We start from the raw sequence: 576,716 nt of genomic DNA on the forward strand, positions 1-576,716 counted from the left end.
AAAGGCTATCAAGCTTTTATTTGACACAGAATGAAATTAATCAAGCTACTTTGATGCTTACATGACATTGATGTAAAATACTGTATACAAACGTTCCGATGATTTGTATGGGTTGTGTCCCTTACCCTAGGTCTACCTCCTTAAAATAACCCAAATTGTATGGCTATAAGCATATGCTTGTAAGAATAACTTAGCTACTTTTTTATCTGCGTCATCAAAAGTAAATGAAGGTCTAGTAGCCGCTCGACTCCGTCCGTCCGTCCGTCACGCTTATGGGTACCTACCTTGTATAAACTAACAATTATTATTACAAATTAGCACAGTGTATACATACATGATGAGGACGTGCACCTCCTATATAAGATGTAAATAATTTTTTTTTTCAAAAAGGGGGTGCGATCGCACCCGTCGCATCCCCTGGCTACGGCATTGGACGTGCACCTCCTGTAATAATTCCGGAGAAATGTGATGAATTTTATACACCCGTCTTTTGAAAAGCGACGTATTATGGTATACCGATGTCCGGCGTGCACAGTTCGCACAATAACAAAAAATCCTGCCACAATTTTGTGTGAAAGTGGTGAATTGTTTCTAATGGTTGATGTGAGGTCCCTTTAGATTTTTTACTAATTTCATTTTTTCATTTATGAATTATGGGAATTTATTTGTACAAAAATGGGATGATTTCTGTTTTAGAACTAGAACTCAAAAACACCTGCAGCGATTTTAATGAAATGTTGACAAATTGTTCATTTATATTGAGGAAAGCTTCCTTTCAGCTTCTGTAAATTTCCGATTTTACAATTTACATTTATGGGACTATTCATAAAAAGGGTAATTTCGCAGTTTTCAAACTACAATGTATAACTCATGGATACATGCAGATGATTCTATGTAGTTTTATTAAAAGTCCAGCGTGTTATTCTTTATCTTACCCCTCATACATTTAGTGTAAAGAAAATTGCAATCCTTAGTGATGATCCCGAGAAATGGCGGTAAGCTGTATGACAGCTTGAAAGTCGATAAAGAAAGTAGTTGGTTGTTACCTTATCTGACGTAGAGTGCAGGCTGTCTTAAGCAGTTAAAATTATAAATTAGAAAACCTGCTCTCTCGCTATCCTATCTTTTCTTTTGGTTTTTGGACGAGCGAGAAATTGATTCAATGTGGCCAAAATGTCTTATAAAATTGGCGCATTGAATTTATTTAAAAAGACAAATCGGTTTCATCTTTGAAGAGCTTACAGTCGCATGCATGGTAGCTGTATAGAAAATAGCAACAATATAAGTATCAATCAAATACTTTAAAAATGTTCAAATTCCTCAGAACTAAAAACATGCAAGTGGTACCTAATCCCTACAATCAATGCTAATTGACGGTAATACATTTAAATTACATGTTACACAGGCAAAATTATTTCACGTAATTTTCACATGAATTTCACATGATTTTCACCTGAATTGAGCAAATAAACTAAGTGATAGAGTTCACGTGAAATTCGGGTGAATGGAGTCTTCATGTGAAATTCACACGAAATGTTCACACGAAATTTGTGTTAAGTGAATTTCACGTGAAAAATATTTGCCTGTGTATACGAGTACATACACATGTATTTGTATTAGTTTGTATTTGTAAAATTTATTTAAATGCATTTTGTTGCCAACTTGGAGATAACAAGTTATAATCTTGAAGGCTTGATATCAGTAGATTAGAAAAAAAACTGTTTTCTAATATTTTAAATAAACAATAATAAACTTGTTTATTTAGCAATTTTCTACCCTGAAATACATGTGAGACAATCGGAACCTTTGTGTGGGGCAATCACAACTATGAAATTTTCAAAAGTGGGACAATGAGGAATAAACCAACCTGAAAATGCTTCAAGAAATTTTCATGAAACTTTGTTGAATAGTTTATTTCTGTTAGTGTAAACTCCCTTTTGATTTTATATTATTTTGAAAATAAAATTTTTGAGTTCATCTTTCCTGATTTTAGTCTTTAATTCAAAAATGCTTTCACCACATGTCATGTTATTGTAAATCTTTTATTAAAAATATTATCCTGTGTTGTTCATTTATACAAAATAAAAATTGAGAGCTGTATCAAGCTTGAATTTTCTGTCCTTATTTGCCCCATCTATTCTGGGTTTGACCTCTGTGAGCATATATAGCTGCGCCCCGCGAAAAATTTCATTTTCTTAAATTTTAGCATGGACGCGTGGAGTTAGGCCGCTACTAGTCTTGCTGTTACCGTTAGTGGTACATGTAAAAATAAAATTGCATTTCTATGAAATAATGATATACTTGAATCCGAAGTTACTTCTTCTTCAAAGCAAATATGGAAAAGACAAATTACAAACTTCTCCAAAATTGAATTTTGAAATACTAACACCTTGTGGAAAAAATACGCCTTGATACAAGATACTTTACGTTTATTCTCCAAATGTATGATAAAAAGTAAAAATAAATCACATCACAAATCACGTTAGCAACACTTGGATTACAGCAGAAACGTAAAACAGGTGAGGAAAAACATTTATCCAGGAAATGCAAGTACCCTGGAGATTCATGTTTTGTGTTTTGTTTTGTTTTGTTTTGTTTTGTTTTTGTGTTTTGTGTTTTGTGTTTTGTGTTTTTTATTTTGTTTGTTATTTTGTTTTGGTAAGAAGCTCGAATAATTTGCTTAGGTTATGAAGCGGCTGTCCTTCGGTCGAACATATAATTTACACTTCAGTAATTTTCCTAGTAGTAAAAAGATCAAATGCTTAACTGTAGTGGAATTCATCCCCAACAACCTGATATCGGCATAGTAAACATTTTCTTTCATCTGGAATATATCGCCATTTACCTGATTCTATGGGTAGCTTATGGTTGACATAAAATTAAAACACCTTTTGATTGATTTAAGATCATTTAGATATTCAAGATATTTCTTGTGTGAACCAATATGCTCTAGTTGATTTGAAATGAACTAAAGGACACATAGCCTAATCTGGGCACTAAGATTTGCTTAATTTTTAAAACAATTTAAATAATAGAGCTTCTATTCGGTCAATGATTCTCATTACGAATGTGCCTTTTCTCATATTAATGATATGCTTAATAAATATCTACTTGATTTCTACTAGATTCAGTTTGTTGACAGGTTTGGTGTCGCGCAGTCACTTCGTACTAAATAATCGTTTAAAACAACTTATGTGTCTGTTGGGAATCACCTCAACTCGATATACGAACTGTGTGAATCCTAAAATAGATCAAACGAATGTGCCGATCGAAGGGCTCCTGGATCGATACTGCTGATTTTTTTTTTCGAATTTCGCACAAAATTTAATATCAACAAAAATTGCAACATCAGGGGGTTCTATCCTTTCCAAACCAGCCGCCACTATACTGGTGTGAAAATCAACTTTTAATATATCTAGCTTGTTCCCATTGCTCACCTTATTTGAGGACAAATTGTATCGTATGTCGACTTACTATTTCCATTGTTCAGTGATAATCTACAGCCATTAATATTAATTAGTACTCCTATTCAGTGACAAAGAGCCTTGTTTAATCCTTTTGTTGTCTGGTCATATTGTCCGTTAATCCAGACCCTGCTAAATCGTCACCCCTTCTAATATCCGGATTTACACTCCGATGTTTGTTTATCTACCCGGGAAGGACGTCCCGATTGCAATTAGGTTGTCTCGTTTCTTTATTTATCCCGGCTGAGGACAACTTCTTAGAAAAAAAAAAGAGAGAGAAAAAAACTAATGATAATTGAGAATACATTTTTTGCGTTAATCCCCTCAAGTACCTCTTTTTGGGCATTAGTAAGTAAACGTCACTTAAGGTGTAAGGTTAATGAATATTCATATTTTACTTTTCAAAAACTATTTTCAAATAGTTCAAAATGGCCGATCATTAAGGATCGATTAAACAAATACTGCATTTACTATTTTACACAATTTTACTTTTGGGAAAATTTGACCATAACTTCTGTTCCGCCCTGGACTGCATTAATTTTTCCCGTAATTTTGACTTCATCATCGACGTTCGGAAACAAAAATATATTCGAATTTGATCCCAAAATATTAATTAGAAAAATGGATACGAATATTTTCAAACCCCGAAATTTATGGAGTTTTTTCTCGTGATAAATGGTTTTGCAATGGAAAGAAGGATTACTAATTCACAAAAAAGGTAAGAAAATTATTTTATATTAGATTATATGTAATTTTTGTCCTCTTAAAAAGTCAACATGATTTTTGTAAGCCACAATTTTCCAAGCTTTCCAATAAATTCCTTTCTGCTGCATGTCTAGAAAATGTATATTCTTTATTGTCAATACTCTGGAAGAAGTGAGAGCCTAAGTAACTTCATTGTTCAATTAGGAACAATTATTTTACATTACGGAAAATTTACTTAAACCATCAATTTGGGGGAATCATCTAATTTTGCGAAATGAGGAAATTAGATCTAGCAGTTTTAGCACTCCTGTGACGAGAGATATTTCAGAAATGATTTTGATGAATGCTTTCACCAATTTTGCAACGTTTTACATGAAATTAAATGACATTACAGGCATTTAAGTCGTAATTTGTCAGGTTTGTTGCCATTTAGAGCTATTATGACGCTTTTAACCAGCACTAAGAAACGGCTAATAGGCTGAAAGGGTAGCTTATTTGATATCCTGCGCCCTTCTGAGAAAATAACATCGCCCTAATCCAAATTTCTGAAGAAATATTGAAAATAACACAAAATCATTTACCAGGCTGTTTTATCGTCAAATTATTGGTGCTTTCAGCTCACGTTTTCTGGGATAAACGGTTGAAATGGCTAGAATTAAGCTAATTATGTCTTATTTAAATTACACTCGTCATTTGCAGAGAGTTTGGTCGTATTACAAGGAGCTTCTGAATCTTACGAATAAAGCTTTGAATCACGCGAGACAATTTGTAAGAAAATCATCTCTCCATTAATCTAATGCTATTCTCTGTATTGGAAACGAAAATTTAATTTCCTAATAAAGAGAAAATATATTCAAAAATTTCAGACATCTTAGTAGCCAATTTTCTGCAAAAACCAAAATGAATCCCCAATCAGCTCAACTCAATTTTCTAAATTTGTGTAATCTTACAAAATTAATTTAATATTATATTTTTATGAATTAAAGTTTCTTCCAAAAATTAGCATTTACTTTATGTTGTATATATTTTAGATATCTAAATAAATTCCTTTTATAATATTAAATTGTGTCTTGATTTTATTAATTATTTTATTATCATTTGACACCATCTTTTTAAAAATAGATAGCCGTCAAAACAAAATCGCATATGCTCTATGATGTAAATAAATAGCCGACAAAACAAGATCGCATATTATATGTGAAGTAAATAAATAGCCGTGCTCACGAAATCTTATATGCTCTGTGAAGTAGATAAACACCCCACAAAACAAGATCCCATATGCACTACGAAGTAAATTTGCAAAAAATCACTGAAAATTAAACTTAATAAGTTACCGATATGCGTATAAAATGTGTTGTATGTGATGTACCATCAAGGGAAATTTATATTCAAACTCTTCTCTTTTTTTGGCTCTAAGTCACAGGCACTTGCTTAAAAAACATGCATCCCTATCCATGGGTACTTTATGCCATAAAAAAATGTCGAAATAAATGCTTGTGTTTCAAGTACCAATTTTTTGTTTTAAAATAATAGGAAGCATTTTATTGAAAATGATTTCAAATGTATGCAATAGAATTTTATTTTTGTACAAAACAAGCCCCCCTTCAGATAATTTAAAATGATAAAAAATAATTTGAATGGTTTATAATTGTAGAAATTGTTGATGTTATTGTTTAAGTGACTTTTATTGTATTTGAAAGAAAATATTGAAAACAATTACTTCAGTATTAAAATATTAATATTTCCTTTTAACTCAAAACTTAAAAAAAAATTGCCATTTTTCCAGTTCGAAATATAATTCTGCCTTTTATGTCATGGATTAAAACGGTAAGCATGTTCTGGATTACAGAAAAAAATCCTCATTTTACGGCACCCATTTCCGTATTCTAGATGTCTAACAGACCAAAATTATCCTGCTTTTGATAGGAGATTGCTATTCCACGAAGTAAAATATAAAATTTAGACAAAATATGACATAAAGCCGATGAAATACGTGTGTCCGCTGTTATCTTGGGTAAAATATTAATGTGCTTAAAATCCAATGTTTTGAAAAATATTACTTTTTTGTAAATTATATTGTCATGTTTCTGGTTTTAATTTTAAAAGGCGAGACAATTGTTATTAAATCAAGATATATCCAGCCCATTACGATCTTAAATAATACTTTTGTAAAAGGGAAAGGACTTTGACATGGATGCACATGACTGTGTTAAAAATCCTGCGAACTGTTTAGAAATCTTTTTCTTATTCAAGTAAATAGGATAGTGTGGATCCCGAGGCATCATTTCATATCTTAAATATACATTCAGTATATTATTATTTATTATTATTATTATTATTATTATTATTATTATTATTATTACAACTTCAACCACTAATTTTATTTTTATAAAGTACAGACGAATTATGTATACATTTAAATTCAAGTGACAAAAAATTGCTTTTAAAAATTCTTCACTCTCAGCCTCACATCTCTCCCCTTAAAATCTTTACAGAGAAATAAGAAAAATAAATAAGATTCTCGAATTTAGCAACTAAAGAAAGAATACAAATTATAAAACAATGATATTAAACGATTTCCTTCTCACATCCGTGGAATATACTTTTAGTTTTTCCCAAATATACATTTCAATGTATATAGTGCCCATTTAATCTGGTTTCGTGTTTTAGGTTTTTGTTTTTGTTTTGTTTTGTTTTGTTTTGTTTTTGTTTTTGTTTATTTTATTTCAGATGCTCCTTTTTATGAACGGTCTCTGTTCTCTATTTCAATTGAAGTTATGTTCTTTGACTTTTGATCTCTGAGTCTACTTCTTATACATTTCCATACATTTTGCAAGCCATTGTTCGTAATTAAATTTCCAAAGCAGCTCCATGGAAACTTTTCAAAAAAACAAGAACAAATAAGCAGAAATTACGTGTTATAAACAAGTAAGCAAAAAATCTTTAAAATGCCCATTAGGTGATGCTTTTCAATTCTTCTTTTCATTGTGAACGACAGTTTATTCCATAGTGGAGCCAATTAAATGGTTTTCTCTGTGATTTCCAGAGATTTGGGAAGAATTCAAATCACGGAAACTAGATAAACGGGGTATAAAAGCTAATAATGAAAGGTCAACTACACCACATATGGTCCAACTCGAGAATTGACTAAGGATAATGCTTTTTAACGCCGCAAATCAGTCTCGTTCCAGAAAATTGGTCCCATTGGGTCGACAAATAACTAAATTCTAAAGGAAACACCGGACGGATTTATTTTCCGTGTAATTAGAATAACATCGAAATCAACGCATTTTTATCTCATTTTGAACAAGATGGAAAAGAATTTATAATATGAATTACTTTAAGTCATGCAGCTCCCCAGTGACACACTCCGCACAGCATACAGAATAATTATATTCATTTCTTAAAGATGTCGACACTGTGGGTGAAATTGTGTTAGAAAATTTGTATGATCGTTCTTAAACCAATTATAGATGTTTTCCTAATCATTTTATAAACACGGGGTATTTTGTAAGCTTTTTCTTGGGTGATTTATTTAATTATTGACCATAAAGGATTTGTTATGTTAAATCTTCGCATTAATCAAAATTGTCTAAATCGACAAACGGTCAAAAATCCTCTAAGAAATGCATGTGTGGCTTTAAAAGAAGGTTCCTCCTAACAGATAAATGAATAATCATTGGACTCGTTTTTTGAAAAGTTATCGCGAAGGTGGTAAAATGCATGTTCCAAGCATTGTTTATTTAGTTGTGAAAAATCTCCTTGATCACCATTAAAGTTATACAAAATTCTCAATATTATAGCAGTGGCTGTACCAGGGGTCCGGGGGTTGTGTAACCCCTCTTTTGTTGGAAAATTTTGTCAATTTCGTATAACATTTAAACAAAATTGAGAAAATAATAGTCTAGAAGCCCCTTTTCCTGCAAATTCTCTGGAAACTGTTCTTCTAAAATCTCTAGGACCGACCCAGTTAGTAAGTTCAAATTATTCATGAGTATACAATCTTGTGTGATTTTGGGGTCGAGGGGCTTGTAGAGATTTTTTCATGAGTGTTTCCGTCTCATTTACCGTTATAATATATAAATAAGAGATGTTGAAGGATTTCAAATGAGACAGTCATTCACCAAAAGTCAAGCAACGAACAATTTAACTTCGGCAGGTCATCACTCGGTCTTTAGTGATGGGCAAAACTCCATATCACGAAGCCAACTGTAAAAGTCCCCAAAATAAATGAAGTGAAACTATTCACAAAAGACGAAAATCGACCTAATATGTTCAAAACTTCTCTTGATCGTTCTTGAGTCTGGTCCTAATTTTGATTATAGCCACCAGTATTGTCAAACGGTCGCTCCCTGTTATTCTGTTTTGCAATATCAAAACATTAAGAATTCTTTTTTGTTTATTTGTATCCCAATGATTCCTGTCAGTGCAACAAACTAAGATTTTTTTTTGGCTTTTGGATATTACTTTGGTCGTTATACGTAAAAGAAATAACTGAGGAATTTCTATTCTTTATCTTAACAAATGCTGTATTTTATAGGTTTGATGACTAAAGTCAAAGACCAGACAGAAATGTAAATTAAGCGCGTAAGCGAACCGAACAAGACTATCTGAATGGGGTTATTAAAAAAAAAACTTTTTTCTTTGACAATAATCCACAACTCCATGACATTCCATAAATGAACGCGGAGAGAGCCAGTTATGTTACAAATTAAAATACCTTATACGAATTTTAATAGTTAAAGAAAATACTAAAAGTTTATTTTTACCCACGTGTTTTGAATAAGACACAATGACATTACAGAAGGCACAAATTCAAAATTTATTCCATTCCATATTTTTGGTTGTAACATTTGAAGAAGTGGGAGGGTTATGTAAAACACAATATTTTAATGCTGTCGGACTCACAAGGAAATATCTAAGCTTCTGACGGGGAAAACTACATCTTATAGATCATCTACAGCTGACAACCGCCTTAATTGGTCCCTTTCTGCCGATCACTGGTATTAAGATTTTAATGTTCAAATTAATTAGTAAGCAATTTTGTGTATCTTGGGAATTTATTGCAAATAACGCTTTTAATGCGAACACGTCATAATCTCCGTAAAAGATCATCCCGATTTCCGTCGAACTTATTGCTATGCGCATCATCGCCTCAAAGATTAGCGGCCTCAGATGGCGGGCGCAAATTCCAAATGATCAAGAATCAAAACTAAGAACTCCGGAATGCCTAATTACCGGAGTTAGCAGTTAGGAAATGGTAAATTAGACGACTGTAAAACTCCACTAACAAGTCCCCCGTGTTGATTAATTTTATCAATTTTCTAATAACATTTCGTTAATCACACCTCCGGAACCAGCTAATCATGTGATGCCGAGGCCTAAATGGCTTCATCTGATTGGCTGTTTTAAGATTTACTTAAAAGGAACATTTTCTTCAATAAAACGACATTATTTACATTTTATGATAAAAGAAAACATTTTGCGTTGTTTCTATGATGTTGATTCACAGAAGATAAAACAAGGTTTTCCGTTTAATTTCACATTAAAACGAACAATTTAAATTGTTTATTTATTTTTTGTGGTGTTTGCAGATATAGTGCTCTGAACAATCAACATGAACTTAAGTACCTTTTCGGAAAGCTCTTCATCTCGACCAACATCGTTTTTTATTGAGGACATTTTATTGAATAAACCTTCAAAGACTATGTGCAGAACCGAGTTTAACCCGGGGCTATTCCGACCTGGACTTGCAGATTATGGATTCCAGTGCATTCCTGGAGCACACCTTCTATACCCCCACCAGGTATTACAAGCACAGAATTTTCTACACAAACATGCTGATCACCCATTTCTTGTACCAACTACAGGTATGTATAGTTTGCTTTTTGTTATAAAGTAACCTTTTTTGGTCTTGCTTTCCCGGCTGATATATTCTGAAATTGCTGATTCAGTATGTTTTTTTTTTTTAATGTAGATGTTTACAAAAATAATATTAGTTATTGTTCCCTTATAGACCGGAATGAATAATTTTGAACAATTTGATAACTATGAAAATGAAATGACATACACAATGTACATTTTAAAAAAAAAATGTATATATTAAAATACTGATTTAAAAACTTCTTTAGTTAAAGATTTAAGTAAAGAAAAAAATGACATACTCTGAAAACAATTTATGTAGCTGCTCCAATATATATATATATATATATATATTACGGCGATTTTATGAAAGTTATGTTGGCCTAGTGATAAAAAAGGAAATTTAATTTGATTAGTTTGGATGAAACATCAAAATACAGAGTTTCATTGGTGTTTTATTACTATCAGGACAGTGTTTTTTTTCGGTTTATTCGACAAGCCCTACTCAATACAAAAATATCAATCATATATATTGTTAATTTCGATAAGCTGTGTATACGTGTTTAAAGGAGTAACCTCTCAACAGCAACATTAAAATTAAAAATAACAGGAAAAAGGAAAATGTAAATCCAAAATTTAATTGTGTACAAGTAGTACTCAAAATAATTCAAAAGAGTTAATATGCCAATATACTTTTATCTAATGAAAAAAATATGGATTACATTTTGGTTTATGTTTGTTGACTTGACCTAGGGTAATGTGCACAATTGTATTATTTAGTTTCCTCATTTTTCACAGAAAAAAAATACCTTTGAAAGGCTGGACACTGTAGAAAAATATATAATTCAGAAATATTTGAAAGAAATTTAATATGAAGGCTAGATGCCTATACACATAAGTATTTACAGTCGTGTAACTTTATTTGAAAATATTATGTGGTGAATGTTATAGAATTTGTTTTTTTTATCTGTATGAAAATTTGGCATTGCAAGTATGCTTGAATTGCAGTGCTCGTATAAATGGAATCAAATTAGATTATATGTTATGTAGACTTCAATGCAGATAAAACAATATTTTTTCGGCAACATTTTGGTATTACAATTTACAATACATTAACTTAGTAATAACTTAGTAACAATTTAAAAATCTCCGTGTATGTGTGTACGTGAGTGTGTATGTGTGTATGTGTGAGTGTGTATGTGGTCTTAGAAACATCACTAAAAATTTTCGCACATGAATATTTTACTAAAGTTATGTCAAGATATGAAGGAATAAAAAAAGAACTGTTCTTTTAGGGTTTACTTATATGAATTTAAGAGAAATACTTTACTGAAATGACTGGGGGTATTTTATGCAAGTACAGCAATAAGTAAAATTCATATCTCAAAGTCAGTCTTCAAATTTCAGTAAAGCATTCAATTCTTTCAAGCATGTTTGGTATTTTTTAGATTTTGTATCTTATATTTAAATGTACATGCAGCAGTATGGATATAATAAACAATTTGAAACAAAACAAATGAATATTCAAGACGATAAAATTTTGTCAACAAATTAAAATGAACTGAGAGCTCTAAGCATCAAAATTGTTTATAAACTCTTGTTTTATTTTTTTTTTTCAAGATTAAAAGTAAGATACCATACCTGCCTATAATGCAGCTTTTGTTAAAAAGCATGCAATCTTGCTACTGAGCGACGTAGGCGGAATGGTATTCGTTTTTTCCGTTTCTCCTTATTTTGAATCACACAAAATGGCGAGTACGAAACAATACCCTCTGAAAGTTGCGTGTCCGTCCGTCTGTCCGTCCCCGACGATTTCCAGATGATAACGAAGGATCTTTTTCAGACTTTGTCTAGTCATTTAGTATCATAGAATACATAATAATTTCAGTTTGATTGGATTATTTTCACAAAAGTTATGGCCGTTTTTTTTTAAGTTGTTTTTACCCCATTTTTTTAATTGCATATTTCATTAGATGCCCTCTTTTTCTTTCGATATAATTCAATCATCAGACACTAAATGATGAACTGAAGTGGTATGAATGCATTATTTGAAGACAGATTGACGATGCATGCAGTCAACATTATTATGGAATTTTAAAAAAAAACTTGTCTGCGCCTTTCTATATCCATGCTTTCTTTCCAGAGTTTAATTATGTTTTTCGCAGTAGGATACCAAATTGCGTACAATGTATAGGGTTTAAAATAATCGTCCGATTTCAATGAAACTCTCTACCTACAACTAAATTTTACCCCTAAATATTTTTTTTATTTTTATTTGCATCAGCTTTGGTTTTATTTCTAAACTTGATTGAATTGTGCAATTGTTTTTACTGATTTTAAGGCGTCATAAACGAAGCTTCATACCTTATTGTATATAAATGAAAATTCAAAACAGCGTAAAAATTTGTAAATTTTAAAATGAATTATCGCCCTTTGGACAGTTAAACGGTTTAGGTAAATAGTGGTCAGTTCTTAGCAATCGGAGATTTTCATATTTAATCAAATGTTTTTTTTTTTCCCAAATAGCTTCAACCGGATAGAAACGGAGATTAAGTCAAACTGGATATCACCTTCCTGTTTTTAATATCAAAGTTGGTATACAACCCATCTCTTAATTTTATAATCCTCAAAAAAATATTTTTCTTAGTTATGCACAAGCATTTACTTCCTTTGTAAAAGCATAAAGAAATTTTAAAACATTACGATGAAACCATGGAAATTGTGTAATATAGATACATTAAGTAGTATTTAATATACGTGCACTCTTTACATCATTCAATGCAAATTCAAAGTGAAAAGGGAAATTTAAAGATTACATGGAAGAACGAAATTGTGTGAAGCACAATTTCAGAGAAGGATAATGTAATTTCATAATTATCTCCGATTACATGTTTGCTTTTGAATAATACATTATACAACTTGTACAGTTTTACGTGTAAAACCTCAACGTAACACTAAAAGTTGGGGGAATACTGGACATTATCAAAAAGAGAAAAGGAGATCAAAAGTCAAATGTTTCATCAATAAAAAATTGAAGGGTGTGTGGAGGGTTAAATATAGGAAGATGAAACGTAAGTTAGAAAAAGCCTTAAGTTTTGGCCGTCTCGTGGGCGTATGCGGTAATAGAATAAGTTATACAAATGTGTGATTAACATTTTTAGGTCAAGTCACAACGCTTAATATCTTCTCAAGAATGCCCCTTCAACACAAAGTCCCATTTCTGATCGACTACGATCCCTTTCCAGTAAAAAGAATATTTTCTTTTTTGTGTAGCGCAAAAGTTCCGATTCGATTTTTTAATTCATTGTTTTTTTTTATAGTAAAACCCACACGCGTAACTTTCACAGAAATAAGAGTGAAACCCATATTTTCTTCACTAAGTCCAGATTTACATCAAAGAACTGCTAATTGCAGGTATAACTAGCCGATTATGAAGTAGCCGGACACCTTAATTGCAATTATTTATCACATGAATAGGTGATAATACCAATATTTACATTAAGTCATACTGATATCACAAAGGTACGGTTTCATATGGTGCGAAAAAAACAAAATTAGAAGTCATCGGATCTAGTAGTACTTATCTTTAACAGGAAGCCCAGCTTAGAAACGGTTTTACTAAGAGATAATAGACAATAATTAATACTAAACGGCTGTCTGATCACCCGATTATCTCCCGTTTTGTCTATTGGCTACTCGAGTAATCCACTGTGTCTTTGTGGAAAAGGATGCATCTTTCTCCCGTTTTTTATTATTATTTAAACATTCGTAATTGTATGGAAAGAAGGGCTATATAACGCTGTCACCTTGTACGTTCGTTTTTCCTTTTATAATAAATTGCAAGGAAAATGATTTCACATTTGCCATATAAACTTGATAATAATTATAACGACTTCTCCACTTTTAACTCGGAACTCCAGTATTCTGATCACTTTGTTACAAAAAGCATTATAGCGTGTTCAACTAAAAAATATTCGTTTGTTCAGGAAGTAGACCTAGGGTAAGGGACGAAACTCTTTAAATCAGTGATATGTTTTTATCATATTCATTTCACCAAAGCCTGTCAAGCTTTCCTTTGAAACAGAATGAAATCAGTCCAAGTTACTCTGATGCTTATATGAGATTGGTGTAAAATGGTGAAGTGAATACAGATGTTTGAATGATTTGTAAGAGTTGTTTCCCTTACTCTAGGTCTACCATCTTAAGCATAATTCAAATTCAGCTTGCAGCTTAATTTCTGATAGGTGAATGTTCCTTTCATTTTTAATTTCTTCATAACCGTTACTTCTTTTTTTTTTATTAAAGTTGAAAAAAAATGCAGTTAGAGGGATACCATGCGTGTATCAGTTTTCTTGTTTTTTTATGTTTGTTTGTTTGGTTTTTTTTTTTTGTTTAAATTTGTTTTGATTAGATTTGTTTTTGTTTGTTTCTATTTTGATTTACCTGGTTTTTTTTCTCTTTGCGTTTTTGTTTTTGTTTGTTTTTGTTTTTCATATTGTTGTTTTTGTTTTTTGTTTTTGGGGGTTTTTTTTTGTTTTGTTTTTGTTTTTTGTTTTTGGTAATCACTACAATATCAGTCAGAAACTAGAAAGATATAAGAAGGGGTACTTATCTTTTTTTTGGCTTTAGAATGTGAAACAAACAGTTATACATACCATTTTATAAGAACAAAATAAAATCAAAATAAAATATGAAATCGTCTGTGCGACAATAAATCACAACCGTTCACAAATGACTGTAATATTTCAACGACAGTCACTGCTTGCTTCCTGGCTAATTAATTCTAATTTCAGTTCTTTTGAAAACATATATTCAGGACCTTATTCTTAATTTTTATAACCGAGATATTTACAAGGTAAATATAAATGTTGCTTAGCCTTTTTACAGGTTTTGTTACCGCGGCATATTCTTTATGACTGTTGACTTAATCTTTTTGATTTATTCCCGTTTATACTTTTTACCTAATGCGTTCCAAGTTGAAGTATTATTTCTAGGAATTAAGCGATAGACTTCGAGTGTTATACATTGTTGAGGGAGATATAATTAAATCGTTATATCTGGTTTTAGGTGTTTATTGAGCTAATGGGATAAAATTTCATATGATAACATAAGCATATTAATTTGTCGGGACTTTGACGGTGATAAAAGTAATCTTTCTTTAACTACATTCGTTTCAGTGTTGCTAAACAGTTTTGTCATTTTATTGAAGATCGGCAACAGTCAGAAAATCTGCATGAATTTTATACAATGTATGATTTGAATTGCTAGTGTGCTCAGACGTTCTTCAGTCCGTTGTTTTCTTTTAATGTTTTCTCTTAGAGTTACCTCCCGTAGTACACGTAATTTTTCTCCCATTGTAAAATTTATAATTCACTTTTCCAAAAGCAAAATATATTTGTGATTTCTGCATAATTACTATCAGTACACTTCATGTAAATTACAATTAAAGCAAAACAATGTTGTATAGAAATTAAAATGTACTACCTGCGTCTTACGGTTGACGATGAACACCGTTTTTTCTTTTGTTGAAAATGTAATGACACTAATGGAAAACATTTTGTCATAAAATTCATACGTTTAATTCTACTTATTCAGCAGATATGTCACTCGAGGAAAAATAAAAACTACAATTAGTATAAAATCATGAAATACAACGTTTTCCCTGTGGTTTTTACTTAGAGCAATAAACGAGGACAACATCGTTGCTTTGTCACTACGGGCGTAATGTTACAAATAAAGTTATATATAAAGTCACAGAAATCAATATTTTAAGGTACATGTACAATAAAATATGTCTTTTACGGTATTTTAAAACATGAAATATTTGTTTAACAACTTAAAAAAAAGAAGTGTTATATCCAAATAGTCTCACGTATATGCCATGGCGGATCCATGTTTGAATGTTTTGATAATTGCGTGCAAATTTTAGGTAAAACTCTGCAAATTCAAACCAGGAACAACCAACATAGACAAATATACGAACTTAGTCGTAGCTTTTGTGCCCGGTAAACTGAGTCCTTGTACTATTCAAATTTACTTCCTGAAAATTGAAAAAATATAAATAAATGTATCATGAAAAAAAAATACATAAGTAATTACATGTAAATATGAATTATTTTTTATCTCACTAATTTTTTACCCAAAGCTATAAACATATGCTTGTTTTTTTTTTATAATTTGTAACCATTCCGATTTTAATAAAATGGAGAAAGCGATTTGTCAGTTACTTACTAACAACCAAAACGCGAGCCAAAATGTTTTCTAGAATTAAATGCCCCCTTCCACATGTCTTTTAATACCGAGGTTTTAAACATAGAAACTTAAAGGTACTTAACTATCAGAAGGTGTTGAATTATGATTACACAGTCAAAGATTGGCATGAATTTACGATCCGTGAACACGATGGTTTCCCATGAAGGCTCGATTAGAGTTTACCCCGAGAAACACGTGTACTGAATATTGAACTTTGCAATATAAATGATTAGTGTAGCACTGGGTCAGTGCCACTGATGGTGGACCAAAGGTCCGCGAGGGTATTCACCAACCCAGTAGTCAGACTTGTTTGACCCCGAAATTTATCACGTTTTATCTATCACATTTATACAAGTTTGCAGTGTTACAAATTTCAAAATAGCTAAAACACCGAGGCTTCATTCCATGTATTGCACATGGTAGATTCTCTCGTTGATAAATTTGGCTTCCTTTTTCGATACTTTTGGCTTTGAGTACTTCTTGTATACAATTATTTTTTTATTTACATTCGATTCTAATGCTGGTGATGAGAGTTTACTCCTTGAAACAGGTTTACAGCTTATCGAATTTTTCGATACGAGTGATTGATATTTTATATATTCACATAAATTTCCTATGATCTATGTAACAAGATAAATTATACTAGTTTCGCTCAATTTAGGTTACTTTTCAATCTTTTGAAACGCAATTTGAACTCAAATGAATGCATTTTCCTATATATTTTTCAATATTTTGCAATATGGAGATGCATGGAAGTCACTGCCTCCGAGAAATAACAATAAAATATTAAATCAAAGCAATAAACACCAATTTATTATCGATAATCTGTATGCCAAAGAGCAATGATCGAAATTTTTTACCAGAATTTAAGAACACTTTACTCGTAATTGGTCCCTTTGAATGCTGGCATTACATAATGTCGTCGCAAATTACAACAATTTGAGACATGATTTAATTCCTAATGACGTTCGCAATTTGATCTACCCGCCTGTTTCATGTGATATTTATTGTTTTAATATTCATAATTTCCCTTCTGTCTTATTCACAAACTGAGTTTTCCGCAGGTCGTTAGAATCTATTTTACTTCCCCCGTCTGAAAATACTACTTATAGGAATGATTTATTTGAACTGAAACTTTTTTTAAAAAATGTTGACATGTATTGTGTGGCGATATGGTCTTTGTCTGTACTTCCGCCCGTTTATCAATGCGTCTTAAAATATTGGCTTTTGTAGATCTAGTATCTCAGTATGTCTGTTTTCCAGATAGATAAGAAACTTTTTAAATGATTTGTTTCATATTTTCTGATTTAAGCATTCACTGGACTTGTGTGTCATTTGCTATTGAAATCCTACCTTGACCTCCGGTGCTTTTGTTCAATCATCATTTGTTCATGTTTGATTTTCTTCAATTTGTAGGTTTCCCATTGAACCCATTGTTCCAACACGACAGCCCTGGAAAGCATTGTCGGCGAAGGAAAGCCAGAACAGTGTTTAGTGACCAACAGTTAAATGGGCTAGAAAAACGATTTGAAGCACAGAGATATTTGTCTACGCCAGAGAGGGTAGAATTAGCAGCTCAGCTTAGTTTATCAGAAACACAGGTAATTAAAAAGTGGTGTCACGCAATGTGCTTCGATGTCACGTGGCCGTTTTATATTCCATATTTTTTCAGTACGGCGATTCCTTGCAAATTACTAGTAATTTGGATTTCTATTAGCAATTTGTACTAAATAATTTGGATATAAGTCTTTTAATACTAGTAGTAAGTAAAGATTTCAAGTTGGAAAGCTGGTAGACATTTTATTATGTCAATATATGCAAGACGCGTAAAATCAGTTAACTTATGTACATTTTTTTTAAATAATACGAAAATCTTAGCAATCTACACTACTTGGTATAGCAAATAATGTGCTTTACATGATCTGTTTTCACGCTCCTCATATATGTTAATACGATGTACAAGTATCAGATCTTTCAATGTAAAAAAAAACACCTCTCTAGTCTCTGGAAAGCACTTTGTCCAAGTAAGACCAATATTTTGTATTTATTCATTCATTGTCATACCTCGTTTAGTTGTATGATAATGATAAAATGAATGAAAATCAGATAGTATTTGTAATTCGAAGGGATTTAGATTTTATGTCTCTTTTACGGAAACAATTCATTCCAATCACAGGTAAAGACATGGTTTCAAAACAGAAGGATGAAACATAAGAAACTACAAAAGAAGCCACGTGACTCAACGGATTGCACTTTAAACCAATCAGATGAACACTCCCGAGATTGTGAAACACCTGAATCTATTCCCGAAGACAGTTATTTTAAACATCCTAATAATCTTTTCCCATTTAGTCATTTTAAATCTAGTGCTCCTTCTACAACTGTGCCAAATGACCAAGCAAATTCTGAACCGGAAGAGGAAATAGATGTCGTTGAAACTGCTGATGAAACGACGTGACGTGCAATCGATTAAACTTTTACCCAATATTGCTTCTAATGTAACGAATGACACTTTCCCTCCGAAGAAAGTATGTTGTGCTCTTCCCGGTTCATCCAGCCATGTTCAAGTCACGTGTGAGACGGCGCATGTCCAGTTTTAGTCGTAGTGCTTCCACAAAACCTGTGCTATACCCTGTGAAATGTTTACAATGATTTACTGGGATTAGAATGGAACTGACATATTATAACTGAAAGTGACGTTTTTTTACTGCAAAAAGACTTCTATTTATTTATTGTTTAAATGTTTTAGATATACAAGTATATGTTGTTATTGACGAAGACATCATTTTTGTCTTTATAACCATACACCATTAGAGGACTTATACAGTATTCGGTTTTGTATACTGCAGATGTGTTAATCACGATATCAAACTGTGTAAATGTTATTTTCGGTCCATTTGTAGAATAAATTATTGTAATCTTGGTTTTGTTTATAAATGAAGAGCACTATATTTATCAAATACACAAACAATGAAAATAACTACAACAAAAAACAAAACTTAACGAAAAGCGTGTCACAAATTTAAGTATGGAACGATTTATGATATGCTTGAGCGTCTTTTTTTCTACGGTTTAAATAAGTTTAAATCGTTGGTATATTGTTAGTCTCGTCCATGCGAGACCCGACAGTGTAGTCAAGGACGTTAAAAAATACCCTCCCTCACTCTATAGTAAGTATTTGCGTGTTTGACAGTGAGTGACGCTGGTTCGTTGAGTGGTCCCATTTGTTTTGTCTGAGGAGTAGTCAATGAGCATATCCACCGTGTACATCCGCAAGTAAAGCTTGGGGTAGAAAAAAGTCATCGTGTTCGCGGAAGCCAAAAAAAAAAAAGCATGACTATCGAATACTCCGCGAAAACATTGAAATGGTTCTATTGTGAAGGAATGTTTATTTCATTCGAGGTCTAACTAATTCGTATTATATAATCAAACAGTACCAAAAAACTCATTCTAAATTGTCTTATAAAGTTATTCTTTCCATTGAAACGACAATTTTTTTTAAATATTCAAAGTCATGATGCCTAACAGAATCGCCAGACAGGAGCCACTTTATATGAGTGCTGTTAATCCCTATTCAGATTTGTAACATTGGGATGTACTTAAACCTCTTGAAAAAACTAGCTACCGGTAGTTAGACCGCAAATTATCATTTCACTCCGACCAGCCACCCGGGCGGCTATCATGACTTTGCCGTACGGTAAAACTGACCATATAGTATATTGACAATAAAGATTACAATAACACGTTGATTTAATGCTTGGATAATATTTATCAACACTTCATGCTAATAGTTAGTGTAAAACCGTTTTCTTTTATTCGCTGATAAATACGTTTTCTTGTTGACTGAGTCGATTTTCTCGTTAGTGGCGACTCCCAACGGTGCTACCTTTGTTGGGGACTTAAACTTCTATTGTGAGTATGAAATGTGTCATTCCGCCCCGTGACCATCAAACTGGATAATTGGTTATTATTTAAATAAGTGATTATTTATAATGTGCCTAAGGCAAACTGTCCAAATCTATCAAAGTTTCCTTTGGTGTTTGGACTTTAAAATCTACTGGAGTGTTGCATAATGGAATTGTAGCAGAAACACCAATATTAAGAAAACAAACAATTTGAAACAAAATGTGAATGATTTGCCAAATAAATGAAGCCCCGAGTGTTAGTAAATTAAAGGTGCCATTTTAATTGTTAAAATCGTTGTAAATAATATAAGTGTTTAGGTGAAATAATATTTTTAATGGGCAAATTGAAATGGTAACTTTATAATGTTTTAAATGGCCGAGTAAAGAAGAGATATCATATAAGTTTCTATTAGTAACTGGAAAACCCAACCAATTTACTTATTTTTGCTCAATTATATTTATCAACAAATATGTACTCAGTACATAATGATTTAATATACGAATTATTATTTGCTTATTTAAATTTGCATTTGTTCAAAAAGATTGAAACCTAATTTTGATTTAAACATTTACTAGGTTCATTTCAAGTGGTTCATTTCAAGAGAAAACAGCGAGTACATCGGTGGTTCTTATAAAAACTCGTCCGAGCATGTTTAATGTGATAAGTACATTTTTAATTGTATTGTTTAGTAAATCTTTTAAACTGAGTTAGTTTGCTATTCATTTAATTTACAAAAAATATTATTGATCTTTTCATGCGTGCTACACTTTTAGTTTCCTGCATGTTGTTTCTTGCTTCTGTCTCCATTTCGTGACTATCAAACAGTTCTGGAACTAATTTCTTCAAGATATAAATAAGAATAAGAACTATTCACATGCAAAGCAATACATATATAACTGTAAAATATGTATTTATTTGAAGTGCTTCAGAATTAAATGAATAGAAAATACTGGATAAGCTCTTAAGAGTGGTACCAATCGATCTGAATCAGGTCGACAAGCCTCCTAAAAAGAAATATATTGATATATTCGACACAATGATGCGACCGATTCAAATCAAAACTATAACAAAAATTACATGAAAAATACATTTGTACTCGTAACCTAATCCGTTTTACGTACGATTTTCTGTTATCTTCTCTGTATTTTGTTGGTCTGTTTGTTTGTTAGATATCGTATTAATCATACTTGTTTAGTTAATTTTCGCTGCAATGTATTACCAATAAACCACAAACTTCCAAGATTAACTTGAGAAACCTGATGAAAATTGTTGAAGAAGACACAAGCAAGATTCTGGCTTCTAGTCCTTATCGTATAGTTGGTGTTAAATGTAAAGACAAAAGAACCACACAAGTCAAGATTTTGTAGTTTCAGTTGCTTAATCTTCTTGTTTGTTGCATATGATATGATAGTTTTCTGTGGGGTTTTATAGACTTTTTGTTGTTAATATCTTTAGTAATTATCTTGGCCTTGTCTTGAACACAAGCACGCGTGTCAAAATTATAGGATAACGTAACCTCACAATCAGCAGATTTTAATAATCATTTTGCTCTCACCTTTTTGTTGTGCACTAAGAAGTGAGGTTGTTAAGGGTTCTTATTGGCCGAAAATACTATAGAAAATTTATCTGAAATTGTTGCAGTGTTATGATTAATGTTTAGTGCTAATGCTAATTATGGAATAGTAACTATTATGCATTGTGAAGTTGCTTCATTGAAAGAGAAACAGATACCACAAACCATTATTTTTACTTTAGACTCGGTTAACTGTAAATGGTTTGCTATTGTTATTTACCGAAATTTGCGCAGTATAAAAAATTCAAAAGCACTAAAACTCTTTGTATTGCACTTCATAGAAATTTTGGTAATGCATTTGGCATAATATTTCGATACTTTCGTTTTGGAATACTTCTTATATACAATTTATTTTTGATATCAAGTCTTCCTATATATTTGGTAACAAAGATGCAGATGAGACGTTACTCATTTAAAAAAACACGTGTACAGCATACCGAAATTTTCAAAATAATGAGATTGGTATTTTGGTATATTCATAATTCCAACTTTCGAGTCTGGATTGGACCTTTGGCTTTAATTTTCTGTCTAATTATTTTCTTTCTTACTTTCTTTTGTCGTTTTTTATTTTTATTATTTTTTTTTAATTATTATTATTTTTTTTGTATTTTGTTTTGTTTTGTTTTGTATGCTTTTGGGGGGGTTTGTTTAATTTATTTATTTGTTTGTTTGTTTGTTTTTTTTTTTTCGTTTACCAAATTTGCCAAGTTCAAACCTAAAAGAAACAATGCCGTAGGTACAAACGAGAGAAAACTTTTTGACAAAACATCGCTCGAAAATGCAGAAAAGACAACATAAAAATGAGACATTAAAGAAGTGAATAATACACATAGAAAAAAGCAGCACGAATCAAACTGAAATCGGGATGAAGTCTGGTGCTCTGGAAGGACGAGTAATTCTTGTGACTGTTGCGCTGTCGGCATAACTAAGTTTAAAACAATGATAAACAAAAACAAAAACAGACCATTTACGGCGTTTTATGATGTCGTGAATCAATTTACCCAAAATAAACTTAGTTAAAAAAAGTGTAATAAAAAAAAACATCCGGTAGTATTTGGGTATTTTCTATATATAAAGGTGTTAATCTCCTAAATGGCCATCCCCATGGTCCCAGGTTTGTATAAAAAGCCAAGTGTTCTTTGTGGTCTCTCTACTTGGCCATTATGCCCACTTGAACAATTGGCAACTGACTTATAAACTGAGATTCAAACTGAAGTCGGACCGCAACACGTTTTGAGTACAGTCGAAAACCATTTGCATAGCCATTTAAAATTAACCATGTATATATTCAAGTGTAAGTAGTTTGTCTCGGGTATCTTTATGGTCTTGCACATTACAATAAAAAGCATTGTCATAATAAAGAACATTGTCAATTGAACGATTGGGTTTTTTTTATTCACAGGAGATATACTATTCAGTTAATTATCAAAAAACCAGTAATATGTAATCTTTACACTTCAAATAAAACCCGCCGTTCACAAATCACATTTGCACCTTGATTGTCGTAGGATAAAAGAGTGATGCGTCTTATCCTGTTTATGTTTCAATGCGAAATTAATATTACAGTTTCGAAACATTATTGAAAAATCATTCCTACTTTCTTCGTAAAGATATTTTTTATTCTTATCACAGGAAATTACTTAGAGTTTATTTGTCTATTTTGGTTTTATTCGTCATGATTTCTTGTGTGTGTGTGTGTGTGTGTCTGTTTTCACTGTCTAGTATTTATCCTTGGAATCAATTCGTCTAATTTCCACTCGAATATTGGTTCGAAAATTTGAATTTACAAAAAAAAAAAAAGCGAGGCTTTATTCTTTGTATTAAACATAGTAGCTAGAATATTGCTGACAGATTTTGACATACTTTAGTAGAACTTTTCGGTCCTGGATTTTTTATTGCTAATTCGATATATTTTGTTTTTAAGTACTTCTTAATTTTTGGATCTTGAACTTATTGAGTTAAATGCTGATGATGAGAGTTTATTCATTGAAACTTTGCAATAATTATATGATTTGTATTTTGTATTTTGTATTTCTTACCTGATACACATAAACTTCATAATAGAAACGTATATTCTAACCATTCCATGGTTCTGGACGAAGGATTAAAAAAAAACAGTTTTTTGGGTTTTTTTTTTTTGTTTTTTTTGTTTTTTTTTTTTTCGTATATGTATATGTAATAGTCATATTAAAATAATTTGTGAAAATAATTATTATTTATACTTATACAATTTCAGTATATTTATAAACACATCTTAGCTCAACCCTTTTGAATGGTTTATATCCTATAATGCGATTTTGTTCTTCAGTTTTAATTCTGGAAAAGGCTTTAACTATTACTAATTTCTTTTAAGTTAAGTATTTAATGCCGAAACCGCATTATAGTTTAAACAAAGAGTGTGTCCATTGACTCGCTTTAAAGCAGTTTAGAGCCGGCTTGTAAGCCCTTAACGACAGCTCACGTTATGAAAATGTGTGAAGAGATATTTTAACGAGCTTTAAATTGATTAATGTTAATAACATCTACTACAATTATACTATGAAACAAAGTAAGGGGCGAAAGTTTTTTTTTCAGGGTTTATTAGATCGATACAATTTAATGATAATGAACTATAACATAGGAAACCCACAACTTAAAAAACGAAAACCAAAAAGCAACTCTAATGAGTCATTCTACTATCAATATGTTTGAAAACTCACATTTAGTTACAGTCCATATATCTTATAAAACTTAATGAGTTTTGTAGACAGGCGCTGTGAAAGTACTTTAATTCGTGGATACCAATTTTCGTGGATTAGGGAAGAAACACAAGTTTGTGGATTATCGAATTCGTGGTTTTTATGTTTTCAGTACAAAGATCAAAGGGAATCTAATTTTCGTGGTTTGGCCTACCCACGAAAACCACGAAAATTGGTACCCCACGAAAAATAGTACTTTCACAGTAATTCATAGGATACTAGGGAAATCAAGTATTAAGATGAAACTATAAAACATTTAGAGCACAAACTTGTATCGTTCACATCGTTTTTTTAAATGCTTTTGTAGAAGCTAGAATCATTTGCATAATTTAGTTCAAGCGCTGAAGTATATGTTGATAATTCTATTTTCTCTTTCAGTCGTATGTTTTCTGCGTCTGCATCTTACACAAGATATGCATTGGTTTAGGATCAACATGGAAAACAAATGAAAAAATGAGTTCAGGACAAAACAAATTAATTTAAGAAAAAACAAAAGTTTTGAGAAACAACTTCATATCAATGCGATAAAATATTCTAGCGGCGAAGTATGATTTCGCCCCATTCCAGACTCACTTCTCCCTATCACTACTGAAAGGGAGAAGTCACTTCTCCTATTCACCAAATCCTAGATTATGCCCTGAAAACATAGAAAAATCATATGGACGTTTAATTTTTTTGTATAGAATTCCAAATATGACTACAAAAAGGATTTAATAATGTACATTTGTTTTATATCCATATTGTCCGAATCATACGTTCCTATGTGTTTTAAAACATGGAAACAAAATTTACCAATTTTTCCCGTTTTTTTTTAGATATATAGAGCTTGGTTGTGCTAACGGCAGGATTTGCTATTATCATTTTAAAGCACCTATGCATTTTTTTTATTGTTTTATATATTTTGAAATGCATGTCGATTGCCTTTTAGTTTTTAACAATTATAATAATTATAAACTTAAATATGATTCTTTTTTTTTTTTCACAGTAAATAATTCATAAAATTATATTAATTTGTAATCAAACAGATTTATTGCAAATTTCAATTATATTTTTTCCAGACATTATATATACCTTTTGTAATGATTAAATGAAATTACCATGAAATATGTAATTATTCATTCAAATCTGTCTGCTGTTAGGAGATAATCAACATTGAAAATCCAATATATTCTATTGTATTTGGGTATCATTTACAGAGTTATCTCCCTTTATTTTGAAATTTACAGTGCATTCTATATAATTTTTATCTCTTATGAACACGGGTTATATGAAAAACTGAATGTTAATTTCTGTTTACTATGGCAATTCAAACAAAATATAAAAAAAATAAAAATATGTAGGCTTTTTACCTATGAATAACATTTTGCATGATTCTTCTCTGGAGTGCTACTTAAAGTTTAAGTACTGATTCATAATGCAATCCGACACTGTCAGTGGTAGAACAAGTTTATACAACCCACCGGATAGACGAGGAGGGTAACCATAAATTCACCTCTCTATCTCAAATGCACCAAACCAAGAGCTTGAACTATCTATATGATTTTTGTCTCAAATTTACCAAAAAACTATTTAGAGGGAGACAAACTCATATTAATTATGAGATTTTTTAATTGTTCTTCATTTATAAATGAAAAGACAATCGTGATTTTTTTATATGCATGAATCACCTCCTGCTAATACATATAAAGACTTCTATGTAAGTCTATAATGGGCCTTTCGTGACATCGAAAAAAAGCGGAGTTCATAAATTCATACTCGAAAATAGTAATCTTTGTCAAAACTCGAAGGATGCTTTGTATGTGAGCAAATCTATTGTTTTTTTTAAACGGTCAACCCGAAATATGTTTTACATGATCAACATCATAAAATAATTTATTTATACATGAGCAGCTCGAAAGAAGATGTTTTTCTATGAATATCTCGAAGGATTATTTTTATAATATAGACGATGCCTAACCTATCAATGCACATAACTGTTGTGTTATATTAAAGTTTGATTTTTAGTATTGGCATTTTTTTAACTTCAAAACTTTTTTTAAACCCTTACATCCTAAATAGTTTTGTTTATTATAAACGAAAATATAAATGTTCAAGCACATACATTGTGGAAAGTAATTCACAAGTGGCGAATTTAGGTTTTTGTAAAGTGGTGCGTCATGTACAATACTTTCATTTTTCCAGATATGTTTTTAATTTTCTCAAATGCAGTTTTGTTTATACTCAGCAGTCCTTTTCACAAAAAATCGTAATTGTAAAATTAGTCGTAACTTATGATGTCATAGTAGAGTTAAGTATTGTGACGTCAAAACTTACGACTAATTTTACTCTTACGATGTTTTGTGAAAAGGGCTACAGGTTTAATACCAGTTAAGAGCTATAGATGTCATTTCAATGTTGATTAAAAATCTTACCAACATACATACAATAGATTATAAGCGTCTCATTTTTGTTGTGCATATTTGCAGTTTTGTAAATTGCCACGTACGTATGAAATTGATCTAATTACAATAGAGTTATTTGAAATATAATCCATATCTGCATGCAGTAAATTATGCTGATGCAGGTGTTTTGCCCGAGGTTACGTTGATATTTCCAAGTCCCAATTTTTACAACCATATATGTATATGCAATCTTCTTATACTTGTATCCTATTAGATTAATTATATACTTTGTGCATTTATGGGTCATTAGAATACAACGAAAGACTGAATTGACTCTATAAAGTACCATTTAATTGAACAATTATACCGTTAAGAATCTCTTAAGTCGTGATTAAAAGGTGTGAAGAGCTAAAGTCACGTGTCAAAAGGTACAAGTAGGGGATAGATTGGAAAGTAATATCTTAAACTTTTATACCTGAGAGTTAAGAAATGTAGTTTTTATCAGGTAGAAACGTATGCACCTAAATACATCCAAGTAAGCCTCGAAAAAAAAAAACAGGCTAATATTGCAAACACACCGATATCCGAACGCATCAAGATTGGGAGGGGTATTGTATACGGATTGATACAGAGTAAAAATTATAGTGTGACTTGAATTTGTAGAAAAAATGATAAAATACTCCAGTGATAGATTATTTCAAGTAATATCTAACAATTTTATTGAATTGAACACATATATAAATACAAAATCAAGTTGATGAAATCACGACCAAGTCCTAAGTCACAGCGGTAAACTAACCTTACCCTAACGAGTCCGTCTTAATAAAATGAGACCTTCTTTTGTTTCAAGTCCAGTAACTTTTAAGACAATACACGGCTTGTACAGATGTCATCTAAGAGTCAAAGTTGACCCATTCTATAATGTTTTTACTATCATGAAAGCTGAAATCTCATTGGATGATCAGAAAGGTCATGTGAACAGAAAGTAAAATGATATATTGTTAGATCCTAAACGCGGTGACCGAATGGAATGGTTATAGTAGGTCTAAGTTTGAATGATTAAAAAGTACGAATGCTACCGTTTGATGTTCACTTTGTTGAAATTTAGTAGGGCTTGGCACTGAAGTGTAGAATTGGATAGTCATATTAGTAATCTGCTGTTGATTTGCGATGAAGACTAAGAGAGACTACTCTGGAGAAACACTAAAGGAACACAAAATTATAAGCTTCTTACGGCAAAACATGTTACGGTTTAACATGTGATATATAACAATACATAGGATAATATGCCTCTCAACTAAAGGCAGAAACCCACATCATGAAAAAAAATATAAAAATAAAGCTGAAATTTATTTTCGTGTTTTCTTTTCCACATCTTAATCAGAGGTCTTATAATGTATATTTATATATATTTTATACTTTCATTCAAAAATCGAATACTGAATAGTTTCTTTATCTAGTATATTTAAAAAAAAACAATTGTAGTAAAATACATCTATCGCACTAGGGAGATTTTCAATATCCACGTGAAGCACAATAAATTGTTTCATAGTAATAAGGTCGTATAGAATTAGTCTAACTCCATCACAGACATGTACCTGTCCACATCCAGGAGATATTAGTCATTATGTGTCTTCGTATCGTCATTTGATTTTTTAGTTTATTTTGAGGAGGTATCAACGTTCTGTTACCGTGGATTATATTGCCCTTAATGTCGGGGCATTTCAGAGCATACTATAAGGCGTGTTTACACTTTTTGAAGACCTTTCAATGATCTCTGTAAATATTTAATTCTTTATATTGGTTATATGATGGTGCATTTGTTGCGTTTCACGATATCTGTTCCTTTTTCTATAGAGGAAAATTTCGACAAAAAATCGTTTAATTGAATCAATGTGACATGCTTCTCTTTTTTGTAAACAAATGTTGTTGTAGGATTGAATAAGCAAGCGACTCAACACCAGTTTAAAAATTATTTATTTCAACAGTTTGGAAAAAAACAACAAAGAAAGATAAAGGTAGAAAAAGAGGACGGAATGAAATATACAAATAAGATCTACTGAAGGACGGATGAACTAATATAACATTGAATGTACAAGATAATATAGCACGAATGGGCATGGTCAAAATCTTTACCTTTATATCGAATTGGCCCCATCATGGGCGATTCCTTATAATAATTATTGGATTCATAACGAATGCAAGTTGTATATCGCAAAATGTAAACTCGATTCATTTAATTTCAACATCAAAGCAACCGAACCTAAGCAAGTTTGTTATATTTTTGAAACTAAATAAAGCTTCTAAACCTCTCTTTCGACCAATATGACTTTACCAACAATGCGACAAAATCACACGACAACCATACATTCGCAAAAGCGATTTTTTTTCATATCAATAAATCGTTCAACATTTTCCTGTGGCGTGAGATCGCAAAATATTTAGCCGTCCAAGAAACGAATAAAACGACCAATTCATGGAGAATAATTGTTAACACCTAAAATAACAGAATCCTTAAGTAGGCTCTTTTCACTTGAAGAAAATGACTAAAAGAAAGAATTATCCTGTTCAACACTACACTGAAAAATCTTGAAAAAGACACCTATTCCTTTTGCTATTATTTCATTGAAGTGTCATTCTTTGTATGAATCAGGCAGTGGGTGATATATGGTATTAAAAACCCACCCCAAAGTTTGATTTGATTTTTTGCACCATCAGAATCAAGGAAAAAAAGACACGATTTTCCTTGTCATTTTTATAAATTGAGTTACAATTTGATAGAAATATACTAAAAATGGACATTTCAAGGGCAGGTAACTCTACCAAAAACTTAATTTATCAGATATTCTATTGAAAAATTTCTGAGGAAATAAAAAAAAGAAAAAGCATCACTGAGTGAAATTATACTGTAAGGTCGGTGGGTTTTTGATATTCATGTTTCTGACTTCGTAAAATCTTCACATATATTTGATTCTAATGCTGCTGCTGATGATGAGAGGTTAATTCTTGAAACACGTGTACAGTTGAAGTTTGCAACACATATAAATGGAATTTTTTGTACATATTTACTTAAAGCCTGGTTATACAAATGTGAAAATACATGAATTTGGCTTACTCTTTGATTCTCCTTAAAATAAAACTTCAGTTACTTATTTTAAACATCTACAAAAACATCACATAACACCTCTATTGCATAACTAAAGATATCACAAGCATTGAGTACCGTTCTGTTAAAGAATCGGGCAATTGGGTGGCACATCAAGATTTTCAAAATGGTCTTCTTTGCCACAGATATATTAAATACATCTAGAAAACAACTGAAAAGCTATTTAAATTTACCCTGAAGGATTGTGACGTAGATATTTTTTGACTGGTTATATAAGGAAATCGTGCGGGAAAATTTTCAATCATCAATTTCATAAAAAACAAATTTTACAAATACTTTGACGGTTATTTGTGGAGGTTATGAAGTATAAATACTTAGCTATTGCAATAAAATCTCTGTGTTCTTTTCTCCATGTGCCACACCTTACACAAATTTTGTCTGATTCTTAGAATGAGAAGTATTTAACAATAAGAATAGATTAACGTACAAAAGAAATACAGAGTTCACTACAACGTTTCCATTTAGTATGTCGGAACCGCTTTTCCTAGTGAATGGTATCAAAATGTCGATACTTTATTATTCTTTCCAATCTGGTTACAGATCCAACACGAAAAGATAATGCACAGCAACTAAAAAATAATACGTGGAGAATATTTTATCTTTTAAATGAAATTATCAAAAAAGTGCTTCAGATCTATAACATTACAGCGTAAAGTTTTAAAACGTAAGATATTTAACAAAGTTCCTTTTTTTATATGTACACTTCAAAATGTTCAAGACTAAAGAATTAGCATAAACAACAAGCAAATTGATAACTCGAGCGATACAGCAATAGAAAAAAACTTTGTGCTTGATTTGGCTTCCTATTTCGATATTTTTTGTTCTTGTATTTATTTTTTTAAAGAATACATTAGATCTTCCTTTGTATTTGATATTAATGCTGCTGGTGAAATGCTACTCATTGAAAATCATGTACAACATATCTAAATTTACAATATTATATTATTGTATTTAGAAAACATTGGAATATTTAAGTCTTAATTTCATATGATTTATTGTAAATGTATATAATATGTTTTTTCCTCTTCCACAAGGAGATTTATTTCAATCGTAATCATTTATAACAAAAATCAAAATTTGTCATTTGTTGATGTGATGTGTGATTCTGTCGAAGCAGGCCATAACCCTACAGCTAATTCACATTGTACATGTACTTACTTCTACTACCACCAGACCGGAAGTAATACCAATAGCAAAGGACTTGTTGTTTCTGACCAGATCAACAAAGGCTGCTCCACATTCCTACGTATGATATTAAACATGTTTTTTTTGTAAATTCTGCGAACATTGTTTAGAAAATAAATACAACTCCTTTTCCCAAGTGTTGAATCAAAATACCGATACACAAATAAATTTTGTTTCACTATATTTTTACCTTGGTGTTTCATGGCACAAATAAGATTTTGATATTTTTTTCTTTATTCTTATTTAAACGGTGCGAAAGATCATCGAGCTTAAACAGAAAGCATACGGTAACATTAATTTATACAGTAAAACCTGTCAAAAAGGAAACCCTTTCCGGACTTTAAAATTTGTTAAAGTTAAGGTAGAAGTTCGGTTTACTAAGGTTCAATATACATTTACATTGATGTAAAGAAAAAAAATCAGGTTTACATAATGTTTTCGGATTATTCAGGGTTTGGTTTTCTATATTACCTTATCGACGTATGAATTAGTAGGTAATGGATTATTATAGCAGCCCGTAATGGAGGAAATGTCACCAGATTCAAGTTTACTTCTGTCCAACCCAGTACAACATGACGGTGGTATTTTGTTCTTAGAAGCTCCATCAATATGTTGGTAGTCACAGCATTTAAACTAAAACAAAAATGTAATGAATCGCGAAAACATGTTTTGGTAAGAAATAGAAAATATCTGTCTTTTGTAATCTTTGCATTATTATTACTTTATTTGAATTCCATTTATTTGTGCTTGAACATTTTGTTTCAAAAATATAAATAGATAATAATAATAAAAAACAACAATAAACAATACAGTAATACACAATACTACGGATATCATTATTATTCTAAACAATACAACGTGTACTTGTCTTATATCGGAAGGTTTGAGGGATCATCTCTATAAACTCATACAAATAACCTCTCTATCAACATCAATATATCGTCATCCTCTCTATTGTACACTTACGATAATGAATACAGCATCGATCAGTCTACTGATGAGGTCATCAGCGTCGATTTTCGTCAGATCCGTTGGCATTTTGTACTTCTCAGTCAGCTTTGAAAATCCTTTTGAGACAGTTTTGTCGAGCTGAAAAAGAAACTTCCACTATTTATACGACATGAGAAAATTAAGGAAGCAACTGCCAGAGATAAAGTTACATTAAATGGAATACGTTTAAGCATGGCGCTTGCTATTATACGGTTCGGTCCACTTGAACCACATTTTTGAGCTCTGTTATTGGTTTGCATTCAGGAGTTCGTGTCAGATGACGAAGAAGACAAACCGGAAGTAGAATTAGAGGAAGTTGGTTCGTACCGGTTAATGGATTACAAGCTAGGTATTACCTGGAACAACGTCAGAAAAACTATGCCCCTCTTTTACATCCAAGTAATTTGACCAAACTGTCAAAATTAAATTAAATACATGCACAGGTTCCGAGATTAGGCATAGTATGTCTCTTTGATCATATCTTATCAGGTTACAAATCGCAACTAAAAATAAATAACAGAAACTAACCTTTCCTGACAAGAGCAGGGACACTGTCACTATCTCTGCGATGGTGATGATAATAACAAAAACGGAATACTGGAAATATTCAAATATAAAAATAAATGCAAATTTGGCTTAAGTATCTCTGATTAAATATATGAAAAAGGAATTCAATTCGAATATCATAGTTGAAAGAGAATATAAATCTCGAGGTGGTACTATAGTCTTTAACGTGGTAAACTTGATTAAATATGTGTCTTCTATTCTGATTTTTCCTTAGAAAAGACGTATCGATTTTTTTTTATTATTTATTTATTTATTGTATAAGTAGCGTTTTCACGGACCCTTTTGATAAATACACGCAACAAAATATAGAGTATTATTGAAGCAATAAACTTACCAGAACAAGCATGCATTTTACACTGCAGCAGGAACCGCACATACCAAATATCCCGATCAGGAAAATAACACAGCCAAGAACGATTAACCCGATTGCAATATTCCCCACCTCGGGAATTTGTTTAACGAAGTCTCCAACGACATCTAGGAATTCTGCACCACCTTTCAGTAGCCCACCAATAACTGCGAGGCCTAGACCTGTTAGCTGAAATAAAATAAGCGGAGCGTACCTTAAATCACGGATACTAACCGAACTGATTAAATCTAGGCGTTAGATGTGTGTATTCTTTAATTGTTTGTGTGTTTTCCGCGTCATCTAATGTTTTTTTATCTGTTTCTTGATTATTTTTAATCTTATTTTGGGTGAAATAGAGGAAATTCTCAATGAATTTTGAAAAAAAATCAATATGCATAAGTGTAATTGATTCGTACCGTGCCGTGCTAAAATTTAATAAATCATGCTTTTTCCCCTATGTTTAAATACTGATAACTTTGTAAAAACGTTAATAAGCAGGTGCTAAAATTTAGCGTTCGTAGAAAAAAAAACATTTGACTTGAACATTATACATTAACTATTTTTAACATTTTTTTTATGGTCTTTGTCCCTGGATAACATTCTTTTTTATTTTCCGCTAGAATCAAGGCTCCCTTGATTTCTTTAAAACGGTATATCTTGCAAATTTTCAGCATTAAGGTTAAAATTTATAAATTTATAAATTACTAAAATTTAATGTTACTTATTGTGTGTCATATGAAATATGTTAGTAAGAAGTATACATCGCCTAAATTAGTTGACTTAAAATACACCCAAAAAAAGGCTTCATATTTTTTTATATTAAGTTGTTTTATGGGTCTATATGGTTGAATGTATAATTATTTATTTCAATCTGTCCGCTCTTAGGAGATAATTCATATTTCTATTGTATTTTAGTATTTACAGAGTTATCTCCCTTAATTTTGAATTTTACAGTGCATTCTATATAAATTATATCTCCTAAGAACAAGGTTATATGAAAAGCAGCATGCTAATTTCTGTTCAATTTAACATTTTGAACAAAACATAAAAAATAATAATATGTAGGCTTTCAAACCATGACACACATTTTGCATGATTCTTATCCGGAGTGCTACTCAATATTCTTAACCATTAAAGGCACAAAAATAACAGTGGTTTATATAACGTCAGTTGCACGTCGAAATGTATATCCGATTCAGCCAATTTTATTGTTATCACTATCTTTCCAAAAAGGGAGAACTTTGAATTGAGCTGTGCAATAAACGCCCTTATAGAGTAACCAAGGGAACCAAGGTTATAGCGGTAATGAAAGGAATGTAATCTAGGGACACAGACCAGGCATGGAAAACAGACATACACAACAAAGAACATAAAGTAGCTAAAATCATACATACAATGTAACAAAAGCATATATGAGGAACTCGGACTCTACTAAAAACTTGGAGCATGGACAAGGTGCACCGGTAGGGTAAGCAATCCTATAGCAAACAGTCTAAATCTCTACATCTACAATCTAAATCTAAAGTTTTAAGGACTTCTCTGTCTAAGAATCAGGCAAAATGTGCATAAGATGTGGCACATCAAGATAAAAAAACACATAGATTTTATTGCATTAATCAAGTATTTATACCTGATAACTTCCAGAAGTAAGTGTTTGTAAAATTTGCCTTCAGGATATTGATAGGTTAAATTTAGTTGAAATGCACAATGGAAAAATGGCGGGAAAATTTTACCACACTTTTTCCCGATATAAGCAGTAAAAAATATCTACGTCACATATGCTTCATGATAAATTTAAATATCTTTTCAGTTGTATTCTAGACGTATTGAATATATTTGAGGTGAAAAAGACCAAATTGAGAATATGATGGGCCACTTATTACCTGATTCGTACACAAAATAGTACTTAATTGATTTTGCTTATGTCTGACATTGTTTTACTTTTACTTTTGTTTTTGTTTGTTTTTTTTTTGTTTGTTTGTTTTTTTTTTTTTGTTGTTTTTTTCTTCTTTCTAAATAACAATATCATTAGATGGCCAACTCTTTGTACTAATCAAAGGGATAAATATCGTATTAATTGCAGATTTAAAAAGCAATACACTGCATTTCTTTTACCTGGATTATATCCAATTATCACTTGACAGCATAAATATTCAAACAATATGGAATTCAATATTTAAAAAAAAACATTAAAAATCCACGATAAAATAAAACTGTCCATAGAATATACCGTTAAACTCTTGATAAATTAAGCTTTTGTCTGGAAAGGTATGGAGAGAGTGCGTGGGAATTGTTTTACGTTAATATATAATTCTTTACGACAAACGTGATGATTTTTCATTCAAAATTGTCAACTTTCCTTTCATTTATGGCAACATCCCTCCAGCACCTGCGTATGGAGTGTCCACATCACAATTCATACGTTATGCCAGAGCTTGCCGAAACTACGCAGACTTTTTGTATCGCGTTAGAACTCTAACAAATAGGCTTCTGGAACAGGGTTATGTTGCTACAAGATTGAAGTCATCACTACAGAAGTTTTATGGTCGTCATCATGAATTCGTGGATCGTTATAGTGTATCCATCTGCACCATGAAAACTGACTTATTCAACGGGTCATAGTTTTCCTTTCCTCGTTTGTCTACCCGGGACTTGACTTTTTATGAGCAACTCGGCGGGTGTTTCTAGCAAAGCAGAGGACGCTTACCCTACCGGTGCACCTGGTCCATGCTCCCACTTTTTAGGGGAGTCCGAGTTGCTCATTTGCTTTTGTTACTTTGTATGTATGATTTTAGTTACTTCATGTCCGTTGTTGTGTATGTCTGTTTTCCATGTCTGGTTTTTGTCCAAGGATTACATTCTTTTGATTACAGCTATAACCTTGTTTGATTACTCTTCCAAATAAAAAAATTCGATTGAAAAACTGAGCGTTTCAATATTAGTCTCTCCCTCTCTCTCTCTCTCTCTCTCTCTCTCTCTCTCTCTCTCTCTCGCTGGTTTAAATAGAACGCTATGTTGAGAAGAAGAAAGAAACGGAGACATTTGGAATTACGGTTTTGTCCAAATCGACCCAAACAGTAATTTTAAGATTAAAAGCATTCTGAATGTAATAGAATGTCATGTGTTGTTCTTCAGAAATAAAGACGCAAATAGTAATTTCACTGTTAAAATGGTAGTGAAAATAACAAAGCAAACATTTTGTTTTTGAACTATCAGATGGCATATGACAAAGCTTATAAAATTTCACGCAAAGAAGACGAGATTAAACATCAATCGTCTATGATGTCAGTATTTTTCAGACTTTATTACACTAAACGTAATATATCTCGTCTTTTGTTTAACAGGATAAAACTTCTTCAAAGGCTGTTGTCAACATAAAAGTGCAAGTTTATTTGCATATTTATAAATCCTATATCTATAACATGTATATCCTAACCATTTAATTTGGCGGGAACAAGAACCCACTGATGAACGATTAATAAGTATATATTATTTCCTTTGTTACACTACATCGTATATCGTGCAATGGCGCCCCGTGCAGGTCCGGGTGTTAAAAGAATGGGTCTACAGCAGCGCTAAGCTTGTCGTAAAAGGCGACTAAATAGTGCTGAGCAACTGGATGCGTGCCCCAGGTGGTGGAATGGGGTACCCCTGGCATGTTACATGCTAGGGTTGTCAGGCTATGATACTAAAAAACCTGACCGCAAACCATAGTGGTGCACCATGTTGGGAAAGATGTCACGTTCCTCGCACGTTAAAGAACCCTGCTGAGGTATTCGATAGGAGTAGGAACCTTTGCGCTCCGCCACAGGAGGCTAAATTGCCCGACCTTACCCATCCCCTCTTTTTTCTAGTGGCAATAAAAATTTGTCGACCCTATTATCCTTGTGTCTCATCCTTTTTTTTTCATTTCATCATGATATCATGTTCATTTTATCATCCTTTTCATGTTCATTGTCTGAATATAGCTTAAATATTGTTCCCCGGACGCTAAACCCCAACAAACAAACAAACAAGCATATCGTGCAATGGCAGGTACAAGGCGTCTAGCAGTTTGAGGCCCACCCCCTTTTTTTGTTGGAAATGTTGTTATCCTTGAGTAATGTTTGGGCAAAAAATATATTGATTTTGTTTCATGAAAATAAAATTTCTAAACAGCTATACCTATGTGATGACAGTTGTGCAATTGTTATAAAGTAATCTCAACTAACACCTTCAACCTAACCACAACTATTTAAATGTTGAATTATGCAAGTGCAGTTAAATTTTAACGTGATTTACGCTCCTATTGATATAATCGTCCAGCAAGTACCATAAAGATGTCACTTAGGCACGTTTAAGTGGGTACAGACAATACATATAAAAAAAAGAATAAGGATAACATTTGGTATACTTTATATATTATGCTCTTACTGTTGACAACCTTTTTATGTTTACAGGCGCGTAGCTGAGGCCAAATTGAAGTGTAGGCAAAATTACGGCAGGGGCGAAGCCCCCTCCCCCACCCCACCCCACCCCCCCCCCCCGCGAAGCTTAGCGGAGATAGCGTTTTAGAGCATCATTTATGCCTCTCCTGGATGTATTTTAAAAAAATGGGCAAAATTAAGTGCAGACAAAAGCTGATATTTCGATCAAAGAAAATCTTCGATATCTCCTATAACGCACGCTGTGTGTCTGCATTAAAAGTTCAAACAATCACATTCTAACAGTTGACCTCACTTCCTAAAAATGTCACTTCCGACTGAAAGATGTTGACCCATTTATTGTTTGACAGAGAATCTACATAAGTAGGACGTCGCTAACGCTCCGTCCCTACTATGTGTAATTTAATCTCATCCTCATTTTGCTAGAAGTATGAGCTGCAAGTTGATGACATTCCTTACATCGGTATGAATAACCTTAGTACGAACAAAAATACACATTAACGAATAAGGTCTCTGCTTAAGTAGGCTACAGCTTAAACAGTATGAAACATTGAGTAACACCATTCATTTACGTTTTAGAAAATTTTAAGTATGTTTTAAATCTTTTGTTTTTTAAGATGACACTCCCATTTTCTAAATTCGTCTCTTATCAAATTAATTTTACACGCCTCTAATACAAAGTAATGCAGCGTGCGCCTCCACTGAAATTTGCAAAGCACGGGTTGTGAGGGGTAGATTAGGGCGGTTTTAGATTGAAACTTTAATTTTTCGCTAAATTTTACAGTAACAGATATCTACATTGCACCACTCTAGAAGAATATTTTAAAAAATTAACCTAAAAAATTTAATTAAACATTTAATTGTGCGTTCCCTAATCTAAAATCCTGGATCCGCTCCTGCTTACTGAATCATGTTTCTTGAGTTATGATTCCAGTGCGTCAGTTTATTAGTTGTTTTTCTTCATCTGAATATCGGCAAATAAATACCGAAGTGAATCATCAAATTAGACTAATTTCACATACAGGAACGAATTTTTAATATTTTAATGGATTGACGATTTTCATGTTAGAAAGATACGAATAACACCTCTAAAATTATATACAATAAAAACAAGAATAACTGGAAACATGGACCAGGTGCGCCGGTAGGGTAAGCGTCCTCTGCTATTCTAAAACACCTGCCGAGTTGCTCATAAAAAGTCAAGATAAAATAGGAAAAATAACAAACAAACCTCATGGATAACACAAATAAACTAAAAGTAAAGTAAAAATGATAAATAACATGGACTCCATAAAACACTGGCAGTATAGACCAGGTTCGCCGGTAGAGTAAGCCCCCCCCCCCTCTGCTTTTCCAAAAAAACACCCATCGATTTGCTCTTATGATGTCAAATCAGGCTTAAACCGACACTACGGCATTCTGAATGGTCTGTTATCATGGTGGAGATACCCCTACAATAACGACAAAGGAGTTCATGGTGTTGACTATAAAATTTTGGGAGTGATAAATTTAGTCATGTGGTAACATAAGCTAGTTCTGTGTACTGAGTTCGGCTATGTAAAGGACTCTTGATTCCATATGCATTGGTAGAAGTAGTGTTGCCACAGACAATAAGAAATTCACAATTATAAAAGAGATGTCATCGCGTTTGTCGTTTGGTTAAGATCAGAGTTTTCCTTCTTTGGCGATATATTATAGTCAGATTTAAGTTGCTGTAAATTATAATGAAAGAAATTGAGGAAAAATTCTCTCTGGGATTCGCTCATCATGATTGAACAAGTGGTCTTTGTTTCAGAAAATTTCTTAGAAAAACAAAATTGGCACCAGAAGTTTCTTTCTATCTAGCATAGTTTATTGGCTGAAAACTTAAAAAAAACCCTGTAATTTTTTCTCCTGTCAAGGGCAATAACTCTTACAAGGAGTCGTCTGACACCATTTATGCCTGAAGACTTTTGTAGTCCTAATAATAAGGGTGCACTATACAGTTACATTAAGGCGCACTGTTTCGCACACCAAGTTACCCCTGTCAAATTATGTAAAACTTAAAATTAAAAATTGGAATTTGGTGGATATATGGATTAAATGTAGATAAGCATTTATACATAGACAGATGTAATATATGTTATGGTAAACAGGTGTAATTTAAATGAAAAATGGTATCCGGAAAGGTTCAGTCCCCTGTCGTATTAGGTTCTCTCCTCAGCATCAGATGGCTGATTTTCAAAATACCTTATTTCGCACGAACTTTTGGGACTAAAATTGTGAGAGAATGAATCAAAAAGGGTCTTATTATTTTTACATTTTTTCCACCTACTCCATGCATGCTTTCATCCTGTGGTAGTGTCTAAGTGCCTGATATTTTATAAAACATAGTATTTGGCTGTTAATTTTGGAAAGGCACCCCTGATTTGTACTAAAACTCAGTATTTTTTTTTGTTACCAAGGCTACTGGATTTTATAAGAATAATCACTAAATTACTTATAAATGACTTGAACCTCCCCACACCAAGGATTTAGAAAATATGCACTTTTTATAACAAAACACTAGAAATTTCTGTGTGGACTGCCTCAAAACAGCTTTATTTCAACAAAATGAGACCAACTTTTCACAAATGACCTAACTGTATTGTACTACCTAAAGATCATTTCAACTATTGAAATTATTTGGCTAATACGGTTTTGGAGATATATGCGAAAAACTACTGTCTGACCCCTATGTTCTATTTTTAGTAACAGCGGTCATGTTTTTCGACGGAACAAACATCCCACATCAGTTCTACGCAGCATACCCGAAGAAACATTCATACCAAGTTTGGTTCCAATTGGTCGACTAGTATCAGAGAAGAAGAGTTTTGAAAAATTGTTAACGACGACGGACGCCTACGGCCAGGTGAGCTAATAACATAGCCAACATCACTTAAATTTGCAGAGCTTAGAATCTACAAAGTGTATCGAAAATGTCCTTTAGAATTAGAAAACTCATGAAACATCATTTGGCTTCTGTTATTGTTTAAATTGCTAAATATATATGCATAACAAAAATTACAAAATAAATTTAAGTACGAATCTTACCACAAATATCAAATTGAAAATCACGAGGAAAACTCGGGCTAAATTTTGCCCACAGCTATAGTCAACCATTTTTAAAGAACTTCCAAAGATGACGATAATATCTGGTTGTAAAAACAAAATGCTATCAATTATCAAAAAACCAACAATGGATTTAAAGATAAAAAATACAAATCACATGGCATATTTCAATGTAATCTTTGAAAAAGATTAGCAACAGAGAAATTCAATGCATAAGCACCATGTTGGTTTATCTTAAGTAAATTTCAAATACTATTTGCGTTTTTATGCTGCCGACAAGGAATGACCTGTGATATCATGTATGGTAATTCAGAGTTCCTTGTTTGCATTCATCAGTATTGAAGAATGTAAATAATTGTCACTTCAAAAGGATTTACTGGCATAAACAATACGAAAGTGTAAACTTCAAAATGTACTCGTAAAGGACAGAATAAATCAAATGTACGCTTGTTACATAATATCAAATTATCACCTTAAAAGTGGTATGGAAGTGAAATTAAAACAAAAAGATACAGTTTATTTTATTCCTTTCGATGTTCATTTCAATTTGAACCTATACAGGATGTCAAGGAAGTGGACAATCTCCAATTTATTATCATAGGAAGTTTATACCAAATCCTGATTTTCTTCAGGCTCCGATATTGCGTGTAACATTTGAAACCCACTCTAGACAATGCGCTCTGTTAGATATCTAGAATCTTAGAATGCTAGAATCTTATAAAGTCGGGAGAATTCGAGTAAATTTACGTTTTCAGACTGTCTGATTATCTTGAAATGCTGGTAAGGATGGTAATGAACGTCTACCTATGTGTAGAGTATTGAATTTCATCACACCTTGCACGACGTTTCAGGTGTCACTCAGAAAATTCATCTTACGATTTACGAATTAATGCCATATAATAGATAAGTCAATCAATTTATATCGATCGTTTGAATTTTTTTCGCTTTCAAATAATCGTCAAATTTCAAAAATATGGGATAAAAACAGGGATAAAAGGAAAGTACGGGGATCGAATTCAAACGTAACTATCTAATATGGGGTAGGCATTGCCTAAATCAGCGAGCACCGTGAGCTTTACTATACATATGTATACCGTCTGTGCGAGACTCGTAAAAATAATAAGTGACATTACAACGGGGGGGGGGGGTCGACCCGAATGAAAATTTTTGCTTTGCAAGTTCGAGATTTTTATTTACATTTAACCAGGAAGCAAAATCAATATTTCTATTTGAAAATATGTTTTGTTAATCAATTTTTCCCCACAATTCCAAACCCAAACCCCCCTCCCCCTTTCCCCTCGCTCTCAATATGGTCAATAACTTCATAGCACCTCGCAATGCTTTACATTTTGATCCCTAAAGGACATCTCTAGCAACATCCATTTCAATATTGGCCTGTCAGATCAATCTGTACAGACACCGGAAATATTACAGTTCTCTACGGATGGTGGGAATATTTTTTACACGTATTATGTGACGTAAACAAAATTCAGACGACAGCTGCAAATTCCAAACAAGAAAATGATTACCTTTCCTATCTTAGAAAAGCTATGCTTCGGAGATACACGTACGTCGTACATCTACGTATTTCCCGAAGTTTTTATAAACATAACATTCACTTCTTTAAATAAGTAAAACAAATTAGACTTGAAAACTATCAGAAAAGATTAATCTATTTTTACTGAAACATAATCTTAAACTATATTTTTTTTATTTGTTTGATCGAAGGAAACAATGAATTTTCTCCGTAAGGACAGTCACTTTTTTGTTACTACCGGGACATGACTTTTTTTTCGTTAGTATATTGGGAAACCTTCAGGGAAATTTAGAAAGTACACGTAATAACAGAAGAGCTCACACCGCTTCGCGGCGCTCGCTAAAAAACAAGCTTATTGTCTTAAATGGTTAATATTGAACTCTTTGATTTATTTTTAAACTCACCACTCTTATTATGAAGGACATTTTATAAACAGAAAACAAAATTCGACATGCATCGTAGCATGCAGTGCGCCAGTTTGCGAAATATTTAGATTAGGTGTTGGTTTACATAGATCGAACACCTAGATGAATATAACACGAAGCATTCAACATACTGCATAATTTAATTACAAACTACTACTTGGCCTTTCCCAGTTTCTAAATTTTCAAGTCGAAATTCAATTTAAAGATCTCCAGGTGGAAACTGTCTGTCAAATCATTGAAACCCAAGCCACAATCATTGAAATAAAGCATGCCCTTCGGTACAAGTCCCTCTCAACTAGCTATATTTCTCAGTTGATAAGCTATATAGCTGAAGTCCTACAAGTTTTCACATAGACACCTATGTGTCATGTAACAGCGCTTAGTTTCTGGGCGCCCAGTTCCAAAGACAGGTACATTAACGTAAACGCGAAAGTCTTCGAATAAAATTTCAACAATTATCGTTGGTGCAGGAAACACTCGCCATGCACTTTTAAGGCTCTGAAGTACCTAGCTACAGCTCTATCATTATAACACATGGCCAAATAGCCAAATAGAGTTATTATTACAAAAAGCAATATCACCAGACCACAGACTGACACCATTCATGAGAAACGCATTATCAAAGTTCCTATGCCATCGTTTCATATTTATATGTCATCTCCGGGCTTCCGATGTCTCGAGGCGGTAACCGTAATAAAAATACACGATACAGTGGGTGATAGAACAAGATGGTGTCGGTAATTATGCTACCCTTTTGGTAAAAGTTTAGCAAAAAATGAGCGGCAAATATTAGTCTGGAACAGGGATTGTAGTCTCTGCCTGGAACGTGACCTCTTTCTTTATATACGTATTTTTGATCGAAACCACTGCCCTCTTTTGTAAATATATGGATCCGCCTGGCCATGCATGAAATATCTTAAAACAGTTCTTCCAATTGGCACTCAACATTGCTCTTTTTCATTTGTATGAACGGTGACTATTTATCATCTCGAAGGGTTTTCATTTCTAGCTAAACATCAAATGGTTTATTACGCGTCTAACAATATTGCATTTGTAGGCAACTTAAATAAATCGACAAATATAATATAATATAATATAATATAATATAATGAACGATTGGTTTATTCGAGTAAATTCATAGAAATAAACAGGTACTGGTGAAGTTAGAGGTCAACTAATTTTAGTTAGATCGTTGTTAATACAGACCAAATTATTCATCATATTTAGTTCGTAGTAAAAGTTGTATATTGGGTTTGTTTATTGGCGTACACAGCATCAAATTAAATATGATGTATTAGAAATACCTATAAAGTGAACAGAAATATCTGCATTTGAACCTTAATAAGGTATGCCAATGGGACTATTTTCCTGCGGTAGTGCAAGATAATTGCAGATGCTAACAGGCTTTGCAAATCTAATGGCTCTGGCGACTGCTATATCAATTCTGATCTAAAACTTTACATTATGGTTCTATTTCAATTATACCAGCAACAAACAAACTGCATACTGTAAAAGTATTTTAATTCGTGGATACCAATTTTCGTGGATTAGGAAAAAACTTCGTGGATTCTTGAATTCGCGGTTTTGAGGTTTTCAGTATGCACATCAAAAAGAATGTTCTTTTCGTTGGGAACCAAGTTTCGTCGTTTGGCCTACCTACGAAGACCACAAAAATTGGTACCCCACAGACTAAAGTCTTTTCACAGTAATACAAGAGTAACATAATCTTTTTAATCCAAGACATAATACTCAATTATATATAAGAAAACGTTTTCCAAACAGAGCACCGAAAATTTGGGCTTCGATATTTTCTGACACGATAATGAAGGGAAGCAAGGTTCAAATGGTAAACAATAAACAAGACGAACGATATTATGAGACGATATTGTATACCAAATACTTAATTAAATCCAGATCTTTCAATTAAATGCTGATTTCTATGCCATTATGTAAAACTTGCAGTTATTATTTATTGTTGTTTATTTGAATTTGGCAACACTGCCTGGATTTTGTGCAGGCGGTGTTGCTATAGATGTCACAGCGGTAGGAGTTCGAGTCCCGCGGAGGGAAAGACCAAAAATTTGTGCGCAAATTTAACAGTTCTAACATTGTAGGGAAATTTTCAGACCCTTCTATAAATTTACATTATCTTCGCTGTATCAATTTGAACCGATGTAACAATGTAGTGAATTGAATCGTCACATTCTGAGACGTTGTATAATATTGATTTTTTGTGATTAATCTATATAGCTAGGGCCGTAACTTAGTACACGATGTATGGTAGTAGATGAACTGTCCCGTACTATCGCATGTCGTATATATTAATCAAAATGTTCCTTGGTACAGTAGAATATAATGGAATGATAAAATAGTATAATCGGAAAGCACAAAAACGGTCACTTAACTTTAAGGCTCTTCAGATAGTAATGTTGCTAGCGAAGTTGCTATATCATAGTTATGCTGTTATCAGATTTCCGCTTCTACTCTCACATTTCATTTAAAGACGGTTTGTATTTTTGTATAAAATGTTCTTCTTTTGCTATTCGGAAAGCTGTACTTTCCATAATTTTTTTTTTTTTTTAAAAGGAAAAACACGAAATTGTCCACGTCCGCATCTGTGGTGTTATTCAGTTCATGCGGTATTTTGTATAGATGCGTTTTTAATTTTTGTTGCTTATGTACTCGGACCCGCTCAAATATTGCATCCCCAATTGGACCAATATATTGTTTACATAACAACACCTAAATGAGCTGTACCATACATACCGTACTAAGTTACAACCCTAGATTAATCCTACAAGGAGGAATGACCCGGCCAGAGAAAACTATGTTTTATATAGCTTAGCTGTCCGAGTGGTCTAGGGCGGTGTTGCTATAGATGTCACAGCGGTACGATTTCGAATCCCGTGGAGGGAACGACCAAATTTGACAGTTCTAAGATCATATATATGGATACATGCGGTATTTCTTACAGATGCATCTTTAATTTGTTACTCGGACCCGCTCAAATATTGCATCCGCAGTTTGGTCAATATATTGTTTATATGTAATTGAATAATTATTTAATTGTTACTTTCTCATATAAATTTCGTTTTTATTATTATTATTATTATTATTATTATTATTGAAAACGGCTGTAATCCATAGGAGTTTCTCTTCTCTCTTCGAATACAGTGTTTTTATTATCATTGTTGTTAAATCAAAACTCGCAACAAACGTTATACGAATTTTTTATTTGGTAGATGTAGTCAAATACGATTCACAGTGCATACTCAAATTGTGCGTCGACCTTAACATTCTATTCAATGCACATTGGCAATCACTTCTCAGAAAGTAATGCAAATGTTTTAATAATCACCATTTAAGTGTCATCTTATGATATGTATGTCCTGAAGGCTCAATAATTATTATGATCAATTTACTAGTAATGTGTATATGATTACATCTTTTAAAATTGACCTGAGGATATTTTGAAAGGTTAGGATGGTTTAGCGATATGTATCACTCAATTGAAGGTGATAAAATACGACTTTAGAATATAGTTTTTTTAAATATTGACCTTTCAAGTACATGTATCTTTTAAAAATCAAATTTGTTTTAGTATTATATATGGTTGCTCGTTTCTGTGTTATAGCTGAAATATTTCTGCTCGGACGTTAAACCCCAACAAACAAACAAACATCGTTTCTGTCTTTGCGTTGTAATATCCTTTCGGTTATCATGGCTTTTAAATATGATTTTTTTTTTCGGCCCAGTCTTTCTATTCGCAGGGGTATGTTCGGCTGATATTCAATTCGACCGACCTTGAAAATGAAAAGATATGATTATGCTGCATTACCTTTCAGTAAAGTATATGCTACACATTAAATCTTAAAGTAAAGTGACAAAGTCATAAAACGTAGAGATTAAAACAAATATTAAAAACACAAATCACTAAGAAAAGTAATCGGAGCAGATATTGAAGCATCTCTCATTTTGGTGAAGAGATGAGGACTTTGACAAGATAAGCATGTTTCTATATGTTTTACTCTGATAAGTCAAAGAAGGAGCAATGGCATATAAATAATACAAAGGAAAATTTCATACAATAATAAGTGTTTGTATACGTTGCTGAGGTATAATCATAATGAAAATAATCTAAAATGCAAACACGATAAGTTGTAAATTATAAAGTTTTCGAAAGACGTCATGACAATCGGTAATTAATCTTATTTGTTGCGCTGTACAGCTCACCGAGATATATCTATGGTATCAATTGCTTCTACAACTAAAACATTACCTGTCTGCAGTGGAGATGTGAAAGAAAACGGCAAAATTCAGAAACCGTTTAAATTGTATGAAGCTTTCCTGACTACATTTTTAGTTATTGTTTACAGTTCAAAACTGTTTTCCCTGATGCATGAGGTCAGAGATATAGACACAGTCAAATTAATGAACAAGGACAACCTTGCTAGTCAGGACCAACGATATAAAGGCGATTGATTTATAGTCTTAAATCACCATTTTATTGTAACACTTAAAATAGCTAATTGAATTTAAATAAATTTACAGACTACACGACAAAACACTAAAACGTGAAATTCGTCCCCTTGGGGATTTGTTCTAAAACATGTACATGCAATATACATTTATTAGTATACGAAACAAGACAAACGCCAACACAGAGCATTGTGACTAAACTAGAAATTAAATATCAAACAAATAGAAGGAAATAGTATACACTTAAAAAATCAAAATACTAAATACTTGAAATTGAACCAGTCACAAATGGTGTGAAAAAAGTCTTGTTCGTGTAACATGCATTCATCAATATGTTTGTGTCACCTGTCATTCGCAGAATCGATGACCAAAAAATGAAGTCACCAAAAATTACACTTTCTGACTAATTAACATTCCTATATATGTGATTAAGCATCACCCATTTTAATGAACATTTTTCTCAACAAAATTGATCAGTTGCATTTTGGTTTCGAAGAGGAAGGACTCTAATTTTTGGAATTATTGTGAAGAACTAAAACTCTGAAAATGAATTTGCTTGGAAAATTTGGAATGGTTTTTTTAATAACCATTAATATAGTATTTGTGGTAAGGATTTCTTCTGATATATATGTAACAATAGCATTCCGAAAAAAAAATGAGAAACAAATTTCAGTTTTCATGTAGTCAATAGCTAGGCTATTATGTAGATAACGGAAATTTAGTTTACTCGTGTTCTTTCAAAGAGAGAGAGAGATTTTTCGTGATATGCTTGGCTTTTAAATAGTAAAACTAATTTTCTTTTTATTATATATACATTATTTTAATTTATATTATCATTTTTTTGCATCTTTGTTACTCTAAACGTTTGGTCTTATGGTAATAACATTTTCTCTCTTTTGCATCGTTATTTGTCTGCCTGCAATACCATACTGATATATTTGTCTTTCAGATATTTGGCATCGCTTTGATGGCAGCTGGAATTGCAATTCAAGTAAAGGGTGGACAATACATACAGTCCTACCTCCCTTTATTTGACAATATCGAAATCGGAAATACTCGAATGGGATTTTTGCTTCGTGCAGTTGCAGGAATCGTTATTTCGTCAGGGATCTTCTCCATAATTGTGTCTTTGATGGGAATAGTTGGCGCTTGTAGACGTATGGTTCTGTTGCTAGTAATAGTAAGTAGCTTTTATCGTATTGTTAGTAGCTTTATCCATTTCCTTTTTAGAGTTCAGGCTGCTCGGCATCAAATCATTTTCAAGTTACTGTTTTATCAATGTAATGGAGTGCTAAATACTGTAAATTCACAAATTATTGTGATATTTTATTATTAAAAATGCGACTGACTTTAAACCGCAAAAATACTCTTATTATGGAACATTATTGATATAGGCTTTTCCTCAAAATGGTAAAAATTAAAAATTAGAATTGAACTTAAATCGCGGTAATAAATGCATGCATGCAAGTTTCCAAATTTACAGTATTTTTTATATTATTATTTCTCATAAAACAAGGAAAAACAAACCAATTGAGTTAGATCAATTACTGATATAACAATTTATAACCGCATGAGCAGTATATAGAATTACTGTAGGGTTTCCCTAGACCAATTTAGCATGGCGCTGCACCATGCATTCATCTTCAACACCAATAAATTCACAATATGCCCCACCCCCAGTTGTTCAAACCCAGTTTTCAGTTTTAGATTTATTTTATTATATTTTACCTGATTGCAATTAAGCATATAATCCTGAGGTGTTAACCCCATAGTGACACTTTTATAACATCGAACTAGTGTGAAGTCTGTTTATTCCAGTTTTTGAAAAATAAATTGCCCTCATGTTTAGTTGATTGCCACTTCAACAATCTCTTGTAATGATTTAGTGGCCTAAAACATTAAGTATCATGCCTTCACAAATTTCTAGGGAAAACAATTAAATGTAACCAAAAATATAGTTAATCCATAGAATATTACCGGTGTTAACGTCGAAATCCCCGGGTCGTTGTGTTTTCTGAAGCTCGATTTAGTTGTCTCTGTCCCTAGACTTCAACACCCTGTCTCAGTTTTTTTTTTAATTCAAACAGTTTGTCATGTATGAATTTTGATTTTTTTTTAATTTCAGTATGGAATTATTATTATCATTTTACTGATATTAGAAGTTGCAGTTCTAGGTGTTTCGTTCCAAATAAAACAAGAGGTAAGTCGGTTATGCTAATACTGTTCTATTACGGTATTTAACAGTTGATGCACACTATTACGTGGCAAAAATCACAGAAATATTACATATTACATGCAAAAGTGACAAAGGTTTAATATTTTCCGAACTCCAATAATCAGCGTTTTTCTCTATTTAGTTGGAATATATCACTGTTCACTTTATTTGCAATATCGAATAGCTTGTACCTTTGACATTCACTACAATATATACATGTATCAATCTAATCGCATTTTTACCCGTTTTTTTTTAATTTTTAATTTTTATGTTTTTGGTTTGCTGGGAGAAATCTTCATAATCGTACCGTATATTTACCACTTCTAGTCCAACATAACGTCTGAAAAACACAACTTACATTATTTTACTTTACTGATAGTAATTTTTATAATCGTACATTAACCTCTTGAAGTCTGAATAGCACAGCTTACATTTCGTCTAAAAGCTACATATTAAAAAAGTGATCATTTTAATAGTTCCAGGGCAATCTCCGGCAGAAGATGTTACAGTTGTTACAGAGCTATGAAGGAGATTTTGGAAGTATTTTAACAACAGCATGGAATTTCTTGTTTCTTACTGTAAGTTTTTAAACTTGCGGATCAAGTTCTGTGAAGAAGTTCATCAATTAATGTAGATAAAACTAATTGTAAATGTTCCTGTACTTAAAAGTAACAGCGTCATTGTTTTATGTCTAGTATTTTTTAGTTTAAAAAGTGGTTCACCCACCAAGACAAATTCATAAAAACTGTACGTACCACAAATGACATAATTATTCTGTTTGCAACGTTTATTTTGGGATATAGTCTTGCATCTTACATCGATGTATTTGAATATAAATAAAAGGAATAGAGCTCCAACGTTCAAACAAACATTGTATGTTGTAATAGCTGTTTGTATGAGCGGTGCATATTGTGAGAATGAGAAAAAAAAGCCAGTTCTTAAAATGAAGTATTTGTTTTTTTATTATAGTTCCAATGTTGCGGAGTTAACCAACAGCTTCAAGTCAATGATTTTATCTCAACCCTATGGTCAACATCCGGTGCAAGAGGACAGCGTGCTATTCCAACCTTCTGTTGCAAAGGTGCTACTCCAGATAGTGCTAGTACACCCTTCATCCAACCTTGTACTCTATCAATCAATCCTGCAACCAGTTATGTCGATAGGGTAAGAAAATAAACTTTTATTTTTCTTTTGTAAGCTCCTCTCTCACTGACCGCTGCAGCAAGGCCTTTCGAAAGAGTAATTAGAATAACCAAGGTTATAGCAGTAATCAAAAGAATGTAATCCAGGGACAAAGACAAGACATGGAAAACAGACATATACAAAAAAGAGCATAGAGTAACTAAAATCATACCTACAAAGTAACAAAAGCAAATGAGCAACTCGGACTCCATTAAAAACTGGGAGCATGGACCAGGTGCACCGGTAGGGTAAGCGTCCTCTGCTTTTCAAGATACACTCGCCGAGTTGCTCATAAAAAGTCAAGTCCGGGGTAGACGAAAGAGGAAAGGAAAGCTATGACACGTTGAACAACTCAGTTTTCATGGCGCAGATGGATACGTCGTAACGATCCACGAGTTAATGATGACGACCATAAAACTTTTGTAGTGATTACCTCAGGCTTGTAGCAACATCAAGAAACAATCAAGTTCAACCGTCGAGTGATTTTCACACACTGTTCGAAGGAGCTTGTTTTGAAAAAAAATATTTTTCCTCATACGCTTTACCTCTCTGTTGTTTTTTTTCAAGGTTGTTACAATATATCGAACAATTTTGAACTTAGAAAACATAAAGAAATTATCATCATAATTGACAGTCTAAAGCAGTTTACCTCATCAAACCGGTGTATCTGATGTATATAAAATACAAAGCATTTACTCGAAAAGATGCCAAATTTAAAATCAGGTTAATTGAATTGGATTGAAAGATTTATAGACTCATTCCTTTACCAAAAACTTTTTACATAGAAATATCGGTATAAAAATACCTTCATGATTGTTTAAACTACTTATTAACGAAACATGCTTCGCCATGAATGAACCAAGAGCATTTTCGAATTGTTCTATTGCCAAACCATAATTGCTTCTCAATCAAGGGTCAGGAGGTCCATTGGCGCTTAGAATAGTTTCCAAAATAATGGAGAACCACGCTCATAATTTTTACAACATTAAAATATTTGGAATGATTTTTAACATTTATCTTGTTTGGAATATATTGTCGACCTAATTGCTGTATTTTCTTCAACGCATAAACTAAAATCGTTATTTATCCCTTATGCATAATGTAACAGAAAACGATATTTTGCGCATACATGTAAAATAAAAATTATTAAAAAAGAAACACATACTAGTAACTGGGTACATTGTCTATGAAGTCGGCTAATTAAAACTGAAGTTATGTGGATATAACGAACCAACTTAGGCGGTAGTAAAATCATGATATGATGCGTTAATATATATATTCTTTCCATTCCAGGGTTGTTATGATATTTTGAATCAGCTTTTAGATCAGTATACAAGTACATTTATTGCCATTTGTGTTCTAATTCTCATTGTTCAGGTTAGTAAGAAAGTAGTGCATAAAATTATGGTCTATAGCCACTTATACCATCGAGAAATTGCCGGAACCAAGTCAGGATCACTGCGGTAGTTTCCTACTTTCCGGTTTTTACCTTGAAATTTCCATTTTATATATGGACTTTCCTTTTGACTATTCCCTTTGATAACTGCCTAGATTTTATCAGTTCGTTAAACTTGTTATTACCTATCCTGGTTCTCGGAACTACGTTCCAGGTATTAGCTAGTAGCCATACACTGTCACGAGATACCGGTCATCTTGTAAAATGACTTTCATTCTTCTGAATATTCCCTAGACTCCTGCTTAGAGTTTGCCTATTACATTTAGTTTGGTTCTTTTGTTTTCACCCTCCAATCATACAATTTCTTTTTTTTCAAATACAATATCATATGTATCCTACCCGTCGTAAGATGGTATACTTTCGAAAAAAAAACAATTATATTGACATTTATAGAAAAAAAAAACACAAGCAAAATAAGTTGGAAACGCTCTTTATACATGATTAGATTATGATTAAAATATCAAGATGTATTGCCGAATGTATTGAAAAGAAATTCAACCCGTGTTGTCATTTGGTCATGTTAATGCCAAAAAAACTATTTAAAACAAATTGATTAAATTTCAATTATTTTTTTTTTTGGTTTCAGATCATAGCTGCCATTGCCTCCTTCATTCTTGTTGGACAAATAAGAAAAGAAGATAGAGAACTTTCGGATAAGAGTTGAAACAATGAGTTTTTATTTTTCGTCAATCGAGGTTTCCACTTTGAAGGAAATAGACCAAGAAATGATCTAACGACGAGATAATGAATAAACTATAGACAAACCAGACAAAATTAAATTGTCTGATTTCTGCTGGCATTTGTAAAGGAATTATTGAATTAAAACTTTCGAATATACTTGAAATTTATACAGTGATAACATTTTTTACTGCTTTATGCGTTTCATAAATTAAAACAAGATTTTCAAGTTTGTGGATACAAATATAGCAAACCCTTTTAAACCGAATCCTGGATAATCTGATAACACGTCTAAACCAGACACTTATATAAGTCATTGTATATCACTTTAGATGTATTCTAAACCTTGATAAACCGGACACCTGTCTAAACTGAACCAATTTTTAAGTCCAAAAGAGATTCGGTTTCGGTCTGCACAGTATATTATTCAAAGCAAGGAAGCAAGAATAAAACTGATTGATATTTGATCAATGAAAATGCTCCTCTCCGTTTTTATACTTATAGTAATGATTTAAATTCCGACATGACCAGAGATGCTTTCACATCCGATTTCCTTCCGACAAATTCAGACTTTGCGACCCTCCCCGAATGCAGTTAATATTTGTAAAGGTGCTAAAGTAATTATTGTATATAAAATTGTACATGTATATTCATAGCTTTATGTAATTAGTTTAAAGTATAATTGTATGTGTTTGTATGTCATTTTGTGTAGCAATATTATGTTCATGTATACTTTTATCATTAAAAAATCTCATGAATTCAAACGTTCGTGAATACGTCATAATATCATGTTCGTCAAGACTTTCTAGTCTACAAGTAGTATTCAGTCCCATTTAGTTCATAAAATATAATAAAAATCTTCGTAGCTTATCTATGTGTTGGTTGTTGTATTATTGAAAAATAAACATGTCGCATTTTGTAGAAGTTCGATGATGCGTAACCATTATATCAAAAGAAAATCTTCAAACCATAAACCAAGGAACAAAAACAAGGAATAGAAACTTCAGACAGGGGTATCAAAATGACATACAGAAACAGAATGAAAAACGAAAAGAAAAAGTTAGAAAAACATAAAAGTAACTTACTGGGATAATTTCGTATTTGCTTTTGTTGCATTGTACGTCTTATTTTGTTTATATTATGTTCTTTGTTGTCTGTGTGTCTGTTCACTTCGTCTGGCATTAAACCCTAGATTACATTCTTATGTTTGCCGCTAGAATCTTGGTTTCTTTGATTAAGCTTTTAAGAAGAATCGTTTTGCATTTTCTACTTATGTTAGCCAACTGAATGATGCAAACTAATTCTCGAAAAGACGAAGGTTATTCAAGTGAAGGTTATTCTTTGTGAAAAATGTGACACGCCCCAGAAAAGGCTTCATATTTTTATTTTTGTAATTAAGTTGTTTAATGGGTCTATATTATGAAATGTGTAATTTTTCATTTCAATCTGTCTGCTCTTAAGAGATAATCAACATTAAAAATCCAATAGATTCTATTGTATTTGAGTGTCATTTACAGAGTTAACGCCCTTATTTCAGAAAGGTACAGTGTATTTTATATAATATTTATCTCCCAAGAGCACGGGTTATAAGACAAACTGAATGTTAATTTCTGTTTACTGTGGCAATTCAAACAAAATATCAAAAATGAAAATATACAGATTTTTCACCCATGAATCACATTTTGCATGATTCTTAGCTGGAGTGTTACTTAAAAAATAAATAAATGTAATGGTAACATTAGAGTTCAAAAATTAAGTGTAAACAGATTGTTTTAGGTGCAATGTCGTCGACATGCTATAAATGTCCAGACAAATTAAACCCGCAGTTTCGTTTAAAATGCACGGACCAAGTCAGGACCATTGTGGTACAAGCTACTCTGTCGGTGTAATATCTATTTGCCAATTTTTTTATGGATCGGATTAGTGTTCGGTAATTTCTTCTTCTTCTTCTTCTTCTTCTTCTTTAGTTATATATCATAACTTCGTCCTGCCGAAGATTACTTGCTGTCGCGGAGTAAGAAATTAAGATTTACAGTAACTTTTTCAGAATGCAGTAAGCAACTTACATCATCAAAAAAACTACTTACAGTATTGACTTTTGTGTTTATATTATGTTGCAAATAACAGCTGGAATGAGCTGTCTGTAGGTGTCAACTGTAGTGCATGAAATAACTGTGGTAGTAGGTTCCATTGGACTATTGTTCGTGGAAAAAATGACCATTTGTAGGTATCTGCATTTATTCGCCGGAAGTTGACCGTGTCACCTATGACTATATTTCCGAATTTAATATAGTACCATGAATGGCGACGTTTGAAGAGTGTACGAGATATGCTTTGGAAAATAGTGGAATTTGTCCATCAAATGGTTTAATTCTGAAAGAAAAACAGGTACAGACTCTTCGGACACTATATGAGAAGAGGGACTGTATAGCCATTCTTCCTACGGGATATGGTATAAGCCTAATTTTCCAACTTCTCCCTTGGTTTCTACAGAAACGATACAACTAACCTACCCCGATGATTGTTGTAGTTGTCTCTCGCCTGAGTTCTTTGATGCAAGACCAAGTGATGGCATTAAGGCGATAAGGGATCAAAGCTTGTTGTTTGGTAATTTTTATTATGGGCGCATCCATCTTTACATGAACATTAAATACCTCTACATAGTAGATTTCCGAAAGTAGTTCCAATGGCAGCTGGCGTAATACAGACGAGGTACGAGGAGGGTACGGACTCGGCCGAAGTTGCGACGAGTGGGCGTTAACAAACAAAAATTAATCAATTCGATATATGTTCATAGAACTACACATACTAAATAGTTTTGTTTAAGAGGAGTAAGTGTTACGCTTTTACAGTTTTTTTTGTTCTGTGGTCTATTTCTGCAATGCTTGTGCTCTATGCCTGTCATTGAAGTTAAAAAAAATTGTTCCGTGACTATTTATGCCAAAGTTGTCTTTGATGTGCTTTACTTTAGAACCAACTGAAAGAAAAAAAAAACGACTTTTGTCCACATTTCAGTTGAAATATGATTGAAAGTTTGTAGTTGTCTGAATTCAAACCTGTTACATGCTTTAATTAAACAAATTAATTTCGTAACATTATAAGGATTTCCACAAAGATAAATGCTGAACCATTCAATGTTTACATTTTCATTAATGCTTAGGACCAATATTTTTTTTGCTAACAAGAATACAAGTATGCTTCAGTTTTTCGATCAGAGGAAGTAAGTAACCAACAGCAATGTAAAAGGTTACAATAATGCAATTATGTCTCCTCGATATTCAGCCACATCTTTACTCCAACATGCAGCCCAGTGGAAAATACAGAAATGTTCACGATTGGTGGATAATAAATAAAAGATATTTTCATGAAAAAATTGTACTAACAGTAAGGAACCAAAAGTATCGAATTTGAAGCACTTATATGTGTATTTTATGGAGCACTTAAGGCTTAGGGTGGCTACTGAAAAATGACGTTTTAAAAAGTATCCCCCTTTTTGAACCTTAATTTACGGGCAGAAACGCCGCTTGACATGGTGGTTTTTATTTCAAAATTTAAAAGCTATATGGGTGTACTTTAGCAACATTGCGTTAGATTAGAGAAATTTCACCCGGATTTATTTTTAAATTAAGTGGAAGTGAGGACCCCCCATACGGAAATTGCATTGTGAATAACTGCGCTCTTGTATCCTATAAGACTGTAGAAAATATTCTTCCTGTTTCGTTACTTGCATTTATTGTTGAGTTTTTTTGTTTTTTACAGCAGTTTCAATTGGTTATGAGAACTTCTTGTTAACAAATAATTGGCAACCTCCAAGTTATGTCCGGATTTTATAATTGTATAAACGATTTAAATTTTCAAAATGTTGAGAAGTTAAAATGTAAGCAAATTTCGATTGGATGTTGGTTAAGTTTATTTTTGTGTTAACCTTAATAGATTAATTATTTCATCATTAAATCATCATATATTTTACTTGAATAATAATGTCAATGTATATTTTGTTAATTGTTTTGATTATAAGACTTAAGTAGCACTCCAGCTAAGAATCGTGCAAAATGTGATTCATGGGTAAAATGCCTACATATTTTTATTTTTGATATTTTGTTTGAATTGACATAGTAAACAGAAATAAACATTCAGTTTTTCATATAACCTGTGTTCTTAGGAGATAAAAGTTATATAGAATGCACTGTAGATTTCAAATTTAAGGGAGATAATTCTGTAAATGACGCTCAAATACAATAGAATCTATTTGATTTTCAATGTTGATTATCTCCTAAGAGCAGACAGATTTGAATGAATAATTACACATTTCATAGCATAGACCCATAAAACAACTTAATTACAAAAATAAAAATATGTAGCCTTTTTTGGGGTGTATCACATTTTTCAGATTTTGCATGATTCTTACAAAGACAGTTACTTAAACTCTGTTTTCCAGAATTTACCGATATGTGTGAAAGGAACCATTTACTCACAAAACAAATTCGAAGGACTTCTATGTAATGTTTGTAAGTGAATGGCCGGATTTACACACCCATAAATTCTGGGGAGAAACAGTGCTTAATCTTTCTCTACCTGAAATGTATTTATGATTTTTTATTCTTCGAGACTCTTAATCAGTGAAATTAACATCCGAAATTTACATAAAAAATCGTGGTTTTCACGCGACAACATGCAATGGTCAATATTCAAAGTACAAGGTTGCTACTGATAACCATATTCTTTCAAAGTTGCAATTTGTTTTAAATATACAATTTCGAAAATGAATGTAATAAGCAGATATTACCGTTTCACGTCTTAATCGGTGATGCCTTAGAAGGTTAACAACTAAACACAATGCACAATGCAAATTATACTGGAAGTATTTTATTGTAAGACGTCAGGTCAAGCGTTAAAAACAAACTTGAATACATAAAAATCATTACTTACATTCATCAAGATATTTGAGATAATATCGTGAGCGGAAGAAACAAGTAATGCATCCGTCGTTACACAACTAAGGTAGCTTTGGTGGTATGAACAGTAGCATACCCTCTCCATGAGAGATAATCATGCAATATTTTATTACAGTAAATACCCGAAATATGATATCGTTACAAATTAAAATCGATAAAAATATGTTTACTTTAACGCATTTATATCTCGTTATTATCATGACTTATCATAAGGATCATTCCAGCAAATGAAAGTTTCTGTCTATCTGTTATAGGTTTCCAGATATTGCCTGAAAACTAAACAAATTGATCTTAGAAGGGCAATAAATCTTACTACAGTCGCCTGACAACCTTGATCCCTGAAGACTTTTGAAGGCCTTATAATAAGCATCATTTCAGCAATTGAAAGAGTTTGGCTAAACCTAATGGTTTTGAGATATATGCGAAAAACCACTGTCTGACCCCTATGTTCTACTTTTAGTAATGGGGGGGGGCATGTTTTTTTATGGATCAAAAATCCCCCATCAGTTCTATGCAGGATATCACAAAGAACAATCATACCAAGTTTTGTTCTAATCAGTCTAGTAGTTTCAGAGGAGAAGAGTTTTGTAAAATTGTTAACGACACACGACGACGACGACGGACGCCAAGTGATGGCAATAGCTCACCTGGCAAGGTGAGCTAACTAGTACACAAGTACAATATTCCTTAAGCTAATATCCTCAAACCAAAAACAGGTTTTTATGACGTCAGTCTTGTGAATTGAGCGACGACCAATTAAAATGTAAGGGGGTATGTATGTTTGTTTTTTTTTTTTTTGTTTTGTGTGTGTGTGAAGGTCTTTTATGTTTTGTTTTCTTTTGTGCGTGTTCATTTCTGTTATTGTTTTTTATTCTACAATATCAAATGGATATCGAGTTTGTCAAGTACCTTAGTTGGAATGAAATATTATTAGTAATTTCTTTAACTTCTACTTTTCAGTCTGTTCCAAGAATCTACTGTACAACTAGCCATTTTAAAATATGTATGTACAAATAAATATTTAACATTTAAACCATTGAAAATCAGTATTCGATTGTATATTTTGATAAATATTTACCAACTTAAGCATACAAGGTTAAGTTCGTCGATGAGAGGAAGGATATGTCAAGTGCGGTGTAAACAGGGCTCCATTCTAAATAGAAAAACACGACTTGTTTTAACTGTTGACCTGTTTGTTTTTTCTATTTTTCACAGACGTGTACATTCAATTGTACATACTCACTGTCCATTTCAGAGGGTGGTCATACATGACCCAGGAAGTGGGTGGCACATGCATATTTTTTTATCTGCAATGTCCAATCCATTAGAGATCATAAACTCATGTTTTGCGTATGTAACAGTCTTTGTAAGAACCATGCAAATTCTGTAATATGTGATACAATTCAAAATAGGTTACACATTTTTTATTTTTGTTACTATGTTGTTTTGTAGGTATATATGATGAAATGTATAACTGTCTGCTCTTGGGAGATAATTCAAATTGAAAAGGAAAATTTAATAGTTTCTATTGTGTTTCAGTGTCATTTACATGTACAGAGTTATCTCCGTTTATGTTGAATTCTATTGTACATTCTCTATAATTTATATCTCATATGAACATAGGTTATATGAGCAACCACATGTTAATTTCCAATTAATATAAAATTTTAAACAAAATATCAAAGATAAAAATATATTGGCTTTCCATTTTGCATAATTCTTAGTTAGAGTTTTACTTTAAGTGTTTGTTTTCAATACACTAAAATGATAAGAATGAAATAAATTACGTACATGTATTAAAAACTTTGAAATAAAATAATTATTAACTCTTTGTACTGTTCATAATGTACATATTAATGATCTTTGAAAATCTATTCTTAGTCTTCCTCTTTTGATACAGAAATCCATGTTCTTCCTGCTTTCATAATGGATATAACATTAATCAACAGGAAAACAGAATGAACAGGATAAAATGTACTCTGTGCCACCCATATCATAGGGTTTGTCTGATTTCTTTCTATACGTATAGACCATTTATTCCATCTTAGACTGACTACCACAAAATTGAAAAGATTTATTATATACAAAAACTTTATTCAGACTTGCAAAATTAAGTTAACATTAAATTAAAAGTAACTACAATTAAGAAAAAAATGGCAAAGTAATCATCTACACTCAAGTATTGCACAACATAAAAAGTCACGAAAAGCTGCATAAAATCTCAATCTCTTCACGTTCGAATTGATATTTTAAAATCCTGGGGCAGATCCAGAATGTATCTTTAAAAAGCGGTTGTTCAAATCCATGAACTTAAAATGGGGGTCCAGACTATTATTTGGTAAACTTGCATAGTCAAACATTTTCTACGAAATAAATGGGGTCACCCCACCTCCGAACCCCCTCCCCTTTGGATCCACCGCTGCAAGCATGCAAACGCAATCCGCAACGCAAACCATATTTGCTTCTTGTTCTTCAAGCAAAAGTTGTAGTTCCATGAATCACTCCTCTTTAATTGTCTGTGTGTTCTTTCTTTTAACCACCCTGCACATGTACTTTTGCGGGAGAATTACAGGCGATGCAGCCTGCATTTGACGCGGATCATGTGACTTCAGGTCAGTTCCGTTCGGAACCACGTACGAAAATTTCTGTAGGATGTGGGTTGTGTATAGGAACATTCTATCTAGAGCCATTTCATATCCAACACATCTTCTTTCGCCAACACCAAAAGCGATCAAGCTTAAAAATTAATAAATATATCATGTCACAATGTGAACAATTTAAAATTTTTAAGTTGTGGTTAATTTTTTTCCCACTCTTTCCCGGAGATTAAACACAAACGCGACTTTTTAATCCACTGACGGTTATTGAACTTCTGCGGGAGGTAACCAATCATTTTACATTTTTTCATATGTTTCATTACAGAAAACGACTCTTCTTCAGCATATTCTTGATTTAAATTGTCTTCCCTTTGTTTTACTTGAGAAATTTCATACTGGAATACTAGTAATAAATTACACTTCTATGATTTCGTTGGCTTTGTTAATGTTTTTTTTTTTATCAGTTGTGTTCTTTGGATTCTGTCGGTTCAAAATGGGGGCTTAAAACACGAATTTGGCCCTTATTTTTGTTCAAAAATATTAATTGGTCAGTATCTGTATAAAGAAATTATTCTGGCCCAAGTATTAATTATATGAGGAAGAACAACCTGGCCTAAAAACAAAACTAAATTCTGCCCCGAACGAAAATTCAGCATCGCCTTTCAACAAAATCAAATATACCATGTCTTATTAAGAAGAATTCACTTACTTTCTCATGTTTGGATGGTTTGAGTCTATTAGTTGCCCATCTGGGGTCAAAAATCTCTCTGGTCTATATTCCCATGGGTCATCCCATAATTTCTCGTCGTGGTGGCAGGCAAATAAATTCCCGAAAATCTATAATTCAAAATCAAAAATTATTTTCAACATCTAACAATGTTTTCTTAATAAAAATGTTCCAACACGGGGTTTCAGACTACTCTTACTTCGTATTTGGCCAAATTTTGAACAAAAGTACATGTAGCAAATAAAACAGGTGTTCGATCTCGTACCCCTCCGGTATCCACTCCTGATGTAACAGCAATCATGAAAAGAAACAAGACAACAAAAGCTAATGACGTTGGGTAAGTTATTGACGATTTGAATCATATATTGGTCGAACGCACCTTTTGCAATTGGTGGGTGAAACATGACAAGAAATAATCCACAACAATTTGTTTTACCATCAATATCAATTAATAAAGAAAGTCAGGATTTTTTTTTACAGCAAATGAACATTCTAGAGACAGAAAACTTTATTGAAAACACACTTTCTAACATTTTGAAATACTTCTCTGTCTAATAATCAGGCAAAATGTGCATAAGATGCAGCACATGAAGAAAAAAAACGGAGATTTTTATTGCATTATCCAAGTATTTTAACTCATAACCTCTCAAACAACAATAAGTGTAGTAAAGTTTGCTCTTAAAAAAAAATAGTTGAAATGCATTATTGAAAAATTTTCCCGACTTTTTTCCCAAAATAAGCAGTCAAAAATAGCTATGTCACCGATGTTTTGGAATATTTTTTTAAATAGCTTTTCGGTTGTTTTCTAGATGTAGCGAATATATTTTTGGCAAAAACGACTAAATTGGGGAAAATTATGTGCCAACCATTGCCTGATTCTTACACAGAATGATACTTAATAATGAAAAAAATCCAAGCAAATCCAGTGATACAATGGGCATAGTGGTCATTTCTAATGGAGTGAAAGTAAGTTGGTAGGGTTTTGACATGCATGTTTAAGATTTCATTTCAGATATCGTTTTGCCTGATTCATACAAGGACTTATATATAAGTTTGTTTGTTTGTTGGGGTTTAACGTCCCAGCAGCAATATTTCAGCTATATTCAGACGATGAACATGAAATTGAGGATAAAATGAACATGAAAATATGATGAAATGAAAAAGGGATGGGAAACAAGGACAATGGGGTCGACAAATTTTGATTGCCACTGGAAATAGGGAGAGGTGGGAAGGGTCGGGCAATTTAGCCTCCTGTGGCGGAGCCCTGTGGTTCCTACTCCGGGAGAATACCACAGTAGGGTTCTTTAACGTGCTAGGAACATAGCATCTTTCCCAACACGGTCTTATATTTAAGGCAGTGAGCCCAGACAAATTGTTAAATATTTGCGTGTTTGTTTGTATGTTGGTAGATAGTTCATATGCCGGTATGATGGCTGAATTTAAAAAAAAAATAGCGCATGATTATTCACTCTACATGCAGAAGTTTTCAGACAGTTTTAGTAAGTGCGATGTTTACCGGACTGATAGTTTTAAGATAGTAATTGCATTTTGACGATGTATAAAGTGACTGGGTTTGTAAAACAGTCTATGATTATTTGTAAATCTAAAGCAGTCGGCGCATACAGTATGGTCAAATAGTAGAACTTTTAAAATAAATCTAAGATGTCTTTGTCGAAAAAACGAAAAAAAAGTTGCAAGGCTAACATAAACGCACTAAGCGAATAAGTGCAGCATATATCCTCATTTCGCCATGATGGTCGTCAAGATATTCTTGATGTTTATCAAGAGCGGAACAATTAAGTAAAAACATCCGTTGTTGGATTACGATGATAGACTTTGTTGGTAAAAACAGTAGCAAAATGATTAAAATATCAAAGCGAGGCTAAATTCACTGTTTTAAAACCACAAGTATTCTTACTCTATTGTAGTAATGTAGACGAAAAGGGGAGGAACATGTGTTTTTCAAAACTTGAACTTTTCATCCGACTAAAACATGAATAAAATGTATTTATTGAATATGGAAGTTGTGTTAAGGAGAATATGAGACCACGGTTAGAATGAAGAACAAGAAGGGTGTTATCAAAGACTAAAACAAGGAAAACAGACATAACGCCATTAGAGGACAACCATTTGATTATGAGGAGGGAGGCCTGGCAGTTCGTTGTAAGAAAAATTCTTGCCCTGAAAAAGTTGAAAATAAACAGTCTGGCCTACATCTAGAAAATAAATATTTTCTGAACTCATTCCAGATACTTCATACAATGAAATGAAAATAAATAATGTTTCCCTGATGTGGTTGAAAATAAATATTCTGATCCCACAAAATTTGCCAGGTCCCCTCTCAGAACCTAATGGTCGTCCCCTAAAGGTCATAGATTGACCATAAAAGATTTCTCACAGAAGAACAACAAGGACTCCGCCAAAAACCGGGAGTACGGTGCATCCATCCGGTAGAGTAAGCTTCCACCGAAGAAACCAAGTACTAAACAGTCGTATTTAACTACTACTAAGTTTCCAAAACCATATTTCAATAAATTATATTTTCAGAGTGACGATCAAAGCAAAGCTAAAGATTTTCCAACTTGCCAAATGGCAGAAAGTTTAAACCAATACCACTAAATAATACCTGAATTATTATATTCACTTACAATTGTATGTGGTGGTATTGTATAGCCAAATATGTCAACTTTCTCCCTGTTGTAGTGCGGAGCTGTAAGTGGAAGATGGGACTGGTACCTCAGGCATTCATAGAAGCAGGCTTGGACAAATGGCATTTTCTTTCTGTCTGTCAGTTCCGGGATGCGGTCCTGGCCAATAACACGGTCAATTTCGTCCTGTATTTTCTGTTGCATTTCCGGGAAATGCAAAAGAAGGAATATAAACCCTGACAGCACTGATTTCGTCGTCAATACGGCTAAAACAAATAAACATTTAAAAGTTTATCAATAGGTATAAATTTCAACCTTCTTCCCGTGTTACGTTTAAGTTTTAAGGTTCTGCTAAAGTCATAATCTAGGACATTAAGATTTCACGATAATTTTAATCAAGGTATTGAGAATGATTTATGTAACTGTAACCTTGGTTTAATGCTTCTTTATACAATATTCTACATATATGCATGTTTCCTTCCTTCACATAACATGATACTACAGTCATATTTTGCTAACAACAGAAGTGTAAACATCAAATTTCAAAATAAATGTAACAGATTTACCAGATCAGATTTTTGTTCAGAAATACAAATATGCTAAGTTTACATATCTAATGAAGTGCAAGCTAGCAATACTTTGTGACAAATTGCCAGATTTGAATGAAAATGTTAATGTTTGACGTTTATCGATGTTGGCATTTAGCCGGGTCATGGCATTAAATGTCTCAATTCATCTTAATTTAAAGAAACGGCTTTTTTTTTTTTTAAAGAAAATGATGCTAGCTTGCACTGCATAATATATTTAGGCACTGGACTACATGAATGTCAGACTTCAAATCTTGCTTTTGACAGCTGTAAAATTATTCTAATATATGTTATCTATACTTGTGTTGTCAGTGTCATATAGAAATCATAAAAACATTTTTTTCTTCTAAATTTGACCTGCTTGTGCTTGTGTATTAAATACAAATAAAGATGTATTTAGCTATGTTTGAATGTATCAGTAAAACTATTTCATTGAGAATGTCATACATATTGACTTTAGCTGAACCTTAAATTATATTTTTAAATGTCAAATATTACCTTTCCGGTTGCATCATTTTGATAGCGTGTGATATCTAATTCGGTGCTTCGTCAAAGCACTGTGTGATGTATTCAGGGGCGTAGCTGCCTATACGCAAATACGCAGTTGCGTACTTTCGGAAAAAGTAACAAAAATAAAAACATACGTTTTAAAGATGAAATAAAGGTTTTATGCAATGACAAATCCTTTTTAATACATAATGATACTCCAATATACACCATAAAGTAATTCGCGATATCAAAACCATCAATTCCGGAATTTTGTACTCCCCCCCCCCAAGACCCCTCGCCTTAATTTTGCGTACAACTAAAACAGGCCTAGCTACGCCCCTGGTATTGTCACAGTGGAAGCTTTGTTTATAATGAAAATGTTTAAATTGTTGGAGAGAAACAAAAATGTTAAGCAAATGTTTGACAAAATAATCAACTTACAGGTATTGATCAGGTCCATAGCTATTCCATGTATGTGGTCGTCGGTCAACCAAGGCTTTCCCGTTTGTAGTTTTTGCAGTTCTTGTGCACGAAACAGGTGATGAATCATACATCTGATTTCTGTCTTGTCATAGGAAGCCTATTCAAAAATTTAGATACAAATAAAAGATAAGAAAAACGAACAAAAATGAAGGCTCAAGTCAAATTTAGTTTCATTCTTAGGCCTTCCAAAAATTAAGACTTTCCTTAAAAATTCAAGTTCCAGCAACTTATATATGTATTTGGTAAGAATTTGAAAGAAAAAAAAGTTGAAAATTTCAATAAAAACAGATTGGTATTCGACCCAAATATCTTTTAAGAACACCGTCTTTGTTGATGCAAGCTTATATTGTGTGTAAATTGACGAGCCCAGACGGATCAAGTTAATAGTAAGTATCGTCCAATAAAAAAAATCAACTTTTCGTTATAAATTATTTCGATTCTCAAATCTCCGCTTACCCTCAATTCAAATAATAACGTCTTCATTAGCTTTTTCTTCAATTTCTTCACCACAGTATACAACCGATTGTAGAAATTGAAAGGAATCCATCGTATCCATGGAAACTTTTTGTATACTGCATGTATGTGAGGTTTGATCATCTCGTCGCCATAAGAGTCAAAACTGTCGATGTAACTGAGTAGTTTTTGGGAACAACATGCCGCAAACTGAAATCAATATTTGAGTTTTGTTAGATGGATATGATGCTTTCAAAGATCATGTACATGTACATTGGACGGTGGTATCAGGTGCGGATTCATATATGCCTCCTCCCCTGACATTGGTGGAAAAGTTTTTTTTTCATGAAATCTTAATTTTTCATAAAAAAAGTTTCATTTCAAGAAAAATGTTCTCACCTCCCTTTGCTGTGCATTTAAGTACTTCTGTGTATAATAATCAGGTAAAATGTGTATATAGTGTGGTACATGAAGGAAAAAACACAGATTTTATTAACCAAGTATTTATACCCGATAACCTCCAGAAATAACCATCCCACACTTTTTCCATATATATGCAGTGAAAAAATACCTCCGTCACAGATGCTTCATGATATATTTAAATAACTTTTCAGTTGTTTTCTAGATGTATTGAATATATCTGAGGAAAAAAAAGACCAAATTGAAAAATTTGATGTGCCACACATTGCCTGATTCTTACACAGAATGGTACTTAATTATATTTACGCCTCATACCGGTAAGCCTGAAATCCCGGCTCTTCCTCTGGTCCACACTTTAATGACAGATTTTGCAATTTAAGACACGTTATCCGGAAATGTTGAAATATGGCATAAATACAAGTTATCTGTTAATTTGTTTTTAACTAAAATAGAAATATAAAGAAATTAGAGATTTATTCTTTTCATTTAAATTTCAAATAAATATTGATGCATCAATTCATTTTCCTTCCAAATGATAATTCACTATCACTCCAGCTAAGAATCATGCAAATTGTGATACATGGTTGGAAAAACTACATATTTTTTTTATTTTTGATACCTTATTTAAAATGCTTTAGTAAACAGAATTAAACATTTGTTTTTTTTATATATAATCTGTGCTCATAGGAGATAAAAATTGTATAGAATGCACTGTAGAATTCAGAAGTAAGGGAGATAACTCTGTAAATGATTCTCAAATACAATAGAATCTATTGGACTTTCGATGTTGATTATCGCCTAAGAGCAGGCAGATTTGAATGAATAATAACACATTTCATAATAAAGACCCACAAAACAACTTAATTACAAAAATAAAAATATGTTGTCTTTTTTGGGGTGTATCACATTTTTTAGATTTTGCATGATTCTTACAAAGGCAGATACTTAATAAGCTCTAACTTCTTTTCAACAGTGATAAACCAAAGCATGGTCTTGAAATGTGTACACAGCTTACCAAGATACCTATCATTTTGCAGAATGATGGGCGCAGAACGTTAATTGGTTCAATCGGACGACCATTCAAATCAGTCAAATCTTTCAAAACTTCTTTTTGCAGAATATCTGAAACTTTTTCCCGGAAGAACTTGGATTTGAAACCGTGCGCGTCCATTGATTCGGTCATTTCTTTCTTCATGTCCTTGAACATCTGATCGTATTTTCGTAACAAGACACATCTGTACTGGTTACAAATTTTGTAACCAATGAAATTAGAAGGTCTATGGTTTAAGGTTGCAGCATACTCCTCCGTAGCAAAAGCTTTCCGAATCGTCTCAGGGCTATTCAAAACCAAGATTCGTCGTCCGTATATTTTCACTTCAAAAACATCGCCATATTGTTTCCACCATTTTGTGAAGTCTAAATGCATATTCTGAATATCAATTGGTATACCATACCACAGTGTTCCCTTTGGTCCTGGTGGAAGATTTTTTAGATTTTCTTTTGTTCGGAAGATGTAAAGAACTAAAACTACGACAAAAATTCCTATTAGAATCTCTTCGATCATTGTTCTGAAAAGACAAGAAAAAAAAACAGAATTTTAAAATGTAAGTATACTGAAAACAAAGAATGGGCTACGTAACGCTTCATTATCAGATCATATCAAACATCTTAAGTAGCACTCCAGCTAAGAATCATGCAAAATCTGAAAAATGTGATACACCCCAAAAAAAGGCTACATATTTTTATTTTTGTAATTAGGTTGGTTTATGGGTCTATATTATGAAATGTGTTATTATTCATTCAAATCTGCCTGATCTTAGGAGATAATCAACATTGAAAATCCAATAGATTCTATTGTATTTGAGTGTCATTTACAGAGTTATTTCCCTTACTTTTGAATTCTACAGTGCATTCTATACAATTTTTATCTCCTATGAGCACGGGCTATAAGAAAAACCAAATGTTAATTTCTGTTTACTAAAGCATTTTAAACAAGATATCAAAAAAAAAATATGTAGGCTTTCCAACCATGTATCACATTTTGCATGATTCTTAAGTGGAGTGCTACTTAGGTTCTCAAAAAGCATAGAATTATTCGATCAAACATCTGCGTCTAAATATATAATATTGGGCATTTAGGTCCTTCTTCAAGTACATTTTTACATCGATTGCACATTTTCATAAACAGTCATAAGGAAATTGATAGACTGAACCGTCTGTCTGAATGTTTCAGCTACCTGTCTGATTTCTTGGTCTTAACTAAACGCAGGTAGACAATTCAAGACATTCCGAAAAAGGGGGGCTTGGTGGGCGTTCCCCTGGTTTCCAATTTTTTTTATTTAATCAATTAAGCTTTTTTAGTATAATGTGTGAGCCTCTTAGGGTCCACATTGAAACCGGCTATGCCAGTGGCGGTTTACAAGAACAATATGACAACACTGTGTGAAAACCATGTGGATCTTTTATAAATAGCAATTGCTGTCAGAGACGATTGAAGGCCTGTACGATAACTATCACAAACTACAGACACCTGACAAAATTACCTTCGTACCAGAGATCCGTAGAAGGTTTCGTCTCTAGATGAAAAGTGGTATGAAGATAAAAGTGGTAAAAATCAAATTACAAGCAAATTTATCATTTTATTTTCTGGGATATAGCAAAATGGCATAAAAAGCAATGGCTTAACATTGCACTTCCTGCTTTTGCTTTACGTAGCAATATTTATGCTACTGTTCATTGTGTATTTTTCTCAATCATTTGTGTGCAGGAAAAAAACTATTAAGAAATACATTGTTTGTAGCATATATACAATTTATAGGCTTAATTAATAAACTCCAAATAAGAATGAACAATGCACTATTATTTGCCCCGAATCAATCCTATTCAAAAACTGTTTTAAATTTAGGAAATTAAGACGATTAGAATGAGAGAAAGAAAATACTAAATACACGTAAGGCATGTTTATGGATATTTTAGTAAATTTGAAAAAAAAAATCAAAACTTACTTTTTTGTTATTATCACAAACTAAAACAGGAAAACTGACCTGAATTACAAGAACGACTAGTCGCAAGTATTTTCTGTTCAACCAACTTCGCTGGGATGAAGATGACTTCCCTAACAATCGATAAATAAAACTTCCTCGTTCTAAGCAGTTTCCTTTACATTTATCACCGGAAAACGTAAACACAAAGAGGTGTGTTTACACGGTACTTGTGTTAGACTTCCACCTATTACAGATATGCATTTCCAACTTGGCAGGTTTACATTATATACAGATACGGTACCCAACACCAGGCCGACGTAATGCCCATGCATTAACTGGTACAACTATCGACCCTATCTGAACCAATACCCCAGTCCACTTGACAACAGGACACATTCGCATAAATTGAACATAATTCATTATCAATGTACGATATGTAGCAATTATGTCAATTTAAAGTTTTTTTTCAAAATCCCTTTAGCGTGTTAATTTTGTTCGAATGTTAACAAAAAAGTACATGACCCTGATATAAAGGAATTTAAAAACTCTTTGGTCTGTCAAGAAGTTTTTACCATGGGTTCAGTTTGAATTGAAGGACTTCACATCGGAAAAAAATTTACACACGCAGTGCCATCATCAAATCTTATTGACACAAGTATAAAATCAGAGAGATAAATGTGTATAGCATGTAAGTTGTATCGAAACATTTCCGTCTTCATACAGACCCGGTAAAACAAGGTTAAAATGGTCAAGATGCCACTCCAAATCAAACACCATGGAATATGTACGTGTATATATGGGAAAGATAATATAAACGGAAGTAAAACACAGATGTGGCGGAAAAATCTATGAGAAAACGATTCAAGCAGCGAAACACCGAAAATACTACTAGAAAGGAGCTCAGATTCAGCAGCAGACTATTCACAATAAGTCTTCATGCACATACGAAATTTAACACATCAATAAAAAAAAATAACGAAACAAAAAAATGACAACACTTAATAGCTCCATCACTTAATTGGGGCATGTGAAGTGTACTAAGAAATTATTCGCACCTCTCCTTCAAGGTAAAAAATGCCGCAAGTCCCTAAATTTACTTACATACAGGTAAAATAACGTGTACCCGTGTGTGCCTTCTGGCATTAGACCGATCTTGAACTTGAAGAAATTCACAAAGTTCAGGATCAAACTGTAAATGCACTGAATTATTTTTACAATATTTTTATCAAACTGTGTTGGAAATGACACAGAAACCTCACCCACAGTCACCCTTTGTAGTTTTCTAGAGGAATATCCAAAACGGGACATCCGGGTGCACTGACACAGCATGATGTTAGGCTTTATAAGTAATCCACAAGACGGAACTTACAACAACACAGTTGGTGCTATTATAGTTTGTTTCGTTCATCATAATGTATTGCGTAGGCAACTTTGTTTTTCCAAAATTTTACAATGTCTCATTGAATGGGATTGACATTTTGAAAACGGACCATTTTCAGATTGAATGTGATAAATGGCACATGACCCCGTCTAATCCCTATCACTGGTGTCTATAAATTCTTAACATACAAATATGCTTGACAAGTTGGAGAGTGTTAAATGAGAAATTTTATCTTGAGAATTTTGCTGACAAGCCTCAATATGAGATATGCACAACAATCTACAAAAAGGTACTCTAAAAATTCAAATTTAATCAGATTCAAATCAACGCGATTTTTAAAGTTCAGTCTGCCATTTAATTTTACAGACTGTACATTTTATCCTAAAGTACACTTGCATTATACTAAAACAGCCATTAAATTATTAATATGGCATTACCCTTATTTTGTCGCCGGTCAGTTAAAGTTGATTTATTTTGTCCTTGGTTGTACCAGTGTGATCACTGATGTTATCCAGTCAGTTTCAAGTACTACACAACGATGTCAAGGATTAAAATGTTCATAATACCAATAAAGGTTTAAAATGATGTACTAAATCATGTACGCTTTATTCACAGTATAAATACAGGACAAGTGTAATACTAACGTGTTTTGTGTAAGGCACTACTAGCTCTTGTGTGTTGGATAGAAACAATATTTTATCGGAAGTAGACAAAGAGTTTTTTTTTGGGGACGGGGGAGGGGGGGGGGGGTAGGATTATTTTTGTCGAGTGAGAAATTTTTTTCGCACTTGTTTTTCAGTTTTTCATCAGTACCCAGAGTTAAACATAATACTTGGACACTTACATTTTTAAGAAACGGTGGGGGAAATATATATTTTTTTCATGGCTGATTAAAAAAAAATTCTCAATTTGGATTTTTTTTCAAATAAAACCCCAGCCCCACTCCCTGCTAATAAAATGCTTGGCGTCTTATAAACATGAATGGCATTTCTCCTCATTTCCCTTCTTGTAAAATGTTATTTTGTAGGGCCTATAGCTAGAATTTTAAGGGGTAACTATCTTAATTACCAAGCATTGTGGGAATGCGTTTGCAATTAGAATCAGATATTTTTATTATTGAGGAACACTAACTAGAAAATGAAGAATTTTTCTTAGAAAAAGGTGTGGTCTCATCTCATCTCATGTCTCAAACGTTTTACGTTAACTCAATTTCTTATAAGTTTATTTTACTTCGGGCATAGCTAAGACTTTTTTTAACAGCAAGATATCTTTGAAAACTTTTAAAATGAAAAATTTGAGTGGCTTGTGTTTAATTTGCATGCAAAGCTTTAATATCTAGATTAAGAACCTGAAAAAAAATCTTCAAAAATGTGCAACAATAATATAAATTTACGTGTCATGAATTGTTATCAGTGGTCCTGAGTTAAAATATAAATTCTTACCTGGCTGTGACCTTCTACGAAGTCCAAACGTCTATGAAATCTCTATAAAAACCAATTAAAAACTCACTACATTTATGATGATGCGATGAACAGATTGCCAGAATTTTACGCCATTGTTAAATAGTTCATTTGCCTTTTATAATTGACTCAATCAGAATGTACCGGAAATCTACATACGTATACTTCACCGGATAACGTGGAAGTTCGATATTTCTTAGTGAGATTGAGTACGATGACCGCACAAAGATTGTATTTGTATTTTTTTATATGTTCGATGCGTAAACTTGAGTTCAACAAACACTTAATTGTTACCCACATAACTATATACCATTTATTAAATATTTTGATCTATTTATTATTCTGATTTTTTTTATATCCAATCATTCGTCCTACCTTAGTACCAAGCCTAACCTCTGAATAGAAATAAATTTGATCAAAAATACCATAGAAAACATATTCATCCAAGCCCACATGACAGCCACCGCCAGTTCTCCGTCCTGTTTTTTTTCCATAAAGCTCAACTATGCGAATAGTAGACAAATTCGAGCAAACTTCCAATCGAAATACAATTTGACCTACACTTGTAAACAGAAAACAATCTGAGGGATCGGGTACTTAAATGTTTCTTAGCTTGCTTGGGCAAGATACTCCAGTAGTTGTGGGCCAAATATGTGCATCTGTATATAGTGGTCTAAGACACCATGGAGTAAATCAGTCCCTGTGGGACTACTACCTCCAACTACCTCAACTGTACACTGTACCGCCATAATTCATTACCTCCATAGTAAATTGTATCACCATGAATGACTACTTATACACCTAAAGCACACTACCTCCACGGTACACTATAGCCTCCATAGTATACTGTACCACCATAAATAAATACTTCCAACCATCTTAAACACACTACTTCAACGGTACACTGTACTACCATGTCTAAATACTTCCAACCACATAAAACACACTACCTCCACGGTACACTGTAGCCTCCATAGTATACTGTACTACCATAAATAAATACTTCCAACCACATAAAACACACTACCTCCACGGTACACTGTAGCCTCCATAGTATACTGTACCATCATGAATAAATACTTCCAACCACATAAAACACATTATCTCCATGGCACACTGTACCATCATGACTGAAAATATAACTCCAACCACATAAAACAATATCTCCATGGTAAACCACTACTATGTTTCATTACCGACATGGCACACTGTACCACCATAATCTACATGGCAAAATGTTCTTTCATGATTCACCACCTCCATTGTAAAATGCATCATACTGACTAACTACCTCTACGGTACAATGTACCACCATGACCCATTACCTCAATCGTTCACTGCTCTACCACGACCATTCCCCTCCATGATTTATGATAAACTATATTTCCATGTTTCACTGTTTTCTTCATGATCCACTTTCTCTATTAAGCACTGCACCACCATGTTACACTATGACACAATGTACCACCATAACGGACTACCTCTGTGGCACAGCGTGCCACTAGGACTCAATGCCTCTACCATTATAATGCACTGTACCAAAATGTTTCACCACCTCACCTATTACACTGTACCACCGTGACTAACAAACTCCATGGTTCACTTTACTAATGCGACCCATTACCACCATTACACAGTGTACCTGCATCTCCCACTACCTCTGTAGGACAATATTACCACCATGGCCCTTTACCTCTATGGTTCACTGTACCACCAAAAAGAATAATGTTTACGACTTGTCACGTTCCCTGCAGTTTTCCATTGTTTTTCTTTTTAATATATGATTATGGAATTTACGGAACTACGCCAGCAAAAGAGATATGTGTAGCATTGTACTTGAACGCTGTTTAACAATTCATTTCCAAGAAATATGCTAACAAATAGCCAAAAAATTATCAAAATAACTAGTCTGAATATAAAAACTACATGTCTGGCAAAACGATCGATTTCACATGTTTCGCCTGGTAATTGGTTGATATACTTTACTTCTTTTGGCTGATATTGCATGCACGTCAGGACAAAACAATGAACCCAACTAGACCAATATCTAAGCAACATTTTTATTTACTAGATAAATGAAGAAACAGTCCAAAAACAAACGCATACGCCAACTCATTTAGACACAATTTTGCAAGTACTGTCCCGAATATCACATCTGTAAGCGTCATGACTCTCAGTTTATTTCCTGTTGAACAATATCGCAACCCGTCGGCTAGAAAAATCAGCGAGATCGGAAATAAATTTAAGAACACATCACTTACGCCTGTCTCTCTAAATATTCATTGAGAATGTAGTTTTCTTGTAGGTTGTTCGAGGGTATAAAAGAAAGTATCTGAATGGATCAAATTTGAAATTCAAAGACAGCATCAACATTAATAGTTACTCCGACAATGGTTGGGGTTCCTGGTAAGATTTCTCTGACTTGGTTGGGATAAAGAGGAACGGAATATCAACCTTTTACGTTACATGAGTACATTAATGGTGTGCGCAATGCAGTATACTCGTGGCTGATTTTGCAACAAAAAGCAAGGAAGAAACCGATGACTAGTATATTTAAGGAGGTAGACCTAGGGTAAAGGGCATAAGTCTTGAAATCAGTGGTATGTTTGTATCACATTCAATTTCACCAAAGTGTATCAAGCTTTCATTTGAAACAGAACGAAATCAGTCCTTGGTCCCTCTGTTGCATGGTGGTTCCACAGGTCACGGTTTCCCTCTATGCACTAACTGGTAACGTAGTCATTAAAGGGAAGCGTTGTTATGTTGATGTCGGTGTCGTCGATGTCCTCTAGTGCATGGAACCAAACGTCTTTAACTGTGTCGGGTGGCAATAACGGCAGTACAGCAGCACGTCGTTGTCCTTGTAGGGTACCTGCAAACCATGTTTCTGTGCGTTCCTCCAGATGTACTGGGTATAGTGAAAGAAGCAGCCTTTGATGTTGATTCCTAAAATAGACAAAAAACATACATCAAAGTTTATTGCTAGATAAATTTAAAGTCATAAGAATTTACATTTATTAAAACATAATTATTAATAATCAAGTTGGAAAATTCAAATTATCTATATTAATGATTAATTTGTTTTTGCTTCAGTGCTCTCTGATACATTAGTTTTTTTATGAATTCTGAAACATTCTATAAAGATATAACAAACGAGTAATATTATCATACCTGGGAAAACTTGGGTTGCTGCATTTCTGATGGCTGCTTCGTAGTCAAGAAAGAGTGTGGTTGGTTAGAGTCTGATATTGAAATTCTGGCAAGCGTCTAGTAGTATGGTCAGTAGTCTTGTGTAAACGGGTTGACCTTTTCCTGGTAGTAGACTGTACACGAGTGGAAACATTACACCGTCAACCATGGCATGGAAAGTGTAGAGCTGGTAAAAAAGAGTAAGGCAAGCATAAAATGTACCATCACCATAAACTGTGTCTGCTGCGGCAAGATGGGTAAGGTTCTGTCGAGTACTGAAGAGTAGTATGCGACCGTTGGTGTTGAGGTCGGCGAGTAAGAATTGCTGTCCCGTAGTAGTCTCTATCCAGTCTCCTTGTAGTTGTAGGTCTGCTAGTGAAGTAGGTAGTGCGGGTAGTGTCTTGTATCGCTGGTCTTTGCATGACTGGAAGGTGGGTATCTGTTGAACTAGTTGTTGAATGTCGTCATTCCATTCTCTGTTGCGAAGTTTTACTAACTCTTCCTCATAGGTGGTGGGTATTGGTGTGAGTTCGTCTCTGGCTCTGTCTTTCGTAGTTTGGAGTATTGTGTCAACTCTGAGTTTGGTTGGGTCTGGCTGGTGGTTGTGGTTACCAGCTATCTTGGTAGGTATGCTGTTTAGTGTGTTGATGGTGGCACGGCAGTCACGAGTAGAACACTGCCAGTAAATTCTGTCACCACGTCTACTCTTTATGTGAAACTTTAAACCATTGTGTATAAATATATTTATATTAAAAAAAAAAGAATTACAATTTTTAAAATTTGTTTATTAATTAACTTAATTTAATTTTCAGTCTCTATTTTTTTTTCCAATATTTCAACATTTTAAGTCTATCTTTTATTTATTTATTGCCCTAAAAAATTGATAAATTCGGCAAAAATAGCCCCACATTTCTTTAAAACACATTATAATTTTGCTAATAAAATGTTTAAATCCAATGTTGAATCCCAAATTTACCTGTATAATTAATTAGGTAATAATTACTAAAACAACAAAACCTACTAAAACAACATCCATTGATCCATTGTTCTCTGCATGTAGGAATATCCAGAATGTATATTTGTAAGATTTTGGAATAGCCAGAAGACACCAGTACAGATGGTTCAACGACCCCCCCCCCACACACACACACACACACACACATACCACCACCACCACAAAAACACACACGTGCACCCCATTCCACCCACTCCTCCTCCCCTAATTCAACACAAATCAAGTGAGCTGCTATGGAACAACTTTTTGTATGCATTATACAGTAATTTAATTTTAGATGTAACAACCTTTCTGATTTGATAGAACATTTTTTTATCCATAATCTCAGACCAAATTTTGTAATGTGACTGTGACGTCATCAGCCATTGTTTGCTGATTTACCCCTTGAAATTTGATACTAAAAGTAATTTATAAGGAATGACTGATATTGTTTTCGGTATATTTGAAATCACCTTAATGCCCTTGGTGCACACTTGAAATATAGTGTGCACCAAGTGATTCGGGTTATTTCCTCAAAGACCTTAAAAATATAACAGTCATTTCTTAACTAAATAAATAAGCCTCAATTCTTGGTCATAATGGACACCATCGAAGGCTGATTGTAAAGTCAAGAGTACTTTGATTTCTTGTTATTGGTGAATTTACGTTTGGATGGAGTACTCCCTCTCGGTAAGTTCATGGTCACTCTCTGTTTAATGGTTGTGACCGATAATTAATATATCCGTATATAAAATACAATCGGAACTACTCGACCATTTCCGCTACACTTTTCTTTTTTTTGTAGGGTGAAAGCTAAATATTTTCGATACTGACCACAAGCGTGGGTCTGATTTAAGTAGGTCAAGGGTGAGCATTTCCAGGAGGAAGTTGGTTTTTCCATTTGTCGATCGATCATAAAGTAGAAGGGATGGATATGACAGTACAATAACGGAAATTGATCTAAACCAAGATAATTTGTACTTTATAATGAAGATGTAATTGTGCCTAATGGCAGAAGGAAGAAAACTTCCTGCACCTAATATTTCAACAAGGTTTTGACCTTATTTGAACTGATCGAAACAAACATACACTTATTACAGACAAATGTTCCATTATGATGAACATGATATTTACTACATCATATAGTCAGTTAAAAAAATAGAATGGTATTTAATAATTTATGAATATTTTTCATATTTGCATATAATATTGTACAGTCCATAGTGTTGATGTAAACATACAAACAAAGGGGAATGATTCAGGCTTTATCAGCGCTTTTTCTTCAATATTTTAGTTTAAAAATGAAGTTTTCTTGGAAATTAGCTTTCTTCGGTACTCTTAAAAGAAAAATATCATGATTTAACAGCTGTAAAAAAGTGCACATCAAATTCACATAAGTGAGCTTGTGTTTTGCAGGGAATTATATTTTCTACATAAAATGGTCACTGTAACTTGCTGAAATAAATATTTTTATGAGTTCTGCATGAAAACCCCTTTCTGTGAATGGAGGGGAATTTCCATTCTATTTTTAGCTCATTGTCTCCAAGGAGCCGGTGTCGCACTGTCAGGTAGTAAACCCAACATGATATTTTCAGGGCTATTAGTGAAAACATGCAGTTTTTAGGTGATGTATAGTCTTCTTCAGGTTAAACTTAATGTAAAAGCTCCTTAACATCTAGAACTTAGTGAAATTAGCATCGGAGCCTATGGGAAGTGACATTAGTGATTTGTAGCCTTAAAGCATGCATTTTACACATCTTTAACTTCACAAGTATTCATCTGTTTATGTGCGCATGCTCCATTGGGTACCCACAATCAATATTTCCACCAAGTTTCATCTTTTATTTTTAAGTTTTAAAATTTAGACCAGATCAATTTCGTGTACGAAACAGTGCACCTCAACCCAATCTGTATCATAGAAAGAAAAATCCAAGACAAAAACAAGACATGGAAAACAGACAAATACAACAAAGAACATAAACTAATAAAAATAATACATACAAAGTAACAAAATTAAATTAGCAACTCGGACTCCACTAAAAACTGGGAGTATTGACCAGGTGCACCGGTAGGGTAAGCGTCCTCTGCTTTTCTAGAAACACCTGCCGAGTTGATCATAATAGTACAACTTTTACCACAGAACATTGCGTCTGAGATTGGTAAAGGGAGTCAAAAAGTGACAAAACACATAAAAAAGACCAGACATGGAAAACAGAAATTCACAACAAAGTACATAAAGTAACTAAAATCATACATACAAAAGTAAATGAGCAACTCGGACTCCACTTAAAACTGGGAGCATGTACCAGGTGCACCGGTAGCGTAAATGTCCTCCGCTTTTCTAGAAACAACCGTCGATTTGCTCATAAAAAGTCATTTTTTGCTTAATTTTTAACAAAAAGGTAGCATAACCCCCGAAACCACCCTGATCTATCACCCACTGTATCGTGTATTTTTATATATAAAGTAACCGCCTCGTGACACCGGAAGTCCAGAGGTGACAAATAAAAATGAAACTTTGCTTATAGACGGTGGCATAGGAATTTCCGATAATGCATTTCTCAGGAATGGTATTAGTCTGTGGTATGGTGATATTGCTTTTTGTAATAATAATTCTATTTAGCTAATTTGCCATGTGTTATAATGATAGAGCTGTATGTGCTTCGGGGCGTTAGAAGTGCATGGCGAGTGTTTCCTGCACCAGACATAATTGTTGAAACTGTATTCTAAGACTTTGGTGTTTATGTTTTTTGTTGAGTGTTTATTAAATGTCCTTCGTAATCAGAATGGTGAATTTAAAAATAAATCAAACAGTTCAATATTAAACATTCTCCGTGACCCCGAAATCCTTTGATGTCATTTGTAGTGGTCCATGAGCAGATAACTCTAAAAATGGCGGCAATGAATTTCCCGGAAAAAATTTACGTTTGTCCTGCTTCAAAGAATCATTAAATTAATTAAATCAATTAGAAAATAGGTAAACAAAATGTTGCATTATATACGAAAATAAATTCTTCAGCTAAATGACGTAAACAAAAACATTTCAATTATAGTCGGCGTCACATAAATAACATACTGTTAAAATTTGAATAAAAATATTTTCTACGACTTTATTGACACCTACCTCGTTTAAATTGTCTTAAATGACTTGCTCATTCGTTTAGCCAAACGGCTTCTCCCTAAACATTGAATCGTTAAATTCCGGTCAGATTTTAATTCTAGGTGCCAATATTTACATTGTAAAAAGTCGGCCATGTTTACAGTGATCGGGTTGCTAGGAGATGTTGTTTACGTTTAAATGGTTTGTCCAAAAACCGAAGAACCCAGAATGCACTTCGGCGTTATTTCGGATAACCCGGATTTATTTTACGCGAACAACGTACAATACCGAGAAGTTGATCAAGCAGACGATTTTCACCGGAGTTCGACGGGAACTTGCGAACTTCGTTTGTAAACAAATCGTCCCGTAAAAACCAACATGGCGGATATTAGTATGGGATTTTCCCGTAAGGATTTGTTACGCATGATTTAAGCTAATAAGCGACTTGTTTTTGAGAAGCTGTTTGGCTAAACGAATGAGCAAGTCATTTAAGACAATTTAAACGACGGTTGGTGTCAATAAAGTCGTAGAAAATATTTTTATTCAAATTTTAACAGTATGTTATTTATGTGACGCCGAGTATAGGTAAAAAAGAGCTGACAGAATCGTTCCTACTGATTAATTTCGCTGATTTGAAAGGATAAATATGTAGATAAATGTTCAAAGATTTGTTTGGTTATTTTATTTTTACCGATGGTGATAGAAATGGTCACACGAAGTGAGTTTCAATCAGAAATCGTGTAGCTAAAAACAACGCCATTCTGACCACGATTTGTCACGTGACTCTTGTAAATGAATTTTCGACTTTGCTGTTCGACTGTGCTACTTCAAAGTAAATCAATGTGATAAATTGTAATCAAAACTTGTGATATTTACCAAACTTAAGGAATCACCATTTGCTTTTCATTGGGGGGGGGGGGCTTGATTTCTTCGGATCAAAATATGCTAAAATTGTGGAGTTATTGAAGATGGAGCTCATTTGTACTAAAACGTCAACCAGAATTTAAGAGAATCTTTGTTTAAAAATATAGAAATAGGCAATGTAAATTTCATGAAGAGTGTGGATGAAACGGTCATTTAGAACTGAGGGCAGAAGTTACAGCATGACATGTTTATTTAATAATATATTTTTCTTTGTTGTTTTGTTTAAAAACAAGCAATTTGTATTTTTCGTGTTCGCGGTAATTAAAATAATGTAATTCAGGGACAAAGACCAGACATGGAAAACAGACATACACAACAAAGAACACAAAGTAACTAAAATCATATATACAAAGCAAATAAAGCAAATGAGCAACTCGGACTCCACTTAAAACTGGGAGCATGTACCAGGTGCACCGGTAGCGTAAGTGTCCTCCGCTTTTCTAGAAACAACCGTCGATTTGCTCATAAAAAGTCAAGTCCGGGGTAGACAAACGAGGAAAGGAAAACTATGACCCGTTGAATAAATCTGTTTTCATGGTGCAAATGGATACACCATAATGATCCACGAGTTGATGATGACGACAATAAAACTTCTGTAGTGATGACTTAAATCTTGTAGCAACATAACCCTGTTCCAGAAGCCTATTTGTTAGAGTTCATGATGACGACCATAAAACTTCTGTAGTGATGACTTCAATCTTGTAGCAACATAACCCTGTTCCAGAAGCCTATTTGTTAGAGTTCTAGCGCGATACAAAAAGTCAGCGTAGTTTCTGCAAAGGATCAAAACTTTTTTCTCTCCCATCTTTAATGAAAATCAAATTATTCATTTACAAAAAGATCTGAGTCAAATTAAATTGTCGATTTCTTCCAAGCTTCCCCCTGTCCCCCGCAACCAATCGGTCGCCCCCCCCTACCTTATAAAGAATAGTTATAAAATAGTGTTTCAATTTCATTAGATTGGAACTGATAAGACTTTACAAACTTTCGTAGATTTCTGACGGTTATCAAGCGATAAATTACGTTATTTTTGCAAAGACGGCAAAAATATATTGTATAGCGAATCCTTTTCATAATAAAGCATGCATGAACTTTATCACCCGGTCACAAACTTATTTGTATAATTACTCAGTACAAGTTTAGCAGTTTCTAAAACTGAATACTTCTGACCTGAGGGGAGGGGCTTGGTAATTTTTGTAAATAAATATCTTGGCATTGATAATTTGGAAATTTGTTCTGGCCTGCAATACCTATAGAAAATGGGGAACAAATCTGGCCTCCATACTCTAGTGCACAGTACAATGAAAATAAATTTTCCGATTCGCAAATTTTAAAAATAAAATTTTCTGCTTCGACCAAAACTGCCCCTCCTTCTTCCAGAATCAAGTAAGTCGTCCCATAAAGCTGATTAATAGATTATACTTACTAGAATATTATAGCTAAGATTCCTTAGGATAAACAAAACAAAATTACAACGCATAACCACGTGTCCTCTGCGTTGCGGTCTGGAGGCCAAAAAATCTATGTATTGTATTATAATTACCTCTTATGAGAAACTGTAGTTGAATAGTCTGCCTCAGCTGGTAAAAATGTTCTCTTACTATCTCTCAATGACCGCAGATCATTTAAACTTAATTCAAACCTTTAAACTATTCGGTAGAAATGCCTGTTTCGGATACGAAAAATTTCTGGTCTTATATACCTTATAAATTTATGCACTTTAGATAAATCGCCCTGCCTTGAAATTATTGTGGGAAACAAACTACATATAGGTGCAATGAGTTTTCTAAGAAATATATATATGTGATTATTTTAAATGGTCAAGTAATTATTCCCACATAGAGATGCAATCTTCCTTGTACGTGCATACTTTTGACCAGTCTGTCTAAATCAATTCGGATTAATGTGATTAAATGCTTCGTACGTTTACGGGCAAATAAAAATGTATGAGAATATTTACTTACAGAAAAAAAAAACAAGATAACCGAATTCAACATCAAAGGGTCTTTGTGATAAGAATATTTAAAATCTGTATACTTCTAAAAGGTCATCAAAGGAAAATCTGTAATATATTTTACAGTCTATGGAGAAATAACCTCAAGCACGTGCTCACTATGTTTGCTCCACGGGCAATATAGACCGAAAAATATTACAGTCATGATTTCTAAAATCAAATCAATAAAAAAGGTTGCCGACGACACTGTTACATTACAAAATTTGGTCTATGAGATGGTGGACAAATTTTTCTATCCAGTCAGAAAGTGAGTTATTGCTGAAATTGATTTTTTTAATTTCTGTTTTAATGGGTAGACATAGGGTAAGGGACACAACTCTTAAAAATCACTGGAACATGTTAATTCAGCATTTTACATCAATCTCATATAAGCATCAAAGTAATTTCATTCTGTTTCAAATGAAAGCTTGATAGGCTTTGGTGAAATTGAATTTGATACATGCACAAACATATCACTGATTTCAAGATGTATGTCCCTTAGCCTAGGTCTACCTCCTTAATACCTTCTTTTTTTAATACATGTAGTTTGATCAGTTGATATACTTAAAGCACCTTTGGTTGGAAAAAGTGATACAGTATTGTTTAAGAAAGATATTAAGAAAAAAATACTGCTATTCCCAGACACTGTAAAAGAAAACCTACATATTCATTCGTATGGGTTTCAAATACAAGGAACCACTTATATTCAGTATTTCGATGTAATGCAGTACATAAGTAATTGTAAATAAATATATAAATAATACCAGTATTTTTAAATAAAGTAAAAGAATTTGAAAAATAGTTCTTATATTTTGACAGATATACCCTTGTTAGAACAATGCTAAATAAAGTAAAAAGGGGGATTTTAGCTACCCTAATCTAGAAATAAGTTTGTTTTTGAGGCAGGCTAACTGGAAAATAACACACAACCAAACGAAACGAAAACAAAATCATTAGAAAACTGCGAAGTGAAAATTTATAAGATAAACACTTAATTGATTTCAAAAAGAGAGTTGGGGGGTCGCCATTTTTTTTTCTTATTACATCAAACTAAAATGACTTTCGTTTCTTTCCGTTGTATTTCAATTTTATTTTGGGTTCTCCATTTTCTAGTATACTGGTTTTTGTTGTCATCAACATTAAAATTTATCAAAAAAAAAAAAAAAAAAAAACGGAACTTAAGTATTATCTAGAAAACACACACCATTAATGGTTTATAAAATTAACTTTAAGATACGGATATTTTATTTTCTTGGGGTGGGGCTTTGTTTTTTTTTTTTGTTTTTTGTTTTTTTTTTGTTTTTGTTTGTTTTTTGTTTGTTTTTTTTTTGTTTTTTTGTTTTTTTTTTGTTAGAAAAGATATTTGTTACAATATAATTCGGTCAGAATCAGAAAAATATTTAAGACCACAATCCGCCATTTTGTAAATAAACTGTAATGTAAAAATATAATGGTGTGTACCTGGGAATGTCTTAATGCATTACACCTTTAAAGATTTTTGTTAAGTTACGTATTCCGTGGAGCGCGAAAATTTCAATCGATAAATAATTTGTTCGCAATGTCTCCTTTTACAACCGTTGTGATGACATGTAGATGTTTTTTTTCTTCAAAATTGACAATACTGGATATATGTTAATCCCTTTTCAGTCACCGCGGTGCATCCAGGGTGGATTCTGGAACCCCTTTTTGTTGTATTTTTTTTATTAATATCGTGCAATTTAGGGCCTAATGGAGCGAATATTTATAGCCTGGATCCCTCTTTTCAAAATCTCTGTATCTGCTTCTAGGTACGATGGTGCAACTTTTTGGAGCATGTCTGGTCGGCAATCCCACACTCCGCCTTAGGTGTAACTTTTAATGGCGTAAAATAATTGAATGTCCGATTGAATTTCAGTAAACAATTACTGGAAATGATATAGATCAGGCGGATTGCTAAATGCAAAATGAGGTTTTGATTACAGAAACACAAAATTATTTCGTAAATGAAATTGAATAAAAAGTTGCTTGAGTTGCATCTCTTCGATCAATTCCTCGGTCTTGACACTACATTTTGTAAGTCATTCGGCCAATATTCGAATAAATCTATAACATAACGCAAAATATGTCGGATCATTGTCGTACATAAACCTTACATTAAAATGCATGTTAAGTTTTCCTTTAGACACTTTTGTAAGAGAATAAATTATAGTGCTTGTAAACAAATTGTATTTATGTGAATAACATCAAACCGATTTTGTTGACACATTTATTGAAGGTGCAGTTCGAAAATGGCATGATCACGGACGTTGAAAAATGATACTGATTACAGGAAATTTAAAATGGTAAATATGCTTTCCCAGACCTGGACTGATATAAAAGATATTTTATTTGCATTCTTCAAAATTAGACAACTGTGAATAATATCACCCACGTGTACTTTAAAGTGCAACTCTAATGCATACTAAATGTGTATATACACACACACACACACACATATATATATATATATATATATATATATATATACATATACACACATACATACATACACACACATATATATATATATATATATATATATATATATATACAACGTCTCAGAATGTGACGACTATATTCGCTACACTGCTCCATCGGATCAAATGGATACAGGGAAGATATGTAAACGTATAGAAAGGTCTGAAAAATTCCCAACGATGTTTAGAACTGTCAAATTCGTACTGCTGTGACATCTATGGCAACACCGCCTGCACGAAGTCCAGCGCCCTAGACCAATCGGCCAGCTAGGCGCTGTTGCCATAGATGTCACAGCAGTACGAGTTCGAGTCCCGCGGAGGGAACGACAAAAAATTTGCATCGCAAATTTGACAGTTCTAACATCGTTGTGAATTTTTCAGACCTTTCTATACGTTTATATATCTTCCCTGTATCAATTTGATCCGGTGGAGCAGTGTAGGAAATAGAGTCGTCACATTCTGAGACGTTGTATAATATTGATTTGTTGTGACATGCATCATTAATTTGATTCTCTATCCTACATATTAACATCTAAACGAACTGTCCCGTACCACTATACATTGTGTACTAAGTTACAGCCCTAGATTAATCCTACGAGGAGGAATGACCCGGCCAGCGAAAGCTATATTTTATATAGCCTAGCTGGCCGAGTGGTCTAGGGCGCTGGACTTCGTGCAGGCGGTGTTGCCATAGATGTCACAGCAGTACGAGTTCGAGTCCCGCGGAGGGAACGACAACAAATTTGCATCGCAAATTTGACAGTTCTAACATCGTTGGGAATTTTTCAGACCTTTCTATATATATATATATATTCAATAACTTAAGTACCAGGCCATATAAAATTCTGACGATGATGATTGGAGGTTTTTAACGACAATACAGGCCTTTCACGGTCGATGTTAGTGGGTTAGTAGAACCAACTCATGTTGGTGGCGGAGCCCAGCCTTCGGGATACCTGACCGAAGAACTCGGTCAGAGTATGTCCTACTAGCGGCTGGGCTGCTGTGTTGACGCTCTGGCCTACTCCCAGACCCCACGTGGGTCTGAGAGCGTTTCCCCACTCTAACTGTTTGAGAGTACGTGAACGTGTGGAGTGTAAAATTCAGATACTGCCTTAATGGGTTATATATGCTGTAGAAAAAAAAGAACAAACAATGCTTCTCGGTCTACATGTACTATATTTTATGTGACAATAGTCCTTTATGTATTCAGATCTGTACTTTTGAAAAAAAACTACACTTCAATCTCTCACTAAAACCAACTAAATCAAAACATATCAAATAGAACAATTCCTGTAATGTGCTAATTTCATGTACAATCTATATAAATTTTATCTCAAAAGCGCAACACCTAAATGAAAAACTATGATTGGTAATGTGGTCTGTAGTTTTTCCTGAAAATTCAACCAGAAGTAGAAGTGAATTGGTATGGACATGCGTAAATCACTTACAGTCTGATTTTTGTAAAGATTGACACATTTTACTCAAAAGTACATGAACAAATATGAAACGGTAAAGACCGTGAACAAAAAAAAAGATAATAAAATGTTGTCGCACTTTCTTCATTTCAGTGAAAGTATCATGCAAATTAAGAAATAGACTTTGAATGGATAAAGTACATTGTATCTTGCATTACTCTTTCAAATGTTTTTTTTTTTTTGTTGCCATATTTGTAATCCTCTTATATGCGCTGTACAGTCCGTCTAAAATAATCATCTGTTGCACTAGTACTTTTCCAATATAGACCTATATTTCTTGTCGCAACACCATTATAAATTAAGCCTTATATGACGCCTGACAAGAGGATGAGTGGGCGGTTGTCACAGATAAATCTCAAAGAATTTATTTTTTAAATGCGAGATGCGGTTTTATCAAATATCAATAACATCTGGGTCTTATTATACAGACAGATGTAGTTAACCAACTAGGCATACCGTCCAATCGAATGACAAATATTTCTCCAAAACCCACACCCCAGTTCCCCACATCATTCATCAAACTATTGGTGATTTCATGCCAGATCTTTGTTAATGGCTTTCAGCCTAATTTCTCAAATCGATCTTGAACTTATCATTCCTGGGCGAAGTGCTTTACGACCCTGTATTATAATCAATGCCTCGTGCGATTGTAGGGAAGCTTGAAATCTAATTCTTTATTCTTCGTCATTTATGACAGAGCAAAGTATTCATACTTTATACGGTACATAAACATGAATGTTTTCCGTCTTTCTGAGAAAGGTGAACTGCTTGAAACATCGCATAGTTTACACTTAGCTACAGATCTTCCCTGTCGACTTATGGCAATTTAGTGGGGATTTGTAACTTGTCAAGTGATGATTGATTGGTTGTTATCCTAAAAGATGATATACATTATATCTTTTAAACTCAAAAGCTTATTCTTTAACATTAGGTATATCAATTTATTAACTTACAGGGTCATTTACAATGCAATAGTTAATTAACGCATAGCCAACTCACTTTGAAGCATGGCTTTTTGTCAACACAGGTTTTTTTGTACAACTACAGACACATTTGCTTTACTTGTTTATTCAAGACAACAAAATACCCGGAATTAAATGATGTAATAAAAGGAAAGACAGTAGCTAATGAATGTTTTGGCTCTTCTCTAAAGCTTAAGTACTTCTCCGTCTAAGAATCAGGCAAACTGTGTATAAGGTGTGGCACATAAAGAAAAATGCACAGACATTTAATTGTATAATCCAAGTATTCATACCTCATAACCTCGAGAAATTACTGTCAAAGTGTTTGAAAAGTTTGCCTTTTTAAGATATTGATAGGTCAAATTTAGTTGAAATGCACTATGGAAAAATGGTGGGAAGATTTTTCCCAATTTTTTTCTTTATATAAGCAGTAAAAAAGTATCTACGTCACCAATGCCTCAGGATAAATTTAATTAGCTGTACAGTTGTTTTCTAGATGTATTGAATGTATTTGAGGCAAAAAACCAAATTGAGAAATATGATGTGCCACCACCCATTGCCCAATTCTTACGCAGAATGGCATTTAATGCGTATCTGATATGTAACATGCAGAAATGTACGCGTCTATTAATAGTACACCTTAGCATTATTTCTGTGATACAACTGATTAACTATTACTCTAACAAAGCTTAAAAAGAGCTTGATCAGTCTTTCCGTATTATTTCATGTGTTCTGCATGTAGTCAAAATAAAAATGGATATACATGTGCAATTCATTAGAATACGACTTTTCAGCACATTTTCAACATTCCTCCAGGTATAACTGAACAGTTACTGGTTCAGGGGTAAAATCCCCCCTTTATTCTTTGCATTTCGGCTAAAATTAGTAAGATAGCCCATTACCCCCTTTTTTTATATAAATTTCAGGATCCGCTCTTGCTGAATATAAATTTCGTTGAATTTGAGAAAGGATCAATCATCACCATATGAATTTTGTAAAAGTTGTATCGAAGTAAATCGCAATAAGATTGATATAAAGATTATAAAATGTTACTATTTTTAAAGAAATATTTTTCCCTAGGTCATTCCTTGACTTAAGTACCAGTCCATGTAAAATTCAGACACTGCCTATGGTAAGGCAAAAGCGCAACAACCAAATGAAAAACTAAAACTGTTCTCAAATAGATGAATTATAATTTATATCGAGAGATGGCCTTCATAATTACATCAAAGACTGGTGTCTTTTAAGTCGCTAATCGTAAAATATTCACTGTCACTGATTTTGGCTTATTTTCAACATCCGAAATGGTGCGATATGCTCTAAAATCGAGTGACTTCCGCTAAAGTCTTGGTTCTCTTGATATGATTGCGTACTTTTTCGTAACCGTGATGACTCAAATGTTTTCAAACAAGATTAAACAACTGGCAATGGCTATATGTATCATTGTAACGAACGCCTGTGTTTGAGTCGGAAACTGAGTAATATTACATATATTCGATGCTAAACCAATCGTTTTGTCTTAAAATGTAAATTTCCCGTTCTAATATAAGCAAAAACACGCAAAGACATGTGTATGATATGTTTTAAAAGAGGTAGGTTGTAGCGACCTTTGAGTTGCTTTTGATATTGATCAGAGAACCAGTTTAGGAACCAGACTGAGCAACTGGCAATGAATGTTCATAAAATATCGGGGCGTGCTAATGTATATGACCTATATAGTCTTGTAACGAGCCCTAGTGCATGAATCGGAAATTGGGTAATGTTCAAAGCTAACCGATAATTTCATGTAAACTTTCCATTCTCGTACAAGCAAGAAACACACATAGAACACACGTGTATTATACTAAAGAGGTACATTTGTATCTCGTATGAATCTAGAACTCTGACGCTCTGGCGGTAAACACGGCGAGGATCTATAGCACTACGTGGCGTATAGCTACATATTTATGCAAATTATATGCGAATATTCAGTACTGAAATTAATTACGAGTGCAAGAAGATCGCTAACAATATTACTTAAAATGTACTTGCTTCAATCAATTTTCTTATGCCGGTTTAACAAACAAGATACAGTACTTTTAAACTAAATTGATATTGAATTCAAATCAACTGGACCAAGAAAGGATGAAACATATATATAGCACAGGACCTGTAGCTTCGGAATAAACAAACAGGAAACTGAAAAATAGGGCATCTAATTTGACATAAAATGATACCCCGCCATGTTATCGTAAAAATTGGTGGTAGAAACAACTTAAAACGACCATAAGTTTTGCGTAAATAATGCAGTCAAACTGAAATTAAATTCAAAGCTGATCTGTATTTCATGATTGATACTAAATGAATATGCAAAGTTGGAAAATTTGCTTAACCGTCAAGGGGAGAGACAAACGGACGGACACACGCAATTTTTCGGAGGATATCACACAAGATCGCACCACTTCATGTGGCGGGGTATAAAATGAACATGTACCTACCGGTGTAGGGCTATAGTTCGTCGATTTACAAGCGAGACACACCAATTCCTCATGTTACGTTCAAAGGTTATACTAAAGAAAATGACAACAATGAAACAGTATAAATTGGCAATCGTCTTCTTAAAAGAAATATGTACCGTGTTTTTTTTGGGGGGGGGGGGTTGTGAACCATAGAACCATGATTTCTTTCAAATGTTTTTCCTCGTGTAAAGAAGGCAAAGATTTGAAAATAGTTTGTTTCATGCTCTTTTAAAGATTTGGTTAAGATATCAAATAAGTTGAGAACTTTTATATAGGTCTTACGTAAAAGTAGGACTTGATCTTTTTCAGATTGTTTAGCACCGTCTTCCTCTTTCCTGGTTCGGACACAGTCGGTATTGAGTTCGCTTTGGCATCACATGACACCCATGATGCTTAATTATGGCAACGTAACCGATTGAGAATACAACCTCGTATTTCATTGGATAAAAGAGTAATCAAGGGAACCAAGGTTATAGCGGTAATCAAAAGAATGCAATTCAGGGACAAAGACCAGACATGGAAAACAGACATACACAACAAAGAACATAAAGTAACTAAAATCATACATACAAAGTAACAAAAGCAAATGAGCAACTCGGACTCCACTTAAAACTGGGAGCATAGACCAGGTGCACTGGTAGAGTAATCGTCCTCTACTTTTCTAGAAACAACCGCCCAGTTGCTCATAAAAAGTCAAGTCCGGGGTAGACAAACGAGGAAAGGAAAACTATGACCCGTTGAATAAATCCGTTTTCATGGTGCAGATGGATACACCATAACGATCCACGAGTTGATGAGGACGACAATAAAACTTTTGTAGTGATGACTTCAATTTTGTAGAAACATAAACCTGTTCCAGAAGCCTATTTGTTAGAGTTCTAGCGCGATACCAAAAGTCTGCGTAGTTTCAGCAAGCTCTGGCATAACGTATGAGTTGTGATATGAACACTCCATACGCAGGTGCTGAAGGGATGTTGCCACAGATGAAAGGAAAGTTGACAAATTTGTATGAAAAGTCATCGCGTTTGTCGTAAAGTTTGGTAAATAGTTTTCCTTTACCATCGATTTCTAAGTGTAGGTCAAGATATGAGGCTGACTTCACAGTGTCTGTAGTATCCTTTATCTCAAGTTCTTTTGGGTAGATGCGATGTATCAAATCCCCGAAATTAGGATTGTTTAAAGATAATACATCTATATAGCGGAAACTGAGATTAAAAGATCTAGCCAAACGATATTCTTTCTTTCGGATCAGGTCAGCTATAAAGTCAGCCCCATAAGAGTGAGGGAATAGGTCAGCAAGTAAAGGAACACAATTACTTCCCATTGGAATGCCGACCGTTTGTTGAAAAACACATCAATCACACTAAACAAATATGTTGTCGATTAAAAATTCCAGCATTTTGTAAACATCTTCCTCTGTATATTTGGAAGATGATTGGGAATTATTTCTTACAAAGTATGAGGAATCTCTACCAAGAACTATATATTTGTATCTAGGTGTACCATCTATTTGAAAAAACAACGATGTATAATGTTTTTAAGTCGGGATGTTAACTGAGAATGAGGAATAGAAGTATACAGTGTTGAAAAATCATAGGTTTTAATGCTGTTATATTCAGATAATAGCCTTGAACTGATTGTCTCCAAAAGATCTTTCGAATTTTTCAGTATATACATTGAATTAATACCACTACGGGAGTAACAAGTGTCGTGGTAGGACTGCAGACCCTCTTTGACAGTTGTGAGTATAGAAGTTAAAAGTTTTGAAAGAGGTTTGGTGGTACATTTTGCAGATCCAGTAATGAAACGTTGTTTGTATGGATTCTTGTGGAGTTTAGGAATCCAGTACATAGACGGTAAATCACAATCATCGTCCTTGGTAGAGACCAAAAGTGGATAGCACAGATTTATGGTTTTCCACAATCTTTTCTTTGGAGAGTGTGGTAGCAGTATAGGTCATCACTACTATTGTTTTCTACATATGTACGTCTACCTCTGATAATAAACATTGGATGTAAAACGTTTTACAGAAAAAAAAAATGTTGTTTTGGGCTTTGTCTGCTGGTACGACAACATACTTGTCATGTATAGTAGACAATGTTGTTGCTACATCGGGGTCTTTGGAAACCGATGTAGCCTTGGCACTTATTGACCTACTTAAAACTTTCATAAAAGTGATGGCAAGCCAACCGAAAATTGAAAACTGAAATTCAAGGCTCCATGGGGAAAATTTTGTCCGGAATTTTTTAATCAAAAACAGTCTTTGAATTTCATATGTTTAATAATTTTAAATATTAAGTTTACTAAGTAAGTAAGTAATTAAATAATTCATTGAAATACGAAACGTGATAGTACTGTGGTCACTCAGTTTATGGAATAAAATATAAACGAAAGAATCTCTAATTATGCCAGTTTTGAAGCTCGTATAAAGGGGTTTCAATATCAGTTGAATATATCGACACAACATAATTTTAAAATACCAATGGGGTAAGTAATATCATATTAATTGTCTATTTCATCATCGGAATTAATATTTGAACAAATAGACTGACACAGCGAGAAAATGGACCTATCTCTTTTTTTAAAGATAGTACTTGTTGATTTAAATTGCTAAGTAAAAATGAGTGCATTTACCAAGTTGTTTACGCTCCCTTAATTCTAGAGTGAGTTCCGAAGGTCCGACGCTGTTCGTTGGTGCTGGGTCAGGTACTTCCGGTTAAGTTAGTGTCAAGTTATTGGTTTGTCAGCGCCTCAGGAATGTCACCAATGTTATGGCTGATAAGGAGTTGTGAGAAAATCGATAAGAAAATAACCAAAACCCTACACAAAAACATGACTCGTTGACCTTTTTGAACCATGCCAGATTAATTTAACAAGTGTATTTTATTTTAATTTGATATGTTCGTTTGATAACATACGGTATGATACCATTTTAAAAGTCTATGATGATTTGAAGTTGTGACCTATACAGTAAGTTTTATAGTGTTATAACACCATTTTCTTCTCGAAAGGGGGCTAGAGGGTCTGGCATTTCTGTTGAGTTGGGATTTTTTTTCTTTTGGAAATCTACATTTTTAAGTTACAGGAGAAATATGAAAATATTGATACATAATTTTTGTTGTCCACGGCTAAATACATTTCATTTATTTATTTAAAAATTGAATAAATTCTTTTTCCCCTCAAACCCACCGGGCACAAAACTAGCTTATAAATTGGTCAACTACAACTGGTGCACACGGGCTTGGTCCCGTAATCAAATGTGCAGCCCACTAGTATATAACCACGAAAAAGTGATCCTAGATTTGGGGCGCCTCGCTTCAACTCATTTTTTTCAAATAAAATCGAATATTTCACTATTTACTGCTCAACAAGGTCGCAGTAGTCCAAGTGATTGTAGAAATACGGAGTCTGACCGTTCAAATCATTGTGTCATTGTGTTGATTTAATTAGAAGTATTTGATGGTGATACCTGTGTTTATTCATTAGATTCATCATTTGTCAAGTGATTGCTGAGCAGTAAATATATTCGTTTTATTTGAAAAAAAGATGGGTTGAAGCGAGCCCCCCCCCCCAAATCTGTGATCACCCTTATCGTGGTTATATACCAGTGGAGCTACATATTTGATAGTGGGAGCAAGCCCCTGTGGTTGCTTCCTGATACATGTACATCCTATTGGTATTATACCTGTGGAGCTACATATTTGACAGTGGAAGCAAGCCCCTGTGGTTGCTTCCTGATACATGTACATCCTCTTGGTCTAAATATTTGGTAGTAGGAGCAAGCCCCTGTGGTTGCTTCCGGCTACATGTACATCCTCTTGGTTTTATTATTTGTTGTAGCTATTTTAGTATTGATTTCTTTCATCTATTTTCATATCGAATCTGGTTACATTTTTAAGTAGTACTCATCATGCAAAATGTGATTCATGGGTGAAAAGCCTACATATTTTTATTTTTGATATTTTGTTTGAAATGCCATAGTAAACAGAAATTAATATTCGGGTTTTCATATAACCCATGCTCTTAGGAGATAAAAATTATATAGAATGCACTGTAGATTTCAAAATTAAGGGAGATAACTCTGTAAATGACACTCAAATACAATAGAATCTATTAGATTTTCAATGTTGATTATATCCTAAGGGCAAGCAGATTTGAATGAATAATTACACATTTCATAATATAGACCCATAAATCTACTTCATATCAAAAAATAAAAATATGAAGCCTTTTTTTTAGGTGTATCACATTTTACAGAATTTGCATGATTCTTACAAAGACTACTACTTAAATTACAATTAATAAAAGGTGCCTTAAAGTTTGCTAAACTGTAACCAGGTTGATACCTAAAAATCAGCAATTACAGATGGTTATCGAGTATCTGTTTTGTATTGAAGTAAGGTCAAAACTATAGGAGGTCATATGTTATGGTACATGCGATTGGATTAACATCGCTACTATTTGATCATCCTGATTCAATCATGTTTATGTTTGCTACCAGTTTAAACCTGATTAGTTGATTTTATCGTATCGTTTACTCAATATCCGTGGCCAGATGCAGAATAAAGATAAATAACTCAAGAAGAGAAGGATGATCCACAAGATAGCATCCCGTCAAAGAAAATTATTTCAAATGCTAATCGTAACACAGAAAATGCAACCCATATGTCTTCGACTAATAGTTTTATGACGTAACGATCTGTTATTTGTTTACAGAAATCGAATTCCTTCGGCATACGATCACTGCCTGATACCTCATGGCACGCAACTTGCATGCCCTGGTCAATTTTGCGGGATAATCATTTTAGAAGCACTTATAACAACCAATTTTTTTAAAAATTAAATTGAAAAGTAATCAAGGTTTTAAATAAATCGAAAATCAGGCCAAAAAAAGCTTAACATTTTGTATTCAAGGTCATATTATTTGGACTAGACAATCTCCGGCTTTAAACGCCAATCCTTGTATTAAATGGCATAATATAATATACATACTTTAAGGGTTGGTACACGTCCCTTAAAGCGATATTACTGTTTATAAATTTGCACAAATTAAGCAAATAAAAAAAAACAATAGACAACACAAAGAAGATCGTGGATTACAACTAGATGTAGCGAAGATTCGTGACTGACAAGGACCTCATTTTTGCAATTCTATAGATTGCTTTATAAAGTCGCCTATTTGAAACAAATATTTGGACTAAGCAGTGTTTTACTTGATTGAATGGTTGACCAGTACTAAAGAATGTACCAGTATCACATATCTTAGAAAAAAGCTGATCTCCCAAAGCTATTTATGTTCATATTCAATAAAAAAATGAAATTCTGTAACCGTGGATTGCGATCAACGAGCTTAGGTTTGATCAAAAATGATTTTTTAGCGCTAACATACTTTTACATAAACCTCCAGACTTATATTCACTACTTTCGAGAAGATATTGGTGTTAATTAATATAATATGATTAAGAAGTTACATATGAACATTATAGAACCTTTAAAACCCTATGAAGTTGTTACGAATACGTTTCTAGAAGGCATTCCTTAAAATCAAGTTTACGTAACCAGGGCGATCAAAGTCTACGCCAGTCATTGTACTTAGAAAGTTAAGACAGAATCCAATGAATGGTTTATTTATAAATTCCATAGCAATGATTTTTCGCAAGTTTTTGTTATCACCCCAAAACAACAGTTTACATCATTAGATACCATCCTGAGGTTATAGGATAAATCAGCAATGTTCCAATCAAGTAGAATGCCTCTGTGTATCACAATCTATACACCTGTTCTGAATAATTAGACATAATCAGTATCGGTGCCCATACATTTACGCGTGTGCGCGTGCTATATATACAAAATATGTATTTTCACTTATGTTTTCGTATTCCTTGGAGTTTTTCATTTCAAAGAACAAAATCATGAAGGAAGAAGGAAATAAGAACACAGCCATTGATGAAATGTTACAAAGAATTTCATTGGTTCTCCGAGAAGCTTCTGGTTGCTATGGTTAAATTATCCAACATGTGATTATTCTCTGCACTTATTTGGCAAAGGCATGCGCGTATTGAAATACGATCGCGAAGAGTGTAGGGTTTTTTGATGTACATAGACCATACAAGCTCGTTATTTGTAATTTGTATTATTTCTCGCTGCCTTTCACCACTCGTATTTGAACGGCGTCGGAAGCAAGGTCGGGGGACTCTCAGCTGAATAAAATTGTTCCACAAGTTTGAGTGCCGTTTGTTGGTGAACGGGAACAAGATAGATTATCTTCTTCTAATTTCTGTGTAGATTTTAGTTTTTACAAAGTTTATAAATCAAAATGGCTGATAGAGTGAAACCTATGGGAATGGATCGTGCCCTCATCAGTAAGGTAAGAATTCTCTTTAAGTTTCGACAGTAGTTTATTTTAGTTGTGTTGTAATAACTTTCTTGAATAAATATTTTGACAGTTTCTTTCATTCTAGTGATTTTTGCGAATGGCTTTTATTATCGCTTTTATAAATTCTATGTAGTAAGCAGACAGGACTAAACAATGATTCGAAATGTTTACCATTTTTCTCAATATTCTCCGTGGAATCAAACTTAAAGTTGGACATTTTGTAACAAGGAATACTAACCCTGCTTCACATTGGATAACAAGAAAAAATAAAGTGCGTATATTTAATCTCTGGAATTAAAGTGATAGAGTTCAAGGAAATGAAGGGTTAGCATCTATTCTCATGGATTTTTTTTTTGACAAAAAATTGGACTTGCGAGATTCTATGAACAATATTCTTGTTTATTATCGGTGATTATTGATTAGGTTTCCACTAAAAGAAGAGGCATTTTTGATGATTAAGACAATCTATATTCAGCAGAAAGTGAAGCAACACGATACCCCTCTTTGATGCTTCAAGGTTGATACCTTTGCCGGTGTCTAAAAATAGAACACCATTCTGAGTGAACGGTTTCTAGATTCCATTGTTAACATTCTTTGATGAAATTATCCTACGCAATCTATGCATCACACTCCCCCTCTTTTTTGACTTTATCTGATTTTATTTATAATCAAAAAATGAAATAATTTCTATCAATATTATCGTATATCAAATCAATTATCACACCTGTTATGTTAAACGGAAGTTAAGGTACTTAAGTCGGATTGAATTTGACAGTGACACGTGCAAGCCACTCGACAAACGAATTATTTCCATTGTAGAATTTACAGCTGTAATTACACACAAATGTTAACTTAACTTAGCTTATTGCTTCTTCTTAAAAGTACATTGAACTTCGGAAGGGGTCTCTATACTTCAACTTAGGAATTAAAAAAGTAGGTTTGTTTACAGATGATGCTATATTTGGTTTCATTTTCATTTGCTGTTTAAATATACGTATCAATTAATATTGAAATGAAAGCAAAACAAAAAATAAAATAAAACAAAATACAAAATTTAAGCACATCATTTCGTCATATACCGATCAATGTACTTTTAATTTTGTTTGGCATGGCTTCATGCTTTATTGATTTTGTGTTTTACTACCGTGTTATTATGTCAGTCAGGCAAGACTAAAGCTGAACTTAAAAATGAGCTGAAATGGAAACTAATATTTGCAAAAATGCAGGTAAAATATACCAACCAACCAGTTCCCAAAGCCCATCAATGGTTTTACGTTTCCTTTATACGCACCCATTGACCTTTCAGGTTTCATTGACCTCCTTGGTACATGAAAGCAGATGGATCTATATTAGGTAGTGTGTTTCCAGTACCACCACCCTATAGTACATCCCTTTTCTTTTTGTAATTCACTGATTGAAAATTTGCCGGAAATGCAAAGACGTCCCCTTTCTTTTCTTGACATCGTGGGTTCAAAGCAACAATCCAAATTAATCCTACTAGAGTAAACAAATCAAGAAAACCTGTAGATAGAGTTACTCTTTTGCCTAAATTCCGCTTATGTTCAACCTTCTTTTTGATAGACAGTATACCTTCCTTTAGGTTTATCGGTATTTGAAATGTGTTTGTTTTTCAACTAATATGAGTTGTTTTGCTGTGGATTTTGCATGCTATGATCTAACTCAAACACTTTGTGTGACAGGGTGCAAAATCAGGGTCATCATCACCAAAGACGAGCATCATCCGGAGCGCCGCTCTAAGGCGACAACCGTCTGCTGACAATCCTTACAAACGGGTATAAACGCATGCGCAAATAGCAATAGTGCGACTCTAACCAACTACCTGCAATAGTACATGTAATGGATAGAGACTAGAAAGGACACACCCTATGTATAAAGCACACAGGCCTGTATGAGGTTAAATTAGAGTCAAATTATATCGACTGCTGAAAAAAGGATCTATTAATTATGTAACATACACAGCTAAATAGAAAAGCACTAACTTAAGTGTACAGGCGTACAGTAGTTTGCGTATATACATGTACTAGACTGAATTAGTGCATGTTTTGCAAATGTCATCACATATGAGACTATTCATGACATCTTACAAAAGAATTCCTTAAAAATTCAGAACACACTTTGTGAAGTTCTTACAATGTTGTAACTGTCCCTATAATGAAAACGACACATGATTCCATAGATAATAAATCAAAGGCAATCAAACTTTAAGATAAAAGCCAAATTATCAATAAACTAGTATAAGAAAATAGTATGCTTAACAGAGCACATTGCGTGAATATGATATCATAGAAAATCAAGCATAGACAACTCGAACTTTTAAAATAAAGGCAAAATTATTAGTATACCAATGAATTACAAAATCTTTAATAGGCAAGCATATCATGCGGTTTATTCGATTTTTTTTTCTTTTGAGAAGTCACATGTTCTAGAAAGCTTATCCGTCCTAAATAAAACCGCACCGTACACACTATGCACAATACATTAATTGTATGTAATCTCTACCTATCTTTAATAAAGTACAGTAAGCAAAAATAGCCAAATTCCATCCTGATGATTCATTCACAGATGGTTCCTTAATCTACCTGAAGACTTTAAGATGTTTTTGATAGCGATGCTGGAGTAAACAGAGGAAATTAAAATTATTTGCACAGTATTGCTTGATTCATGTTTTCAATGAAAATACTATTTTTATTTCATTTTTTTGTAGTCAACAACCTTTTGGTTAAATAATTAGTGTCCGCATTCATTGGATGAAATAAAAGCAACTTTAGTTCTTAAATACTATCTAATGGAATGTTAAACAAACATACCCAATTTAGAACATACGGACGAATGGAACTTTCAATTGGACAAAAAAGTACCAGCTGTCAAAATACAACGAAACCTGGCATTACCTGAACATTTTTTTACGTTAAAATTGGTTTAGACAGGTATTTGGTTAAATTCAAACTGATAAAACGAATTTAACAAAATGTTTGGTTTATATAGATTTTCCAATTGTTCAGTGGTTCGGTTTAGACAGGTTTTTGATTGTTTGGGGTACAGTTTAGACAGGTTTCAATCTAGGGAGGAAAATATACATGTAAAGATCATGTCTTTCAAATTTCTTAGTTGAAGTAATTGGGTTTTTTGTACTTTAAAAACTCATACATTTTAGATCCACCTGAAACAAATATTTTATACTTAAAATAAAACTGTTTTGACATCATCATACATAACTAGGAGAAATTATCTAGAATCAGAAAGTACGAATGAGATGGACGTCGTGATTGTTTCATGCAGTAACCATGTAGACTCGCGGTTGATTTTTGATAATTTGCCAGATATTGTCTGCCAAAACCTAATAAAGCTTGCATAGATCGTACACACAATACACATCACACTTGCCAGTTGGCTGTTAAGATGCAGTAACCGACTAAATAGCTTTCATGTTTTATTTTTGATTTATTCCTGAAGTTCTTGTGTCTAATGTCAATTTTATGGAGTCGCAAATTTTTGATAAGCTTTAAAATAGCATTTAGATGTTTGAAATTGTACACCTGACAAAATCATGAATAAATAGTAAGCTGATTATCTCTCTCAGGAAAACTCTACAAATGATCAAAACGAAGAAAAAAATTATTAGATAAATCAGTTTTCATCTTTACATTTAATATAAATTCAAACGAAAAAAAAATGATAAGTTAACTTTACACCGGTGAAAACTGGTTCAAACCACCCAAAACCGCTTCAGATCTAGATGAACTTACAGAAACGATGTAATTGCTGATATCAAAGTTAACATGCTGGTATCACCAAAATCGCCATTTTAAACCGATTCCAAATCAATGACCTTATTCAAGTAACGTTCTAAGCTAATGACATCGTAATGATATAACAGACATTGCCACAGGAGTATTGCTTTATCAGAGATTTAAGACATACTTTGAAAGGTTTGCGATTCTAGGTGGCCTTATGTCCATTATTTTCTCCAACACCTTAAAAGCCAAAAACCATTCAAATCAAATGCTTATTCTCTTTTCAAAAATAATTTCATAATTTATACGCAATTAATTTTGCTTGAAACATCAAGTAATTAAGAAATTGATTACACCGTCTGCGTATGAAATTCCAATTGTCATAAGTCTTTAACCTATAAAACCATGCACAATATTTATTCAAAATCTGAGCAACCCACTCGACAGAGATCGCTAAAATCTTATCAGAAGCTTGGTCTGCACTTTAAATGACAACATTCATATAACTCATATATGCTCATATAACGAGTGCAAAATGCACGTATGAATTTGTAGTATTTATGCTATGATATCTACATGTATGTTAAGAAAACGTAATCGTCTTACTAACTTCAATTTTCAAGCTATGGTTTTTAATATTGCACGTTCGTTGTAGTAATTTTTCTGTAGTCTTTGAAGCTAGTTTGTAATAACAGAAAATTCCTTTGTAAAATTTGACTCTAAAATTAATTTTGAAGTTTGTGTGTTATGACGTTCTCATTGTTCTTGTATTTATCGTATTTTGTTTTCCTTGACGTTATGATGTATGTTACTTACATATTAGTCTACATTCCAAACTTCCCTATGTTTTTCAGATGGGCGCAAAATACGACCCAGCAGTCGAATCTGAAGTCCGAGGATGGATCAATCAGTTGATCGGAGAAGACATTGGTGAAGGTCCATCAAATTTAGAAAAAGGATTAAGGGATGGTGTCATTCTCTGCAAGTAAGGAAACCATATACATGTACTTTCATAAATTACTGTACTTATTCATAGACGCACTTAAAGGTATTGGCCTTAGTAACTTCAAGAACCACATTTTCAAACAAGAAGTTTGTTCTTTAAAGAAAAAATATAACAAAGTTCATGATCTTAATTATATTTTGGACAATCATCCTCTTGTAGAGCTTCCTACATTTCTGTCCAACAACTACTCAAACTTGATCAACTTCTCGAATTCGAAAGGGTATGCTGTCTTATTTTTAAGTCACATACACTTTTTTCAGGACCTTTACCATGAATATACCAAAACTTCGCCCAACGTTCCATGAATATTGTATGTGTTTACCTTAACATTCAAGAGTTTGTTGCAAAAACGACAACAAATAAATATTTGTGTATCAAAGAATCTAAGTGAAACACCTGTATTGGACGAGTAAGAAAAAAATGAATGATTCATAATTAAATGCTACAAAACAACACAAAGAAAGATATTGTAAAGGAAAAACAATTATATTTGTATGTACAATGTATACTAATCTCAGACATTTTATGGACATCATTTTTTATTATTTGCAAACTACGTTTTGTAACCTTCCAAAATTCCGTTCTTATTTCAAATTTGACTAGACAAACTCCACCAAGACCAAACCACCAAAGCCTATATGAATTATTGTGTCAAAAACGTTTAATTTTTGGTGTAAAAGTGTTACTGATGTGGAAATATTTTCTAAAAATTACTGTGTAAGAAGAAAAAAGCCTTGTAAAGGACATAAATTCAAACACAAATTCTATTCTTTGAGAAAGAAAAAATCACAATATCAACAGACACTTGTAATCTTCGTCAGTTGCAAATAAAAAAAAATGATAACAGACAATATTGATAATCATTAGACATTATATATAAATTTTCTTTTTTAGCTTGATGAAGAAGATAATCGACGGAACCCCCTCTGAGAGTCTCCCACCAGCATGTAACAAATTGAATCTGACCCCATCTCCAAGCGAATTGCCCTTCAAACAGGTAAAACCAACACCTCTCAGGTCTTATATTTTGATAGAATGTATCTCTTTTATTATAAGTAAACGAAAGTGCCAATGTATGATAAAAAATCGAATATAATGCATCTTTAATTACTCGGTCTTTCTCTTCTACTTCTACTTCTACAATCCCCTGACCAACTTCAACACGCTGAAGATAATGTCACTTTTCTCTGCACATGCTATTTACAAATTCCAAACTAAATTAAACTAGTGAATTTAAACATTAACAATAGGAGTGAATTAAAAATAAACAATAAGAATGAGTTTAAAACTATATACATTGGTAGATGTTTAATGACTATATGTAAGTTATTTGTACGACAGTTTTCGATACATGTGAATTTTCGACATTAAAGATCACAGTTAAAATGTTCATACAGTATATTTTGCGAGCTTAAACATAGCAAAATAAAAGACGATCCTCTTTGATATAAAAGGAACTGATTTGTCCTCTAAAATAACAAGTGTTGAATTATCTAATGTGCCAGGCCCACTATTGGTACTGGACTCAAATCCAGCGTATCGCTTTTTTCATATTTTCATTGTGTTGACATCATATAAGTCTTTACAATATTTTGCTTCGTAGTTAAAAAGCAGAGTTAAGAATTTTTCTTAACAGTTGTGGATTCGGAAAAGAACATATTTCCCTATATTTTGCTTTCTTTTACATTGTACTTTGGAGTCAAAGAAATAGCATGAGTGGAAATGGAGATTAAAACAATTTTGATCTCGGTGAATTTCAAACATGAAAAACCGGAAACAATACTTTAATATGCATAATATGTTGAATAAAGCTGTAGATAAATTCATTACTGCTTTACGTATCATGACTTACTAATATTAATTCTTCTTTATTCTGAAATTCAGATGGAAAACATTGAGAAATTTCTTAAGGCAGCCCATGCTTACGGCGTACCAAATACAAGCTTATTCCAGACAGTAGAATTATACGAGGCCAGAAATCTGCCAATGGTTTTAGCAACAATTTCCCACGTAGGAACTGAGGTAGGATAAGTTTACTTGTTGTTTTTGATTTTCCGTTATTGAACTAATTTTGGCAACATACGAAAGTGTGTTCGAGTCTGGATAACCAAAATCGTGCTCAAGAACAACTGAAAATCTTTTAAGTAAATCTAGTTTAGAGAGTCTTGGGAAAAGTGCGAATTATCTACAGTAGTACTATTCAAATTAATGAAAATCGATGTTGAAAGAAAACATGTAGATTTTAAACACATATGCATAACGATGTCATATTTTTATTGACATACTTAGATTGAGCGTTTAACAATGTGTTATGTTGAGGGAACATCATGATTGTATTCAGACAATCGGAATTTCTCTAATATTCCGCTTCACTATGAGACAAAGCGAAAAGTCAGAAATGTTACGATTGTAAATTCCGAATCCTGTGGCTATGACCAGGATGATATGGGTTTCAATGCATCCAGACTCGATCAAACCTTCTGGTTGCCCATTTGAACGATATGTGTATTTTTGCATGTGAACTTGCTCACGAACGTGAGTTGTTTTCATGTGACTGGTGTTAGGAAGATATTGGTTATTTGTAACGCTTTTGTGAAATAATGAGCATGAAGATATAGTTCTTGATATTTTGAGTTCTACCGGGGAATAGAAGTAGATTAGTCCGTAAAACAGTTATTAGTTATAAGAAAGACTCTAACTTTAAGTGGAACAATGGAATTATTTCATTGATACCAGTATTTCGGGGTCATACTTTAGATTATTTTTGTTTATTTTGATATGAACATGACAGTCACAGAAACCAGAATAATTACGAAATTATTCGACAACATGCCGTATCACAGGGCAGTTATTGTGTACTAATACTAGTGCAATCAATTCCAGATAAAAACGTACAAAATTTTAAAATAGATGTCAAGGAATTCTTTCAATACTAAGCGGCTAAAATCGTTTTGTTTCTTAAACTGCATTGCAGGTTTTCGTAATCGAATGCATGGATTGCATTGTTGCAACGTCTTTGTTGGGAATAATTCGTAAAAGACCAATTTAACCTTATGCATGAAAGGGAAATATTGCTCATATAAAAGTGTGTCTAGTTTCTGTTCCGTACGTTACTAGACTGACTATTTTCTATGTAGTTTGTGAATATGTTGTAGTGTATTTTGCTAGAATAAACTAAACTAATAATTACTATATAATGCCTGCTTTGTTAGAACTTGTTCTGAACAGATGTTGTTGGCTTTGTAATTGTAATATTACAAGATATGGCTTAGAACTGATCTAACAGTGTTCGCTGTCTTCCGCTTGATATCTATTATGCTTGCCATAGTAACAAAAGATACGCAAGAGTGATTTCATCGGGAACTATGTACTTGAGTAAGTACGTACTAATATATAACCCTACTCACTTTTTTCTTCAAACGAGGCTAACGTGTAAAACTATATACTAGTACACATCTGTTTAATCAAATAGCAATGTATACTCAACCATCTAAAATTACTGCTTATTAACAAAATTAATCATGGTATATAAATCTATTTTCAATCACGTAGTTGATCTAATCTTTCTTGTAATACTTATCAATATGTATCACCAGTAGCATCCTAGAAGATAAGCGATAAGTCGTTGTATATTCCACTTTCTGTTACCATGGAAACGTTTTTGAAACTTTCGCTGCATTTTGTATATCTTTCTTTCGATATAACCAACATTTTGCATAAACTAAACATATATACAACGGTATTTTCATATTTCTGTTTTCATATATTTCCATGGCAACAGAATTTTGGAAAGGGGAGCCTATCGTCGGATCCCTTAAGGCCAAGTCATTTTAATAAATTTCTCGATGAAATCTTGTTTTAATTATTGTTCCATGGTGCTTTGTGTTTCACATTGCTAACCGCATTCAAAAACCCTTTTAAATAACAAGAAACCTTTTTTGTTTCTTGTAGGCCCAAAGACATAACTACAATGGACCGACGATAGGCTCAAAACCTACAGAAAAACACCGAGTACAATTTACGTACGAGCAACTTAAAAACAGCCACGGTACAATTGGTCTTCAAAGCGGTACAAACAAGTTTGCTTCACAAAAAGGCATGAGGATAGGAGCCATTCGCCACATTTCCGATATCCGAGCTGATGACCTTGACAAAGAAGGTACTACATTATTGACCTTGCAAGCCGGTACAAACAGGTTCGCCAGTCAGAAGGGCATGACAGGTTTTGGTGCCGTCAGACATATTGCTGATATCCGTGCCGACGACGCCGACAAAGCTGGTGATAACATTATCACTCTGCAGGCCGGTACCAATAAATTTGCCAGTCAGAGAGGAATGACAGGATTTGGAGCCATTAGACACGTATCTGACATCAAAGCCGATGAGTTCGACCCCAACACACAATCACACATCGGTCTCCAGGCTGGTTCCAATCAGTTTGCATCACAGAAGGGAATGACAGGATTTGGTGCTGTCCGCCATATTTGTGATATCAGGGCAGATGACCTCGATAGAGAGGCTCAGGCTGAAATTCCTCTCCAATACGGTACCAACAAGGGAGCATCTCAGAGGGGTATGACATCCTTCGGAAGCCAGAGGCATATCGCTGACATCAAAGTATCTGATCTTGCTGAAGACATGAAACGCCAAGATTTAGACATGACTCCAAAGGAATACCAGCAATACCGTAGGGAACTGGAAGAAGCCGCCAAACAACAAGGACAGGAAGTCGAAGAACCACAATACGAATAAGAACATTTCAGACTAGCTCATCGCTCAGTGATAATAACAACGAACATTAAAACGGCGTCGTTTAAATAATGATAAAAAACAAGAAATAATACAAATGACCTTAATTTATCACCAAAGCCAGGGGAGAAATGTTAATGTCATATCATTGTGAAAATATAAATATTTATTTTTTTTATATTTTTTATCGATGAACTTCTACAAATCTTTCTTTTCCTTCTACTGTCGCTTATCTTTCGCTTGCATTTCCCCACGGATTGTTGTGCTTCCTCGGCAGGCCTGCAAAAGCGGAAATCCGGAGCCGCTCCGTCTTTCATTCGTCAAAGATGTGTAAATTTTCTCTATGAACTTGTAATATATAGGACAAACTTTTAACAAATTATTTATTACTCTGTACGTACATGGTAACAAAATGAAAATCTTGCTATGTTGTGATCAAAATAAAATTTTATATTGATACATAGCTTTACCTTCACAGTCTCCATTTTCAGTGTTTTTGCCATACAACTTGAAACTCACACACACATACACAGAGAGTTTGCCTTTAGTCTTTCCATATGATTGAAAACACCATTGTAAATCAATGCAACTCTAATTAGTTTATTTTCGAAATATTAGCAATATAATGTGAATATATAAAATATTTTCATTTAATTCAATAGCAATTTCATGGGTGGTAAGTCTCCCGCTTTCGATGGGAACCTCCCGACAATTCGTTTAAAAAATCAACAATCTCCTGCTGACGTGCCAGTGTCAAAGCGGGAGATTGAGCCCCATTCGGAATTTTCTCTCCTTTTATTTGAATTTTCGGATTAAAATGGCAATAAATTACATCAATTCTGGTCAAAACAAATTGACCTTTAACATGTGATGAAGATCATTGTAATATATAGAAAGCATTGCGTGTCATAAGGGGAGGTTAACACCTATGATACTTACAATACCAGTTCTCTTACAGTAAAACATCATCGTTTCTTTTTTCACAATCGTAAATAAAGTTAGAGGAGTTGAAGAATAAAAAATAACCAAATAGTATTCTAGATATCACATAAATTATTTTTTTCATTTGGAAATAAATAAATTTGGACAAAGTTTGCATCTCCATTGAACAACATTAATTATGTACAGAATTGATTTTCATAGATCAACCACTTACGCCAGAGAAAAATGTATGTTTAATGTTACCCTATATAGCCTATTTTCTGCCTACTCTAGCTCATTTAAACGTATTTTTTATGAAATGCCACATAACTGTCATTTTTTGTTGATTACTATTTAAGTCAAGAAATTCTTCCGTAAGATAGTTTTTTTTTTAAATATTTTTTTACCTACCTACCTACACATCCTTAATACTTAAAAGGACGTATTTTTTCTTGGCATTATAACGAGAGTTTTACATTTCTTTTAATGTCAGTTCATTTGACTTGTTGTAATAATTACTTCTTTTCGATTTAAGTGTTTTATCCATAAGAAATTATTCTAGTGAATAAAATACTATATGGAGGAGCGGATTATACAGTTCTAACAGCCAAAATGTCCATTTTCACCTCCTTTTGGAATACCAAAATAAGAGTCTCTCTTTAAGAAAAATTTTAAAATATTGAAAAACGTAAGTTTTATAACATATCCGAATAGGTATTTTTCCTTATTGAGTAAGAGATTTTCCTTTGTCATACCACGTTTGATGTAACAAAACAAAAATTACATAGCTTTGACAAATTGAAATCTACTTGTAAAACATGAAATGCTATCGTTGCACTCGTAATTCTAAAAGTATTTCAATATATCACGAAAGAACAGTAAGGATCTAAACAAATCTTAAGCAACTTTTCTGCTCTAGACCAATTTCTATTATCACAAAGATATTAAGGAAAAAAACACATTCAACTTTTAAAACACAATAAGCAGATTTCAAATAATTCTAAGGTTCGAGAAATTCAAATGGAATTCGTCTAAATAATAAAAGTTCATAAAAGGGATATTAGAACTAACCGACCTCCTAGAAACACTTGAAATATGGACTAAAAAAATCTTTGACAATCTTGTTTTCTGCTGTTTCACGAAGAAAAGGAAAAAAACATAACTGATCCGAAGAGAACCCTACAGAAAACGAATCTGGAAAATTATAACCGATCTCCTTTTGAGTACCCAAGGATTCGATGCAGTAGCATATATGATTCTATACTTTGAAAGGAGCGACGATTTATTATTTTTATCGGCAATTTGAATACAAATATACCAATCATATATATCGCAAATTTCGATATTCCATACACGTGTTTTAAGGAGAAGCCTTCCATCAGCAGCATTTTGGATCAAGTGCATAGGAAGATAGTATTGACAATTTGGTTGGAACTATTAGAAAGTATACAGGGATTGAACGTTTTCAATTTGTTATGAAATCTTCGAACTATTAAACTCAACAATCCGTCTGCCTGTCTACTATATCACAATGTTTTTACATGACTTTGAAGCAACTGGAAAATGCTTAAAGACAACGCTTTCCAACTGATCGCCGTTGATGGTAAGATTTCAAGGTGACCTTTCCTCTTTATACCCATGTAGACACCAAGTTCAATCAAACATACCGAGAAATAAAACATACTGGCCATCCAATAGTGTTTTTCCCAGAATATAGTAGTATAGTGGCCTTATTAAGTATTTCTCTGTGGTACAAATTAAAGACGTGAAATTTTGACAAATTTGTTCTGTTTGAAATTCCGGGTTCGTTTTTGTATATATATATATATATGATGAAGCAGGGCTTTATTAGAATTTCAAATATTATTAAAAATTACAATCCAACCATGAATTTTATTTTTATGGTCATATTGATAAATTCATATCGATGTATAAAATCTTAATCTTGAATAAGCCTCCGCTGTTTTCGTTTTCTCCACTTTTTTCTTTCGAGTTGTTTTCGGTAAATTTTAAACCTTAAAATTCTGTCACATAGTGGAATTCATTATACAGATAAGATACTTAAGACTAAACCACTTACCATTTTTTTCTCTGAGGGTTTTGCTACTAATCTATTTTCCTTTGCATGGCTTTTTCTCATTATGAATGATACTAAACATTGTCTCGCAGCTCTTGGATAAATTTGATAATACAAAGAACAGAAGAAGTTCATTTACATCATTTTTCATTCAGAAAACTATCCAGATTACCGTCTAAGGTTTTCAAATTTGACACAAACGTAAAGAAGTATTTTGTATGTACCGCCTGAAGCACGAGAGTCCCTAAGCTTTTCTTTCATTTCAATTTTGCGTTTGTCTTGCTTTTTAACGGTTAAACGTTTTGTGTTTATGTTGTAAAATTGTTTGGTGATTCGACTAATATGGAAGATGCGGTGTTCTTTATCTAGCCTGAAAATAAAATAGGTTCACTTTTGTCTTTGTAGGCACAAAGACTGAATTATAATGGTCCTACAATAGGTGCTAAACCAACAGAAAAACGTGCCGTCAAATTTTCATACGAGCAACTTAAACAAAGCTGTGGTCTCATCGGGCTCCAGAGCGGTACAAACAAATTCGCTTCCCAAAGAGGCATGACAGCTATGGGTGCCGTCCGTCACATCTCTGACATCAGAGCCGATAAGTTTTCTAAAGAGGCGGAGGGTGAGATCAACCTCCAATCAGGTACCAACAAATTTGCCAGTCAGAGAGGTATGACCGCTATGGGCGCAGTCCGTCACATTTGCGACATTAGGGCCGATCAGTATGATCCAGAAAGTAACAAGGAGATCAATTTACAAAGTGGAACTAACAAATTCGACAGTCAAGCTGGCATGAGAGGATTCGGTGCTATCCGTCACATATCAGATGTCAAAGTTAACGAGTTAGATAGAGAAGGTACATCCGTGTTGAGATTAGACATGGGATACGTCGGCGGAGACAGTCAGAAAGGCATGACAAGTTTCGGCGCTCAACGTCATATTACAAATGTCAAGGTTAACGATTTGGCCGAGGAGTTCGCCTTACAGCACGGTAAACCAGCACCTACCCCACAACCTCAAGCTGTAGAGGAGGTAGCACAAGAAGAGGAAGAAGAATAAACATACCATAACTGTCTTGTTAAGTTGTAAATTTGATTAAAAGTAAATTAATTTCCATTGGATGTGAGGGAGGTGATTACTTGAACTTGCAACAGCCTTGCGCATGAACTCTGACCTTGGTATGACGTAGACGCTTGCTTTCTTAAACAAACCCTTCGTACTTGTCTTCTGCATTTTTGTATGTGTATACAACAGTAAACATAACTATACGGTTGTTCACAGTACTTTTTCTATTTTTTTTACTCTAGAATTTTTTTGAAACATTTTATGCATTCATTTTGTTGCAAGGAATAGTACATACGGTAAAATAAACGTACAATTGTGACTCTTGTATTCATGTGTGTAGAATGATTTGCCTAAAACACGGCTATCCCTGGTTTTGCCTATTCTATAAGCTTCAAAGTTGTTTTAAACAATGGGCCTAGGCGATATTGCTTGCACGTTATAATGAAAAGATTCGCATATTTCACGATAGTACCCGAAATAAAACAGGTTATTAATACAATTGACAAACCTCCATTAAAATCACAACAATGTATTTTAACGAAACGAAAAGTGTATCACAAGGTAGAATTCATGCATTGTAAAAGAATGTACATAAAACCGTGTGTAAGAGGTGTTTATAGAGAAAGAAATGACTGCATTTTGAACAAACTTGAATCGTTTTTTTTTCGGTGAACCCTTACATATATGTGTTGCTTATCAATTTAAATTACCATTAAAAGTCGATCCCCTCGCTTTAAAGTTAAGGTATACATAGAAAATTAACTTATGGTTTGCTTCTTCTTGTCTTGTTTTCGATCGAACTAACAAAAGACATAAAAATTACGCGCACATATGAATGGGAATGAAATAAAACAGGGAAAGTAATTCTCAACCAAAATTAAAATATTGTAGAAGAAAAATGAATACTCTTAATTGAATTAAGATTTTCTTACAAAACAAAAGATTTCTTCTGGCTTTGTATACACGTTTATAAAGTACATTTTGTATCAGTTACCATTTGAGTTCACATAACAGCATGTGACGCTCATAATATCTGCGTTTAAAGAGGTAGGCCTAGGTTAAGGGACACAACTTTTATAAATCACTGTACGTTTGTATCATCATTTTACATCAATCTCATGTAAGCATTAAAGTAAATTATATTGATTGCATTCTGTTTCAAATGAGAGCTTGATAGGCTTTAGTGAAATTGAATATGATACATACATATCACTGATTTAAAGAGTTACGTCCCTTACCCTAGGTAAAATAAGGACCGGCACAGGCGTTGCCGTATCAATTACTTCTAACGACAGGCAGTTTTATACAGACAGTTGCTTCCTTTGTCCTGCTAAACATGGCAGTTACAATTGTACATTAATGTACACCGATTGAAATAAAAACGGCCTCGGTCTCTGCAGACCTGGAACTGCTTCTTGATTTATTACTCCGCTAGATTATAGACTCTGCTATATAGTATATGATTTTGTTTGATTGTTTGTTGGGGTTTAACGCCCGAGCAGCAATATTTCAGCTATATTCAGGCGATGAACATGAAATGGATGATAAAATGAACGTGAAATGATGATGATAAAATGAAAAATGAGATGGGACACAAGGATAATGGGGTCGACAAATTTTGATTGCCACTGGAAATAGGGAGAGGTGGGTAGGGTCGGGCAATTTAGCCTCATGCAGCGGAGCCTTATGGTTCCTACTCCGGGAGAATACCACAGTATGGTTCTTTAACGTGCGAGGAACGTGGCATCTTTCCCAACACAGTGCACCACTATGGTTTGCGGTCAGGTTTTCCGTAATATAGTCTGACAACCCCAGCATGTAACACACCAGGGGTACCCCATTCCACCACCTGGGGCACACAACCCAGTTGCTCTGCGGGCAAAACGCCCTAGCCCCTGGCTAGGGTTCTGAGCACCTTTTACGACAAGCTTAGCGCTGCTGCATGCCTATTCTTTTGACACCCGGACCTGCACGGGTCTACAGTATATGAGAAAAAAAATATATGAGAAAAAAAATACAAGGTTTAAACACTACTCGTATAACAAGTCCACGAAGCTCTTACGTTGTACTGTTCTGCTTTGCATAAAAAGACGGGATTAAATACTGAGTGTGGCAGATGTTTAAGGCTTTGAAAAAGCGAATATACTCTCTATGTTCATTTGAGACGCCTCAGCATTTGCTAGTTACTAGTAATACGACTGCTGCAAAATTATTTTTAATTTGCTAAATGTCTGTCAATGATTTTATGTTTTATACGATTGTGTTAGCTGATGTAATAGGCTAGGTAGAAGATGGGCAAAAAGTAGGACCCATGTTTCATATCCAAAGTAAGACATTGTCCGCGGTTCGAATATCTGTTGCTAAAATCGATGCATGATGGGTTTATTTCCCAACAATCTGCATGATAGTCATGTTATAGTAACATCATGATTGGCATATTATTGTTAACGTTTTTAAATACCAATAGGTAAGTATGTCGACTTAAAGCAAAAAGAATTTTGTAAATTGTAAAATAATTCATCTATGACATTTGCAAAATCTTATGTTCTTCAGGCACAACGTCACAACTTCCAAGGACCGACCATTGGGAATAAACCAACAGAGAAGCGTGTTGTTAACTTTACACACGAACAACTGAGAGCAGGACAGGGCATCATCGGTTTACAAGCCGGAACAAACAAATGTGCAAGTCAGTCCGGTATGCGAATTGGCGCTAGCCGGCACATTGCCGATATTCGAGCAGACGACATGTCTCAGGAAGGTCAGGGTATGATAGGTCTCCAGTCAGGAACAAATAAGTTCGCAAGTCAATCTGGAATGAGAATAGGGGGAAGCAGACACATCGCAGACATCAGAGCGGATGACATGGTACAGGAAGGTCAAGGAGTTATCGGTTTACAATCCGGTAGTAACAAGGGCGCAAGTCAATCAGGCATGCGAATTGGTGCTACCAGACACATTGCTGATATTCGAGCAGACAACATGACCCAGGAAGGTCAGGGTATGATAGGTCTGCAGTCAGGAACAAATAAGTTCGCAAGTCAGAAGGGTATGAGCTTCGGTGCAACTCGTCACGTTGCTGACATTCGCGCCGACGATATGACACAAGAGGGACAAGGTGTGATAGGTTTACAGTCTGGTACAAACAAATTCGCCAGTCAGAAAGGCATGAGTTTCGGTGCAACGCGTCACATTGCGGATATCAGAGCTGATGACGCCATTCAAGACGGGCAAGGAGTAATCGGGCTGCAGTATGGAAGTAATAAAGGTGCAAGTCAAAAGGGAATGAGTTTCGGTGCACCTCGTCACATCGCCGATATCAGGGCAGACGAATTCGACCAAGAGGGTCAAGGATATATTGGTCTACAATCTGGGACAAATAAATTTGCTAGTCAGTCCGGAATGCGTATGGGAGCTCCAAGGCACGTAGCTGACATAAGAGCTGATGAGTTCGACCAATCGGGACAGGGAGTCATAGGACTTCAGTCTGGAAGCAACCAATTTGCCAGTCAGTCAGGTATGCGTATTGGCACACCAAGACATATTTCAGACATACGCGCAGACGATATGGCACAAGAAGGCCAAGGATATATTAATTTACAGTATGGTAGCAACCAAGGAGCAAACCAATCGGGTATGAGTTTTGGGGCTGGACGACAAATCATCAGTGGAGTATCTGATTTAGCTGAGGAATACTACCCCCAGGAAATGCAGGATGGGTACTCTGATTATTGATTTCATGACAAAGACTAAATATCAGTGATGTAAGTTTTGTAGAGAGAAACTTTCCGTTCTTTTTTTATTGACGAAAGCTCATTTAAAATAATTCCTTACACAAAATGTGATAGAATATCATATAGATATAGCTCTCATAGTTCAGTAGAATTGCTCTTATACTTTTTTTTTTTACTTCGCCATAGAAAATATGCCATCAGTTGTGTTATATCTTTAACTTGTTATATTGCTTCAAATCTGCAATTGGTTTCCAAAGGAAAGGGATGTCTAAACATCAAGCCAAGAAGATGTTTCATTATATGAATTTTTCTGGTTTATTTGTTGATGATTGTTTGGAAAGAGTTTACCACAAAGTCCGGAAACATTGATTTAAAGTAATTCAATTTATTTATATAAAAAAAAAACATGTTGATTAAATGATCTGAAACCATTTTTCGTTACTTATCGACTTTTTAGAATTGTATCGTTTCATAATACCGGTACATATCATGATAAGCTCCGCCCAAACAGCTGAGACACTGACGAACAATGCATGTATGTCACAAACTCAGCACATGAGAACAAAATGCGTTGCTACAAGGTCGAATGAGCGTATGGATAGTTGATTTGGTCGAATCATTGTACATTGTGTAAATATACATATCTTGCTTAATTTAATAAAATGATCATTCTTACATCGTCTAGACATTTTATTTTGCTCAAATTATTTACTGGAGCAGTGAAGAAGGTAAAGTACAGTTCAAAGTATGTAAGCTAACAAAATCAAAAATCAAATTGAACAGAACAAAGAATATACAAACCAGATCAAACTTAAGGCGGGAAAAGATTATCAAGTGGACATTTAACTGTTGAAGAAGCGGCAAAGGATAAAAATTTAAAAGATCATATAATTAATGTGTACCACGTTTGTGATGATGATGTTACCACAGTATCTATTGGATAAAACAGTTTGGCATGCAAATGATAAACCTGGATACCGACACGGGGTCTTGCTCTCACTGTCAAATACGCAGTCCGACTAGTATATAAACACGAAAAGAGTGATCCAAGATTTGGGGGTGCCTCGCATCAACTAATTTTTTAAAATAAAATCGAACGTACCATTATTTACTGTCCAGCAATCTCTTCACAATTGATGAATCTGATAAATAAACCCAGGTATCACTATCAAAAACTCATTAAAAATGAATTACTCATTATTTAAGAACAACCAATGAATAACTACATGTTTGAAGAACAGAAAATAAATAATAAAACAATTACCCAACGCCATACGCAGTTTGTTAAACAATCAGTTAAGAAATAACGTGTGGCAAATGATAAAAATTAATAGTATTTTTGTTTATTTTTAACATTTCATTTCAGAAATATGAAGGTTTCTTATTTCGTTACTTTATTTTCGGATATGTTTTACATTGAATATTCATAGATGTTTATCACGCGAAAGAAAACACTTCAAATCAAATGGGCAATACAATTTAACTTAAGGTATATTGGACTGGTGTTCTTGCTATTATTTTAATCTTTCCATATTGAAATTTAAACAAGCAAATCAAATTACCATTTGGAAACAATCATTTATCCTCAGCCGTAAATATTTGTTTATTTAAAGATTGTTTTCAATTGCCGGTTATAATATGGGATGTAAAGAACTTTGGGTCGGTTCTCTATAAAAAAAAATCACGAGAAACTATTTTTCAAGAATGAATTTTAAAAAAATGTTTAAAATATCACCCCTTCGCCTAGAAAACTGGTCTCAGTATCATTCACACCTTACCAACATTGTAAAACTTATATTGTATGGCATTCAAAATTAAGATAACGATTTAGCCAATATATCTGATCTATTCAGGGTCTTAGATTTTCTTTTTAGGGTTGCTATTATTACTAAATCGTAAAAAGTGGAATTTTCAGAATTTCAGAATTTCTTCTATATTACCCGTTATTGTCATTTTTACAGAATACAGTGGCTTTAACATGCTTTTGTGAGATATAGTACATTTACATAGCATCTAAGCTTCCAAATGGGCCCAGGTAACAAATATTTGAACCTTTCCAAGTCAAGTTAGGTGAAAACTTGCCAACCCTAAAAAAATACATCAACATAAACCAAAAGGACATTTTTAGTACATAAATGGTGTACAATTGACATGATGGGTACTTTTGTTTTTATTATTGATGTATTCAACATATTTGCCCATTTCAGGCGCGTATTTTGTGTACAGCATATCGAAATTTACAATATATAAAACTGGTATTTCTTTGTATTCAAGAACCACTGGGTCGATACCACTGCTGGTGGACCTGAGGTCCCCGAGGGTATTCACCAACCCAGTAGTCAGACTTGTCTGACCCAGAATAATATATTTTATCTACCTCATTTATTAAATTTTGCAGTATTTCAAATTTTAAAATACGTTAAACACCGAGGCTTCACTCCTTGCATTGCATATGGTAGAACCTCTCGGTGATGGATTTGGCTTCCTCCTTCGATAGTTTTGGTGATGAGTACTTCTTGTATAAAACTAATATTTTGATTATGATCTTCCTACATATTTGATTTTAATGCTGCTGATGAGAGGTTACTCCTTGAAACACGTGTACAGCATATCGAAATTTACAATATAAAAAACTAGTATTTTTCGTATTTCAGTTTCAATGGACAATATCGAGTTTTTAATAAAAAAAAAAGAGAATTTTCGGAATTTCATATTTTCTTCCATTTCCCCGTTCTTTTTTTCAAATATCGTACCTTAAACAAGCTTTTGTATATTCAAATACAGTTATATACAGAGTAGTAGCTTCCTTATGAGCCCAAGTTATAAATATTTTAACTTATTCAAGTCCAATAAGGTGAAAATTTGCTATCCCTTACCCATGAAAAAAAAATACTCAACCTGAACCCGAATGTTAATTTTAGCATATAATCGATATAAAAAGACATGTTGGGTACTAGTGTTTTAATTATCAATGTATTCAACATATCTGCGCATTACATGTGCGTATTTTTCAGTTTCAATGTGACTATAATGAGGTTTAAATAAAGCGGGGACTTTTCAAAATTTCATATTTTCATTCATTTAACTAATAATTTGCATATTTTTTTTCAAGTACCGTACTTTAATCAAGCTGTTGCATATTTTAACACGTTTATGTAGCATCTTAGCTTTCTAATGATCAAAGGCAATCTATAAGTCTTGCCTTTTTGACCCATAGGCTTATACTGAAAAAAGAATCCGAGAATATTCTTTGGTGACCACCATGAACTTGATGAGTGGGGGATGCACTGTTGACACTCCCAGTCCAAGGACTAAAAGTACTGTTCGTGGGGTACTAATTTTGGTGGTTTTCGTTGGTTTAACAAAACACAAAATTTTGTTCCCAAGGAAATTAAAAATTCCCATTCATCTGTATGATAAAGCTGTCAAGTCCTAAAAATACTCCCTTATACATCGTAAATTAGTACCCACAAATAAAAGTATGTAAGTACTTCTCTGTCTAAGAATCAGGCAAAATGTGTATAAGGTGTGGCACATAAAGGAAAAAACACTGAGATTTTATTGCATTAACCAAGTATTTATACCCGATAACCTTCAGAAATAACCATCAAAGTGTTTGTAAAATTTGCCTTTTTAAGCTATTGATAGGTCAAATTTAGTTGAAATGCACTATTGGTAAAATGGCTGGAAAATTTTCCCGCACTTTTTCTTTATATAAGCAGTTAAGAAATATCTACGTCACATTGGCTTCAGGATAAATTTAGATAGCTTTTCAGTTGTTTTCTAGATGAATTGAATATATTTGTGGCAAAACAGACCAAATTGAGAAATATGATGTGCCACCCATTGCCTGATTCTTACACAGAATGGTACTTAAAGTCTGAAGTTTTGTTTTTGTGTTCTTTTTAACTTTTTTAATAGTTACCTTTGTGGTTCAATTTCATAGAAATTCTCATACACTTTAACACAAGTTTTTATCCACAAACTGAAAACTGTTTTAGTCCTTCTTGACCCCTTTTTCTCTAGTGGTTAAGGGCACATTCAAAAAATTACTCCCAGGAAGACTTTTATAATTAGAACCTTCTGGTACAATTTTATAGATATCCATACACTTTTACTAAGTTATTATGCAGAGTTCAGGAAAAGTTTGTCTGGGACCGGTTTCGTAAAAAATCTCAAATTGCGATTTTCCTCAAATCCTTCCTCAACTCAAATTTTAACCAATCAGATCACTTGAAGATTTGAGAAAAATCTCAATTTGAGAAATTTTTATGAAACCGGCCCCTAGTTCCTTTTTCAATTTTGCGGAATTCAGGATGAAGTTTGTCTTTGGCTTCTTTTTTAAGTCCAATTCACAACTCCCTAAATAAAACCAAGCCTTCTTGGTGTTGTGTTGAACACCCTCCCTGTGGTTCAATATCATAGTTTTAGTCAATTTAATGTGCAAATAACCAGAAAATGTTTTATTTTGCACCTTTTTAGAAATTCACAAAAAAAAAACAATTTATCTTAGTATCACATTTAATAACAAAAAATATCACAGATTCAGTAAATCAGGACGGATTAAAAAATAAAATAGTCTGTGGTATTTTAGAGAAAATAAATAGTTTCGTATGAAATATAACATAAGTATTTACAATTAACAACTAAGTATATCTCTTTCCTATTGACATAACAGTTTTAAGATCTAACTCAAAACAGGTCACTTTATGCCTCAAATCCTTGATTACACTGTACCATAGTACTTTAAAGTACAAAAAATAGAACTTAAACTGATGTTCCATTAAATGAATGCTTATACATGAATATATTTGTCATTTTAATCTTTGTGCTAAAATGCGAGATAGTGAAAAATTAAATTTACAGTAAGTTCCTAATACAAGTTTCAGCATGCTTGTAAAATCAAACAATATTTCCATTCATTCTGTCTCAAACTGTTTTTCTCCCTCATGAAGATATTGAAATGAATAACTTATTCCATATCACAGTAAGTTAATTGCTAATTGTCCTCAGATTTGGTGGTGTCTGGGGCAGAGGTGGTTGAGCTGGTGGCAGGATATGTCCACCTTTCCTTGACAACAACATAATTTCTTCTTTGAGAGCGTCTATTTCTTGTGCTTGGAGCTGTACTAGCTGTATCAGTCTCTGTTTCTCATGAACATCAGCCTTGCGAGCACCAGAATATTCCTCACCCTGCAAAATGAAAGATAAAGTTGTGTTAAAGTTTCACGTATGAATAACAAAAAACGAAAGCTATGGCTCTAGGCAACTTTTACTCTGAATTTTAAATTCCTTTTGGAAATCATTTGAAATTCGTTAAATAACTTATAAAAACAAAAACATATAATTAATTATTGGTATTTCATAATCCTTAAATCAATTTAAGCCTAACTAAAATTGACAAACTGTGAGCCTTCAGCAAATCTCAATATACAATATCCCTGCTCCCCAACCCCAAAAAATATCAAGTGGCCATGATTAGAAGTTACAAACAAAACATATTGAAAAGTTATGGATGGGTAAATGGACATATGGAAAGACAGCCATTATATACCTACCACAAAAGAGGGAAATGAAAATATTGCCTTAAAATTTTAATCATTAAATCAAGTATAAACTAATGTAAGTTTATTAATGCACGAAGAAAATAGCATACAAATGCATGTAAATGACTGAGCTTTAACTTAAACTTACAAGATTTTTCTGCCTGGAGTCAAGAGATACCTCAAACTGTTTCTGTTCATTCATAAGCAGATTAAGTTGGTCTAATCTATTGGTATTATCTCTAATTAATGATGTTATCTTATTCTTCTTTTCTCTAATCTTATCCTACAATATACAACAACAAATTAAGAATTCATTCCATAAAATGTAAAAACAACAAAGAAATCATGTAAATCAGTATATTGATATTGAAAAAATCTTACAAATCTTACAAAATCTTGCAAATTGTCTTATGCATTTTGATATTGCTTATATGTGATAATATAATTGTTTCTACCATCCTAAGCTGGTGATTAAAAATACATGTAACTTTTAATAAATGATTGAATTTCTGCAAGAGTTTTTCCACCATTTTATATTACCCAAGGTTTCTACAGATTTCATGGTAGAAACTGATTCTCCTTAAGCTTATTCCAATGATTTCTCCACTCTCTATGGTAATATTCAAATTTTAACAAGCTTGTTAAAGCTCACAAGTTGAAAATGTTGATTTTACCATTTCGAGCGGAGAAATTATTTAAATCACTCATAACTGAAGGAGAATCAATATATAACCAGTAACTCCATGAGTTTTATGGTTTAAAATACCTAGCAAAAAGTGGAAACTGCATCACCATAAAAAAAAATCTTTTTTTTTTCTCTAAATACATACAGTGAAACCTGTTTAACCTAAATGGTTTACAAAGAAAGAATTATGTAGCACTCCAGCTAAGAATCATGCAAAATGTGATTCATGGGTAAAAAGCCTACATATTAATTTTTTTTGATATTTTGTTTGAATTTCCGTAGTAAACAGAAATTCACATTAAGTTTTTCATATAACCTGTGTTTCTTACAATAGAATCTATTGGATTTTCAAGGTTGATTATCTCCTAAGAGAAGGCAGATTTGAATGAATAATTACACATTTCATAGTATAGACCCATACAACAACTTAATTACAAAAATAAATATATGTAGCCTATTTTGGGGAGTATCACATTTTTCAGATTTTGCATGATTCTTACAAGGACAGGTACTTAAAAGAATAAAAGCATCCTGAGTGGAATTGTAATTGGAATTACTACATTTAAACAGGTATTTGGTTTATATAGGTTCAAAATCCTTAAAAATAACAAAAAATAAGACTTTAAAAGATGTCTGGTTTATACATATTTCTGATTTATTTAGGGTTTGTTTTCGACAGATTTCACTATAGAATGGGAAAAAAAGTTCTATAAAAAACATGATAGCTCCACATGCATCAAGTAATTTTTTTTTTCATTTTCCTGCAATAACTGCTATTTAACAATTACAAACTTATGTAAAAAGAACTACTCAAACACAGTAAAACCTATCTGACCCAAACCCTCTTGGACAGTGGAGTTTGTTTGGTTTAGATAGGTGTTCTGTTTACCCAGGTTCAAAATACATGATATGAAGACTCTTAGTCTTAATAAAAACTTCAGGTTTAGGCAAGATTATTTGTTTATTCAGGGTTAGGGTTAGACAAGTTTTCGGTTTACTTTGGGTTTGGTTTAGAAAAGTTTTTGGTTTATTCAGGGTAAGGTTTAGACAAGTTTTCGGTTTACTTTGGGTTTGATTTAGAAAAGTTTTTAGTTTATTCAAGGTTTAGTTTAGAAAAGTATTGGGCTTATTCAGGTTTGGTTTGGACAGGATTCTCTGAATTTGCTCTTTTACTTACATCCCATTCATTAATTTCTTCAGAGCACTGTATTTCTGTCATTCTTAACTTCTCCTTTAGTTCTTCTATGGCTCTGTTGACTGTGATTGTTTCTAGTTTTTCTAAATCAACAATTCTACCAAATTTGGCTGTCATCATCTCATTGGCTTCGTCTTCCATTTCTGTTATCTTCGCATCAAATATCTTCCGGTCTTTTATCAATGTAACATGCGTTTTCCTTGATTCCCTGCAAAGATTTAATGTTTAAAACTTTAAATAATAAAAAAAAAACTTTTGACATGCATTTTGCTGCATGTCCTAGGCATTTTGCATGTTTATCAAAGGTAATTGAAATTCATCCTAAATGAATAAAAGGTTTGATTTACTTATTACAAAAAAAATGTGCTGAAAATTACTCCTGCTACACCTAATGTAATTTTATATATTAAATTTGGTCTCGCTGATGTAGACCTTTTGCCACGTAAATTTCAAGGTTAAAAGAACACTTACTTCATTTGTTTCTTTTGCAATTGTTTCTCATGCTCCAATTCTTTGATTCGTTGCTGTAATCTATTCACACCATTTGACTCAAATACTAGAGTCTGTGACAATTCCTGTGGCAGGACTCCATTAATCATATACTGTATCTGGTGAAGTTTGAGTGTTACTACCACATCTAACTCGTTCAATTTCTGTTGTTTCTCTAACTACAATAGCACATAAATTAATTTGAAATAAATACTGTAATCTGATTGTTTAAAATAATTTTGTTATTTCTCAATGGATAAAAAAATATTGACATGCCACTATTCAGTTAAATTCAGAGCTTCTTTTCTCATGTCTAAAGATAAAAATATGTTTTAAAATTAATTCATAAGAATTAGCAATAATAAAAATTTTGTCTATGGAAAAATAACATAAATTTTCCATGTGCATATTTTGTTTATTGCACTTCACGCAACAAACAATATGCACATGGAAAATTTATGTTATTTTTCAAGAGACAAAATTTTTATTATTGCCAATTCTTAAATGATGGAGAATATTATAAGTACTGTTTAATATGGGAGAAGATGAAAACAAAAGTCTACGGATCTGTTTATTCAAATCTAGTATATTCCAAATTTGACTGTTATTATAATGAACAATATGTTTCACTTCATTGTATATATATAATCCATTTAGCTAAGAGGAGAAATTAATACAAATTACAGAGTCTGCGAGGCAAACATCTCTGCTTATATAGACTATCCAGTGCACCAAAACTATATGCTTTAAAAATAAGATTTTAATGAACTAACTAAAAAATTAAAAACACAAGAAATCCAAGCCAATGCTGACTTATGGAACCCCTGCTTTCAATCACTACATTAGGAAAATAAACAAAGTTCTCAATAAACAAGAAATCACTGAATTTTTTTGAAAATAGATCCATTATATGACATACCTACAGGTAGAATGTGATTAAATTTTGAGCCAAAGTGATGAGTAGTTGCTGAGAAAACTGCAATGAAAAAAATTGTTACAGATAGAAGCATGGATAATGGTAAAACAGTATTCCCCCCTCCTTTGGAGTGGGGTATAACAATCCAAAATGAGAAATGTTACCCTACTTATTATGTTTACCCCTGGCAAAGTCATTGAAACTTTTTACTTCGAATCCCATCCAAGACATCCCCAACAAGAGGTGAGTTCGCTATCATACAAACCCCAAAGTGGTCTTATCTTACCTGGAAGGCCTCCAAATCATTCTGTGCAGTCTTGAGAGCATTTATGATAACTTTAAGTTTCTTGTTCATGCTCTCTAATTCTTTCTTCAAATTATCATTATTCTTCTTTTCCTCCACCAACTCTTCCTCTATATCTAATCTTTTCTCTCGTAATGCACAAACATTGTCATATAGTGTCTAAGGTTAAAAAAGAAAACAAAATTTTGTTTCAATACATTATACTAAACATTAGTTGACATTTACTTTGATTTTATATTCGTTTTCAGGCCATGAATAAGGTACACAATTATTTTTGCCCAACATGTATGAACCAAGTAAATAAATAGTCCTTTTCATGTTTGTTACAAATAAAAAGGCAATCTGGAACAAGAGCCTAAGAACCTGATGTTCTTCATATTTAAACACAATAATAAATGACTTAAAGATATTGTAAATATGCAGATTTTTTTTTGCTTTATTCATTTTTCTTGAAAGTGTAAATATTATTTCAATGCAAAAACCATTCCTATTAAAGTAAAGCATTGCATCTACTATGGTTAAGCAAAATAACTATCCACAAATAAGTTGTTTTTGACATATGAGTCAGTGTTTGACCCAACTTAATTTATTTCATTGAACTTATTAATGAATCTGTGTATTCAATAGTTTACCTGATCACAGCCTGGAGGACAAATGTCAAGGTCGTATCCTCCATCATCATCAGATTCATCTTCATCTTCATCCCAGTCTGAATCATCTGAATCTGATTCTTCACTATCATCACTGTCACCTGAAATCATCAATACATTCATAAGAAACATTTCTCAAACTGAAACTTCTTATTCCTTATCAAGTGCATCAAAACTGAAATATAACTAATACGTAATTTGTCCCGATTTCTCCCACTGTTACCTGTTGCTACTAATAAAACTATGAAAGTCAGGGGAAGGTGATGTAAAAAGTGTGAAGTTAATTTAATTCTTGACATGAAGCTTTAAAAGGAACATACAAATACCTAATAAAATTAATTTACTAGCTATTCTTCTCCTTCCCTGTTGTTTTTTTGTGCTGATGTGATCGCTGATTTACCAATTATGACACAATAGCATGCAAATGCTGTTTAATCATCACTGGTATATTCACACCACAATGGAAGAGGGAGGTTTAGCATGCTGTAAACCTAGATTTAACCCCCATTTCATTTGAAATGCATGTACCAAGTCAGGACCATTGCGGTACCAGCTGCTCCGATGGTGTAATATCTATTTTGCCAGATTTATTTTGGACAACTTGATCGGATCGGATTATTGTTCGGTAATTTTGTTGTTACCCTTATTTTTCAAGTGCAGATCAGACAATGATTGAACCATGATCAGGCAATGGTTATACCATGGTCACTCAATGGTTGAACCACGATCAGTCAATGGTTGAACCACAGTCAGGCAATGGTTGAACCATGATCAGTCAACGGTTTAACCACTGTCAGGCAATGGTTATACCACGGTCACTTAATGGTTGAACCATCAACAGTCAATGGTTGAACCACCATCAGGCAATGTATGAACCACCGTAAGGCAATGGTTATACCATGGTCAGTCAATGGTTGAACCACGGTCAAGTAATGGTTGAAACATGGTCAGTCATAGCCTACCAAGCACACAGTAATGGTAATTGTAATCTTGTTAAACATTCTTTTAAAAACTGGAATTTTCAAATTTTTGAAGCCTTCTATATACCAAATGATTATGATCCAATGAAGAAGACACTATAACACATATATATTATTTCTTATGATTATTGCCCTCTCATGAAAAAAAAAACCACTATAATTTATTCAACATACCATCTTCTGTAACCTTCTTCTTTGCTCTTTTGATTTTTTTCTTATAAACTTTAGTGAGATAGTCCGCCCATTGATTCTTTTCTCCTAATAATCCCTGGAACTGCCCTTGGAGTGTCCTGTCTCTTTCTCCAAGTTTCTCAATTTCTTTCTTCTTCATTTCTATCTTGTTAGTTACTTCTACAATCTGTAAACACACAAAGAATGAATAAGAAGAAAAATGTTAACAAATAAACTATGTGAAAAGTGTGTTTTTTTTATTATAAAAAAATGCAAAAATTTCTACTTCTAAAACCTCCTATGAATACACAATTTATTTTTCAAAAATAATGACTGTCTGCATCATATGATTTATACCATTACTTCTCTATTGATGAAGACATCCCATTAGGTCTTTCATGTATCTATCACTTCATGATGATGATAATGATAAGAGCAAACTGTTAAGAGGTGAAGAAGACTTTTTTTTTAATTAGTTGTGATTTTTATTATATGGTCGTGTCATAATGTTAATCTACACTATTTGGTTCATTATCTGTTATTTTTGTGAAATTGAAAAAATGGTACATCATCGGCGGGTGTTTCTAGAAAAGCAGAGGACACTTACCCTACCGAAGCACCTGGTCCATGCTCCCAGTTTTTAGTGGAGTCCAAGTTGCTCATTTACTCCTGTTACTTTGTATGTATTAGTTTGGTTATTTTATACTTTGTTGTATGTGTCTGTTTTCTGTGTCTGGTCTTTGTTCCATTCTTCAATTTCAGCTAGAATCTTGGTTCCCTTGATTACTATATCCCAATAAATTCATCTAATTAACACATCTGATATTTAGCTTAACCACAGGTCCTTTCTCATTTCTATTACAATTATCAACAAGAATTCCCTGTCCTTACCTTATTCTGCATATCAATTTTCTCTTGTGCTTTGCCTGTGACTTTATCTGCCAGCAGATTTTCTCTCTTCTCATATTCTTTAAGTAATACTAACTCCTCAAAGAGGGTTACTTGTCTACAATTAAATATTAATGTGTATGATAGAAGAAAATATTAAAAACTTGTATTTAATACATGAAAGTATTACTATGGTAATAATGAAAGCATGCATGCTGATTTCAAAATCTTCGTAGGAAAAATTTTGCCAATCCTAATTTTGGTGGATACAAAGTGGATGCATAGTCACTATTTCCTAGAATATATTTTGGTGTTTTAAACAGACTGCTAAAATACACAAAAATTAACACCCTGCAAAAATTTCCGGCTTTTCAGCATAATTTTTCGGCCAGAAATATTTTACACTTACCTAAGGTCAGCATTTTTCATTACTATATCCAATTTAAATTTATCGTGTCTAAGAATTCTTAATTCAGCATCAAAGTTCGTCACTAATTCATCAATTCTACTTAAAAGCCTGTCTTGTTCATAAAGCATTTTAATGTCTTCAGCCTGTTTTAGTTCTATTTCCAAGGGAGTCAACTCATCATCCTCAAGAATTTCACTTGTAGCAGATCCTTCAGATTTTGGTGGAGCAACACTCATTCTCCTGATTGGAACAGGTGAAGGTGCCTGTAACAAAAAATTCATTCAAATATTAAGTAGCAGTCTTTGTAAGAATCATCCAAATTCTGTAATATGTGATACACCTTAAAGAAGGCTACATATTTTTTTATTTTTGTTATTAAGCTTCATAGGTCTATATGATGGAATGTATAACTATTCATACCAATCTGTCTACTCTTAGGAGATAATCAACATAGAAAATCCAATAGCTTCTATTGTATTTTAGTGTCATTTACGGAGTTGTATCCCTTAATTTTGAATTTTTATGGTACTTTCTTTAAAATTTTTTATCTCATATGAGTTAATTTCTGTTTACTATAGCATTTTAAACAAAATATCAAAAGCAAAAATATGTATGCTTTTCCAACCATGAATCACATACACTAAAAGGCACCCTCCTTTAATCCCCATAGTATATAACTTCCACCGTACACTTGCTATATTAAGTGACATACTTTTGTCGCAGCTCCCCCTCCAAATCCACCAAAGCCACCAAAACCAGAACCAGATCCCTTGGCTGCTTTCTGAGCTTCCTCGTACTCTTTCTTGAACTTAATCAAAGTCTCTCTGGTGTACTCCAATTTCCTGCAAAAAAACATTAAAAACTTTATTATAAATATTTTCAAAATTTTGCAGCTGAATAAACTTTATCAGAAAAATGGAAAAAAATTTGCAATATATTATTATACTATCTTTTGAATCCAAAATTCTCCTTTCCCTACCAGCCTACCACACTAAAATATAATTAAATCCATCACAATAATTATTGTCTTCATTAAGGTTCTGCTAAAGTCAATATCTAGGACATTCCTTACTGAAATGTTTTCATTCATAGTTTTAATAATGCATGAAATTAAACAGTGAAACATTGCTAAATGCATCTTTACATGTATATAACACACAAGCATAAGTCAAACTTAGGAACAAATGCTTTATAACGTCTATATAACATTAACAACAAAAAATCAATTTTCTTGAAAAAATTGCCATTTCTTAAAATTTAGATGAATTGAGATATTTTATACCATGATCCAGCTAAATACCAACACCAATAAACATAAGATATTAAAGTTTTCATTCAAATCTAGAAATTTGTCACAAATTATTGCTAGCTTGCACTGCATTATTCATTTGTAACAGTTAACTCCGGATTTGGAATAGTGGAAATCCTCTAAAAAGTGGAAAAAACCATCCTGCTTATTGATAGCCAAACATAAGGTAACCTAAACAAAATGCCATTTTTTTCCAGATACATGTATTACATTTATACATGATTAACATGTTTCATGATAAGATGTTAGACCTAACATCATTGGGGAAAAAACTTCACACAAACTTCTTTATGCCTCATACTTCATTCGGCATGAAAACACTTACTTTTCTGGCATTTCACATAATTGCATTTCTGGTACTTTTGGAACAGTTTTACGACATGATTCAGCTAGGACTTCCTGAACCTCCTTTAATTTTTTGACAACATCTTTAATTTCCTCTATAATCTTGATCTTCTTGTCTCTCAGGGCCAGGAGTTGAAGGTTAAAGTTATATTTATATTCGTGAATCTACAAAATGAGTGAACCGTGCATAAGGTGTCTCAGTTTGTATTATGGCAAATATACAAATATATCAAAAGAAAAAAGAAAAATACTTCCTGATTCACTCACAATTTTCTATGACATCCTGGCAATGAGTAACTTGTGCAATGAAATTTTAAACAGATATGAAAGTACTTCTGGTATATCCCTTATTTTACATACCATATCTTACTCCACAGTTATATACAGAAAAAAATAGACTATGCAGAACATTAAGAACACGCTTAATCATTTCATTTCAGGTTTTTTTTTGTATTTCACTTGTTAAGTTTATGTTTTTATGTCACCTTCTTTCATTGAATGTCAAAATTTAAAACTGAAATTTGTTTCTATCATCCATATTTTTGAACTGCCAATTTTTGTCAGGCATAAATTTCCTTACCAAATCCTTCAGAATGAGCAGTCTTCCTCTTGCTTTCTCCACATTCATTCTCAGATGGTCAGGAACAATATAATCTTTGGCAGTTTTAAGATTAAAGTAACCCATATTATCCTTGGCCTCTTTGATAGCAGAAACATCATTAGGATCTTCAAAATCATCATCTGGTTTAGTTTCATACAGTTCATCCCACTAAAATATAAAATAGAGTCATTCAAAGATATAGCAAGTAATTTCTTTTGGGGGTTAATTTTGGCGTATTTTAGCGGCCTGTCTAAAAGTGTCAAAATAAATTATTGGAAATATTTACTCCTGTGCTTAAACAGGTAGAACTAGGGTAAGGGACACAACTCTCGAAAATCATTGGAACTTTTGTATTCAGCATTTTATATCAATCTTATGTAAGCATCTAATTAACTTAGATTCATTTTATTTTGCTTCAAACGAAAGCTTGAGAGGCTTTGCTGAAATTGAATATAATACGAACTTATCACTGATTTCATGAGTTATGTCCCTTACCCTAGGTATACATCTTTAAGTACTTTGTGTAGCACTTGGCATCCACCAAAATAAAAAATGCTAAAATTTTTCATATACCTTTTTGCCTTGAAATTTTACATCAGCCATAAACTGATATGTACACAGTAAATATTGACTGTTTATCAGCAAAAACAAGTACTGTGAAATATTTTGTAAAATGAAAAGAGTCTCTGATATCAATACTATATATCTGATTGCATAATATTTCTTTTCTCAAAATTAAATCAATCTAGAAAATGTGAATAAAGTCTCACTATTTGAAAACAATAAAAGGGAAAACATCATTGATAACAAATGTATCTTGTCAGAGTATTCATGAGATACACACTCCTTAACTTATGGCACCACCCATCCCGCTGCCACAGTCCAGCATGCTACCTATTATGACACCGGTCATCCAAAAATAGGACCAAAAAAGTAAATCAACAGCTGTACTGCTAACAATGCAGAAAAATGAGATGCACAGTGCTATAGATACTTTTATACATGGAATTTTCTACTGTAAATTAGTGATGCACAACATCTTTTTAAATTTACAGTGAAAAAAATGGTGTGTAATATTTATGACATACCGACTCATTCTCTTACAGCACCAACCGCCTCACCTGCCGCAGTCCAGCACACTAACCAATACGCAACCAGTCATCCCCAAAAAAAGATGATTAGTAAACATAGTGTATCAACGGCTGCACTGCTAACAATGCAGGTAAATGAGATGCACAGTGCTAGATTTTTGATATACAGAGCAGAGAGTAATATACACCAGACACATCAATAATCTTTTCCTTTATCTCAGTACTTAAGGATGTAGACCTAGGGTAAGGAACACAACTCTAAAACATCACTGGAGCATTTTACATCATTCTCGAGTAAGCATCAAAGTAACTTGGACTGATTTCATCCTGTTTCAAATAAAGCTTGATAGGATTTGGTGAAACTGAATTTGATACAAACATATAATTGATTTCAAGAGTTATGTCCCTTACCCTAGGTCTACCTCCTTAAAGAAATCATTTTGATAAATCAAATACCTGAGCTCTTCTCTGCGCTCTCTTCTTCTTCTTTTCCTCCACTTTGCCTAAAGCCTTTGAAATACGCTCCCCCATACTGCCTTTAAGGGTTGTGGTCGTGGCAACCTTGACAGCAGGGTCATCTGCCTTGCCTCCAGCTCCTTGTCCCATGTCTGTCAATCTGGTCTGACCTGAAGCAAATATAGAGATACATGTCATCATCATTTTAAACTAGACCACATGAGAGTAAACAAAGAATGCCAAGTACTACTAAATAAAATGAAAAAAATGGTGGATAAAATATTTAAGATAATCTTGAATGTTTTTAAGTGTAATGGTAACATGCTAAAAACCAGAATAAATATGGGCAAAGCTCACTAAAAGATATCCCAACTCCAATTTCAGAAACCATGTTTCACCTAAAAACAAGGCAAGTCAAAAAGGAAGTTACTCAAGTCTAAAGTCAAATTGCACCATAAATAAAAAAAACCTCAGGGCTGGTAAAGCAATTGCAGTGAAAATTGCAACAAAAATTGTGTACAGATAAACAGATGGATGCCATGACTTCAGGATCATCAACCTTTAGAAGGGGGTATAAATAGCAGCAGTAAAGTTCTTACTAATAACTCAATAATGTAATAATTGTAATGGCCTAACTCTGGCTAACCTGTCAATAGTTCTCTAGTAGGGTCACGAGTCAAATCATCCCTGGTCATGTTAGTCTTTCTCCTTTCAAACTCAGCCTTCATATGGTAGAAATCATCAGAGAGTTTGGCTGCTCTAAAGCTAGCTACTTCATGGTTTGTCTTAAAGGCTATAACAACAATCCTTTCACACTCAACAACATCTTTATATCTGTAAAATAATACAATTTATACATCTTTACTGCAAAATTTCTATGTGAGCTGTGTTTATGCATTGACCAAGTTTTTAAAAATAGTGGAACCAAAATTTTAAAAATTGTAAGTAACAGTAAAATAAAGAATTGTAGCATCTGAATTTGGGGAAAAAAAGCAGAAACCTGATAAGTACCATGAAAGTACTTTAATTCGTGGATAGCAATTTCTGTTGATTAGAGAAGAAACACAAATTCGTGGATTCTTGAATTCGTGGTTTTAAGGTTTTCAGTATACCAATTGATGGGATTCTCTTTTTTGTAGGGAACCAAATTTCGTACTTTTGCCTAGCCACAAACACAACAAAAATTGGTACCCCACAAACAATAGTACTTTCACAGTATTGGAAGAAAAACTGTGTGTAACTTTTCATTGAAATGTCACTTATAGAAGTTAATTGTATAGTGGACTTACAATCATAATTTCTAGCTAAAAATTTTCTTTCAGTATTCTCTTTAATAGTATAAAGACAATAACAGTGCACTGACATGATAAATTATTTGATACACAAAATTGTGCTTGAATTAAAGTAAATGGTTGTCAGAGCCTTAAATTTTCCATTGCTTAAAAGACTTATCCCTATATCTGCTTTCAATTAGGTCAATGCAGGGTTATTGTCAGTTTAAAAATCCAGAACTAAACACCCTATTCCTTCTAAGAATCTAATCAAAGCTATCATATTTCTGTACTTTAATATCAATATTTTATATTTCATACTTTTCACAAAATGATATGTGTTAGATCTGTTTTAGTAAGTTTAGATATTGAGCAGTTTTTATTTAATCTTTATGACAGGAAGTAATCTTCACACACCTTTTCCTTAACTTTTCCAATGATATTCTCTGTTTTTCTGACTCCCAAGCCAATTCTTTCTTGACAATCTCTATTCTATCATCTCTCTGTTTCTGCAGTTCTTCTTTAATTTCTCTGTCCATTTCAAATTCCTTGAAATAGATGAAGGGATGAATATTTAAAAATGAAACATAGGAAAGAGTAAGATATCAAAAGCTGCAAGAAACAAAAAAAACATATCCATATATTGGTACCAAATTTAAAGTTATATGTAGCCTAATAAAATAAGTTTTAACACAAAAAAATTGCTCTGTAAGAATCTGGTAGTTAGTGAAATCACCAGAGATCAAATAATGGTCTTTTAAGTAGCACTCCAGCTAAGAATCATGCAAAATATGATTCATGGGTAAAAAGCCTACATATTTTTATTTTTGATATTTTGTTCAAATTGCCATATTACACAGAAACTAACATTCAGTTTTTCATATAACCTGTGTTCTTAGGAGATAAAAATTATATAAAATGCAATGTAGAGTCCAAAATTAAGGGAGACAACTCTATAAATGACACTCAAATACAATAGAATCTATTTGATTTTCAATGTTGATTATCTCCTAAGAGCAGGCAGATTTGAATGAATAATTACACAATTTCTTAATATAGATCCATAAAAAACAACTTAATTACAAAAAATAAAAATATGTAGCCTTTTTTGGGATGTATCACATTTTTCAGATTTTGCATGATACTTACAAGGACAGGTACTTAAAAGAATAAAAGCATCCTTGAATGGAATTGTATTGTCAGGTTTGTGGTTTTTTTATATGCATGTTTTTGATTTTTCCCATTTTGCCTGATTCTTACAAAAACTTACATGTAAACACTGTTTTTATTGATATTTCCCAAACATAATGTTCTTTTGTAATATAATTATGCCACACACATAATGAACTAAAATTCAACAGACTGTTTTCAATAAGAAGATGCATACTCTCAGCAATGATTTGTTCATAAGACTCATATTTGACTTTTAAACATCTTTGTTCTTCTCTTAATCTTTCTAGAAACAAATAATTCCAAAGCATACCTCCTTTTTCAGTTGAATTGGTGATGGGAGAGTTTCATTCTTTTCCAGCAATGATTTGAACTGTCTCCTAAATTTAGAAATCTGTCTCCTAACTTCTCTCTTCTTCTCCTCAGCTAGTTTCATCATCTTGTCGTATTCTGCCTTCTGCTTAGCTTCTTCAATACTTTAATAAAGTAACAATAATTAAATTCACTGTTTATCAATAGCTTATATGTATAGTAGCAGACATATATACTCGAAATTACCATTATAGAAATGTATAAAGCCAAAGGAAAAAAAATATATGTCGGTTCCAGTCACCTCATAAAAAACAGGGTTGGTAGGTAGGAATTTTTAATCTTTTTTTCTTTATTTTTAGTTATCTCCACAAGTTGTAGTTGTCATTTTCATTAATTATTGCCAGCTTTAACCTCAATATGAACTCAAATACTGTGTTTCAAAACCTTATTTACTCCTGTTACCATGATGACTAAACCAAGTTATGGTCTAGATAGCTCTGAGCTTTAAGAAAAAATGGAAGTGAATAGAAAATTACTGTCATTTTTTTCATTTTGGCAAAAAAAGGTCATGGGTATAAAGGGAAAAAACTAGGGTCAATCAGGTGACTAGAACCATATTTTTTTTTCATTTTGCCTAATAAGTATATTGACACATGAAATCAAAAAGATGCAAGACATTGACAAAACATTTGTTTCCTTAAAAAATTATTATCAAAAATAAAAACCTTGTTTCAACAGCTTCAAATTTATCCACTAAATTTATTCTAAGAGTACTTTCCTAGAGAGATAAGTATTGCATGCAAAATAAATCATTACCTGTATGCTGATGGATCATCAATATCATCTCCAATTTTGTCATCATCCTTTTTCTAGAAAGATAATAAAAACATAGAATAAAATGCTTTCAAAAAGAAAATGTATTTTTTAAAATTGCTCACTACCCCATTTGAGTATTGTCCTTATTTTGAACTTTGATCTACTGGAAAAGTCAAATTAAATTGACTTCATTCAGTAAAAACATGAATATTTTTAATTTCAAAAAAGATTAGTACACAGTAAATATTTCTAAAACAGTCGAAGATTAGGGATGATTTTACAAGGTCTACAAACAAAGCAGAAATTGGCAAAATAGGAAGTAAATATACAGTAAAAAAAGAACTGGAACAGTAAAATCCAGATTTGAAACAGTGGAATTCCGCTAAAAAGCAGAAAAAAATCATCCCTGAAAGATACTAATATCAGGCAATCAAATAAAGCATCGTCTAACCTTAGCTGATGGCAGTTTGGCTTTGGCCTCGGCAATTTTCTTGTCCAGATTCTCCTGTGTCATGACATCAAACATGAAGAAGTTACCATCTCCACCAACAGTCAATAAACTAAGAGCATCATAACCAAGCTTTAGGCCTGTCAAATGTCCATAGTTGTTGTCATGGATATTCAACTGCCAGAAAAAGTTCAGTGTGGCAATGTCGAATTCTTCATCAAGGCTGTGTATCCTAATAGCACCATCCTCCATACCAAACATGACTTGTTTGCCATTAGAACTGAAAGATTGACATAGAAAATGTTGTACACATATACTGTGGAAACATAAATTTTTCATAGTTTCATGACCTCATGGTATTAATTAAAAGCTGAAATCATTGGGATTAATTGTCATGGTTATAACATTTAGAAAATACTATTAAAATGATGGTTAAAGTTTCATTAGGGTCTTAGTTCTTATACAAGAAATTATACTTTTGATACAATAGACAGTCAAATTAATTCTGGTTACTTTTCCACAAATGTTTTTCATTATGTCTGAACCCAGTAGTATAAATATTAATGGTTCATGTTGTAAAATAATTCAACTGTAATTTAGTCTCAAAATTAACACAACTATTCATATACAGTTAAATAAAAAATCTCTACTTACATGTTGATTATGTTCATGCAAATTACCTTACCAAAAAAATTATCTTTCAGGTGTGGTATGAGTCAATGCCATGAGTAGATGCTGAATATACGAACTGCTAATATCAGTTTTGAAGTATGTTTCATCATTAAAAAAGGCTTTTTTAAGGAAATTAAGAGAAATTATCAGTGATTTTGTTTTCAAAACAAAGGAATACCCAAAACTCATGATAAATCAAAACCACTGAAAGTAAATATGTATTAATTCACCCAATGTACCGAATGGAACAGAAAATACTTCAATGTTTACCTGAAAGTAATGTTGTGAATTGGAATATCATCAGATTCTAAAACAGCTACATGTCTGATAGGTTCATCATGTACTTCTTCTGGTAGACTAGCCTTTTCTGTTTCCGACATAAACTTACACTCATACAGGTAACCAGCATCAAATTCTCCCTGTTATGTGGAATAGCAATTAAAAATAGATGATTATTTCATATGAATACTTTAACATCAAGTTGAAATTGTACACATATCCTATAGGATACTAGCCACCCATTATTTCATCTCCATTATTGATAACTTTGGACTACCAATCTAAAAGTTTAACATGACTCAGACAAATCCCATATACTGGAAGAACGACAGAAATTAACAAATCACTGAATTTGTGTATACATCAATTTTGCAGCATTCAATTTTCGCTATTTTCATGGTTGACAGATCTACCACAAAAAAATTACCTCAAAATTGATTTTTAACACTTTGAAACATTAAGTATTTTAAAATCGCAAAACTGATTTTCCCAAATACAATTGTAATCACTTGACAAAATCCATGAAAATTAACAACTGCAAAAATTTTTTCGTTTCACAATAAATCTTCAGTCTTTAAAAACACAATCAAATATCATAGTCCTTACCATAGAAAGCCAGAATCTTCCTTCATCACTATAGTAACCAGTAAGTATAGGACTTGGTGTTTCTGGTATATATGGGCTCCATTCTTGCTCCGGTTCTTTTTTCTCCTCTACGAATTAGATTAATTAGTAGTAATAATAGATATTTTAGAAAATATATCAACTATTTTAGACCTGATGGTTACAAATATTGTTAATGACATCAAGACAATATTAATAAACTCACAAGTTCCTTAATTAAAAGAAACATGAGGCTTTAACAAAAACTTTTAATTAATCAACTAATTGATTTTACATCTTTTGGCTAGGTGGAGAAGCAGTGCCCAATTTTTTTCCACCACAAAATATTTTTTTTTTATATTCATATGCAATAAACATTGTCTACACAAAACCTCTTTGAGACTGAAAGAATTGTTTAAGAAGGCGTTTGGTTAATTCAGGTTTAAAATCTTTTGAAACTGATATGCAGGGCTTTCAGTAGAAATCTGGTTTGGACAGGTCATTGATTTATTCAGAATTGAACTCAGACAGCTTTCACTTACCTTTTTCTTTAGTTTGCTTTCAAATCATGTGGCACCCACAGTGCTTAACTATGCCAAGTTATCATTAGAACTTACAATTCTTTTTTTATTTGGACAAAAGTGATGGTAATTGTAAAATTCAAGGATCCATTGGGATTATTTGTGTCCAAAATATTATTATAATTTTCAATAGTTTACTTGTAAACTAATTCATTGAAATATGAAACATACCATAGAGTTCACCAGATAAAATCTAAATTGGAATTGGTATTTTAACCATTGCCATTATATTGGGAGGAAATACATTAGAGATAGTGCATTTAAAGTATTTCAATCATAACACAACAATTCATACCTGGTTCATCTCCTTGTTCTGATTCTGTCTCCAATCCTCTCTCTATCCTTCTCCTCCTCTCTTCCTCCTCCTTCTTTTTCCTTGCGGCTTCTTCTATTCTCTTTCTTTCCATTTCTTCTTCGTGCTGAAAGAAATTAACAATAGAATTATATTTATGACTCTTTCAATGAAATAATAAAATAATATTTTTTTATATAATTTTACCTAAATAAAGCCAAAACTATTTTCACTTTCACAAAGTAAAAATGTATGTAATATCCATATAAATTTAAAAAGTACATTTGCCGGGATAAATTTGATATGAACCCAACATATTACTTAGCCTAATTGTCCAATATGGGTAACTACCAGACATTTCCAAGGAAAGTAAAATGTTAAACAGATTTTTTGGCGTGTAAGTAAAAACTAATCAAAGTGAACTAGGGTTGGTAAGTCTTGTTCTAGTGTCAGTTTTCCTTCCGGAATTTTAGATGTAGAACTATTGAAATCTGAAGACTTATCTGCATTTTATTGTTCACTTCCGGGAAATTAAAACGCTGTATTGCTATGCAAAATCTTCTATTTTATGCTTTTCTTAACAGTTTTATCCAGTAGAACTAGATATTTGTCATTTTTTATCAGTATTTTTTTCACAAAAAGATATTTTGCTTTTAACATTGAACTCAATGCTATGTTAATGACGAATATCAATGCATTTGAATGGGAGATGAGGACCCATTCTCATGAAATCATGGAGTCACGTGACGAGACTTACATATCCTATTGATTACAGTTTTTGCAAGTAATCATTATAACAATTAACCATCCCAAAATCTGATTACATGTAATTTAATTTAATCAATTACTTTTCAATGTAATCATCATTACTTTTTTATTACATCCTGATTACAATAGAAATAAATCTCAAATTGTGTCTTTGAGCAATGTATAAAGTATTATGTTAAAAAACTGTTAATCTAAATATGTATTCCGTATAATTTATTCCAAAACTGATGATTTATAATATAACACAAATAAAGTGTCAAAACAAAACAATATATTCACCCACTATGTTTGGGAACACAATTCAATCAATTACATTGAAAATAATCATACCCATCTCTGCTAAAAGTACACTATCAAAGTCCTTCAAATTACACATACAGATGGATCCAGAGATTCTCAAAAGAAGGGGCCAGCTCTTTCATCACTCGGTGATTTCCTATACAATCAACTAAATTTTTCCAACCAAATGGGCTCCCTGGACCCTCTCTTGGATCCACTTATGATTAATTGTGTTTTACTTACCCTCAATCTAGATTTAATACTCTTAAATCTGAACTGTCTCATGGTTAGGCCTGTTATATGGAAGGTGTGAGAGGTGTCAAATTTATTTCCCTCTGGTGAGTCAATTTCAACAACATAACCATCCTCACAGAATACCAACAGTGTTGACTTTTTCTGAAAAAAATAAACACAAGAAATTCATATCATACAACAAACAAAAGATACATGCACAACATTTTGATCTTCTCTCTTAACTGAAAAACCTAAATCTGTGATCACTCAAATGGTTTTGTACTGTTCTTAACAAGGCCAAGATTATTTGAAATAGAGCTAAAATGGTCTTACAACTATCCTAAAAGCACTTTAATTTCCTAAGAAAATATTTTACATTAACTTTTTCATATATCAGAGATGATTTCATGATGAACAACAGGAAAGTGCAAATTGGCAAAATCAGGAGAAAGTGAATTGTAAAATAAAGAATGGTTAAGTAAAATTCAGATTACTAAAACAAAAAATCCACTAAAAAGGGCTCAAAAATCATCCCAAAAAATAGTTCTTTTAACAAATAATTGTGTACAATATATTTTACAAACTGTCTATCTGCAATCAACTGTTAATGGTAAAATTTTCTATGAAGAAAACAGAAAAAAAAACAAAGTTCTTAATTTACTATTTTTAGGCTTACAAATTTAGATGGAGACCACTGTATATTTCTGACAGGTGCTGGAACTTCCACATAACCTATAGGTTCATACTGTTGTCCCTTGATTGACATGAAAAATACAGAACTGTCTTCTCCCTGTAAACAAAGTAAAATACAATTCAATGAAAACTTTTGAAATTAGGTTATTTCTGTTATAAAGCTTTACAACTATCTGTATATTATTTTCAGTTTTATGTGATATGAAGAACAACAGAAAAGAGGAAAGCAGCAAGCTCAAAAGTAAATAAGCAGAAAATATGGATTTGAAAAGCAGGAATCCATGAAAAAATCAGGTCTGTTTATACATAAATGATTTCTACTAAGTACAGTCTCATTAGATAACTTAGGGAAAAATAATTGAATAAGAATTTCTTTAAACTGTTTACCTTTTTGCATCATAGAAAATGTCCTTTAAAATGGGTAGACAAACTATCCTTCTCTTTTAATTCTTTGACAAAAACATTCACTTCACAAGAACCAATCGATCATTTGAATGAATTCTAATTCTTACCCCAGTAGCCATGATATCACCACTGTGGTCAATACTAATAGATCTGACAGCTTTGCTGTGTGGTTTAAAAGCCTGGATAATGTCTAATTCAATGTCATTCTTATGTCTCCGGTGAAGTCCACCATCACCAAGTTGTTTTACTGCCAACACTCTGATGACACCATCATTGAAACCAGCTATTACTGTAGCAGATTTAGTATCAACCTAAAAATAGACATAAAATTTTCAAATAATAATTTCATATACATGTATTAATATATTGGTAGTCAATTAAAGTAGTCAATCAGAGTAGTCCATTAGAGTACACAATAATAGTAGTGAATTTATAAACTAAATAAGAGTAGTAAATATGAATATTTGATAATAGTATTCAATTAGAGTTGTATATAAGAAAGTTGATTAGATTAGTCAATCAGAGAAGTAGAGCAGTCAATTAGAGTAGTCAATCAGAGAAGTGGAGAAGTCAATTAGAGTAGTCAATCAGAGAAGTGGAGAAGTCAATCAGAGAAGTGGAGAAGTCAATTAGAGTAGTCAATCAGAGAAGTGGAGCAGTCAATTAGAGTAGTCAATCAGGGTCCTCAATAAGAATCATCATTTAGAGTAGTAAATTAAAACACCAGTGTAATATACTCACAATTTTAGGAGCCCACATAACTGCTGTTCCTTTGGAGTTGTATTTCTTCTCACAGATTTGTTTCTTCTGGACATAATCAAACAATCTGACTGTATCTGTAATGATATTTATAAAAAAAATCTTACAAATGGTCACAGATAGATAGCTTTATCACGAAAACTTTTTTCTGCTGTAGGACATAGGACTGACAAAGGCAAAGGTTTTCACGAACTCTGCTTTATTGTCCACCTGCATTCAAGAGCATTTTGTCAATCAAATAGAATCTTTTTTTTTGTTAAACAAAAAGACTCAGCTACATTTTTTGTTTGCCCAGGAAAGAAACAACCACAGTATATAGATTAAGAAAAATTTTCTACTAGGCAAGGACATCACTGCTACAATCATCTAAGTTGCAGTCCTTTCCTTCAAAATTCTCAAAGACTAGCCCGAATAAAAGAGGACCATATAGGATTCAATTAGCATTAAACACATCATTTCACTAGCCCGAATCAATTTTACTCGCCCCAGGCTTCTGACTAGTGGCTAAAGACAAGCACTGATGTAGGTTAGGAACTAATTGAGGCTATCAGGAAAAATTTAATCAGTTTCTACACATAATCAGATCAGGTTTAACCCACTATGTGAAGAGACGAGGTATCACCACAATAAAAGTTATAGCGTTATGTACTGAGTTTTACATACGATCAGCTCCAGTTGAAGCCACTATGTGAAGAGACGAGGTATCACCACAATAAAAGTTATAGCGTTATGTACTGAGTTTTACATACGATCAGCTCCAGTTGAAGCCACCATGTGAAGAGACGAGGTATCACCACAATAACAGTTAAAGCGTTATGTACTGAATTTTACTTACGATCAGCTCCAGTTGAAGCCACTATGTGACTAGCTGGGGATGTATCACAACAAGCAATGGAACCAGCATGGTATGTAAACATTTTCTCAGGGGCAGAAGAGGTGTGTGAAAATGACAGGTCTAACTTCCATATTCCTCCATTAGCATCCTGTGAAGGAAAAAAATAAAGGTAATTAGAAAGAGTGTTTGTAAATGTCATTATTTGTATTTGTAAAACCAACAATGGAAATAAATTATTTCATAAGTTGCTTATATAAAACTGAATTACTTGTCACTTTCCTTTTTTAAGGGAGTAGACCTAGGGCAAGGGACCCAACTCTTACAAATCATTTGAATGTTTGCATTCACCATTTTACATCAATCTCATGTAAGCATCTAAGTAACCTGAACTGATTTCATTCTGTTTCAGTGGAAAGCTTGAAAGGCTTTAGCGAAATTGAATATGATACAAATATATCACTGATTTCAAGAGTTATGTCCCTTACCCTAGGTCTACCTCCTTAATTGATGAATTCTCTAAGCTGTAAACTAGCATGTAAATGATTCATGGAACTTATCATTACATGTATGAAATTTCATAATCATAAAGCAATAAACTTCCTGATTTAATAAAAGTATTATTGCATATGTAAAATACTTGAAAAAATAATATCTGTCAGGTTTAGTACCTTATAAGTTCCATAGAGTTATCTCCACCTACCTGTGCATACCAAACAGTAATTTCATTCTCAGCATCAGTACTCTTAATGATTGACCTGAGATTGACATCATTTCCTACTTTCAGTTCATTCATTGGTTCCATTTCAAATGTAGCTGAGTCATCAGTTGTGTCAGCAGTGTCAATACTCTCAAAATCCCACACCTAAAAAAAAAATTAAGTTGCATGCATTATCGTACTAGGTATACCCTCACTCATTCCATTAGTGAAAATGCGTTGTTGTGCTAGGTATACCCTCAATTGTTCCATTAGTGAAAATGCATTGTTGTGCTAGGTATACCCTCATTCGTTCCATAAGTGAAAATGCATTGTTGTGCTAGGTATACTCTCACTTGTTCCATTAGTGAAAATGCATTGTTGAGCTAGGTATATCCTCACTTGTTCCATTAGTGAAAATGATTAATTCCAACAAAACAGGAATTTGATATTTAAGAATTGGATATGATAAAAAATTTTGTCTGTTGAAAAATAACATAAATTTTCCATGTGCATATTGTTTATTGCGCGAAGTGGAATGTACATAGAAAATTTATGTTATTTTTCAAAAGACAAAATTTTTATCATAGCCAATTCTAATAAATTAATTTTAAAACATATTTTTATCTTTAAACATGAAAAAAGTGGCTCTGAATTTAACTGAATAGTGGCATGTCAACATTTTTTTTTATCCATTGAGATATAACAAAATTATTTTAACCAATCAGATTACAGTATTTATCTCAAATTAATTTATAAATAAATACATCAATTGCAAGTCAAGCGAATCACAACAAAATTCAGATGGACAGATTGACCCGGTGATTCCAACAGATCATCCATCTGTTGAGTAAGGGTATAATATCAATTCTAATATGATGTGCTTCAAAGCTCTTTAGACCACAACCATGGTAAAAAATAGATTAACACATGACAAACATTTGGTGCAACACACAGGCTGTCTAGTAAAAAATATGAAGATAGTAGTTCTATTAGAATTGAAAATAAAATTAGCATTTCAGTTTGTTTTGAACAACTCCAGTGGTGGTATTCTATGTAGCTTTTTCTTCAACAATCTTTATTCTAGATTTAAACTGTAGTATGGGAAATTAAATGATAAAGCATGTTAAATTTCATCACAAAAAAAGAGCATGATTTCACTCATCCAGGTTCTCAATTTCCATAAAACTCTACCTCAACTCTTAACAGTCAGATATTAGAATTGACAACATGCACACAAGTAACATCTCAAATCTAAATGCATTGTTTACCCGAATGTATCCATCACTACCAACAGTGATAAGCTCCCCTTCATCCAATAAGATCTGTTGTATAGGTCCAGTATGACAGCTTTTCTTCTGTTTCCTGGTAATCTCTACTTTAATCAGACCACCTTCCCATAATAACATATTACCCCATTCCGCACCAGACAAAACCTTCCCATCAGGCAGCTCTACATAACCTTCAATGTCAGTGATTTCTGTCCTGCCAAACTTTCCTAGCTGACCTTGCAATTTAAGACCAGTGAAGGTGTCTGCCATCTTCCAGAACCTGAAAAAATGAAAGATATTCTGGAATTCAGTACCCTGATTCTTTTATCATAGAGGTTGTAAGGCTAACAGATAAATTTCAAAAAGGCATGCAATTAAGTTTAAAATAACAAAAATAGTCCTCCTTGGTCTCTGTTAAGAGTAAATCATTAAACATTTTTTTAAACAATAATTCTCATAAATGAAAATAAATAGGACTTTCTCTATCACTTGCATCATCGGCTTTGATCTATACAAAATGCACTCTTATTATTGGGGGGAGGGGTGGGGTAGAAAAGTAAAAAGAAAATTCTTTCCTCACAGATTTTCAGGTAACTAAGAACCACAAAAACATTTAGTATGACTTATCAAAAACTGTTTTCCTATTACCTGATATGAGAGGTACCAGCAGTTGTCAGTTGACCCTCCAAATCAGCAGAAAAAGTCACTCTGAAGACATCCTGGGAGAAAGCTTTAGACCTCAGCACAGTCTGTTCTTGTTGCCACTCCCACAATGTTAACATGAAATCAGGATCACCTCCCTGTGAGGATAGCAGGTTACCATCAGGGCTACAAAAACAAAGGTTGAATGATTAGTAACTTTTTTGGTTTGTTCGGGGACCAGCAATATGTATGAACAGCTCTTGTCACACCTTTTAAAATCTCTAAAACTGGCTTGCATGAATGGTAAAAATAATTGAACTCTAGTCTTCTTAATTCAATGCTTAAATAATGAATTGCAGTCTTAATTTTACTGAACATATCTTTTATCAGGGATTATTTAAAGAGGTCAACAAACAAAGCAGAAATTGGCAAAATCAGAAGTAAACATATAGTAAAAAAAAGAATTATATTGTTAAAATTCTGATTTGAAATAGAGGAAATCCGCAAAAAGCAGAAATAAATCCTTGTTTTATTCAGTAGACAACTACCTGAAATCAAGTGAAGCGTAAGACTTTTCTGTCCCACCTCTAAGAATTCTATACAGTTTTAAAGATGGATATTCAAAGATGTTGATGTTAGGTGTCTTCCCTTTCTCTCCTACAGCAAAGTACTTCTGACTAGGATGTACCTAAAACACAGAAACATTTCCCCTCAGAGCTATAGACATGATGCTGTTCATTCACAATATGTGACTATACATTCTACATGTACATGATAAAATCTTACTTTATTTATTTTAACAAACAGGGTAAAATGAGACACAAGTTTTGCACATCTTACAGAAGTTCTCTCCTGCTTTTTTTCCTTTTCTTTATCATTTGTCCTCAAGTATAAAATATTAACCAAATTTGTATGTTCTAGTCTTCAGTTATTAAAGAATTATTTTTTTGTATTTAACTAAGTTATGCGAAATACCAACTTTGGAGCAGTTTAACCTTCATAATTTTAAGGTTCATGAACAAGTGTAAACCAGCCGAAAGTTGGTTATGCAAGCATAACTTGGTCAGATACAAACAATCCTTATCATTAAATTTCTTACCAATTTCAATAAAAATTAAGATTTGTTTTTTTTTTAAATTTTTTTATCAATGCCTTATTCAGTTTGGAATTATTTAAATTGCAGACTGCTAACTGAAGGATGTTAATGATATCACGGTGCCAAGTTTATGGAAAATAATATATCTTGCCCAGAAGAGAAATAAATAATCAAGTTGAATTATTACATATATGATGTATAATTGCACATGTGCTCCCAGTTTCTCATTGATGTGACCACTCCTTCAAAGTAAAATTACTATGCAAAACATAAACCCAGTTCTTTATAGAGGGACCAGTGCACAGATTTATCTATATAACCACCAACTTCATTGTCAGAGCATTAAGTAGCACTCCAGATAAGAATCATGCAAAATGTGATTCATGGGTAAAAAGCCTACATATTTTTATTTTTGATATTTTGTTTGAATTGACAAAGTAAACAGAAATTAACATTCAGTTTTTCATATAACCTGTGTTTTTAGGAGATAAAAATTATATAGAATGCAATGTAGAGTCCAAAATTAAGGGAGATAACTCTGTAAATGACACTCAAATACAATAGAATCTATTAGATTTTCAATGTTGATTATCTCCTGAGAGCAGACAAATTTAAAATAATAATTACACATTTCATAGTACAGACCCATAAAATAACTTAATTACAAAAATAAAAATATGTAGCCTTTTTTGGAGTGTATCACATTTTTCAGATTTTGCATGATTCTTACAAAGACATCATTTAAAAAAATGTACTATCCAACAAAAAATGTTTAAAGTTTATCTACATACTGTAATGGCTCCTATACCACCACCACTGGTACTTCTGATGTACCTCTGCTCTTTGGTATTCAGATCTAACAACTGGACCAGATTACCAGCAGCAAAACACACTGTATGATCATCCAATAGGTACAAATTGTTCCTCTTTGTACAGTCATAACCAAAAGAGTGACTGATGGGGGTTAAGGATATATACTGTGATGTTTAAAAGAAACAAACGGTATAAAGACTTTGGCACATGTATATGGACAGTTATATTACTCCATCATAAGAGTTTATTTCATTGAACTAAATGGGTTTTTTTTCATACTTCAAAATGAAAAAAGTAAAACTAAAAATGTTTTTATTAAATTAACACAACAGTGAAACTTGTCTAAACTGAACCCTGAATAATCACACAAACTGTTTATACCAGAAACGTTTGAAAAAATCCATTTATAGCAATTTGAATGTATTTTGAACCTTTATAAACTGAACACCTGTCTAAATCAAACCAATTTTAAAGTCCAAAGGAGATATGGTTTAGACAAGTTTCACTATATATGCTGATGTTTTTTACCCAAAGTATTTCAATTTAATACATGTTAAATATGAATTTTTATTACAACTGAAATGAAATTTAATGCTTGGCACTGAACACATTACTCCAAATTAATAATTCATAGAGAAAGTTAAGTTGAAACTTAATGTTAAAATAATAGTTATTTATAGTTAAAAAAAATTTATATTTAAGTAGCGGTCTTTATAAAAATCTGACATGAAGTGATTCATGCAGGTCAAAAACCCACCATATTCACTTTTATTTCCTATTCAAGATCAGTTACAGACCACATAACCAGTCATAGTTTTTCATTTGGATGTTGCACTTTTGAGATTAAAATTATATAGATTGTACATGAAATTAGCACTTTGCAAGAGTTATTGTTCTTGATTTGGTTGATTTTAGTGGGAGATAAATGCATGACTTTCTCAAAAGTACAGATCTGAATATGGAAAGTACAACTGTACATAAAAATATAGCATATGTAGTTTAAAAAAGCATTATTTGTTCTGTTGGTTTTTCTTCACTATGAATCACTCCTATATGGGCAATGTATGAATTTTATATGGACTGGTCCTTAAAAATATTTTACTCTTCTGCGGTTAAAGTATATTCAGTATTTTATGCCAATTGAACTGCCTTATTTCTTTCTTAATAAAAAAAGGGATACACAAGTTTGAGCATATCTTGTGGCAGTCCAGAGCCTTCCGATACAACAGCCTTAGAAACAAAGGTATCATATTCATAGTAGAAATCATCAGGGATGGCTTTAACATCTTTTTTCTTTTCAACTATCTTTTCAGAAGTATCCTCTTCTTTCTCTTCTACAAAATCAATGTTTAAATAACTTTCATGCACATATTATTTATCATTAGAACATGAATAAAATTATATGTTCATATAAAAAAGTATGTTACGTTCCGCTAAGGCCAAGTATACTTCAATGGTAGATTTATATGCAACATAAACAAAAATAAGGGCTAGGTAGGAGGATTTTACTGTGAAAGTACTATTGTATGTGGGGTATCAATTTTCGTGGTTTTCGTGGGAAGGCCTATCCACAAAATTTGGTTCCCATTGAAAAGGAGATTTCCATTGATGTGTATACTGAAAACCTTGAAACCACAAATTCAAGAATCCACGAACTTTTGCAGTATTTTTAATTTTTATGCCCCCACCTTTTTTTTGGGGGGTGATGAAAATCTACTCATAAATTTTGTTTGGCCAGAATTGAGATACATTTTTTCTACATTTTGTTTAATAGAAGGGGTGGTTCTTCAGTATTGCATGTACATGTAGTAATTGTGATGTAAAAGAAACATACTGTTTTTAAACAATATTAAAATCCTGAACTTGACTGTTTTAAATGAATAAGTATGTTTACTTAAGTAATTTGTTATAATACATACCTTCAACCCCTTCTTTAGCACTCTGATTTGTGTCTCCTTCACCATCTTCTTTATTTTCATCTCCTTCTTTTTCTTCTCCCTTTCCTTCCACCTTTTCTCCTCCTTCTTCTTTGTCTCCATCTCCTTTTTTCTCTTCTCCTTCAGTTTTTTGCTCAGCTTGTTCTGGTTCCTTTTTCTCACCCTCAGCTTGATCAGAACCTTTTTTCTCTCCTTCAGCTTGATCTGAGTCTTTCTTGTCTGTTTCTGATTTCTGCTCGGTCTGTTCAGCATCTTTCTTGTCCCCTTCAGCAGGTTTAGCCTCAGTGGTAGTTTCCTCTTTCTTTTCTCCACCTGCCTCTTGTGCTACCTCTTCTTTTTTCTCTCCATCAGCCACTTTAGTTCCTTCCTCTTGTTTTGTCTCTGTTTGTTCTGTGTCTGGTTTCTGCTCATCTTGTTTTGATGCTTCCGTTTTATCAGTTGTCTCTTCTTCTAGTTTAGTTACTTCCTCTTGTTTTTGCTCTGGTTCCTTTGGAGTAGATTCTACCAATAAATTGCATTGTACAAGTAATACATATGGTAACTACTGGTTTGTAACTACTGGTATATATATAAATAAACACAAGTACAATTATATAAACAACCCCAATACAACCCCAATAACCTTCAAACTTGCTCTAATGCAAGCCTGTGATATCAAAAACTTTAATGTAATGGGTGATCTGTATTCCTCATGGAAAGGGTATAAAAAAAAACGTCAAACCCAAAAAATATTTTGAACATTTTTACTATCGGTTTATTCATCAGGGAAGATTATATTATGATTTGACTGGTAATTGAAAGCAGACTTAAGTAGTGTATTAAAATTAACAAAATATGACTCATAGACAGAATATACCTTCAGTTTTCTCATCAGGTTTTTCTGTCTTGTCTCCTTCACTTGGTTTTTCTTCCGTGAGTTGTTGTTCTACTGTTTCTTTTTGTTCCTCGCCTAAAAAATAACCATTCTGTTTTAAACTTTCTCCTAGCTATAAAAAGATCTATAAATAAAAAATAGTTCAAAGTAGAAAATATTCTTCATAATTCAAACTGTTAGTAAAATTGAATGAAGTGCTGTTATACAAATCATGTTTTCACAGATCAACAAATTTACAAATCAACAAATGAAATTGAAACAAAATATACTACAATTACAAGGCAAGCGAATTAAACTTATAAATAATTTCAAAATTGACATAAACTCATATTACATTTAAATTAAAAATGAGAGAAGACTAATATGCCCTGAACTTTTAGCTGCATGGACATAAAAAACAATAGTACTGAATTTAAAATTGAGCATTCATTGAATGCAACATGCAATAAATACAAAATAATAATTTCCAAGTGACATGCTAAGAGTCCACTTCGGCCTTTATAAAAAAAAATCCTAGATTCTCATCCAACATTTTTCAAAATTAGGGGCGGATGCGTGAATTTTATTTTTTATCAAGATAAGTGAAAAATGCTGTCAATATGAAAAAAATTTACCTAAATAAGAAACAAAATAAAATTTTACAGGGAGGGCAAAAAACATTGGGTCCAGAAGGGGTCAGAATCTAGGATAATTTATATTTCGGCCTTATGTAAACCTATCAAGAAAGTATTCATACTTAAATGTATGCAAAAAAAAAAGATAAAATTTTGAATATTGATTTGGTAACAAATTTATAAATTATTCAATATATTTGTTTCTTAAAAAAAACAAATAAAAATGTCTACGTATTTAACACCTTCACAGATAAAACAATAGATTTGCTTAATGCTGTAGTACTTTAAAAGGCCAAGGAAATATCACCTATCCAGAACTACCTATATCTAATACATTGCAGTTAATTAAAGTTGAAAGGAAGACAGTTATAAAAATAAAACAGTACATAAAATCAAATATTTTGCCAGTAAAACATAAAAACAAAAAAACATTGATAAAATATAGTCAAACAAATAACCTTTACTTCAAACAGAAACATTTATATGTGCATTCATACATTACAAAACATAAGTGACAAGACATGCATGAAAAATGTGAATCATTCAAGTTTGTGGAAAATCATGCTTATTGAGTGGTCTATTCATGCTGTAAAAGTTCATGTTGAACATGCAATACATCTGCTGCAAAGAGCTGAATGAAAATATAGTATTCATATGAAAAAAAATACTGTTCAGTGTACATACAAAGTGAAAATGACAGTCATTTTGTAGAATAGTCAGTTTATACAATATATTCTGAAACAGAGAAGTTATTAAGTGAGTTCCTTCGATATTGCAATTTAACATGCTTAAAGATCTACAATGTTGAAGCTCTAAGCATAAAAGTGTTGAATATTTGCACAGAAATACCATATTTTTTATTTTCTTTTGTAACATCAAATGTCAAATGTTCCACCATGGGTTGTCTCCAGTTGTCCATTTTTTCACCTTTAACCTTTTCTTCTGCATCACTTGACAAAGAGTCATTCAAGTTACCTATGGCAATATCATCCTCAGCTTCTTGAAAATGGCCTCTTTTATTTTGATCATCTATCAAGGTAACATTCTTCTTTTCAGGGTTTAAACTGTAATCTATTGTGTATCTATTACACGCTATAAGTACATTATCAGATTGTTCATCATGTTCTACTGAAGCCGAATCAACTGTTGATGCTATCATTGATGACACAAGACCTTTGTTCAAATGTACAAGGTCACCTCCTATCTTTTCAGGTAAGATCACATTGATTTCGTCTTCACTGACCAAGTTGACATTTTCTTTGTCAAATTTTTTTATTATTTTACCAATATCAACAACTGATTCTTTCATTGGAATGGATTGTTCATTCTCATTCATATTACTGGACTCAGATATCAGCGTGCCCTGACCTTTCCGGTTTCCTTCACAGACTACTAGTTCAGAAATTTGATTGACAGGCCTATCTGCAAGGTTATCTAAATAACTGGTGTAGCTTACAGGTCCAGGCAACAACTCATTCACGCCATTATTTTGCAAGATAGCCTCATCTGGACCAACCTCATTTACTACAGGAGACTTAAAAGGCTCAGTCTCTTCTTGATTTTGACTATCATGGACATTCTTTACTTTAGATTTTCTTTCATTACCAACCATGCCTATGGGTGGAAGAATTCTATCTGTTGAAAAGGATTCTACTTTCTGGTCAATATCTTCTTTAGACTTTTCCTTCACTGGAGGCAAATGACTGGTATGTGGTATATTTTTGCAATTTTCACCAGGCACATGTGGTTCATATGTTGGATCGCCAGCATGGTTCAACCTGTACCTGCGTATTGCTTCAGCTCTCAAATGTGATGTAGCTTGCTTTAAATTCTTCGATGTTTTATTTTTCCAATATCCTACACCTTTTTTCAAATACATTACATACATTAGCATTTAAAAAAAACAGCTGCACCATGGGGTGCATGATACACCCTTCCCCATGATGGAGTTACAGTGTGTCATATGAAAAAATATGAAAAAGTCCCATTTAACTCCAAAACTAAAAATCTAATTTTCTCCAAGAAGTACAGATCTTTAGACAATCACAACAAACAATTGTATACAGTTTGAAGTTTATTGTAAATAAATTATATATAACATTCTTTTTTTCCAAAATATGGGATGACATGTAAATTCTTGACCCACCCCTTTTGTAAATAAAGTCTCATATCTCAGAAACTGAAACTCAAATGTTCTTCAAAAAGTATACTGACCATTAGACTATCATAAAAAACATTTGTGTAAAGTTTGAAGTTCATTGAAAAAGAGGTTCTGAAATAAACATGTGACATGTTAATGTGGACAGAGGAACAGACCGTAATATGACATGTCTTTGCAGGGAGTATAATAACTATATTTTATCTTTTTATTTCATGGTTTATATATTCTACACAATGTACATGACTAGCAAAGCTTGGTTAATCATTAACAGAAACGGTGTCATGTGATTAATTTGTCCTTACATATAAAATTCCAGAAAAATATTCAATTTGCTAGATTGGCTGCCCAGAAAAAGTAATTTAAATCCTATAAAAGTTTATTCTAGGTCAAATTTCATTTGTTTCTTCATAGTGTTATAATTTTTAATTACTTAATTTACCTTATATAAGATATTTGTCTTTGATTAAACAATATAAATTAGGTAATTGAAAATTATAACATGATGAAGAAACAAATGAAAATGAATCTAAACAATGAAGACAAATCATACATGTAGCATGACTCATTTCACATATTCTACAACTAAATTACATTTTTATTTTCTTGATACACTGTGTACTTCTAAAGACATGTTCATGAATATGTAATTGAGTTGTAGAATATGAGAAGTGGAATGAGTTATGTTACATGTATGATTGTCTTCATTGTTATCATCTGTTTTCTCCTAGATTTGACTCCCTTCTACCTTTCTTTTTCTTTCTTCAACTATCTTTTCATTTGTTTTTAAATTTATCAAAAACTTTTCCATTTTTGAATATTCCCTCCCATTGAAGTTTTTCATGTACTTTAGAGTAACAAAATAAGTACTCCATTTTTTAACTCATAATTTAAAAATAAAATTATATTTCAACAGATTCATCATCATGAAACAAGAAAATGTTTATCATTTGCTTCTTGTTCATTTTTATTTTGACAATAAACAACTAATTTGCAAGGTAACAAATCTTAAATTGCATTGTACCAAGATAATTTCGTTTGAATACTGATACGAGATCGGAACCATCGCATAGGTTTTGGCACATCCCGTTTACTGGGTATTGAAATGGCAGATCGTAAACAATGCTTTATAAATCAATAAAATTGTGCATATCATGCCAAAATTCACTGGACATATTCAAGCTAAACTTTTAAAATGTAGTGGTGGTTTCCCACACTGTTATAAATAACATTTGATAAATTTATGAAACTTTTGGAACAGAAAGGTAGTAGACACAGATTTTTAGACCAGATTAAATTTTTTATTCAGGTGGAAAACTAAGTGTGCTATTATTTCGTTCCAAGAGTAACAAGCTCCAGAATATATTAAATGTATATATTCTTCACATGCGATTTCACATGTAAATGAGTAAAAGTACATGTTCAATGCATCAACAATTAACACAGGGTAGAACAAGGGTCCAGAAACAGTAAAAAATGGCAGTCATTGACTGAAACATTTTGCAAATGACCAACGGCCATTCTCCAATATCGGACATAAAAAATTGTCAATCCTTATAAATTACAGTCTGTGTGGTTCTATTAGTGTATTAACATTCTGCCTACCTGTCTCCTAATTGCTTATTGGAAATTAATTGATAGGTGTGTGTCAATATTAGCCAATGTGCGGCCACCTGTGACTGTAACTGATTAGTTGATTGCATAATAATTTAGAAGTACATGTGCAGCACCATTGCGTATACAAATTAATTGAAATGACCTGGAGAGTTTTCATACATTTATTACTTGATTTAATTAAGAAAAAAATTGACAAATCCATCATTTTCCCGCCAATCTTTAAGTGGTAACGAAAGCACATGTTGCTGAAACTACAATCAGTCGTAGTTTGTAATTATTTATTTATCAATTGAATCTTTTTAACACAGAAGTCAACAACCCATTTAAATCAATATACATTCTATAAAATATAAAATGTATTCGCAATTTTTTCTCTTATAAATAGTCATTTTTTATCACTCGGAAGTTTTTGGCTGTTTGTCGATGTGATGATTAAGTCGGAGAAATACGATGTTTTGTTTACATGTTAGAACATCCACGTGCGGTAAAAACCAAACTTGTTTGCTCTTTCATATATTTTGTAAAAGACAGAATACGTGATGAAATAACACATTTTCCAATATTTATCTTTAACTACAAAAATTTGGTTTTTTTTTAAAGTTTATTCTTGATCTCAGCTTGTAAAAGATTGACACAAACGTCAGCTGAAGTTTGATAAAATGACCGACATGGACTGTCAAAATTTCCGGACCCTTTGGGTAGAATGATTAAGAGAAATTTTTGTAATTTTTTTAGCATACAGGAATATGAATCAGGAATTGAACTATCACATATTGGTGTGACATGCATGATTTCAACCTTTAAGTTATCAAAAGGGTTTGACTTTGAAGTATGATACTCTGCTGAACCATGAAAACAAAACAAATTCAACGGCACACTGTCCTGACTACCAATCCAAAATATCAATATTAAAATAAAATTTTTAGAATGTTATAAAAATAAAGCAGACCAGGTATCCACTTTTGTGATATTATCACGATAGAAACTTTGTTTACAAGAATAGTATAACCTATATTGTACATTGTAATCAAATTGATCCCTCATCATGACCCATGACGTAATAGGAAAAAGGGAAAGTTCGAAATTGTAAATATTATCATATATGCCTTCCAAATGATGGTTAATAATCTTTGAATCATGCAATAACAAATGAAAACTGTGTTCAATAACGGGCACTGACATAATCATTCCCGTCGACATCAAGGCTTTCTTTCCAAGAAAAGAAACCTCGTGAGTAAAAACATTTTTTGTAGATCACCTACAGCTCTTTTTTTACATTTAATCGGTTGTATTTTAGTAAATTAAATTTTCAATTTGGTGCAATTTACCAGTTTCTTCTGGTTTTGACTTGGATCTATCCTCTTCGCCGTCCATCTTGAATTTACACCGTTGCTACGGTCAGTGCGCATGTTTGTAGTAAGGGAAATTACTCTATATTTCCCTCGGATTCTCAACGAACGGGCACCTGCGTACCATTTTTTTCGGTTGTATTACACGCATTTACAACTTAGCAGCTACACTGCAAATACGAGCAGCTTTTATTCCACGGAAAAAGTTCCAGTGCAGAAACTATCAGACGAAGTATATACATTAAAAGCTTTTGTAAAATACCAACTGTTGAAGATATGAGAGCTAATTATAATGATATTTTATGATAATATTATGATACTAATGTAAGTGATAAATGGTTTAGCCTCTTATCTTACTTCTAGGTGCATTGAATATTTTGTGTTGTATACAAATTTGCATGGTGAAAGAAAACTAGCATAAACAAGGTTTACCCAAAATTTAAACACTGACCTAAAATTGTCAGTTATATTTAAAATTAATATTGTATTGGAATACAATCACTGAACAATGAAATGTGATAACCCACTGTAATAATTTGTAAACTAGTGTTATTTTGAAAAGTTAGTTAAAGCCAGATCATAACATACAGTCGTATATCTATCAATCGTCTGTTAACCAATATATGAAAAAAATACATATCAAAACAAAAAATATGTCAACAAATGTATGAACACCTTTTTCAACAGTAGCCATGCTAATTATTAAACATGTTATATGTATTTACATACAATGTACATAACAGTTTATATTGTGTTGCTTATCGAATGTAACTGTTGTACCTTGTACTTTAGGACAGTGCTCATATAGGCATTACCTGCTGCCTGATCATATTGAGCCTTATACTGAATAAAATATTTATTAAACTATGAAAATATAATTTAAAACTGAGACTTTTTATTCAAAATTTTTCACAAATGGTGCGCCACGCTTAGTTTACTTTCGTTGACCATATTTAATTATATTTTTTTAATATGCCCGAACGACAACGTACGTAACTTTTCACAAGTGATGAATATCAATTAGAAAACTCCTTAGGGTTTGGCATGTACAAACAGCTATTACAATCCATCACAGTATACAGATACAACATTTTGATGACAGTGATTGATAGTAAAGGGTAAGAAATTAATTATTTTGATGTTTAAACAATGTACATCACAGGAAGTCTAACAATGACGTTGTAAGATCAACCAAAACATTCCTACATGTATATAAAGTATTTCGCATCTTGTACGGGAGGGTAAAGGACAAATTGTAAGGCATCAGGAAATGCTACATTCGACTTTAGCATTAGGTAGGTTGCATTTTAAAAATAATACATGGATTCAGAATAAGAACAGAAAATGCTATCTTTTAAAAGCATTAGTGGAAATTTTATTTACCCGCCATCATAACCACACAAACACGTGTTTACTAAAGAATTGCTTTGGTAATGTCAAAACCTAAAAAGTTTTGTTTGTTTTTTTTTATCTTATTCTGGATATTTTTTTTTAATATATATCTAAGTATTGTATCCGCCTACTTTACCAATCATGGAGATATTAAATGGATAGTTTTAACTTAAAACGAAAATCGCTTATATTAGTTATCAGGAACTAGACTTTTATCTTATATATCATAATGCTATAGATTTCTAACGCAACGTAACTCTTTAAATGATTTTTTTTCAGTACTGCTAGGAGTCTTGTCACAGGTATATGGCGTTCCTAGGGTAACAGAAAATGCCCAACCTAGCTGTCCTAGGTTTACGACCAGATACGAGGGGGACTCGCTGGTGATTGAGGTAGAAAAGGGAGAATGTGAAATGTGAGTAATTTATAAAAAAAAAAAAAAAAAAAAAAAAGAAATTAGCGTTGAAACTGATATAATCCATTAATTAGGTGTACTTATTGGTCCTAGAATCTCATGAAACCTATGAACCGTTTTTTCTGTGCACCTTGTTGTTTTGACTACCATCGATACTTAACTTGCATTTTCGTCGCCTTTCTTCGATTTTGAGTTATTTCTAGTATCTCTCTCTTGCTTTCGTGTTTTCTGACTCCAAATTTTACATGCACTTATAGGTACTCTATTTTGTCAATTTATTACAGTCAGTTCTCCGGTTCTCTACAAATAATTTCTATCAAAGAAATCATTGACCAAGAAATGTATCAAATATTACAGCCACATATTTGGAGGTCTATGATCGAAGACTATATGAATTTGCTACAATTGTTTGGGCAATTGAATCAGACGCTGAATATGTATCAATCCCAGCCTTTCTATTAAGTTATTTATAAATTTTAAGATACCAAGTAGATTATGTTTCTGGTTTATATTCAAATTATTTCAAGACTTTAAAAAATAATTTTTCTACATGCTTTACATTTCAGGGTCTTTTCCTCTGTGAACATGCACCAGGAAAATTCAGCTAAAACGAAGTCGTTTAAGAAAAGAGTAAAGACTGCGCTAAGGTAAACATAAACAAGGACAAAAATGGTTACACACGTGCTGTTTTTAGAGGACGAAGTCCTTTACAACGGTATTTAATGGAAATAAAGTCATAGCTCTGACAGGAAGTCACGTCTATCGGAGCTTCACATACTAAGTTCTTTATCTTCGTATCTACTTCTCTAAAAAGCGTTTTTATATGGTCTTCAATAGTTATTTAAAGTCATATACTTTTTTTTTCGTTTCTGACGGCTTTAGTCAGAATGTCCGAAGTACGAACACTAAGTTATACCGGTCTCATTAAATAGTGATAAGAAGCGTCACTTGGTGACAAAAACTTTCAATATGTTTAGAAAAGGCGACAGTAGAAGGAAATAACAAGAAGATTTTTAAGTATGTCTAAATATTCAACTTCGTCCTCTTACATGTTAACTTACACCTGCCACATATTATTAAAATGTTTTGTTTAGTTCCTCTGTGTTTTCTTTCTGTCATTGTCTGTTGTTGTAAACTGTAATAAACAAAGTTGAAAAAAATTCTTATGTTAGTCTTCGAATAATGGCTCTAATTATGGCGTGTTTCACGTATGTAGGTATTGTAATATTTTCAGACGCTTCCCAATCGGCATATGTGTTATAGTATTGCTTATACATACGATAGTTATTTAACAAAACTATTAGTATGTACATATATTATATTAGGTTTTTGGTATCAAATCTATATGTAATACATTTGTATTACAGTTAATGATTCTTCGTTTTTGTAGGAACGTCAATTATCCATCACTTTCTTTCCGGCCATTATTGACCATATCAGAGTTAGGTACTAGCAACGCCGCTGAAGGTTCCGGAAATAACGAATTATCATCCCAAAACCCAAAACAGGATTCGACATCCGGTAGCGACCGAGCTTGGAACCCAGAAGTGGGACTCAGTAAACGATGCACCAAGAAAACATATTCTTATAAAGGACCTGTTTTCGTATTAAATACAGTACCAACCGGAGAATGTCAACTGTAAGTTCCCTGCCACATTCCATTGAAAGCAACAAAAAATATGAAACGCTCTAATATATGCAATACCATAAAATACGGCTTTTCAGCAAAATACCCTATTATCGTTAAATATTGATTTAATAGAAAAAAAAATATTAAGTTGATGTTTACCATCTTCATATTCTATCAAACCTGCTGATTTCCAATGATAGCCGATAAAATGTACTAATTTCTCTGTATTAGATTTTTGCCCCGTGTAGGTCCGGGTGTTAAAAAAATAGGTCTGCAGCAGCGCTAAGCTTGTCGTAAAAAGCGACTAAATAGTGCTCAGAAACCTAGCCAGGGGCTAGGCGCTCTGCCCACAGAGCAACTGGGATGTGTGCCCCAGGTGGTGGAATGGGGTACCCCTGGCATGTTACATGCTGGGGTTGTCAGGCTATAATACGGAAAACCTGACCGCAAACCATAGTGGTGCCCCGTGTTGGGAAAGATGCCACGTTCCTCGCGCGTTAAAGAACCCTGCTGTGGTATTCGATAGGAGTAGGAACCTTTGCGCTCCGCCACAGGAGGCTAAATTGCCCTACCTTACCCATCCCCCTTTTTCCAGTGGCAATCAAAATTTGTCGACCCTATTATCCTTGTGACCCATCCTTTTTTTTTTCTTCATTTCATGTTCATTTTATCATCCATTTCATGTTCAATGTCTGAATATAGCTGAAATATTGCTGCTCGGACGTTAAACCCCAACAAACAAAAACAAACAAACTGTATTAGATTTAATAGGAACTGTCAGCTGACGGTCAGCCTCAATCATATCGTGCAAATGACTGACTTACACTGTGTTACGAAAGATTTTTTTTGGATTTTAGTGGTTTATATCCGCACAGTCGAATTATCTGTTAGAAGCAACGATGTCCTAGCTTTATAATGCACGAAATGAAGGGTGTAACGGATATATGGAAAGTGATATCGTTTTCAACTTTATTGTTGTAGTGTTTTTTTAATTACATATATATATATAAATTTATAGAATGGTTGTTGCACACGGAGAGAAAAAGAACAAAAAATCCAGAAAACTAAATAAAGAAGGAAAACCAAGGAAGCCAAGGTGGGTTTGATTTCCATCTCCTTTTGATAAGTTTTTTTTTTTTAAAATGATATGTATGATACGATACAGATGAAAAATTAAACGCCCCCTAAGAAACATAAGTTCGCACCCACAATTTGTACCTGGGCCGATCGAGTTTTCACAATTTCTGTTCAGAAGTCGATCACGATGTCACAGTATTAAGAGAAAATCCACGTGCCCGAAACCCGTCATATTGTAGACATTTTTAGGATCCTTAGTATATGAGATCCTTAATTTTTTATCATGTTTTTTTTTTTACTTCTCTATTATTAAGCGCCTTCCGCTGCCATTTTAAAGTCACTTTAAAATCAATAAAAACAACTTTAAAAATGTGTTACTTTATATATTTTTATGTCTCTCTTGCAGGAAAAGGGTGGTATTCGAATATTTAGACGAAGCATTTTTCTGAAGGCTCCATTTTATATTATATATCATAATAGAAATCCACTAATATTTTTGTACTTTTATCTATGAATAAAAATGAAAGGTTATTGGTCTTGACACTATTAGAAGATACACTTTGAATTGGTGGCAGGCAGTCTTACGTTCCCTAGTCCTACCAATGTCGCGGGTTGCGGCTACATACAACATCCGTTGTCTTGCTTGTAACCGCTTTATACTAATCTATCCATTTTTATGTCCATCACTGGAGGCTGAATGGTGCAATAGACCATTTCGTGTGAACTGTGGGACAGTTGATGAGCTTGAGTGGAATACACTTCCGGCGAGGTATGGCTTGGGGTATAATAAAACACGCGGAAGTGATTATTGAGCTTGGCTATCGACTACCCTGGAGTTAACATATTAAAATTAGTCTTTTCATATTCCCCATAATACAACAAGATTTTTGAATAACCGGAAACATGGATCGGAATAAACTAACTCCAGACGCTGCTCGATCAAAGCTCATTCACAATATCAAAATATACAAGGTTCACAACAATCCGTCCACAAATTAGCTGCGTAGACTAACATATTTCCTCGTATCTAATTGTTTAAAAAAGTGTATTTCTACATTGCACTTCAATCCTGTTTATTTGATAAAACTATTTATTAAATTGAAAAAAAAAACGTTTGTTGCATATTTACTCTGCTAATTTTGTACAGTGTTTGTATCCTCTATTTAATTTCCTGTTTTATAGATATAAATATAAATACATGTATCGCAAATTTTGATATGTTGTAAATTCGTTTCAAGTAATAAAAATTAATCAAGTGAACCAAAATTCTAGAGAAAATCAAAAGAATGTAATCCAGGTACAAAGGCCAGACATGAAAAACGGACAAACACAAAAAAAGAACATAATAAAACTAGAATAATATACAGGAAGTAACAAAAGTAAATAAGGAACTCCACTAAAAACTGGGAGCTTGGACCAGGTGCACCGGTAGGGTAAGAAATACACAAAAAGTACACAAAACCAAATTTACATATCATTATTCCTTTCGTATATATTTATAACATACATGTACTTATTTGTCTATCATAAGTGCTACATTTATTTTTTTTCCCTGATTTAAGAAACCTATATGATGGTCATTGTTTGAAACTAGGTGTTCAACTTTTGACGTTATACCTTTCTGGACTTAAAATGATAATCACTAGAATGTTATACTTGTGAACATCAGAAGTAATAATTCGATTCAGATTAGATTCGTGTGAATTTTGTTCACTTTCCGCGAATAAACGGAAATGATCAATCAGGCAATAGCTAAGTCACATGGACGAATTATTTCCTTATATTGGTTAATTAAATGGTGTATGATATCAAATGGCAGAAAATATTGGTTTTTCATATATTCTGGTTGTATGTCTTTGTTCATCATTTGTCTCTGCTAGTGGTAAGTTTGTTCTATTTCAAAAGCATTTATATACATGTATTTCATAGTTTTCATAGTCATATTGGGAAATGTTTCCTATACGTAAAGAAAAACAAAAGTGACGGCGTTGCATGGGATGATTATGGTTTAATAGTGACTTTGTCACGGATTACACAAGTGTATCCTGGTCCGACACTAGCGGCCTCCCAACTTTGGGAAAAAATGGTTGAAATGGAAGAAAATCGCTAGAGCGTGATGGTGCACGCCCTCTTTGGTTAAGCGGTCTTCCTTCCGTTCTACAATTCCTGTACCCGCCCCATGATCATGTTAATGAGCCCGCCAGGTCGAGCCTCATATTGACTAAGTAGAAAATATTTTTCTTCATTTATTGTTTCATCTATCAATTATAATTTGTACCAAAATTTTGCCAGATAGCGCTTTAAAATCGAGCGAAATTACTTTTGTGGAATATTGACCTACGATACGTTTCAACAGAAAACTGTTGCGTGCGTCAGTCATTTTTTGCTCACCTAGCCAGGTGAGCTATTGCCATCACTTGGCGTCCGCCGTCGTCGTCGTTAACAATTCTTCAAACATCTTCTCCTCTAAAACTACTTAATAGATTTGCATGAAACTTATAATGGTTGTTCCTTAGAGTATCCTGCACAAAATGACCATTGGCATTTTTGATCGGTTATAAAACATGGTCGCCGTTACTAAAGGTAAAATATAAGGGTCAAACAGCAAATTTTTGCATATAGGATAGCTCCATAACCGCTAGGTTTACCCGAATTCTACCTAAATTAAAGTATTTAGCATGATGAGATATATCTGTGGTCAAATTTTGGTGAAAATTTGTTGATCCATGTTGGAGTTATTGCCCTTTTTGGATGCTTATTTTGCTGTTTTTGCTGTTATTTGGTATTCTTTTTCTTTTAAGTATCCTAAACAAAATGACTTTGGATTTTTGATCGGTTAAAAATTAGGCCGTCGTTACTAATGATAGAACATAGGGGTTAGACAGTATTTTCTTTGCACACATCTCCAAAACTGTTAGGTTTAACAAAATTCTGACATGGGTAAAAGTATTCAGCATATGAGACCTATCTGTGGTCAAATTTGGTGAAAATTTATTGACCCATGTTGGAGTTATTGTCCTTTTTGGACGTTTTTTTTTTTGCTGTTTTTGATGTTATTACTTTCCAAAATCTTCTCAGAAACTGCTATACAGAATTCAATGAAAGTTATATTCTTGTTTTTAGGGTATTCTAAACCAAACAATTGTTTGGATTCTTGATCGGTTAAAAAGCATGGCCGTTGTAACGATGTTAGAACTGTCAAATTTGCGAAGCAAATTTTTGGTCGTTCCCTCCGCGGGACTCGAACCCGTACCGCTGTGACCATCTATGGCAACACCACCTGATTCTGAGACGTTGTATAATATTGATTTGTTGTGACATGCATCATTAATTTGATCCTCTATCCTACATAATAACACCTAGATGAACTGTCCCGTACTACCATACATCGTGTACTAAGTTACAGCCCTAGATTAATCCTACGAGGAGGAATGACCCGGCCAGCGAAAGCTGTATTTTTATATAGCCTAGCTGGCCGAGTGGTCTAGGGCGCTGGACTTAGTGCAGGCGGTATTGCCATAGCGGTACGAGTTCGAGTCCCGCGGAAGGAACGACCAAAAAATTTGCTTCGCAAATTTGACAGATCTAACATCGTTGGGAATTTTTCAGACCCTTATATATATATATATATCCAAAACCTTTAGGTTCTATAGCTAACATCTTTCAATTGCTGAAATGATCCTTATTATAAAGCCTACAAAAGTCTCCAGGGATCAAAGTTGTCCGACGACTCCATGTAAGAGTTATTGCCCTTGAGAGGAGAAAAATGAGTTGTTTTTTTTTAGTTTTCAGCTAATGTCATGAAGAATTTGATAGATAGAATGAGACTTTCAATGCTGAAATGATTCTTATTATAAGGCCTACAAAAGTCTCCAAGGATCAAATTTGTCAGACGACTCCATTTAAGAGTTATTGCCCTTGAAAAGCAAAAAATTGTGCTTTTTAGCAGTTTTCAGCCATTATCTTGAAAACTATAATAGATAGAATGAAACTTTCAGCTGATGAAATGATCTTATGATAAGTTATACCAAAGTCTTCATGGAGTCAAAATTGTCGGACAACTCCTTGTTAGAGTTATTGCCCTTGAAAGGCAAAAATTGAACCATGTGAGGGATTCAGGCTCCTGGGAGCCTCTTGTTTAACTTGCAGTCTTAATGTTTCTAATATCAGACAGGAGGTAATTCATGCATGTTAAAACCCATCACATTCAATTAAATTCAGAAAAAGTTGCAGTCCATATAACAAGTCTTTGTTTGATATTAGATTTTAACGATTGTTACTTTTCAAAAGTTATCCAACCTGATTAAAATACACGATCTGACAAAAATTGAACCAGGTGAGAGATTCAGGCTCCTGGGAGCCTCTTGTTTAACTTGCAGTCTTAATGTTTTTAATATCAGACAGGAGGTAATTCATGCATGTTAAAACCCACCACATTCATTTAAATTCAGAAAAAGTTGCAGTCCGTATAACAAGTCTTTGTTTGATATTAGATTTTAACGATTGTTACTTTTCAAAAGTTATCCAACCTGATTAAAATACACGATCTGACATGTGCCGAGAGGGTAGCATAATTAACGATTTAATTTTTTAATTAGATTGAAAGTTATCGGACTTGATTTGGTTGATTTATGTGGCATATGAATGTATATTTTTTCTCCAAAATGCAGATCTGTATATGCAGAAATCACTGAAGTAATATACAAATATGGCATACATAGACAAAAAACAGCATTGTTTGTTCGGTGGGTTTTTATGGTGCGGTATCAGGGTCAAACATACGTATTTATGCTGATGCTTTATTCGAATTAAGGATATGCTTTAGTTTTTAAGCATATGCAAAATTCGATTCATGAAATATTTAAACATGGGCAAAATTCGAATAATGCATATACATAAATAATTTAGCATAGCAAAATTCGAATGATGCATATACATAAATAATTTAGCATAGGCAAAATTCGAATATAGCATAATCAAGCATGTGCAAAATTCGATTTAAGCAGATGCGTAAATGCTTATTTTTGACCTTGATACAACGCTATAGTTTTCCGCACCATGAATCACCCCTAACATTGACAGTGTCATTTGAATTAGTACTTAGACACTATTATTCAAAACGCAGCCATGGATTTTCTTTATTTATTTGCCACTGTTGTTCTTAACAAGATTTTTTCATATAATTAGGACATTTTTATTGTAAACTGACTCGAACATTTTTTGGTAAGGCTAGTTTCCTGATATCAATATTATTAATGAGATCGTGTATAAATTAATCTGTCTACTTAACCCTACCAATGACGGATCCGGGGAGGATTACAGCTGTGTTCCAACCTTTCTACTCCTCTGTCAGTACTGACAGTCAAAGGGTCAAAACTGCCAGGATAAAAAAATGTTGTGGTGTAGAATTGTCATCTGATACCATCTAGTTCAGAATTGTCCAAGAGTTGTCAATAATGATTATATATCAATATTATTCAGAAATCGTTGTAGGCTATTACTGTTAAAGACGACATTTCTTTGCAGTTTTGAATTAAATGCCTTTATTTACGTTATACACTGGTGTGATTGTTAAGTTTCACCATATCCATTGTTTTTTGTTGTTGTTGTTGTTTTTTGTTTGTTCGTTCGGAATCTGAGTTGTATTTATAAACTTTATGTAAACGAAGCTGTTCATAAAGTAGTTGTGCTGACCTCCCGTCCGTCCGTCCGTTTGAACTCTTTCAAAACCACCGAATGAAATTGGTTAAACTTGTACAAACATTCTTCATCGGGTGATGCAATTGTGCACCTCCAGGGTTTTTCTAATGCAAAGAATGGACTTGATAACAGGTCCTATGAAACCGATGAATGGAATGCGATAACACTTGCATACATTCTTAATCAGGCAAAGCCGTGTCATATAATATTTCATATTTCCATTTGAATTATATATGGTTTCGGGGGAGTGAGGTGGAATGGTTTTTTTTTATGGTTTGGGGAGGAAGATGGTGTTTTCTAGTTATCATTATCTAATAACGTAGATATTCAAGCCATAGTATCCATGATACATTTTTTTAGTTCCACCGACCGCTGGACCATTTACAGAACTCGTTGGAGGAGTCCGACCATTTAGGGCTGGCGATGTTATAACGCACAGGTGTATTGTTGTTGGTGGAGACCCAAGTCCCGAATTCGACTGGAATTGTTTGAACCACATTCACAAGGATGACATTACAAGTACCAACGGTCAAACAATAAGCCAAATTAATATCATTTTAACAGGGAATGAAACAGACGTATACCAATGCTCGTGTGTTGTAACACATCCTGCTTGGAATGATTCAGAACATGCCATTACAAAACCCGTTTTATTTCGAAGTGAGTTTAAATAATATTCTTTATTTTTGTTAACTTTTATTTTTAATCAAATTGTTTTTGGATTGCTCCAAAAAAAACAATGCGATCGACTCTATTATTATTTTTACGTCGGCTTCTTGAACGTCGATTTTTCTAATTGTGTCACGCAGAAAAAAGTGAGAACACGTTTTTTTACTGTTGTTATAACAGTAAATCATATGTATGTAATAACTTAAGTTTGTTACTTTTTTAAGCAACACTACATAGAGTCCGACTTTCCTCTGGCCCTGCAATCCTCTTTTTTATTTGAATATTGATATGTCGGTTTAACCCAATATCAATATACAAATAAACACGAGTAAGGTTGCAGGGTCAGAAGATTCAGACTACACGTCATGAAGTAACATAAAAATAATTTTGCATTTATATTTTCAGCCAAACCTATCATTTCATCTCAGGCGCGGCATCATTTCGTAGCAAAATCCGGACTTCCTGTCTCTGTTCATGTCAGCTTTTACGCTTACCCAGATATCCATTCTGTGGGGGTCTTTAACAAAGACTACATAAAAAACAGTAATGCTGTTACCATGATTTTTAATGGGAGTTCGAGTATAACATTTCAATTCAAAAAATACACATTGACCACTCTCGGATATACAACTTGTTGGAGAATCAACAGCTTCAATGAGGCAGACTACGGAGAGTACAAGATGAAAATGGAAAACGACAAAGGGATCACAAGTTTCGATTTCACCATTTCAAAAGAGGGTATTTTTAAAACATATTTTCATGTATACTTGACACTGTATTCGGACAATTGTCCCAGAGCTGATATGTTCATGGCTGCACATGCAGTTATAGATGAATCGCCACGATAGAACTGTAATTCCTAAAATCATTTTGAAGTTGTTTTCTTTTATTTGGAAAATACTCAGTATACTTATTTTCTTGTATCACTGCTTAATGTAGTAAATGAAACTTTTTTTGAAACCTACAGTGGCGGATCCAGAGAACCATCTAAGAGGGGGTTAGGGGCCCACTAAAAATCTCTGTTAAAAACTTGTTATGCATATACACACAAAAATGTTTTAATTTCATACATTTTTAATTTCATTAGCCCCCCACCTTTCCTTAGATCGGACTATGAAACATTACTAAAGTTTGTTTTATCACAATTATTGAACACTGTGGTTTGTTTATCGAAAAAATATTTCTGTCAAATTTTTTTCTTAACTATAATACTTGTTCTTTTACAAAAGGTCCACCATCTGAACCGTTCAACGTGACAATATATGACGTAACCAGTGGAGGATTCACAGTATCCTTTAATCCTGGTTTTGACGGAGGCTTTCAACAATCCTTTGCAATCAGATACTGGCAAAGAGAACACGACTCTGAAAACAGCATTGTTCGATTTGATTTCAGTCCCGTGAGAATTCTTAACCTAAAGTGGTCAACTGAATACGAGTTTGTTTTATATGCAGAAAATAAGAAGGGACACAGCGTCTACTCAAATGTCGAACCCTTGCTAGTCCAAACAAAAGAGCCTACAGGTACATATGTATTTCTATGGGACCCTTTTTTTACTGAAAAAAATATCGGGAAAAAATTATTTTCTCCTAATACGCAAGATCTGCTTTTTAGAATTAATTTGTTTTGCTTATTTGTATCATATTATGTTCCATACTTGCTACGTATACATGTTCAAATGGAATTTAAGAAAAATTCAACCATGATTTGAACAGTAACCAAAAGGAACATAATTTAGCAATAACGACTAGACAAAAAAAATAAACACACACAACAAATAACACGAAATATCCAAAGTAACACGCAACACACACATGCATGTATATATAAATAAGCAACCTAGACTCCACTAAATAATTGGGCATTGATTACATGAAGATGCACCGGAAAGGTATTCACCTCTGCTTTTCTAGAAACAACCGCCTAGTTGCTTGTAAAATGTCAGGTCCGGATTAATTCATATTCGAACAGATCAAAACTAAATAAATTAACACCATTATGTAGTTGAAATAGTTAGATATATTAATTTTTAATGTATAATAATATGATATTCTCTTGCAATATTGTAGGAACCCATAAAGTCTTTCAGACAATGTACGGAATTCTTGGCGTTTGTTTTGTTGTTTTTATGGTCGGTTGTGTTACAGCAGTACTGCATTACCGGCGATACCGTAGGCAAAATGGTAAGATTTTTTATTCTTATATTAAATGTAGTTGTTTTGGATTTTTCTTTTTTCTTTTTTCTTTGGGAGGAGGGGGGAGAGATGCCAATCAAGCAAAATATCACAAACGAAACCAGTAACAAACAAAACAAAGAATTTTTTGGTTGATGTTTTCTCATTTTTAACAATTATTATTGAAATCTAAGAAAGGAAAACAGTCACAAGAGTTACTAAGGTAGGGCGGAAATTTGATATAAAAAAAATAGGAGATGAGATATGATTGCAATGAGACAGTCATCTTTCAAATGCCAAACAACGAACAATTAAACTTCTACAGGTCACCATGGATACGGTCTTCAATGATGGGCATAACCCATGCCATAAAGCAAGCTATAAAAGACCCCATAATAAGTCGAAAATCAACCAAAGTTAAAATTCGTCATGTTTGTATATTCAAGAAGTAGATTCACCGTCTTTGTCATCTAGATCAACAATAAACACAGGGAGAGGATTTTATATCAATCAGGCAGTATTTCAGAGGAACCAAGGACTTCCGGATGCAGATGCAGTGGATAGAGTGAGCAACCAAAAGAAACCAAGACGGCGTATGTAATTCAAGACATTTATAAGTTATTTGTATGTTTCTTGGTCGTAAAGCTACATGACATAAACAGGGACGGTCACAGAGATTTAATAGGGGGTGTACAGGGGTTCCAGAAAAAGGGAATTTCAAGGCTATTATTTGCTAATTTTTTGCCCAAATTTTAACGAAATTAACTAAATTTTTTATACAAAAAGGATGGCCTAATCCATCCCTGAATTACTTACTTTGAAATCATTTGAGAATGATGTTCTTTTCAACCAAATAGCCGATGCAAAGAAACAATTCTACACAGTTGATCATAGCAATATATAAATGTATCCAATTACATCACGACTGAAAAAAATGGTGCGAAAAAGTAATCAAGGGAGCAAAGATTCTAGCCGAAATCAATGAGTAACCAAGGCAACTACGGTTATAGCAGTAATCAAAAGAATGTTATCCAAGGACAAAGACCAGACATGGAAAACAGACATACACAACAAAGAACATAAAGTAATTAAAATCATCCATACAAAGTAACAAAAGCAAATGAGCAACTCGGGCTCCACTAAAATCGGGAGCATATACCAGGTGCATCAGTAATGTAAACGTTCTCTGCTTTTCTAGAACCACCCCCCCCCCCCCCCCCGAGTTGCTCATAAAAGTCATGTCCAGGGTAGACGAAAGAGGAAAGGGAAAAAAATGACACGTTGAACAAATCAGTTCTCATGGTGCAGATGGATACACCGTAACGACCCACGAGTTCATGATAAACCATAAACTTCTGTGCAAATGAAGTCAATCTTGTAACAACATAACCCTGTTCCAGAAGCCTAATTGTAAGAAGCCTAACGCGATACAAAAAGTATGCGGAGTTACGGCAAGCTCTGGCATAACGTAAGTTGTGATACGAAAACTCCAACCGCAGGTGCTGAATATCTTTGGGGTAGATGCGATGTATCAAATTCCCGAAATTAGGATAGATTAACGATAATACGTCATCTATACATAGGAAACTGTGATCTAGCTGAGGACGTTCCTTCTTTTGGATCAGATCAGCTATCAAGTCAGCCTCATCAGTCTGAAGGGACAGGTCACCAAGTAGAGGAGCATATTTGTTCCGTTTGTTGAAAAACGCGTCCACCACACTGAACACAAATGCCAGCATTTTGAAAGCATCTTCTTTGGTATATTTGGATGATGATTTGGAATTTATTTACAAAGTATAGGAAATCTTTACCAAGAACTATTGATAAATGCAATTTCAAATTTACTTATTTTTTTTATTTGAAAATCTAAATCGTTAAATAAAAGAATGGATGGGAATAATGATTTTTCTTTATCATCCATGGTCAAGTACAAAATTTTACTAAAATCTATAGATCCCCCCTAAAAAATCCCTATTCGCAAATAAAATAGTTACTGCTTAAAGATGATGTTGGAAATAAAATTTATTTTTTTTTTAAATTGCAATTCCAGCCATCAAGATTCCCCCTATTTTGGCAATCTTCAGAAAGTCGAGACTTTTACCAGACTGTGCAATGCTGTCCGTTGTCCATGACGTCATATCTGCCAGAAGTAGCAGTAATGGTACGTTTCAATTTGACTTATCAAAAATGAAGCAGAACATAGACGTGTTGCCGGTATTGATTTTAAAAATTTGCCGTTTTTTTTTTGTTTTTTTTTATAAATTCAATCCTAAACTACTTTATGCTATGTTATCAAGGATTTGATTATGAGGTCTGAGTGAGTTTGTTTTAATTGCATGCTGTATTAATTAATTGATATTGGTTCTACTCGGTTTTTGTATTTGTTTTTGTATTTTTTTCGTAACTTGTAACGAATTACTTTTTGATTTAATTCAGCTGTAGTATTAGAATGGATATTCATGAGTATAGTCGAGATTTTAACCATTTTCCGTTTGATTGCATTTACTCAGATTAAGGTTTTTACTGTATACGCAGTATATGTGGCTTGGGCAAATTTGATATAAGGCTCGTGCTGTACTTAAAGAACTCAGTACGAATCATACGTTTTGCAGGCAATGGATCAGATGAGTCGAGAGAGGGGAGTACATTACCGCTTCCTTCGCGAACACATCGGCCAGTTGATCCGGCTTCCAACCGATTACCTGGATCGAAAAAATCATCTACAATGGTAAGACAACATTAAATTTTATAATATGACGTCTTTATATCGTCAAACAGTAAATGTCAGTAAACCCCACCTTTAGCATCTGCGCACCGACTCTTTTCTTTCGCTGTCGCTTCGAGACAAAACACTCATTTAAAAACGTTTACGCGAAGATTTAACGGCTGAAATCAATTATATGAATACACACGTTTAAGACATTTGATGACATAAATATACAAATTTAATCCAACTTTCATATGGGGGGGAACAGCCGTTATTTTGGCCACGCCTAGGGAAATTTTTGTCACAAAAATTACCGTATTTGTCATATTAGAAAGGAAATAATTCCTTCCGAAGGGAGATTTGTACTCATTTTAACATGGAGTTGGCATTTATATTCTCATTTAACAACTCGCTTTCGTTCGGTGTTAAATAATCGAATATAAATGCCGTACCCATATTAAAATCAGTACAAATCTATCCTCTCCACGAATTATTTCTTAAACAATCGGAACTATTCGGCCATTTCCGCTACACTAAAAAATAACCTCGGATGCAGAAAGGAGAATATTTTTGCCGGAATGGTGGTCATACGCGAATCAAAATAGTTCTATCCAGCAGGTAGCGCTAGAAATGAAGAACAACAACTCATCCAAGAATTTTGGCGCGAAGCGAGGAGCGAAGAAAAAAGTAATGTTAAAAATTCAACCAGTTTGACAATAATTTTGGAATCGGATCGGTCAACCTCTGGACAGATCCGTCCACCTAGTGCCGCCGAGGTTTTTCTTTTGTGTAACTAGAAAGACTGAGGTGTTCCGATTGTATTAAACTATTGCATTCAGTTAAAGGAACCAGAAGATACGAAACAGTCAATGGGTCAGTTTGTCGTCACTACAGCTAATTCTTTTAATTCAACTTTTTTCCATTTCAGAATTTTGAAATGTTTTGTAAAATTACATCTGTCTGTCTATTTACGGTAAGAGTTGGGTCTAGTATAGCTTAACGGCAAAATAATCATGTCCAATATATTAAACTTTTTTTCATGAATCATAATAGGTTTTTCCTACGACCTCAACGGTAGCAGCTTCCACGTACCAATCGTAAAATCTATAGACAGAACCGATTAAAGAGGTTTTTTTGTGTGTTTTTGTTGATGTGTGTGTGTGTGTGTTTTTTTTTTTTTTTGTTGTTTTTTTGTTGTTTTGTTGTTTTTTGTTTTTTGCTTTTGTTTTTTGTTTTGTTGTTGATGTTATTTTGTTCCTTCATTTACAACTTCATAATCAGAACAATGAAAGAATGTGGATTATCAGTAGCCTCTATATTAAAATCACTTTGTTGGTTGAATGCAGCCATTTTTATGCCATTTAAATGGATGAGGGTCACCAAGATAATATTTCATGTATTTCAGGATTGGAAATGTAAGGATGACACAATTTTGACCAGAATTTATGTATGTGTACAATTGGATCATTCACTTTCAAACCTGACATAAAAGTCTGTTTGTCTTATGAGTGAATGGTCCGATTTTTTTTCGGGTTTCTTTGTAGCCAACATTGCCGTCGAACTTTCCACAAATACAAATGAAATGCTCGAAATCCATGACTCCAAATCTACAGGACCACGGCAGAACTGACAACAGCCAAGTACAATACGATCCCAGTGTAAGTTTGAATCTTTGTTGTAAACAATTGTCTGTTGAAATGAAAGGGTCCCTGTCCGATGAATATGTAACAAAAATAATTACACTCCTTAAATTCACAGGAGCGGATCCAAATATGTTGAAAAGGGGGGTTCCAGAAGTGCTCTAGAAGAAAAGGGGGTCAAAAAGGGGTCAAGAAAAAAAGGAGGGTCCGAGCTATAATTATCTGCTCATTTTTGTCAAAATTTTACACGAAATTTAAACAAACATTCCAATAAATAGGAGGGTTTCAGTCCCAGAACCCCCTCTGGATCCATTATTGTTCTATACGCTATTTCTATTTTCTTATTTATAGCATGTTATACAAAATAATTTGATTTACTGGAAGAGAAACAACAAATCACAATGGTTGTTACAAATCAATTATTTATTAAAAACAATTTGTTATCATGTTTAAATATTTTTTTAAAGCCAACCCCAAACAATGTCGAGATGTGATCTTTACGGGTTATTACACGTAATGTCACTTCCGATGAGCGGAATATGTTTGATCGGTGTACAAACAATACGACACAATGGTAAATGTTGTGGTATCATGATAAACTCCTTAAAAAGTTCACGTTTCCCATTTTAGCGTTCATGCAGCGTTTACCATGCGTTTACATATCGTTTTGCGTTCGTTTAAACGCACGATGAACACATGCTAGGAGGGTTCGTTTAAACGCACACTGGGATCATATTCTATATAAGATGAATCATGTATTATTTTAGATATCTTATCTATTAAATAAGATATCTTACATATTTTTATGTATAAGATATATCATATATGATATCTTATAAAGCAGTAGTGTACATTTGTATGAGATATATAGTATGTTGTATCTGATATCTTTAATGATATAATAGATATCTAATGTATAATGTGATATGTGATATCTAACATAGAATAGATATGAAAACAGCTTGCCATAATAATCATGCATAAATATTTGGTCGTCAGTCCTTGAGTCCAATAACCCAAAATATTATACCTCAGTATATAAACATCAATACAAAATTTTCTACAGTAAAATCGCTATTTTTCTCCTTTTTCAGTGTTTGACTATTGAGCAGTCCATATTTTTCAGACTATTGACCAACAATGTCAACCGCTTTCGCGGACTTTTAGTTTCGTCACCGGATTGGACAAAAGTTTTATATGTATTCGGAACGCTCGGACTTCACCCTGTCTTAATGAAAACTCCGAAATTATCACGTCTGCTAGTTTTGTCTGCTGAATCACAAATGGCAAAATTATGAGTTAGTAAACGCTTTGAATGATATAACTAATTTCGAGGCAAATAATAATTAGTTGCCAATTCAAAATAACTTTCAAAACTTTACAAACGCACCGACATGTAATTTTGGTGGATTTCCTACGGGCATAACAATTAACAATCCGACAGTTAATTTTTATGTTCAGAAGTAACTGGTTATAACTTTAAAAACAGATAATTGTTACATTTGATTGTTATTCAATACTATTGTTAACTCTTTATTGTTTTTATTTTACTTAATACTGCACACTTGCGCCCTCTTCAACAAGTCTTGCACTTTAACACAGATGAAATTGAATGTTTGCGAGACAATGTTGAATTGTGTACATTGTTTCTGTTCTTTATCTTACAGACATCATGTAATTGATGTTGAAGGCTACTTTCTGCAAATTCAAACTCCTATGAATTACTGGTGAAAAGGTCAATGAGACAACATTCAGATTAAAATATTGTCAAAAGATGCATGGTTTTCTGGGTTTTGAACATTTTGAGGTGATGAGGGGAAATATCAGTGACATTCAAATTGAAAATATTGTAAAAAAACGTTTTTCTGGGTTATCATTTTGAGATGATCATTCAACTATGAACAATGGAGGGATATGGAGTAAATGTGTTACAAGTCTGATGTTTTCGATATAATAAAATACTTATAGACTGGGTATTCGGGAAATAACAAGTTTATTGTTCCCGTTGACTGTGACTATTGCCCGATGCAAGACCGAGGGGAACAATAAACTTGCTATTTCCCTCATACCCAGTCAATAAGTATAAAATAGTAATTGATTCCAATAATCCCAAAATTATATAATATTTCATAAGAACTGGAATCCATTTGGAATTATATGTAATGTTTCCTATTAAAAGATTGAAAATGACAGTCTTCATACAAAAAGATGATGTTTTAATTCGCTATTCCTAGATAGTGATATTCCCAAGCACCCTCCTACAAAGTCCTAATTTCCTCTGACCCTACAACCCTCCTCTATTTTTATTTGGATATTGATATGTACCCGACATATATCAATATCCAAATTAAAAAGAGGAGGGTTGCAGGGTCAAGGAAATTCGGACTACATCCTACGGTATTTACATTTCACAACTGGTTCATATTGCTCGTATTTGTAATAAAGTGTCAGATTTTAATAAACGCCACAGTGATTGAGATTCCTCAGAGAAAAGCTATTGGTATCACACACTTCTAAAAAACATTTATTTACTATGCGTTTTCAGTTTTACAAAACTTTGATACAGAAATCTAGTAGCACTTGCGGTTCTTGGTTGAAAATAGTATTGCTCATCCAGTATTTATAATATAGTCTATAAAACACAAACTTATTGATTTATCAACTGCACTTAATATATTTATTCGTAAAAATTACCTTTTTCCGACGCAGTCGGTATAGTTTTGCTTTTGGCCATATGACCTTAAAGACGTTCTTCCGTGGAAACGTTAGTCACCTGATCGCAATCCTGTTTCCCGATTGGCTAAATACTGATAACTAATGGCGTTCGAAAAACTCTATCGAAAATTGATATTAGTTTAACCCCACCGGAGACGTTGCCCTGTCCACAGCCAGGAAAGGTTGATCATTAATGTGTCTTTGTGTCGCTATTTCACCTTTTAGGTTATTTTGGAGAAGTGTCATCGCTCTTTCTACGTTTGTTACTGGGTCTTTCAGAGCTTACATAAAGGTGTTTAAGTAATCTCTGAAAGTCCCCTGCAACAAAAGTACATTTGAAATATTACATAATAGGTCTTCAACAAGTGTCAGTTGTTGAAGACCTATTGATGATCTCTGAAAGTATTGAAGGTTATACTCTGGTGCAATGGTTGTCTTTCACCATATCCATTCTTTTTTTTCCATTGTGGGACATCTGACTTAAAACATAACAGTGACGCCGATGTATTTGTACTTTCAGTGCGATACTATCGTCACGACTATTTGTTAGTTTTTTTTTTTATTCTGGTATGGCGATAAGATGTATTTTCTAATTGAAATTACTTGTTTCTTGACATTGTCGGCATTTAACAATATTACATTATAATCTGTTTCTAGACACTTCACACAAACAGCAACGAAAACAATTATAGAGATGACAATGATTACGGAAGAATATTTTTCGATGGTGATACACTTATACCGCAAGACGATCGAGATAGCTACGGAAGAATATTTTTTGATTCAGTTCCGGTCCCGCCATCTGCTTACAGCGAAGCGCCAACTTTACCCGCCAGAAAGCATCCAATGAAAGTTTGACGTTTAAGAAATATGAAACTGAAAATGCCTGTATGATGCGCTGTTCACTTGTAAAAACAAGAACAAGATGTAGTCTGTACATATGTATTTATGTATTCAGGCGCGGATCCAAGGAAAGGCGAGTCGGGTGTATGCCCTCAAGCACAAAATCCGGGACAATTTGTTTTTGACTTTATTTACGCCACCCCTGTCCTGATATCCTGGATCCACCTCTGGTGTTTATACGTATTAACCTCAACTGTATTCATGGTTCCATCCATTTTTAACATTTTTATTCAGTCAAAAACATCCTCAAGCTATCACAGTATCCGGAAATGAAAGAAAATCTACCTTTCAATAGACCCTTTCGTGCTATTTTTCTTAACAGGCCCAGTTGAATCAGCACTTCAACGAGGTAGATGCCACATAGAACGCTTACTCTACTGGTGCACCTGGTCCATGCTCCCAGTTTTTATTTTAGTGGAGTCCAAGTTGCTAATTTGCTTTTTGTTACTTTGTATGTATGATTTTAGTTAATTTATGTTCTTTGTTATGTATGTCTGTTTTCCACGTCTGGTCTGTCCCTGGATTACATTCTTCTGATTACCGCTAGAACCTTGGTTCCCTTGATTACTCTTTCCTGCAAAACCTGTAACAATTTTCAACTTAATATTTATGGGAAAGTGTTGCATCTTCCATGCGGAGGTATCAACTGAGCCTGCCAAAAATAGCACGGAAGGGAATATTTAATTTTTAAGTTGTGAAATGTCAATAATTCTAAGCCTCCCGTCAAAGTTTTCTTTCTTAACTTACAACCCAAGAAACATCGAAATTTTGGGGGCTAGGATAAAACTTGAAATAAAAAGGCAGGATCGAAATTTTAAAGAAATAAAATTGCAGGACAGACCATTAGAAAAAGTAAAAAGGCAGGAAAAAATATTGTCCTATATTAAAAAAAGCTCTGCGCCAAAGAAAAAAATACAGTACCTATTTTTTTTTCTCAAAATAAAAAGGCAGGATAGAAAATTTCATTTAAGCCCCCTCCCCCCACACACCCCACTGTTCCATTCAAAATCAAATTGTTGCTCCCTAATATTGATGGAACACTGCAACTGTACGTATGTACGAGTTAACACTGTCATTTTATGAGATCTTTTAAACATTAGATAACTATCGACATTAAGTTGAACGAAAATTTATCTTGTCATACGTTATATATGTCAGCATGTACAATGGATTAGTTTGAGATAGTTTTGATTAAGGTGGGGGGGGGGGCTGGCTAGAAATTTAAACGAGTAGCATACCTACATAGTTGTGTTCGTGGTATAAACTGTGCGAATCAATAACATTTGGAATGTGAATTCGAATTTCCACTGACTCTCCTCCTGTTTATTTGGATATTGATAAGTCGGATTTTTTTTCTCTCCATCAAATAGACAAAAAGAGATTTCGAATAAAGTTGGCCCCAACTGCCGGAACAGAGGATTTAGGCTATTACTGGTAAATTTTTGTTCCAAAAATGCACGAAATTAACAAAATCCTCAAAGCAAATGTTGGTTCATCTACTCGGTACCCCTACACTTAAGGTCAGCCAATACATTTTACTAACCCTTATCATCGATATCGCTGTAACCAAACCATATCATACATAATTAAAGTGCAAGATTTTTTTCGCAGTAAAATTTTAGATGTATTTCCTTTTTTATTCAAAATTTCACTTTATCTGCAAAGTATGCCAATCCCATTATTAAACACTTAAACCTTCCTATTAAGTAGATCACCATCATTAATGTACTTGAGTTATAACATAGAGGTTCAAAAGTAATTGACCGACATATTTGGAATGCCACTTGGTCTTTATTGCACCATTTAAGGAGAGAGGTTGCCATAAAAAATCCTTGATGTAACCAAATGTTCAATAACCAACTACTTTATCATGCAGAGAATGATAAGTGAATGAATGACGAATGGCTTAAAGGACTGAAGTGTGAGCTGAAAAAAGGCTGATAGGTTCATGGTATTTTGTTCCTTAACTTGCTTCATTTTTTTGTATAGTAGGTACCTATGGAACACCGTAACTGCCTCACGGTAGATATTTCTTTATTATGACGAGAGTTTGTGTGTTTTTTTTTTTTATTGTGATAAGACCTTTAAACTGATTTGTTCAACGTTTCATAGCTTTTCTTTCCTCTTTCGTCTACCCTTGACTTTACTTTTTATGAGCAACTTGGTGGGTGTTTCTAGAAAAGCAGAGGACACTTACCCTACCGGAGCACCTGATCTATGCTCCCAGTTCGAGTTGCTCATTTAATTTTGTTACTTTGTATGTATTATTTTGGTTATTTTATGTTCCTTGTTGATTATATTTGTTTTCAATGTTTGGTCTTTGTACCTGGATTCGTTCTTTGGGTTTCCGCAAGTTTCTTGGTTACCTTAATTCCCGTGCCGTTGCACTCCCCTGTGCTATATTCCCCTACCGAAAGGGTGCAGTTATGGTCTCAGTATCGTATTAATTTTCCCATAGACTTCTATAGTGAAGTGCATATTTTTAGGATTTTAAAAAAAATATGTAAATTGATTCAATAAAACTTTCATTTATGTAGCATTTCTAAGGACATGTGAAAAAATAATTTCCCGCAAAGAAAATAGGGCGAGTCCACGAAGATCGGACAGAAAAGTAGTCTCGAACTATAAATAGCCATTTTCCCTACTTTCACTGTCGTTTTGCACTCACCAAACCAACCTTTTCAGTGGAACATTTTTATGATACTATGTTAGGTTTTCTTTTAAAAAAGTTCTTCATCTTACAGTGTGATGTTTGCTCTATTTTATAAGTCATTGTTCATATCGTTTGACAAAATATTAGTTTGTAGAGAGGCAAAAAGAAAATGCACTATATTTTTATAGCATCCATGTTTTGACGTACACCTGCTCAGGGATATGCAATACGATACTGGTACCTTATGAAATCCGTGACGAATAAGACCTTACTTTCTTATTTGAAATATTTGGAAAAGAAAAAGCGGTTTCGCACTGAAATTTTTTTTTTTCATGATTTTTTTCAGTTGTTGCACTGTTACTTGAGAACGCATTGTTTAGCGTATTTCAAATTTTACTTAATTGTTTGTTATAATATTTCCAAGGCCTGTATATATTTTGCTGTAATGATTAGAAAGCCTGATACGCACAACCAGTGAATACAGAAACTTGCAGGACGTATTATGTTATTTTTACAACTAATTTTATCATCTGACAGACCGGGGAATTCTCGATCGACTTAGCTGCCCTTTATTACCTATACACATCAAATACCAAAAGCTAAGTATATCCAAAGATAAAAAAGCTAAGGACATGAAATTGTCTTAAAATGTGATTTTTTAAGAAAATGATCGCTAAATTAAATTCATTAAGTGGATCGAGAATTCCCTTGTCTTTCAAATACTAGAAGCGGATCTGATCAGCCGCATCAATGTTTCCATATAAACCATATTTCTGACACGCAGTTGCGTACAGGGTTCTGTATCTGACCGGAGATCCACATTTTAATTGGATATGAGTTTGCTGTTCTCATTATAGATATGGCTAGTCAAAACTTGATCCTAAATATCAGATCTTTGTTGATGCCATCATAAAAGTAATTCTTTTATTAGAAATTCTTAAAACAAATTAAATATCAAATTTTAAAAGATAAAAGTTATTGCCTGGACAAAAAATTCTAAGGAGGAGAAGCAGAAACGTCATACTTAAAAAATCAGACCCATCCCCCCCCAAAAAAAAACAACAACAAAACAAAAACATACAAAACAAAAAACAAAAAACGTGAGGCGGGACTAACTTTGTCAATCCACAGATACACACTGTTCGTTACGGTAGTCCCGACACAGTTCGCACAGTCTCAGCTGCGTTGGCCGGCCCGCTTCAGGAATGCCCCCCCCCCAATCATTTTCAATGAACGGCTAGGGAATCCTCTGCTGCGGTATCCCGGTAAGCTTCCATACATCAAAGTATATCTGGCATGGCAAAGAGAATCTTAAAATATTTGAAAAGAATGGTGATAGATTTGGTAACCTCAAATTAAAAAAAAAAATAAATACGAATACATTGATTCGGTATTGTAGGTCTGACGGTGCTTAAGATCACTTCAATTTCTCAAATATGCTTTGCAAACATAGGTAGATTACAACATGCAGATTGCTATAATCTTTTGAATTAGTTCTAAGCCTGACATGATAAAGGGTAATAAATAAATTACTGAATAGTCAAACCGGGAATAGTCAAAAGGAGGTACGTCCATAATACAACTGTCGATATCAAGGCAAAAACCGGAAAGATGGAAACAACCGCAGTGGTCCAGACTTGGTACAGGCATTCCCGATAGAAATGGCGGGTTAAACTGTGTTGTATAGCTAGCCAAAATTCCCCTCTACAATGTCGGTTAATTGTTTCATGTATATTGCATTACGGACAAACATCACAAAATTAACCACTAGTCAGAGTTGGTAAAATCAGCAAAGAGGAAGACCCGGGGTAAGGGATATAACTCTAGAAATTAGTAATTATGTTTACATCATATTCAATTTCATTGAAGCGTATCAAGCTTTCATTTGAAAAAGAATGAAATAAATCCAAGTTACTTTAATGTTTAGATGAGATTTAAGTGAAATGCTTTACACAAACGTTCAAATGATTTGGAAGCGTTGTGTCCCTTACCCAAGATCTACCTCCTAAATTAGATTGTTAAAATCAGTTGCCAAAACACTAATAACAGCAAAGAAGATATAGATGATATAATATGAAAATCCATCTAAAAGACAATATACTACAGTACATTATACTCTCTATATAGTTACATGGCATATTTAAGATGTCACTGTTTTATACCGGTTCTGTGTTATCAGTATGTTTCTTGATACTACTCAAAAGGTATGGTGTATTGGCTCTGCTTTCCTTTGTATGTTTATCAACAAACCAAAATGTATTATTGACTCATTACAGGATCCAATAAGATTAATTTACATACGCCTTTATTATAATTATCAAACTCTTTCGAGGTGAAATATTTCATATCAAAATAATGTTAGGAAGGCAACGTTGACTGTTCATGATTTAAAAGACAAAATGGCAGGTATGTATTTATATACATTTTTTTATTTATATGTACACTTCACATATGTTTTTTAGTTAGTTATGAAAAACCCTTTATTTAAAAAAAGGGGTGATGTATTTTTGTCGTTATATTTTTTGTCAAAGTTTAAGAATTTTCCATTTCTAAACTGTTTAGCCGGTCTTATAATTATTTTCTTCTTCTTTGTTTGGCTGTATTTTTGTTTGATTTACTTGCTGTATATTCAAATTAGAAAAAAAAATAGAAAATTCATAATATACATTTACGGGATGGTGACGGATCCAGGGTCTTCCAACACCCGGAACGCCCATTTTGTTGGACAAAAAATGAGCTAATAATAGCCTGGGACTCCCCTTTTTGAAACCTTTCTCTGGCACACCCTTTATTTTAAAATTCCTTGATTTGCCAACGGGGAACATATTGAACCATAGTGATCTTCCAACCAAATAGTTTCCTCATTATTTTCAGACAATAATAGTGATAAGATGACGATTGAAGGAGTCGACGTTGGAAAAGTAAAGAACTTCCCTTTTTCTGCTCTAAAGACTCTTGGATCTATTCAAATAGGCATTGGGGGTATATGTATAGCTCTGGGATTAATAGACTTTCTGATGTTAATTTTCTTCGAAAACGAGTTTGTCCCAGATCCCGCTCTTAAAGATTCAGAGGTGTATGCTAAAGTGGACACTTTGACCAAGACTTTTTCTCCAGTCTGGTGTGGAATATGGGTGCGTTGACTTTTTTATGATTGTATAAAAAAATATTTGTGTTATTTTTACCATAAGATTTCTCAAAACAATGACATTTAAAAGGTTGTTCGCATGTATCGGAGACTGAGACAAGCATTTAAATAAAAACATGAAGAAATTCAAATTTTATATCCTTAACTACTGATGTAAAATAAAAAGTCTAGTATTCATGAAAAAAGTTTGAGCTATGTGTAAAAATATATAAAGTTAAAAATTAAAATACCAGAACGGAATGTCTTATAAACCAACACAAAAAAATTAAAATCACAAACTAAAGAAATTGGATGGTAACCCGAGCCTTCCTCTGTTGCCAGTCCATTTAAAGCTGAAAATTTCAACGACAGAAAGAACTCCGTATCTATAAGCTTCAATTTTGTAAATCTCAGATCGGAAATGAAAAGTCAAACCGCTAAAATGATCTTTCACTCATGGAGTTATCAAATATACGGGTTAAAATAATTGTAGTAAAATATTTGCAATAAACAATAGTTTTTTTTCTTCACTTCAATCATGTTTCTGTCTTTCCAGTATTGTGTGACAGGGGCTTTTGCGGCTGTATTATCTGAGAAAAAGCTCGCCAATATTAACTACTACGTAAGTAGCTTTTAACAATAAAAACATACTTAAATTATCATTATTTTTTCACACTCTCATAGGATTTTTACGGAAGCCCATGAGGATCATTTGAAGAAAAAAAAATGTCGAAATTACGATATATTATGTCGTAATTTCGACTATGTTATGTCTTTATTTCGACATAGTATGTCGTAAATTCGACATGTTATGTCGTAATTTCGACATATTTTACTTTTTTCTAATAATCCTTATAGGCTTCCGTAGATTTTCGCTTCACACACAAAAAAATCCCGACTTAAACCCTTTATTTGTTTTAGTATACCGAAGTATTGCCTACAAACTTAATTATCTATTTCATTTTCTAAATTTTAATGAAAAAGCCTTGAAGTACGGCGTACATATGCGAGAGCAAAAGTTAGCATCCAGTGTGCACACAGTAGGTTCCATACTTAACGACCAGTTATTTGTGTTTTGAATGAATGTCATATAATATAAAGTTACCTGTAGTGTTTTGAATTTATATGACGCTAACCCGGATAAATGTTGAATTTCACTTATATAAAGTAATTTAATTTCCTTTCTAGAAAATGACCTTTCTGATTTTAAGTATTACCTGTGCTGGTATATCAGGGCCACTCTGTTTTATCGTAACCGTTACATCTTCTTACCTGGTAAGTTATTTATAGAATGAAATATATCTGTGCTTGAATGTCAGATCCACTCGATTCCATGGTGGCGTCTTATCTTCTTACCACAGACCGGACAGTTTATGGTCTTTTTACCAATATATACCTCACTTGGGAAAATTTTGATAACTTCACCCTATGGTAACATGACATGTTTACATATACGAGGGCTGAGTTTTCTTGTACCATTGTGCAGCCTTGAGCTGTGAATTGAAAAGCTCCATACTCGCTAATTTTTTTCACTACCAAGACATATATCACCAAAATACCATTTAGTCTGTGAAAATCGGGGAAGGGGGTGTACAAACGTGACATTTCATATTTTAATCACTACAACAATGATCATAATATTGAATAGTAACTAAGAATTTTAATTACAGCGACACCAGCTGACGCCAGTTGGATTTCGATGGCTAGTTCCGCTTCTAGTAACCTTCTTCGCCTTCTGTGAGATAGTGTTTGCGATAATCTCAGCTTCTGTGTGTTGCTGCTGTGCGCCATTTGATTCTTCGAGGGTAATATATGTTTCATTAATATACTAGGCGTATTTGAAATTTTTAACAGCTTACCATTTTATTTTTACGATACATAACATGAACAATAGGAGGGTTAACTCATAGTTACAATGGTAAACTTAGATTTTCATTATTATATGTCGAGATCACGACCTTATATCTTGCTATACTTATAATGTCGAGCGCGCGACTTATCTCTAAGGTACGAAATAAATCTGAATTTAACACTTTTCATTAAGTCCCGTCTAAATTTACTCTGTGGTCCTGCCAATTGATTTTCTGAAAGCAAATTCTATCAAGGCTTTCAAAATTAGAAACATTTCCCCTGTTTGTAAGAACTCTGACAAAAAAGTGAAGCTGTTATTCTGGAGTCAACATTCCAGGACACATGGGTGGAAATCTAACCCTGACTCTGTTGCGTGGGGCTTTTTTTTAAAAAAAAAAAAGGGTATAAAATTTGGTTATAAGTATATTATGTATTACAGCGCTAATAGGTCTTAAATGTTGATGCTTATATTCCTAGTTTTTTTTGTCAGAACTTTGAAATAATAATATCAATTTCGAGCACAGTAGCTCTTTGGTATGATCATTGACGGAAATTTGTAGTGTGAGCATAACTCACTTGAGGAAATCAGCTGTATATCTCTTCTTTAATATATCTGAAATCACGCACATCTAGATACATGTATGAAGTTTAAGCATAATACAAAGTTTCATTGAAATGAATTTAGTGGTGAAGAGGAGTTCCACTTACGAGGATGCCCTTCAGTAAGTCGTGATCTCGACATGTTTTAATGAAAATTTAAAATAGTGTGTCCTAAGTAGCGTTTCAAGAAAGAAAAACAAAACTACGAACACAACGCTGTCAGATCTTTATGTGTCTTCCTAACATATGTCACGTGTATGATTTGCTATACTTCTCTTTAAATCTCTTTAGTAATAAGCAGTTATAATTTTCATAAAATTGGTTTTTTATGCTATTAGACATAAGATTTTGTGATAATAATTAAGTCTACAGAATTATAGAAAGTTATTTTCAATGCAATATAATCTATCCAGGTGAGAGTTCTTTTGGCAAAACAACAAAACGACAATTTCCATGCCATTGTACAGAATGAAAAATCAAAGGATTCTTTTGATATATTTACTACCGCCGACAGACGGGGAAACCCCCTACCACCAAGACAGCAAGAAATTAAAACAGAACCAAAACAACAGCCACCGACAGTAGACAAAAAGAAAAAGGAGGAACAAAAAATATCTCCTGCTAAAAAGGTAGACAGGCCACAACAGACAACTGCGAAAGAAGAAAAGCGACCTCACAATGACAAACCTCCAAAACCCTTCGATCAAAACCAGTCACGTGACCGTAAGCCAGAGAGGTGCCAGTCGATAACAAGCGACGATGTGAAAAGTGAACTAAGCGACGATTTCGGTGTACAGAGAACACGGGGTTATGGAGATAGGCCATTTACTAAAGATTCAAGCTATGACCAATTGAAGAGTCTTGCTCTCCCCAGAACAGCTCCGAAACAAACATTCTAACTTCGATTGCTTTTTGGTTAATTTGATTGCTTAGTTTTCAATTCTTATTATTCTGTAATTGCCATTTAATATAAACTGTAAAGATATTAGATTTGACCGTTCCATATTGTGTCAAAAGCACACTTTTATTTATTTATTTTTATGACTTCGTCAGTGAGAAAGGTATTTATAACACGGGCAATTATCAAAGTCAGTCTTATGTACAAGCTAATGAATTTATTACAAAACTTCGAATCTCTGATAGTGACATGCACAAGAAGTTAAGGGAACAGTGTTCCAATATTTTTCTCTGCTTTCTTTGAACATTCACAATGCTGGGAACGCTTACAATGTCGTGTACGGGTGAAAAAGATTACGAAAATTGTTCTTAGTTCAAATTGCAATAACTCTTACAAAAATGATCGGTTAGCACCTTATTTTGAACCTGTCCGAGCTATTTGTAATAAAACCATTCAGTATGAATCTCACGTAGGTAGGCGTGATAGCGCTAGCAATGTCGTATATGGATAAAAAAAAATAACTAAAAGTTCTAAGGGTAGTTTTTCTTACAAATATGAGAGGTCAGCTCCTGTGTTTCAAACTTGTCCAAATTGTTGGTCACAAGATGGTGGAAGCAACTTTAAGTATCAAATATATGAAAATTGGAAAAGAAACGTAGGCTTGATTTTGAGCGCTTGCAATATTCGGACGGACGGTGTCTATGTCACGACTCCGCGTAGCAGCGGAAAAAAAAACTTATTCGGAAAAACGAAATCCTTTTATTGTGTGCTAAAAAAAATATGATGCGAGAACATTATAACTGTTTTGTGCACACAATTATGCTTTCTCTGTGCGTATCAGGACTCTGTACGTTTGTGTAGGGATTCCAGTAGCGGATCCAGAAATTCCGATCCAACCCCAACCCCCGACTGGCGTGGCGAAGGGGGCTCCGGTAATTTCCCTATTCACTTTTAAACCACGAAGTCCCTCAACTTTGAAGTGCCTATGGATTTTTAATTTCAAAGGAAGGGTTGTAAATGGTGTAGTATATTTATTTGTCAACCATTTTTTCGTGAGTTCATTTTATACCTTGGTTTCCAGCTAACTGGGTGGTTATCTAACTGATGTGAGTAAACAGTGTATTTTTTTTTAAATTGTGTCAGATAAGGGCTTTATTTGTCTATTTAGATGTACTTAACTGCATATATGTAAATCGTAAGAATGTCATTCAAATTTTCTACATTTAAAATGACATGTAAGATGTTAATGATGCTATCAAAACTTCATCAATTTTTACTAATGACGTCAATAAAAATAACAATCACATTATCTTTAGTATTCCGAATATTCAATATAAACTAGATTAATATAGGGAATAGATGATTTCATGAATAAAAGATGTAACAAAATCCGAAAATCTATAAATATCTTTTACAAAGATACATTAGATTTGCGCTTTATACAATGCGACATGTTGCACGGACTTCAAAATATTGATGTGTTAGTAGGAAAATCATTTACACTGTCTATTCATGTGGGACACATAATTACTAGAATTATCGGATGACTAAACCATGGATGATAATATAATACGTGGACGCAAATTCTCTTAGAAAGGTAAGTTACATTTTTAGATGGTTGTACTCCCCCCCCCACCCCATATATACAGTCAAACATGTATTAAATGACCAACATAGGGAAGGCAAATTCAAATTCATTGTCACATAAGACAGGTGGTCTTTATATACAGCTCAACTTAATATGGAATGCACTACAGATGGATATAAAATTTGGTGGTGGTAATTGAAATTTGATAAACCCTCTACTTCCATTTTGGTACTTTTCTACTACTTGTCCGGGATTGGGGGCGGGGGTGGTAAACGCCTATTTATTTGTATATATACGGGCTGTCCGGGATAAGCTGTTGTTTTATGTTCCCTTAATTCATACTATCTGCCATAGTTGTATATTAAAACTTTTGTTTGCAAGTTCGTACCCAAGTTTACAGTATCCCGCGGTGGTGCTAAGCATGCGGTTACATTCAAACATAGTATCAACGTTTCTCATTGGGGTAATTGAAGTGTTGTTTTTTTTTATACATAATAACATTATTATCGAATTTCACCTTCAACTACGTTCGTGATTTTCAATTATTCTGTGCATCACTTAGAACAGCCAATATTCTTAAAACCACAACAGAAAAAGATGCACATTTTATGGTTATAATAGATGCAAAATCTCTTTTAATTACCATAAATGTATGCGGACGTTGTACTTTTATATACTCAGCAACTAAAGGAATACACCGCTTACCTTTATATCTTATATAATTTGTGTAGTATAGTCAAAAGGAAAGGACAATATCAGGGTAAAAACAGAAAGTTAAAAACCACTGCAATGGTCCTGACTTAGTACAGGCATTTCAAAATAAGAGGTGGTTTGGACCAGGTTTTATAGCGCGCAAATCTCTCGTTCAAATTCCGTGAAAATTAAGATTTTCCAAATTTTTAGTTTTGATTTTTTCAAGAGAAATTTAAAAAAAAAAAAAGGAGAGAAATTGAGCTGTCTGGTCAAACATAGCAAAATGCGTACTTTTACCAGGTAAAAACGTTATAATGCAGCTTGATGTTGGTTGTTTTCACAAAAATTAAATATTTTGAAAGTGACTTAAATTTGACTTATTTTCGACTTCAGTGTATGAAATCACCTATTGCTAAACATCGTTAACAAGATCCCTTAATCTCACTTTCAATACTAGTTTCGGGGATTTTATACATCGAATCTACCCCAATGAACTGAGATTAAGGATACTACAGATACTGTGAAGTCAGCCTCATATCTTGACCAACACTTAGAGATCGATTGTAAAAGAAACTAGTGACTGAACTATACGACAAACACGATGACTTATTCCGTTTTGTCAATTTTTCTTTAATCTGTGGCAACATCCCTTCACCGCCTGCGTATGGAGCTCATACTTTATGCCAGAGCTTGCCGTAACTACGCAAACTTTTTTTTTTATCGCGCTAAACTTCTTACAATCAGGCTTCTGGAACAGGGTTATGTTGCTACAAGATTGAAGTTATCACTACAGAAGTGGATCGTTACGGGATATCCATTTACACCATGAAAACTTATTTGATCAACGTGTCATAATTTTTCTTTCCTCTTTCGTCTACCCTGGACTTGCCTTTTTATTAGCAACTCGGCGGGTTTTTCTAGAAAAACAGAGGACGCTCACCCTACTGGTGCACCTGGCCCATGCTCCCAGTTTTTAGTGGAGACGGGTTCCATATTTACTTTTGCTACTTTATATGTATTATTTTTGTTATTTTGTTCTTAGTTGTGCCTGTCTCTTTCCCATGTCTGGTCTTTATCTTGGATTCTTTCGGTTTCCGCTAGAATATTGATTCCCCTGAATACTCTGCTACAACAGAAACACAAAGTCCTTCAATTTTTTGCGTATGTTTATTTAGTATATCAAATGAATTTACTTAAAATTGAAATTGTGAAAATTATAAAACTGGAAAAGAAAGTGTGCGTTTCTTCAATTGTTTAGTCTAGTTTTAACCGTTATGTACGAATTCTAGATCTTATTAGGCAAGTGTTGGTTTGCATACTTCAAATTCCTTTATTTATCTTGTTAAAGAATTATGTATGTTAATTATTCTTTTTATATGTAAATATGTACATTAATATATGAAGTACAATAACTGGTATTTTTTGCCCATGTATATATGTAAGTAGAAAGTATATACTTTACCAATTAGTGTCATATTATTATTGTCCAAGTTTAGTAAGCAAGTTACTTTGCGTCAAGGTTTGATAAAATATAAAACAGTATACACAGAAATACTATTAGTTTACTATTTGTATTTGTATTAGTTATCGTGTAAAAAGTTACATGTCTGTCTAATTGGTTTGACTTATTTCCGAACAAATTTCTTCTGTAAAAGTAATGGCGAGCAAATCTGGAACAGAATTAGGATTTGAACATATTGAGTCGAACGCTGTATTTTATGCACTATCAATATATACTGAATGTTAAATACCAAAATCTGCATCATGCTGTATCAACCCGAGACTCCTATATCCCCCCAAGGGTAGACGATAGAGAGTTGCAACAAACACTTATAATGTATATACAAACAAGTTTTATTTTAATCTAAATATTTGAGATATCAAGATTGTGTGTTCTGTATGGACAGATTTTAAGTTGTTTCGTTTATGAAATATATTCTGATGCAAAAATATGAGACTTCGGTAAAACCCATTCTACGATAGGAAGACAAACAACGTTTTTTTTTTAAAGAACGCTATGAAATTTGTACAAAAGTAGCATAAAATCCATGTCGTCATCGAAAGCAAAAAGGCACGAACTTGCTCTTAGTTACTGAACAATAGCCATAAAATGAAAATTAAGGAACAATTTCGCTCACACACACACACACACAAACACACACACACACACACACACATATATATATACAAAAATTTACACTTATAAAATAAAATATATACACATCAAAGAAGATCTAACATAACAGTATTTTATACCAAAAATTACTTGCAAATAAATGAAAAAGCACTGTGTTTGAAAGTGTTTGAAAGATGTATTCATTACATGAATAATTATATGAAGAACTGGCATGACTTTTACTGTTTTAATTTCATCAATGCTGCAGTAAGGGCGAAAATGAACTTAGTCTGAATAATGTTTTTAGGTGTTCCCTACGTATTAGAGGTAAACTCTATTCACATTGACAAGCTCGTCAATAGAAGGACAATAGCCACCTATTTGGGTGACTAAAACTGTGTAAATGAGTGGACCATATCAAGTGAATCTTATTTTTGCACTCTCTACAGAACTAAAAATAACACTGCAAAAGTCAGGTCAGTTCTGATATTATTTTTCATAAAATGAATTAACTTTCTCATATTGAAGGGCTGCTATGGCTTAAATTTCATCTAGATACGCAGGTTTGTCTGTAGTCAGAGGGAAATTAGTGACGGGGCCATACATGTCAAAAGGTAATGATGAACCTTAAATCTTAGAAAGTTTAGTTTGCTTGATAAAGCGTTGTACAATAACGAAGTAATCAGTGTTTTGATCAGAATTTAAGTAACCATTGCCATACATAATACGCTCAATATTCATTTTGCCGTCATAGATAAATGTGTTATAGTCCATGGGCTGGGATCGAGGGTCCACCGTGCCCCCACTCACCACCATCACACTTTCATGGTGATTTTCAGGTACCTTTATTCCTCCCATTACCGAATCAATTTGTCGCCAAAGAATATTCTAGGATTCTTTTTCAGTATAAGCCCGTATTTGTACCCCACTTGGGTCAAAAAGCCAAGATTATTGTGTCTCAAAGAGTCGAAGTCTTCTTGGCCGGATAGCATGTGTGAAAAAAAATGAATACATATAAGGATCATTATGAAGCCCAACGTCTCCGCGTCCCAATGAAACCAAGAAAGTTGTGGTAACACCAAGGGTTTGGAATAAAGTGAACAAAATATCCCTCTCCCACCGAAAAATCGCTTAAATTGACATTTTTTTCAATGTAAAAACCACTAGAATATCTATGCTTTAGTAAAGATTGACTTATTTGGTATTTTCTGTATAGTTTTATGATAACTAATACTTCTGAGTTCTTTTGATGAATTGTGGCGATTTTCGTAGTCAAAATTGATCAAACAAAGAGCTGCGCTTTAAGCGCATGATACGCCCGTAGCCCTTTTAACGCGTCCTTATGCTTTTAATGAATTTATATGATCAACTAAAAATACTGAGAGCCCTGTAAAATACCCCCCCCCCCCAAAAAAAAAAGTAAAAAAAATGCACAAAAAATTTGGCGCTATCAAGGCTACTTCAAGTTTAACTAAGTTTGTTGTCTTGATTTTTCACCCATACATTTCTATCTTGTTTAAAACACACTTTTCTGACAAAATTGCCAAGTACATTTATATTTATTAGTCGATCATCATAACAAATGTTCTGTTTTAAACGATTTTTCAACAAATAAAATTTCTTTGGTCGTTTCTGGCTTTTTTTAAGAGTAAAACTTCATAACACTGAAACGTGAAATTTGACATTTATACAAAACATCAATAGATATGAATAATTCATCAAAGGTTAATAAAAGTTAGTGAAAGTGTTTTTGAGTAATTGTGCGAAAACTTGAAAATCCCCCATTTTTTTTTAAGTATAAACATTCAAAACACGGAAACGATCAATCTGAAATATACTAAAATCGAAAAGGAACTTACGTCAATAGATATGAACAATTCACCAAAGTTTCATTAAAGTAGATGAAAGTGTTTTTGAGTTATTGTCCGAAAACTTGAAAATCCTCCTTTTTAAGTAAAAAAATTCATAACACGGGAACGAAAGATCTGAAATTTATCAAAATCGGAAGGGAGCTTTTGTCAATAATAGACATGTCTACGTCTCGTAGGATCCCGGATATATCGCCACCAAAACAGCCATTATTGCTGACGTATGCTCAGTTGGGAACAATTTCGCATTTATATATTCCATTAACAATTCCATGCACTCTACACTCCCACACTTGACGTACTCCCAAATTGTTAGAGTGGGGAAACGCTAACATGGCAGCCCAGCCGCTAGTAGGACGTACATACTCTGAGTTCTTCGGTCAGGTATCCCGAAGGCTGGGCTCCACTACCTCCAACTACTAACAGACATCTTCTAACAGAATCCCCGTAGTGGGCGGTCGTGCGAGATCCGTAAAGATAGTCAAGACCGTAAAAACCCCAAATACTCATCGTCCATGCAGGGACAATGTCCATGCAATATCCCTATGGTATTGTACGCCCTTGTGAACATTGAGTTCTTACTATCGCATTGATTTGTCGTTAGAGATTGGGACTAATAAAACAACAAGGCGTTAGTTATATTTAAATCCCAGTTTGAGATATTAGTGGTGAGCGAGAGCGAAACACTTAACACGTGACAGCCACATATTGTATGTTACCGTAGCAAACAAGCACATTATACGACACACTGAATTAAAAATACTTCACTGAACTCAGGGGCGGATACAGGATTTTAGATTAGGGTGCGCACTGTTAAAATTTCTCTGAGCATAATTTTTTTTATGTTAAATTCTTGAAATATTCCTCTAGACTAGATATCCTTTGTAGTAAAATTAACGAAAAATTAAAGTTTTATCCTAAAACCGCCCAAATCTACCCCTGACTACCTATGCTTTGCAAATTTTACGCCCGCCACGCCCCCGCCTGAATCCGCCCCTGCTCTGCTGTACTGTACATTTAAACACTACTTGATATTGAAGAGATCTATTTAAAAACATCTTAATCTAAAAACCAGGCAGGTCCCATAACATCGATTTACTAAAAAATATAGCTAACCTTTTATGTGCCTTATATTTATAATTTCATTCGATTGAAGTATTGAATTAGGATGAAATTATTTTCTTATGGGTATTTGCTTCATCTGTGTTAGGTGTCGTTGCAGTTTTACCCGCTCATATATTTTCCCGCTCAAAATATTTCGGGGTTTTGGCGGGCTTTCGTCTAGGTCATTCATTCAGCACGACAACGTCCTACAGAACAATTTAGTTAAATTTAAGATATTTTTTTTTACTGTTCATGGCTAAGTGTTTCACTTGGAATATACCATGTATTACTAGTATATGTAATAACAAATTTCAGGTTGCAGTTAGCGGCGTTGTCGTACGGTTATCCACTTTATCACATGACTTTACATTTATTTCCCTTGCAGATTCAAGGTTAATGCATTACCTTTAATAGATTTAAAGCATTATATTTCGTGTAGGAGAATTATTTCTCTTATGACTATTAAAAATGTGTTGAACAAGAGCGATAAATCTTTATATACTTCTTATTGGGATTTTATGCGTTATCTCCCCTTCACACTACATTTATATGACCAGATCTTATCACAATCTGAACCTGCAATGCGACCTGTTTGTTCTATCACAAATCACCACCTGCATGGTTATACTGGAATTATAATCTCTGATTTGCATTTAATACTTACATTTTGCTTTTAATAAGATTCATCTTGAAAAGACAAACAATCTAACAATTTAAACACCGGATGACAGCTTTGCATTGGCTTCCGGGAAGTGAAAATATAGCTTATGTATTTCCTGGTATGTCTGCACATATGGATATAACTCTTCACTAACCTGAGTAACTTCCCAGTGAAGTAGTAAATTGAAAGTTCCACTCCTTATATATGATTTTTGTCAGTTCCCGATCACAATAAACATTTATGACTTAATACCCCATTACTGACATAATTTACAAGTATTATATCTTGAAAGTTGACAGACAGGAAACTTAAGGGTTGAACAGCATGTAATATTTGAGATTATCAATTCAATTTCAATTCTTTAAGGTAAGTTTAGTGCTACTATCTAGTTATGCCATCTGAATACTTTCATTTTGATATACATGTAACAGTCCAAGGTTTCGCATTGCTTCAATGGAAGGTGGCGATGGTGTGTCTGAAATGAAAAACAATAGTACTACTTCTATCAGCGTACCAAGATTGGTCATTGATATTCCATGTTCTGATATATCTACAGTTTCCAAGGTTCAAGTAGCAGTCTTTATGAAGATCAGACAGGAGGTGATTCATGCATGTAAAAAAGACACCGAATTCACTGGGAAAAAACATACAGACCACATAACAAGTTATCAATTTTTTTCCATTCGGTTGTTGCACAATGATACATATTGTGTATGAACATGACACTTTGTTAGAGTTATCATGCACTCTTGACTGGGATGGTTTTAGTGGGGAGATGAGTTTCTAAAAAAAATACAAAAATGAATACAGAAGAGACTTAGTCTATCGCTACGTAAAAATGTGGCTTATGCCGTGATGAGTTTACGCAAAAAGTCAAGATGGTACACATCAAAAGAATAATATCCGGATAAACTATGGCCATCATGCGTGTACAACAAGTGGGGTTCGATACTAATTGAAATAAGGTTGGTACATTAATTTCCACACGAGAGACGGTAAATATTGTGATGTATGATATAATCTTTTATTTGCAAGGGCGGATCCAGGACTTTAGATTAGGGGGGCGCACAGTTAAAGTTTCACCGAGCGGAGCGAGGCGAAAATTTTTTTAGGTTTTTAGAATATTCTACTAGAGTGGATGCAATGTAGATATCTTTTGTTGTGAAATTAGCGAGAAATTTAAGTTTCAACCTAAAACCGCCTAAATCTACCCCTGTCAACCCATGCTTTGCAGATTTTAGGGGGGGCACGCCCGCCACGCCCTCGCCTGAATCCGCCCGATTTGATCTTCCATCCTACATAACAACATTTAGGCGAGCTGTCTCGTACTATCATACATCGTGTACTAAGGTACAACCCTAGATTTATCCTACGAGGAGGAATGACCCGCGGTCAGCGAAAGCTACACATTCATATAGCCCAGCTGGCCGAGTGGTCTAGGGCGGTGAACTTTGTGCAGGCGGTGTTGCCATAGATGTCACAGTGGTACGAGTTCGACTCCCACAGAGGACAAAAATTTTCTTCACAAATTTGATAGTTCTAACATTATATATGACGAATAGTAGATGTCATGGTCTGTGTCACATGCTGTATCAACCGTAGACTCCTATATCACCTAATGGGCCACCGGCCCGCGGGGTGATTTAGGTCGAGTGTTGATACTAGCAGTAACGAATCCTGAGGACAACGGAGTTTTAACCCCCTTTTTGTTAGAAAGTTTTGTTGATTTTATACAGAATTTGGGCAAATGATGGCCCTGAACACCCCAAAACACCAATAAAGCGCATTACATTATTCATATCTGGTCGATAACACACTTTGCGTTTTATTCCAAGTCACAACTCGCCTGTATGTTGGTGTACATAAATGCAGGTTATAATACGAAGTCAATATGCAATTAAAATGCACATTCATAGACACATTAATCCCATACGAAAGTTCCAAAAAGCATATTAGCAATGCCTTTTCGAAAACAAAGTTTGTTGATATCTTACCTAGCTTTTACCGTTTTTTGTAGAGGGAGGGAATTTAAAGACAACGCCCCAACTGAGAAACTTCTTGTAAAATTGTATTAAGACACCAATCTCAAGCACTTGAATAATCAAATATGGTCGCTACTTCACAATTTATCTCGCGACAGTAATAAATGATTGATTTTACTCCTTAGTAAAAGTAAATAGATTTGGACATATAAATTTTCTGAAGTATTCGATGCGGGGATCCCTTGTTTTAATAGATTTTTTAAATCGCTGTCCGTGATAATTTAAAAACAATTCTCAGTGTTTTCATTTCATAAAAAATATGATTGAAGTATTGCATAATATCATTGTAGTTATTGTAAGTTTGTGTTCGTTTACTTGTTTGATTAAACATAATTTCAATATGCCTTACACTGTTGCTGATCAACTTACGAAAATGTCTTTATTTCAGGCTGTTGTTCGTCCATATCTAATGTAAAAGATGATAATCAAAAGCGAACATGTGGAGGAAGATTGTACGTATTTTATCACTGATCCCTACCGTAGTTGGGTGTCTATTTATATTTACATTTTTAATTATTGCACTCTCTCAGACGAAAGAGCCAAATGATAGTAAAATTAAACTCACGATAAGACAATCAGAGGACCAAGTGAAGCGTCAGCCAATTAACAGGGTAGTGAACCTACAAAAAATTCCTATTTTGAAGCAAGCGAACATTGAGACAACTGTAAAAGAAGTCGAGAAAACCCCAGAAACTTCCTCTTGGAAGACAACTGAAAAGCCAACATCGAAGCCTAAATGGGGGACAAATCAAACAATCGAAAAAGAGAAGCTTATCGTGTATGAACATCCATATTTCTACCTCCACGTTCCAATAAACATTTGCATATCAAGTGGCGCAACATCAGACCCATTTCTGTTGGTTGTTGTAAAATCTGATGTCAACCGCATCGCGCATCGAATGGCAATTCGTGCCACGTGGGGAATTACCGGTAAGGCTGGACTAAAAGTTGTTTTCTTACTCGGGTACTCACCACTAATGAAAACATTTGTCCAAATGGAGAGCAACGTTTACAAGGACATTGTTCAAGAAAGTTTTGATGATGACTACAGAAATAACACACTGAAGACTATCATGGGGTTCAATTGGGTTTCAACTCATTGCCCAGGTGCTAAGTATGTCTTTTTTGTCGATGATGACTATATGGTGAATATAAAATATATCTGGGATCATCTGCATAGATTGTACGACTCAGGAACGCGTAGTATTATCATGGGATTCGTATGGGAAAATGCAAAACCGGTGAGAGACGAAAATTCGAAATGGTTCATTCCAAAGTCTGTTTATTCAGAGGAAACATGGCCGCCATATGCTAGTGGTGGATCACTGATAGTTACTCCTGATATTGTGAATAAATTGTGCAATCAGTTCAAATTTGTGAAGCCCATTTTCGTTGATGACGTTTATTTAGGAATACTGTGCAAGAAACTCGGCATCACGTGGACTCACGAGTCTAGATTCTATACACTTTATAGACCTGATCTAATGGGATATCTCTTCTCATCCCATGGGTTTAGAACTCCTAAACACCTGTTGGAAGATTGGAATCTTTACCATAAAAAGCTCGATATGGTGGTTTAAAACCGTATTTCTCACAATGTTGGATGCACATAAATTACTCATGCAAAATAGGTTATGATCGATGAATATCCGATCAAGATCAAATCCGAATGAATTAGATCCTTATCCTTTACTAGGTAATAATGCATTTTTGATTGTCAAAAATTGTTGTACGGGTTTTAAAGACCTTAAATGCGTATATTATACGTTATAATTGTCGAAAATCTATAGAAGCCCATATTTAAAGTGCCTGTTGTTTCATTCTTAAGTCATTATAGCGACTTGATAGCTCGTAATAGCGACCTAGATACTCGTTACTGGAGAATGCGTTATAGCGACCAAGTTGTTCGTTATAACGACTTAATAACTCGTAATAGCGACCTAGATACTCGTTACTTGAGAATGCGTTATAGCGACCAAGTTGTTCGTTATAACGACTTAATAACTCGTGACCAAGTTACATGTTATAACGACGTAGAAACTCGTTATAATGACTAAGGTAACTTGTTATTACAACTTAACTTACTCGTTATAAGTTATTCGTTATGACTATTTAGCTATCTAATTGTACGGAAGCGTATATGTGCCACGTCACGTAATTATTATACAACTTAACTCTCTTGTTATAAAAAAAATCAAGTTAACTCGCTTGTGATAAAAAAAAATCAAGTTAACTGGCTTGTTTAATATAACGACTTAGTAACACATTGTTACGCGTTAGTCATAACGAGTAAAATAAGTGGATACAACGAGTTTAGCTATAAGTTTATTGTAATAACGAGTTACTTAGTCACTATAACGATTAAAATGAAACAAAACGTTTTGACGGATTAAACGAGTTTTGATAAAACACTTTGAAATAATTAATATTTCACTGCTGATGAAAGAATGCTACACACCACTAATATGTCATTTCCCATAGGCTCCAATGCTAATTTCACTAAGTTCAATGTGTTATGGACCTTCTACCTTGAGTTTAACCTGAAGAAGACAACTCACCACCTGAAAGCTGCATGTTTACACAAAAGCCTTGAAAATATCATGCTGGAGTGAGACTCCGGGTGCAAGAAGACAATGAGCTAAAAATAGAACGGGAATTCCCTACATTTCACAAAAAGGGTCTTCATGCAGATCTCATAAAATGTTTCATTCAGTAAGTTACAGTGATTATTTTAGCACAGGGACTTGAGGTCATGAGTAAGATCCATTACATAGGCAAACATTGTATTAAAATGCTCTTTACACTATTTTAACATTTTACTATACATGGCTTTTTTATAATTTTTCAGCTCCAAAACTTCGCTAGGGCTTAAATTCTATCCGTGCCCCTATGTATATACTTAATTTTGTCCTGAAACTAGGCTTTCTAGTATACAAATACAGGGTGCCAAGGAAACCAACGCCGTATATCTAGCATGGTTAACCGTTTACAATTTTGAGCAACACCAGTAACCAGTTTGAAGGTACTTTGAAATACGTTCACGTTCAAGAGGTGACGGAAAATTATTCGATTTGTCTCTCTTTTCTTTTTTTTTTTTTTGATAGCTTTGAGATGATTGTTTACTTGTAAGATAAAAACAATGCATTTACATTGCCGGAAAATATTCATTTGTACTTCGCTGCGAACCGGGAAAAAACTGCGATCTGATCTGCTTCTAAAGCTCGTACGAATTGAGGACCTGGGCTATTTTGCCCCGGATTTCTGACCACAAGTAGGTCAATTTAAAAAAAGTGTTCATATGTACGAAATTTTCATTAGAATCTGTAGAAAAATTCGTTATGGTTACCAAAAAATGCAAATTTGTTGGCCCAAGTCCTCGGTATTTTCCGGCAATGTACTGTGTACATGTATTGTCTGTTATGTTTAGAAACCAATATATTTCGTCTCTGCATGAAAATGTATATTTGAATGCCTATTTGTTTTAGGCTTCTTCAAAGTGATATAAAAATTTAAACGTCAAATAAAAAATCTATAAGCATAAAACAGGTGAAAATTTTACTATATTTTATGCTATTTTTCTGAGATACGCTGACATAGTTTGAACAATTAAATTTCTGTTTGTCTCTCGAGTTGATCGGTCCAAACCTATAATTTTGACAAGATGTACTTAGCGACAAGATAATAGCCTTAATATTTCCCATTTTTAGCGATAAAAGAATTTAACTGAAATGATCAAAATTTTAATATTGAAACATCTTTATCTTTAATAACTTAATACGTAATAGGGTTGGGCCACAGTAATACTATTTGGTTTCTAATTCATGACTCGGTCATACACAATTTTGTTTATGTCTTTGATAGCCTGGGATTAAACAAATAACAAATGAAAGAATTGGCAACGAATGAATTGAAAATTCATATCCATAAGAGATAAATATTGAAAAGTAGAGAAATATTGAACATTCCCACAAAGGATTGTCAACCACTCAGTAATCGTCAACAGATAACAATGCAGTCGGCATTTCAAAACTCGTCTGTTTAGGCTCAATTAGTCTTCTTTCGACAGATGCATAACGTGTTGAACTAGAGTGACTATAAAAATACTTGTTAAAATTCTCTACCGTGTTTGTTTTCAGTTATAAAAAAAATCGTTACACAATTCTGTTTAACATACGGAATATAAAACCGAGAATTAGCGGATACAACACACCGCAGTAGTTAGGGAAATACGAACAATATCACAACAAAAAACCGTAAGTATGCAAATTTTAATAGGATATTAAAGTTTCCATTCGTAATTTTTTTTTTCATCATAGTTTTCTGATGCTTTTGTTTTCGAAGAATGTTTACTTCATTAATATCACATGTTTATTCAATTTTAAAACTGTCAAGGCCATAAACAAGACGAACACAGATTTTTTTTTTATTTACATGTACTAGGATATACAAACTAAAACCGTCGATGGAGTTTATAAATCGTTCAATCTACATGTAAAATTATGAATAACAGTCCAATGGCATATAAAATTAAGACACTGCTAATAGAAATGATACAATGTGGAGAAAACCCCCACCGAAAAAAAGATGCCTTTTCGGTCTACATACGGGATATTTTACCACAGTCCTTACTATATACAGATCTGTATTTTGGAGAAAACCACATTTCACCTTCTCCATAAATTAATCAAATCAGAACATTAAGACTCTTCCAAAGTTCCGATTTCATATGCAATCTATATATTTTTTATCTCAAAGATCCAACAACCAAACGCTATCTAAGGCCGGTCTGTAACTTTCTGAATTAGAAATAAAAGTAGATTGTTTCGATCAGCCTTCGAATTTTGTGGGGTTTTTTTTACATTATCAGCTTCAGTCATAACTTTATAAATTCTGCTGCTTAAATGTTGAGCTGTATTTGGTTGTGAGGATGGGAAGGGATTTGATGGCAATGCAGTCGCGGATCCGGACCCTTTTTGTTGGGAAATTTCGACAATTTCGGGCAAAATTTTGGCAAAAATTAGCACATAGGTTACAAAAATAGTCCTACGCAGAAGTTACCTCTGTTCCTCATACTGCTGTGAAAAAAGTTCTCATCTTATTTAAAAATTTGAAACAGTTTCTGAAAGGAAAAACATTTCTGTACATTTTATAGGTGCATTTCGCTTCTTGTGATGTGAAGCCTAATCTCCATAATGATTTCTAAATATACCCCTATCTTGTGAAAACACTGGGATTCCCCATGCTATTTATAGACACTTCACTTCCGGTGACCAGTACTGCACTACAAGTCTGCTAACCCCACATGCCATTCTGAGGATTGTGAGCTGACATGTGTAGAATCATGCTGATATATAGTCCTCTGCAGGTTAAAGTTAAGGTAAAGTCAAGAGAAGCCATTGAATGTTGTGAAATTTGCATAGAAGCCTATAGTGGAATTAGTGGTTTCTAGCCTATAATAGCCTGGACCCCCCTTTCAGAATTTCTGGTTCCACCTATGGCAGTGTTTTATCCAGAAATTCTGAAAGATGGCTCCAGGCTACTGTATGCTCGTTTTCGCCAAAATTTTATTCCTTAGAATACCTTTTGTCGCTCTGAATTACGCAATTCATAATACCGAAGCAACATACATGACAGATGTTAAAGTTCATTTAGTTTATCCGTTCCCACACCTCTCAAAATGTATTTGATATATATTTACATCTATCTTTTTAATCGCCTTAACAAAACCACTGTATATGGGCGACAATAAAGGCAAAAACCACGCAGCTCTGTTTTTTCCTTTAAAATGCCATTTCTCAGAAAAAAAAAGTCTTTTAAAAAATGATAATAACAGGATAGTTAATAAAAAGAGTGAATTATCAAATTTAATTATGATCACGAGTGTTGAAGTGTGATGAATTCAATTAGTTTCTCTGTTCCAACACTTGATAAAAATTTATATTTATCTTTTTTTTAATCGCCTGAACTAAACCACTGTATTAAGGGGATACCTAACATCTTCTCAACAGTTTACTTAGCTCATTTTGATTTATTGAAATTTCATCCAATATTTAACTTCGAAAAAAGGAAGCAATTTATATAAATTTCAAATTTTTTATGGGAATGAATTCGATGAACATACAGTAGCTTCAACAAAACTTTTTATCACTGATATGATTTGAGTTTGATACACGTACCAGAATGTAACAAAATAAAACGATTTGCTTATTTTTACGGAGTTATTTCCAATCTGTATAGCCAGCACTCCACAATTTAGTGTAGTTTCGTAATTTCGACTAGAGATGAAAAAAAAATGTCATAAATGGAAACTAGTTGTTGCTATGGTGATTAAAAAATGGAGATTTTATTGCATATTAAACATTTTCTTAAAAGGGAGACTTGTAAAACTATTTGTCAATGTTTCATATGTTTTCAATGTTGAAGGGGCTCTTTTTCAATGCCAATATGCCTTCAATGTGAAAGTGACTGTAAGTCAATTTTTAACCTAATCGGAACTACTTGGCCATTTCCTCTACACCAAAGAATAACCTCGAATACAGAAAGGAGAATTTCTTCTTGAAAAATTTGCCAGAATTGTAGTCATACGCGACTTAGAGTAGTTCTATCCACCAGGTTGCGCTAAAAAATGGTTAGATATCACTAGAAATAAAGAACAATAACTCAAGAATTTTGGCGCGAAGCAAGAAGCTAGGAAAAAAATAATGGTAAAATTTCAACCAGTAAAACTAAAATACTAGAATCGGATCTGTCAAATTCCGAATAGATTCTTCCGAGGTTAGAAAGGCTGAGGAGTCCCAATGGTTTTTTACCATGCTAAATTTGATAAGTGGACTACTAAGTGAAATAGCTAAAAATCGAACCGTCGATGCCCGTATAAAGTAGGGGTTTTCAAAGTAAGGAGTTTTGGCAATTTCAGGGCATGGGGGAAAAATAAGATATTTTGCAGGAATTTTGTCTTTTTAAGTCGTTAATACTGTTAGCGACTTCTCTTAATTTCAGTACTTAATAGTCGCATATGATTTGCATAAATATGTAGTCATACACCACATAATGCTGCAGATTCTCGCCGTGTTTACTGCCATAGCATCACAGTTCTAAATACATACGAGATAAAAATGTATCTCTTAAATATCTTACAGGTGTTTTCTAAGCGTGTGTCTTGCTTGTACGAGGACGATCGTTTAGCATTGAACATTGCCCAGTTTCCGATTCAGACACAGGGGCTCGTTATTGGACCATATAGGTCATCGTAATATTACCCAGTTTCCGATTCAAACACAGGCGTTCGTTACAATTGACTATATAAAATCATATATATTAACAGGACCCCGATATCTATATATAGTCATTTCCAGTTGTTTAATATTGTTCCGGATGATTTAAAACATTCGGGTCATTACGGTTACTATAGAGTACGCAATCATATCAAGGGAACCAATATTTTTAGTGGAGGTCACCCGATTTTAGAGCATATTGCATTCGTATCGTTTTGGATGTTGAAAGTAAGCCAAAATCAGCGACTTTGAAGACTTTAGTCTTTGATTTAATACTGATTTCATTAACTATTTTGCAAATTTTAGCATCTTTTTGCATGGTTTCTATAGTAACCATATTCATTGAATGCATATTTTTTCAAGAAAATTTCTATTGCATTCTGAAGACCTTGGCCTGAACTGTTTCTAGATATAAAGATTTACAGTTGTTTGACAATTTTTTAAAATGATAATTTTTTACAAAGCATCTGATTATAAGACCAACATTAGGCAGTTCAACAATACCCTGAGGTGCTGGCATATTGGCGACAATAAAAACAAAAACCTATGCCCTCTGTTATTTCCTTTTAATTAGTGAAAATAGATTTTTTGTAAAAAAAAGAAGGGGCCTAGTAACAGGATAATTAATTGGATATGACCACAAGTGTCGAATAAGGCGGATTTGTAAAAACAAGTAAACAAAAGTAAACATTTTTAAATACTCTACAAGTTTTGTTTAACACCCTAATAGTTTCCAGTTGCAATATTAAACACAATTGATTCCTCTTAATCGCATACCCAATTTGTCAGAAAAAAATATGCAATTAACAGATATGCTATTATCAGGTATGTTGAATTTGGTATGGTGTAATGGTCTTATTCTCCTACACATCTTCCTGTTCCTATTTAAAACTCTATGGCATTGACTTAACCAACATAATGTAATTACAAACAAAGAAATAAAGTTATATGGCTTTTTGACTAATTTTACTATAAAAACATAATACCAAACAGCTGAATTAGCCACACCTTTCAATTGAGTAATTGTTAAAAATACATCATTACATAAGACCAGAAAGTGTCAATTTTTACAATATTTTGGGCAAAATTATGCAATGAACAGGTGTGTCTGTAAAAAACATTTCTGTACATTTTATAGGTGCATTTTGCTTCTTGTGATGTGAAGCCTAATCTCCATAATGATTTTTAAGTATACCCCTATCTTGTGAAAACACTGGGATTTCCCATGCTATTTATAGACCCTTCACTTCCGGTGACCAGTACTGCACTGCAAGTCTGCTAACCCCACATGCCATTCTGAGGATTGTGAGCTGACATATGTAGAATCATGCTGATATATAGTCCTCTGCATGTTAAAGTTAAGGTAAAGTCCAGAGAAGCCATTGAATATTGTGAAATTAGCATAGAAGCCGGTGGAAAGTGGAATTAGTGGTTTTTAGCCTTAAGACACAAATAGGAAGTATTAAATAATAATAATAATGAATTGCATTACTAATTCATATCTATATACAAATAAAGTGAGCAAGATATGTTCGTGTACTGGTGACATTACATGCATTAGCTACAAAAATGTATTGCAACAACGTAAGCATCTTAAATATTCGCCTGTTGACTTTACAAATATGGATGTAGCAGAGTCGTCTGAATTCATCTATATCGGAATCACAGAGTTCAGTGGAAGTTTTTCTACCGAGGAGAATTCGGACAAGCGATTCATCATCATACTCGCTTAGTTCTACGTACAACTCTAGAGGAAAATTTTCAGTTATAAGGTCCATCCAAACATTAAACAACTCTGAAGTACTTGTACGATAAGATAAGATAAGATAAGATAAGATAAGATCAGATAAGTTTATTGTACTATAAAGGCCTCCAGCCCACGGTACCAATTTACAATAAGTAATTAGTAATTTATGCCAACTACATCATTTGAACAATATTTAACACAATATATTATACAATAGCTTTATAAGCTCATACAGACATTACACATAACAATATTTATGTTTGCAAAAAAAAAAAGAAAAAAAAATTAAAAACATAATACAAAATATCAAATTGACAAGTATTTTCAAATTGACAGCATTTCTTCTCGAACTAACAATGCCTTTTTTTATATAAATTGCGAGATTTCTTACAATGTTCACATCTTTTGACTTGAACAAAGTTACAAGTTTCTCTGTACACACATGGTTTTGACACCAAGAAGGTAAAAAACATTTTCGAATATCAGCTAGCATTGGACATATTAAAACAAAATAATATTCATCTTCTACCACTTGATAATTACATAATTGACAAAGCCTATTTTCACGTGGTTTGTTTTCATGTCTACCTTTTTCTATGGCAAGTTTATGATTTGAACATAAAATAGAATATATATACCAACGTAGATTATAAGACAACTTTTGAATGTTTTCATTTACATATATTCCATCTTTAACTTTTGTATAAAACTCACATTTAGAGGAATTTGATAAATATTCTGACCAATTCTGCAAACATACATCTTTAAGCCTCTGTTTAAAAATCTAAAAAAATAATACTTCATTTTCTACACTGATTTTCCCATACTTCACCAAAACCATACATAAATAATACAGTTTGTATTTTTGTACACCAGTTTTTACGCCTATGACTGTTTGCTTCATACATCATTTTATAACACAATTGAGGCAATCGGTTGGATTCATCGCATACAGCCAAGGGCTCAAAACACAACCTTGCCTCACACCGGTATTACAACTGAAACTATTGCTTAAATCATTTGTACTTTTAACCATTGCTTTAACAGTTCTATATATTTTGTCAAAGTCTTATTATATTTCCATGTAAATTCTTATTTATCAATAAATAAAATAGTTTTGATCTATTAATACAATCGAACGCTTTGGAAAAGTCTATAAAAGCACAGTACAATACACCTCTCTTTTTTGATAAATATTTCATGATAATACTTGTAAGAATAAATATATTATCAATAGTGGAATAGCCACTTCGAAAACCTGCTTGTTCTTCAACAATATTTTCATTTAATTCTGACCATAATGTAAGACGTTTGGTTATTACACCCATAAATATTTTACTTAAGACACATAGTAAAGAAATACCTCTGTAATTTCCACAATCATTTTTATCACCCTTTTTATATAAAGGAATTATAATAGCAGTGACCCAGCATTCTGGGAAGTCACCAGTTTGTAAAATTTTATTAAACAATTTTAAAAGTACAGGTGACATTCTAGTAGACAAACACTTGTACAATTCGCCAGGTATACCATCATCACCAGGTGACTTATTGTTTTTCAGCTTTTTTAATTCACATATAATTTCATCTTCAGTAATGTCATTGTCTAAGAAAGATAACTCCTCGTCACATGATTGACAATTATTGTCATGATTGTTCACAAAAAAATTTACAAAGTCTGAAAAATCAATATCTTTATCTGTAGTATTTGGATTTAACAGATCATTAGAACATTGATTCCACTCAACACAAGAAATATCAGTTTCAGATTTACCTTGAAAATTTACATATAACTTTACAAGTTTCCAAAATTTACATGCATCATTACTAGAAGCTGCACTAATAATTTCTTCTTTCTTGTGTTGTTTTTTATCTTTTTGTTTTACATCACATAATTTTTGAAAATGTTTTGTTTCTATGTACTCAGATAATATCTTTTTATCAGAAGTAGCCCCAAAATAATTTAGAAGTTTACATTTTCTAATCTTTAAGTCTTGACATTCTTTATCAAACCAATCAGGCTGAAGTACTTGTACAGTTTTGGGTAGCATGGACGCATGTCGGTGAATATTTGATCACATAATTTACAGGATTGTTCGATTAGGTTTGGTACACAGGAAATGTATTTAGCAATAATGTGAGCGGTACGCAAATCAAAAAAGTTTGTAGGGTATTTTCAGATGTCAGCAACAGCAATGGAATTGTTGATTTCTCTGAATCGACTAAACCCACTATGTGAGTCTATACGTGTTTTCCAGTCATTATCATGTTTTGTATGAACCGCATTTACCACCATGTGTTTCCATTCTAATTTGCCAGGAAAGCCACCGTCTCTGATAAAGATCGCAAGGCATTCGTACAGGTTATATTTGATTAAGATATCTAAAATATCTGGGATAAAGCTTATGCGATTTCGATTGTCTGTTAAGCATGTAAAACGTCTGTGTAGGAAGATAGTTTTCGCCAAGCAGCTAAAAAGTTTGCCGAAGAAATAAAGTTTGCGTTTTTCGATTTCACTTGTTATGCTGCGTAACCCAACCATACTTTCGCAAATGTCCGATCGTGTGAATGTGCTGAACTTATGTGCATGTTTGACAACAAAATGTTGAAATCTATTTAGAAGTGCTAGCTCGGTATTCGTTAAATTGTTCCATACTTCACAACCGTATAGAACGGTGGGTATATCAACAGATCTATATAATTTTATAAGCACTGACGGATTTGTATTTCCACATCTGACATTGGCAATTGCAAAATAAGTGTTTCTACCTTTCCTACAAACGTTCGTTGTCCTTGAGAGAGACTTTAATTTACCATTGAGTTCAATCCCTAAATGCACATGGCTTTCTAAAATTGGAATTATTTCCTGGCTAACTGTCCATTTTAAGTCTGATTTTACGAACGATTTAGAAAATTGTATCACACACGATTTCTTGCCATTGCACTGAGACCGCCACTTATTCGCATATTTGGTGCACACATCAAGCATTCGTTGTAATGCTTTAGGTGTTGTAGCAATGCATGTAATATCGTCAGCAAGCGAAGGGGCACAACATTTTATACTATTTACACCTGTTACCTGATTAGAATTACACAGCTCATTGATTAAATCATTAATAAATGCAAGGTATAAAAAACCAAATAACACACCACCTTGTCTTACACCTTCATTTACTTCAAAATACTTCGATTTGCATTGATTTACAATAACCGAACTTTGTGTATTACTATATAACATATTTATACAGGACCAAGCTTTACCTTTAACACCTAAGTTACAAAGTTTGACCATAAGTGCTTTGCGCCATACCGTATCAAAGGCTTTTCTACTGTCTGGGAATGCGGCAAATACTTTACTGTATTGTTCAATGTTATTTTAAATTGTTTCAAGAAGACAAAACCTTTAAATAACGGAACCAAAAGACCCTTTCGCCAATCACTGGGTACTTCATATTTAGATATCATGGTATTTAGAAAAACTGTGAGGTATTCAATTAGTTTCGGTCCGCCAAAAATTAAATGTTCATTTTGAACCAAGTCATTTCCACTAGCTTTTCTACGTTTTAATTGTTTGATAACCGCCGCAACATCTTCGTCAGTTATGATACCACCGGGTAAGTATTGTTCTTTAACAACGTCACACACAGTTTCAATGTCGTCATACATTTTATTCACTTCACGGAATGTTGATTCGTCAAACATAGAAGTATCGGACGATGTATATAAGTCTTTGAAGTAACTGGCAAACGCATTACAAACCGATTCGGGGGTATTATGAACAGTGTCATTAAAGTTTATCTCATGGCACACCTTTGACTGTTTTGGTTTCTGTCCCTTTATAAATTTCCAAAACAACCTTATATCACATTCAGCTGCATTGTTTATATCATCGTATGTCTCTTCCATATATTGATCATGAGCAAGTTGCTGCATATTCCTAAAATTACGTTTCGCTCGTTTATAATTAAAGTAAGACGGATATTGCATACCCCTTGGTCTACCATTCTGCAACCATATTTTACGCATGTCACGTTCTTTACGATGCGCTGTTTTAACGTCTGCATTCCAATATGGTTTCGTATATGGATTGAATGTGTTACATGGTATTGATTCTTTTGCCGCATCAAGTATCGTAGTCATCAAATCCGAATAAAAGGAATCTATGTCTTTGTCGTTGTGTTGAAGATCGTGTATAAGTCTATTTAACGGTTCACGAAGACTGTCTTGGTATTTACGCACATGCTGATCGGTGACTTTGTGCCACGATGGCAACTTCGAAAATTTGTTTGACTCAATATGAATATTTTCTTCTAGCACAACGGATGCAATCACGGGCAGATGATCCGATGTCGAACTGAACGTTCCTTCTTCGAGAATTTCGTATTGTCTTAATTGTCTGACTGGCGTCTCTTCAAGTAAAATATAGTCTAACATGGTGTTCTTTAAGGGAAATGTAAAGTCTGGACCTTTCCGCAAAGCTTTAAATGAATCAGTAAATGGGTGATATAGAAAATGTCTTTTTACGAAATTTTGTAATTCTTTTGATTTTACTGTGTTTGTAAGATTCATGTGTTTACTGATGCAACTAGCGTTTAAGTCTCCTGCAACAATAATTTTACCATAATTAGTGTAAAACGAACACAGGTCATCAAGAGCATTTAGCTCTTGCCTATAATTATCAACTGAACTATCTGCAGGTAAGTACACGCCAAAAATAAAAATTGATCTAGAATTTTTGCATTTCATTTCAATACCTACAATTCTATCAGAGTTCGTATCTACAATTTCTTTAACTGAGAATTGTAAAGTAGCTTTATACATTAAAGAGATACCACCTTTTCCATGTGTATAGTAGTATCGTTCATGTAGCTTGTCAGTTTTTGATATACTACGTTACCTTTTATCAATATTTTCCATATACGAAAGAAAGTTTGGTTTAAGTTTATGCTCACATATAATTACAATATCACAATTTGTATGATTAAGTAAATTTGCCAAGCACACAGTGGATGACATTATATCTCCCACATTCCATGTTAATATGTCAAGGCTCATTATAGCAAAAGCAATACAACAAATATTAAAAATAAACATTATGAACAACATGGGGACTAGTTTATTGTATATAACCGACTAATTTTCTGGACTTTCACTCCATTTCTGTTGCCAGTCGCGGTTGCTTAACCATCTTCTACATCGTACACCAGACGGCCAATGAGTATTGTTTTCAATAATGTCAGCGCAATCTTCTGATACGTTCAATTTTGCGGAAATACGAGACGATCCATATTTACCATGGAAGAGTTGCAAAAATGTAGGTTTTACCCCTTTTAATTCGAGAAATCGTAGAATACCAGACCTCGTGGACTTATTGTCAATTAATAAATAGAACCTTGCCGAACGTTTTCTGGGAGACACACCAACGAATACATCAGAGTTGGTCGGTTTTGTTTCCTCGGTATTTCCATGCACACGAACAGGAATTCTAAAATTTACTTGGTCTTTATTCGTATCAATTATATTTATATTGTTCGATTCGGAGTTTAACAAAGTTTGTTTAACACCACTTGATTCTGACGGTAGCATGTCATCGCTATAACTTAAAAAAACTCGATTCGTACCGTTACTTTCGCCGGAAGATATTCTTGTGTCTAACTGTTTATTGATCTGCGGCGAAACTGTACTCACTTTTTCGTGTGTATTTGCCGACGTGTTTTTGACTTGTAGGGGCTCGCTCCGGGGACAACTTCGAAGCATAAGACGGCTTGTTCAACACTTTTAACTCGTTTAATGTTTTTTTTGCATCATAGCTTGTAGCTTGACATGTCTATCCAGATCTGAGTTTATAAGATCTATGTCCGTTTTAAATTTGTTTAAGTCAAAATCATCCAGTGGTTTGATTTGTTGTGAGATTAATTTAAATTTAGTGTCATTTTGTATTGACTTTCACATTCACTCAAATGTGTATTGAATCGATCTTTTAGATCGCACAATTCTGAACGTAGCTTACTGTTTAACAACTGTAGATTCTTAATTGGTTTTTCTTTCAAATGCTCGGATTTTTCTAGTTCAGAACCCTTTCCAAAAGAGCATCTAAACGAACACGCATCTCGATAATTTCAGTATTAAGGGACTCGCTAAAAGTTTCGGTAACAATGGATTTACTGTGACCATCGTCTTTTCTGAAAACTTCTTCAATTTGAGTTTTATCGCCTTGTAGAAATATATATAATATATGACAATCTCTAGCATACTTTGTTAATGAAGAGCTTTTTGTAGTCGTTTTTCTTGTAAATAATTTCCCCGTGGGACACCCTTGTAATGATTTTGCTCGACTAGCAAGCGAACTTCGATACCATGTAAGGCAATCTTCCGAATTATTTGTTAGTTCAATAAGTTTTATTATGTATGGATCTTTTGGGAGATCTGCAAGATCCCGATCTAGTTTTGCAACGAATTCTTGTTGAGGAACATAATCCCTTTGAAAAGTTTGGTTTAAGGTAGAGTTGAGTTCACCGTGGCCATTGTTTGCCTTTTGTTGGCTTGGGGTACCAATTTCGGTGAAAACTCTGATAAAGTCAGTGTTTTGGGGTGAATACTCTCCTAAAGTTCCATTTAACTGAGAACTATCAATAACGCTCTGATCCACGGGAAGAACAGGCGATGAATCCATAAATACATCCATAGTTTGACTGATTTCAACACCCGGGCAAATAACATGTCCACCACTATGGGTAGTCATCTTAACTCTCTTTATTTACTGACAGTGACATGTTTAACATCAAAATCTGACAAAAACCTATGCCCTCTGTTATTTCCTTTTAATTAGTGAAAATAGATTTTTTTTGTAAAAACAGAAGGGGCCTAATAACAGGATAATTAATTGGATATGACCACAAGTGTCGAATAAGGCGGATTTGTAAAAACAAGTAAACAAAAGTAAACATGTTTAAATACTCTACAAGTTTTGTTTAACACCCTAATAGTTTCCAGTTGCAATATTAAACACAATTGATTCCTCTTAATCGCATACCCAACTTGTCAGAAATAAATATGCAATTAACAGATATGCTATTATCAGGTATGTTGAATTTGGTATGGTGTAATGGTCTTATTCTCCTACACATCTTCCTGTTCCTATATACAACTATATGGCATTGACTTAACCAACATAATGTAATTACAAACAAAGAAATAAAGTTATATGGCTTTTTGACTAATTTTACTATAAAAAAATAGTACCAAACAGCTGAATTAGCCACACCTTTTAATTGAGTAATTGTTAAAAATACATCATTACATAAGACCAGAAAGTGTCAATGTCATAGATATCTTATCTATCTTATCTAAGACCAGAAAGTGTCAATGTCATACATATCTTATCTATCTTATCTAAGACCAGAAAGTGTCAATGTCATAACATTTTGTGCAAAAATTATGCAATGAACAGGTGTTTCTGTTTAGACCTATCAATTAAGAGGAATTTTTAACATGGAAGAGATGGGAAATGATTTGGTTCTTGAAAATGCTATGCAATTAACAGAAATAATCAATAATCAGGTACGCAATTTAGATGAATCCTTTGTACATAAATGACTATACTTGGGTAATGTGTAGTTCACTCTTCGCGTTGACGTACTCCGCAACAGTAAAGCGTGGAAATGCCCTCGGACCCACTTGGGGTCAGGGAGTCGGCCAGAGCGTCAACAGAGCAGCCCGGTGGCTAGTAGGACATACTCTGACTGAGTTCTTCGGTCAAGTATCCCGAAGGCTCTGCTTCGCTACATTCCAACTACTAACAGACATCTACTGACACAATCCACGCACGGGTCGGTCGTGCGAGATCCGTAAGGACCACAAATCGGAATGTGTAGTTGAATACAGCAATTGTAGATTTCATTCAGTACCCAGTTTTATGGATAATCTAGCCAAGGTTATGATGAAAATAAATAATCTGATAAGCACCAAGCTGGAAATAAAATTTCTGATCTGAAAAAAATTGCTACCCCCCTCCCCCCCCCCAAAAAAAAATCTGATGGTCGTCCCCTTAATGCGTTCTTGACACGAGTGATTATATTTTGAATATTCACGATAACCAATTATTGATTATCCTGTTTATTGAATAAATTTTCTGCATATTTTAATTTATTGTTGTTTCCAACATCAATCGTGTTGTGACAGTTACCGAATTCATCCCACAATTATCGATGTTTTTTTTCGAACAGGGAACAATTGATATTAATGTCACCGGGTTGACCATCCTCCTAAGTTAGGGTTCGATCGGAGGAGCGAAGGTCGACTCAAAACCCTGACTTGGAAGGGTGCGGATTGATTTGAATGATATTTTTTTAACCATTCATAGTCATTCATTCATTCATTTATTACTTCATTACTTCTATCATATTGTAAAATTCGACGGGGCAGTGTGAAGATATGGACTTTAAATTATGAACGGACTATATTTAACGATATATGCTTTCGCACACTGAACTAACTGCAGTCGAATCGGACAATATTCGTTGTCCAGTAGTTCGTCATATGTAGGGAGGAGGAGTAATATCGCCGTCTTTCAGGTAGTTATCAAAAATGCCTATTTTGGTTTATACGTTTATGATTTAGAGAGGTAATTTATGGATTGGCTTTTAGTATGAGACTAGAACGTCTATATTCTGAAAAGAAAGCTCTAAACTTTTTATATTGAATTTAACTGGGATTTGAACATTTGCATAATTCCTAATTACTAAGTTTGCGGGAAATACTTTATATATATAGATTATGCATGTTACGTGCATTGCATGTTATTGAATATCCTAGGTTACGAGTTGTTCCTATCATCTATTATGTTTGAGAGTTTATTAGTTTTGCTCGAATTAATTTGTACTTAAGTATTGTAAACGTAGTACCATGATATGTACTTTCAGAATAAAATCGGGCGGATTCAGGCGGGGGCGTGGCGGGCGTGCCCCCCCCCTAAAATTTGCAAAGCATGGGTTGTCAGGGGTAGATTTAGGCGGTTTTAGATTGAAACTTTAATTTCTCGCCAATTTTACCACAAAAGATATCTACACTCCACCCACTCTAGAAAAATACTTTAAAAAATTAACCTCAAGAATTTTTTTGCCTCGCTCCGCTCGCCGAAATTATACTGTGCGCCCCTTAATCTAAAATCCTGGAAAATTATACTAGTATTACATTGGACGGGGCAATTATTAGCAGTGAAAATATTTATGCATTAATTACGAGACCAAAAACCATCATTTTTCCACTGCGACATTAAACTAACTGCTATCTATATAATAGATCGATATATCGAATTCTAAATCGTCCATAAAATTCAAATTTCAAATTTCAATATGAAGACGAACATACATCGGCGGATTCAGAAAGTGACAAAAGAGTCATAACACGGACCCAAATTTCCGTAAAGGAAATGTAAAAAAAATATATGCATTATATAAGTACAATGCTAAATAAAAAAATAATGATTACTTGTAGGATTTTATATATATATATATATATAGAAGGGTCTGAAAAATTCCCAACGATGTTAGAACTGTCAAATTTGCGAAGCAAAGTTTTGGTCGTTCCCTCCGCGGGACTCGAACTCGTACCGCTGTGACATCTATGGCAACACCGCCCGCACTAAGTCCAGCGCCTTAAACCACTCGGCCAGCTTGGCTATATAAAAATATGGCTTTCGCTGGCCGGGTCATTCCTCCTCGAAGGATTAACCTAGGGCTGTAATTCAGTACACGATGTATGGTAGTACGGGACAGTTCATTTTAGCTACTGATTATAGCCACTTGATATTTAGTATGCAGCCTCAGCTAGTGATTTCGGCCCTGTCGGACAACTACTTCCTGTTAACCGACTTAAAAAGGAGGAAAGCGGATGTATACTCAGTGAGTAGTAGCTCACAGATCCCTGGTTTTCAATGTTTTAACAAACAAAAAAAATCTCATTTTTTTTTAAAATTTGCAATTTAAAAAAGGAACCGGGCCACAAAACCCCCGCAATCCCTTGGATTCGCCTATGAAAGACTAAATTAAAAAGCAAAGGTACATTAAATGGTGGATATAATAAAAGCAAGAATCCATAAAAAAAATCTGTTACACCTTACGAACATTTCTTTTTTGATTGCAGATATTTAAAAGAGAACTGTATTCTAGTATACCCAGTCAACTTCGCCATGAACAGGAAAATTTTAAGACTCCTGCGATTCTTACCAAAAATTGTCTTATCTGTGGTGCTCACTGGAACTGTCTTTGTTGTTCTTTCGCATCAAATAAAAATTGAAGTGACAACCTTAACAGACAAAAAAATAACACCAGATCCTCCGCCTGTGGTAACTACGACTGTAGTAAGGAAACCTAGTACCACCGTAACCACAACTGTTTCAACGACAACGCAAGTTACAACGGAGGATGCAACAACAGCTGTTCATGACCCCCGTGTTTCCTTTGACAAAGTGATAAACCCACATCCATTTAAATACAAACTCCTACCGTCAGGTGTTTGTAATTCGAATGCTGATCAAAATAATCCTCATTTATTAATTTTGGTGAAATCGAACGTGTTTCAAATCGGTCACCGTATGGCAATTCGATCAACATGGGGAAATTTCACGAACAATTCTACAATTCAATTAGCATTTCTTCTTGGTGACTCGACTTTAGTCCAAAGTTTCACTGAGATGGAGTACGAGATGTATGGAGACATAATTCAAGAGAATTTTATTGATGAGTACAAAAATAATACTCTTAAGACGATTATGGGGTTCAACTGGGCGGTTTCACATTGTTCACAAGCGAAATTTGTTATGTTTGTCGATGATGACTATTTTGTTAACATTCCAAATCTATCAAGTTTGGTCAGTAATATTTCAACCTCTTCAGTTTTTAGGGGTTATAGATACAAAAATGCCGTGGTGCGCCGACGTAAGGAGTCTAAATGGTACATATCAAAGGAGGAATATCCAGACAAACTATGGCCGCCATATATAAGCGGGGGTTCGATGCTTATTTCAATGGATGTAGTTAAAGATATGGCTGCTGCATTCCCGCATGTGAAACCAGTGTTCATAGATGATGTATATCTTGGAATAGTAGCAAAAATTCTTAACATCACTTTGACTCACGATAGGAAATTTGAAGTAAAATATTTACCCGAAAAGTTTGATAGTTTGATTGCGTCACACGATTTTGGGTCGCCTAACGTATTAATACAGGAGTGGAACGAAATCGGAGATGAGGAAAATACAAAAAAATAAGTGACAAGAAACAACGGGAATTCCCACAGCACTGTTTACGGGTTGTCGAGCCTGACAGACATAAAACCAGCCATTACCCCCGTTGCTCTCTTGGAATTCTTGGACTTTTTCGTTTCATAAACCAAAACCTGTAGTGTGGCGGCAGTGAACGAGAATTTCAGATTGCTCTCTATAAGTGTGCAAAAATGGAAGTTAGATCACAAAGACAACGTGCAATTAAAATGCATACGTAGTCTTTGCGTAATTACCGACGAACATAATTATGTTATGTACTCATTATTTACCATTTAAAATTAACAATATGATGGTAACTAGTAAGTGCGGAACCCATATGTGATGAATATTCCGTTTCCATTATGCGAATCAAAAAGTGAAACTTAATAAAGTATGTAATTGATCTCTTAGTTCAAATCGAATATTAAAAAGATTTTCATACGTTTTTTTTTTTAATTTTGTCAACATATATAAATCTTTGACTCAACACTAGATTCCCGTTTTTGAATATGAAGAAATTACTAGAATTACTAAAATGTAGCTTTTTGGTTAGTCAACATTTTATTGTTTGGAATAAGATGTTCATATAGGCTGTCATATATCTCGATCGCTTTAGGAATAGTCCGATGACTCTTTCAAAATATTTTTGAATGAAAAGACGATGTATCATATATAATTGCCTCCACTTCATAACAATTCATCCCTGACAAATATGGGAGAAATCTGCCACTTGGAGTGGGTCTTCAGGGGTTGAGAAATATTAAAAATTGTCGAAGTCCAATAACTTTCAAAAAATTATTGAATCTAAATGGTTGTACATTATTCATATATGCATTTCATAACAATGTATTCTTATTATCACGGAAGCAATTGGCCAAGTGGTGTCAAAGGAAATTAGTCCACATTTAGGAAAGTTTAAAATTAGTCCAGGTTCCATAACTCCTACTAAATTTGCTGAATCGCAACGAAAGTGAAGTATGCACATCAATAATCAAGAAATCGCAACTTTTTTTTTCAAAAAGAAAGCGTCTGTCAAAATGATTCAGTTACCTTTTACAAATAATATGGGATGTGTCATTTATTCTGATGTATACAGTTTTTCAGAAAATGCAAAAGACAATACTTCACCCTGTGCATTTCATTATGTTTAGTGGATATATTTTATAAATGTCGCTATCATTTTTTTCTAAATTGTTCAGGCAATTAAGTAGCTCTCCACATAAGAATCATGCAAAATGCGATTCATGGTTGGAAAGTCTACATATTTTTATTTTTGATATTTTGTTTAAAATGTCACAGTAAACAGAAAGTCACGTACATGTGGTTTTTCATATAACCCATGTGCATAGGAGATAAAATTATATAGAATGCAATGTAGATTTCAAAATTAAGGGAGATAACTCTGTAAATGACACTCTAATACAACAGAACAGAATCTATTGGATTTTCAATGTTGGATATCTCCCAAGAGCAAGCAGATATGATTGAATAATTACACATTTCACAATATAGACCCGTAAAACAACATAATTACAAAAAATATGTAGCCTTTTTTTGGGGTGTATAACATTTTTCAGTGGCATCATGTACAATTAGGTCACTAGTCAGGGGCGGATCCAGGATGTTATGATCGGGGCGTAATTACGAGAATCAGTAAAAAAAGAAACCAGATTATGACATGTTTAATGAATTTTAAAATTCAGAAAAAGCGACAAGAGGGAAAATAACGACAAGAAGATATAAAAAAATAAAGCAAATACTCAACTTCTTGAATTGTATCTATTTGAATTGGCATTTCCTAACAATGTAAGTTTCTTAATTTGTTTTACTCTTAATGTTGCGAAAAAAAAAATGTGTTAAGCAGTTTATAAATCATATGCAGTCACATACTCCTTTGTCAATTTTTTAAATAGCTTAAGTATGCACTTTTAATATTTCTTATTCTATACTTTGCGTCACTTTTACTGTGGTGTCTTCCATTATAGTGATTAGAGGTGAGTTTGCTCGCTGGTATTTGATCTTAAAATGTTAACAATTACTGTAGATGTGTCAAATGTGAGTTTTGAGTACTAAAAGTAAAAAGAATTTGTTCACGATCAATTTCGCCATCAACAATTTTCTTCGCCTCCTCCTTCACGATCACAAAAAAATGTCACTACATATATATATATATGAAAACTTGTAATCTATAGTGGTAGAGTCATGAATAAATATGTGAAATGTTGATTACCAAAATACTTATTTCGTTTAGCTTAAAAAAATGAGATTTGTTTGCATTGATTCGGTGTTTGAACATGCACGGATACCACCTACCTTGGGCAGAATAGTGAAAAATATGGTTTTATATGAATGATTTCGAAATAACATTAGTCTTGCAGTCCTTTAATAGTATAAAATGTACACATATACGAAAAGTGTCAATTTTACAATAAAAAGTGCAAATTTAAAAGAAAAAAGTATAAATTTTACAGAATAAAAAGGGCAAATTTTACAGAATAAAAAGGGCAAATTTAACAGAAAAAAGTGTAAAAATTATAGAAAAAATGTGTAAAATTTACAGAAAAGTATAAAAGTTACAGAAAAAAATGTAAAATTTTAAGAAAAAAGTATAAAATTTACAGAAAAAAATGTAAAGTTTTAAGAAAAAAGTATAAAATTTACAGAAAAAAGTATATAATTTACAGTAAAAAGGTAAACTTTACAGAAAAAAAGTATGCAAAATAAAATAAGTTTTTATGTGGCCCTAATACGCTTCCGTACATTAAGGCTGCAGACCACCAATGTCACTTTCCATAGACTCCAATGCTAATTACATTAACTTCAATGTGTTATGGAGCTTCTATTTTAAATTTGACCTGAAGAAGACTATATATATCACCTGAATGCTGTCCGTGTTTGTTTAAAGTGCTGAAAAAAAAACAGGAGGTTTACTACCTTGCAGTGCGACACCGCTTCCTAGAAGTCAATGATCTGAAATCAGAACTGGAAATTCCCTACATTTCGCAATATACAAACAAAGAAAATATGATTCTCTGCTAAAAACGAGGAACATATGATTTTCTGCTAAAAACAAGTTAACTTGTGCAGATTTGATGTTCACTTTATTCACAGTGACACATAATACACAAGTGCATTTAAATTTGTGTAGGACTATTTTTTGCGTAAGCTCGAAATGCTCATTAGTTGAATTAGTGGTGTGTTACTATTGAAAACATATTTTGCTGTCTACATCTCAATTGATATAACTTCTTTTCGTCCTAAAAGATGAAATGTTTTTAATATTTTTATTGTTTTATTTGCGACTTAACACCCATATTGGTCAAGCAAATAAAAAAAATATAAAGAAGATAATACATCTAGGTATAGCGAAGAACTCTTGACCGACATAAACCTCATTTACGCAATTCTATAGATTGCGTCAGAAAGTCGCTAATTTCAGGCAAAAGCTCAGTATTTGGATTAAGAAGGGTTTCGTTGATTGATGGGTATATCTATACTAACAATGTAACAGTATCACTTATCTTAGAAAAAAGTTGAATTTTCAATGCTATATTTTGTTCACATTCAATAAAATGAAACTCATCTTTATATTTTTGTTACATTGAGCACATAACCTATTTCCTCTTCGGTCATTCTTATGACGACCAGTTCCAATTCCCGGTAAATGGTCACTTGCCCTGAACTAGCTTGGCTATGAATTCTCTAATTTCAAAACTTGATTTAATTAAGTGGTATTCCCAGACGCCTAAGACTTTGGCGTTTATGTTAATGTATGTGTGTTGGAGTGTTTTGTGTTCATTCATCTAGGTGTTCCATGTAAACTGACATCGAACCTGAATATTATGCAAACTGGCGCAATGCCACGGTGCATCATGAATTTGGTGTGTGTATGTGTTTTTTGTTTGTTTGTAATGACCTTCGTAATCAGAATGATGAATTTAAAAATAAGTGAAAAAGTTCAATAATGGCCATTTACAACAATAAGCTTATGTCTAGAAATGTTTGAAATCAGTCTCCGTATTTTCCTTTTATCCACATGTTTTCAATTTTGACAATAATTTGAGACGCAAAAAATGATCGAAACTATCGATATAAATTGATTCAGTACATGAGTACTTTGATTGTCTATAGAAATGATTAATCTTCGTGACCAGTTAAACAGTTGCTCCAGAAGACAAAATACATAAAAGAAATGCAACCAATTCTTCTAAGATCTCATGAACCATTCTTTTCGTTTTTTTATGAGAAAGGAAGTTACATAACAATACATAAAAGCGACATAATCATAATTATTTCTTTTGATTCGTCTCAATATAAGAATAAATGATCGATTACAACTGCTTTCTCCGTATTTAAATCATGATCTCGCCGGAATCGACTTGCGTACCTCACTGTTCGGACTTCATACAGTTTTAAAATTTAAAATTTAATTTAATTTCTGATATGAACCACTAGATTTATTTTTTTTGTCAATAAAACTATGCATATTGCTTACTAATCATGAAAACTACGATGAAAAGTTAAGAAAACGAAAACCCGAAGCTCCATTTGCCTCCGGACTTCTCTGATAGTCGCCGATCTTTCCCGGACTTCTCGGGTCTTTAATTATCACGTCCGATAAAGGGTACACATTTATTGATGACGTTTATCACACCTTAAATCCGGAAATTAATCAAACATGAAAGGGGAAAATACGTCGAAAACATTAGAAATGTGAGTTTTGAAATGTCCTTTCATAATCATATTATGGTACTTAACACGTTAGTTTCACAATCTTATTTTGTTTAGAAAGATAATCCAGAAAACCAAAATTCGAGCAGAAGTCAAAATAATAAAATCCGATGCCGATGGTAAAGTCTTGACAAAGAAAACACTTTGACACAACGTCAACAGTAAAAATCCATGAAGTAACCAAATAACGCGTTCAAATAATAATAATAATAGTAATTAAAAAAAAACTCCACTTAAAACTGGGAGAACATACATGGTAATTCAGTAGGGTAATTGCAGAGTTGTTAATAATTTATAAAATGGCAAGCCTGGCCCTGGGGTAGAAGCAAAAAGGCATGATGAACAAATCTCATGATACATATGGATGCACTGTTATGATCCATGAGTTCATGATGATGACCATAAAACTTCAGAGAGTAATTACTCCAACCTTGTAGCAACATATATTTTGTTACTCCATTCCAGTGTTCATGTGTTTTTCCAATTCATAGTGACATAACTGGTGATAAGCTTTCATTTTCAGCTGGACTAGATAAATTATCACATCACATGAAGTGTCAGATTGAAAGAATTTGTTTTGGATGTCAATCTAATTAAACTAGAAAAATGGATTTAAGGAAAGTAAGCAATGAAAACAAGCTAGACCTATGCAGGAAGTATTATATAGGTATGTTAAACTTCCTTTTACATGTATATTACCTGTTCTGGCCAGAAATTTGTTTAATAAAGATTCTATATATCATCACAATTTTGATTGTGTTGGTTTAAAAAATTGTATACGAGTATGTACATTGTAAATAAACCTCATCACTTTGTTTCATCATGTTAATGTGCCAGACACCTTAAAACTGAAGAAGAACCAATTTATCCTTAGTTTGTCACAACACAAGTACAACTCTTCTTTGCTTTGGTCTACATTTGTAAAATAAAAGTACAAGGTACTTTACAGGTATGTGACATACTTACATTCTGATTGTTGATAATTCAAAATGAAAAGCCTTCAGTAATTAGCAAAATGTCCTCTGATCCTGCAACCCTTAACTTTTTTTATACTGAATCACTGATACATTTTTGTACATGTACTTGTACATTGTATGTTTGGCTCCCAACCCATCATTGACTAAGAAATGTCTATAAGGAAATAAGTGACCCCATAAGGAATACTTTTTTTCCCAATGCTGACCAATCCAGTCAACTTCCTCCAACACAAAAAAACGTTATTGTAATTTTTTAATGAAAGTTTTGATTGAAAATTTATTTTTGTTTCCTTTTCAAAATGCATTTGAGATGCAATGTATATCACATGCTTAAATTTTACCTACATGAAAAAAAAATGTTGCCTACTGACCTAAATTGTACCCAAACTTTTCTTGAAGTGTCAGTTTTGGGGAAATAAAGAATTATTTAATTACAATGTCATTTACAGGCCATTGTGATAAAAATTAAAGAATAATGGTGGTTTGGAGGAAATTATTGTGATTGCATAGCAAATTTCAAACATGCAACTCATTTATTGATATGTCTTTTCTAATCTTTTACCTTGCATATTCACTTTAAGGGGGCTTTGCACTCCTGCCATTCCTGTGGTTTATCAACTCAGTGTGGTTTTTCAAAGAAGCATTCATCAAAGATGAATATGAAGAACAGAAACAGATCAGGTCTTGTATGTATTACTCAAATTTGTACCTGCACAACCATTAGTGAAAGCAGCTTAAGTAGTTGCTTGACTCAGTATGACATGTTTTCTGTAATCTGTAACTTAAAATGTATTGAACCAACCTATTCAAACTTTGCACAGTGTTAAACTTAATATACATATTTCAGATATGCACCTCATATTATGGAGAAATTTGACAAATATTTAATATGAATATTTACATGTGTTGTACATGTTGTATCAAGCTATGCCTTGTGAACCATTTTAATAAATAGAGGAAATTTGTTGAAATTTTTATTTGGGGTATTAGCCAACAGTTTTAGTCATAGACTGCAATAATTAAATAATGTAACTAGTTAGCTGCAGTTGAGTTTCCATTTCTCTTACTATTTATAGGATCCCAATCTAGAGGTCAAAGGTCAATGTCAGGAACTTTGACCTCTACAGTTATTTCTATCATTTGCTGATTGTTTACAATTTAGTATTTATTCTTTTTCTTATATTTCCAGATGTGCTCAGATCAATGATTGGAACGTTTGTATGGACTGCTATTTTAACTGCATGGATTGTTATTTTCCAGTTGAATCGTGTATCATGGGGAGTAACAGCTGATAATATGTCCTTCATTATACCAAGGGGACAGGAATAGAACAAGAAGAATATCATCATTCAATTTAAACCTTGTAGTGCATGACTAAATATTAAATATATCTTTTCTATTCAACCAATACTTATCCTGGTTGACAATAATTTGATTTAAATTTTTTTGTAGATCTAGAAATTTGACACTATTTGACGATTAATACTCGAAAAGAATGCATTTTTAACACATTCGTGATCTGAATGTACTAAAGTAATGCAATAAATAAGGTGTTGATTTTCACCCATTAAGATCAGGAAATTTCGGTTCTAATTAATTTGGCATATAAATGGATTTTCATGTTATTTATGTATAGAATCATGCATTTTTTCCCTGAAGGATTTATTTATAAACTGTTGGGTAGTCAAAGTTCAAGGCCAGCGAATTTGGCTACTACATATACTAAGTTTAAGTGCTTGTACCCATGAAAAATTATTTCTCTTTCTATTAAAGAATGATTGTTTAAACCATAGCCATTGTCAATACTATCCAATGGTCTGAAAGCTCTGGTGTGAATGATGATTGCAAATGCTAATTGATTCTTTGTTTAATAAATACGGTGCACCTGGTCCATGCTCCCAGTTTTTAGTGGAGTCCGAGTTGCTCATTTGCTTTTGTTGCTTTGTGTGTATGATTTTACTTACTTTGTGTTCTTTGTTGTGTATGTCTGTTTTCCATGTCTCATCTTTGTCCCAGGATTTCATTCTTTTGATTACTGCTATAACCTTGGTTCCCTTGATTACTTTTTTTCCATATGACGAAAAATTGATACGAGACTTTTAAAAACAATAGTGATTTTGATAAGAAAAAAAAGACTTTTTTGGTGATGTTATAAACATAGTTGTATCATTTATTAAAAAAATACAATTGTTCATGTTTTAGTCTTCACGTAAAGATCCTAAAAAATTCAGAAATTTTGTGCAAAATTGTGTTTGTTCTGGAATGATTTAGATGTATTGTGAGTGACAACACTGCAGATATTTTGCTGGTAAATCCATTGTACACAGGATGATATTTTCCTGTTTAAAAACTTTAAAATGTGATTTTTATGAAACTTGAAAGTAAAAAAGTAGAAGATGATGCATATTTTTTTATTTATATATTTATAAATGTATTTAGTAATGGAACCAGAGACTAGAGACTTGCAAAGGATGGGGCTAAACTGGTAAAATCAAAATATGAAAAAGAGGAATTTTGCTTTAAAAGTGGAAGAAAATTAGGTTTGTAACAAATGATAAAATTCCAGTGATATTTTCAGTGTTGGATTATAAATGAGAATGTGAAGTCTTGTGTTTTTGTTATACATGTATTGTTGAGTATGTTTGCTAAATATGTTTTATATGATAAAAATTGTGATTTAATACTTGATGTACATTAAACTTTAGATAATGGAATAAATCATTTATTTAAAATAAAAATTGTATCACGTCATATACAAAATTAGTTCTTTCCTCAGTTTTTGTTAAATATTTTATTTGTGCTTTTGTAGCAACTTTTCTCTTGACAAGTTTTGAAATCAAAGTACTCATATAATGAATCTGTTTATATTGATCGTTTGAATTTTTTTCATCAAAGTACAAAAATATAGAATAAAAGGAAAGTACGGGGATCGAATTCAAACACATCTCAACAAAATCTTATTGTTATGAATATTTAATATTGAACTTTCTGTTTTACTTTTTTAAATTCACCATTCTGATTACAAAGGTCATTTAAACACACACACACAAATTCATGATTCATCATAACAGTGCACCAGTTTGTGTAATATTCAGGTTCGATATCAGTTTACATGGAACACCTAGATGAATGTATACAGAACTCTTGGACATAGTGCATAATTGAACTGCAATCTACTTGTTGGCCATTCTCAGTTAATAGCTCACCTGGCCGATAGGCCAAGTGAGCTATTGCCATCACTTGGCGTCCGTTGTCGCTTGTCGGTGTTGTTAACAATTTTTCAAAACTTTTTCTCTGAAACTACTGGATCAATTGGAACAAAACTTGGTATGAATGGTCCTTGGGGTATCCTGCATAGAATTGTTGTGGGGATTTTTGATCTGTCGAAAAGCATGTCCGCGATTACTAAAAATAGAATATAGGGGTCAGACAGTAGTTTTTCGCATATAACTCCAAAACTGTTAGGTTTAGCCAAATTCTGACATGGGGTTAAAGTGTTCAGCATGATGAGATCTATCTACGGTCAAATTTTCATTGTAATCTATTTTGCCATGTTGAAGTTATTGCCCTTTTTCAACATTTTTTGCTATTTTTAATGTTATTTCTTTCAGAAATCTTCTCCTCTGACACTACTTGACCAATTGGAATCAAACTTTGTATGAATGCTCCTTGGGGTATCATGTATAGAACTGATGTGGGGATTTTTGATCTGTTGAAAAGCATGGCCGCCGTTACTAAAAATAGAACATAGGGGTCAGGTTAAGCCAAATTGTTTCAATAGCTGAAACAATCCTTATTCTTAGGACTACAAAAGTCTTCAGGCATAAAAGATGCCTTCTTATAAGAGTTATTTTCCTTGAAAACTGTGATAGATTTAGACTTTCATTTACTGAAATGATCCTTATGATAAGTCCTATCAAAGTTTTCTTGAGTCAAAATTGTTGGACAACTTCTTGTTTAATTCATTGTTCTTGAAAGGCAAAATTCAACCAGGTGAGCGATTCAGGCACCTGGGAGCCTCTTGTTAAATAATTAGGTCGAAATTCAATTGATCGACCCTCAGGTCGTAACTGTGTGTTAAATCATTGAAATAAATCATATCCATAGATACATGATCCTCTCAACTAGCTACTTTTCTCAGTTACTAAGCTATATAGCTCAATTGCCACAAATTATTCCTCCGACATGCATATTTCATGTAAAAACACTTAGTTAGTGGACACATAGTTCCAAAGACACTTACAGTAACACACCCGTAAACCATAAAGTCTTAGAATATAATTTTAACAATCGTGTCTAGTGCAGGAACATTGGCCATGCACCCACAGCTCTGTTATAATAACATATACGTAACATTTGCCAAAATAGTCAAATAGATTAAGAATGATTAAGAAAAAAAGCAACAACACCAGACCAAAAAATGACACAATGCATGACGGAAATTCTTACGCTATCGTCCATGCGGAGTTTCATTTTTATTTGTCATCTCCTGGCTTCCGATGTCCCGAGGCGGTAACCGTAATAAAAATACACGCTACAGTGGGAGATACGTCAGGATGTATCTGGGGGGTTATCCGACCCCTTTGTAAAAATGACCAAATTATGAGCGGCAAATAATACCTTCAACCCATTTTCTTTAGTCAAGTTTCTTGATCGGAACCACATGCACCCCTTTTATCCGCCAGGGCCTGCATGAAATATCAGAGGACAGCTATTTCAATTGGTACTCGGTATTCCTTTTTATATTTCAATTCTATGATTGCTGACTATTTACGATCTCGCAGGGTTTCATTTCTCGGTAAGCATCAAATGAATTATTATTAAAAATAAACAGGCGACTCTGAACGACTGGTTTATTCGGGTAAATGCATAGAAATAAACAGGTACTGATGAGGTAAGATGTGAACTATTTTTAATTGGATCGTTGTTAATGCGAACCGAATTAATAAGCATATTCAGTTCTCAGTAAAGGTCGTTTATTGGCGTAAATAATATATAGAATTGAGTTTGATATATAATAAATACCAATCAAGGTGACCTAAATTTCTGAATTTGAATCTTAATGGAGTATGCCAATATAGAACTACTTTCCTGCGGTCGTGTAAGATAATTTCAGATGCTATCAGGCTTTACAAATTTAAAGGCTCTGGCGAGTGCTATATCAATTCTGATCTTCGATCTAAATTGATGAAAAAAAGCACTGAATAATAACTGAGTTATCTCCCTTAAATTTCGAAATTGAAATTTCCGAGGGATGTGTTTTGTAAGTGTTATTATGCCTACATTTCTCTATAGATTTGAAAAAAAAAATATGTACTAAAGGTTGCAAACATAAATTACTCTAGCAAGTTAAATTAAAAAGCTTTACGAAACCCATAAAATCTGCTTGTTACATGTATTTACCAGAATTAAATAAGGAACTCAATAAAAAAGGAATAATCACAATCAGAAGAAAAACAAACATTCTACATGGATTTAATAAAACACATATTTTTACCCTTTTTGGCCCCTTATTCTAAAACGGTAGGGGCCACAAACTCTAAATTAAATAGGAACCTTCCTTCAGTGGTAAGTAAAATCATACTAAAATTTCATTACCACAAAGTTATCGCACGGAAACGTAGTGTCCTCAGACGACGTGAGGCTCATAACATTATACGAACTCATTTTTTAGGTCGTATAAAAATCAGTAAATATTATTTTTTATAGCATAGATTCCATATTACTCTCAAAACCTTAATACATGTAGTTGATCCTTTTTGGGTTTTTGATTCTTCAGTATCAAAATACCTTATGTCACAGGTCTATCACTGGAACTTCCCTACTATTTCTGAACACTACACAAAATATAGTAACATAATCTAATACCTTTTATATCTCTCAATACCCCCTTTATAACAAGTAAATATGTTCCTTGCAATCACCTGCTCAATAATATTCTATTATTTATGCAAATAAAATTAAGATCTAGTCTTCATATTTAAACTCAAGATTTGATGGACTCCTTTTTGGCCTTGAAAGATATTTAGTAATAAATTTATGTACATTTAGGGAATTTATTTCTTGCAGATATGTAACTGGAAAGATAAAATGTGTTCAATATTTTCATTTTAACACACTTATAAGTCAAATTCCCCATCCTATCAATAACATTTGACCATTTATAAGCAGTGATTTTAACCAAGTAAAATTGGCGGGAAAATTCAAATTGATAAAAGCTAGATTTTGAAAATCTTGTGTTAAAAAAATTATTTTTCTTAAGCTAATATTGGTTTTATTTAGTATAATTGTTATGTAGTAAAATACTCTGTTAATATAGCTTTTGAATGTAAATGCAAATTAACTTTTGGGTAGATTTAAAATTGGGGAAAACGGTAAATGGAATAAAAAATTGTAAATGTGTGAGAAGTTGGATTAGTAGTGCATATTTTTGTATGGATTGACTCTCAGTTTATACATATTAAAAAAGGACAGTTCTTAATAGTATTTTAAATGCAATGTATGATCACAATTTTATTTAACATCATATAATCTTTGAAAAATTTTTCATGCTACAATTTTCACAAGAATCAAAAACTACCAGTGCTATCAGCACTTTGTTTAAAATTTGGCTGTACCCCAAGCTATGTCAAACGTGCTAGTTGATAACCCCGCAGTTAACAAGAAACGGCCTATTCTGTATACTTCTATCAAAATCATGCCATAGTGAACTCCTTTGACTGGGAACACTGCATTACTGCTTTCATCTCATTATCAAAGTCACGATAATCGGAGTAGGATTCCGGAAGTTCCACCGTGTAACTACAAGTATGGAATAAAGGTCGCCGCTGAATACCTGTCAAATCAGAAAAGATGACTGTAATATTAGTCTTTGGCACACAGCTTTGTCCGGTAATTAGCTGTAAAAGGTCTTGAAGTTCATCTTCACTGAGAATTCCTATAAAATCTCGGAAAAATTCGTAAACTTTTTTTGCTGTTGTACTGACAAACTACCAAAAGCGACGATCGGTTCGATAACGCGCAAAACATTTTCTGTCGTTGGTTTTAGCCTTGAATGAAGAAGGTCGATGTGATCAACCGACAAGTGACACCTGAATCTTTCAAAGTGGTCATTGGGAATACCTTCTCTCATCTTTTCACACAAAGATCTTGGTTTAATACAAAGTTCATTTCTTGCAACCATTAGAAGGTTATCTTTAAAGGACTCTTGTTTGAGTACACAGCCCATATCGAAACGTATTAACAGTTCTTGAATTTCAGAAGATTGTTCATCGGTAAGTTTTGAAAAATCTTCAAGAGCATCTTTAAGAAGTTTGCTCTCTTTTTCATCAACGTAATACAGAAAATCATCAAGCAATGCGCCATTGTCTACTGTTGTATTGTAAATCATTACCATGAGAGAATATTTACTAAGTTTAACTGGAAGGAAACCGAGGATGGCGGTACTATGTGTTAGTATCCGACCAAGATTGATGAACTGGTTCTCGTTGCCCATATCGATCAATGAAAGGGTGTGGCACGTGTACGTACAGTCCTTGGAAGTGCGTCTCTACAGCAGTGTTCCAAAACGTTGTAAATACGTCACGATTAACGCCACCCCAGTCTGATCCACATTCTCCTTTAACAGACGTGAAGATGATAGCGTAGAATATCTTGGTCGGTATAAAGTTTTATCATGTCATCAAATATGTGGCTTCTACGGACATCAAATGGAATCTCTCTCATATCAATCAATCTACAGAGACCATTCAAACCTAGATGAAAAACATGATTGTACTCTTTTGAGATGATTTTATTCCTAATTTCATTGTTATGCTGCGTTCACGCGGAATTTGCATTCAGTGCGCATTTGAATACGCTTTGCGTTCACACACGTGAAAACATTAAATTCGCATTGATAAATCACGCAATTATTTTAAGAATGTCATCCGTTAAAACGACTTTTGAATGCAAATTGAATGCGAATTCAATATCGAAAACGAATCCTAAGCTAATTCAATAATGCGCATTATTTCAATATGCATTGGAAATTCGTTTCATACGTGCGAATGCGCAACTGAATTAAAATTCGCATTGAATGCGCATTATTTGACCGTGTGAACGCACCATTATTACATTCAAATTTTAATTAGTTCAACTTTAAATACATGTATTTTCAAAATCATTCAATCATCTCTACGTGAAATGTTCAATTTGAAGGTAGTCTCAAAGCAATGTTTATAGACCGTACTACCGAAGGCTTTTCATTGAAACAAACAAAAAAAAAACAACATAATGTTTTTTCTACATTTTATAACACTTTTCTCTACTTTTTAGTGATGCAAAATGCAAGTACATTGAAATAAAGCAAAGAAATCTTAGTTAAGATACTTATGAAGTTTCGCTTAATCGTTTTGCGTCATACCTACTATATACTACTACGTGTATTCATGGTAACTTAGCAACCTATCTAAATTAATCGAACGTCGAATAATCCGAAATTCTGTCTAAATCATAATTTTTTTAAAGTCCCTTTAAATATAAATTTAAATGCTATTATTTGTTTAAAACTTGGTGAACCAAAACCTCTCTAAACCAAACACATGGACAGTCCAAAAGGGGTTCGGTTAGGGGTTCGGTTTCACGATATAAATATTGGAACTACTCGGCCATTTTCACTACACGTTTTTCTCTTGTGTATCGAGAAAGGCTGAGAAGTTCCGATTGGTATCGTAATAAGCTATATTTACATCTTTCCAATTCAACAACCAGTTCCGGGCGATTATCCACATAACTTTCTGAATTCTCTAAAACTGAAACGACATCGTTTGGTTCTGTTTTTTCTATATTAAATTTATAAATGAACTAGGCTATCATGCGAAATATCTTAGAAGGGTCAACATAAACAGATTAATTCGGGAAATTGGAAACATTTAATGGAAAGTACACTAACGACCGATCCACAAAGTCCCGATAAGCGGACCCGCTCACGGCTTAATGATAGGGAAGAGGATTGTAGCGCGACAGTGATTTTCAATTTATTCTATATAATCAGCTAACTTTTCGATTATAAACAAGGGTCCTGACTTGGATACGCAATTGCTCAAAGATATGCTGCTTTTTTCTTAATACAAAAATTGACGTGGTACTATCGATATGCTGTATTTAGTAAAGGTCCTTCTGCTTTCCTATTCATAAGCAATGGTAAGAAGCATGCGATCATTTTACAGCCCGCACACCTCAGCTGTGTAGGTATAATTTTATAAATCCCCCCCACACACCCCTCAGCTGTGTAGGTATAATTTGGTAAAATTATGAATTAAAATTTACAGATACAGTCGGATCATATATCTGTTTTTTTTATTTTGATTATTGAATATACCTATTGAATATCGTATAAGTAAATGAGATGTGTAATTATACCTTGTGTATCATTTTCATTTGCTTCTTCTGTGACATCAGGAGACGGAGGGCCTGGTTTTATGACCTCATCGTTTTGATGAACTGGTATCTCTGATATATTGTAGAGCCGAATTACATCACGTTCTATCCCTCCTTCCTGTTCGTTTTCTGGTATGTTGGTTGAGTTCGGCACTGTCAAAACATATGTGAAATTGTCTGAAAAAAAATCAAAAGAAGTCATAAACTATTTTGGAGACTAAGTATTTGGAGCGGATCCAGTAACTTATATAAGAGTGTTTCTGTCCAGATTTATGATGGGAGGGGATGTTCCAGATTATCATATGCTCATTTTTTTCCAACATTTTACACAAAACATACAAAAGTTTCCGACAATAAAAAAGGGGTGCCAACCCTAGAACACTGCCCTGGATCCGCTACGAAGAATGATTTAGCACCCCAAATGTTCATATTTGTATGCAACTTTTTAAGAATGTTTTAACTGTACTATGAAATATTATAACATTCGTGCAACAAATTACAAAAGAAACAACTGAAAACTATGTGCAAACCAAGCAAGACGGGGTTTTACGCTAACATGCAGCATAATATATAGAGTGCAAGCTATGATCAACAAAATCTTTTGTCAGGAGTTGTGATAGTACAGTAGGCTATTTTTTGTATAAATATCAAAGAGTTCGACAAATGCACTCTATATTTTCTACATAAAAATGTCTCATGAGGTAAGCAATTTTATTATTTTTTTTATTTTGCCGTTTTTTCATCTACAATTTTTAGTGCAACACATGCATTAACTGCAATGAAACTTTGTTTTTACTGACGGCACGTATTCAACTAATGAATTATGCACTTTTAAAATTTGTTTGAAACACTTTAGTTTTTGGGGCTGATTTTGATATTTTCTGAACATACTCCTTTGAAGAAAAGATTAAATGAAGTAAGGTACCTTTTTCGCAACACTTTGGCAGGCAGCATACATTTCGGATATGACTACGGCAACTAAAAAGAAATATATGGACTTTGATGTATTACACTGTCATTGAAAATAAAATTAGATCAATTAAAAATCATTAGGACGCGGCTTGGTCGACGCTTTGAATCATTGTATTATTTTTAGGAATAGAGAAGTTGGATAAAACAAGTAAGTTGTAATGTCTAAATCTATTATCGTATGCTACATTCTTTGCAACGACAGATTTCACTGGGTGACGTACGTCGTTATTGGGTTGGACACGAATGAACCTCTCAGAAGCGTTAGAATGGGTGTAACTGTATTGTAAAAATATTTATCCTCGTCAATCTTAATTTGATGGTCGCAGGTACTCATTTACTAGCTCCTCTTAGGCGCCATTCTTCACATGCAATACAGTTTTAACTAATTCTATTTTTTATAATATCCTTTTATTTAAACAAATATTTCAAAACAACTCCATATTTACACGTAGACATGATTACATAAGCAGTCTATTCTTAATTGCAATCGCCGAGGCGAAGAAATGAGTGGTTATGATTAGAGCAGTGAACAAGTTTAAAGACGTAGATAAAAACTTATAAATTAGCTTACCCTCTACCGTATCTGTAACAGAACACATAGGTCAAGATTGCCAAAACCACAACTCCCAAGATTACTAAATAGAAATACTATGCGTATTAATTTACGTATTTCAGAGTGGTGACACACTCGCTTTTTTTTAATCTTTAACTATAAGATAATTAAATAGAAAGGTACATGTAGAACCTAATAATACTACAGCAATTTTAGAGATAGGCCGACAAGATATGTTCTGACTTAGAGTATTGAGGTACGAAACTCCTAAGGGGTCATTTGAAGTTGAGGGGGCGTATACATACATCGGATCAAATTATTCATTTTCATTTATGACCATTATGTTTGGATCTGAGTGATTTGATTTTCAAAAGAATATTTTTTTCTCACACCTTCAAAACCATAATATTCCTTGTCGAAAAAAGCGTGAATCAAAATATTTATTTTAAAATTCTCCCGAGAACCCATCCACTTAAAATCAAATTCATGGTGTCAAATTCACCATCAAATAGTTCTGAATGCACGAGTGATGAGTTCTTTATTTCAGATTGCACATGCAAAATATCTGCACGCATACTTTTGAAAAAAAACCTCATTGCCTAAATTAAAATATAAGCTTTACCCTACGTAAATATAGAAAAGTATGCATTCATTGAAGAAACATATCCTTTTAGCTCACCTGACCGTAGGCTTGGTGTCCGTCGCCGTCTTTAACAATTTCTTCAAACAACTTCTCCTCTGAAACTACTGAATGGATTAGGATGAAACTTCAGATGATTCTTTCTTACAGTATCCTGCACAAAATGACCGTTTGGTTTTTTGATGTGTTAAAAACATGACCGCCGTTACTTAAAATAGAACATGGGGTCAGACAGTGCTTTTTTTGCATATATCTCTAAAACCGATAGGTTTCGCCAGTATCTTTAAATTGCTGAAATGATCCTTATTATAAGGTCTGCAAATGTCTCCCAGGGATCAAAATTGTCAGACGACTCCATGTAAGAGTTATTGCCCTTAAGAGGTGAAACATGACTTTTTTTTTCGTTTTCAGCCAATATCTTGAAAACTATAATTATAGATAGAATGAAACTTTTTATTGATAAAATGATCCTTATGACAAGTCCTACCAAAGTCTTCATTAAGTCAAAATTGTCAGACAACTCCTTTGTTAGAATTATTGCCTCTAAAAGGAAAAAAAAAAACAAGGTGAGTGATTCAGATACCTGGCAGCCTCTTGTTTTGAAAATACAGTAAAACTACCTCCAAATGTAGCCCCTACAATGACTCCAGATTCTTTCTGTTGGTTTGCAATACAATCTACAGATGGTGCTGCAGTTGCAGGCTTAAGCGAACCTACAATACCGAAAAAAACTAACTGGATTTCTTTTAATTAATATTGCATTCGTCATATAAAACATAATATGATTTTAGGCTCTTGTATTTTCCACAAAACTGCAGCTCTGCACTTGCGCATGCGCAATGGTCTACTTCCGTGTCGACAAGTCAGAATATTTTTTCTGGTCTTGCATTAATCATACACGGACGCTCCGTCCATATTAGATAAAGGAACGTTGTTTTAAAAATGACATGTCGTCGCTTAGAAAGTCGCTTACTGACCAAAGGCATTAAAATTTTCGTGAATCCTTACTTTTCCGCATAAAAAGTTTTGAAATAACTAATAAATCGATTAGCTGGAGATTGTGCTTGTTTAGAAATACGACAAAAAAGCTCGTGTGGATACTTGTATGAAGTTGGTGACCATTCTCCTTGCACTTCTTCTATGGAGCAAAATATAGGTCTTGGTATCATAGAATCACAATTCAGGCTGATCTGATCAGAAAGAAAGAATATCGTTTGGCTAGATCCTTCAATCTCAGTTTCAGCTATATGGTTGACGTATTATCTTTAAACAATCCTAATTTCGGGGATTTGATACATCGCATCTACCGAAAAGAACTTGAGATAAAGGATACTACAGACACTGTGAAGTCAGCCTCATATCTTGACCTACACTTAGAAATCGATGGTAAAGGAAAACTATTGACCAAACTTTACGACAAACGTGATGACTTTTCATTCAGAATTGTCAACTTTCCTTTCATCTGTGGCAACATCCCTTCGGCTCCTGCGTATGGAGTGTTCATGTCATAACTCATACGTTATGCCAGAGCTTGCCGAAACTACGCAGACTTTTTATATCGCGCTAGAACTCTAACAAATAGGCTTCTGGAACAGGGTTATGTTGCTACAAGATTGAAGTCATCACTACAGAAGTTTTATGGTCGTCATCATGAACTCGTGGATCGTTATGGTGTATCCATCAGCACCATGAAAACTGATTTATTCAACGGGTCATAGTTTTCCTTTCCTCGTTTGTCTACCCCGGACTTTTTATGAGCAACTCGGCGGGTGTTTCTAGAAAAGCAGAGGACGCTTACCCTACCGGTGCACCTGGTCCATGCTCCCAGTTTTTAGTGGAGTCCGAGTTGCTCATTTACTTTTGTTACTTTGTATGTATGATTTTAGTTACTTAATGTTCTTTGTTGTGTATATCTGTTTTCCATGTCTGGTCTTTGTCCCTGGATTAAATTCTTTTGATTATCGCTATAACCTTGGTTCCCTTGATTACTCTTTCTATTCGAAGGGTATTTCCATACCATGGTCGGTAAATTTTATGATTTAATGTTTGTGAGTATACCCATGAAACATTTTGTCGGGGTTTATAAAAAGGAGGCGCAGCTGAGGGTGATGTCGTTTCACATGAAAGTGAAACTTTCATGTATGATCCAGAAAATGTTGGTGTCAATGCTCTTATGAATGGAGCAGTCGGTTGATCTGTTGAAAAAAAGAAGTAAAAATTAGTCTTTTAGTCATAACTTTGTATCCTTAAACACTTGACACATGGCAATATTTATTCCAAATTGGTTTAAGCAAAAATAGCAGTTTTTCAATTGACATTTTTAGACAATATATATTCTGTAAGAATGTGTATCAATTTTTGTTGTATGATAACCTTAATAAATTTATTCATTTTCCTAGTTTTTCTTTGTTTTTGTTTTTGCTTTTTTTTTTAAAAAAAAAGGAGTAAGTTTACTTCTTCAAAAAGCACTTGGTGTTTCGAACATCCCATATAATGAACATTTTGGTTGTAGAGATTTTTCTAAATATCAATTTATTTTATTACACGCCAATTACATTCCTAATACCCTTACTGAGTTCTTGATAAAAACAAAACATCTTCAGAAAAGGAAATTCAAAAGGTCTAGCCGTTCAATGTATAAAGATTAATGTAGTTATATATCAGTGCACCTACATATATGTAGGTTTATATGAAAACTATAGTAAAACTCTGGAAATGAGTAATCTCTTTGTTATCACTAAAGTTCACCGAACAAACAGTTTTTTGTTTAATAAATAGATGAATATAACAGTTTTAATTGCTGGGCAACTATAGCTGCCGACATATTATTGTACTTAGACTATCCATTTTTTCAAAACCAAATATACAATATTACTTGCCGTACACAGGCAGCTGATCTTATGTAGTAATTATTAATAAAATAATGGAAAATATATTTTTATAAATGTTTATAACCCACATGTAACTACAACTGTGAGAGCGTCTCGTGTGTTGTTGTTATTAGACACGCAGACATAAGTTCCATTCTTCTCACTCGTTATGTTTCGAATGGCAAGTTTCACTGTGCTCCCACTGTATTCCCATTTCGACGCTTGTATGGACTGCCCAGTTGGATCAAATATAATAACATCTTTCGCTGTAACGTTCCATGTCAATGTTACATCACTTCCTAATCTCGTCAGTTTGTATCCACTGTTCTTCGTTACAACTGAAAATAGAACAAGTACTTACGTAACCAAGCCTCTTTATGCGAAGAAGTACAGTACAATAGAAACAACTCCATGAATTATAGATAAATAGGGTTTATGTATTGTAATTGTTTTCACATTCTGTATAGCAGAGCCAATAAGCTAGAGGAGTGATACGAACTGAATCAGGAAGCGGTTATGGGTCTGTGGAGGAAAACCCCAATGTTCGGAATTTCTTGATGGTGAAGAAAATGGATTTAGAGACCCAACTCTATTCTCTTACAAAAATAATTAGTTTAATACCTTTGTTGTCTGTTAATTTGTATGTAGAAATTCTTCCATAATATCCACAGCCCCATGTATCAACTGCATTTGTATATCGTACTGGGACTGGGAGTGGATCCTAAAGGTATTAATGATGTTCGTTGACGAATTCCGGAAAAAGTAAACTGGCTAACCGTACAAGTTTTCTGCGTTACAGCATAGGGTTAACGATTCGTCTGTAACACGCACTGGTACATCTTTATTCGTGGTACAGGGTGTGCACCTAAAACAATCATGCACATAGTTTAAATTCAATAGTATAAGTTAATTCATCCACGAGAAATGATCGTGAACATATCGAGGACCAACCAATCAGCAAAACTCTTAACCTTTACAAACTGTCAAAACAATAAGCATAATGATAATATGGAGTGAAACGACATTGAATTTTATAAAACAATTATCATTAAATGTAACAGACAACATTTCTTCCTATTATTTGAACATGTTTAGAACACATTGTATCAATTTTGAAAAATACTACATAATACAAAAAATGTTCGTAATATATATGTATATAAAAAGATGATATTACTTCTTGGAAGTTAATTATTTTTAAATAAAATATTTTTGTTAATTTTTCATGTTATTTCTACAATCTATTATTAGAAATTTTTTTCATTGTTATTCCTGTGTGTACATTTTCAAACTTTCTGTTTTTTTTTTTTTTAATTCTACGAGTACTTCCTACGCTACTTGTTTTAACTTACCGTATGATGTCCTTATTGGGACAAAGAAAACAACCAAGAAACTTCTTTGCATGATACACAGGAACCAATTACCGCAAAAGGATGAAAATTGTAATAATTAAATAAATAATATCGTGCTTTTATTGATTTACTGTGGGTCAGGATCGATTGCTGATGTAGTTCTCCTATCCATCTGCACCATAAAAACTGATTTGTTCAACGTGTCCTAGTTTTCCTTTCCGCTTTCATCTACCCCGGACTTGCCTTTTTATGAGCAACTCGGCGGGTGTTTCTAGAAAGGCAGAGGAGGCCGCTTACCCTACCGGTGCACCTGGTCCATGAACAGACTATGTTCAGCTTCTGTTGATACCATCACTTAAGTTTTATGGTCGTCATCACAATTTAATTGTTGGATATGAATTAAGTTTATAGCTCACAGATGAGACAAGATATATTTTAGTGGTTGAAGTGAATAAACATAAAGTTAAACTTGTGCTTACCAGATTTTACTCATCTGGAAACAAGATTCCAGGTTTGGGGCGTAAATATAATTTAAGGTCAAGCGTGGCGATGCAAGAAAAATCGAGATTTCAAGTTATTCACCAATTTTAGAGGGCGTATGCCGGGTCCGACCTTGTAAATCAAAGCCCGGGCAGATGTTCGTGCATATATTATATAACCGAGTATTCAGGTCAGATAAGCTAACTATATATAGCTTGTTTGTCAAAGGTAATACCAAGTATAAAAACATACCATTTTCTGGTTTTCATTCCATACCGGTTTCGGGTATGATATGTATAAATAACTGGAAATACCATGTACTTTCTTATTCGTTTGGCACGAATTTAATTCAGTACTTTAAATATAAATACTTTTAATGTTCCTCATATCCATATAATTAAGTGTCAGTAGCATTTGTAAGAGTCAGGCAATCCACCACTTTAGTACTGCAATTTGACTTTTGTACCATCAGAATCAATGAATTAGCGCAAAATTTTCCATATCACAATGGTTGAATGGTACCGATTAAATTAGTTATAATTTCATTCAAACGCACTGCGAATGAACATTTCAAGGGCACATAATTTTCGAAAATTCTAAAACGAGAGATCCTTTCTAAAAGCGGGAGATTTTCAGATGTTTTGTTCTTGCGAAATGTTAATGTTTGGCAAAAGACCTTATTTAAACTTAATTAATTCCAATTTTTACTGAGACAATTTCTCGTAACATCCTCTCTTCTGAAAGATAACACGCAATGTTTTTCCTGTGGTAATTAATGGTCTAAATCACAGGTTCGAGATCAGACTTATCAGCCATGTAGATAAGGGTCAAAACTTAACATTCTAATAAAGGAAAATTTTCCAAGATGCTTAGAGTTGTAGTAAGAGATTCTAATAGTGGTGATTTCCGATAGAGGAGTTGTGTATTAGTAAACTTATGTCGTAAGATCGGTTTCTGGGTTTTGCCATTTTGCCTGATTCACACAAAGACTCTTGCTTAAATAAAGAAGTGTCAAATGCATGTCATTTTAAAACCGCGCCATAGATCATTGACCCATACAATAAAAAACTTATAATAAAAGACTTGGTAACTTGCCAAAAGAATGTCAGACTCGGAATTTAAAAGAGCTTTGGTAGAAAATATTGATAAAAAAATTATCTCGTTCCATGTTTGTGTATAGAAATATTAAAATTCATCATGCAAGACCTGAAAAAAATATATATAAACATAACTTTTCGCATTAATTACATTCAAACATACATAACTCTTGTATCTTTGTCGCAAATTTGATGCTGTTTTTCTTTTTATTCAATACATCTAATTTAAAAAATCACATTTAAACGTGAAAAATGAGATGAATCAATGATATCAGAAAATCAAAAATGAGAAGCAAACAATAAGAGTGGTTATAAAGATGCCTTCTATTTTAAGAAATATAAAGGTTATATTTATTGATATGAATATAGAAGTGATACATGTTCTAAATTAGACCTGCTAAATCTTAAAATGATATAACTTGAACTGCTCGTAAAGTTAAATAGGTTCAAGAATTTTGAATCCTCCAGTGTTCGCTTCTATTGGCAGTGTACATGTTGTTTGTTTTAAAATCAGACTGGGACGGTGAATCATTGGTACGGTTTAGCATACAAAAGGGGAGGTAATTATAACAGTAAACAAAAAATGGCAGATTGTCATGATCATGTGAACAAACTTTTACTTTCATTGTTTTGTTTGTTATTGTTAATTACTGTGATTGATTGTTATCGTTATGGATCTGCAGCAAGAACTCTCCACATTCCGAAACAAAAATTTAGTGATCAATTCGGAGAAAAGACTATAATAATCGAAGCTGATCTTGGGAATCTACAGGGCAAAAACGAAAATGGTTACGAAAGATTTCGTCGTTCGACCGCTAAGCACACTTTAGCAGCCAATTATAGCACCGTGGTAGGTATTGTGTTTTTTTTTTTATCAAAGTTGTAATTTTGACATTATTTCATTGAAACCAATGGAAGCTGAAACATGTCGATTTACCTGTTTGAGTGTTTACACTGTTTCATAACAATTAAAAATAAAACTTCCTTGTAAACATAGTACTTGATATTTCTGTATTTCAATGTGCATGTACACAATACTGCTATCTCTCATGCAATTCGTGTTGGGACTCACATATTTTGGAGCTGATTTAGGCTGCATTTTCCTTGTTGTTTTTTCCTCTGATTTTTCAAACTTTTGCCAAGTCCTTGAACACTTGGCAACTACAATTTTTGTACATGTACATGTAGTTATGTGCAGAACATAAGTTTGTTTTAACTTACACATAAGTTCAAAACAATATGTGACATTTGTGTAGGTAACAAATCTACTAGATAATTTTAATTTTGCTTTAAAAATACAAAATGTACTTGTATATTTACAATACACAATGTGCATACAACTATAACAGTTTGAAACAAAAATGTAAACTTTGATTTGGGGATAAACATTTAAATGTATAAAATAATGGTCAGTCAAAAGCATACTTGTAGTTTTTTCATGTACATGTACAATCAAATTGACATGTACATTTATCTTCAGTATTGCAAGTCTACAGATGTTGATGGTTGATACCTTTTGTTATGTTCCTAATGCAATATATATTAGTAATTTGTACATGTATTCATTGTTGAATAAATGGTTAAATGATTCCTGGATTTAAGGCAGGTTTAAATCCAGGTAAAAATGGTACTCTATTAAGTTAGAGTCAGATTTGAAGGCATGTACATGTATTATGTATCATGCATGTATTAACATCATTTAAGGGAAAATTAGAAAAAACTTGACTAACTGTGAGCAATGCTCAATAAATTGATACTCCATTCCCCTTTTGGATCATTATATGCTGTTTTTTGTAAATTTTTGCATTTTGAAATGACAAATTTTCCAATAAAGAGGGCATACCAACTCCCTGCACCTCTCTCAGGATCCGCCACTGCACGTATCAGTAAATATGAAATTTACATGTACATGTACACATGTGAAATTTTTACATACTTGTATCATAGTATGTACATGTACTTTATGTTACCCTTTGAAATTATCCTTAGTAGTTCAATAGTTTTTTTTACAAGTACATACATGTATAGGTCATATTTCTTCATGATTCTGACAAATATACATAGTTTCAACAGTTTAAGTTTTTCATTTAGGTTCATGGCATATTTGAAATTAATAATATTGATGTCGATGAAAATTTTTACTACTACACTGTAGTAATATCTATCTTTCTAGATTGATTAAAATTATTTCATAATGAAGTGAAACTTGTCACCAACCTCATTCAAATTGCAGAGAGAACAGTATCTACATGTATGTTCTCTTGGAATATTATTTCATCTACATTGTACCATGCTCTATCGGTTTACATACTGGTACATGTACATGAACATACAAGTACAAGAGATAGAGAAATAAATGCATGTACATGTATTTTGCTTTGAGTCAGAATATTGTGTCCTAGTAAGATGACATTTGTACTTGTTAGTGCTTCTTCTGGGAGTGTCACAGGGTCATCAGGGTCATCTTGCACAAAGCAGGGTCTGTTTAATTGATTAAAGTCCCTGGCTGTTATCCTGATATGCATGAAATATCTGTCTTCGGACATAAAACCTCAACTAATCAATCAATCAATCATATAAGATTATTTTCAAATGAATTTAAAATAGAAGGTTCTATTGAACGTCCATAACAAAATAAAACCAATGAAAAATATTTATGAAATTAACTCCTTACGTGGACATGTACATTGTATGTTATCATGTACATTGTACATCACTGCATGTATGTTATTATGTACAATTTACATCACTACATGTATGACGTTAGTTGATGCCAATAAAACCCAAAACAAATTGTATCATAGCATTAATGAAATTTTGAAATTCTGCAAAGCAATATAAAAAAATTGATGCCTTGTAGCAACTACATATAGATTGCATTTCTATTTTTAAAGATCTGTTTTGATTTACCAGCCTCATGATTATACATCTACATGTACATGTAGATGCATATGTACTATATACACATTATGAAGATGCAAGAATATACATATACATGTACATGTATGTACACAATTGTGTACCCACTAATGTGTAAAAATTAATTCTCATTGATATTTTTGCTTTTTGCACTTTTTACAACCAATAACCAATAACATGAACATGTAAATTTACAGTGTACATGAGCATTGTACAATGTGTACATTGAATGTTTAATTGAGAGATCACAGGTGTTATATTGGTAAACTCTCACATTCTTCCTTATTCACTGTGCTATTAACTATAAAAAAAATTGTCAAATTTTTAAAATTGTTAAATCCAAAAATAAACACGGATGTTTACAGAAACATGATCCACAATACAGATTTCCACCCTATAGAATACACTAAATATAGACATATTGATCATGTTTGTTATTATATTTTATAATAGAAATGTGCAGTCAAGTGAATAAAACTACCTTGTAATGGAAAACTGATACAGAAACTATACTTTACATTAGTATTTGCATAATTCATATCAGATTTACTATTCTCATGTTTTTCCCGTCCTACTTAAATAATAAACACATTTGAATATTAAAGTACAATTTTCTTAATGCCATTATCTTTCTTTGGCTATTTTTACTGGTGTCACAAATGGTGAAAGCTTGTCTTTCAGTTGCTTTGCTCCCTCTGTCTATCTATCTGTCCCTTTGTCTGTACGTCTGTCACACTTAGGGGTGGGTGCATACTTTCTTTCTCTTTTTTTATGTATGAACTTAACACATGAGTAAGAGTTGCTTTTAGTCTTACTTTATGTACATACATGAACTTTCCACTAAGACTAAAGGAGTTATACTTGCTTTTAGTCCTCTATTTATCCATTAATTCTTATGAGATGTGCTTCAAAGCTTTTTAGACCACAGCCATGGTAAAAAAAATGTAATAAACACATGACCAACATTTTGTGCAACACATAGTCTGCGTCGATTAAAAAATATGAAGAAACTAGTCATATTAGAATTGAAATGAATCACAGAAACTCCATTTTATCGTTGCTTTACCATGAGCTGGCCATTTATGCTGTTATTTAACCCCTTACTATCACTCTGGGTAAACAGTTTGACATCAATGGCCAGCCAGTGGTAAAACAATGATAAAATGGAGTTTTGGTGATTTATTTCTTCATTCACAACTTCATATACTAGCCAATAGTCAACTATCAGATAAATATAAAATTTAGTTACTTTCTATTTATACTGACAGTTTCAAAATTGAAAGTAAATGTTATTTGTTTATTGGTAATCAAGTTATTGTACTTTTAGTTATTACTATGTACATTTAATTTTGAGACATTTTCAATAATTCAAAAGAAACTGATGTCCCAACCACTCCCAATGTTTTGAAGGATATTTTTGAATGTCTTGTCATGTACAAGAGATAGAAAAATATCTGTCAACAAGTTCAAAGGAAAAAAGTACAGATTACTGATAAACATACTTTTGACTACTTGAACTACTATTAGTAAGGGTTTCGTGCTGTACTCAGTTGGTTATCTGATGTTTTTTTTCAACATTAAGTAGCTGTCTTTGTAAGAATCATGCAAAATCTGAATAATGTGATATACCCTAAAAAAGGCTACATATTTTTATTTTTGTAGTTAAGTTGTTTTATGGGTCTACATTATGAAATGTGTAATTATTCATTCAAATATGTCTGCTCTTAAGAGATAATCAACATTAAAAATCCAATAGATTCTATTGTATTTGAGTGTCATTTAAAGAGTTATCTCCCTTAATTTTGAATTCTACAGTATATTCTATACAATTTTTATCTTCTAAGAGCACGGGGTATATGAAAAACTAAATATTAATTTCTGTTTACTGAAGCATTTTAAACAAAATATCAAAAATAAAAATATGTAGGCTTTCCAACCATGTATCACATTGGCATGATTCTTAGCTGGTATGCTACCTAAATTTCTGGAGAAGGAAGTAAGCTAGTCTACTGCTGAGCTACATGTACATGTTTATTGAACAGATATATTTATGTACATGTTTCTGCGAATTAAAAAAAAAACCTGATGAAAAGTATAGAATATTTTTGTTCATGATCGTATATTTAAAAAAGGGATGGGCCATGCAAGATGCAATTGCAAGCTGCTTATACATTCACATAATCTGCAGTAACTTGTCCCTTTAAAACCAGAAAAGAAAATAGTTTTATGCATAGTACATGCTGGTTAGCATCACAAATTATCTTACCAGAAAAAAAAATACATGGATTTGAATAAGACTTAAATGGATACAGGTAAGTACAAAAATAACATAGTACTGACATCAAGTCATATTAATATCAGCTGCACAGAAAGTAAAAAAAATACAGTAAAACCTGTCTGAATTGAACCCTTTTTGGACTGTAGAATGTGTTTGTTTTAGACAGGGGTTCAGTTTACCAAGGTTCAAAAACATTTATATAGATACAAAAGCACTTCAACAAGTGTCTGGTTCAGACAAGTTTTCAGTTAATTCAGGTTTTCAAACCAAACCGTTTGGTTTAGACTGGCTTCACTGTTGCACAGTTCTAATTTTTCAGTATGAACATATTTGTAATGTTTTTCAGACACAACTAAATGACAGTCACACTCAGATGATAGTCCACTGGGCTGGGCAAGGAAGTGATGTAATTATTGCACTTGCCCGGGATTCCCGTAAGGAAACAAGTAAGGGTAGCAATTTGTTCATTTCAAGAGACTATGGGAAGACGTTCAAGAATGTCACTGGAGATTTGTCGATTCCCTCTGGAGAAAGGGTTGTGATTGATCATTACTACAATAGTAAAACTTTAAATTCTCATGTAAGTGTTTATAGATATTGCTCTATATTTACACTGGTCAATTTGAATATTTATTGACCTGAAAAATGGATATGGATAGAGAGAGGTCTATTAGAAGTCCGAGTTCAACATAGAAAAATTTTGATTTATTGTACACATATTGCATTGAACTAAAATAGACTGTAACTGTATTATTGCATATTGTACTGTTACTGTAGACTTAAAAAGCAGTATATCATACTATTAGTGGTTTATTTTTTTACTTACTAAATACTAAAAAAGTATTATTATTCATTGTTAATGTTTACCCATTTTATATCACAATTGCATTTTTTCTCAAAGTTGAATGTTGGTTTCAGATTAACTGCAGTGACAAAAGAAAAATTAATTACTTGTACATAGAAGGCATTGAAATTCATTGAAAGAAGGGAGATAACTCTGTTAGCAAAATTTTGTTGCTTTGTTAAGGAACTTTTAAATCATTTTCTGAGCCATCCATTGTTGATTCAAAACAAACTGTATAGTTTTTGACATACATATGGTATATGTATTACATTGGAACAAAAAATTCACTGGGATAAACTCATCTCATAGGATCTGCCTGATTTTTCCATGGACAGCTTCTTAAAGGTTTAAGTCAAATGATGTTATGATGTATTTAATAAGATGAGAAATAACACTATTATGTGTATTTAACTTACAACTGTACTTTTGATTGCTTCTGACTTCAATTTTTTTCTGGTGTAGAAAAGCTTTCCTCAATATATTGAAATATTTGTTAACAGTAATGAATTACAGCTAAAAAGGCACTTAAATGCACAGGCTTCTTCCTTTTTTAAAGGCAACACACAAGATACAATTCTCAAAAACAATGATGCTGTTGTTTTTGTTTTCCCAAAAAGTCTAAATAAGTTTTTTGTTGTTTTTTTTACAGTATATATTTGCTGATAAAATCAACAAGTACATATTTACAACCACAGATTATGGACGGACTTATACACCACATCCAGTGGAATTCGAACCGTCCACAATATTAATTCATCCAACTAAACCAAATGTTGTCTTGGGAATGGATGAAGAACATGATTCAAGGAAAAGGGTAGGTAATTGGTGCCAATTTTTTAAGGCTTTTCGTAGTATTGTATTTATCAAGTAAAAATTAGATTGTACATTATAAGTCTGTGTGTCTGTTCTTGTGAAATAAAGGTAAGTATATCGGGCTTGGTATAGGTTAGTAAGATGTCTTTCTGAGTCTGAAATTCGAACTTATAATAAATAATGGTCTGTCCATATGTCCATTCCTATACTAATCGTACAATCACTCAAATATTTAGGGATTTTTTTAACAATGTTTGTGTCCATTGTTTTTCAGGGAAAATATTTTCATTACATTTTTCTTGGCAACTGTAAATCACAGTCACTAAATATTTGATATGCAAGTTCAGTATAGGATCCCATATTTTGGGATACAATTTCAGGTCTGTCATCAAAATAAATGATAGAAACAGTTTATAATAAATCTGTACTTCACAGTAACCTTGCCATTTCTCTCTGATTGTTTTTTTTAGACTTTTAGTATACTAAATCCCCTGATTACAGGTAGCAACTGATAGACTTTTCAGATCTGTTCTGATTTTTAAGTATGGCAGTTTAAGATATTACTTTGTATCTTTCAGTTGTATGTGTCAACAAATTTTGGTACCCATTGGAGGATGATGCAAGAAGGAGTGAAGACTTTCTATTGGTATGTAAGGTGGAAGAAATTCCATTCATAAATTTTCTATGGATGTCTTTCACATTGATCCTTTATGTTAAATCTGCTGGAAACTGGTTTACGGTTTTATACTGGACCAAAAAAAAAATAAAGGGATTTGAAGGCTACAAGAAGAGTAAAAGTTGTGTGGAAATATGTCTCCTGTCATAAAAATATCTGAAATGCTTCTTATATATCTTTTGAAAATAATTTGTAGTAATAGAACAAAGTTTCTGTACCCTTGGCTCCCATTGCAATGTTTCCCTATTTTATGCCTGTTGACCTCATTTGACCTCAATATACATTGTAATTGAAGAACTTTTCCATGTGAATATGAAAGTCATCTATTGTTTAGGTATTTTAAAAAAAATCACTGTTTGGTAAAATTTTGACCACTTAATATGGATGCAGGTTAAATTACTTCACAGAAAAAACAATTACAGTATTTCTCTCTTTATTTAAATTCAATACACGAAAACCACAAAAATTATTGTCCTGAAAACATTATGCTTAATAGCATCCCTGAGAAAAATGTGTTTTTTTTAGAACAAAGTTTCATTGACATGCTTTATTTGTTTTTGTCAGTTGTACATGCTTAACTGAAAAGCCATTTGCATATATAGTGAAAAATGATTGATGAATATCTGAGTAATGTACCAATTTTCATGATATTGGTTGAACCAAAAAATTTTACCCAACAAATGATATAAATTATATTGTCAAAAGATGTATTAAATCCTTGGCTTAGTTTAAGTAAAACTAACTTATGGCATTAATTATGATAAGAGTGGTCAATTCCACAAATAGCATAATCAATTTATAAGAACTGCACAAGAAATTTTTCATCACATAATATACTGAAGTATTAAAACTTGACTACTAGTATATCATCCAACTTTGAGCAAAGACTGGTTTACATTTTGTTGTTAACTATGAAAGTAAAGGTAGTTTCTATTTATTCCTCCTACCAGAAATGATATGCTTGTTTACAGAAATACAAGGTTTTTGTGTAGAAACTTTCAAGTTTTGGAATTTACATATTCATAAATGTTGTGCCATCTTTAAGGGGAGATCCAGACTTTGATGGTGTTGATGATATCTTTATTGAGAGGGTACAGATGGATGGAGGTAGCTCAGTCATTAAAAGTAGTGATTATTTTATACATGATGCAGAACCTTTGATAATGAATGCTGAAGACTTCCAGATGATTGGACAGTACATGTTTGCTACCAAAAATGTTGTAAGTGGACAGTAAAGCAGGGTTTTTAGCATACTTTTAAGGAGGAAGACCTAGGGTAAGGGACACAATTCAAACAAATCATTCGAACGTTTGTATTCAGAATTTTACATCAATCTCATGTAAGCATCAAAGTAACTTGGACTGATTTCATTCTGTTTCATATGAAAGCTTGATAGGCTTTGATGAAATTGAATATGATACAAATATATCACTGATTTCAAGCCTAGCCGGGGGCTAGGCGCTCTGCCCACAGAGCAACTGGGATGTGTGCCCCAGGTGGTGGAATGGGGTACCCCTGGCGTGTTACATGCTGGGGTTGTCAGGCCATAATACGGAAAACCTGACCGCAAACCATAGTGGTGCACCGTGTTGGGAAAGATGCCACGTTCCTCGCACGTTAAAGAACCCTGCTGTGGTATTTGATAGGAGTAGGAACCTTTGCGCTCCGCCACAGGAGGCTAAATTGCCCTACCTTACCCATCCCCCCTTTTTCCAGTGGCAATCAAAATTTGCTGACCCTGTCATCCTTGTGTCCCATCCTTTTTTTTTCATTTCATGTTCATTTTGTCATCCATTTCATGTTCATTGTCTGAATATAGCTGAAATATTGCTGCTCGGACGTTAAATCCCAACAAACAAACAAACAAACTGATTTCAAGAGTTATGTCCCCTACCCTAGGTCTACCTCTGTAAGATTGAAAGATCCTTGACCTTTTTGCATCCTGAATAAAAGGTCCTCCAGAAGAAAAGTGAGAGGTCCTCAATGAGAGTGAATGCAAAGTATAGTAGGTCCCGGACCTAGGAATGTGAAATTTCAATTTTCCTGTATAAGAAATTAAGTGTCCCAGACCTTGTACCAACAATAATTTGAACTCTGTAAAGTAATGCAATAAACTAGTCAAAATTTTTTTTATGGTGAAACATTTTCAGATTTTGAATTCTTTTGATAAAAATGTGAGGTTTTCATGCAATATTTCTTGACAGAATTTCTGGTTCAAATTTTTTGGGTAGAGACTATGCTACCTTACTTGTAGCTATCCTTGACAAGAGAGACAACTCATATAAGAGCAATTATTGTTTATAATTTCTGACAATACAGGGTATTTCCCCCTATTACAATTATTTCAATCAAAATATAGGATACATTTTGTATTCCTAAATACCTGTTTTCCTTTCTACTACCAAAAACTGTACACTTGAAAAGATAGGTAAAAAATCACAAAATTTTGGCTGGCAAGTATTCTTGAGACAGAGTGAAAAAAAGTCTTGATATAATAATAAAAGATTCTGGATCGACAGACATGGGTAATCCCTGAACAAAACAAAGCTAGAAAATCCCAAAAAATAACCAATTATGAAAAATATATGTAGAGAAATTCCTATTATTTTTCTTTTTTCGCCATCTTATCCTGAAGTCAATTATGTTATTTTTTCAGAGGTTATTTGGCAGTCACAGTGGAAAAACCCTCCAACTGTGGGTGTCATACAGGCGAAGGCCATTTGTTAAAGCTGAATTTGGTAATAACATTTCACGACAGGTAAGGACATTGTATTCGTAGAAGGAAATGTTAATAGGAATATATCAACAATCTTTTACACTGTATTCAATAATTATACAAAATGAATAATAGTGAAAATTTCACTATAAATATTTATGGCCTCTTTTGTTAAAAAAAAAAATAAAGGGTTTCAACAGTTATATTTTTATGTGGCAAGTTTTATATTTATATTTAATACATCATTCAAATCTAAAACAGTGTCACTTTATAGAGTTTTTTTTAGATTATTTTTACATTTTATTGTTTTCATGTAGCATAACATCAAGCAGTGATTTAAAAAAAAACATGTAAATTTATGATTATTGCATGCAATAATTATTGCAATTTTGTTATTTTAGTTAAATATTGAAATATTCATTTTTAATTTTTTTAAATGTTGGAAATTTTATCATGTGAGTTTCAGTTGTCATGATTTTGTAATACAAAAAAAACATTGAAAAAATTTCTGAATTTCATACATTATGTATGCATGTATTTAAAAGAATAATTAAGGGAACCAAGGTTATAGCGGTAATCAAAAGAATGTAATCCAGGGACAAAGACCAGACATGGAAAACAGACATATACAACAAAGAACATAAAGTAACTGAAATTATACATACAAAGTAACAAAAACAAATGAGCAACTTGGACTCCACTAAAAACTGGGAGCACGGACCAGGTACACCAGTAGGGTAAGTGTCCTCTGCTTTTCTAGAAACACTTGCCGAGTTGCTCATAAAAAGTCAAGTCCGGGGTAGACAAATGAGGAAAGGAAAACTATGACCTGTTGAATAAATCAGGATTTTTTCTTTCTATTTATAGGATTATTTTATAGCTGACGCCACGGAAGAGCAAGTGTTTCTATGTGTACAACACAATGCTACAAGTTCACATCTATATATATCTGATATAACAGGAACTAAATACTCCTTGTCTCTTGAGAATATCATTTACTACAGTCCAAAAGGTGCTAACAAAGATTCTTGGCTTAAGTAAGTTTTATACGTATGTGTGTAATTTACAGCGAGTGATTTAGTTAAATACATGGAATAGAGCTAATCTCCCCTTGATTAAATGATTATCAGCTGATTTTCTGTCTTAAGTAGTTAACTGGACATTTGTAGGAGAGATTGGAAAATTTCTATCAGAATTAACATATCAATGAAATGGTCTTTTTAGTTTACTACCTAATTTCATCAGGTAATCAAGGCACAACCAACTTGGTTCCTTGAACTTTACTTGCAATTTTACTTGCTATAAACTTTAACCATCTGATAAAACTGAATGAAAAGGGTCATATTAACCAAAGGTGGATCCAGGATTGTGAATTTAAGAAGTACAAAAATTTCAGGGTCTTCCAAAAAATTGCTAAAGTTTGACTTAAAACTAAAAAAATTCTTAATATAAAAAATGGAATTGTTAAAATATATCAGTTATTTACAAGATACATGTACCTAAGAAAAACAAAGGAATAAAAAATAAATAACATGTAAATCATTTTTCAACATCTCCATATTATCCATTATCATATACACTTTTTTTTTTATAAAAATGTTAGAGATTTGTTTTAGTCATGTATTAAGTGAAATACCACAGGGTCTAGGACATAAGCCCCCTTGACAAAAGCCTCCCAGGCAAAAGCCTCCAAGACAAAAGCCCCCTGGATGGAAGCCCCATCTTATAAGAAGCTTTATTTTAATGTAAAAATGTATATTTATTATTTTTTTTGTTTGTTTGTTTGGGTTTATTTTTTCTTTTGTTGTGTGTTCCTTTTATATTGGTTTTGTATTTTTTGTGTGTATTTTTTAATTGTGTTTAGTGTATTTAGGAAGTTTCTGTCGTGTAATAAAATGGTTCTATTGTATTTTTTAAGGGTATATTCCTATTATATTTGATATTGTGTTTCTTATTACCAGAATCATTTGAAATTTCATCATTGAGATGAAAAAATCTGTCAGTAATACACTTTTTACAATGAAAACAAAATGACTGTTTTAGATGTATTTCATTTTTAAAGAGTGTATATTTGACAACTGTAATCATTTTATTAAGTTGCAAAGAAATTAAATTTCAAATTTTACACTTTTAGTATTAATAGAAATATTATTCATAATTGATAAAATAATTTTTCATGGTGGGTGGGGGTGGGGGCTTTTGTCCTAGGGGGCTTTTATCCAGGGGGCTTTTGTCCTGATCCCAATATCACCTTAGGTCATGCTATTTTTAATTGCAAATTTCAGTTTTTTACACTGTACTACATAGTAAACATGATCATTTTTTAATTCAGAGGACCCCTGTTACTTTAACTTTTTATTTTTCCTACAGGTACTTTTCGCATGACCCATTTGCTGATGTGACTAAAGTAGGGGCCCTTAGAGGTGTATACATTGCCAACCAACAGATCAATGCTACAGTGTTGACAATTGAAGGTCAACGGTCACTGATCACATTTGACAAGGGTGGAGAATGGAGACCCGTAATGGCCCCAGCCTTGGACTCAAATGGCAAAAAGTCCAACTGTACAACCGTAAGTTTTTTAGTTTTGGAAAAAAGTAGAAGTTAAGGAGGTAGACCTAGGGTAAGGGACATAGCTCTTGAAATCAGTGATATGTTTGTATCATATTAAATTTCACCAAAGCCTTTCAAGCTTTCCTTTGAATCAGAATGAAATCAGTCCAAGATACTTTGATGCTTACATGTAATTGATGTAAAATGGTGAATACAAACGTTCCAATGATTTGTAAGAGTCTGTTACCCTAGATCTACCCCCTTAAGGTATGACCATTGAACCACCATGTTAAACACTTAATTTAATGCATACAGTTTGTGAAAGTAAGTTTTAAACTTGCATGTTTTATTTACAAAAAATCATTGTCCACATATAAGATTCCTAGTAAAACAATGTGGCCTCAAATTTTTTCTGAATTTTTGAATTTCAAACAATTTTCAGGGCAATATATGGGTTGCAGATGAATTTGACTAGGTCTAGACAATTATTGTACTAATGGTTGTATTTCTGTAAGTTTGTGATTTCACAAAAAAATCTTAAATTAAGAAATAAATCATTTTGATTCTAATAGGGCTAGTTTCTCCATATTTTTGAATAGACACAGTGTAAGACGTTGGTCTTATGTTTATCACTCTTTTTTACCACGGCTTTGGTCTAATGAGGTTTGAAGCATGTCATATTAGAATGAAAAAATAAACATATTGTGATGTCAAAAATAAGAATTGAAATACATGTAGCATATTTGTGTATTTTTAGAACAGCACAAAAGCTTTAAAGGTAAACATGTTTGTCAGAGTGATAAATGCGGTGTCATTAATGACTCCCAAAATAATTCCCTGGTTCTGAGGATATGAAATGTTTATTTTTCTTTCATTTTAACTGCAGAAAAATGTATTTAGTTATAGTAAAAATATCATGTATCATTTTATTTAATGCAACAGTCTTTTATTAAGTCACACAAAAAAGAAATATTAAATAGACTGTGAACCAAGGAATTAATTTTTTCCTTGCTTTATCTGTGTTGTGAGTTCTTTGAAAATCATTTTAAATGCTTGTTTAGCTGGTCATAACTTAAACTTTAATCTCAGCCTTATCCTTAACTACAGCATAACTCGTAAATATATACACCTGCTCATCTAATGATGTTTTTGCTGATTACTGAGAAAGTATTATTCATGGGGTACCAATTTTTTGTGATTTTCGTGGTTGAGCCAAACCATGAAATTTGGTTCCCAACGAAACAGAGATTCTCATTGATGTGTTTACTGAAAACCTCATCACCATGAATTCTAGAATCCACGAACTTGTGTATCTTCCCTAATCCATGAAAATTGGGATCCACGAATTAAAGTACTTTCACAGTAGTTTAAAATAAGAGTATGAAATTACCGCAAGTAATACTATTAACTTCAGGGAATAGAGTCGTCTTTCCTTTGTTGAATGAACATTACCTGACTAACTCTCTTAGGTAGTTAGCTGGACATTGTAAAGGATATATAAACTTCCTATCAGACAAAGATTCAAATATTTATGGAATAGGGAAAGTTTATACCTTCTTGTTAATTTCACTCCCTAAGACTTTCAACAGGTAATGATTATTCAATTGAGGGACTAATTGGTTCTTATATGAGTAAAGATTCAATATCTTTCATGAGTTAAAAGAAATTCTAGTCTTTTTCACAAGTGGAGCATAGCTGAATGAGTGGAAAGACCAAGAATTTCTCTTACAAGTGAAAGATAATCCGCTTTTTGATCTGTAGTGAGTATAAGTACCTGTATCTTCCATGAAAACAAAAACCTTTTGTTCGCTTCTCCTAGATAGGGGCAATATTCCTAGAAATATTGTATATACTTATGCCATATTTTTTCCTGCCTTTGTTTTCAACATATCTATGAAGCTGCCAGTTTTATAAAAACATTTCATTTGTTAAGAGAACGAGTTAAGGTGAGCGTGCATGACTTCATCTTACACGGGTCGTCTCAACATGCAAAGGGCCATTTTCGGAAGAATACCTCTATTTCTTGAAGATAACTTTATCACTCTCTGTAACAATATCTCTATTTTGTTATTGTTTGTGTTAAGCAATGCATGGTTTGTTTTACTGTTGTTTACTTCCCTGTTCTAATGATTTCAATTTTTATTTTATTAACTCAACTGGTTATTATTTTTATGAAGAACTTTTCTCTCTTTTCATGGCGCATTGTACTGTTTTCTCACTAAGCTGGATTTTGTTTATATTTTTACATTTAGATTTAATTGCTAATCTTTGTAGAAATGTCTGAAATAGAATAAAATCTATGATATGTGTGTTTAAAGTTGGGGTCACATAAGTTTAAGGTCAACAAGTAATTACAGCTAAGATTAATATTTTTACTTAAGAGTTGAACATTCATTTTTGATATTTCTTTGGCATGTAAAAGCGTTGACTGTAGCACATTTTCAGTGAAGTGCTCTAGCGCTTCATGACAAATGTGCAACTGGTCCATGCTTTTACATGCTGATGAAACATCAAAAATGAAATGCAGTACATAACAATCAATAAAACTGGTCTGGTATTTGTGGGCCTGGCTTATATGAATAGCTAGAGATGTGTTTCATCGACTCTTGAAACATCATGTGTAAAACCAATTTTCCAATGAGATTAGAGTGTTTTAATGATATGCACAATAAATGTAATTATTTCCCAATATGAGGATTGCATACTTCAAACTAAAACAAATTTTCATGGATGATTTAAGAGGGAAATCAAAGGAACCAGAATTAGAAGTTATTAAAAAGAACACAATCCAGGGACAAAGACCAGACAAGGATGATAGGCACACACAACAAAGAACATGAAATAACTAATATTACACAAAATTAGTCAAGGTAGAGAAAAACTACAGTGAATCAAATACTCCAAACCTGTCTTTTGTGATCACCTGTATTCAAGATTTACCTGTCTTAAGAGACTATAGTTGAAATTGTCTGTGTATAATTAACCAGATGAAGACCATTATGATTTTGCTCGTCCTTGAAAGGTCACAAAAGACAGATATTACTGTAGATAAGGCCACACTTAATATAATGTTTGTTTCCCGTTACCAGACCCTAGCTCCTGGCTTTGGGTAGGTAGGTAGGAAAATTATTTATTTCCCAAAGTTTACATGATTCTGTGAAAAAACTATGACAAAAAAAAATCTTGTCATAGATTGGCAATAAAATAATTTAGGTAGGTACGGTAGGGGAAAACAAATTTAATTTTAATATGGTCTAATTTATATATACTCCCTCCACATATATGATACCTTTCATTTTCATTGACAGATGTTTTTCTGTCTGTTTGGTCGTCCCTTAGGCCTAGCTTGAGCACATATTGAAGGATTTAAAAAAAAAAAATATGCACATTTTCTAAGTACTTTAAACTAGAAGCTCTAGAGAGCCTGATTCGCTTGCCTGAAAAAGTCTATATAATATTTGATTTTTAATACAATGTCAGCCATAGTTTTAAAGTTGTGTTGTTCTGAACATTTTTTTTTATTTCCAGATGATTTCATTATTGAAGGTTAGAAATAGACCTACAATCACTTTTTACCCATATATGTGCGGTTCCTCCAATGTTCAATGTATTTTTTTTTCTGTAGGTATCCCAAGACATATACACTATACAGTGTGTAAAGCCTTCTCCAATACTGTTCACATTGACAAAGGTATAATGCCCCACAATATGGCAGGCCCATTAGATCACTATTTTTGTATTTACTAATACAATGTTTCAAGAATACTGTGCCTGAGTAGAAAAAAAACATGTTGAAAATCTTTTTTCAGAATGTAAATTGCTCCTTACATTTAACACAAGAGTTCAGCAGGCTTTACCCAGGAAGCAGAGCATCGAATATCATGTCAAAGAAGTCTGCTCCTGGGATTGTTGTTGGTATGGGTGTGATCGGAGCAAATCTCAAACACGATCCTGACATGTTTGTTTCATCAGATGCTGGATACTCATGGCACCAGGTAGGTAAAGCATTAATTTCAGTTGGACTTGTGTTTCTGCCATGTATGGCAAATTTTCTTTGGAGGATGACCAATGGTGGATCATTACTTATTATGAATGATCTTTCTCCCATTCAAAGACACTCATTAAAAATGCATGTGACTTTTTAAACACTGGTTGGTGATTAAATTTCTGTGAGAGTTTTCCCTACATTTTACATTTCCAAGATTTCTACAGATTTTGTGGGAGAAACAGATTCTCGGAAAGATTTCTCTACTCTAGATAGTTAAATCTTAGATTTAACTCACTCGCTGAAGCTCATGGGTTGAAATCTAAATTTAACTATCTTGAGTGGAATAGTCTTGTAATCCCCTCAAGACTGATGAAGAATCAATATATAACCCTCATGGATTGCAGTGTTTAACAGGAGAAACAGATTCTAACACAGTTCTTTATTGAATCTGTCATTGAATTTAACATGTCACATAAAAAAAGAACAAAAAAAAAAAAGAAAAAAAGAGAAGAACAATAACTTCCTTTCTCAATGATGAAATAACAGTTATTGAATTGTAAATATGATTTCTAATTCGTATGGTTTGAAAAAAGTTGTTCTCACAACTGGCTGCAGTTAAAATTTAGTTAAGTTAAAGTATGTCTGATAGATTCAAAGTTTGATTGTGTTTACTACAAATAAAGAATTATATTGTGCTATTGATTAGATCAATTTAGACCAAAATATGTAATTTTTTAGGTATTAAGAATCCTGCTTCAGCTCTGTAAAAAATCCAATAATGCAAGGTTTTGAACAAAGTTTTATACCCACACTCATTAGAGTGGGGCTGGCTATATTGCATTCACCATATCTGTCAGTCTCTTTTACTTTTTTGTAACTGATTTCTCAGCTTCTCAAGTCTTATCATGATGACATGTATAGTGTCTCCCCTTTTCAGAATTGTGGTACATATACTTGCAGTTTACCTATATCCTTGATGTCTCTCTTTCCCAGGTTGAGAGCGAGTATTCTTAGAACTAATTAACATACAACCTCTTGTTACTTTTTGTCCCCCGCCTCTAAGTAGAAGGGGACATAGAAATACCGGTGTCCATCTATCCGTCTGTCCGTCTGGTTACACTTGTGGACATAACTCCTGGGATACGGCTTAAAGGATTGTATTTCGAATTTTGTAGGCTTTTAGTTACCATATGTAGTTGATCAAATTTTACAGGAGTTATATGGGACTTAGTTGAATTTGCACATGCTACACTATAGGATGCAACTTCTCAGATACTCCTCAACAAATTTTGTTCAAATTTTGCAGGATTTTTAGTCACCATATGCAGTTTGCACCATATTGTGCCTCCATTTCGATTCAACAAATTTTACAGGAGTTATGGGACTTTGTTGAATTTGTACATCCTACACTATATGAACACTTTGTTGATGCAACTCCTCTGATACTGCTCGTTGGATTTTGTTTGAATTCCAGGATCTTAGTCACCATATGAAGCTGATCATATTGTGCAGCCATTTTGATTCAACAAATATTTGGGAGTTATGGGACTTTTGCACTTCAATTTTTTATGCATCTATGGGGGAAAAATGGCTATGAGGTGCTTGTTCAAATTTATTTTTGATTAACCATATACCAGTACTTGAGGACTTTGCATTTTGATTTTAGAGGTAAGAGTTGATCATTTCATCTTGACAATGACTTTTTTTCTTTTCTACTGTTTCCCAGGTACTTGAAGGGAACCAATACTATGCAATGGGAGACCATGGAGGAATTATTATATCTGTGCCTCAGTTTAGAACCACTGATGAATTGTTGTATGTATTCTATTTACATGTACTATCCTTAATTGCAGATATTATAGTTAAATTGGATTTGGTGTTAGGCCTTCTTTTTTTCTGCTATGAAATTGCTCAGAAATGATTTGCATAGAGAAATTAAATAAAAATGTCATATTTTTTCGGAATTTTTGAATTTCATCAAGGAATTTCAATGTATGATTTACTAAACCTCAATAATTGCCAGACTGCACCCTATGTAGTATCAACCTTTCATTGTTTACAGCTATTCTTGGAATGAGGGAGAATCTTGGACAAGTTACAAGTTCCATGATGAGAAAATTCGTGTTTATGGTATACTGACAGAACCTGGAGAGATGACATCCATATTTACCTTATTTGGTTCTCATGTGGAAAAGCATCAATGGCTTATCATACAGATAGACTTAAAAGATATTTTTCGTAAGGTTTATGATAAATGCTTCACTTTGTTTGTTTCTCAGTAACTTACACATACACACTCATTAACTGTTGCTTCTGTGAGCTAGCACAATAACGATCCAGCTAAGTATGAAGGATTATAACAAAATTACCTAACTGATAAAATCTAGGCAGTAGTCAAAAGGAATAGTCTAAATGGAAAGTATGTAAATTTATAACAAATAACAATATCAGGGCAAAAACCGGAAAGTTGGAAAACAACTACAATGGTCCTGATTTGGTACAGCAATTTCAGAATGAAAGGTGGGTTAAACCATGTTTTGAACAAAATCTTTAACACAAGATGGGTTCAGTCTATAGAGAGTTTATTGTGTAGTGTGTTTGTTTACAATCTTTATAAGTTATTGGTTGTTATATTTTTACATATTAATAGTTATATTCTGAAATGCAGAGACTTTGGTAATAGTTAATTGCTTGTACTACAAGGTGATGTACTTTGATTTAAAGTGAAGTGGTATTTCAATTACCAAGTTACATGTGATCATTTAGTCGATTATTTACAATATTTATTTTAGCCTACAAGTGCAATGAAAATGACTATAAGATGTGGTCTTTCCCTGATCAGAAGCCATATTTTGGATGCATCCTGGGTAAAAAGACAGTTTTTGAGAGACGTATTGCACATGCAGAGTGTTTTAATGGTCGTGATTATGACAGAGAAATTGTAGAGAAGAACTGCTCATGTACTAGGGAGGACTTTGAATGGTAAGCTATTTCTGGGATTTTGAATTTAATTATTACATTATAACTCCACAGCATTCAGTCTCAATTATACTTTTCATGTAATGGTTAAACTTTAATTACAAAAGTAACCCCAAAATTTTACCAAGCAATAGTAATATTTCCATTTGAATTTTGAACTTCAGAACTGTTGAACTTCAGTATCTTTTTAAAAAGAAAAATTGATATAATTGTAATGCATAGTAGGAGTTTAGGATCCATGAAACAGAATTTATGCTTATTATATATGATTTGGTTGTTTTATACTTCTTGGAAGGCTAGGTACTTTGCAATATCTCATTAGGGGACTATGTGATATGATCTAGTGATACTGTAGTGGTCCTAATTACAAGTTGTCTAATTTTACTGATTTGAAATATATATGAAGATGATTTTTTGGGGTTTTTTTTCAGTGACCTTGGGTTTAAGTTATCAGAGAACATGTTAGGGATGACCCAGGGTTGTGAGGTTGATGTAAACTCAACTATAGAAACCCATGGTCCACCAAGACCTTGCCCTGAAGGCACTTTTTATCCTTACAGCAAGGGGTAAGTAGCTTTTATAAACCTAATCAATGCCTAGAGGGCTTATTTTATCGATACAGCTTGGGTAAGGGGGCATATCACCTTGTCTGAACTAAAGCAAGATAATGCCCATTATATGACCAGTATCATTGCTTGTGTCTTAAGATCTGTAATTGTAAGTGTCCTAAGCATTGTTGAAATTTTTCATTTTATGGAGGTAGACCTAGGGTAAGGGACACAATCATTGAAATGTTTGTATTCACCATTTTACATCAATCTCATGTAAGCATCAAAGTAACTTAGACTGATTTCTTTTTGTTTCAAATGAAAGCTTGACAGGTTTTGGTGAAATTGAATACAATACAAACATATCACCGATTTCAAGAGTTATTTCCCTTACCCTAAGTCTACCTCCTTAAAAAAGTTCTACTTTCAATTTTGGTTTTATATTTGAACATTTTTATATGGCCTGCAAACAAACTAATAAAGGAATTATCCTGTCTGTCTGTTTGTACGTGTCTGTCCGTCTGTTTGTCCATTTATCTTTCCTCATTTTTTGTATGTGCATCTCCTTCTTAACCGTTCAAGGGATTTGATGAGGTTTTATATGATGGTTTTGCATCATGTGTAGATTCACATGAAGATATAAAATATTGCTGGAGGACTCACAAAGGGAAATTATCTAACTTGAGGCTTTTTACATTTAACTCCAGCTGATGCAGGTGGTATTCTCTTTACCAGCCTGCTGACAATATTTCTTGTTATCTTTTAGTGTCTTAACTCAAGACCTGTAATTGGTCTTGAAAATGTTTATTTCTTTTTGGTGTACAATCAAAACTTGTTATTTTTTAACAGGTATAGAAGAATATCTGGAGATACTTGTCATGGTGGACAGGAGTACAGATATGCCCCTTATATGTTATCCTGTCCTGTAGCAGGTATGTAGCATAGCTGAAAATGTAACACAATATAATTTAGCTCCACTCATTATAATGGCAGCTATATCGTAACTATTTTGCCCATCTGGTACTCTTTCCTGTACAAGATTTCTCATCTTCTATGATTATGTTGCTATATATTGAAGTCATCACTACAGAAGTTTTATGGTCGTCATCATGAACTTGTGGATCGTTACGCTGTATGCATCTGCACCATGAAAACTGATTTGTTTATCGTGTCATAGTTTTCCTTTCCTCTTTCCTCTACCCTGGACTTGACTTTTTATATGCAACTTGGCAGGTGTCTCTAGAAAAGCAGAGGATGCTTACCTTATATTTTCCATGTCTTGTCTTTGTCCCTGGATTACTTTCTTTTGATTTCCGCTAGAACATTGGTTCCCTTGATTACTCTTTCTATTGGAGGGAATGCTAAGATATTTGGAATATTTCTTTCGCATGATGACTTGTATCATATCTCCCCAGGTTCCTTGCTTCTCAACTTCCTATTTATAGTACATTAAATTTCTGTAAGATTATGAAAAAAAAGTCTTCAAAAATCAGATTTTTTCAAAATTTTTTAAGAATTTGGCTTACACATATCATACGAACTCATGAAGCATTTACCAAGAACTTTCGTATAGAAATAAAAAAAGTTATTTAATTAAAATTTCCATATATTTTGTAGGAGTGATCAGATAAAAGTAGTAGTCATTTAAATATAAATAAAAACGAACTATGTGCTTTTGGTCTATTTTAAGCATGACATGTGATGACCTATTTTAAATATCAAAAGCCCCTCAATTGATTGAACACATATCAAGCTAAAATATACCAAATGCACATGGTTTCTATTTTTGTTTACATTTACCTGAGCTATTCCTTTCACCTGAGCACTCCCACAATAAAAATGATAATATAAGGTTAAAATTTTGCATTAGGGGTAATGGGAAACTTTTTTATTTTATGATGTTTTTTTACAGTAAATGTTTTCTGAGTCCATATGATGTTAGAAATATCTTTGTCAAAATTATTATAAACTCTGATGAAAATCTGATTTTTAAAGAATTTTTTTCATAATGCTATAGAAATGGACTATACCTACAACTTGGTAATTTTTTATGTTATGCATATAAAAATTTGACAGAAATTGTTGAGTGGTGGTATTGTTAGCATGATTGTCTCATGGAGAAAGCAACCTTAATACCAGATAATTCACATAGCCAAAACTGTTACATATGATAAACATACAAGTATTTTATAAAGTTTTGGAAAATATATGTTTTTATATGACTTAATATGTACAAAATTACCTATTTCTTTACTGGTTTTAAGTATGTTTTTCCACTTGTTAAAAAAACATATGTTTAGGATCAATATTTAAGTATATGTTTTGTGCAAATCCCAACACATGAAAACATATGTATTCATACACACACTTTCTAAATAATAAGTCCTATGGAAAACACATATGGTAATTATCATAGGATTCATAATTACATGTTTATTCATTAATTAATTAGTTGGTCCTAATCATATCTTTTTTTTCAATAGTCTTTAGTCCTAGATGTATGAAGAACTTGGTTTTCTCCTTGGAAAAATTTCTAACATTGTTGGGAATTGTTTTGACCTTTACATCCTTACATTATCTCCCCTGTATCGTGATCCAATGGAGCAGTGTAGTGAATAGTTTATGTAATATATAAAAATATAATATATTAAAATATATACAATTTTAAAGAAAAAAACATGTTGCTGGTTGAAGCTTGCAATTGGATAATAAATAAGTTTACTCTCATGCAGGGGATGGGAAGGGTAAGGGGTCATTTGCCCCTTCTGACAGAAAATGACTCCTTCACATAACAGAAATTTATATGGTTGGTGAACAAATAACCCTTCAAATTTGAATATCTTTGAAAAATGATCCCTTCTCAAAATTTCTTTCCCAACCTCTGCTCATGAATATACTCTAGCTCAATATTGTACTCTTAATAATAACAGAATCAACAGAGTTCCTACTGTATTCATCTCGGTCTTACATACGAAGATATCTGTTTGGACGACGAAAAGATGAAAGTATAGTTAATCTAGCTGGTATTGATAGCAGTATTTATGCTGTGGCATTTGACTACAGAGAAAATGTTGTGTATTGGGCTGGTGGCCAACCTAGTAAAATTATGGTAAGTTTTGTTTTTAGCTTATAATTAAAAATTCTGTCCTTTATTTTATTCAAAAATGACTTAGCCAACTCAGTATATGTGAATCTTAAAAATTGAGGAGATGTGAATTGTTTATGAAAAACCTGATTAGGCCTTAAGAAAAAAATGTGTGTTTCTGGTAACCTGACTGATCCTATTTTAAACTGCCCAACCCTAAGTTTTTTATGGCATCAACAAAAATAAAATTTTTAAAAATCCTGAAATTCTGCATTTTCCACCATCGATTCTGCCTTTCATTGTGTTTTAGTAGCTGTCTGTAAGAATCATGCAAAATCTGAAAAATATGGTACACCCCAAAAAAGGCTACATATTTTTATTTTTGTAATTAAGTTGTTTTATGGGTCTATATTATGAAATGTGTAATTACTCATTCAAAACTGCCTGCTCTTAAGAGATAATCAACATTGAAAATCCAATAGATTCTATTGTATTTGAATGTCATTTACAGAGTTATCTCCCTCAATTTTGAAATTTTAAGTGCATTCTATATAATTTTTATCTTCTTAGAAGACTGGTTATATGAAAAACTAAATGTTTATTTCTGTTTACCATAGCAATTAAAACAAAATATCAAATATTAAAATATATAGGCTTTTTACCCATGAATCACATATTGCATGATTCTTAGCTGGAGTGTTACTTAAATCCCTTTCCAATGTATAGGTCAATAACATAGCAATTTATTGAGCATAAAAATGTATTTATACCTGAGTATACATATATATTTAGACAGTATAAAGACTATATCATGTATACATACAAGAAATTCAGGTATTAATGACTGGGACACATTCATAAATTTAAAAAAAGAAACACATCCTACCTACCAACCCTAATTTTGGAGGGGATGTTACCATTTTTTTCCAGAAAATGAATTTGAATGGTACTGGAAACATGACTGTAGTCGCTGAAGCTCATGGTATGGTTACAGTGGAATCTCTGGCATTTGATTGGACAGGTGGAAATATTTATTGGGTGGATTCTGGAAATAAAACAATAGAAGTAGCAAGAAAGAATGGACAGTTCCGTCGTAGATTAATAGCAGATAAATATTTGGATCGTCCAAGAAGTCTTGTTCTTGATCCTCACTTTGGGTAAGCTGTTTTTATCTCCTTGCCAAAAGAGTTATGAAGGAATGTTATAATGGTATTGTCTGTCCTCCTTCCCAAATTCCCATTGGAACTCTTAAGAATCATCGTCCTTGCATTGATTTTAAATAAAATTATCAATTAATAGTTCTTAGAAAATCTGGAACCCTTTTGATGTTAGTTCATAAACTTACTTGACCTTAGGCATATGGCCTTACAGTAGTTTGATGTTAGCTCGGGAATCTGGAATTTTATATTCAGTTTAAGTCTATATTCATGACAGTATCTATATTAAAAATCACAAAGTGAAGGATTTTATGGATCGATTCATAAAATACTACAAAAAATACTTACTGTAAAAATATTAATTTTCCCAGTGTACCATTATTTGTTATTGTGGACAGAAAACTACAAAAAATAGTACCCATGAAATTGATTGTTAACACTATACATTGCTAATCATCATTTTTTTTTAAACCGTGAAAATGGATACCTGCAAATATTTTCACTTGACATAATCTGTGAAAATTTGCAACCACAAAAATTAGCAACTGCGAAAATTATTACATTTACAGTATATTCAATATGAACTATAAGCAGTCCCACAAAATAGAAAGAAGAGCACCATTATAATAGATAAATATCTGTTCCATTTTTATATTTACAGTTTCATGTATTGGACAGACTGGTCACGATCAAATCCTAGGATCACAAAAGCCCCGATGGATGGTAACGAAACCTATCTTCAAGTCATTATTAGCGGCACTAGGAACGTCTACTGGCCCAATGGAATTACAATAGATCATAGGTCCATGAGGATATTTTGGACTGATGCTCACCTAGACCGGATATCATCAGCTAACTTGGATGGTAGTAATATCAAACAGCTTGTAAAGGGCACATATTTTGCCCCACACCCATATGCTATTGGTATTTACAAGGTAATTTTAACAGGCTTTCTTAAGTCAAATACTTTGTTTTAGGAAACAGTTTATACATTTGTAATTGTTTAGCTTAATAGTTCCTGGTCCAATTGTTAAGCTATTAACTCTTGAAGAATGTCAGAGACCATAGATAGAAAATAAGTATTTTAATAAAAAGATTTGTTGTTTTTTTCATATTTGATCTGTACTATTCACAGTTTTTTGTCCATTTTTATGCATTGGCAAACTTGCTTTAATTTATGTTTTATTAATTTTTCTGGTTTGTAGTGGTTTTTTGCTTGTCATTGGTGAGAACTTCCATTTATGTTAAGCACTCCCATTCATTCCCAGCTTCTACAAAAGTATTGCACAAGGCTAGAAAAAAAAAAGAGCCAATTTTTTTTTCAGCTACAACCCACTGAAAAAATGTTAAATTTCCTTCTTTTCACTAGCCACTTTTCCCCCATTCACTTAGTAAGATTTTATAAAGGATGTTCTTGAAGGATGAAGTTCTCGTTTTGAGGAAAATACTTTATTCTGAAGGTCATAAGTGTAAGTGTTTGTAAGAATCAGGCAAAAGGGGAAAAAATCAGAAAAATGCATGTCAATACCCCAGAGATCTGACTGTAATATTACTCAAGGATACTTTCTCTATTTGATAATAACACTATTTAATCTCTGCATCACTGGCTTTGCTCAGAAAATTTTTAATAGAGTGTTAGAAAAGTACGGTTTTTGACAGAGTTATCTGCCCTTCATAATGTGCATTGCAATGAAGTTATAAGTCAATGCACCAACATGATATGGAAAATGTTGTCTTTTTTCCTTGATTCTGATGGTGCAGATAGTCAAATTAAACTATCAAAATGATGGGTTTTTGTCATACCATGTTTCACCCACTGCCTGATTCTTACACAGACTGACACTTAATTAATTAATATATTTGAAAATGGTGTTGAATTCCCTATTATGAGACATTTCAAGCTAAACTTAGTTTTAAAAGTCATTGAAGGTCATTTAAAAAAGGAAGGAAGTCATGAATTCATATAGTTGGAGGTTCTCCTGGAATCCTGATTCAATCAATTGTCATACCTTTTTAGGTCAAAGCAAGACTTTTATCAATGATATGATTCTGTAGGTGGAAACTTGATAATTATTTAGTTATATTAACCTTGTAATTTTAGGACAAGATATACTGGAGTGATTGGTTGAAGAAAGGTATATTCTCAGCTGACAAGAGGACAGGGCGTGGGATTGTTGCTGTCAGATCTAACATCACAGATGTCATGGATCTGAAGATCCTGGATTACTTATCTCAACATGGTACATATGTTAGGCCATTAACAGTTAATTTCTTGGTTCTGTGGTACATATATTAGGCCATACACAGTTAATGTCTTGGTTCTATGGTACATATGTTAGGCCATTCACAGATAATTTCTTGATTCTCAGGTCATTATTAATGAAAAAAATGAAGGAGGCATTTATTTTACCTCTTTATTGCCCAATGTTAATGATATGTTGCTAATTGAATGGTAATGGGCATGAGGCAAAATAAAACTTCTTGGTTTGAAAAAAGTTAAACCATTGATCTTATACCTGAAGCATGTAACAGGTTACAAGTTATTTCATTGTGCTTACTTGTTGGTCGTAGGTCATTTCATACTGGGTCCATAGGACCCTTTAAAGAGGTAGACCTATGGTAAGGGAAGTAACTCTTGAAATCAGTGATATGTTTACATTGGTCTCACTAACCACTTCGGGGTCAAATGGCCATCCCCTATGTAGTACCAAAAACACGTTGAACCTAGATCTATGCATTGTAAGTGCATTATTTGTGTGTATTCTGATCAAAAGTAGTCAAAATAAAGCTGAGAATGTGTACTTTAAAATCATATTTGTAATTTACTGCAAAAGTGTATGAATATTGTTTACATGTGTGAGTAATTTGCCTCCATGCTATCAGTTAATAGAAAAGGTAAAAATGTGGATTTTCAGTATTATTTATTCAAGTAAATTTTGTGAAGAATTTCAATAATCATTGTACCAGTAGCAAAATTATATTGAAAGCCTTATTTTCAAGCTTTGCAATGGTATGCAACTTTAAGATGTCATTTGTCCTGGGAATTCACAGTGAAACTTTGAAAATTACTTTTTTAACATGTAAAGTAATGGAAACATTAGAAGTGGTTAGTGAGACCATTGTAATTAATTTCACAAAAGCCTATCAAGCATTCAGTTGAAACAGAATGAAACCAATCCAAGTTACTTAGATGCTTACATGGTATCTATGTAAAATTGTTTATACAAACGTACTGTTGATTTGTAAGAGTTATGGCCCTTACCCTAGGACTACCTCCTTAAGTAAGTCTTTATTTAAATGTTATATAGCTGAGCTCCTGTATGCAAACACAATTTGCTTATCTGATTGCCTTTATCTAATTTTTCCCCTTTTCCTTGAGCTTAAACATTAAACAATAAAGATTGTTTTTCTGAGACACAGTATTAAAGACTTATATTTTACTTGTAGTTTCTTATAAAACACAAAAATTTGTAAATTTTATTTTCAGAACAAACTGCCTGTAGCAGTTCAAATGGTGGGTGTTCCCAACTTTGTTTACCTAAACCTGGAATATATGACATGTCTAAGAAAAACAGAACATGTAAATGTGGTGATCTAATGCCCAAAAGTATTACCCCAAGCACTGGGGATGAAAGATGCATATGTCCAGATGGGGAAAAGATCAGTGGTAGTGCCTGTGTACCAGGTTAGTTTTTCATTGTATTATTTAGCTTTAAAAAGCCGATAAAGGCCATACTCTGTACTCTCCCAATAAATGATGTACATGTTGTTAGAAATTTTGCCAATACACACAAATGAAAATAGTGTTCTGCATATACAGTGGATTCCACTTAATTGCACATCCCTGTTAATTGCATAGAAATCTAAGGAACAAATAAATTGCCCATCTTATCCATGTTAAAAAAATCATGTCATTTGCATAACATAAGGCCAAAAATTAGAAAATTAGAAATTCTTAATTGCATAAATAATTTTCAAAATTTACTCAAAATGTACCTTAATGGGTAAAACAACAGTACATCCTAGTGAAATACTTCAGTTTTCTAAAGTACTTTGTTTCTACAACAATATTTTCTCTGTCTTTGGACTAGACAGTATGGCAGAAGTCTAATCAGAAATGATAAAAAAATATGTCCCACTTAAAAATAAAAAAATATTAAGAATTTTCCCTTGAATTGATAAATTCTGTTGTTAATTGCATATTTTTTTCCCCCACAAATTGGCTATGCGATTCAACAGGAAAAAAATGTATTTAAAATTAGTTTTGATACATCTGTCTTTGTTTTGTACTGTCTTTTAAACAGACTTGTAAAAGAGACTGGTTTAGACAGTGTTTCTGGTTTAATAGGGTTTTGTTTAGACAGGTTTTCTTTGTATTAGATTAAGCCATATGTGTAAAGTTTTTTTTATATGTTTTCAAATTATAGATATATATTGATTTTTCTCTTGTGTTTAGATACTGGAAAAATATGCTCAGCTGGAAGATTTAAATGTAATAATGGAGACTGTATTCCATCAACATGGATTTGTGATCATGACAGTGATTGTTCTGACGGTAGCGATGAGTTAGATTGTCGTAAGTACAAGATATATTTGTAACCTTATATTGATTCATAGCTAAAAGTGAGATTGTTGAATGCTTTAAAAATGGTCGCTGGTCTGTTTTAGAATAACTAGGAATTCAAAGGATTTTGAGATCATTTAAGATTTTTCACTTGAAAAAGTTAAGCAGAAAAAATTGATGGGTCATTGTGCTTGTTTTTGAGAGATAACATTTTAAATTAGGTGGGGAAAGGATTTTTTTTGATTTTCCATAAGATTTGTCTTAGTAGGTTTTATTTAAAACCACTGAAGGAAAAAACGAGGATTTCATAAAAACTTCCCAAATAATATTTTAAGGTGTGTTTAATGAAATTTTGAAAGAAAAGTTGGGGGGCACTGTGCAAAAAATATTAATGCTATGAAATTGATAAAACCAGAGGAGTCCAATAATCTGACAAACAAGGCTGAACATGAGCAGCGAACATCCTTAATTCACTTACCCTTTATATATTATAATGATAATATTAGTTGATCCATATGTAATCATATCCCTTAGATTACAGGGGTAATTTATGAATCACCATCTGGTGCAAAGTCAAATGCATTATTTATACACAGTAGGTTTCCACATGATATTTTCACAAAAACAAAAAGTATTGTCCTGAATATTAGTTATATCATCACAATATAACATGGAACATTTTATTTCCTTTCCCATTTGGTACATTTTTTAGTAAATTTCCAGAAATATTTATGGAATTTATAAGAAGAATTTTCTCATTTTTTGTCTAAGGTTTTGAAATAAAGAGGAATTTTTCATATAAATAAGATGGGAAATGGTTTTGGTACAAGTTCCTATACGTTTAATAAGAATATGCAGTTAACAGGTATGTGATTAAGTGGAATCTGCTGAATTTTTCATAGCTGGATAAGCATGGCTTATCAACATGTTAGTCTTTTCTTTGGTATTTTCTTTAAATAGCCATAGTGCAACTTTACCAAAACATTGGAAAATACTATATACAAATACACAACTTAAAAAGTGGTGTACTCTATATTTTGTATGGTCATTTTCAGCTTATGCCAATTGTGCGAAGGGCAGTTTTAAGTGTGGAAATGGTCACTGCATACCAGAGAGATGGAAGTGTGATTTTGACAATGATTGTGGTGATGGAACGGATGAGAACAACTGTGGTAAGTTCAAGTATTCAGTTGAGGAATAGGTGGTCTCGAGGGTAGCATGCTCACCTTGAGTGGGTTATGTCATGATTTGATTCATAGCCAAGTCCGAGATTTTAAAATTGGTAGTCACTGCTTCTTTGCCAAGCACGCAGAAGTTTTTAGTGGATGGAATGATGAATGGTGGCTCATAGTCGGAATAGTGATGACCAAATGGGATGGAACGCCTATCTACAGGCTGTTGCTTCTCTGAGCTAGCATAATAAAAATCCTGCTCAGCATTTTAGACTTGTACAGAGCAGTGTCTGTTTAATTATTCAATCGTCCTTGTCCTGAAATGCATGAAATTCTGCCATAGAATTTCAATTAGGAATTTCAACGAGTACTCGATTATTCGAGTATTGTTCGATAGGACCAAGTATCGATAGCTACTCAAGTACTCTATAAAAAATCATTCTTCTGTGGGTTTTTCCATTCGTTGTGTTTTTTCATGATAATCAGCGATCTTTTCTTATTTAAAAGTTTAGCCATTGATTGGAGCACTGCTATCCTATTATAATTATCTTGTTGATTATGAATAGTTAGTTGTAATCACCCCAAACCTGTCCAATTGTTTTGACCTGAGTCAAAATGATGTTTTGATAATACCTTTAGACTAATTTGTAAATATGTTTTTTCATGTAATTATTATGATAATTATTGAATTGTCTTTTTGATCGCATTCACAGCCTCCAGAGGAATTAATTGAATGCAGGTGTTATTTAGAAAAAAAATACATTTAGGATAAAAGTAACTTTCAGTTCCCCCTATAAGACGATTATACCATGAATAACATAAATACATACTTGCTATTTAATTAGAAAAACAAAAACTGGTACTGGTCTAATTTTAGTCTATTTTTTTTTCTTACACCTAACAGTACAGTCCAGCATTATGTAATATCAGAGATGTAATCCCGGCCTACTGAGCCAGTACTCGAGTACTTGCTCAAAAGACCTACTGTGTACTCAAGTAGTCATTCAAGACAAAATTAACATCCCTAATTTTAATCCGTAGTCAGTTTGTGTAATGAGTTATATCTTTTAATTTCAGATTACAGAAATTGTACAGCAGATGAATTTCATTGCCAAAATGGTCGTTGTATTAGCAAAAACTGGACATGTGACTTTGATGATGATTGCAGAGATGGAAGTGATGAAAATTTACCTCAGTGCAGGGAAACAGGTAATACCTATGATAGATTGCTGAGTGAAAAACTGTTTCAGTACATGTATTATGACCCACAACCTCCCCTCCCCACCACACACATACAAAATTTGGGAGATATATGGAAATCTTTCTGTCTGTCTGTCCAAGCCTCCCTCCCCAAGCCATACAACGCTTGGGAGATACATGGACATCTGTCTGTCTGTTAGTATACCCACACTTCCCCTCCCCAACACATACAAGGCTTGAGAGAGACATTTAAAGGTTAACATTAAATATTTAACTCCAATTGAAATAGAGGTATTATTTTTTTAGCTTGCTGTCAGTATTTCTAGTTATTCTACCATGAGTCATTTCCTGGCTGGTTGTCACTAAAAGATATACTGTGAAACCTGTGTAAACCAAACCCTAAAGTATCCGAAAACCTCTATAATCCAGACTCTGTTTAAGTCCTTTTACATCATGTTAAATGTGTTTTGAACTTTGGTGAACCAAACCACCTGCCATAAATTACCCATTTTTTTAAGGAGGTAGACCTAGGGTAAAGGACATAGCTCATGAAGTCAGTGATATGTTTATATTGTATTCAGTTTCACCAAAGCGTAACAAGCTTTCATTTGACACAGAATGAAATCAATCCAAGTTACTTTGATGCTTACATGACATTGATGTAAAATGCAGAATACAAACGTTCCAATGATTTGTAAGGGTTGTATCCCTTACCCTAGGTCTACCTCCTTAAGTCCAGAAGGGGTTCAGTTTTGACAGATTTCACTGTACTCAAAACAAAAATGCTTCTAATTTCTAGATGTATGCAGTGACGATGAATTCAGGTGTGTTAAGCATCAGCCACGGTGTATCCCAATGTCCCGAGTCTGTGATGGATTGATGGATTGCACAGATAAAAGTGATGAAGATAACTGCACTTCTGCTTCATGCTCAGAATATCAGTTTAGATGTCAAGATGGACAATGTATCTACAACACATGGCAATGTGATGGGGACCCAGATTGCAGAGATGGGAGTGATGAAATTGGATGTATGACATCAACAAGTATGTGTTAAAAGGTGTCACACCACTGGCTTATAAAAATAACCCTGTTAAGAATATACCTGCTTCATATTACATGAAGTAGAATGGTGGGATTGAATTTTAAAATGTCATGATTATTACCTTCATCTTGTTTGTATACCTTGTATTAGGTCAGGTTACATAAGTGTCAGTCTCAGTAAGAATATGGCAGTGTGTGAAACGTGGTATGAAAAAAAAAAACAGCATTATTTTGAAAATGTAATTTGACTACTTGTACCATAAAAATCAAGGAAAGAGGACCAGATTTTCCATGTCTTTTTATGTAAATTGAGTTATAATTTTATTGAAATGCACTGAAAATGAATGACTGTTAAAAACCTCATTTTGTCTAACATTCTATTGAAAATATTGTGAACAAATCCAGTGCTTCAGTGATCAAATAGTGGTCCTTTCAAATAGATAAATCATCAATGAATGAAATTACATTGTGAGATCGGTAGGGTTATGACGTGCATGTTTCTGATTTTTAACATTTTGCCTGATTCTTTCAAAATCTTACAATTAAACATAGAGTTATGACATGAATCTTAAGGACCATTCTGTGTAAGAATCAGGCAATGGGTGGCATATCATTTTTCAAATAATTTAGTCATTTTTGCCTGAAATATATTCAGTGCATCTAGAAAACAACTGAAAAGCTATTTAAATTTATCCTGAAGCATCTATGAAGTAGATATTTTTTGATTGGTTATATAGGGAAAAAGTGCAGGAAAATTTTCTTGCCTTATTTTCATAGTGCATTTCAACTAAACTTGACAAATCAGTATCTTATCAAGGCAAACTTTACAAACACTTTTTGGGTTATTTATTCTGAGGTATTATTACTTAGATCATGCAATACAATCATTGTTTTTTTTTCTTCATGTGACACACCTTACATTTTGCCTGATTCTTAGACAGAGAAGTACTTAACACAAAGTACTTAAGTGAGGAAAATGAAAAAAAAAAATCATGAATTTTGCGGCTAGTCCTTGATGCATAGACAATAACTCTGCTTATTTGAAATGAAAACAATACTTGGATGAGACCAAGAAATTTGGGTTAAAAAGAGTAAGGCTAATGTTTTTTTCTTGGATTTGTACCAAATTTGGATATCATTTTTTTTCCCTAGTCAATACACTGTTTAACAAAAAACATTAACATTGTAGTGCTTTTTATGTCACGATATGAAATTATTTTCAGACAAAGACAGTTGATCAAATGTTAATATATGGCCAATACTTTTTAACTGCTTAAATTAAATGTTTGCAGTATAAATCCGAGTCAGTGTAAATTGCTCTGGTGGTGTAATACTAGTATCTATTTTGCCGGATTTGTTTTGGACTGGACTTGATTATGGATTGCATTAGTGTTTGGTAATTTTGTTTTTACCGTTATTGTATACAAATGCCTATTCAGTTTGTACTTTATATTTAAGCAACACCAACAACCCCTGTAACAACCTCTACACATGCTCCGGGACGATGTTTCTTCTGGCAATTTGAATGTCATAACAGGAAGTGTATATGGTGGTCAAACAAATGTGATCATGTCGATGATTGTGGAGACAACAGTGATGAGCTTAATTGTGGATGGGGTAAGATACGGAAAATAATAATCTTGTTTGTTTCTGTTTTTCATTCAACCTTGACAAAAGCCACTACTTTAAACATTTTGTTGCCAGTTTCAAAATTGTAGTATGGGTATCAGATGTTTGTGGTAGAAAAATATATTTCCTTATGTAATTATCTAACCAAAGTCATTATAAACACTTTTAAAACCAACAAAGCACAAAACCTTTTTTTTGGTCATTAACTAAAGAGGGAAATTCTAAGTGAACTCACTCAGAGATTGACATGTTTGTGTTTACCCTGTCCATGTTGTTAAACAACTACATGTATACATGTACACCCATTAAAGTTGTAACCTTTTAAAGGAAGGGAAATTAACAATTTTAGTAGCAGTCTTCATAAAAATCGGAGAGGAGGTGATTCATGCCTGTAAAAAAAAAACACCGAATTTAGTTTTATTTCTAATTCAGAAACTGTAAAATATTACATGACCAGTCTAAATATGTCAATTTGTTGTTGCATTTTGAGATAATTATCATCTGAAAATTATTTAATTGCGTTTGAGATCAGCACTTTTCAAGAGTTATTGTTCTTGATTTGGTTGATTTTAGTGGGAGATGAAGGGATGATTTTCTCAAAAATATAGATCTGAATACAAAAAGGACAATTATAATGTGAAAATATAGTACATACACACCAAAAAATGGTACATTGTTCTGTTTTTTTCTACACCATGAATCACCTCTACTATTGACAGTGTGTGAACTTTACATGGATTGATATGTATTAAAAAAAAAACCCAAAACACCTAGTTTTTAGTATTTTAAGCAGAAGGAGACAACTGTGTATGGTTCAGTTTGTCAGCCATTTTGGATTATTCATTGTCTAAAGCTTAAGGAGACAACAGTTTATGGTTCAGTTTGTCAGTTTTTCAATAATTAATTACTCATCCTCTAAAGGTTGAGGAGACAATATTGTAAGGTTCAGTCTGGCAGTCTGTAAGTACTTTTAGATAATTCATTTAGCTAGACATTTTTAAGGGGTTTGTTGTATATATCTCTGTTTAGTTTGTACTTAAGTCTGCTCATTTAATTTTAATTGATTGAGTATTTATAATGAGTGGGTGGTATATTGAAATCACCTTGTCTGTCCGTCAAAATTTGGTCGCAATCATCTCAACTCCTGATGGATGAATTAATTTCAAATTTGGTATGTGGCCTCATATTAATTGGGCATTATAGAGCATGCTTAGTACAAACTGTGCAACTTTGTGTTTTTTTTGGTTTAATTCCAGTTGCAAATACCACAACACCTTCACCTATGTGTGCACCATATCAGTTCAGATGTAACAGTGGTCAGTGTATACAAAATATTCAGAGATGTGATGGTTATGAACAATGCTGGGATTCTAGTGATGAACTCAATTGTGGTAAGACATGTCTGATAATAAATCGTTGGGACATAATTTTCTTCTGCTTTAGTAAGTTGATTTAAATGTGATGTTTTAACGTACTTGACTTTACAGGTTTTTAGGTTATATGTGTTTAGTTCAGACCACCAGGCTTTCGGGGGACCCTATATTTTCTTTAAAATCCTTATCTATTTTGCAATCTCCTATAAACCCTACATTTTTTACTAAAAAAAAACATTTTTCCTTTAATATCCCTATAAAATGCAATAAATATGCCAAAGATTTCTATTTTTGTTATAGCTCTGCTGGCTAAGAATAGTTGTCCTATAAAATCCTGAATATTCCCTATTATGCCTATTTTTAAAAAAAAAGAATTGTAACCAATATGAAACCCTACTTTTAGTCTAAAGTCATTTAGAGGCCTGGACCATATGCATACATTTGTAGTCGTAAAGAGTAATCAAGGGAACCAAGATTCTAATGGAAATCAAAAGAATGTAATCCAGGGACTAAGACCAGAGAGGGAAAACAGACACACACAACAAAATACGTAAAATTACTTAAATAATACATACGAAGCATCAAAAGAAAATGAGCAGCTCAGACTCCACTAGAAACTGGGAGCATGGACCAGGTGCACCGGTAGGGTAAGTGTCCTCTGCTTTTCTAGAAACACCTGGTGAATTTTTCGGTTTACCTAGGTTCAAAATACATTTAAATCAATATGTACTTCAGAAAATGTCTAGTTGAGACAGGTTATTGGTTTATTTAGGGTTTGGTTAGACAGGTTCCAATGTAAAATCTTCTGTTTTGCAGGTACATGTGACTTTGGTGAATATAAATGTAATGATTCATCATGTATAGAACAGACAGCCATCTGTGATGGGTTCCCAGATTGCACATCAGGGGAGGATGAACGCAATTGTCAAGGTAAATTTATGTTATAGAAACTGGCCTTTATGATTTACTTAAGGGGAGTCATGGAACAAGGATTCAAATAGTAATTCAAAAGACTTAATCCAAGTTTACTGACTAGGCAAGAAAATAGACACACACAACAATAAAGAACATAAGATATTTGAAATAAGGCTGAAAATTTAAAAGAGTAACTGTACTTTTTCTTGTGGTGTAGATACAAGCCTTATAAGTACAGTTTAAGAAGCTTTTGAAGTTTTGAAGGAAATGCCGGTATAGTCTTAACTTAGGTTACTATTGTAGAAAAGCTTGTGTAACCAGTCAGTATTGATTACAAAATGTATTACAATTATTTAAAGTAATTGAAATATATTGACAAAAATGATTTTAAAAATTAAAATTAGAATTTCTGTCTTTTGACCATGACTTTAAGCAGTGATCACAAACTAATGTGTACCGTAGTAGATGAACACTTTATCCTTGACCAGCACAGACTTTGGTTCAGCCTATTCCTTAAAAGAAGAAAACATTTTCAATTTTTTTTAAACAGAAAATCCTGGAATTAAAGAATTCAAGAACCAGTACTTTTTCATGAAACCACAAAAATTTGTACCCAGGAGTAAAAGTACCCTCATGGTATTCCTTGTTGACTGTTTTCTAGAGTTTGTTACTTCACAGTAATACTTTTGACTGTTTTCTAGAGTTAATCAATTTGATTTGATTATTGACACCATGTCAACAGCATTAACTGTATATTAATCATTATTATAATAAATTCTAGGAAATGCCTGCACTACTGATCAGTTTAGGTGCATGACCTCAGGGAAGTGTATTCCGATGGATGCATTCTGTAATGGCAAACAGGATTGTGCAGACCGCTCAGATGAAACTGCCTTAGACTGTGGTAAAATTCCATCAGGTAATGGGATAGTTCAAATACTCTAACGCTGGTTATTTTAACCCTTGCAAACAAAGTTTGGGTGGGTATATAATTTTTTGCTGTTTTTGCAAGATGAAAAATTCACAATAACGAATGCAAAACATGCATTTTTCTGATGTCCAGACAATAAGTTGACTGTTAGTGAATATATCGTTTTTAATTGTATACCCATAGGTCCCATACCAGGAAAGAAAGGCTTGGATTGATTTTGGGGGTTAAGACTTGAATTTTTTTTTTAAATTAAGGGCCAAAAAGGCCCAAAACCAACATTTTCCTTATGTTCAGAAAATAACATGAGTAAAAATGAATGGATCTCATATATAGCGAATTAGTTGTACTACAAGATGTCATACCACCAAAGGAAGACTGGAATTTCTGCAACAAATTTTACAGGAGTTATGGGACTTTTGCACTTCAACTTGCAAGGACATATGGCTACAACTTGCTTGTTGGGGTTGTGACTTGAGCCAAGTAAGAATAAGGGGCCACAAAGAGGCCAGTAAAAAGGTTCTTTTCTATTACTGGATAATAATTTGAGTAAAAGGGAGTGAATCGCTTTGAAATTGTACCACAAGTGCCATACCCATAAAGAAAGGTTTGGATTGATTTTGGATGTTTCAGTCTCAGCCATTTAGGAATAAGGGGCCAAAAATTCAAATAATTATCCTGTGTCGAGTATCTAATCATAATAAGAATTTGATGCTGTATCAAGTTTGAATGGTGTGTCCATACTTGCCTGCACTGTTCAGGGTTACACCTTTGCCCCCTGCAAAGCATTTTATTACATTAGTCATGTACTATTACTAGCTAACATCAAAATTCATTTACTGGAAGTTATTTGGTTAGTACGGTTCAAACTTTTACAGTAAAGGAGAAGGGACGATAAAGGGTCTTATTGGCCCAAAATTCAACCAAAATTTTATCATAAAGTGTTGAATAATTTAATTGTGAATTTGGAGACTTAAATCCATCTCAAATGAGAAAAAATAAAGACTTCTGATAATTTGTTGCATTAAAAGGACAGAAAAATTGCTTGAAGTTTACCTATATTCAGATATTCTGTCAAATTTTGTACTTTTTGGTCTCTTTCTAGTCATATCTTTGGCAAGAAAATGGTGTCCATTCCCAAAAAAAGCAACTTCATATTTAGTGAATACATTCATTATTACATAGTTTATCATATGTGAAAATATTAAGTTGTATCTTTGGTGTGGATATAGTTTTCTGAATTTTAGCCATAATTGGTTATCTTTAATTATACCCCTCTCAACAAGTGGATTGATATTGGAATCATATTGTCTGTCTGTCTGTCCATCCAAATTCTATCGCAATTATCTTGGCTGTCAATGGATGGATTGATTTCTTTGGCTATAATTTTGGTTGCTGTGTGATATCATTTTATTTAAGAGCAGTGTATACCTAACACAGCAATGCATGCAACATTATGTTTGAATATGAAATGATTAATTAAAGCCTTAATTCATTTCAGGAAATACTACAGTACCAGGATGTAAAGGGACCTTCCAATGTCCTAGAGAAACAAAGTGTTTAAACTGGCTGTATGTCTGTGATGGCCAGTATGATTGTTTCAGCTCTTCAGATGAATTGGACTGTGGAGAAAGTAAGTAATCTTTTTATACAATTGATTGTTACAGATATATGTCTTTAGCAAAGGCACCCAAGAATATAACGTATGTCCTCAATCTTGCTTCATGCTATTTTAGTTGACAGCAAAATGTTTTGGTCTTTTCTATTTATGTTTCTGTTCTGGTTTCTGTTGTTGTTTGAGTTTTTAGTGTGTTGTTGTCTATATACACTTGTTTTTACACCCCCTCCCCAATTTTTTGAGATTGTATATAGTATTTTGCTGGCACAAGTATATAGATCTTTATGAAATTATTCAACAATGTGCCATACCACAGAAGGAAGATTGGGATTGATTTTGGTGTTGTCTCTAGAATAGTTGAGGAATTTGGGACCAGAAACAGGCATATTCATGATACCTGGACAGTAACTTGATTATAGGTAAATGCATTTCTTTGAAATTGTACCACATGATACCATTCAAAAAAGGGAAGGCCATAATTTTGATTTTGGGGGATTATTAGTTCAGGAATTAAAGGCCAAATTAGAGGTAGAAACAAGGATTTTCATTAAGTTAAGTTTGGACAATAACTTGATAATAAGTGAATTGCTTTAAATTGTGCCACAAGGTGTTATACCACAAGAGAAAAGCTGGGATTGATTTTTGGGGTTGTCACTTGATGGTTTAGGAATGAGGGGCCAAAAATAAGGATTTTCGTTAAGTCTGACAGTTACTTATTATAAGTGTATGGATTTCTTTGAATTTGTACCACAAGGTGGCGTACCATTAATGGAAATTTGACATTTCTTTTGGGGTTATAGGAAATATTGGTCAAAAAGGGGTCAGAAACAAGCATTTTTATGATGTCAAAAACTTGACTAAAAGTGATCTCTAAGAGTGCCATACCTCCAAAGAAAAGAGTTGGAATTGATTTTGGGGGGTTCTAACTGGAATCATTTATGAAAAAGGGGCCAGAAACTAGCATGTTCCTGAATTCAAGATACATTGAATATAAGTAAATGGGTCTCATTGAAACTGAACCATAAGGTGTCATGCCACCAATTAGGGAAGGCTGGGAGTTATTTGTGGGTTTTAAAACTTTATTCATATTAGGTATTAGGGGCCAAAAACAGTTTATATAACAACTTGAGTAAAAGGGAATGGATGTCTTTGAAATTGTACCTCAAAGTGCTATTCCTTCATAGTAAGGTAGAGGTTTATTTTGGAATTTGTGCCTTAACTATTTAGGAATGAAAGGCCAAAAGGGGACCCCTTCAGTTCTGGTTAAATTTTTATCCTTTGCCAAATGTCAAACTTCAAAGTTGTATCAAGCTTGAATGATATGTATGTACATGTGCCAACTGTTCAGTCTTTGACACCTCTGCAGTTACATCAAGCTGTGCCAAGCAAAACATCTAAGGACTTCAGCCATGGCTCAAATTTGGAGAGAATTGGAATATTCTCCCCGAGGAGTAGGGCACTGATAATTAGTATTTAGTACATTTACTGGAATATGTATTAATATTTGTGGTTGGTTACTTTCAAGGATTCTGTCATTAACATATCCATGTGTATCAATTTTTGTGATTTCAGAAAAGGATATGCATTATATTATGTATATAGTGAAAAATCAATTTTGTGAGTACTATTTTTGGGACTTTTATATTTTACTGCGAAAAAAAAACCCCGAAAATTAGTACACCATGAAAATTAATACTTTTACATTTCTATTGGATAGGGCAGCTCAGTGAAGATTTTTTTTAGAAGACAGCTTAAATAGAAATATACAATTATTTTCAGAAGACTTTGCACCTCAGTTAGAGTGTATAGATACTCATGGAACCAATATAACTGTTGTATGGCCAAAGATTGAAGGTTCAGAGGAATATCTTTTATCTTATATGTAAGTACATTCATTCTGATGTTATGTTGTAAAATTTGAGGAAAAAATTGATTGAAGGTACACAAATTCAAAAGGTCAGTGCACCATAAAAGCTGTGTAAATCCAACCCTAAATAAACTGCAAACCTCTCCACACCAGACACTTTTTAAATCCCTTAGTGTTAGGTTGATTTTTGTTGAACCTGAGTAACAGAACAGCTGTCTAAACTGAACAAGTTCTAAAGTCCAAAAGAGGTTTGGTTTAAATAGATTTCATCATACAATAGTAAAAAATGATAAGTTGGGGTTAACTCGGGATAAGTCAAATTGAAGGTTGGTATTGAATTTGGGGGGTTATGGCAGAGTTTAAAATAGTAGCCTGGCCGCCAGCCCTAGACTGGCTATTTTTGGAATGGCTGGCTAATTTTAACAAAAATTTATATAGCCATATAGTAAATATATTGTAAAAATTGTATTCAGGACTGGCTAGAATTTGAGTGAGTTTTCTACCCTCGTTATGGCCCCAGTTGTTTTAGAATTAGAGGACGATACTGGGCTTAAAAAAGAATAACTGTATGCAAATATTTTGAAAACCATAATAGATAGGAAAAAAAATTTTCATTGATCAAGTTGATGAATTGATCTTTAGGATAAGGCCTACTTAAGTCTACAGTGGTTGAAGTTGTAGGTCAATTTTTTGGGAGAGTTACCGGTATTGCCTTGAAAGGCAAAAAATAAACCAGATGAGCCATTCTGGCTCCTGGTAGCCTTTAGTTTTTGTTCCTTTTTATTGAACAAAATGTCTGCTAGATATAGTTTGAGCCTCTGATTGGGTAACTTTTGAAGTGCCAATGTCTTGAAACTCCATAATTTTGTCTGCATATTTGCCAAAAGGTAAAATTTGATTCATGGTTGGAAAGCGTACATATTGTTATTGTCGATATTTTGTTTAAAACATCATAATAAACAGAAATTAACATGTGACTTTTCTTATTAGCCTTGTTCATAGGAGATAAAAATGATATTGAATGTACTGTAGAATTCCAAATTAAGGGAGATAACTCTGTAAATGATGCTAAAATACAACAGTAAATGACACTAAAATACAATAGAAACTTTTGGATTTTCAATGTGAATTATCTCCTAAGAGCAGACAGATTGGAATAAATAATTATATATTTCATCATACAGACCTATAAAGCAACTTAATAAAAAAATAAAAATTTGTAACTTTTTGAAGGTGTATGACATTTTACAGAATTTGTATGATTTATATAAAGACTTCTATTTAATTTATTATTCAAATTTAAAGCAATACATGTGCATGTACATTTGTAGGGACCTAAAAAGTAAGTCAGTCCACAATGTGACGACATGTAAAGACAATGGATGTAATGTAACAGGATTGAGACCATTGACACAGTACTTAGTCACAGTTTATGCCATAAAAGACAACCAAACGTATAGATCCCACATCAATGATAAATGCTCTACAACTGAAGCAGGTAAGTTGCTTGTAAAGTACAAAGCTACTGGTTTATGGTTATCAATCTTTGTATCTCCATCAAACAAAGTTTGGGTGTGTATAGGAATCAACCAGTCTGTCTGTCTGTCTGTCCACATTCCTTGTAAGCGCAACTCCTCCTAAACCACTCAAGGGATTTTGATAAAATTTCATAGGAACGTTGTAGATGTCCATGAAGGAATATAAAAACTGTTGGCAGACTCCAAAGGGGGTTATCTAAATTAAAGGTTTTACATGTTAAAACCATGTAAGTGCAACTCCTCCTAAACCGCTCAAGGGATCTTGAAAAAAAAATTCATAGTAAGGTTGGGTATGATATGTAAATGTGCATGAAGGAACATAATTAGTGTTGGAAGACTCCAAAGGGAGATAATCCTAATATGGGATTTACATGTTACAACCTTGTAACCACAACTCCTCTGAAACCACTCAAGGAATTTTGATGTCATTTTATAAGGTTGGATATTATATGTTGATGTGCATTATGGAATATAGTTACTGTTGGTGACACCAAAGGGATATAAATCCAAGAGGTGCACAAAGAGAATATGTAATGAATACTGTAAATGCATTACTTTTTGGGTTTTCATGATGCAAAACATATCAATTGGACACTAAAAGGGGAACAACTGTCCCTTCTGCAGTTACTTAGATACTAATGAATGACATTTGATGAAATTGGCACACATTCATTATCACATAAAATACAAAAATACCTATCATATGTATTGCAGATTTTGATTTGCTGTACATGCGTGTTTCAAGGAGTAATCTCATATCAGCAGCATTAGAATCAATTACATAGGAAAATCTAAATAATAAACTTATTTGTATACAAGAAGTACCCAAAACCACTCTGCAAAGCTATTTATTTTAATGCTTCTACCCAAACACAAAAATATCAAACAACAATTTGTTAAAAAAATTGATTTTGCAAATAAGATTTTTCCACCTATTTCTATTAAAGAACAGTGCAACAGATCATTTTTGAGAATTATCCAAACATTAAAGATATTCTGTATAATATAGCATTTACTTCGTCTCAGTCTCAGGCAATATTCTTCCTTGGTGTGGTAATCTAGATTACCAACTTCAACTGCAGGCAATATGTGTTTAGTAATGCATGTTATTGATTAATAGCATGTGTGAAAACGAGTGGATATGACGTATTTTACAGAACCTGATGCACCCAAAAGTGTTCAAGCCAGTATAGATATAGATGGTATTAAAGTTGGATGGTACCTTGCCTCCAGTGATAATGGACATATTACTTCGTATCATGTAAGTACTATTGACACAGGTGAGGAAAAAAATGGGGGTATTTTTTTAATCATGATCAGTGTTGTGCAATATCTTATTACACGTTTACACTTTGATTGATTTTGCCCTTGTAGTTATGGTCTAGTTCACTTTATAATATTACCAACAAACAAATTTTGTTGTTTTTTTATGACCTTGGAAAATTTTATGGACGTATAATGAAATTGAATTTTTGATGATCAAATCACAAATTAAAAAGTTAACTTTTTCAGAAAATTTCCATTAAAGTGTGATGACAGTCACCGAAATCCTACATATGTAGAGTGTCTAAAACATGAATGAAATAGTTTTTTTTGGAAGTGAGGTATGCATTTCAGAAGTCATTGCTTGAACTCTTAACACAGGCTCAGAGTGGATGTTGTAGGAAGTCTCAGAGTTTCCTGTTAAATGAGACATCACCCATAGCAACACAGCAGTACATCATCGTCAAAATTATTATTTGAATATAATGAACCATAATGGAAGTGGAGGTTAATATGAGTTAGGCACAGCCTACAACCAAACACTGCGCTTATACATCTTCCTTACGTTTATTAAGTCCTTGAAAAAAGGGACCATAGCTGGAAGGGGCCACATATTATTATTTGTAAATGGTTGCCATTTAAAATAAAATAATTTAGCACACAGGATCAAGATACTGTAAATATTTTTTGTAACTTTTTCTTTGTTTATGAACTGCAAATTTCAATTTTAAATCAATTAAAAGGCTACTTTCACTTTGAATTCACTTCCCTGATCCATTTCTGCAGGCCTGTCTGATACCTATTCTGATTGACTGGACTTATATCATTAGCCTTGCTTGCAATGCTCAGTATAAAACCAGGTTTCACCCACCTTTAATTTTGAAATGCCTGTACCAAGTCGGGACCATTGCGGTGGTTTTCCAACTTCCCAGTTTTTATCCTGATATTGCTGTTTGTTATACATGTACTGACTTTCCTTTTGACTGCTGCCTAGATTTTTTCAGTTCTTAATTTTGTTATTACCTTTCATTGAGTACAAATAGCTTCATTCCTCATTGGCAAATCTAAAATCATATAATTATCCTAAAAAACTCAACAAACAGTAAAAATATATTCATGGTATTTTTTTGTAGTACTGTAAAAGTACATTAATTCATGGATACCAATTTTCATGGATTAGCAAAGAAATACAAGTTTGTGGATTCTTAAATTTGTAATTTTGAGGCTTTCATTATAAACATCAATGGAAATCTCCTTATCAAAAATTGGTACCGGAAAACAATGTTTCACCCACTGCCTGATTCTTACAGAGACTGACATAAACATAATAAATGCTGAGATAGAGAGTGGAATTTCTTATTTATTTACAGGTGTATTGTTCAGATGTGACTCATAAAGAAACAGAATACCACACAGTTGGCAGACTTGTTAACTCCACAACATTTGTTCCTAATCATTTTAAAATAGGAGAAAAATACAAAATATGGGTAAGTACAGCAATAAACAAGACAATAAGGACTCAGTGTCATATGCTAGTTTAGCCTTTCAAAAATTCATGCTTTTGTTTTTATTGTCTACATGTATTGCAAACAAAGAAATCTTATTTTAATCCCCATTCAAAGTTCGGTGTATGTTATAATGTAGGAATTGCGTGTTTGTTCAGCTTTCATCTGAATTTTTGTGTGATCTTTCATTCTGATGTATGTACATGAACGAAGATTGTGATTTTTATTGAATGCTTTCAAAGTCAAATAATCCAATTTCAGGGTTTTTCATGTTTATATCTTATAAGTGCAGCTCCTCTTACACCGCTCAAGTTGTTTTTATGAAATTTTATACAAAAGCTAGACATTGGATGTCCGATGTGTATGAAGAAATAAAGTTATTTTTGGATGCTTGCAAAGGGAGATAATCCAAGTCAAGGGTTAAAAATGTGTAAAGTGCTAGTAAGACTGGAGGTAGCTTACTCACTGTATTTTTGTTTCCCTTTCTCTTGTAAATGCATCTGCTCATCAATTGTTCAATGGATTTTGATGAAACTTTACACAAAGATTATGCATAATGTGTAGATTCATAAGAACTATTTTGTATAATGTCTGATGCTTTCAAAAGGAGATACATGTACTCCAAATAAAGAGTTGTACATGTAAAAACTTAAAGTATTGTTACCAGGGTATCACTCAGAAAGGTCACTAACAGTTCTACTTGTCTGCCTTCCACTAAAGGTGGGGGACAAAATTTCAGTTTTCAATATGGTATTCTGTTCTTCAATAATTCATGTCTTCCCATAATTTACTCCTTCATTTGCATTGGTAGTTTTACTAAATTTTTTACTGAAGGGTTGTAGGGTTTTCAAAACAAATAATGAAATCATTGGTGGAATTCTAAAATAAAAGATTACATACTGTAAATTCAGAAATTATTGTGATGTTATGATTATTGAAAAAAATATGACAGTCTTAAAATAATAATTGTAAAACCTTATATTAGGAAACTTTTAGTAGTATGAATTTTTGATTAATCTCAGAATTGCAAAAAAAAATTAAAAAAAATCATATCACATTTTTGACTAAAATCACAAAATTGCAATAATTATTGCATGCAATAATTCCTTAATTTACAATATTTGAAATATTTGCATGTTTTAAAGGTGACATCAGTGAACAGTGCCGGTGAGAGTGCTCCATCTAAAATAATCCAGCTGACATACCATAGTGATAGAATTGTTGAGGCTGTATCTAACATAAAAACTATAAATAAGAACCTTTCTTGTGTTACCATTACATGGGCCTTGTTGAAAAACTCAACTGTTCAACATTATAAGATCCAGTTTACAGACTCTTGGAAACAAGAACAGACCATTGAGAAAGGACCAAAAGCATCATCTGCAACAGGTAATAATCAATAACTGGAAACGCATCAATTTTTGCAGTGTACTAATTTTTGTTAATTTAGTGGTGGCAGACATGATTATTTCTGCTATTTCAAATCCTGATTTTACTGTTAGGATTCTTTTTTTTAGTGTATATTTACTTCTGATTTTGCCAATTTCCACTTTGTGTGTAGACCACATAAAATCATTTCTGTGTTGGACTGAAAGAGAAAAAAATAGTACCTGCAAATTTTGATATTTAACACTATGTAGAACTTATTATTTTTTTTTTAAATTGTGAAAATTGATATCTGCGAATATGTTTATTTAACCAAATTCATGAAAATTAGTATGTTTACAGTAATCTCTGATTACAAGTGAATTTTCCTTACAACAATGATTTAAAGTATGCAAAATATCCTTTGTTATTAAGTGTAAATTTTGACTATTGACTATTGGTTTCTAAAGAATCATTTTTTTCATCCTAACTCATTAAAAGTTGGAGCCTTTTGTAAAAAAGGTATTAAATCCCTGTGTTGACCTGTATATCTACATAAGCTTGGTGTAAATATAACATTTAAACTTTTTGCCAGTATTTTTTGACAGAACACAATGTATTCTCTGTAAAAGGATGATTTTAAATATGTTTGTAAGTTATTTTAGTAATTAAATAATGTGTTTCTAAAATAAGTATGAAATAAATATGTACAGTGAATTAATATGTAATCAATTGAAATATTTTTTGAAGATTCTTGAAATTTTCTTTTTATTTCAGTATGTGACCTTTGCCCTTCACAAAGTTACACTTTTATTGTATTAGCTTCCAATAACCATGGTGATGGACCATCATCAACAGTGAATTATATGGCCAATGGTAAATATCATATAGACAGTCGAACTTCACTTGCTCGAACTCGGATGGCTCAAACACCCGGGATTTCTCAAACACAATTCAAAGTACCAAAATTTTCTCCTATACATGTATAATCAATATAAATAACCTTGGATTTCATGAACTTCGATTTCTTGAACACTTGAACTGACTAGTCGGTCCGTTCGGTAATAAATCTTAGAGAATAACCCTCACTGACTTGAACTCGTCAGCAATTTTGTCAGCTTAGGTAATAAAAGGTGTGAAAAACTGAAACCCTATCACTAATCAGTGTCATTTTAGTTAATTACAGGTAAAATTTAAGTCATCACTAATTAGGTAGTTTTGATCTTTAACATAACACTGATTAAAGTTTGAGAATGTTCCGAAGTCGGTATGATAAAAGCATGAAAGAAAATCGGATGAAAACAAATAATTGACCAAGGAACTCGAACTATGAACGTTTTTAAAAGCGAACACAGCATTTTTAATGTCCACAAATCAACATAATCTTCCAAAAGCAAACGAAAAAGATCCACGAACTAACACAACTTCGTATGAAGTAGGCAATTTCTAACGAAGTCAAACTGGGACTGGCACCGAAAAAAATCCGGAAATATACGAATTTCAATTTCTCAAACTCCCGATAACTCGAACACATTTCAATGGTCCCTTGGAGTTCGAGCTACCGAGGTTTGACTATATATATATTATTGTATTGTTCATTTATATATAATACCTCCACTCAATGAGTGGAATCACCTTGTCTGTCCATCCAAATTAGTCACAATTATCTGGACTCCCATTAGATGGATTGATTTCAAATTTGGTATGTGGCTTTATATAGATTGGGTATATGCCAACTTACTGTTTCATGGATTCTGCCATTTTCATGTCATATTGCTTTGCCATTTTGATTCAACAAATTTTACAGGAGTTATGGGACTTCGTTGAATTTGTATATGCTATACTATAGGAACACAATGGGGATGCATCTTCTCAGAAACCACTCAATAGATTTTGTTCAAATTTTGTGGGAGTGTTGATCACCACATGTAATTGATCATATTTCACTGCCATTTTGATTCAACATATTTTACAGGAGTTGTGGGACTTTGAATTTGTACATGCTACACTATAGGAAGACTTTGTGGACACAACTTCCTGGAAACCTCTCTAAAGGTTTTTAGGATTGCTAGTCATGATATGTAGTTGATTTTTATTGCATCACATTTTTATTTCTACAAATTTTACAGGAGTTATGGGACATTTGGGCTTAAACTTTTTTTGCTATGGTAGGTTACACATAGCAATCTTGTTTTTTTTTATGTATCACTGTAATTTTTTGGGCTGCCAACATGAGCCTGCTCCCACTTCAAATATGCAGCAAGTCCTAATGAATTATTTTGTTATTCTCTTCCAGACAAGACTGTGTATTTACCCAAATGGACCAATGCTGACTTTAATTCAGTAGATTCAGGAAAATATAAAATATCATGGAAAGCACCTAGTTCCATACATAAAGGAGTGAAGTTGGTAAGTGGAGTTCATTTAAAAATCTACAATTAATTTCTTGAAATTCTTAGGTATGGAACAGAGTCTTAAGATCCTTCTATCTTAAACAGAAATTCAACAGTAATTTGCTTGTAAGTTCTGGTTATCAAATGAGCTTAAATTATATATGTCAAAATTGAAGACCACTTCATATAAAACTACTGTCTAACTTCACTCACTCAAACAGCCTGACTGAAATATGTTTTAAAGTACCAAAATTTTCTCTTTTATTATCAATGTAAATAGTCTTGGATTTCTCGAACTTTGATTTCTTGACCACTCTAAATAAATACTATATTATACTATACTATACTATACTATACTATACTATACTATACTATACTATACTATACTATACTATACTATACTATACTATACTATACTACACTACACTACACTACACTACACTACACTACGCTATACTATGCTATACTATGCTATACTATACTAAATAGCCATATGTTAATAAATCTTCGAGATGACCCTCGCTTACCCAACCTCGTCAACCATTTCACCAGCTTGGACAATATAAAGTGTGAAATATTGAAGATTTATCATTAATCGAAGTGTCATTTAAGGAGGTAGAACTAGGGTAAGGGGCATAACTCTTGAAATCAGTGATATGTTTGTATTATATTCAATTTCACCAAAGCCTTTCAAGCTTTCATTTGAAATAGAATAAAATCAGTCACTTTGAGTAGTGTCCCTTACTCTAGGTTTACTTCCTTTAGGTGATTATAAGTATTATGAAGTTTTAAACTATCATGGTACTAATTAAAGTTTGAGAATGTTCGAAAGCAGGCATGATAAAAGACAAAGAAAATTTAATGAAAACGAAATATTGACCTACAAACTCAAACTCTGTGAGTTATTAAAATCAAACACAATAATTTCAATATGCTAACAAATCAGCAGTCCATTTCACAAAAAATCTTATGTGTAAAATTAGTCGTTAGTTATGACTTTAAAATAATTCAAAGTATTGTGATTTCATAAATTTATGTCAGATTTCACACTTATGATTTTTTCAAATAGCACAGTGCTTACTAGCATAGCACAGCTCTTTTGGCCTTCCTCCAAAATTATAGCACAGTACCTATAGTGCATTTTTACTAAAATTAATTACTGATAGCACAGTGCTTAGAATCATAGTGCTGTAAATTACAGTGCTATAATGGCTTGGAGAGAACATTGTATATTGTTGTGGTTCTGTTGTCTGTTGTGTTGTCTTTTGCAGATGATTTGTGTTTGTTCAATAATTTCCATAGATCTCTCTGAAATTTTATTATGAGGTTCCATACAGCAAAAAAAAAAAGGAATTAGAGCCTAAGGTTGCACTATACAAATGGGATTGAGGTGCACTGTTTTGTACATGAAATTGACCCAGTCTAATTTTGTAAAACTTCAAAATAGAAGGTGAAACTTGGTGGAAATATTGATTGTGATTAGTAGAGCATTCGTACATAAGTAGATGCAATACATATGAAGGTAAACAGGTGTAAAATGCATGCTTTAAGCTATTCGGAAAGATTCAGGTCCTTCCCAGATTGGGTTCTCTTCCCTGTACCTACTGGCTGTTTTTCAAAAATGCAAAATTTCGCACAAACTGTAAGAATTAAAATCATGAACAAATGAGCAGAAAAAGGTACACCTTTTATTTGTTTTTTTTTACAACAGTACCATGCCTGCTTATTTTTTCTGGGAGTTTTAAAGTGCCTGATATTTTAGAAAACCTGTTTTTGAACAATTAATTTGGGGAAAGCACCCAAAATTTGTTATGAAAACTGATATGTATTTTTATTATGTTACCATGCTGCAAATTTTCATGACAAAATAGAAAATAAAATCTGTCTTTTTTTTCATGGATCTCCATAATGTAAGGATTTGAAAAATATTTACTTTTTACAGGAAAAAAAATGTTGGATTTGCTTGTTTAAGTGTCTCAGTATACCTTTATTTCTACAAATTGTCATAAAGTTATCTGCAGTGACCTATTTATATAGTGTAACCTAAATCGAAATGTAACCAGAAGCAAATTTTTTTCTGGTTTCAGAACAATAGCTTGTTTAAAAGTGGATGGATCTATGTGAAATTCTACCACAAAGTGTCATACCAAAAAAAAAAAGACTTGGATTGATTTTGGGAATTGTTACTGGAACCATTTAGGGATAATGGCCACTTTGAATCTGGTCAGTTTTTTTATCCTTTGTCAAATATTTAATAGGGTATGCAAGTCTCATTCTAGTTTCATTTTCTTTACTGGAATTTCCGATGTAGAACGTATTGAAAACCGAAGACCTATCTGTATTTTATTGTTTACTTCCAGGTACTTGAAACGCTGTATTACAATGCAAAATCTTCTAGGTTGTTTTTTTCTTACTTCATTTATCATATAGAAATAGTTATTTGTCATTTTTTTGGTATTTTTTACACAGAAAGGTTTTTGCCTTTAACACTGAACTCAACGCCCTGTAAATGACAAATCTCTATGCTTTTGAATGGTAGACTAGAACCCATTCTCGTGAAATCACAGGGTCACATGACGAGACTTACATACCCTATTACAGTATGAATTCAGAGCTTTGTCATGCTTAAATGGTGACTCTACTTATGGTTCTACAAGCTGTGCCTTCTGAAGCATTTTATGTTTTTTTTTTTAGGAGTACACTGTTTTCTACGACTACAATGCAGCTGATATGGATGAATATGCCACAAAAGCATTGAAAAAACGTGTTCAAAATCAGAATACCACAATCCTGACAAATCTACGTGCTTGTGAATCATACTCGTTACTAGTAGCAGTTTCAAAACCAGGACGATGCCCTCCTTCAGATGAAAAAATCATGCAGACTGGTGAAGGTAATTTTGCTTTCTTCTGGTTTGCTTTGAACTGTCATGAAATGCAGCCTGGAAGGGATATAGTTTCAGCCAGACCTTTCTTCATCTGAGTGTCCAGTTTGCTTTTTATCGGAATTTTGCTATTTCAAAGCCGAATTTTACTGTTACAATTCCTTTTTTTACTGTATATTTACTTCCACTTTGCCAATTTCCTCTTTGTATGTAGACTTCGTTAATCATATCTGAATTTGAGAGCATGTGGGGTATTTAAGATATTTTTTTCATTTCATTGAAAAAAGCTGTGAAAGGAAGAAATTAACTTTGAATGGAGGTAGCCCTAGGTAAGGGACATAGACCTTGAAATCAGTGATATGTTTGGATCATATTCAATTTCACCAAAGTCTTTCAAGCTTTCATTTAATACAGAATGAAATCAATCCAAGTTACTTTGATGCTTACGTGAGATTAATGTAAAATGCTGAATACAAACTTTCCAATGATTTGTTGGAGTTGTGTCCCTTACCTTAGGTCTTCCTCCTTAACTTTTATTATTATTATAGATGATGCTGCCCAACCAGAGAATGTTAAACCAGTGTTTGATAGTAAAGACCCTGGATCTGTTAACATAACTTGGAATGCTGGATGTTACATACCTTATCCCCAGGTAAAAGTATGATTCTAATATGAAGGCTTTGAGATTACAAGTATGGTTTATATGTTTTCCTTTACAGATTCTCCCTACTTTATGAATTTTCACTGCAAACAAATTTTGTTGTGAATCTCTCCATAGTACCTGTGTTAAAAAATCACAAAATTCAGGTATTCACAGATTACACATGTGGCATACCTGTTAATCCTTCCTGTTTAAGAAAGTCACACACAAATCTCCCTCTTTCACAAATTTCTTCTCCCAAAATCTCCTTCTTAACAGTAATATTGCACAAATTATGTTCTAAATGGCTTATTAAATTGATATAAATACAATTTTTATGTAACATAATGATCATTGAGGAACCAATGAATAATTAATTCTTTTGTAATTCTAATTACTACAACTTTGATTAGAAACCCTTAGTAGATTAACAAGATTATTATAGATTTTATATCTTTGTCTTATCTTTGGACTTAGATTTCTAGCAAAATTATCCTTTTTTCCTTCGCTCTAAATCTCCCTCTTTGAAAAGCTGACAAGAAGGAAATCTCCCTCTTTGAGCATTCAAATAGTTAACAGGTATGCAAATTTCAGGTCACATTTCATTCATTTCAAAAATTGAATTCCAAAGAAAAGATGATTATTGAGATTTTTACATAAGTTTAGAACTATTATTGACATATTGTATGTTCATTGCATGAAACTAACATACATGTATGTAGCAGATTCCATAGTCTATGTCTTTTAAATATGAAAAAGAATTATTTCTCTCAAATTGGAAGTTTAAGGAGGTAGACCTAGGGTAAGGGACACAACTCAGTTGAAATCAGTGATATGTTTGCATCATATTCAATTTCACCACAGCCTGTCAAGCATTCATTTGAAACAGAATGAAATCAGTCCAAGTTACTTTGATACTTGCATGAGATTGATGTAAAATGCTGAATGCAGACGTTCCAATGATTTAAAAGAGTTATGTCCCTTACCCTAGGTCTACCTCCTTAAAAAATTGAGTCAATGAGTTCAGTGAGTTTCATTAAAAGATTTTTGAATAATCCATTAAAAATTCAAGATAAAATAACTAGAGTCTTCCATATCAGTTGAATTTTTATATGATTTCAAAAAAATTTTGTTCGTAAAATGGTATCATGCTGTCTGTGCTTTTGTTGTTGTCAGCGTCATCTGCCGATGACCATAGACAATTTATTTCCAGACAATCACTTGGCTAAAATTGTGTAGATCTTTATGGAATTGTACCACAATGTGCTATACTACAAAAACTGAGATGGCGCTTAAAAGTTAGGAATAAGGGACTAAAAAGTGACCAGAAACAATTGTCTTCGTTATGTGTGGACAATAAATTGTCCGTAAGTAAATGGATCTCTTAAAATTATTCTACAAGGTGCAATTTCACAAAAAGAAGACTGGCATGGAGATTGTGTCTTGAACCACTTAGGGTATAGGGGCCAAAAAGGGTAAGAAACATCAATTTTCATGATATCTGGACAATAACTTAACTATAAGTGAATGGATCCCTATGATGTTGTATCACCAATGTGCCATGCCTCCAAAGGAAGGCTGTGATTAAATAAGGGGCTATAACAGTGCCACTTTGATTCTTGTAAATTTTTTTTATCCTGTGTAAAATATTAAATCAGAATGAAAATTCAGAGCTGTAACAAGCTTGAATGGTGTGTCTTTACATGCCCCATATGTGGTGTATTAAGCTCTGCCCAGGGAAGTATTTTGTTTTCTTCTGCAAGTTCTAAAGTGAGGTTTGTGTATACTTTTTTCTTTCAATCAAAACTGACTTTTTTTTAATAGAACTGTGAAAGTACTTTAATTTGTGGATACCAATTTTCATGGATTAGGGAAGAAACACACATTTGTGAATTCTTGAATTTGTGGTTTTGAGGTTTACAGTACAAAGATCAAAGGGAATCTCATTTTTGTGGGGAACAAGTTTTTGTGGTTTGGCCTACCCATAAAAACCATGAAAATTGGTACCTAATGAACAATAGTACTTTCACAGTGTTTCAATACTTTGATCGTGATTGCTTCATCTATAACATATAGGGAAATTACCATGCCAACAGTATTGAGTTTAAATTGTAGGGATATTTTATTAACATGACAGAAGACAGAACAGGACTTTCTAGCATATCCCGCCTAGCTCCTGTATCCAAACTTACATTGCATTATAGTTTCCAAGGATTATCAAGGGGAGCTAACTATACATTCCAAGTCAAGACTGACAACAGTATCGGAAGGTGGTCTGAAAAAGTTAAAATAATTGTCTGTAAGTATATGTTAAAGTTATTTTGTTTTAAGTCAAGAAATATGATTTTAGCCTTTTTCCTATTACAATTATAATTTTAAATCTGCACACATAAAAAAATCTGAGAAAAACTGATTTAAAATACTGTTCTAAAATGTGGAAATTTGATTTCAAACAACAAAATTTACAACTAAGCAAAATGTTTGATCAGCAAAGTGCAAAAAATAACACCCCAGGAAATTGAAACCCCCCCAAAATGTTTCCAAATTTAATAAAAATTTTGATTCAGTTTATAATGATGTAATCACGATTATGATTGCTCACACTCACACATACAAATGAATTTACTTCAAGCATTTCATGCAGTGTAGTAAACCCATTCCTAAGTTAAGAAAACTTGGACTGAACTTCATTGAAATGTGGAAACGTTTTTGTAGAGATAGTCTTCAACATATTCACAGTCACAATATATCTACCAAAGTAACTAAGACACCATGGCATAAGATTTATGACTTCAAAATTTTAACCTACACAAAACATTTGACTCAGAAATAATATCTAACTCTTACCTCCTCCTGGAACATGTCCACTTAAGTGTCAGTCTCTGTAAGAATCAGGCAGTGGGTGAAACATGGTATGAAAAAAATCTACCAGTTTGAGAGTTTAATTTGTCTATTTGCCTAATTAGGGTCAAGGAAAAAAGGCTGAATTTTTTCATATCAATTTGGTAAATTGAGTTATAATTTCAATTAATTGCACTGTAAATGAACATTTCACAGACAGTTAACTCTGTCAAAAATCATAATTTTCTAACATTCTATTGAAAAATTTCTTGGCAAATCCATTGATGCAGAGATCAAATATTAGTAGTATTTTCATATACAGAAAGCATCATTGAGTGAAATTTCCTATTTTGTCTGACTCTTTCAAAAACTTACATTTAAGAATATATGAATGCCACAATTTTAGTACCATATGGACCTCCTGAAGATTTCAAACAGATGTTAGAGACTGATGAGAAAATCAAGCTATCTTGGAAACCTCCCAAGGATGCTAAAGGTCACATTAAGGTATGTATTGAAAAAAAGAGAATGCCGTAATGTCATTTATGTAGCAGTATTTTAAGTATTTTCCACAGAATTGGTTTATTTAAACAAGGCTCATTCCTGTTAACCCTTCCACATTAGGAGGGACTTCCACAAACTCAGTGAATAATTTGTTATCTGCAACAAAAAATGAATTTGTGGGAAGTTTTTGGTTAAAATAATTAAATTTTCTGTGAGTTGTACTAATAAATTGAATTTTTTCACATAAAAAATTTGCTTTTAGGTAACAATCTCCAACATTAGAGAGTGTCAGTGGGTGAGAATCTCCCACATGAACTAACAGATTGGAATCATAATATTTACTACTCAGTCAGTTCCATACAAGAATATATCTATATCCTTCTCTAATTAAATGAATTTGATGAATTTTGCCTTCAGTAATTCTGTCATTCTGTGTTTTTTTATTGTCAATATTTTGAATCTATCACTTTAGTTTTACCCATGATAGGCAAGTATAGATAGTTTCTGCCACAAAACTGTGGTTTCCCAGGTCAGTTTTAATGGCTTAAGATGCTTCATGTTATGAAAAGAGAAATGTCCGAGTGGTATGCTCTCTTCATAAACATGTATATAAAAGGAATCTCATGTAAGCATCAAAGTAACTTGGACTGATTTCATTCTGTTTCAAATGAAAGCTTGATAGGCTTTGGTGAAATTGAGTATGATATAAACATATCACTAATTTCGAGAGTTATGTCCCTTACACCCTAGGTCTTCCTCCATAAATAGTGTTTAGTTTAGGCAGGATTTTGGTTTATTCAGTTTTCAGTTTGAACTAGTTTAAACATAAATCTTTAGAAGCAAGTTTATTTTCTTGTTTGAAGCAATATGAACTTTACTGGAAAAAACTTCGTTCATCTACTGATAATGGACAATATGAAGCTCTTGATATAGTGAATGTGGATCACCCTTGGTACAATGTTAACACTGTAGCAGGGACAGAATACTCCTTCAAAATTAGAATAATTGCTGATAATGGATATCCAGGGCAGTTTGCTGAGGATCCTTTCATTGAAACTGACAGTAAGTAATACCATCATAGGTTAAAACAATATATTCATAATCATTGGCACAGTCTTTTATTTTTTCCCTTCTACAAGAATAAAATAAATTTCATAATATGTTGGTACATGATCATAAGTCAATACCTCCACTCAACAAGTGGGCTGTGTATTATAATTATTGAGTTCCAGAATTTTTTGTTTATTTTTGGCCGGGTTGTCTTCAAGAAAATTGACTTATAGAATGGTAAATGTTGGTTGGTTTTGGTGGGAGGCAGTTGGCGAGAAAAATATTTTCATAACATTTTTCTCAGCGACTTTAAGTCACAGCCACTAGATATTTAGTTTTCAACTTCAGTATGGGGTTCCAATTTGTGGGATGCGATTTCATGTCTGTCACACTTCTACTTCCTGTTTACGACATCCCAGCCATTTTTGTCTTTGACCTATTTTTCCCAAATTTTGCACAAAAGTAGCAAAATTTTCCAACAAATGGGGGGTTTCTACATGTATACTTTTAAATAAAGTTTCATGTTAATTGGCTGCATATTAAAATTGTTGTACCTTTCTGTATTGGTTCTTGTATATATATTTTATACTTGTGTTTCAATGGTCATACATGTAATACAGTGAAAGTTGTCTAAACTGAACCCTGAATAATCTGAAACCCTGTCTTAACCAGACACTTTTTAAAGTCCCTTTGTTGAACCTTTGTAAACTGATCTCTTGTCAAAACTGAAGCAATTTTAAAGTCCTAAAGGTGTTTGGTTACCACAGGTTTCATTCTTCCTATTATCAATTACCTTTCTCTTTTGCAGAACCAGAAGCACAGAAACAGGGTGATATTAAGATATCTAGAACCAGAATGATTGCAATAGTCCTTTCTGTAGTAGGCGTTGTCATAGCACTTGTCATATTCTTGGGATTCTTCATTGTTAGACACAGGAGACTCCAGAGAAGTTTCCTGGCCTATGCCAACAGTCACTATGACACCAGATCAGGAACAACTACATTTGAAAGCAATGAACTTGGTAAAAAAAAAAAAATTGTGACATCTATAATTACAAATAAAAAAATTTACAGTATGGGCTATTCTAATATGACGTGCTTCAAAGCTCTTTCAGACACAGTCATGGTGAAAAAGTGATAAACACATCCCCAACATTTCGTGCAATGTATAGGCTGTGATAAACACATCCCCAACATTTCGTGCAATGTATAGGCTGTGATAAACACATCCCCAACATTTCGTGCAATGTACAGGCTGCATCTATTTTGAAATATTAAGAAACTAGTCATATTAGAATCAACATAAAGCACAGAAACTTCATTTTATCATTGTTTTACTATGGGCTGGCCATTTATGTCGTTATTTAACGACTTGCTACTGCCCAGGGTAAAACTATGCAACATAAATGCCCAGCCTATGGTAAAACAATGATAAAATGGAGTTTCTATGATTAATTTCTTAAATAAAATATACTTGGTATTAAGTACCAGTCCACATAAAGTTCAGACATTACCAATGGTAAAGTGATTCATGGTGTAGAAAAACCCACAATGTTTTTTCACTCTATATGTGCTACACTTTCACATAACAATAATCATTTCTGCATTCAGGTCTGCACTGTTTAGAAATTTATACATTTATCTCCAACTCCAGTCAACCAAATGAAACCAAATCAAGAACGATAACTCTTGGAAAGTGTCCATTTCATGCACAATCTATTTAATTTTTATCTCAAAAGCATAACAACCAAATGAAAAACTAAAACTGGTTCTGTGATCAGTAAATGTTTCTGAACAAGAAATAAAACTGAATTTGGTGGGTTTTTGACATGCATGAATCTCCTCCTGTCTGATTTTTATAAAGGCTAATGCTTAAAAGTTGAATACAATGCATACATGTACATTATTCTTACTTAGTATTTGAACTATAGCAATAATATGTTTTCTACTGTTTGTTTTTATTAATTTTGAAAATTGGTCTTAGAGGATCCAGATATTCAAAAATAAGGGGAGAGGGCATTGCCCACCCCCATTTGGTCCACCAATGGCTTCCAAGACATCCATTGCATTAATTTTTTCTAATGACTGCTTTTGCATAACAACCAAATGAAAAACTAAAACTGGTTCTGTGATCAGTAAATGTTTCTGAACAAGAAATAAAACTGAATTTGGTGGGTTTTTGACATGCATGAATCACCTCCTGTCTGATTTTTATAAAGACTAATGCTTAAAGTTGAATACAATGCATACATGTACATTATTCTTACTTAGCATTTAAACTATAACAATAATATGCTTTCTACTGTTTGTTTTTATTAATTTTGAAAATTGGTCTTAGAGGATCCAGATATTCAAAAATAAGGGGAGAGGGCATTGCCCACCCCCATTTGGTCCGCCAATGTCTTCCAAGACATCCATTGCATTATTTTTTTCTAATGACTGCTTTTATGCAACTATGCTATACATCAATGTTCACAAAGATAGGAAGTGGTGATCTTATCATTTTTTTTTTCATCTGTTTCAGGTGAAGACGAAGATTCGCCCATGATACAGGGCTTTTCAGATGATGAACCTCTTGTTATTGCCTGAGATTATATGTTATACAGTTGTGTTCCACAATAACCGAAATCCATGGTTTATTGTCGACACAGAAACAAACATTCCTGAGATTGTATATCCGTTGTTATGGAAACATTAAATCCATTACTGTGTAAACATCATATCATTTTGTGTGTGTGAGTGTTTTATGACATGTAACTGTCTCTAAATGTGTTTGTGTATTCAGTACTGAGAGGGCCTATAGTTCCTTTATTTTTTATGATGTTCTATTTTTCCATTGAAAAAAATTAATATCTTGCTTATGGATTATATGGTTTCCTTCGTTGTTTCAATTTCTGTGATAATTTGCAGTATTAGTCGTTAGAAATGTTAGCTATATATTTAAAAAACTGTTGAAGAGTTCGGTTTATTTTTATTAATGCTTCTTATGAATTGTTTTTTAAGTGAATTGAAAGTTCTTCAAAATAAAATAAAGTTATGTTTATTTATATTGTAGTGGTCTTCCAGGTAGGCAAATGAAAAGTGTCGGTTTTTTTTTTAAACAGTTATAAATTTCTTGAACAGCCCTTGATAAACAAGGCTTATTTTGTATGCCAAAGCAGATCGGAATGTTATGTGTGAATTATGCCTTGATTTAACACTAAAATTTTATTGAGCATGGAATGTCATGACTATCCATTTGTGTGTGTGTATACCTGGTTGCAGCATTGAAGAAAACTTCGAACATGTTAAACTATTAGCCCTCTCAGAACAGATATACTTTTATTTCTTTTCATTTAAGGAGGTAGACCTAGGGTAAGGGACACAACTCTTAGAAATCATTGTAACGTTTGTATTTCAGCACTTTGCATCAATCTCATGTAAGCATCAAAGTAACTTGGACTGATTTCATTCTGTTTCAGTTAAAAGCTTGATAGGCTTTAGTGAAATTAATATATTACAAACGTATCACTGATTTCTAGAGTTATGTGTCTTACCCTAGGTCTACCTCCTTAAGTTAAATTGAATGTTTGGGTTGTACAGTGTGACCTGTCTAAATTGGCTTCCTTTCAGATTAACATTTTATTTTGGTTATGGCTAGTTAACTGTTTGAACTAGTACAGAATGCTTTGAAAGTGGTATTCAGTGACTCCTGGAGATCTCTGGTTTAGTTAAATTTCAGAATGATTCAGAGTTTGGTTTAGACAGGTTTTACTGTAAAAGTATTTTATTCTGGAAGATCACATTGCCTAAGTAATTTGTGTCAACCTTTATATGTCATATTTTCCTTCAAGATTCTACTTCTTGCCTTGACCTTTTTGTACTTTCTTCAAAAACCAGTATGTAGAGAAATGTATCCGTGTGTATTATGCACTGTGATATTCCATTTATATAACCAAAGATCTTTTTCTGTTTTGTCTATACTGTGAAATTATTAAAGGAACAGTTGTGTTGCTGTGCAAGATGAAATTTTAGGATGATGCTGAATTGTCTTAACTGCAAAAAAAATCATATATAAAAATTTTTAAGTTGAAAATTTTTCTGATTAAAGAACCCTCTTCACTTTTTTGGTACGATAAAAAGTAAAAATGTATAATAGAGATGGGAAAGGGCCTGGGAACCCCCCAAAAAAATTCTTTGGTCAAACAATTTTATGTACTTATGTTGTGTTTTGTTGTGGTTCAGGTTTAAAAGCATAATATTTTTTGTTAATGTATATAAATGGGAACAAATATTTACAGCTAGTGTAATAGTTAACTTCAGAGAATAGAGGTGGTCTCCTCTCTTGATTGAATGACTATTACCTGATAATCTTCCTTAGAAAAGTTATTAGTAAGTGGACAATTAACAAAGAGATTTTTAACAATTTTCTTTGGTATTTAGAATAAAATATCTATGAAATGATTAGTTATTAAAAATCTCCTTGTTAATTGTTCATTTTTAAAGGTATCTAAGACATTTCATCAGGGAATGATCATTCAATCAAGGGGAGACCACTACTGTTTCCTTTATTTTTTTATTACTTACTGTATGGTAAAATATCATTGAAATTGATTTATTTTGTTTTTTAATACCTTTTTTTTTTGTTTGTGGATGTGATTTTGTTTAGGCCTGTGTTTCCAGTGATATCTTTTGGTTGATGTATTGATATGCTATTTAGTCACATTACTGTTGTGAATTGGTTGGATGTGGGAGAAAAATGTAGAAATTTTAATTGGCTGTCAAAAGAGATAAGTATGGATATTGGAAACACAGAATTTATTACTTTAAACTGACTTTCCTTAATTTTTCCAGGTTATGTACTTTGAACTCCTTTCTTTTTTTTAATTGTGGCTATGTTACCATTGATATCTTCTTGTATATGTAGGGTTTGTTCCATTGGACCATTTCATGCTTTTGTAAGGAACATTTTTTCTGATGAACAAAAATACATGTACCAGTACTTCTAATAAGAGTTCTCTTTAGCATGAACCCAAAAAATGAATAAATAATAATTAAATGCCATCTTTATTGCTGATAAGAAATATTGATTTTGGAACTACATACCACATGGAAACTTGATGTGGAGACTTACACATCGATCAATGACAGTCAATTACAGCCAGTAATATAGTTAATTTCAGGGAATAGAGTTGATCTTCCATTACTAATACAACCATTACCTGATGAAATATTCGTAGGTAGTTAACTCGTCATTGTACAAGGAGATTTAAACTTTTTATCATTTCATAGGTTTTTTAATCCAAGTGTGATAGAAAGTTTAACTTGCTTTGTCAATTGTTAACTATGTAAGGACGTTCATCAGTTGATTGCCATTTAATCATGGAAAGACCTACTCTATTCCCTGAAGTTAACTATATTACTTGCAGTAAATTTCATGTACATGTATGGTTTCTTGGGACAACCGCTTTACTATTGATCTATTGATGCTTTAACTTTTCCTCCAGTCCCGTTAATCGATCCTCTTTGTATTGCTAGTATTCCTATTAGTTTATCAGTCATCCTTCTTATACTGTGAGAGTACTTTTGTTCGTGGGGTACCAATTTTCATGGTTTTCATGGGTTGTTTAAACCATGAAATTTGGTTTCCAACGAAAAGGAAATTCCCATTGATGTGTATACTGAAAACCTCAAAACCACGAATTCAAGAATCCTTGAATTTGTGTTTCTTCCCTATTCAACGAAAATTGGTATCCCCGACTTAAAGTTTTTTTGCAGTATTTGAAAATCATAAAATATTTTTGTAATCATTGAATTATTTATGCTATATCAGCACATATCAGCGTGGTGTGACTAGGTTTTAATTTATGCTTTGTTTTTTGTTTATAAATGGCAAAACTCGTGCTCTATCTTTTTTGATAGTTTCATAATCCATCTTGAAGTTGTGCTTTAGTCAGTAAAAAGAAAAAATTCTAAATAGACAGGTTTTATATGCCTGTGGTCTTATTATTTTTGACTTCTTGGTTCATACAAAAAAAAATGTTTTAAAAATGTTTGTTGCTGCTCTAAATCATATGTATACCTGTTGTATTGTTACAACAACATGTTAATATGATTTAGGTTCACTTATAATGTCCATTTTTTTATCATCTTTCAGCTAAAACACAAGTCTTGTGTAAAGTGAAGCTTTAAAAGTCTGTAAAAATAATACCTTAACGATTCTTTTGGAATACAAAAAATTGTTTTCAACACAAAGATGGAAAGAACATTTAATTTTGAAAAGGACATGAAAACTATGCAAAATTTAAATAAAAAGAAAAGAGGTTCATGTGTTCTTGCAAGTCTGTATTTCTAAAATATTTGCCTTATGGAAATGAATAAAAATAAATTTAACTGAATTCAATCCTGATAAAAATAATTGTTATTGTTGATGAATATGCCATTATTTAAGCAAGAAAAATCGCAACATATATTTAAAACATATGGAAACATGTTTATGTCCAATATTCCTGCATACAAATACATATAACTGAAATTGTTTTCTTAAATTCATATAACAACATAGTAAGACCTGGGGAGAACATATTAATACAACATAGTAAGACCTGGGGAGAACATATTAATACAACATAGTAAGACCTGGGGAGAACATATTAATACTATATAGTAAGACCTAGGGAGAACATATTAATACTATATAGTAAGACCTAGGGAGAACATATTAATACAACATAGTAAGACCTAGGGAGAACATATTAATACTATATAGTAAGACCTAGGGAGAACATATTAATACTATATAGTAAGACCTAGGGAGAACATATTAATACAACATAGTAATACAATATGATTTGCAATTATTCTTTATTTCATGATCTAAACATTTGTTTTTCATATGTTTATCATAATGTTCCTAACATTTCGAAAGCACATGACAAAAATGTTTTTCATGTGCTTTACAAAACATATGAACAACATATATTGCAATTTCTCATGTGTAAGAATTGAGTACCTTCAGCTTTGCGTCAACATAATGTCTTTTTAATGTAATAATATATAACAACAGCACAATGAGTGCTAACAGACCATGTGATTTACCTGTACTATTAGGCCATGCAAGATTTTTCTAATCCAATCAGAAAGCATGTTACTTCTGAAATAAAATTATAAAACAATAGCACAGTTAAGTGCGAACAGATCTTTTGTTTACCTGTATATTCACCTGTGCTATTTGACAATACATTTTCTTTCTTTTAATACTTTTATTGTATATAGAATGTTAAATATTTTGTAGATGTTGTTACTTTTTATGCAAATTTATGTCTAATTTTGACTCAGTTCCAGGAGTTTGCTAGTAGATTTAAAAAAAAATCCATGAAGTGACTTTTGCATGAAACAAAATGAAATGATAATCCTTATGAAAATATTACAGCAAGTTTTATAGTAAATTTCAGGAGATAGAGTTAGTCTCCCCATGATTAAATGGCAATCAAATGATGGAACTTCCTTTATAAGGACTAGACATGTGATAGAGATTTTTTTTCTGTCTAACCGGTGTACCTGGTCCATGCTCCCAGTTTTTAGTGGAGTCCGAGTTGCTCATTTACTTTTATTACTTTGTATGTATGATTTTAGTTACTTTATGTTCTTTGTTGTGTGTGTTTTCCATGTCTGGTCTTTGTCCCTGGATTACATTCTTTTGATTACTGCTATAACCTTGGTTCCCTTGATTACTCTTTGACAAAGATATCCATAATAGAAAGTTTAAATTCTTTTGATAATTGTCTTGTTAATTGCATAAATAAGCTAATCATGTATTATTCATTCAGTTGAGGGAAGACCGTCTCTATTTCCTCAAGTTAAACATATTATACTTGTTGTAGATAATGCTATAATTCTCTGTAATGTTTTGAAAATGCTGTGGAAGTTTTCACACTTTTTATGTAAGTTTTCGTCATTATTTATTTTGTTATTTGTTATTGGGAATCATTTTATAGTTGTATTTTGCTATTTGTAAACTCAAAGTATAATAATAATTTAAAGGAAAATATGAATGAACAGCAATGTCGTCAATGGTGGACACTTGTGGAAGAACAATTTTTTTTTTTTTTTTACAAACATGATTGGACTGATCTGAAAAAAGTCATGACAAAAATTGGAACAATATTGTTTAATGTGGATCTGACTTGGGAATCTCATTTCAAGGAATTTATTAAGGCCATTTATAAAGGCCATTTTGAACTACTAGTCTTCAAATTAAAGTAAAAATGCTATGAATAAAATCATGCTAAGCTAGCTTCTGAAAAGTCTTTTAAACAATATGAATGTATTGAACTTTTTTTTTATGTTAATGCAGTTTATATGAAAATCATTATTTCAAGAGCTGTAGTCTGTTTTATAATAGGAAACCAGTTGTAGCACAATATTTACACCCCCAAGGAGTGTCAAGGAGTCATAGAACACTCTAAAATTAGCTGAAAATATAGAAATTAATTATAAATAATGACAGATTAAGGCTCTAGTAATATTACTTAATATGCTCTAAAGATCTGTTCAAGTAAAAATTCTCTAGCCAAAATTTAATTAACATTCTCCATTATTTCATTCATAGTATACAAAACAACTAAGTATATGAGTGTATGTAATTAAGCTTATTTATTTAGCAAGGGAGAGACTATTGGATTTTTATGGGCCTTCATACAAAATGAAGACATGATCTGAAACTGTTTTGATGTAAAACCTGTAGGACAAGCAATCTGTTGAAATGGTATATGATACATAGGTAAACTATTGTCACATGACTTTAATATGAATTTCACATGGTTTTCATCTGAACAAAGATAATATATTTTGTGACAGACATCATTTGACAATTATGTGAGTAGAACATGAATTTCTCATGACATTCTCATATTGAAATAATGTGAAGTGAATATCACATAAAAATCACATGAATTTCATGTGAAGCAGAATTCTTGTGAATTTCAAATAAAAAATATTTGCCTGTTAAAATTATAAATAATTGAAATTCATGTAAGAAAAAGCTCAAGATGAAGGTTTGATACAAATAATCCATAAAAACCAAATGCCTTGTCCCTAAACAAAAAACAAAGGTTGTGCACTTGAAAAAATATTTCCAAACAAGGTTTCTTACCTTTTTCTTGTAATATGATTTGATGTATATTACAATGAGTAACATAGTTAACTTCAGGGAATAGAGTTGTTTTTCCTTGATTGCATGACCACTACCAGGAGGACTTCCATAGGCAGTTAACTGGTCAATTTACAAGGAGATTTAAATTTTCTATCATTCTGATAGGTATTTAAATCTGTGTCTGATAGAAAGTTTTAATCTCCTTGTCAGGTGCTGTGAACTACTTTAGAATGATCAGCAGGTGTTGGTCTTTAAATCAATGGAGTTTCAATTTTATTTCCTGAAGTTAACTATTTAACTTGCTGTAAATTTTGTGAAAAGAACTGGTACATTTGGTTGTTACACTTCTATTTTTGATTTATTTTCATTTAGATATTGCTTCAAGATAATATTGTAGCTCTGTACATATGTAACCGTTTATTACTTGGTTAAGCAGTAATCCTAAGGCACAGCTAAATATATCATAAGTTATTTTGGCGGATGTAAAAATTGGCAATTTTGAAGCAGAAAGGTATACAAAAAAAATTGGTGTTTCTTATTTTAGCAGATGATAAGTGATCCACTAAGTACTTCAGCCTAGAGTAAATATTTGGCATAATTTATCATAGCGATTTTAGGCAGACTGCTACAATACACCAAAACTAGCACCCCTCAAAAATTACCAACTACACAGTATGTTTTTTCCATTTTATATCTTAATTATTCATGTTTTTAATATATTTTTATTGAAATGTTTCTATTACCTAATCATAAAAGCTTACAAAGGAGGAAGTCTGAAATAGTCTCATTGAAGAAAGATGTCAATAGTTAACTCTGCTTACTTGTATGATTTTATTTTTTTCATTACAGCTGTCTTATTTAGTCAGTGGTACTCGGTATTCATTTATCTTTTTTTTATTCATTTTCCTATACTGTATAGCAGGAAGTTCATATTGAATTGAAAAATACAGAGGAAAGTTTGTGAGATTTAGCAAAATTTGGAAAAATAGAGAAAAAAATAAAAATCAAATGTGCCAGTCTAAAGCAAATTCTTCGAAACTTGTCTAGTCAAACTTCAAAATAAAAGATTATAATTAAAATCTCCCAGAAACATATCACGTTAGATTGCAGTCATGAGGACTGTTCACCATTGGCGTAGGAACTGGTACAGTTGGTACTGCTTTGACCATACCAATAATTTTTACAGGTACGGTATGCCGCACCAATAATTTTCACATTTTCGTGGTAAGGCCTTGTGTCCCTATATCAAAAACAGTACCAATAAGTTTTTGCTTCCTACGCCTATGTACCTGACAACAATTTCCTGCTGTATGGTTGATAATACATACCAATGATTGTTCTGTATGCACATTACTGTACTGTCATTAATAATAAATGTGAATACTGGCTGGACTTATGATTAATCTGCCTGCTACCATTTTATAGGATCAGAACCCTGTTTCACGTAAAATCTCAATTTTGAGGATGTTTTCAATTTCTTTCTCCACTCAAATTATGACAAATCAGCTAACTTGAAATTTGAGCAAAAACTCAAGGATTTGAGGAAAGTCTCATTTTGAGATTGACATGGAACTATGCTCAGATCTTAAACTATCCTTATATCTTATACATTTCATTTCATTTAAAAATTGCTTTCATTTGCCAAAGCCCCATGACCCCTATGTTTTTGGCAAAAAATCTACCTTTTTATATTTACTAGAAGAAAGAATCATCATAATAAGTCTATTACATGTTTATTTTTATGACCTGTAAAGAAAAAAACCACTTAGTTGTAACTGTTACATTTGGTGCAAAAATACTTTTGTTCAACATTCAAAGCTATTAATTGGATCTCTCTTATGCAGATATTTGATGCAACAATTATTACGAAGGTTTGAATTAAGATGTTTTACAGTAATGATATTCTATTGTAGGCCGTAGCACACATACTCTGTGTTGTGTCAATGACAGTTTTAGTGAAATACATACTTTTACATCTTTAGTATTTACGAATGGTTGGGTGATTGTAATGATAAAATTTTTAGATGGAACAGCCTTAATTGTATAATGATTGTAAGATTTTGAAATCTTGAAAGAAAACAACCATAAAGTCCCATAACTCTTACAAAGTTTGTTAAATCAAAATACATATATATACATGTAGTTCATAACGAACAATCCTACCACATATGGAAGGAATCCAACTAGTAGTTCATAGAAAATGTCACAAGATGTATTATCTAAAAATCTTATAACTATCTTAAGTATGGTTCTGTCTAAAACTAGGCAGGGGTGATTCATCAGATCTCAAGATAACAATGAAAACTGTTTAAATACATTTGTTAGATCCTAAAAACAGCTCTTCGTATGCTCATTTACTTATATGTACTAATTATATAGTGAAGTATTTTTTTTGTTATTTGTTATAGTGAAAAAATTTTGGCAGGGAATTTTCCCTCACTTTGCTGTAGTAGAATATTACCTTTTAAGTGTTAATATCTTAGGTGGGCACTTTTATTTGCACTTTAAAATTTTGATAGTTTCTATGAGGTCTACTGAAGGATTTTCATTCAAAAATTGCTACCACAGATTAAGAAATACATGAATCACTACCGGTATTCATAAGCTTCTGCCTTTTTTTAAGACAGAACTGTACATAAGTAATAAGAGAAAGTCCTAAACTGTTACAAAACTTGTTAAATTAAAATGGTGGAATAGTATGTTCATCTACACTTCACTACAATACTTCAGAAATCAATCTAGTTGTTTCAGGGGAGATTTCAATATTCATCTGTCAGTTTGGGGTGGAACACAAAAGTTACAGCGAAATCTTGAAACAAACTAAAATTGCATTGTACAACAAATCACAATTATATTTGACTGAGGAAGGCACTAAAAACATTATTGTACTATCTATATATTTCAACTGGAAAGTACTTATCATTGCCAAGGACATCTTTTATACACCTATCTTTTTGACAAGTATTCTCCATTTCATACACAAGTTGTACAATAACTCAAAACACTTCTTGGACTTGAAAATTTTTTATAAAGTGTTGGTCTTGTTGGAAGGAGGTTTTCATGTTTTTCATGGTTTTTTCTATTTCTCTTTTCAGAGTTATGGGACTTCAAAAACAAAAGAAAGAGGGTACAGGTGAATCATGTAATAAAGTGCAGTTGTTCTTTTTTTATACACCCCCACACACCCCCTGTTTTTACTCTATACTGATAGGGGGTCCATCCTGTCTTCCTGCTTCTGTCTATATTTTCTGATATACAGAGGGGTATTACCCTTATAGAATTTAATGAAACTTTCACAGAATCTGTATTACATATTCCCATTGTGCATCTCCTATTTTAGATTTTGACCCAAATGAACTTGGTAGGTCAAAAGGTGCATGTTATCAAATGAGGGAATAGGGGGTATCAAGTACATATAACTGAGTATTGCTCACAGTTCTTTCAGTTTTCTAGTAGAATGTATCTCTTTGCCGTGTCCTGATGTGTTCTCTGTCAGTTGATGGTTGCATGTTGGCTGCATTTTTGTCATTGTTTAAGCACTATCAATTGAGCATTGGTTATATTGTACTTTTAAAGTGTGTCATATTTACATAATGTACATTGTATACAGACTCCAACGAGCATCTGATGTTCTGAAGTCACTCTAGAAGCTGCAACCAGCCCTCAGAAAATGCAAGAATCATGCAAACTTAGGAAAATAGTGAATGATTTTATGTGATGGTAAAATAAGGTTTGATTTGTATCATCTCCAAGAATTTTGAAAGGCTTGTCTGCAGTGTCAAGTAAGAGAGGAAATGAATGTCTGTCATTGCATGGAACTTGCATTGTATACAGAGTGCAGCATATACTCATTTTACAAAATTTAGGTAACTACAATTAACGTATTAGTATTAATTTTCACATTTGATAACTTTCGCAAATTCTGTCAACTGAACATTTTTCTGAGTATCAATTTTCGCTGTTTCAAAAAAATATTGTTATGCAGTGTCAAAAATCAATTTAATGATTGTTTCTTTTTTGCACTTTTCTGTCCACTATGAAAATAGTGAAAATCAGTACACCGTGTAAATTTATACATTTATAGCATGCTTATGCTATCTAGCAATTGTCAAAAACAGAATATGCAACAAATAAACAATTTTATTGTTTATAAACAAAATAACAGATATCAAACACTGCATCAGATAAATAGAAAAGAAAATATGGAATGAAGTATCCTGAAAAAATAATGATAGCCTTATATATCTACCTCAGTAAATCAAAATGATCATCATTAACCAGCACAGAGTTAAAAATTGTGTGTACTTATGTTGTGAGTATTGCAACTATATTGTATAAGCATGAAGCAAACATCCATAATGCTTTATTCCAATCCTGTTATTTTGTAAAATCACAACTTAATGCTTGAAAGAACTAAGTAAGACACATATACTAAAATTTAAAATATAAAATTAAGATTGAATCCATATATGAAGTATTAAAGAGCTATTTCTTCAATGACATTGCAAAACTGTGTTTCTAAAGTAAAAAAAGAACTGATATGGTGAAACGCAACAACTGCACCAGCATAAAGCCTTCATCCAAAATAAATACTTTCAGAGATCACCAAAAAATCTTAATCAAGTGTAAACACACCTTTCAGTAAGCTCTGAAAGGCCCTAACAACAAAAGTATTATGAACAAGCAAATATTTCACACATTTCACTATGAGACTTTTAGATCAAGCAAAGAAATCCTTGCTAATTAATAATACTGTAAGGCTTTTTTTAATGCTCTAGTTGACAAAAGTAACAGCCTGCAGGTAGACATGTCATCCCAATTGGCCAGATTATTCGGATAATGCAAACCAGTAATCACTTTGTCTTCTATCTGCCAAATGACAGAGAAGCAGTGACTACCAATTTTAATTTTAAAGTCTAAGGTGTGATTGGGACAAAGATAGAACCCAAAAACCTCCTGAACTCAAGATGAGCATGCTACCACAAGACAACCACAGTGGTCAAATATACCATAAAATCATCTGTTGGTTATCAATGAGTTTTTAAAAACCCAGGTGCAAGATTAGATACATGTATGCACATGGATTAATAGGTATGCAGGGCAGCTACCCACCTAATCCCCCAAGAAGCATCATAACTGAAAAAACTACAAATAAAAGTAAAAAATCAATAAATAAACTGTAAATAAAGCAAGTATTAAAAGGAAAGTTGTTACATTTGCTGATGTGACATATAAAGCATATAGAGAATGCTATTAATTTTATACCATTATATTATTTTGAAAGTACATTAATTAATGGATACCAATTTTCGTGGATTACGGAAGAGACACATGTTCTTGGATTTTTGAATAGGTGGTATTGAGATTTTCAGTATACACATCAATAAAAATCTCTTTTGTTGGGAACCAACTTTCGTGGTTTGGCCTACCAACGAAAATCACGAAAATTGGAACCCCACGAACAATAGTACTTTCACAGTACATATTTATTTATGTTACTGAGCATATCAAGAGTCATTGCAGTATATGTAATAAGATTTTTCAAATTAAGGATATTTCTATGAAACATGGAAGTACCAAATTGAAAAATACTGACAGGCTATGGTCCTTACTTATCCAACTTGATCAATGTGAAGGGGACAAATTTTGAAAATGTAACTCATCCAGACATTCACACTGATCTTGTCCTAATATCAGACAACACCCTTACATTAACTAAAAAAGCCACTTTCTCTCCATAATTAAAAATTAGACTTTCTCTTCTTAATTCTCTCTCATCTTAAACACTGGATCTTTGTTTCTGTATCTTATCTGCCATATTTGTATTTCTGTCATTTCCTATCATCTAGAAACTTCTCAAGCATGTTTTTAGTAACATTTCACTTTTTTTGTAAAAACTTTTTTATGACAGTCTTCCATTATCAACTAAGAGTATGTTCAATTGGTCTGGAAGTTCAGGCATCTAGTAAAATTCCTCTAATCTAGGTATCAATCATCATCATCATCACCATCATAATCATCATCATCATCGTCCTCAGTACCAGTACTACTCTCCTCTTGATCACTGCCATAGTATGTACGTGGGGAGCAGAGCCATGAGAGTAGTAATATAGCTCCAAAAACAATCCCTGCATACAGCATAGTGTAGACATGGTTGGTATATCTGTGAAGTGAAAATCCTAGGTACCTACAAAACAAACATATAAATATCAGGGGCAGAATCAGAGATTTTGAAAAATGGTTGAGTGGGGGGTCCAGAGAAATTCCAGAATAAAAGGGGCTTTTATTTGTTCCTTTTGTCTCAAATTTTAAAGGAAATTAACAAAATTTTCCGACAAAATGGTATGCCATTATAATTATAATGATATATTATATAACTAATGAGAGACTTGCCTGAAAATATGTTGTGTTATAGAAAAAATATATATACTTGTTTTAACACAATATATAGAACTAAATAACCTTTTCATCTCAATTTCTCTATTTTTCAGGCATAATATTTTCAACAAGCAAAAAATTGTGTTTATATACGTACAACATATGAAGAAAAACATCTTAGAAATTTCAGTAAAAAATGACTCGAAAAATACTTTGAAGGATATGGATAAATTATTAATCATTTATTTCAGTGAAGCAATATGGTCATGCAGTGAAGCCTGTTTGTACCAAACTTTGAATTAACCCTAAATGAATTTGAACCTCTTTTTAGGTTACTACTGGGTACATATCATTTTAATGCTTTTGAACCTTGAACCTTGAATCATACATATATTTCATTCACTGTAAATAAACACATTTTGACTTACCCCATTTTGCAAGTGACTATGACATCATTAAATCCATCATTATCAAAGTCACCTATAACTAAAGGACTACTGGGTTGGCATGGTAATGAGTGGGATGCTAGCATCTGACCTTGTATCAGGTCTACAATGGCTACATTTGACCAGCCAGACATTATCATGGCATCCTTAAAAGGAATAAGAGGGTTTAGGTAAGTATTTTGAAATCATTATTGTAAATATAGTATTTTTACAGGGTACTTACTTTAATTTTCTTTCTTACGATAGTTTGACCCCCGCGAAATATTGACCCCAGGGTTAAAATATCATATGATATCTTAAACCCGGGGTCAATATATCATATGAAATATTGACCCCTGGGGGTTATTTTAACATAACCCCTCTTATGATACAGGGGGTGGGGGGTCATCATGAGGGGGTTAATATATCGCAGGAGGAAGGGTTAAAATATTGCATCGGGGGGTTAAAAAATAATAACATGGGGGTTAGAATATCGCAGCAGGGGGGTTAAATATTGCAGCAAAGTTAAACTTATTACTGATTTGAAAAACAAGATCATCACAGTCATCTGAATCACTATTTGCTGATAAAAAAACCCACTCAAACCTTTGTAATTATGATAAAAGCTGAAAACAAGCTTAACATTACCATTTTACCATTTACATGACAAAAAATAATTCTATTATTTTTTGGTTAAAATTCAAAAAAGAAACTTTTCTTTCCCTACATTAAAATATTTATGATAGAAAAATACAACAGATAGTGATGAAGTTTTTCTTCCTATATAATGTTATTAATGTCCTTTTTTTCCCTTTACTCTAATATAATTGCTTTAATCCAATTACACAAATTGAAGTATGGATACATCAAGAAATAAAAATATAAAGGTGCTACATGTACAATGTTTTTACAACCATTTATGGCTCCCCCTCCCCCCTCCCCCTCCCCCATAATTGAAATGTGTTGACACCTTTAATTATATCTTATCTTCCTGTAGATATGGGGGAGTATTTTACAGCAGAGTCAAATCTTTGCAATATACCTTTTTGATTGGTATCCCTTTAAACTAAAAATCTTCAGACCTTTTATTATATCTGTGATATATTTGTGAAATTAAATTATGACACGAATGTTTTCTGAAAAGGTGTGACTTATATGAAATTGATAATTGTCTGATAGAACACTTTCTGTTGTTATAAAATTCAAAAATCAGAAAACATACAATGAGTTTGAAAAAATTATTTATAAAAACTATGATAGAAACCCCTTTGAAGAAAAGTACAGGAATGGTCAGGTGTTACAGTTCTTATTTCATGATTTAAAAGTACTTACATTGTATGAGTCAACTGGATCATTACATGTACAAGGAAAGGGTTGTGAAAAATGGTTCAAAGAGATGTTTTCTGTTTTTTTGGAAACTTACTTCACAATCAAATGAAAAATTCTGAGTGAGGAAATTGAATCCATGGATAGGACTGATAACATATTATTGAAATCAGTGGAGGAGTTTAACTTATCAGTAACTGTGATCGATAACAAATTTATATATTTCCATGATGATTCTGAAACTGAGGTAAAATTATTAAATGTGCAGAATCCAGATACATGCCCTCAGCAAGAAGTTCAGAATTTTATTATGACTTCAACACCAATTTCTACAATGAGAAACAACCCTTCTGATGGACATTGTAACAAATCCTTGAAAGCCTTAGAGGAAGAAGTAAGTGACTTAAAAGAGTTAGTGAAATCTCTATTAGCTAAATGTAACAAGCAAGAGCACCCTCCTCAGTTAACAGTAAGCTCATCCACACAAACTGAAAATGATATCAAGAAAAAATCCAGAAACTCCTCAACACACACACAAACAGAGAGCGATGAGAAGCATAAATCCAACATAAGCAGACATACTTCAATGAAAATAACAAAAAGATCAATTGGAACACAAATCTATAAACTAAATGAGGTTAATAAAATGCAAAGTTGTTCAGTTCAAACTGACCCAACTCCAGTAGCTGTAGATCAGAGTATAGATGAAAAAGAAAATATCCTTCAACACATTCCCAAATGGAAACAGGAGTCCGTCCAAATAATGACCCAATCAAACAGAATTTTTTTCAGCACTGAACAAAATGAAAAAGAAATGTTTCATGATTTTAAGAACGCTGAAACACTGATTATTGGAAGTTCCATGCTAAAGGATATAAATCCATCAGGATTATGGGACACAGACATCAGTACTAACAGAGGGGCCAACATCAGTAAGCTCATAAAAACTGTGCAGGAGAAGGATATGTCATCTTATAAATTTATTATAATTCATATTGGAGGAAATGACTTAGAAAGAGGAGAAAATTATTCGACAATAAGAGACAACTATGAAAGTTTACTGCAGTTATTAAGGGCTGTATGTAGACCAGACTGTGTCTTAATGATATCAAGCATTACTCCAAGAAAAAATATTAATGTTGACCCTTTGAATCAAATGTTATGGGAGATGTGTAGTGACCTGAACATACAATTCATTGACCATTATGATTACTTTCATGACAAAAATGGTAGAGTATTGCATTATCTGTTCCAAGATGGGTTACACTTTTCTAGAAAGGGAACATCTGTTTTCCTACAATCGGTAAACAATTATGTCAATATCCTAGGTTATGATATGAAGAATGGGAATTTTTGTACTAAATGTGGGGAACCAAACCATAATAGTAGATCTTGCAAGCACAGTCACAAAGTTGTCTGTTATTCCTGTAATTATTATGGCCACAAAGAGAAATTTTGTAGTTTTTACCACTAAGAATCTGGCAAAGAAGAAATAGCCATTGAAAATTTGACAAAGAACAATAACTATTTTACATTATTCTCATTGTGTCAAGATTGTAACAATACTACTTGCACATGTCCTAAATTGTTAGATGGTTTTCTGCAAAGGAGTGTTAAATATTTTAATGATGATAAAAGTAAGGATAAAACTATAAATCAGTTATGTTTGTCATCCACTACAGGAAGGAATTTGTCTGCATGTCAAGATTCTTTAGACACTAATAGACTGAAGGACATGTTAATTACAGATCAGATTAAGTTTAACAGTGTCAATGAATTGCCTGTAACTAATTGTACCATATCACCTCCTGAGGTCCTTCCATCATTTGATATAATGTTGCATGTATGTATTTTGTTTACTTTATCTATGATATATTGTTTCTATTATCTGAATGAACAGGAAGTAATGACAACTGATGTATGTAAGATGTACAATGAAAGTCCATATGGTTTTGGAAAAACAAAAGGATTGAAAATTTCTTCACATAATGTCAATAGACTGGAAAACAAGTTTGATGAAATTAAGAACACTTTATTATTTCAGAAGAATCAGCCAGATATGATTGGGTTTTGTGAAACGTTTCTAAATCCAAATACTCTAGATAGAGAACTAATTATTCCAGGTTTTAATCTTGAGAGAAAAAATAGGATGAAACTACATGATGGTGGTGGTATTTTAGTTTATCTTCATGATAATTTGAAATTTTCTAGAAGACCTGATTTAGAAATAGGTGGCATTGAGACTTTGTGGTTAGAGATCAAACCTTTCTGTAAAAGATCCTTTTTCTTGTGTTATGTGTACTGACCACGAAAGTCATTAACAGATTGGATAGATAATTTTGAAAAAGAAATGAGTATAGCTATGAATATAAATTCTGATGTTATTATTATGGGTGATTTTAATATGAACTTTTTACATCCGTCTAAACCTACACCAAAATGGTTAGATTTCATTAATATGTTTCATCTTCACCAATTGATAACTGAGCCAACCAGAGTAACAGAAAATACAAGAACTTTAACTGATCATATTTATGTTAGCAATCTAAACATGGTCCTAGATTCTTTTGTTTGCAATTCTGCTATCAGTGATCATTACCCGGTGAGTTTAGTTAGAAAAGAAAAAGGACATGAAATAAAAAAGACCCATTCAACTATTACATACAGAAATTTTAATTTTTTTGATAAGGAGTCTTTGCTTTCAGACATGATGAATACACCTTTTTACCTTATTGAGCAAGAAAGTGATCCTTCTGTGTGTCTTGATTTATTTTATCGTATGTTAAATTCTGTTCTAAATAAACATGCCCCAATTGTAACAAAGACAGTTAAAAGGAAGAAACAACCAGATTGGTATAATAATGAAATTTTAAATGCAAGAAAGCAAAGGGACAAATTCAAATCTCTTGGTATGTGGTCAGAATATAGATTTTGGCGAAATAAAACCACGCTTCTGATAAATAGTGCAAAACAAAATTACAATGTTAATCTTACAAAGGATAGTAAAGACTCCAGAAACTTATGGAAGTGCATTCATAGTTTAAATCCTAAAGTCAAATCTCCACCAAAGGAACTGAAACTTGGAAGTGGGAAAAAAGTAGTAGACAAAGAGCAAATACCTAATGTTTTCAATGATTACTTCACTTCTTGTATTGAGAATTTAAGAAACCAGATGATTGTGCCAAATCATGATTTTTATAAACTACATAAGTATGTTAAGGAAAAGGTTAGAAACTATGATCATAAACAGATTATGATACCTCCAGTACAATGTACATGTAGTGAAATTTATGAAGCGCTATTAAAGTTAGATACGACTAAGTCATCTGGATATGACAATATTAGGCCTAACGTACTGCAATTAATGTCTCATATTATTGCACCAAGTCTCACTTATATATATAATCGTATAATTGATTCAGGCATATTTCCACATTCACTAAAGATTGCAAAAGTAACTCCTGTTTACAAGAGTGGTCAGAAAGATTTAGTATCAAATTACAGACCTATTTCAATACTTCCTTCATTGTCAAAAATAATTGAACGACATGTATCTAATCACTTATATGAATATTTATCTCAATGGGAATTTTTACATCCAGCTCGGTTTGGATTTAGACCTAAGCACTCCTGCCAAACTGCTCTCGTGAATATTGTGCATAAATGGCTATGCAAGATGAATAATGGAAACATAAATCTGGCTATATTTTTAGACTTTAAAAAGGCTTTTGATGTTGTTGATCATGACACACTTTGTAAAAAACTAATGATCTATTGTATAAATGACAGTTTTGTGTAATTCTTTCAGTCCTACTTAAAGGATAGAAAGCAGCAAGTAAATATTTTAAACACTTTCTTGTCAAAAAAACCTATTAGCTTTGGCGTTCCTCAGGGTTCCATACTTGGGCCGCTTTTATTTGTTATATTTATTAATGATCTTCCTCTTGACATGCATAATACTAATGTTGATATGTATGCTAATGATACAACGATACACAAATCTGGGAAAAATATTAATTTATTACAACAGGATGTGCAAGATTATCTAAGAAAAGTTGAAAACTGGTGTAGAAATAACTGTATGTTTATCAATCCTAATAAAACAAAGTGTATGATTATTGGAACAAGACAAAAACTGTCAAATGTTGATATACCCTTCTTAATAGTAAATGATAAAGCTTTAAAATTTTCATCATGTGAAAAACTACTTGGTGTAAAAATTGATGATACTCTAAGCTGGAAATGTCATGTTGATCATATATGCTCTAATATTTCATCAAGATTGTATCTCCTAGCAAAGATTAAGAAATATCTGAACATTGAAACGAGAAAAACTTTTTACAATCGGTACATTCTTCCATTTATTGACTACTGTTGTATTGTATGGAGTGGCTGTGGCTCTGAAGGATTGGACAAAATTCTTAAACTCCAAAAACGGGTTGTCTGAAATTTTAATCCCCTGCTGCGATATTTTACTATCCCCCCAGTTGCAAATTTTAAACCCCTCCTGCAATAAATGAACCCCCTGCTGTGATATTTTAACCCCCTGTTGCAATAAATTAACCCCCTGTTATGGTATTTTAACCCCCCTGCTGTGATATTTTAACCCCACTACTGTGAAATTTTACCCCCCTGTTATGATATTTTAATCCCTAAGCTGTGATAATTTAACCCCCTTCCTGTGATAAATTAACCCCACTGTTATGAAAATTTAATTCCCCCTGTTGCAATATTTTAACCCCCTCCTGCAATAAATTTACCCCCTGTTATGATAATTTAACCCCTTACTGCGATATTTTAACCCCCTGCTGCAATACATTAATCCCATTACGATATTTTAACCCCTCTGCTGTGATAATTTAACCTCTTCCTGTGATAAATTAACCCCCCCGTTGCAATAATTTAAACCCCTGCAATAAATTAACTCCCCTGTTATATTTGAACCTATCCTGTTGGGGGGACAAAATATCGTGGGGGTTAACATATCATACAGGGGGAGGTCAAATTATCATAAAGGAGGTAAAAAATTTCGCTATGATATTTTAACCCCGGGGTCAATATTTCGTGGGGGTCAAAATGCAGCAGCAGGAACTCAAATTACCATACTAGAGATTGAAAAATTTGAAAAGCAGTATTGAAAATTACTGTAACAGTACTACCGTTCATGGGGTACCAATTTTCGTGGTTTTCGTGGGTAGGTCAAACCACGAAATTAGGTTTCCAAAGAAAAGAAGAATCCCATTGATGTGTATACTGAAAACCTCATAACCATGAATTCAAGAATCCATGAACTTGAGTTTCTTTCCTAATCTACAAAAATTGGTATCCATGAACTAAAGTATTTTCACAGTAGTGTCCTTGACAGAATTCACAAAATTGGCAATTGAAGATATAAAGTTAAATATAAAAAAAACCCACTTATTAGAAACTTCTATATTGACACTTTATTTACCACATGTATAGAAATGACCAAACAAAGATGCAAGAAAAAATGCACCTTTTTCTGATAAAAGAACATCTTATGAAATTAGCCATGATTTCATTGGGGTTATCAGAACAAAAGTTAAACATTCTAAGAGATGACTATATTTCCCATGATTCCTCCAAGAATGAAATCAATATATTCAAAACAACACCTGTTAGTTATATTTTACCTTAGGACCAAACACCTGTAAAGACATCAGTTGCCTGTCTGGGAAAAAACTCTCCATATATCTCTGTAATTGCTTAGGGTCAGATTCAGTAGCTCTCTTCCTTTGGTTAGCTTCTTCATACCAAGATGCAGGAGTTCCTATCTGAATTGAAAATAAAGAAAAAAACATTAAAACTGAATCCATGAGATAAAAACAGAATATCCTTCTGCTAAAAACAATAAATCAAATCACTGATTGAATATGGTAAGCATATTTGGAAAGTATTATTTGTCTGTAAACTTGTATTTCCAGAATTTATGATGTATAGATACAGTGAAACCTGTCTAAATCAAACTCTGAATAATCTGAAACCTGTCTACACCCAACCCTGAATAATCTGAAACCTGTCTACATCCAACCCCAAATAATCTGAAACCTGTCTACATCCAACCCTGAATAATCTGAAACCTATCTACATCCAACCCTGAATAATCTGAAACCTGTCTACATCCAACCATGAATAATCTGAAACCTGTCTAAACCAAACCCTGAATAATCTGAAACCTGTCTACATCCAACCCTGAATAATCTGAAAATTGTCTATATCAAACCCTGTATAATCTGAAACCTGTCTACATCCAACCATGAATAATCTGAAACCTGTCTAAACCAAACCCTGAATAATCTGAAACCTGTCTACATCCAACCCTGTATAATCTGAAACCTATCTACATCCAACCCTGAATAATCTGAAACCTGTCTAAATCAAACTCTGAATAATCTGAAACCTGTCTACACCCAACCCTGAATAATCTGAAACCTGTCTACATCCAACCCTGAATAATCTGAAACTTGTCTACATTCAACCCTGAATAATCTGAAACCCATCTACATCCAACCCTAAATAATCTGAAACCTGTCTACACACAACCATGAATAATCTGAAACCAGTCTAAACCAAACCCTGAATAATCTGAAACCTGTCTACATCCAACCCTGAATAATCTGAAACTTGTCTACATCCAACCCTGAATAATCTGAAACCTGTCTACATCCAACCCTGAATAATCTGAAACCTGTCTACATCCAACCCTGAATAATCTGAAACCTGTCTACATCCAACCCTAAATAATCTGAAACCTGTCTACATCCAACCATGAATAATCTGAAACCTGTCTACACCAAACCCTGAATAATCTAAAACCTGTCTACATCTAAGCCTGAATAATCTGAAACCTGTATACATCCAACCCTGAATAATCTGAAACTTGTCTTTATCCAACCCCTTTGGGACTTTAAAATTGATTCGTTTAGACAGATTTTTTGGATTATTCAGAGTTTGGTGTAGACAGGTTTTATTGCATACAAATCAATAATGAGAGACTCATTAGAGTAGTCAATTCTCAAAAAGTTCAGGGTTAATATTTACTTTCAAGAGTGAAAGGTCCAGGATTTTTTTTCAAATTTAAAATCAATAGTCCATTTGAAGAAAACCAAAATTCCACAATACAGTGTCAATTAAAAGGGTTGAAGTTCCAGGACACAGGTAAATGAATTTTAAAAAAAAATCTTAGGTCAGAAATAAAGGGTCCTGGACTGTGGACGATCACTAATTTAAACCCCTGGCTGGTGCAGTAAGTACTACCTACCTGCCAATTTACATTGCCCTCTTTATCATAAGATGAGACACGACCATAGCTTCCCATGGTAATTATATCATATGGTGTGTTCTCTGTTGGTAGGTGGTGTCCTAATAAATACCTCATTACGCCAGTCTTCTTCGATAATCTAATGATAAAAGATGCTTGATTGATGGTTAATTGATATGGTTTTATCCTATAGCAGATATTTCATGCATTTCAAGACAAGATTGATTAACCAATCAAACTAACACTGCTTCGTTCTGATCCAACATGTTGAGCCAAGTCTTTATTGTACTAGCTAACAGAAGCAACAACCCCCAGGTAGGCATGCCACCCAACTTGGACACAATATTCTGACAATGAGCCAGCAAGCCATCACTCCATCCATTTAAACACCACAAAAAGTAATGACTACCAATTTTAAAGTTTTTGATGTGACTCCAATAGTGATTGAAGCCACAACCTTCTGCACCCGAGACATGCAGGCTATTCTGAGGCTACCTAGGGGGTTATAAAAACATAAAAAAATAAATCAAAAATATTTTACTGATAGTCACTTGTTTTTTAAAAAAGTACATTTACTTTTTTTGTATTTAGGTAAAGACCAGCAATCCTTAAAAAAATAATAAGTCATCAGTGACTGTGTTTACCAGGTTTTAATAGTCACTCATCAATTCATTTAGAAGGCAATAAAATGGCAAAGAGAAATTGGGAGGTTTTTACATCCCTGACCACATTTACTATTCCTACAGAACCAGCAAAATTAGTGTAAGAAATATTGATCAAGACGTCCTCTTTCACGGAAACAATTTTACTAAACAACAGAGAGTTGATAGACTAAATCTTTATTCCTAAATTGAGAGTAAAAACTTATAAAAAAAAATTACCAAGATGCTGCACGCTACATTGTGCTAAGAATACCCCTACTGAACCATTTGTGTCAAATTAAGTCAGACCGTAAACAGTAAGTAGGTAAGTGAGGAACCTGGAAAGAGGAGACCTAATAAAAATCATCAAGCAAAAGCAATATACCAAATATCTAAGCATTCCCTCCAATAGAAGCTTAGAAACAAAAGGACTAAGTGATTGCAATATAGCCCCTTTTTTTGGGAGGTATAAAAAATATACAGTTAGTTAATTTGTCTTATACTTGTGTATAGGCATGTTAATGTTTGTGTTAAGTCTTACTTTTTAATGATAAGGGGAGGTAACTTCTTTAAAATATCCTCATCATATGCCCAAGAAGATGAGAAAAAAACTCTTATCAGTTTACAAACAGCTAATCCTTCCATCTTCTCCTTGACAGGTTGGAGTCGCCAAATATCAACATAACAAGGGCTGCGCCCCTCTTCTGCACCCCAAGCCACTCGATCAACATAACCATCATAATCAATGTCAATATATATGGCGCCATCAGACGAAAGGGGAAACTGTGTGATTGGTTGTCCTGTCAGTAGGCTTAAAACCTCTAAACCATTATGATTGTGAATTATGATAACATTAGGATTTTCCAGATGCTCGTCATCTGTGTGTGGGCGTTGTCCGCCATAAGCATAGCCCATGATATGTTCTGGTCGTAATGCCGGTTTATATCTTTGTCGATTGTCTGCAGAAGCCTCATCTTGTTTACTAAATCTGCCTAGCTTTATTTTGGTATCTTCTAAACTGTTCCAGAAATGGGGCTGCAAAATAAATATTTTACAGAAATTAATTTCCCAGAAATCTCCAATAGTCTGTGCAGATATTGAGTATTTCATATGGAAGATAGGTATGTGATTTGAAGAATTTGACTGAATGAGATGTTGGCTTGGAAAATAATATTTTATTTTCTTAAATGATCCCTTAAGAAACAGTAGTCTCTATCTACTATTCCATTCTACTTTAAATAAAAAAGCTGAACACTTGATATTACTCAATCTCATATAGAATACCATATAAGTGGGTATTATTTTTGGGGTGCTTAATTTGGCGAAATTTACGGGTCTGTCTAAAAATGCCAAAGTAAATAGCACATAATATTAACTTAGGCTTCAGTGCTTAGTGTACTAATTAGCTTCTGCCAAAATAAGAGACACAAATTTTTCCTATACCTTTTTGCCTCAAAATCACCCAATTTTATATCAGCCAAATAACCTTCCATATGTTATGATCACAGCTTCTTTCATATAAATTACTTTAAAAAAATGAGAGCTCACAGAGACTGCTTACCAAATATTTCCATATATCTTGTTTATATAAGTTCCATGGGCTTTCTCCAACATGAAGTCTATGTCTTTTTAAAGCAAGTTTCCAATGATGGTCTCCATGGATATCCTAAAGCAACATACAAGACATTGGTTTCATTCTAAGTCATACCATCCTAGGAATCATCCACATATACATGTATAACAGAAGTAGATATTGTCACATACAAAAAAAAACCAACTTTATAGTGAAGTGCCTGCCAGCAATGCACAGCTCTTTAAGCTCTTATCCAAAATTATAGCACAATGCCCAAAGTACATTCTAACTAAACTTAATGACAAAAATTACAGTAATGCAAAACATAGTGTTACACGTATATTTGTCCAAAGAAAACTCTCCATATTAAATATAAGTGATTAAGTACCAGTCCACATAAAATTAAGACACTGCTAATGGTAAAGTGATTCATGGTGAAGAGAAACCCACCAAACAAATGATGCTTATTCAGTCTACATATGTTAAACTTTCACATAATGATAAATATTTCTCCATTCAGATCTGCACTTTTTAGAAAATCATACATTCATCTCCCACAGAAATCAACCAAATGGAAGCAAATGAAGAAAGATAACTCTTTCTGAGTGCCAATTTCATGTATAATCTATATAAATTTTATCTCAAAAGTGCAACACACAAATGAAAAACTAAGACTGGTTATGTGGTCTGTAACTGATTCTAAATGAGAAATCAAACTGACTTCGGTGGGTTTTCGACATGCATGGATCACCGCTTATCTTATTTTTAAAAAGACTGCTACTTAATATTTTGTTTTTCATATGATGCCACAATGGAAATACACAAGAAATCAAACAAAGGGTAAGTTGGATAATCAACTTAATAGACACAGACAAGTCTGACCTGTTTATTTCGTCAATTAATACTGAGTGGACTTTGAGATTGCAATTATCTCTTATGTCCTTCCACATGTTGTATGTGAAAGTATACAAATTAAGCCGATATCTAAAGTACATATAATACCTTAACTGATGTATCAACTTCTCCAAAATCACCAGGCAAATGGTGCCATCTAGTAGATCCATCCTTAGCACTGATAGCAAAGGATGAAAAATGAGTTAAAGAGTTATCTTCCTTGGTGACATTTTCTGACGTGGAGCTGAAATGATCATTACATATTATAAATTCTTGACGTTAATATCTTTAATAACAAGTAGTAAAACGCAAAAGAAAAAAAGGCAAGTACAATCAAACAACATGTATATTGTACATGTACATTTAAAAATTATTACCATTATGTAATCTGAAATTTCAGAAAAATCCCTCTTCAATAATTAATGTGAGGAGTTTCATAATGCATGTTTTTATCATTGTGGTTTTTAAGTCATCCAAAGTTTGGTTTTGATACAAACATGTCAGAATTTACAGTAATGAATTTTTTTTAGCAATCTAACATTGGATCTAAAGGTGAGAAGCACTTGTGGAATGTAGATAAGACCATGAGATCGTTAGACATGAATGTCTATAATTACAGCTATAATGAACAATCAATTTTGTTCTTGCTATCAGACTAAATGTTTTATTTCATGTATACAGCAGCTCATTTTTCTGAATGTATCAAAATATACATTAATAATCTTATATAGCAAGCTAGACAGTTTCACAATTTTTTGTGCTCATGAAATGAAAAATTACTCATTATTTAATTGCTTTTAAATCAAATAAGTTTACAACATGATCACTTCTGTAAAAGTGTTAAATGTTTGTCATATGATACAAGTAGGTTATCATAAACTACCATTCAAAAACAGTTATGTGTGTTATATATAAACCTACAAATGTGTGATCAAAAATCAAATTTTTGAAAATTAGGAATTGTCATTTCTTTATAACAGTACATAATAAGACCTTGCTACAACATATTAAGAATATCCCAAGTCATTTATTTCTATCAAACCTGGAAATAGGAAACAGTTTAAAGCATATACCAAATATTTAAGCATTCCCTGTAATAGAAACTGAGAAATCTGTTATGAAAATTTCTGTTATGCTTCACTTAAAAAAGTTGTACAGAAAACAGGAAGGAAGTAGAGAACACTGGAATCTGGAATGGGAAATGCAGTACAAGTATTCAAAAAGATTACATATATACCAAATATCTATGCATTCCCTCCAAACAGAAGCTTAGAAATCTGTTTCAGAAAAGTCAGATAGAAGAACAGACTGACGGACATAAAAAAATGTTATACAAACAAATAAGCTTACTTTTTCACAATGGTTGAATTACTATCATGTACAACATGTGAGAAACTTCCTCCAATGATAACAAGTCCTTCATCATCTTTTCGTACATTGTGTGATGTTATCATTACATCCATAGCTTTTATTTTGTATGTTGAACGAACATGAGCAATATTCATTAATCTTTGTTTCCATAGCAACTGAAAGTCATGTGAATAGCAAAATACCTGCCAATCATCAGTTGCTATTACAATTATCTGAAAAAAAAATCAAATTTCAGATAATTTATAAAACATGTTTTTGGAATTTTTTTTTTCATGTTTCACAATCTTTAAATTTAAATACACATTGTAAGATCGTACATAAACAAGGGCTAAATTTTACATTGTAGCCAAATACAAGTACAATGTACTAACCAAAACCACACAAGAAACATACATGCAAGCTCCTCACAAAGTTTCATCTTTATACATGTACATGTATCTGGATTTTTAAAAAAAAAAAAAAAATATATCAAGCATTTTTTTAGTTTAATCATACTGTGAAAGTACTTTCTTATATATATCATGTGGGTACCAATTTTCTTTGTTTAGGGAAAAAAAAACAGCAGTTCGTAATTTCTTGAATTGGTGAATTTGACAACTTAAGTACTTCTTGGTCTAAGAATCGGGCAAAATGTATATAAGGTGTGGCACATGAAAGAAAACACAGAGATTTTATTGCATTAACCAATTAATTATACCTGATAACCACCAGAAATAACCATCAAAGTTTTTTTTAAAATTTGCCTTTTTAAGAAATTGAAAGGTCAAATTAAGTTGAAACACACTACAGAAAAAAGGCTAGAAAATTTTCCTGCACTCTTTCCCTATATAAGCAGTCAAAAAATATCTACGTCACAGATGCTTCAGGATAAACTCAACAGCTTTTTGGTAGTTTTCTAGATGTACTGAATATATTTTGGGCAAAAATGACTGAATTGGGGAAAATAATGTGCCACCCATTGCCTGATTCTTACACAGATTGGTACTTAAATAAGTACCCCAAGAACAATAATACTTTCCCAGTATATGGTCCAAACGTGAGTCAAACTATTGTAAACATATTTTACCTGTTTTCTAATTTGAACCATTGATTTATATGGAATAGTGAACCCAGTTGCCATAACAACAGGCCTGCTTGAGCCACCATCTTCTTTTGTAAGAATTGGCAACTGAACTTTACTTTTAACAACAACATGGGGTAATGTCTTATCATCCTCATCTTCATTTTTATCAGGCAAAGCTAATGAAGACAACTTAAAGTCATTGGAAATCAAAATGATTTCATTCACACCATCTCCTTCCAAGTCTGTAATTATTGGTGAAGGAAGCCTATCTTCTAAAGTAGGATATTGCCTGTTTGCATAATAATATTGCTCAACTCTTTTTCTCCAAACTGGTTTGAGGATGTAAGAGTCACTAGCTCGAAATACATAAGCTATTACTGCACAAATGATTATGAAAATAATGTAGTTCAAGTTCAATTTCTTTGCCTTGAAAATCTTCTGAACTTCCATGCTCTATTTTCTGAAATTTAAATAAATCTATATGAAGAATTATGGTATAAAGGCCAAATAAAATTATACTTTATTTCCTGTTACCCAACTGACTCAAACCTGACATGTAAGAGAAAACAGGTCAAATTAACATTTTATTTGGCCTTACAATCCCCAGAAATGATAAAAGTAAAGACAGCAGATTTATATGTATACTTATACAATGAGAAATATTTCATCAATTCTCATCATGTCATGCATAGAAGAAAGAGTTGAGTAAAAATATTGTTTGAATCTAGTTTAACATCTTAGCATGAGCTACATTTGTACATATGTGCAGGTGGCAGATTCAATGGGATAGGGTTCTATGAGTTGGTCCCCCAGCCTTTTTATAGAAAACATAGTAAATTTTTAACAAAATCATGACATAAATGAGAACATGATAATTTGGACCTTCGGAATAACAGAATGTCACTGACCTGAAAAAAAAGCCATGCATACTGAATCTAAAAAAGGATTCACTGATTTTTCTTGATATAATACATTTTGTTATAAATCTTATTTCAGCAGAAAAGACAGGAGATTTGTGCTTTTACAGTTGAACAGCAGCACTTTAATACTGAGTGAAATCCTGTCAGCCTCATGATGATCAGTCAAAAATCACCAAGACCAAAGCCATCAAAAAAGTTAAGCTATGAGAGTGACAAATGTATACAATCATAGAAAATCTTATTGAAGATTTACTTCTTAAAGTCGGTTGGTGAATCGGAATGACAAGGCTTACCATCTGTTTTTTATACATGTGATAATTCTATACAGTATTACAGATGTAAACAAGCCTACATTGAGTTGTCGGGGATGGTAACATGAATTTAAACCTTTCCATTTCTGTCCATGGTAAAGTGTAGAATATTTAACACTTGCAGTGTCAAATATTGAAGTACAATAGTTTGCTTTTTAATTTGCCTTATTTATATCTAAAATCACTTTTTGAAATTTATTGGGATATAAAGCGTATGGATATAACTATAGATGAAATGCACAAAACATAAATAAAGGGATTTAAAATGAACACTTTAACTTAGAAATTACAGAAAATTTTGAAGAACGTGAAAAGCAAATTTCTTTATATTTCTGCAAATATCTTATCATGGCAGAGTTAGATGATGAAGACATGCAATGGGATGGCGAATATCCTGGAGGAGAGGTTAATTTATATTACTGTTTATTGTTGTTATTGTACCGTCTGACTGTTTCATCATATCTACAGAAAATAGGGGGAGGGGTATAGTATCAATAATTTCTGCTCGTACCAGTGATTTAGATCTGTCACTCTATGATTTAGCCATTCAGTGAAGGCACATAGTTTGTACATTTGTACATGTACACTACAATCTTCTGGACATTTTCTGAACCAAAGAAAACTTACAGTTGTTCTGTGCTAGTAGTAGTACTAGTAGGCTATACATGTACATGTATATGCAATCAGCCAAACAATACTAGAATGATGGAAACTAGCCAATAGTTGCATTGATATTGGTTTTGTTTGTGGAATGGTCTTGCAAGTGTTTGTCCTTGTGTGACCAAATGTTCAGTCAAAAGGTTTGAACTTCATTTTTTGTATCTTGAAAACTGACACTGTACCCTTCCTGTCTAAGCCTAAGGTGTTTATGCATATGTTCCAGCAAACCTAATATCTTTCTCCTCAAGTTTTTTAGATTTATTCTTGGATTGGATTGCAACTTTTTTGGTTAATATAAGACAATCTGTAATTCTGCCTTTAAATGTAGCACTTGGATTTTACTTGTTAATCTTAGGAATATCTATGTATCTACATATAAATGCCATTTTATTAATTTTTAAGTTAAATTTTCCTGTGCTATGATTAAATCCTGATTTTCTAAATGTAAAAAACTATTAAATAAGTCTTTAAATGGTTCTTCAAGATTTTGAGATGTACCCATTTTTGTTAAAGGAGAACAAAGGAAGATACTTCTTTTTTACGGCTGCCCATTTGGTTTTGCTTCACGTAACTAAAAACTTACTAAGCTGTGTCATTGAAAGTGAAAGAAAATTTTCAGAATGAAGTTGCAAAAAAAAAACCAACCAAAAAGTGGCAATCCCTAGGATTACATAAATATAAAGAGATACTGGTACATATATGAGATCCATGTATTTGTTCCTGATGACAACCTGATGCACTAAGTGTATTGTATGGTACATACATGCAGTTAAAAGGAAATTTACAATAATCATTTTATTGAAGAGAAATGTTACCTTCCACCACTTTTATTTACTTATGTTCTCTCCTTTTCATATGTAATCATACTACAATTTGTTTACTCTAGATGTCTGATCATGAGGTGGAAGCTGATGATGAAGAAGAAAATCAAGCAATCCAAGAGGGATGTTTGGAAATATTTTCTTCCAATGACTTCATCATGGAACCTGGAGTTTTCAACATGCTCAAGACGTAACTTGTTCACTATTTCATTTCTTTAAAAAATGTGATTCAGGGGAATCTTACTATTGCACAATGTAAAATATTTATGTAAAAGATAATGTGCATGCAGCATGAACAAATTACAACCATTTTGTTAAAACTTTTTGTAACATAGTCATATTGAACTTGCAAAAATGTATGAAGCAGTATTTTCTTACTCTAGCAACATTCAATTATTGTATTTGAGTTAAAATGAACCTTCTAATTTGTTGTATTTTCTTTTGGTATGTGGTATTTCATTTATTTAACATCAAGATTTCTGATTTACATTGCACTTAACTCATCTCCAGTCTGCAATTAAGATATTCCTGATCTAAATTAAAAGTACATGTTACAAAGTATAATTTTAGTCTTTGTTTATGAAGTACGGAGATATTTGCACTCAAGTAACATTTTACTTTGTTGATAATGCACTGATATGTTACATCGCTGATGTTTTGACCAGCAGGAATATTGGGACTTCTTATAGCATGTTATGCATCTGCGTTAAAAGTTCAGGCAATCGCTTACTTACTGCATGCGTCATATCTGAAATACATAACTTCTGACAGAACCATTTTGAGCCATTCATGTTTACTCTTTCCCTTGATTACTCATTCACAGCATCTACAAAGATCGGATGTTACTGAAGCATCATCCCTTCTATTAAACCCTTCACAACCTTCTATACAAAGTTTGGGGTATATAGGAATCTTCTGTCTGTTTACATTTCTTGTACATAAACCCCTCCCAAAACCAATCTCTAGATTTCGATAGAATTACATAGAAAGTTTATAGTAAGGTTATGCATTATTTGTAAATGTGCATTAAGGAAGATATTTATTGTTTGTTGACTGCCAGGGGAGATAACCTAACTTGAGAACTTGGATCTAGTCACAGCTGGCAACAGCAACTACACCTTATAAACTGTTCTATGGATTTTGATGATCTTTATACTTGTACATTTGTATGCAGATGTGCATGGAAAGAAAGATAATTATCATCTGATATGGAGATACATTTGTAAACCAACTTTTAAGTCTTACATCTTCTGAGTTGATCAGGGTGTATTCCTTTTATTAGTTTATTCTAAGAATTTCTTGAGATTTTGTATGTGTATTTTTTGTAGATTTGTAAATAAAATTTTATATTTATTCACACAGATTTCTCCAAGCTGGTGGTTCTCCAGAGAAGGTTGTAGAATTATTATCAGAGAATTATAAAGCTATTGCACAAACAGTGAACTTGTTGGCAGAGTGGCTTATTCAGGCAGGTAGGTATTGTACTCATTAGTAAGTTATTATCCCATGAATCAAAGTGATGGTCTGCTATAAATAGAAATAAGAAAATTCCAACTGGTCAAGTGGGCACGTGTTGCTGAAACTCAGCAGGGTAGAAGTGAAGTTTCCTTGCTGAAATGATATTGTTGAACAGAAGAAGAAGCATCCAAAATTATGTAGTCCAGCTTTGAAATTTTCCTGCCGTGTGCCACAAGGAGAGTGCTTTTTTTCTACTCCTGGACTCTGTGCCTATTAATCTGTCTTAGATAAATAGTGGTCTGAATTCTTCAGAGACCAGTGATTTAATATTGGTGAAATTCTGTAGTGATTTTACACCTGATATTTTTAATCATCTGAGAACCCCCATTTTGAATCTCTGTAATTGATCTTGTACAACTTTAAATTTTACCAGCAGCAGGGGGCTAATATACATATAGCTACTTTTAACAAGCTAGTGTTTAATTGGTGAAATAGATTACATAGGTGTTTAAGTTTTTGTAAATACAAAAACTCCACTCATTTTAATAATGCAAATTCTGGTATGCTATACATGTTGAAAGGAATCAACAACATTAGAAACAAATACACAGGAAGATCTTAACTAGTGAATTAGGAGTATTCAACTGAACATTAAAACAACATAGGTCACAATTGTCAAAAAAATTCTTTTGTTTTTTTTCATTCCATTCAAATGGAACTTAGGGATATTGTTACTTATCAGGTAAGATATACTTACTCAGTATGTGCAACTGATGCATTTGGATTCTTTAATTTTATATTTGAAAGTTGAAATTTTAATCACACTTTTCTCATCAACTTCTCATTACAGCAACTTGAAATTTGAACACTTTTTCTGTGTTTATTTTCCTTCTATTCTGACTGAAGGGGATACACTAGTGAGCCATCGCTTACAGGTTTCTTGTTTACAATGGTAGAATAAAGCACAAATTTGTAACAAAAAAGCATTTTATTGTACATGTAAATCTGTTAAAAGCAATTACTGATATATCCTCTGCATTTCAGGAGGAATTTTACATATTTTTTCTCAATATTAAAAGATGTTTTTATATGGTGGATAATAATATTGCAGACCTTGGACATAGTAAATTTCATTAAGCTAGTGGTGGTAGAAAAGTTTTATAAGCCACAGAGTTGTAGGAATCATGGCACAGATAAATATCGTTACTAATGTCCAAAAAATTTTATTGGCCACATTTAAGCTGAACTAGCATTTGGTTACTTTCTACAACTAACTCAGTTTCATGTAAATAACATTTGTCCAAACTTTTCTTGAACAGATTATTTTCCAACCAAACTCGGTTAGAACTTCCATTAGGTACATGTAGGTGCAATACTTTCTAGTGAAAATTTGGTTGGAAACTGTTTGAGTTTTTATATTCTACACACAAAGTGGCAAGATATTATGGGATACCCTCGAAAAAGTTGCTTGTACATCCTCAGACAATTTCCAGATGATGACTTCAATGAAACTTGGTGCAGTTGTTTAGTAACTTAAAATACGAGTTAAGTTCAATTTTCAGCATAATCCAAAATGAAGTTTCCAAGTAAGGCCATTTTTAACATTTTGCCATCCCTTTTTTCACTATTATGGTTACATGGGGGGGGGGGGTAACTCTCAATGTCCCATTAATGCCCTTTTTTATGGGAAGATGTAGCATTTACTTCATAGAGGTACAGTGAAACTTCTCCAAACCTGACCCTCAGAAAACAGGTCTTCCCTTCAAACCGGCCGTTTTCAGAAGTCCTGGCCAATATACCTTAAAACTTGTGTGTTTAGTCTTCAATAGACCGGCCACCTCCTAAAACTGTACATCGGCCAGTTTTTCACAGTTTTAGTTACATATTTCAAATAAAAACAACCTCTCAATTCAGGCCGCCTGGTTATTGTTCACTTGTAATAAATGTGTCAACAAAACTGTAAATGATTACGTAATATTACATAATTAATAATTCATTCACTGACCGGTTTGCATTTCATCAGTGGACAGATGATAATTGAAGGGGACAGTAGTTTAGACAACAAATTTAATCCAGACATTACATTTTGTCACTGGTTGGCTGTTAATTGGTGTGTACACGTCAGGCAACTGGGGTCATTTAATAGTATGATCTTTACAATCTTTTAACTGTCAATTAATGTCACCTGTACCCAAGCCAAAACAACATAGGAATGAAATTATTAGACTTTGTCGATAGTTAATTTACGAAAACAATACAAATAATTAATTACCATCAATAGCCCTTGGATCATATTATCGGCAGTACGTTTGTAAAATCAAATCATTTACAAATGATGCAAGCTTTGAAATGTAATAAAAGGACAAAAGTTTTGAATTGGCACTAAACTTGTCTCGACGAACAAACTGACAAGGTGTAGGGTTATAGAACACATTAATGGAAACAGCTCTTAGAATGCATTTCTATTTTTCACAAAACCAGCCACCCCTATGAACCGGCCATGTTTTCTTGTCCCAGTGGTGGCCGGTTTTGAGTAGTTTCACAGTACCAACTAGCCTGCTCAGAAAATTATTATGAAATAGTCTATTATTTGTCACATGTCTTCAGGTTGCAGTCCTATATAGTTTTTCCATATGCTTCTATAATAAACCTTCAATTTTCTTAATTTTTTTTATGTAATATTTGACCACGTTTTTTCCATTAAGGAAATGTCAAAAATCATTTTTAGGTGCATTTTAGAAAAAAACAATTTGAGCTCTTGTAATACACTCCTTTTCTGTAGCATTATTTTCCATGGAAATACTGTTTTATATTTTATGGCCTCCATGTTTTGACATACGCCTGTTCAAGAATATGCAATACAAGACTAAAACTTTTAGCTATAGGGTATGTAAGTCTTGTCACGTGACTCTGTGGTTTCACTAGAATGAGTCCAAATCATCCATTCAATGGCATGGAAATTTGTCATTTACGGGGCTTGATTCAAGTATTGAAAGCCAAAAATCCTTCTCTTGTAAAATTAATGATAAAAATTTATTCTACATTATAAAAATGTTAAGAACAGCAATTTATAGATGATTTTGCTTTGTAATGTAGTGCTCCAAGATCCTGGAAGTAAACAATAAAATGCAGATCGGTCTTCGAATTTCAATATGTTCTACTTTGAAAATTCCTGTATGGAAAATGATACGAGAATGAGACTTGCAAACCCTATTGGGTTCGGTCAATGTGGAATATTTATATGCTTTCTTGATACATGTAATATAAAAAACTAACATTTTAGGTTCATAAAGATTTTTGCAGAGTATATGTGTCCTGACAACATAATTTCTTTAATGCTACTAGCCTTTTGTAAAAGCTTGGGCAATAGAATTAGGAGCTAAGTCAGTAATTGGTGTCAGTTACATAACTTTAGTTTACCATGATAGATTTTTATGAAACTTTTAGAGTTAGGAATACACCCATGAGTTTACATGTAGCTTGGCCAAAGAACTTGTACTGAAAGTATATCTTTGAAGTTGGTAACTTTAAGGACTGCTCTGGCTTTAAGTATCAGTAATTTATGTAAAAATCTTTGCCCGGTAAGTAGCACTTCACATGCATGATTCTCCAAATTCAACTTCATATAACATTACTTTATTTTTGTTTTTGTGACTTCCAATGTACATTGTGTTTTGATCTACAAGAGAAAAGTCCAAGGACTTCTTACCCCAATACTACTGTCAGTGATATATGATCCAGTAAATGTCCAGGGTTGGTCAGGATTTGAATGGAATTATTTATTGGATCACATACTATAACCCTATCAGAAGGTGTCATGGTTATATCATATGGTTGAAAGCTTTTTGAATCGTCATTCCCAGTGTAAATATTTATGATTGTTCCTCTCTGATCTAGTACTGCCACCCGACCTACAGCCTTACCACTTCTATGGAATACAAAGTCCGCTACAAATATATTATTATTATTTGTGCTAGTTAGTTTCCAAATAGCTGTAAAAAGACTGTTACCCTGTGAATTATGTTCAAAGTCTTTTTGAAGTCGACCTTCATGGTCCATCACCATAACTACACACCTAGTCAGGTTTATAAAGCATTCTCCTTCCCCAGCTCCAACAATTATTTTCTTTTCTGCTGTGACATGAAGAGCAAAAATTCTCTTTGATGCAGTGTTGAACTTTGACTCCCAAATTTTTCCATTAGAATGGTTAATAAGTTTTAGAAGTGGTGTTCTATCTGCGAATAGTACTTCATTATCAGATAAAACTTTTAAAGCATGTATATCAGTAGATTTAAACTGTTTTTTTTTTATTTAAGAATATTTCCTTTTACTTTCACTTTCTTAATTTTCCAATTGTCAATGGCACCTAACCAAAGTGTCTCATCAAAGCATGAAGAAACAAAGTCACAGATCTATAGCTCAGTTTCAAAGCATCTTTTCACTGTAATCTGAATGTTAATTTCATCTTCTTTTAAGAGTTTTGCTGACTCAGCAAAGAATTTCTCTACATCTTGTGTACTGATGAGCTGTTCATATTTCTGTTTAACTTCTGGCTTGTTTGTCCAGGAGAATTTCTTCATTTTATTTATCAAATTGTCAAGTTTAAATTCATGTGCCTCCTTGATTTCAAGGAAGTGATGCCCAAAATGTTTTTGGCGTACACAGTCCTAACATGTCAGCTGTTGACAGGTGTGGCAGTATACTGAAGCTGATTTCATGAAATGTTTATTACAACTCAGTCAGGTAAAATCATTTTTACCAATATCCTTAATATCAATGATCTTGTGAGTCTGTGCATATTTAAATTTAGAATGTATTTTCTCTTGACAATTGTTACACATGAGAAAATCACATTCCACATAACACCACTTTAAATTTGTTTCTGTTTCACACAAGTAACATTTTGCAATATCTTGGTCTTTTGCTAAGGACATTGAAAATGCCATTGCCACCTGTATATGCTTTTCTGATGATAGAAAATTTGAGTCAATTGTTCCCTGATGTTTTTAAACTTTTAACTAGTAGTGTTTGTAAGAATCATGCAAATTCTGTAAAATGTGATACACCTAAAAAAAAAAGGCTACATATTATTTTTGATTTAATCAACATTGAAAATCTAATAGATTCTATTGTATTTGAGTGTCATTTACAGAGTTATCTCCCTTAATTTTGAAATCTACTGTGCATTCTATATAATTTTAATTTCCTATTAGCACAGATTGTATGAAAAACTGAATGGTAATTTTTGTTTACTATGGCATTTCAAACAAAATATTAAAAATAAAAATATGTAGGCTTTTCACCCATGAATCACATTTTGAATGATTCTTAGCTGGAGTACTACTTAAACATGCATAGGCAGCATTTTTTTAAAAGAATTTCAAACAGCTTTAATTTACCCTATCTTAAGTAGATTGATTAAAAAAACCACTTGAATAGGAATAAAACTCATTGAACACAGAAAAGGGGTGTTATTAACTTCATTTTGTTTTTATTAAGTTAAAACATTGTGTAATGATATTCAATTTAATTGTTGCATATGTTTGAATAGTTATGCAATTGGAAGAACAATGGAGCCTTTAAAGTGATCATGAAATAAACAGGGTATTGTTTCTGTATTTTTAATTATTGAACACTTTTGGAGAAATTAAATACCTTGTTTGTAAATATGTTGATGTCTGTCTATAATCTGAAAGCCTTTCTAACCCAAACACTTTTTAAAGTCCCTTTACAATTAATATCAATTTAAGGAGGTAGATCTAGGGTACGGGGCATAACTCAGGAAATCAGGGATATGTATGTACCATATTCAATTTACCAGTCTTTCATTTGCAACAGAATGAAATCAGTCCAAGTTACTTTGATGCTTACATGAGATAGATGTAAAATGCTGAAAACAAATGTTCCAATGATTTGTAAGAGTTGTGTCCCTTATCCTAGGTCTGCCTCCTTAAATGTGTTTCTTCCTTTGGAAACTTAACATCTGTCTAAACCAGATAAACTTTTAAATCCAGAACGTCTTTGGTTTTGACATTCTTCACTGTATTCTTATTTTTCAAAGTTCCATAAAGTAAATGCAGCTGATCAAATTGTACATTTTATTACCTAAAAACAAATAAAATCCTAAATGCTGAATCAGATGATTATCTCACCATTTTTTTTCATCTTGAACAAATTACTTGACTAAACTATAAAATTCTAAATGCTGAATCAGATATCTCACCATTTTTTTTCTTCTTGAACTAATTATTTGACTAAACTAATTGCATTTTAATGAAAAATAAATAATTACCCACTGTTAATTGTCCTGTCTGAATATATTGAATTCAATAGATCTTTTTATCTAATATAATAACAGAGTTGATAGGAATAAGAAAGGTTGTTGTTTCCAGCTAACCGAGTTTGGGGAAGTATGTAGGAATCCTCCCCTGTTCTGTATGTTTGGTCTGTCTATTTATATGTTGTAAACACACTCCTTCTTAACCAATCAAAGGAATTCATCAAAACTTTACAGAAACGTCAGGCATCAAATATTGATATACAGATGTAGATAATTGTTTTCAAATTCCTGCAAAGGGAGTTAACTCAGCTGCAGGGTTTAGGTCTCACTAACCACTTCCGGGTCAAATGGCCATCCCCCTATGTAGTACCAAAAACACACTGAACCTAGACATATGCATTGTAAGTGCATTATTTGTGTGTATTATGATTAAAAGTAGTCAAAATAAAGCTGAGAATGTGTACTTTAAAATCATATATGTAATTAACTACAAAAGTGTATGAATATTGTTTACATATGTGAGTAATATGCCTCCATGCTGTCAGTTAGCAGAACAGGTAAAAATGTGGATTTTCAGTATTATTTATTCAAGTAAATTTTGTGAAGAATTTCTACTATCATCATACCATTAGCATAATGATTTTGGAAGCCTTATTTTCCAAGCTTCGCAACGCTATGCAGCTTTAAGATGTCATTTGTCCTGGGAATTCACAGTGAGACTTTGAAAATTACTTTTTTAACATGTAAAGTAATGGAAACGTTAGAAGTGGTTAGTGAGACCTTACTCTTTAACTTGTTCATAATTCAAGTGGAGTTCGGTTATCCTTTTTGACAGTATATTTTGTTTCTTGTATTGTCATATCTTTGATTGTAGTCTATTTGTTTTTCCATTCATTCAATATGGTTCAGTAGTCCAGAAATGATTCACAAATCTTTTTTTTTAAAACCTCAGAGTAAGTAATAATTTTTTGCCTTTTTTAAGCCATAAAATGTCTGTAGCATTTAGTTCTACTCTTATCATTCATTTTGTTTTTCAATCTTTGCACAACAAACATTCTTTCAGACTTGTTTCTAAACTCGTGTAGAAATCGAGGTGATTAATGGTATGGAAGTATGATGAATAACAGATATGATTAATGTTCTTTGCTGCTTCACAGGTTTTTTGATGAAATAATTAACTTTGGACTTATTAGAATAAGACCTGAACTTTTCATGTGATGACTTTGTTTATTTTTTGGCCATATGGTTACAAAGGGGTTTCCTTTTTAGCTTAGCTCACAATTTTTCTGTTTTATTCTGTTTTCAGGTGTTGACATTAAAGTAGTACAGGAAATGGTTGAAAACCATCTGAAGACAATGATAATGAAGCATTTTGATCCAAAGAAAGCAGATTCTATTTTTACTGATGAAGGAGAGGTAATTAAAGGGAGATAAGGTTCTTCAAGATTAAATTATCTTGATTTGTTTTACAGAAAGTTAATGGTGCTGCCATGAAACCACAATTTATGTCTGTTTTAAAATTGTGATAGTATGAACATGTATTTTTGTAGTTGATGTCTCTAAAAAACAAATCATTGCAATAATATTTCTTTTCATGTTGGTATACATTGAAATATTTGTGTCAATATACAATGAAATACATTTGGTGCATTTTATTTTCAGCAGTAAAGGAAATTCAATTTTTAAAACTACAATTATCTGCTAAAATTTCTTAGCATTATGTTGACTCGGCAAAGAAATTGTACCAGCATTGTGTTGAAATCTAAGGTTTTACTCCAATGAGACACTTCTGCTGGAGTTATTTTAATATACTTTTGCTTTGTTCTTCATTTTAGGTCTTGATTTGATTGAAATGATTGAGTGAGGATATGATATTTTTGTTGTTTATTTTAGACTCCCTCATGGTTGGCAGAAATGATTGAATATCCTACATGGAGAGAGCTATTTTATAAACTGGCTGAGGAGTATCCAGATTGTTTAATGTTAAACTTTACTGTGAAGGTATGTAATTGATGGACTATGTTAGATCTAGGTGTATCTGGTTTTTAACAGGTTTTTGTTAAGGCCAAAAAATTCTATGTACTAGTATGTTTTGTCTTACCAAGGCAAAATCTGGATCACTAGTTTTGGATTTTATTTAATTTTTTTTTTATGAACATTTGTTAAGTGAAACATATTTGGATTTATTTCTTGTGATGAATACATTTATTAAAGGATAATCGTTAAATGCTCATTAATTACTAGGCTAGCTCCCATGCTCGTCCTACCTGAATGAGTACTTGGAGCAGCCATTTTGTTGATAAAGTCAACCGTTTTTGAAACTAAATATGGGCTTTTTTCCAAATTTTGAAACAATTTCGGTTATGGAAATGATTTTTTGCCTGAATTTCTATCAGAATGTATTCAGGTCAGCAGGTTTAAATCCAGGTCAGCCTGGTAACAGGAAACTAACGTATGATAGCATGTGCTTTAGCTTAAAAAGCTTGTCTTTGACAGAAACAAGACAATTGAACCCTAAATATCAATAAATGTGCTACTGTGAAATTAGTTTAATTCATGGATACAAATTTTCATGGTTTAGGGAAGAAACACTAGTTCATGGATTCTTGATTTCGTGGTTTTTATGTTTTCAGTATACACATCAGTGGGATTCTCCTTATCGTTTGTAACCAAATTTCATGGGTTTGACCTACCCACGAAAACCATGAAAATTGGTACCCCATGAACTATACTACTTTCACAGTAAGTAGATTTATCAAACAAATGTATTTTCTTTTTACAGTTCCTGTCATTTTGTTACTAACAATGATATTTTACATTACTTTGTTTATGATATTTGAAAACTGTTTTTTACAGTTCTTTTTCCAAAATAAGGCAATCTAAGGGATTCACCATTTGAGACAACTCAGATAACGATTCATGACAATAAATGACTTTTTAAATGAATTTCATTTTGACTAATTATTGTGTTACTAATTTTAGTTGATTTCTGATGCTGGTTACCAAGGGGAGATAACTTCAGTCTCCACAGCATGTCATCAGATAGAAGTTTTCTCGCGAGTATTACGGACAACTATTTCTACACTACTGGATGGTGGAGAAGAACTGCTTGAAAAGAATCTCCCAGAATTTACTGTAATTGTATTTCAAAAATATATTTAACATTTAAAATAAGAACACTTCCTGTCTGTATATTATTGTTCTTTAATAATCTTTTAAGTAAGTTGGTAAAATCTAATGTTGCATTGTTCTAAACTTTCATTGTAAATTTAAGTAAGCTGATTAAATCTAATACTGCATCATTCTTAAAATGATTTTATCAATTGGAGGTTCATAATTATTTTATTTATTATACCATCTGCAAACTAAGTTTCAGGGTTGTATAAAAATCACCCTTTCACCTGTCCACATTTCTTGTTAGCAAAACTCCTAAACTGCTCAAGGAAATTTGATGAAACTTTATAGTAAGATAGGGCATCATATTTAGATGTGCATTAAGTAATAAAATTATTATTGGAGGACTGGAAAGGAGATAAAGCAATTCAAAGATTATGTAACTACATTTGAAGCAAGGAGTATTCTCTTTATGAGCTTGCTCACATTCTCTCTAATTCTTTATGATTTATTGTTATATAGATAGCAGTGTTTTATCGAATGTTCCCAGTGAAATAAATTTCGATAATTCACATTGTGAAATAAATTTCGTAATTTCACTCTCGGACTTTTCTCCCGCAAAAATGAATTTATTGAAATCAATCCGCTGTTCACAAAATTTGATATTTATGTTGAAAATAGCAATGAATGATTGAGGAAATCTATATAATATTTAGGATAATCAATTGGTTATTGTGAATGACCAAAATATGATAGCTCATGCCAAGAACTCAGTAAGATTTAACTTGTGCGCGGAACAAGTTCTGCTATCTCGTTAAATCTATGCATTCTTCGGCACTCATGATCATATTTTGGTTATTCACTCCTTGCAATTAATTATCCTATTATTATTTTAATACTTATTATTTTTAAACAAATTATTTTTATGCATATACACACAATGAAAAAGTTATTCGGAAGTAAAACTGGAATTTCAAAAATATCACAAATATCTGTAAGGGCATGTTTAATCATTGACCACTCAAACTTTAATATGCTGTTGTAAACTGATTCATTTATTTAAGATTTTTTGTTTTGTTTTAGAAAATGGTATGCCATGGAGAACATACTTACCTGTATAGTCAAGTACTAATGCAGATATTGTCACAAGAACCAAGGGGAGGATCTAACATAAGGAGGCTGTCCCAAGAATTACAGAAATCTGCTAATGAAAGGTATATGGTTCTATATTTTGATTCCATAGGCTTCCATGCATGTTTTCCCTGACATATTTGGTTGTAGCTCGGGTTATTGAGTTTATATGAATATAACAAACCATACAAATTGACTGGAATGCACATCAGACACTCCATTTAAAGTATTGTGGGACATGGTTTGATTCATTATCATCTGTAAACCCCAAGGACAATGCCTAATTGTCTTCAGCAACACCAAAATAATCCTTGAAACTGGAACTTTATTCACTTTAAAGAACTAATCTCTTTAGTTTATACAACATATAACACTTTACAAATTTTTTGCGAGGCATACCAAAGATTTTTAAATGTCTAATGTATTTCATTTTGAGTGAGTAATAGAAATGATATTCTTGCATTGTATCCAAGTATCAGTTGGAATTTAAAATATAATACAATTTGAGAAAAAATCATAAATATGTATGAAATTAGATAGATCACCAAATCTGTTAAAAAACTTCTCAGTTAACAGCAGTCATGTTGGATAAAATTTTGGTAAAGTACCTGCAGCAGGAAATTGAAGAATAGACATATACTCCCTTTTACAAATTCTCCCTACATTTTTATTACAGAGGATTAGATGTAACACCAATAACCCTGGCTCTAAGTGGTGCAGCAGCTTACCCTAGGGCATGCCAAGCTTTATCCTCCATGCTTTCCAGGAATGCCCTCAACCCAGCTGATATTACTATAGTAAGTTAATAGTATAAGAATACTATATACTGGTACTGGATATTTTTTTTTGGGGGGGTGGGGGGGGGTGCGTCCATCAATGTTAAGTTTTCTGATAACATCAGTAAGTATGAGCCATTCGTACTATGTCAATCATGTATTGCTTGTCTTTGTAGTCTGCATTGCAAATGTGTTAGCATCACAACATAAGAACCACTTGTGCTAGGTCAATCATATGTGGTATGCAGTTGCATCAATATCATTACATACCCTGCGCAGGTCTGGGTGTCAAAAGAATAGGCCTGCAGCAGCACTAAGCTTGTTGTAAAAGGCGACTAAATAGTGCTCAGAAACCTAGCCGGGGGCTAGGGCACTCTGCCCACAGAGCAACTGGGTTGTTTGCCCCAGGTGGTTGAATGGGGTAGCCCTTGCATGTTTCATGCTGGGGTTGTCAGGCTATAATACGGAAAACCTGACCGCAAACCATATTGGTGCACCGTGTTGGGATGGATGCCACATTCCTCGCACGTTAAAGAACCCTGCTGTGGTATTTGATAAGAATAGGAACCTTTGCGCTCCCGCCACAGGAGGCTAAATTGCCCGACCCTACCCATCACTCCCTTTTATCTTGTGGCAATCAAAATTTGTCGACCCTATTATCCTTGTGTCCCATCCCTTTATTTCATTTCATCATTATCATTTCATGTTCATTTTATCATGCATTTCATGTTCATCGCCTGAATATAGCTGAAATATTGCTGCTCGGGCGTTAAACCCCAACAATCAATCAATCAATCAATATCATGACATCACAATACCATATTCCTTTCATGCATATAACCTGCAGTCACAGTCTGTCGACTTTGAAATTTCTTATTAAGATTTTAATGTTAGGTTTTCTGATTATATTAATTTAATATGAACCACTTGTACTAGGTCAGTCCTATTGACATTTGGTTGCATTATTGCCATTTTGTCATAATATGCTATTCCTTTAATGCATATGCTCCTGCGGTCACAGTCTTTTGCAATATGAAATTCTCTTTGGGACAATACTTCCCAATATCATGCAGTAACCTTTATTTTTAGATTTTACCCAAAAATAAAATAACACGCATAAAACATTACAAGAAGCTTTATTCATTTGTAAATTACAGCTTGAATTTCTCTTTTTTTGTAGCTGTATAAAATGTACACAGATATGAATCCACCACCTGTAGATCTGATCAGGGTACCAGCATTTCTTGGTTAGTACACAGATGAGTTCACACAGAAGGGAGTGGAACTTAAATTAAAATCAAAGTTTTTTTTTAAAAGATAGTACTAAAATGATATGCTACCAAGGTCTTTAGACCACAGCCATGGTAAAGAGTAATCAAGAGAACCAAGATTCTAGTGGAAATCAAAAGAATGTTATCCAGGGACATGGAAAACAGACATGCACAACAAAGGACATAAATAAACAATATAATACATACAAAGTAACAAAAGTAAGTAACACAGACTCCACTAAAAACTGGGAGCATGGGCCAGGTGCACTGGTAGGGTAAGAGTCCTCTGCTTTTCTAGAAACACCCGCCAAGTTGCTCATAAAAGTCAAGCTAAGGGTAGAAGAAAGAAACTGGGAGCATAAGCCAGGTGCACCAGTAGTGGTAGGGTCCTCTGCATCTCTAGAAACACCCACTGTGTTGCTCATAAAAAAGTCAAGTCCAGGATAGAAGAAAGAAATAGTGATAAATATTTAACAGTTTTATTTCCATCAATATATATTGTTTTACCAATGTCACAATAAAATTGTGCAACATGTGGGCTGCTTCTTTTCATTGACATGAAGAAACTAGTCCTATTAGATTCTAACGTATTTACAGATGCTCTATTTTATCATTGTTTAACCACAAGCTTGTCATTTATGTCAAATTATTTTATCCCCTTGTTATTCCTTTGGGTAAAAAGAACTCTCCAAGTTAGGATAAAAAGACAGAAAAAAAATAAGCAACTTATATCATATTAAAAAAAATATGCAAAAAAAAAATCGGAAGTTCAGACTTGAAAAAAGTATTGCAAGGATGTAGAATGTTACAGTGCATCCAGTGTTAAACAAATGAATTAATTCTACACTTGGGATAGAAGTGGTGATAAAATTGGCTTAAAATATGACTGAAAATTAGTCATTAAGTGATGAAATATTTAACTGTGAATTTGAAAAGTGAAATCCTTTACAAATGAGAATATATATAGACTTCTGATTACTCTTGCATTAAAAAGATAAAAGGAGTACTTGAAGTTTAACCAAAATTCAGATATTCTGTCGATTTTGTACTTTTTTGGTCACTTTCTGGTTTGATTTTTGGCAAGAAATGGTGTACACACCCAAGAAACAACTTCATATTTAGTGAATACATTCATAATTATCATATTTTACAGTTTTAAGTTATTTTTGGGTGTGGGCATAATTTCCTGGATGTTAATATGTCAGAAAAACAACAAAATTTACAGTTCTCAAGGAAATTTTTGTTAAATGACGTATAATTGCAGAACCATAATGACATCATGATAATGAACTAATGTCACAAATCATTCTTCTTCGTTATATCTTTATATTTTACTATGTTATGAACAATTTTTATGTTGTTACAACAAAATTTATATTTTTAGGCAGTATTCAGAGCCTATGCCCTACACCTTTTCAGATATTAAAGATGAGGCTCACCAAGTATTTAAATTTGAAAAAGATTACTATCCATAATGTGGTAGTATGTATTGTTGTAAAATACTTGTCATTTGTTGAATCATTCAACAAATGACAAGTATGATCTGTATGTTACTCTATGTTCTTTGTTTTGTATGTCTGTTTTTCATGTCTGGTCTTTGTCCCTGGATTAAATTCTTTTGATTACTGCTATAACCTTGGTTCCCTTGATTACTCTTTCAGGTCAACAAAGTTGTATTGAGAAATTTCATTTCTCTGAAGAGAGGGCTCTTTACTTCTGCTGTCAAAAAACAACCTTTAAAAATATAAGGAGTACATGTATTTATCCCAAAAAATATTTTTTTATAACTACCAGCATTATTCTGTCATTGTAATCAAATTTTATTGATTTCGTCCATTTTATCATGTATTTCTTTACATTACAGATCTGCTAATTGATGCCCTGTTTAAACCAACATCTAAAGTGAACCCAGAACACAAACCTAAGTATATATATGTCTTATCATATGCTGCTAGTGTAACAGAGACATATAAAAAGGTGAGATACTATCGAATCAGTATTTTTTCATTTAAGGAATGTTTCTAATTTCATTTCTAATGGATTCAAATGCAGAGATTATTGATCCAAACAATGGATTATACGACTATAAAAATCATTGATCCAAAGATAGAAAAAAATCCAAGTCCAAATTGATTTGTTATATTTAGGTGTCTCACTCTCTAAGAATCAGGCAGTGGGTGAAACATAGTATGAAAGAACCCACCATTGTGAAAGTGCATTTTGACTGTTTGCACCATCAGAATCAAGGAAAAAATACAAGATTTCCCATATCATTTTGGTATATTTAATTATAATTTCATGGAAATGCTATTTAAATGAATAATTCAAAGGCAGATAACCTTCAGATAGGTGGGGTTTTGATATGCTTATTTCTGATTTTTCCCTTTTTGCCTGATTTTTACAAAAACTTACACTTAAAGTAATTGAATCATGGAGTAACGACCAATAAATGATAATAATGTTACAGTATTAATTGTGTCAAACTACAAAATACAATGAGACCTGTCTTAACTGAACTTGAATAGATTGGAAATACATGTATGTTCAAATTCCCTTCTGAAAGAGTAATCAAGGGAACCAAGGTTATAGTGGTAATAAAAATAATGTAATCCAGGGACAAAGACCCGACATGGAAAACAGACATACACAACAAAGAACATACAGTAACTAAAATCATACATACAAAGTAACAAAAGCAAATGAGCAACTCGGACTCCACTAAAAACTGGGAGCATGGACCAGGTGCATCGGTAGGGTATGTCCTCTGCTTTTCTAGAAATACCTGCCGAGTTGCTCATAAAAAGTCAAGTCCAGGGTAGACAAACGAGGAAAGGAAAACTATGACCCATTGAATAAATCAGTTTTTATGGTGCAGATGGATACACCATAATGATCCACAAGTTCATGATGACGATCATAGAACTTTTGTAGTGATGACTTCAATCTTGTAGCAACATAACCCTGTTCCAGAAGCCTATTTGTTAGAGTTCTAGTGCGATACAGAAAGTCTGTGTAGTTTCTGAAGTACATTCATCTTGATCCTTTTCAGGGACAAAGAAAAAGTATTATAAAAGATGAACTGAAGCCTACAACTCAAGCATTAGAGAAAGTGCAATCCCTGTGTGCAGAGAATAAAAACTCCTCAGAATTGATAGCTGATGTCAATGTACTGTTTCTTAATCTGAAGTGAGTTAAGTTAGATTTGTTTGAATCATAGCATTGAATTGACAACATTTTTTATTTTTTTTAAAAAATACAACAGTAGATAGATGTAGACAAAATAGATGTAGATCAAAATCAGGATACAGCCATTATTACGTCATTTTTTAATATGAAAAATTTTGTGGACTTCTAGTGGTATCATTTTTAGGATTGAAACTATATTGTAGTTCATTTTTATACGCTAGTCTTTTTAGATGGAATGTATTGTGGTATTCAGGTGTCTGTCTGATTGTTCCTCCCTCTTTCGCTCACTCTTAGCGCAAAAACTCAAAAATTTTTGGGAAACTTTGGTGAATCATTTATTTCTATTGATGTCTGCTTCTTCGATCAATTAGAGATTTTTCATTTTTGAGTTATGGGAATTTATTTGCTCAAAAGTGTGATTATTTTTATGTGCTATCATTCCTCTTTTTATGTTTCCTTAATGAAACAGATTCAATACACTGACATCAGATATTCTCGAGATGCAGATATTTGATTTTGAAATGTGTATAGAGTTATCAGTGAGTACTAGAACAAGTAAAAACTTTAAAATCCTTTACTGTACATAATATAGGTGCTCTGTGTGGTATCTCCCTTAGGAGTTTCACAACAATACAATTTCATACTATATGTATTTGCAGATTTCCTGTGATAGCTTATGGTGTTTTAAAGTGGGTAGACTATACTGTGTCAGATATAAACTACTTCAAGTTAAATACAGATCATACTCCTCTCCATCTAGTTCTTATTGATGAGGTAAATAGATCATTTTATTACAGTGTGCATGCCCATAGCTAGTAGGGTTCAGGAGTTATGGCAAACTCAAGCCCCTCCTGTGGAAGTAAACAAGCTTAAAAACTGATAAAAATGAGCTTCATAATGGTTGAGGGCTATTTAAGTCCAAAAAATTTTGTTTTTTAACTCGCTGAAAACTTGCTTTGCGTCTGGTGTAGCTGTGATACAGGTCAAAATCAAGTTTCATTAACCCTTTACGGTGGATTTTTATTACTTAGTTAATTGTCTGGTACTATTGTGAATTTTATATCATGCTTTTTTTTTTTTGTTTACATGAATATTAATATGAATTGAATGTTATTGTAAGTAATTTTAACCAGCATTAGAAACCATTGCATACATTACTTATAAGATGGAGTTTAATGGAGTGTAAATACTTGTCTAAACTGAACCCTAAATAATCCAAAACCTGTCTTAACCTGATATTTTTTTTAATTCCTTTAATTTCAATATAAGTGTCAGTCTCAGTAAGAATCAGGCTGTGGGTGAAACATGTTATAAAATTACCCACCATGTTGAAAGTTTAATTTGACTATTTGTACCATGAAAATCAAGGAAAAAAGACAAGATTCTCCTTATTTCTTTGGTAAATTGAGTTTTGTTTTCACTTAAATGCAATGAAAAGGAAAATTTCAAGGACAGATAACTCAGATTGAAAAATTTCTGAGCAAATCCAGTGATGCAGAGATCAAATGATCTTTTTAAAATAGTGAAAGCATCGTTGAACGAAATGATATTGCCTGATTTATGGGATTTTACATGCATGTTTCTGATTTTTCCCATTTTGCCTGATTCTTGCAAGTACTTACACTGAACACCTGTCTAAACTGAACTAATTTTTAAGCCCGAAAGGGGTTTGGTTTAGATGGGTTTCACTGTGTTTGTAAATGTATATGAGAAAACTGAAATTCATTTTTATTTTCCATTGGTTCAAAACAGAAAATCAGATTTTTAATGAAATACATGTATACATTTGCAGCAACACTTTAAAGATGAAAAATCAGTTATTTCTGTGTGGCATTAGTTGATTTTTTTTTTGTGATTTGTCTTTTTCTTTCAGATTGTAACCAATCATGTACTTCTTCATCAGAAAGCATTAGATTTATTAGTCAGACTGTTTGAATCAACCTTTGAAGAACTTGATGTGTTAGTTAGAGTGAGTTAACCTTTGTTAATGTGAATATCTCTTTTTGACATGATTTGGGGGATTACTAAGTTTTTTTTACATCTTCTTTCTTTGACTTTAACATTTGCATTTTTAAATTTTCAACAACAAAAAATTTTTTTTGATGTACTTCTTTATTCAAATGGATAAACATTTTACTTTTTCATATGATTACTTTTCATGTATATGAAAACACTACACATGTGAAAAAATTTACATGATTTTCACGTGAATTCATATGGTGCTTGCATAAATCAAACAAACAAATTTTGTTACAAAGTTCTCATGAAATTTATGAATTTCACATGAAAAAAAAAGTGAAGTGAATTTCAAATTAACATTACATGAATTCATGTTAACTTAAGATGAATTTCACATGGACAATAATGTAATTGTAATTTTGTATTCTTTATCTTAATTTAAAGTTTTAGGGTTTCCAATAGCAAATAAAAAGGGACATACTTTTTGTATAAAAACCAATTGTATCTGTGTAATTGTTTTGTTTTAGCTTGAACTAAAGAAAACTTTGTTAGACAGAATGGTCCACTTATTCAGTAAAGGTTTTGTTCTGCCAGTTGTTTCCTACATCTGTAAATGTTGGGACAAACAAGACACAGATATATCCCTGATTAGGCACTTTGTGACTGAGGTAAGTTGACATGGAAAGTCTTTTTTAATGGCAATTTTTCATATAAGTCGAAGTCAAAGGGACCATGCAAAACTGTTCGAGTTACAAATCATTTGTTGTGCTTGTACATGTACATGTACATGTACTTCACTTCACTTCACATGGTACTTCGTAATGTCTTGTGTTTAAAAAAATTTTTATCAAAATATCCGATATCACTGTTAAGTGCGAATTCCAACGTGTAATTAATAAAATTTGTTTCTTTTTACTACAGGCACAATTTTGAATTAATTAAATACACAAATCAAGCCATAAAGAGTGTCAACAAATTAATTTGAAAAGCCACACTAATTGTTGTTAAAGCACACTTTGATCATGGTTTGTAATATAGCAATCAGACTAGTCAGTTGACTTCGAGACATCAGGGTTAATTAATTTACCTTGGAGTCCTATCAAGGGGACTGATTGATTACTTCGAGTTATTTGAGGTTTCAATTCATTCGAGTTTGAGTCATCCAAGGTAATAATGTATTTGAGTAAGGGAAGTTTTGCTGGGACTTTGTTATTAGTTTGAGTTATTCGAGATTTCCACTAATCCGAGTTCGACACATCGAGGTTCGACTGTATATACAAAATATAATGCTTTATCAGGAAATTTACTTCCAATTTAATTTTTGTATGCCTCTCAGTCTCTTTTGATAGATGTATTAGGATGTATGTATATCAGTCTGTCTGTTCATCTTCAAGTGGTACAATAACTCAAAAACTAATAATTTGTAGATATACAGTTCCCTTTCATAACTCCCTCAATTGAGTGGCTTTTATGTAATGATCGTGGTGTCTCTCTATCCATTTGTCTGTTCTCACCTTTATTATTACTGTTTTCTCTGCCACTACATTTAGCCACTTGGTATTTTGGTGCAATCTTTAAATAGATATGCCATATCCAGACTTAAGCAACACCAACTTCCTGTTTATCTACAGATATTTTTAAACAACCACAAATCACAATACTTAAATAGAAGGAATCATGAAATTTTATGGGAATTTCTGATGTATTTATATTCAACTTATATTTGTAATTGCAGGTATTAGATGTGATAGCCCCTCCTTATACATCAGATTTTGCCCAGTTATTTTTACCACTAATAGAAAACAAGGATATCACTGGCTCTATAAGAACAGATGATGGAAGTGATCCAGTATCAGAATTTATAAGTAAGTATTATTTGACAGCCTCAAATGCTGGTAATTTTGATGGTATTGTCATTCTTTGATATGTTCTGAGCTTGCTCTCAGTAACTGTGAGAGTTCTTTATATGGATATTTTATTTTGTCTATATGGTATATGTTGAGGTATTTCAAGGAGAAAATTGGATGTATTGATAAATTCAATTATGTTTGTTTGGGGTTTCAGTTCATTTTTTTACCTTACATTAAAAGGGGGGTTAAGATCCTTTAAAGCTTATTGAACCCTAACACATGTTTCAAACCCCTGTCCATGCTCAAGAAATATAGGAAAGTAATGCATTTTGTGTCCTTTATATTACTTTTTAGTTTTTGTAAAAATGTCATTGATCTTTTGCAATGGATTTTATTGCGTTTGTTGTCAGGCCTTTCAGAGCTTACTTAAATGTGTCGACACTTGATCAAGACCTTTTGGTGATCTTCAAAATAATATTTACTGCTTCGTGTTAAGGTATACGCTGCTGCATCTGTTGCATTTCACTGATACTTTTATCATTAATATTGTAGGATAATGTTGTTGACCGTGTTTATGAGATTGAGTTTCTCATTAGATACAACAAAATCAATCAAAAATCGATAATAACAGTGAATTATCAGATGTTCCATGTGTATTAAATTTCAATGATTCACAGAATTTATTTTACATGAAAGAAAAAATGAAAATATGTTTGGTTATACAGTACCATATTAGATAATGTCTTTTATAAGGTGAAATGCATAAAAAAATTCACAAATATTTGAGTCTTTTTTAAACCATAATTCCATATTTTCTTCAGCTGATGCAAAAGCAGCCATAGCAGTGTGATCTTATGCTCGGACACATTGGTTACAACTTTTTTGGTTGCCATAACAACTTAAAACAACTTAGTGTAGGTACCAGTTAGGCACCAGTTCCCTTGAGATCCTTGATGCCTTTCACTGAGAGATGTTCCTCCAAGGACTTAGTGCATAAATCTATAATGTCTGGACATTTTGGACATGCTAATGATATCCTTTAACATGTCTAAATAAACTTTAATCTCTTTAATGTTTATGAGATAATTTAAGGCCAAATTTAGGTCTTGACTTACAGTGAAAGAACTTTAATTTGTGGGTATAAATTTTTTTTTGGTTTTGGGGTAATTGTCAGTTCATGGATTCTTGAATTTATGGATTTGACAAATCCATCATATAAACAAATGGGAAATTTTGTTTACATTCGGAGCCAAATTTCGTGGTTTACCAAACCCATGAAAACCATGAAAATTGGTTCCCCAAGAACAATACTTTCGCAGTATTACGCAATACTTGATGTGTTCACTTATTATTTAGAATGCTTTCATCTCATTATTGTAATCAATATGACATTTTGTCCGTTGTCAAATGATCATGTATTTGCAAAGGAATTATGAACTAAAGCAGTTAAAACAATACATTTTGTGAATCTCACTATGTTAAATCAATAACAATTCATTGCAAAAGATGGTTAATCTGATTTCATGTTTTTGTTTAAGGATTGTTAATTTGCAGTTTAATATGTGTACCTTATCAAATTACTGTCCATGCAAGACCTGACAGGGTAATCAAGGATGTTGAAAACCCCCTCAGTCACTCACCTTATGAAATTTAATCTTTAGATTGCGCAAGGTCATAATGCATTAAAATGTGATCTTCTATGAGGGATAACTCCTTGCTATAATTTATGTGTTGCAGTAAAATTATAACTTTGTATGCGGATGTATCTATCATTATCCTGTGATTAATAAAAATTCAGGGGCAAATCCAAGGTTTCAGGATGGGGCATAAATAGAATTATGGTCAAGTGAAGCAAGGCAAGATAATTTTTGAGGTAGAATTGGAAAAAAAATATCAAGAATAAAAAATATCCAAATTTCTGGGGGTGCATTTGCCAGATCCACCCACTATGCCTCTGTGAGTGAAGTTTTTTTTTATCTGTTAATGTTTCACAAAAAATCATAACATAATGATAGTCAGTTTTTAATCTGTTGCATTTTGAAAGTATAGGGGTATTTTAGAATGCCAATGTGTAGTATGCTTTAAAAAGATCCAAAAAATATAAGGAACTCATTGCAAATGTACTGTACTTCATTTAGGAAGATTTTTTTACTTTTTTTATATTGTTGTATGATACTTTTTACTTATTTTTTTATGTATTATGGTCCACATGTTTTGTTGTAGGCCCATACAAAAATTGAGTTCTGTACTTAAATATTACAACTACCAGAAACATTCTTTCAAATTGTTTTTAATTATGTTTGAATGGCTTTTTTTCTTGAAGAATAGTTTACACCACCAAACAATTGTCTATCCTGTTAATTTGAACTGTTTTAAGTAACAAGCAAGTTGATGATTTTTGGCCTAGATGCACTCCTGAATATTGGCTTATAGAATGCTGAATGTTGGTCCTGGAAGGAAAATAATTTTGTATCATATTTCTCAGTAACTGTAAATCACAGCCACTAGATATGGTATGCAACTTCAGTTTGGGGTCCCATTTTCAGGTCTGTCACACTTGTACTTCCCATTACAAAAAATATGGCCATTTCTGTCTTTTGTCCATTTCATTCTTTAATAACATCTTTCAATGAACTACATGTAAAATTCAATAACAGGATAATTGATTGGAAAAAAGTGAATAACCAAAATATGATCGCTAGTGAGAAAGAATGCCTAGATTTAAAGAGTTTTCGGAACTTGTTCCATGCACAAGTTAAATCTTAATGTGTTCTTGGCACGAGTGATTATACTTCGGTTATTCACGATTACCAATTGATAATCCTATTTTTTTGTATTATCCTTGGTCAAGGTAAAAAATTAAATCATGTGTATGGGATAATTGGCTTGAGAGAAGGTTCTCCTCTTAGATTCAAATACAAGTTGTCAAAAATATTTATTGTTGTTAATAGCTGAAATAAAATTATTTTGAAGTAGCATCTGCCAGATATATTGAGTGGTATTATGAATTTATTTGATATTTTGTAGTATCCAAGGTTGGTAGTTCCATACATAAAGTATAGGGGTATTCTTTAATCTTCCATGCTGCCTAAATGTGAGGTCTTTTCATTACACCCACAAAAAACAGTTTGGGTGTATACACAAATTAAGCTGTTTTTTATGCATCTTGTGAAGGCAACTTGCTCTGATCCGCTTGATATAGTAATCAAGGGAACCAAGATTCTAGTGGAAATAAAAAGAATGTAATCCAAGGACGATCACCAGACATGGAAAACAGACACACAAAGGACATAAAATGACCAAAATAATACATACTAAGTTACAAAAGTAAATGAACAACAAAACTACACTAAAAACTGGGGGCATGGACCAGGAGTACCCGTAGGGTAAGTGTCCCGATTTTCTAAAAACACCTTCCAAGTCGGTAAATTTTTATAAAATGGTATTAGGTTAGGCATCTTGTGTACATTTGCAATGTAGAAAGGTAAGTATTCAATATTGTCAGTTGGCTGCAAAGGAAGAAAATCCTATTTACAAGATAACTAGGTCTCAGTATCGTATTTTCCCATACACTTCTATAGTTGTGTGCATATTTTTAGGATTTAAAAAAAAATATATTCCCGCAAAGAAAATAGGGTGAGTCCACGAAGATCAGACAGAAAAGTAGTCTTGAAGTAAAGCCATTTTCTCTACTTTCACTTTTGTTTTGCATTCGTCAAACCAAACCTTTCAGTGGAACATTTTTGTTATGTTAAGATTTTTTTTTTAAAAAGTTTGTCACCTTATAGTGATGTTAGCTCTATTTTATAAGTCATTGTTCATATCTTTTGAGAAAACAAGTTTGTAGAGAGCCAAAAGAAAATGCACTATATTTTTATAGCATCCATGTTTTGACGTACACCCGCTCAGGGATATGCAATGCAATACTGGTATCTACAAGTCAATTTGAAGCAGGTGAATCATTTTTCTTAGCTTATACTGTTTCTAGTAGTATTTCAAGAAGATATTGGAATTCTTCCATCCTCTCTTGTCTTTCCATTTTACCCTTGAGAACACTGAACTGACCACATGGCAAACACTTATCAAAATATGGAATTTTGCTAGCTCCAGTAGCTGAATAAAACAGTTGATAGGTCTAATTTTAAATAGATTGCATACTGTTCTGATTAGAATGAAAGTGGTCCCATACCTTTATACTTGTAATTGGACACTAACATTATAAAACCGAAAATCTAAAATGTTTAATACAATGGTGTAGACAAACCACCTGTTCAATATCATGTAAGCACTACTGGATAAATGTCTGAATATGCTGTTCATGTATAATGATTTTCAGTGTCCATACAAAGAAAATGGAAATGGACCCTCATCATATTGTCTCCTTTAAAATCCAACATCAATCATGTAAGTAATTAGGTAAAAACCAGGCAACAAACAAAATAAATATAAAAATAAAAAGCATCAATACAAATTTACATCACTTTTATTCCAAATTTTCTGAATTTTTTAAGTCTTGTACATTGACCAGTGTCAACACTTCTATGAATAATATTCCCTTCATATTTACTTCAGCCACAAATACCTCCAATTTATTCTATCCAGGTCTTATAACTTCAGTGGCAGCACTGATATGGCAATTTTCGATCACCACAAAATTTTACCTTTAATACATTACCGTAAGGAAAACAGTTCTTAAAATTAACTTCACATTGACATTATTTCAACATTAACTGAACATTTGGTTTTTAAAATAATTATAAATATTATCTGAAATTAACACTTGCTATATAACAAACTTTCTATTACTGAAACTATCAATTAAACCAATATGCATAATGTATCTATAAACATTTCAGCAGTTTCATCTTCAAACCTTAAATAATATAATCTTATGAAATACACATTTTTCCTGTCAATAGAATTTTAAATCATTTGCCAAGTAATTAATAACTCTCTTGGTGAAATACATAGGCCAAAGGTTATTCATCTATAATAAAGAAACAACTTCAATACATGTCAAGCAATTAACAAGCAAAACCAAAGATCTTTCGATGCCTTACAAAAATATATTATGTTCAGCCTAAAATATATGAGAATGTTAATTTGAACCAAAAATAAATTATGAATCAACAAAGTCTCCTCCATTTTAAATAAATGTATGTTTTCGGGAATACAAATAGATTTTTACATATATAAAAAAAAATACATATGAGCCATCAAACCTACTGACATTCAATGTGTAAAGATCTAAAACAGAAATAGGAGGATACAACCTTTTTACAATTGATTCAGGTACAAGAACCTTACTTTCCAAATATATGATTTTAACTTACATAAACTTTAGACATATAGCATTATGATTTCATTGTGTTAGACCAATTAAATTTAGCTAACCTTGCATAAAAAAAAATAGTCCATTTTAATTAAGTCTTTAACACAGATTTGCTCACAGAAATTCTTTCCTACATGTACTTTATAATTTAAGTGACCAAGAAAAATCATTTTAAGCACTACTATAAATAAATACAACAAAGTACGTTAAAATAACAACTTAACAGATTTTTCTGAGGAAAGTTGCCTTCAAATCCATTAAAGAATAAATATAGCACTATTCCAAGCTGTCCTTGCAGCAGCAATAAAATGTACAGTCAACTTGGTGACTATGAAATATGGGATGACATGGTAAAATATATATTATTGCACACATTATTAAACTAAATAGTATGTAAACAAGAGACAGATTTAATTAACCATTTTAAACGTCATTTTTAATAACAAAAAAGATGGGTCTTTAGTATTCAATAGGCAAATCTGCAAAAGCTTAGCTCAAGATTCCATCATTAGAATTGAACTCAAATTGTTCCAAAGCAGAAATCATATGATTAGTCAAGAAATAGCACAGTATTTCATAGGAACAAATTGCCCCAAAATTCAGTTGTTCTGACAACCAAACGTATCTTAATATGTATATTAAGATGCTGACATTTACCTTATTATTGATATACAATCATAGTGTCACTGTTATCAAAATACCATGGTCTTTAAGTTTTTCATCTATCTATTACAAAAAATTAACAACAAAAATGATAAGATAAATATTTTACACTGCAAGCTAAGCTTTGTTTTATTCACTCTCCCGATTTTTACAGTCACCAAATTACTGTATTTACAATTAAAACTAAATTCCTTGCGACATAAAATGTAGAGACAAAAATACTGATGTTAAAGTAATTCAACATAATAGTGGTTTTTGTTCGATAAAAGATTGTCATATTTCTGATTTTTATACAGAACTCAGAGCTGAAGAAACAAATATTCAAAGGCATTACAGCTGAAAGGTCACAACTTGCTGGTCTTTTCAATAAAACACAGTCTACAAACTTATCACTCACATTGTACCAATCAGCTGCTAGCAAATTTCACAGATCTGTGGTTGACACCTGTTACATTTAATACAAATAGTTAAACAAATAAAATCCCTCGACATCATTGAACACAGCACTCTTACTAAACTTGCTTCTTCAGAGTGTGTGAAATGAAGTCAATTTTCAACGTAACGAGGGGTGATGGTGCATGCATTGAAGGAGTTGTTTGTTTTATTTTTGTAAAGCTGCCAGGCTCCCCTTGCATACTAATTATCACAGGTTCCAGGTACTATGATTCCGCTGCTGTTGTCGGTCTTTGCTGAAAAAGACTCATTTAATAAATACATGTAACTCTAATCACTTTCTCTAAACTTTACAGGTGAGTTTATTCCAATATATATGGATAAAAGTTAACTACAGGATTTAGCATAACCTAGTCATAGAAGAGGTAACAATTCTCCATGGTATTGTATCAAGCAATGGTATATGCAAATCAAACATGTTCACAAATGTTTGAACATCATGTCGGGAGAAGTGTATTTTCAAATTACCTAAAAATTTCTAAGATATTCTACAAATGTATCAAAATGTTAAAGAATAAATATTGTTATAATATCAGCAAAATGTCATTGCTTACTCTATTGGCTGAGCCCTGGCGTTTGTCTAATCCAGCTGCTTCGTAATCATAATTATAATCCACCCAACCTTGACTGCGATTTCTGTTGCCACCATTTCCACCACCTCGACCACGGCTTCCTATTTATGAGAAAAGAAGAATCATGTCAGTTCATAATTAAAACCAGTACAACCATTTACAACTTCTGTAGACACCTATGATCAAAAATAGTTAGAAAATATGAAATCCTACTGTGTGATGTTAAGTTTTTTTTTTAAACTTTTTGTTTAGATATTGGAACAAGGGAATTAAACATGTCTATTACAATTACAGACCTGCCAACCCTATTTGATAAAAAAGAGTAATCAGCTGGAGATCTGGGGGGCGTGGCCCACAGTCGCTGAAAAAAAAAAAACATCAACAGAGGGGAACACTGGGCTATTTCAGGATGATTTGGACCATAACTACACTTTTCCACTAGAAAAATCCCAAAACATTCTGTAAAGTATCGATATGTTCACAAAAAAATCATCTATTGTAAAATTTCATCTCTATATATCCCATAAGATAAGTAAGACCTACTCAAGATGCAAAACTGGGGCAATTAAAGAATTGTTATTTACTTATTTGTGTATAAAAGCCTTATGGTTTCTAGACCTCTAGATTTTTAATTTAACTATGTATTTCTCAAGGATGGACTTTAGTCTCTCTGACACTTAAACTATATTCAACAAAACGTTTTTCTGCCATGCTTTTGATAAGTCACTATCTTTAAAATGTTTTAAGACCTTGATTTTAGGAGCTCTAAAATGACTCAGATTTTCAAAAACTAATCAGTCCGACCGGAAATGAAAAAAATCCTTAATTTTGGTAAAAATCGTAATTTGAATACCAAAAGCGCACCAGCGTAATTTGGGGTGAAAAAATGTAAAAATGTAAAAATTAAGCAAAAAAAATAAAAATGGTTGGCAGGTCCGCAATTAGATGAGCAAGTGGTCGATCATGTTTTTATATATATTTCCTGTTTATTGAAATAATTATATACCTAAATTGCTACTCAAATAGTTACATGTACATAAATAAATGGCACACAACTTGAATGTCTATTCTTGTCTTCATTCAGAGAATTTTCTATTTAACACTTGTAATGTCTCTTATTTTAATGTGTTGGTGGTACCCCTAGATATTATGAGTGTTCTGCCTCCTTGACCACATTTTTTCTGAAATAGCCATCATCCATGTATATAAAAATTTCAAAATTGCTAACTTGCCTCTGAAACCACCCCGAGAGTAACCTCTTGACCCTCGATCACTGTAATAACCACGATTATAACCTCTATTGTAACCACGGTAACCACCATATCCTCGGTTACCAAAATTCCTTCGGTCTGACATTCCAAAGGTCTCTGCATTTAATTTTCTTTCTTCTTTCCAACTTGTTCTTGTTGATTTGCTACAACCATTAAATACAGGTGTACTAACAACCACAATCTAATACTAGAAAAACTGTGAGCAAAGAACATCAGTTGATACCCTCACTCCCCTGTAACCATTAGAAAAACTGTAAGCAATGCTCACTAAATCTATACCCCCATTCTAAAAAAAAATGGTCATATAAAAGAAAGCTTACTTGTAGGCTAGGAAAACACCCCCCCCCCCAAAAAAAAAAAAAAAAAAAAAAAAAAAGTATTGGGGATTTTAAAAAAATGTCAATAAAATTCTGACATTTTCACCCTAATTTGGTCATTGTCTCTGACATATGATTAAAATCCATTTTTGTTATATTTAAAAGTGCTATGTACATGTAGCATTTGAAGTGTTTCAGGTTGAGTGAATGTCCTCCGTGACTTCATGATTTCATTTAATAACAGAAATTTTGAATTAATAAAATTAATCGTTATACAAAGCTGTAATCTGTATATAGAATTATCTTTAGTATCAGTCTTTCTTAAAAATCAGACAGGTGATTCATGGATGTCAAAAACAAACCAAATTCAGTTTTATTTCTTGTTCAGAAACAGTTCCTGTTCACATTACCAGTCTTTTTTTTCATTTGGTTGTTGCACATTTGAAATAAAAATTACATAGATGGTACATGGAATTTGCACTTTGCAAGAGTTATCGTTCTTGATTTGGTTGATTTTAGTGGAAGAAGAATGTATGGCTTCTAAAAAGAGCAAATTTGCAGAAATAATTATCGTTCTTTGAAAGTATAGTGCTTATAGACTGAAAAAGCATCCTTTGTTTGGTGTTTTTTTTTTTTTTACCATGAATCACTTTACCATTGACATGTCTGAATTTTATGTGGACTAATAATTAAAAGCTACTCTTATCACTAGATCGTCAAACATCTAATCATTCCTTCCAATGGGCGCTGAGTAATCTGCAACGGAAAATTTCCCAATACCATACATGTAAAAATTCTAAGTTGCTTAAAAAACAAGAAGTAGATGACCTATAAAGCTGGAAAGGAAAGACACACTACAAGTCATCATGCATAAGCCATATAAATAATATCTAGTCATTCCCTCCAGTACAAGCCAAGAAATCTGTGACAAATATATTTGTTACTGACAGAACAACAGACACCCTAATCATTATACACAATGAAGGAAACCCCATATTCATTCTGATTGAAAAACAAAAAAGGGTGGAGCACAATAGCATCATGTGATAAATAAATGTGAGTAACTTATTTTGTGAGCAATGCAGCTTTCAATAAGTTATACGATAGACCATTGCAGTCAATGCTTACCCCTTTGCCCTCTCTGTTGCTTCGCAACTAATATTATCGAAGAACGACTTGTTTTTGTCATAGTGGTTATCTGGATCTTCCTCGATTTCATCACCTCCATTTTCTATACTGTCTTTATCTCCATTAACAGCTTTATCACCTGCAAATAATAGTTGATAAATGTATCAAGATTTATAATGTATGTTGAACCTTATACACAGACATTCACAGCATCATCTAACAATGTATGTAAATATGTTGTTAACCAGCAAATAGTGTTCCATATCCAAGTACTAAAATTAGCATTTAGAAAAAAATAAATAAATATCATAAACAAGTGTTTGACCCTAGATTCATAGTTAGTTTTCCTTATCTCCTTCGTCTACCCTGGACTTGACATTTTAAGAGCAACTTAGTGGGTCAGTGTTTCCTGAAAAGCAGAGGACACTTACCCTACAGGTGCACCTAGTTTTCAGTGAGTCCCAGGTGCTCATTTTCCTTTGTTTCTTTCAACGGTTTATTTTGGTTATTTCATGTTATTTGTTGTGTGTGTCAGTTCTCAAAGTCTAGTGTTTATCCTTGGATAATATTCTTTGATTTCTGCTCAAACGATCATCCCCTTGATTAAAATTTTATAGAACAAAAGATCTTTTGCATTCATTAAAATATAATGCAGCCAATAAAAGACCACAAAAAGTCTATAATAATAATTAGCTTATACCTATCACAAGTTTTTCTTTAAGTTCTCTCTCAATCTCCTCTTTGTCAAACTGTGCATTGGCAGATTCAAAGTCAAATTCTTCCTCAAATTTCAGTGACTCTCCATGTCTGGCACCTCTCCCTCTTGAGGCACCACCTCTTGCACTTCCTCCTCTTGGGCCACCCCTAAGCAAACCTCTGTTACTGCCACCTAAAAAGTATATGGCAATGTCATTCAATAAACCAATGTTTTAACCCTTATCACCCCCCCCCAAAAAAAAGAAAGTATATATTAGATTTTTTATCCCCCATATAAAACATATGCATGTACATATAGATGAAAATATTTTAAAAAGTATTATTCTTCAGATATAGGATTGGTTTCAGCATGCTGCAAGCATTTTCAAATGAAAAAGTGATTTTTTTCAAAAAAAAAATTAAAACAGAGCTTACCACAATGGATATATACACTTTTCCAAAGTTTATTTTAAATAATACAAGTATTTTTTTAATTATCATGCAAAACAATGAACCCCTTAATTATGAATAATTTTCTGTATCCCAAAAATGGAATTGAAAAAAAATAAAAATAAAAATAAAGCTTACCACTATACATATGTAGACTTTCCCATAGTTTCATTTTAATTAAAGGGAAAGACCACATTCGCATTAAATAAGGCTCTTATGATAAATCATATCCACGTAAACAAAAATAAATAACCTTCAATGCAAAATGCGCTTTTATAAAATGCTCAAGGCAATGCAAAGTTCAAAATACTTGAAATGTAAGTGGATAGCCATCTTGCAGAACTCTCCTATCTGAAGGAAGATCATAGTCAGACTTTATTGATTTTTAAAGATAGCTTCTGATTGGCTTGTGACGTCACTAAGTCGGTTTGGTACTGATACAAGTACTGCAAATAATATGTAAACAATGAATATTCTGTAAATATATCTACGATCCTACTTATATAATCACCAAAACATGATGACTTGTCAAGCTTACGATTGCACAAATGATAAAAGAGAAATGTTCTAAAAGTTTTTTTTTTACCAGCAACACGAACATTCTTCAGAAGTCATGGCAGTAGCCATAAGATTTTTTTTAACAAATACTAGCCATCTGGCTGCAAATCCCGCTGTTCGTCAATGATGTCTGACATTTGCTTACGTGTTGTGTCTCGATCTCTTCTTCTATTTATTTTGGGTTGAATTTATAGGGGGAAAGTCCCAAATTTGCAATTTCTTCAGACATCGTAATCAAATACCTATTTACTTTCACTTTACAAACCAACTTCGTGACGTCACAGTTCAACCGAACATGGTGGCACCCATAGGCACAGGAAATTCAAATTTCCTAATAATAAATCTCAATTATTTTGTTTCAATTTAATTTTCATGAATATTTAACAGATTAGTTTCAATATTTATGACTTGCACAATAACATGGTCTTCTCCTTTTAACCTTGTGGATTTTGTGCAAAAAATCATGAAAACATCTCCTTTTTAAAATAAATGTCCTTAACTGAACAAAAAATTAAAACTTTCCAAAAAATCAAAGGGAACATCTCACTATGAATATATACACTTTCTCAAAGTTTCAATTCTCTTGATTTCAGTATTTTTGAGTCATCGTGCAAAAATGTGCATGATTGACAAGGGTGTAATAATATTGGACATGATTTTACAATGCCAACCAAAAAAATGAAAGTTAGCATACGTTAAAAAAAGAAATGTATAGATAAATTGCAAATTCGAAAAAGTACTAGTGGAAGAAAATTTGGTCTGCAATGTGCCCCCCTCACTACATTTAGTCCCAGGGGCATAAAAAAGATGCTTGTCGAGTTTTCTAGTTAGAAATGTTAACATCAGCCTTGCATTTATTCATTATAACTGTCATATGTGTTTGGTAAATTTGTTTTATACAATGCTTTTTTTCTTTCTGCGAGAATAAAGAAATCACCTCCTCTCTCAAATCCACCTCGACCTCGACTATTTCCTCTACCCCTGGAGTAAGACGAACTTGACTGTGGTCTCTGACCTTGAGGGGGAGGCCTTCTAGTATCAGGTCTTTGATGTGACTGAGGACCAGATGAAACTTGTTTTTCAGGACTCATCTGGGTTCCTTGGTCCAAAGTTGGGGACTTCCTATTTTGTTGTGTTGGTGGAGTAGCACCTCGTGATCCTACAATACATACATGTACATGATATTACATCTCTTCATATTCTACACAGAACCAAATAAGCACAAGACATTGATGATGAGTTACACCATTCAATCAATGAAATAGTTATTAAAATTGAAGCCATAAAAAAATAACTAACTTTTCTACTTATCAAAATAGCAAAACATTTAGTACAAAAGGAACAATATTGAACACCATATTTAAATCATAAATACAAAACAATAGTCTGAATAATTAATCCTGAAGTACAGCTGGCTACGCATAAAAGCATACCACAAGAACTTGTGTATAATCTGCACTATTATAACCCATTAACACATATTTAAATTAAACTGATAAACAACAAATAAAGTGACCAAAACATTCATATCAAAGTCCAGTTATCTATCTAATGATCAGTAATAACTACATAACTAATTTCTGAAATATGTAAACAGAAAATTTTGCAGCCATAAATACTTTTATATGCTTTCTACAAACAATCTCAGGTAAACAAGTAGCAGTGCAGATTTTACACAAATGTGGACTTAACATGAGTTTTTATAGTAAAAAGTTGAAGCATTTTAAAGCCAATATGAACTGCAAGCAAAACAAGCGTTTTGAAAAACTAAAACACATTAATCAAGGAAGCTGTCTTAAAAAGCTGAAAAAGTAAGCTCCTGTTATTTGTTTTCATAACAAATCCCATATTATTACATGCAGATGAAAATTCAAGTAGAGTGAGAGGTTAAGGTGAATCATGCGGGCTTGTTTCAGTACTTGTAAAACATGAAATCCTGTCATCCATTTATGAGCCATGTACTTGTTCAAAAATTTAACTAAGATTTTTGATAGAACAGAAGAAGGATGACAAGATAAAGTGTTGAAAATAATGATGCAAATACAAGATTTTAATGGTCATGAGTGCTGATTTCCTTTTCAGCTCAATATTTTGTTTCAAATTTGTTTTTAATAATATTTTAACTGAAATTTTTATAAATCTTTAAAATAAAGCAAAAACTCTGTGGCTGCAATGAAATAAGAACTATAACCAGCTTACAAAGTCTATTATGACAGACAATTCCTGTAAATGCATCATGATGGGGTTACGGATGGATGATTAGTACCCACCGCTAGGTCTTCGTATTGGAGGAGCTCCTCGCATCCCCACTTGTATACCCTGATCCATTGTGGGTGATACACGATTAAATGATGGGGAGGGCCCACGCGAACCTAATAAAATACATTTAAATGTACTGCTATTTATATGCAAGGAATGTTATTAGAAATTTAATATTTCAGTGGTCAGAATTGATTAAATCTGGGCAAATGTTCTGACTAAACCATAAGATAACAATTATTGAATAAAAATTAATATGATTTACATCACAAAACAAATGTACCTATACATAAAGGTTTGCTATATATTTTTTAAATATTTTTTTCTCCGTAAAACTGACATTGCATCACAACAATGTCTCATAGTTACTGGTACGAGGACACAATTAATTTTGTAGTGCATTTCAACAGACCCATCTTGACATAAAAAAAAATTCCACCGCTTCAAACTCATTCAAACTTCACCAATATGGAAACATGTGTAAAAGCAGATTTCTATAAGAGTGCCAGAAAAATTCACTTTTATTTTTCATTTTTAGCAACTCTGCTTTGGAGAGCACGCAGACATGAAAAGTGACCACTGCCAAATGTCCTAAATTTTGACCTTCTTTCATAGGACCAAATCACAACTTCCACATAAAATAACAGAATGAAAAAAAGTCCCTTCTAAATTTGATACTTGCCCTACATTTATGCAGTTAATACTAAGCAATAAAGTTTGTGACAGGGAAAGAAAAAAAATCAGTTAGAAACACACTAAAAAAAAGGAACTATATTCGTATACAACGAAAAGTCAAGGGGAATTAATTGTGAACTTGTACCTACTGACACATTTCAAAATTTCACCTCTCAAGGTTAACTAATTTTCATTCTCAGGCTTTAGGCAACTAGAACAGACCTCAGACTGCATGTTTCTCTATGAGATGACTTGCTACTGAGCATATTGCTAAAAAACGAGACATTTGTGCTGGGCATGGAGACAACTTTATATTACACAGCTAAGAATCAAAACTTGTCATTTATTTTGAAAACTGGAAGACTGCAACTTGTATATAAAGACCTGTTAATGCTACTTTTAGGCCAACCGTTCCTTTTAGTTATTCGTATTTTATGAAGATGAATCATAAAATCTTGAAATTTGTGTATTTAACATGGGTACTATGGAGAAATTCACAATCCATAAAGTGTAATTTGCAGTCAAATGTAATACAAACAATGGTGAAATTGTAATGGTAAACTCACTTCTGATTCTATATCTATACCCTACAAGTATTCTTCTTTTCCGAAAGCTGAAAAGGTTAAAAGAAAGAAATACTAACCTGACTGTTGTTGGGATGGTGGCATACCACTGAAAGATTGTGGTGCACCTCCTTGTCCATACTGATTATAAATACTGGGACCACCAAAGGGCTGATACGATGAGTTTCCACCAAAATTACTGTTACCAGAGGACTGCTGCTGGAAGGATGTTTGAGAAGACTACAACAAACATGAACTTCAGATCAAAGGCTGTATGGATTTATAACTAAATCACACAAAGCTTAATTAGTCTTGTTCTCACATTCATACAAATTAAACAGCTGTAAATGTAGCTCTTGGTGTATTGACCGATTCATACTTGAGACCCATAACTCTAATGCAACAAATAAACTGAGGGGAGCATTTTCCGTTTTAGCTTTAAAACCTGCCTTGATTCAAGTTTAAATATCAATTTGAAATGGCTGCTAATAGTATCAAACATGATGTTCAGTAAATATGCATTTTATTGAATATTATTAAAAAATTGTTTAATTTCAAGGTGGATCCTGAGATTAAGATTCATTACTGATACACTATATTCATTCACAAGGATGGATGCATTTGATCTATGGAGTTACAATGTACTTTCTTCTTACTTTTACAATGGCAGGATCCTGTGGCAGAGAAGTCTGCAAAGGTTGAGGTTGTTTAGGTGGTTCACAAACGTGTAGGTCCTTGATATCGCTGCCACGAAAGATAATGTACTCAAATATCTCATCTCTTGGTGCTACTGGCCGGTCTGTAGGTCTGTCTTCAGTGCCAAATGAACGAACTATAAAAAGTAAATAAACAAACCATGCTCAGTATTAAATAATACAAGCACTTAGTTGAAAATGTGATTCTTTAGATTAATAACCGACAACAAAACAAATGAATTCTTATAAGTACAAGACTTATAAATTAGTCACATGTTTCTGTTTGTTATTTAAATACATTCAATAATTTACCAGAAGGGTTCTGCATCCTGGTACTCATAAACTGGAGCATGGGTCGCGCTGGGCTTTGCCAATGTTGCAATTTGCGAATTTTTATTTTATCTGGCAACAAAAAAAGCCAGTTGGCGATTTTCTTGGCACCTAGGTTTTGTACATTAAAACTAACAGGAAGTTTATCAGCAACAGATATTCTCTCCAATTCTGTGTTGACACCTGGTCTGAGTTAATTGAATGTGACCAATTTACGACTGAAGGCAATTAAAGGTAACTAGACCTGGCAACTGTGACTGGCAATATCCTGATGGGAGGTGTCGATCACATGTAAATATGTTATTGAGCCAATCAAAACTCTCATCATCTGGTCAAAGGTAAACACAATTAAGGCCATGTGCAAATGGCTACACACAAGTTTCACAGCCCTGTTTAACCATGCAATACATACAGAAACAGACTTACCTAATAACAGAATAAATTAAATCCAATTAACGATGATTATCCCATCAGGAAGTGTCTAAATACTTCGAAATGAAAGAATTGGTAAAAGAAAATGGATGAATCTGTTTACACTTTTGCCATGTGACTTTTTTGGCAGGAAAATTGGTAAACAAATAGAATGGGGATTCCCAAAATCTAATTACAGAAATGCTATTCAGATATCAAGATAATATTAAACAGGGACACAGTTAATGGTCCATGGTACAAAATGTAGTTTGATAGAAATTTTATCACTTGAGAAAAAGAATCAAGTTTGTTAAAAATTAAAAAAAATAAATTATATTGTATTAGATAAATTAGACCATAAAGGACAAAGGTGAACATGTTTTAAAATCACTGACTATGTCTTTGATAGAAGTAAAATACCTGTTTCTGGAGTAGTACTTTATTATTTTATACATATGGAAGTGACAGACTAGAGCAAAAAACCTGCTTTGAATCTTGGGTACATGTATGTCATGAATGGAGAGGTTATTTTGATGAATTGACAAAGATAATTCGAAAAATAATTCAAAAATTGTAATGATACATGTACATTTGCATTTTTCATATTGTTAAGAACTGTTTTTTCCTTAAAAGATCACAAAAATGATGAAATAATGAAGTTCCTCAGTGATTGATATTACGATGAATTTGTTTTGGTAGCAGTTGTACAAGCTGCATCATATGTAATGAAGTTCTCTGGTTGAAATTTAAATCCTGTGTTACTGTCAATACCTTTTTAACAATAGGCAAACACTTGTTAGACATGCAAGACTAGCACTAAAGTGTAAAAATTTTTCAGGACTTTTGCACCCCTAAAAAAAGCAAGCTCATCCAACGAAAATGGACATGAATTGCATATAGGGAAAGGGTATGACATTAACATTTTATGAAGCTTGCCCTATGGGACATGTTAATGAAAATTCTTCTTTCCCACACTGAAAAACTTGGTTGTCATTTAATAAGTGAATGTTAAAAAAATGAGTAAGATATGGTTGTCATGTGGGCAGGTATAATTTAACTTTTACTTGTCAAAGTGGTAGTTTCAGCTTTTACTTGTCTTGGGCAATTACCTTAAACATCATTCCCAGTAGTACACTTACATACATGTATATACAAATCAAATGTACATCTTTAACTCAGACATGATTTTACAAGGTCTACAAACAAAGCGGAAATCTAAGTATATATACAGTAAAAAAAGAATCGTAACAGTAAAATTCGGATTTGAAATAGCGGAATTCCGTTCAAATGCAGGAAAAAATCATGTCTGATTACTCTGCTTGCCAACCTTGAAGATCTGAATACTCCTAGAATTTCAGTCATTCCTGCTTTATTCAGACCTAACTTTAAGAGGTCAACAAACTAAGCCAAAGTTCGTAAAATCAGAAGAACATATACAGTAAAATCTGAATTTGAAAAAAGCTGCATTCTGCTTTACAGTGAAAGAAAAACAGGTTTGCTTATTTCAAGGCATCTGCTTACATTTTGCGGGAACTGGGTTCAAAACACACAAGTGAAAAATATGTTTTCTTCTGTTACAAGATGTATATTAGCCTCTTTAGTATTATATAGAGTTTTAAATGTTAACATTGTAAAGCATAGTTCTGTAAATGAATACTGCATAACTGTGAGAACCAATAATAAACCTTTTCTGCTCAAGTGAAAGAGAAAATTAGAAAATGTACTTCTACTATTTTCCAATGGTTTTAAGACTGAAAAAACAGTTCAATTCTTACAAGTCTCAGTAGTGGATTAAAATAAATGAACAAATTTAAGTAAGAACACAGAAGGAACAAGGTAGCAATTCGAAATGAGAGCATCGTACTTTTTGCAAAAGTTACCTTTAGCTAAAGCTACTGTTGATTCATTTGGGTCAATAGTGTACAAAATTCCTTCATAACGAATACCAGCCTTCGAAATAAGGCTTATTTTGCTACCGAGGTATGGTATCCCCCCGCCACTCATGGTTGTTTTGTATTCAAAAGCTTGTGACTGAGAGGATGCCGATGGATTGCATCTGCTTCTATCAGCTTCACAGTTAGCAGCGATAAAATGGCGGATGTTTTGATCTTGTCACAAGAGGGCGTCTTGAGGAAGAAGAGTTCCCACAAATGTGAAAAGTACGCATGCGCATTTCAGTCTAAAATTTTCACTTTTGGGAAATGGCGGCTGCCAACCCTTTAGACGAAATTTTGAATAGTTCTGTCGATGAACTCGCAATTAATGCTCTAGTTGGCAATTTAGAGGCTCGCCTTGCTTCCCCATCAAACAAGGAAGTGTCAAATTCATTGACAGATGCGTCAGTAAACAACAATCACATAGACACAACATCAAGCACTTCTCTACACTCTCAGAGCACTGTGTTTAACTCAGGTGCTCCAGTTGGTTCTAATGGTGATACAGGTCTATCTCACAAAAACGTTGTTAATTCTCATGTTCAGTCACCTTCTCCTAAAACAGACTCACAGTTAATTGGTATTAATTCAATAATTAATCCTGTAAATTCAACACAACAGGGCAATATTTTGAATTCATTGCCACTTAACAGAAGCTCACCAGTGCCAGAATCAAATCGTAACCAGTCCCCGCATCTGAGAACTGTGACCAACTCGCCTGGTCTTATGAATGCTCGTAATTCTCCTGTTCCTTCACCAAGTAATACAAATGTGAACTCTCCTCATACAATCAAATCATTTTCAGTGAAAACGGAGAATAGTGCTATTCAAAATGTTGTGACTGTAACTGGAGATCAGAAACTATCAATGTCTCAAGGAAATTGTATTCCAATAGTGTCTAGTCAACATAATTCTGTGAAACAGGAACCATCAGCTAGTGCTCAATTAATTGTGAAATCTGAAAATGCATCAGTAACTAATGTGAAAAGTGAACCTAAAACAGCTGCTATTCAGGCCGTAACTGGACCTCATAATAGTGCTTCCGGAAATCACATAACTGCAACAAATGTTCATATTGTTAATGCACCAATGAAAGGACAACCTGGTGTTATAACTGTGAAAACTCCTGGAACACAAGTTGTCATGCGACCTCAAATAGTACACAGTGTTTCAAATTCAGGACAAATGCAAGTTGTGAATGTTAGTGCAAATTCTCCTCGTCCACCTGGTATTGTGCAGGTTCCTCAGCAAGGAAAACCACAAGCTATACGGTTTGCCCCATCTCCAGCTCGACATTCACAAGTTCATATTGCCCCAAGACCTGGTGGGACCACTGTAAGTGGGTTATGTTGTCAGAAATAGAAAAATGAGCTCTCAAATGTGCGCGATTTTGTAGTAATTTAAGAATTATGTATTTGGTTAGTAACATCTGTAGCTTAAAAAATTGATATTCATGAAATTTTTGTGAGTTGGTTTCAGGTAAGACCTTAATATTGTTCTAAAAATTAAGGGTTTACAATGTAATAATTTTTTTAGAAAAACAACAGGAAAACACAACTTTAGAAACTACAGCTTTTGGTAATTTTTTAGTGGACATAAAAATGGAGTCCTGATGAATATGTTGGGTACAAATATTCAAAAAATGATGATCGTGATGCTAAATTTTAGTAAATGAAATCTTCAAATTATGAAATTTAATAATACATGTGCTCAATGTATTACATGTATTTAACAGGGATGATTTTCTTCTGTTTTTTAGTGGATTTCCGCTATTTATAATCCTGTTTTTACCGTAACAATTCCTTTTTTATTGTATATTTACTTACGATTTTGCCCATTTCCGCCTGTTTGTTGGGCTTGTAAAATCATCGCTGATGTAAGAATCAAAAGATGACCATTTATTCATGTGCATGTACAGTGTACATGTAGAATAATTACAGTGACATGAATTGTGATATGACAGGATTGTACTATGGTATTGAAAAAAAGAGCATTTAAATAAGAACAGGAAGTAATTCTATTTAGACACAAATCAAATTTACACAATTAGATAATTTAAATGTATGATACAGCTTCATTTGTACTTGTACATGTACAAATTTATGTCAAATGCACTTTTAAAAGTACATACGTGTCATGTACATGTACCCATAATGTACATGTATGAAAACACATTTCAATTTTAAAGCTAGTAATCATATGGTAGTATATACATGTACATGTAGGATTTCAGTCTTAACAGTAAGTGTTTTGCAGTTCTTTTGCACACAGTGAAGAGATAGGATTATGTTTCAAGAGAGATAAATCTTGTCAACATTTTTTTTCTAATTTAAATAGAAAGTTTTATGAAGTCTAAGAACTAAGGTAGAAATGTGTGTTAAGAAGTAAAATCTGTTATAGTGTACATGTACATGTACTAAAATTTCAGTATACATGTATATGTACTAATTCATCAATAACTCTGCTCTTAATGTGTTATCAATTTCATTTCTGATTTACATGTACTTGGTCTTTTTTTTTTTACATCTACATTGTATATGTATTTCCATTTTTTTCTCAAAAGTATATTGGTAACTCATGGTTGCTTAAGTAGCAACATTTGTACATGTACATGTAGCTTCAATTTACATGTACATACATGTAGCTGATTTTGGTAATTGTTGTGGGAATGGTGGAAACGTAGAAAAATTACTAATACTAGTATCAAGGAAATTTTTTTTAATTATACAAAAATGTACACTGGAACATGCAGCAGAAAAAATTTTTTTTCCCCAGACTACTCTGACAGCTACACTGTACTAAGATTTTGACAGGACGCCTAACAAAATAAGCAGTGCTCGCCTTAAGTCTCTAGCCCAAAGCCTGGGGTAGTAAAAATTGATTCAGGATAGTGAAATGATGTATACTTTTCTTATTTCGGCTAGTTGAATCCTATACAGTCCTCAATTATTAGGGCTAGTTGTTGAGAATTTTTAATATAGACATCAAACCTAACTACATGTACTTGTATGTAAAAAGTGATGTGTTAACTGTAATTACTTTGTAATGTAGATGTACTTTCATGTACCACTTGTAGAAAAAAATTAAGAACTGACATTGTTTCCAGAAAATATTGCACATGTAATTTACTTTGATTTCCCCAGAAACACATGAAAAAGAGTTCTTTTTAAAATGAAGCAAAATGTCTGAAGAAGTATAAGATGTATGATATACATGTATATTTGTATCAATACATTGTACATGTACATATACAGTATATTGGAAATTAATCTTGCATCAATGGTTCTCATGTACATTCATGTGTATGTGACATGTACCTGTAAATGTATGTATTTTGTACTGCAGCTATTTTATTTTAGCATTCGTAATGGATTGACCATATACCATGTACATGTATATTGTACATGGTGAAAATCTTTTGTAGAGCCTTGCATATTCATGATGAATGAGTCATATTTGCATTTTTTTTTTAAATTCAGGCTTCATTTGAAGATTTTTATGCTTTCAACAGTGTGTACAAACTTACTGCCAAATTACTGTTTACTGAAATAAGTACATGTTCATTTATGCAAAATGCTTGTTAGGCACTTCACTCAAAGTTTCAAATTTGAATTTGTTAGAAGCTAAATGCAATTTTAAATCATTGTGTCTATATACTAATTGTAATGTGACACCACAATAATGGCAAATGAATTACTTGGAATTCACTCTTCTAGGCCCCCCAAAAATACTGTATCTTGTTTCCTGCTACAAGAATGAAAAAAAATAGGGAAGGTACATGTATGTATAGAAATTAAAAATATTTTACATATAGTTATTGGAGAAACAATCTTGACTTCAACAGTGCTTGAGCCAAAGTGGCCATTAAATGTTTAGGCACAAGAAAATAGGGTAGGTCAGGGATTTTGCCCTGGAGCCACTTGGGCTACTAAATATGAGAATCTTTGGAGCCCAGCATAAAATTTAGGAGCCCAGTTGATAGGAAATTATCTTCAGTACTTTGGGATTTGCGGTGTTATAAAGTTCCACATTTTACACAGGAAGTAAATGTACATGTATATGTATGCTACGCCCCGTGCAGGTCCGGGTGTTAAAAGAATAGGCCTGCAGCAGTGCTAAGCTCGTCGTAAAAGGCGACTAAATAGTGCTCAGAACCCTAGCCCAACTGGGATGTGTGCGCCAGGTTGTGGAATGGGGTACCCCTGGCGTGATACATGCTGGGGTTGTCAGGCTATAATACGGAAAACCTTACCGCAAACCATAGTGGTGCACGTTAAAGAACCCTACTGTGGTATTTTTCTGGAGTAGGAACCATAGGGCTCCGCCACAGGAGACTAAATTACGCGACCCTACCCACCTCTCCCTATTTCCAGTGGCAATCAAAATTTGTCGACCCCATTGTCCTTGTGTCCCATCCCATTTTCATTTCATCATTTCATGTTCATTTTATCATCAATTTCATGTTCATCGTCTGAATATAGCTGAAATATTGCTGCTCGGACGTTAAACCCCAACAAACAAACAAGACAAACATGTATGCTACAACTTTGAAAATGAGGCAATAAATATTCTGTATAACTTGAACAAATAAATAAAAAATATTCTTAAATAACCAAGTATATTTGGATTACGAAATATTTTTATTGAATATGGTTGCGGAATTCAATATCTATGCTGCACCAATAACTAGAACAGCTTTTTTCATGGCTGTTCCATCTACTTAATGTTAATTCAATGGCAGTTCTACTGCTAGTTTCATATAATCATGGCTCGCATTAGTTGAAGTGACTAACAATTTTAAATAGTATATTTTTGGAAATGATGAATTCCTTGAAATGGAATAACAAATCAGAAGATTTCATGGCTTCCTAAAATAATTACATTTGTGACCTGGGTGAGGATTTTCATGATTTATTGTTGCCCAGCAAAATTTTTAGCCGCATTGCGACTGGGCAAGCGATAATCTTATTCCCTGTAGGTGAAGTAGCAGGAAACAGACATATTTTTCTGGCCTTAGCATACATATTCTGTTGATGTCATTAGGGATAACTTTAAATATAAAAGCCAAACCAATAAAAAAAAATGATATACATTCATGACTGGCATGAATAATTTCTAAAATTCTTAATTAATGCAATATTTCAGTAATGGAAATACATTGTACATGTACAATGTACAAATGTAGAAATTGAATATTTGAGGTGGCTTGTTTATTAGTATTGAGTCATTGAAGTTACATGTGTTTTCAACACATTTGTAACCAGCATTTTACATCAATTTCATGTAAGCATCAAAGTAACTTGGACTGATTTCATTCTGTTTCAAATGAAGGCTTGATAGGTTTTGGTGAAATTGAATATGTTACAAATATATCACTGAGTTTCAAGTGTTATATCCCTTACCCTAGGTCTGCCTCCATAAGAGTAGATACCCTGTACATGTGTGTACATGTACAAATGTAAATTTGCATCACAAATATTGGTATTAATTTTTATACAACCTCAATCATGTAATACTTGGCAAAAAAAAAATATGTGTTTACGGTCACCCGACCAACCCCCATTTTATTGGCGCAACCCTAACTTTTTTTATTGGCAGTTTTCTGAAATTCTGGAAATTCCCGCCTTTTCCGTCACTGGTACTGGTATTTATCATATTAAACAATAATGGCGGCCTCCAGTGCCAGGAATGCCAGCAATTTAAAAAGAAAACTAGCTGATAGACAAGCATGTGCACCATTAAAGTGTCTTCTGTTTCTCTCTACACAGCTTATTAGTCAAGAAACTACAGAAACTAGTAAACACACATTTTTTTTTGGCCTTCTTGTACTGTCTTTGTCTGTGTCATCATTCATGACTTTTGTTTTCGTGCACTAACTTGAATATTAGTTGGTTGTTCTTCAGGGTACAAAATTAACGGTTGTCCTATTGCCTGAGACAAGTGAAACTACATGTACATGTACCATTCAGACAAGTAAAAGTTCAATTATACATGTACATTTACAAACCCGATGAAAAACTAAATCTTATTTATTTTTCAACATTCATTTATCAAAGGATGACCTACATTTAAATTTGGGCAAGTAGAATTTTCATCAACTTGCCCAAAAGTTATTTTCATATACTAATTCTTTATTAGATTTGAAAACAAGCTTCCAAACCTCAAAAGGAAAATTGGTAGTGTTGTCCAAATGGTAGAAATTATGATTTGGTTATCCTTTTGTATTTGTTTGTGGTAACCAACTGATTAGGCCAGAACAGAAAACAGTCTTATTTTATGTGCGAATATTTCTGAGCATCAACAGATATTTATTACTTGCACTGTTTTATATATACAATGTATAATCATTTTTTATCGCAACTCCATTGAAGCACATTTCAATTTCAAATCCCATTTGAAGTGGAAATGTTGATCTTTGAAGTAGCAGTCTTAGTACAAGTCATGCAAATTGATTCTGTTTAACAAATGTATGTGATACACCTAAAAAAAGGCTACACATTTTAATTTCTTGTTATTCAGTAGTTTTGAGGGTCTTTATGATGAAATGTGTTATTCATTCATTCCAATCTATCTGCTCTTGGGAGATAATCCACATTGAAAATCCAGTAGTTTCTATTGAATTTCACTGTCAATTCCAGAGTTATCTACCTTAATTTTGAATTCTGTTGTACATTCTGTTTAATTTTTTCTCCTTAGAGCACAGGTTATATGAAAAGCCACATGTTTACTTCTGTTTACTATAATATTTTAAACATAATTTTGCGTGCTTCTTACTTGGAGTGCTTCTTAAGTAGATATGATGAAAACTGCCCTGGTTTATGATCTGTTGCTTAAGCTTTGATGTTTAAGAAGAAAAACAGTATTCAAAAATTAACATGAAGAGTGAACAGTGATTTGACAGATAACCCGTTACTGAAAAACTCAATCGATTAATCACGTCTAGAAGGTAAATCAGCCAATTTGAAACTTTAATCAATCATCAGGACACCACTAAAATTGGTATTAATTTTGGGGGTTATGGCTTTAATCTTTTAAGAATTATGGGCTAAAAACAAAAATTTTATAGAATTTAATTACATGTTCATCTACATGTATAACTCCAGAAAACACATGCATATGTTGTATATGTTTACAATTTGTTCAGCAATATTCTATAGCACTATGGGTTGATTTTTTAGGGTTTAGACTTGAATCTTAAAGGAATGAGGGCCACAAATGAGACCAGAAAAAACATTTTCCTGAGGTCCTGACCATCACTTGAATATGTGCAATATGGGTCTTTTTGAAATTGTGCCACAAGAGGTCATTCCCCCGAGGGAAGGTTCAGATTAATTTTGGAGGTTGTGACTGGAATCATTTAGGAGAATGGGCCAAAAGTGGGCTACCTTGATTCTGGTAAAATACTGATCCTGTGACAAATGTGTAATCACAATCAAAATTTAAAGCTGTAGCATGGTTGAATGGTGTGTTCATACTTGCCTTAACTGTTTATGATTCAACCTCTGTGGTCATATCAAGCTGCAGCTTTTGAAACGTTTCATTCCTTTTGCTTTTTTTAAATACAAGTTAAGTTCAATTTTTAATAAAATCCAAAATGTACTTATTCATGTCTTTTTTTCACAATTACATGTTATTTGTACATGGCAGAGTATCACTTACATGTAATTCTCTATTAATGCTCTATCTCTTGTGGGTTTTATAAGTCCCTTTTCCTTTCTTATCGTTTTCTTTAATTAAATGTTATGCTTGCATAGTGGGTATTCATATTTGCCTCTGACATACTTACCCTTTTCAAAAGCGGCAATGAACACTAACTTAAATTTCTGTTCCTTACATTTACATGTACCATGATTTTGATTTGTACTTTTGTGTTTATTTTGACATCATATTCTTTAGCCTCTTAAAATATGAAGTCATTCATACATGTACTTAAAACACTACATTGATGATAGGCAAAAGAAATAATAAGTCTGTTTCCTGCTACCCTACATGTTGTACCTACCCTTGTTCTTTGTGCCTACCCTAATCATTTTATGGCCATATTGGCTCCAACACTGTAAAAGTCTAGATTGTTTACCCATTAACTCAGTATAAAATGTTTTTGAAAAATAAAATAATTTATCTATCTACCTACCTATTCTATTTTTTTCTTGCTGCCATTGCTAGTGGCAGGAAACAAGACTATTATTTTTTTGGTCTGACATGTATTTTAAGCATACTTGATGATATCCATTCTGTATTTTGATGTTCCATATTGGCTGATATTCATTCTATGCGTTTACTAGGAAAAGTCAACAACTCTTGAAATGTATTCAGGCATGTACTTTTTCAGAATACAATAACACTTCCACCTGGTGTACAGATCCCTCCTGGGACAGTTTTGATGAGAAATGAACAAGGCCAACTCATGTTTGTGCCAGCGCTGCAACAGTCAGCATCTCAACCAACATCTACACCAGGACAGAGAATCCAATATGTCAGGGTATTTATCATGTAAAAACTTAACAAAAACTGTATTGAATCATAAGAGAAAAGAAAATAAAAAAAAATACACTTGATTTCTTGTATTTATGGTGCTTACTTGCCTTCTTCAAAGTAGAATTTCTTTTATTTTTTGGAAGTTTGGATCAGTATGAAGTTGTTTCATTTATATAATAAAATAAGTGTGCATTTATTTTCTTTTTACGGAAAACTGTAAGAAATTGACATAGTTGTTGAAAGATCAACTGGAATAAACTCTTTCATGTCATTTTTTTTGGGAGGGGGTACTCAGTTGTTTTGTCCTTTTTATCAGATACAGTCAGTTGTTGTCTACAAAAGTTCATATATATTGTTGAATTTTATTTGTAAGTGCAGGTTCACTTGCACTTAAATCAATCTAAATATTAATTACTCTACTCCTCACAGTGAGGCTACTACATATATTTTCCATTCTACCAAATTTAGATGTGAGATAAAATTGCTTCATTCAAGAGCTTTTCATTTATTTTCTCTGTATATAACTGAAATACTATTAAACTTATAAGAATTCAAATAAATTGGTCTGACATTTTTTTTTATTACTTTGCCATCCATAGATGCATTTACTATTGGTACTTGTATATGAATTACATGTTGTAGGTCAAATTTTTATCTTCTTTGCATGACTATTTGTTGAAACTGTATATGTGACTGTTGCATTTGTTTTTATTTCTTATTTTTCTAGCCACCTCCAAGTTCCCAGCCACAACGACCTCCGGCATCTCAGATTGTTACAGTTCAGCCTCAACAACCACAAGCTACTCGGGTGGTCAGACCCAATACTCAACCAGTTGTCACCTCAGCAGGTCCACCGTCAAGTTCATCACAGACTCCAGGACCTGGTATGAATTTGTTTGAAATTTTTAAGCTTCCATTTTTGCCAGTCTGCAGTCATTTGTCTGGGAAGTCAAATACTTTTTAAAAAATTAAAGTGTAAAATTGTACCAGTTGCAGGGACTAACAAGCAAAACAACCCTTTATTTATTATTAAAAAATAGGAGATGTGGTATGATAGCCAATGAGACGGTCATCCACCGAAAGCCAATCAACAAATAATTAAACTTTTATTGGTCACTACATGGTCTTCAGTGATGGGCAAAACCCATACCATAAAGCCAACTGTAAAAGTCCCCAAAATAAATGAAGTGAAACTATTCATAAAAAACGAAAATCGACCAAATCTATAGAAAAGCCTTTATCTATAGAAAAAAATGTTAAACAAAAAACAATGGACATAAAAAACCCACAAAACCACTGGACTACAGGTTCCTGGCTTTTGACAGGCACATTAAGTACATGCTTGTGGCGAGGTTAAAATGTCTGTAAGGGCTCAACCCTCCCCCCCACCTTATCTGGGACAGTGATGGGAAAATATAACAATAAAAAGAATTATGAAAATTTGTGGCATTTGAATCAATACAGAATACAAACACTTTAAATCCAAAAAGTCCAAAGCAAACAAAAGTATCAATAAAAACTAGTCCAACAGTATTTAGTGAATATATATCATATAATGTCCAAGTAAATCAAGGTCATCATGCAAAAGATAAAAAGCAAGGATGTTCACATGCACTTTAACATAATGTTTTTTTTTATAGCTGTTATGAGCTTTCTTTTAAATAGTGTGAGATGTCAACTGAATCATAAGATTCTGGCTATAAAAAAAAGGTAGCAATGGGTTGTGTAGGTTTACAGCTAGTTGAAATAGACCAGTTCCAATTTCAGTATAAACCTAGCTAGCCTAGTGAGTAATTTAAATAGCTCTCTAAGTAGAAATCTGCCCTGGATCATACCAATGTGTCCTACTTAAATACCACAGAACACCTGTGTGATCATTTGGACACTATCTTTTAATTTTGAATATCTGTCAAATGTGATGACCTTAACCTTTAAATTTGCCATCTGGAACTCATTGTTCCAAAGATCACCTAGTTGTTCTGTGGTAGTTAAGTAGTACCCTACATTGGTATAATGTAGGGCATACCTAAAGAGCTATTTGAATTACTCACCAGCCTGCCTAAATTTGTATTGAAACTGAAACTGGTCTATTTTCACTAGCTGTAATTCTATTTTCAGTTAACTTGCTGTAAGGAATAGTACATGTAATACCATTGGTGTCTCTTATGATATATGTATGAAAATCTGTTGAGAAAGTCAATAACAAGCTATGATGCTTACTCAATTTTTAATTGCAAAGAATTTTATATACTGTTATGTTGTTGCATCTTATATTTTTGGTACATGTATTTCAATTTAATACAGGTCATGCACAACAACCACTAGACAATGTGAAGAAATGCAAGAATTTCCTGTCCACTCTGATCAAGTTGGCAGCAAGTCAACCAGAACAGACAGTTAAGAATGTCAGAGAGCTCATCCAAGGGCTAATTGTAAGATTTATACCATTATTATGCCCAGTTAGTCACATAGTGGTAGAGACATGTTTTTTTTACCTTTTTCTTTCATTCTGTACAAAACCCTTTTACCAGTCTTTTTTTTTTTTGGATGCTCATAAATTATTTGATTTTTGATGTTTTCTTACTCAAATTAAAACAATATACTTTCTGAACATTTTTTTTTTATCTTAAAAGAGTAATCAAGGGAACCAAGGTTATAGTGGCAATTAAAAGAATGTAATCCAGGGACATAGACCAGACAGGGAAAACAGACATACACAACAAAGAACATAAAGTAACCAAAATCATACATCAAAGTAACAAAAGCAAATAAGCAACTCGACTCCACTAAAAACTGGGAGCATGGACCAGGTGCACTGGTAGGGTAAGCGTCCTCTGCTTTTCTAGAAACACCACATTGAACGAAGTGTTAAAAGAGAAGATCAACGGAAAATGCTGTCAACCCAGACTGTGGAGACAGAATTGATTTTCATCATGGTGGAGAGGTGTCAAGTTGCTCTTCTGTAAATTTTGACATATTAATTTTGATGGATGCTAAGTGGTGCACTTAATACTTAACTCCAGGAATTTGTTTTGGTGTTTTTAAATAGAACCCTAAAAAAAGGTAAAATTAACACACCCCAAAAAATTACCCATTGTAAAGTTTAAAAAAAAAAAAAAACTGCTCTGACATCTATGATTGACTCAGTTGCTTCCTTTTCAACTTCCAATGTTTTACTCTTGTAGGACAATAAAGTAGAACCAGAGCAGTTTACAGAAAGATTACAAAAAGAGCTGAAGTCATCTCCTCAACCATATTTAGTGCCATTTTTAAAGGTAAACTTCAGTCTTTCTGAAGGTTCGTCAGACCGTCGGATATCACCGGTAAAAATGTGACAGGACTGGTAAAAAGTCCGGAATGCAAATTTTCGATGTTAGTCATTCTTGATTCAGGTCAAAATGGACGGTAAAACTTGGTTCAGTCCTGAAAATAGTATGTCATCACAGGACCAAATGTCCTGAAAAAAACTGAACCTTTGGAAAGACTGAACTTGATTAACAATAAATTCAAAAAGTAGAGGTAAATTTTATTTAACATCACTGATTACATATGTGTGTACAAGTCAACAATTAACACCATAAGCTATGTAGAGCTTTTTAACTTGGCGGCAATATTTACGACCTTTTGGCTATTGTGAGCTTTTCACATGGTCACCAGGTTTGTTGGGGGTAAAAGCCTTATATTCCAGACAGGAAAAATGGTAAATCCCCCATGCTAGGGTAGGTGTAATCTACAATCAGTACAGATTGTTGTTATGTCTTCGGCATTGTGAATAATGTTTTTGGATTGTAATTGTAATTGTTGAAACTTGCATTTTAAATTTGGTTTCAATACTGAAGTAGGAAATTTGTTGATATCACAAAAATCAATTACATTTTGATCCAAAATAAAGTTCATTTTATTGAAGTGAATTTACAACATACCCAGCCTAAGCAGAGTTGTAATTAATTCTTACAGTGCTGCCAGACATCTTTTTATTGTATAATTTCTTTTTCATTTTCCATAATATGAGACAGGTTCACCTGTATGAGGACAATTTTAAAAGCTAGAGAGGTCTTATCAATAGATATGTTACTTCTCAGAAATTTGATAACTTCCTAGGTCCTATTAGATTTGAGTCGACATGTCTATTGGCCTAATTCTTCCAGGAAAAAGATAGGAAATTAGCGTAATCTGTATAACAACAGTTTGTTTCCCCATTGAGAACTTATCAGCCAATTTCACTACAGAATATCTAGAAAACCAAAAGAGTTCTGAAAGTTGTCACTTCCTGTCAGACTGAAATCAGGCTCTCAGTGCATCTTAAGATTTTATCTTAAATTCATACATGTATTGATTGCCATTCTGAGGATTTCATCCTCAATAAGAATTACTTGTTTGCTGTCTTTATTTATTAAAATAGTCAAACAATGTAGTCCTGATTTTGTTGAAATATTTTAACTATTATGGGAAGCTGGTTTTAAGGAGATTAGATGTAGGATAAGGGACACAACTCTTATAAATCATTTGAACGTTTGAATTCAGCATTTTACAGCAATCTCGTGTAAGCATCAAAGTAACTGATTTTATTCTGTTTCAAATGAAAGCTTGAGAGGCTTTGGTGAAATTGAATATGATACAAACATTTCACTGATTTCAAGAGTTATTTCCCTTACCCTAGATCTACCGTAAATTGTATGAAAACACATCTATTTTTTTTTCAAATTTTAGAAAAGTTTACCTTTGTTAAGACAATCTTTACTGGAGAACAAGATGCACATAGAAGGAGTAAAACCCCCACCTTTAGAGGTTATGAAAGGTACCCCTTTCATGCCATCAGCTCCATGTGGGCCTCAACATATCAGACTTCCACAGGTAAGTACAATGTCAAGGTTCATATGATTTCAAAAATTAGTTATTGGGAGGTAGAAGAATTCTATAATCTCCCAACTAATAGTTGGGCAATATTGTTTTACCCTCATCCACCTGTCATACATATTTTCACACAACAACTCAAAATGTTAACACTTATAAGATTGGAACTTTCAGAAAGTCTATATATCCATAATAATGGGAAGCTCCCTTAATTTTTTTTAATTCCATTATTTCATTTTTGAGTTAATGAAATTTATTCATGAAAGAAGGGTGATATTTTCCAGTATTTGCATAATAATTAAAAAAAAAACTTATCTAAGTAAAACAAAATTGTGAAAGTGTTTATATCAGTTGAGAGAAGCTCCCTATAATTCTTTTTTTTTTTGTAAAAGTTCCAATTTTTAGTTTTTGAGTTACAGAAATTTATTCATAAAAAGGGGAGTTTTTTTTTTAGTTTGTATAATAGCTCTTAAATGCTTTTACCAATTTAATTGAAACTATGCTAAAGTGTTTATAATTATAGTGATAAGCTCCCTTTAATTTTTTGAAAGCTTTAATTTTTTTTATTTTAAAATACTGCAGCAACTTCTGTGATATGTCAGAATTTTGTTGATATTATTTGATTCAGATCAGCATGGTGAAACAAATCCTACGTTAACGTATTAAATTTTTAAAAATGTTTTCATCTATTAGTGTTCTCCATGCACATGCATGTGTTTGTGGAGAATTAAAAGAAAATCTACTTTGCAGTTTAGCAGTTTAGTGAAAAGTTGTATATTCATTTTATTGCCTAAATTTCAATAGGCAAATGTGTTGGGACATCATCTATGTCTCCCAGACACAAAAATGTTTCTGAGGTAGTTCTACTTTAGGTGTTACAGATAACAATTGTGTATGTGTAGATTGTGGAGCTGTCAGGTTTTCAAGTTTAGTATTTATATTTTTATTTATTAATTTTTGCACTTTTTCTCTTTATATTTGTTGTTGGACATGGCAATGGACAATTCTAGTTATTATTACAATTAATACTGATATCTTTGTGCATCATTAATAGTAAAGAACAGGGAATAATTGTTCAATATATTTTAAAGATAGGGGTTTGTTGTTTCAAAATTATTTGAAATACTATTGAATTGAAAGAGAAAGCAAGGGAACCAAGGTTATAGCGGTAATCAAAAGAATGTAATCCAGGGACAAAGACCAGACATGGAAAACAGACATATACAACAAAGAACATAAAGTAACTAAAATCATACATACAAAGTAACAAAAGTAAATGAGCAACTCGGACTCCACTAAAAACTGGGAGCATGGACCAGGTGCAACGGTAGGGTAAATGTCCTCTGCTTTTCTAGAAACACCTGCCGAGTTGCTCATAAAAAGTCCGGGGTAGACAAACGAGGAAAGGCAAACTATGACCCGTTGAATAAATCAGTTTTTATGGTGCTGACTTCAATAAATTCATTATGCCCTTTTCTTTAATTTTGTTCCTGTTTTTCATGCTGAAACGTTTTAAATTGTAAATGGGTGATTTAATAGTCAACATAGTATTGTTAGGCATATGGAACAAATTTTATGTCATTTTTGTTTATGGAAATGTCCACTATTGTAGCCTGTGGATGGGCTGCAGATAAGACCTAGGGTAATGCCACCTAGACCTGTTATACCAAAGACCGCTATGTCAGCTGGAAGTAACGTCCCAAGTCCTGCTGCTGCAGCTGGTGCAAGCAAACCCCACAGTAAACCAAAATATGAATCATTAAAGTAAGTTTCATTCATGGGATACCAATTTTGTGCCTTTCGTATATAGTATGGAACAATGAAATGAAGAATCCAAATAAAAATAGAAAAGGTCGTTAAGACAGAGGAAAGGATGTACATGTAATGTCTAAGTTATTTTAATAAATGTAATCGTTGTTCAAGTTTCATGATGGCAGAAGCTATGTCAGGCAATTGACATTCTTTCACCATTTTATATTTATTTAATTAGTCTGGCAATCATTTGTTTTTGAAGCCTTAAGTTATGTATGGAATTTAGCGTAAGATTGATATTTATATTCCATGCTTGTGTTAATTAGGATTCTTCTATTTCAGAGATGATGATGATATTAATGATGTAGCAACTATGGGTGGTGTTAACCTTTCTGAAGAGAGTAAGAATATTTTAGCCAGTAATGCTGAATTTATTGGCACACAGATACGATCGTGTGCTGATGAAGCATTCCTATACCACCCAGCTTTACAAAAAAGGGTCTCTTGTATAGGTGAGTTGATGTAGAAGTTGAAATTTACATTAAGGTTTCCTGTTATGAATGTTTTGTATTTTTCACTTACTCTTCATTTTGTCTGTCTTTCAACATTCTTGCAAGCACAAGTTCTCAAAATACTAAAAGAATTGGCAACATTTGTTAGATTCCATCTGAAGATGTACATCTTAAATTTTTACTGAATTCAGATAAATATTTTTGTAAAATCTTTATTTTGTATGATTTTTTTTTAATCTGATTTTGTGACCACTACATGAAAAAAACTAGCTAGCTTGACCATTAAAAATAAAAGGTTTTCAATTTCCCTGTACCCTCTTCCCATCTAATTCATTGTCTTTTTACATTTAAGGAATACATAATTATGAGTTTAGATTTGATGGACTTTGCATTTTAACTTGGAAAAAAGCAAATTTTTTCAAAAATCTATCAAGTGTCAAATTTGTCTTTGCAGTCACTATGAATGGAGTAATAAATATTTTATTCTTATTTTAGCGAGGAAGCATGGTTTAGATGTACATGGTGTACATGTTGAAGTTTTAAATCTAATTTCTCATGCTACTCAAGAAAGACTCCGAGATATAGTAGAAAAATTAGCAACAATAGCAGAGCATAGAATAGAAATTTATAAAGTAAGATTATTGTGTGCATAGGAATAAAAATTAATAGCAAATTTTGGTACATTTTGGGGTTTAATTCAAATTGCATTTTAAAGTTATTTAACTTGCAAATATTTCCAAGTTTCTTGATACTAAAAATATGAAATGTTGTTTACCTTGGAATTTTTACATGTTATTTTTATCTTGTTGGTTCGGAATCTATTATAAATTTTAATCCTACTAAATGTGAATGGTATTAATTATACCCCCATAAATAAAAGCTAAGAAGTGAACCTATGCCTGATATATATAGTTTCTTCAGGTATCCAGGGGTGGATACCCACAGGATTGCTGTGGTTGTTTTAGAAGTCTTTAAAAATGTACCAATATAATGAAAAACAACACATTCTGGACTTACACATCTGTATTAGACTGACTAGATTCAGTGTCTAGGGCACTATCAATAGGGTCACCCCCGTAAATTAAGTTTATTGGGTATATAGGAATCAGTTTCAGGGGTTTCCTGGATTTAGACCATTATGGACCCATAAGATGGGCCAAGGACCAATGTTATATAGGAGTCTACAGAAATATTCTCAATTTTAATGGGGCATTTGAAAAAAGATGGGCCCTTGCAAAATTTCAATGGGCCAGAAATCTCTTAATACTGTCATAAGGGACAAATAAACAGTTTATTGTGGTGCCTTATTAAAGGGTCCAGCCAAATAAATGACCAGTTTAATTCTATCTCAACACATATTCCTGTAAAATTGAAAAGGCCCATCCCAAGGATAATCCCTGAATCTGTATGTCCATATGTCTGTCATCTTAATCTTATTTTATGGTCTTATTGAAAGGTAAATGAAAATCAATGACTTTACATTCACAGGGTTTTAACCTAAAATTTTGGCTTGGTAGCCCACAGCTTAAATTTTGGTAGCCAATATGTATTGTTCTTCACAATCACTGAAGACCACACCAAATTTTAGGGGCCATTGATGAGTGACCTTCTGCTAATATAAAACCCTTTGATTCATTAATTTCATATATGCAGATTCATGTCATGCAACAGTCATTCAAGTAACAAAATTCTGTTGAATCATTTTATAATGCAATTATAGAGAAATGTGTACAATTTTGTTGTTTGGTTTTTTTTACAGATGAACGATAGGTTTGAAAGTAGTACAGATGTAAAATCTCAGTTAAAGTTTATAGAAGAGTTAGATAAGTTAGAAAAGAAACGGCATGAAGAACAAGAGTGGGAAAAAATAATGAAGGCAGCTAAGGTGAACAATAGTAGCATTTGTATATTATCATGAACAAGTTTTTATTTCAACAGGAAACAGAAATTGGAGATAAAAGGGTAAAAAAAATTATTAGATATTAATTATTAATGCTCTGTTTTTTTTAAATAATAGTTTCTCCAGAAGAGAATCTTCCACTCCTTGTACTGAGTTATATTATTTTTATAATTTTCTCCTGTTTTTAAAATGGTTTCTTAAAATATCAGCAGAAACACAACACCAACAAGTGATTGCTTTGTACAGTCTTAATTTTCTTTGACTTTAATGCAGAAGTCTGCTTTTTCAAAATATGATTTTTTTTACCATTATGATTCTATTTTTACTGTATATTTATGAATGATTTTTTTGTTTGTTGACTGTGAAATTATGGTATTGGATTGATGGATTCAACAACATGTATATGGACATTTATAATTAAGAACATGAAGAAAACTGATTATTAATTATGACGAAAATAATATTAGAGATAGTAAAATTTTTAATAAACCTTTTACTTTAATACAGTGGTAGATAGATATAATTATTAAGTAGATAGCAATGAAAAACTAAGTTTTCCCTGTGAAATAATTATAGATTATTACATTGCATTTTCCATATCAACCTGCATCTCAACATGAAACTTCCACATAAAGCCAGAGTACTCTGCTCTTAGGCTTATTTTGGTTGAGGTTTGATGAAAGGGACTATAACGAAGAGAAACCTCCATATCACTTCCAAATATGTAATACATGTAAATTTTGATAATTAGCATGTGGAATAAATTCAGTACATTCACTCTCAAGACATTCTCCCTCCAACACTTTCACTAACTTTATTCAACTTTGCTGATGATTTGGAATATCAATCTGCTGATCACATAATTCAAAATTTAATTAGTGATAAATTATTGAGAGAATCTACATAATAAATAGGATAATTATTTGTGTCTGGAATGCTTGAAGAGTTGTGAAAACTCATGGATGTTTAATCCTAGTGTACTTCAGTTATAATTATCCTATAATTATTTTGTTACCATTATGTTCTGTGTTTTTAGAGTCGGTCAAAGAATGAAGATCCAGAACAGCAGAAAATTAAACAAAAGGCCAGAGAGGTATAAATTGTATTTTCTATCTGAAAACATCACTTTTGAAAAGATTTTTCTTCAGGATGGTATCAGGGCTCCACCACAGGAGGTTAAATTGCCCAACCCTACCCACCTCTCCCTATTTCAAGTGGCAATCAAAATTTATCGACCCCATTTCCTTGTGTCACATCCCATTTTTCATTTCATCATTTCATGTTCATTTTCTCATCCATTTCATGTTCATCGCCTAAATATAGCTGAAATATTGCTGCTTGGGCATTAAACAGAAACAATCAATCAATCAATCAATCTTCAGGATAGTATCAATTCTACTAACCACATATATTTATTAAAAAGCAGTTTATTTTGTAATTTATATAATTTATTTTTCCCTTTCACTTGAAGATTAAGTACATGTATAATATCTTAATGATGAACTAAAACTTTTTAAAATGTTTATTTCTTCATGATTTTTTTCAACAATGTGCATATTTTTACAGTTACAACAAGCAGAAAATGATAGAATGAGACAGAAAGAGGCCAATTTAACAGCTTTGGCAGCCATAGGTCCTAGGAAAAAACGAAAAACAGATGCTATGGACCATCTTCAGGTTTGAATAGATAGTTTAAAAAGAAAAAAAATTGTCAATACTAAAATGATTAATAAGACTAAGAAAACTTTATTTGGATTCAGTATATAACACTAAACATAAGCTCTATCAAGTTTTTAATCAAATGTTTAACAGACTTGATAACATTTAAAAACAAGATACATAAGACAATGCATGCAAACACAAAGACATAGCAAAGCATAGCAAACAAATGAAATAAACATTATTTAATTACAGCTGTCATCTCGCTGGATTTTCCTTATTTCACACAAAGTATTATTTGTTTATTTCAAGAAATTTCAAATTTTAAGTGATAAAAAGGAGGGTCAAATTTATTAGAGCTAAAAAAATGGTCTGACACAAATACAAAATGTTTTTTAATAGAAAGGCAGCAAAAATGACTTATAGACCAATGAATTATAAATTTGTTGAGATGGTTCCATCATCTCATCAAATATCTGTAATTGAAAACTTCTGCTTATTTTGTTTTTTTGCTTAGTATTTCAATTGTACCTCAACAGCACAGCAATTCTACATTTCCGACCCATGTTACCTCAGCTCTATAAAAAAAATCCTTGGGAGAACCACATTCTATATCTTTTTTCTTTAAATATTTCTGACTAGAACTACAATATCATACCAAATAATGGTTTAGGAGGAGCATCAGTGGCTTAATTCATAATAAAAATTAATAAAAATAAAAAAAAAAATAAAAATTTATTTTATTGATTTTATTTATACCCCCTTCTCAGAAGTGATTGTAGTATCTAAGTGTTCAAGGATTTTTCAGAAATTGAGGTTTCCTTAGGAAAAATTCATATAAAATCAACTTTCCCACAGTCAATGACTGCTTTCCTAATAAAACAAATCCTTACTGCATATGAAGTTTTCAACTTGCCACAGGAAAGTGTAACCAAGTACCTAATTTTCCCTGACCCAAATTTCACTTGCCCCGGTAACGGGAAATGGGAATCCTAGAACACTATCTGTCCAATCTGTCATCCGTTCTTCTGTCCATAACTTTTTTTGTTTAAGTTTTCTTTGAAACTACTTTATCACAGCCACTTGATATTTTGACAGAAGCTTTATAAAGGGATTCCACATTGTCTGATTCGATTTCAGACGTGAGCGACATCAACTTCCTGTTTGATGACTTTGTTTACATTTTGATCATACAGTAATTTGGGCTAGGAGTTGGGGTATTGTTTAGTTACTTTGCTTACTGTTTGTACAAATGAAATGACTTTTAATGAATTTTACTTGTTACTTACATGTCGCTTCTTTGTTTTTTTCACAGTCTGGGTCCAGTGGTTTGAATCTCCAAAATGGTCCACAATCATCATCTAGGGCAGTGAGTATCAATAGAGTATAGCCTGTCATGTTGAAGATTCCAAAATTTTTATATGTCAACAAATTTGCGGATATACATTTATTAGGATTGTAACTCACTGACGATCTTAATACATTAAACAGTTTCAGATTGAAAAAAAAGATTCTAGTTCTAGCTGTGATAACTCAATTTTTATACCCCTGCATACAAAGTTTGGTGGTATATAGCTTTTACCCTGTCTGTCCGTCTGTCCATCTATCTGAATTATTTTGTAAGCAGCTTTCAGCATTGTTATGAAACTTTGTAAGATGTATTATTACCACATGGAGATGTGCATACTGTCACAAATTTATGTTGGGAGAAAAATTGTAGGAGACGACGGCTGTTGAACTTAGGTGTTTTTCAGCAAAACTTGGTCTTATGCATTGTCTCGTATACTCTTAAACAATTTGCAGGATTGTTATGAAATTTAATGGGGTGTTAAATTACCCTAAGGAAATGTGTATATTGTCAGGAATTTGAATTTGAGCAAAAAAATTAGAATTGACAGCTGTTTGACTCAGGCATTTTTCATCAAAACATGGACTGATGCGTTGCTCACAACACCTCCTCAACAACTTGCATGTTGTTATAAAAATTAATTGGGTGTATGATTACCATATTGGGATGTGCATATTGTCAAGAATTTATGTTTGGGCAAAAGTTGTAGGACTTAGTCATTTTTCAGCAAAACTTGGTCTGATGCTTTGTATGCACTTCCTCCTGAACGAATTGCAATATTGTAATGAAACTCAAGGGAGTGTTAGATTACCATATTGCCGTGTGCTTATTCTCAGGAATTTATGTTTACAATATATTTGCAGTCATATTCTGTTATTGTGTTGTCAACAACAAAAAATTTCTTTTTGGAATTGGGTGTTTCAGGATGGCAGCAAAATTGTGTGTCAATAGTGCTTAGTCTATCTCCCATAAAAATTAAGTTCATTATGAAGTGTGTGCCCTCATGGGTTCACAAATGAACAGGCTTCATAAGGCTGCAGGGGTTAGTAGTCCTGTTATAGATAATATCTAGTTTATTTCAAGTTTAGCTAATTAGGAATCAGATTTGGATCATAAAAATGATTCTGTTATCAATTTCTAGATTATAACTGAAAAGAAAATGATGTATCGGAGTTAAAAAAAGACCAAGAAAAAATGTGTGTCTGTTTAAAGTTATATTATGAAACTTGTAATTAGTTGTGTATGATATTTTAATGATCTCTGGACACATGTATTTGTGATTTGTACAGATGTATGTCAGGTTTCTTTAGAACCTATAATTTTTTTATCAAATTTCATAATGAATACCTGCATGAATGTGTAACCTTATGAATGATAGTATTTGTACCCCATGCAATAAAAGTGCAGGGATATAATGTTTTTGACTTGTTCATTGATCATAACTTGTAGCAGCTGAAAAACTCCTATATTAGTTTTACCAATTTTACCAAACTCTGGTGTATCATTAGTTGCAATAAAATCTTAGATGGAATTGATTTTCAAAGTAATTCCAGAAGGTTTTTGGAAGGGAGACTTAAGATCAGTTATTTAGGCTTGTTGCCTGGATAGCTCCTATATTTTCTTATTGATATCATTCAAAGTTGGGTGATGAAAGCGATGAAAACTTGGTTGTGATTGATTTCACAGCCATTGGTAAGGGGGATCACTTTTTAATTGGTGTAGGGACTGCAGTTTTTTTTTAAGATTGCAAATGTGTACCCTCACAAAGGTTCTTCAATTGCACAATAATCTGTTAAAAGTTTTGAGTACTTCATGTATACAATTGATTTTAGGATTTAGATCTTCCTATATATTTGATGCTAATGCATCTGATGAGAGGTTACTTTATGAAACGTGTATACAGCATATAGAAATTTGCACTGTATATATATGTATGATTGGTATTTTTGTATTTTATGAATATCGATTTTATTTACAAACAAAATATTTTCATTTATTTATTTATTCATTTCAGACTTTATCAAGGCCTAGAATTAAACGCGTAACACTCAGGGACCTCATGTTTTTAATGGAAGAGGAGCGGACATTATGTCGGTCAAATATGTTATATAAAACATTCTTAAAGTGACAAGGGCACTCACACTAACCCAATAATTAAAGTTTTGGCAGCTAATGAAAGATTGGATCATTCAAGAAAGGATTAGAGATTCAGCAGGCCAAAAATGTTCTGATTCAAAGAAGAAGCAAAAATGGAAAACATATTTTGGACAGAAAGTGGTGCCTTATGGTTGATTCGTTCAGGTTTCGAAAGATAAGAAAAATGATTACATGAAAGTTTAGAATGAGGGAGACTGATCTGATAGATCTTTTCACTTAGTGCTACTCTTGGTTCCTATCACTTTCTTACCTTCAAAATTTTGTCACATCTTGCTCAAAGGACTCATTTGTTTTCTGAAAAATTTTGTTAACATACAAAACACTACACTTTGAAAATTTCTACTGATGTGAAATATGAACGATTAATGCATGTGGTTGTAACATGTTCAAAACAAATTACATACGAGTACTAGTATTAGCTCTCAAGGCAAGCATCCTTTCATTTTTCCAATAATTGATCATTATTTATTTTGCAACATAACCAAATCATAATATCTTAGGTACATTTGTTGTTTTCACTATATAAGTAGCACTCCAGCTAAGAATCATGCAAATTGTGATACATGATTAGAAAGCCTACATATTTTTATTTTTGATATTTTGTTGAAAATGCTTAAGGAAACAGAAAATATTATATATTTTCATAGAAATTGTGTTCTTGGGAGATTACATAGAATTCACTGTAAAATTCAAAATTAAGGGAAATAACTGTAAATGAACAAAAATTCAATAGAAACTGTTTGGGTTTTCATGTGGATTATCTTCAAAGAGCAGACAGATTGGAATGAATAATTATACATTTCATCATATAATCCTATAAAGCAGTTTAATCATAAAAATAAATATATGTACCCATTTTGGGGTGTATCACATTTGACACAGTTTGCATGATTCTTACTTAGACTGCTACTTAAAGTCCAGCTGATATGTTTCTGTTAATCATTTTACAAGAAGCATTTAAAAGGTGTAGTAATGGCACTATTTTTATTCCCTCTGGATGGAAAAGTATGGAGAAAACCAAAGACAAGGTCCTGTGTATCAAATCTCTGTAAACTGCTGATGTGCAATGTAAAGGAGGTTAACATTAATTTGTGCTAGCTTTTTGTTAAAGCTCTATTTTGTACAGATTTTGTTTGCTATGATTGTGATTCTTTTTGTGAAGAATTGTTTTTAGAGATAAGCAACTGAGAAGGTTGGATTCAATGTAGTATTTTTGTTATTGTAGTCTACAGTATAGGTTTTGCCGAGGTTATAATCTAGAATGTTATATATGCATCTGATATTGTAATTAAAGCTTTCATGAAATTTTTGCAAAATTTATTCTGGATCAATAATTTGTATCTTTTCTCCACTCTGTTATTAAATACTATAGTATTGTTGGTTATGTCTTTAATTCAGCTATTTATTCATTCTATTTCTTATGGTTTTTTTTTTGTCCCCTGCCGCAACGCGGAGCAGGGACATAGAAATGCTGGTGTGCGTCCGAAGCCTCTCCTTAGAAATGGCTGAACGGAATTTGACCAAATTTTGTAGGATTGTTTTTCACCATATGTAGTTCACCATACTTAACCTTTATTTTGATTCGACAATTTTTATGGGAGTTATGGGACTTTGTTCCTTTTTCATGTTCTTTTTTTGCAGATTTTTTTTTGTTGTATGAAGAATTCTTAACCTAACTTAATTTGATTCAGTAAGATACATTAACCTTGAATCGCCACATGGACTTACGAAAGCACATAAATTTTGAATCTGCTATTTATACAAGTGTCAAACATTTGTAATTCAACTCTTTCTACAGTGGTGGGGGACATATGGCTACGCATAGCATTCTTGTTTTTTTTTGGGGGGGGGGTCTGGTTTTGTTATAGATCCCCACAATAAAAGAGAAGTCAAATTTGGTATTGTCCCATCTTGACTTTGAAATAGTTATTTAATTTGATAGAGATAGGTATTTAATCTATAAGATATTTTCTTTCTTTTTTTTTTTCAAAACTTGAATTTAGTGCAGATAAAAAATGGGTTCTGTATTAATTTCTTCGTTCATGTACATGAAAGTAAAGATTTTGAAATACCGTAAAAGTACTATTCGTGGGGTACCAATTTTTGGTGGTTTTCGTGGGTAGACCAAAACATGAAATTCCCAACCAAAAGGAGATATCCATTGATTTTTATACTGTAAGCCTCAAAATTGTGAATTCAAGAATCCACAAACTTGTTTTCTTCCCTAATTCATGAAAATTGGTATCCAGGAATTAAGTCATTTTCACAGTATACAGCTTTTCATAAATTGTAGTCCTGTTATACATGTAAATATAGTTTCCATAAGATTTAAAGGGAGACAATATAAACTAACAACTGTTTTTTTTTTTTTTTTTTTAAGAAGAAGAAAATACTGCATTTCATTACTTAGATTTTAACCTCTAGCAAAACCTCAAATATGTATATTTGTCAGAAATTTGTATGAACCTCTGTTTAAACTCATCGTGAGTCATGCTCCTATTTAAGCTGGTGTACTTGTTCTATGTGTTAATTGATAGTTTGTAGTATGTTAACTTCTAATATACATTCCTTCTCAACTCAGTGATTTTCATGAATAAATTCCTGCTCTCACTCTAGGTACATGAACAGTCTTAAAGAAACGGAAATGGAGTCCATGAACACTATAAAGTTTTCATTATGCATTCTTAGAAAACAATTAATTTAGACAATTGTTATTTTCTGGCAGTAACTAAAAATGTCTTTACTGTTTAAACTAGAAATGCAAAAGATATTTTGTGGAGCTACATTTAGGTACAATTCGTTTGATAAAATTAATGAATTTTTTTATCTAAGAGAGCTGAGCTATAATTTTGTAAATGCTAATGAATTATGAATGAAGCAAAATGTGATAATTCTTGAGATGATTCACTTTGAAGATGGAGGCCAACATTTAAGCTCCATATTAATTTTTGTCCTGCTTCCTAAAATGGTCTGTTCTTTAGTGAGGAAGTAATCTTAAAATTCTACTCTTTCAGTTTTTGTGCAGGAAAGATAAAAAATAAACATTAGCTTTAGGAGGTGGACCTAGGGTAAGGGACATAACTCCTGAAATCAGTGATATGTTTAAATCATATTAAATTTCACCACAGCCTTTCAAGCTTTTATCTGAAACAGAATGAAATCAATCCATCATTCCAATGATTTTTAAGAGTTGTGTCCCTTACCTTAGGTCTACCTTCTTAAATCAACATCTAAGGTATTCTTCATGACGATGAATGCAACAATAAATACTGTTAACGTAGTATAGCCTCACTGAACAAGTAGGTGGTCTATCGGAATCACCTTGTCTGTCTGTCATTCTGTCCAGATTTCATTGCTATTTTCTTGGCTTTTGATGGATAGCTCTAATTTCAAATTTGGTGTGTGGCTTCATATAGATTAGGCATATATTGTAAGCAATTTTGGTTGCTTTCTGATATTTACTTCCTGTAGGCGTGGGGGTATGATTAGCATGACATGTACAACTTCATGTTAATATACGAGGCATACTAATTTTCTTGGTTGACAGGAATGCATGAAAAAATGTAAAATTAATGCTTTTAACATGATGAAAGATTCATCATTTTTTAAAGCATTGAAAATTGATACCCTTAATATGTTCACTTGACAGAATCTGCAAAAATGTAATCCTTTTAAGTATCCCTCTTGAAAGAAGGATTTGTGAAAATCTATATAGATTATCTGCTTTACCCATACAGTGTAATTCTATTGTTGTCGCACAAAACATTGACTAGTTGTAGTCCGGCATATTTGTGGATCTGCAGTCTTTTTCAGGCAATAAGTTTCTTTAGTTTCTACTTCCTTTACATATCAAGCATTGATCAGATGGTTTAGGCAGATACCTTGTTCTGTCTTCTTTTGTACAATAAATTTTGTAAGATAAGTTTTATACTAAGTTTACATTAAACGCTGGACATAACATTTTTGAAGTGCTGTTTTTTTTCCATGTGGCTTTGTTAGTTTTGTTTATCTTTGTAAATTTGATCTCCTAATGAATTTTCAGATTTTTACTTGATCTGAGATGTAGAATATAAAGTGTGTGGAGATGTACTGTGATAGGGTTCAGGTGTTCTGTTTATTTTTCGAATCAGGGAAAAGCCAGAGTGTGGTTTCTTACTTACATCATTCTCAGGGCTGTAAAAACCAGACATGCACTTAGGCCATAGCTTTTTTGTTAAAGTTTTCTAACTTTCCTTCCCCTAATTTTACCAACTAATGAAAAATGTCCCCTTAAACAGTGTTGTTCACACAGAAAAATTGGATAATTTAAGTTAAAACTGCATGCAAAAAAAAGTATTTATGCTATTGGTGATATAGTAAGTTACTGTACATTGCTTTTCAATTTCAAAACTTTCAAGAGATAAAAAAAAAATTGTTGCATTATGATAATCTCTTTGGTAAGTGATAGGAAATGTATTTCCGAATGTGACTCGGTATTGTAAAATAAAAGTCATAGAGGTTTTTTTCTGTTCTCTAACCCATGGTGTTTGTCAAAACATTTCATGAAACTGAAGATAAAATAACTATGGCCTTATACATTTCTTGAGGAGGATCATATGGTAGGAAATTTACTAGGTTTTTTAGTTCTGAACACCCTTAAATTAATTGGGCATACAGGTACTTATCCTGTCTAATCTCTAATTGATTGATTGTTTGTGTTTTACATCCAAGCCCTAATGTCTGTCCTTAGTGATTAATCATACAAGCGATGAGGGATATTGATAATGTTTTCCGAGTTTTTCCTTTTTTTTTTATTCAGATCTCATGAATTTTAAATAACGGTTGACCCTGGTACATCATATTCCTTTGTATGTCAAGGCTCAGGTTTACTATAGATTAGCCCAGATTTTTAAACTGTGAAAGAAAAAGTTCACGAGTCAAAGTAAGCATTTAAAATAAAATTTCTTTAGAAAATGCCATTGTTTGGCTTTGAAGTAGTTATCTCTTTTTTTGCAACAAAACTTACAGTGCCAGATGGTACACAAGTGATATGTTGACAAATTCTCTTGGTTTAGGTATTTGTTAAAAAATAGAAGAAAATGAACTAATTTTTTTGCTTCTCATGAGATTTGTTTACCAAAAGTGAAGGGAACCCGCTGAACAAATTTCACTTATTAACTCTTGTCCTCCATATCCCTTTACCAAAAATTATAAATGCCATAGGGGGCAAACCAGAAATTTTGTTGAGAATTTCTTGGCATGGTTGTTTTTTTATTTTATTTTTTTTTGTTACCATGATAAATAGCCTACTATATGACTTTATTCCTCTTTGTAAATTACTTGTAAGAAATATTAAAAAAGCAAAAATTATGACTTTTTAAAGATTGTAATTTTATTTTATTGTATGAGTGATACATAGGTAAATTTTCATATTGTGACCTTCACAAGGTCAAATGACATATTGAAAGATATTGAATGGTTGGGTGTATTAACACGTGTATATGTGGAATTGTGTGCAAAAGAATGTGTAATACATTGTGATAGAGAATAATTGTTAAATTATATTTAATTATAAACAAGGATGTTGTTAGAGAAGTTTGGTACAAGTTATCATAATGAATAAATTTGCTGATATCATGACCTCTCGTAATTTATTTCTCTGATTAGTGCCTTTTTTTTACCTGTGTCTCAAATTGTGAAAGCTGGCCTAGTAGCTGTTCAACGCTGTCCATCTTTCACTCAAAGATTTCTTTATGTTATATGTAACTAAATACACATGTAGTATTAAATCAATAATATTTAAACTTTGAAAAATTATTATATACATATTGAAGACGTGACTTTCTGCTATTGAGAAATTTGATTAAATGTTTTCCTACATTTTTGGCATGTTGAGGAGTAATCAAGGGAACCAAGATTCTAGTACATGTCAAAAGAATGTAATCCAGAGACTAAGATCAGACGGGAAAAAACAGACACTTGTAACAAAGAACATAAAATACCCAAAGCAACACATTCTAAGCAACAAAAGCAAATGAGCAACTCAGATTCACTAAAAATTGGGAGCATGGACTGGATTAGGTGCACCAGTAGGGTAAGTGTCCTCTGCCTTTCTAGAAGCACTAGTCGACTTGCTCATAAAGTCAACTCTAGGGTAGGTGAAAGGTAAACTACGACACGTTGAACAAGTTGGTTCTCTTGGTGCATCTGGATACACCATAACAATTCACAAGTTCATGATGAAGACTATAAAACTTCTGTAGTGATGATTTCAATCTTGTTGCTACATAGCCCTGTTCAGTGCGAATTGTTAGAAATCTAGACCAGTACAAAAAGTCTGTATTGTTAAGGCAAGCTCTGGCATAATGTATGAGTTATAATATGAAAACTCCATATGCAGGTGTTCAAGGGATGTTGCCACAAATGAAAGGAAAGTTGGCAATATGGAATGAAAAAAAATTGTTACTTTGTTTTGTGAACTTTGCATAATCTGTAACTCAAAAAGGTAATAAAGCTGACATGTGTGACGGTGATGCAGGTCAAGACATGTATTGGTCTATTTTGCACTCCCATTATACGAGTTGGTGGTATATTGGAATCATCTTGTCTGTCTTATAAAATATTGTCACAGTTTTCTCACTTCCAATGAATAGATTGATTTCAAATTTTACATTGATGGGTATACATTGTAAGCAATTTTGGTTGCTGTTTGATAAGTACTTCCTGTTTTTGTGGGGCTTTGCCATTAATATACAACTGAAGAAATACTATTAGGTCATTTTATGATATCAAGCTGACACAAATGTTTGTGGACATTTTATGTTCTGACAAAGTTTATGTGTAAGTGCATAGATCTTTATGAAATTGTACCAACAGTTGTAATACTACAGAAGGAAAACTGGGATTGTGATTTGAACTGTTAAGGAATAAAGGAGTCAGATACAAGCATTTTTCTGATGTGCTGACAATAAGCAGTCACATAAAAAGTATAGAAATAACAGGGAAAGAATAGAAAAAAACATATCTCCAATCATTATAATTCAGTGGCAAATAAATGATACTTTTTAACAATTATCTGTAAGTGATCAAAGCAAACAAAACAATTAGCAATTTAATAAATTCTGTACAATAAACTACAATGATGAGTAAGATAATACAAAACCATTACATGTACACTGTGTACTAAATCCAAGAGAATCAGATATATAAATTCATGATCTCTTAGGGAGGTAGACTTAGGGTAAGGGACACAACTCATAAAAATCATTGGAACGTTTGTATTCACCATTTTACATCAACCTCACCTAAGCATCAAAGTAACTTGGACTGATTTCATTTTGTTTCAAATGAAAGCTTGATCTGCTTTGGTGAAATTGAATATGATACAAACATATCACTAATTTTACTGGTATCCCTTACCTTAAGTATACATACTTAAAGTAGAAAACATAAAAGATTGATCTCAAAATTATACTTGTTTGTCATGTTGGCCATTTTTTGACTGTAGACCAATAGGGTTGGTAAGTTTCATTCTAATTTCATTTTTTTTAACCAGAATTTTCTATTGAATCTAGAACATACTGAAATCTGGAGACTAATCTGCATATTTTCTTACTGTTTTTCTTAGCTTTTCTATCATGCAGAAACTGATATATTTCATTTTTATCAGTACTTTTACAAAGGAAGATGTTTCGCTTTTAAAACTGAACTCAACGCTCTGTTGATGACAAAGGGGTAAATTCACTAACAAATGTTTAGGTCTACTATTTTGCCAAAGTTTCAACTTACTTTGAAAATTTGAAATTTTCTATTTGCCTTTTTTAAAGCTAAAATACTATCTGAATACTAATATACAGAAAATACAAGCTGTTGAGTTATAAGTTAGTCACAAATTTCTGCACAAATTTCATACTTTGCCCCATGTCTTACAACCAATGGTCCAAATATTAAATTAATAGTTACATGCCCTTCACAAAAATGACCTCATATTTTAAAGAATTATGTCATGAGCAATTGTAAAAACTGTATTTCCCGATGAAAAATAAAACACTAAATATCTTGAGAAAAAAAAGGAAATTATGCAACATCAATTAAATGTTCAATGTAATAAGAATAGTTTTGGGGGGCTTATGCATATATTTACATCAGAGTTAGAAATAGTAGCCTGCCCGCCAGACCAAGACTGGCTATTTTTTGGCAGGGCTGGCTATTTTAGCAAAATTTTATATAGCCATATAGTAAATATATTGAAAAACTGTAATCAGGACTGGCTGCAATTTGAGTGTGTTTCCTACCCTGATTTACATGTACACAAACACCAGTGAAATATATATACAAACTAACATGGTCTCGAAAATGCAAAGAAAACAAAACATTCATGAACACAAGTTAGTAATTTACATGAAATCTATAACATCAAAGCCATCATGTTCAATTTCAATTTCTTCTCCACTGTCACTAACAACTTCTACTTCAATTTCTCCTTCTTCCCCTGAATCTTTTGGCTCTAACTTCATCTCATTTTCAACAAAAGTTTTCCTTCTCTTTCTTTGTTTTGTACTAGTGCCATGTTTAGGCTTTTTAGTCTTTACCTCCATGAATCCTTTGCAAATGTGTCGACGGAATGAGTTCTCATTAATAAAACTTCTTTTACAGAGAGAGCATGATAACAGACCTACGCTTTCTTCCTGCTTGTGGACTGTAACCATATGTCTACGAACATGATCAGACCTGCTAAATAACTGGAAACAGACTGTACATGTTTTGTCGACATCACCTTCTTTCAAGTGCTTTCCTCTTACAATGTGCTTTTTAAATTTGGCCAAACTGACAAATTGCTCATTACACCCTGAACAGAAATGGTGTTGCATACTACCTGAATGCACCGCTTTGATGTGTTTCTTGAGGTAAACATAATTTTTTCCACAGAGTTGACAGTAACCAAGATCTCTTTCATGTGGCATGTGGACTCTTTTCTGGTGTGCTCTAAGATGTTCTAAACGATTAAAAGCCTTACCACATTGGAGACAAATTTCTGTTTTTTCTCCAGTATGTGTCTTCAAATGCCTAATAAGATGTGCCCGCTGACGGAAATACTGACCGCAGGTAACACAGCCGAAAGGTTTTTCCCCAGTGTGCATGCGAATGTGATTATGAAGACCTTCTTTTCTACCAAATATTTTGCCACATGTCTCACATGGAAACTCCGTCTGCCTGGGTCTGAATAATACCTCCTCCTTTATAAGGTTAGGTTTTTCCAGTGTCTTTGCAATATTTCCTTCTTCCATAACTTCTTCACTTGACTTTTCTATTCCTTGGCTGGTATTGTCATTTTTTCCAAAATCTAATTTAACACTCATTTTACCAACATCAGTTCCTACATCTGGTTCCTTCTTCAAATTTCCCAAAACATCTTGAGAATCTTTACCAAAATGTTTTTCTACTATATGCATTTCAAAACGTTTTCTTGAAACAAACTTTTTACAACAGACATCACACGTGAATGCATTGTCTCTCTTGTTATGCGTCTGCCTATGAAGTCTACAGTTTCTCTCATAGATAAACCCTTTATTACAAATATCACATCTATATGAGTATTCATCGGAGTGTATAAGAATGTGTTGCTTGAGGTGTTGCATGGTTAAGAACATCTTATCGCAGTTCCCACATTGGTACCTCCTTTCCCTACCTTCATGTTGGCCTGAAAAATGGATCTTCAATTTTTCTTCAGTATCAAACCTCCGATGACACATTTCACATTGGAAGGGACGTTCTAAATGAACTTTCATGTGTCTATCCAGATCATTTTGTGTTCTATATCCTTTGTCGCAATGATCACAAGTAAATGTCTTGGGTTTCAAGTGTTGAGTCCGCACATGGGTTCTAGCATTTGGCATGAATGGAAATTTGGCATTGCACAAAGTGCAACTGTACCATAGTCGATCTCCAATAATGAAAGTTTCAATATGTTCAAAGGATTTATCTTTGCTCTTGTCTCTTTCTGTTCTTGTTTTTGTAAATACTAGGTGAATTTTCTTTTTCCCTGTACTTGCTGGTATGAAAATCTTTTGACTTTCTTTTCCGCCACTAAAGCGAATCTCTATGCTACTCATGATGGAGTCTTCTTTAGATCATTCTGAAAAGATAAAATGAAGTTTTATAAATCTGTTCAGATGCACCATATTGCAGTAATGCCAAAAACTTTTTCAACTACTAGTCTGAACCATAAATTTCAAGATTTTTCCTTTTAAATTCCACTTTATTCTTTACTACACTTAAGAAAAGATACATGTACATTGAAGAGCTAGTGGCAAAAATATAAAGATTGATAATTGCATAAATATACCCAGCATGTCTCATGTTCATTACAGGGGCAGATCCAGGATTTGAGTTTGGGGGGGGGCATTAATTGAATTAAATGCCATGCAAAGCAAGGCAAAAAATGTTATGGGATGAAACTTGTGGTGAAAATTTTTTTTCTTACCGATTTAGGGGGTGTACACCCGATACACCAGTCCTTCGATCCGTGCCTGCATTAGTAATTAGAGTACTATTTAAAGATAAAATCTACTGGATGTTTAGTTTTATACAGGGAACAAAAATGGCCAGAAATGTTTTTTGCTAGAATTCACTGTGTTTTGTTCAGAAACCATATAATTTTCTTTTGGATGAAGGGGTCATTTCCAGCCAGAAAGGGCAACTGATTCTCGGTGCTATATCAATGATTAAACAGTTCAAAGAAATTCAATTCAATCAACCCACGTGCATTATCTACAAATAGTATCATGGGTAATCTTGCTTGTTTTCCCCACAAAACATATTTACACATGATAAGAGTAAAATTAAACTAAATTACAATCCTGTCTTCTCTAAAAATTCTTGATTTACCTATATTGTATATCATATAATTATATACAGCAGTCATGTATTTTTGTCAGCCTACTATAATCATGGATAATTCCCACAATCTTGGAAAAGGGTTGTTAACCAAGTTTGAAACCGATTCCTACAGCAATTTCAAATAAAGATTGATCAGTGTATTAAAAATGTACATTTGTACATTGCTGTTTATGTTTACATGAATTATTCGTAGGAAATATTTGACCTTTTTTCTTATTTTGCAGTAATTATAACCTTAATACCATTTTTTGTTTTTCCTTTTTAAATTAACAGAAAAAATTAAGATATTCTATCAAATTATGATAAGTAATTCTTCATAAATATTTCCTCTAATTCATAAACACCCAGTGTTCTTCAAATTTTTGCTGACAGTAGACCCTTGGAAATTACAATTTTTAATTTGTTTTGTGGCCTAAATGGCCCACATGATTGTGATATTCATTTGATTAAGAGCAATCTCTATTAAACTCTTTTTTAGTCTTCCTAACTTTCAATATATCTATATATTTAGAATATTAGATCTCATTAGGAACATGTAAAAGACTATTCTGGTCTTAATATTCATGTTTCCAAACATTTTCTGGAAGTTGAACTAGTGTGGAGTTGACCTAGTTATACCAGGAAAAAACATAATTATAACTCTTATTCTTGTTATTTAAAGTTGTCACACTAGTTGTTTTGTTTTATTTTTAAATATTATGTAGTTTATTCATGACAAAAACCCCATATCATGACTTACAAAAAAAAAATTTCCCACACCTGTTGTACTATTTTTAGACTTGGGGGATTTTTACAATCTATTTCTTAACTAATTTTCCCGCCAAAAAACATGTGCTCTTGATACACAACAACATGGCAATGTAAACAAAAGACGACCATTTCCTTTTTCTTTTCAAAGTGTTTTGGAAGTATCTGATGGAATAAATATTGTTTGGGAATTTAAGTTCATAGCACAGCGCTGGTAGCAAGGTAGCACAGTACCGATCTCAATAGCGCAGCGCTCAATCTCAAGGGGGCTGCAAAGCGCAGCACTGTAAGGGCCTGGGGAGAACACTGAAAATATACAAGATCAAACTTAAAGCCACAAATTTATGCTGTCCGTGGCAAGGAAAGAGAAACTTTAGAACATCTTTTTTATGATTGCCACATCACATATAACATTTGTCTGTCTTTTCAACAATATATAAGAAACTATGATGCTGATTTTATCTTCAGCAAAAAAAAACAGATACTCTTAGGATTTACTGACAAAAATGTGTTTATTAATCTCATTTTTATAATAGCTAACATTTTTTTATATCGATGCAGATTGAAAGGTCCTATTCCAACATTGATTGGATTGAAATCAAGGATTAAACAGTACCAATCCTATGACATATTTATTGCAAATAAACAGAATACTTTTAGAACTTATGATAAATTTTGGGCAAAACATTTTTCTGAATTAATTGTGTTGTATTCCTTTTGTTTTCATTTCTATTTATTCATAAATTCAATAAATTTTGTCAAGTACAGGTATTCGATAGTACATTTATATGCATCAAAAGGGCATGAAAGTGTGCATGTGTGTATGTAGGTGTGTTATATTATTCTTTTTTCTCTTCAATCATTATTATTATTATTTACATTGTATCATTAATTTAACTCTAATATGTAATGTATTGTGTAGTCATAGATTATAAGTGTATGTGACCTGTCACCTCTCAACACCCCAGTCAGGTGGTGGTTGTTGGAGGATTGTAAAATCCTGACTACCAAAAAATAAATCAAAAAATAAATAAAAGACCAAAAAAAAATTTCAAATTATAAAATGTTTTAAAAAAATGTCAAGGAACAGATGAACGAAACAGCAGCGGACATGTAATTTTTTGGCGGAATTATGAAATATTCTCTTAGATTCCAGCTTTAAAAATTGTGTCTTCTCCATTCTGAACCAACATTAACAAGCTCTGCTTACTTTCGTGTCATGCCACTTCACATGTATTACGATTCAAAGTATCAACAAAACTGGGTCTCTCATGGAAAGTGACCAAAATTTCAATAAAAAATGTAATTTTTGTAGCAAATATGGTATCAGCATACAGGAAAATAATTCTAGAATCAAACTAGGAGGTATGACATGCACTACTTCAACCTAAAAGTCATAAGAAGTGGTTGAAGGACGTTACTCTGCTGCACCATTGAATCTCCAACTTTTTGTATGGTACATCATTCTGACCGCAACCCAACATATCAATATCCAAATGAAAAAGAGAAAGGTTGAAGGGTCAGAGGGAATTCAGACTACACAAAATGATGACAATAGCTTACTCTTGGTTTTATGTCAGATGAGTTCATGCTTAGTGCTTATTCTTAAGGGATACTATAACTGAGAAATTTGATGTTTGCCCTATGTCCGACTATCAGCCTGCCAGACAACAGAACTGTTCGACTATTTGAATGTCAGACCAACGGGATGTTTGACCATTTAACAATCAAGTGAACCCAAGCATCGCAGATTTTAAATACCAAATGTAAGTAAATTGACTTGGCTACAGGAGCAAGCAAAGAACAGTTGTGAAATTGGTAAGGTACAAAATGTATATGGTCAGCTTTAATCAGCTGTGCTAGGGAATACACTCTTTACCTCAGTCATTTAGAGGCTGACTGTAGAACCAGAGCTCATGCTACTGGGCAATTCAGGCGAAATAGTCGCCCTGGAGTTGCTCACTTTGCCTTCAAATGACACCGAAAGTAAAATGGTCGCCCTCTTATCTTCAGACATCAGCCATAATCAGGACTGTACTCCATCTTGTAGCGGCATTTTGACCCAAGTTATCTTTCTGGTAATAATAATTCAAACAAAAATCGTGCCAGTTCAAGAAAATGAACTGTAAAAATTTTCAAAATCTATCGAATTATCGGATACAAGCAGGTCTCGATTTAAAATCCCACTACTAACCCTGATTACCATCCACATTAATGGTCCTACGAGCAATTCTACAGTAGATAATATTTGAATCAGGCATTCAATAAAGGTCTTAGAGACCTAGTGTAAATAGACATGAACTTGTGCTGTTGTGTACATACATGGGATTCATAGCAGGTGGCCTAAAATGTCTAGCCAGAATTTTTCATACATTGTATAATTTTTATAATGTATGATCTACCTAATACCTTTGTCAGCTTTGGGAATTCGGCGCTGGGGATATTTTTTTTCAATTTGGCCACCACTGGTGGTCAAAACAAAAAATATCTAAAGACTAAATGACTCCAGTCCATCGCCAAATCCCAAAAGGGATTAATGTTTCACAGTACATGCTATTCAAGAGGATTGTAATATTGCCTTTAGGCCAATGTTAAGGACTTGCACGAAGTTATTACCTAATCAATTTATGGAAGAGTTAAAAGGTCTAAAACTCGTGATTTTTTTTCGCAATTGATGACCTTCTGGGAAGGGGACAGGAACATTTAAAATGGCGGTCGCTCTCACTTGCTGCGTCGTTACTTCAAAACTTCGTGCTTTTGCAATAGAAGCGAGATATTATTTCTCAAATTTTCAAATGTACTCAAACAATATGCGCTTCATTAATTCATTTTTATGTTATTAGTTTCAATATATCTAGTTAATATCTGATTTTATAGAAAATTACCAAAGAAGTTTCTTTTCTCTTTCATGGGACGACAGAATCATGTGGTACGAAATGGGTAAGATTTTCTTATCACCACCTGTTCCCCTCCCCTGGAATGAAAATCTTCTAATTGGTACATGTCAGTTTCTAATTAGCAATGCATTTGAATATACACGTACTTATATTTTTTGTTCATTAGATCATATCTTTATATTGAACTTCCTACTATTCATTTCCTTTTAACAATGGAAAGAGGGGGGACCATACATCTGGGATTATAATGTGAAGTCCCTGATGTGTTGGTAGTCAATCCTTCCCTGGTTTTTCCTTCCCCAATTGATCCTTCCCCTTGTTTTCTATCCCTAATCAGCGGCAGATTCAGGCGGGGGCATGGTGGGCATGCACCCCCCTAAAAATTGCAAAGCATGGGTTGTCGGGGGTAGATTTAGGTGGTTTTAGGTTGAAACTTTAATATATCTCGAATTTTACCACAAAAGATATCTACACTGCACCCACTCAAGTCGAATATTTAAAAAATTTGACCTAAAAAAATTTTTTGCCTCACTCCGCTGTGCAAAATTTTAACTGTGCGCCCCCATCTAATCTAAAATCCTGGATCTGCCCCTGCCAATGATCCGTCTCATCTATTTTTAGATGTTCCCTATTACCTCACAATTGAAGAGCTGAAATACCATGATTTCCTGCCATATTTCTGCTCTTTTACCTAAAGTTTCATCATTTTTCAAGCCTGGAATATTAGGCTTTCCTCCCATACAATCCTGGCCAAACTCAGTTCAACAAAGTGGTGGTAAATCTCTCCACAGATTATAAAGCTCTACAGACATGACAAAACTTCTGTTAATTGTTGACTTGTGCAGGCATGTATGACAAGCCAAAGTAGACAAAAAACTGTGTTTTCTAATATAATCAGTCTTCACGTTTAACTTTTTCAGATAGAAGCCATTCAGACTTCCAAAGTTACAAAAATTGGAAGCCCGAATGATTTTTCAGTGGCCCAAAAAAAATTTCTTAAATCATCTGAATCTATGACTAGTAATAAGAATATCCTGTTATAATAAAATTACATAACACTCATTCGATTCAGACTTTTTAGATATGTCTAAGAACCCAAAAATAAACAGAACACTACAACACCCCAAAATTTTTGGAAGTCATTCGGGCTTCATAAGAACATAATTTTAGGGGCCCAGGCCACTGGGCCCCTGGCTAAATTCAAAGACTGATAAAAAATTTTTGTAATATCAAAATAAACATTCTCTAATGTTAATAAAAAAATAATGAAATGTAAGAAATTCATTTTTTGATATTAAAAATTATTTTTTAATATTAAAAAAAAGAGAATTTCTTGTTTTAAAAAACTATGGTTTTTTGTCCATTTTATGTGTATATATACTTGTGTATCAACATTATGACAAATAAAGCTTCCCTTTAACCTACATGTATACACCAAATGTCACTTGCACTGCATGAAACTTGTATTCAAATTATAGCATCCCATTGTAATAGGACATGATTCTACAAACAAGGTGATTATGGACTATTGGCATGATAAGCAATAAGTAGTGAATTGACTAATAACCTATTTTACTGCCAAATTGTAAGTCTTTAAATTTTTCTGTTGATTATTATTGCTACCAGTTGTTACTTTATTTTCTAATTGGCAAAAAATAACATATTTGGTTATACAAAGAACTTGAGAAATATGATTATTATTTGTCTAATTGGTGGATTTTAGGGAGGTAGACCTAGGGCAAGGGATACAAGTCTTACAAATCATTTGAACACTTGTATTCAGCATTTAACATCAACCTCATGTAAGCATCAAATTTACCTGGATTGATTTCATTCTGTTTCAAATGAAAGCTTTATAGGCTTTGGTGAAATTGAATATGATACAAACATATCACTGATTTCAAGAATATGTCCCACACCCTAGGTCTACCTCCTTAAAAGTGTATCAAGTTGCTGTTATTTGTTCTTTTTTTCAATAAAAAACCACACGACAATCCACAAAACGTATAGAACTCTTGAAAAGATCTCTGGTTTATTCTACAACAAGATCCAACCGACATTGATTATAGTTAATCCATCCTATGATGAATTTTGGTCTCCCTTAATTATGTTGCTTGGTTATATAGAAAATAGAAAATCACTATTATTGAAGTCCCCCCTCCCTTGAATTTCAGGATCAACCACTGAAACTTGAAGTTTCTGCATCAGAAGCTTATCAAGGAGGAAGGTTGAAAGGCACACAATTTCCCCGTTTTGGTAATATTTGTGTAAAATTTGGGCAAAATAAGCAATTGGTAGCATAGAAATTTCTGAATGACATCTCAACCCCCCACCCCCATTTAACATATTTCTGGAACCCCCCACCCCCATGCCCTGTGCATGTATATCAGACCAGTAAGTGTGAATTTAGTATCACAACAAACAGTTCATGTTCCTACAAAGGAAAAAAACAAAATAAGAATGCAAACCATGGTAAAATGGTAGAGCTGTATAATGTTGATAATAAGACAATTATAGTTCTGTTAGGACACAGTGCCAAATTTTTTTTATTTTAAAATTTCAGCCATTTTTAAATATTCAAAATGGCTGTCATATCATAGAAATAATTTTTTGAAAGAAAAAGCTACTTCTACACAAAAGCAGCCAATATTTAGTTATTATATCTTGGTTCTCATTTAAGATTTTTCTGTTTACAGTTAAACACACTCCAGTTGTAATCAGTACCTACATGTAGAGGATGAACAAATTTATATCAAGGCTTCATCCATTACATTTTCCACAGTTACTGACAACCCCAATAGGCAAACATCTACAGAAACTGAATGGACATCACTGCAAAATATGTCTTCAAAGGCGCTTTGGTGCTGGCATACAAGACACTCCTGCCCCTATTTATTTCAGGGCGGAGAATTATCTGGAGAAGGTTGCAATTATAGATCAAAGTGGAAAGTTTAAGTACAAGGATCTTCTTCATTATGGGAAATTGCTTTCAGATGATCTTGTTCAAATAGTTATTGCAAATCAGAGTGAAAACAATGAGGAATTCAGAGACAAAGATGTGTGTTTAGAGAGTACCATAGAGACCAAAAGAATTGCCTTTCTTTGTGAGAATGACGTGTCATATGTTATTGCCCAGTGGGCAACTTGGATGGCTGGTGGTGTTGCTGTACCATTGTGTACAACACATCCAAAGAGTGAACTTGAGTATGTTATCCAGAATTCACAATGCTCCGTCATTGTTGCCTCAAAGAAATTCTTCGAGAAAATCAAACCCATATCTTCAGAACTCAACATTCCGTTGAAAGTATTATCTCAGTCTGACTACACATGTAATTATGACCAAAATGCCTGGTTTAGTGATGCCAAATCAATAGAAAATAAGAAAGATTTAGTCAAGGCTAATTGGTATCGGAATCAGCCATGCATGATGATTTATACAAGTGGAACGACAGGAAGACCAAAGGCAAGTAATTACCACAATAAACTCAATTTTGGCACAGACTATTTTCTACTCAAGGGGGAGGGGGACTGGGATGTTGAGTTAAAAAAAAGTAATTTGGCAGCAGCCAGATTAAAAAAAAAAAAAATTTAAAATGTACATTTAATATTTAGTAATGGGAGAAATATTTATTGAATCATAATTGTTTTTTCTGTCCATGGTCCAAAAATTTAGAATAATTATTTTTTCCTTTAAAAAAATCCCAAGCCTACCCCCTTGGTCAGGAAACAAACACAAGATTCTTTCCTCAATCATTCCATCATTCAAAGAATATTTGTGCTAGCCTATAATATGGATGGACAGATAGTGTACCATAATATTTTCATAAAAAACCAGATTTATAGGAATAAATAATATTTCTCTCTGAGCAATCTGCTTTTAAATGTCAGATAACTCCAAGAGAAGTTTATTCAACTTAAGAATTTAACATGATTAAAGTCCACTTGTAGCTGGGGTATTTATTTCAAACTTGCTTACAAAATAATAGCCAAGACTCGAAACTATTGTCTCTTTTTTTCTTCAGGGTGTTGTGTTAACTTATGGAAATCTTCACTACAACATCACAGGAATGGTAGAGGCTTGGGAATGGTCTAGTCAGGATGTTTTACTCCATGTGCTGCCTTTACATCATGTACATGGTGTTGTCAATGCCCTGATGGTGCCGTTGTACTGTGGTGCTACTTGTATCATGATGACCAAGTTTGACGCCGAAAAAGTAAACAGTTACCGAAATCTTTCAGTTTTAACAAGTTGTTCTGATAGGCATAAATTTGGGTATTAATGATTGTCTCCCTTTCACCATAGTAAAAACTCATTCATGAAACAAAATGAAGCAGACTTTTACACATTGTCATTAGATTGTAATGATTGTTGATGTAGGATATTGTTTAGATTTCCTTATCATTTTATTTCCATAAACAATGAGAAAAAAGGGGAAGTTAGTTCAAAATTGTGCAACATCTAAAAAGTTGAAATTTTATCGTTATTTCTAAAAAGAATTATGTGTGTTTGCACTTGGTCAGCCTTACTGTATTTGTCTGTCCTTAGATATTTTTCATTTTTAGGCAGTTGGAGTGTGTTCTATGCAGAAACTACCGATAGATAAAAAAATGTTCGGAGAAAGACATTTTCCCTATGTACCTAATTTTGCAAATACTCTTATAGAAAATTATTGTGTGTATATATATTTCAGCTTGGAGTAGAAGGTGAATTCCTGTTTTATTATGCCAGTGTAGATCCCCAATTTTATAATTGGATATCTCTTGCTACTTTGTACTCCTCTCCATGTTACGCCAAACATAATATGTTTGTTTGGCATTCCCCTACTTTGAGCTCAGAACATCGGTAGGTAGGAATAAAATTTTTATGGACAGACTCCAAGAAAAACTATGTTACGGGTAATCATTTCATTGCTTCTGTTTCCTGTTTTCACGTTTTGGCTATGTACTTAGATTTTGATGTTTTTGAACTCTCCTTCTATTTTTAACGTTTCACTGCTGATACTTCAGGTTTTTTTTTTGCCAATATTCAGATGTTCAGTTTTTTTTTGCCAATATATAATAGATGAATATTGAAATCAAAGGGAAGATTTTTTTTGACAATTGTTTTATAAAACCAATACAAAATCTTTAAGTAGAGGCCTTTTTTATGAGCAAGTAGGGAAATAGCAACAAATACATTTTTAGCTCAACTGGCCTTTGGCCAGGTGAGCTATTGCCATCAATTGGTGTCTGTCATCGTCGTCGTTAACAATTTTTCAAAACTCTTGGTTTGAATGTTCCTTGGGTATCATGCATAGAACTGTTATGGGGATTTTTGATCTGTCGAAAAACATGGCCGCCATTACTAAAAATAGAACATAGGGGTCAGACAGTAGTTTTTCGCATATGTCTCCAAAACTGTTAGGTTTAGCCAAATTCTGACATGGGGATGAAAGTGTTCAGCATGATGAGATCTATATGTGGTCAAATTTTCATTTTAATATGTTAAGCCATGTTGGAGTTGTGGCCCTTTTTCAACGTTTTTTTGCTAATTTGAATGTTGTTTCTTTCAAAAATTTCTCCTCTGACACCACTTGTCCAATTTGAATCAAACTTGTTATAAATGTTCCTTGGTGTATCGTGCATAGAACTGATGTGGGGATTTTTTATCTGTCAAAAAACATGGCTGCCATTACTGAAAATAGAACATAGGGGTCAGACAGTAGTTTTTCGCATATATCTCCAAAACCGTTAGGTTTAGTAAAATTATTTCTGAAATGACCCTTGTTATAAGGGCCTTCAAAAGTCGTCAGGGATCAAAGTAGTCAGGTGACTCCTGTAAGAGTTATTGCCCTTGAAAGATGAAAAATGACAGGGTTTTTTTTTTACAGTTTTCAGCCAGTATCTTTAAAAGAAATAAACTTTCTATCACTGAAATGATCCTAATGATAGTCCTAAAAAAGTCTTCTTGAGTCAAAATTGTTGGACAACTCCTTGTCAAATTTATTGCCCTTGAAAAATAAACTTTAATCAGGTGAGTGATTCAGGCTCCTTGGGGCCTCTTGTTTTAAAATCTAGTTAATTTACAAATTGACAATGTCCCTATGGTATTTATACTTTTAGGTTTGGAGTGAACTGGCTAACAGAAAACAGACAGATTTCAGTATAACTTTATTCATGGCTGTACCAACTATTTACTCTAAGATGATACAGTGGTACCAACAGAATGTTAGGATGGATAATAAATTTACTCTGATGCTGATGAAAGCTGCATGTCAAAATGTCAGGTAAGCACTGGCAGTAATAACTTTTCTTGACATAAATGAGTAGAATAATTACTTTGAACGAGAAGGATTTGAGTTTATTTTCATTAATTTTTTATATCTTGCCACATGTAGTGGCAGAATATGAATTTTTGTACCTTGTCACATGTACATATAGTGGCAGGATAAGAACTTTTTATACCTTACCATATGTAGTGGCAGGATAAGAAATTTTTATACCTTACCATATGTAGTGGCAGGATATGCAAAATCCTTTGTTTTAATTGACAAGTATCATGTCCTTCCATCTGTCTGACTTCAGATTTAAGATTTTTTTGTCAAACCTTGTGCATCAAGCTCATTTTTCTGCCAAAATGAAAATTCCAATTACCACCCTGTCAACTATCAGGGGGAGCCCTTAAATAATAAGCTTTTCTATCCGTCTGTCAAACATATTGTTGCTATAACTGTAGTTTGAGTTCAGTGATGAAGTTTGAATGATTCTTCACCACTGCTATAGAAGATGTGTCATCTGCAAGAAAGAAAACCAAAAGACATAGCAGAAAAACTCAACACAAGAACCACTATTCATGTCAGCTCTTGAACTTAAAAGAAAACCATATATTAAAATTCATTTTAAGAAAACTTGGATAAACTTGGATACCCTATTTTACCACTAGTTGTCTTCAGAAGCTCCAAATATGAAAAATGTCCATGTTGAATATTAAGAAAGAAAAATATTGAATTGATTTAATCATTTTAATAATCTAAACAGTGGTTGCCTTTTGTGATGGTTGCATGATTTTTTCTTTTAGATTAATCAGTTTTGAACATTTTCATTCTGCTTTTTTATGACTTCCTGATGATAACATGTGAATTGGTTGAATGACTTTTTTTTCAAACTTAGCACACATCTGTGAAGTACAACAAAGTACAGATGAGATTTGATTTTTATGCCCAGTCTCACTTTTACTTCCCCTGTTATGCCATTTTAAGCTCACATGGCCAAAGGCCAAGTGAGCTTATGCCATCACTTGGCGTCTGTCGTCATCATCGTCGTCATCATGGACAAATTTTTAAAAATCTTCTCCTTTGAAACTACTGGACTGACAGGTTTTAAACTTGGCATAATTGTTCATTAGGGTGTTCTGCACAAATTGATTGTTGGGATTTTTGATCCATAAAAAAACATGGCGGCTGTTACTAAAAATAGAACATAGGGGTCAGATTGCAGTTTTCTGCAAATAACTCAAAAACAGTTGCTTTTACCAAATTTCTGGCATGGGTTAAATTGTTAAGTATCATGAGAAGGACCTATGCCGAAATTTTCGAAACCATTCATTGACTAATGTAGGAGTTATGACCCCTGAAACAGTTTTTTGTTGTTTTTTATCACATGTACAACTTTGAAAATCTTCTTCTCTAAAACCATCTAAGATCATTGGATGAAAATAAGCATAATAGTTCTTTAGTGTATTGTGCTCAAAATGACTGTTGTGATTTTTAATCCATGAATAGATATGACTGCCTACACTAAAAATGGAACTTAGGGGTCATAAGACAGGTTTTCGAAAAAAATTCAAAAATTGTTGCCTTTAGCAAAATTCTGGTTCAGGTCATGAAAATGCTATGAAAAGCATTTCCTGCATTTGACAATTTAGTTGATTTTAACTTACCCTGTCTCATTCCTCAAGTTCTTCAAATAAGCAAATGGTTAACCAGGTGAGCGATTCAGGCTCTCTTGAGCCTCTAGTTAATCTTTTGCCATCCTCTCGTTTGGATAAGGCCAAGAAAATCTTGTCTTCTTTCTCTATTCAGATGGTGCAAATAGTCAGATTAAACTTTCAAAATGGTGGTTTTTTTATACCATGTTTCACCCACACTGCCTCATTCTTTCAAAGTCTGACACTTAAATTGAACTTTTAGATTAATGGTCTCAGGATCAGCAGCTTTACCTGAACAGGTGTTGAACAAATGGAAGAAAATCACAGGTCATACATTATTGGAGAGATATGGAATGACAGAGTTAGGAATGGTTCTAACAAGTCCATTGAAAGGGGAGAGAATCCCAGGTAAATTAACATTGTCAAATTAGTTTATCATTCAGTTTGGAAGAATATATGTATACATATTTTCAGGTGTTATGTTTCTTTTTTATACCATTGTCAATTATGGATCTTATTATGGTATACAAATGTCTACAGAGTTTAAAAAATGACTCTCACTCATGGAAGTTTTAGTACAAGTTTCATTGATATCTTTCCTTCACTCTGTAATATCTGAAACAACCCAAACCTATTTTCCATATGCCTTTGGGACCAGGATTTTGTTTTTTTATCACAAGGAGGCTAAATTTCCCAACCCTACTCATCCTTCCCGTTTTCTTGTGGCAATCAAAATTTGTCAACCCTATTATCCTTGTGTCCCATTCGTTTTTCTCATTTCATCATGATCATTTCATGTTCATTTTATCATCCATTTCATGTTCATCAACTGAATATAGCTGAAATACTGCTGCTCGGTTGTTAAACCCCAACAATCAATCACAAAAAATATCATTAAATTATTTTGTTTCCTTATTTTAGTAATTATTTGTCTTCTCAGACATGTCCGTTTGCTATGTAATGTTGTTTATACTATGCCTATTTTTTGTCTGTCTCCTTCTCTAGACGAAAAACTGGGCATAGTATAAACAGCATTAAATAGCCAGTGGACATGTCTGAGAACACAAATAATAACTCAAATATGGAAACAAAATGATTTAATGATATTTTTTGTGATGAAAAAAAATCCTGGTTCCAAGGGCCTGTGCTATTTTATAAAATAAGATTGATGTTTTTCAGGTACTGTAGGTAACCCATTTCCTGGGGTGAATGTTACCATCAGTAAGCTGAATGTATACACCCCTACAGGTTACGATGTGATTGCAAGAGGAAATTCTAGTCAGACCACTGTTACAAAAGGTAAAGCTTGCTTTCCGTAGACATTGATATCTTAATGTTTGGAGAAGTTGAAGTAACTTATCTCCTTGACAGGCTCTGAACAGTCAAGTATAATTGTATAGCAGGTAATTTTTGCAGGTGCCAAATTTGGCAATTCGCTCTATGCATAGGGTTTTTAAAATTTCATTGTCTTTTTTTGCATACATAGACACTGTCTATGAGAGAAATATCTGGTTTTAAATTTGACAAGCTTTTAATTTTTTTTTTGAGCTTTCAGTGCATCAGCCAAATATGGGTATCCTGGGTTTGATATGACAATCTTTGAATATAATACAGATTCAAATGCACTATTTAGCCCTATAATATAAATGTAATAAAGATATGTTACTCTTCATTGAGTTGAAGTATTATACCTGCCTTTAACACTGTTATATTGGTATCACCTTTTATGTCTGCCCAAATTTGGTCATAAGTATCAGGACTCCCATTGAAAGGATTTATTTCAAATTTGGAATGTGGCTTTATATAAACAGGGTATACCTTAAAAGCGATTTTGGTAGCTGTCAGATATCAACTTCATGTTTGAGTGGTGGTATACACTTCATGTTTGTTTTTAGGTATGGAAAATGAGCAAGGAGAGCTTCTAGTCAAGAGTCCTACTGTCTTTAAAGAATATTGGAGGAATCCTCAAGCCACAGCAGCATCTTTTACTAAAGATGGATGGTTTAAAACAGGTACTTATTCATCCTTTGTTATTCATGAATGCAAGAACATATAAAAATAAGTTGGAATTTCAGTGAGACCTGTTTAAACCACAATCTTGAATAATTAAAAAAAACCTGTCTAAACCAAATCCTGAACAATCTTACACTGTCTAAACCAAATCCTGAATAATCTAAAACCCTGTCTTAAGCAAATCCTGAATGATCTAAAACTGTCCAAACCAAATCCTGAATAATCTAGAACTGTCTAAACCAAATCCTGAATAATCTAAAACTGTCTAAACCAAATCCTGAATAATCTAAAACCCTGTCTGAACCAAATCCTGAATAATCTAAAACTGTCTAAACCAAATCCTGAATAATCTAAAACCCTGTCTAAACCAAATCCTGAATAATCTAAAACTGTCTAAACCCAATCCTGAATAATCTAAAACACTGTCTTAACCAAATCCTGCATAATCTAAATCTGTTGTAACCAAATCCTGAATAATCCAAAAACCTGTCTCAACCAAATTCTTAATAATAAAAAACCTGTCTAAACCAACTTCTGAATAATCTAAAACCCTGTTTTAACCAAATCCTGTATAATATGACAACCTGTTTATACCAAATCCTTAGTAATTTGAAAACCTGTCTAAACCAGACACTTTTAAAGTCCTTTTTTATCAACTTTGGTGGACTTAAACCTTGGTAAACCTAATGCTTGCCTAGACTAAACCAATTGTAACAATTCTGTTAGAAGTGTGGTTTTACCGTTCATCTTTATCATGAAAAATGTCTTGCATGCTTCAATGTTAATCTCTCTTTCCATCATTCTAAAATATCATCAGTTCAAATTTCCATTCTGTTTGCTTTCATAATTGCAATATTTCTCATCTTACAACAGTTGACCTCAAGGTAGATAAAGATCTTTTCTTAAATGAAAGGGAATGTGATATTGCTTCTGTAAATTGAATTTTTTTTTCTTTATCAAATTTCATTTGTTTGTTTCATATCAAATTTCTTTTGTTTGTTTCATGAAAAGAAAAAAGGCAGAAATAGTGATTAAGTACCTTTGTTATGTAATACATGTAAATCTGCATGTTAGTCACAAAACCAGACGACCCGTGCAGGTCTGGGTGTCAAAAGAATAGGCCACCAGCAGTGCTAAGCTTGTCGTAAAAGGCGACTAAATAGTGCCCACAGAGCAACTGGGTTGTGTGCCCCAGGTGGTGGAATGGGGTACCCCTGGCATTACATGCTGGGGTTGTCAGGCTATAATACGGAAAACCTGACCTCAAACGATATTGGTGCACTGTGTTGGGAAAGATGCCATGTTCCTTGCACGTTAAAAAACCCTACTGTGGTGTTCTTCCGGAGTAGAAACCATAGGGCTCCGCCACAGGAGGCCAAATTGCCCGACCCTACCCACCTCTCCCTATTACCAGTGGCAATCAAAATTGCTCGACCCCGTTGTCCTTGTGTCCCATCCCATTTTTTATTTTATCATCATTTCATGTTCATCGCCTGAATATAGCTGATATATTGCTGCTCGGGCGTTGAACCCCAACAAACAAACAAACAAACAAACACAAAACCAGACTAGAAGTATAATAATTCCACTCCCTCGTGATTTGATATATATCACAATTCTATGCTGACCATGTTATGCAGTTTTTTACAGATAGGTCATATTTGTGTTATTAGAGCCCAACACTGAGTGGATGACACCCTACAGTTATCACTCTGTGCATTCATCAGTCCATAACAAATCATGTCTGTTCTGTAACTGTGTTGTCTTTTGGTGTTGGCTATTGATATTTGCATGAGGATAGATGAGCTCAAGACATTGTGTCGGGCATCATGGTTGATGAACTTTGACCTCAAGGTCAAATTTATGATTTTGCAATTAATATTCATGTCCACATGTTATTTTGTTGTCTTTTAGTGTAAGCATTTGATATTTGGCATGAGGGTAGATCAGCTGAAATATTCTGTATAATTTTGATCCTCCAAAATGTTCATAACTCAATTTGTTTAGACTACAGCAGGGTCCTTAGAGATGCTTTCCCTCACAACTTTATTTAGTTTCAATTAAATTTGAACAAATTATAACAAAAATGATACTTTATCACATATGAAGGTAATAACCATCTTTTATCCCTAATACAGTTACAGCAAATTTGATTTAAAGCATTTTCACACTGCAGATTTAAACAAAATTTCGATGCACTGTTGGATCATTATACCTAGCATTTTGAATTGGTGAAATTTGATTTATGTCCCAAAAATGAAAATAAGGCTATCAAAGAAAGTATGTTAAGAAAGCTAAATGATCATTAATTTTTTAGGAGACACTGCAGTGTACACCAATGGAGTATATAAAATCATGGGGAGAACATCGGTAGACATTATCAAAAGTGGCGGATACAAAATGAGTGCATTAGACATTGAGCGCCATCTTCTAGAACATCCTAACATTGCTGAATGTGTTGTGGTTGGATTACCAGACATTACATGGGGTCAAAAAGTAGCAGCTGTCGTTGTTGCTAAGTCACAGATTAACTTTGATATAGATGATCTGCGGACATGGTGCGCTGATAGACTTCCGCCATACCAAATTCCAACAGTAATGAAAGTTTTGCCTGAATTGCCTAGGAATGCTATGGGTAAAGTGAACAAGAAAGAACTAAGGTTGAACATTTTTAAGGTAAAATCTATATGATTAGAAAATACTTAAAGAAATCTTGAAAATGTTGCATGTACAAGAAAGAAACAGATTGGTAATTTTTCCTGTGTTAAGGAGGTAGACCTGGGGTAAGGGACATAACACTTCAAATCAATGATATGTTTGTATCATATGCAATTTCATCAAAGTTTTTCAAGCTTCCCTTTGAAACAGAATGATATCGGTCCAGGTTACTTTGATGCTTACATGATGTTGGTATAAAGTGGTGAATACAAAAATTCCAATGATTTGTAAGAGTTGTGTCCCTTACCCTAGGACTACTACCTTAAGTAAGAATGTTTTATTTCCAGTTTCATTTCCTATGTTTTTTATATATTGATCATGGTATTCGTCCACAACTTTTGCTTTATATTCTTCTCTGCAACTACAGGGATTGATTTTCAGAATTTTTCCCACTAGCTAAATTTAGCAAATTCTGAAAATTTATAGTTGCTAAATTTAACTTTTTTACATTATTTCTGGACTTTACCTATATGACATACAGAATTTCACTAGCAAATTTTAGCAAGTGGAAATAATTTCTACTAGCAAAATTGAATTTCAGGTTGCATTTGGCAAGTATTTCCCCTTAAATTTGGTCACTGCAACTACATATAACTTGATATATTTACAAAATCTTCATATAGGCATGCAATATAGCAGAATTCAATTTCAGACTGGGGCAATATCAAATTCCACTTCAACAACTTCAACCACATGATTACTTGGGTACAAATCCAGGAGGGGGAAGGGGTCACCTTTAGTTGCTCACAGTTTTTCTTGTTTTTCTTTGGTTGTTTAAATTATATGATTTATTTCCCCAACCACTAACCATAATCTCTAATTTGATTGCCATAAAAGGTAGAAGATGACAACCTTGATTATGAAATTAAGTAGCTGTCTTTGTAAGAATCATGCAAAATCTGAAAAATGTGATACACCCCTAAAAAGGCTACATATTTTTATTTTTGTAATTAAGTTTTTTGATGGATGTATATTATGAAATTTTTAATTATTCATTCACATCTGCCTGCTCTTAGGAGATAATCAACATTGAAAATCCAATAGATTCAGTTGTATTTGAGTGTCATTTACAGAGTTATCTCCCTTTATTTTGAAATCTACAGTGCATTCTTTATAATTTTTATCTCGTAAGAAAACAGGTTAAATGAAAAACCAAATTGTTAATTTCAGTTTACTATGGCAATTCAATCAAAAATAAAAATATGTAGGCTTTTTAGCCATGAATCACATTTTGCATGATTTTTTGCTGGAGTACTACTTAAGTGCTAGAAAATGTAAGAATTTGGCAAAATTGAACAATAATGAATCATGCTCAGAATAAAACCCATAATTTTACAATGTGGACACATAGTTGTTTGTAGAAATGTCAGGATGCAGTAAAGTGAGTTCAAAGTTCCAATAAAATGATGGGAAAAAAGTGAGTTATCTCCCTTTGATGGTGAAATTTCAATTCATTTCATATAGTTTATTCCTCAAATTAAAATACTTATAAAGAAATGAGTGCCATTTCTGCATTTGAGGTAATATTTTGAATAAGATTTCATTGAAAGACTTGTGTGCGAATTATCCTACTTTTACAAAAATAATATAGCACAAGGTATGTTTTAAGGGAAATTCAACCATATTTTCAAAAATCAATATTTTTTTTATTGATTATTTTACAATTGTATGTGTGCTTGACCTACAAAATGTGGTATTGAAATTGTCCAAAATAGAAAAATTAGTAAATGCAGTAAAACAAAAAAAATTACAAAATAATAGTACTGGTACTCATCCATTGTCTATAGTAAGCCAAATATACATTGAGTCTCTAATTTTTAATTTCGCTAATTTATATGGCTGATTTCACAAGAGGAGGAACATTTTGCCTTTTATGACCAAAGAGTACTTTCATATGAATAATCAAAGCAGAGAAAATTCAGTACTTTAGCAGAGAAAAGTTTTAATGGTTGTCTCCCTTCCATCATAAGGCAAGATACACAAATTAAAACAGAAAACAGGTGACCTGAACATTTTATTGTTTTATTTTATTTTATTATTATTATTATTTTTTTTGTTATTTGTTATTTGTTTTTTTGTTCATTGTTCGTTTTCCATTATATGACCGTTAGATCTGGTTTTATTTTAGTGCCTTAGTGACTGGTATGACCAGATAACTGAAACTTACTGTTCTTGTTAATATGCTAATTTGGAGACGTAAGTGTCAGACTTTGTAAGAATTAGGCAGTGGGTGAAACAAAGTACAAAATATATGTAAAATCCTATCATTTTGAAAGTGTTATTTGACTATTTGCACCATCAGAATCAAGGAAGACAAGATATTCTGTATCATCTTGGTAAATTGTGTTTTAATTTCATTATAATGCTCTTAAAATGAACATTTCAAGGGTAGATAACTCTGTTAAAAAGCTAATTTTTCTAACACTCTGTTGAAGCATTTCTGAACAAATTCAATGATCCAGAGATCAAATAATTCTTTTTAGGAAAAAGAGAAATTACTTTGAATGTATAATATTGTCAGATCAGTGGGATTTGATATGCATGTATCTGATTTTTTTCCCATTTTGCCTGATTCTTACAAATACTTACACTTAATAATGAATCAAGTATCAATGGTAATGAGGAGAATATTAGTTATAATCAGATGAAATTGTCATATTAGTGTTTGAAAATTACAGTGTAATTTATACATGATATATCTGTCATGGGGTCAATGCAGCAAATTTGTTATATTAAAATTATTCAATCATTTCAAGTAATAACGTTGTTGTTTTTATTTTGTTGTTTTTAAGTGCACCATTAGCGTGCAAGTGAAGAAAATGCAAATAAAAGGGTAGATAACTTACAGTAAGCGTAGTAATCTGGTAAATATACAGTAAAACTTATCTGCTTGGGCCTTAAACCCCAACAATCAATCAGTCAATCTCTAAACCGAACCCCTTTCGGACTGTAGAATAGGTCGGTAATGATAGGGTAATGTACAGTGTATCCAGGTTCAGAATACATTTAAACCGGCTCTATGGGCTCCAAAAGTTGTCTGATGTAGACAGTTTTTTTGGTTAATTCAGGGTTTAGTTTAGACAGGTTTCACTGTGCATGTATATGCATATAGTACATAAATCATATAACTAATAAGGTATGAAGAGAAGTCATTAGAGAGGAATAAAAATGATGTTCATAATCAAAAACTACATGGCATACATGTACAGGCTGAAAAAAAAACTACATGGCATACATGTACAGGCTGAAAAAACTACATGGCATACATGTACAGGCTGAAACAATTTAACAAACATAAACATATTAGTCATCAAAATTTTATGAAATTTTGACAACAGAATATCTAAAAGATATTTGTGGAAAACAGATCAGAAACTAAATTTCTGCAAAGCATGTCTAAATCCTTTCATCTAAAGGCCTAAGGTAGTGTTTGTGGGTTTGATAAATTTAGTATTAGTGTTTGCCTACATTTTTTTACCAATTAATTTGGTGATCTAGAGATTCTGTTTGCCTTTATGTGTAGGATCTCTTAACCTTGTGATTTAGAGATACTGTTTGCTTCTATGGGTTTGATCTTTTAACTTGGTGATCTAGAGTGTAAGTGTTTGTCTCTCTGGGTAGGATCTCTTAACTTGGTGACCTATTATTAATTATTGCATTTCTAGGTCTGATCCATTAACTAAGTGACCTATTGATTGTAATTGTCTCTGTGGGTTAGGTACCTTAAATTTGTGATCCAGTGATATTGATCGTCTCCTCGGGATAGATTACTTAAGTTGGTGATTTGGTGATTTAGTGTTTGTCTCTGTGTTAAAAAGCTTTTGATTTGGCCATTTAGTGGTATTGCTTGCCTCTGTGTGTTAGATACCTTGAATTGGTGATATAGTGATACTGCTTGCCTCTGTGTGTTAGATACCTTGAATTGGTGATATAGTGATGCTGCTTGCCTCTGTGTGTTAGATACCTTGAATTGGTGATATAGTGATGCTGCTTGCCTCTGTGTGTTAGATACCTTGAATTGGTGATATAGTGATGCTGCTTTCCTCTGTGTGTTAGATACCTTGAATTGGTGATATAGTGATGCTGCTTGCCTCTGTGTGTTAGATACCTTGAATTGGTGATATAGTGATACTGCTTGCCTCTGTGTGTTAGATACCTTGAATTGGTGATATAGTGATACTGCTTGCCTCTGTGTGTTAGATACTTTGAATTGGTGATATAGTGATACTGCTTGCCTCTGTGTGTTAGATACCTTGAATTGGTGATATAGTGATACTGCTTGCATCTGTGAGGTATATTCCTGAACTTGATGGTCTAGTGATAGTTCTTGTTTGTAAGATTGATCTCTTAATTTAGGGATCTTGTGATAGTGTTTGACACTGTGGTAGGATCTCTTTACTTGATTATTTAGTGGTACTGCTTGCCTCTATGGGATTGATCCCGTTACTTGGGGATCTAATGATAGTGATTTCCTCTATGGGTAGGATCTCTCAACTTGGGTGATTTAGTGTTACTTCTTGCTTTTGTGGATAGGATCTCATAACTTGGTTATCTAGTGATGCTGTTTGCCTCTGTGGTAGTATCTCTCAATTTGGTAATCTAGAGATAGTGTTTGTTTCTGTGGTTTTGATCCCTTAACTCAATGATCTAGTGGCAGTGCTTTCCGCAGTGAGTTTTGATCCCTTAAATCAATGATCTAGTGGCAGTGCTTTCCGCTGTAAGTTTTGATCCCTTAACTCAATGATCTAGTGGCAGTGCTTTCCACTGTGAGTTTTGATCCCTTATATTAGTGATATATTAGTTGTGCTTTCCTGATAATCTTGTGATATTGCTTGCCTCTGTGAGTGTGATCATAAGCTTGGTGATGAGGTCGCTTGTCTCTGTGGGTAGGATCTCTAACTTAGGGATCTAGTGGTTATGCTTTTGTAGGGTTGTTCCTTTAACTTGAGCTTAATTTGTGGTAATGATTTCCTCTGTGGGTTTGGTCCTTGATTCATAAGTTTTCAAGAAAACATGAAATTTTTTGTAATTGGAGATCATACCATGTCAAATAGAAAGTTTTGTAACTACGTTATGAAATACATGCAGTTGCCCTTCAATCACAGAAAGTTAGACACTGCATTTTTTTTTGTCTCTGGATGATTTGATTAAATACTAGTCAACAGAATTTTTTATGGGATCTACAACAACTTTTAATGCATGGTCAGTCTGAAGTGAACATATCCTAACTGCTTACGGAAGCCCATTAGTGCCAGGTGTTCACTTACGTTTAAGTCGTTATAAAGACCTACTATCTCATTTTAACAACATAGCTAACTTGTTTCAACGACTGAGCATCTCGTTTAAACGACTTAGTATCTCGTCATAACGACATAGCCAACTCGTTTAAACGACTTCGTATCTCGTTTTAACGACTTAATGTCTCGTTTTATCAGCATAGCTAACTCGTTTAAACGACTTAGTATCTCGTTATAACGACATCGCTATCTCCTTTAAACGACTCCGTATCTCGTTTAAACGACTTTGTATCTCGTTATAACGACATAACTGGCGTTGTTAGGTATGTCGTTCAAACGAGATACTAAGTCGTTATAACGACTTAGAAATGAGTGAACACCTTGCACTAATGGGCTTCCGTAACTGCTAGCACAGAGAATAGGGAATCATAAATCTTTTATAGCCATTGAGCCATACAAATGTATTTAGGTTACATTTATTGATCTGTGAAAATTAAGGTCAGAAATCAATGGTTGGATAAAATGGAATATCTTGACAGTACATTCTAAACATGTTAAGGAATTAAAATTTCATGAATTTCAACACAATTAGATGTACTTTTGCAATATGAAAAGGACTCATGTATAATGAATTTGGTAATAAAATTGAAAATACTTGTGCTGTCATGAACTGATGCTAAAAATTCAATATTAGCCTCTAAGAGATCTTATTATTTTAACTTATATAGATGTTCATTCATAATTGGCAAACCAACATATAAAGGCAGCATATATTTATTCTAAAAATGTCTTCTTAAAACATTTTAAAAAGTCTTCTTAAAACATTTGAAAAAAAACGTCATTTCAAAACATTTTTTTTTTAAATCTTAAAATGGTAGAAAAAGTCTTCTGAGAACATAAAAAAGTTCTTAAAAAAGTCTTAAAACATTTAAAAAGTCTTTTTAAAACAGGAAAAAGTCTTCTAAACACATTTTAAAAAGTCTTCATAAAACATTTAAAAAAGGTCTTCATAAAACATTAAAACACATCGTTTTTATTCCTACAAAACAATAGTTGTTTAACGACACTAGAAGTTATTTTTCATCAAGACTATCAGATGTTACTTAGATCTATGTCCATGTTTTCCATGTCATGCTAGGGAGTTAAAGTACAAATGTGTTGTCATAGATATTTCTTGGTTGTCTGCTTACAGGGGAGGATTCAGGCGGGGGAGTGGCAGGCGTGTGAAAAGCTGTCGAATACCTTGTGGTGATATCCGTTCTTTTTAGCATCATGATGAAGTTTTCTCTATTGAAAGTTTGATTTTCTCAGTTGCATCCATATATTTCTTTAACTAAGACAAGAAACTTAATGGAAAGAACTATATTCACGTGATCATTCAACCTTAAACATTTTTTCTCTAGACGTATACAGTTGTTTATATATAGTATCGAAGTCCATGATCGTTTAGTTTTCATTAAAAAAAAACTTAAGTACGCGTGTACCAAGTTATTTAAACAAAATAAGAACTTTAGTTATACAAAGACCTTACTATAGAATATAAAATTGTAAAGAGAGCGTAGAGAAAATCCTGTTGGTATTCCAGTTATAAAGGACACTTACTGCAGGGTATAATGCACTTTTATAAGAAAACCTTTTGTGGTGCGTGAATAAATTTAGTTATTTTAATCGGAAATCAGGCCCAAATAGAGAAAACCGAGACACGAAATTCTGTAGGGGTCCATATTGCTATTGTAATAGACTTTTAATAGATTATGCAATTCTTAGAAATGAGGAGTGAGATGTTAATTTCTATATTCGATGTTCTCGGGAGAACCATTTGATTTTTATAGGGAGGGGGCTGGGATCAAGTTAGGACAATGACGTATGGTTAAAAAAAAACAGGGTGAACTGTTGGGAAAAATGAAAAAGGCAGGATGCAAGGTGTAGAAAAAAAAAGTCAGGGTCTGGTTTGAAAAAAAAAATCCAGGACTGGCTAGAGCAAAAATAATAAAAAGTAAGTTTAGAAATTATACTAAAAAAATCCAAAGTGGCCCCACCTCCCTCATAGAAATTAAATTATTGCACTCGTAATTGACAGTAAGATTAAATCCGAGAGCCTGTGCTGTACATCATACAAAATACACGCATAAATATTCATCAGAATTGATTGACTATTTAAGTATTTCTGAATTGCGATCGACCGTGCACCTACCATCTCAGTGGAATTGCTCGGCTATTTGTCCATTAATTGTAATAAACTTGATTAAATCAGCTTTTTGTTTCGCCATTATTATACATGTTATAGACCTTGAATTCCAGATCTATGCTATAATATATTTCTCTAAAATGTCATTTTACCACCACCCCACCCCCAAAAAGCCCAATACCAACCAATTGAACTTACAGACGCACGTTAATTACAGAACATTTGTATAGTTATGGTCGAAGGAGTACCCACTTGAAAGTGTCTGCCAACCAGACGATAATCAGAGCAGTTTGATAACTTATGATGATTTTAGAATTAGCTTCATTCGGTTAGTTCTTAATACGTAACTGGCACAGCGTGTGGGCGGGTAAGAGGAGGTTACTTTTGTCTAGGAATGAAAAATGGTATAAACGGAAACTAATTGTAGTAGTGATTTAAAATGGAGATTTTATTGTATTTTTTTTCTGGAGATGGGGCAGTCATGTAAAAGTAAACGCATTTTACAGTAAAGCTTTCTTATGCTTTACGAACCGGGGAGTCTTTTCGTCCGTCGTTAGGTCCATCCGTGCGGATAGGGGTAATGGTTTGTCCGGCTAGCTATCCCCTCCCACAGTTATTGAGTTACAGCTTTGAAATTTTGAAGGATGGTTATATGCATAATGGAAATGTGCAGACTCATTCGTGTCTCCTAAATCTGAGACTGTTATGAGATTTATTTTTATGTAAATTGCATGATTCAATGCGGAGTGAGTTCCATTTCTTTTCCATATATAATTTTTATAAATATCAAAGGAATAAATGCCACATGGACCAAAACTAGACCGCGCGCTAAAATACTGTGAAGTGCTAGCATAATTAGTCCTTAGAATTATCTTGAACAATAAAGATTTTCAGTATCAAAGATCATGATCATGAGGTTACAATTATTGTAAGCAAATTGTGGTCAAGGTCAAAATTTAGAATTCAGGTCAAAGGTCATTGTCAAAGTTTTCCAGGTGTAGTGATTAGTTATGATACACTTTGTGTATATATATATATATTTAAAATCGTTTTCGCTAAACAACAAAAAACAGTCTCCAATGGACATCATTTATGTCATCCGTTACCCTGTCATGATAGAGATACGATCGTGAACAGATTGGTATAATAGCTTAATCGTGAATGTTTCCGATCGCAAACAACAATTTTGTTACTTTTAATTTTGGATAATATTGATGTTCACGATCCATAACTTCCTCCGTTTACTATCAAGCTGCAATAGTTGATTTCTGTTATCGATATGTTCACGATCATTTCACTCGCTTGACAGTGTGACGGGGTGAGTAATGATGGATATGGCATGATTGTTTATTTCTGTAAGTAATTGTAGAATGGCAGGTTAATGTTACACTGTCTTGTTGTTAACATAAAGGTTGCTATAAACGACATTGACGCAAAAGAATTTGATATCAAACTAGTTTTTTTTTTAATATAGAGATTTCATGTAACTATATGGAAGGGAAAGTATTCGATACAAACAACATAACTTACCAAAAATATTGTTGGCATATTTCCTTTGTTCTTGGAAGAAAAAAAATCAGTGTCAATTTTTTCAACCTAGCATTTAAAAATGATAACAATGTTTTACTCCCTCATCTGTTTGGTACAAAATCTAGTGGTTCGAGTTTTTGAAGAAACCAACTCAGGCCATGTTCAATTGACAAACAAAATAAGTCTTTAAAAGACAATCAGTTGTCCTTACGTGTCAGTCCCTGTAAGAATCAGGCAGTAGGTGAGACATGGTATAAAAAAAAACCATATTGATAGTTTTATTTGACTATTTGCACCATTAGAATCAAGTAATCAAGACAACATTTCCATATCATGTTGGTGCATTGAGTAACTATTTCAATGAAATGCACTGAAGATTAACATTTCAAGGGCAGATAGCTGTCAAAAAACCTCATTTTTCTACCATTTTATTGAAAAACTTCTGAGCAAATCCAGTGATGCAGAGATCAAGTAATGGTCTTTTCAAATAAAGAAAGCACCCTTGAGTGATATTTCATTATCAGATTGGTTGGGCTTTGGTATGCATGTTTCTGATTTTTCCCATTTTGCCTGATGTTTACAAACACTTACACTTAAAAATTATCTACAGTGAAACATGTGTAACAGAATCCCTATTTGACTGAGATTTTTGTTCGATTAAGACAGCTGTTCGGTATACACATGTAAAACAAGTGTTAAAACTGATTGAAAGGGACTTCAGAAGATGTCAGGCTTACAAAGGTTATCAGTTTATCCGGGGTTCGGTTTAGCCAGGTTCTACTGTAACTTCAATAGGTTAACATTTCCATAAAACGTGTTAACGTATAAGTATTCTGTCATTGAAGATTGTTTGTTTGTTTGTTTGTTGGGGTTTAACGTCCGAGCAGCAATATTTCAGCTATATTCAGACGACTGTCATTGAAGAAATAGACGATATAACAACCCACGATCAAAGTAATCATTCATTTATACTATTATGCGTGTCGACTTTTTTAAAACAGTGTTCTAGTACGAGTATTTTTTTAGGAATTATGCAACACAAAAGGTAAACGATGTTACCGTAGAACCTGCATAACCCGAACTTTTGATTTTAATTGTTCAAAATTCGCCAAAAGCGGCAGCAGGTCTAGGAGTCGGGTCACCCGTCGTCCGTCCGTCTGCCATTCCGTCCGTCCGTAACACTTCAGCTTGTCACCGCAACTCCTCTGAAACTACTCAACAGAAATTCTTGAAACTTGGTATGTAGCAAGAATACCGTATGTAGTTGTGTATATTATTAGGAAGTTTGGTTCTGTAATTTTTATTTGAGTTGTGGCCCTTTGAAATTTGAACCTTACCGTAAATCACCATGTATCAGCTTGTCATCACAACTCCTCTGAAACTTTCATGAAACTTGGTCCTTAGCTAGAACATCATATGTAGTTGTGCATGTTGTCTGGGAACATTGATTCTCTAATTTTATGAGTGTTATGATCCTTTGAACTTTGATATTTATCGCAAATCATCATGTACCAGCTTGTCATCGCGACTCCTCTGAAACTACTCTACAGAAATTCCCGAAACTTGGTGTTTAGCAAGAACACCATATGTAGTTGAGCATATTATCTGAAAATTTTTATTCTTAATTTCTATGGGAGTTGTTGCCCTTTGAACTCATAAACTTACCATAAATCAGCTTGTCATTGCAACTCCTCTAAATCCACCAAACAGAATTTATAAAACTTGATGTCCATATGTTGTTGTGCATATTATCAGGAAATTTTGATTCTCAATTTTATGTGAATTATGTACCGTAGTTCTGTATATCTGTCCATAACACTTTAATCGTCGCATTTTCCTCAGCAACTATAATTGCAACACAGAACTAGACATAGATTGGTCTAGCTTGTTTTTAATAACACAGGGTCATAATTTTAAAAAAATTGAATTAGACATTATTAGTTATGATTATTAATATTTTAATTATAGTTTAAACTGATATCTGGAACTGACATGTTTAACTATACCAATTTGCACTAACTATTGATTTATATATTGTCCTACTTTAAAGAAAAGAATATTTAGGGGATTTTTAAAGTGTTATGTGAAGAATGATTTTTTTTTGTTTTTTTTTTTATTGACGCTTATTACCTTTTTGTGGTATAATAATTGTATGGTCTTGGGGTGTGATACAGGGTATGCGATATAGGTCTGGAGGTGTGATATAGGGTATGCGATATAGGTCCTTGGGCGTGATATAGGGTATGCGATATAGGGTTTATACAAACACTTATAATGCATATGCAAAAACATTGTATTTTAATCTAAATATATGATATAACTTCTTAATCAACTACAGATTTGTTGCATGTTAGTTTAAACAAATTTATTCAAGTAATATAATCACAAGCAAATACAGTATATACATTTACATACAAAACTCATGGTAGGATTCGGAAAGAAGCTAAATATAGTAAGTTCCGTGTCCTTGTTGCATGTTATTTGACCTATGCGCGCTCAATACCATAACGCACATGAACAAAGACAAGCTGTGAACTATTACAAAAGTCTATCAATCTCCTATCATACTGATCAATTTTAAACTTGTTCTTAGAGTAACATATTAAGGGGGAAAATGTGCAACACATTCTTTAAAAATGTGAAATTTGTTGAGCAATATTCGATGGTCATTTGTTACAATATAAGTTTGGTTATCAAAATCATTATATTTACTGACATTTTTTGTATGTGCATTAAACACACTAGAAAGTTGGTATCAATAATAACATTTTTTCCATTACTCCGAGACACCGACCATTTTTAGAGGGAGGTGGGAGGGGGGAAGTGGGCTAGGATCTTTTTTTAAATAAATGTTCTAAATTTTGGAGAAATCTTCTGCTCATCTATTGAAAAAAAAATGTATATTTTACCCATTACTGAACAAGGCAGATTTTCAAATAAATATATTGATTTCGGTTGCTGCTAAAAATGTAAGATAACAATTCTTATCCGACTTAAAACTCCAGCCACCTCCAACGCCACTCCTTCCCCGGAGGATTAAAATGGTCGGTGCCTCATCAATATCATTGTAATAGCTAGATGGTGTTGAGAAACAAAACAAAGTTTTTTTTCAAACAAAAACTTTTCATATACAATGAATATAACAAGTAACCATTAAATTTTACAAATTTACTTAAGTTATCCCAGACTAGAACACCTGTACTACGTCTTAGATTTACAACAGAATGAAGTAAGATGAAAGCCTCAATATTAATGATATCATACTGATCAATCTTACCTTCAGTTATAAAAAAACTATATCATACAAAGATACAAACTCAATATAATCTAGATAGGTAAGGCCATCTATATTTAGGGACAATAATGTCACTTTATTGAATGAACTCAAAATGGACCAAACTAAAGATTGTTCACTAGAAGCAAATCATACATCGTGAGATTTTCAGCTTTCATACCTTCAAACTGACAATATATATATAAATCCCCTGTAAAATCCCATATACTTTGTTTTCCTATTTAAATCGTATTTGACCTTTACGTGCCTGATTCTTATGAGAATTATCACTTAAGATACACGACTTGCGACTTGTTACAAAGCAAAAAAAACAAAAGCGATGTTATAGATCAATTTCGTACCACTGACATTTTAACTGTTGATTTTAGTAACAACTGCCACAGAAGATGATGGGTTATTTATTTCATATCATAATTTAAATCAATATAACACAATTAGCATATATAATCATGCAAAATTCCTGCAGACGACTGCACTTATATTTAATAAAAGATAATTCGAGGAACGCTTCCTTCTTCAAACTGAACCGTTATATATTGGATTCTAACTCGATCTGAGCTTGGCAACTAAGTATTGATTAAGAACAAGGAAGTCAGTTGGTATTGGACGATTATTGTATCATACTTCCGTGTTAGGCTGTTTTCATTGACAATAGTACGTATGAGGTAACCGAACAGGGAAGCAGTTTGCGGGAAATTTCGTCCCTTTTTACTAGGATGAGAATCAAATGGGTACTTGTTGTTAATTAAATATCTGAATACATTTTCAATGTTTGATCTGGATTTGACATTTTCGTTACTATTTTATCGCTCTGCTCGGAGTATGTTCATCAGTACCGATGTATTATTTACCGTTTCATTTTCGGTGAATGTATGTGTTATAATATTTTGTGCTACATCTCGACTGCAAAACAGCTGGAAGGAGAAAAATCCAGGTCGCACAGCGAGTAGTGATTTGTCGACAACTTGCAATAGTTTTGAAAATCAGCAAAGGATACATGAACTTCCAAAAGCGTAAGTGCATTTTATTTTCACTATAACATTTAATTAATTTTCGAATATACCAAATATAGATTACTAAGTATTTCTTTAATTAGTCGTGGTTTTAATTTAGTACACGTAAGAGTTAAAAATAATAACATCGGTCAAAATGGAAAATTGAACTTTTGTTTGCGTTTCAATCGGGTTAAGTCTTATTTTTATTTTAATCCGCTGAAGTTTAGTGGTTTTATGATATAGAGAACTATGCCATTATTGATATTGGAAGTACATGCAGTTCTAGAAATCTCCTGCTACACTTGGAAACAGGACATTTTTAAGCCATAAATCTGCACCCCCTTTCCCTCCCAAAAAACAAAAACAAAAAATACATAAAAAATGAGACTCGGCATACTTCCCTTTCTTCTGAAAAAAGAAACGGTCATAACCCTGGTCAGTTATTCATTTATTTATGAATGTGATCAATTCAAAATGGGTCGTCAACATCATTATTGCTTGACATATGATAATTAGGATGTTTTTTCTTGAGATTAAAATTACAAGAAAATCGATGCATGTAAACTTGATCTACATATACTGGGTTATTGACCTGAAATGCTCATCGGTTAACTTGATACAGGTGCGTCAAAAGCTGGTTGTCGTTAACACCTTCTCGGAAACGATATCGAAAGTGTATTGACCTTTACATATCACCCGCATGAGAAGGGGAACAGAAACATTGCATGGTTAAAGGAAAATTTTACGAAGATACACACTTTGAGGGAACAATCATGTAGTTTTAAGGGGTAAGGGCTTTTTTATAATATATTCAGTCCTGGCCTTTTCCACTATAAATGATTTGTAATAAGATATGATCTTCGTCCTATATATCTTATTTACTTTTAGTATTATTCTATAAAATTCTTAAAATTGCGTAAAGGGCTGCAGATAATTTTGCTACAAAGCTGACGTCAGCCGTGCTGTATCATTTGTTATCAAAACGTCAAGCGTGCAATATTGCATGATATGAGTGTGTCAGAAATACATTGTTTAAATGGTAACTGTAACTTACGAAATCATAATGTTATAAAAAAAAAAAAAAGTATTAATTAATAAAAACGACTCTGATACCATTGAATGCTTCTTAATTATTATCCGCACACTGTTGTAGTCTTGATTTCATTCTGATCTGACTTGAAAAGAGAAAATGCTTATGTTGAACCCAATAAACTTCACAAACATGAAAAAAGAGACGCGACACTTCTTTTGTGAAGTGAGAAAACAGGATAAAGGATTAGTAATGCGAAAACTCCATATACACTTTTGGTTTTATTGTATTAAAAAAAAGATATTTAAAAAATATTAATACACACGTACCAAGAATAAAAAAAATACGAAGATTCGTTGAACTATTCTAAAAAGAAGAAAAACGGCAATGTTACTATTTTTAGGAACTTCTTTCTTCGGTAATATCTTTTTCAAAGAAGTATAGGTGTTCGGTGTTCACCTTTTGATATCTCGTGAGGTAGACGATAGCACCAACTTCCTGGTTAATGATAACCCTTGACCTATTCATCCATTTATAGTTTACTGGACTAATTTTTTTTTTTTTTGTTTTTGGAAAGTTTTTCTTTTATAAATCAGGAATATTGTACTTTAGTTCGAGCATTTTAAAATCGGCAATTGTTGTTTTGCTTTTTTTGTTTTATTTTATTTTATTTTATTACTTTTTTTTATTTATTTAAGAACATGACCCTGACTAGTCTCGAGTCGTACACTACTCAATACTCTAAAAGTATAGTCTGATGTCGCTCCATGCCATTCCCGGATCATCAGAGAACGCTCCGTTTTCTATTAAAAGATGTTAACTAATTGGAGTCATGGGTCATTTATTACAATCATCATACCCAAACCCAATCTTGTAACCTCGACAACGTGAGCTTCGTCTGTATATATAGTTATAGCCTGGGCTTATGGAATGTAACTTGTTTGGACTTTTTAAAAGGATCCTTAGAATTCGAAATTTGCGATTGTCAAATAAAGTTTTAACATCGTTGACTTATCAATACAAAATACCAATCATATATATTAAGGTTCATGAACGATCCTTGAACGAGTTCCATAAGTTGCACAGTGGTGGATCCAGAAGGGTTGCAGGGGGTTGGAATACCCTTTATATTAGAAAATTTGTCATTTTCGTGTGTATAATGACAAAAAATGCCAAATAATGTCCTAACTCCCCATTTTTTCTGAGGCATCCCGGCTGGCACCCTTCCCTTTCAAAGTGTCTGGATCCACACCTATTGCCTCAAAATATTGTTCTAAAGACGACTTGATCGTGGGCTGGGTCGAGTTGATGAGGTGCTGCTGTTACATTTGATTTCTTGTTTTCTAAATGGAATTTTATTAGGTGTAAGTGTTTGTAAGAATCAGGCAAAATGGGAAAAATCAGAAACATGCATGTCAAAACCCCATCCATCTGACAATGTAATATCACTAAAGGATACTTTCTCTATTTGAAAAGACCATTATTTGATCTCTAAATCACCGGCTTTGTGCAGAAAATTTTCAATTGAATCTTAGAAAAATGAGGTTTTTGACAGAGTTCTTTGCCTTTGAAATGTTAATTTTCAGTGCATTTCAATGAAATTGTAACTCAATGGTCCAGCATGATATAAAAAATCTTGTCTGTTTTCCTTGATTCTGATGGTCAAATTACACATACCATGTTTCACCGACTGCATGATTATTACAGGTACTGATACTTAATGATTACCTATTAATGATTACAAAAATGTATCTCTGTAACACTATGAGACATCTGGGTTGGTTGATAGTATTATAATGTACAACGGGTTTGTCATTTATTAGCGACCTTCAGTAACATTGTCGGTGACCATACCCTGTCGAATACGAACAAAAACGTGACTGTCATTTTATTTTCGAAGTGTTTCATGGGGACATTATTTTATTATTCTGTTTTAATGAAATGTTGACCACGTATGCAAGTCATTCCTACAACTCAAGGAACTCATTTTGATTGGGGGCGATAACATTCAAATATCTCAATTTCAATTTTTGTGAAAATCCAAAATTCCATTTTATTTGCAGTTTTAAGACCATGACCATCAACTAACCGAACTATGCATGAATTAAGTAGTGTGACAGTCGCAAAATTGATGATATTTGATATTGTTGTGACACAACCTTACTATATTTTGTGGCAAATAAATCGATAGAGTACAATGGAAGTACAAATGTCCTGAAGTATGAAGTACACGTACAGCCTGACTTTAAAATCTCAACATGTCACATTTGTAATTACAATGGTCTACAGTAGTAACGATGGTCTGTTTTTATACCAAGCGGCGGTATATCTAATTGTCGCTTTTAATCACTCCCATATTTGCACGAGTAAAAGAATTTTATCGTTTTAATATTTGATTATTGCAGAGAAGCCAAAAACATATTGTAAAAAAGAAAAAAAGAAATGAAACAAATAAGCAGATGCCGTTGCGCATGACAATAACACTGGAAGATATAACGCAGTTCCGCGCACTCGTTTAATATTTGCTTTACATCTCATAAATATTGAAATACATTGTAATTGTTACTGCAGAACACGGATATTTGACCCTTGACAAAAACCGGAATCTCAATCGGAACTACTTGGCCTTTATCTTTATGCAGAAAAAAATGTTATTGTTTAGTGTAATAGTTCTGATTGCCCGTATTTCCGATACCACTCTATTCTGCGCAATTATCAAATATGCAGCTAGGCTTTCATAGTCGGGCTGTAGTATTTCTTATAGTTGGTTCAAGCCTCTGAAACTTTTCTACTTAGTATCTCCCGCAATTAAGACTATTATTCAATCAGTGTTCAAATTGAACGACACTGACTACTAGTAGTCGTTAATTCTCAAACGATTTTCGTGATTTTTTTTAAAATATACGTGTAAACTGCAATTCCGTGTAACTATACAGTATCTTGTTGAAAGTTTACAAACATCGTCCTTAAAATAATCATTTACACAGCTACTGTAAAAGCCCGTGTATACTTAACTGGGAGAATTTTATTCACATATGCGTAGTACATCGGCACTTGCTAACTGGTCACGTTGTTCCAGTATTTATAAAGTGCAACGGTTATATAGGTCATTTCCTGAAAGGGTCTTGGTTATTACGTCTTGTCTGAAGAACTGAAAAAAAAATCAATAGTACCAGTAGATACCTCTAATGTGAGCTTTTCTCTTCATCCGGGTCCTTGGGGAATGCGTAGGTGCATATTACTGAAGATATGACCCAAACAGACTAAATGTCGAGAATCTAGGTCACCAATAGATTTTTTAGTGGCTTCGTACTTTGATGTGACAAAAATCGATTGTTTATACTGTCTGTGGCAGACATTTTGAAAAGGATGATTTTCTCATTTCTGCTAATTTGGCACAAAAACTAACAAAAATGGGTTCAACTTCCAATTCCTGACATATCCAGGAATCCGCTATCGTGTTATGTTCCAACAATCGATTGGAAGGGGACAACGTGGTGGATTGGCAGTTTTTGGTTTGGGGAAATATATATTCTGTCCCTGAAAAAGTTGAAAATCAATATTCTCGCCTAGAGAATCTAAATAAATCGTCTGACCTCAGTCCAGATACTTCATACATCGAAAAGGAAGGGTACAGTTAATCTCGCCCTGATGTGGTTGAAAATAAATTTTTTATCCACAAAATTTCAAAAATAAATATTCAGACCAAATAAAATTTACCCTCCCATTCAGTGTCAGATTGTCATCTGACGTCTTGAAATTCCTTTTGACAATTAAAAGAAATGAATTTTAACCATTTTGAGTATTTCTTATTAAAATATTTGTATAAACCAAAAAGCATTTGTAAGAAAGAGGTAGGAATTTTACACACTATTTAATACTTGCAAATCTATATTTTGTATATCTATATACTCGTGTATAAACATGAAATAAATCAGCTTAGCATTGCTTCTTTCTGATGGTGCAATGCTGTTGTAAAATGTTAAACCTTACGGTACTAAAGTGAAATGATAGTGGATTGAATTTTCTTGAAAAAATAGTTTCACTTTCAAATTGACAACCACTTACTCATTCTTAACACGAGTTTCAATTTGTTTCTTTTAAACTTTCATATACTATAAATGTCAATTTAAGAAAAGTAAATATTTATCATTGTAGTCGCTACCGACTCCATGACTGTCCGTTCGTAATTTTTTTTTTATTTTATATATAATGTTTTCTTCTTTTGAAATGATATTAAGTTAGTGACTTATTTATTCACAGAGTATATGATTGTGATTGATTATTAACTTTTCTATTTTAGAATCACAGAACAAATCACTGTGTTGATAGTGTTCTGCCTTGGCGTTGTTTGTGTATCTACAACAGATCTTGTCCGTGTGCCTTTTAGTGGAAAATTAGACCCTAATGAAGCCGCGTTTGTACTAATTGCACTTTCGATAAATGTTGGACGTTACGTTTACTTAATGTTTCAGGATGTGTATCTTTTGTACCTAATCGAAAAGTCAAAGTTTCGAACGGAAATCGTTCATCATGTCGTCACAATTATATCGTTTTCTATTATCATAGCCTATAGAGAAAACATGCTTCTTGGAATGCTTGGAATAATATCTGAACTAAGTACGGCTGTGATAGAATTTACAAAAATATTGAAAACTCTGAAACGTCACAAAACAGTCATGTACCGAAGAATGTCTTTGGCTACATGTGTCGTGACTATCGCGTTCCGCGGAGTGATACCGGTTTTATTTTTAGTGATGGGCATGCTTCATGAGACACCGTTTGTGATGCATTACACTACGCTGACAGTATTCTTTCTAAGTATAATTTTCTTTTCTGTGATAAACGTATGGTTGATTCTTTCATCCGTCCAACGTGTTGTTAAAATGTTCGGGTACTCCGAAAATATTGTTACAAACTGTCAATCAAATCATTGCCAAGGGCAACCATTAGAGAGTTTCCGGAAGAACAATCTTGGTTACGAAAGACCACTTGGAAACATCAACATAAGTTATGATATGGACAAGCTTAACTTAAACAAAAACATTGATCAAAATCTTATATCAAAAATTCCTGCAGTACATTTTGTGAACTTGCACGATGGCCATGACATTGAGAGTCAATCTTCTAATGTGACGGTTGAAGAGGTTGTTGAGGAAAATAGTAACCATAGAGACGAACAGTCAGTGTGACGGACACATACCTAAGCTAGTGGTTTTATAAAAGTCTGTAGTGGATGTGTGACAAAGTTTCTCTTTGACAACAGGTTCAGCATCCTGTTGAATCTGTTGAAGAATATAACATCATAATAGTAATTGCATAGAGAAGTAACGCATATGTCTAACATTGTATATCACTTAAAGCGGAATAATTTCAGATGGAGGGATACATCAACAAAACAAACGTTTTTTTATCGTGAACAAAGTAGATAAGAAGTGAATGAAAGCTGAGCCTACATGCATATGATTTCCTGGAATCAGACTTTCACAATATGCAAGTGGCGCTATTTGTGTACATCCGGTGTGTTCCGAAGTCGTTTGACGTCCTACGTTCTTTGACAAGACATGGATGAAAGTATTTGAACCCCCATACTAATATTTTGGTCAATATAGGCCTTTACAGGAAGTGCGATGGGTGCTTTATTCAAATACCACTCAAAAACAATTTATCACCAGAAAAGTCAGTTTGTAATTAAAACAATGACTGACTATACTTAGTATTTCAGTTGACATTTTATTCTCTTTCACTCCCAATGTTATTCAAAATTCCTAAGAAGCGGGCATTATGTAGGTCTACATAGACATTTGGAATGAAATGGGTTTTTTTTTTGTCTTTCTGGACCTCTTTTTTTCTGGAATTAGCATCAAATATTTGCGCAAAATCCGCTACAAATACCAAATCGATTGTTGGAATATATTAAAAATCTTTAAAACTAAATCACACTGCGCTAAAACAGTACCGAATTTTCAGTTATGGATTCGGGAGGTGTCCACACTCCCTTTTTGGAAAATATTTCCTATTTCGTGAAAAAAAAGCAAATGTGAGAAATAACAGCTTGGAACCCCCTTTTCAAATCGTTTTTGATCCGCTCTGGTTTTACATATGCTTGTTTTTTTTCATATAATGGCAAATTAGATTTACCTACTTCCCATCTATTCTTTACATATTCGAACAAGAGTAATCGATCGAATAAAATAGACAACATTGTCCAGAAAAAGACTCAAGATTAAACAACAACTACCCAACGAGAGAAAAAAAATGTACCACTAAGGCTAAGTGTAATAAAAAAAATAAACGATATATTGTTGGTCAAAAATTAGTTCTATGTAAATGAATGTGTCGATTTGAATACGATTACATCTACTTTAATAAAATGTACCACACTATTTTGGTCTGTATAGGCGCGTCAATCTACAAGTAATTAAAGTAAAGTCTTTGATCAAGTTGCTTAGACGCTTGTCTTGGCAGATTTTGCCTTTTAATCAGATTAGTCGATGTATTATATGATGTTGCTTCAAGTGATTATGGTGTCCGTCCGTTCGTCTGTCAAAACCTTTTTCGTTACTGTTTTCTCTGCAGCTTTATTTCCGCCACTTGACATTTTAACAGAAGATTCTATTACAGACGCGAGCGACAACTACTTCATTTATGAGGACATTTTTAAAATTGACCATAGGGTTTGATAAAAATCTTTCGTAACATTTTTTTGTCTGCACCTACTTATCACTGACATTTGATATCTTGACAGAAGCCATATATAGGTATGCTATATCGTGGAATTAGATTTCAGTCCCTATCAACATCAATTTTCACGACCGGTTTTGACGATTTTGTCTTCTTAATGGTTTCTTGGAAGGGACGGAAGTATCCTTTACCGAGCTTTGCTGAACAGTTTATCTAGTTTTGTTCTTGTTTCTCATGATACTTCAAATTTTATTTATTCAACTTTTTTTATGATAACAAAAAAGAGTCTTATATTTTGAATAGTCGACCTACAAAATCGGTACAGTAACATGATACGCGAGAAAAGATTGATGTTAAACTATCCAGGAAATGAAATACAAAGTAATTGACATACTTCAAAAAAAAAAGAGTTCGGTCACATTAAATTAAAAAAAAAGAATTTGTTACAAGTCCACGTCACTAAATTCCCATGTAGTGATACCATGCATGGAGTTGAAAAATTCCTCGTTTTTACTATTGATATGACATTCAAGTCACTCCAGGGGCGGGTCCAGGTAAGGGCGTAATGGGCGTACGCCCCCCCCCCCCCTTTAAAAAAAAAAAAACTATCGTTATAATCTGCTAGTATTGTATTGAATGATGGCAATTTATCATATTCATTAATTAAACACATACTCTGATTTCTTTTTATACTGATTCCCCAATTTGATGGGTCATCATCAACCGTAAAATTTCGTTTCTCGGAGTCCGGCGTGTTCGACTCTGCGATTAGTATCCATTGTTGTTGATGTGATAAAGAATTCGCAAAGATGTCGATGTCAAAAACAAAACGTCAAAAGATCTTAAAATCGTATCAAGGTGTCTTGGACACCTTTTTTAAACAACCAAAACGGTAAGTAAATCAGTATAATACATGAATTTTGGTTGTTTTGTGTGACACTAACTTCGATTCCCCATAGCCATTCTAAATATACCGGGGGGGTATATTACTATATATACAATACTGGGTATATTGAAATGTTAAGTTACTCCTTATACCCTTGAGTTTGGAATTTCTCAATGGTTAAGATCCATCCAATCATTTTAATATACCATAGACAATTAATGGAGAAAACTCGGCATAAAAAATGTCACACCCTGACACTTTAACTATAAAATATACATGCTCCAAGTCAGGAACCGTTACATTAGTGCAGTTCTCTATTATTTTATGTTTTTAAGCCAAAAAAGGTCCAAAAATTTTTTCGCCTCGCTTCGCTCGTCGAAATATTTTATTCTACGCCCCCCCCCCCTTTCAAATATCCTGGACACGCCCCTGCTCTCGCAAACAAAACAACTTCCGCATTTCCATATCAGTATGTGATATTGCCCAAAATGTCATATGGTTGTATATCTCAACCCGGAAAAGTAGAAAATAAAAGCGTTGGGTTTAAATTTTATACATTAGAGCATTACCGTAATACGTACTTTTGTTCCTTATTTTGAATGATTAAATACCATGATGTCTCTTTACAAAAACTATTTTTATACACCAACTCTACAAGTGGGTGGTATATTGGAATTACATTGTTGGTCTGTTTGAATTACGTCCCAATTATCTGGTATCCTATGTGCAATGCATCGATGAATTTGGAATTTGCAGTGTAGATATATATAGACTGGGCATGCATTGTAAGTGATCAACTTCCTTAACGAGTGGGGGGTCTGCCTAGTACGACAACGCGTGCAAATGCACATTTTGTATGTTATACCATTAGCTAATTTATTTTCAAACAAGTTTCACATCTGGTCTCCTACGCAGGTTACGTCATGATTTAAGATGTCACATTTTGATTTTTAGTTAGGTAAAAGAAACTTAATGGAATTGTTTTTAATTGGACACTGTAACTAAATTATTTTCGCATTTTATGATATCAATTTGCTGTTGTATATTTCGCGATTCACATTCTGTTTAGCATCTGATTCACATTAAAGATACTTATTCGTGACGAAATGTGTTCTTGATTTTTTTTCTTTCTAGTGAAATTAGCGGAATAAAAAACTGTACGAAAATATTTAGAAGTAAGAACTAAGTGTTACCAGTTTTGTGATGTTAAATTAACTGGCTACCTGATGTCTTTCCTTTAAATAAATATATTGAATAACTAGACCTGTTATTGTTTAATTGATATTAGAACTATGAAGTCAGAACATACCAAACGCATGGCTACACCATCCACTAAAACAATCGACTTAGACAAGTAAAAATCGAAACAAAAACAAATGAGAACGTCTAAACGCAATAAAACGAAAAAAAAATCAAATATTTTGACTTTTAGCGCGATTAAAAATTAACACAAAATCAAAAACGGGTGAGATGAAAAATTTAAACGACTCTTTGCGCAATAAAGCGACTTTTAGATTCTAAAAGTACATCCAGATGACAGGAAATAATGACATGTTGACAAGATAGAAGAATGGTAATGATCGATTAGTACTGTTTAAACAAGGAAATAACACATTTTAGCCTATATGTGTCAATAGGAAATAGACACAGCAATTAAATTCATGAACGATATTTTAGCTCTATGGGACCTCAGGTCTATGTTTATGTCATCACTTTGCGTCCGTCGCCCGTAAAGGTTTAAATATTTCTTCAACCTTTTCCAACATCACCAAGTCTTTTGTAACCTCTTATCTTCTGAAACTATTGGATGTTGATGACCGTATTCTTTTATTACGGTCATCTTTTGATACAACCCAGACGGCTACTTCCGCTCAGTGTTTCTCTTAAAACGCTGTTGTTCATAATTTTAACAATTTGGCAAAATATAGCCAATATCTGCTGAAATTTTAATGCTGCGCGAGTTTATGCGTCAGCTACATTAAGTTCAGCTTTGTCGTTAGAGCGATTTTCAAAGTTCAACACAACTTAGCAGGATTTGTAAATGATTATATTTCTTTTCCGCTGCTTCACGGAACAAGATGTTAAATTAATACTTTAGTTTAATGAGAAATGTCAGAGTAGTTCCGATTGTCCTGCAAGGCTTTTAATTAAGTAATCCTAATAATCCTGCCCTACGCCCACTCAGTTGCCGTGGAAATCCAACTTATGAAAACCTATTTATTTGGAATATTTGAATTAAGATTTCTTTTTTTCTTCTTGCAGTTATGTTAATTCCTGGTAAGCGATTCAAGTTAATAAGAAAATCTTATATGCTTATTCTTTTTTATCACCATTATAAGCAATTATACGGTGATTACAAATCTATCTAGGACAGGAGAACACTGACCTGTGTAAGTCCGGTTGTCCCGATTTGAATATCACAAGTTAAATCAAAGTGCTGAGGCACTGAGTCAAGGAAGACCTCAAAGTAATCAAAAATATTCATGTAACCAAATTGTAAGCTAAATAAACCGATCAAACTTAGTCCTTTTAAAGAATAACCATTTGTTTTAACGCAGTGTATATTTATACAGTCCGTTTATCAATATATATTTTTGGGTCTTTTACATTATTGCTTTTGGTATTACTGGCTGTACACGTTCGTTGATGTCATCAAATTTTCTAATACTTAAATCAGCATTTCTTACAAAATATGAATTCCACTGAGAATTACTGACTATCAATATTCGATGAATTTTCAAAGTAATATTGGACCCACACTTTGAAATTTCGGTTTGGAGATGCATGAAGTAGAAATGAATCCTGCAGACTGTAGGAAGTTGAACAAAGGCCCAATCTCATGGGAGAAATGTGCAAAAAAACTTTTCCTTGCTTGTGCTCACTTTGATGTAGAATTTTTTTTGTAATAAATTAAAACTAAAATTTGTCCTTGTCATTGTTGTCTAGAGTAGGCTATGGTATATACAATAAATGATTACCTTTCTCTAGGAATTTTTCGGTTCAAACAAGGATAAAAACTCCTGTTGTAATAATTACTATGTAGTTTAAAGATCATTAAACTAAAAACAATTTTGTCGCTCATAGATTTGAGCAATTTAAGATTCAAATTAAGTTGGATGGTATTTGGTGAATACAGTGAATAGGATGTCTTAATCACATATGCACTTTGAGTATAAATCTTTTTTTTCTCTCCAAAACAAAGAAGTTACTAGTGAACCCATACCTCATGAGTACCAATTTTTTTTATGATGAATCACTATTTCCTGAGTGTTTTATACCTGTCTGCCTTCAATAATGTATGTGCATTTCTTTCACTTTTTTCTGCATTATTGTTTCACTAATATGTATAAGATTACAAGATGTTTTGCAAATATATAAGTGCTAATGTTTTTTTATTAAGAGATGTTGACATATACATTTGTATATACATTTACAGCGGCTTCATGCTACACATACATGTACCAGACTTGAGAATCATGAACTTTGTTTCATGCTTAAATAGTGTCCCAACACAGAAATGATCTGTTTTACTTTTGCTTTCTTCTCACTTCGTCTAGTGAAACTTCTGAGTGACAACCACTGAGAAGGAATCAAGGAAAAAATCATAACAGGGTCTGATATATGCAAAATGTTACAATGTAAATTCATAAAAATATGCATGTATTTTAACCATATGATATGATATGGTCTTCTTGGGAAATATTGTTATATGTACATATAATTTCGTGCAAATCAAGCAAAAATAAAGGTTGGGTGGTTATAACAGTACCAGGTTTTTACTGGTTTTTAAACCAGCTGGTCAATATTCCCAAAGCAATCAATACTGGTCAATTGAAAATTTGCAAACAATATTTCTGTCATTATTCATAGTTTTTGTCCTACATTACAAATGTTAATATAGTATATATATGTATCTATTATATTTCAGTGTTCTAAGGTTTTATTCCTTTAATATCTCTATCAGCTGTATTAATTAAGAAAAAATGAACATTTCTTTCTCTAAAATAATTCAAATTTATCTGAAATAACATAACAAACTTTACAAAAATGTACAGTGTATTTCATGAGCACATCTTTGTTTCAATAACTATTAATAATAGGTAACATACATGTAAGTAAGTGTAGCACAGGTTACTTTTCACCTGTCATTGTTAAAACAACATCCCCTCATAACCAGATAGATCATAAAAAGTGGTTTGAAGTTATGAGTTTAAAAGTCATTTCATTTACCAGACAAAAACCTTCTTGATACAGAAAATGGAAAGCTTGCTAAGGATATTGCTTTAGAGCTTCTTCCATGTATGATTTCAGCTACCTGCTGATTTATAATGATGTTTGGACCCCCATTTCAAAACCTCTGGATCAATTCCTGAATGTTGATTTATCTATGAGCAATTCATGTCACATTGTAAAGTATAAAACAAATTAGATACATGTATTACTATATTACAAATATCATAAGTTCATGTATGAAATCTTCAATTGATACTGTGTTGCATATGCCAGTAACCATATTTAGAGTGCATGCACATGTATTTTTGTTGTTTTCAGTGTAAATTTTTTGTTAACAGACATGCAAATGTAAACTGCAAATTTTGCTAAGAAATGTGACAACACTCTTTCAGCAACAAAAACAGTACCTATCACCAGTTTTGAAAATTTTAAATACCTGTGTACATACAAAGTACAGTATATGAATAAATAATGAATACCTTCAACACTTACCTAGTACACTGTACATGCAAGAATGTCCATGAAAATCAGCTCTTAGAAAAGGTCTACTTTTGGTAGCCTTGATATTCAACACATTTTCAATGCACTTTCTTGGCCACAGAATTTCTAACATAACTGTGTCTTTCCTGTGTCATGAAAATCTTGTTTCTTACTTTATGATCTGCATTCTAAATAAATGTATCTGGTATATCTTGACAATGTACTAAAAAAGAACCATTTTGATAATCAGCTATGACTTACATGGATATAATACACATGTACATGGTATTACTATTTCTTTAAATTCCATGCTGAATACTGCATGCCAAAATCTGTATCCCATGCAGTATCAACAGGAGACTCCTATATCAACTCAAGGGCCACATGGTATTACTATTTCTTTAAATTCCATGCTGAATACTGCATGCCAAAATCTGTATCACATGCAGTATCAACAGGAGACTCCTATATCAACTCAAGGGCCACTGGCCCGTGGGTGCTATAGGTCGAGGGTTGTTTCTGCATATCAAACTGATTTTTGTATGTCATGTTCATTCTTTCTTATATTTTACCTGTACAAAATGTACTAGTTGTGTTCTCTGCAAGGTGTGATATATGATGTGCAATATATATGTCTAGGGGTGTGGTATAGGGTATGCCATATAGGTCTATGGGTGTGGTTTAGAGAATGCAATAAATATGAAATTACATATTTATTTTTATTGACAATTTTATTAACCAACTCAATTAGATGGTTTGTAGAACAGTTGTTTTCGTGCTTTACCCAGAAAATGTAGGTTTATTTGCGTTTATAAGTCTTAAATATCCTTTTTGTATAAAATGTAAGATTTTTTTTTGTGTTTCTGCAGCTTTTAGTCCTGGTGATCAAAATTCATGAAATCCAATACTAACCCAAAATGGCGGTGTCAAACGACCGGAAGTTATGATGCCGTATTGGTCCTGGTTTCATCCATATTGGCCCCGTATAGATGCCCGGTTTGAATTCATATCAATTGGTCAGTTTTTGACATATTTTAACATAAATTGGGTAGTTAGTTAATACAGGGTACTTGAAATGGGTTTAGGGGTGGGATTTTGAGTATACATGTATTAAATGGGTTGGATGCAATAGACCAGAATATTTGTCATTCTCAGTACCAAAGGACAAATGTTCTGGTCTATTGCATCCAACCCATTTAATAATTGTTTCATTACCAAATTTGTCTATAAGATATAATAAAGAATTGAAATGGGGAATATGTCAAAGAGACAACAATTCGACCAGAAATGGGAAATTGACCGCTCCATGTGTACGAATTGGCAGACGAGAGTCACATCTACGTTTTTACACACGAGTTTTTTTGTGTGTAAATTCCAATTCAATGAAGCGCTTAAAAAAGTTCAACCAATCAAAAGGCTTAGATAAAGGTCATTATGGGGTCAGTGCAATAGACTCCTCAAGGAGACTATTGCACCGTGCAATAGTACATCAACAGTGCAATAGATCGCCCTGTCCTGAATAAATTTAGAAAATACAGAAAAATATGTGTATATTTAATAAACAAGATAAAACCTTATAATTAGGTAATAAATTGCGATATAGGCCTAGGCCTGTGATATGAGGTATGCAATACATGACTGTGGGTGTGATATATAAGGTACTTGAAATGGGTTTAGGGATGTGATATACGGTATGTGATATTGGTCTAGGGGTGTGATATACAGAAGGCAATAAAGGTCTAGGGGTGTGATATAGAATGCAACAGGGGCGTAGCTGCCTATACGCAAATACGCAGTTGCGTACTTTCGGAAAAAGTAACAAAAATAAAAACACACATTTTAAAGATGAAATAAAGGTTATTTATCACATATGCATACCATGAACGTAGTATAGGCTCTGAAAAACTGGCTCCAAAATCGTTAAAATTCAGGAGTTTCCCTCAGGGCTTTGCCTTGCCGGACTCAATGGGGGCCTTGGGCGACCCCCCAAGACCCCTTGCCGTAATTTTGCGTACAACTAAAACAGGCCTAGCTACGCCCCTGTGCAACATAGGTCAAGGGATGTGATATAGAATGCAATATAGGTCTAGGGTGTGATATAGGGTATGCGATAAAGGTCTATAGTCGGTGTGGAAGTTTGGATTTTAGGAACATGTACATGTACAAGTGTATGTGTAATGTCGTGTTTCATGTGTCCACTCGCATCCCAATACATTACTTTATTTCACTGGATACCCCTCCTTTTTGATAGTTCAAGACTACCTACTGAATGTGATGAATATGCCACATGACCTCTTTTCATCATTACCGTTGAAACAGAGACATTGTTTATGTCTCTGCTTTGAAATCATAATAATTTAACAATTCAGTTTATTTTCTATTTTAAATACTTCTTTGTTTGCTACATGTATGTATATGTGTGTTTACCATTTTATATTATTTATGTACATGTACATGTAGTAATTTACACATATGTACGCATTGTTTGCAGTTTATGTACAGAAGTAAAACTCTTGGGATCAAGTTAATCACACATGAAATTTTCAAATAAAAAGAGGGGTGCCAACCCCACGCACCCTCCCCTGAAATCTATACGTACTACACAAAAATGTTACATTGCAGCTCCGAAAATTCGTCATTAGAAGCTCCCGACATCTTCATTCAAGGGATCTGATCGAGAGAAATATATTGGCAAATCTCGATTGAGCTTTCCTCCCTGCGAATGTTCAGGTCAATTTGGTTACGTAATTTGGTTGCCGACGATCTCTAAGTCAAGTTCAGTCTATAAATAGATTTGGCAATCGTGAAAAATTCTGTTTTCTAGACTGACGACGACAACTCTTCAAATTTGTAAAGGAGCTGTGAAATATATTTAAAAATAAGTCATAATCATTAAAAAAAAAAGCTATGCGCATGCGTAAAAATTTTGCGACATTGACGTCCTAAAATTAACGGTGTTAACCAATAAATTTCGTGTTACATGGAATGTTTGCACATCTAAACCTATGAACATGATGTTTTCAGGGTCTAATTCTTGATACAAACACATGCTGAAATAGCACAACTTCCATGCAGTGTGAATAATGACAACGAATCCCATTTTATCAAGTACATCTCGAAAATACTCTACTGATATCAAATACTATTAAATCAAAGTTAAGTTAACAAATTAAGTCAAATGTTATATGCCACTGATTTTGGCTTACTTGTCACGAATGTGATACTAGTATGCTCTAAAATCGGGTGACTTCCAGTAGAATGATCTTGGCTCCCTTCATATGATTACTCTTTCATAACTGTGATGATCAAATGTTTCTCAATCAAACTAACTGGTTACTTATGCGGATAGTGTTTTCGTTCCACAAGTTTCTCTCAAATTTTTAGCGACCTTTGGGTCGCCTATGATAATGACCAGGGAACCAGCTTAAACAACTTGCAATGACTATATAGGTCATAAAAAATGATACTACATTAAACGTAAAAGGACTTGCTTCAAATTCAATTTATGTACAAATGATAATTATGTAAGCAATCTGACATTTTGTTAATTCAAGAACATTGGCTATATAACTTTAAAAAAAAAAAGATTGAAATGCCTGGTCTATTTAAAAAAAACATAAAAAATTAAGGTATAGAAGCCTATGGGGCAACAACAATGAATCCTATCTGCCTCATTAATGTATATCTGCCTGCACGGTGTACAAAGGATGGTCAAAATAAATATTAGGACTCAATTGTAATGCTAAAGGAAATTGTACTTAAGTATGAAAATACACAGGATATCATTATAGCAGGAGATTGCAATGCATCTTTCAACATAATGTTTAAAGACACGCGGGATTTGTTGAAATCATGAAAACTTTTGGCAAAAAATAAGCATAGCCTGGATATAGCTGGATCCGCCCTTGCCTCACGTATTTATTTATTTTTTTTTATTCTGCGATCATTGCAGTAAACAAAACTCAAAATCATGGCATATTTTCACTTTCAAAATAATTCTTGATAGTAAGTGCTGTTGGTACATCTTTCCTGACTTTTTTTCTCTTAAACAAATTGATTTGCTAAAAATTATAGCTTGACATACACCATATTTGAGCCTATTTAATACAAGCATGATGGAAACAAGTAAATCTTGGCATCCTATGTCTTACTGAGTAAACATCAATGTCATGTTTTCAGTGGATAGACGTCTACTTAAGTGACTGTAGCTGCATTTTTTTTTTCGATTTCAAAGAAAAGTTATGCATATTTAAATCGGATGCATCATAAATCTATCAACATCTGTCATATCCTAATATAATTATTTCTTTACAACTGATATCATGTAAATCTTGGCAACCTATATCTTGCTTGAGTAAATTTCAATATCTTGTTTCCAGTGGATAGACGTCTAGTTAAGTGACTAAAGTTGCATTTTTTGCGATTTCTAAGAAAATTTATGCACCAGTAATTCGGATGCATTATAAATCTATCGACATCTATTATGTCATAATATATTGTTTTCTTTACATCTGATATCATTATGTAATAACAAGTACTATCTTTAAAAAAAAGATAGCCGAAGCAGTAAAATTTTGTTCTTTTTCACTTCTAAGTTTCTACATTTCTTTCAAGAAAATATCACATGGCACGCAATTTTTAAGGTTCCGATAAAGTTTTTTTCGAACGCAATTCCAAATTTTCGATACAGATTTTTCGAACGCCACTAAGTTATCAGTATTTGGCCAATCGGGAAAAGGAACTGCGATCAGGTGACTTGCGAAGCTATACCGACTGCGTCGGAAAAAAAACCTACAAAAATTGTTCAATCATGGGAAGAAACTAATTGTTACCTCCAACAAATTGCAATATTAGATGTTTAATACGCATGGCAAAAAGTCAACGAACGAAGACAAATTAAAGAAAAGGTTCTGACTGCTACAACCAGGCAACAATAGAGAAAGGTACAAAAACGCTATGTCAGTGAGGTGAAGAAACGCGGCAAACCAGGCTTATTTTCCATTAACCGGTACGAACTAACTTTCTCTAATTGTACTTCCGGTTCGCCTGGTTCGTCGTCTGGGACAAACCACAGGGTACGAACCAGTAATGGTAACACAAATCTGTGGTTCTAGTGGAATGAACCGTATAGTGGAAAGCACCTAAGATAAGAAGAATTATGTAGAACATTTAGCATGAGAATTTGAAAACGAATGTGGCGAAGGAGACATCAAAGCTCTAAACAATATTACAAAGAAATTAAGTGGTAAACATAAACAATCGACCCTCAAATACAACAATCAAGGACAAAGACTAAAATACTACAACACAACTTGAAGAACAACTAGAGAGGTGAGAAGAGCATTTCCATGATGTACTTAATAGGCCATCATCTGTAGATTCACCTGAACTAGAAAATTCTCTTTAATATACATTGAATATTAGAACCAACAACAGAACTAAATGGCCAAAGCTATCTGATGAATGGGTAAGCAGGAGGCTTTGACAACATATCACCAGAGACTAGTTAAGTCCTAGATGATAATACAGTCCATAAACTATTATAACCAATTAATAAAATCTGGCAGGAAGAAAAATAAATTAGATGACTGTCGTATAGATCTCCTTGTATATGTTTCAAAGAATGTGATCATTCGCAATATAACAACTGGAGTGACATCACTTTGCTATCCATCTATAACAAAATGTCGTGCACCATTATCCTAAGTAGGAAGAAAAAACAGTTGGCAAGAACCGAAGAGATGTACAGACAAGCTGCATTCAGGCAAAAAAGACCATGCGTAGACCAAATAGCCACACAGAGAATTATTATTGTAAATACAACAGAATGGCAAACTCCACTATACCTGAAGATGTTGATTTACAGCAACAAAAATTGTGACAGCATTGACCATCAGGATATTCCTTGATAGTATGAAGTTCCACAAAAGATCTTCAAGATGATAAAACTCTTATTCGACCAATTTTCCTGCTAAGTAATACACAGTGCAACTATGACTGAACCGTTGCGTATCCATTTTCTTATGGTAGTTGATTAGGTCGGTAAAACAGTCTTCAAAGATCCCAAAGGCATTGGATCAATCTTCACATCTTGTCTCGAAGACCTGGAGTTTGCTGATATTTTTTCATTATCTAATCGCTTTAAAGATGCACAACATCAGATCAACAAAAACAACAACAAAACTAACAGGTCTTTACATAAACCCGCAGAAACCAAAATACATGAGGCTAATTAAAATTAAGAAGATTGCCTTAAGATCACCGACTCCGTCACTGCAGACGTCCAAAACTTTACCTGCCTGGGAAGTGATGTCAGTAAAAAAACACAGAATATTCCATTACAGCAAGGAAAAAAGAAAGCACTACATGTATTTAACATGCTTGAGGCTGTTTTGAAAAGCCATCCTTTAGAAATGCATTAAGATAAAAATAATATTTAATACCAACGTTAAGGAGGTAGACTTTAGGGTAAGGAGCAAAACTCATTCAAGTCATTGGCACGTTTGTATTCAACATTTTACATCAATGTCATGTAAACATCAAAGTAACTTGGATTGATTTCATTCTGTATCAAATGAAAGCTTGATAGGCTTTCGTGAAATTGAATAAATAATACAAACATATCACTGATTTAAAGAGTTGTGTCTCATACCCCAAGTTTACCTCCTTAAATCTGTTGTCCTTTATGAATCGGTAACCTAAATAGAAACTGCACCATTTTTCAAATCTTCACGAACCTTTAGCAAGCTCTAGACTGAAACCTTCAGGCACACCGAAAAAGTTGTACGCAAAAAGTCACCTTGCGTAGAGGATTCACAAATGATTTCAATACAATTAACAGGACCAGGAAAGATGCAAAACCAACAGAAATTGATATAGGAAAAGATGAAGAGAACTGTAGTCACCTATGTCCGCATGGGATGAAGTGAATTTAGTCAAGTTAAAAAACTTTTTCATCCCCTCGCTAAATGCATGTAGACATAATACAAAATATGTCTGTGGAGTTCATGTGTCTGTCATTTCTTTTGAAATTAAGCGTTATCTTAAGTCAGGGTTTTGAGTCCTTTGCTTCATCGCTGAAATCAAAGAAGAAAACACATTAGGTTGAAAATTTATATTTTACCACTACATAAAATCCTTGGTTAAATCAAGGTGAGTGATCCGGGCTACTTTGAAAATCATGTTTGTTATTTATATATTCTTTTTCATCAAAACAACAAAGCAACAAATCAATCTAGGGTTTAAGAACATTGACCTGAATGCGACTGTTTGACCCGTTTTGGCGACCATTTCGTGCATGGAAATGAGGTGATTGAATACATTTAATGATCATCAGTCTTGCAACGAAAAGAAAAAGTAAAGGAGCAACCATCAGATTTTTATGGGATGAGGATTAAATTTGAAATAAAAAAGTTGGATGACGAAGTGTGATTAAAAATCACCCCCTAAGAAATCAGGTGATTTCTCCCTAAATCTTTGCAATCTATGTTCACGTCCTATCGTCCTTGAGCAAACTTAATGTCATTGTTTTCACTAATTGTGAATGAAAAAAATACACAGCACAGTCCATAGAGCTTCGAGTTCTAGGAACAGTGCTTTTTGGTATTTATGAAAATATGTTTAAGCGTCGGAACTATTCTTCACGAATTCGTTCATTTAATTGTCAACATTTTGACGATATAAATGAGTCTCCAGTTCTGGACAGCAAAAACAACAGTTTCTTTTAAGGAGGTAGACCTAGGGTAAAGGATACAACTCTTATAAATCATTGGAACGTTTTGTGTTCACCATTTAACATCAATATCATGTAAGAATCAAAGTAACTTGGACTGATTTCATTCTGTTTCAATGGAGGGCTTGAAAGGCTTTGGTGAAATTTGATATGATACAAACATATCACTGATTTCAAGAGTTATGTCCCTTACCCTCCGTCTACCTCCTTAAGCAGTTATTTTTCTTCTTAATTCGCCATTTGTAACCAATTTACTTTGACGAAAATTCTCAGGCTTTAATATTTTTACTCTTTTTATTGTTGTTTTGTAGCGCCTTGTTTTGAATATTGATTTTATATTTTTTTTTAAGCTTTGAGGCTTAAGCTTCTCCGTTCTCTGGAAAAAATATCAGTAGTCCTAGAATATTAAAACCAATACATGTATTCGAATTCGTTCATTATTGTATACCAATGGAAACTAATCTTTATTCCCACCCTAAATACTCTTAGTATGTAATATGTCAATACAGTTCATTTATAAATATTTTCTTTCTTCTGGAATAAAAGTGCAACCAGTATAAAATGGGGCTAAAATAAAATGTAAAAAGGCTAAATTCCGATTCACGATAGAACAATAAAAATTGCTGATATTACTAATATAAAGGCAAGAACCATGACAGAAATTAGAAAAACCAAAATTAATATTTTGAAATATTAGCATAAGAAATAACTTTGTCCCCACGTCTTGCCGTAAGTACGCAGACTTTTTTGTATCGCGCTAGACTCCTTACAATTAGGCTTCTGGAACAGGGTTATGTTCCTACAAGATTAGTCATCACTACAGCAGTTTTATGGTCGCCATCGTGAACTCGTGGAAACTTATTTGTTCAATGTGTTATAGTTTTCCTTTCCTCTTTCGTCTACCCTGGACGACTTTTTATAAGCAACGATGGGTGTTTCTAGAAAAGCAAAGGACGCTTACCCTAACGGTGCACCTGGTCCATGCTCTCAGTTTTTCGTGGAGTCCAAGTTGCCTATTTACTTTTGTTACTTTGTATGAACATGTATTATTTTGGGTATTTTGGTTATTTTGTGTTCTATGTTGTGTTAGTCTGTTTTCCATATCTGGTCTTATCCCTGGGTTACATTCTTTTGATTCCCGGTACAATCTTGGTTCCCTAGATTACTCTTCCGTAAGAATCATCTCTGTGATTCTTATTTTTATTTTTTTCATGGGCTTCGGTTAATATTATAACGTTCTAATGAATAATCCGTTTTTGTCGAACCAAATAAGGAGTTCCTTTATCCATTTGTGTCAATTTCTGCGTCAATGAGTTTTTCTTTCAAAATAAGACGGACAAAAAAAAAACGATTTACGTAGTAAAATGACAAAAGGAGGGGATTTTTGACAATGCGCATATTTGTCTCTTTGTCAATAGGTTTATAACACCACAATGATGAATGCTGTGAATGCACCCAATAATATCATAACTCTAAAATCGAAATTAGTGGTCCTTTCTGGGCAGTTAATAACGTGCTTCTTTTACACTATTTCGAATACACCCTACTTGGTTAACGAGAGTAAGATTCTCCGTAGGTTGACATGATCTAAAGCCTTAATGGCATTCTTTTATCGTATATTTAGTGGTCCTGGGCTACGTTCTCTTTTATTTTATTACTAACATTTAATGCTTACGATATAATACAATAAAAACCCATTAAGGGTTCATTGTAGTTAGATTTCGTATTTTTTATAATTTTTGTTACTTCAAATTTTCGGTGATTTGAACAACATTTCGATTAACTTTCCATATCGTTTTGAAAGAATTTGAGTGCAGGTAGAAAGCGTTAGTTAGAAGACACGGTTTCATTCCTTTCCTGTATATCCTCTAGCAGTCCCCAAGACGTTGCATTTTTGTTGCGCAGAGGGGATCTATCTACCGACTTCAATCGTTCGTATCCAAGTTGTGACGTTGTCGTTGACATTTTTGTTTCCACTTTTGAATGTGAGCTAAACTTTCTACGTCTAAGGCATGATGGGAACAAAAAATTCAAAGATGGTTGTCGCTATGGAGCTTTTGTTTCACTCAGCATAATAGATGTACTAAATCAAGATAGGAAAAAATGTGAAAACTGATCGTTACTTGCAATAATTTGGCTAATTGTATTTTTATTAAACGGTTTTATTACAGTGAGATTTTCTTGCGCTTTGGGAAAAAATAAGAGATTTGTTTTTGAAGGAGTCACCTTAAACACCAAACATCTTCAACAAAGGACGATTGCAATTACTTGTAAATAATGGATTGTGTAAAAAAATTAAATATCTATGTAGTGATTTCTATGGCTCTTGTTGTATTGCCGACTGAGGCTGGGAATAGCAGACGTAAGTATTTCACTGTAAAGCTACGAAGTCAATCCATTAGTATTTTATATGTATTTCTATTTATTTTCATTTTTTGAATAACTTCCTGTAGAGGCAATTATTACATTTCAATATTTTTGTACTTAATGGTTAATTAATATGGTTTAAAACATGATAAATGGTTATCAACTGATATGAAACTTGAACACTTAATTAAAAATATCTGTTGTTCCAAAAATTCGTCGAAACCGTACTATGTCTATCTATAGCACCATAAGACACCACAGTTTATTACAGATTTTAATTCTCCCCATTAAAAACAAAAAACAAAACAAACAAAAAAACAAAAAAACAAAAACCCAAAAAACAGAGTAATTATTTCTAGTAAAAAAGATGAACTTGACCCATATGATACCGCAATCAGGGACTTGAGATAACAACCCGGATTAATGGTTAATTAATATGGTTTAAAACATGATAAATGATTATCAACTGATATGAAAACTTGAACACTTAATTAAAATATCTGTTGTTCCAAAAATTCGTCGAAACCGTACTATGTCTATCTATAGCACCATAAGACACCACAGTCTCTTACAGATTTTGATTCTTCCCATTTAAAAAAAAAACAAAACAAACAAAAAAACAAAAACCCAAAAAACAGAGTAATTATTTCTAGTAAACAAGATGAACTTGACCCATATGATACTGCAATCAGGGACTTGAGATAACAACCCCGGATACAATTGTATATTAATAGAACTTTTGAAATAGATACAACAATAATAGCATATATTTCAAATATAAAAGATCACGTTAACTGGTTTATCATTTGATTTTTTCCCTGCGCAATGGATATATTCGCTTATCTCCAAGACCTCGGTCGCACTCGGCAGTAAACCCCAACTATTTACGCAAATTAGTATAATATCGCAGATTTATAATATTCGCTTCCTGTATAGCAGAACTTAGCTTGCTGAATGATATAATATTTAATCAGTTTGGTCTAAGATTGAAGTTTTTGTTTCCTTTTTTTCAGATTTTGTAACTGAAAATTGTGGTCACGTGGTAGGACCAGACTATGGCGCTTACTTGGAATTCGATAGAGAGGCTACTATGGTAAAGGGGGACATTAGTATACCGTACCATTTAAAAGGTCAAGAGTTCGAATGCATTATCGTCGTTCGGGGGATGCCATCTACCGGAGAGAAGCGATTTATGTCGATCCATATGAGATCTTTCCATCTAAGAGACCAAGCAATACAAAGACCTCAAAACCAGGTTGATAAATGCGGGAAAGCTTATATGATAATCTATAATGGTATGGACAGAACTGCTCAGGAGAAATATGTATTTTGTGGCGCTGACGCTGTTGTCCAAAACTTAGAATGGGAAGGAGAATATATGACATTCTACTTTTATGTAGATTATAGAAACCCCGATTTTTCAACGCCGAACCCTCTAGTTTCGCCAAACCCCGCCCTAACAACAGCAGCAGCACAGACAACTACACCGGACCCATTTCCATATCCTACAGTCTATTTCAAGATGGATATTTCTTCGTTTGATTACGGTAGTTTTGTTACTATAGATATCCGGAAACCGCGAAATCTTTCTGTCAAAATAGTTTTGGATATTTCATTTCATCGTGTTACTTGTGTGACAAATTGTACGCATTTATTAAGTACTTCTCTGTCTAAGAATCAGGCAAAATGTGTATAAGGTGTGGCACATGGTTATAAAAAACGAAGAGATCTTTTTGCATTGTTCAAGTATTTATGCCTCATAACCTCCAGAAATAAGCACTGTTTGTAAGGTTTGTCTTATAAATGTGTTGATAGGTCATATTTAGTTGAAATGCACTGTTAAGTAATATTCTCACACTTTTTTCTCTATATAAGCAATCTAAAAATATCTACGCCACAGATGCTTTAGGATAAAATTAAATAGTTTCTCAGTTATCTAGATGTATTGAATATATTTGAGACAAAAAAAAAAGACCAAATTTAGAATTATGATGTGCAAATCATTGCCTGATTCTTACACAGAATGGTACTTGATTGTTACCGTTTGAATCAATTTCATTTCTACTATCGACAATTTCTATTTTTTTACCTTTCGCACACGTTGCATGTTGCAAAAGTCAGCATTTCAGTTAAAACAATTGTTGCGCTTTACGATATTAGAAAATTTAAGACCCATTAAACAATTTTCATTTTGGTAAATGCTTGCTTTCTGTCGCCTATTAAATGTAAAAAAAGAACAACTGTCGACATTACGAATGAGATTTGCTATGTAACGCTTTGTTCAATGTACATATCAGAAGTTTATGCTGCCCCAACCTCGCTTTGACATACTACTTAATAAATTATAATCAATCGACGATCCATCAGATTTCATAGCGAATGTAAGGGACCTAAATGGTTACTTTTTTTTCGGTAACACATGTGTTCTGATTTTATATGCGATGACTAAGGCTTATTTTTCTTTACCGATTTTTGCTCTCAGGTATAGTCATATTGCTAGTAGTCATGTATAGTAAGTATATGCGGATGTAATTGGTGCTATACACTTAGCAAAGAATAATACAACTGGTTATATAAAATAGCACTTTGTTCTATACTTGTATTATATATTTTTTAACTCACCAGGGGACTTAATCATAAAGGCCAATAACCTATTACATACCACTTTCATTATACATCAAAGTTTCTCGGTTGCGACGGAAATTCAATAAATAATTTCATTTCCCTCCTTTGGTCGTTATGAGATTTTCATTTGAAGTTATAATGATTACATTTTTAATGATATCTACCAAAAGTGCAATAAGTATTGTATTTTTTTCTGACGATTTTATGTTTTAAACTAATGATCGGCTTACAGACGCCTCCAGTTTGACGCAACTCAAGTACTCTAAGGCCACCGGCCTTTATCAAGTCTGACATTAACCGAGAGCTCAAATATTGTAATTGAAAACCGTTAGGAAAGTCTGTCTTTACAAATTATATAAAGAATAACAATGACGAGTGCGAACAACTGAATTATGGCTGGTCTACCATTTCGGTGCCCCGTGTAGGTCCGGGTGTCAAAAGAATAGGCTGCAGCAGCGCTATGCTTGTCGTAAAAGGCGCCTAAATAGTGCTGAAAACCCTAGCCGGGGACTAGGACGCTCTGCCCACAGAGCAACTAGGTTGTGTGCCCCAGGTGGTGGAATGGGGTACCTCTGGCGCGTCACATGCTGGGGTTGTCAGACTATAATACGTAAAACCTGACCGCAAACCATAGTGGTGCACCGTGTTGGGAAAGATGCCACGTTCCTCGCACGTTAAAGAACCCTACAGTGGTATTCTTCCGGAGTAGGAAGCATAGGGCTGCGCCTCAGGAGGCTAAATTGCCTGACTATCCACCTCTCCCTATTTCCAGTGGCAATCAAATTGGTCGACCCTATTATCTTTGTGTCCCATCCCATTTTTCATTTCATCATCATTCATGTTCATTTTGTCATCCACTTCATGTTCATCGCCTGAATATAGCTGAAATATTGCTGCTCAGGCGTTAAACCCCAACAATCAATCAATCAATCTACCATTTCGGCTACACTGAAAAAAACAATTTTCATGGAAAGCGAGAAATATCTCGATTTGTGATTCAAAGACTATATACCCAAGCTTTGGACATGTTTTAATCGATAGATTTTTTTTCAGAATGTAACGAAACCGTTGACGGTGTCGTTCTCAAATGCAACGACAGCAGACGATGTCTCGACGACTCCTTGAAATGTGATTTCTGGTTTTCTCAGAACTGTCCGTCTGAAGTGTATCCACGTGATAAAACTGACGTCAGCAGACAACCACCCGCAAACTGCTTCAGTAAGTCAAAGTTGACATTACTGTGTCCATTATCGTATACTAACGATTGTTTATATTTTATATTTTGACTATAAGGCACGGACTTGAATGTTACATGCTGAGCAAATGCCCTCTACAAATACATTTTGTATTTCTTTTATTTGCTATATTTGCTTATACCCCAACTATTTCGTTTAATTTGGTATATATGTCCCTCCTTTGACTCCCAAAAGTATAAACATACGACTCAATGTGCAGTGAAAAAAATTAATTTGTGACTTTTCAGAGAGAGACACTGCATTTTTAAGAAATTTTATGAATTAATCTTAGTAGAGTTGTAATGTTTTTGACAGGTAAATTCAAGAAGTCCATAATTTGTTCTTAGAAAAGCAGTACATTGCTTTTTTCTATTTTTTGCTTGTAGAAAAACCGACCACAACTACGACAACCACGACGTTAGCTCCGCCTCCGTGGAAGCCTAATCTGACCCCTTTGTATGCTGCAGTTGGTGCTATTTTGGGTATACTGCTGTTACTGTGGTGTTGCTGGAAACCTGCTTACCTCCCTTGGCGACTTGGTAGATGTCGCAACTATCCATGTTGGGTTAGGTGTGGTAACCTTTGTCCTTGTTTGAGATGCAGAGCGTGTTTCCCCGGTACGTGAAACATAAGTTTAAAAAGGGGGCAAAGGAAGAAGACGGATATTCTTTCTTAGATTGGGAAGACAGTTTACACACCTCGTACCAACGTTTCTCATTAAATATTAGTTTTTCTCCCATAATTAAGGCTTTTATGTATCCGTAAATTGATCATGATAAGTCAAGAAATTCGCCCCAAAACCTCGTCGTTAAGACATTATGATGTTGGTACCTATTTTAGCTTATTGTACTTATTATTTGGTTTTCTGTTTTCTGAACTTAATATTACAAGGTTACAATTGTTCCAATATTTCCTTTTCAGGTCCCTCAACTTTGAGTCCCACCGGAGCTGCTGCTTGGAAAGATCAACGTGGGTCACTCATTTCACGCGAATTTTCTGATCTTTCGCCTTTGGGACCAGGACCGTTCTCGATAAAATCCGGACAGGTTGCACCCCTTCCATATGGTGGCGGAGGCATTCCGAATGGTGGGCCCCATACGCCAAGTTCTATCGAATACCGTTTATCAGGGCCATTCGATCGAAATCCTCGGATGGTTTCGAAAAATGTTGGAGGGAACGAACCACATAATCCTCAAATAGATTTAGATGCAGCTAATTTATCAAACATGTGGATGAAAATGCTCTCTGGAGAAGGAGGACATTTGAGAGAAGTGCGATGAAGTGAATAATGCGAGGTTGCTCAAACCAAATGAGAAGGTGTGTAGGTTTAAAAAAAAATACAAACACTGTCTGCTTTTGAAGAAATTGAAGAAACATTATTTAAAATTTAGTGGTAGGGTATTCTGTATGACTGTGTTTGCAATTAATTTTCATCATATAATACTCCTAAAATATTCATCATGACAACATCCGAGAAGTTTATTATGTAATAGTTTTGCCTCTAAAGGAAAGTTTTTGCATCAAAAATAGATCACACATTTTTATAATGATTGTATATACTGAGAATATAATTACTGACAGCGAATTTTATAATCATTTCAAGGAACTTTGGCTCAAGCTGCCATTGAGTTATTATTTTTAATTGTTCTAAAGCAATGATATCTTGTAAGAGAGCTATTGAATTCGGGTGAAAATCGAGCTTGAAATAATTAATGCGGATTAATAGTTGTGCAAATAATTGCAGTTTATTGAATTCGCTTAACATGGGAAATGAAAAAAATTGGTTTATCCTAGTATATCTGTTCTGAAATTTATCATTTTCATTAGAAAATTGCATGCTTTATTAAGTGCAAGGCTCCCTCGAGAATTCAACGACCAGTACAATGTTTCTCGTTTATAATCAATTGGAGCTTCTCAGCCATTTCCTTACTGTAACGAGAAAGACTGAGTAGTTCCGGTTGGATGAGGGAAACACAATTTCAGTACTTTGTCGTTGTAGAAGTAGATTGGTAACAAAGAAAATAGTGTGAAAAAATAATATTCTTCCGACATTATTTATATTTATATATAATTATGTTGACATTTGAATAAAGACATATGAAACGTTCTAAGGTACTGTTTGAACATATTCAAAATAATGTAATTATGAAACCTTCTTAGTAGGCCAACTTATAACTTATTCCATAAGAAAAAAATACGTGGAATTTATGGAACATGAAGTGGTAACCCGGCGCGTGATGGTGAAAAAGGGGTAGCAAAATGTTAAAAATAACCTAACTCGAAACTTACATTTTGGATTTTGCTGAAAATTAAACTTGTCTTGTGCAGTTAAAAAAAAAAAAGCATTGATCCTTTCTCCGGGCCGTACAGATGAGCGGACGAACGGACACGTAACTTGTGTATATTATTTTGGGAGGGAGGGGGTATCATATAATACCTCGCCACTTTTTGTGGCCGGGTCTAAAACGGGATGTCTTGAATTAACCGAAAATGAAGTATGTGTATGAAAACTTGCAAAAGAACTCTATTTTAAAGGAATAAGAAAGGCTCTTTAATCGGTAAGAACATACATTTCGCGTTCAAATGATCCTCATTTTTTTCTAAACATCTCGTGCATGTTGTTCGATTGGTATTGACTAATGCAACTAGAGAACATATTCTCTCTGAATCACCGGCAAATAAGTTTACAAGTACGATACACAAAATCGTCAAAATTGTTTATAAATTGTTTTAACGATTTTTATCAATTTAGATCGAAGATCAGAATTGATATAGCAGTCGCCAGAGCCTGTAGATTTGTAAGACCTGTTAGCATCTGCAACTATCTCTTACACCCCACAGAAAAATAGTTCCACTGACATACCCCGGTAAGGTTCAGATGTAAACATTTAGGTCCTCGCTGCCATTTTTTCTAAAATATCATGCTTTATTCAGTGGGTTTATTCCATGTTATTTACGCCAATAAACAAAACCAATAAACAATTCTTAGTTCGAAATAAATATACTGATTATTTTGGTTTCCCATCAAAAATAGTTGACATCTTATCAGTTCTTCAGCGCATTTACGCGAATAAACCAGTCAAGTAGTTCTATCCACCAGGTGGCGCTAAAAATTTGGACAGATATCACTAGAAATAAACAATAACGCTGTCAAAAATTTTGGCGCGAAGCGAGGAGCTACAAAAAAAAGTAAAAATATAATTTTAGAATCGGATCGGTCAAAATCCGGACAGATTCTTCCACCTAGAGGCTAAAAACCACTAATTCCACTTTCCATAGGCTTCTATGCTAATTTCACAATATTCAATGGCTTCTCTGGACTTTACCTTAACTTTAACCTGCAGAGGACTATATATCAGCATGATTCTACATATGTCAGCTCACAATCCTCAGAATGGCATGTGGGGTTAGCAGACTTGCAGTGCAGTACTGGTCACCGGAAGTGAAGGGTCTATAAATAGCATGGGAAATCCCGGTGTTTTCACAAGACAGGGGTATATTTAAAAATCATTATGGAGATTAGGCTTCACATCACAAGAAGCAAAATGCACCTATAAAATGTACAGAAATGTTTTTCCTTTCAGAAACTGTTTACATTTTTTAAATAAGATGAGAACTTTTTTCACAGCACTATGAGGAACAGGGGTAATTTCTGCGTAGGACTATTTTTGCGTACGTTCCGAATGCTCATTGGTTGAATTGGTGGTCTGTAACCTAGAGCCTCTGAGGTTTTTTCTTTTGTGTAACTAGAAAGGCTGAGGATTTAGATGTTAAGCTAGAAAGAATATTTATAAGATTATGAATCGACATAAATCCTAGAAAGAAAAAAATATGAAGAGAGGAATGTACCGTTGCTAAGTACAAATCGAAAGCGCTGTCTTCAAATTTCATGCGGGCGGATCCAAATATTTACAAAACAGGGGGAGTGATTACGAGAAAGAAAGGGGTTCCAGGCTATTATTTGTTCATTTTTGGCCATCTTATTTACAATAGGATGACTTAACCCCCGAAGCCATTCTAATGTATCCGTTGAATTGAAATAATCTCAATCTTAACAGATTTTTAGTACGGTCATCGGAAGGAGATAACAAATAAAAGTAGAGCTTTACTGAGACGTTTGGCATAGTAACTTTGATAATCGATTTTCCCAAAGATGGTGTTAGTCTGCGGTTTGATGTAATTGTTATTTGTAATTATCTGGTTAAGGTGTATATGCGACAGTTTGTAGCAGTTGAACTATAGCTATTTAATGCTAGATGAGAGGTACATTTATTTAAGAGTAAGATTGATTTCAAACCAAAGGCGGATCCATGGGCCCCTGATCATTTGCAAAATTTATGAAAATATCGCATTTTTGTGTGTAAACGTATGCATTAAAATGTGTTCATCAAGGTTTTTTTTTGCCCTCCCCTCCTCTTTGGTGATTCTCTGAAATCGCCACTGTCGACGATTGTGGCTAAAGTTTGAATGATTTGACAGACAGTCGCTAAATTGAAATTTAGAGAGAGCCAATAACTTGAGTAGTAGCTTGTAGTTCAATATTGCAGGATGTTGGGCAGGTTAATGTTCGATCATTCATCAAGGGGTACCATGTAATTAGACAACAAACCTGAGTATTACGCAAAATGGCGCACTTTAAGATGTCACGTATTTTTTTACGTTATAACAAGCGACCCACAACAAGCGTTTTAAGTCAAGTCCAGTTTATTCTTTTTATTTCAAGTTATCCCAATTTTTGCAATCCATGATCATACGATGGCAATTTTGGCGATCCTATGTATTATGCTGTGAACTGGTCTTTTCAGGGGACGTAACCGATTTATCCGTGTTTGGTTCTTTTCCGTGTTTTTTTTTATTTTTGTGGGGAAACTCGCTTGATTTTAATTGTGCGTTTGTACGGGACTCGGTGGACACACATCTTAGTGGGACTTTAAAACAGGCAAGGCTCAACCTATACACATTTTATTTCCACATAGTCAAGTCAATATAAGTAATTTCCAAAATATGTAAATATAAAATAAGACATCAATTTAGCTTTTCCCTTTAACATTATTACAAACAAATAAAATATACAAGTAGACATAACTTTGAAGCAACGCTTTCGTGTTGTTTATTAAACATATTGCAAAAACCTAAATTCAATATGATAATTTCCAACCTCAAATATAAAATATATGGAAGCTTTATCTCAAAACTTGAAAGACAAATACTTTAAACAAAAATCTATTATAATCGAAATCAGTCACAATTTTACAAACCTTAAAACATACAAGGTTCAACCTATACACATTTTATTTCCACATAGTCTTGTGAGGAAAGTAAAGTGTGCATGGCTTATAAAGGAACCTCATCAGGCTTGACATTTTTAATTCAATTAGCTCAAAGCTACAATGTTTCCATATGAAAAATTTCCGACAAAGAAGTACCCAAGCTCGGGTGCAGGATAAGTAATCCTTTAACTGACTTGGGCTACTAATTAATACCTTGCCAAAGACTATTCGACTCAAGTATACCACAGATCTATATACAAATTAACACAATTAACTTATTTACACCTTTATATCCATAAATATCATTTCTCTAAAATCACAATTTAAATGAAATTTTAAGAAGTTATTTCAATCATGAAAAATGCGAATATTAAAAATAAAGACAATTATGAAAGCTTACACTGTAAATGCAAACTCTTTACAAATGAATTTTACGCAATTTTGCGCACTTTCACAGCGTTTTATATATGTATCTTATTTGTAAACTCAAACCCTTGTGCCCTACAAATACAGCTGAAAAGACTATGAGCATATTTTAGTAAGCAATTTTATTCTCTATCAACTTTCCGAATAAAACAAGAAGCGAAGATTTATTTCAACCGTCAACCGATCGGGAGTGTATTCTTCTCAAAGGATTTAGGTCTCAGGTGAGATAAATGTAAGCTCACCATAAATCGGCTAACCCAAGATACATACTTAAAAATCTGTATACAATGCGAATTTCAGTCTTACTTTGTCAAATGATTTTAAGAAAAAAAAATAACGATTGATCTTCATAAAATGTCACTATGACACTAGTCAGGGAAACAGAACATCGTGCATCATTCTTTCTATCAAGCAGTGAACAATCTTTAGGTTACAGACCACCAATTCAACCAATGAGCATTCGGAACGTACGCAAAAATAGTCCTACGCAGAAATTACCCCTGTTCCTCATAGTGCTGTGAAAAAAGTTCTCATCTTATTTTAAAAATTTAAACAGTTTCTGAAAGGAAAAACATTTCTGTACATTTTATAGGTGCATTTTGCTTCTTGTGATGTGAAGCCTAATCTCCATAATGATTTTTAAATATACCCCTATCTTGTGAAAACACTGGGATTTCCCATGCTATTTATAGACCCTTCACTTCCGGTGACCAGTACTGCACTGCAAGTCTGCTAACCCCACATGCCATTTTGAGGATTGTGAGCTGACATATGTAGAATCATGCTGATATATAGTCCTCTGCAGGTTAAAGTTAAGGTAAAGTCCAGAGAAGCCATTGAATATTGTGAAATTAGCATAGAAGCCTATGGAAAGTGGAATTAGTGGTTTTTAGCCTTTACATTGACTATTTCCGTCTTTCTGTCCTTAGAATTGTCACGGAGGTCTGTAATTGGGTTGCGTGAAAATTGAAAAACAAAACAAAACACTACGTCATATTCGATTTTGAAATAACGAACACGTGGCTTTCATTTTGATTGTGCGAATGCTGAACATTCAGAATATATATCGTTTTTTGTCCTATTTTAGGGTACAGAATTTTAATAGAATATTAAACCATTTAAAAGTTATTTCACTGGTAATGATCAAGGTCCATATTTTTGCAAAAAATGGCTGCCACTCGGAAATGACACATATTTTGAAAGTTTTGTCAACACAGAATCCTCAAAACTATTCAAAATCGGGCACTGAAACAGTGCGCGTTTATAAATTACTATAAATATTGCTACAGTTTGCAGTAAAGTTTCGGTCCAGGTTGGATAAATATCAAGGAATAAACTTTTAATTAGTTCTTAAGAAAAATCAGTGTAAAATTTTTTAATCGTATTTTGTGAGCAAAAAATAGCAGAGAACTTAAAAGTTTTTGTGAAGTCTTTCAACGGTTTTAAAGGTCAACTAAAGTTCAAATTGATAAAATATGTATACTTAAAGTACTTCAATTTGGAATCCTTTCTGACCTTGGTAGTATTTTTTTTTTTATCAAAACTTGTTCTACAGCAGTGGCGTATCCGGGATTAGCGGTCCGAGGGTTGGTGTCCCATGTTTTTTTTTTATTTTTATTTTTAATTCTGTTCAAAAATTAGACGGAAAAGATCGAATAATAGATTGAAACCACCCCTTTTCTTTGACCTTTTTTTCAAAATTTATAATGCATTCCAGCACAACAGTCCCTTACGGTGAAGAGAAGACCATAAAAATGGCTTCAATCTTGTTAAGCTTGTATATTGACCAATGTTGATAGTTATACACAAATACTTATGTAATTGAGCGTTTTGAAAGCTAAACAAATAGCCCCAAATAGTAACGGTAAGTGACAAAAGGCAGTACTAGTTGTATACGGTAAGTGACAAAAGGCAGTACTAGTTGTATACGGTAAGTGACAAAAGGCAGTACTAGTTGTATACGGTAAGTGACAAAAGGCAGTACTAGTTGTATACGGTAAGTGACAAAAGGCAGTACTAGTTGTATACGGTAAGTGACAAAAGGCAGTACTAGTTGTATACGGTAAGTGACAAAAGGCAGTACTAGTTGTATACGGACCACATTCACTTCAGCGAACTGACAAAGACAATATTCAATTACTTGACCAATCTTCAAAACACTCAACCTTCAGTGACAAAAACAACTTTTAATGACAAGCAACATTCAGTGACAAAAACAACATACAATAATAAAGTAAACCTTCACTTACAAAAACTATATTCATTGACAAAGTCAACCTTCAGTGACAAAAAAAAACAACATTCAATGAAAAATTCAACATCCAGAGACTAAGTCAGAATTAAACAACAAACCCAACCTTCAGTGACAAAACAACATTCAATGTAAAAGTCAACCATCAGTGACAAAGACAGCATTCAACGACAAGGTCAACCTCCTGAGACAAAGGCAAAATTCATTTGTTAACACGAACAAGGTATAAGAAAAGAAACCAAAAAAACGAAAAGTTGCTACAGGTTCCTTAAAACTGAGAGCATGGCTTATGTGCACTGACATCGTATTATTGTTCTCTGCTTTTCTACGGAATAAAGCTATCTCATTTTAAACAGGAATTAACGCTTAGTATCATTAAAGATGAGTGACGGATTTCACAACATGTGAGGTGCTCTCTATGACAGTCGCCGAATTGACGATTGTTCTATGACAACACACTGTAAATATGGAATCATGCATAATGTGGTACATGGTTGGAAAGCCTACATATTTTTTTGATATTGTGTTTAAAATGCTTTAGTAAACAGAAATTCATATTTGGTTTTTCATATAACCCGTGCTCATAGGAGATAAAAATTATATAGAATGTACTGTAGATTTCAAATTTAAGGGAGATAACTCTGTAAATGGCGCTCAAATACAATAGAATCTACTGGATTTTCAATGTTGATTATCCCCCTAGAGCAGACAGATTTGAATGAATAATTACACATTTCATAATTTACACCCATAAAACAACTTAATTACAAAAATAAAAATATGTAGCCTTTTTGGGGGTGTATCATATTTTTCAGATTGTGCATGATTCTTACAAAGACAGCTACTTAAAACATGCACAAACATCAATCCTAAGTTATACATACGTATTCAACCTCCCGCTATCGGAAGAAAAAATACGTATTGAATCGATATTGCATTCATACAAGATTTTACCAATTACACAAATGACTAGCAAAATGCGTGGATGGAACAAAAATACACGCCTTTTATGCACTGCATTTTCATTTTTCAAGATAAAGTACTTTTTTATGAAGAAGCTTAGGATTAGCTACCTGTAACTATTTTTGTAGCATAGTGATGACATATGTTTATCGATTGAAACGGTATAACAATAATAGCATATTTCAAAAGTACATCATGTTTTTCAAAAAAAAAAAATAGGTCAATAATAATAGCCAAACTAGAGGCCCTAGATGGTCTGAATTGCTCGCCTGGAACTCATTTCTTAATCGTATGAATATTTAATATTCCTTTCCTCTACCGTCTATGTACTGGATTCCTTAACTCCGCAAGAATCCATACAAACAACGCTACATAGCTTGATCTGTAAAATGTACCACAAAACCTCTGTCTTTCAAAATTTTAATTTCTATACTCACAGGGTCTCTAGTCCTTCCGGGACACTTGTTACTCCCTTAATAGTATTGGATCAATGTGGATCTAATAAAATTCGAAAGAACATCTGGAAACCCACAATTCAAGATTATTATCAGAATACAATAGCATTAAAACCTATTATTTTTCAACTCTGCATACTTTTATTCCCCATACCCAGTTAAAATCTCGACTCTAAGACATTATACATCGTTGCTACTCCCCCTCCTCCCCAAAAAAGACGGTACACCAAGATACAAATATGTGGTTCTTGGTACAGATTTCTAATACAGTCTGTATTTAGTAAAAAAAATAATTTCAAATCATCTTCCAAATATATAGATGAAGACGTTTTCAAAATGCTGGATTTTTTTATCAACAACATATTTTTGCAGTGTGGTGGACAGGTTTTCAACAGAAGGTCGGCATTCCAATGGGAACAAATTGTACTCCTCTACTTGCAGACCTATTCATTCACTCTTATGAGGCTGACTTTATAACTGGTCTGATCCAAAGGAAAGAACATCTTTTAGCTAGATACTTTAATCTCAGTTTCCACTACATAAATGACGTGTTATCGTTAAACAATCCTAGCTTCGAGGATTTTACACATCGCATCTACCCCTAAAAAACTTGAAGGATACTACCGACACTGTGAAGTCAGATTCGTTTCAGAGATTTTGTACATCACATCTACCACAAAGAACTTGAGATAAAGGATACTACAGACACTGTGAAGTCAGCCTCATATCTTCGATCTACACTTAGAGTTCGTTGGTAAAAGAAAACTATTAACCAAACTATACGACAAACACGATGATTTTTCATTCCGTATTATCAACATTCCTTTCATTGGTGGCAACATCCTTTCAGCACCTGAGTATTCAGTTGTCATATCACGACTCCTACGTTATGTCAGAGATTGTCGTAACTACGCAGATTTTTTGTATTGTGCTAGACTTCTTACAATTAGGTTTCTAGAACAGGGTTATGTTGCTACCAGATTGAAGTGATCACTACAGAAGTTTTATGGGCGTCATCATGAATTCGTGGATCTTTACGGTGAATCCATCTGCATCATGAAAACTAATTTGTTCAATGTGTCAAAGTTTGCCTTTCCTCTTTCGTCTGCCCTGGACTTGAGTTTTTATGAGCAACTCGGCGAGTGTTACTTGAAAAGCAGAGGATGCTTACCCTACCGGTGCACCTGGTCCATGCTCCCAGTTTTTAGTGGAGTCCGAGTTGCTCATTTACTTTTGTTACTTAATATGTATTATTTTGGTTACTTTTTTACTTTGTTGTGTTTGTTTTCCATGTCTGGTCTTTGTCCCTGCATTGATTACATTTTTTTTTTATTTCTGCTAGAATCTTGGTTCCCATGATTACCCTTTCTCTACCTGCCATACAGTTCTTAAAAGAGAAAAAAACTGCAAAAATGACTATCAATGACTATTATTGACTATCATTGACCTTACTTTACTCTACATAACATTTACTGAAATAAAGACCCCAATTTTCCACATTTTAACGGCAATAGTCCAAAGAATGAATCGTTCTACACTTAACACTAAATAAAGCCTTTAGTTGGCCCTTTCTTAACTTTAAGGGTCACTTCATCTGTTATTTTTTTATCTGTTATGCTCCTCAGAGTCTTGGCTAAAAATTCTATTTCCACCTTTCAAATGCAAAAATTCTAACGAGGAGTCGTCCTACAAATGGATAATTTGGTAGGTATGAAGGGTGATTTCATGAACTAAAAAGTTCTTAATGGTTTTTCAAGAGGGTCTTAATGCTTTTCTGTCTACCCTATACAGTTTTTTTAGATGTAGTGGCTTCACCCAAACAGAATCGACCGCCATGTTCTTTTTCAAGGATCAAAAATCCAAATGCATTTTTTCTGAATATTCATTAAAATCCGCGCTTAGTTCAGTTGTTTCCGAAAAGATAATTGATAAATGGTTAAAAGACTACGACGGGTGCCACGTGATGGTAATAAATCACATGGTCCATTGGGGCAGGTGAGCCAATATATATAAAAACAAACAGACTGAAATTATTTGACAAATTCATTTCAAATAAATAACAATGATATTTTGATTAGGGTAAACCATTAAATTTGTGCACAAACACAAAATTGATAATTTCTAAATAGTATGTAAATGTTTGCCATCGTGCTCATTCTTCCGATTTATCCGCCACCTATATTCACCTGACGGAAGCATCACAAGGCGACACATTTTTTTCATTATAAATCAATGATTCAGTCCTATTTCCTTGTTTATATGATTAATCAAATGGCACGGTGCCATTTTCCACTTTTGAATATAAGCATTAACTTATTTTATATAAAAAAAACTGATAACAAAGAAAGCAATCGATCAACATCAAATGCTGTTAAAACATGGATAAGGTCAACTTTAAATTATGAGCATCAATCAAAAAGTAAAAATCGACAATCTTAATCAATATTTCATACATGTAGTACATTTATCCTCGGTGTTGCCTTGGGCATATACAACCATCCGTGATCCATTACGACTGTCTTCGGACATGATAAAGGGCATAGAGGACAAACATTCTTGAACTCTATAAGCATATATGCCATACCATACCTCTAGTTCAGTAAAAATACTTAAATAATATTTGTCGAGGATCCAGAAAGGATGGACCCAAGGATGGAAATCCCCTTTTGGAAAATTTGGTTGATTTCGTACAAAATAAGAGCAAAAAAACAAATAATAGTCTACAATACTTTACAAAACATGTGAATCTGCTTATATAAATATTCAGCGGTAAGTTAAGTGTGCAGAAATCGAAAGCCCTGTTGTTTAAAATTCTCTGTGTCAGCGGCACTGGTATCTCCTTTAATACCTTAACAAACGGCTGCAGCCACAAGTTAACCTAATCTAAAGAACAGATTTTATACATACTTATACATGTACGAACTATGTATATGTACAAGCAATGTAAATGCATGAAATGATTTTATTTTAACGTTTAAAGATAACTATTTTAAACGTTTTGAAATTGCACTATGTATATGTACAAGCAATGTAAATGCATGAAATTATTTTATTTAAAGGTTTAAGGAGGTAGACCTAGGGTAAGGGACATAACTCTTGAAATCAGTGATATGTTTGTATCATATTCAATTTCACCAAAGCCTTTCAAGCTTCCCTTTGAAACAGAATGAAATCAGTCCAAGTTACTTTGATGCTTGCAAGAGATAGATGTAAATGGTGAATACAAACGTTCCAATGATTTGTAAGAGTTATATCCCTTACCCAGGTCTACCTCCTTCAAGACAACTGATTTAAATGTTTTAAAATTGCATTACACATGTCATTATGCATTAACAAAGGGACTTCAGAGCAAGCCCCTAATTTCTAAATAAAAACAAATAAAATGAAAATAATTAGTAATACAAAAAAAAATGATGTACAGCACAGATCCCTGAATTAAATCATGAATAAATATTACAACAAAAAAGGAGCACAGCTCTTTATGAAAACATTACAAATTAAATATATAAAAAAGAGCACAGCTCTTCCGTCATAACAAGACGCAACATGTGTTAAAATTGTATTAATTCTATTTATATATGCCAGAACTGTGTCACTGGAGTTGTTTTTACTAATCCTTAAACTTAAAGAGTAACCTATAACACAAAATGCTATAAGTTTTTATGAAGCCAAACTACCGGTAATCTATGATAAAATTATTAACTTGTGAAATTGATAATTGCTTTTACATTTTAACACATAAGTCATATTTTCCCATAATTCTCATTAAGTTGAAAAATACCCTAGCAACCAAAGCGGGAGCAAGTATAAAACACAGAAGTCCGTCGGTGTCATCTTATTAATACAGCGTAAAACAGTTTTTAAAATCAAAACAAAACAAAGACATTATTTTGAACTATGCAATTGAAAAGTCTGGATGCGGCGGCTTCAATATGCCCTTGCTCGACTGACTGCCAGAATTTGGAGTATTTGGCCTGTCCTCCGAACCTCCGTTGTACTTTGTAAATTCAGGTTCATTATTAAAATTTTTGTAATATTTTCTCGTGAGTGGATAGTTGGTTTGTCTGTCCCATTGTTGTATAATTGGGAGGGGGTCCTTTAAGAACCGTTTCCATCTGTATTGACGGTATATATAAACTCCAATCAGTACACAAATAAGAACAAGTGAACCTAGCCCTATGCACAGTCCCACAATAAGAGCAGAATTGTCACTCGGCGTGGTGCCCAGTAAGTCTTCCTCTGTAAATAACAAACAAAAGATTATTTTCTAAAGGTTTCTTAATAGATGCAGTTTCAACGTTGTAGGATGGATTATTTAAGAATTTTTATTCAAATGAATTCAAATTGAATTTAAGTCTTGTTTTTAACTGAAAAGCACACTTATCGTATATGGGAAGGCAAGGAGAAGTACGTCATCTAAATTGATTTGCAATAAAATTAAAATTCAACCATGACTTTTTAAATAATTCCTTTTAGAAAAGAACAATAAAGATGGAAACACGTTAAGTTGAATGAACTTAAAATTTGAACTATATAAGTGAGAGGTCAGTGGAATCTAGTTCCATTTGGAGATCTGTCAAAACACGTTTGTGTCATAAAAGCAAGCACTTTGGGTCAAAGAAAATGGGGACAGCAGTGAGTACACTCATTTTCACCCCGGATTTTTTTTTTTTGGACAAACACTAAACACTAGCCAATTACTACATTGTAGTAAAATTGTGTACTACATAAAATCTGATTCTGACATTCTCTTAATTTTAAAATTGGATTCGCCAAGTAACCATTCAGTGTATATAACTATTACATTTTCGGTCATCATAAACACGGAACCACGAGTTCAAAGATAAATGAAATTATAATTTAATAAAAAATATACCGACGTACTTATGAAAGTATTACGATGAATTTTAACATGAAGCAAATAGAGATATCCAAGTACTTCATATGCTGATTTGAACTCACCATCCCAATTCAGGGATTTGAGTCCAGGAGGGAGCGAAGGTGGACTCAAAACCCTGACTTGGGAAGATGATTTGAACTGAACAATAAATTTACACATCTATTGCATTACACCCAGTCATAAACAGCTTATGATACAAATCCGCCAAAAATGCTCATATACGTACTTTACATCTATCATGCAAAAAACATCATTAATACATGTAAAAAAACGACTTTAGGCACCGATCATTTGATTTTTTGGGGCTGGGGTTTCCCAGTCGGGTTATGGGGATTTTAAAAAAAAAATGTAGACAAGATAGTTTTTGTACATTTTTATTTATGCAATGGATAGGGTTACACTAAAAATGTCACTTTGGGCAATAATGCATCCAAGTTAAGCGAAATTAATAAGTAATCGGATTTCTATATTTTTTCTGACTTAGTATCAAAGTATAGCCGTAACGGAATTCCAACCTCTTACATTGTAGGAGTAAAATGCATGCAATGTACAACTAAATGTAAAAATAGAACATACAGCTTAATGACATGATTTCCTTGTATGATATAATATTTGCATAAATATAGGTATGCAGCAGCATGTTATGGTTTTCTTATATGATGAAATAAAATTATTAGTCCCGATATAAAATCAGATGGTGTTGTTGTATCTTAAATGTATATGTATTACCTGTGCAATGTGATTCATCAGAATTGTCCTCACATTGGTTGTAAGAATCACACTCTAAGTCTTTAGCAATGCATCGCCCCTTTGAACATGCGTACTGACTACCAGAACATGGAGCTGAAAAAAATATTATGAAGTGAAGTCACTTTTTTAAACATTAAATGATATGCAAGTTTTTTTGTAAATAGTACTAATATAGCAAAGAAGCCGAGTGAAACATTTATAAGACAACATTGCAATCTGTCTAGTAAGACATGCATCTAAGAATACATGCTTCATATTGACATAATGGTGCCCAAAATTTGGTAATACAATAAATATCATCATCATTATCATCCATAGTATAAATCTAAAGTATGTCATAATAATCATTATAACATATACAATTCTAAATTATATTCAATACATATACATAAGTAATTTAATCCTAGTCTAGATAGTGCTTGTGATGGCAGACTCGAAGGCTCGAACAGCAAGTTTTTTAATGCATTTAAATACCTGACGAAAATGCAGTAAAAAGCAGGTCGAACCCTCTTCTGGAGACTGTGGTATCTGTTACAAATTCAAACGTCATGGAAGAGGAGGTTGAAGTGACGTTGGTTGGAGCCGTTGTGCCACAATATGGGTCTGTATTCAAACCAGTAGCTGATGTGGATGTCCCGTCGTAGAAATTGATATAGTCGGAGCATACCGAGTTTAACTTCTCCTCTATTTCGTATCGCCTACGTAAAAAATGAAACATCACGAGTTTCTTCCTAGCTCTAGCTCTTATGTTTCTAATTTTCTAACGTTCCCATAAAAAAAAGATAAGTGCTTGTGCATCAAATGCGAGAAAGCACCATAAAACGACCTTAAAATGTGATTATTCTTTCATAAGTTGTATGTTGACCTGTTTTCCCTTAGTCTCTGTTCAACTATTCCTTGAAAAAAAGATGATTGTCTGCGACAGAACTGTACCATTTTTCCATGCAAGAATGAAAAAGAAGATCCATGAAGAAATAACAAATGAGTTTGCGTTGAGCTATCCAGATCTTTTGTTATCATAGAAACTCGAATTCATATTTGCAGTGAAGCATAGCAAATGCTTTTTCAGTTCGAACAGCCGTGCCGGTTGAAAAAAAAAGTATAAATTCCATACTCTGACCCTTTTCAGAACAGCCTAAAAATTTGTTCCATGTGTATGATTTAATCCCTACTAATATACATACCTAAATACGGCGAGAACTTGGTATCCAATGGGAACATTTACAACATAGTAACAGCTTAAAGAGTTGGAATATTGTAATGATGTACTGGACTGTAGAGAGATGCCTGTTGTAATGGTACTGGAACTACTGTTGCATACAGATGGCAAGTATACTGAAATACATATATACGTAGTCACTCTCCAGAGAAAAACAAGAGGCCCCCAAGGAGCTTGAATCGCTCACCTGGTTAAATTTTGCCTTTCAAGAACAATAAATTCAACAAGAAGTTGTCCCACTATTTTGACTCAAGAAGACTTTGGAATGACTTATTATATGGATCATTTCAGCGATTGAAAGTTTCTTTCTATCTATCATAGTTTTCAAGATATTGGCTGAAAACTGTAAAAAAATGTCATTTTTTCCCTTTCAAGGGCAATAACTCTTACAAGTTGTCTGACAACATATATCCCTGAAGACTTTTGTAATCCAAAGATCATTTCAGCCATTGAAAGAATTAGGAATTTGGCTAAACCTAACGGTTTTGGAGATATATGTCTGACCCCTATGTTCTATTTTAGTAACGGCGGCCATGTTTTTTGACAGATCAAAAAATCCCCACATCAGTTCTATGCAGTATACCCAAGGAACATTCATAAAATCATACCAAGTTTGATTTCAATTGGTCAAGTAGTGTCAGAGAAGAAGATTTTAAAAAGAAATAACATTAAAAATAGCACAAAATGTTGAAAAAGGGCAGTAACTCAAACATGGCTTAACAAATTAAAATTAAAATTTGACCACAGATAGATTTCATCATGTTAAACACTTTTACTCAGTCAGAATTAAGCTAAACCTAACGGTTTTGGAGATATGTGGGAAAAACTACTGTCTGACTCCTGTTCTATTTTTAGTAACAGCGGCCATGTTTTTCGACAAATCAAAAATCCCCACATCAGTTCTATGCAGGATACCCCAAGAAACATTCATACCAAGTTTGGTTCTAATTGGTCAAGTAGTGTCAGAGGAGAAGAGTTTTGAAAAATTGTTAATGACGCTAAAAGGAAATTTCTGTATGGGTAGAAGGTTGATCAATTTTATGTTAGTTTTAGTTTGAGAAATGAGATGAAGGAAAGAGTAATCAAGGGAACCAAAAATCAAGAAATCAAAAGAATGTAATCCATGGTCAAAGACCTGACATGGAAAACAGACACACAACAAAGAACATAAAATAGCCAAAATAATGCTTTAGGACTTCACTAAAAACTGGGAGCATGGGCCTGGTTACTGGTAGGGTAAGCGTCCTCTGCTTTCCGAGAAACACCCACCGAGTTGCGTATAAAAAGCCAAGTCTATGGTACACGAAAGAGGAAAGGGAAACTATAACACATTTAGCGAACCAGTTTCAGGTGCAGATGGTTACAACGTAACGATCCACGAGTTCATGATGACGACCATAAAACTGTACGTGAGCATGCATGCAATAAGTGAGTCATTAGAAAAGTGCTTTGATTTCATTACGACATAGTCTGTTTATTGCTGTTAAGAAATATATGTCAATAGAACAAAGCCGGTCACTTTATGTACCTCGGATATGTATGTACACTCTACTTGCAACCGATGTCGAAAAACTAGTAGACTAGCTCACTCAGTGTATAAATTGGTTACTTTTAGTAACTTGGTGCCATTATAACTAGTAAGTTGCGGAAATTCCTTGTACTTCATCACAGGAGTAGCTCATTAAAATAATTTTTTGGTCGTTCCCTCCGCGGGACTCGAACTCGTACCGCTGTGATATCTATGGCAACAGCGCCTGCACTAAGTCCAGCGTCCTACACCACTCGGCCAGCTAGGCTATATAAAATAAAATTCAGACCCTTCTATAAGTTTACGTTATCTTCCCTGTATCAATTTGATCCGATGGTGTAGTGTAGCGACTAGAGTCGTCATTGAAATCGTCAGTACAGAAGTTTTATGGTCGCCATCATGAACTAGTGGGTCGTTACGGTGTATCCATCTGCGCCATGAAAATTGAAATGTTCAAAGTGTCATGGTTTTCCTTTTCTCTTTCGTCTACCCCGGACTTGGCATTTTATGAGCAACTAGGCGAGTGTTTCTAGAAAAGCAGAGGACGCTTACCCCACCGGTGCACCTGGTCCATGCTCCCAGTTTTTAGTGGAGTCCGAGTTGTTCGTTTGCTTTTGTTACTTTGTATGTATTATTTTAGTTACTTTGTGTTCTTTGTTGTGTGTGTCTCTTTTTCCATGTCTGGTCTTTGTCCCTGGATTACATTCTTTTGATTACCGCTGGAACCTTGGTTTCCTTGATTACTATAACTAGCTGCTAGATGATTATGAAGCAAGGTCATTTCAATCTTTTTTTTTTTAATTTGTTTGAGTATAGGGTTAAGTTGTTATTTTTGTGTGTGTAGAAATCACCCTCTGATTGGATATCGATGTAAGTATAAAACAATATTATACGAAAGCTATAATGCTACAGAAACGTTTCTTAAACAGAACTTATGATCCTAACTATTGAAAGCCGGAGTCACAAATTTATCACCTATGCCTGCTGATGACTATGATGGTGTTGTTCCATTTGCGTATGATGTTTAACAGGTTCAATATACATGCGTTACTTTTATGAATGGGATTCAAAAAATGGAATGATACGTGGTATTTTCCAGAAATGAAATATAAAAAATCTTAATCCTACCTGTGTCGATAGATACACTTAAAGAAATTAAAGATTGGACAACAAAGATGAAAAATATATAATTCATTTTGGTCCAAGTAACGGACCACTTTGTTTACAAATGGCGTCACGGCTGCTTGGCAATACTCCAGTGGCTTACCTGTTGGACAGGTGAGCATGCGAGTCAAGTCGCCCCCAAGACAAGTCGCCCACTTCATAAAGACAAATCGCCTCCTCGTTAATTGAACCGCAATTGCAATAGACAACTCCGGTCAAGTCGAACCTTCATCTTACTCGGACCAAGGCAATTGTTTACAAGCAGGATTTAGGAAACGCAAAAAATTTTCCAGGTTTTATCTTGGTTTTAAAGATTTAAAAGCACACCTCAACATGTGTTACAAGCATTCTTATTATCACCCACAATATATGATGAATACCATTGCCTAGCCTTTATAATATTTTCATCCATCTTTCTTCTATCCAGATGTTGGATTGTGAACAATAAACTGTGATACATTTTAATGAAATACAGCATTAAATAACCATCTACATTCAATGAATTATTTGATTAGGTACTTTTGACAGTATTTTTCATTGATTTCTATTACTTTTTTGGTTGTACAATTTAATGTTTCGTCTCAATCTGTTAACATGCACAATTTTCTTCTCGGAAGGGGGGCTAGGATTTAATGTTGAAAAAGAAATTTTTTTTCACGCATGGGAATTTTTTTTTCATCAGCAGTTGCAGTTTAAAATTTTTATTTTTAACAATTTACATTCTTTAATGATAAGGGTAAAAATCATATTTTTTTTTCTGTACATGGCCGAGTAAAAAGTTTCTTTGCACAAATTTGGAATAATTTTTTTTTTCAAAATAATCCCAACCAACCATTCAGTGTAATCAAGGAGTTAAATATATTTAACTCATGCATATAATCAAGATTGAAGTCTTCAAAGTTGCTAATTGCCATATATTCTATGCCAATAATTTTTGGCTTGCTTTCAACATCAAGGTGAATTCTACTTAACTACTTGACTTATCTCCCACAAACAGTGATTTTCTCAATGTATTGACTTTGTTCAGAATTTTAAAAAATCACAGATTTTAGTGACCTGAAACTTGAAGATTTTAGGTCGATTGATAATATACATTCATATTCCTTTCCATTTCACATGTTTTAACATATCAAACATTCGTACATTATTAGGAAAATAAGTGTATTCCTCTTTCGAAATTACTATTAGTACTTAAACGATTCAACGGTTATGTTCGTTTTAAAAGCTCATTAGAACTTGTGTTGTGATTTTTTATATGTGCCGACACTAAACTTCTGTTATAAACAGTTCCATCACAATCCAAAAAAGGGTAAAAAGGTGTCATGCAGACAAATAAAAAGATGAAGTGAACTCTTTAATCTCGATATAGTTGATAATCGGTAATAGTTATTACCTTGTTTGCTGACTCTGTGTTTTGGAAGGTACATTTAGCAATCAAGAAAACAAAAAAAGACAGAGAACCAGTCATAGCATTTGGTACCAATTAAAATATTTCTGCAGCACCATATATTTCTTCAAAATGGAAGAAACAAATCTATAACTGGCCAATGGTAGTAAAATAAATGTCAAAAGGCAATACCATTTTTGTAACAGATAGTAGCCTGGATTCTCCACCTTTTCTTTAAAATCTCTGGAACCCCCCTCTTTCCATTCTATGAATCCACCAATGTTGATAGAGGATTTTTTGCCCTACTAATGTGCCAGTAAGAATAACATTTATTGGATACATATGAAGTATTTTAATGAGCAAAAAAAAAGAGAAGAAATAAACAAGTTGGTCCATGTAAGCAAAGTGACAATAGATATTAAGTGTAAGTACTTGTAAGAATCAAGTAAAGTTGGAAAAATGCGAAACATACATGTCAAAACCCCACCGAACTGACAATATGAATTCACTTAAGGATGCTTTCTTTTTTTGAAAAGACAATTATTTGATCTCCGCATCACTGGATTCAATAGAATCTTAGAAAAATGAGGTTTTTGACAGAGTTATCTTCCCTTGAAATATGATTTTCAGTGCATTTTAATGAAATAATAACTCAATGGTCCAGCATGATACGGAAAATCTAGTTGGTTTTCCTTGATTCTTATGGTGCAAATAGTAAAATTACATTATCAAAATGATGGTTTTTTTCATACCAGATTTCACCGACTGCCTGATTCTTACAGGGACTGACACTTGATACATTAAAAATAAGAGTACATTAATAAGACATAAAATTATGTGATCATTCCTTATGAACTACACGATCTAACGCTATATAATATGCTGATTTATTGTTTATATCATGCCATCCAATAGGTCCAACTTCACAGTCAGCACATATTAGGTATTTGATGTTATTCACTGTATTGCTGAAACCAACATTCTCGAATGTAAACATGTCACCAATTTTCCAGAAATCTGATAAAGTCTCCCCTTCTGAATGTATTCCTTCTTTCTTTACTTTCATGTGTGGCAGGAAAAACTGTAAATAAAAAGGAAATATTTACAATAATGAATGACACACATATTTAGTTTTTTTAAAGCATGAGGAAAAAAGAAAATAATTTGGTTTCAACATAATTCCCAGTCTAAATATTCTCTGACCACAACATGCATGTATGAATATCATAAGAAGGTTGCACGGATTGTGGGGTCAGAGGTGAAGTTTCATAAGTGCAAAAACAAATGCAAAAGATCATTTGTGCAATATTCCAATCACTCTGAACAAAAATTCCATGTTTCTGCAAATGACAATCAAGATTATTCATCAAGGTTATACAACATGCTTAATAACTGGGCAGGGTATGACATTAAAAGTTGTCCAATAGCCCGGGACAAGTGGAAGTACAAAATGTACCATACTTAAAAGTACATGTACAAGTTAAATTATACTTGCCCTGAAAACAACAAAATTTTATTAATCTTTTTAACACTCATTTTACTAAAGGACAACCCAGATTTTTATTTGGGTAAGTAGAATTTTCATCAACTTTAGTTAAATAAAAGTTAATAAAATGTTAATGTCATACCCAACTGGGTCTGACAGAGTAATCAAGGGAACCAAGGTTATAGCAGTAATCAAAAGAATGCAATCCAGGGACAAAGACCAGACATGGGAAACAGACATACACAACAATGAACATAAAGTAACTAAAATCATACATACAATGTAACAAAAGCAAATGAGCAACTCCGACTCCACTAAAAACTGGGAGCATGGACCAGGTGCACCGGTAGGGTAAGCGTCTGCTGCTTTTCTAGAAATATTCGCCCAGTTGCTCATAAAATGTCAAGTCCGGGGTAGACAAACGAGGAAAGGAAGACTATGACCTGTTGAATAAATCAGTTTTCATTGTGCAGATGTATACACCATAACGATCCACAAGTTCCTGATGACGACCAGAAAACTTCTGTAGTGATGACTTCAATATATGGTAGCAATATAACATAACCCTGTTCCAGAAGCCTATTTGTTAGAGTTCTAGCATGATAAAAAAAAGTCTGCGTAGTTTTGGCAAGCTCAGGCATAATGTATGAGTTGTGATATGAACAATCCATACGCAGGTGCTGAAGGGATGTTGCCACAAAGTTGACAATTTTGAATTAAAAGTCATCATGTTTGTTGTAAAGTTTGGTCAATAGTTTTCCTTTACCATCGATTTCTAAGTGAAGGTCAAGATATGAGGCTGACCTTACAGTGTCTGTAGTATCCTTTATCTCAAGTTCTTTGGGTAGATGCAATGTATCAAATCCCCGAAATTAGGATTGTTTAAAGATAATACACCATCTATGTAGCAGAAACTGAGATTAAAGGATCTGGCCAAACGATATTCTTTCTTTCGGATCAAATCAGCTATAAAGTCAGTCTCATAAGAGTGAAGGAAAAGCTCAGCAAGTAATGGAGCACAATTTGTTTCCATTGGAATTAACTTTCAAGAATCTTTTTGGTATTCTAGAGGAAAGTGAAAGGTCCTCAGTAAGAGTAAATATATAGTTAGGTAGGTCTATGGGCTTGGATAATAAAATTTTAATGGTCCTGCTTCGGAAATTGAGGGACCCAGACTTTGAACCAGTGCTAATTTGAACCCCTGAATAACGAAGAAAATTTTAAATCACTTATATAGGCACTATAGTAGCTTTTTTGTGTAATTTCAGTTCAGCAATTCCAATACATTTGGTTAAGTGTTTTAAAGCTACAGCATACAATTTGGAACAAGTGACAAAGGTGAGACAAAAAAAGGGACAAGTCAAACTTAAGAGTTACTAAGACTAGTAAGAGCATGATGGTCTATTTTTTTTTCTTTACCTCCGTTTTACACAACACTGCACATTTCGGTAAAAGAACTAAAGATGAACATCTTTCACAATAAATTTTTGTCTTGTTCTTATCATCTTCGACAAGATTGTCAGGATTCTGTTCTGTTCCGCTTGCCATTTTTTGAGTGATAAAAGGGATGGGGAAAGAAACAACAAATTATCTACTCTGGTTTAAAAATATTAATTTCTATTTTTCTTTAAAGTTTTTTTTATAATTTTACTGGAGTTATATAAGTCAGTTATTACTCTTGTAAAAAAAGTAACCAGCATTTATTATATATGAATTCAGAACATAACACAAAGATATCTCACTCAGCACGATGTCTGGTGTAGGCCGATATTGACAAGGGACGAACAAGCGTCATGTTGATATGGTATTCATTTCACTGCCAATTCACTCCCCTGTCCATTGTTTCCTCATTAATTTGAATTTTACGGCGTTGGCGTCCTAATCGTTTTAGAATTATTTTTGCATGCTTGCGCAAAGAGGTAAATTGTCTTATTTAATAGTTTCCTATCGATATCATATCACCATTGATATGTTGAAGGCATATGCATTGCTAATAGTATAGAAACGGCACCGTGAAGTTCAGTATTCCTGAAATTGAAAGAGTAAATCATCAAGGGAACCAAGATTCTAGCGCAAAATCAAATGACTGTAATCCACAGTCAAAGAACAGACATGGAAAATAGACACACACAACAAAGAACAAAAACCAAAATAATATATACAAAGTAATAAAGTAAATGAGCAACTCAAGACTCCACTAAAAACTCGGAGCAGGTGCACCAGTAGGGTGAGCATCCTCTGCTTTTCTAGAAACTTCGCTGAGTTGCTCATGAAAAGTCAAGTCCGGGGTAGACGAAAAAGGAAATGAAAACTATGACACGTTGAACAAATCAGTTTTCATGGTGCAGATGAATTCTCAGTTTTACCTTCTGTTGTTATGAGCAGCTCCAGCTACATGTATATCCTTTTAAGTTTAAGTTGGATGTACATATTTAGGAAATGTGACAGTTTTCCACAGATGATGGGTATATTTCACACATAATGTTAATCCCTTTTCAAACGAATAATTTAAACAATGCACATCATACTAAAGGAATTTTTTGAGCAGTTGAAGTCGAGTGTATATTTTAAATGATAAAAAAAAAATATGTTTTTTTGTTTATTGATTTCAGTAAGTATCAAATTATTTATTACTTGCTGCAGAACTTATACGTACTGGTATATGTTAAGGCTGTTTCTACTGTGCTGAGCCCCATCTGGTTTGGCTGAGAACTGTCCATGGGCCCATCTCAAGGATGTTTCATTTACAGACATTGCTGTTGTGCTCACTTTGTGCTCCCTTTTATTCCTGTGTAACAGAAGTGCCTTTATATACATGTAATCGGGGACAGATTCAGACGGGGGCGTGGCGAGCATGGGTTGTGAGGGGTAGATTTAGGGGGTTTTAAGTTGAAACTTTAATTTCTCGCTCATTTTACCACAAAAGACATCTACATTACACCCACTCTAGAAGAATATCCCAAAAATTTAACCTAAAAAAAATTTTAACTGTGAACCCCCCTTAATTTAAAATCCTGTATCCACCCCTGTTAATATGTTATTAATTTTATCTGTCTCAGATGAATGCCATATTTGGTTTTATCAACAGGTGAAAATGTTTGCCTGACCAAGTGAAATTTTGTCTGCCATTGTACATTGCCTTTGGTCAGAAATATTTTGCCATAACTGATTTTATCTGCTTTTAAGTCATCAGTTAACTATGGTATGTTTTTCCTTGGCATAAACTTCACATAGTATCAACATTAAATAATAATCATATTTTTTCATTATTTAAGATAATTAAAAAAATCTTTTTGTTCCATAAACTGCAAATTTAATTTTTTTGAACACCATCAAATTATAAAATATTCAGTCATTATACATAAAAGGAATTAGATTTGCATTCTAATGTTTTACGAAAAATAGAGATTCACATTTGAAAATCAACATCAAATTTGTTTTTTAAGGAAAAGATATATAGATCTTGGCATACAGAATATAATTAATTTAGAGGAAGCACCATGTAAAACCAAATTCTGTTAAATAATTAGAAAGTTATTAACCATCAAAGTGTTTGTAAAATTGGCATTTTTAAGATATTGGTAGGTCAAATTTAATGGAAATGCACTATTGAAAAATGACGGGAAAAAATTTCTTGCACTTTTTCCTTATATAAGCAGTAAAAAAATATCTACGTCACAGATGCTTCAGGATAGATTAAATAGCTATTCAGTTGTTTTCTAGATGTATTGGAATGTATTTGAGGCAAAAAAGACCAAATTGAGAAATATGATGTGCCTCCCATTGCCTGATTCTTATACAGAATGGTACTTAAGTCTTCATATTAGAACTACTATCCTGTAATTGCCAAATTGGTGATTGTTTATCATATTGTTTATATGTCAAGCATTTGGTGTATCCATTTGGTATATCCACTGTTGGTGTATCCATTTGGTGTATCCACTGTTGGTGTATCCACTGTTGGTGTATCCATTTGGTGTATCCACTGTTGGTGTATCCATTTGGTGTATCCATTGTTGGTGTATCCATTTGGTGTATCCACTGTTGGTGTATCCATTTGGTGTATCCACTGTTCAGTCTATTGTTTTTGGTGTATCCACTGTTCAGTCCATTGTTTTTTGTTTATCATCTCATAGGTATAGACATCTCATTTCCATGTGTTGTCTTAAACATTATTTGTTGATTTACTTGTTTAAAGATTTTGTTTTTAAAAATTGAATACAAATGTTAGTAGCAATCACTGTGATGTTTTTTTTCTGTCTACTGGTAGTAAATACATGTATTACAATATTCCTTAAATATCCCCAATGATGTTTCAAACAGGGTCATTGTTGTAAACAGCTCACAGTCAATATTGTTGAACAGCTTATGTTGATCATCAGTGCTGTACTGATATGGAAATGTATTCATCCAACCCCAAATAATTTTGCTGTCAGTGCATATAGGTTAGTAAAAAAAACTGTCTTGATCATTCAAGTAGACATTGAAATATAGCTAAAAATGAAACTTACTGGTCGCTTTACTCTTATCATGTTTATATTGTGTATTTAGCAACTAGCAAGTCATTCAGGAATTACTCTGGATTCCTTTTCACAAAATATTGTAAGTGTAAAATTAGTTGTAAGTTATGATGTCATAATAGATTAAAGTATTGTGGCGTCAGAATTTACGACTAATTTTACACTTATTATTATTAGATTTTTTTGTGAAATGGACCACTATAAAATGTTGAACATCATCAATTGCAGTTTCTAATTGATATTTAAACTCATTTACAAGGTTTATTTTATTTTAGTTCCTTATGTCAGATTTGACCAATAAGTTTATTAGCCAGTCACAAGTAGATGAGAAAAGAAAGAGACGACAGGAAGAATGGGATCAGAAGAGAAAAGCTGATGACCCTTTAGGTTTGTTTATATCACAGATACATATACAGTGAAACCTGTCTAAACTAAACCCTGAATAAACCAAACTCCTATGAGAAGTTGCCAGTCACCTTTGATTTTAGGAGGTAGACCTAGGGTAAGGGACATAGCTCTTGAAATCAGTGATATGTTTGTATCATATTCAATTTCATCAAACCCTATCAAGCTTTCATTTGAAACAGAATGAAATTAATCTAAGTTACTTTAATGCTTACATGAGATTGATGTAAAATGTTGAATTCAAACGTTCCAATGATTTGTAAGAGTTGTGTCTCTTACCTTAGGTCTACCTCCTTAATGAAGACTTGTAGTAGTCTCAGAGCTGTCTAAACCTGTTTAATCCAGATACTTTTTAAAGTACATTTTAGTTTATAAAAGTTTAAATGTATTTTGATCCTGTGTAAACTGAACAGTTTTCTCAATTGAACAAATCATAGTTGAAAAAAGATTTGGTTTAGACAAGTTTCACTGTATATGGCAGACTTATATTGTTTCTGATTATAGGCATGTTTTTTTCGCTCACCTGACCATAGGTCCATGTGTTCTATTGTCTTTGATTGGCATAAGTTCAGAGTTGTAGTCTTTGTTATCTATCACTGTCCGTTTAGGAAAAACTTGATTGTGTTTAATTGCTAATCAAGCATTGTCACAATTGCTACTTTTAGGACATTAGGGTAAAGTTTATTTTTAATTCCAGAAGAAATACTAAGAAAACAATTGTGACCATCCTTTCTCAGCTGTGAGAGTTATACAGAAGTTTTCATTAAATCCAAGGCGAATCGGAGTGATAGCTTTTGGAAAGACTAAATTGACAATATTTATGTTGGATTCTATCTTTCTTTAAGACCATAGTAGATATTATCTAACTTTAGGTTGATGAAATAGTCCTAATAAGGTCTTCAACTTTCATTTTATGTAGTAAAGCTGATTAAAGGCCTACATGATACAACCGTCTTTAGACTTGCTTATCATTGTGCATTGTTTTTACCTTTTCTGTCCATCTCTCTATCATATGGCTGTCCAGAGTTCAATATTTTCTTATTTTTGTTGTTTGCTTAAGTACAGAACTGAAAACAACTTTAAAAAGAAGAGTAGATCAACATATATCATGCTGTTTGTTTTTAAATTTGCCATATAATGTTAAGATATTTCTGATCAATGTTTTTGAAATTAATTGTATTTAACACTGTGTAATGCTGAGAACTTTTTACTAGAATGCCCTGAGGAGGACAACCGATCTCTATATGAAAAACTACAGGAACAGAAATTGAAGAAAGATGAGGAATATGAAGAACAGCATAAACTAAGTAAGGATTAATTAAGATTAATTAAAAAGAGTTAAGATAAGAAGGGCTTTGAAGTATAAGGATCTTTTAAGGCCAAAAAAAGAATGTTTGTTTCCAATTACACCTTTGAAAAAATAAGGTAGGTATGTAGGTTGGAACTTTTTCTTATTTTACTACATGTATTTTTTTACATGGAGTCTATGGAAGAAAAATTCTAGCAGTATTTATTGAAAAATGACCCCCTCCCAATTTTTGTTTTACCTAATCAATGTCTTATTAAGTTGCTATTTTGCCCCTACAAATAGTCATTACAGTTTCCAGCTGGTGGTTATGGATTTTTATGATGTGGATTTGTGATAAAAAATGATATTTGTAATTTACAAATATGCATTTTACAGTAAAAGGTGCATCTTACAATCTACGTTTTACAAAGAGAAAAAATAATATACAAAATGTGTTAAGAATTTAATAAAAATAAAATGAAATATGACAATATACATTTTTGAAAGTGCAATTTCCTTCTAGCACAATGTTGATTTTCTTGTGAATAAAAAATCTATTTTTATTTTTGTTAATTAATTTTGCTCCAAAGTGAATGAATAAATGTATAAAATCCAAATTCATAATATACAATATAATTTTATTAGTTTATTTATAATGTTATTATAATTATAGAGAACAGTGTGAAGGGATTAGATGAAGATGAAGCCCAGTTTTTGGAATTTGTCTCCAACAAACAGATGGAAATAGACAGAAATAGATCTGCTGAAGAAAAAGCCATAATAAAAGAAATGAAGGTTAGAATACTGTTTCTCTGAAAGATTGTGGGACTTATTGGTTTGTACATTTCTGTTAAAATGAAGATTTGTCTCCCTTGTCACAACAGCATAAAAGCCATTAGAATTTTGATAAGCAATTGTTATTGATGCATTACTGCGTAATAAAAAATCTCTAAACAGCATTACTTGCTGTTGCAGTCAAAAGGAATTGTAAGTTTTCCATCAGGGTTATATTTAGAAAAGTTTTCCTTTGACCTGATGTTATTATATATTAAGAACACATTGGTTTTTTGCTTCCATATGGTTTTGGCAGAATTAGATTGGTCTTTTTTTTGTTCTGATTGTTTTCTCTTGGTTACTTTATTTCATGACTTTAGGTTTTGATTTAGTTGTGATTTCTGCTTTTGTTTGATATTTATTTTGATATCAATTTTGTTTTTGATCTAGTAGCTAAACTTATTACAATTAGGATGTGCAGTTATAGATATAAAAAAAAATTTCTATTTTTTTTTTAATTTTGCATGAGGGAGTTATGATATCAGTCTGACAGGAAGTTAAAACTAACATGAGCATGTAACCTGGTACTGTAGATTGTGAAATTTTCTCAGCAGTTTTATTTTTTTCCATTTTTTTGATAAGAGCTATAAGGGGAAAATAAAACTGTCTTGAATATTTTTTTCAAGGAACATTATACAAATGTACTATAACTTGGGGAAAGATTGCATATTTAAAACTGTACTAAAATAGATTGATCTCAGAAACTGGGATAAAAAGAGGACTTAAAAAAATTTCCCAGTCTACAGTAACCAAAATGTATAAAATTGGTATGTGTAGTAAAATCCCGCAGTAATATGGTGTAAGGATCTTAATAGTTATTTTTATCTCTAACAAAAACAAACTGTTTTTAACTTATGCCTCAAAGTTTTATAAAGTTATGAAGAAAAATTAATCCAAGTTGAGGCATGATAGTAATTCTTAAAAATGCCAATAAATTCAACTTAATCGTCCTGCAGGTTACTCCTGCATCACATTACATAAAAGGAGAAAATGTTTAGATTTTATTTAAGTAGCACTCCACCCAAGAATCATGCAAAATGTGATTAATAGTTGGAAAACCTACATATTTTTATTTTTGATATTTTGTTTAAAATGTTATAGTTAATAGAAATTAACATGTTTTTTTTTATAAAACCAGTACTAATAGGAGATACAAATTACATAAAATGCACTGTAGAATTCAAAATTACGGGAGATAACTATATAAATGACACTAAAAACAGGTTTCATTGTGATATCTTTTTGATGATTTGTATATTATAATGTAAGTTCTGTATTTTTTTGTTCAGGAATCAGCAGTGTCTACAGTACAAACAGTTACTTCTCAGGAAAAAACAAAAACTAAGTCTACTACTACACCACAGCCTAATAAGAAATCTCAAACAGCATTGCTTGCTGGTGCAGTCAAAAGGAAAGGGTAGGTTTACCATTAGGATTATATTGAGGAAGGTGTGCACTCCATATGTAAAGATATTTAATTAGTACTTCAGCTAAGAATCAGGTAAAAAGTGATTCATGATTGGATTTCCAACATATTTTAATTTTTGATATTTTGTTTAAATTGCTTAAATAAACAGAAAAAACGTGGATTTTCACACAACCCATGCTCATAAGAAATATAAATTATATAGAATGTACTGTATAATTTGAAATTAAGGGAGATAAGTCTGTAAATGGCACTAAAATACTGTAGAAACCATTGGATTTTCAATGCGAATTATCTCCTAAGAGCATACAGATTGGAATGTATGATTATACATTCCATCATATAGACCTCAAAAACAACTGAATAACAAAAATAAAAATGTGTAGCCTTTTTTTGCGGGTGTATCACATATTACAGAAATGGCATTATTCTAACAAAGACTGATAATTAAATATATAATAAATAGTACATGTCAAAGTGGGTATCACATGCAGCATCAACCTGAGACTCCTAGATCACCCCAAGGACCACCTATTAATTTTCTGATTCTCTAATTTTGATATGATAATAATTAAAAGGCGAAATTTTTATGCATTAACAATGGTATATTTTGCATCCTTGGTACCAGCTTTCCTTGGATGAAATTGAATGTTGTTGTAAAATTTACAACATCATTATGTAGAATGTAGCTTTGAAATGAAAACATATTCTGCAAAAATAATCAACTCAGAACTTAAAACCACTACTAAAACTATTGAAATTTATTTGAAAATAGGAATTCAGAATTTATAAAATTTTCCTCCTTATTATAATTTGTTGAATTTTACCATATGCTTTCTTTTACCACTATGAAATCTGTTTTACCATATGCTTTATTTTTTACCATTATGAAGACTGTTTTACTATATGCTTTTTTTTACCATTATGAAGATTGTTTTTCTGTATGCTTTCTTTTACCATTATGAAGACTGTTTTACCATATGCTTTCTTTTACCATTATGAAGACTGTTTTACCATATGCTTTCTTTTACCATTATGAAGACTGTTTTTCCATATGCTTTCTTTTACCGTTATGAAAACTGTTTTACCATATGCTTTCTTTTACCATTGTTAAAACTGTAAGATAAATCCTTGTTCATTTTGTTGCAGTACAACAGAAACTGAAGAAAGTAAGAAAAGGAAAGGAAGTGAAGGTATTGTTTATTATTCCTTTTTTGTATTCTGTAGAAATTGAACACAGTGGACTAGTGTTTGTATTTTTTGAAAGTGTATAACTCACTTATAAACGATGCTATTTTAAGTAGGGTTCAAGTCTCTGTAAAAATCAGGAAAAAAGGCAAAAAAGTCTGAACTGGTATGCCAAACACTTACCAGTCTGACAATATAATTTTACCAATGGAAACCACTACCATTATATCCCTGCTAAATGAGTGTGATATATTAAAATCACCTTGTCTGCCCATTATTCCATCCAAATTTTGTCACAATTGTCTTAGCTCACAAAAGATGGATTGATTTCATACTTGATGTGTGATTCTCGGATCATCACTATAAAAAAATTGATTGATGTGGCTTATAAGATTGGGCATAAGCTATAAGGGATTTTGGATGCTGTCTGGTATTAACTTCATGTTTCATCAGACTGTTCCATTTTTCACAATATTAAATGATGGAGAAAGTTCATCATAAAAATCTTGGTTCCAAAAAGATGGATTGGTGTTGCTTTATGTAGATGGGACGTACATTGTTAGCGATTTTGGGAGGTATCTAATGTATACTTTCTGCATGAGTGATAGGATACATAGCACCTAGCATGACAACACATGCAATTTTATGTATGATCTCTGCATCACTGGAGACATTCGGAAATTGTTCATTAGAATGTTGGTAGCAGGGGCAGATTTGAGTTCGGGGAGGGGAGGGGAGTTAATTGAATTAGATGCCATGCAAATCAAGGCAAAAAATATTATGGGGTAAAACTTGTGAAAAATGTTTTTCTTACCGATTTAGGGGGGGGCATAGGATCCGCGCCTGAGGTATTTGACAGAGTTGATTGTCCCTGAACTGCTCATTTACAGTGTATTTTAATATGATTTTTAAAATCTTGTCTTTATTCCTTGATTTGATGGTTCAAAAAGTGAATTTACAGTGACCAAGTGGTGGGTTTTTGTACCATGTTTCATCCACTGCCTGATTCTTAGAGAAATTGGTGTTATATAGCATAAAATTTGGAAAATTCTCGTGAAACGTCAATTTTCTTTCATTCAATATGTGATTTTCTGATGTTTAAATTACCATATTTAGATGATGCCACACCATCAGGGTCTTCAAAACAAGTAATAGGACAAAGTACAGCCAACCAGAGACAGAAAGTGATCGGTATTTTACCAGGGCTTGGTGCTTATGACAATGACACAAGCGACTCAGAAACTTCTGGCAGTGACTCTGACGGTGATTTTAAAGAGTTTAAACTTGTTCATAAAAAAATTAAGATTCAAATAGAACAGCAGTAGTTACTTTGTGTTTATGTTACTGTGATTCTGTTTATTTAGGCCACATCAAGTGATGAAATTTCATGGTAAAGATTTAAGGAATTTCATGAAGGAATGTATAGTAAACTAATTTTTTTTCAGTGAAGAATGTTTTTTGAGCAGTTAGAAATCACAAAAAATTTGGCTAAAACAAATTTAAATAAATGCTAACAGTGTGTATGGACACTAATTCACATGTAATTGTTAATCATGAAAATACATGTACATCAAAACTACTTAGCCATAACTTCTGGAGTAGAAAATAATTTATGGAGGTAGATCTATGATAAGGGACATAACTCTCAAAATCAGTGATATGTTTGTATTATATTCAATTTCATTAAAGCCTTTCAAGCTTTCATTTGAAACAGAATGAAATAAATCAAGTTACTTTGATGCTTTCATGAGGTTGATGAAATGCTAAATACAAATGTTCCAATGATTTGTAAGAGTTGTGTCCCTTACCTTAGGTCTACTTCCTTAAGATATGGAAAGAAGAAGTTTGCTTAAAATTGGAAATTCCTTCGTGTAGGTGGCACTTAAATTTTTCCTTGGATATTGCTACAAATCAAGAACTGAGACTCTCTCAATAAATTTGGCATGAACAGAGGAGCAAAGAATATAAGTAATGTAAAATTTCAATCAGTCTAAAAAGAAAAAAATTTTGATTAGCCAAAGTATGTCCACCTAGTGCTTTAGATGTTTTTATATGCACCTCTAAAAAGGCGGAGTAGTTTCAATTGTTTTAAAAATAAGTGTGAACATGAAAACAAAATGAGAAAAAAAAATTAAACTTCAGTTTGTGAAAGACAAAATACCAGTAGCACTTTTGATAAATCTCAACTATTTTATTTCAGTGTTTTTCTTGGGATTCTATGATGCTCAAAACTCTTTGCTTATTCCATGGAGATAACAAAATATCTGAATAAAAAAGAGAAAATAGAAAAAAAAATTGAAAAATATGAAAGATTGCTTCAGATTATTACTTGATGTGACCTGTATTGTTCACTTTGTTCAAATAATTCGTACTCACTTATTAAATTTTCAAAACTTTTAGAATGTGCACATATTTTTTTTTCTTCAATATATGGTGCTAATTACATTGGCTTGGTATCAGTTGCTACAGCTCCTAATATATATACCATACAAATTGTGTGCTTGTCATTAACAAATTAAATCTGGTCTAAATCTCAAATGTCTTTTTACATTGATATATTGCATACTTATAGATATTGTCACTAACCAGACAATTTTTAGTCAATCTAATCAAAATTAGACCTATCAATTGTTCCATTCAGTCACTGGATGTAGGATCTAACAACACTCTATTCTTCTTTCTGTTCAAATGATTGTTCCAGAATGTTCAGAATCCCCGGGTTTTTTTCCTTTGAAAAATGCTTTCTGAATCATGACAGATGAATTCTGATTGGCTGACCAGGAAAGACATCTAAACAGAAGGTAGAATGGAGAGTTGTTAGATCCTACATGCAGTGACTGAATGGAATAATTGATAGGTCTTATTCTTATCTGATTGGTTTTCAGTAAATTGCTTAACATGTACCAAGAAGTTGTGTGTGTGTATTTGGAAGAATACAAATTTCAGGACCTTTATTGGAGGTTCATGAAATTTCTTATAGGTTTTTTTGTTTAATGAAAATGTCAATAATCAACTTTTTAATTAGTTTTTTTTAATACAATCCTAGTGTTTGATCATGTTCTTTTATAAAAATAAGAATCCAAACACTTTTGAATGATTTAAATGAAATACAAACATGTTTTTAAGAAAATCTATGTTCTTGTTCACAGGGAAAGATTACTGGTCATTCAGACCTATTGGCATCTGGGTCTAGTTTCATACAAAAAAAATCCAGATTTCTTAAATACTGCCTCATTCAAATTTTGACCAATCAAGTAGCTTGAAATTCAAGATTTGAAGTAAATCTTATTTGAGATGTTATAAATATTGCCTCACTTTAACATCTTCTTTAAATAATAATTAAATGTGCATAAAATAGAGAAGAATATTCACAATGGCAACAAAATTTTAGATTTTAATTAGATTCAAACTTCTGTTTATTTTTGTATTTGAAGAAAATGAATAAAAAATACTCTCAACAATCTTTTTCTATATTAGAAATAGCAAAAGTTTACTAATGACTATTCATTTTCATGGCACTCATGTTACACAGTGTTCTAGGATTCCACTTTCCCATCATCAGGGCAGTTGCAATTTTGGCATGGGCAAGTTTTTTATTGTTCCGCTTTGGCAAGTAGAAAACTTGAATTTCTGAAAGGATTTGTTAATTCAGAAAACAGGCTGTAATTTTGGGAAAGTAAGTCTTCATTTGGAGTTTTTCTGTGGAAATCTAAAATTTAAAAGTCATAGAACACTGAATGCAATGACAAATTTTAGAGTCTTTTTTTATTGTACATGTATGATGTGGTAAAATATTTCATGGAAGGTTTTTCACTATAAATACATCAATCTGTTAAAACATATTACTTATTTTATTACACATGTAGCCTTCCATCATATACTAAATACTAAAACACAAAACATATTCATGGGTAATCAGTCCAACAAGATTGGTTGTTAGCCATGCAGTATTATTTCATGGGTAGTTAATTAAGCTAATAGTCATTATAAAATGCCTTTCCATCTTGACATAACATAAATTTAGTCTGTACATACCTCTAGTGAGTCTTGTCAATTTGTATGCCTTTCCTGTCTTGAATTGCGTTTAAAAATACCAGACTTGTTCTCGATAATTTCCTAGTGTTGGACCACCTTAGTGGTCTAGTGCTCACCTTGATTGCAGGTTGTTGGTTCATTCCCCATCATAGTCATACATAAGACTTTAAAATTATTAGTCTCCATTTCACCATGAAGTATGCAGAAAATAGGGAATAGAGTGAAGACTGATTGGCTGAAAGTCAGAATAATGTGTACAAATGCTTATCTGAAAGCTGTTGAATGTGAGCTAGCACATAAATAATCTGGTTTATTGTGTCAGATTAGTACAAAGCAATGTCTGTTTGATTAATCAAAAAAGTAATCTCTTTGATTGATAAAACATTCTTGTCCTGAAATACATATCTGCCATTGGAAGAAAACCACAATAAAATTTATCATTATGGAGTATTAACAAATTTTGTTTGGAGACTTGTTTGATGGAGTTGAGTCAATTTTGTCATTTTTTTTTCTTTAGATTATTTTTCGTTACTATAATTTCTTTTGGCCATGGATTATTTGTCAACCATGTGACTTTGTCATATAAATGCACTTTTCAGTTTGATAATTATGAAATGCATAATAATTTGTCCTTGTATCAGCATAAGGTTTGCATATTTTCTAGGAGGGTTGCCTTGGTTGTTACCATAGATGTTTTTTGGTCTTTGTTTTGTAATTGTTATAAAATAATGCAATCCTTCAATCCTTTTACTGCATTTGTTGCCCAACTCGCAGTAAATGTACATGTACCAATACATGTTGAGTTATTTCCCCTTGTTTCTGTACCTATAATTTGTCATTAGTACTACATAATTCAAAATGAATTTGGAAAGAAGTAGTATAATTTTAGCTCATATCAAAATGATATCTGCAGTTGTCATATTGAGGAAAAACAAGGTTCTGAATTACTACACATAATTTGTTCAGCCTTCATGTCCTGAGCAGATTTGGCAGAACATGGAGTATTCCAAAAATAAGTCCAAATAAGGAATCATTAAAAAACCTCTCGAATGAATCCCCCCTCGACATTGGATTATTTGAAATTTAACATTTCAGGATAAACACCAATATTCGAGAAAATTTTCAATTTTAATTTTGTTATGAATCTCAAATGAAATAAAGTCTTCTTAATGAAATAAGCTCAAGCAGAGGACCTTATAGACAACAATTTCATGATGGACACAAATTAGCTTTTTACTATGTGTATATTCATGCTAGACTTCTGGAACAGGGTTATGTTGCTACAAGATTGAAGTCATCACTACAGAAGTTTTATGGTTGTCATCATGAACTCGTGGATCACTATGGTGTATCCATCTGCACCATGAAAACTGATTTGTTTAACGTGTCATAGTTTTCCTTCCCTCTTTCGTCTACCCCGGACATGACTTTTTATGAACAACTTGGCGGGTGTTTCTAGCAAAAAGTAGAGGATGCTTACCCTACCGGTGCACCTGGTCCATGCTCCCAGTATTAAGTGGAGTCCGAGTTGCTCATTTGCTTTTATTGCTTTGTATGTATGATTTTAGTTACATTATGTTCTTTGTTGTGTATGTCTGGTCTTTGTCCCTGGATTACATTCTTTTGATTACCGCTATAACCTTGTTTCCCTTGGTTACTCTTTGATGAGAAATTTATTGAGCAAGCAAGAAATAAAATTACTTACTAATATTATAACATTGATATCCCCAATTTCGTACAGAAAATTAACCAATTCACAATAGTGTGTTTGTAATTTTCGTGTATCCTTTCTTTCCAGGAAGTCAGGACTCAACCACCATACCTGAGTCAGTGGTTGACCATTTACATTACTAGTTTTAAAAAGCATGTAGAAAGGCATCCTCAAGTTCCAAAGCATACTAGAGGAGAGCTTTGAACAGAGCATGAAGAGAGGTTCACAATAGAACACTAAAAAACAGAATAAGTGTTGAATATGTTGCCATTAATTCCTTTGTTTATAATCTATATTTTTATAGTTAATTTAATTCATGTTTAAATAAAATTTTTATACTGTTAAAATATATTTATGCTTGAAGTATTAAAAAAAACAACAATCCAAACTTTTATTAATTGTGTTGGTCACTAACAAGGAATTTCCCCAAATGTCACTCTTGTCACAGGAGTTCCCTAAATCAGTTTGTAGGGCTCTATGATTTAAAAAATTTTTTTTTTAATTTTCAACTGGAGGCCATCTTGGAATGGCATCCATTTTAAAAATTTTAATACAGCTGACTAGAATACCTTGTGATGACCTATTTCCAAACCAAATACAATTTTTTCACGATTTTTTAAGAATTTTTTTTTTCGTTTTTTCTAAAAAAAAAGCCAGTTTTGAAATTTCAAAATGTTTGGGAAAATCTACATATAGCAGGGTTTGACACTAACTTCATTTGTTTGGTGGTCAACAGGATTACTTCAGAGGTAGAAAAGGTAGTCCACAAATGGTAATGACGATTCTGTTCTAAGATCTTATAATAGAAAAAAATAAGGCAAAATTTAGATAGCCCGTAGGACTACCATGAAAATTTTTCAAGTAGTCCTCTCCAAAACAAGGGTGCCACAGGACTACCACACTACTGTTAGTGTAGATCCCTGTATAGTGCCCCCTTTGGTACCAAGTTTGGTTTAAATCCACTCAGCTGTTTCAAATGAGTTCTGTGGGGGAAAATATACCAGAAAGAAAAATTATGAAAGTTAATAGAACAAAAACAATATGTTACCCAACTATGTTGGAAGAACATAATGAGTATGCTTTCCTTAGCATCCCAATTATAAAGTTAGGACTAGACAGATGCTGAGATTGAGTTTGGGCTCCCAGTCAGTACAGTGCCTAAATGATCAATCACTTTCAATGGACATATAGTTCATAGTTCTGATACACAAGTCAAGGTGTTGGGTTGGAGTATAATGATCCTCATTTGCATGCACATTGATATATTCAGGGGGATAATTGTTATTCTCATGTTTGCTTGTTTGTGCATCAACATCCTCCGACTATAATTATATTCCTCCATACATATCTACATATCTACATATGATGTCCAACTTTAAAAAATTAATCAAAATGAATTGCATGTTAAAGGAGGAGTGGCAGATAACATGCATGTTTTTGTGGACAGATTGACATACACACAGGGGACCTTCCTACCCCCAAACTTTGCTTGCAGGGGCTATAAAAAATAAGCATACTTTTGTTGATACATGTAGCCTAGAGTCAAACTTTTAACTGGTGAAGTATATTTATGGAATGGTCCAGAATACTAAGAGAGTACCACTTCTAAAAACTAAAGAAGGGAAAGCTGTAAACATTGTAATTTGGAAGTTCAATGCGACTTATTTTAAAAATTATTCAAATGAAAGAAAATGCCCACTCCATCAGTAGCTTATCCAGATAGACTTGCATGCACAAAAAGGTTAGTATCTATGTGTATGCATAATGGGGGAACACACTGCAGTTAAAATTTCGCCAAGCGAAGCGAGTTGAAAAAGTTTTAGGGGTTAAATTTTTTAAATATTCTTCTAGTGAGTGCAATTTAGATATCTTTTGTGGTAAAATTAGCAAGAAATTTAAGTTTCAACCTAAAACCGCACTGCTCCCTGGTTCATATTAAAGAAAATTGAAGAACGTTACCCTACCAATGCAACTGGTCAGTGCATTGGATTTTTGTTATCAAGTTCATTTTTGTGTTTTATCCACTGATTTCATCTTCAATTCCTCATAATAACAAGGATATTGCAAATAGTGGCATCTCATTGGAAAATATGACCATTGAATTTAATCACCGGTAATCACACTATAACTTTGACTTAGATTATCAAAAGCTTTCAGATTTTCCTGAGGACTTGATATTTTGCAAATTTAGTCAAAATTCGTTGAGAAAAGTAATTCAAGAATTATCAATTACTAGTAGATAGAACCCTTATGACGTTCCTCTTGCAATAAGGTTTACAAGAGGATAAGAAGATTTAAAAAACTGCAACAGTTATCTCCCTTAGCAAGTATCTGACAACAACTATTTTGAGTTACACATTATCTGCATGTAAGTATGATCCCAGTTTTATTAAATCTAAAAAGCTTTAGAACATGTAAATTATTAAAACCCTTTTTCTCTGGATAATCTCATAAGCGAGCATTTCAATAATTTTCTTTTCTAAATATTTGCACAGCCACATATGACACCAATTTATCATATAAAATTTCATAGAAACCCTTTGACCTATTTTGAAAGAGTAATGCTTACAAGGTTTGAAGGTACAAGAGATGTATAACATTTTCTAGTTACCTTATGATAAAAGTTTGATGCTGAGTCAATTCAATTGAAACATTGAAAAACTATCATACATTATGTATTTATCTAATTTAAATAATGTAATACAAATTAAGTTTTTGGTTAATGTTCTCCAGATTCATATTCCGAATTGCCATATTTTTTCTGCCAACGTTCAATATATTCTCTCTTTCTTATATCTCTTCTAGCAAAGTAATCTGGATAAAGAGCCTTTTCTGATGGATGCCATCCGTCCAAAATCTGAAAATTAAAGTCAACAATAACATAAACAGATAAAATGCTACAATTACATACAGGATCAGATCAAGACACTTTGAAAAGGAAAGGTGCCAGCTGGGGTTCCTCAGAAAATGGGGGTGCTAGATCATTATTTACCATTCTTTGTCAATTCTACACATGAAAATGACAATTTTTTTTTTCAGTTATATTACCGTTTTGATAAATTAATGACAGCCATTATTACGACATTAACAAAATGATAAACCCACATATACATGTATAGTGTCTTATTGCCATTTTTATCTGACAGTGTATTCTTATATAAAACTAAAAAGAATTTAATTGCCCAAGCCGTAACTAATTATAGGGATTAACTATTGACACCTTAATTGCTTGTTTTTGGATTACTTTTTTATTGACAGTTCTCAGCGTGTGTATTTAACGGTAATCTTTTATCGGTGATCACCTGTAGTATGTATTTGATACTTTCATTTTGTTCTTTTTGTGAATAGAATGTTTGCACAGTACTCATTTCCATTTTTTGATGTGACAGGTACTCTTTGGCCATTGATACAAATCATTATGTAAACGAGATCATGAATTTAGAAATTATAACCCATGTGTTTTTACCGCATACATTCTTATAATAGACTTAGTATAAATTCATACTTCAACTTGATTGCATTGAATGATACGACCCTTACACAAAACAACGTTTCTTTTCAAAATTGTGGAAAACATGATTATAACGGTCAAAAGACTTTGTAATGTGAATATATTTTCTTGGGTACTAATTTTTGAGGTCTTGAGGTAACTGTGAAAATAGAGAAAACTAGTACACCATGAAAATTAATACATTTACAGTATTTAACCCTTGTGCTACACCCAGACTTGTTCAGGATTGGACAATGTTCCGCTTTATCGGTTCTGGCAGTGTAAATCTGAGTTTAGGAAAGCGCAATTGGTGTCCATCTGTGCTTTAAAATGAGGCTATCTGATATAGAGTTGGTTAATAAATAATGACTTGAAAGCTAAAAGAAGAGGTCACGAGTTTCCACTGTCGAAAAAAATTAGATTTTTTGGGGGTAGGGTTCATTTCTTGAACCCTCGCCAGAGCAGAATTATTCTGTAGTACACTATTTCGCCTGGAAACTAAATAAGAATGATTTCTGTCACCACCATTTCGATGTCAACCCCTTGTATTGACTACTTCTGGTTTATGGACAAACAGAGGCCAAAACTTGGAAAAAATCCTCATTTTTTCACACGAATGACCCTTCAGGGGGCTCCTGACCCCCCACTCATGACTGTAACACATTTTATTTGGCTTCAGTATCCTTCACGTTCTTCAGGTGGTAGGATGAATGTGCTTTGGTTCCTGACTTGTTCCAGTTGAACCCCACAGGTAGCAAATAATGAACAGAAATAGCCAAAAATGACCATTTACGAGTGACAGACCCATTTTCATGTGTTGAAAAAAAAAATTAAAATGGCCACAACTTTTGTGTAAATTATCTGATCAAACTGAAATTCCAACTTGCTCAGTATTGTATAATACTTTTAACTATACAAAATCTCGAAACCATTAAACTTTTGAAGGATATTAATAAAACCACTGAAATTGATATCCATAAATAAAACTTCCTTTCACAGAATTAAAACATGTATTATAACATGATATTACTATTTTGATTCTAAAAAAAATACATACATTATCAGGAATTACAGGTTCTCTCTCATAGGCAACACCACCTGGTGATGTTGGAACTGCAAAAAGGAAATTACAGAGTGTTACATTTCAGATCAAAATTTTAGATTATTGTAGAAAAATACTACAGAAAGTTGCTTTGATGGTAACAAATACCTATGCATTTGAAATTAATAATAGAAAATGGGCCAGAGCTTTAAAAGTTATAGTAGTATTGACTAAAATTAAACCCACACTTATTCAAAGGTTTATTTTTTTGCAATAACCATGTCCATCAGTCCATCTGTCTGTTACACTTTTCTGTTACAGATTTCTCAGTTTCTATTGGAGAGAATGCTTCAGTATTTGGTATACTGTTTTCATATAGTTACTTGTACTGTGTCTCCCTTTTCAAGGTTTGACAGGAATGGTTAAGTGGGGTTATTCTTTGCACAACATAGTGTACAACATCTTGCTTATCTCTAACTCTTTTAATGAAGGTATTAAGTCATATAATATTCATATTTTATAATTGGATATTGACCATATTTCTTTTAATAGTACTTTGAAGGAAGGTATGTATGTCTATGTACAATTTATAATAATAACATTTTACAATTGGGAATTGAGCATATTATTTACTGCTTCGAAGGAAGGTATGTATGTCTATGTACAATTTATAATACATGTAATTACATTTTATAATTGGGTATTGAGCATATTATTTAGTGCTTTGAAGGAAGGTATTTATGTCTATGTACAATTTATAATAATTACATTTTATAATTGAGCAGAGCATACATTGTATTCTATAGGTTTTTTAAAAGAAGCTACTGTGGTATAATGCTTACATTTTATAATTGGGTAGTGAGCATATTGTCTCAGCTCTTTCTGTCCTTCAGCTATCATTTGTTTTGCTTTTACAAAATCCTTTTCATCTTTATTTTCATCAAACCTGGCTCTCAGTAATACAGCTTCATATCTAAATGTTAATCTGAAAATAAAAAAAAATAAGAATAAATGTTGGTATAGTGTATAAAACCATTTAGAAGGCATGCTTGTAATGTCACAGTATTAAATACAGTGAATGTTACCAAGTTTTGAGTTTAAAGTACCCAGTATTTTAACTGTTGCTGAACTTACACTACACTCAGCGACTTGTGTTTCTCTAACACTGAAGTCGGCGTTTTAAATCCGTGTTAGTTGGTGAAACATGGTGCCAGTTGGATTTTTTTCACGGTGAAATGAGTGTTACACTCACCTAGTTGGGACATCGCATAATCCAATTGTTAATTGTGTACGGAGAACCACCAACCTGGGTGAAAAATTAACCAGCACGATGAAGTTAATCTCATTGATCTTTGCCAACAGTATGGACATTAGTACCCAAGCTCCCAGGTCACTGACCTCCAAAATTCATTTGGGATCCCAGAAAATCACAAGAGGGGAGTCCAGAGGACATATGAAAATTCTTAATCCAATCGCCGAAATCGATACTAGTTGATTAGTCCAGCTTTAATCCAAGGCGTTGGTACAATAAAACAGCCGTTAAGACAATGAGCATGTGGTATTAAAGATTGACAAATATAACTTGAAAATCATAGACATTTATCGTCGATACATACTTCATAACAGTCCTGTATTGAGTAACTATAATTAATTGTAGTCCATGTGATGACCAGACACACATTAGAGACATTGTAAACAATGTGTTCATTTAAATTTCTAAAAATAGACAACTAGATAACTTTTATATGAGAGAAAACATCGGTCGGCATCAATGAAAGTTCGTAATCGTTTAATAAAACTTATAATTAAAATAAAGATATATGTAGGTTGTATTTGAAATGTACTTTAAATAAGAAATTTCTCTGTGTTAACTTGAAGTGTTTTAGCAGTTGAAAACAACCGGCTGAAGACACCGTCTTGTCCTCGTTTGGATAACGTCTTGTAACTTATATAATTATTACTGACAATGTTCCCAGTCCTGATTAAGGGCTTCTACTTTACAATTCTCATGTACACATTATCTTGGGACCTGTAATTAGTTTCTTTTATTTCTAGAAGTCGTTAAATTATTAATACTATCAGAAACTAAAAAGCGTCACCAGACTGTTTTTATAGGTCTGTCACTCGAATCAAATTACAAAAATCAATACATTCAAAATGTTTTATTTATATTTATAAAAAGTAATTATCAATTTACAAATGCATAATTAAAATATCAAAAGATTGCATTATTACTAAATAAAAATACGAAGTAATATTTGTACATGATTTCTCCAACTCATTGGACGTAGCTGTGAATAAAAAAAAACCCAACACATCAACAAATGATAAACGTGTGCAATATATAAAAAAAAAAGATGATGCCGAATTTTTAATGACATGGCTAATTTTTTTTTATCTTAACTGGAGTGCTCCGAATTACCTGAGAAACAGAAACACAAAATACATTGTATCTTACAATGAATTCCCCATTATGCCTCATTGAATTTTACACTATTGCAATATACAAATGGTTGGTGTTGGCTAGGTGGACCTGGGTGGTAAACACTCAAAATGTTGATGTGACAAAGAGTTTCACTCGGGTCAGACTTGAGTGTTAGAGAAACAAATTTCGCTGAGTGTAGTGTACATTGTACGTGTAAATATGTTAAATAACTTTCATAAAAATGTTAACTTGATCAAAGACATTAATAGTAGGCGGGATAGGGATATCATGTGTACCTATTAAAAATGTAGCATGGTCATATAGGTTATTTTGAACAAGAGGCTCCAAGGAGTCTGAATCGCTCACCTGGAGACTTTTGAAGGTCTTATAAAAAGGATCATTTCAAAATTTGAAAGAATTTGGCTAAACCTTACAATTTTGGAGATATAATATGCAAACTGTCTCTATGCTCTATTTTTAGTAATGGCTGCCATGTTTTTTGATGGATAGGTGGTGGTGAAAAAAAAAATATCCAGCACCGAATCCCATTTGGGATTACTCCTTGTACAGTAATACAGTCATGGATTGTAACTATAAGTATTAATAGGGGGAGTTCAAGCTTGTAAAAATATTACACCAAACTTCAGGTGTGATTTAGTGTTAAATGTGTCAAATTCGACGAAATGACACTTTGGTATTTAATCATTTTCAATCTTTGTTTATGTGAGAAATTTGTCCTTGAGATGAATATTTTTGTTCACAAGAGTGTGTCCTTACTTCAACCCAGAACGTACCTTCCTTGTGCTTGGTTATAGTGGTAAGCCTGAAGTTGTCTGATACATAGTTTATAGAACGACTTCACAAGTCTAGCATGTGAAATCAGTTCTGTTTGAAGAGACATCGTTCTCGCGAACGGAAAATCTGGTTCTATCTATTTCAACCTTACATGGAACCAGATCAAAAATAGTGTCTACTCGACACAATGTAGTTTCGTCACTTTTACAACATGCCGAAAATGATTAGTATTTTAAAGGCCGTGGCTATTTTGCCGGATCCGGTAAAATAGCTTATTTCATATCATTTAGGTATTTTGCTGGATCCGGCAAAATAGCTAATACAATGTTATTTGGCTATTTTGCCGTCAATATTTAAAAAAAAAAAATGCAAGAATTCATACATACAAAACTTTAAAAACATGAAAGTGGTTATAAAATTGGAGATGTGATGTAGAATATTTTTTTTTTTAATAAAAATTCATCAAATTTTGAATCAAAAGTATTAAATAATTTACACATAAAGTAAAATAGGAATTCTAATCATTAGAAATTTAAATACTTTCTGTCATAATGGTTAAATACGTTGAAATTTGGCAAAAAAATTTCTAAAATTTTACATATAAATTAAAGTAAGATAGAAATTCTAATGTTTAAAAACTGACACAGATTTCTTTACATAAAAAAGATAAATTTTTAATAGGTTGAAATTAAGGTTGAATGATTGATTGTTTGGGTTTAACGCCCGAGCAGCAATATTTCTTCTATATCCAGGCGATGAACATAAAATGGGTGAGAAAATGAACATGAAATGATGATGAAATTAAAAAGGGATGGGATACAAGGATAATTTGGTCGAGAAATTTTGATTGCCACTAGAAATAAGGAGAAGTTGGCATTTGCTTAATACATGTAGGTGTACAAGAAAAATGCTTCCATTCCAAGCATGAACTGCACTTTATGCTCTTTTCTAGATTATCTGCACATTTTCGTCACAAGTTTAATTTACATATTTATATTATTTATATAGGATAATCCGATTTCTGCTTTAAAATGTTATACTTCTTTTAAAATCATATAACGAAATTGAAATGTAGTCAATATACCTTATATATATATATATATATTAACAGCTTATCGTCATTAATCAATATTTTAATGAGGTCCGGCAAAATAGCCACTACCTATTCTAAAATAAGTCTATTTAATGAAGCATGAAAAAAAGATAGAGAAGCATTGACTGTGAGAAAATATGCAGCGACCAAATGACAGGTTGAGATAAGTGGAAGGAATGAGCTGTCTTTGTCAGTTACATTTTGTAGCATATTGGCAAAACGGTGTTATAGTATGATTCTAGTCGGTGACATTTTAGTTGAAATTGATTCAAATGTATTTCTTCACGGAGGAATATCATAAAAAATGGAATGCACAATGAATTAGTCAAAAATGGATTGTGTCTAGAGTGCATATGCAGGTCTGTCAAGACTCGCACATTTTGAAGCTGCTGGACTTTGGAGGTATTTTCTTTTGACCAACTGTTTTTACCTTTGATTTTTTTAAAAACTTTTACCATGCTGTAAGCACATGATAAACCCGTATTTATTTTTTTTTCAAAATGAAAAATAGTCAAACATTGAATAACTTATGAGAGTTTCCTCCCAAACATACATGCATCATACATTTTTTGTAGAAGTCTCTGTACACATTTAAGTTATCTGACATTAAACCCTGATATGCACGCAAGCCGCATATTATATCAACCAGCCATAAATATATTAGATGAAGAGATGTACTAAACAGACGAACACATTCATATTTTTTTCTCACTTTCTGGTCAAGGACTATAACTACATGCACTCCTGGTCTCCGAAGTCAAGATAACTGCGACATAACTGACATGATTTTTTTTCAAAACTTTTTGAATCACGTTCTGTATGTCAATCACTCATTTAAATTATCTAATATCATATAAAAAGGTCATATTACATAAACAGGGCTGCTAAGCTTTCAAGACAGAAATGCGTGAGATTAGGCAAAAGGATAATGCCTCCAAAATCAGCTCCAAAATAAACGTAAATTTAAGACAGAAATTTCAAGAACTACAATGAGGGGCTTGATCCTTAAACCCCCTCCCGATAATGTATCAAATGATTTCACCTCGGTTTGATTTCTAAAATAGTTTCTATGTCAAAGTGTATACAATCAATGATCCATGATCAGGACAAAAATAAGGCATTCATGGAACAGTTAGTGATTCTCGCCAAAAAGTATTGTATTAATTTTACATTTTGTACATGTAATTAAACATTTCACCAAAGTTTCATGAAAATTGGTGAAAAATTAAAGGTTAACCATGATAGGACCCATCTTTATAGACGGATGCTTACCTTACAAGTACACCTAGTCCACAGGGGCGGATACAGGCAGGGGCTAGGAGGGCATGCACCACCCCCCTAAAATTTGCAAAGCACGTGTTGTCAGGTGTAGATTTAGGCGGTTTTAGGTTGAAACTTTAATTTCTCACTAATTTTACCACAAAAGATGTCTACAATGCACCCACTCTAGAAGAATATTTAAAAAATTTAACCTCAAAAAATTGTTAATGTGCCCCACCCACCCCAATCTGAAATCCTGGATCCGCTCCTGATCCATGCTCCCAGTATTTAGTGGAGTCTGAGTTGCTCATTTACTTTTGATCCTCTGTGTCTGTTATTTTGGTGATTTCGTATTCTTTGTCATGTGGGTCTATTTTCTTTGTCTAGTCATTATCCCTGAATTGTGTTCTTTATGAATACTTTTCAAATCCTGGTTTCCTTGATTTCTTTTTGACTGAATGAAGAAAGCTGTAGAATTTTGATGCTGCAGTTGGAGTAATATGTGGTTTCAGTTTCTCTAAAACTTTCCTAGTTTCTAACATTACCCTAAATAGTGGTTTCACCCCAACATTCTCTTTATGACTATAGAGGCAATTTTGTTAAGACATTTTTGCCAATTCTATAAAGTGAATATATTCATGGGCAACAATTTTTGCAGTTTCAAAAAATGTAAACATTGTAGAATTTACAGTCAGTTTCACAGGTACTTGTTTTGCACTGTTATGTTCATTGCAAAGTGGACACTGAAAAAAAAATCAATACTTGTGCAGAAAGACATGTTACAATTATTTTGACATTTATTAGATTTAAAACTAAACAATAAGGTTTTTATAGTAAAGTTATCATTGATAGATATAGAAAATTTCTTTTTTTTAAATACATGTGGATAAAAATAAAGAGTACATGTACGTAGTAATGATGAAGAGACTTTAAAGAAAAAAATTTTGTCATGGCACTACTGACATATCATTTGTTGAAATATGGATTATTCTTTTAAAACAATTATAATTCATGGATATAAAAAACATCTAAAAACTACAAACTACATGATTCTTGTATCAACTAAACAATATACAATGTACATGCTTTAAAAAGTTTTTAAAAATATAATTTAAGTAAAAGACAATTCCTACATCAAAATTTATAAAATTATCACAGTGATATTAGGCCAATCAAAATATTCTTTTGGTTCTCATGCCTTTTTCATGACAACCAATGAGGGGTAAGGCGTTTCTTTCAATCTTTTTATTGCCCCAAAAATATTATGAGGGTGCTTTTGACATTATTCATGACAAAAACAAATGAGATGTTTTTTCTTATTGATATGGTGAATAAAATACAAATTGAGATATCCTGAAAAGATAATGAAGGGCATGAGAACCAATACATTATTTTTAGTTGGCCTTAATTGCACATAACATGAAACATCACAGTGAATAGTCAACTATTACATGAATCTACATGTAAAAACATAGAAAAAAGCAATGCCATATAAAGGCCCCAACTACGATAATAATTAAATTAACTTCTTGTGTAGTCACTAACATGATTGTCAAATGTGTAATGAATTAAAGAAAAAATAAGAGTTAATGACCAGATAAGATAATTAATAACAAAAAACAGTGAATGTATGTATTTATATCATGTGAAACTTATCATTTATCTTATTAAGGAAAAAATATTTATGTATACAAGTTAAAAATAAATTAAAGAAAAAAACAGACAATAAATTATCAAATTAAAACACAAATAAATAATACATGTATAAATAAATATTTTTTATAAAAAAATAATGTTTTTTTTTTAAATTAGTTTTGATAAAGTGGTCCATATATGTATCACAGATCTACATGATTAAATTAAAAACAGATGTGATCTAAATAACATTTCATTACAATATGCTGCCTCAAATGTCATATTAATTATCTCCCTTTTTTAATTGCACACAAAATCTTTCTACAATAACCACTAACAACAATCTATTATATTCTCCTAAACCTTAACAAATAATCAATACAACAAAGATTTCTCCAAAGGAGATAACCCTGTAACTGTACACTGGTACAACTGTCATGGTCTGTATGATTGTATATCTACAGTATTAGTAGAACTGCGTTGGTCATATGTCATCTGGCAATGACGGAAGCTCTGCATCTTTAGGGTCTGTGGCATCAATTCTCACACCTGAAATAGAGCAAGTATATAAATGCAAATACACAGCTAGATAGTGTTCCCTAAAGGTGGTTTTGAGGGGACCCAAACACCCTTCCCCTTTCTGTTAATTTCTCCTAAACAGATGTTAATGTTTGCATGATAAGCCTTCAAATTTGTCTTTAATGTGCTAGAGTGCCCAACTTTGTCATGGATTACTCTGATTGAAACACTACTTGAATATGTCCTTAAGTTAGAAATTATTTTATTTTTATCATATTGAAATATGCTAAACCTATTTAATGTAAAAATATGATAATTGTCATATTCTAGGTAGATGCACAAAAAGGAAAAAACACTCACAAACAAAAGTAGGAAATCTTGGACTGCCTGAGTTGGTGTATTCCTGAAACTTGTAGGTAATAATAGATCCTATCTTTGGTGGTCTTCTATGATCTTTGTCTGTCAATCTATAAGAGACATGCATGAACATAAACTAAAAAAGTCTAGGGTCAGGATCTTTCCTCCTGTTTCAACATCTTTATATTAAAAATAAATGTATGACCAAAGTTTCATTCATCTGTCAAAGGTCAGAAATTACTTTATAAAATTTATTTGTCTTTTCGATGCGGTCACTGATTCAATATCACCAAAATTATTCCAATCAAAAAAGACCAAACATTCAGCTTAATGTCTGAAAATGATTTTTTAAAACTTTCGTTTTGTTGCAAATCATCTGGAGGTGTTTCTATTAAAATACAATATACGTGTCAAAGCACTTTTATTCGAGTTAAACTCTATTTATCTTCTATCTGAGAAAAATTTAAATGATTAAATAATTAAAGATGATCATCCAACTATATATACCAGAGGTCACTTTGGAAATGAAGGAAAACAATTGAAGGATGAAAGACTTTTTGCCTAATACATGTATATAGTGACTTTTGAAATACATGTAATGGAAAATGAAATAATCTATTGATGCATTCACGCCTAATAAGGTCACTTCTGGAAAAGACTTACCCTGAGCCAACAGAGAATTCCTTCCCATTTTCCATCTTACACCTAAGAGCTCCTACAGCACCTTGGAACCTTCCTTTCCCAGGATCATATCCTATTACTACTGCCTGAAAACATAACGAAAATATATAATTAAAATTACATCAAAAGAAAGAAACAATTCACTCAAGTTTCATGAAAATTGATGGAAGCAGTCATGAGTAATTGTGCAGTGTGTGAACAATAGATGGACAGACTAGTATGTTTTAATAAGTCTCTTCTAGAAAGATGGGTGTATAAAACTGGACTAGTAAACAATGAAATGGTTATGGGTATGGGATGTTATATCTACTTATTTAAAGTATAGAATTTTTTTCTGGTTTGATTAAGACTTGCTATGCCCATCATAAAATTCATATAGACAAATCAGTATTGCTTATCATTTTTTTTAAATTTGTAATCCTATGTACAGCCCCCTTCATGATAGAAATATATTTTCAACATTAAAGAATCTGACAATAGCAGTACCTCAGCATCATAGAATTTCTTGAGTTTGAGCAGAGTTTTAGATCTACATCTTTCGTACACAGAACCTGGCTGCCTTATCATCAATCCTTCAGCCCCTAGCTTTATCATTTTCTTGAGATCATCTTCTAGCTGTTGTTTACTGGTACATTTATACTGGTCTACCAACTCAGCATACTGAGGTCTGAAAGAGAATAAAATTCCAGGTTTTTGTCCAGTTTTATACAGAGTATTTTGAAGTTGCCAGTAAATTTTAAAGATATCATGTACCATTTCATCACAATTTCAAAATTCTGAACCTTCATCAGCACAAATCCACCTTTCAATATTGGCAAACAATTAAACATTCTAATGACTAAATTTGAATTTTCAGGAAAAATCTTGTTACAAATAACAGTATAAGACTGTATAGAATCACAAAATTTACCAGTTAAGTATTGTGTTCTCAATAAAAACAAAAGAATATTGACAATCTCCAAGTTCACAACTTACTTATTTGGTTCAAACCACTCTTTCAAAGCTTTCTGTCTTTTCTCAAAAACATCTTTTCCCATATTAGGAGAATCAAAAACCTACAAGAAAGAGACAACCATTTTTAAAAGTAATTTTTCTCACTCTGTAAATCACAAAAAGAGACCACCATGAAACTTATTAGGTAGATTGCAATGAAAACAAACTGAAAAGCCTTACTTATTTTATTATCCAGGTATTATAGATTTCTCTCATGTCACCAATGCACTTTTGACCTGTGTAACATAACAGCAGCTCTGTCCAAAATGAACAGAAACCATGGCAAAAAAGAATTCTCTTTCCAGTGCAAATACATTAGGCTATCACTACCTATTTGTCTCTTTAACATTGGATTTTTAAACATATTTGCCAGCTACTATGAAATCCAATATATAGGGAAATATGCTTACACAGTATTTCAGTTTCTTCCAGTCATCAATTTCAGGATTTTTGACAATCTTAATTGTTTGCTGAAATTTCTTTCTGCCTCCAAACAACTCTCCATCTAGATGCATATCTTTTGGTAAATCCTTAAAAAAATTAAATTAAAAAATGAAGCCAGCATTTTTAGGTAAAATGCTTTCAAATAAAGGGGAATGACTCCAAAGACAGTAATGATCATGAACTCCTAAATATTAGAAATGCAATCATTAAACAGTTAATGCTATTTTTTGTATCATATTCTAAATATAACATATAAACATTAAATAAAAGTATAAGGACAGCTGTAAACTAAGTTTTAACCTACCTTTGTAAACCATTTGGGTGCATAAAATGGATTTCCAAGTCGTGAATAAAAGCACCTACAAATAAAACAAAATGTAATTAATTTGAGACAAAAACAGGGGTTGCAGTGATCCAAGGTACAGACTCTCAATTTCAGATCTAGGACCTTTAAAATTTCATTTCCCCAGGTCTGGGACTTTTAGCTACATTATATATTCACTGACACTTTATTACGGACTTTTGACTTTATTCAACTGGACCTTTGATTGGAAACTGCTCTTGAAAGTAAATTAGTACCCTTGAAAAACTAATTTAAAATGTGAAGTTTATAGGATATGCTTATAAAATGTATACTGGTAAATGATTTCACCTCAATATATGTACTCACTTTCCATTCCAGAATGCTCTCACTCCATCAAGCTTTTCACTGATCCACCAACCAACAGGGTCTGAACAATTTCTACAAGAAATGAAACATAGCATTATACATAACTCATTTTACAGGTTATGATTTATATGAAGTAAAGTCTTATTATGATTTCAACATAATATCAAGATAATGAGCTTCCAAATCAATTGAAAACAAAAAGATCTGAAGAGTAGAAAAAACGAAAGCTAACAGAAACAAGCAAACTTTTGTTGTGGTTGTATAAAAAATCTATTTAGTTGAAATACATGTATGTTGTAGACGTACTTTGTTTCATATTTGTGAGCCAACAACAGGCTTATTGTTATATGAGAGAAGTGCTGGCTTGGCTCGGGTGCCTTTCTCTTTTCCACAGGCAGTTTTCCAATCCTTGCTTTTTCAAATGTGTCACCAAGATATTCACGCAGGTGTTTACATGTTCTCTTATTTGTAGCATTTTTCTGTATTTTCCAACCAATACACCTGCAAATACAACACAATTCTATAATAAATATGTCATAAATGTAGTAATACCAATTGAAAAGTTAAAAAAAAAGAAACAAACAACAAAATATCAAAATGAAATTATGACAATCTGTTGGGATAAATACATGCAAACAAACTAAATATGATAAATTTCATTTTAAATCAAAAACCATGAGACAATAGAAGTAAATATTCCTAGTTTCATGATAATAGAAAAAAAATTATGGTAAATGTTTTAAAATACATAACCAGAATTTAGAGAAGAAAACTGACACCAGGACTGTGTCAAAGTACCCCACCATACTGCAAAAAAAAAAACCAAACAAACACGCACAAGCAAAAAACAGCCATAGACAGACTATGGATCTTTCATGAATAGATTACAGTGAATTTCAAGATCCAGAATTTGATTTACTATTACATGTTAAAATCCCCAAATGTGAGATTTCAGATTTCTGGTACACTTAATCTATCAACTTACGTGCATGTAAAATCACTGCCAGTTCTCTTTAATCTATAGCCACCAGGTAGACTGACTTGTACCCCTTCTTCTAGTTTCTTGGCTGGTTTAGGTCTCGTACTCTTCCTGCCATCACCTGGATGTAGGTACTGTTTTAAATGGTTGGGATCTTTCCTGTAGCACTCATCCCAGTATTGGCATTTTGGGATGTACACTGTTTCTTCTTCTTTTGAAGTTGATGGAGTGGCATCGTCATCTTTCTTAGGTTTGTCTGTCTGTAAATTAAGAAAAATTGGTTCAGTTTCATTAATTACCTCAGGATTGAAATATTTTAATATAAAGTAAACTCCCTACTCTACATAATATAAGGACGTAAAATTTATTTGAGGAATGACTGTTATATTTTTTCAGTCTATGAAGTAATCTCAATCACATGGTGCACCATGGGCATTGAGGTTATTTCAAATAGACCAAAAAATATAACAGTCATTTCTTGTAATTTAATTTAAGTATCAAAATTCAACAAGTAGATCATTAAAAAAAAATGATGACGTAGCAGTCGTTACAAAATTTGGTCTATGAGATGATAACTGAAAATTTTTATCCAATCAGAAACCATGTTACTTCTGAAATTAAGTTATTTTTTAAGAATGTCAGGTGAGTTGAGAAGATAATATCACAGCAGAAACATAGTAAAATAAAATTTCATGAGCTCTTAAATCACACATGAGCATGTACCTTGGTGATAGAAACTGTTCTGGAGCGAAGTTTTTTTAATGGTGGCAGTGATGGTTCATCGTCTTCATCATCACTGATAGCATGAGTTCTACTTCTCTTTAATTTTGGTTTTGTATCATCTTCCATTTCGACATCTTGAAAAAGATTCTTTCTTATATATTCATTTTTTTCTTGATGATGATGATGATGATGATGAAAACGAAAATATTGAAAGACCTGTGGAATGACAATATTATTATGATGGTGATGTTGATGATGTCAGCTGACAACAAAAATGATGATAAATGATCACGCATGATGAAAGAAATAAACAAGTTTTATTATATATATGTATTGACTTATACTAATTCTACAAACATTCACATTTAAAAAGTACAGAAAAAGTTTAATTCAACCCTAGACACATTGTGCTCATGAATCACCTGTAGCTTTTATGCAAAGCACAGAAAAAAAAGGGTCAGTTTCTCAAAAAGTCACAATTATGTCACAATGCAATTTTCTGTTAAGACATCATGGCATATGACTTTTAGTGAAGTTTCAAATTCATATAAAATATGCATGTATTACTGATGTTGATTAATGTACACACAAATGTATACATATACACAATTATAGATCACCAAGCACACAGAAATAGTTTTTTTTACGTATCATACCTGTATCCCCACCAGTATCATCTGCAGTTTTCTTTTTGTCTTCATCTTCATCCCCAGGGTGAAGGAAGTCCTTTTTATGTTGAGCATCTTTCCTGTAGCATTTGGCCCAGTATTTACACTTTTGTTTCTTGTGAGGTGCCATTTTGTTGATATAATTTGTGTTAAGGCTGTCAAAGAAGAAACGTGTTATGTATTACATGAATAATGAATTATTTGAAGTTACTTCACCTTTTAATTAATTAATGTAATTACTGGATTTAAAATTCAGCAATGCTTCAGGTTGCCTGACAAGCTATCAGTTCACTTTGAGTGTGAATGTTTGAAATATTCCAACAACTCCTTGAATTACATGTTACTCAAAACAATTTGGAAGATACATGTACATTTGTACCTGAAGCACAAGGGCTTGCTCGAACAATCAAATATCCAGCCACAATAGTATATAACATAAATGTAGGTCACTGTAGGTTGTATACTATTGGGGTGTATATTTGATAGTGGGAACAAACCCTAGGCCTTGTGCCTGAAGGTGAAGGACACTGTATGCTGTTTGCAACTTGGTCATTACAAGACTTCATATCACAATAAAATATGCATGTTTTATGCTTTGGTGAAAAGACGTCAGTAGAATACCTGTTCGTGAGTAGATATGTATATAGAGCAAAGGTAGAGTAATGTTTTTGTTGAACTTGAGGATGTAAAATCAATTTTATTTGTTTATAAATCAATTATTACAAAGTTGGACAATATTTACGATGGCTTTTAAATAATTATACAGTCTATATATGAAGATTTACCACAGCTATGTATTAGTCCTGCTCCTATCTTATTCTAAAGCTGAGTAAGCAAAGTTGGGTTTTTATAGTGATCATTGATCTCTGTTCAGGCCCGTCGAAACTTGTTCAGTTTGTTTACTTATCACGCAAATGTTAAATTCTCCCAACCAAAAAGTATAGCCAATTCATACAAAATAACGTACAAATAATTGGAGCCATTAGATTAAATGAAGAAATTCTGAGAGGTACTGATTTCCATACCAGGCCCCTTCATTACATAGAGAAAATAAATTGTTAATAAAATTACCGGGGACTTCAAATATACACTCCCTGAAATCACCAATTATATCGTTCGGATTTTTTAAAATAGCCTTCAATAAAACTCCTTGGTTTTATAGATAAAGAAGCAGTCAGGTCTTAAACATACTACTTTGCATTCTTTTAAACACTTCTCGTAGTTTATTGTCGATCTGGGACTAATGAAACAACTATACACCTAATTCTCTCAGTATTACTATAGAGAATGCTGGTAAACCCGAGAGGAGCCGAATGAAGATTCTCCCAACTTGTGGACTTGTGCAAACTTCTTTTTTTTAAATTCAATGGTTGAAGCAGCCCCACTAGTCACGAAATGGGTGATCCAGATTTGGGAGTGCCTCGCTTAAACTATTTAAAAAAAAAAAAAAATTAAATAAAATTGAATATTTCACTATTTACTGCTTGACAAATGATAAACATAATGACTAAGCACAGGTTTCATCATCAAATACTTCTAATTAAATCAACACAATGATTTGAACATTCAAAGTCCATATTTCTATAATTGCTTGGACCTGAAAGTGGAACTACTGTAGTTAGATGATGAATTAAGGATCATTTGTACCACTTGTTAGTTTTTCTTTCTATTGTCCATCAGAAAGGTTCAAAGAGGCTAAAAACAATACAAACAGTGAAATAAGGCGTTTTTTATTCTTAAAAATAAGAAGCTTCACAGAGCGCAGCATGATACAGTAGTTGGACTTACAATTCATTATGGACACAACAACTGGTTTGGATACAATATTGCACAAAATCTGAAATTCAAATTAAAAGTTTCAAAATCAGACAAAAAAAAAATTAGTAGAATTTTTGGGGTGTGGTCCTTTTGACCCTATTATAACTAAAAAACCATAAGAGATATCTGAAATTTGATTGGAAAAAGCAGGCAGGAATTTCAATAAAGAATAAAAAAAAAAATTAAAAAAATGAAATTAAAACAAAATGTTAAAAAGTCATCTTTTTTGGTGTGTGGCCCTTCGACCCTTTATAATTCAAAAACCATAAGAGATATCTGAAATCCAAATTAAAAAAACACAGACAGAAATTTTCAAAAAGTAACCAATTTATAAACAATTTCGAAAATAGACCATTATTCCAAAATGGTAGGGACCCAAATCTCCAAATTAAAGAGGGACTTCTAGAGGTTAGTAAAATTATATCAAAATTTCATAACAATTGGTCAACCACAACTAAAATTATCATATGGAAATGAAGTGTTCACATGGGACAACTGCACCAGAAAATTATATGACCACATGAGAGTTATTCCTACAGGAGTAGCTAAATGTAAATAAAAGCAGACATACAATGCAAAATGACAAATAGACTATCATGGACTTTTCAGTACTTCAGTTGAGGAGAGCTAATAATAATTCTAAAACTGGCAAAAATAAATATCAATACAACAAATGCAATTATAATTTTATTATACCAATCAAATTGCATAACAAACAAGAAATGGTCCCTTTAGATTATTAATTAAGCCACTGAGATCTCTTAAGGACCCTAGACCATCCCTATAATTATGTACAATATCTATTGATATGTGCAATTGAAACCATGATCATTCCAAGAGTTAGGGGACCAACATTTGATTCTCTGTGTGTGTGTGTGGGGGGGGCTGGCAAATTTTTGGGGTTAGAATATTACTTTTTGAATCAGATTATTTCCATTTCACTAGAGTTCACTATGTGATGTATCTAGACTGAAGTCAGAAAATGTATTTATTTTCGAAGAGGTGTAGGCCATAATATTCATTTCCAATACAATACCCCCACCCCAGAATCAAATAGTGGTCCCTTTAGACTAATATACATTAATTAAAATCATAAACTTACATTACCTCTACCAAATAGTTACTCAATCTATAGACAAATAGTTACTCAATCTATAGACAAATAGTTACTCAATCTAAAGACAAAAAGTTACTCAATCTATAGACAAATAGTTACTCCATCTACAGACAAACTGCTACTCAATCTATAGACTGATAGTTACTCATCACACATAAAACCTAAACTGCACCATTAAACATGCTAAATGTATTGCACAATCAATTTCCAAATAACTTATATAGGCAATTCATTCTAGTTGCTAAACACGGGAAAAGATTCATAAGGGGGAGGGAGCAATTGAAAATTGGGGGACACTTTTTTTTGCATGAAATCTGGATTTTTTCTGGATATTTGGTCAAATTGCCTGTCTATAGATATTTTTTTGTTATTAGTTCTTTCTTCAAATACAATGCTAAGCCACACATAACAATCATATATTTGCTCCCTTAATCTATAAACATTAAAAGAAAGACTTTTTTGCATGAACAACTAAACACTGTTGTATAATAAAACATAATTTGCACATTAGAATTGTCAAATATGAATAAATCAATATGATAAAAGATCAATGGGCAAATCATTAGATGTCTTTTTTTGTGGAGGGGGTTTGGTGGAGACTAGGACAAAAAAAATTAAATAGCAGAACCAAATTTCTTGACAAGGTGGAAACAAATGTTAAAACAAATAGGTATGGTGAGAAAATAAAAAATCAGGTCAGAAATCAATGTGAAAACTACAATTCAAAATGATATTCGTGTACATTGTATTTGCATCTATTTGACATTTAAACCATGAAGTTAGATTACCTCCCCTCACAAGGATCCAATAAAAGTTATCTTCCTTCACAACACATTTACATGATACAAAATCTTTATACATGTACTATAAGTTTCAACATAGTGATCAGAAAAAATGAGTTACAAATTCATATCTAATGGTTTCTCCTTATCCCTTTACATCTATAGGTTTCTCCCTAACTTCAAATTTAATGGTTTCTACTTATCCCTTCATATCCCATTGTTTCTCCCTATCCCTTTAAATCTAATAGTGTCTCCCTATCCCTTTAAATCCAATGGTTTCTCCCTATATCAACCTTACAGCATGCTTAGCATCTACAGAAGTAAGAAACATGTATTGAAAGTGTGATATACATCTACTGTTTCCTCTTATTATAAATAGATTCATCTTGATGTAAAACCCACATACAATATACCAATGTACCGGTAACAAGAAGTGGAATACTTAGAGAAGGTTGGATATTTATGGCAGGTCAAGTTGTTGTTTTTTTTTATTTAATAAGTGCCTTACATCCTGTTATCATGATGCTTAGGAAATGTTTTGTTTTATATAAAAATTAAAAAAAACTACAGTAGCATAAAAAAACCTGATGGTGAAATACTTCACTATTTCAAGAAAAGAAATAGCACTGTCGTTGTTATAAAATATTGGAAAAAAAAAGATAAAACGGTAGTTGCCTAAATTTGAATCAGACCCTATTCAGCAGTTACTGAACAGATTGAGAGGGAAATAAAGGGAACCAGGATTTGAAGGGTAATCAAAAGAATATATCCAATGGATAACAAGACAGGGAAAATAGACACATGAAATAAACAAAATAACATGTACAAAGAAGCAAAAGTAAATGAACAACCCAGACTACACTAAATGGGAGCATGGACCAGGTGCACCGGTAAGGTAAGTGTCCTTTTCTTTTCTAGAAACACTGGCCGAGTTGCTAATAAAATGCCACATCTGTGGTAAATGAAAGAGGAAATGAAAGCTATTACACGGTAAACAATCAGTTCTCATGGTGCAGATGGATACATCATAATGATCCACGAGTTCACATGCTCACATACTCATATCCTTGTTTTGTTTGTACACTGCAATACACAAAAAGCCTACAGTTTGCATGAAGTCTTATCATAAGCCATTGAATGGTAGCCATTTAATTGCATTAGTCTACAGTAGGTAATTTTCTTGGGTCCTTATTTTGTCATTTTTTAGGGATCTGTCAAAAAACACAAAAAAAATGTCCACCAAATATTTACTCTGAGTTTTTTAGTTGTAATTTATGCACCACTTACTAAAATTATTAAAACCTTATAAATTTTCATCTAATCTTTTGCTTCAAAATCGCCAAAGTTATTTCTCATTGTAAACTGTACCTGTGTCTTACATTTGTATAATGTATGTAAGTTTTCATCAAATAAACTTACTATGTTTCTCATTACTATTGTTATTTGATCTGTGAGAATTAAGAATTTTTACTGGTAAAAATACCCATACTTCTATGAAATGTGGTCGGTAAAAGGAAACATGTTACTCATATTGATAATTTTATTGGAGTTCATTAAAAAAAAACTTGCATTTTTTTTCAAAATGAAGGACATCTTAATCAGCAATTTTACCAAATACAAGCACAACTAGGTATATCAAAAGTCTACACCAAAAGACAACAAATTTACAGCCTCGACACGATTTGTTGCGGAGGGACAGACAGTGATTACAATAGGAACGTCTGCCAAATAGTCACAAAGCCCTAATTATTTTTCACAGAACTGAATAAGTAGTTTTCTCTATTAGTAATTCTTGGTAAAAATATACCATCAAAACAGAAAACCAATCTTGTATAAGTAAATGCTGTATATAAATAGTCATTGGTCAATTATCAATCTTAAATTCAAAAACAACATAAATACATGTAATTTTAGCACAAAAAAATAAGAACATAATTGGATGACAGACTATCATCTTCTAGATTTTGGATGTCACACTTTAAGTTTCTCAATCAAGCATGAAAATTAAAAACAAAAATATGTAAATGAATGAGTATAGCAAAATAAATTAATAGTAACCCCTTAAGGAAGTAGACCTAGTGTAAGGGATACAACCCTTACAAATCATTGGAATCTTTGTATTCAGCATTTTACATCAATCTCATGTAATCATTAAGTAACTTAGACTGATTTCAATCTGTTTCAAATGAAAGCTTGATATGCTATGGTGAAATTGGAAATTATACAATCATATCACTGATTTCATGAGTTATGTCCCTTACCCTAGGTCTACCACCTGAAATTATTGTACTGTGACACTAAAACAACCATATATGCTTAAAGCTTATATACAGATAGTGAAATAAAAGTTTAACATCTTAGGCACTAAATGGAATGACAATTACCCCGTGTAAGGAACAGGTATACTTACATGAGATTTTTGGCCCATATTTAAAATGACAACTTCAGCTGCCCAGCAAGCTTGTTAAAAAATGCTGAATCCTCAGAATGTTCACAGGCAACAACTCAGCATCAATTCATCAAATTAAAATTAAAAACTTCCAAAAACTTCCAACAATTTATTTGTTTTTATCAAGATAAAAAGGAGTGATGGGCCAAAATCATCTATCACTGTACCTGAACCTTAAATAAATTCAGAAATAATTGTGATCATTTGTCTTGAAGCTAATTCTGTATCTATGTTCTGCTAATAAATTTAGGCAATTAGAATAATATGTTCTTATACAATAGTTTTTTTTTTAAATTATAATTTAAAATTAAAAATGGCTTTATCAGTGCTCTTGCAATGCTAGAAGTTGACTGGAAAGCTATTTTTCGACTAGGTGCCATCCTACTCAAGCAATGTCAGAGGTTATCTGGCAAGCTATTTTTAGTGCCATCCTTGGAATATGGAGGAACTGAATTCCAACCTTTTAAATTGTAGAAGTAGCTTTATCAGAATTACAAAATTCAACACGATTAATAATATCAATCTTAATTTTGAAAATCTTTATGCCTCAGAAAAACATAGATATTTAGGTTTACATACATGTAATGGTATTACATGTAATACAGTTTTTGTTCAACCTGTATATGTAATGCAGGTGAAAATCACAACATTTCCTGAATTCACTGTTGCCTAACATGAGCTTTCTGACTAGTTTTTATGACTTATGATTTGGTTTCCCTGGTAAATTTCTATACATATAAACTTGTATAAAAATAGATACATCAATAGTAACTTGTAACATCCCACAGATCCAGAACTGAGCTGGAGCTTGTCTAACAATAAAATAACCAGTCTTAAAAACATCACCACACGTCCAAAATCCAACCATCTTCTTACTGAAAAAAAAAATACAGGTTCTCATAATAATAATGCAGTCAGTGTTAAGTCCAAATTTTTTTTGGTCAAATTTCTTAACAAATGAATGCATACAGCCATTATCCAGAACATGTTCATGTATATCTGGATAGTGATCTAAGAACCATTTTTATAACATTCTGTGTATGAATCAGGCAATGGGTAGCACATCCTTTTTCTCAAGATCCTGAAGCATTTGTGAAGTAGATATTTTTCACAAATGCTTCAGGACCTTGAAAAAAAGGATGTGCTACCCATTGCCTAATACTTATACAGTTTTTAACTAAATTTGACCTATCAATATCTTAATATGGCTATAAGTTGCTTGTTAAGTGGTGTATATGAATCATGCACATGTACCAATACTTTAATCATAGACTTTATGATATTACCTCATGCCTTGTGTGGATTTATTGGTAAAATTTCTATAGAACTGTGGTGCACCCAACATAGCCTCTGCAAACACTGCCAAAAACCCTGTTATTTCTACTACATATACATTGTCTAATAATAAGTATGTAAAAACTCCAAAAACACCAATAAATGTCAGTGTAAATTGCACATAGCTACTAAAATCTGTCCACCGCCAAAAATGTTCCATATCACAATCTGAAAAGTGAAAAAAAAAACCAAATGTTTATTCGATATGATGGAAGAGTTTAATTAAGAATTGGTTGTTAGTTATCTACAGAACTGTTTTAAACATAATTTAAAGAGAGTTCAATCCATGAATCACACATAGTGTCCAATATACCCCCCTCCCCAATATAGCACTGAACAATGCTATTCTATTCTATCAGCATAGAGCTACCAGCTTGAAAAAAATCTAATGCACTACAAGCACTCTGCTTTTATGCTTTTTTAATAATTTTTTTTTCAGACTATTCAGCTTAAGGGGATAGACCTAAGGTAAGGGACATAACTCTTACAAATCACTGGAATGTTGGTATACAGCATTTCACATCCATCTCATGTAAGCATCAAAGTAATTTGGACTGATTTCATTCTGTTTCATATGAAAGCTTGATAGGCTTTGGTGAAATTGACTATGATATAACCATATCATTGATTTCAAGAGTTATGTCCTTTACTGCGGGTCTACCTCCTTAAGGCAGTTTAAAATATTAATTCTGAATCTAGCATGTTTGTGCATTGTGTCTATAACTGATGAATTTGCAGTGATGAGGAAATTGGATAAGGTGAAAGACATCCATTTAATATTGTTAAGGAACTTTCTTTCTTGGACTGAGTTCAACTTATGAAACTAGAAACATTCATTATAACAACTTTAATAACTCTTCATCAGCTTAATAGAATTATAAACATCACAATCCATGTACACCATCAAAATAATTCTTCCAGATATCAGAAAGTAACTGTAATGAGTGAATAGAATACACCAAAATGTGACCAAACAAACACAACTTTGAGCTCGCACAGTATAATTTCCATCAAGACATTCGCTCTTTACTTCTCCATCTTTGTTAAATACCATAAGTAACAATGCAATAGCTAATGAATATATTTCATCAATTTAAAGAAGTAGCCTATATAAAAATCAGACAGATGATTGTTGCATTTCAAAATCTAACAAATTTTACATTTTATTATTACCAGTTATTTTTAAAAAAAACTTACAGAACACACAACTATCCTTAATTTGTAATTTGATTGTTGAAGTTTTAAGATAAGATCATTTAGAATGTGTACCAAATTGGACCTTTGCAAGAGTTATCATCCTTGATTTGGTTGATTTCAGTTGAAAATGAATGTATGGTTAACTAAATATTACAGATCTGATTACAGAAATTACTATTGTTATGTCAATATATATAGCATGAAGACCAAAATTCATTGTTTTTTCATTGGGTTTTTCTGCAGCATAAATCACCTCTACTATCGGCAGTGCCTGAATTTTATATGAATTGGTATTTAAGTATTTGAAAAAGAATATACATAATTTTAGTTTTTTGCTCCTATGATATAAAATGAACACAGAAAGCATATATTGAAGAAGAAAAATTTTTCTAGGCTACCAATTTTCATGAATCACTAACTTCTCAGATACACTGAATTCAAATATAAAAATACCATTGACATTTTTTTAAAATAAAAATAGGAATTAAAAATGAAACTAATGAAAACTAATACCAACAAATAAAACTACATTAAGCAATACACAACTTTTTTTATTAAATTGTTAGACAATTTGAAAATGTCAATACATTACAAAAGATTTTTATATGTAGCTTTTAGCATTGTAATATACAAGCAGTAAAAAAGACAGGTTATAAACAGATTTAAATGCTATGAATAAAGTATCAGAACCAAGCATTAACTAAAGTTCTTGTCAAAGAAGTACCGGCATCCTTGTAAAAGGGTAATCAAAGGTTTAAGATTTTTACTAAATGGGTAAATGTGGAAAAGGCCATATAAACCCACAACATTAATTTTTCAAATAGGAAATGAGGGAAACAACAAAATTACTGACCACTAATCCGATTCATAATCAACTCAAGTCCAAAATAAATCTGGCAAAATAGATATTACACCAACAGAGCTGCTGGTACCGCAATGGTCCTAACTTGGTACAGGCACTTCAAACAAATGGTGGGTTAAATCTAGGTTTTAAAGTGTGCTAAACCTCCCTCTTCCATTGCAGTGTGACTATACCAGTGGTGATTAAAAAGCATTTGCATGCTACTGTCATAATCAGTAAATCTGCGGTCACATCAGCAAATAGAACAATTTACAAAAAAACAATCACTACTCATTGTTTTAGAAGAAACTGAGTATTTTTCAACCAAGAACTGATATCTAAAAAAGAATTTGGTAAGAGACCTTTTTTTAAAAGATGCATATCTTCATATCCCAGATTCAGGAATCTGTTATTGCAGATATTTATAAAAAATAGATTAAAATAAATATATATAGCTACAACCACAATTTTTATTAAGGGACCAATCTCAAAATTAAATACTTGTATCTGTGAGGTGATTGAAAATTTTGGATTACTTTTTTTTGGACCTTCTTCACTGTGAAACTGTAGAATTTATATTGAACAAAAATGCAAATACTTTTTAGAGATTCTTTATGAAACAAAAGTAAACACACCTTTAAGTAAGCTCTAAAAGACCACAACAACAGAAGTAATAAAATCCCTCAGGTTGATATTAAAAAAAAATGGATCATGGTAATACAGATTTTGTGATACATCATGGTGGTGTATCCATCTGCACCATGAAAATTGATTTGTTCAACGTGTCATAGTTTTCCTTTCCTCTTTTGTCTACCCCAGGTTTAACTTTTTATGAGCAACTTGGCGAGTGTTTCTAGAAAAGCAGAGGACGCTTACCCTACTGTAGCACCTGGTCCATGTTCCCAGTCTTTAGTGGAGTTCGAGTTGCTTATTTATTTTTGTTACTTTGTATGTATTATTTTAGTTACTTTATGTTTTTTGTTGTGTTTGTCTGTTTTTCATGCCTGGTCTTTGTCTCTGGATTACATTCTTTTGATTTCTGCTAGAATCTTGGTTCCCTTGATTACTCTTTCCAAAGATTAAATACTTTTTTCAACACTACAAAATAATCATTTACAAACTAGCATAAAACTAGAGGCTCTAAAGTGCCAGAACAGAACCCATAAAAATATAAATTAAAAAAAAACTCAAATGATACCAGAAATAAATTTAAAATTCAAACACACTAACTCCTAGAACTTTTGCAACTTTTGAGACTTATATAACCCTGGCCTTGAGAATCATGTCATGAAAAAAAGCAAAAAACTATTATTTGTGTTGCTTTGAGATAAAAACAAAAACCAGTGGAAGCAGTCAAATTTCCTGCTTCAAGGACAATAACTTAGATGAAAGGGTCATCTTACAACTTTGATCCTATTGAAAATTGTATTTTATTCAAATTTTATTTGTAGTTTTGAAGACAGAAGCAAAAACAACAGCAAAAATGTAAAATTTCCAAAGTCAAGGGCAATAACTCTTAAAAAAGAATCATTGGATGAAACAATGAAGCAAAAACAACTAATTGAGCTGAAAAGAAGGGAAATATTTACTTTCTACAACTTTCATACTTTTCAAGGTATATTTGAGACAAAACAAAATTATCCTGATTTTCTCAAATCTAACATATTGGCCATGTTTGTTGCCTTATCAATACAATCAACATAACTGTACATGTAGGGTGCTTTGGGCAAAATTTGAATTCAATATTACTTTTGATTTTAGAGGCAAAGAGGTTTAAAAAAATGTTTATAATAGTGCCAATCATTGGCAGTACACTGAAAGAGCAAAAAAGAAATACTCTGCAAAATGCGGATTTTATTTCTCTTTGAAAACAATGTACTTAAAGAAGATTAATTGATGTGGATTGAGGAGTTACATCTTGAAGCAGAAAATATTGCATATTCAGCAGGTTAGCTAAAGCATGCAGGGTCAATAAAAATGACAACATACAGTTCCATGCTAACACCAATTAAAACATACCAAAAAGAGTGTGTTGTGGGTGACTAACTCGATGAGGCACACTTTCTGCAAATTTATATGTTTCAATTTTAATAAAAATTTAAATAATAAAATTTTAAAAAGACAGGTTTCAAGAAAAAAAATATAACCACAAAGGCAAAAATAATGTTTTGTTTACCAGGAAGTAAATTATGCATCCTGGGTTTGTAAGCATGCCATTTTTTTTCATTTACATTGGAAATTTTTTATTCCAAAATCTTCCCTTGTCCACATTTGACAATGAAATACATGATTATGAAAAACTTTTATCAATGAGTGGAGACACAATACACAAACTTACAATAGATTTACTTTTTAACAGAGGAAAGGAGAAAGTCACAAATACAACACTTTATCATTGCCCCCTAAACACAGGTACTTGGGGCATGGACGGTTCCAATCACCCGTTATTTCTCAAGAGCCATTAATTTTGCCTGATTTGTTTATCTGATTAAAAATCTTATAATTGCAAATTTAGAGTGAACTGCTAATCAATTTTTACTAGATAGTGGCATTTTGCATTTGCTTTGTGATACATGCATCTTTAATGAATGGGCCAAATAATCAGACAAAAACAATGGTTCTTAAGAAAAAAGTGGATAGTTGGAACCATTAATGCTTAAAGTACCTGTGCTTAAAAACATGCAAAAAGCCATTGAGTGTTAAACATTATCATATTCGGACAGTAATATTTTACTCCATATTTTGAGCTCTAAACATATTCTCAAATTTTGTCACCTCTGAAATGCAGATACAACATAGATACGTGAATAACCTAATTTGATTGTTTATTTCTCATCTGGGAAAGAAAGGTTGTTTTCCGTAAAACTTGGTACTGTGACATCATAAATATCAATCTGTCTGCAGTCCCCAATTCAAATAGTTCCAAACTAAGTAAGGCTTTGGTGAAGGGACAAATCCTAATTTTGATTTTAATTAATTAGAAATTACATTTTAAATTTTTTACCCAGTTATGTTAGCATAACTATCTTCGGGGCAGTTCACGCTTGTTCATAAACCGCTTTGCTGTTCAAGAAGCGTTAACTGCCCGAAAGTTGATATTTTGCATAACCTAGCCAAAACTTAAAAACAATCACTAAGAAATTTCCATCTTGACATAAATATTTTGAAAATCAAAATATCTGTGTTTGTAGTTGCCAGTAATATCCAATAGTTCAAATTTTCATCAACTAGGACACATACTTGGCAGATACTGACCCGAAAATCTGTGTTGCTTGCTAACTATTATCTCTGACTTCCTTTTGACATGCACACAGAGGTGTACAAGAGCCATCATGGCAAAAATCATAATTACACTCTGGGCTAAAAGTGGAAGTTCATAGTGTTTACCGAACCTGAAAAACATAAAGATGAAATCATATTTACAATCTGTGCTAGAAAAAGTGCAAGTTCATTATGATAACCAATCCTGAAAAAAACGCATATAGATGAAATCATAATTACACTCTGGGCTAGAAGTGGAAGATCATAGTGTTTACCAAACATGAAAAATCATAAATTATACTGTGTGCTAGAAGTGGAAGTTGCCTATAGTGTCGGTCTAGTAAAAAATAAAAGATTTTGGCTAATGATTTGATGTGCAGTTCTCATTGTTTTGGGCTAGTGGAATAGTGTATAGTACCTACAATATGGGAGTTAAGGTTTTTTACACACAGTCTTAATGACTGATTATGGTTTAATCTTCTATGACAGATATTTCATGCATTTCAGGATGAGATTAACAATTTATCAATCAAACAACTGCTTTGAACTCATCTAACAAGATGACCTTGATTTTTATCATATTATCTCACAGAAGCAACACCCCACAGGTAGACATGCCACCCCACTCATACACATTACTATGACTCTGAGCTACCAGTCGTCACTCTAACTCCTTAAGTAATGTGCTTTGACTACCAATTTTAAGGTCTTTGATGTGACTGGACCAGGGATTGAAACAATAACCTCCTGCATCCGTGGCGAACATGGTATCCTGAGACCACCAAGGTGGTTCAGTCTTAATGAAGTCAGTTCGTAGCTGTGCTGCTTGAAATGTGCAGATTTGTCCTGTTTTGACCACAAAAGCCAATTTCTAGTTGTACATTAGGGCAAACCACTGGCATTTTTTTCAGGCAGAATTAGGCACTGTACACCAACTTATTTTTTGCTACTTTCACAGGGAAGAAAAAGCCGGAAAATAAATTTGTGGGAATAAATCTCTTTGTAAAAGAATACATTTTGGAAAGAATGTAAGGCATGAATTTTATCACCTGTAAAATTAGATTGGCATCCAAAATTGCAAAAAACTATCAATTCACAAACCAGAACATAATCCTGAGTATATTGGCTATCAACAAAGTTAAGCAAACAAAGGGAGAGAATCCTTCTGCATTTCCAGATTTCTGTATATCTCTATATTGAGGTATGAATGGTACAACTCCACCAAAGATCATTGCTCCCTGGCAAGCCCAACTTATGATGTTGAGAATGGTAAACTCGGGCATGTTTCCCTCCATTAGTACTTTAGCACTTTGGACCATTTTGTTGTCAGTCATGGTCTTGTTATATTTTCTGTACCACTGTTAAGTTTTCATCCTAAAATGTAAAAAATAAATGCATAAAACAGAAGGAACTGTAAAAAGACCAAGGGAATAACCTGCCGAATACTAAAACATATTCTCCATTTACTATTCAGCAACACATGTACATGTACATATATCTAAAAATCTATAAGTAACTCAACCTGTCAGATATAAGTCAACTACTACAGTAAATATGCCATTCAAAACTCATGACAAATCTATAAAGTAAAAATGATAACTTCATTCTATAACCAATCAAAGTGCTGTTAGCACTGAAGGTTTTTGATTCTTGTGGAAATCGTAGCATGAACAAAATTTCAAAGATTACATGATGCAAAATGAAACTATGACATACATTTGCATTTCATATGTTATCTAAAACTGTTTTTCCTAATATGTATAAATAGAATGTCAATCTAAACTACTGCTTTCTGTAGTTTAAACTGTATCGATAGTTTAACAAAATCCAACTTCAAACACATTTACAAATTTTGTTGCATTTCACCTTTTTCATAATTTTTTATACCTGTCCAAAGGTAAATTTGCAATCACATTTAAAACTATTTCAACAGAGTATTATCCTATACTGTAACTATATACTCAAATGGAACCAATTTCAGCTGAAGAAAATAATTTCCTTGATCAACATAAAAAATTTTCAAAACTAGACACTTTTTGTCCATTTGAATTTTCCCACCAATTTCACTCGATAAGAATTACTGCTCTTAGCTTCCTGTTTATTTATTAGTCATAAAATATTAAAGATAGGATAGAGATCTCGACTAATAATTGTGTTTAATGCAGTATTATAAATACATTTAATGTTTCTTGGCACATTACTACAGTACAGGAATTTTATACCTTAAATGCAAGTTTATTACAAAACATCTTTGATGGCCAAAATGGAGTTCCTCAAATCTTCACTTTATTTGAAGACTTGATATTTTTATTTGCAGGAATAATCCAGGGTTTCATTAATTTTTTTGCAATGCAGGTACCTTTGCTTTTGTAGGCAGTATGTTTCACCATTTTCTTTTATAAACATAATATAAAGTTTTAAATTCTGGAGGTACCTTTCAATAGCTTAGACAGTTAAGAGTTCCTGGTACTGTCTCTTAATGAAAAGCCAGAATAATAGAATATTACTGAGCTAAATATTTGCCAGGTTATAAAAGAGGTTATAAAAGATGTACTGAATGATACATGTATGAAAGAATTGCATTTGGACTATAATTTTGCGTAGTGTTCTGAAACAGTTGGGAAGTTCCTGGCATAAAAAGACAAAAACAAAAAGAACATTTTTTGTTAATTAAAAAAAACATGCAGGTGTCTATTTACCTGACATTTTATGTTAACCTTACATATCTGCATTAACCTATAAACAAAAAAATGAACTTATCCAATGAAAACATGTAAGATAAATATAAAATGTAGAATCCAAGATAAATCAACACCTGGTTTAATTGGCTCTAAGATTTGTAGTCAAATCAGCATCAATTCAACGGCAAGTAAAATCAGGACCTAAGAAAATTGTGACTTATAACTTCCATACTCACAGCTGTCAAAGAGAGTCCAGTCTTATCACAGCACTTGTTACTCCCATAGTGGTATTAATTCAATGTGGATCCTGAAAAATTGGAAAGATCTTTTAAAGACCCTCAATTCAAGATTATTATCAGAATATAATAGCATTAAAACCTATGATTTTTCAACATAGTATACTTCTATTCCTCATACTCAATTAAAGTCCCGACTCAAAAACATAATACATCATTGTTTTTCCAAAAAAGATGGTACACCTAGATATAATTATATAGTTCTTGGTAGAGAAGCCTCATACATTGTAAAAAATAATTCAAAATCATCTTCCAAATATACAGAAGATGTTTTCAAAATTTTTGATCGACAAAATATTTGTCCAGTGCGGTGGGTGCATTTTTCAACAAATGGTCGTTATTCCAATGGGAACAAATTGTGCTCCTCTAGATGCTGACCTATTCCTACTCTTATGAGGCTGACTTTTTAGCTGATCTGATCCGAAAGAAAGAACATTGTTTGGCTAGTTCCTTTAATCTGAGTTTCCGCTATATAGATAACATACTATCGTTAAACAATCCTAGTTTCGGGGACTTCATACATTACATCTACCCCAAAGAACTTGAGATAAAGGATACTACAGACACTGTGAAGTCAGCCTCATATCTTGACCTACACTTAGAAACTGATGGTAAAGAAAAACTATTGACCAAACTTTATAACAAACATGATGACTTTTCATTCAGAATTGTCAACTTTCCTTTCATCTGTGGCAACATCCCTTCAGTACCTGTGTATGGAGTTTTCATATCACAACTCAAACGTTATGCCAGAGCTTGCCGTAACTACGCTGACTTTTGTATCATGCTAGACTTCTTACAATTAGGCTTCTGGAACAGGGTTATAATGCTACAAGATTGAAGTCATCACTACAGAAGTTTTATGGTCACCATCATGAACTTGTGGATTGTTATGGTGTATCCATCTGTACCATGAAAACTGATTTGTTCATCATGTCATAGTTTTCCTTTCCTCTTACTTATATCCTGGACTTGACTTTTTATGAGCAACTTGACGGGTGTTTCTAGAAAAGCAGAGGATGCTTATCCTACTGGTGTACCTGATCCATGCTCCCAGTTTTTAGTGGAGTCAGTTGCCAATTTTTTTTCGTTACTTTATATGTATCATTTTATTTACTTTAAGTTCTTTGTTGTGTGTGTATGTCTGTTTTCCATGTTTGGTCTTTGTCCCTGAATTCCTTTCTTTTGATTTCTGCTAGAACCTTGGTTCTCTTGATTACTCTTGAGCAATTTGTGTTTATTTTTCTGTAACTATATTTACAACTATTACTTTATCTTGACAGGTTGGAGAAAATGCGCAAGCTGAGAAATGACCATGAAAAAGGGGATTTGTAAAAGTGTCATTCTGTTTTACTGTACAGGACTGTATAACAATAAATATAATCTTGTTTTTTCTTAAAACAATTAAGGGACTGTCCATGTAGAAACCGGGTAGTTCCTTAAATACGGGTGGCACTAGTTAAATTTAATCCCATTATTTTTTGTTCCAACGTAATGTTTAAACTCATTAAGTAAGAAAGATTTTTCAGCTTCAAAGTTCCCTAACAAATCAACTAAATCATGAATAAATCAATGAGTTATTTACCTTTGTTGGAATGTTTCTAGTGCATTCCATGAATTTTTTTTCACTCTTACTATTTCAGTAAATTATAAATCAACATTCATTTCTTAGAAAACAACTGTATGTTTGTGAATTGATGAAACTGAAGTTTTGTATGTGCCACTACCATCTACAATGGTCAGAGTCTATTTAGTTGATATATAAAAATACATAAAATCAAATATTACAGGAGAAATTATGATAACTTGATTGAGAAATTTCTATCTTTTTTAATTAATTTGAAAAAAAAAATCATGGTTAATACAATAATTGTGTGCCTAGATGCAACATTTAGTTGCTTACATCACATACTAACATCTTACATCTTGGTACATGACTCATGTATACACTACATACATGCTTTACAGTACTTTAAATCATATTACATACACACTTACACGACCCATGTACATGTATGCATCTTCATCTCAACAGATGAAATCCTTACTTAAAAATGTAAACATGTACCCAAAAAAATGTACAGTCATGTCTATAGGATTTTTTTCTGAGACAAGCGCCTGTGCATTGGCACCAGAAACTTAGTGGATATTTCCACAAAGCAAAGGACGTGTAAAAGTGTGAGAACGCCCTGGGTGGCTAATATGATCTTGTAAGGTTAATTATCTTCTCTGAGGTCGGGGCATGATTCGTAAAATAAACGCCTGTATTGATTGACCCGTAACCGTTTCGGAAAGATGAGACTGATTTCTAAAAAAAAATGTTTCTACAGTTCTAGTAAAGGATCATTAAACGTTAAAATTCTTTTATGTCATCTACAGTATTGTTACACACTTCACAGGGTCTTAATTCCTTCGTTTCCTCAAAAAAGTTTATAGTGAAACCGGAAATGAGCGACACCGAGTGCACTAAGTTAAAGACGTGGATTCGATCTCAACAATGGCCTGGGCGAAATAAATAGTATTGTAAAAAGAAGCAAAAAAAAAAAAATAATAATAATAATAAATAATAAAAGAAAAGAAAAGAAAAGAAAAACAACAACAACAACAAAAGCAACACACAAAAATAACGTAGATATATGGGATAATTATTTGATTATTTGTGAAACACATAATCCTGATCACAGGAAAAATTTCTAAATATTACGTATATATCTGCACATCGACTTACAGCTGAACAAGGACGTTATCATGGTACTCTTCGACAATGCAGGACATGCTTCAGGTTAACTCTGATGAGGTAGATGATAAAAATCACTTTTTATTGTCTTGCAAATCACTTGAGCACACCAGAAAAAAAATATGAACACGTCTATTAATCTCATCTGTCTAAATTTCAACTTGTTAAATCTTAATAAAAAGGTAATTTGGCGAAATTTGCCGATGTTTATTTGGGTTATTTTTACTGAATATAAATGCTTGTTGTAGCTAGCTGTGGTTGGAATATATTTTCCCCCTGCCTCATCTCTGTTGTACCTGACATCCCATATTTTCAAACTATATTGTGTTATGTGGTAAATCAGTCATTATAGTTCTGTGCTATGTTTATAATGTAAGTTCAATGTAATGTGATATTATAATTTTAATATACGTAATGTACCATGCTCTGATGGACCCATTCATTTAGATAAATATTAAAAGTTCTTCTTCTTCTTCTTCTTCTTCTTCTTCTATACTCACTTTCTTCATTTTATTTTTTTAAACTCATGATAAGCATCCATCAATAACATTACAAAATTTTGAATTTACCCTGAGAAGAGAGAGTTGAACTACTGGGCATTGAGATTTATCACACATTGTCTTTTTACAATCACACAAAGAACAATCTGCAGGAAGGCATCCAATAGCTCTTTATTGGAATAGATTAAATAAGCTCACAATTTTACACACTTTTAATCTGAGCAACTTCAACTTCTGCCCTTCTGCCAATAAAATGAGAACCATATATATGTACAGGTCTGAAAAATTCCCAACGATGTTAATACTGTCGAATTTGCGATGCAAATTTTTGGTCTTTCCCTCCGCGGGACTCGAACTTGTTCCGCTGTGACATCTATGGCAACATCGCCTGCACAAAGTCCAGCGCCCTAGACCACTCGGCCAGCTAGGCTATAGCCTATTATAGCCTAGCTGGTCGAGTGATATATATATATATAAACATTGAAACATTGGTATACAGATAAACATGCATATTTTACAATATTAAGGTGCATTTTTTGAGGAACAAAGATTGAAGTACAAATAGCCAACAGACAAAAAGTAAGAAAAATAAATACAGCGAGGAACAAAGTTTGAGGTATAATTGACAAACTAACAAAAAGGTAAGGGAGATAAATACAAAGTAGCATATAAAAAGATGGATAAAATCAGGGTGATGAGTAAACGGCTAAATGTGAGAATCCATTTTCTTATTGATAATTCTGATAAATTGACACAACTTGCGGAGTGCAGACATTTTTATGATATTCATTAGTTTATTAAACTTTACAACATTGCAATTCACTAAAAACTTCTTATCTACATATATTTTTCTTTCCATCATGAAGAACCTGCATTTTAGTATATAATGATATTCATCACCTATATCTCCATCCCCACAACAAGGGCAGATTCTGTTATCTCTTGATATGTTTTTCCATCTCATACTTTCAACAGGAAGTTGATGATTTATGAATCGAAGTTTACATAACGTTGCAATATCTTTATCATTAAGTATATCAACATATTTTTCGATACCGTGATCTTTTTTTGAATAGTCGATAATTTAATGTTTTAGCACCATTTTCAATATTTGAATACCAACTTTGGATGAATTGGTCATGAAGAGTTTTTTCAACAATGCTTTTTAGCCATTTACCATTGTAGACAAATTGATAGCGCCATATGTATTGCAGGCCACATTCATTCAACATTTTTTCAATACCTTTAAGCCAAGATGACGAAAAAGATGTCGTGTTTTTTTAGGTTTATTATCAGCTTATAAGTAATGGTACTTAATTTTTTGCTCTGGACCGTTTATGAGTTTCATCCAAAAAGAAAGCATTCTTACTTTAATATCTAAGACTAAAGGACATCTTCCTAGTTCCCCATAAACCATGGAGTTAGGCGTTGTTGATTTAACTCGGAGTAGAAGTTTACAAAACTTCAAATGGATTTTTTCTATAATTTCATTATTACCAAAGCCCCATATTTCACAACCATACAGTAAGATTGGCTTGACAAGTTTATCAAACAGATCCAGCTGACATTTAGTTGAAAGATTATGGACTCGCCCTTTTTTCAGTAGACTATACATGGCTTTATTTGCCTTTTCACTCTTCGAAAAATATACACACCAAATGTAGTTAAAGTCATTTACGATTTCTACAGCAGAATTGTTATAGACAAAATTCATATTTTTTATTTGTCTTTTTCGCGAAAAAGTTAATATTTTTGTTTTTTCGACATTAACTCTTAATTTCCATTTGTTACAGTACTCTTTAAATTTGTTCAATGAGTGTTGCAGATCTCTTGCCGATTCAGCCATAATGACAGTGTCGTCAGCATATACATCTGTAAAATGACAAAAAGTTTTAAAAACAATTCTGATTCCTTTTCAATTATTGTTGTATTCAAGCCCATAACATTTCTCTCGTTAAGAAAGTTATCGAGATCATTCAAAAATAAAGAAAACAAGAAGGGGACAGAACCTGGAAACATATAATAAAAATTAAATATGCATTATATGATAAACTTGAATACTTTCGAAATTCTAAATATTTTCAGATACAACAATATTCTGGGCATTCCACAGGTGAAAATATCAAGGTATGACAAGAAGTCATTCAAATTTGTAGCAGCCATATTGTGGAACAGCCTTCCAGACCATTTCAGGACAGAAAATAGCTTCTCTCAGTTTAAGACCATTCATAGAGTGGTATCTGCATGTAGATGAATATTTTTTTCTCTTCTAATTTTGTTGTTTTTGTTTTGTTGCATTTGGCTTTAGAAATTATTTGACTCTGTTTTTAAGATATATTTGGCTCTGCTTTTATAATATATTAGGCTTTGCTTTTAATATTTATATTAATAATCTATTGATTTTTTTGTGTCAGGTTGTATGTGGATGGCGATGACGGTCAAGAGGGGCGGTTGCCACTTGGGCCCCTGTCCTCATCAATATACAGTACCTCTTCGTTGATAACTTTGCATGTTTTATTAATTTGTGTATTGATGTTGTGCTTAGAAGACGATGCAAATTGCCATTGTCTCATTATCTTGTTTTAAATTTTATCATGTCTGTTTAAAATTCGGTTAAAAGCTCCATAGAGCGTATATTCAATGTTACATACATACCAAATCCAAATAAAATTTTCTTAGTCTTACTTTTAGGTTCCGAAAATTTTTAACCCAGTTCGAATGTATTGCGGAGCATTACGTATTGTTTTCAAAGATTCTCGGTCTATTTACATGCTTTGATCGAAAACTTGATATGGCATATCAAGACATTATACTAATTACACAACTCATAATCATTATATTGACATGCGACATTTCCTTTCATGTGCCACTTTCAAATGGTTCAATATGTCTAAATGGCTAATTTAAGCAGAACACCTGCATTTAACCACAGTACGTACATGTACACTTAAAACACGACCGTTTTATCCTCTTCAAACCACAATTTTAGCATACTCTAAAACATAGAGTGGTCATATCTAGCCTGGTATACCCTGACCCGGCCTTGGTGTTGATCTGATATACTCTTAATTTTGGCTTTGCCAGGCACGAACATGGTACTGGTCTGGTTTGGTCTGGCTTAATCTGAACATTGAATAGTTTGTTTTTCTCTTTAAATTCAGGCAATGGTTATGTATTTAAACACAGTTTAAAATTTCTTATTTTTAGATCCTCTTTGCGAGAGGTATATAGTGATCATGGTTCCGTCCATCCATCAACAACTTATCCATTAGTTTTCTCTGCAACTACTTATCCCCGTGAGACACTTAAAATTTTGAGTACTTAGTAAAAAGTGTTGGGGATAGCAATTAACGGGCCTAAAAGAGTGTGGGCTCCAGTCATTTCCCGTGTTTTCTCTATAATGCAAACTTTTCAAGCCACCCGTTTGGATCAGCTTATGTATTACGTAGCACCACTATGTACCATGTCAGGGGTACCCCACTCCACCACCTTGGGCACACAACCCAGTTGTTCTGTGGGCAGAGTACCCTAGCCCCCCCACCAGCCAGGATTCTGAACACTCTTTAGTCTCCTTTTACGACAAGCTTAGCGCTGCTGCGGGCCTATTCTTTTGACACCCGGGCCTGCACGGGCATGTGATGATAGTCTCAGTATCCCTAACATATAGAAGTTTTTGACATATTCCAGTTACATTGAGGAAAATCACCATGCAAACAAGAAACGAGTATAAAGATAAAGGTTATTTTAAAAATAACAGAAAAACATTCAGGGCCTAAAATGATCAGGCCAACGTATCACCAAAGCCAGAAGTGAGGCCATGCCGTGTTTTACAATATGCCCACAATATTTGGATGAAAAGGGTGTTAAATGATGAAGATGCTAAAATGCGTTTTGATAGAATGCACGAAAAACATTAGGATCATTCAGTTAAAGCCTATTTCAGGTTCCTTGATTAAGATGGTTAAGATAAGAAATTATGATACAAGTTTGATTTAAGTCTGAAGTATTTTATAATTACTCATTTTAAAAGAAACAAAGCGTTTGATAAAGCCAATCTACAAGTATAGCACCTGAAAAGTGTGGGAAAAGTAGATAAGTTGGCGAATTACCCTAATTCCGTAGATTTTAATATATAAACAGATTATTGCAACTGTCTTCACATTGAAATTACAAATCTAAATTTTATGCTTAGAAAAAGAGATAAGCAACTTATGGGTAGAAGTAGTTTGTTTGTATCTTGTATGTGGACAGTTTTCAAAAATCTTTTCGTTCAAATATTACATTCGCAACTTTGCGTGGATCCCACATATCAAAAATGGTGACCCAAAGAGTACTTCACAATGAAGTATTTCACAATTACTTGCTTTAATGGAACGAAGAGTGTTTAAATTGTAGTTTGATGAAGCCAATCTACAAATAGAGCACCTGAAAAGTGTGGAAAAAGTAGATAATTTGGCGAAGTACCCTAATTTGCAGTTTTAGTCTATTGTTAAAAGTGTTAAATTAGTAATTTGATTAATTATCTATTTGATCTCTATCTGTAAAGTTCATTATCATCATTTGTGTCTCATGGTGCTAATCTTGATGAAATGATTCGGACATTTTAAGTTTATTTATGACCGCTCTTGTTTTCATAATCTTCTGGCTCTAGACAAGTACCAAACGTGTATGTTCTTGTTTGTTTTAATAATGTGAGAGTGAAATTGAGAAGTATGGAAATATGTGAAAGTTTTAGTTCCTGAAAGTAGATAGGAATGAGTGGTTAAAGTGAATGAATGTACATTTTGTGACATAGTTATTACTATATATATAAAGATTTGTATATAATAAATATGTATATTTGGAATATGACTTGACTTAAAACCAGTGCCTAGAAACAACTCGGTCACACTATGAATAGATTTTCCAACTTTTTTCAAATTACAAAATCCAAATTCAGTACTAAGAAAAGAGATATTGTGCATAACAAAACTCACCTTTAAGCACTTAAATTAATTAGTTCTTTCAAAGTATTCCGAGGTAGACGAGAGAGGAAGGGAAAACTATGACACGTTGAACAAATCAGTTTTCATAGTGCAGATGGATACACCGTGACGATTCACGAGTTTATCACGAACATAAAACTTACATAGTGATGTCTTTAATCTTGGAGCAACATAACCCTGTTCTATGCACAGGCCTAATTGTAAGAAGTCTAGCGCGATACAAAAAGTATGCATATTTATAGCAAGCTCTGGCATAACGAATGAGTTGTAATATGAAAACTCCATGAAAACATTTCTTTTAATATTTTTTTACAGTCACAACTTTAAATTTTTTAATACATGTCAAAGTAAATCAGGCCAAAATATTACTTTTGGTGATGTTCTCTTCTTGATCGACCCCTATAATCTATAGTATCATAAATTGCAGTGTATTTTTTTCTATGGAGTACCAGTACATGAGATGCAACACCTCTAGCTAGGATCGCCGACACATTTGCTAATTTTGCTAACGGTTGCCTGTTAAAATTTCCTCATTATATTCGAATCAGTAAGATAGATGAATGACAAGCCAGGTGAACTTTATAACTTTTTGGCATATTATTTGTTTATTCTGGTTTTACTCTTGTCATTAGTGGCGGTATATTATATTACAGTTTTTTTCTTATTGGCAGTAGTTTAAAGTAAACCAGGGTAAACACACATTTCTTATATTTTATCTGTTCATTGATCAAAATCGTAACATTTTTTACTACATACAACTGTTACTGAATCAGGCATACTATCAAATATGACCTGGCCCACAAAACATGAAAAATACTGATGTCTAAGGATATTCTGAACTTCCATATTAACTCCAACCAGAGGCCTGGGATTTCTGAGGTCACAAACGCTATATATTTTTCCGTACTCATGTTTTTTTTTAAGTTTTGCTGCATCGGTCCGTTCTCCGTCATGGCACACTCTAAAACATAAGCTAAGCTTATTAGCCTCTTTTGGCCGGGCGTGTCCTTGATTTTGGCCGGACTTGGCCTGGTATCAATTTTGGCTTGGTCTGACCAGAACGTAGGATCAGCCTGGCTTTGAAACTAAAATAGCCTGGAATACTATATTTTTGCACATTGACTGAACAATGATTTCAATTTAAAGAAAATAAGTTAAGTTGGATTATCTTTAGCACAAAAAAACGGACCAGGAAATGTTCAGGCCAAGCCAGGCAAACCTGTTCTGGTCAGGCAAAACCAAAATTAAGGCCAGGCAAGGCCAAGCCATGCTAATGGGACCAGCCCGTTTTATAGTCTGCCCCCGCGATTCTTGTAATACCAAACAATAACGTTTTTATAACGAATCCTTTAATATCGTTTGAGTGTCGGAGTTGTTTTTATAAAACTGTATCACATTCATCACACTTAAACCATTCCAAAGTGATTACGTCTGATTCGGATGCCACTTATCAAAATTATGGAAATTAAACTAAATTTGATATAATGTTTTTTTTTTTTCATGAGGCCAATAAACTTATAACAATACATAGTAGAAGCAAACAAATGGATAAAGTATCAGTTTGACAAGTCATGACATATATATATATATATATATATATATATATATATATATATATATATATATATATATATATATAGGTGTAAATTCAACAAAAGAATGAATATAAAATCAAACCAGTCAAGTTTTATCTTGAATAAACCACGTTCATACCCAACCGACGCAATCAATAAAAGCTTTACTTATTTACTTACTACCCTTTAGTGCAAAACAAAACAAAACAAAACAAACAAACAAACAAAGCAAAAAAAAAACAAAAACAAAAACAAAAACAAAAATCAATGAACAATGTACGCCACTTTTGCGCATGCATGTCATTTGACATCTTCTGTAAGCTTCACGTCATCTTACACCTTCCATGCAACGCTTTCGCTCTGATGTCCAGAAAAGGGACGGCCTTAATTTTTTTTATCTTTCATTAATATAAGTCGAGCGCAATCAACCTCCACCTTCCCCTTGTCCTAATGTTTTTAAAGTAGCACTCCAGCTAAGAATCATGCAAAATGTGATACATGGTTGAAAGCCTATATATTTTTATCTTTGATATTTTGTGTAAAATCCTTTATAAAACAGAAATTTACAATTGGTTTTTCATATAACCCGTGGTCTTAGGAGATAACAATTGTGTAGAATGCACTGTAGAATTCATGATTAAGGGAGATAACTCTGTAAATGACACTGAAATACAATAGAAACTGTTAGATTTTCAATGTGGATTATCTCCGAAGAGCAGGCAGTTTGAATGCATGAATAATTACACATTTCATAATATATTAGGCCTATAAAGCGACTTAATAACAACCATAAAAATGTGTAGTCTTTTTTTTTGTGGGGGTGTATCACATATTACAGAATTTGCATGATTCTTACAAAGACTGCTACTTAAATGTAAAATACAAAAGGTAGCAACACGGAACCTTTTAATTAATGTAAAAGAAAATTTAAAGATTTAAATGTAACCTGTTTGTATGACTAACAGTAGCGTTCTATTCTAATTAACAGGGCTCGGTCTCATGTTATGCCATTACCAAACCCATCACAGACTACTAAGGATAGAGTTTAGATTGCTAACTTAATTGGTATTCGACCAATCCACGATTTCTTTCCGCGTCATTGACAATTTGTGATTATTAAAAATCACCCATAAGTGGTGAAGTAAAGACCAACCAAGTTCATCCCGAAACCCTGGCTTAAAAAAAACCAAACTGACCACAAGTGTTTATTAGAAAATAATGTTTTGTTTTTAGAAAGTGGTTTATTACCTGTCAGCTAGATTCGTAAAAAGTTATCATTTTGACCTCCTGGGTACTTAAGTCAACTATTTTATAAATATGAATGGGAAACTTGTACTTACAGCAATGTAGGTCAGAAGTGGACTGTTCTGCACTTAGCACTATATACTCAGAAGATTTGTTTGTCGTAGGCTGGATGGTATAATTTTACGTTGATTGATGGCAACAAATTGCATATAAACAATGCCGCTATCTGTAGCCATTAGTTAGATATGGTCTTTACGTTGAATCAATATTTGAAACCTTTCCCCTGGGAGATGTTATCAGGGGTTATTACGGCAAATTATCTGCGATTCTATAAATATATAATTCCATAAATTACGGCGCATTTTGAGTAGGCCGTGTGTACATACTGGACAAATATTGGAGTGAATTTAAAGTTTAACACGTTGTAAACATCATATCTATGCAGGCTTTTACCGACTTTAAATTTATCATAAAAATGACGGTAGAAATATGATTCCACCTATATATGTTGTGATGGGTTTATCAAATTTGATTTAAAACACGAAGGGAGATACGTTACTATTTAACATGCTGTTCGATGATAAAATCGTGCTTGTTACCGGAGGAGCCCAAGGACTTGGATTAGCATTCGCAGAGGAATTTCTGGAGAACAATGCTAAGGTAACATATGCATTAATTCAGGTAGACATGTGTTTTTCTTTGTGTATAACAAGCTTCTTCTTGTGATATATTTATCCACTTCATTTACTACATATACATAATCTGGTTTCTGTATTTATCTTTTGTCACATGTTGCGAACTTAATATCACTTGGAAACCGCAATAAGTAAATGCATGTTTTTCCCTGATTAAAGCGTGTATTGCTTGATTGCAACGATGATTTATATTATTACAATGTATGTTTGAAGAAGAAAGTCATCGGTAAGAGTTGTTTGTGTCGATTTAAATTTTACTTCGACACTAGTTAAATAATTTTATTGTCACTTCTATTTCTGGTAAGCTTGAAGTTTTAAGTGGCAATACCTGTAATTTAATGTACCTAACAGATTTACATTGTAAACATGCAATTGCACCGAAATATTACTGTGCTACATTGGCGAATCCGATGAGGGAGTGGTGCGAGGGTTGAACCCCCCTTTTTTGTTGGAAAATTTTAAAAAATGACAAAATTGTGGAAGTAATAGCTTGATCGGCATATTTTCAGTAGCTATTACCGAATGCACGATTTTACATTTTGAAGAAAGGAAATAATTAAGTTAAGGAGTAGCAGTATTGAACTTCAATTTTATTAATTGTACATTTTTGTGTTCCTTTATTTAGTATGCTGAATACCTGCAATTTAATGTATCTGACATATTTACATTGTAAACATACAGTTGCACCAAAATATTACTGCGCTACAGTGACGAATCCAGTGGAGGAGGGATCCGAGTCAGTTAGGAACCGCTTTTTTGTTGCAAAAAATGATCAATTTCGTTCAAAATTTGGGCAGATAATAGACTGGAAACCCGTTTGAACCTCCTTCCAAATTCTCTTGATCTACTGGATTACCGCGGGTCCGCATACTTCCCGTACCTATTACTGAATGCATGACATATTATAATACATATTGACATTTTAAAGAGAAAAAATAATTAAGAGGTACTGCAATTTTTAAATGTACATTTTTGTGTTCCCTTAGTACGTTAACAAATATTTATTTAATTATCGGGGCTTTACGATATAACATTATTTTTGCATCCTCATTCCGGTAATTTTATATCATATTAATTCATCATATCCATATATGATAATTAATAATCCATTCCATTAAAAGCTGCAGAACTCACGCACATCGAGGCGAAAATACAGAGAGTATTGGTTTGGTTGTGTTTTATATGTCCGTCTTTCTAGACGTGACGTATTATGGATTTCCGGTGTCCGTTCGTCTGTCCGTCCGTCGTACACTATTTGCACAATAATTAAAAATACTGCCACCAAATTTTTGTGAAACTTTGGTGAATTTTTTTTCAATTGATGAGAGCTCCTTTGGAGTGATTATCTGTTTTCTGGCTATAACTAAAAAAAACCTTGTACCATGTAAACATCCTTTAAGTATTTGTAAGTATTTGATTTAACGTTTTAGGGTTATGAGACTTTGTACATAAAAAGGGAAGAAATCACAATTTTTGGACTAGAACTCAGTTATGGTTGTACTATTGTTCATGAAACTGTGGTGGAAAAAAGTTCACATCTATTTATGTCAGCTCCTTTTCCATTTTTTTTTATTAACTCCCGATTTTTCTTTTTCAAGTTGTTAGGCTTTTTTTCATAAAATGGGGGGGAGGGGGGTCCCATAATTACATCATAACTTGAATTTTCATGAGACTGTGGAATTTTTTATCGGTGTATACTCATCTTGCATTCGAATATAGTGTCAAATATTCAGTCACAATATTCACATTGGAAATTCAGAGCTGGGCTATGCTTGAATTTTGTGTCCTTATATTTATATGTCCCATCTGTTAGGGTATGACGTCTGCAGGCGTATCTAGCCGTGCTACGCGAAGTATTTTATTATTATTATTTTAATACCAAAATGTATGTACCTATTCTAGAGCGTAAACCTAGCAGACCGAGTCGAATAGCTGAAAGAGTGAATTTTAGGTAAAACATTGGGGTGAGGTGGATGCATAAACAATCCCTGGGCTTATTATTTTAATTGACTCATTAAGGTGGACGAAAAAATTCTAGATTTGTATCACTTTGAACCTCAGGGACTAATATGCATTTGGACTATAAAATATAAACACGATTATAATTAATACCAGCTTAACAGAGGGTGCCAGTCCTTATTTGATCCTGTCAGATGTTAACAAAATTTAGCAAATAAAACGGCTCGCTCAAATATACACTGCAATTAGACAAAGTCATTATCGATAATTATATATTTTTTCTCGATGAGGACGAGCGTAATGAATGGCGCTGACATGAACATCAACTATGAAGGAATACCACACATCCAGTCAATGTAATTAGCAGGGGTACTTTAAGACCTGGTCTAGCCCCGGATCTTACATGACATATAGATTTATTATGCACGAACTTGTCGTAAAAATATATTTTATTGTTCATAAGGAAACTTTCAAAAGCTTTTATGGTGCATGTATATCTGGCGACAAAGCAGCAAACCGGAACCGTGACGCAATTGTCAGACCAAATCATTCGTCCAAACTCCCGGTTTTAGTACTACCCCATGATAGAATGTGGGGGCGACTAAGGTTGCCATGAATGATTTAATTGACAAATCAATTCGGGGAAGGATTTCAGACATCGTGAAAGCAGGAAACATCCACTTGTGTAATGTTTCTATACATTTGACAGAAATTCATATTGGACAAAAAAAAAAAAAACAAACAAATAACTATTTGTATATGTAACTCGTTATGTTTGGACTCTATCGTAAAGTTGCTATTGTAACTGGTGGTGCGACGGGTATTGGTAATAGGCTCATTGAGATCCTTTTACGTCTCCACACAAAGGTATAGTTCACTTCAAATACCATAAACTCGTGCTATCTAAAAGATTGTGTTTAAGCATCCCTATTTCTTTTATATTGACTGACATACATGGTTTCAAATGTCACACTTTTAATACAAAAATGTAGTTGTATATCATTTTTCCAATTTTCTCCTCTGAATTATTTTCTAATCTCAAAGTGTAAATAAATAAATTATCCGCCTTATCTCATAATGGGCACATGTCTTACGTCGAACTTCGCAACAGGAGAATTATAATTCTGTATAAGACGCAAGCAGATTTTAATTCATGAAAGCGAACAGAACCAATTATTCTCCTAATCAAATATTGCACAAACCGACAGGGAAATGTCTACACAAAGCAGAGAAAATATTTTGTTTCTTCCATATTCAGGTTTCATTCTGTGATGTAAATAATGACACGGGCAGTCAGACATTAAACATCCTACAAGGCAAATATGGCGAGGACAGGGTCATGTTCCAAACGTGTGACGTCACAAATCAAGAAGCAATGGCAGGTTAGAGGTTATGATTATTTTGAGCATCTTTCTACAAATTACCTGTTTGAAACTATGCCATACTTCAAGTGGCTAATGGTTGCAAAACAAGGAAGAATTTAGTGAGATAAAGTTGTATATTGTAATGTGAAATTTGAAAAAAAAATTGGCCACTCAGAGAACCAATTAAGAACACGTCAATTAGAATTCTTTGACTTAAAATCGGATACAAAAGCAAAATTTCATTTCCTCCGAAAGTCTTAATTAGCTAACTTAATTGCATGTTTTCAGATAGCTATATTTATAACTTGCAAACTAATGAGGTAGCCTTGTTTTGACATGATTTAATCCAGTTCCTGTCCAGTATGTACGTACACACGGTCTACTTATCCTTTCACATACTGTCACAATATGATACATTATTGTAGACTTCTTCAAGTCGACGAAAAGCAGACTAGGGGGTTTAGATATTGTTATCAACAACGCAGGAATTGGTGACAACATTACAGACTGGGGACGGACGATTGACGTCAATTTGGTAAGTTTTAGATTAACGCTAGCAGATCAAATATGGAACTTTCCATATGAAACCATGATCTCCTATAAGTTCTGCAACTGATATGTGGAGGATGGGCAAATTATACTATCAATACCTGGCCATAGGTCCTGGAAACCTATCCCATCAATATCAGAACTTGACTGGTAGGCTATTTCTGGACTAAATTTCCTTGAAGGTATAGAGAAACAGAATTAAAAACTCTTATTGTAGAAGTTTTTGAAGTTTTTGGATTTTCAACTCAACCTATACTTTATAAACTTTAAAGCTAACACTGCTAACTTCGTTCGATAGCTTTTCGTTTAGAGATGTAGGAATCACAAAAGTGCTAATAGTCGTTTTTCATATTTACGGAATTCAAGCCTTCTAGCACATTTTTCAAAGGTACGCAACCCACCAACACACGACAACCTGGCTGGCAATTTCATTGGGGAAAGGAAAAAATAGTAAACATTTTTCTTTGTAACTCAAAGCTTTTTACAAGTCTACTGCTGTTCATTGCTCCAATCGGACAGTAACCAGTCTATCGGGTATGCGAGTTTCTTCCCAAAAAAAAATGTACTCATTCATCATGTAAGTAAGTATAGCTATGGTAGACTTCAAATAGTTCAAATGTTGTCCACCAAACTTCATATGTCTAAATGTAATGAAGTACCAATCCGTAAAAAAATTCAGACACTGGAAATGGTAGAGGTGATTCATGGTGCGGAGTTGATTCATGGTGTAGAAAACCCAATAAATAAATAATGCTTTTTTGGTCTACATATTCTATATTGTTTTACGCGATGATAGTCCTTTCTGTATTCAGATCTGTATTTAGAGAAAACTATACATTCGTCTCTCACTAAAATCAACCAAAATCAAAGCAAATCATGAACGATAACACTTGCAAGGTACCAATTTCATTATCATACACAATATATAAACCGAATGACAAACGTACATGTCAAAGGTTTTGTGGTCTCTAACTGTTTCTGAATAAAAAAATGGAATTTTAAAATGAATTCGGTGGGTTTTTAACATGCATTAATATCCTCCTCAGTCCTCTCTGATATCCGATCAAATCAAGAACGATTACTCTTGTAAAGTTTGTCAATTCCATACACAATCTATAGTGCAACCACAGACTGGGATTTTGACATGCATTAGTCACCTCCTGTCTAATATTTATGAAGATTCCTATTAAAACTAGAAATTAATATATATTCACCTGTTAGACACGTTTTTACTAAAAAGATATTTAAGTAATCCAATTTTAAGATCTTAAATGCCGATAACTTAGGATTGCACTGATAAGGTTTATTAAATTTAACAGCTGAAAGAATGTAACTAATGCTGGTAAGCTAGACTATCTACAGCTATGCAGTTTGATACATTTACGCAGTTTTTTTACTGTTTTGTTAAAAGAAATTTCACATTTTTAAAGCCAAAAGGAATCACTCAACACAAACACTTATGATGTAACGTTTCTTTACAAGAAGAAAAATTATGATTAAAAAAACCTTAACAAATAAGACAATTAGAAAATATGCAGTGCTTTCGCCGATCTCTTTAAAAAAAAAATGCAGCCGGCTATATTCTTCTTGCTGAAATGAAATTTTCGACAATGTAATAGATACACATTCCAGTTTCGAGTAATTTTTTTCTTTCTTAACTTCAAAACTAAAACGTACTCCTGCAATGCTAAAGGTTGAAGGGCAATTTATTTTCTGACATGGTGCAGCTATGGTGGACGGAATTCCAACCGCTTACGTTATGGGAGTACTATACAACTTCTGTGTTTAGATCGAAGGAACTGTTCGCATGTAGGTTTACAGTATAGACATTATTATTCGATTTTACTAATGGTAAAATTGGTCGACTGGTCGTGCCTTTAATGTCTATCGAAATGGCAACGAATGGGAAATCTTAAGTGTCAGTCTCTATAAGAATCAGGCAGTGGGTGAAACATGGTATAAAAAACACTATTTTGAAAGTTTAATTGGACTCATTGTACAATCGGAATCAAGGAAAAAGGACAAGCTTTTCCATATCACTTTGGTAAATTGAGTTATAATTTCATCGAAATTCACTGAAAATGAAAATTTCAAGATCAGATAGCTGTCAAAAGCCTCATTTTTATAACATTCTATTGACCAATTTCTGATCAAATCCAGTGATGCAGCTATCAAATAACGGTCTTTCACCTTTTGTCTGATCGGTTGGTTTTTCACATGCATCTTTCTGATTTTTTCCGTTTTGCCTGATTCATACAAGAACTTACACAAGCAGGGGGTCCGAGTGTTTCAACCCTTTTATGTCGGGACATTTTGTTAATTTCGTGCAAAATTTTGACAAGCGTGAGCAAATAATAGCTTGGACCCCATTTTTTCTGGAACCCCAAATAAGTCACCATTCAATTTTCAATTTAGAAGTAGTCTCTTAAACACGCCTTTACATATGCCGTATCAAATCATCCACTCATCCTTTAACATTCATGTGGTTTATCTAAAATACATGTAGAACTGCGACACAACATTCTATGAAATTGTTTTGCTGGTCTGAGTTTTGACTTGATAACCCTTGTGTAGGCGGAATGTATAAAGATTTGTCCTTTTAACAGATTAAAATGTAGTTATCGTTGATAGCGTTGTTTTTTTTTCAGTCTGATAAAATGTGTTATAATTTTAAAACGGTAACGTTTGGGCCAAAATAATAGATATCATAGATTCTCATTCCACCCGATCCTTTTTCTTTCATCCCCCGAAAAATTATATTTTGACTTATTTTCCACAATTCAGGTCAATTTCTTTAAAATTGACAGCATTTTTTCACTTGAATTTATATAAAAAAATAAAATAAAATTCGACCGCCCTAATTTTGAAAAAGTCTAGGAATTTTATTATGATGGCCTTGTTTGCATTTGATACATAACGTGAGGTACTGGAGTGAAAGAAGGTAATATGGAATGAAATTCACTTGAATTACAACCAATCGAAACACCTCAAGCCTTTCTAGTTACACGAAAGAAAAACCCTGGAGGCACTAGGCGGATGGATCTGTCCGGAATTTGACCGATCCGATTCTAAAATTTTAGTTAAACTGGTTGAATTTTTTACCAATACTTTTTTTAGCTCCTTGTTTCGCGCCAAAAGTTTGGAAGCGTTGTTGTTCTTTATTTCTAGTGCTATCCAACCAAAATTTTTTAGCGCCAACTGGTGGATAGGATTTCTTTGATTCGCGTAAGACTACAATTCCGGCAAATTTTGCAGGAAAGAATTCTCCTTTCTGCATCCGAGGTTATTTTTGGTGTAGCGGAAATGGGCGAGTAGCTCCGATTGGAATTACAACGTGTACATGTGCATATGTTGTTGTTTTTTTTCAGAAAGGAATGATCAATGGAACTTTTCTTGCTCTTGAGCACCTAAAAACAGACAATGGCGGTAATGGTGGAGTGATCATTAATGTTGCCTCAGCTGCTGGTTAGTAAATTCTGCGGGATTTACAGGAGGGAAATATTTAAGTATAGATGTATAGATATAATGCATTTAAAGAAAATGCAGATATCCTGGTGATCTATTTTGAATCATGCCACGATTAATGCATACTGATGTGAAAACTTGCCAAAATGCATGGAGCATGCGTTCTTCTGAGAGATTTGAAATACACACGATTAATTGTAGTCCTTCCGAAGTACTGTTCCCACGTGCACACAGAGAATCAATTGATTATCTTAATCAACAAGTCAGTGCAGTACAACAATAAAAACAACCAGGCATTTTGAAGATATGGTACAAAATGTACAATCTTGACTGCCCCCATTTATGATAAAAGCCATTAAAACTTCTGAAACAAAAAATACACTTACCCCCCAAAAGCATACAGACCATTAGACCACAATTAACAAAGTTTAATGTAACGTTAGAAGTGTTATACGGTGCTACATATTTTCGGCGGACGGACGGACATTTGTATGCCATAATACGAACCGTCTTTAATGGCATGAAAAAAAAGCAAGCGCCGAGGCTAACTTCTAAAACCGTCATAATAACAAAAGAGAAGAATGTAGTCGCCAAATTTATACACTATTAACAGAACACAATAGCTAATTGAATTAGGTTACAGTTTCAACTACAACACCAGCTTCACAAGATATCAATTTATATCATATATTTTGATTAAAATGTAACTTTTTATATATGCATTATATAGTGTTTGTTTATACCCTATATCACACCTCTGTAGAGGTGTATATTTTCATGATAATTAGTTACATGTCTAGATAGGCATATTTTGATTTAGTCATTGTACTGTTAGTCTTATATCCAGAAGTTTATTACGATTTTAAGCGGTTTTCTATAGGAAAGGTGATCATCTTACCCATGTAGGATGTTGTTTTAAGTAGTTGTCAAAGTTTTTGATTTATTGGAAATTGGTGCTAAGTTGGTGTTGAATTGGTGTTTAATTTAGGTCAGTTATGTACGATATGATAATTAAAATAGTTGGTGCATAGTTGGTGTAAAATTGGTGTTGAACAGTATATAAAGGCTTTGATTCTTAGTTTTAAAAGAAATTGAAGATTGAAATTAAGTAGTGGATAAAATGGGATAGCTGGTCAATTAAAAGAAAGATTGGAGATTGAAATTTAGTAGTGGAATAAAATGGGATAGCTGGTCAATTAAAAGAAAGATCGGAGATTGAAATTAAGTAGTGGATAAAATGGGATAGCTGGTCAATTAAAAGAAAGATTGGAGATTGAAATTTAGTAGTGGAATAAAATGGGATAGCTAGTCAATTAAAAGAAAGATTGGAGATTAAAATTTAGTTGTGGATAAAATTGGATAGCTGGTCAATTAAAAGAAAGATTGGAGATTGAAATTTAGCAGTGGAATAAAATGGGATAGCTGTTCAATTAAAAAAAAGATTGGAGATTGAAATTTAGTAATGGATAAAATGGGATAGCTGGGAAAAATTAAGAAAGGGAGGAGCAAAGGGCGATGCGCAATTTTCTGATCTCAAAATATCTTTTCATCCTGTAACATGTATTTTTTTGTATAATCGTAATAAATTGTAGATCAGTTACAATTCTCTTTATTTTGAACCCGCTTGGCATTGTGAGCATCTTGGCTTCTGTGGTTAAAACATACCAGTAAAGAGCTTTGTGCGTACTCGGCCGCCATGGCACCTATAGACCTATAGCGCATACCCTATATCACACCCCTTCACAGACTATACTTGAAGTTGAAATATATGATATAATGAACATGGCATGTTAAAATCTGTATCCTATGCTGTATTAACCCTCGACCTTTATGACCCCGCGGGCCGGTGGCCCTTGAGGTGATGTAGGAGTCTCGGGTTGATGCAGCATGTGATACAGATTTTGACATGTAATATTCAGTGTATAAAATAGTCTCAATACATCTATATTATCCTATTTTAAGGTTTAGCACCGAATCCAATGAGTCCCATTTACTGTGCTAGTAAGTCAGGTGTGATAGCTTTCAGTCAAAGTCTTGCGGTAAGTTTAATTAATATAATAAGGCGATAAGAAAATGAATCTGTAATTTTTGGCTTCCGTCTTCTAGTTATTTGACCAATTAAATGTACCAGACTCGTGTTTCAAAGATTCATAAACTTGTGTAGAAGAAATGTAATAATAGTCTAATTTATCTCCGTCTTATTTTTGATAACAAAGATGAGATTGTCTGGTATTTATTAATTACATTTCTCATTTTGTGGTTTTACTTACCTTGAAACAATTTTCTTATCAATTATATCAGAAAGTTAAAATGCCGGTCTTGTAATTTCAGTGTAATGACATAACATTGATGATGTTTTATAATCTTTTTTTATCTGAAAATGCACTAAGATAAGACGTTTATTGTACTTTTTCAAAAGGATTCTAGCGCGCTTTCGTGTTAAGTTATCGTGTTCGCTCTTGGTGTAAATCGAAAGACTGTACAAGAACTTTGGTTCAACGAACTATTAGTTTTTTTTTTTGTTTTTGGTCCCACTACAAATCCAGTTCTCTCTGTTTGCTGCTGATCTGTATTTTTTTTGTTCCGAAACATGTAAATCTGTAGGATGCCAAATCACAACTCATATGTTATGACAGAACTTGCCGGAATTACGCGGACGTTTTGTACCGTGATAGACTTCTTTCAATTAGGCTACTGGAACAGTGTTATGTTGCTACAAGATTAGTTTTACAGTCACGAACTCGTGGATCATTATAATGTTTCCATCTGCACCATGTAAATCAATTTGCTCACTGTGTCATAGTTTTCATTTCTTCTTTCGTCTATTCGGAATCTGCCATTTTATGAGCAAATCGGTGGTTATTTCTAGAAAAGAATAGGATGCTTACCCTATGGGTACACCTGGTCCATGCTCTCAATATTTAGTACATTTTGCTCATTTACATTTGTTTCTTTGTGCGTGTTATTTAGCTTATTTGAATTGTCTCTTTTCCCTGACTGTTTTTTGTTCTGGAATATCTTATTTTGATTTCCGCTCGAGTCTTGGTGTAGAAGACGTCGCCGTTGTTTCGGAGTTCAGTGTAAAAACTCGACACCCATTTTGAAATGTTTATATAGTTTTAAAATATGTTTAAGTAAACCAAGGAGAATGGTACTTAAATTTATGAGGAGATTTTATTTTTGGCATAAGAATTAATGTTTTATTTTGGTATATTTGAAAAAAAAACTTAATATGATGTTTTTTTTTTACTTATACTTGGCTTGAACAAAAAGAATACAACTTCTGGCTGTTTTATCAGTATGGCAGCGTCTCACTTCCCTTCACATTTTGATATTACAAAGTCTTTGTTTAAAGCTTGGTTTAAGGACATTCGGTCGAATTTTTAAATGACCTAATTTTTTTATTCAGCTGAGTGAAGATTTGTCGAAAAATAACATCCGAATCAACACCCTCTGTCCTGCATTTGCTGATACTGCCTTAGTCAAAAATCTGTTTTTAGACAATAGCGAGGATGGCAAAAAAGTGACAGGGTTTGTTGAAAAAGTTGGAATAATGACGTAAGTAATAGGTACCGTAATAAGTATCTCTCCGTCTAAGAATCGGGCAAAATGTATATAAGGTGTGGCACATGAAGGAAAAAACGCAGAGACTTTATTGCATTAACTAATTAAGTAGCAGTCTTTATAAAAATCAGACAGGAGGTGATTCATGCATGTCAAAAACCCACCAAATTTACTTTAATTTCTTGTTCAGAAACACACATAGACCACATAAGCAGTCTTAGTTTTTCATTTGGGTGTTGCGCTTTTGAAATAAAATTTATGTAGTTTGTACATGAAATTAGCACTTTGCAAGAGTTACTGTTCTTGATTTGGTTTGATTTGGTTGATTTTAGTGGGAGATTGAAGTCTAGTTTTCTCAAAAGTACAGATCTAAATACAGAATGGACTATTGTCACATAATTTGTTCCGTGGGTTTTCTACACCATGAATCACTTTACCATTGGTAGTGTCTGATTTTTATATGGACTGGTACTTAATTATACCAGACAACCATCAGAAATAACCATCAAAGTTTTTGTAAAATTTGCCTTTTGAAGATATTAATAGGTCAAATTCAGTTAAAATGCACTATGGAAAAATGGCGGGAAATTTTTCTAAAGATGCTTCAGGATGAACTTAAATTGCTTTTCGGTTGTTTTCTAGATGTACTGAATATATTTTTTTAGGCAAAAATGACTAAATTGGGGAAAATGATGTGCCACCAATTGCCTGATTCTTACACAGAATGGTACTTAACTGACGGGCTTATTCAGGCGATAATAAAGGCTATTTTTTAAATATGAATTAAATTTCCCATTTAACTTCGGAACTGCTTTTCTGTAAGGAAACATACAACAGTTATTAGTCAGTGGCATGCCAAGCGAAACAAGGCAAGAAAATTCGTGGTGAAAATTACGATTTCGTGCAATGAAAATATTATTAGTTAGTATTTTTGGGGAGGGGTGCGTAAGGACTCCGACTCCAATGAATCCGCGCCTGATAATGCTTATTTAAGATTTACCCCAACTTTAAATGGGTGTTAAACTTTGTAAACCAAACAATGCCCATATAACACAGTGATACGGGGTATGGTGAAAACAGAACCATTATTGTCGAAAATGTAATCTCATACCAATTTCATGTGGTTTATCTTCAAACTCTCAACGAGATTACCAAGCTAAATGGAGCCAATTGGTCGACGCAACGATGGTCTCCTGACAACACACGATTAATTAAATAGTGAAGCCTTAAGCTAGTACAATAGGTCACAGACTTCAGAAGAATTTCAATCTAGTTGAAACACTGAGAAACGTACATTTTATCCCATGTTTGTTTAAGATAACCACTAACCTGTTTATGTTTGTTTTTCAGGACCAAGGAGGTAGCCGATGGACTGATCGAATTAGTGACGGACGATTCGAAAAATGGGGCCATATTAAGAATGACGAAACTGAAAGGAAAAGAATATGTATCTCTCGTGTGTCAAACAATCACTGCATAAAGCAGAAAAGAAATAAATTATCACGGGTGTATACTCTGGGAATTTTAGTACTCTTGTGTGCCATCTTAAGTATCAGTCTAAAAGTTAGGATTCATTCATGACAAAAACCCACCAAATTCACTTTTGTTAGCTCACCTAGCTATTGCCATCACTTGGCGTCCGTCGTCCGTCGTCCTCGTTAACAATTTTTCAAAGCTCTTCCCTCTTACACCACTTGACCAATTGGAACCAAACTCGGTATGTTCCTTGGGGTATCGTGCATAGAACTGTATGCAGACAGTAGTTTTTCGCATATATCTCCTAAACAATTAGGTTAAGCCAAATTCTGACATGGGATGAAAGTGTTCAGCATAGTGAGATCTGTCTATGGTCAAATTTTCATTTTGATATGTTGAGCCATGTTGGAGTTATTGCCCTTTTTCGACGTTTTTCTTCTTTTTTGAATGTTATTTCTTTCAAAAATCTTCTCTTCTGACACCACCCGACCAATTGGAACCAAAGATGGTATGAATTTTCCTTGGGGGTTATTTCTATAGCTGAAATGACCCTTATTATAAGGCCTTCAAAAGTTGTCGCGGATCAAAGTTGTCAGGTGACTCCTGTAAGAGTTATTGCCCTTGAAAGATGAAAAATGACTGTTTTTTTAGTTTTCAGCCAATATCTTTAAAACTATAAGAAAGAAACTTCCTATCGCTGAAATGATCCTTATGATAGTCCTAACAAAGTTTCTTGAGTCAAAATTGTTGGACAATTCCTTGTTAAATTTATTGCCCTTGAAAGACAAACTTTAACAAGGTGAGCGATTCAGGCTCCTGGGAGCCTCTTGTTTTTCGTACAGAAACAGTTACAGACCATATAATTATAGTCTTCAAGTTGGTTGTTGCACTTTTGAGATAAAATATGGGTTGTGCATGAAATAGGTGCTTTGCATAGTTTTCTTTCATAATTATATTGTTTTTATTGAAGATGAATGTATCATAGTTTTCTAAATAAATAAAGATATGAATACAGAAAAGACTACCGTTACATAACAAAATATAGCATATTTAGAGAGTAAAGCATCGTTTGTTCGGTAGGTTTTTCAACACAGTGAATCACATATACCATTGCCAGTGTCTGCATTTTATATGGACTGGTACTTAAAAATCTATAACAGAACCTTCTATAATACTTAATTTGATGTAGACTGAATTTACTATGTACATATATTGTGACTGTATAAATTGCATAATTATGTTATGTAAATATTGTTAATTTATATACACTACTAAACTGGGTATGAATGAATAATCAAAAAATTTAATTTGAAAATTCCAGAATACATGTTACATAACTTAGTTTTCAAAAGAATGGATTTTTGGGTTACGCTACGACAAAGATGTACCTTTTGTAGAAATATTAAACTTTGTGGTTTAAAAGGGATATTTTTGCACTTTTATTGATGTATGCACTGACAAACACTTTGATGTTTACAAAAACATTACTAAAGTACTTTATTATCTTGGAATGATCACGATTTGAAACGTTCTACCTGTTAATTTGATAATGATATTAGTAAATATTTAGAAAAGGAGGGTCCAAAAAGGGCGAGGTTATTGTTGGCAATATTTACCAAAATTATTCGCGATATTATCAAACTTTTTTAACCATTTTTTTTTGGGGGGGGGGAAGGGACAACAGGATTTGGTTTGAATTCCCTTAACACATTAGGCTATAACCAAGTCTGTTTCTCTCTATATATAACAGTCGAAGAGTACAATTTGTTAGATGGGAAAAATTATAGCATGGAACCCTCTTTATCTCTGGAACCCCTTTAGGGCCACCTTTATTTCTGGAACCCCATTTTTTTCTAAATTCTCTGGATCTCCCCGTCCGGGCCATTTTTATACATATTCTGTATGATCTATTTTGTGTATAAAACTGATATTATACAAAACTAATATCATACTCTTTGTACTACTATATATTGTTACAAATTTTGATTATTAAAGTAATATTAACAAGCGTGAAAGGTGGTTTTCATGAAAAAATATTATTCTCTTAGTTACATGTGTGGATACTGGAATTCTTATGTATTATAGGACAATCATGTACTGGATACAAAGTTATGTCTTCAATAAACATGAAGGAAGGATCAATGGCTACCTTGTTTTCTTTGATGTTTAATAATTGTGTACTTTATAAGATGCAAAAGAGCTGAACGTCAAGTCCCTCGACAGTTTTGTTTAATTTGGAATTCGTGGGTTCCGTTCTTTGCCGATTCCTATCTAAGACATTAAAATTGGTAGTCACTGTTTCTCCGTCAAGCACGCAGCAAGTGGGACTTGTTTGCTTGATGTCAGAGTTGCTTAAATGGGATAACATGGCTATTAGATGGATGCTGCTTCTGTGAGCTAATACATTAAAGATCCGGCTATTCGTGCCGGACTGGTACAAAACAAAAATAGATCAGTTATCGTTCTCGTCATGAAATGCATGAAATTTCTGCCATAGGAAGTTAAACCACAACCAACCTATCAATCACCAGATCACGTACAGCAATAATAGGCCAGTCAAAGTTCAAATGATACATTAAGTATTTCAACTGACACAAATTAAACCATATAAGGGCAACCATTATATACTCCCTAATGTTTAATTATGCATTAAAAACTTCATATTTTTGTGCGAAAAAGAATGGGTTTTTTGTAGCCGAACATTTCATGCACTTTGAGAACCAAAATCAATCGAACTTAACTTGCCAATAGTCAGACACTAGGCCAGTGATTTAATATTGCTCATATAATATGTTTTATAATCGAAATCAGCAGAGTTTCATTGCCTTCGTTTCATAAAAAATTCAGGAAATCCGCAATCTCACATTTTTTGGAAGTACCAATTTAAATTATACCAAAAATTTTTTGTCGGCTAGGTAAATAAAAGTTTTAGTCCGTTTCAAGTACGCATTGTATTGATAAAATTGTTTACCAAGTACGCATTGTACTGATAGAAGTGTTTGCCAAGTACGCATTGTATTGATAAAATTGTTTGCCAAGTACGCATTGTACTGATAGAAGTGTTTGCCAAGTACGCATTGTATTGATAGAAGTGTTTGCCAAGTACGCATTGTATTGATAAAATTGTTTACCAAGTACGCATTGTATTGATAAAGTTGTTTGCCAAGTACACATTGCATTGATAGAAATGTGGGTCAAAGATGCTCAAGTATTCCGGTATATATATACAGTTGTTTATTCGAATTCATAGAACTATACTGAATTGGCACTCCAGTTATAAGACAATGATAATGACAATAACGTAAAACTATAAAAAAAACCTGTTTTATCGTTACAGGGGTTAGAACAGGAGGATAGTATTCACTGACTGAGCCGGCCAAGATACATTCCATTTTTTTTTCGTGAAATGGGAGGGCGCGCGCCTGGCACCGCCTTTGTTAAATAATTCAATTCAAGTTTGTTCTTGTCAAATTATACCCCTTTACAAAGGTTTTATAGGGTTTGTAAGTCTCGTTCTAGTTTAAATTTCCCTTCCGGAATTTCCGATGCAGAACGTATTGAAATCCGAAGACCGATCTGCGTTTTATTGTTTACTTCCGAGAAATCGGAACACAATCGGAACTACTCCCTCTACATTAAAAAAAACATTTTGGGACATCATTCATGTTTATATTTATCAAACAACATATCCTCTATCTGAGGTATTACACTTATGAAAAAAAATTGTAATTCTATGTATAAATCTAAATTATACATGTATACTCTAACTAAAGCACATTTATTCTAATTGTTCTCTGCATTTATAAAGTTTTTCTTTTGTGTAGCTGGAAAGGCTGAGGAATTCCGATTGATCGAAATACTGCATCAAAATGCGAGATCTTAATTCTATTTCTTGCATTTCTTAACAATTTTATCCTTTCTGGCTGTATAACTAGATGTTCGTAATTTTTTATCAATAATTTACACACAAAAAATATTTTGCTTCAAATATTGAACTCCATGTAGTGTTAAAGACGACTCTCCATGCATTTGAATAGTAAACGAAGACACATTTTCATGAAACCACGGAGTCACATGACGACTCTTGCATACCATATAGTCACAGAGAACCAGGCAAGTAAAATCGGTCTCAGTTGTTACACGGTATAGTAACGGTACGTCACAAAACTCCTTTTCATCTTCATTTTCAATTTCATATTGTATACCAAATATCTAAGTTTTCATCATATTTTATTTAATTGTTCGTAAATATTATTAGTATACGAGCATGCACTATTTATACAAATTTGTCATTTATTTACCCAGGAAACGGATTTATAAAAGCTTAAAGCTTGTTTCTGATTCCATTGCTTACATTGTATTTAATTTGTTATACTATTGTTTGAATTTCTAAATAAAATATTTTTACACTAAAACACAAATATGGCGAAGTAGCGACTGTTCAGCACAACAACGCCACACGGAGAAGGAAATGAAAACACGCGTCAGTAAAACACAATGATTCTTGAAGGCGTTGAGTTAACATTTGAAAGAACATACCACACTGTAAGGATTATCACCTTACATGTGAAAAGCCGAAGGTTGTTTCCATAATATAGAAAAGACCAGTTTAATAAAAATATAGATTCCATTGTAGATTTATCACTACTCCAAACCTTCCTTCAGTTTACATATGTGTATGACTTTTACAGGTTTATATTTGGACGATACAAGTGAAATAGGAAGTTTATATGGAGAATTCCTCACCTACAGACATTTTTAAATCCCCGAAGTTCTTATTTATTGAAAGCATATTGCAAAAAAATGGTTAAGATAGTTTATAAATGTCAGTAACTGCTTCTTAATTGGTTTTTAACCTTGATTTACTATATGCCAAATTTTATATTGGACCCAGACCGCTTTTAAATTGAGTTTTATCTCCTTTTCTGTGTATTTACTGGACGTTATGGGGACGTTGGTGTCAAATCTGTCAAGCCGATCTTTTGTGTCTATCCTAAGTAAGAAACCTTGATCATTTATTAATCATGTGTGCTTTGAATTATGGTTTTTATATGTTCAGGGTTTAGTATGATGCTCGTTTTGCTGAATCGGTATATATTTAATTTATTTCCTCTTATGCAGAAATTTTCACACGAATAAAGAAAGAGAAAAGCAACTATCAATACACAAGTGAATTACATAAAAATGCACTTATTGTCAGAAAGAAAATGAATGCGAATGAATCGCTGAAAGTTACACAGCCGGAGGTCAACAATGCCATTTATGGAAAGTTTTGCACATCCTGAAGGTATTATGTACGCAAAGTCCTGAAAAAGTCAAGTTCGAAATCAGTATTGTAGGATAAGGTGGTAACTGTAAAGTTAATTGCTGCTAGACTTGTATAGGTATACGCTAAACTGAATTGGATTAATGTTAATAATGTATTTCCAACGATCGTCATGTTCGCCATTCATTGTACTACCATGAGACTAAGATGAACTCTAAGATATCAAAAAAGAACACCCCACATCGATCACATAGTAATATCTTATCGTCTTGTCTAATAATAGAACATAAGTCAATACCATATTAAGCTGCTTCTCGAAGGTTTGGGTAAATTTTACTATAGTCCATGCACGGTGTGGTTGAATTTCATTATGTATACGTCTGAATAGGTTAAAGTCTTCGTTGCTTGATAGCCTCGAATACCACTGAGAATGTTCAGTCTTTTTTTATCTGATCCTTTACTGAAAAAATGACGTTATGTGTAGCCACTTTGTAAGTTATATCGAAGAGTTTCTATTACGAGATTTGATTGGATTTTGGATCCGGGTTAAATTTAAGTAACTCACTAGATGGCGCTGGACGATACCCGCTAAACATGAATGAGTGATGTCAGGGGTTTGAGGGAGCGAGGGTGAACTCAAAACCCTGACATGGGAAGATGTGACAATAGCTGACCATGCTTTCTTTGATGGAAATTTGCCAGAGTCCAAAAATATAATAAGGTGTTCTGTCATATCGTATGCATGAGCTAGTCCATATACGTCAGGAATAAAACCAAGTTGAGTATTAGTGCTTTTATATTTGAATTCGAAAGGTCTGGTCACCATAATCCTTCTAGCAATGCCTTCGATTTAAGTCTACAGATTATGCCAAAGAATAATAACTTGCATGTAACACTCGATGCGGAACCATCCTAACAGATTTGTACACTTTTTAGAACGTGTTCATTCTAGGAGCCCTAATAACGGTTTACATGCGAATTTATGTGAACGCTCAAGCATCTGAGTTAAGTTACTCCAAAATTCACACCCATACAAGGCTTTTGCGTAACACAACTGTTGTAATATCTTTGAGCAAGTCAGTAGGTTATGAATGACGGATGAATTCCCGAGTTGATAACAGACAACGCAGAAGAGCATAAAGACCGACAGGAAGTAAAAGTTTTGTTCGTTGATTTTAAAGAACTCTCCAAAAGTATCCCAATATGTTTTGAAGAAGTAACTAAGTGTATTGTGTCACCATACAATGTCAGTTTATTTGAAGCATTATCGGGATTACTGTAACACCATAATGTAAAACTTTATATTCGATGGAGAGAACTTTTAAAAACGCCCATGAAATGCTATATTTTTCATATAAATCTGTGAGATTTTGCATTTTATGTTCGTTTGATGATATCAGAGCTATATCGTCTTCTTGTACAGAAGTACTGACACAAATGTCAAGTAACATAGCATCGCTTTTTGACCGGTCAATACTATGAAGTAGATCGTTAATGTAAACAATGTGAAATAGAGCTGACAAAACACCACCTTGTTGTACACTATGTTCAAGACATGTTGTTTTGGAACAGAACACAACTGTTCATGACATTGCATATGTTATCCATCCAAGTCCACATTTTCCCGTGTATATGCCATGTCAATCAAGTTTCAGTAGCAAGGCGGTTGCCACACTGTGTCAAATGCTTTAATGCTATCTAGGAGGACAATTTTATTAATGACGTCCGATGTAGTGATTAACAACCTCTTGTAAGTTAAAAGAAGCATACATACTTGAAAGTTATTTCTGGTAAGCCGTTTTTGCAGTGTGCGGGATTTTTTTTTTTCAGAGAATAAAGGTGCATAACCATATCTAGCATATAAATGAAATTCCACGGTACGAATTAGGATCGCTTTTCTTTTTATTACCGCCTTTAAAAAGTGGAATAACTGCACTAGTCTTCCAGCACAAGGGAATATAGTATGATTCAAGTTTTATATTGAATAAGATCCAGCAGGTGTTTTTACAAGACACCATATTTGATGTGTTCACAGGATATATTATCCTAAATGGTAAATTTGCCAGGCAGATTGTTACAAATGTCAGATATCTCATTGAATGTAAATTGTTCAATTTTGATATCATTCATATGACAGTTCAGACAAATTTCACGAACCAATTCATCAATGGAATTGATGTTTTCTCGATTTTTAAAGTGTCGTCGAATTTAAAATGTGATTCCAAATGTCCAGCCCACGCATTACATATTTCATTATCGTTAGCGTGTGATACACCCTTCACGTTTAGTTCACGACAGATAATTTTATGCTGTCTTATACTTTTTAAAACGAACCACACGCACTTTTGATCAGTTTCAACAGAATCTTCAATCACGCAGGCCTTTTCCAGTTGGTGTCGGAAATCCCTATTAGCGTTCTTATAGTTCACAAAATGTGCATCATTACGACTATGATTTTTGCCATTAAGAAAACATACAGTTCATCATTCTGTTATCGTGTTGTGGTAGATATCAACAGTTTTAAACCAATATGGTTTATGATGCTTAATAAATCGTTTGCGTGGCAGAGTGTCGTTATCGGCAGACTTAATTTCGTCAACTATAGTTTTATAGTACACCTCTATATCATTTGGGAAAGCAGCGATTGGAGCTTGAACAAATCGTAATTTTTTAGACAGTGCAAACGAATAGTCGATTAGAGCGTCTTAGGTTTAAGCTTTTGACCAAACACCTTCTCACGAGCAAATTCATTAATAGTGACACTATTTAAGAATGCATTTGAGTCTCTCATATTGTCAAAAGCAGGTTATTTGTTTATGGTCCGAAACATTGGACATAAATATTATCATCGTCCTTTACAAAAACTGTACTAACGTCTCGTAAATTGTCTCTATGAGAAATTATGTGATCAATTACAAATTTTGGGCCGTTAGAGTACCATTGGAATTTGTGGGTAGGCTCTTAAGTAAATTTTTGAACGTGAAGGGACTGGCTACTATTTTGATGTAATAAGTTAATTCTTCTAATAGGCTGCCCCGTTTGTCTGGTGAAAATGATTGGATACGTGGTCCAGACACTTTACAATTGAAATAGACAAGCAAAAAAACTGTCCCGTGATTAGAGAATACACTGTAAATATTGAAAAGGTATTCCAGTCTGCGGTTAAATAGTTCGTGCTGTTTTGTGACAGCAGGTAGGTACACAGACGAAAGGAAAACGCTTGGTTCTTTTGGAATTTTCAGTTCTATACCACATATACTGTCTATTTTTTGAAACCAGAGAAATCTCTCCACTACGGGCATTATATCTATAATGCTCGGGAAAATATTCATCAAAGCCTTTACCATAAGCTTTATATATAACGACGAATGTCTATAGTGTGAAGAAAATCTAATTTTGATTTACGTAACCAGTGCTCGGACAATATTCTTCTGTAAAAAAAATTAAAAGATAAGGAACAGCTGACATAATGCCTCTACAGTTCCAACAAGCAATATAAAGTTTCATAGTTAGCTACTGTATATCTCTGTAGTTATTTATGTCCTAATTTTTCATTTCGAAAAATATCCCAAGGAAGCTAAGTGAAAGTGGGATAGCGTGACTACCTGATGGATGCTGCTTCTGTGAGCTAATACATTTTAAATAACACAAATTAAAAGCAACTAATTAACTGTATGCTCCTTAAGGTTTAATTATGCATTTAAAACTTCAAATTTTTATGCGAAAAATAGAATGATGTTTTTTTTTGTAGATGAGCATTTCATGCACTTGAAAACTATAATCAGTTGCATTTGGCTTGCCTTAACTAATTGTCCGACAAAAGCCAAGAATTAATCTTTACTTAAGTGATTTGTTTTATAACCTAAAGATACGGAATTTTATCGCCTTCGTTTTGTAGAAAATTGAAAATTCAGGAAATTGACAATATCATATTTTCTTACTTACTTAGCGGTTTAAGTACAAATTTAAAATAGACGGAAGTTTTTCAACGGCTAGGAAATAAAAGTTCAAGTACGCATTGTACTGCATGATAAAATATGGATCAAAGATACTCAAGTGATGTGGTATATATACGGAGTTGTTTCTCTCTAATTCATTTAACTATACTGAATGACACTCCAGTTTTAAGACATTAATAAGAAAGTAACGAAATAGTACACACACACGCACCCACTAAAAAAACCCAAACAAACAAACAAACAAAAACAAAAAAAATTACGTGGAAAAATGCCCATTTATTTTATTGGAATATATTTGGATGAAAGTTACATTACGACGAATGTTTTGTAGTAACAGGGGAACGAACGGGAGGGTTCGACGATACGTTTCATTTCAAACATTTTTTCTCCGTGATGCGGGGGAAAGGGAGGATCCGCCTTTGATAATAATACAACTCAAGCTTGTCTGCTCCCATATCAAAAACTGAATGCAAACTCAGCTGTTCTTATCGAATTCACAAAGGTTTTTAAAGTCAGCTGGGAACTGCCAGATTCCATTGGCAGGAAAATCGGTCTCAGTTGTTACACGGCATAGGCGACGGTACGTCACGGTACGTCACAAAACACGAAAATGGCGGCGTAGCGACTGTCCAACACAACAACGCCACACGGAGTAGGAAGGGTAACCACGCGTCGGTAAAACACAATGATTCTTGAAGGTGGTGAGTAAATGTATGTTTAGTTTAAACATATTTTTATTTCAAAGAATACATCAATATATGATATGACAATAATGTAATACAACACAAGGATTCGGAAACAAACTGAAGCTTATGCTAATCCGTCTCCTAATAAACAAGGAACGATCTTAAGACAATGGCTCTTGTATAATTATGTATCTTTGATGCAACATTGGAGATGTAATGGTTGAATAAAGAATATGTATCGAAATTGAAGAGGGATAGATAGGAAATCAATTAAGCATTGACAAATCGTTTACTTTTTAAAATGTACGTTTGCACCTTTAAATCTGTATTTTGTTCTAAAGTTAGAGCGTCTGACCCTTTGCGAAGAATGTCAATATCGATATGGAAATTCAAAGTATGTATAGCGTTACGTCGAATCTCTGCGAATGTAATTGTTACATTCAAGTAAAAAGTATTTCAAACAAAAATATTTCTTTGAAAGAACATACCACACTGTAAGGATTGTCACCTTATATGTGAAAAGCCGAAGGTTGTTTCCATAATATAGAAAAGACCAGTTTAGTAAAAATATAGATTCCATCGTAGATTTATCACTATTCAAAACCTCCATTCTGTTTACATTTGTGTATGAGTTTTACAGCTTCAAAATGTATTGGGACGATACAAGTGAAATAGGAAGTTTTTATGGACAATTTCTCACCTAAAGACATTTTTAAATCCCTCAAGTTCTTATTCATTGCAAATATATTGCGAAAAAAATGATTAAGATTGTCGTATACATGTCAGTAACTGCTTCTTAATTGGTTATTAGGTTTGGTCATTATATGCCTAATTTTACGTCGGACCCAGACCTCTTTTGAAATGAGTTACTCTTTACCCAAGATTATGGAGAGGTTGGTGTCAAATCAATCAAGCTGATCTTGTGTGCCTGTCCTAAGTAAAACCTTGATCATTTGTTAATGACGTGTGTTTTTGAATTATGATTTTTATATGTGCAGGGTGTAGTGTGATGCCCATTCCACTGAATTGATGTATTTGTCGATTCATTCACTGTCCAGTTAAGGAGGTAGACCTAGAGTAAGGACACAACTCTTAAAAATCAGTGGAACGTTTGTATTCAGTATTTTACATAAATCTTATGTAAGCAACTAAATGACTTGGATTCATTTTATTCTGTTTCAAACAAAAGCTTGAGAGGGTTTAGTGAAATTGAATATGATGCAAACATTTCACTGATTAAAAACATATCACTGATTTCATGAGTTATATCCCTTACCCTAGGTGTATCTCCTTAACCCTTGTCATCAAGTCTAAGGAAGGCCTCTGTCCTTTTTTCCCTGTTTGATGGGAGTTTTGTCTCTTGGTTTCAACTCTATTTTTTTATTGAAATTTTAATTGAAAAATTATATCTTTTATATCTTATAGTAATATAAAAATAATAAAACAATAAATAAGACAAATTTCTCGGGGGTTACAACTTACAATGTGTTAATATCTAACATCGTTCATGTATTAATGTTATATTATGAAGGTGGAAAATATGGTTTGAATTAGGAAACGTTATGAAAGTCACCTACCAGGAAATAGAAAGAAAAAAAAAACAAAAAAAAAAACAAAAAAAAAACAAAAAAAAAACAGGACGACCGTGATGTCGTGTTAAGGAAACCCCCACTCGTTTCAATTCGTATCAAGATAGTTGAACAGGATGCTGAGGTCAGACAATATCTAAAATAGAGACCGACAACTCATATCACTTTAAAGCTTCTGTTAAGAGGAAGCGTTAAATGTGAAAAAAAGGAAAGTGTGCTGATATCACAAAGATTACTTTGTATTGCAGAATAACCCCTATTTCTGTTGTTTCATTAAAAAAAATTCTAGATATTTTGTTGCACAATCTTCTCGTGGTAAGTTTTTAAATATATATATATATATACATGTAGTTTGTACCCTTTGCAGTACTTGTTTCGTCCGAATTTTAAACCATTATTTCGTCCTCGTCCTGAAACAACATTTATCTACCCCCCAACAAAACAAAAACAAAAACAAAAACAAAAACAAAACAAAACAAAACAAAAACAAAAACAAAACAAAAAAAAAATGATTCGAAGATCCCCTTCCCTGAAAATCAAATGGTCGCTGCTCTACGAGACTCAGTGCGGATTGAAAACTGAAACACATAGTACAGAGAAGTACACCCGGATCTAATGCGTCGAGGGTGTATACATATATTAAAGAATACTAGTATTCATTTATTTGTTGTTGAGCGTGAGGCATATATATTGAGTGTATGGAAGTCTTCAAGGTTCCATACCACAAAGATCAATCTGGGATTGCTTTTGAGGGGCCTTAACCGTAAGCAAATTAATTTAGGGGCTGAAAAGAGAATAAAAACAACCAAACATAACAAGCTGGCAGTTTTCTATTTTTCAAGAAAGCGTATGATCTGTGTGTAATACAATGTTTAATACTACAAGAGGAAGACTTTGATTCATTTTCCGATGTTAATGTCTCAACTGTCTAGGAATTATGGGCAAAAAGTGGTTAAACGCAATCATTTCAAAAACTTGAAAGTATTGTGTATAGACCTTTGTGTACCCATACCATAAATTTTCATATTGGGATTAATTTTGGGTTATTACTTTCATCATAAAGAAATCGGGGGTCAAAAATAAGCATTTTTCCTAGTTTCTGGTCAATGACTTGAGAAAATCAAAGTACTGAAGTACTGATTCAATGAAGACCTTCATAGTTTGCTCTGTTCACGTTTAAAATCATATGGTAGGATCCTTTTTTTTGAACAAATAAATCGACAACAACTTCCTGTTTACCGATGACTTTGTTTATTTTTCTAATTTCGTGGTTGGAAGCGGGGGTATCACTAGTGAGCCATTGCTCTCAGATTTATTGTTGAATTTTTACTCTGTTAGACACAGAGCTTTTCCCAAGAGATGGTTTATAAATCGAGCAGTCAAGGCACCTAGACAAAACAAATGGGAGAAAAATTGCCCACAACTTTTTTCAACTTTTTTTCAGACACATAGATTTGATGATACACATTTAAAAAAATATACAAAAGTCACATGTTAAAACAATCTCCCATGTTTTTTTTCCGTTCCATCAATTTTACTACAAAGAATTTGCTTCTGCTTATCACAAGATTGAACCAAATTGTTTTACATGCAGGTCTAAAAGAATTTAAAATTAGGGTTCTCCCAAAGTCATATAAGTGCATTGTAGGCTTTTGTAGCTAAACAACTGTTGAATCCAGTCAAAACATGTAAATTTGCCTTTTTGCTGTCTAATTACCATCAATATGAATTAAATGACCATACAAACAGACAAGAGCATTAACACAGCAACCCAACCAGTAGTAGGACATATTCTGAGTTCTATCCGATTACTCACGGCTGGATTCTGTCACCTCCACAGTACTAAATACAGTTAATAACAGAATCCCAATAAGAAGCAGTCCCGAGAGACTCAAAGGGGTATTCAAACAAGTACAACTTGTATCTTGTAAGGAGTAAAAAACAAAAAAAAAAATGAAATCCTCCTAACCACCCCATATTTTTGGTGAGGGTTGAATGAAATTTACTTTGTCTAAACAAGACATGGCTTTGTCTATAGCCAGAAATTGATGAGGAGCTGCTTCTTTTTTTCTAAACCATACAGAGCACGAGAAAGCCTGTGACTCATGCAGGCCGGGATTAGCTTCCCCTGCGATAGCACGAGAAAGTCTGAGACTCGTGCAAGCCGGAAAGCCCTGCGATAGCACGAGAAAGTCTGGGACTTTTGCAGGGAAGCAGCCCACGTCACACACAATCAATTATGCATGGCCAATTTAGAGTATATAGCTCTTTAGCATCCCAAAATATATCTATTAAACAGGAGACAACCTTGGAGTATTTCTTGTATGTTCATTGAAGGACGGTGAGAATGTTGAATTGTGGATGACTTGGCATTTGGTGTTTTTGTAAGAGTTCTTGGATAATCATTACAATTTGACAGGAATTCCACAGTGTCTTAGGACCTTCCAAAGTGAATTTCTGTTAAATATGCTAAGGCCTTCTTGCAGTCCACGAAGTTTATGTAGATTGCCATTCTATTTACTCCTCGTTGATGACCCGTAATGTGGCAATCTGGTCAATACATGATCGACTGCATCGGAATCTGGAGAGTAGTTGAATTCATCTCCGGTTTTTGGCAGTTGCCAATGATGCTAATGATGTAGCATAAACTTCACTCAGGGATTTCGACGGTTTCCTAGACGTTTTCAAACAGGTCATGCAAGGTGATGTAGGGCCCGTGCAGGTCCGAGTGTCAACAGAACAAGTGAAATATTGCTGCTCCGGGGTTAAAACCCAACAATCAATCAATCAATCAATCGAGATGTTGTAGGTTTTTTCCGGGTTGATCTTCAAGCCTCAGGTGGAAGTTTGGTTCAGTCCTGGGGCTTTTCCAGTCCTTAATCGTAGGGCTTTAATGATTTCATCCTTCGAGATTGGGCCAGTATCAACATCAAGGTCTTCTCCAGGAGATAGATGAGAAGCATCTGACATATCTTCTCCATTTAAAAGTGGTAGATGTAGGTTAGTTATCACATTGCCATCTTTGCCTTTAACTGGTTTGGATGTGTTGGTCTTTCGACCTGTCAGTTGGCGTGTGATGTTGTACACAGTTTTTGTGTCATTTCTGCCCATTACATTCTTTGCTTTTTAAGCGAGCTCGTTGATGTAGGTTCTTTTATCCTGTCTGTTCCTTTCTCTTTACTCCTTTCCTAATGCTTATTTGTTCGCTCGTCAACCATTCTTTCAGCAATCTTGTCTTGACCTGGTCAAGTTATATCTTAACAGACCTACGCTTCTCAGTTGTCTGGATTGTATCGTCAGATAACCATGGCTTGTATTCCTTCTTTGAGAATCCAAGTTCTTCTTGGCATGTTGTGTTATATGTGAATTTTACTCTTTCCAATTGTTTGTCTACTGTGCCTCTTCCTTATGTTATACTTTCGCCTTCTAATCTGATCTGGATCTTCAATTTAGCCACCCAAAGTTGATGATCGGATGCTATATCAGCACCTCGATAAGCCCTAACGGCTGTCATGTTCTTTCTCCATCTCCTGTCGACTGTAATGTGGTCTATCTGGTTTCTAGTTTTCATCTCTGGAGACACCCGTTTTTTTTGTGTATATCCTTGTTAGAGAGTTGGAATGTCGTATCTCCTATGACCAGATCGTTCTGGGAGCAAAACTCTGCATTCTGAGTTCTCCATTTTCGTTGATGTTACCAATTCATTCCTTCCCCGTGATGAGTTCTCTCACTGTGTTATCTTTTCAAACTTTTGCGTTCACAATCAAGAGTTATTCAATCTTGGGTAGCTCGGAGCTGGTTGTAAAACTCTTCTTTGTATTCTCCCTCTGCTACATTGGTAGAAGCGTAGCATTGAATGACTGTTACCTTTTGTATCTTTGACATAAATCTTGTCACAACAAATCTTTCACTCACAGGATTCCATTCGATGAATAATGATTTGGCCTTCATGAGTGAGATTTCTACTCCATGTTGATGGTTGCCACCATCGTTTTGTGGTTCAGAGTACAGTAGAGTTTGCCCTGAAGATAGTATGATGATCCAGATGATGTCCATCAAATTTCGTCCCAAAATATCAAGGTTGTAGCGCTCCATTTCTATTGCAGCCTGGACAGCTTTTCCGGTTTCGTATAGTCTCCACGCTCCAGCTTGCAATCATTAAGCAGTCGTAAGGGAGGAAAGTTTCATCGTCGGATGAAAAACTATAGTTAAGTGAAATCGAATGTATTTTGTCATACATATACACATATCACAAGTATATTTCAGGAATGTTGCATTGGCTTCAGATCATATAGTAAAAATATTAATTAGTTTTGTAATTAAATGTATTATGTAAAAGATGCATACATGAAGAACGGTGTATACATGTGATGATTTTATCTTTAACAGCTGAAAAGTGCTATGGAGTAATATTTATAGTTTAAGTGTTCATGAAAGACGTGCATTATAAAGATTTAACCAGAGTCTGCTTTAGTGGTGGTTCTAATAGTTGAGAGCATTCAGGGCCATTAATTATATAAAACCAGTTCTTTCGTAACAAATACGAGATTGTGTGTAATGTTGGATAGTATTTTGTTACAAATGTTAAAAACTTTTAATTATTTTTTTATTGACTTTAAGTCTGAGAGCACACGCTCGGCTAGTGGGCAGCACAAGCCGTCTATTTTGCAGCCGAGTAACTTTTTTAATGAATTAAAACTTTTGAAATTGTGCATTAGGCACATTGGACTACTATTAAGTCTTAAGGGTCGTAAGGTTTCACCCTATTACATGTGGACTTAATTACACTTTCTCTAAGAAATTTACTGAGGACTTGGGTAACGTATAAGTAAATTTGAGTAGTCCAGGTTCTTATTAGCAATGTTAAATAACATTAAAGACAATAAAGCCATCATCTCGGAGCTTACTATGTTGTGCTTCTTTGGGAACCATAAAGTAAGTAAGTTCTTACGCTTGTATGTCGCATATGTCAGGGCTAGGGATTGTCCTCATTGCACATTGCATTAAAAACTAATTCTAATAGAACAAATTATAATATTAGAAGTAAATTCTCATTGTTCAAAAGTATAGCATAGTCTTCTTTTTTCATTTCATTTGATGCATCTTTCTAATAATTTGTTTAACAAACTGGATTAATATAACACAGAAGTCTTTGGATATTGGTATCCATTTAGTTTCGACTACAAACCGTAAAATGTTGATATTAAAGATATTTGTTACATACTTTTCTATACATAATTAAACATGTTGAATGGCAGTTTATGGTACATTCACTATATGTACATGAGATTCCTCTCCTTTCCTATTCTTTTTTTACCTATTTTTTTTTAATGAAAAACAGAATACAACATTATTTTTATTCACCATTAAGCAACGTCATTTATTTTTTTTTCTTTCCACAGCAAAAAAATTTTTAAAATTTTTCTTCAAAGTGAAATTAATATTTTTTTTCAAAAATATCCCACCCCAATATAAAAATGGTCGGTGCCTTAACGAAGCAAGATTTCCCGTGATGCCTAGGTCAATTTCAGCCACCGTCGTGGCTTCATTGACAAAAAGTGTCCGGATTTCTATGAACATTTATTGCAAGATTTCATACCATATAATTATATATTGATTGATTTAAGGTGTAAGGCCTTAACGATGTTGGAAATCGGAGCATAAAAGGGAAAAAAATGCAGATTTCTTATAATTCACTGCGTTCAATTATTATAAATCAAACGTTACTGTTTTCTGATTTATTTGATGTAGGCACCCTTGGAGATGAAGACTTTGTTATGTTACTGGAAGACCGAGCTTTCGTCGATTACTTCAACATTTATTCCTGTTTACCGGTATGTTTACTTCAACATTTATTCCTGTTTACCGGTATGTTCACTGCAAAAAAGGGGGAATTATTAGGAATAACTCTCTTAACAGGGAGGGTCAAGAAAGGGGATTTTCTAGAGAAGTTCCAGAAAAAGGAAGATTCAGGCTGTTATTTCCGCATGGTTTGAAAAGGTACCAAAATGTGAAAAAAAATACAAAACAAGAAAACTAACATACAAAAAAAATACCCGCCCAAAAGATTGATTGATTATTGGGGTTTAACGCCCGAGCAGCAATATTTCAGCTATATTCAGGCGATGAACATGAAATGGTTGATAAAATGAACATGAAATAATGATGATGAAATGAAAAAAAGGATGGGACATGAGGATAATAGGGTCAACAAATTTTGATTACCACTAGAAAAAGGGAGGGATGGGCAGGGTCGGACACAAAGGTTCCTACTATCAAATACCACAGCAGGGTTCTGTAACGTGCGAGGAGCGTGGCATCTTTCCCAACACGGTGCACCGCTATGGTTTGCGATAAGGTTTTCCGTATTATAGCCCGACAAACCCAGCATGTAACACGCCAGGGGTATCCCATTCCACCACCTGGGGCACACAACCCAGTTGCTCTGTGAGCAGAGCGCCCTAGGCCCCGACTAGGGTTCTGAGCACTATTTAGTCGCCTTTTACGATAAGCTTAACGCTGCTGCAGGCCTATCCTTTTGACACCCGGACCTGCACGGGGCCCCGCCCAAAAGAAAGCAACAAACAAACATACAAAAAAATAATAAATGCTGACGAAACTTCAAGATCAAACAAAATAGATGAAAACAAAAAAATGAAAATGGACTACATTCAACAATGATGAATTATACAATTTGTAAACCATAAGCTACTATGTTGTTCCCGCAATATAATATGTCATTCTGTAAGATAACATATTGTTCCCTCCAGATAATATGTCGTTCTGAAAGATAACAAATCGTTCCCTCAAGATAATATGTCATTCTGTAAGATAACATATCGCTCCCACAAGATAATATGTCATTCTGTAAGATAACATATCGTTCCCTCCAGATAATATGTCGTTCTGTAAGATAACAAATCGTTCCCTCAAGATAATGTCATTCTGTAAGATAACATATCGTTCCCACAAGATAATATGTTATTCTGTAAGATAACAAATCGTTCCCTCAAGATAATATGTCATTCTGTAAGATAACATGTCCTTCCGTAAGATAACATATTGTTTTCTCAAAATAATATGTCACTCACTTAAGTTACTATGTAACTTTAAAACTACCTTGCAGGAACGACATTTATATCTTAAGAAAACGCTACAGTATCTAGAATGAACAGCATAGTTTATATATAGAGGAATCAAGATAACATCCTTGTGGGAACGACATATCATATTATGGGAACGACATATTATCTTGAGGGTACGATGTAGCTACCTTGTGGGAACGACATATTATATTATGGGAACAAGGAACCACACATTGTATTGTGAGAACATAAAATATTTTTTGCACTGCCGCATTCTGCCACCACGAATTTTTTTTTGTAGATATTTGGTCAGCACGTGGTATACAACTTCATAGAGAGAGAGTTTTCCTACGAACCACCGATTAAGAGGAGGAAGAATGTAGGTTTTCTCTCATATCTTACATGCATGTAACTGCTTCTAAATTAGTTTTTCCTCTCATATACTCAGTGGCGGATCCAAGGGAGGGTGAAGGGGGTTGGCACATCTCCTTTTAATTGGAAAATTTGTCATTTTTATGTGTAAAATTGGCAAAAAATGGCAAATGTCTTAGCACCCCCTTTTTCTGTGCGGTTGGCACCCCTCCTTTTCAAAGTTTGGATCCACCCCTGTATACTAGACGCATATTTTTATCTCCTATCTTACATGCATACTGTACAACTGCTTTAGATTTTGATTTTCAATATCACATGTACATTACTGCTTTAGCTTTTTACATGTATATCACTGCTTTAGCTTTTTACATGTATATTACTGCTTTAGTTTTTTTACATGTATATTACTACAGTTACTTTATATGCATTTAATTCGGTTGTAGAGTTCTTCCCCACATTTTTCACTAAGTATGTACTATTTTTAACATTAAAACAATTTTAAGTAGCTGTCTTTGTAAGAATCATGTAAAATCTGAAAAATGTGATACACCCCAAAAAAGGCTACATATTTTTTATTTTTGTAATTAAGTTGTTTTATGGGTGTATATTATGAAATGTGTAATTATTCATTCCGATCTGTCTGCTCTTATTCTATTGTATTTGAGTGTCATTTACAGAGTTATCTCCCTTAATTTTGAAATGTACAGTGCATTATATATAATTTTTATCTCCTATGAGCACGGGTTATATGAAAAACCAAATGTTGATTTCTGTTTACTAAAGTATTTTAGCCAAAATATCAAAAATAAAAATATGTAGGCTTTCCAACCATGTATCACATTTTGCATGATTCTTAGCTGGAATTACTACTTAAGAAGTAAAAAGATATTCTTGAAATTGGAGTAAATATTAAACGGAATGATGACGGGAAACACCCAGTATCTAATGAACAATGTAAAAATACATTGAAAAGTAGACATTCAGTTATTCTACACCCAAAATTATCTGATGACCTTTGTCACGACCCCTTATTTTTTTTAACATCCAGGCGCGTAGCTGAGGCCAAATTGAAGTGTAGGCAATCGAAGCCCCCTCCCCCAAAGCTCCGCGGAGATAGCGTTTTAGAGCACAAAAAAAATGGCAAAATTAAGCGCAGGCAAAAGCTTTTTTGCCTAACGGCAGCTACGCGCCTGATATCATATGCGTCATCGTATTTATACACGCAATGTAAATATCATACAGAGTCCCTTTTCATTGTTGTATACAGTAGTGTGATTTTTGCTTGATGTTTGACGTCATCGAGATTTTTTTGTAGTTTATAGACCGAAAGCAGGTCGTTCGATGGCTATGTACAAAGCGGTTCCCCGGATTCTCCCGGTCCTGTTTATTTTTGGAGTATATTTTATGCAGACAGATACGAGATGTCGAGCTTAAAGGTTTTTTGAAAGGTACCTTTTGCAAGAAACAAGTTATGACACTTAAAAAAAAGAAACACCCCCCAAAATGTAACAAATAATGATGATTAATTGGAAAGAATGAATAACAAAAGAGTAAATAAAAACAAGTGCCAAGATTCAGAGACTGCACGTGTACGTTGAATCTGCTAGTTCTTGGCAAGAGTAGGTATATTTTGGTTTTTCGAGTTAGCCAATCGATTGTCAGCGGAGGGTCAGGGGGCATATTAAAATAAAACCAAAGGCCGAGCGAGACGAGGCAAGACGCATTTTGGAGGTAAATTTGTGAAAAATGGAATTTTCATGCAGATTTCCCCCTAATTTGAGGGGTCGGTATAGGTCATACACTGTATCCGGCACTTAGTTCTGGAAAGTTCCATTGGACGTTACTACCTGTCGGACTGAAATTAGTCTCTCAGTGCTTTTAATGGGACGGTAGACGGGGTAAAGGGAGACACGGAGAAAAGAGGCAGGAAAAAGGAGATAGGGGATGGGAGAAAGGAGATAGGGGTCGGAAGAAAGGAGAAAGGTACTCCCTGTCCATCTCCTCTTTAATTCGTATATTACTGTTATGAGGGCCTCGTCCTCTATTAGAAAGTGAAATTCGATATCTCATCAACTAATTAAAAACAAAAACAAAAATCATATAAAAAAATCAGTTATTATTTCTTTTTGTTCCAGGAATGAAAGCGTATTTCGATAACATAAAATTTTACGACTTCAAATGCTAAGTACGGGGCGCCGAATGGGACTCTTGTGGTTTTGTACTCAAAATTCAATTTTGTAGACAAAAGTGAATTTTGTTCAGCAAAAATGAATTTTGTTCAGCAAAAATGAATTCTGATTTATGAAATTTATAACATACTACAAATTTTCAAATTTGTGTGACAAGAGTCAATTCTGTGTCACAAAATTCAATTTTGTGAGACAAACGTCTATTTTGTGTCACAAAAGTCAATTTTGTGTGACAAAATTTAAATTTTCACAAAAGACAATTTTGTATCACTAAATTCGATTTTGTCACAAAAGTCTATTTTGTAATGCAAATTAGTTTACAAATCATTTGGATATGCAAAAGAATTCTCTCATCACGATTTTGTAAGAAGGTTTCTCATTGGATATAGTAACCGTAGGTCTCGCAGACGCACGTTTCCGATTACTTCGAGCAACGCAGGACGGTTAAGGCTGTTTTAAGTGAAATTAAAAAGTTCCATTCTACAGTAAAACTGTTTTGAAATTACTAAAATTGCTATTATATGTTTTCTATGAGATTTGTTTGGTAATACAAGTTTTAATATACGCGATTTTTCTACTTTCGATTTATTGGGATATTGGAAAAAAGAAATGAATCGTCACATTAGCCAAGAAAATCATATTAGAAATATGTTGTGCGGTGAAGTTTGTTAATCTGTCAAAGCCGGTGAAAGATTATTTTGTTCCACTATCCCTCACCATTTTTGCCAGATACAGATAGATTCCTTATTTCATTCCGATTCTATTGATATATGGCACAAGAAATTCGGTTGAGTGGAACAGGTCGGGCGAAACGAAAAACCGACTTAGTTACGTGTCTAACTTTCGTTTCCCTTTTGTTTACAAATGCTCAAATAATCTACCTTTAGGTTCAAGATTAAGTGACACAGTGGGTTATACGATTACGATATTTCTTTCACTTTTGTGCTTTATTATAACCATGCACATTCGTACCTTATCCACTGTATTGCAGTGAATGCTTTAAGTCTGTAATACACGTGTAAATGATGCTGCACATTTTGAATTCATTTGCATATTCAAAGGATTCTGTAAACTAATTTGCATACAAAATTGACTTTTGTGACACAATATTGAATTTTGTTACAGATTTTTTTTTAATTTAAATATTTTTTATTCAATCTGTACATTTGTTAGTTGGATACACATAGTACCGGTACCTTATCCCGGCCTCGTTAACGTTAGTATCATCATATATATACAGATGTTAGTAGTTGTTGGTAGATACAATTCACAATATAAGTAAACAACACATAATATTTAATTTGGATATCTAGGTAGACACGTGATTGTATATGGACATTACCGAATATTTATCTCAAAAAATGGCTTCGTATAGATTCAGTTAGATTACTAAACATTAAAAATATAATCAATTGTACAGATTATCATAGAAATTAGGATATTAAATGGAAATGATAATAAAAGGTTAGAGAAAAAATACTTAGATATGTGAGACAAAAGAAGAAAAAAAAGTTGAAATTTGGAAAAAGGGTTGTCTGATGATATGTGATATTCTGAATATTTACATTATTGTTTTGAAGAAATTAAATGAACTTATATAATACTTTATTCCGAAAACCGGTAAGGGTTCCAGAAATTAGAGAAAGTATCTATGTTTTTGTTTTTAACAGCAATACATTTTTAAAATGTAATACAAATCTTTAATTTTTCCTATAAGTGCATGCAGTGATATTTTTTTCTGAAAAGATCTTGTGTTGTAGATATATATATTGTTTGATACATAATATAATCAAGTTAGAGGCTTCACTTTTGACACATTTGATGTACTGCCAAAAATTAACTTTGTTTTTTTGTAAATGGAATACTTATCCAATTTGATAATATCCAATTATCAATTTGTTCTATAAAATTTTGAATAACATCACAATTCCAAAGCAACTGTTCAATAGTCTCGACTTCATCTTTACAAAAAGTACAATTTGGGTCATCAGTAATATCAATTTTACATAAATATTTGTGGCCAAAATATAATGATTTATTCGAAATTGCAGCCACTGTAGCTTAGTGTTTGTTGTCAGTTTGAATGGTAAGCCGAAAATGTCTCTCCACTGACTCTCATCAATATCTAAAATGTGACTCCATTTTGTCTGTCAAGTCGGGACTGTATCATTTTTTGGGGGATTAAAATGGGGTACATATCGTGAGTGCCTTTGGCACTTTTCAGAAAAATTTTAACAAAAGAAGGGATAAAAGGTCGTACCATTTTATAGTCACCGGAAACATACTGCTTTGATGCTTGATTTAAAGCTGAAATAATACTATTATACTTCAATTGTGACACAGAATTGACTTTTGTGACACAGAATTGAATTTTGTCTCACAAAATTGATTTTGATTACAAATAGATCAAGTCCTCTTCGGCGCCCCGTACTAAGCTGATGTAGCAGTAAGTCAGACCACATAGAAAGAAACAGACCGAAACAAACTTTATTAAAAAAAAAAAAACAAAACAAAACTGAAGCGTCAATAATGGGACTATTCACTATTCAGAATCCAAGTACATGGCCTCAACGTAATGACGATCTATATACACAGATGTAGAGGACATAAGATATTAGATTACACATCTGAAGACATCCCTCGATTGACTGGTTATCTACATTGATCCCTGTTGTCACTGGCCATGACAGATTTAGATTTGTCAGTCTTCTTCTATTTTTGAATAGTTTTGTAAACAGTTAATTTGAGAACACGGCAAATGTCATTTAAATCAAACCTGATCTCTAAAGGTCTTATGGCTGTATAGACTGATCCCAGTTACTCGTCGAAGTAAAATTCTATTTGAATTGCCGCTTCAGAAAAAGTATAAAAAACACATGTAAATGAGATGCAAGATCAAGGATAAAAAGTTGAATGTCAGTCTATGTAAGAATCAGGCAGTGGGTGAAACATGATATGAAAAAAATCCTACCATTTTGAAAGTTTAATTTGACTATTTGTACCATCATAATAAAGAAAAAAGACGAGATTTTTAATATGATTTGGTAAACTGAGTTACAATAGGATTGAAATGCACTGAAAATGAACATTTCAATAGTAGATAACTCTGTCAAAGCACCTCATTTTTGCTAACATTCTATAGAAAAATTTCTGAGCAAACCCAATAATGCAGAGATTAAATAATGGTCTTTTCACATAGAGAAAGCATCCTTTAGTTAAATTGTATTGTCAGATCGGTCGATTTTTGAGATGCGTGTTTTGCCATTTTGCCTGATTCTTACAAAAAACTTACACTTTAAAAGTAATCTTAATCGCTGCTTTAGATGCAGATGACCCTGACGAAGTATCAACATTCTCCAGAAATCTACTCGGAAGTGTTATCGGTATGCTTTTATTTCGCGAGTCTTTTATCGGAACTCCTGGAGAAAAATGTTTTAGATGTTGGCTCGACCTGGAGAGGTTACAGCGCATGCCTAAAGGCGAATACCGGCAAAGACTATTGCTGTATATTAGAAACATGTACTTGAGCAATGGTGCACCACATGAGATTGAAGCATCTGGGAAACATGTGATATTTGAAGGTGACTTATACCTTTATTTCTTACAAAGCATGTAACTGGGGCTTACTTTACCATCTAACCAGACGTTTCAATATATGATCAATTTTGGTTTTGGCGCCTCAAAAAAGTAGGTATGAGAATAACCTCTGGGGTAATTCCAATGAAAATCTTGAGACTTCTTGATGTCATACTTAATAATTCAGAAAAAAATGTTTTTTTTTGCCTGACATTCTTAGTTTTTATTGTTGCACAAGTTAAAAAAATTTCTAAGGTCTTCCTTCCAAACCTATATGTATCTAATCTTTCTCTTCATAGCAGACAGGAAAATCAACACACTTGATATACTTGTTTGAAATAATTGTAAATCTATTTTTTTTAAGTTAAGGATCACATTGATTTCGGGGACCTTTATTTTTTGGACCAAAAATGTCAAGAAACTACTTATTTAAGAAATTGGTACATGGTTAATTTTCGACGTTATTCTACGAATTATAAATTAATATCAACAATATCATTAAAATATCGAAAATGTACTTTAATTAGCGTTATAATAAAATAATCGTCAACTTGTTTAATCTGACTCGGACACCATTTCAGGTAAATTGAATTTCGATCTCATCCCCGAAGAAGACTTACAAGATGAACTAATAGCAAACTTTGCAGCAGGTAATGTGATATACAGAGTGAACACGGAAGATGCATTTAAAGATCTTCAGAGACTTATATTAACAGCAATTAGAACATACTGGGTCCCTAGATATTTAATGAGTATTCTGAGGACTACCCAAAAAGCGTTCCTCGCCGTCTTGAAGCGTCGTACCCCTTATGAGAAAGTAGCGCTAGCCTCACAGCGTCAGATGCGATGCAGATTGATGTTTCCCACTATATATGATGTTCCATACACCCCAACTAAAGCGGTCGTGTCGAAAATCAAAGATGATATGAAACCTGGCGCCAGTAAAAGAAAAACAGCGTCTGCGGGTTCATCAAGAAGGCCTGTTACTCCCGAACTGGCGGGTTCAACTGGGTATGAGAATCAGTCACGTTATTCGTATCCGTCATCATCAGAATCTAGTTCCATCGTCGAAGAACCGCCAAAGGAACACTACATCGACCCTAACGACTTTCTCAGTATCGCAGGAGGTAGGTAGTGAAGCGGTATGTTGGCTAGCAAAGTTCATTAGGATATTTTAGGTAATATTTTTTTTCATATTGCCGATTTTGATTGACTTCGTATTTTTGTTTTAAATCAAACTCAATGGGAATTAACTCTCCAACCGTACAGACTGGTTTACCGTCCGATTGGAGCAATGAACAGTAGTAGACTTCAAATTCAAGCAATTTATTTATTGGAGCTGCGGTAAATACTTGGATACTTTACAAAAAAAAATAATTTCAAACCATTTTGGTACTTACCGAAGTGAAAAAAGTTTATATCAAAAAAATGTTTACTGTATTTCCTTTCCCCACTGAAACCGCCAACCTGGATGTCGTCTGTTTGTGGGTTACGTCCCTTTGAAAAAAACTTGCTAAAATGGATTGCATTCCGTAAAAATGAAAAAGGACTAAGTCGAACTTTATCAGTTT

At 33.0% G+C, this 576,716-nt stretch overlaps 28 protein-coding genes, 1 long non-coding RNA gene and 1 pseudogene across 68 annotated transcripts in view; 17 read left to right on the top strand and 13 right to left on the bottom strand.

Moving 5' to 3' along the window:
- The first annotated feature begins 9,753 nt into the window (after positions 1–9,753).
- LOC148617208 (brain-specific homeobox protein homolog) lies at positions 9,754–18,974 on the top strand. Its single transcript, XM_088581623.1, has 3 exons — positions 9,754–10,039; positions 17,700–17,884; positions 18,460–18,974. The coding sequence occupies exons 1-3, from the start codon at positions 9,787–9,789 to the stop codon at positions 18,739–18,741; spliced, it is 720 nt and encodes a 239-aa protein (XP_088437749.1). The 5' UTR covers positions 9,754–9,786; the 3' UTR covers positions 18,742–18,974.
- A 9,867-nt stretch (positions 18,975–28,841) lies between these two features.
- On the bottom strand, positions 28,842–40,782 carry LOC148617209 (CD63 antigen-like). Its single transcript, XM_088584687.1, has 7 exons — positions 40,635–40,782; positions 33,124–33,327; positions 32,751–32,819; positions 32,199–32,321; positions 31,704–31,865; positions 31,206–31,289; positions 28,842–30,616 (listed from the first exon to the last, which is right to left on the bottom strand). The coding sequence occupies exons 1-7, from the start codon at positions 40,701–40,703 to the stop codon at positions 30,545–30,547; spliced, it is 783 nt and encodes a 260-aa protein (XP_088440813.1). The 5' UTR covers positions 40,704–40,782; the 3' UTR covers positions 28,842–30,544.
- Positions 40,783–48,059: 7,277 nt separating this feature from the next.
- LOC148617210 (tetraspanin-9-like) lies at positions 48,060–53,448 on the top strand. The gene is made up of 6 exons (XM_088581624.1): positions 48,060–48,273; positions 49,219–49,293; positions 49,785–49,886; positions 50,278–50,472; positions 51,784–51,867; positions 52,533–53,448. The coding sequence occupies exons 1-6, from the start codon at positions 48,061–48,063 to the stop codon at positions 52,608–52,610; spliced, it is 747 nt and encodes a 248-aa protein (XP_088437750.1). The 5' UTR covers position 48,060; the 3' UTR covers positions 52,611–53,448.
- A 6,204-nt stretch (positions 53,449–59,652) lies between these two features.
- LOC148617211 (cytochrome P450 1A1-like) lies at positions 59,653–71,950 on the bottom strand. Of its 3 annotated transcripts, none has more exons than XM_088584688.1 (7): positions 71,791–71,950; positions 66,999–67,551; positions 65,567–65,773; positions 65,069–65,207; positions 63,552–63,817; positions 60,886–61,013; positions 59,653–60,315 (listed from the first exon to the last, which is right to left on the bottom strand). In XM_088584688.1, exons 2-7 carry the CDS (start codon positions 67,545–67,547, stop codon positions 60,078–60,080), a joined length of 1,527 nt encoding a protein of 508 aa, XP_088440814.1. In that variant the 5' UTR covers positions 67,548–67,551; positions 71,791–71,950; the 3' UTR covers positions 59,653–60,077. The 3 variants fall into 3 exon arrangements, with proteins under 3 accessions (XP_088440814.1, XP_088440815.1, XP_088440816.1); XM_088584689.1 differs by lacking the exon at positions 71,791–71,950 and adding an exon at positions 69,028–69,153; XM_088584690.1 differs by lacking the exon at positions 71,791–71,950 and adding an exon at positions 68,989–69,108.
- Positions 71,951–95,586: 23,636 nt separating this feature from the next.
- Positions 95,587–113,799, top strand: LOC148617212 (uncharacterized). 5 transcript variants are annotated; one of them, XM_088584691.1, is made up of 6 exons: positions 95,587–95,808; positions 97,518–97,610; positions 100,427–100,557; positions 101,473–101,575; positions 102,463–102,600; positions 111,944–113,799. In XM_088584691.1, exons 1-6 carry the CDS (start codon positions 95,758–95,760, stop codon positions 113,123–113,125), a joined length of 1,698 nt encoding a protein of 565 aa, XP_088440817.1. In that variant the 5' UTR covers positions 95,587–95,757; the 3' UTR covers positions 113,126–113,799. The 5 variants fall into 5 exon arrangements, with proteins under 5 accessions (XP_088440817.1, XP_088440821.1, XP_088440819.1 ...); XM_088584695.1 differs by lacking the exon at positions 111,944–113,799 and adding an exon at positions 108,731–109,709; XM_088584693.1 differs by lacking the exon at positions 111,944–113,799 and adding an exon at positions 104,530–105,784.
- A 3,828-nt stretch (positions 113,800–117,627) lies between these two features.
- LOC148617213 (cilia- and flagella-associated protein 44-like) lies at positions 117,628–152,698 on the bottom strand. Of its 2 annotated transcripts, XM_088584696.1 has the most exons (36): positions 152,621–152,698; positions 148,367–149,380; positions 146,886–146,978; positions 146,012–146,530; positions 145,273–145,426; positions 144,071–144,233; positions 142,732–142,871; positions 142,190–142,369; positions 141,542–141,821; positions 140,277–140,438; positions 139,577–139,724; positions 138,724–138,818; positions 138,090–138,293; positions 137,561–137,674; positions 136,894–137,046; positions 135,607–135,730; positions 134,734–134,840; positions 134,119–134,267; positions 133,180–133,456; positions 132,729–132,781; positions 131,914–132,076; positions 130,848–130,978; positions 129,806–129,993; positions 129,160–129,329; positions 127,592–127,780; positions 126,992–127,176; positions 126,070–126,199; positions 125,358–125,620; positions 124,952–125,066; positions 124,064–124,247; positions 122,892–123,010; positions 122,242–122,418; positions 121,022–121,218; positions 120,533–120,758; positions 118,819–118,953; positions 117,628–118,317 (listed from the first exon to the last, which is right to left on the bottom strand). In XM_088584696.1, the coding sequence occupies exons 1-36, from the start codon at positions 152,664–152,666 to the stop codon at positions 118,117–118,119; spliced, it is 6,948 nt and encodes a 2,315-aa protein (XP_088440822.1). In that variant the 5' UTR covers positions 152,667–152,698; the 3' UTR covers positions 117,628–118,116. The 2 variants fall into 2 exon arrangements, with proteins under 2 accessions (XP_088440822.1, XP_088440823.1); XM_088584697.1 differs by lacking the exon at positions 148,367–149,380.
- LOC148617214 (uncharacterized) lies at positions 148,463–157,686 on the top strand. Of its 3 annotated transcripts, none has more exons than XM_088584703.1 (6): positions 148,463–148,554; positions 154,313–154,448; positions 155,015–155,095; positions 155,839–156,087; positions 157,097–157,174; positions 157,562–157,686. In XM_088584703.1, the coding sequence occupies exons 1-6, from the start codon at positions 148,524–148,526 to the stop codon at positions 157,602–157,604; spliced, it is 618 nt and encodes a 205-aa protein (XP_088440829.1). In that variant the 5' UTR covers positions 148,463–148,523; the 3' UTR covers positions 157,605–157,686. The 3 variants fall into 3 exon arrangements, with proteins under 3 accessions (XP_088440829.1, XP_088440831.1, XP_088440830.1); XM_088584705.1 differs by lacking the exon at positions 148,463–148,554 and adding an exon at positions 149,090–149,223; XM_088584704.1 differs by lacking the exon at positions 148,463–148,554 and adding an exon at positions 153,784–153,936.
- A 79-nt stretch (positions 157,687–157,765) lies between these two features.
- Positions 157,766–175,290, top strand: LOC148617215 (uncharacterized). Of its 4 annotated transcripts, none has more exons than XM_088584701.1 (10): positions 157,766–157,924; positions 163,216–163,515; positions 163,930–164,262; positions 164,754–165,047; positions 165,594–165,707; positions 166,145–166,291; positions 167,749–167,859; positions 168,311–168,426; positions 169,950–170,063; positions 171,140–171,495. In XM_088584701.1, the coding sequence occupies exons 1-10, from the start codon at positions 157,894–157,896 to the stop codon at positions 171,341–171,343; spliced, it is 1,764 nt and encodes a 587-aa protein (XP_088440827.1). In that variant the 5' UTR covers positions 157,766–157,893; the 3' UTR covers positions 171,344–171,495. The 4 variants fall into 4 exon arrangements, with proteins under 4 accessions (XP_088440827.1, XP_088440824.1, XP_088440828.1 ...); XM_088584698.1 differs by lacking the exon at positions 157,766–157,924 and adding an exon at positions 158,790–159,037 and having other exon boundaries at positions 171,140–171,494; XM_088584699.1 differs by lacking the exons at positions 157,766–157,924; positions 171,140–171,495 and adding exons at positions 158,887–159,037; positions 173,418–175,290.
- A 3,308-nt stretch (positions 175,291–178,598) lies between these two features.
- Positions 178,599–184,082, top strand: LOC148617216 (uncharacterized). The gene is made up of 6 exons (XM_088584714.1): positions 178,599–178,722; positions 179,191–179,450; positions 180,000–180,065; positions 180,632–180,718; positions 181,114–181,248; positions 182,308–184,082. The coding sequence occupies exons 1-6, from the start codon at positions 178,716–178,718 to the stop codon at positions 182,791–182,793; spliced, it is 1,041 nt and encodes a 346-aa protein (XP_088440840.1). The 5' UTR covers positions 178,599–178,715; the 3' UTR covers positions 182,794–184,082.
- Positions 184,083–184,241: 159 nt separating this feature from the next.
- Positions 184,242–194,669, top strand: LOC148617217 (beta-1,3-galactosyltransferase 5-like). 3 transcript variants are annotated; one of them, XM_088584706.1, is made up of 2 exons: positions 184,242–184,389; positions 193,253–194,669. In XM_088584706.1, the coding sequence occupies exon 2, from the start codon at positions 193,302–193,304 to the stop codon at positions 194,442–194,444; it is 1,143 nt and encodes a 380-aa protein (XP_088440832.1). In that variant the 5' UTR covers positions 184,242–184,389; positions 193,253–193,301; the 3' UTR covers positions 194,445–194,669. The 3 variants fall into 3 exon arrangements, with proteins under 3 accessions (XP_088440832.1, XP_088440834.1, XP_088440833.1); XM_088584708.1 differs by lacking the exon at positions 184,242–184,389 and adding an exon at positions 187,781–187,803; XM_088584707.1 differs by lacking the exon at positions 184,242–184,389 and adding an exon at positions 191,036–191,188.
- A 1,963-nt stretch (positions 194,670–196,632) lies between these two features.
- LOC148617218 (beta-1,4-mannosylglycolipid beta-1,3-N-acetylglucosaminyltransferase brn-like) lies at positions 196,633–213,591 on the top strand. Of its 4 annotated transcripts, none has more exons than XM_088584710.1 (2): positions 196,633–197,117; positions 212,029–213,591. In XM_088584710.1, exon 2 carries the CDS (start codon positions 212,075–212,077, stop codon positions 213,152–213,154), a length of 1,080 nt encoding a protein of 359 aa, XP_088440836.1. In that variant the 5' UTR covers positions 196,633–197,117; positions 212,029–212,074; the 3' UTR covers positions 213,155–213,591. The 4 variants fall into 4 exon arrangements, with proteins under 4 accessions (XP_088440836.1, XP_088440838.1, XP_088440839.1 ...); XM_088584712.1 differs by lacking the exon at positions 196,633–197,117 and adding an exon at positions 203,993–204,120; XM_088584713.1 differs by lacking the exon at positions 196,633–197,117 and adding an exon at positions 204,010–204,029.
- Positions 213,592–217,736: 4,145 nt separating this feature from the next.
- LOC148617219 (gamma-secretase subunit pen-2-like) lies at positions 217,737–221,616 on the top strand. Its single transcript, XM_088584715.1, has 4 exons — positions 217,737–217,861; positions 218,403–218,546; positions 219,438–219,542; positions 220,046–221,616. The coding sequence occupies exons 2-4, from the start codon at positions 218,486–218,488 to the stop codon at positions 220,183–220,185; spliced, it is 306 nt and encodes a 101-aa protein (XP_088440841.1). The 5' UTR covers positions 217,737–217,861; positions 218,403–218,485; the 3' UTR covers positions 220,186–221,616.
- A 1,904-nt stretch (positions 221,617–223,520) lies between these two features.
- Positions 223,521–234,715, bottom strand: LOC148617220 (uncharacterized; annotated as a pseudogene). The gene is made up of 8 exons (XR_015922499.1): positions 234,664–234,715; positions 233,401–233,649; positions 231,062–231,154; positions 229,820–229,883; positions 229,202–229,254; positions 228,259–228,453; positions 227,586–227,678; positions 223,521–226,610 (listed from the first exon to the last, which is right to left on the bottom strand). The product of XR_015922499.1 is annotated as an uncharacterized LOC148617220 (transcript).
- A 2,060-nt stretch (positions 234,716–236,775) lies between these two features.
- Positions 236,776–296,011, top strand: LOC148617221 (sortilin-related receptor-like). 2 transcript variants are annotated; one of them, XM_088584716.1, is made up of 43 exons: positions 236,776–237,090; positions 241,784–242,017; positions 242,931–243,095; positions 243,673–243,740; positions 244,816–244,990; positions 246,427–246,528; positions 247,354–247,523; positions 248,857–249,058; positions 249,797–249,817; positions 252,849–253,034; positions 254,754–254,842; positions 255,090–255,265; positions 255,820–256,009; positions 256,438–256,572; positions 257,404–257,486; positions 259,485–259,663; positions 260,570–260,796; positions 261,458–261,731; positions 262,898–263,036; positions 264,284–264,481; positions 265,253–265,372; positions 266,416–266,532; positions 267,610–267,741; positions 268,532–268,777; positions 270,234–270,392; positions 271,661–271,795; positions 272,594–272,707; positions 273,474–273,611; positions 275,122–275,253; positions 277,018–277,120; positions 278,437–278,603; positions 279,801–279,904; positions 281,277–281,393; positions 282,557–282,800; positions 283,554–283,652; positions 285,073–285,185; positions 287,864–288,062; positions 288,602–288,705; positions 290,809–290,992; positions 291,941–292,041; positions 292,902–293,100; positions 293,897–294,109; positions 295,612–296,011. In XM_088584716.1, exons 1-43 carry the CDS (start codon positions 236,824–236,826, stop codon positions 295,674–295,676), a joined length of 6,585 nt encoding a protein of 2,194 aa, XP_088440842.1. In that variant the 5' UTR covers positions 236,776–236,823; the 3' UTR covers positions 295,677–296,011. The 2 variants fall into 2 exon arrangements, with proteins under 2 accessions (XP_088440842.1, XP_088440843.1); XM_088584717.1 differs by lacking the exon at positions 249,797–249,817.
- Positions 296,012–299,557: 3,546 nt separating this feature from the next.
- LOC148617222 (uncharacterized) lies at positions 299,558–299,973 on the bottom strand. Its single transcript, XR_015922454.1, has 3 exons — positions 299,876–299,973; positions 299,774–299,807; positions 299,558–299,637 (listed from the first exon to the last, which is right to left on the bottom strand). It is a non-coding gene; the product is annotated as an uncharacterized LOC148617222 (long non-coding RNA).
- A 6,369-nt stretch (positions 299,974–306,342) lies between these two features.
- Positions 306,343–324,489, bottom strand: LOC148617223 (uncharacterized). Of its 2 annotated transcripts, none has more exons than XM_088584720.1 (10): positions 324,387–324,489; positions 323,177–323,633; positions 322,090–322,322; positions 320,848–320,983; positions 319,834–319,938; positions 318,814–319,307; positions 317,632–317,770; positions 316,004–316,144; positions 309,027–309,190; positions 306,343–308,407 (listed from the first exon to the last, which is right to left on the bottom strand). In XM_088584720.1, exons 2-10 carry the CDS (start codon positions 323,621–323,623, stop codon positions 308,209–308,211), a joined length of 2,058 nt encoding a protein of 685 aa, XP_088440846.1. In that variant the 5' UTR covers positions 323,624–323,633; positions 324,387–324,489; the 3' UTR covers positions 306,343–308,208. The 2 variants fall into 2 exon arrangements, with proteins under 2 accessions (XP_088440846.1, XP_088440847.1); XM_088584721.1 differs by having other exon boundaries at positions 324,347–324,472.
- Positions 319,937–349,886, top strand: LOC148617224 (negative elongation factor D-like). Of its 2 annotated transcripts, XM_088584723.1 has the most exons (17): positions 319,937–320,685; positions 324,173–324,288; positions 325,951–326,075; positions 327,248–327,357; positions 334,930–335,039; positions 335,517–335,624; positions 336,606–336,758; positions 337,821–337,951; positions 338,545–338,665; positions 339,825–339,891; positions 341,780–341,892; positions 342,965–343,101; positions 343,761–343,875; positions 344,975–345,070; positions 345,588–345,728; positions 346,796–346,925; positions 347,732–349,886. In XM_088584723.1, exons 3-17 carry the CDS (start codon positions 325,951–325,953, stop codon positions 347,758–347,760), a joined length of 1,686 nt encoding a protein of 561 aa, XP_088440849.1. In that variant the 5' UTR covers positions 319,937–320,685; positions 324,173–324,288; the 3' UTR covers positions 347,761–349,886. The 2 variants fall into 2 exon arrangements, with proteins under 2 accessions (XP_088440849.1, XP_088440848.1); XM_088584722.1 differs by lacking the exons at positions 319,937–320,685; positions 324,173–324,288 and adding an exon at positions 324,658–324,809.
- Positions 349,887–351,375: 1,489 nt separating this feature from the next.
- LOC148617225 (protein LSM14 homolog B-like) lies at positions 351,376–365,397 on the bottom strand. 3 transcript variants are annotated; one of them, XM_088584724.1, is made up of 10 exons: positions 365,164–365,397; positions 362,504–362,679; positions 361,928–362,087; positions 360,621–360,722; positions 359,288–359,509; positions 357,347–357,535; positions 356,647–356,785; positions 355,163–355,344; positions 353,913–354,031; positions 351,376–353,594 (listed from the first exon to the last, which is right to left on the bottom strand). In XM_088584724.1, the coding sequence occupies exons 1-10, from the start codon at positions 365,285–365,287 to the stop codon at positions 353,565–353,567; spliced, it is 1,443 nt and encodes a 480-aa protein (XP_088440850.1). In that variant the 5' UTR covers positions 365,288–365,397; the 3' UTR covers positions 351,376–353,564. The 3 variants fall into 3 exon arrangements, with proteins under 3 accessions (XP_088440850.1, XP_088440851.1, XP_088440852.1); XM_088584725.1 differs by having other exon boundaries at positions 353,913–354,027; positions 355,159–355,344; XM_088584726.1 differs by lacking the exon at positions 360,621–360,722.
- A 61-nt stretch (positions 365,398–365,458) lies between these two features.
- LOC148617226 (transcription initiation factor TFIID subunit 4-like) lies at positions 365,459–393,496 on the top strand. Its single transcript, XM_088584719.1, has 14 exons — positions 365,459–366,552; positions 373,550–373,699; positions 374,423–374,579; positions 376,000–376,127; positions 376,881–376,970; positions 378,406–378,549; positions 380,162–380,313; positions 380,644–380,813; positions 381,309–381,445; positions 382,573–382,698; positions 383,750–383,806; positions 384,280–384,390; positions 385,688–385,741; positions 387,735–393,496. Exons 1-14 carry the CDS (start codon positions 365,485–365,487, stop codon positions 387,846–387,848), a joined length of 2,658 nt encoding a protein of 885 aa, XP_088440845.1. The 5' UTR covers positions 365,459–365,484; the 3' UTR covers positions 387,849–393,496.
- Positions 393,497–394,875: 1,379 nt separating this feature from the next.
- LOC148617227 (uncharacterized) lies at positions 394,876–403,219 on the bottom strand. Of its 3 annotated transcripts, none has more exons than XM_088584736.1 (2): positions 403,091–403,219; positions 394,876–397,991 (listed from the first exon to the last, which is right to left on the bottom strand). In XM_088584736.1, the coding sequence occupies exon 2, from the start codon at positions 397,966–397,968 to the stop codon at positions 396,253–396,255; it is 1,716 nt and encodes a 571-aa protein (XP_088440862.1). In that variant the 5' UTR covers positions 397,969–397,991; positions 403,091–403,219; the 3' UTR covers positions 394,876–396,252. The 3 variants fall into 3 exon arrangements, with proteins under 3 accessions (XP_088440862.1, XP_088440861.1, XP_088440860.1); XM_088584735.1 differs by having other exon boundaries at positions 403,035–403,166; XM_088584734.1 differs by lacking the exon at positions 403,091–403,219 and adding an exon at positions 402,119–402,246.
- On the top strand, positions 402,366–435,685 carry LOC148617228 (malonate--CoA ligase ACSF3, mitochondrial-like). 6 transcript variants are annotated; one of them, XM_088584732.1, is made up of 9 exons: positions 402,366–402,442; positions 405,096–405,862; positions 406,422–406,613; positions 408,502–408,665; positions 410,568–410,713; positions 411,485–411,604; positions 412,201–412,317; positions 414,636–414,994; positions 433,615–433,843. In XM_088584732.1, exons 2-9 carry the CDS (start codon positions 405,137–405,139, stop codon positions 433,699–433,701), a joined length of 1,911 nt encoding a protein of 636 aa, XP_088440858.1. In that variant the 5' UTR covers positions 402,366–402,442; positions 405,096–405,136; the 3' UTR covers positions 433,702–433,843. The 6 variants fall into 6 exon arrangements, with proteins under 6 accessions (XP_088440858.1, XP_088440855.1, XP_088440854.1 ...); XM_088584729.1 differs by lacking the exon at positions 402,366–402,442 and adding an exon at positions 402,447–402,499; XM_088584728.1 differs by lacking the exon at positions 402,366–402,442 and adding an exon at positions 402,448–402,505 and having other exon boundaries at positions 433,615–435,685.
- Positions 435,686–451,128: 15,443 nt separating this feature from the next.
- LOC148617229 (uncharacterized) lies at positions 451,129–457,660 on the top strand. Its single transcript, XM_088584737.1, has 5 exons — positions 451,129–451,688; positions 452,707–453,240; positions 455,372–455,536; positions 455,940–456,170; positions 456,475–457,660. The coding sequence occupies exons 1-5, from the start codon at positions 451,604–451,606 to the stop codon at positions 456,831–456,833; spliced, it is 1,374 nt and encodes a 457-aa protein (XP_088440863.1). The 5' UTR covers positions 451,129–451,603; the 3' UTR covers positions 456,834–457,660.
- Positions 457,661–466,948: 9,288 nt separating this feature from the next.
- Positions 466,949–474,580, bottom strand: LOC148617230 (uncharacterized). The gene is made up of 5 exons (XM_088584738.1): positions 474,444–474,580; positions 471,753–471,903; positions 471,043–471,266; positions 470,548–470,661; positions 466,949–469,157 (listed from the first exon to the last, which is right to left on the bottom strand). Exons 1-5 carry the CDS (start codon positions 474,508–474,510, stop codon positions 468,814–468,816), a joined length of 900 nt encoding a protein of 299 aa, XP_088440864.1. The 5' UTR covers positions 474,511–474,580; the 3' UTR covers positions 466,949–468,813.
- A 1,623-nt stretch (positions 474,581–476,203) lies between these two features.
- On the bottom strand, positions 476,204–478,934 carry LOC148617231 (guanine nucleotide exchange factor MSS4-like). The gene is made up of 2 exons (XM_088584743.1): positions 478,772–478,934; positions 476,204–476,947 (listed from the first exon to the last, which is right to left on the bottom strand). Exons 1-2 carry the CDS (start codon positions 478,898–478,900, stop codon positions 476,708–476,710), a joined length of 369 nt encoding a protein of 122 aa, XP_088440869.1. The 5' UTR covers positions 478,901–478,934; the 3' UTR covers positions 476,204–476,707.
- A 240-nt stretch (positions 478,935–479,174) lies between these two features.
- Positions 479,175–493,106, top strand: LOC148617232 (PSME3-interacting protein-like). 2 transcript variants are annotated; one of them, XM_088584741.1, is made up of 8 exons: positions 479,175–479,271; positions 482,148–482,259; positions 483,492–483,584; positions 484,239–484,360; positions 485,689–485,816; positions 486,975–487,018; positions 488,130–488,276; positions 492,847–493,106. In XM_088584741.1, exons 2-8 carry the CDS (start codon positions 482,154–482,156, stop codon positions 492,900–492,902), a joined length of 696 nt encoding a protein of 231 aa, XP_088440867.1. In that variant the 5' UTR covers positions 479,175–479,271; positions 482,148–482,153; the 3' UTR covers positions 492,903–493,106. The 2 variants fall into 2 exon arrangements, with proteins under 2 accessions (XP_088440867.1, XP_088440865.1); XM_088584739.1 differs by lacking the exon at positions 492,847–493,106 and having other exon boundaries at positions 488,130–491,053.
- Positions 493,107–495,418: 2,312 nt separating this feature from the next.
- Positions 495,419–500,671, bottom strand: LOC148617233 (NADH dehydrogenase [ubiquinone] 1 beta subcomplex subunit 9-like). The gene is made up of 4 exons (XM_088584742.1): positions 500,511–500,671; positions 498,134–498,276; positions 497,307–497,362; positions 495,419–495,616 (listed from the first exon to the last, which is right to left on the bottom strand). The coding sequence occupies exons 1-4, from the start codon at positions 500,615–500,617 to the stop codon at positions 495,479–495,481; spliced, it is 444 nt and encodes a 147-aa protein (XP_088440868.1). The 5' UTR covers positions 500,618–500,671; the 3' UTR covers positions 495,419–495,478.
- Positions 500,672–503,643: 2,972 nt separating this feature from the next.
- On the bottom strand, positions 503,644–511,457 carry LOC148617234 (uncharacterized). Its single transcript, XM_088584744.1, has 13 exons — positions 511,319–511,457; positions 510,522–510,688; positions 509,866–509,999; positions 509,149–509,402; positions 508,470–508,664; positions 508,164–508,235; positions 507,798–507,852; positions 507,460–507,579; positions 507,032–507,111; positions 506,543–506,723; positions 506,039–506,142; positions 505,379–505,485; positions 503,644–505,048 (listed from the first exon to the last, which is right to left on the bottom strand). Exons 2-13 carry the CDS (start codon positions 510,661–510,663, stop codon positions 504,984–504,986), a joined length of 1,509 nt encoding a protein of 502 aa, XP_088440870.1. The 5' UTR covers positions 510,664–510,688; positions 511,319–511,457; the 3' UTR covers positions 503,644–504,983.
- Positions 511,458–513,025: 1,568 nt separating this feature from the next.
- Positions 513,026–528,785, bottom strand: LOC148617235 (solute carrier family 66 member 2-like). 5 transcript variants are annotated; one of them, XM_088584746.1, is made up of 7 exons: positions 528,703–528,756; positions 526,033–526,069; positions 524,435–524,707; positions 523,313–523,464; positions 522,092–522,136; positions 517,986–518,202; positions 513,026–517,574 (listed from the first exon to the last, which is right to left on the bottom strand). In XM_088584746.1, the coding sequence occupies exons 3-7, from the start codon at positions 524,665–524,667 to the stop codon at positions 517,394–517,396; spliced, it is 828 nt and encodes a 275-aa protein (XP_088440872.1). In that variant the 5' UTR covers positions 524,668–524,707; positions 526,033–526,069; positions 528,703–528,756; the 3' UTR covers positions 513,026–517,393. The 5 variants fall into 5 exon arrangements, with proteins under 5 accessions (XP_088440872.1, XP_088440874.1, XP_088440871.1 ...); XM_088584748.1 differs by lacking the exon at positions 526,033–526,069 and having other exon boundaries at positions 523,328–523,464; positions 528,703–528,785; XM_088584745.1 differs by lacking the exon at positions 526,033–526,069 and having other exon boundaries at positions 528,703–528,785.
- An 8,924-nt stretch (positions 528,786–537,709) lies between these two features.
- On the top strand, positions 537,710–552,438 carry LOC148617236 (15-hydroxyprostaglandin dehydrogenase [NAD(+)]-like). Of its 2 annotated transcripts, none has more exons than XM_088584751.1 (7): positions 537,710–538,011; positions 541,264–541,387; positions 541,795–541,904; positions 545,287–545,383; positions 547,346–547,422; positions 548,793–548,941; positions 550,298–552,438. In XM_088584751.1, exons 1-7 carry the CDS (start codon positions 537,919–537,921, stop codon positions 550,425–550,427), a joined length of 780 nt encoding a protein of 259 aa, XP_088440877.1. In that variant the 5' UTR covers positions 537,710–537,918; the 3' UTR covers positions 550,428–552,438. The 2 variants fall into 2 exon arrangements, with proteins under 2 accessions (XP_088440877.1, XP_088440876.1); XM_088584750.1 differs by lacking the exon at positions 537,710–538,011 and adding an exon at positions 540,641–540,872.
- A 7,813-nt stretch (positions 552,439–560,251) lies between these two features.
- The window catches only part of LOC148617237 (regulator of G protein signaling protein-like), a 46,887-nt gene continuing 30,422 nt past the window's right edge, over positions 560,252–576,716 (top strand). For 3 of the 4 annotated variants that reach the window (XR_015922456.1, XM_088584752.1, XM_088584755.1), the window contains exons 1-6: positions 560,252–560,349; positions 567,675–567,757; positions 569,310–569,387; positions 570,696–570,828; positions 574,893–575,150; positions 575,727–576,272. Coding sequence is in view for 3 of the 4 variants with exons in the window: in XM_088584752.1 (XP_088440878.1) it covers positions 560,334–560,349; positions 567,675–567,757; positions 569,310–569,387; positions 570,696–570,828; positions 574,893–575,150; positions 575,727–576,272 (1,114 nt within the window). In the remaining variant the exon portion in view is untranslated. Of the gene's footprint in view, positions 560,360–567,674; positions 567,758–569,309; positions 569,388–570,695; positions 570,829–574,892; positions 575,151–575,726; positions 576,273–576,716 lie in introns of all 4 variants that reach the window. The other variant, XM_088584754.1, reaches the window with a different exon arrangement.

Source organism: Perna viridis, chromosome 5 (genome assembly GCF_037379345.1).
Source record: "Perna viridis isolate PV_CMFRI_1.1 ecotype Kerala chromosome 5, ASM3737934v1, whole genome shotgun sequence".
NCBI lineage: Eukaryota > Metazoa > Mollusca > Bivalvia > Mytilida > Mytilidae > Perna > Perna viridis.

Coding starts and splice junctions, on each gene's coding strand:
- LOC148617208 (XM_088581623.1), top strand. CDS start 9,787: ATGAACTTAAGTACCTTTTCGGAAAGCTCTTCATCTCGACCAACATCG. Junction 10,040..17,699: donor ATTTCTTGTACCAACTACAG/GTATGTATAGTT, acceptor TTCAATTTGTAG/GTTTCCCATTGAACCCATTG. Junction 17,885..18,459: donor TTAGTTTATCAGAAACACAG/GTAATTAAAAAG, acceptor TTCCAATCACAG/GTAAAGACATGGTTTCAAAA.
- LOC148617209 (XM_088584687.1), bottom strand. CDS start 40,703: ATGGTTGACTATAGCTGTGGGCAAAATTTAGCCCGAGTTTTCCTCGTG. Junction 33,328..40,634: donor TTTTCAATTTGATATTTGTG/GTAAGATTCGTA, acceptor ATTTTATTTCAG/CTAACAGGTCTAGGCCTCGC. Junction 30,617..31,205: donor CCGGTCTGGTGGTAGTAGAA/GTAAGTACATGT, acceptor ATTATTTTTTAG/TTGCTGTGCATTATCTTTTC.
- LOC148617210 (XM_088581624.1), top strand. CDS start 48,061: ATGGCAGCTGGAATTGCAATTCAAGTAAAGGGTGGACAATACATACAG. Junction 48,274..49,218: donor TGGTTCTGTTGCTAGTAATA/GTAAGTAGCTTT, acceptor TTTTAATTTCAG/TATGGAATTATTATTATCAT. Junction 51,868..52,532: donor TTCTAATTCTCATTGTTCAG/GTTAGTAAGAAA, acceptor TTTTGGTTTCAG/ATCATAGCTGCCATTGCCTC.
- LOC148617211 (XM_088584688.1), bottom strand. CDS start 67,547: ATGATCGAAGAGATTCTAATAGGAATTTTTGTCGTAGTTTTAGTTCTT. Junction 65,208..65,566: donor CGTTATTATTTGAATTGAGG/GTAAGCGGAGAT, acceptor ATTTTTGAATAG/GCTTCCTATGACAAGACAGA. Junction 63,818..65,068: donor TATGGACCTGATCAATACCT/GTAAGTTGATTA, acceptor TATTTGTTTTAG/CCGTATTGACGACGAAATCA.
- LOC148617212 (XM_088584691.1), top strand. CDS start 95,758: ATGGCTGATAGAGTGAAACCTATGGGAATGGATCGTGCCCTCATCAGT. Junction 100,558..101,472: donor GATGGTGTCATTCTCTGCAA/GTAAGGAAACCA, acceptor TTTCTTTTTTAG/CTTGATGAAGAAGATAATCG. Junction 101,576..102,462: donor GCGAATTGCCCTTCAAACAG/GTAAAACCAACA, acceptor TCTGAAATTCAG/ATGGAAAACATTGAGAAATT.
- LOC148617214 (XM_088584703.1), top strand. CDS start 148,524: ATGGCCTCTTTTATTTTGATCATCTATCAAG. Junction 156,088..157,096: donor CCAACCGGAGAATGTCAACT/GTAAGTTCCCTG, acceptor ATAAATTTATAG/AATGGTTGTTGCACACGGAG. Junction 157,175..157,561: donor GGAAAACCAAGGAAGCCAAG/GTGGGTTTGATT, acceptor TCTCTCTTGCAG/GAAAAGGGTGGTATTCGAAT.
- LOC148617213 (XM_088584696.1), bottom strand. CDS start 152,666: ATGGACGGCGAAGAGGATAGATCCAAGTCAAAACCAGAAGAAACTG. Junction 137,675..138,089: donor GTGATATCATGGCTACTGGG/GTAAGAATTAGA, acceptor CTTTGTTTACAG/GGAGAAGACAGTTCTGTATT. Junction 135,731..136,893: donor GTATTAAATCTAGATTGAGG/GTAAGTAAAACA, acceptor AATTTCTTTCAG/CACGAAGAAGAAATGGAAAG.
- LOC148617215 (XM_088584698.1), top strand. CDS start 158,968: ATGGCAGAAAATATTGGTTTTTCATATATTCTGGTTGTATGTCTTTGT. Junction 165,708..166,144: donor GCGATACCGTAGGCAAAATG/GTAAGATTTTTT, acceptor TGTATATTCAAG/AAGTAGATTCACCGTCTTTG. Junction 168,427..169,949: donor CGAAAAAATCATCTACAATG/GTAAGACAACAT, acceptor GTTTCTTTGTAG/CCAACATTGCCGTCGAACTT.
- LOC148617216 (XM_088584714.1), top strand. Junction 179,451..179,999: donor CAGTCTGGTGTGGAATATGG/GTGCGTTGACTT, acceptor CTGTCTTTCCAG/TATTGTGTGACAGGGGCTTT. Junction 180,719..181,113: donor CCGTTACATCTTCTTACCTG/GTAAGTTATTTA, acceptor TTTTAATTACAG/CGACACCAGCTGACGCCAGT.
- LOC148617217 (XM_088584706.1), top strand. CDS start 193,302: ATGTGGAGGAAGATTGTACGTATTTTATCACTGATCCCTACCGTAGTT.
- LOC148617218 (XM_088584710.1), top strand. CDS start 212,075: ATGAACAGGAAAATTTTAAGACTCCTGCGATTCTTACCAAAAATTGTC.
- LOC148617219 (XM_088584715.1), top strand. CDS start 218,486: ATGGATTTAAGGAAAGTAAGCAATGAAAACAAGCTAGACCTATGCAGG. Junction 218,547..219,437: donor ATGCAGGAAGTATTATATAG/GTATGTTAAACT, acceptor ATTCACTTTAAG/GGGGCTTTGCACTCCTGCCA. Junction 219,543..220,045: donor ACAGAAACAGATCAGGTCTT/GTATGTATTACT, acceptor TTATATTTCCAG/ATGTGCTCAGATCAATGATT.
- LOC148617221 (XM_088584716.1), top strand. CDS start 236,824: ATGGCAGATTGTCATGATCATGTGAACAAACTTTTACTTTCATTGTTT. Junction 260,797..261,457: donor GTTCTTGATCCTCACTTTGG/GTAAGCTGTTTT, acceptor TTATATTTACAG/TTTCATGTATTGGACAGACT. Junction 283,653..285,072: donor AGTGAATTATATGGCCAATG/GTAAATATCATA, acceptor ATTCTCTTCCAG/ACAAGACTGTGTATTTACCC.
- LOC148617223 (XM_088584720.1), bottom strand. CDS start 323,623: ATGGAAGTTCAGAAGATTTTCAAGGCAAAGAAATTGAACTTGAACTAC. Junction 322,323..323,176: donor TGGTTCAAATTAGAAAACAG/GTAAAATATGTT, acceptor TTTTTTTTTCAG/ATAATTGTAATAGCAACTGA. Junction 308,408..309,026: donor ATAGTCACTTGCAAAATGGG/GTAAGTCAAAAT, acceptor TTTGTTTTGTAG/GTACCTAGGATTTTCACTTC.
- LOC148617224 (XM_088584722.1), top strand. CDS start 324,753: ATGGCAGAGTTAGATGATGAAGACATGCAATGGGATGGCGAATATCCT. Junction 326,076..327,247: donor GTTTTCAACATGCTCAAGAC/GTAACTTGTTCA, acceptor TTATTCACACAG/ATTTCTCCAAGCTGGTGGTT. Junction 335,625..336,605: donor TGTTAAACTTTACTGTGAAG/GTATGTAATTGA, acceptor TACTAATTTTAG/TTGATTTCTGATGCTGGTTA.
- LOC148617225 (XM_088584724.1), bottom strand. CDS start 365,287: ATGAGTGGCGGGGGGATACCATACCTCGGTAGCAAAATAAGCCTTATT. Junction 359,510..360,620: donor TCCAATACGAAGACCTAGCG/GTGGGTACTAAT, acceptor TATGTATTGTAG/GATCACGAGGTGCTACTCCA. Junction 354,032..355,162: donor CTCTCGGGGTGGTTTCAGAG/GCAAGTTAGCAA, acceptor TCTCATAAATAG/GAAGCCGTGGTCGAGGTGGT.
- LOC148617226 (XM_088584719.1), top strand. CDS start 365,485: ATGGCGGCTGCCAACCCTTTAGACGAAATTTTGAATAGTTCTGTCGAT. Junction 381,446..382,572: donor ATAGAATAGAAATTTATAAA/GTAAGATTATTG, acceptor TTTTTTTTACAG/ATGAACGATAGGTTTGAAAG. Junction 383,807..384,279: donor TTAAACAAAAGGCCAGAGAG/GTATAAATTGTA, acceptor ATATTTTTACAG/TTACAACAAGCAGAAAATGA.
- LOC148617227 (XM_088584736.1), bottom strand. CDS start 397,968: ATGAGTAGCATAGAGATTCGCTTTAGTGGCGGAAAAGAAAGTCAAAAG.
- LOC148617228 (XM_088584732.1), top strand. CDS start 405,137: ATGAACAAATTTATATCAAGGCTTCATCCATTACATTTTCCACAGTTA. Junction 405,863..406,421: donor GAACGACAGGAAGACCAAAG/GCAAGTAATTAC, acceptor TTTTTTCTTCAG/GGTGTTGTGTTAACTTATGG. Junction 408,666..410,567: donor GCTGCATGTCAAAATGTCAG/GTAAGCACTGGC, acceptor TTGAACTTTTAG/ATTAATGGTCTCAGGATCAG.
- LOC148617229 (XM_088584737.1), top strand. CDS start 451,604: ATGGATTGTGTAAAAAAATTAAATATCTATGTAGTGATTTCTATGGCT. Junction 453,241..455,371: donor TATTTCTTCGTTTGATTACG/GTAGTTTTGTTA, acceptor ATTTTTTTTCAG/AATGTAACGAAACCGTTGAC. Junction 455,537..455,939: donor ACCACCCGCAAACTGCTTCA/GTAAGTCAAAGT, acceptor TTTTGCTTGTAG/AAAAACCGACCACAACTACG.
- LOC148617230 (XM_088584738.1), bottom strand. CDS start 474,510: ATGAATTATATATTTTTCATCTTTGTTGTCCAATCTTTAATTTCTTTA. Junction 471,267..471,752: donor CAAGTTCTCGCCGTATTTAG/GTATGTATATTA, acceptor TTTTTTACGTAG/GCGATACGAAATAGAGGAGA. Junction 470,662..471,042: donor TTTTACTGCATTTTCGTCAG/GTATTTAAATGC, acceptor TATTTTTTTCAG/CTCCATGTTCTGGTAGTCAG.
- LOC148617231 (XM_088584743.1), bottom strand. CDS start 478,900: ATGGCAAGCGGAACAGAACAGAATCCTGACAATCTTGTCGAAGATGAT. Junction 476,948..478,771: donor CAGTGTTGTGTAAAACGGAG/GTAAAGAAAAAA, acceptor TTTTATTTACAG/TTTTTCCTGCCACACATGAA.
- LOC148617232 (XM_088584739.1), top strand. CDS start 482,154: ATGTCAGATTTGACCAATAAGTTTATTAGCCAGTCACAAGTAGATGAG. Junction 484,361..485,688: donor CCATAATAAAAGAAATGAAG/GTTAGAATACTG, acceptor TTTTTTGTTCAG/GAATCAGCAGTGTCTACAGT. Junction 485,817..486,974: donor GGTGCAGTCAAAAGGAAAGG/GTAGGTTTACCA, acceptor ATTTTGTTGCAG/TACAACAGAAACTGAAGAAA.
- LOC148617233 (XM_088584742.1), bottom strand. CDS start 500,617: ATGTCTCTTCAAACAGAACTGATTTCACATGCTAGACTTGTGAAGTCG. Junction 497,363..498,133: donor TCACTACCCAATTATAAAAT/GTAAGCATTATA, acceptor TCCTTTTTGCAG/TTCCAACATCACCAGGTGGT. Junction 495,617..497,306: donor AACCTGTAATTCCTGATAAT/GTATGTATTTTT, acceptor TTTAATTTTCAG/ATTTTGGACGGATGGCATCC.
- LOC148617234 (XM_088584744.1), bottom strand. CDS start 510,663: ATGGCACCTCACAAGAAACAAAAGTGTAAATACTGGGCCAAATGCTAC. Junction 510,000..510,521: donor TGATACTGGTGGGGATACAG/GTATGATACGTA, acceptor ATCTTTTTCAAG/ATGTCGAAATGGAAGATGAT. Junction 507,580..507,797: donor CACCCAAATGGTTTACAAAG/GTAGGTTAAAAC, acceptor AATTTTTTTAAG/GATTTACCAAAAGATATGCA.
- LOC148617235 (XM_088584745.1), bottom strand. CDS start 524,667: ATGACTGACAACAAAATGGTCCAAAGTGCTAAAGTACTAATGGAGGGA. Junction 523,465..524,434: donor ATACTCAGGATTATGTTCTG/GTTTGTGAATTG, acceptor TATGTTTTTCAG/GTTCGGTAAACACTATGAAC. Junction 517,575..517,985: donor AAATCCACACAAGGCATGAG/GTAATATCATAA, acceptor TTTTTTTTTCAG/TAAGAAGATGGTTGGATTTT.
- LOC148617236 (XM_088584750.1), top strand. CDS start 540,777: ATGTTTGGACTCTATCGTAAAGTTGCTATTGTAACTGGTGGTGCGACG. Junction 540,873..541,263: donor TTTTACGTCTCCACACAAAG/GTATAGTTCACT, acceptor TTCCATATTCAG/GTTTCATTCTGTGATGTAAA. Junction 541,905..545,286: donor GGACGATTGACGTCAATTTG/GTAAGTTTTAGA, acceptor GTTTTTTTTCAG/AAAGGAATGATCAATGGAAC.